General features: G+C 40.8%; 16 protein-coding genes and 3 long non-coding RNA genes across 29 annotated transcripts; 9 read left to right on the top strand and 10 right to left on the bottom strand.

Moving 5' to 3' along the window:
* Positions 1–9878: 9878 nt before the first annotated feature.
* On the bottom strand, positions 9879–20667 carry adnpb (activity-dependent neuroprotector homeobox b). The gene is made up of 4 exons (XM_056385815.1): positions 20122–20667; positions 15774–15890; positions 14292–14384; positions 9879–14088 (listed from the first exon to the last, which is right to left on the bottom strand). Exons 2-4 carry the CDS (start codon positions 15879–15881, stop codon positions 11068–11070), a joined length of 3222 nt encoding a protein of 1073 aa, XP_056241790.1. The 5' UTR covers positions 15882–15890; positions 20122–20667; the 3' UTR covers positions 9879–11067.
* A 1263-nt stretch (positions 20668–21930) lies between these two features.
* Positions 21931–25401, bottom strand: dpm1 (dolichyl-phosphate mannosyltransferase subunit 1, catalytic). Its single transcript, XM_056385456.1, has 9 exons — positions 25234–25401; positions 24775–24874; positions 24504–24537; positions 24339–24415; positions 23763–23788; positions 23483–23578; positions 23287–23355; positions 23067–23181; positions 21931–22430 (listed from the first exon to the last, which is right to left on the bottom strand). Exons 1-9 carry the CDS (start codon positions 25362–25364, stop codon positions 22326–22328), a joined length of 753 nt encoding a protein of 250 aa, XP_056241431.1. The 5' UTR covers positions 25365–25401; the 3' UTR covers positions 21931–22325.
* Positions 25402–26276: 875 nt separating this feature from the next.
* On the bottom strand, positions 26277–54883 carry LOC130175147 (collagen alpha-1(XX) chain). Of its 2 annotated transcripts, none has more exons than XM_056385452.1 (42): positions 54527–54883; positions 50690–50857; positions 48571–48675; positions 45763–45906; positions 43601–43795; positions 42189–42386; positions 41379–41546; positions 40852–40971; positions 40601–40765; positions 40279–40437; positions 39960–40132; positions 39197–39326; positions 38874–39019; positions 38144–38273; positions 37794–37933; positions 37359–37485; positions 37087–37226; positions 36850–36982; positions 36091–36236; positions 35833–35962; positions 35121–35237; positions 34853–34999; positions 34558–34614; positions 33988–34026; positions 33703–33841; positions 33319–33461; positions 32264–32373; positions 31699–31857; positions 31527–31604; positions 31065–31151; positions 30922–30975; positions 30714–30809; positions 30523–30576; positions 30375–30428; positions 30237–30290; positions 28958–29029; positions 28831–28866; positions 28620–28686; positions 28323–28511; positions 28081–28158; positions 27754–27915; positions 26277–27231 (listed from the first exon to the last, which is right to left on the bottom strand). In XM_056385452.1, the coding sequence occupies exons 2-42, from the start codon at positions 50841–50843 to the stop codon at positions 27206–27208; spliced, it is 4821 nt and encodes a 1606-aa protein (XP_056241427.1). In that variant the 5' UTR covers positions 50844–50857; positions 54527–54883; the 3' UTR covers positions 26277–27205. The 2 variants fall into 2 exon arrangements, with proteins under 2 accessions (XP_056241427.1, XP_056241426.1); XM_056385451.1 differs by having other exon boundaries at positions 26277–27234; positions 54527–54881.
* Positions 54884–55811: 928 nt separating this feature from the next.
* slc35c2 (solute carrier family 35 member C2) lies at positions 55812–63423 on the bottom strand. 2 transcript variants are annotated; one of them, XM_056385454.1, is made up of 10 exons: positions 63309–63423; positions 62084–62294; positions 61697–61847; positions 61095–61158; positions 60881–60953; positions 59904–60072; positions 59238–59321; positions 58493–58668; positions 58116–58245; positions 55812–57577 (listed from the first exon to the last, which is right to left on the bottom strand). In XM_056385454.1, the coding sequence occupies exons 2-10, from the start codon at positions 62192–62194 to the stop codon at positions 57444–57446; spliced, it is 1092 nt and encodes a 363-aa protein (XP_056241429.1). In that variant the 5' UTR covers positions 62195–62294; positions 63309–63423; the 3' UTR covers positions 55812–57443. The 2 variants fall into 2 exon arrangements, with proteins under 2 accessions (XP_056241429.1, XP_056241430.1); XM_056385455.1 differs by lacking the exon at positions 63309–63423 and adding an exon at positions 62607–62941.
* Positions 63424–63452: 29 nt separating this feature from the next.
* taf13 (TATA-box binding protein associated factor 13) lies at positions 63453–64241 on the top strand. 2 transcript variants are annotated; one of them, XM_056385459.1, is made up of 2 exons: positions 63453–63541; positions 63654–64241. In XM_056385459.1, exon 2 carries the CDS (start codon positions 63659–63661, stop codon positions 64031–64033), a length of 375 nt encoding a protein of 124 aa, XP_056241434.1. In that variant the 5' UTR covers positions 63453–63541; positions 63654–63658; the 3' UTR covers positions 64034–64241. The 2 variants fall into 2 exon arrangements, with proteins under 2 accessions (XP_056241434.1, XP_056241435.1); XM_056385460.1 differs by having other exon boundaries at positions 63657–64241.
* Positions 64242–64674: 433 nt separating this feature from the next.
* On the bottom strand, positions 64675–67778 carry tnnc2.2 (troponin C2, fast skeletal type, tandem duplicate 2). The gene is made up of 6 exons (XM_056385458.1): positions 67662–67778; positions 66778–66829; positions 66262–66405; positions 65807–65921; positions 65534–65670; positions 64675–65306 (listed from the first exon to the last, which is right to left on the bottom strand). Exons 1-6 carry the CDS (start codon positions 67662–67664, stop codon positions 65275–65277), a joined length of 483 nt encoding a protein of 160 aa, XP_056241433.1. The 5' UTR covers positions 67665–67778; the 3' UTR covers positions 64675–65274.
* A 1546-nt stretch (positions 67779–69324) lies between these two features.
* Positions 69325–76834, bottom strand: LOC130175150 (troponin C, skeletal muscle). Its single transcript, XM_056385457.1, has 6 exons — positions 76684–76834; positions 74732–74786; positions 74437–74580; positions 72653–72767; positions 71546–71682; positions 69325–69785 (listed from the first exon to the last, which is right to left on the bottom strand). The coding sequence occupies exons 1-6, from the start codon at positions 76684–76686 to the stop codon at positions 69754–69756; spliced, it is 486 nt and encodes a 161-aa protein (XP_056241432.1). The 5' UTR covers positions 76687–76834; the 3' UTR covers positions 69325–69753.
* Positions 76835–80706: 3872 nt separating this feature from the next.
* LOC130175153 (uncharacterized) lies at positions 80707–85906 on the bottom strand. Its single transcript, XR_008828706.1, has 4 exons — positions 85194–85906; positions 84238–84399; positions 83538–83774; positions 80707–82619 (listed from the first exon to the last, which is right to left on the bottom strand). It is a non-coding gene; the product is annotated as an uncharacterized LOC130175153 (long non-coding RNA).
* Positions 85907–86125: 219 nt separating this feature from the next.
* LOC130175009 (olfactory receptor 13A1) lies at positions 86126–88098 on the top strand. The gene has a single exon (XM_056385268.1). The coding sequence runs from the start codon at positions 86126–86128 to the stop codon at positions 87278–87280; it is 1155 nt and encodes a 384-aa protein (XP_056241243.1). The 3' UTR covers positions 87281–88098.
* A 2910-nt stretch (positions 88099–91008) lies between these two features.
* si:rp71-17i16.5 (phosphatidylinositol 4,5-bisphosphate 3-kinase catalytic subunit gamma isoform) lies at positions 91009–101502 on the top strand. Its single transcript, XM_056383925.1, has 13 exons — positions 91009–91098; positions 91236–91483; positions 92671–93818; positions 94003–94651; positions 95097–95162; positions 95759–95984; positions 97319–97413; positions 98133–98276; positions 98392–98482; positions 99435–99565; positions 99896–100007; positions 100169–100326; positions 100582–101502. Exons 2-13 carry the CDS (start codon positions 91241–91243, stop codon positions 100837–100839), a joined length of 3321 nt encoding a protein of 1106 aa, XP_056239900.1. The 5' UTR covers positions 91009–91098; positions 91236–91240; the 3' UTR covers positions 100840–101502.
* Positions 101503–105886: 4384 nt separating this feature from the next.
* On the top strand, positions 105887–153256 carry lamb2l (laminin, beta 2-like). 2 transcript variants are annotated; one of them, XM_056385287.1, is made up of 35 exons: positions 105887–106098; positions 117106–117180; positions 126341–126510; positions 131250–131385; positions 132042–132115; positions 132430–132618; positions 133656–133719; positions 133978–134180; positions 134374–134494; positions 135168–135356; positions 135702–135881; positions 136007–136119; positions 136344–136423; positions 136577–136733; positions 138988–139128; positions 139968–140129; positions 140257–140378; positions 143237–143357; positions 143884–144076; positions 144181–144324; positions 144768–144999; positions 145094–145257; positions 145453–145677; positions 145930–146144; positions 146258–146354; positions 147561–147933; positions 148018–148202; positions 148329–148576; positions 149796–150011; positions 150120–150264; positions 150413–150620; positions 150972–151113; positions 151356–151532; positions 151664–151829; positions 152511–153256. In XM_056385287.1, exons 2-35 carry the CDS (start codon positions 117126–117128, stop codon positions 152645–152647), a joined length of 5544 nt encoding a protein of 1847 aa, XP_056241262.1. In that variant the 5' UTR covers positions 105887–106098; positions 117106–117125; the 3' UTR covers positions 152648–153256. The 2 variants fall into 2 exon arrangements, with proteins under 2 accessions (XP_056241262.1, XP_056241263.1); XM_056385288.1 differs by lacking the exon at positions 105887–106098 and adding an exon at positions 114053–114223.
* A 2733-nt stretch (positions 153257–155989) lies between these two features.
* lamb2 (laminin, beta 2 (laminin S)) lies at positions 155990–200446 on the top strand. Of its 2 annotated transcripts, XM_056385164.1 has the most exons (36): positions 155990–156106; positions 156585–156651; positions 172852–173021; positions 173148–173283; positions 176964–177037; positions 177199–177387; positions 177781–177844; positions 181394–181596; positions 181717–181837; positions 182160–182348; positions 182490–182669; positions 183278–183390; positions 184459–184538; positions 185569–185704; positions 185793–185951; positions 186355–186482; positions 186563–186695; positions 186803–186995; positions 187926–188069; positions 188657–188888; positions 189587–189756; positions 190239–190274; positions 191645–191869; positions 191976–192193; positions 192303–192399; positions 192905–193086; positions 193641–193831; positions 194004–194188; positions 194328–194569; positions 194842–195045; positions 195337–195481; positions 195582–195789; positions 195935–196076; positions 197264–197440; positions 197535–197694; positions 198465–200446. In XM_056385164.1, exons 2-36 carry the CDS (start codon positions 156621–156623, stop codon positions 198599–198601), a joined length of 5394 nt encoding a protein of 1797 aa, XP_056241139.1. In that variant the 5' UTR covers positions 155990–156106; positions 156585–156620; the 3' UTR covers positions 198602–200446. The 2 variants fall into 2 exon arrangements, with proteins under 2 accessions (XP_056241139.1, XP_056241140.1); XM_056385165.1 differs by lacking the exon at positions 190239–190274.
* A 1166-nt stretch (positions 200447–201612) lies between these two features.
* Positions 201613–227748, top strand: usp19 (ubiquitin specific peptidase 19). 5 transcript variants are annotated; one of them, XM_056384729.1, is made up of 26 exons: positions 201613–201923; positions 203109–203481; positions 209863–209991; positions 210294–210430; positions 210651–211214; positions 212546–212930; positions 213383–213539; positions 213630–213701; positions 214732–214847; positions 216068–216306; positions 216461–216653; positions 217446–217579; positions 217766–217924; positions 218032–218142; positions 218253–218363; positions 218499–218600; positions 218685–218825; positions 218931–219049; positions 219167–219310; positions 219836–220218; positions 220309–220419; positions 220631–220847; positions 221692–221844; positions 221989–222155; positions 222262–222437; positions 226466–227748. In XM_056384729.1, exons 2-26 carry the CDS (start codon positions 203274–203276, stop codon positions 226604–226606), a joined length of 4569 nt encoding a protein of 1522 aa, XP_056240704.1. In that variant the 5' UTR covers positions 201613–201923; positions 203109–203273; the 3' UTR covers positions 226607–227748. The 5 variants fall into 5 exon arrangements, with proteins under 5 accessions (XP_056240704.1, XP_056240705.1, XP_056240702.1 ...); XM_056384730.1 differs by having other exon boundaries at positions 216074–216306; XM_056384727.1 differs by lacking the exon at positions 226466–227748 and adding an exon at positions 223915–226350.
* A 503-nt stretch (positions 227749–228251) lies between these two features.
* On the top strand, positions 228252–238904 carry si:dkey-32e6.3 (uncharacterized). The gene is made up of 6 exons (XM_056385670.1): positions 228252–229043; positions 229635–229811; positions 231153–231367; positions 233663–233823; positions 233921–234053; positions 235339–238904. Exons 1-6 carry the CDS (start codon positions 228764–228766, stop codon positions 235513–235515), a joined length of 1143 nt encoding a protein of 380 aa, XP_056241645.1. The 5' UTR covers positions 228252–228763; the 3' UTR covers positions 235516–238904.
* Positions 238905–240351: 1447 nt separating this feature from the next.
* On the top strand, positions 240352–403764 carry LOC130174955 (kelch domain-containing protein 8B-like). Of its 2 annotated transcripts, XM_056385208.1 has the most exons (7): positions 240352–240577; positions 240691–240791; positions 277621–279103; positions 348102–348266; positions 356814–357038; positions 385549–385650; positions 394277–403764. In XM_056385208.1, exons 3-7 carry the CDS (start codon positions 278713–278715, stop codon positions 394471–394473), a joined length of 1080 nt encoding a protein of 359 aa, XP_056241183.1. In that variant the 5' UTR covers positions 240352–240577; positions 240691–240791; positions 277621–278712; the 3' UTR covers positions 394474–403764. The 2 variants fall into 2 exon arrangements, with proteins under 2 accessions (XP_056241183.1, XP_056241182.1); XM_056385207.1 differs by lacking the exon at positions 240352–240577 and having other exon boundaries at positions 240589–240791.
* Positions 337344–341880, bottom strand: LOC130174957 (uncharacterized). Its single transcript, XR_008828666.1, has 3 exons — positions 341815–341880; positions 339573–339709; positions 337344–337684 (listed from the first exon to the last, which is right to left on the bottom strand). It is a non-coding gene; the product is annotated as an uncharacterized LOC130174957 (long non-coding RNA).
* On the bottom strand, positions 372174–373946 carry LOC130174956 (uncharacterized). Its single transcript, XR_008828665.1, has 3 exons — positions 373095–373946; positions 372785–372928; positions 372174–372561 (listed from the first exon to the last, which is right to left on the bottom strand). It is a non-coding gene; the product is annotated as an uncharacterized LOC130174956 (long non-coding RNA).
* A 15170-nt stretch (positions 403765–418934) lies between the features above and the next one.
* Positions 418935–434988, top strand: LOC130175012 (scavenger receptor cysteine-rich type 1 protein M160). The gene is made up of 18 exons (XM_056385270.1): positions 418935–418992; positions 420782–421096; positions 421257–421361; positions 422451–422663; positions 422749–422937; positions 423174–423328; positions 423897–424050; positions 424333–424635; positions 425992–426306; positions 427136–427435; positions 427815–428117; positions 428662–428958; positions 430068–430340; positions 431173–431354; positions 431489–431591; positions 431787–431942; positions 432640–432735; positions 433089–434988. Exons 1-18 carry the CDS (start codon positions 418935–418937, stop codon positions 433295–433297), a joined length of 3726 nt encoding a protein of 1241 aa, XP_056241245.1. The 3' UTR covers positions 433298–434988.
* A 4041-nt stretch (positions 434989–439029) lies between these two features.
* Positions 439030–446488, bottom strand: si:dkey-8e10.3 (serine/threonine-protein kinase SBK1). Its single transcript, XM_056384041.1, has 4 exons — positions 446265–446488; positions 444935–445099; positions 444007–444209; positions 439030–441968 (listed from the first exon to the last, which is right to left on the bottom strand). Exons 2-4 carry the CDS (start codon positions 445095–445097, stop codon positions 441357–441359), a joined length of 978 nt encoding a protein of 325 aa, XP_056240016.1. The 5' UTR covers positions 445098–445099; positions 446265–446488; the 3' UTR covers positions 439030–441356.
* Positions 446489–508536: the final 62048 nt, after the last annotated feature.

Raw genomic sequence — 508536 nt, forward strand, 5'->3', positions numbered from 1 at the left:
GGGACAGAAAGACTACTTCAAAAAAAGAAGAAGTAGAAGAATCAGTGAAAAAATATAAATGTCCTAATGTTCACCAATCAAAACTTCAATTTGAATAAACAAAATATGTAAGTCTGAATTTTAACATTAAACATCCAAAGCCCTTTCAACATCCCCTTTAGGAACTATTACTATACCACTGAAATTATTACCTTCTAACCTATAAATAACTAATATCAGTAAGTATCTATACATATACACATACATATATGCTACTATACTACTTTGTAATAAGGATATGAAGAATCAATTAGATTTTAACTAGAAATACATTTGCCATTATATTTTACAATGTGTGTGTATCATCAGCATATTTGATAGGGTTAGTATTTATAGTAAATACCAAGTATATTAAAGGAGTCGTTACAATGTCTGATATAGTGCTACATAAAAATTTATGTGGGTAATAAATGTAAAATATTATGGATGACTGCAGCTGGTTTCTTACTGTATAGTGACATCTTTTGGCCAAAAGGCATATAGGCCTACTGCTGCAGGCTGCTTACCCAGTGTATGCATGTACTTTCATATGTATACGCTGCATAGTTATAAGTGCAGTATGTCCACATTATATAGTGATAAAAAGGAATATAAAAAATGTTTTGAGTTATGGCATACTGTCAGTGGTCATCAAAAAATGCCACTAAAAATGAAAATCAGTTCCGTGGATTCATGTTAATTTCTCCTTGAAAAAAATATCATTTTAGATCAATGTTTTATCTCATAGTTTATAATGAATTACTTTTATGGCAGCCAGTCAAACATGCCAGATCTTCAAAGTTCATCAAGCTTTTAATTAAATAGTGACAAATTAATAACCTAAAAATCTAAAAAAAAATGTAATCAAGTACATGGAGTTTGGGCAACAGCTTCGCAGCATGGCTCTCCCATGTTTTAACCTGAGCAAAACTCCGACCATCCAGAATAACTGGAATCACCTGTGAGGATGTTGTAGGGTCTCTAAAATATTCCACTGTTATACATGCATACATGATATCAAAGTTAAAATAAACTCCTTGAAGTTTATGATGGAAGATGTGAGGAAAAAAGAACAAAGGGTGAATCATACACTTAAATTAATAATGACTGAATTCCATATATTTAGACGCACTCACTGACAAGACATCACTTTATATACAAAGTCAAAATATTATCAGCTGCGCTGCTCTCATTGGTGTCACTATCGCGGAGCGTAGCTGCCTTTTAAATAACAAATACACAGTGACTTCCCTCAAGATAATTAGTATTGCACCCGGCAAGGCAATCAAATACATGGCAATCAATGTGCATCCAGCATTAGTGCAAGAAACTAGTGGAAACTAGTTCACCACAGGAAAATGTGGGATTCCAACAATTAGATACCACAGTTAAACAGCTGAGACAGAACATGTGTACATAAGAATTTAATGGCGGGAAGGACCTATGTAATCTAATAATGGATCCAGGCATGCAGCCATTCATAAAAATACTTCCAAATGCAACATAATCTTTTACTGAAACACGACCGGATTGTATTCTTCATTCAGGCCGTTAGCATGCATGTCCTTCCCAAACAATTCAACCAGAGTCTCATCAGTCCACAAAACATTTTCCCAGAAGCGATGCAGAGTGTCATGGTGCTCTTTTGCAAACTCCAGGCAGCAACTTCCTCCATACACCTTGATCTATGTATGGCAGACTCATGAAGCTGATGTTAACCAGCTCTTATTATTACTTTTAGCCTTTAGCTGTTACTCTGAGGTTCTCTGTTACCTTACTGACGCCCACTAGCCACAGAACTAAATCATCTCCATTTATAGACAGCTTGTCTGACTGTAGACTGATGAATATCTCAACTCTTTGAGATGACTCTGTAACCTTTTCCCTTCCAGCTTTATGTAAATCAACAATTTTTGATAAGTCTAAGTCTTCTGTCGAAGTCAGAGTCAGCTCTAAGCCACACCGCCCATCTGCCTACAATGTGAATCTTTGAATGATGTTTTCAGCATGAGCAAGAACTAAACAATGATTTGCGTGTTACTGGTTAAAACAGATTTGTGTTTGTTCATAAATGTAAATTAGATGAACATCGGACCATATTTTAAGACAAATTATACAAAAATGCAGCTAATTCCAAAGGGTTCACTTACTTTTTTCTCGCCACTGTAATGACTTCTATTAAGGCAATGACAAGCCAAGCATGTACTCTTATTATAAAACCAAGTAATACATATTTAATCATATCAATTTAGGACTCAGGAAGAGTATTAGAGTGGATTATGGTTTTCCCATAGAAAGAGCAGAACGAGAAATGTGGTTTCCAGGGTCATATGATTCTCCAAAAACTTAATCCAACCCAGACTTCAGGAATATAAACTAATGAAGCATGCTACCACAAAACAATGTTGCATTAGCACTACCATAGAAATATTGAACAATTCAATCTCCATCAAAACGAGTGTCACTGTAACTTTTGCTGAATACGCTGAATTTGGCCTCAATTTCACAAGCTTTTCTTGAGTCAGCTGCTTTAGAGACATCATCATGTTTATCTGTGACATGATGATATGTAGTTTAACAGGACCACAAGAATAGAAGAGTCATAAAGTCAGCAGACATATATATTCAACCTTCAATAACTGATTTTCTGGACTCTTGGGGGCAGTGGAAACACAACAGAACAAACAATCAGCAAACAATCACTCATTCACACATTCAAAATACATGCAGCAACATTAGCTCTTTTTAGCTACAGTGGGGTCCAAAACAAAGTGGCCTCAGACTTTTGGACCCCACTGTATGTTTTGGTTTCAAGCAACTCCTGAGAAGATTATCTGACTCTTTTGCTGCTAAATGCTCTCACTATGTTCTTAGCTGTTATTAACTTTTCCTCTCTTATGTTTTGGTGCTGAGCTGAAATGCTGCGGCCGAAAACGATCAGACCAACCAAAACCAAAACAGTAAAACCAAAACAAGGAGCTGAAAGACGCACTAAAATTCACAGGCGTTGAGCAGAACCAGAGATTTTATGATAATCCTCATTTCATCATTATGAGCACCTCCTTTTGCAAACAAATAGTCATGTAACTCATTGATAATATGAAAATACTGAATATAGCTGCTTTAATATGAGTTACGCATCATGTATCTAAAGTTTGCTAACATTAGCCAACATACGCTAACTGGTCATACCAGACCAAGAAAGGCTGTAGCAGCAAAAACCTTAAGTGTAATGAAATGAGCAAAGGTGTGCTTTATTCAACTCTTTGTTTGTAAGAAGAAAGTTGTGTTATTTATTCTACATTTTACACAGTCTGGCTTCAAAACACAAATAAAAACATGAGAGTAAATTATAATTTTGTACTTCCAGGTGTGACTTCAAACCCGTCACTACCATGTGCTAAATTTTACCGCATTAGATCACTACTAACCAGTTTGTAAAGCACCTCACCATCATCATGCCTGCAATGATTTTTTTTTTTTGGTCAAAGTTAAATTGCACTGTTGAGTCTGCAGACTTTAGAAAAAACCTCAGTACTAACAGTTACCCTAACTGAAAGAGCACAGCAAACAGCTCCAGGGATAAAGAGTGAAATTTTTCCTCTTGCACTAATATATATATATAATAGCAGCAGGGTTACATGGTGACTGAGGAGACTGTCCTTCAGCTGGACAAAACAAGTTCAGCTGCATGAAACTGACCAGAGCTGCTGTTTTGTATTAAACTATCACCTCTCACCTCCCTATGAGGTGAAGAAAGAAGAATCAAAGAATCAAATATTTCTAAATTTTAATATCTTTGAATGTAAAAACAATCATCAGTTTTAAAGTGCTGCTGGTTGTGAAGCTAAGAAATCATTACTATAACTATAAGATGACAGATGCATCACTCCACAGACACTCACCAACAGTTCCTGCTCCCCCTCCCTTGATATGTGCACCATGCTGCAGCAGACATCCTCTCTCCACCTACGAGGGGCGCCAGCAGTGGTCTCATTTGTCACCATGCAACGCTTCTCTCTGCTCTTCATCCTACTGTAGGACCCTCACTGCCACACACACACACACACACACACACACACACACACACACACACACACACACACACACACACACACACACAAACACAGACACCCCCCCCCTTCATTCTCTGTCCCTTCCCTCCTTCTACCTTTAGTGCACACACTACTGCAGAGGAGGCCCTCAGCCTGCTGTCTCTTTCTCTCTCTCTCTCTCTCTCTCTCTCTCTCTATCTCTCTATCTCCAGTGAGATGATGATGATGATGATGATGATGATGATGTCACCAGCTGAGTTTCTACGAACCTATTCATGCAACATCCTGGAAATTTGATTCACATTTTGACTGGCAAATTGGAGCCTATTTGCAACATGTGTTGGCCGTCCCTTTAGCCGCAGTGATCTGCACAGCTGCCCGCTGCAGAACACTTCCTATATCCAGAACATGGGGAAAAGCAAGTTATATTCACATATCAAGTCAATCTAAGTTCAACTGAACTATGTGCTATAGCCAGATGGCCGAACGGCATATCTGCAGAGCTGCATGCAGATCGGATGCAAGATAAGTGTGAGACTGTAACTTACTGCTGCGGTTTGTTACTAGTGTCGTTTGAGGATATTCAAATCTTCTTTCACTCTGCGCTGTAAACTGGCTTATTTCTGTCTCGGTTTCTTATTTCTGTCTTGGTAAGTTTTGCTTTTTTCTAGTGAAATACAGAATCTTTTTCGGGCTTCTAAATATCCTTGACCACACTTAGCCAACAACTTGTCACAGGTAGACACCAGCTCTTTCAGATGGGGTCACAGGTTCAAAGCTTTAGGAACCACTTGTTTTTGATTTCCTGCACACAGAACTTTCTTAAATATTTTCATTTTCCATGACTTTAATCAAAGTTCGTCTCTCTCCAACTTGAGAGGGTGCCAGTAATCAATCCACACTGACCGTTCCTCGCCGTACTGTCACAAGTGGATGTCACTCCTGTGCACTCAGGGTGCTCTAAAGTGCCAGGGTGAAAGTGTCCTCCAAAATGGCAGAAGCCTGGATTCTTGTCATCTCAGTTGTGACATGTGACTTCCTCTTTTGCTTTTTACCATCTCCCATCCTCCCATCCTCTCACCCCCAACTCAGCTGACTTTTCTTCTTATCCACCACAGGTCTCACTCTGTCTCTTTTTCCTCTCTCACTCACCATATTACATTTTTCTTCTGCCTACTGAATGATTCAATTCCACCATATTCTTTCCATGAATCATTTGCACTGTGTGTGTGTGTGTGTGGTGTGTGTGTGTGTGTGTGTGTGTGTGTGTGCATGCAACAAGGCCACTCCGACTGCAGGAGGCGCTAGTAGTGGGCTAGGTCTGCAACCATCTCTCTCTGTCTCCCTCTCTCTCCGCCCCCCCCCCCCCCACACACACACACACACACACACACACACCCCCCCACCCCATCCCTCTCCCTCTGCTGTGTCTATGCCACCCCCCAGCCACCCACTCATGCCCCCCCCACACACACACACACACTCTATCACCCAGCACTGCAGAAGAGGCCTCTTGTCTCCCCTGCAGTCTGCAAGGCCTTTCTTTAGCAGCTCCCCCCCCACCCCCACCCCATCATCTCCACCCCATCTCTCTCTCTCTCTCTCTCTGTCTCTCCTCCTCTGTCTCTCGGCCTTGGCCGGTGTTATTGTCCCAGTTTGTGGGGCACCGTGATCTAGATGACCTCTACTGACACGCGATTTTCAGAGGATGTGAGGTACAAGATGAAACGTTGCACCCACAACATCACAGGCTTTACCCATTCTGCCCACTGGCTCCTGTTGGCTTCCTGCAGGGGGCGCCACCACCGCCGTTACTACATTACAACATTACAACCTGCTCACCCCCCCATGTCCCTTTCTTCTGTCTTCCTCACCTCTTGTCTCCCCTCCTTCCCTCTCCTCCCCTCTCTCCCCTCTCTCTCCTGCAGGTCGTCACTGCTCGGGTGGGTGCAGGCTGCAGGTCAGGTGGGGGCAAATGTTAAACTGACCCGTGTCCAGTTCGACCAATTAGCCTCCCTCCTGTTAAGCACAGGGGCTGTTTTGTCTCGGCAGCCTGCACCTCTTTGTGTCTGACAGCACACACACACACACACACACACACAGACAGACAGACACACACACACACACACACACACACACACACACACACACACACACACACACACACACACACACACACACACACACACACACACACACACCAGGGCCTCTCCGTCTCTCTCCTCCAGCTGCAGGGGGCGCCATCTCTACACCACCACCACTGCCATCGCCTCCCTTCCCCCCAAATCCTTCCCTCCCTACCCCTTCTTCTCCCCTCTTTCTCTCTTCTCCTCCTCCTCCTCCTCCTCCTCCTCGTGTTCCCTTCCCCTACACCCCCCCCTCCATCTGCCCCTACCACTTCCTCCCCTCTTTCTACCTTGCCACTCTCTCTTCTCCTCCACCCTCTCCCTTCCTCTCCTCTCCCTCCTCCTCACTTCTCCTCCTTCATGCTCCTGTCCCTCTCTGACTCCCTTTTTCCTCTCCTCCCCTCCCCCCAGCGCCTCTCCCCACCCCTTCCCTTCGTCTCCCTCTCTCTCTCTCTCTCTCCCCTCCCCTCCCCTCCCCTCTCCTCCCCTTCCCCCCCTTTGAAAGGCTGTTAAGCGCTCCTTCTGCACACAGCACTGCAGATGAGGCCTCCGCCTCCCCCACAGTCTGCCAGGCCTGTCTCTCTCTCTCTCTCTCTCTCGCTTTCCTTCAGCCTCCCCCACCACTCCTTCCCTTCCTCCCTCTCCCTCGCTCCTTACAACAGCATAGCAACACTGACTAGCCAGCCAAGGAGAGTCTTGCCTCTCTCTCTCTCTCTCTCTCTGTCTCTCTCTCTGTCTCTCTCTCTCCCTATTGCACTGGGGTAATTTCCCTCCATTTTAGATTCCACATCCCTGGGCGGCGAAGGATGGGATTTTAATGAAATACTTGGAGGTAAAAATATACATAGTGAATGTACGCATCAACCTCACTCAATTTAACTAGGTTGATAGAACAGTGTGACTCACTCGATATAACTCCGTCAGAACTGATTGATCCCGACTCTGGGAGAGTACCTTTCATCCAATGGTGCACCTCAGCAAAGGGTTAATAATGTAGTGTTCTGCTAACATGCAGGCAGGGTCTATTTGGTATAGGCATTAAAACCAGAACACAAAGGGACAAATTACAGCTCTCTGAAAAACACATCTTATATATTCTCTTTCATGTTTTCTTAAAACACCTGGAAACAGGGACATTCAAACAACGCTATATATATATATATATATATATATATATATATAGCGTTGTATATATATATATATAGACACACACACACATATATATATATATATATATATATATATATTGCGGATATATTGTGGATGAGGTTTTCACAGGATGGCCACTTAAAAGTCACAATTCATAACCCCAACATCTGGAGTAAAATCCTCTTCAATTGTTTCATACATTTTATAAAGTCATCACAATGACGTCATTGACTCCCTCACCCGTAATTTCTATGGTCATAAACACGCTGATGAGTCTTTATCCAGCAGTAACTATCCATTCTTCATTACACCAGAAATATCATACCAGTGTGATCTTGTGGGCAACTTAATTTTGGTTACCAAGCAATGCTGGATGTTCCTGGAACTATTTTTGGCTACTTAAAGACACAACTCCTGTGTGACAAAGCTGAACTTCCTGTGTGAGGAATCGTTGTTGGGCTAGAAGGAGAATATATATAATTACATATACATATATTTTGTGATGACCCTTGGGGTCCTCTTGGTTTAGGATCCTCTTACTAACCTGTCTCTCTTGGTCTGCAGGTAGATAATTGGTACATCTGGAACACCTGTGTGTTTCAGGGTATATAAGTCCTGGGTGCCTATAACCTCTCTGCTCGTCTTCACAGGCACACCTCGTTTCGGGTTTGGTTATATTGTCTTAGTTTAATCCTTATGTTTAGTTCTGTACCTTACAACACCTGCATTCACATGCCTCACTCGTGCACACCACACACACACACACACACACACACACATTACACACACATTACACACATTCATTTCTTCATCAAAGTAATGTAACTTAATACATTTGATCACTTTTTGATTACTACTACTTTTCAGTACGATTGAGTCTGTCGGTGCCCTGTAGAAATGTCACAACCTGATGACCTCTCCAAGTTCATATCTAATGAAAACACATTGCTTAATGAAGTTAGTGAGTGTTATTAGATCTAACACCTATCACCTATCTGATCTGCCAACAGAATGGTAAATGACTGCACTTACATAACACTTTACTGGTGTTATTGACCACTCAAAGCGCTTCACACTTTCCATTCACACAGACGCTCATGCAGCGCTTTTTCCTACACATAAACCACTTTTCTACCATACACCCACATTCAAACACCCATGATACTTAGGGGGCAATTTGGGGTCCAGTTTTTTGCCCAAGGACATTTAAAAATGTGGACTGGAGGAGCCGGAAATCGAGCCATGGACGTTTCGGTGAGTGGACAACCCGTTCCACCTCCCGAGCCAACAGAAGGCATTCCTGCTCGGCCAAAGCAACAGAACGAATGTTACATTCTACATATCGGCTTATTAATCAAAGTTACATTTATTTTGCAATTGAATTATATAATCCCATTACATGTCATTAGTTAGTCCCTGTGTATATCTTTTAGAAATATAAAGGACTGGAAAATAAAATCCCACCCTGGGTTGATATTCCCCACTGTATTCTCAAATTACAAAGCAATGTAAAACCTCATTACGATGTGCTGTCAAGATACTTCAGACCTGAGTGGTTGATGAAATATTCAGTTGGCTAATTTTAAATTACTCCTAAATAAGATTTTTTTTTTGGGGGGGGGTGTTTATGAGAATAGCATCATACTTTGATGTCACTTAAAAATGATTTTAATATACAGAAACCAAAATGACAGGTATCTTTTTGGCTCTGTATATAACCATGTAAGATCCCTTTTTCCTGGCTGCTGGCCTGGATTTGGCATCTGCATTGTTTAGCTAATTGCAAAGAATGATTTCTGTACAAAACCTATAACAACATCGCTTTTCAAATCATACTTAAACCAGTTCATTCAGCCTGGGAGCTCAATGCATCCATATACATGGTCAATCAAATTAAAAAACGTCACTCTCTTGTGTTTTTGTGCCAAAATATTTCCCTCGCTTCATGAGGAATCTGAAGATGAGTTGGTGACAACATTGTGTTCCAGTGGGCAATTGTGATCAGTCTTGTCCCACCTACAGAATCAAACAGAACTGTCAGTGCATCCTGCAACGGCCTGTTTACAGTTTACACTTCTGAATGACTCCTTCCTCCCTACATCGCTGCCAAGTCAATGTAAAATGATGCTGCACCAGTTTCCTAGTTGAGTAACATGTTTCAACAGTGAGGAACATTTTTGCAAGAGATATTTGTTAATATCTGGTTGGTGTTTTGGAGATTTATCTGGTGACCTTTCATATTTATCTTGGGAGTGCTCTTGGGGGGGGGGGGGGGGGGGGGGGGGGGGGCAACCAGTGCACCATGGAGCGCAGTTTGCACCATTAACCATACTCTAATCTGATTTATAGCCCCTTTAACCAAAAAGAGGGGCACGTCATCGCTGTACTGGTCACTTTGTGACAGGATGTTTAACCACTTATTCATAGAAAATTTTGCTATTTAGCATGAAGTGCACGTTGCAGTTTTAAGAAACAAGTTTAAGGAGAAGTTTCAAAGCTTTTCTAACCAAGAACACACAATCCTTCTGAATGAAGAAACCATCACCCGTTGCCTTTAGTTGTGTGAGAAGCACAATTACAGCACTTTATTGTTCATAAATGCTTAAGTGAAAAATGAAAACATAAAACAAATACACACAATTCAAAGAACACATACCAAACACAACTCTCTTTTCTGAAAAAGAAAGAAAAAAAAAAAAATTGATTTCACTTTTGTGGATGTCAGTAAGGTGGTTATTGTCCAGTCTCGTGGGGCAAAGAAACATAAAGTTAAAACTGTGAAAATAGAACGTACAGTACAGTCGAGGCTAATGAGCACAAGGCTGCAGAAAGTGGATGAAATGCTCCTTTATACTGCGAGAGAATGAGAATATCTCAGCGCCAATATTCTTTCAGAACGGCATTCATAGAAAAAGATCAAATAAAAAAAAATAAAAATCATAATCAAATTAAAAAGCAAAAACAAATCAATTCAGTTCTTTCATTCTTATATATTGATATATTATTTTGCAAAAAAAAAAAAAGAAAAAGAAAAGAGCTAGGTTTTTGTTAAAAAATAAACTTAAACATACAAGAAAATACCAGCCACCAAAGCAACACCTATCGTTAAGCATATCAATATAGAACATATGAGGCTACCTTACACACAGGTAATAGCAAATATTTAAGGGTACATGTACGGCAACGTCTGTCCAAACATGTCTAAAAGACTGTACAAATTTACACTACCTATCTCGGTATAACTACATGAAAAATGATGGATTATCTGGTCAGCCTGAAAGCTTTACCTCACAACAACTCAATATTTTAAAGCCACACTTACAAGTTCAGTGGCTAAATCAACGTTAATAACTCCTCAATGTAATAAAGTATATAGAAGGCAGAAAACGTTTTCTATTTGTTTGGTGTAACTTCACTTTTGTCTTTGCACCTCCCCCTCCCGCTCGGAGAGGGTGGAGGAAGAAACATTAAAACTTTGTTCACAAATCTTTACATCAGTCCTAGCTGCTCGTCGAGTCCTGCCTTTAAAAGTCATTGAATGGCTTGTTTTGAGATTTCACTCAAGGAGACTTCTCTCCTCCTCCTCCTCACTCCCTCCCTTCCTCACAGATGCCCAATGTAACAAGGCAGTGTCCTTCGGTTTAGGCGAGGCAGATTTGTTGGCGTGGATCAAACCTAACGTGTCTCTCTGACTGTGTGAGTCTTTGTGATTTCTCCAGTCAGACCTGCTGTTTGCCCAGCTGGGCCCCGTCTCTCCTGCTTCTTGCAGATGATGGTACAAACTTGGGAATAATGATGGGCAGAGTGTCTCTTCCCTTAGCAGCCGGTCTCTCCGAGCTCTCCGTGGGCCTGAAGCCGTTCTCTACATGCGGCCCTTCGTACTCGTCCTCATCCTCCTCCTCGTCATCATCATCATCGTCCTCGTCGTCATCATCATCCTCCTCGTCGTCATCGTCGTCCGACATGTCATCTAGATCCGAAACAATCTTGCCCCCTGTCCTCTGATCTATTTTCTCCTTAGCTCCAGTAAGCTGTTCGTTACCATGGCGATGTACCTCTCCCTCTTGTTCTTTGTTATCTTTCTGCTGCTCTTCCTCATCACTGTCAGAGTCAATGGCAATGGGCTCAGAAAGGTCTAGAGGCATTTTCTGTGGTAAGGTGCTGTTGATTGTCTTGGTTTGGTCTCTGCTGGCACTGTTGGGTTTGGGGGCAGATGGTGCTGCTTTAGAGCCTTGCACAGTCCCTACTGGCTTTCCCTTTGGTGGTGGGGCCACACCACCATTAGCAGCTACAAGTTCCCTGTGTCTCTGCAGAGCCTGCTCTGACAGCCCCATGCGCATCCTAGATGTCCGCCTCTTGCTTTGTCTCCCCTCGTACACGCCGTCCTGGATGGACGCTAGCTCGTGACTCACTTTGCTGAGCTCGTGCATACTGAACCCGAGCAACACGCTAGTGTTTTGGGTTTCGCATTCCTGTACGCATTTTCTCCGCCTGTTGACGAAGTGGCTGGAGATGTCCGACTTCCACAGCCACAGACTGGCTGCCAGCTTCTCCACCTCCCGTTGTGTGGGGTACGGCGCTCGATTGAAATACTGTGTTAGAAATGCCTTCCTGGACTCATACGACTCATTCTCATGTCCTTTGGGGTCGAGAGCCAGAACCACAGGTTCATCAGGGTTTTCTACAAATGTAGATGGACCGTTGCTGTCCCGTGGGTGGGCCCTTTCCCCGGGGGGGCCGGGCCTCCTTCGTTTTGGTGCACTTGTGTCTGAGCTATCAAAGCTGGCCCGCTTGAGAGCGCTGCTCTGGGCCTGCCCGACCCGAGAAGAATGAGCCACCCGGCTGTCCTGCCCATTCTGGGATTTCCCTACGCCTCGACAGTGCACCAAGTGTAACGTGATGGTGGAGGCAGTCATGTTGCTAGTATAAACCCCCAAGCAGTGAATACACTTGTAGGTCAGTTTCTTTTCTACAGGATGGACTGTCTGAATCACCTGGTGCCTCTCTCTCAGGTGATGGGCCAGTGAGTCTGAGATTGGGCCCTTAAGGATAGAGAAGCAAAGTGGACATAGTGTCTTGCCCACATCCCTTTTGTATGGGACAGATGCCTGTGGGGCGCTCTTGGTTGGTGCACTGTCTGCAGCCACTGAAGGTGTTTTGGGTGGGTGCTGAGGCATTAACCTCTTGCCTGATATTAAGGAGGCAGACAAGGATGATGACACAGAGGTGTTGTTGTTTTGAGCATGAAACGCCACCGACTCCTCTGGGGCGTCTCTCATGTTGTAGGTAGTGACGATCAACTGAACATTCTTGGGATTGCCCTGCTGCAGAGTGAGGTCAAAGGTCAAGGGAGAGTCTGTGCGTGGGCCTACACTCTCATCTGGGTGCGACAGCCGCATGTGGGCCACCATCTTCTCAACATCATTGAAGGTCGCACGGCAGTGCGGGCAAGACAGGCCGTGGATCAACATGTGGTTCAACAGTGTGTCACTGGGGAGATAGCGGTTGCAGTAGAGACACTTGCTGGTGAAGTTGTGGATCTTCATGATGTAGTTGGCAACAGCAGGCACCTTCTCTGCTTTGTGCTCTTTTTCAAAGTGAGAACTGTACACGTTCTCTGGGAAGAGCTCATTGCAGATGGTGCAGATTTTCCACTTCTGGGTGTAGGACGTGCCGAGGACCGAGGAACCGCTTTTCTTGGCCGTGACAGATGCTACAGTTGTAGCTGCTGCTTGAACACGTGAACCCAGAGGATTGGATTTGAGCGAGGAAGAAGAGTTGACCACAACTGGACTCCGCAGACCGCCACCAGAAATTAGCTGCTTTGCTGCGTGTGACTGCTGGGGCACAGAAACCTGGGCATTCCCTGGTAAAGTAACCCTCACCTGCTGGCCGCCAACAGAGAACGGATGGGTGCCCCCAGCCTTTAATCCTATTGCATCATGTTTCATCCCAGACAGAAGACTCTGAGAGTTAAAGCCCCCCTTTGATGTGATAACAACCCGACCCAGCTGCTGTGAGCCAGGAGACCTGGTAGTGGCCATTACTGCACCTTTAGGGCCCATCCCAATGATGGTCTTGTCTCCTTGGGATTTGGGGGGGATCATGAGAATGGGTTTGGGGCGGGGGACTATCACACTGGTGTGCCCAATCATAGCGGTGACCTGGTAGCCGATCCTCTCGTGGTCCTCGATGACGTGTTGAACAAGTGCCTCGTAGGTCCTTGGAACAAACAGACACTTCTTGCAGTGGATCTGGTTGCTGTTAACATTGTTTGTGCTGTTACTCTCTGTATTCCCTGTGCCGCCATTCTGAGCGTGTGTCTTCTCTCCCGGTTTCACAATGTAGGGCTGGGCGACTTGCTGGAAGTGTTCCCGGTAGATGTGCTTTCGCACTACATTGTACAAAGGGTCCCTATAGGTGCATTTCTTGCAGTAGTACACTGCTTGTTCCACACTGTCCCCGGTCCTCTTCAGCACGCCGTCCTTCATCAAGAGCCCACCAGCCCCTGCCACCATTCCACCTGGACCCTGCCGCACGGTGTTGTTAGGCATGTGGAAAAGTTTGATGTGTGTTTCCAGAGTCTTTTTGTTACCATTGTAAGTGCAATAGGGGCAGTTGAGCAGAATGTTGTTCTCAAAGTCCTCGCTGTGGACGTTGCGGAAGTGGCTCTTGTATGCAGAGAAGTACTTGGATGAAAAGAGGCAGCCAGAGCAGCAGAAGGGCTTTGATCTGTAGTCCTGGAAACACAGAGGTGGGAAAAAGCTTAGACTTCTTTGTCTGAGAGAATTAAAACCATTTTATTCTACCATTACACATATTTTCTGTTTCTGTGATGTAAACAGAACAAATTATTCAAAACAACAGACTCAAATGCCAGTGTTGCAAACAACAGGATATTTTTGTGGGAGTGTGTATCTGTGTGTGTGTGTGTGTCACACACCTGGACTTTGGTATGTGATGGTTCCCACATACACACATCTTCCCAGGTAGTGTGCTTTATGTACACATCAGGAGGAGTGAAGTCTTTATAGTCCTTAACAACAAGGAAACAAAGATTATTATTCAAGGTGAAACAAATACACAATCAATCAAAACAATGTATTTGAAACATTCACCACGAACATGCTGCCTCCATGGATGCATGAGATATAACTTACTCGCCTAATTCATTTGCACTCATTTCATTTCAGCTCGCTCTGAATCGCTACTGTGTTTTACTGTCATTTATAGTCACATTTCTCTCGTCTGCTTTCTGTTTCACTGTGTGTGTGTGTGTGTGTGTGTGTGTGTGTGTGTGTGTGTGTGTGTGTGTGTGTGTGTGTGTGTGTGTGTGTGTGTGTGTCTGACTTAAGTCTGGTTTATACTTCTGCGTAGGATTCGACATAGAGCCTACGCCGCAGCCTACACAAGTGGCCTACGCTCCTGTGAGCATTCATACCCGGGCTCTGCTGTGTCTGTGTTGCTCTGCAGTTACAATGCTAAAACGCTAGTTGGCTGTGCGGTTCCTACGCCACTGTGTGTACTTCAAACAGTGACAACTGACACCGAGTGGATCATGTTGGAGTTGGAGCTGATAAATGTCGTACAACACTTATTTTTTCTGAAATCACTGCAACGCAGAAAAGAGAGAAGACGTCGGAAAAGTACCAACTTTGACCTGATTGAGGCAGAAGGAGGGGGACTCTTCTGTGCTTGCCAGGGCTGCACCGTACCTACGCTGTACCTATGGTGTCAATTCAACCCCACACACACACACACAAACAGGCTGACAACTCATTATGTAAAGTGCAATAGAAGCTTTCCAACAAGTTTTCTAAATCCTGTAAAACGAATGATGGACAGATGTCGAGCCCAAATGTCTGAAATTCAGGCCAAAATATCAGCAGTTTTTAAACGCACTCAACCTAGCGACAGTGGTGAGGATGCTAATGGCTAACAGCTACCACTAGCGTTGAGAGCTCTAGCAGCCTTTCTTGTGCATTAAGTGAGATAAAACAGAATGAGGACACTGTGTCAATGAGAACAAATCACATAATACTGCATGTGTTGGAAAGTCCAGTTCAAAGATTCCTTTCATCATACATTATCTACATTTATGCAGCTGAGTCAGGAACCCTGCTGCTTAACATTTATTTCCTGCAGGGAGACAAACGGAAGAATTATCTCAACTCCTGAACCGACCTTATTATTAAACCAAAACAAGCTTCCCGTATTTACACCAATGTCACATGTATCCAAACAAGAACCTTTCACAAACCTCAAAAACAGATGAAACTAACACTGGCACATGAATTTGAAGAAAAGTCCTATTTGGCAATCATAAGGAAACTCACACACCGTGTCCTTAAGGCAAAGATGTCAACACAAATGTGCAGCAGTATGTGTGGGAATTACACAAACAGCACAGTCTGGGCAGGCTCACCTCTAGGTGATCTCTACAGAACTCCAAGCCGATGTCTCCCAGAACCTTCTTGACATTTTTCCTCGCTTTCCGCAGACTGCCCAGGTTATTGACAGGGAGCTGGAACATGCTGCCCACCTGAATAGAAAAGACACACACAGCATATGATCAACAGGTGTAGGGGAGAATATGGATGTAAACTGAACCATGAGTCATGAAATGAACAGTTCTCTGAAACAATTCTGTCTTTTCATTGACTACACTTGCATAGTACAAAATGTGAAAGGGGACGCCTTCATTAAAACCCCTTTCAGACATAAAATACACAACACTGATGTCTTCAGCTACCTGTGGTAGGAAGTAACGACGGCTTTGTGACATTTAGACATCGTTGTCTCTTACGTAAATTCAGACAAAACTACAGATGTGAAAACTAGTCTAGCATTTGCAACAAGACTCATATGACTAAAAATGATAAAGTTGTTCCCCAACAGACCAAAGTGTGGGAGTGTCGGAGATTCAGACTGAAAGCAGCCGTGCGTTAAAATCGTGCGAGGGGCTGTGGTGGTGGGGGCATGTTGTTTAAAGTGCTGCTGACACAATGAAAAACAATGCAGGAAGTCCAGTCTGAATAACAGATTAATGCATCTAAAGATTTATCAGGCACCAAAAGGACAAACAGAGAAACAATTTGTAAAGCTCATATACTCAAACAGGATTTTACAACTGGGACGTTTTCACAGCAGCAACTCTTTTATCTTGTCGTGATAATCACATGGCAAACAGTAGAATAACTCTGTTCATGTTAACAAAGTATTTTACGTCAAGTAATCCACTACACGAGTGCTTGCGTGTAGGTGACTGGCACAACACAATTACATTGCGGCAAAAGCTGAGCCTGGTGCAACTTTTTTGCCTGATGACCCTGCATTGTTTTTCCTGAGCCTTTTGCGCTGGCACCCCCCCACTGTTCTGACAGACTGGCTCCATTCAAACCAATGAGAGGCCTGTGTTATTTCACACAAGGCTCAAATTGGTGTAAATGCAGCCTTATTTTGAAATGGAGATTTAGAGAAATGTGCTGCCATATAAAATATTATTTTTCACAGCAGAAATTCTGACTTGTCATAGTAGGAGAATCACAACATTTGATGATGATGATGATGATGATGGCTCTGTTCACTTCAAGTGTAGCAGTAGACCATGACAGTGTGACAGTTGCCAGAATTATATATTATTTGCACCTATGCCTTACCTACTGTGACATGTCAAAAGTCTTCTGTGAAAACAGCCTGTTCGCAAAGATTCAATTCAGAAAGTTTAATAGGCTGATGAGGCTTCAGCAAGCAAACATGTTTCCATCAAACCTTTAAGACGGAGAAAAGGAACACTGAAGTTTCTGACGTATAGTAGACACGATACACATTCCTGTCTATGGTCTCTCACTGGTGCACTGACTGACACTCAGTGGTAATGCACCAAGATATACAGCAATGCACCGGCAAAGGGCAGGGTAGAAGAAGACCGCTATCTTGTAAACATGTGCTGAATGTAAACAATGCGGGTTTCAAATCATTTTAAAATTGGTTTTGCAAATCTTTTATGAAAGAAACACAGTCATTACATTTGTTGGACCTTTGGACACACAGTGCATTTTAAGTGAGAAATGTGTACATAACTTGACAAGAAATCTCCAGCTACAGAGTCACAAGCCAGTGCTCAGTGTTTTACTCATGATAACTACAGTGTAGTTTTTACATTGTGTGCCCACTGTGATAAATGATAAATAACAATAATGAAGTTTTGATTTGACCTTGCAAAACGTGACTGGTCTGTCTGGAGTAGAAACAAATGTGGCGAGCAGAGAGAAAGACCCATGGTTCAACACAGAATACAGCTTAACCGACATACACCCATTCATTATGTGTTATTATCAATAACAATTAGTTAATTATTAGTTAAAGTCACCTCTTGCCAGAAGAAGTAAGGGCTGTTAAATTCACTGTCCAGAGTGGCTGGTCAAATATCTCTATTCAAATCAGGGCTAGATATAGTGAGGTCAAAGGTCACTGATGCATGATGACATAGAGGCAGCTCAGTGACAACAAACAGCACTGTCCCAAACAATTCCTGTGAACACCTCAGCTTATTTCCCTTCTGGAAAACACAAAACAGAGAGGGGGAACTGTGTGTGTGTGTGTGTGTGTGTGTGTGTGTGTGTGTGTGTGTGTGTGTGTGTGTGTGTGTGTGTGTGTGTGTGTGTGTGTGTGTGTGTGTGTGTGCCAACTGTTGGCCTAGTGATGAGCTGAGAGAACCAAAGTCGATCCTCCTCACTCACTGTCTTGCCTGCCTGTTGTCTGTCTTACGTAGAGAAACGTGCAAAGGCTGGAGTGAATGAAAAGAGACACACACCCCTGCCCACTTCCCTTCTCTGTCTCTCTCTCTTTTGCTTCCTCCCATTACTTGTAGATGGCGCTAGAGAGGATCTCCATTATGTAAGCCTCCCTATACTCTGCCTGCCCCCTTTTTCTCCCTGCCTCGCAATACCATCACAGAATGGCGCCTCCTATTGAGTCAGCAGCAGCCTCTACAATATGTCTGCAGTGGAGGGGGAGGGGAGGGGAGGGGAAGGGAGGGGAGGAGAGGAGGGAGGGATGTTGGGAGGGAGGAAGGGGAGGGACAGAAGGAGCGAGAGAGATCAGGGAAGGGGGAGGGTGAGTGTGAGAGAGGATGAGGTGGGGGGGTGGAGGGCGGGTGAGGGAGCTAGGAGGAAGAGAAGGGGGAGAGAGAGAGAGAGAGAGAGAGAGGGGAGGGGGAGCGAGTGAGCAAGTGAGGGTAGAAGGAGTGCGAGGGGAGAGATGAGAGGAAAGGAGAGAGGACAGAGAGTGAGCGACGGAAGTGGATGGGAGGGGAGGAGGGGGGGCAGGGAGGTCGGACAGACAGGCTCAGAGGAGAGGAGAGGGGAAGGAGGGAGGGTGAGGGAAGGAGGGGAAGAGGCTGAGAGAGGGAGAGAGAAAATGGAAGAGGGTGAGAGAAAGAGGGGGCGATACGTAGGGGAGGGGGGTGGGAGGAAGAAAAGGAGAGAGAAAAAAGCCAAGGAGAGGCTGAGCAGGGAGGGAAGGGAGGGAGAGAAGGAAGAGGAGAGGGAGGAAAGGCGATAGGAGGCTGCTCTGCTCTGCTCTGCTGAGGGCTGCTGGCAGAAAACAGGTTTCCCCCTTCTACTGTGGTGTGAGAAAGAAACAACAAGAGGCCTACAAACCTTCAACCACAGATTTACTAACGCTCACTCAGTCCTCCACTGGGACATGGTAACCTATGTTCTGGCTGCTGTTTACACTCCTCAGTCAAGGTGTAGGTGTTTACCAAGGGGAGAGGGGCAGCGTCTGGTGACATCTACATTCACAAAGATACCAGAAAAGTTTAGGATGCTCAAAATGCACTGGGGTTAGTTGTGTCAATAGGCTAAACACCTGTCTGCAGTCCTGAGCAATAAAAGGCAGAAGGCTGTCCGTGTCTGTGTGAGTGTATATGTGTGTGTGATTGATTGATGGTAGTGACCATGTTCATCATCTGACACTTGTCCTGACCGAGTGACAGCCCCCCCCACCCAACCCCTCCCCTCCCCTCCCTCCACCGGCTCAAACACGAGGTACGAGTGCATCACAACCCCTGTGTCACCTGGTCGGATCCTGGTCATATTCTTATCACCTCCGAGGGGGGTTTGATTATTAAAAAGGAAAAACATTGATAAGACAACTCACAGTTAAATGGATTCCATACCACGATCTCACTGTGGTTGTGAATATGTATCGTGTGTTGCCCAAGACAAAACTCTCTGTACAGTGATGAAGCTACACTTTCACCACTCGCAGCATTTCTCGCATTGAAAACGTTAACTCGCAAAATGTGTCGCGGTGCGTTGTGGTAACGTTAGTGTCAGTCAATGTGGTCTCTGATCAACATCTGGCAGTATCCAGATCGATAGCTTTGGCAGGGAGCTGCTGCCACTGACAAAGAATGGGGACACACCGCGCTAAGTTAGCATGCTAAGCTAGCAACTCGCACCAACAACATGGACTATTCACAAACTAATGCTGCCATTTTTTCCTCCTTATTTTTCCGCAAAGCACATTCGCCTACATTTTTATCTTGCCCGATGTAAACAAACCTACTGGAGAAGTCATTCAACTTGACATAACGCTAAACCCCGTACCCCTGACTTATACAAACATAACGTTAGCTACATCTACAGCCAAGTTACCTTAGCTGTAGTTCACCGCCACCCATCGCATCTCCGCAGGTAGCCACAGCTAACAGCAAACTATCTCGCTTTGAGGGATATGTCCAACATTATCACAGACAAGTTTACCTGCTTTCACATCCAGTGCTCCCGTCCGAGTGAATTGTGTCACCTCAGGTTGACTGAGACGATGTACAGACACTTTCACTATTTTCAGATATCTCCGTTAATATCCTTTCAGGTGACAACTAGCTTCGCGGGGGGAGCCCGGCCGTTGGTGCACCTTCCAAACCCGACTGTCCCTCGCCGACAAGGGCTATCCTCTTCCCTCTGGTCGGCAAACGGGAACTGAGAGCCTCCGAGCCTCATTAGACAATTAAAACCTCCATTCCCTGGAGCGGTGAGGGCGGACACATGTCCTGTTGTCGGGAACAACAACCAGCGTACCTACTCTTTCAAATAAATTGCCTTAAGTCTGCCTGTGATCGCCTGGCAGCCGATAACGTTTGGACCATTCTCCTCTGTGACAGACAATACACATCCAGCCTAGAAACTGCCCTATCCAAAATGGCGCAAATAAAAGGGGCGGAAGTGACATCTACTTGATTAGCATAAATAATCTCATTGTGAGATCCTCGCGAGCCCGGCTCATTAAAACTCTTGATTGGTTCGTCAATCAATTTGGCCAATTGAGAAAATGCCTGTTGAAAAAAAAAATTGCCTCGTCCCTCAAAGCTTGGGGTTGGCCTTTGGTTTCTGTGACCGAGGGCTGTGGGGTAAACAACCCGACGTAGTAATTGCGGGATCTGGCCGACAGCGGGCGTCCTCCTGGAGTGGGTCTCTCCGATTTAGGCGCATGCGCGGTCTGGCTACATCTGGCGTCCAACCCCCCCACCTTCTCCCCCCCAGTGGAGGGTCAGCTGTACAAAGTGCCACAGCACTCAGCTCAGAGGAGACATCAACGTTTGAGTCAACGGTAGGTGGCGCTGTACTATTCTGTGTTATTAAACATTGATATAGAATTATATAGAAACCGACCGGAACTACTTTCCTGTTCAAGAGGCAGCTCCAAGCAAAGCACTGTCTATCAGCACCTCACTCTAGAATGGTTTCAGTGATGGTAAAAGTTCTCCATCAGCAGGGGTTCATTCTTGCCCTCATACCCCCCTTCCTGTAATCATCATCATCATCATCATCATCTTCATCAGTGACCAACCCACAACCACCATTCCTACCTTCCTATCACTTTCTGTGCAATTTATTTCTTTTAATGCTAGAATAGGACCTGACTAACTCAAGATGTGCAGTGTTCTCATTTAATCAAATATCTCAGTTTATGAAAACCTGGCCTCAAGCTCGTGTAATGCTGCTGCTTTCAAAGCGCCAATTCTCACAAACACACAAATAAAAAGACACACCCCAGAACAAAACACACACTCTGGAGCTTTCAGGGCCCCTGGACTTTTCCAGCCCTGGGGCTGCTGCCTTGCACCTGACACTTTCATTGGTGCAAGGGGGAAAGTGGGATGTTAACTGTCTTTACCCTCTGGCCTTTAAAAAACAAATCGTTTACATATGTTCATCCTGTTGTGACCCCTGGGTGATTTTTTCCATTAGTTTGTGTCAGAGAGGTACAAGCTGGTGTCTGTTGACTACTATGGCCTCAGCATAAAGTAACACTATGTGCCAGGGAAGATCATGAGATGTGGTTGAAAGTCCCAAAAGAAGTTAGAAGGTGTCAAACTGTTTCCAAGGTCAAGAATGAACTTTTGTACTCACATTTTCTCTTGCAGTATTAAAGTCTTCAACTTTTCTTTGGATTGTGTTATCTGACCTGCCTGCGTTTAGAAAAACCAGCAGCCCACCCATGTTTCACATTTGACCTTGATCAATCAATGACTCACTGTACAACAAGAGCACAATCAGAAGACAACAGAGCCAACAATACAAACTGTTTAATTTCATACAAACAGTCACAGATTATCATAAACCCCTCTCACAACTGTGTAAATGCAGAGTACAGTCAGCTGTCTGGACTGGGAATGATGAAACACTATCTGCTCTGTTCAAAATTCATGAAAGAGGGTGATGGGAATGTAAAGCACTACGTTCCTTCAGTATTCTGGACGGCTACTGACAGGGAATTATTTTATTTATTTACTGCTAACAGGGGAGAGAGATGTCTCCTTTGTCATTTGCCGTCATGTCGCTGTCTGACTGTGGGCAAGTGGAGCTTTTTTCCCTCATTACAATCCAAACTACAGTAGAGTATGTAAGACAGCGACTTTAAAAGCCATCCAACCGTGGGATATCCACAGTGACTACATCACTGATCATGTTGTGGCAAAGAGTGTGAGCAGTCCTTTCACGAACGACACAATCTCATTTCCTCCCAGTTTGGACTCTCCGTAAACTCGATCCACAAAGGAAATGGGTACCTGTTGTTTGGAAGAAGAGGACAGAATGGTTTTAGTTAGGTTGGAAGTTTGGATACAGAAAAAGAAAAAGCTCCTTTCTCCCTTATTTTTACACACAGAATAAAGGTTTCACTAATCTGACAAGAGGCTTTAAACAGTCTGGAATTAAGATATTAATCTAGTCCACATTTAACAAGTCTAAATAAAGTGGTTTTTAAGATAGACCCAGGCTAATGTGGTGTGGATGCAGAGAAAGCTGTAAAATCGTTGTTTTTTAGCAAGCAAGAGTTGAATCGAGGGCGACCCGACTTGGATATTGATCATTGAAGATGTGTCAGCTCTTATCCAAAAAGCTTCTTCAGTTGTTATTCAACTTTTCTTTGATAACTGTGACCTGGATGACTGAGAATCTTTACAAACATTGTCCTTTTTTGTTGCACAAATCACAAAGTGGGTTTAAGTTGTGTTAAGGCCTTGATTTCTAATTCTTTTTAACTTCTATAAATGGTGTAAATAAAGGTGAATCTAGTGAAAGTCAGTGTCATTGCAAAAGGATTTATGTGAAAATCATATGTGCACTTAGTAAATAATCACCTCGCAAAGAAAACATAAATACGTGAATGAGCCAATGAGCCAATGAATGAATCAGGACTTCACCTCTCCAACTGTGTAGTTGAGCTGTCTGGCACGGACGATCATCTCCATCTGAAAGACGTACCCTTTGGACACGCAACGCTCAACCAGACTCTCCAACACCTTCTTCTTGTACAGCCTGACAGGAGAGAGACAAAGCAGCAGGAGTGTGAGAAAACATGGTTCGATGCTCGTACAATGCAACAGTCCGTGGCACTTATTTCGTAGCACTTGCACCACTTGCCTGAAGCTGCCTGTGAGGTCTGAAGCACCGGGTCTCAACAACACTTGAGTCAGAAAGTTTGCTCCCCGACTGTTAACGAGAGAGGGAGACACCAGGAAAGAAAATGAAACCTCTGTCTCTCGCCTGTTGTGATCAGGGTCAGTGCAAGACGAATGACTGGAAACTGAAGACTGAATTGTTGCTGACTTGCAGTTACCTGATGAGTTTCCTGCGCAAGTCCCAGCCGTATACGCCTCCGTTGCCTTGGTAACGAGTACCAGACACCAGGTCGTAATTACCCTCCTTCTGCTTTCTGGCAAACAAGACAAAACAATCTTGTAACTAAAGGATGCGTACACAATTTCACTATCAACTGTCATTTGTGGCATAGTGATTAAATATCATTATGAAATACAGAGATTTTGTGTATGTGAACTGAAAAACACATCAAAATATAAAATAGGAAAGAAAGGAAATGGAAATTTAGAAACACTTACTCAATAAATTCTGGGATAAATTTGGGCTGGAAAAAAAACATACAAAGAAAGATAAAATATCACTCATTGAAATTAGAGAATAATCAGATAAACTCACACCTCAGAACCAAATACTACGTCAGGCGCAATTCAGGAGTCTTTAATAGAATCAGCTAGAGGTGAAATAATTAGTTGATTAATCAATTAGTTGTCAGAAAGAATGAATCCACATCCATTGTGACAATAATTCATTTTAAACACTAGTTCCAGCTTCTCAAATGTGAGGATTTGCTTCTTTGTATCATGAATATCTTTGGGTTTTAGACGAAACAAGCAAATTTCAGACATGGAATTTAGGAAAAGATGATTCTGAGACATTGTAGAGTAATCACCATTTTCTGACATTATATTGACCAAACGATGAATCAGGTAATTGAAAAAGTAACTGGCAGACTAACAAAATTAACTGTTGGACACAGCCCTAGCTTCACCTTCATGTGTGGCGTCACCATCTTCTGTTATCATGCCAGAACAAGGCAAACACACCCAGTGGGAGTGAATCTACTGTTCGCACACAATGAAACAAGCTGCACTCACATGATGTGAAAGATCTGCATCCATTATGATGACGAAGTTCCCAGTTGCGTGCTTCATGCCATGGATGTAGGCAGTGCCTTTGAGAGGAAACAAGAGTTCATCAATAGTTGGCAAAGGTAATTTATTTACATGAACACACTATTTTTAACACAGTTTTGAACTTACCTAGGCCTAATTTTTTCGCTCTTGGCCGTAGAAGCTGAAGCAAAGAACATAGAAAATAAGAGAGTGCATAAAAATCCTATGCACTATTTATTTATTAGAGCAACTTGCTACTAGAACATGGTAGACTGCTGTCAAAACCTTACCCAACCAGTCAGTTATTGTCTCTGCTGCATTTTAATTACCTCTAATACAGACTTTTCACAGTTTAACAAAATGCATTATCAAGGTCTGCTCAAAGAAGAGCTGGGATTAACACTGATTCTTTACTTACTATCTTGTCCTCTCCATAAATTTTCTGCAACTGCTGTGCCACCTCCAGTGTGCCATCTGGGCTTCCGTCGTCAATGACGATTACCTCGTAGTTATATCCACTGTGAATAAAGCAAATTATTCTTCAGGTTGTGATTTGGTTAGGTCTGACATACACAAGCGCGCACACGCACACGCTTTGGCTTTACTATAGTTGAGAGGACACTAGTTGACATAATGATCCTCTAGCAGCCCCTTACCCTACCGTAACCTGAACAAGCTTAACTAAACGTTGTTGGGCCTAGACCCTAACCTAGCTCTGACGTTAAATCCTAAACCCAGTCTTAACCCTCAGACAACCCCTTCACGTCGTGAGGACCAGCCACTGTGGGTTAGTGACAGCTCATCACTGACTTGGCAGCAGTAATGGTAGCTAACATTAGCACTAGCCGAGCAGCTCTGCCGGCTCCCCGGAACTCACCTTTCACCGAAATATTTCACCAAAAGCCAAACTATGAGAGGGAGGTTTTCCCTTTCGTTGTAGGTAGGTAATAATACAGAGTACTTGTCCCCACTGTCCCGGTTTGGGGGAGAAGTTTTTCGGCTTGCCATGGCGACTTGAATCCACTTTAGCCTCACTTCGTGAAGTCAAAAGAGAGCCACACAATATCCGGTTTATGATTTTCAAAGTAAATTGAGTAACTCTACTGTAAAGTCACTGATAAATAAATGTAGTGGAGTGAAAAGTACATTTGCTCCCAAAATGTCGTGGAGTATAAATACAAAGTACCAAATAATGGAAGTACTTAAGCAAAGTACAAGTACCTTAAAATTGTTCAGCAGTAAGAGTAGTTGAGCTTAGTAAAATTCCACTACTGCATTTTAAAATATTTCCATAATCAGTCTGTTTACATCAGCTATACTGAAAAATCACGGAAAGATCATGGGAACATTGTAACTGTTCACATAGTTATTCCCTATGTGTTCCTCTCTTGTATCAGTGATAGATTTAAGTGTAATTCTAATACATGAAAGTGTATAACATTAACATAATACGACACTATCAGGGCAATAGAAAACATGATAGAAAATGTTGCTCAGTGATGTCCTCACAGGTTCATTACAAAGATGATATATTGTTTTCTATATTAAGTAACTAAACTTCAGCTTCAGTTCCCCATGGTAACAGGTACCGTTCGCCTTTATTTTGAAAATAATCTAACATTGCTGACAAAACCGGAAATCGAGCGTGCCACTGAAACTAACTTGACGAAGCTTGTTGCTTACAGGTTGGAACTTCCACGGTGCTCTTCAAAATAGACGCCACTGGAAACTTTCTCTTCTACATGGTTCCGACAAAGGACTGTGACATTATTTTCATTATTGATTCTTGATTAGTTATCACATTTAGCCAAGTTTTCTAGATTGAGTGTCTTGCCCAAGAGCACTGCACAGCAGAAAACAGCATGAAAAGAGTTTCATAGAAAGTTATTTTGAAAATAAACATAATTAATTAGATACATATTAATGGATTTTTTTATTAACAAAATCAAAAACATACATACTAAAGAGCCAAGGAAACAAACAAACGATAACATCTCTGACACTGTCTCTCTCTCTCTCTCTCTCTCTCACACACACACACACAAACACACACACACACACACACACACAAACACACACACACACACACACACACACACACACACACAAACACACACACACACACACACACACACATTACCCAAACCCCAGGAAATCAGAAAATGTAAACATGAATTTTCAATATGAATACATACAGTATAAAATATCATAACATGAATAACTGTATACAGTAAATATAATAAACAATATACAAATGATCATACACACGACAAAGGACATTCTCACAGTATCATTTCTACCATGGAACAAAAAGAGGCTTTTACACCATGGATTATGCATTTTCATTATCATTGAGGCAGTTAAGGTTAGAACGGCAGATGAAATAGGTAGAAATGTAACACAGATGGCTAAACTACTTGATACAGTGCATGAATACATAAACATAGTAACAAAAGGTTTCAGTGCGAATAATGGTGTATAAGACAGCACTTTACTGATCCCAGTGGGATAATATTTTCCTTTATGATGCCATCTGTTCATCAGAACACTATTCTACATTAGAAAGCTTCCTACTTATTCTCAGTTCCTTTCTCAGCTGTTTTGTTTATGCCAAAGAATGCAGTAACAATAGGACAGAGAGAGATCCTTCCTGTGTTATCTCCTTTTCTCACATATGATGAAGCTTCTGCATCAGTCAGTGGCAAGTCCAACACACCAAACCTGCTCAGCGGTGCTTTTTTAAGCTCCATTCCTCGTCTGTAATTCAGCTCCAAAGGAACCATAGTCATCTCAAACAGATGTCAGTCACTCAGTCACCTTACCATCGCCGCCTGCTTCTTCATATCCACTCAGGGCTGGTAGCCATAATAAGGGTCTTCTGGGTGGAGAAGGCACACACACAAAGAAGAGTCAAGAGGGGGCTGTTGGACTTAGATTGATCAGGTGGACACAAAGACAAGTCCAGTGAATGCTAATGTTGCTCTCTGTCTGCTGGATTTGTAATGAAGCAACTGTTTGTTACCACATCCTCCAAGAAAACACTTTCTAAGGTGATTAAATCTCTATGTTGCATTTACAGCTTATTGTACTCCCCCAACATGCCCGTAGACATCAGCTGACTGCCTGTAAGGTAGAAAAAAGGAGCTATCTAAGATGCCTGGGGTCGATGTGAGATGAGTAATCTACCCTTATGGAGAATAATGCTTTTACAACCAAATCATCTTTTCTTGCTACTGTATAAGAATTCCAGTTGCCTCATGGAAAACGACATTAATCTTGAACTTAAATCCATATCATGATTGTAAACCCGTCACCTCAGTGTGAGCTGCCACCGGCACACCTGGATAATCATACTTCAATACTGCCAGGCTGTGTGTTAGTTGAGTTAATAGCTCACCTGTTTGCTCGGGAACTCTCTGGCAGCCTCCACTACTGTCGCACACACCCGGGGGTCCGATCTCGCCTGGCTGTCCAGGAGCTCCAGGGATCCCAAGAGGTCCTGACTTACCATCATCTCCTTTGGGACCTGGGGCTCCCAGCTTGGTCTCACCTGGAGGACCTGCAGATACAAGTGATACACAACACACATGCATCAGAACCAGACATCAGGATAGGGTTATTTACTGATAATTTGTTGGACAGGTTATGTATGACAACTCTCTGAGCCTCAGTTAACATTAATACTCTAGCAATGATATGAAACAAATGACGCATAAAGAGGAACCTGCAAATCCTTTGACCCCTGTGGGCCCCTGGACTTTGGTCCCTGCCTCGCCTTTATTCCCTGGCATCCCTCTCTGCCCTGAAAAAAACAGAATGATACAAATCAGCAAAATGAAAAGCTCATAATATTATCATAATAAATGACATAATCATAATTTATAGATGTCAGATCTGTGTGCAATAGCTGCTTGACAAACATGAGAATTTGATTTCAAACAAACCATCTCCTAGATGGAGTCTTACCCTGCTCTCCTGGATATCCAGCCCTGCCAGGTCTCCCCCTTGGGCCAACATTTCCCATGGCACCCCTGCCACCTGGTGGGCCCTTGGGTCCTGGTATACCAGGTTCCCCCGGGGGCCCCACTGGCTCCTCAATAGGAGCTGGCTTACGACTGACCTCGTTAATGAACATGTCAAGCTTCAACACCTCCTCTGAAAAAGCAAGAGAATGTTGTTTATTTTAAGTTTTAGTCACTGATACAAATACACAGGGATCATCAGTGTAGAAGTTGTTTACATGCCTGCTAACAGAGAACTTACTGTGCACTAGTTGCTCACAGGCTTGTGTGACCAGTTGGTAGATCATGGCCATAGACTGAGGTTCCCCCTGTGAAACATCAGCAGACATCAGCAACTGCGGCTCCAATAAGACCCAACGTCTTTAAATTAGACTTTAATTAATAAAAAACAATTAAATTATCTCTGTGAATTAAGAGCTGCAATAAGAAAAAGATTGTAAACATATAACTACCTTCTCTCCTCGTTCCCCTTTATTACCTGGCAGACCCTGTGAAGTGAGAGACATATGAGCATAGATATAAAATATCAAGTGTGAAGAGAGATGTGACTAATGCTGTCATTTGTCCCTCTGGTCGTACCGAAGGTCCCACAGGTCCTGAGTGGCCCCTTTCCCCTAAAGGCCCTGGGTGTCCCGGCATTCCTTGGAAACCCTGTACAACACAGCAGGTAAATGACAGAACAGGGAGTCAACCAAGGCAACTGTGAGCGACCACAGGGAAATCAGGGAAATCGTACCATGAGGCAAAGCACCGTGTTTTACACTGTGAGTTAAACCTGTGTCCTTCCCTATATCAAACTGTCCTGAGAGTCATTATGTTCTTTGCCGTGTGTTTGGGATCATTGCCATGTTGGAAAAAAAGCATCTAGAGACTGGGAGTCATCTTTTCATTCAGTATCCAGGTTTACAAACCTCATACTGTAGTGCCATCTGTAAATATCATTCCCCCTTTCACAGTCGGCAGTGTGCAGTCAGTTTGTAGTAGTCCTGGCCAGATCCACACCAAACATGCTGGACCCCATCTGATTCAAACTCATTTATTTTTGGTTTTATCTGGACCAAAGAATGTGCTGCCAACATTCATCATGTTCTCTGGCAAAGTTGAGTCAGTTTTGTGAGCAGTGGTTTTCTGCTTGGATCACGTCCATAGAGGTCGACCTCCTTCACACTGAAAAACCGGTTTCCACAGATCATCCTTGTGCCAAGTCAGAAGGGATGTTTTTCATTGCAAGTGTGTCTAAATAGCAAATTGTCAGGGCATGTTGCAATTATCCCCACAGGGCAAACTGGTGATCTTAAAGACTCTTACAGTCTTACTTTTTTATCCTCACACTTGCTTTCTTATTTATCATGATCGTGAACTGGGACCTAAGGCCTTCATTTCGTTTTCCTAACCCTAACCCATCTTTAAAAGATGGCCACGTGAAAAGTTTGCTGTTGTGTGGGAAAAACCGTAACCGTACTTAAAAAAAAGTTTATCTGTATTTTACTCGCTGGTGAAAAACTGTGAACGTAGTAAAAACACTCTTGGCCTGAAGGTGGCGCCAGAGGAAAACTTAAAACAAAATTCATTCATTTTTGGTACATGTGTACATGAATATCAGTCCGTTACAATTGAACAGTTACGGGTGTAAGTTTAAATTGTGCTCTGATGGTGTCACTAGACAAAAGGTCAGGGGTCACAAAAAATATTAAGATTCATCGTCTTAAGACAGAAAATATCCACAGTAGATTTCATAAGAATTTTTGTTTTGAAATTTAAAAAATTGTGTCATGGAACAAAATGTTGTCAAAGGTGAAATTTTGATCTGATGGTAAAAACACAACATTTTGTAAAATAAAATAATATTCAGTCTTACCCTGGGTCCAGTGATACCAGGTGCACCAATGTTTCCCTCGACCCCTCTGATGCCCTGTGAGACATATTGCAGAGATGAGAACAGATGAAGAGCTGCTAACGTTTACTGTTCTCTATCGGCTGGGGTCAAACAGCTCACCTGGGGCCCTGCGATCCCCACTTCCCCTTTCGGACCTGGAGGTCCTGGTAAACCCTGCAGGGACAGGCAACAGGGAGGTTGGAGACGGAGCAGTGAGAGACAGATTTATCTGAATTTTGGTGATGCCACTATTTCATTTTAAACTCACCTGGAGTCCAGGTCGACCAGGATCGCCTTTTGACCCCGCTGCACCCGGTGGACCCTGGCAGGAAAATTTGGCAACAGAAAACATGTAGTCTATTAGATTTATAAGTCCTTATACAACTGTTCAGCACGATGTGAACCATGGTTACAACCACTGTACAGAGGTACGTATTTAAGGATGAGAATCTTCCCCACCGCTTTGCCCTGGACAGTCATTCCTCGGGGCCCTGCGCTGCCGAGGAGTCCAAGGCCTCCCTCAAATCCAGATTTTCCTGGAGGACCCACTTCCCCCTGAAACATGGAGCAAACTAACATGAACACATCAATTTGGACTCCAATGTATCTTGAATAAAAGTGTAATGTGTGAATGCTAATGTCCATATAATATATACATAAATATCACCTTTTGGCCTTGCTCTCCCTTATCGCCTTTCCCACCACGAGGACCTGGTTTTCCCTGGTCAAAAGAAAAAAAATAATGTCAACATGTTCTCAACTGGATCGCACAGAATAAGAGATTCAACTAAAACTCTAATGGTGACATACAATTGGTCCGGGGGAACCAGGAGCTCCAGGGATGTCAGAGGAACAGCTACAGGTGTACGCCGGGGCAGGACAGCTCTCCTCATCTCTCTGATGCACACAACAGACACACACACACACACACACACAACAAACATTAACAAAAAAACACACTAAATCAGCCCTTGAAGCCACAAGTATATTTATTTGAAGTATCCTTCATTATTGCAAAACCATTAGAGAAAAGTGATGACAGCAACATGAAGAAGTGCACAGGTATGAGTCATTCTCAAACATCTTACTGTATAAACAACAGATTAAAATATCAGCTGCTGAATTTCAGTCTTTTTATTCCACAGGGAACTGTCAAGAGCTGGAAACCTTCAGTGTAAGCACTCAGCTCACCGTTTGCATGTATTTGTTCAAACAATGTATAAACTCACAATAGAGGAGAATGAGTGTAAATGTAAATAGTGACACACTGACCAGTCCAGGCAGGTCACAGCAGGTGTCCTCTGAGGCCCACGTGGTGTTACAGACGATCTCAAAGGACTGCAGCTGGAACTGGACACAATGAAGAACACAGGAGGTAAATATGATTGACAGACTGGACCTGGATTCAGATTAAAATCAATAGAATTGAACAGAGCAAAAGTACCGGGGCAGATCCGCTACTGGGTCCTCGGGTCTTCACCAGTTTTCCCAGCATCTCAAAGCCGTCAGTGGGGAGGTTTCCCAGAGGGCGGGCTGGTCTCTCACCCACACGCTGGCAGTCCACAGACAGGGACACACTCACCTGGCTGACTGACAGGTGAATCTACCAAACGGAAGAGAGAGAGGACTGATCCAATGGAAACACAAGTGATAAAATCACAGATTCTTTTTATCCTATTAGGCCATTTCACCTGCCCTGCCACTGTCGCTCTTCACAATAAATTCAGTTCAAATTCTTCTATTGGCTCCTTGGTTATAAGACTTTATTGTTGGTCTTTATTATGTGTGCTCTCCTTGTCTTCTGGGATGCTGCTGTACTGTGTGTGGAGTCTATTTCTAACCACCTCTTTCACCTTTCCATCTCGCTCGTTCCTTTTCTTTGCATGTCTTGACATTTCTCTTTTATTAGAGAGAACACAAAGGTGAGTGAGGAGGCTAAAGCGTTTTCTGCTCAGCGACGGTGGAGCTTGTGTTGTCCTCGAAGACGAGCTCTGTGTATATTATCTCACCTTGTGAAAACTGCCATAGAAGAGTCTGTGGACCTGCGGCTGGTCAAAGGTCAGTTCCTGCACCTCTCCCCTGTAGTCTAGACTGAAGTACACCAGATGCTTCGTAGCAGCTGTGGAAGTACAGGTCATGACTTTTATTTTTCACATTAAGATGGCAATGTTTGATCTGGCTGGGTGTAAGGAACCGCCTCTACTGGGGTTTTTACTCTGGTGGCTTTTTATTTTCATTAGTTCTTGAAAACTACAGCCACTGATGGCATCTTGTCATTCCCAAAAACATTCAGCTAAAGGGAAAAGGTAGAGAAGTCTGAACATAATAAGAAGTGGACAAACATATTGTTGGTTTTGGTCAATAAGAAAAACATAGAAAAACACTAACCTCATCCTTTCACTGTGAAGCAGCAGGTAAATTAATTCATAGACTAATTAATTAATTAATTTGTAGCTAAGTGGCTATAATTTTGACTGTTTACACAGCACATTTTTTTCATGTATCACGTGTCATGATCTAAAGTTTGTTTCAAGATACTGAGAAATCCTGAAGCAATAAAAACATGGAGTCATTATATCTCACCCCAAAGCTACAAACACTTTTCTATTAAATCTGAGTTGAAAGTGTCTGAGTGTAACTGGATTGGAAATTAAATAAAAGTAGCTGCAACTAATAATTACAGCTTCAAGTGTCTTGTTTTGTCTGACAGTCTGAAACCCAAAGATATTCAGTTTATTGTCACATAAGACAAAAAGGAAACTCTCTGTGATGTTACTTGGAAAAAAGACTTTGACGTTTAATATCAAATAGTTGACAATAATTCTCTCTGTTTATTAACTTATCAATTGATCCACTAATCGTTTCAGCTCTAAATAAAACCATGAACCACAATCAGATAATAGAAAAGTGAAAGCAAGTTAAAGCCAATTAAAGAGGCAGCTCTCTGAGAAGATGTTAAGATGTTAAGTCTTCTCTCTTCATCTCAAGGCCTCACCACAGACCACAGGGATAATGAGGATTCCTTGCTGTGTGGGAGACTGACAGATGCATTAATGTTACTCACCGTCGAGCACCACTCCCATCTTGGGCTGGAAGTCATCGTCAGTGAGCTGCCAGAGGGCGAAGGGCTCCCTGGGTGTATCCTGCAACACGCGGAAGGCGATGCTGATGGTGTGCTCTGGAGAGAAGCCTGCAGGGTGGATAAACCTGGAGGGAGAGAGGGGAAGATTCGTCAGATTTGCCATTCTTCCTCAGAGGAAGTTTTAGTATGTGACACCGACTCTTTAACCGTTTGCGATTGGATTGCTGCAGCCACATTTGGAGGTCGCCGTGTATCCAAAAAGAATTGTTTATTTAACTTTATGCATGTAGCTTGACAAACATTCCTATTCTATACATTTGTTTTACTTGCTCTTATTTATTCTAGTGGAGGATGAATTGATCTCACTTGGTGCTCTGTGTCAGCTGGACGTCTCTGTACAGGGTGAAGGTGGGGACGGTGTTGAAGACGAAAGGCTCGGCTGCCACGCCTTCAACGGACGAGTGAGCTCTCTGAGTCAGACCGAACGCTTCCATCATGTCAAACCCTGAGACCACAAACACGTGTCCGGAATAAATTGAGGCAACATGGTCACATTTTCTTCTTTTTTTTTTTAATCTGATGTTTAAATTCTTCAGAACAAGCCTTTTAATGAAGGAGCTCGAAGTGATGTGTGACGACAGCTTGTCTCACCTTTAACGATGCTGTTTCTGATGGTGACTTCAGGGCACACTGCAAACACAAGAGGGCAGTGTTGAAGCAATGAAATCCAGGCTGCACACAACGGAGGCTTTTTCAGTCCAGACAAAAAACACCAGTCTCACGGGCTCAAGGTTCATTACGAGGAATTTGCTACTTGATCAAGGACCATTTGATAAAATCACCTCTAAATGAAGATGCTATCAGATGTGATGATGAAAGGACTTTGTATTTTGATGATCTCATTCACATGTGTGTGGTTTGATTTGGTGGTTACACACACATTTAATTTATACTGACAAATAAAGTCCCAAGTAGTCCTCAGGATTACTATGAAATGGATTTCAGTCACATCACCGACACCACCTGTCAAACATTTCCTCGTTGTGTTAGTGTCTGATGGATTCCTTCATTTTCCCGAGGACCTGCTGCAGGCTTCTCAGGAGCCACTGGACTCCAGATTAAATTCTCTGCTCAATTTGGACTGAAATGATGTCCCCAAAAAGAATTCATGTTCTAATCAGACTCCTTACGACATAAGAGGATGATGTGTTGATTATTCACCTTCGTTGTGGATGGGATACATCCAGGGATGGATGGGAATCCTGGCTGGAGCTTTGGCTGTAAGAGGAACAAGAAAAACCAATAAAGACGCATTTAACTATTAACAAAATGTCAAGACTTCTACTGTATGAATCTGTCAACAGAAACCGTCACAGCTGATGAGTGATTTGGATCATTATCTGCAGGTAAATTATTTATTTAATAAGAAAGTCATAAAAACAGATATCCAGCCTTTCTGGTAAGCAAAGTAACTACAACATCTAACACACTGTCTGTTACCAAGTTTAAATCAAACCTGTTGGATGCAGGATGGACACAGCGGCGCCTTCTGCTGAGCCGAGGAGCGAGTGCACACTTATGCGATACAGAGTCTCTGGTTCCAGGTCAGTGAAGCAGTGACTGCTGCTGGACTCATCGACCGTTTCCTCCTTTGTGTCCTTGTCTATACACACAAACGGACAGGATACACACGTATTCACACCGGCGGGTAAATTAACATCGGTCTCTGAAACGGCGTTAAGTACATGGAGTCGCCAGTTACTATGGATTTTACTATAGATTACCTTTAACAGACTGGATGACAATACGATACCCATCCACGGCAGACACCGGTCTCCAAGACACACAAATGCTGGAGTGGTCTGACCTGACCACACTCACACTGCTCACCCGCAGACTGGCTGGAGAGAGAGAGAGAGGGAGAGAGACACACACAAAGAGATACATACAAGAAATCATATTTACATACAGAGACGCCGGTGATGAAGAGAAAAGTCAGCAAACAGAACAAGGACCTTCAATAAGTAATAACACAGAGGACTGGATGTTTGAGATTACAACCTCATTTTACATTCTGTGTTTAAGATATTCAGCACGGCTGGTGCTTGTGAAAATGGTCCTAAACTTTGATTTAACAGTTCTGAGGAGATTTGTTTAAATCAAAATTAAAATGAATTATTTGCCTGTTTGTGAGCTTTACCAATAACTGATGAGAAGATAAAAATCAACATCTTTCTTTTGTCGTCCTGTGCTGCAAGATAACATGGTGACAGGTTTTTAGTTGACCAATTAAATCTACATATTGACATATTATGGCATTGTAGATGGACTGTACCAAGGGTTTCCCTCTGAAGCGATGTCATTTTTATTTTTATATTTCTAACGTGTCTTCCACATAAACCTGTCGGCGTGTTAGCATTTAGCATGAGACAAGCTACAAGTTCAAATCTAGTCTCTTTTTATCAGCAGGCGAGTATTTCAAAGTGTCTGACTCACTGGTTTTGCCCTGAGCTGAACCGCTGCCTCCTTCTCTGTTGCGGTACTCAGCGGTGACCAGGATGCTGTAACGTGTGTCTGGCTGTAAAGACTCTAGCACCACCCGCTTTTCAACACCTGGGACCAACACCTGTAGACAACAAACCCACCCTTCAAAATCAAGCGTTTAAAGCAAAACATCTGTTGACACGGATGATTTTCTGTCCAGCAGGATGAAGGACAGAGCAGCTGGAGAGGTGATGATTACAGCTCACTTACAGTGTCGTCCTGGGTTTCAGCTCCAGTCAGCGCAGTGTAAGACACGCGGTACCGGAGGACGTGAGCGTTGGGAGGCACCCAGCTGACCACGAAGCTGACTGCAGTCTCCTCGGAGACCGACACACTGGCTGGGCCTCCACCAGACACTGCAGGGATGAAACACAGAGATATTTAGACTTAATACAAGATATATTCAGGAAGGCTTTTGGCACCTTTCTGTGTGAAAATCTCAGGTGATCAGCAGGTTGAGAAATACTCAAGCACTGGAGGATTTTCTGTCATGATCTGCCCCCTCCATGAACTTTGTTTGGACTTTTATGTCCTGTTTTATTTTGAAAATCACTTACCCTGTTTGCCCATTGTTGTTTTGTCTTTGTGATTTGTTTTCCACCCTAATGTGTTTCACCAGCACTCAGTCTGTTTGTTCCTGTTCAGCCCTCCTGATGTTTCCTGATGTTTCCTGATGTTTCCTGATGTTTCCAGATGTTTCCTCAGTTTTGAGTTTTTGTTTTTCCTTCCTTTTTTCCCTTCTGCAGCACTTTTCTCTACATTTTTGGGCTTTTTGTGTTGATTAAACTCTTTTAGCACCTACCGGCTTTTGTTTGTGCTTGTTTGCATTTGGGTCCAGAAATCTTTGACATCATAACATTTTTCTTTCCAGATAAAGACCTACTAAATATAATAAGTTGATATTTAGTGAGAGAAATGACTCTCCAGTGCTGCTGATGATTAGTAGATTAGTGTGTGGGTGTGACTCACAGGTACTATAGCGTATGGCCACAGCTTCACTCTGAGCTCCATCTCCATAAAGTGCAGACAGAGAGATCTGGTATTCCTTATCGTCCTCCACCCCCTCCAGGATCGCCCCTTCGCTCTCACCGCTCACCCTCAACTAAAATGCACAAACAGGGATAAAAACAGCAACACGTTATTAACATTTTATATTAATCATTAGAAAACATTACACCCTCCCACCCTACGTTAATCCGTCCTCACCTGTCTCAGGTCTCCTCCACTGAGGGAGATCCACTTGATGAGGTAGGACACAACATCATCAGCTGCAGCCTCCCAGCGCACAGTGATGTCACTGCCTGAGAAATTAGACACCCTGAGGTCTGATGGCGAGGGCACCTTCACTAGGAGACGAGGAAATGTGTAAGGAAAAAAAAAAGAGTTTCATTTAATGTTGCTATCACACAAGATAGTTCCCTTGACACATTAAATTGAATGTGAGATGATGTGTTCAAGCACATGTACGTGTGTCTTACGTGTGGTGACGTTACTGGTGAGCGCTGCAGAAAGGCCTTGTGGGTAGTGAGACTGGACTGAAACCCGGTATCTTGACAAAGAGGACAGGTTCTGCACCAGCACCGAGATCAGCCCTGTTACCTCCACCTGGAAAGATATCTATCATGAATGACCGACAGACTGCGGCTGCGGCAACAGTATTGAAACAGTACAGACAACATTTTTAAAAAACAACAGACCTACTGGCTCAAATTAAGGTTAATAAGATTTTAAACTTCTAAAGTGAAGTTAAAAAATAATTCCAACATGTGTAGCAGCAAATCAACCTTTGTAAACCTGTCAAATAAATAAAATAAATAAAAAGTTTGTGCCTGTGTAGAAAAAGATTTGACGCATAAGCAGATTAATGTCTCAGTTCTGGAGCTGGTTAACATCAGTGTGTATTTTTAATTCACCTGCTTGACGTCGCTGCCGTGGTTGGTGCTGTAGGTGATTCTGTGGCCGGGGACGTCCACGGCTCCGGGAACCCAGGTCACCCTCAGCCCGCTGTGGGTGACCATCGGGAACTGAACGCTCAGCGGCGGCGGGAGAGGGACTGCAGGGAGGTCAAAGGTGAGGCGCGAAGAAGACGAAAGACAAGCGATTAGTCAGCGCACTGGAGCGACTTATTTTATGCATCGGGGAGTTTCTTTGATGGATACAGCGGGGTGATAATAGAAAGATGAGAAAGGCGGGAAAAATAAAGTGTGAAAATATAAATTAAATTTAAACAAATAAGGGATGAGAACATTCGTGAATCTCTTACATGTGGCAGCGACGGCAGTGACAGGGTCGCTGGGATCCTCATCGTAGAGAGCGTACAGCGTGACAGAGTAGTCTGTCTCCGGCAGTAACCCCGCCAGCTCCACCACCGTCTGCTCTGCGCTGAATTTCTCCTGCAGCGATGGAGTTACACATACAGATGTGCAGTTAGGGGCTTGTTAATATAGTAGTAATGTGGTAATAAGTCTTTAGTGTAAGACTCCATCACATGACATTTAATCGTCATTTACAAGCTGTTTAATATTGTTTCTAGGAAGAAACAAAAATACTGCTGTGACATAATGTCAATTTGATGTTGGCTCTTGTGGGAGGAACTAAGACGGGAGGATGGAAGGAAGTGATGTGAGGAAGTAGAGGAATCAAATTAAAGACAATCACTGCTATGCTTGATGGACAGTTTTGACAACACAACGGCAGCTGTTTTGACAGAATAAACAGCGGCACTTTCTGTCGCCACTTGCCTCGTCTTCTCTCCGTGGCCGTGACTGACATGCTGACAATATGCAAGTAGAGGAAATCTCACATTAGGAAAAGTCTATGTGAACAGGACCTCAGCTGCTGTTCTTCTTGCCTTGTACATGATATTTCCACCTGCCTGCTGAGCTGCTGCAGATCACCCTTCTCTGTCAGATGATTATTATTAATATCAATTATAAATCATGTGTGCAATAAACCGTCGTCTACAGTATGTGCCTTTCATTTCCAGTTCCCACCTCCTTGGCGTCGTCAGGCTCTCCGTGGCTCAGAGCTGAGTACAGGATCATGTACTGCGTCGCTCCGGGCGCTGCACCCCAGCTCACTCGCAGCGCGCTGAAGGAGACAGGCGTCACCTCCAGGTTGGCGGGCATGGCGAGGGCCACTGACGGAGGGAGGCGGGAAGAGACAGAGGAAAGAAGAAGAAAGATATTGTCTGATATTGATATATGGTGATTTTTTTTAGTGCAACATTGGGTGAGCAGGGCTTCTGTGTTGTGCTTATATATATATATACAAGGATATTAACAGACACAACAGAGACAAACTATTCAAGCCTCACATGTGGTGACAGTTCCTCTGAGAGCCAGGCCAACATTGTCCTCATACACAGGGAAGATGGAGACGTGGTACAGGGTCTGAGAGGAGAGGCCTTCCAGCAGCACAGTGGACTCTGAGCCGGCCAGCACCACCTGGACACCGAGCATCGCTCACAGTCAGACAAACACACACACAAAACTACAACACACACAAAAATGTACCTATATATGAAAATACACACAGGACCACAACATTTTCCAATGAAAACACATAAACCCTGATTAATGGAAACTTCTGGAAGAGTCAGTAACTAATTAACTCAATGTTTCATGGTAAAATTACAATCTGTTGAGCAGGGAATTGTTTTAAATGTCATTTTCAAAAAAAGCTCCAAATAGATTATATAGACTACATGATTATTTGTTCATATATTTTTGGAATATTTAATATTTTTTCATTAAAACTGATCTGTGTTTGAAGTCCGCAAAGGTGCGGGTGAAAACAGCACCAGCCTCGCTTTTGCGGCTGGTGATTACATTTATTGTCGCATCCTGAGACAGAGGTGATGCTTTACTGAGGAGGATACACAAGAAGATAAAGATGTTTTGCTCTTTGTTTCCTTTCTGACGGCTTCAGCTTTGTCTGTGCCGAACAACACAGTGGGAAAAATGCTGGATTATAACCAGAAAAACCACAGTCCCGAGAACAGTGTACAATACAACGTGGAAGCTGCTTGGAATTCTTCATAACTCTGCTTATGTCTAATCAGCGGTAACGTCTCTGACCTCCTGTGGTCTCTGACCCTCGGCACTGTGGTAAACCACTCTGAACTGTTGGACTGGCTTAGCAGGATTGGTCCAGTGGAGCTTCACTTCTCTGGAGCCCAGGTCAGAGAAGCGCAGATCAGTCGGACTGGGGTAGGAGAGGGCAGGGTCTGCTGTGGGCGCAGGCTCCATTCCTGCGGACACATTAACAAAGCATTCACACATTAAACCTCCATGAGACGTCATTTGAAAAACCAATTACCTGCAGTGAAAAAATATGGTCTGCATTTCAAGAACTGCAGATAGAAAGACGGACAGATGCAGTAGATAGATGGCTTACGTTTTTTAATGCCACGGTCTTCTATCCTCCTACACAGGATGTGGACGAGCCGTGCCACCAGTTTAGTGAGCAGAGGGAAGTCATTGACATTGTAGACGTTCAGATCCACCGGCTCCGACGCCACTTGTCTCAGCTCGGCTTCATCAGCGTTCTTCACACCTGAACAACAAAAAGTTATAGAATCGTTTAAAACAACTTAACACAAAAAGCATTTAGAACCAAATGCCTCCAAACACGTAACGATGAGAACGTTACATAACAATATGGCGCTCATAAATGCAGGGGATGAACGCGACCACCTCATCCTCATCCTCAGTCTCACCTACAGCGATGATCTCCACGCCGGCATTCTTCAGACGGTTTGCCGCAGCAATGGCATCATCCTGAGATTTCCCATCGGTCAGCAAGACCAGGAAAAACGGCGTGTCCGACCTCGCTCCTGCCTCGGCCCTCATGTTCTCCTCCATGACGTGGAGCAGCGCCTGGCCTGGGAGGTGGATGCAAGGTTACACACCGACACACATACGTGTACAAAACAGTATCCAAGGTGAGCTGTGTGTGATGTGTGTTTACCTGTAAATGTGTTTCCTCCCTTATATCTAAAATTCCTCACTGCCTCCAGCAGCTGGTCTTTGGTGGTGAAGTTGCTGAGGTGCCACTCGGTACGAGGGTCCCCACTGTACTGGGTCAGACCTGGGACAAAAACACATCGTTACACAAGATTTTTTATTTTTATTTTTGTAAGACATTGGGAAAGGCAAATCCATTATACTTTAAGTGGTTCATTTTAATAATCCTTTTTTTAATTTTGGTTTATGTTGTTACTACAAAGCAATTTAACAAAAAGCAAAAAGCAACTAAAAACTGTCAATAAATTGTGCAGGAACTGAGGCATATAAATGTCATACTGATTGACGTTGCAATGCATCTAAAACTAAAAACAAAAAATAATACACATCACACACATCATCAACCCCGTAAACAGAAGGTGTGACACGGGACAGCCACTGTGTGGCACTGTGTGCACATGAACACCGCCCGCAGAGGGGAAGAGAGAAGGCTTCATCACCTCTCCCCCCTCCCCCCGTCCGGATCCTCACCGATCTGAATGTGGTTGGGCCCGATGTGGAAGGGTGTCACCAGGCCCTCCAGGAAGTCTCTGACACGTCTGAAGTTAGTGCGTCCAATGCTCCAGGAGCCGTCCACCAACAGCATGATGTCCGCCGCTGCATCACTGTTGCACTCAAACGGTTTTCTTGGAGACGCACCTTGATAAAAGGAAGCATGAAGAGAAAGATATCGAACTGATTCCACCGACTTGTTGAATTTATGCCAAAGACGATTGAAGCTGTTCTTGAGGGACATGGTGACACCTCACTCAGACTCTTTATATCGGTTTTTCCCTTTCATTTGTCACCCGTCTGTATATTAGTGAGTGCATGGGTAAATGCATGGTTTTAGATCAGGAAACAGATGGCTCTGTGCAAAATCTGTGTGTACATGTGTCGACATAGCACACACATGAACATGAGTGAGTTTCCGTGCATGTGAACGTGTGCGCTCCCTTGGATTACGAGGGAGAGGACAGCGCCCTGCAGCTGAACAGGACGGCCTGTCATTATCCTTTCCTTTACCTGTCCCTCCCTTGTGTAAACACTGTCATCACATTTCAGACTAACACTTACTTGCTCTCAAGCCGTTTGTTCCTTAATTCATAAGAAGAGCCGAAGTTGACGGTGGCCAGACGTTCCTTAAGATAACCTGCTTAACTTCCTGCTCAGAGGCAGCTGTCCTAATCATTACCATCATGTTTTGGCTCATTAAAAAAACAAATGTAATCAAAAGTAGTAGTTAGCATAGGTCCGAGTTTGTCGCGGTATGTCTTTGCAACACTGGAGCGCAGGGGTTACCTGTGACCGGCTGGGTGGGGAAGGGAGCCTTCCGGGGTTTGTCCTCGGCCCGTTTACCCTGTGTGGTTCCCTGCTCCTCCTTGTTCTCCACCTTAGACCGATCCCGCTCTTTTTCTTTCTTCCTCTTCCTCTTCTCTTTGGTGGTTTTCTCTGGGGCCTCATCGGGGAGCTGAGAGGGGGTTTCTGTGGCTGGGGGCTCTGCGGGAGAGAGGTAATGGAAAGCACATGGGTGGGGACACAGTAAGATAAGCAGAGATTGTTTTGGGTACCGGTCCAGGCCGTACATGACAGGAAATCTCCTGTTGACATGAGATCAATCTGACTTCCTGAGTATCAAAGGGAAAAGTGAGAGAAAACATTATTTCCTTGTCAATACATAAACATAGTGTTTTTCATGATTAATAGGTTAATTTTTTTTTTTGCCTTTGCCTGATACATACAGCCTCAACAATAACAATCTCTCACCGTCCTTCATCCTCCATCGCTCTTGTCCCTGCCTTTCTTTCCCGTGTTCCCTCGTGTTTTCTAAAGACGGTAACTCCAGCTGCTGCTGCTGGGACTGTCATTACTGTGTTTGTATTTGTGCCAAAGCTCTTTGGTGAACCTCTTATTAAATACAGTGTGCTGTTCGTGCGGGACACATGTGTTTGCTTGGGTGTAGGTGCGTGTTGGCGTCCCCGCACTCTGTCAGTGTCATAATGACAGCGGCCATAGAAGATCAGAGCGGTCGGGTTTCTGACCAAGACAAAAAATAATCTTCTCACACCACCCAGGGCTTTCGGTTCTGTGCACTGGTCTCTTTTGGAAATCATTTTAAAACCTTATTCAGCTGAAAGACGGCTTTACAAACCCACGCGTCAGAGTATCAGTGAACCCTCAGACCTGAGGTTAGGCCTGTTAGCTTTTCCAGAGTCCAGGTTAAAGGGAAGGGATGATCAAGTTCGTATTCACTCTGCTGGCAGCGTCACAGCTTTTAAATCATGCCCTAAAATACGTCTTTATAGACTTGCCTTTATTTACCACAGGACTTATTTATTTACATAATACAACTTTGACATGTTACCACCAGCTTTTTTCTCATGTTGCCAGATTTGTATAACTGTATTTTACCTTATAGATTTGTATGCTGTTGTTTTTATGTGTGTTTTTATGCTTTCTTCTCGCACTGGAAATCCCTTTGTGCTCTCACAAAATGTGTAAATAATTATTTGCAAATAAAATGATCATCTTTAATTATTATCAATATCAATACAGACAATGTAATAAGGTTTTAAAACAAGCAAAAACTAAAGATTTTATGATTGATATAGTTCAGTGCGCCATTATCCCATGTTGCTTTATGTATTTCCTCTTATTGTACTAGGATCCAAGTGTGTGTGGATGTAGTGTTATTATCTACTAGCACACACTACCTGTAGTAGCAGCAGTGGTGATGGTGGTGGTGCTGGTGATGGTGGTGGTGGGGTCTGGATACAGAATAGTCGGCACGCCCAGCAGAGCCTCTGTTGCATCGTCCAGGTCTCCTGACCCCGACCCACCTGGCAACAACTTCTTCCTCTGCTCTCGGCTACCGCTGCGGATCATTTCTTCTTCCCGCAGACCTTCCACTGGGAGAGAGAAAGAGAAGCTAAGGGAATCACATATGAATAATCTATATGTTTTCATATTAATGTACAGTCTTGGTGCAGAACTCTGGTTCCTTATAGTCACAAAACATCCATCCATCCATTCTGAAGTCGGGTCACAAAACATTTTTACACAATTTCAAACTCAGTTGTAGATGTAGCAGGACACAGCAAATATGAAGCTAATTTGAATCCCACTACAAATGGAATAACTTAACATTACCACTAAGAGTCCACAGTCATGCTTGAGTCATTATGTCAGGGTTTCTCTGGTCAGGCACCTGCTGGGATAATGGATCAATTAATTACTTACCTCCTATTAGATAATTATCTCTACATGGGAAATGATGATGAGTAACTACAGGCGGTGCATTAAGAGGACTAGACATGTTTGTTTTAGACAGAAAATGCTATGCCCCTGGTTTCTGAGTAAAATGACTGCAGGGCTGTCTGAACGCTGACAGTGCAGCAGCATGACTGGACAACATATCTATATAAAGCTGGATTTCAGGACTCTGTAGGTTTGAAATCAGAGAGAGAAAACTGAACATGCCAGAGATAATGATAGAGCTGTCTAGTGCGTTGTATTACTTCACCGTCTTAACTGCTTCATTGGGTCTCGTTGGCAAATCCTTGCCTGGAGTAAAGAGACAAGGTCAACGGCAGCAAATTGAGGGTGAAATTTGCACGGATGTAAAAACTGCTTTAACACAGTCACCTACTGTCACTAGCACGGCTCAAAATAAGTACTGGGCCCAGAGGGGCTTAAAGCAAATGGGAAAGGCGAAGACACATCAGGAAGGAATTCCCAGACTGCCATCATTCCAGCAAGACAGCCAGTGTTACGATTTTCCAATTTCCACATGTTTTTCTGGCCTGTCTGGACACGCTCGCCTCGACACAGTAACCTACTATCACTCGCACGGTTCGCAAGCAACCCACAGGCTGCATCCACATATTGTACAATCTCATACAAGGCCCGAGGAAGGTAGTAAACACAGTCTGACGGGAAAATGTGGAGAATAAAAAAGGCTCACGAATCAGTGAGGAATCGATAGACAGAGAGCTGTGCTGTGATTCACCGTCACTGCTGTAGGAGATAACAGTGATGGAGCCAGACACAGAGAGGGACAATAAGTAAATCTATTCCTCCAAATCCACAATCCCCAACCTTCCTTTGTTTTCCTCAGAAATCAACTGTAAACTTCAGACAAACCGCTCTCCTCTCTGCGAGCCGCCCGTCCTTCGACACAGTCACACGGCGTGGGCAGAGAGCCATCACTGAACCATCACTGAACCATCAATGAACCATTACTGTCATTTTACCGGTAATGTTGCCTTTGTGAGCCACAGAGGAACAAGTGTTGGTGGGCAGATTTACAACTCAGGAACACACGTAACTCATGTAAGTACACAGAGTAAGTTCAAACACAAGCACTGTCAGCCTGTAATCCAACTGTGTGTGTGTGTGTGTGTGTGTGTGTGTGTGTGTGTGTGTGTGTGTGTGTGTGTGTGCGTGTGTGTGTGTGTGTGTGTGTGTGTAAGAATGTGAAAAATGCACCACTTCCTATCGTAGGACTTTGCTGTCTTGCCAATGTCATCACCATGTACATCACCATCATGCCTGTGGATTTTATGTCCCTTGTTCAAACAGCAAGTAGCATGTTTTGTGATCTTTAGTTAATCAGAAAAACATTTTATGGATCTCAGATGAAAAACTAAATCCTGCAGTAAATTATAAAAGATGTAAATATGATACATTTTTGTCCTCAAACTCTTCCCTGCACCATGATTGTCTGACACAGCTGAGTCTGCTATTTTCCTTTCTTACTTGATCTAAATAAAGTCTTTGTTCCCTTTGTGCTCATCTGCCTCCCTCCGTCCTCTACTCCCTTCTCTTTTCTCAACCTTTCTCATTCCCCCCGTCCACCCCCCTGTGTGCTTCTTACTCGTGAATCGTCTCTTGGCGAGAAGTTTCTCTGTCGTCCCGTTGAGCACGAGGACTTGGAGGGCGTATTCCTGACCGGAGTCCAGTCCCGCCACGGTGGCCCGGCCACGCGTGGTGGTCAGCATCAGCTCCGGCTGCGGATCCTCTGGAAAAACAAGACAATAGATGAATTACTGCCTTGGTACTGATATGAGATTGAGTCTGAAGGGAAAGTCGCAGCTCCTGGCTTCTCCAAAAATAAAAAATACGCCTGTATTTTAGATTTGAGCTCCACTGAGCTTTATTGCTATTACAACAAACACGGGTAAGAACTTGCCTTGATGAGCTCGTAATGCAGCACAGACAATAGAACAATCAACACCGCATGGTACTTAAATAACCACATCCATAAAACATAATAATGTACACAGAATACCATGAATTTAAAAGATACACAAGAAAATCCAAACGTTAACTGAAGAGTCAAATAATCTCAAGACATTAATGTCACACAAAATACCAAAAATAGTTACAAAGAAAAATATAAACTAAAAACAAAGTGTAAACTAAAGTGCCAAAGAGTCAAATAGCCTCAGGGAATGTACTTCGTCTCTAAAATCTCTAATGATGTTCTAAGCCTTTTAGCCTGAGCCTCCCTTTTTAGGGAGTGGTGAGTAATTTTAGAAGAAGCCTTGACGACTTTCTTGACTGTGTTTCTTTCAGCATTAGTCAGACTACAAAAGCAAAACTGTGACAAAGAAGGTCAGCAACACTTTCCACAAAATACATACTCTCTGATGAGCCAACTAAAACAAACTTTTCAAAGTGATCTCATATTTTAGTGCCAGGGAAATTTTTTGTCTTATTTTCCTACTGGTTTCCTGGTGATTTCAAAAAGCAGCTTCCCAGAGTTCCCTCTCTTAAAGTTGTGTTAATATTAAGTTGAAGGCCAGCTCACATGATCCCTGCTTTATGCTGATTAATCTGATCTTCTTAATAACCCTCCACAGCCAATCTAAATATTTGAATCCAACAATCTGTATGGAAAGAATAAAGAAGTTAAGAAGAGCAACTCTGGTGGCTTAAAGAGGATGTTAAACCACTTTTCTAGATGTTGTTATAATATAATAATTACCAATTACAGAACAGCCTCGGGTGTGTTCTTGATCTCGTATCATTTGTCACAATTTGTATTCGATTGTAGGCTTAACTTCATTTTTTGTATTGTAAAAGTTAATAAGATATCTGGGTCCGATCCGCTTCTGCAAATGTGTTTTTCCAAGAGTTTAGGCTGCAAGCGTTAAGCTGCATTAATACTTCTGAATACCTAGCGTTGTACTTATCTGAAAAGTCTCTGCTACAGTATTTATTTTTACAGTGGTATAAACAATATACCAGGATGTACAGCCACTGAAGTACCCATCTAGATTATGCACACTACTCCAAGTACTTGTCTGATTAGATTGAACGATTGAAAGAAATCTTAAGAAATGTGGAGTGTGTCTGTTCTATCTGTGTAAGTAAACCCAAGGTAAAACTCATTTTAAATACAAACTGTATTTACATTTAACCCAAAGATAAATGTTAGATACAACGCACAGATCTATGTTGCAACCGTCTGTAATTCTTCTTCCCAGGATTGTACTGTCACCTTTTCAACCTCTTTACTCGCCCTCCCTCCCAGACCTCACACCTCTGGGCACGACAAGTCTTGTGTTGGACTCGAATCTTCCTCTAAAGCCCCCACCCCCTCTCTGTCTCTGTTTGAGACCTGCCTGGGCTTAGCTGCACAGTGTGGAATGGGAGATAAGAGGGTGACAGAGAGGAAAAAAGTTAAGGAAAAATCACACAGATGTGAAGGAGAAGGGGAGGATAAAGCGACTGCATTCTTATCCAAACCATCACGTGTGAAGCAAGAGACACTAACATGTTCACAGCAGTCGGGACTGCACTGAGATAAAAGGCACTTTCACACTAGATGGATTTGCTGTTTCAAACTGGAGAAGGAGGAATCCAGGTTCACGCTGAAGATGTATGCTGATGTAAAACGTTTATGATCAGACTGGGACTGGATCTTGGTCAATCCCTTTATGATATACCTCTATAAATTCAAGGAAAACGCAGGACTTATCTAGAGACCATTCTTTCAACTAGTTTTATCAAAGCAGCTCACAGGTTTCTTACATGTCAGCCCAGGTTTCTTCAGCACATGAAATGTTATCATGCCCTCTATTCTAGAGAGTGAGAGTCTCACTGGCTGAGGAATCATTTCTGTTCTGATTACATGATCTCTATCTCTTTTTAAATTCCTAACCACAGTCCTGTTGTTATATCAACATTATTACCTCTGTGTGTGTGTGTGTGTGTGTGTTGTGTGTGTGTGTGTGTGTGTGTGTGTGTGTGTGTGTGTGTGCACGTTCTTCTACATGTGAAGTGAAGTCGTGTTTTTTTTACCTTGTGAACTGTGCAGAGAGTCCTTGGGTCATGTGCACTTTAAATAAGCTGAAGTTGAACTTGAAGTCGCTGTAGCATTACAGGCCAAATAGAAAATAACAGCCTGAGACTAAAAATACACAAAGGTATGTAGACGTGGGTGAACGCACTAGAGAGGCATTGCAGCAGGACATGGGAGTGGAAATCCCAAATGATCCGTGGTGATGGAGCAGGGCGGTTTATTATTCAGGCATAACAACAGACATGAGCTATGACAATTCAGAGTAAAGCACAGATATTACTTGCCTCCTCATATAATGTTTTCCTTGCACAACTTTACAGTGTAAAGTGTAAACGCTGCATGTTTGACACTTCAACACAGCCAGGAGAGTCTCACCTGAGATGGGCCTCACTCGGACCTTGTAGCCCTGAACGGGTCCATCGGCCTCCTTCCATTTCATCTGCAGTCTGTCCTCAGATAGGACCGTGAGCTTCAGACGACCTTGACATTCACGGAGACAAAGGGAAGAAAGAAAAAAAAGAAGAAGAAAAAAAAAAAGATTCAGGTTTTGAAATGCATGAGTGTCTCCGTGTTGCCCTAGTCGAAGATTTGGGTCAAGAAAAAGGGGAGAGCACGACAGTTGTAGGCTTTTCAGAGATCAAAGAAATAAGCCCTCTCACTTCCTTCTCCCTAAATCAAATCCATCTCTTGTTTCGACTTCATCTACATAATTTCCAGCAAGGGTTTTCTAACAAGCAGCGTCTTTCATGTTTCTATCCTCTCGCCCTCCGTCCATCCCTCTCTCCAGCTGCCCCTTCATCCATCAAAGCACGCCCTGTCCTCGAGTCTGGTATAGAAACAGGAACAAGACGCTGGTTGGGAACTGGAAGGTCATAGGTCATGTCAGAGGAACGTCACAGACATACACTGTGTCAGGATTTTGTATGTAATATGTGGCAGGGTAATAGATGGAGAGGAGGGGGGGGGCAGCGGGGAAACGGAAGCAAAGAAGACAAAGGAGTGTAGACATGAACATGAATCACAGAACTTTGTCTTCATCGCCTCTGTGGATGTATGACCCTCAGCACTCTGACTGACATGTATGTATGCATGTGTGTATGTGTATGTCCGTGTGTGTGTGTGTGTGTGTGTGTGTGTGTGTGTGTGTGTGTGTGGGAGACTGTATATTTGGGTCAGGGGCCTCTGGAGGGTCATCCTTTTCTTGGGTGCCTGGCAGAGGATCTTATAGAGTGTAATGGGGATTTAGAGAGACTGGGGTCAAGGTTTAACAGACCCACTAGCAAAAACAACTTTTCCAGGCAGGCGGGGATATATGTAGACCAGCACAGTAGCTGCGTTGTACTTCCTGATTCGTGGGGAAAGAGATTTGTGTGGTTGTGCCTGACATATTTAAGTTCAGCACTGAAATAGTAAGGCCGTTGAGTCTTGCTGATAGTTTTTTTTTCAATGATATGTGCAATAAAGTGACCACAAAATAAATATAGAAATTACAAAATTCTGAAAAGGAGGTCAACATCATTGAAAATCACTGCACCGTGATGTATTGCACCAGGTGTTCATAGAGCTGCATGCAGTGCTCACTGATTGTACACGGTAATAGGTAATACTAGTGTGGCGGCGTGTCGACACAGAAAGAGTTTTAGCCATGTTTTTCAGTTATTCATTTCACGTGCGCCTAACAGATTAATCACTTCAGCTGTCTAAGCGAGTCGCACGTTAGCGTTTGGCTCTGAAAGTGACACTTTAATTTAAAATTGAGAAAAAGGAACAATCTGCTTCATGGCAAACTAGTACAAGCACTGCTAATGTGATGAGCAACGGCAAACAACATAATATACGAAACAGTGTAGGTCTTGTATAAAATATCAAAGTGAAAATCAGACCATAGTAAATGTGGATGATTGTATTAAAATACATAAAATGATTGACTTGTGTGAAATGTTGTGTATACTTACATTATTGGTTTTCCCTTTAGATATAGATAGCTAATAAGCTAGCATTTCTTACAGTATATTCCCTTACAAAAAAGAATAAAGCAATGGCAATTCTGTATTACAATTAATTTTCATAACATTTCACAACTATTTTTTTTTTCTAATTTTAACACAATAACACTTGCTAATGTTATTGGTTATGGTAAAATATTTTATATCTTTTGAAATATAAAATGCTAGCTAACTAGCTAGCTAGCTGTGTCTCCTCTCAAAGAAAAGTACAAGGCTATGGCACTTCTACTTTTTATCAGTTTTTTTCTGGGCATTTTCTTGTGTCAGTACTACAATTTCATCCATAACAACGTAAGCGAAAGTGATATTTAGCACCAAAGGCTGACTACAATACAACACAGATGTTTTTCTAGACCCTATGAGGACCCTGCTAGCATGATGCACTACCTCAGACTCATCTTCTCCAGCTGTGGATGTGACATATTGGTGACATGTTTTCCTTTAAGTGGAAATCAAGGGGCATATATTGGCTATGAAAGGCACGCTACCTTGGCCATGGACCCCCGGGGACAGTAGCAGGAGGACACTGAGCAGGAAAAACAGCATTAGCCAGAATGAAGATGATGATGATGAGGATGATGATGATGATGATGATGAAGAAGATGAAGATGATGAAGATGACGCGGGGAGGTGAGGAGACATGAGACAGGTGGAGCCTGGAAATCATGAAAAACAAAGGTATTCATATCTTCTTATTATATATACTGTAATATTATTGCTATAATTTGTATTCATTTATATTCATTGAAATAATTTCTTAAAGGAGCAGTGTGCAGAATTTAGTGTCATCTCGAGGTGAGGTTGCAGATTGCAACCAACTGAGTACCCCTCCCCTCACCCCTCAAATAAAAACACAACAATTCCTAGTTTCAGGTAATTATATCCTATTCCAACAGATTCTCCTAAATCCTACACACTGGTCCTTTAATCAAACATTTTAAATATTGGTCCAACTTGATTTGATCAAGATTTGCTGTTTTTTTTTTTCTTTTCCATGACAGCAAACTTACTCTGCTGGTCACACCAAGAAAGAAATCTGAATTAGTCAACTTGCAGCATTGTCCACTATAATCAAGAAGATACCCTGAGAATCAATCAGCCATGAAAATAATAAATAATATTGGCTGATATTGTTCTTTTCTGGACAGATTCACTGGCTTTTCAACAGGTTTAATGCCAAAGTAACAAGTGGCAGATAAAATACTTTTCATTTTGGAAAAACAAAAGCACCAATTTTCATGTCTTTGCCTGGGCCCTAGCAAATCCTGTCACATTTTCCCATGGGAACTCTTTTATGGCCGACTCAGACTACAGGTGCTTCTGTGCTTGTGCCCATTACAGACCCTCAAACTTCACACAGCTAATGACATGCACAGGGCTGTAATATTAACAAACACGCAGCACTTTAGGAGGCCATAAAACTAACACGCCTCTGTCTGAAACGGCCAGCATTTACAAGATGTACACACGAACACAAATACCCTCAACTTATTCTAATACTAACCACACTACTTTATTAGAATGTTTCGATGCTTTTTGTCTCATCAAGAAAGATTATTTGCAAACATGGGATTTTTTCTAAGAGCTTTGAGAGCCACTGTTTTCACTCTGCTACAATACATATGTATACAATCATCACAACTAGGCGTCGTGTATTTCAGGGGTCATAAAGTAAAAGTTAACTGACCACAGCTGATTTTTACATTTAAAAGGCCTGATTCTGATCAAATAAAGCTAAATGTACTCTATCATTTTGGAGTATGCTGGGAAACTGTAGGAAAAAGTCAATAAGTTGTGTAGGCAGGTGCTCTTTAGAAAACAAAGGCAAAAACCTCTGACATTTGTTCTTTGTGAATAAGAAGACTGTTCAACAGAATGAAGGCTGAACAAAGCTGCAATTAACGGACTGGTAGCTCAGCTATCACACTGGCAGTCACAGACCAGAGGCCGTGCATGAGAGAAGTGTTCAGAACAAATAAAATTCATCCGTTAAATTATGTTTGGTGGAGTGAAGGTTCAGTTGGTTCAATGTGAAACAGGGAATGGAAAAAGCGAAGACGGGTGAGGAGATGAAAATACTTGACAGCTTTACTGACAATATAATTAGCACCTGCAGAAGCTGCATATTAAACACACATACTATATGATAGATATATGATTGATATATATATATATATATATATATATATATATACAGTATAGAATCTTTTCTATCTCTGATGGTAGTCAAGTTTGAAAAAAACATTAAATTATCCTATCAATCAAAAGATAAATGTCATTTTTTTTTAAATGTAGAATCTCTTTCATTCGTCGTTGACATTTATTTCCTGTCAGAACCTTCTACTTGTATTTTAGACTTATGTCATGATTACAAAGGCCACCACTGGAGAGGGTTTGACAGAAACTTCAAGTCTGCCTAAAGGCTTTTCAGACCACTTGATATACAGCCATCATGTGCCGTATGTGACGTGACTATATTGCTCTTTTTGTATGTTTTCTCGTGTTTCACATGTACCTGCTTGCCTGAATGTTGCCAAGTCTGAGTTTGTACTTGAGTCGCATGTCATGCATACCTGTCTGCCTGCCCGTCAGACACAGAGGAAAAGATGGGTATTGTTATGCAATGCCGGTGGATCTACCTGCCAAGAGGATTAGACCGTTTCCTCTTTCACTGACCCTCTTTTCAATTTTCTCTGTTCATGCAATTAAGTTGTCAGGGCAAGAAAAATCCAGACAACAGTATTTAACTTTGGACATAACTGCAAATGACCTCTTAAGTCATCTGATATTTTTAGTGTATACAGTACACTTACACTAGATTATGTTGGTGTCTATTTTTAAAGAGTCGGTTTTTCTCTCTGAATAAGAAAAGAAAATCACACTGTACTTTTAATTCTAATGTCTGCGGATGTGTCTATGGAATTAGAATATTAATTACTTCTATTAGTTATCTAATGCTGATATTGATCTGGTTTCTCTTTCTGTGCATCTGTAGATGACTACACTACATTGAGACTAAAGTGGCCTCAAGTCAATATCATCATTCATTTATTGATGCCTTTACTGCCTTTGGAGTGATCTCACCAGGAAGAAATGACCACTACACAATAGCTTGAACTCCAGTTCACCCAGCAAGTATCCAGGTGGTTTGATGCAACATCAGACTTTGGAAGTCTGAATTTATTTTGAGCTCAATAATGTCATAAACTTACATTTAAATTTAAAAACCACCATATACTGTACACATGAACTGAGTAATATGAAAGTGAGGCAAGTAGACACTAACTGCTTAAGCAACAACACTTATTTAGAAATTATAAGCTTTATATATACATTACTAAATGGTTATAACACACTATGATGAAGTTGTAAGTACATATAATTATATATAAATGTTTATTAATGTATTTGTCAACAATTAAGTCCTCCTGAGGGAACCCATAGATAGCCCTGGTGTATAAACAGATGAATGAATGACAATAATAGCTGTAATAATATCAAACATGTCTTCACAGGTAAATTTGAAATTCCCCTGAAAATGTTTTTGTGCATATATATATATACATACATATATATATATATATATATATATATATATACATATGTAAACTTTAAAATGTTCAGTAGCTGCATTCAACTGCATTATGTGTGTTAAAATAGAGGGACTTTTGTAATAGGAAAGTGATGTTATGTAGACACGACTATGTAGCAGTTATAAGCGTTATATAAACATTACTGAATGGTTCTATAATGAAGTCGTAAGTATATATAATTACATATAAGTGTATATTCATTTATTTGCAAACAACTTTTGAACGCTGGTGTATTGACAGATGAATGAATAACACGGTTGTTATAATATCAATAACGCTGATAACAAATACTGTACATTAATCAATACTTTAGTGCTTTTGCTGCATGATAGTGTGCGCTGCTACAAGCTGTTTATTGACGCAAGGAACAACGCGACGCTGTTACTTGGTAACTGCGAACATTAGCTCGTTTATTTCAGTAACTGCAATGCAGAAAATGCAAGAAATGTGATATTTAGTTGTTTTAAATCAATAAGAATTATATACTGAGTTATTTTAATGCATGTAAGTTTCGTAAAGATGAAAGTTCGCTGCATTCATACCCATGTCGGCTCGCGTGAAAACTTTTTTGTTTCTTTAACAACAGTAAAACGAACAATAGACACAGCTTGATTTTGAACGTACACCCTCGTTTACTTGAGACCTCCGTACTTAACGAGAACAAAACTACGTGCAGGGACAATGATACAACAACTTCTTCCGCCTTGTTGCAGCAGCCAGGTGAGGTCTTACCTGGCCGTTCGGTGAGTCCAGGTTATTCCTCCAGACAGACTCCACACAGCATACCACAGGTGAGATGTCAGCACGCGCCAGTTTCGCTTAACTGTGGAGCCAGCTCCCTGCATCAGGTAGTATGTGAACTCCCCGGGGTGAAACTCGAGAAGCGAGGCCGTCCCGCTGCTCCAGCATGGGCGTGGTGCTCCGGAGAAGGCTATAAAACCTCCAAAGAGCAAACAAGTCCAGTTTAAATATTTCTGTAGGTGTGATAATTAATCACCATATTGCACCCTATCAGTGAATGAGCAGCAATGACATGCAGAGACCACGGCTTAATCTCAGGCGCCTATTTTCCATGAAGACTGCATTACTGAGTAATTAAATAATTTCCAAACAGCTGTGTTGGACCGTGACCATACTCGGAGGCTAAACTACATGAGTCTGGACTGGCAGGTCCACCAGGGGCAGGGTGGGTATTTGTATGAATGTTTAATTACAGCAAAGATACCACCTGTGAGTCATAGACAACAACCTTAAGGTCCCATATTGTATAAAGTGAGGTTTTCTTTGTCTTTTCTCGGGTATAAAGCAGGGCTAGGTTATAAATATCAGAGTGCTCAGTCCACAGAGAAACACACACAGCCTGTATTCAGAAACCGAGCCATAAAACAGGCCGTCAGGACTGCTGTAACTTTGTGATGTCACAACAAAGCAGTCACATCTCAACCCAGCTCACCTGGACCCACCATCTATCCTCCCAGGATTTGGTTTCTCCAAGGGTTTATCTGAAATCTGCTAAATTTTCACTCAGAAATCAGTCAGCCAATCAGGAGAGAGGCTCAGAGCTTCCTCTCCTCTGATTGGCTGACAGACCTGATGTTACTAGAGCCCCAGAGAGAAGCCAGAGGGAGATATAAAACTACATTGAGATGGTTTTTTACAATTATATCTTCTTGGATATCAAAACTAACTAATAAAACACTGGAAAAGTGTAAAATATGGGACCTTTAAATTTCAAAATGTTCACTGTACAATAACAGAAATGTTTCTAATGTAAGAATTTTGCTGGGGAAACCTTTCCAGCTATAGATGGAGTAGGGCTCGATTATTGGATAAGAACCAGACTTAAAGAGACCTGTGTTCCCTGCAGGAGCACAGTTAACTAAGCTGAATGTAAATAAACTCAGTTACCTCAATGACAGCTCAAGTTAGCATGGACAGGAATGCAATAAAATCTAAGCCGATAAGGGAGAAGGAGAAAAAGAGATTTTGAAGTGGGCTTGAATTAAAAAAGACGATATTTTTTTTATTATTTTAACTTTATTTCTCAATGTTTTAGCAACAATGCTGCATTTTCACAGAAACTCATGATGTAAAAAAAAAAAAAAAAGAAAACATTCAAAGACGTTTACCCTCTGAAATGGCTTAAAATTGAAGAACTTCAGCTGCATAATCACAGATTTAATTATATATATAATAAGCTCTTAAAAGTAGCCTTTTTCAATGCTGTAACATTAACAAGGCACAATAAGGTATAATCATATCACATCTCTCCATTAACCACTACAACTCTGCAGCTCAGTTAATCCTTTATGTTCAGTTAGAGACTATGAAGTAAACTTGATTAAAAATGGCCTTATTGTGACATGTTCCAGTATTAGGACACATACCATTAAAAAATAAAAAAATGATCACATTGAGAGGGTCTTCATGCCACCAAACCTGACATCAATCCGTCCTTTGCAAAGGTGCAGGACATCTGTTTTCTGAGACAGGGCTTGGCATCAGCCATTTTTGCTTCTACAACTCAAACACTTGATCAATAAAATTAGTCAGTCAACAGAAAATGAATCTGTAACTTTGATAATTAATTTACCATTCAAGTCATTTTTCAAATATAAATATAACATTTCCTACTATCTCAAAGGTTCTACAAAATATGAGGAATTGCTGCTGTTGTCTAATGTGAGTTTTAGACAGTTGGACAAAACAAGGAATTTCTAGAGGAACCTTAAGGCTTTAGGAAGTTGTGATGGCCGTTTTTCATTTTTTCCTCACATTTTTTAGACCAAACAATTATTTGATTAGTCAAAAAAATGTCCTGCAGATTTATTTATGATTATGATAATCACTGCAGCCCTACGGATCATGTTGATCTGGTTGTATTGAATTGTACAGCAGATAAATCAGCCGACAAACAAGATCAGCAAAGCCATCTGCAAAAATAGAAATCTCTGGACCCATATAACACATGTGCCATTGCTCTCGCTTCTACACAAAATAACTTAAGGATGTTCTTTTCAGAACCAGGCTACATATTTAAAAGGCAAATAAATAATGTAATCTGGTTACCACGGCTCCCACATTATCTTACCAGGATACAAGAACACTTCAAATTCTAGTTGATTTTCACTTAATCAAACACTTGTAACCGCGCTTCAGTCTCCTAACAGCTTATTCTGTGGGGGCAAGTGCCATTTTGCAGAATGCTATTAATATATACCTATATACACATATGTATAGGTATATGTACCAAAGTAAGATGTTTCCACAGTGACAAGTATCTAGCAAAGAAAAATGACCCACTACAATTCAAGGTGTGAAAGTATCATCTAAAGCTGTGGCACTCTCTTCCTCCATACATCATACTTTGTTGACACTTGCATGTATTAGCTACGTTTCTGGAGCGGCCCTAAGGCAAAGCATCATAACTTATGTCACGTTCAAAGTCCACAGTTACTGTACAGCTGATAATGAGGCCCTGGCCTCGCCTGAAGACAGGATCAGTGGAAGTAAAGAGCTGAAGATGCTGTTCCCTCTTTTTTTGTGGCAGTGTGTTCCAAACAGTTTTTGGAAGTGCTCCAGCATTTATTTGGCGTCACTGTTCAAACCCTCTGATGGAAGAGTTGTAAAGGACTGACATCCTGTGATGTCAGTGCAGAGTGATTTCTTGCTCCTCATCTTCGTCAGCAGCTGATTCCTCTGCTTCGTCTCTGGTCTGCTGCAGTAAAGGCAATTCGAGCTCCGGGCTCTTACTGTTCAGCTGCCTTAGAGACGGCACCTTATCTGATGGAAAATAAAACAAAATTGACACTGTCAGCATTATCATCACTTCTTAGAGGCCACCTCCACTCAGAAATGTGTGTGATTGTTGTTACCTAAGTTAGATGTTTGAACCTGACAGAGCGTAACACTAAACGCTACTGTCACATTTTCCGACTGAAGAGGGAAAGCTTCTCTGTGCTCAATTAAATCTTTGTGTAAGACGTGCATGTACGAGCATGATTTTGTGGCATCACAAAGAGTGTGGAAGCCAATCCTGGTTCAATAGGCAACTCACACAAGTGTGATGTTGAAACTTGAAGCCTGCTCAGTGAGGTAGGAAACATCTTGTGTACAGTAGTTAAACTTTTGAAATTAAAAACAGAAGGAACAGATGTAATTTTTTAAGTTTTTAAACAAGAAAAACCATATCAGACACAAATTCTTATTCAAAGCACATTTTATATATCATTAAACATATCTAAAAGGGATTTTTAAATATTTGATTGACTTTTTTTCAGACCATATAATGAACAAAAACAAAAAATAAAAATGAACTTACTTTTTGAATAATATGTCTTGAGTCCCACATGCAATGAAATGCCACACAGACACACAACACATCCCATCCAATTAAGCCCGCTCAATTTGTCTTCCGTCAGAGCTGCTGCCAAAAGCAGAGTACACACCTCCTACAGGAAAACAAGACAATAACAGGGACAAAAGAAAGGATGTATTTAGTGGGTCTGAACAAGACCAGAACACTGCAGCCTCATCAGGCTTTACAAAGCAAAAAACTAAAGTTGATCAAAGTTGACCCAGAAACTTTCAAAGATAGAATAACAGCATAGTTGTTTGTAGTGTTTTGGCTTAATAGACTCCTATAATAAGCCAATAAAAGCCAACACAGTGAGCTCACACACTGAACTGAAACAGTACCTTGAAGATCCCTGATATGGACAGAGTGAGGCTGGAGGTTCGAGAGACTAGCAGGAACTCTGAGAAGCCTAAACCAAAGGCCAGTGAGCCGCCGATGCCCAGCGTGAAGAGTGAGTAAAGGAGAGGTGAAAGCTCCGTCACCCGGAACAACTTTTCTGAGGTACTGAGGCTCAGCCCTGCAGAGAGAGAGGTGTGTAATGAAGGCATTACTTACAAGACACTAATCAGCTTCTATGAAGAGGTAATAAGGTGCTAAACGTCACCTGTAGCACTGCTTGAGCACGTTAAGGTTAAACCTGAGTGAAATACCTTATCAGTGTTGATTTGTTATCAGAAAATGCAGAGAAACTGAACGTAAATGAACATAATTGTATTTAGAGGTGTTCTTATATCATTTTTTCCTTCCTGATACCAATTCCCATACCCAGTACCAATCCAATACCACTGCATTAAAGAAAGTAACAGCTGCTGTTTTAAAACGGTATGAAAAATTTACAAACAAATTTCGTGGTATCAAATCAGTGAATCAGTGTTTACTAGGGTTCCATCTCCTAACTACCAAAAATCACACTGTGATCATTAAGACTGGATTACTGGAGTGCAAATAGTAAAGCTACTGAGGCTGGGTAATGTTTATATAACATTTTTCATTGAACACAACTGAAACACTATAACCAGGACTATAGAGTTGATCACTCTTTACTGCAGTGAGGAAGAAGAACTGCAGCTTCGGAGTGTTTCTCACCTTCGTTATAAAGGAAGAGGGGAAAGAGGCCAAGGAACATGAGAGGTTGTAGGTGGTACATGGCATCTATTGGGTTCTGAAGGCCTGGAAGAAGGAACAAGATGAAACAAAAAAAAAGGTTGAAAGAGGAAAACAATAAACTTGAGTGAGTTTCAGCTTTTAAAAATCATTGCTACAGTTATTGGCAAAGCATCCTTTAACTACAAATTCAGATGTACTGAATAGTTCTGTCAGACATCTGTTTAATTCTTCTCTTAGCTGCCCGTTGATTATACCGTTTTAATTTCATTATTCTTCACATTTGTATTGCTGCAGTGCTTCTCCCAAAGGTTTCACATGAACCTTCTTATTTATCTGTTCATTCAAGGTGAGAGGGTTGTGAAGCGCATCGCGAGATGACTGAAAGTAAGTAAAAGTTGGATGAAGGTGTTTGGTGAAAAGCTAAAATGCCATTCACAAGTTTTCATTTGTATTCTGCCTCTTTCAGATTCTTCACAGGTAGCAGTTTGTTCATCTGTTTACCTCAATATCTCATTTCATTCAGGGTGGGTTGTCACTGGAGTGAGGGAGCATATAGTCATAGTTGAGTTTAGGTGTCCATGTGGCTAAAATGCCCTAAAGCACAGCAGCTGCAACAGGTGTGCTCAACATATATTCAACACTGACCCAGCTCTGCTTTCTGCATGAGGACCTGAGTCAGGGTCCAGCGGATCCCGCCTATGAAGGACGCCAGCAGCGCCATGATGAATCCCTCCAGGTTAAACTGTTGCGCTTGAAATGTAATCATAAACATGCCACTGGAGATCAGCAGGACCACCAGGATCAGGAATGGGTTCTGGTTGAAAAGGACAGAAGAGAAAGATGGTGAGAAACAAACAAAAAAAACAAAACAGATACAGAAATAGAGAAGAGGAGCAGAAGTTCAGATCCACAAAAAACACAAATGGAGAAGATGGAATGGAAAATAAAAGTAAAACTGATTGATAGATAGAGGGACACGTTTGATGGTGGGCATGCTAACATGCTCGCAGTGACGATGCTAATAAGCAGGTATAATGTTTACCTTGCTTTATTCTCAAACTTCTACTAAACTATAGACAAAAATATTTCACTGTACAAACTTAAAGGGCTCATATTTTACACTTTTGCAGTTCATTCATGGTGTTGACCCAAATAGAGTTAAATGCTTTAATGTTCTAAAAAGACATTATTTTTCTTCTTCTGTACATTTTAAACTGTACTCTATTCAGTCAGACGCCCCTCCCCCCTCTGAAGTAAGCTGGACCGGAGCAGGAAACAAGCGTACCCACTGTCAGGACTGGACAGTCTGCAAAGACTTCGGATGACAATATTTGTAACTTGGAGTAGTTTTATAATTATTATAAGTAGTTATGTGCTGAGCCTTGTGTGGGGGTGTGCCAAGCTTGCAGGTGGGCAGCACCAACAGACGTATTGATGTCAATAGGATGAGGAAGTAATTTCTGGGCCTCCGAACTAGGCGTTTCATACAAAGGAGAATATATAATAGAACCTAAACCTGCTTTATAATTAAAAGAGATATGGAAAGCTCACATTATACGATATGGGACCTTTAATGTACACCATAGCACATAATTTAAAAATTAAAAAGAATTGTCACTTACCGGCTCCTCTAGTTTAAACACCAGAGAGAAAAAGAGGATAAAGACAACAGCTGACGACTTGGTCATAGTGTACCTTGAATGACAAAAGATAAGAGCCACGGTAGAATGGAACAATCCAATAACAGGTTAAATAGAAACACTAATAAGCTGAAGTTTATCATTTCATATTGAAGTCATATCTTCTGTTTAAAAAAAATCAAAGACACAAACTTACAAGCTGATGGTGATAAAGAGGAAACTCCAGTTGGAAAGTCCAATATCCAATGCTGTGGCCAAGGCTGGGTAAGACAGACAGAATTTAGAACACCTTTGTTTCTGGTGTACTATTTTCTAACTATCAATTATGAATAATAAGGCAGGACATCAAAGGTGAAAAGAGATACTGTAAGAGTTCATAATTATCTAAATAACACTGAAAACAGCTCATTTGAGGCTCTGAGCATGGATATTTTGCTGCATAGCTGGAATACTGTCTGCTGCCTGTTACTGATTCAAGACAAAACAGAAAAAGGGGCGAGACAATCATAACATTAACATTTATATATATCAAATAAATCTACTTTTTTAATGACGGTTAATTGCTGTGATTGCTGCTCTGTTGGGTTTTTTTAAAATCTTCAACTACCCCTTTAGTTGTGATGTCATGTTTCTATCAATGTGGACTTTAGCCAAAGTACTCGTCACTGAAAGATTATGTCAGTGAACATGATAAGAGCTGACTGTCAGTCCCTTTTCTAGCTCACTGTTCTCTGAACACTTTGAGCTGCCTTCTGAACACAGTTAGGTAAAACACTCAAGGCTCCCCTAAAATCTCACCAGTGGGAGCCACTTTACGGAGGTAATCTCTCCAGCTTAGAATAACACGGGGTTTCCCTGTCCGCCAGTGCATTGCCCGACGCGTCAGAGCCGACAGGCAGAAGATGATGGTGAGATGAACTAACGTCATGAAAAGGGGATAGTGGAATCCCTGAGGGAGAGAGAAAAAGACAGGGTCATCTCACACAGTTGAGGTGGGATATTTCCCACTGTCTCAAGGTCCTGGATCCTGAGACACTGGGAGACACCCCCAGAGAGAAACACCATACGGCTTAACCCATCAGACAGCAAAAGCAGCGATTCATCTTAGATTGTTTTCGTTAATATTCTTAAATAAAAAGGAGGAACCATGTTACTAATAGGAAGCCAGTGAACACCTTCACTTACCTTCATCAGCCATTTGTTATAGAAGGTGATGCCTATAGAGAAGACATAGTAGAGGAGAACCAGTCCAACGGTGCGAAGCCCCCGGCAGAGGAACTGGACGGGGCACGCCATCCAGGGCTGCTGGGATCAGCTGTCCAGTTCAGACAGCTGCTGTAGAGGTCATCATCTCCAAACTGACTCTGCACCCCTGTCCATCAGCCATGGCTGAGTGCTTTAGGAGGGAGAGCCCCCGTGTGGAAGCGGGGAAGAGGGAGGGAGTTAGGTTGCATTTGAGTACAGTGAGGAAGCACAGTTTTTTTGAGTTGTAAATAAGCCCTGGTGCACTGTTAGCTTAACGGTAACATTAGTTTTAGCTCAAGTTTGACAACCACCGTCAACTAACCGCTAAACCACGTCAGCTAGCCGTTAAGCCACTAATAACATAATGTTAAGTACAATTTACCGACAAATTATTAAAAAAGGAACTGAGTTAGTTCCTGGACAGCTTCGGCTAATATTAGCCAAAGGCAGCGGTAGCACTCACCAGATTGTTGTTTGGCAAAGTTTGACGGGACCTATTGTTTTCAGCGCTAACTAGCGTTTTACCCCTTTAGATGACACTAGCCTGCTGTGTAGACCGGCATTGTGTGGCGGCTATTAGTTAATAAGCTAACTCGGTACAAAAAGCAGTTATTTGCTTGATGTAGACAGTAAACTACGTTAAGCTTTCACCATCACCACTCGCTTAACGCAACTGGTGACAGAGTACACAGTGCGTTGCCCCCGTTACGTGTCATGTTGCTCTGACTACACCCGCATACTGAACTCCACCGATCAATCTCTCCATTTAACCGTTGCAGTATTGATTTGTCACCTACAAGCCACATGCAGTAAGACTTAAGGCCTTCGTTGAATTGTTATGAGCCACTCTTCAATTCGGCTTCCAAATACCTCACCGGAAATAAATGCAATTTAACAAAAATGTGACTTTTCTGCTTTAGTTCACACTGCTCGCGATTGTACCCGAGGAGTGTTTCATTTAAATAATACACACAAAACGCGAGAAACAGCTAAATATATGTTGCTAATTTACAATACAGCAAGCTGGTGATCCATTCAAACGCCATCAATGTTTAAAATACCATCTGTTTGAATTAAGTTTGGCCTTGTTTTGTCTAGAAACATTAAAGCATATTCCCGGAGCAAACAAAGAAAACAGTCAAAATGTGATATTAAAGAAACCTACCGTGAGTCATGTTGACAATATGGCAGATTAATATACGCAAACTTTGTAGTGTAACATCATGCGGATCATTCCTCGGGGGGGGACAACACAGTTCAGAGGAAGTTACCACACGGGGCAGTATTTTTAGTAGGTAACGTTTTTACCCTGAATTTCTTCCTCAGTCAAAGAATCTGAGGCGGAAGTCAACAGAGACCACAGACCGATCTGTGTTATTATCCCGGCTGAACTGAGAGGTAACGGGTTTCTTTCCCCCGGAGTTATGCATTGTGCATTAACTACGTACTATAACAGTGTAAGTGTAATGTAAAAGTTTATGTTAACGTAATGTATCCGTGTGTTTTCCAGCAGAAATGGCGGATGAGGAGGACGAGACTGGCTTCGACGAGGAGTTGGATGACGGGACCAGCGGGGTCGACGTCGGCCACGGGAAGAGGAAGAGGCTCTTCTCCAAGGAGCTCCGGTGTATGATGTACGGTTTCGGAGACGACCAGAACCCGTACACGGAGTCCGTGGATATCCTGGAGGACCTGGTGATCGAGTTCATCACGGAAATGACCCACAAAGCCATGTCTATCGGACGCCAGGGCCGCGTCCAGGTGGAGGACATCGTTTTTCTGATTCGCAAAGACCCAAGGAAGTTCGCCAGAGTCAAAGACCTGCTGACCATGAACGAGGAGCTGAAGAGAGCCCGGAAAGCTTTCGACGAAGCAAATTATGGCTCATGAACTCACCCTGGGACACTTCTTTACATACATCTAATTTTGCTGTTCATTTGGTTTATCTTTGTTCAGACTCCATTTTATTGTCCAAACTTTTTTGTTTTTGTGACGAGTGATTTGCATTATTTTACAGATGGTATGACAAGGATGAGTGATGTCAAAGTGTCATATCGCCTGCGACTGTCTAAATAAAGTAACTTGAATATTGATTAAATTCACAAAGTCATCAATATTAATTTTTACACCAGAATACCCAGGAGAGGCTGTTCTTTTAGTTCTGGACAGTGACCAATTATGGCTTAACATCTCATGCACAAATCAACCGAAGCATCAAAATGCAGCTGCGATCACACTGCACTCACTGTATATCATCTGCATCGTTAAAACCATAGCTCTGATAAAGATTTCCAGTGTGGAGAATCGGACAGGCTTGAACCCTTAACTAAATCCTATGACGACATTACCGCAGTCACTTGCCTAGCCACAAGTTCTGGACCTGAAAAATGTATGACCTCATAGTCAATTATCTATCTCTGTTAAGTAATTCTAATGGAGTTTTTGTGGGTCCCCTACAGATGTGAACAGCACTTACTTGGATGTTCAGCACAGATAAAATTAGCTGTGGTTCAAACGAAATTGACAAAAAGAAGAAACAAAGAGATTTTATTGATATTCCTCAAAACAAAATTTTTTACACAGACCATAAATATGACAGACCAACTACAAGTGAGTATGTGTTAGTTTCATTTATTCTGTTCAAGCAAATTACTTCTTTGTACAGTGAAGTGTTTGGATGAATTGGTCTAAGCAGCAGGTAACAGGCTGCCGATCTATCTAGACTACATCAAGATCAGAGCATTACCAGCAGAGGGGGAGGTGAGGGGGGTCGCGGATGACATGTTACGCCATGCATATACTGCAAAAGGTGTGTGCAGCGAATTTCCCCGTTGCAGCCTCGCCGTCCTGTCACGGTGAACAGTGTCAGCGCAGCATCCGTAGGCCGTCTGCATTCACAGACGAGCTGGGTTTGGGGAACAGTGTAGCCCAGCCAGCGACCCCCCCGCCGGGTGCCCTAGCTGTCTGTTGAGGATGACTATGAGGATGGAGAAGAGAGGCAGTGAACCAGGTGGACAGGAGAGAGGAGGAGGAGGAGGAAGAGTGCTGGGGGGGTAGTTTGAGGACATCAATGGGGAGTCAGATGTGTTCACAGGGGGTGGGAGGAGGAATGTCCATGAGTCTTTCTGGTTTTACTGCACATTCTCCATCATCTTGAGGAATTCTGGGAAAGACAGGCGATGGAGCAGAGTCATTATTACCCCAAACACAGTGTTCATCATCCTCACAAAGGATAAAGGTTGAAAAAATAATTCACAATTTACACAATATATAAATTCAACTGTAAGTAGCCAATATTAGGGTTATTAAAATCTCATCAAACATCAGAAATATAGGAATGCTCTGAGGCTGCTATCACCATCACCATCATCATCATCATCATGCACGTACCGTCAAAGTCCAGCATGCCGTCAGCGTTCTTGTCTCCATCCTTCATCAGCTCATCAATCTCATCCTCTGTGATGGGCTCGCCGGTGCTGCGGATGATGAGGGCGAACTCCTCTCTGTCGATGTAGCCGTCGGCGTTCCTGGACAAAACACAGAAATTGTAAACATAAACAAACACTAACATAAGGAAACAAAATACTGCCAGCCAAAAAAAAAAAAAAATCTGTGTATAATATTATATAACTGAACCACGGTGCAGCAACAGTGTGAACGTACTTGTCGAACACACGGAAGCACTCTGCCAACTCTTCCTCGCTCTTGCCAGCCTGGTCCTCCTTTAGCAGCCTCACCATCATGACCAAGAACTCCTCGAAGTCGATGGTGCCGCTGCCTGAGGGTCAGGAAGAAGCCACATAACTGATTAACGGTGGTCAGGTCAGCCAAGTGCCCTGCGCTTCCATGTTGGACACAACAGCGCGCTTGTCTTTGCGCACAATTTTTACGCATGAACCACAGTGAAAGGAGACACTGGATCTCTATGTCTTACTGATCTGTGTAATTTAAAGCAGAATCAAGCAGAAGTAGCTTTGGTTTCAAAGTGTTAGATACTGTTACTGTTACTACTACTACTACTACTACTACTACTACTACTACTACTGTTAATACTTGTGGTGTATTGTGTTGCTTGTGCGTAAAGACACATTTTACTATCAGAGTTATCCGTCGCTCACCGTCCTCATCGACCTCCTCGATGATCTCATCCAACTCCTCTCTTGTCGGGTTCTGGCCCAGCATCCTCATCACGGTACCCAACTCCTTGGTGCTGATATCACCGCCACCGTCGGTGTCGAACATGTCGAAGGCGGCTTTGAACTCTGGAAGAGACGAGGAAACGGTTCAAGTCCAGAAAACCTCTCCATGTCTCTACAGACTGAAAAACTGTGAAATCTGCCTGTGTGTGAATAACTGAAGCAACACATCTGTCGTCACTGCGGCTTTGTGCTGAGCATCTCTTTGCTCATTTAAATAGTACAAAGCACCACGGGGACTGAGCCCACGCAAAGCATCTCGTACTGTCTGCCTTTTCTAATGGAGCTCATTCTGAAAATGAGGAATAGTAAACCTGGATGGCTTATTTCATCTTGGTATTTAGAGGTGTGATAAATGAAAACAACTAGGCTTCTTATCATTAGTAATCTGTTACAGTACTGGTGCCAAAGTAACGCGTTACTGCGGCCTGTACTCACCAGCCAGCATTTCCTCGCTCAGGTAGGAGCGGGCCTCTTGTTGCGCGTCAGTCTGGAAGAAAACAGGGTCCACTCTGTCACTTCATCATTCACTACAGAATTCATGTAGGCTTCATTCATTATTCCATTACAAAACCTAGAGGCTACATTGAGCCTCGCAACGGTCAATTTCCAGGTCATAAACTGCTCCCATGATTCATTCAAAGAAAGACACTGGGAATGTTTAAAATAAAATCAACATCTGTAAGTGAAACGTGTAAAAAAATGCCATGACGCACAGATGACACATTTCAGAAATAGAGATATTGTAATGATTAAGGTTTGTGATAATAACAATTTCATCAATCATTTCAGTTATGTAGGATAAATAAGTGGCCGCGACTCAACAGGTTCCGCGCGCATGGTGAAAATTAGTGCGGCTATTTCAGGCTCAACACATTAGGCTCGCTGTATATGGCCTGCAGACATCCAATCCCCGGGAATTTGTCGCCCAAGCAGAATCCACAGCTGAGACCCACCCTGCTCCCAGCACCCATTCTTAACTTTCTACGTAGATTAAGAGCATTTTTGCATGCAAGATAAATGTCTCAGGTGTAGTTATTGGCCTGATTAGTAAGAATTCAATTAAAATTCAACTAAAATTCATCTGTCATATTTAGAATAAGGAATTGTTTTAAGGGAAGCCAACAGATAAACATTTATGCATTATTGACCAAAGAAGAACATGCTTCTCAACAACTCAGCGGATTGATTTTTATCCATTCAAATCCCCTTATTAGTCAATGATTAATTCACAGGCTCTCATCATTATTGGTTAACAACTGATGGCAGGTTGGCCTCAGCACGGATTAGCTGCAGCAGCTCATTTGCACAACTGGTCTTACCATGTTTGTGGATTAGCTTTTCCCCCCCAAATATCCAAGGATAAAAGAAAAGCCCAAAGGAGTGGTCAATCCGTGTGCACCCCGACAGAGAGACTAGACGTCAAGTGAAGGTTCAGACACACTTTAAACGGGACAGCCAGGTCCCGCCCCCTGCCTCTCACAGGCCTCCAGATTTAGTATCCTGAACTTTTAGGGTTCTGGGGCCAGGGCAAGCCAATCACACTTTGGAGGGGAAAGCTCTTGTTTCTTGAAGTTGCAAGGTTAAGAATGTAAAAGAAGTAAAGCAGGAGTTTTTTAGCACTGTGGGGATTCTGGGTCAAGGTGGAAAAATCTAAAGGAAAGAATAATGCTAAAGTTTTTGGGGGAGAATGCAAATACGCACAGGATATATCGTTCTTTGTGTCAGCTGGTTTGTTAAAACTGAGATCATCAGAAGTAGGACTCAAGACTGAGCTGTGATTTACTGTAAAATTATTCATACACTTTAAAAAAAAAAAAAAAAAAAAAAAAAAAAAAGTATGCAACACGTTACTCTCTAGAAATGGCGCAACTTTCAGTGTTGATCTCCTAAAATAATAAACTGAAATTTAATGAATTTTAAAAAGAAAGCTACAGATCTTGGAGCTCGTCAGTTCACACTGTTGATTTCCATTTAGGCCTTGTAAATATAAGACCGTGGTGAGTGAGGGGGGGGTGGCAAGAGTTTTTAAAGTAGGTTATGGGTTTTGTGATGATGGCGTTTCAATCTGGGCGTGCAACTCAAAACCAAGAGAAAAATGCTGTGAGGTGGACCCCCAATCTCACCCAACCCCTTAACCCACCCCACCTCCACCCCTTTAGCCGTGCCCTGAATAGAAGGCAAATTTTAGGCTGCAGAGAGCGAGGCGGGTACCCACGCACCTCGGTGCCACATTGCACTGAAAAACACAACCTGATGCTCCTTATATGGCGGGCAGTTCCTGAGGGGAGGGCCCGAGGTGAGAGACAGGATAGGGGGATAGGATGCTGAGGAGCAGCTGTGAAGAAAGGGGAGGGGATGATGCTTTGAGAGGTGGTGGGGGGCTTGCAGGCTATATACTCAGAGGGAGACCTGCATTTTCCAAAGGGAGAATTAACTCATCTGCTCTGTGACTGCCTGTCTCAAGCCTCCAGTGCTGGCTGGCTGGCTGCTCGGCTTTACCTCTCACAGTGGGGCTTAGTCAGATCTCTGTGCTGGGAGACCGTTGCGTGAAGATCAGTCCTGCAGAAATGACAGTTTTCTAGTATTGAATGAGACAGGGAAGTCGGTGTAAGGCACTATCTATGCAAACAGAGGTATTTTGCAAAGTCCAGCATGGAGGCCAGTTTGAGGTTGGGACAGGAATAGGGAGATAAGACCAGTTGTAGTTAAACAAATGTTGGTGTGCATGTAAAGGAACGATGATGCTGGTGATGTAGAAAGTGCATGTGATGGTGTGTCAGTGTGTGTGTGTGTGTGTCAGTGTGTGTGTGTGTGTGTATGTGTGTGTGTGTGTGTGTATTTTAGAATCATAAGGCCAGAAAGACAGTGGTCATCTAGCATTCCTAGAAAGGCCACAGAGAGATAAAGGAAACAGACAGGACTCAGACAAGATAAGGCATGTGAGGCATGCGTGGTAGAATAATTTTCAGATGAACAATGAGCGGAAGGAGAGAGCTGATTTATTTAGAAAGCACAGGACAGGGTGGAGGAGAGATTCAGTTTTGAGTATGGGGGGGTGGGGGTACGGCTAGGTGGTGTAGCATTTCTGGAGAAACAGCAGCTGCCAAATTGACAGCTGGGAGGTGGCCCACGCAAGGAGGAGGCCGGGAGAAAGTGCCTTCGTCTTAAAAGGTTTGAACGGATATTTATAGATCTCCTCACCAGGCACCAGGGTTTCATATGAGAAGGGGAAGGGGGTAGGGATGAAGGCGGTTCACTTGTATCCATTTGGACGTCTCAGAAACTGCATCATATTCATGATCGTACAGGGTTTTTACAGCAATTTGAGTCCGCTCTGAACACATTTCCATCAGACAGTGTGCTTCATATTCTCTCTGAGGAAGGGCACAAAGGAATGTAGAGCTGGTCTCATTACTGGACGTTTTCCATCATTTTCAGAAACTCTGGAGAAAGAGAAAGAGGGGGCAGCAGTCAATGAACCGACCCACCACCGAGCCACCGGACCGATCAGTGAATGAGTGAACAAATTAACAAATTAGTTGGCTCAGAGCCTGTACGTGAGGTCATCAGGTCCATGTGAAATCATGGAGAACATGTGATTATGATGTTTAATATAGGATAATATATGCAATTTATCAATTCTTTATTCCTGTCACTCTAAAGCTGGAATGATTTTAAAGTGAGGAATAATATTTCTTTGTCTGCTCCAGTCATGTTCACAGACTGCCACATTTTATTTTCATCTAAACGCCTCATGTGTCTTTACTTTATATACAAATGTACACATAGATATCCTATCCATGTGTGTAGGTTTGTGATGGTATAAACTGTCGTCCTCTTATTATCCATATTCATTGAATAAACCGATGTTGGTTTGATGTTAAACTTTATAAAGAATTGGGTCACTGTGGTTTGGATTTGATTTGATTTACCCTCCACTCCAACCCTGTTTACTATCACAGGCATGTTATGTGATCTTAGTGAACCAAAAAACATTTCATCTACAGGGACCTCTGTAAAGGAATAGCTGAACATTTTGGGAAATATGTTTATTTGCTTTCTAAGAGTCAGATGAGAACACAGCTGCAGTGGTAAATGTCTATGTTGTGGTGTTGCTTCACTTTGCCATGTGAATATATTCACCTCCCCTTGTTGTTTTCCCTTTCTTGTTGCATTATAACCGAGAATTAAAAATGGGTTTTTATCTGGCTTTAATTTAATGAACCTAACAAAATGCTTTACCCTTTGTGATGAAACCGCTAAATAAGATCTGGTTCAACCAATCACCTTCAGAAGTTACATAATTAGTAGATTAAGTCAAATCTGTGTGCGATCAAAGTGTCACATGATCCATCACATGATGTCAGTATAAATACACCTGTTCTGAAAGGCAACACCACTAATCAGCAACATGAAGACCAAGGAGCTCCCCAGGTCAGAGACAAAGTCGTGGAGAATTACGTATCAGGGTTGGGTTACAAAAAATTTCTGAGGACACTGTGAAAACCTGAAAATATCTGACCGTTAATAGATTACAAAGCTGGAGCCAAAAGCTGGTTAGCTTAGCTTAGCATAAACACTGGAAACAGGCAGAAACAGGTAGCCTGGCTCTGTTCAAAGCTCACAAAATCTGCCTACCAGCACCTCTAATGCTTGCTAATTAGCACCTTGTGATTGTTTGATCCAAACAACAGCTGAAGTGTAAAAATAGACTGTTTTATACTGGTCTGTTTTCTGTTTTTGCCAGGCAGAGTGATGTCCTGGTGACACAGTGAGGTTGGCAGCAGAGATCACAGGAAGTCATGCTGACCAGTCATTTTTTTCACTTCGCTTTTTGTACAGAAATAGCTTAGGCTAGCTGTTTCTCTGTTTTCATTCTTCATGCTAAGCTAAGCTAACAGGCTGCTGGTTCCAGCTTCATACTGAACGACAAATTTGAAAGCTGTGTTGATCCTCTCTCTCCGAAAGAAGGAAAACAAGTATATTACACAAAATGTCAAATTATTCTTTTAAACATTACATTATATTAGAGCTAACCCCTCTTCTGCTCAAGGTACAGCTGACAGTCTGTCTGCTGTAATCAAGCTAAACCACTGACACTTGGTGGATTCGTAAGTGTAGTCTGTTTTTTTATCTCCCTCTGTAAACATAACAGACATTATTGAACACACTAGATAATCAACTCTACGTGGCTTGATCTTACCATCAAAATCAAGCCTTCCATCTTTGTTTGCGTCTGATTCTCCGAACATCTCATCTATATCTTCCTCCGTGACTGGTTCACCGGTGAGACGCAGGATTTCTCCAAACTCCTCGCGGTCGACGAAGCCATCTCCGTTCCTGTTGAAGAAAAGCAAGTTCACGGTGAAAATGAATCTTTCTCCTCCCTGCTCTGTTACATTACCACACAAACTGCACCGTGGAGACTCATTAAAACTTTTAACTTTAAAAAGGGCAGGTCAGTTTTCATCAATACCAACAAGTTCTATATAGAGGCAAACCATAGTGGATGTTTGAGGCTGATACTGATGCGATATTCCAGGGTTGAAAAGTCAAAAGAGCAGAACCACATGTATCAATCTTCACCCATAATTTAGCTCTGTTTTTGTTTCTTGAGTTACATATGCAGCTTTTTAGCAGCTAAATGTTGCACTATGTTCACCAGCTACCTGCTAACCTCTGTCCGTCTGTCATGTTATCCTGGGCAGGTGGTGTACAGTGAGTTTATCAGAGGTTTTTTTTTTTTTTAAAAACTGCGCCAGGAAAAAAGGGAGCATGTGGGTCAGAAAACCGAAACAATGAGCTGAAAGATGCTAAATTGCTTTGATGATAATTCCCTTTGGCTTCTTCACTTAGAGCAACGCATCTGACATTATATATAAAGTCATTTAATCCAATGGTTTCTTTTTTTTTGTAAGGAACGTTTCTTGGTATTTTGTCTTTATTTGACAGCTGACAGTGAAGAGAAACAACCCACAGAGAAATATAATATATGACATATGTCCCTACGTCAAGAGTGATGTTGCCTTTTAAGGGGATATATTATCATCGCATATATAAATGCTCTGGATATATCAGCATATAAGTTTATAAGATATATGAAATACCTGCAGTAAAATTTTTAAATATACTTTATATTAAAAATATCTATATTCTTAATATCACTATTTATCTTAAGCATTGAGACACTTGATGCCCCAGATGTATTGATCCACACTTTTCAACACGTACAGTATATGACTCTTGAACGCACCAACACTATATTCTATAGTGTACATATTTGGATTCATGTTAGTATTGAGTGTCATACTTGTCAAAAATACGGAAGCATTCCGAGAGCTCTTCTTCGCTCTTTCCGGCCTGGTCCTCCTTTAGCTGTTGCACCATCATGACCAAGAACTCCTCGAAGTCGATGGTGCCGCTGCCTGAGGAGAGGGGGGAGGTGAATGAGTGAGGAGGGAGAGAGGGTGGGAGGAATTTGTTTTTATTTCGCAAACTTATTTATATAACATTGAAAATTCAACAGTAATTGTGGCATGTGTGCTTGTGATTCTTAAAGAAGTTCATGGTGGATTTTGAAGTCTGATTTGCTTCATTGTTCTGTTGTGGTAGCCAGCTTTCGTTTCAGTTTTAGTTTCTTGACTGACTGCAGGACATTTTAATCCAGAATATTTAGTGGAATCCATTTTTTCCTCCGTCCGTACAATGCTTCCTGTGCCACACAACCCCAGACAGAATATTTCCACCTCGGAGCTGCTGCTGTTTTCTCCAAACTCACCTTTTCTGATTGTAGTGAAATAGTTCATTTTAACTTCATCTCTCCACAGACTTTGTTTCCAAAATGTCTCTGGCTTATCCAGATGTTGCTTTGCAGACTTTTCAGATGCTGACTTTCGTGATGAGGTCTCAGGTATGGATAAGGTAAGCCTAATGACCTAATTTTTTTTTTTTGCCAATTTCTTTAGTTCATAAAATATAAATTAACAATTGAAGAAAGGCACGTCCATTTTCTATGAGGGTTGAGAGTTTCACTTCAGAAATAGCAAAATATGGAAATTTCCAAGGGGAGACCAAACATTTAGATACAACCGTATCATCGGTTTATGATGTTAATTGTGTTCTAGGAAGTTATTTGAGCTGCTGTTACACATAAATACTCAGGTTTCCATCCAAATATTTCCCAAATTTTAACCAAATTTTCAGAAGATGGGGAAAGCAAAATGTAAATTTATGCACGCTTCCTTCCACTATACCATCATGTGAATTTTAGGAGTTGGTTCATCAAAATAAACAATAGGTGGCACTAATTCTCCACGGCAGAGGAAGAGGGGGCAACACCGTTAATTAAAAGAGTAACTTGAGTGACATTTAAGTAACATTTATTTGCTGAATCTGTTTCTATTGAGGTTTTTTATGCACCTGTTACAAATACAAAAACAGCTGGATGGAAACTCGCCTAATGTCAGTTTACTCATCATATGGAATCCTACTGAGCCTGGGAAACAGCTGCATAACATCTGTAGCTCCCGACAGAGGTTTTTGAAGTCTAAAAATAACCCTGATGATGTTATCAGGTTGTGTTGTATAAAGCTTACTTCAAATATTTGACTGAAGATCTGTTATAAACAGGGGGCATGGAAATTGAAATAAGAGGGCAGGTAGGGTTTAATCAAAAGCACTTGAGTTGTATTATGCTAATTGTAGGATCTGGTGTTTTTGGAGCTTGTTTCTGAGTTTGTGCATCTTCAATTGTGATGATTCTCTTTAAAATCTGTCCGTCACAAATACCCCGACCTTATTCAAGAAATGTTGAACTGGACTCGGTTGTAAATACTTGAATACCTGGTTCTCCTCGTCAGTCAGTCACAACTGCAGAAGCCTCTCGGCTTCAAGTATCTACAACCAAGTTCAGTTGCCTTTGATTCAACTTTTCTCTGATAACCATGACCTCGTCACAGACTCCACGACATTATGGAAGTGCCATACTAAATATCTGGAGTCACACAAAACACGTTTCTCTGTTGTATTGAATTGAGGCCACAGTCCATTAAAAGTCTATGAATTCAGATGTTTCTTGTCACACGATGATCTCACCATCCTCATCCACCTCCTCAATGATGGCATCCAGCTCCTCCCTTGAGGGATTCTGGCCCAGCATCCTCATCACGGTACCCAACTCCTTGGTGCTGATGTCACCGCCACCGTCTGTGTCAAACATGTCGAAGGCGGCTTTGAACTCTGGAAGTGACGAGGAAACAGTTCAAATTCAGAAAGTTTCAGTCAATCTGAAACCTCACAAACACTAGGAAGTTTAGATGACAGTCAGCGGAGGACCCTCAAGTATGATCCACTAACCCATTCATGTAGTGGAGGAGATAAGAGGACTGACCTGCAATCATCTCCTCAGTCAGGAAGGAGCGGGCATCGCTCTGGGCGTCAGTGGGCTTGATAGAAGGAAATGAAAAAAGGCGGGAGGGGCAGTGTTGGAAGAATGAAAGGAGAGGTGGGAAGAGAGAGAGAGAAGTTAACTTTCCTGTCAGCTGTATACACCTGCAGCTGCAGTCATGTCAGTGACCTAATGACCTAATGCCAGAGCAGGATGTGAGGAGCGACTAGAATCAGAGAGGATACCAACATCTTCATCAGTTCACTACAAAACCACACACTCAAACACACATCTTACTGCTGCAGCTGCACTGATACAAAAGCATCAGTAAGCCGTGATCCCGTGGTCTGAGCAAGCTGATGGTTTCCAGCCAAAACACAACATTACTGCAGGTTCTAGCCCATTTACTACAGTTCACGTACTGTGGATTACAGGTAAACACTTGTCAAGACATACCAAAGTGTGTGTGATCTTGGAGTCAGCCATTCACTTAACCAGTGTTTGACTAATGGTCATAGATGGAAATCAATACTTGCATGGGAGGGCGGAAAAACACTTTAAAACAGTAAAATCCTACAGTATACTTTAGACAGTCATTAGTTGTGATATAAAGTTATGTCTGTGTTATAGTAAAGACACAATAAAACGTGTATTTTTCTGCACGTTCCAGTGGGCTATGATCCCTCCTCCTTATATTTAAGCTATGTTTTTCCATCAGGCCACAGAAAACCAAAGGAGAAACCTAAAGCCAGAGACTGAACTATTATGGACGAAGTGACAGCCAAAGACTGGAAATAGCATTAGGTCAGGTAAGAAGTCATGTTTAATCCCCCGCCAGCTGTCTGCACGCGTTAATGACGGCTCTTAAAGGGGAACGCCACTCAATATAAAACTCACTACTCACAAATTTAGGAATGAGTCTAGTCAATATTTCTGAGCAGGAAGAGAATAGTTGAGGTTTTATGTTGAGGTTTTTATACTGATTTTGATGTGTGCTGTTCCCAGTCTGAACCAAACATTTATCCTTTAACCTGCTAATGACACTGCAACTTTAAATCGTACAACTAATAGGAATCTTTCTTGACAGCGCTGGCTTCTTTTTCTTGTTGCTTACAATGCAAACATGTACAAAACAGTAAGAAACACCATGAGGTCTGGTCCCAAGTGCTGCTTCAGTTTTCTAAGAGGAAAGTTGAGGAGAAATATTAACTGGAGTATCTCAAAGCGCAGCACAGAAAATTGAGTGCTATTCCCCTTTAATTGTTATCCAGACCCCTCTTTCGCAGTAGCTGAGGAGGACACTGACAAATTTTCCCTCCTTCCCTGTTTGCTTGACAGAAAGTCATCAATATCACAACATATGGAAGGTCGTACAAACCCACTGCTTAGTTCTATTTAAAGCTGAATTTAAGGTGAGACTTGGGAGAGGATTTGAGAGGAATTTTCTCAAGGTGAATGTCCTAAGTTAGGACTCTCAGGAAAGTCAGCATGTCTTCTCACTTTCCTCAGCTGTGAGCTTTCTATCTTTAGTATCGTCCCCCTCCAAATCTAAATATCAAATCAGACTAAGTTTAAGTGATGGAGCACAAAACCAGAGAAAAATCTTTTTCTCTGCAAACATGTACAGTTTCCAACAGCAGGTTACCAAAAAGGAAAATTCATTTTTCTGTCTGCAGCAAAGCAAAGTGTGAGCCCCAAATTAAATTCCAAAGAAATTCATGATTTCCAGGAGATAAAGCAGCACTTAAATCCAGCTACGCTGCAGATGAAGACTTGTTGGATGACTGCTGGTGGGCAGAAGTAGTTCGTAGTGTAATAGTGTCCATCTTCTGCCACCTGGTTTTTAATCCTCGTCAGTGGAAAACAAACGCAAATCCTCAAAGAATCATTAAAACTAAATCTCCTTCTCCTAGTCGTTTCCCCCTTTACCTCCCTCTCAGCTGTCGGTTTCTTACCATGGTGGCCGGCTGTGCTGAATAACAGACACCAGAAAAAACAACAGACGTCTGGGAAATACAGTCTCCCTTCTACACAGTTCAGGTGGGACTGTGGCTTTACCCCCCTCCATAAGTACCCTCTTATCCCTCTACACTTTTACTGAAAATGATCAGGATTGGGCAAGAGCCCCCCTCCTCAGACAACAGCCAGCCAATCAAATCCGACTTTAATTTGTGCCCTCTTACAATCTCGTGATGGACATCCCCTTGTGTGGCACACTCTCCGATCCCCCATATTTAGATAACAGACAAGCTCAGTGACATTTATTTAAAAAAAAAAAGAAAACACATCGCAGGCATCTGGCAGCTGGAGGTTATTTTGGCAGAGGATCAACTGGGCATCTCAGTGTGGATGGACACTTGATTTCACATACTGTAGAAGAACCCCAGTGCATGCACGATTACACACATCACAAACGCGCACACTCAGATTAACACCTCCCTGCATGCACAGATTCTCTGCCCCTTTCTCAGTGTCTGTTAGCCCATCTATCTGCCTGACTCCCTGTCCTCGCTGCTGCTGACTTGCCCTTGGACTTATGACATCTGTAACCTAAGAGGCGTGCAAGTGGACTTGTGATCTCACACAGCTGTACTTCATCTTTAACCGTTTTAGCTGTTGGTTTGTCACTCCATCAACAAGTAAACAAACAAAACCGTCTCATATATCCACAAACAGGCAACCCAGGGCAGAGATTACAGCTGAGACAACATGGAAAGAGTAAGGGAGAGCGTGGTTACAATGACACAAGAACCTGTGTTGCACTACAAATTTTATATGGGATCTGTAGTTTTTTTTTTTTCAATCACAAAGGTTTCAGTTTCTAATACCAACTGTTGTGACTGATGGTGATTTGTCCGGGATGAGCAGTGGTGCAGGGGCTAGTCTGGATGTGACGTCATGAAATTCACCTCTTTTCTGAACTGCGCATGCTGAAGGTTTTAGTGGCAAATTTAAAATATAATTTTTAAAAATTTTCACTACTTATGTAATGAAACTAGAGAGTCTACAGTGGCTGGCGTGGCGCTATTGATTCTGTGAAATTGTATTTGGCTGAATGCTTACATGCCAACATGCTCACAATGGACACAAGATTTGGGACTCTGGCACATTAACATCAAGGAAATATCTAACATGCTGAATGTCATTCCCTTTCTTATTATCATGCGTAACTTTTTTTTTTTTTAAAAGAAGACATCTACAAGCATTGGAAACTAGCTCAAAGACTTGAGACTTAACTTGGACTGTAGCTAAAAGACTTCAGACTTGACTGGAACTTGAAATATTGGCTTGTGAGCGTCTCTGCCTCACAATGACGCGACAAACGCTAACATGCTGATATTTAACAGGCATTGTCTACTATGCTCCCCATCTTAGTTTAGTATGTTAGCATGCTTGCTAATTAGCACTAAACACAAAAGTACAGCTGAGGCTGGGAATGTCTTGCACCAAATTTTGATCTGATGATGCTGCTGGATGAAAAGTTAGAATTATTACAATTCCCCCTAATGGGAACATGAATGTCTGAAGTTCATGTTTATCCATCTGTTTGAACCAAATTGGTAGGCTGACAGGCCATCACCATCCCCTCAGCTACACTGCTAAAACACAGATACACTATGAATATGAACAAGGAGTGAGGACCTGTATATGTCTGATAGATGCGATCTACTATCAAATGCACAACCCCGAGGATTTCTTTTCCACTTCAGACCACCAAGTCAGCTGATGGAAACATGAGTTAATCTCGGAGTCTCTGCTGATCTTGATGCACACTCTGGAATTTTAAGCAGTAAGGCTCTGCTGCCTGTCAATTCTCTCACTGGAGATCTATTTATGCCCACAGTAGTGTCTCATTGGCATGGAAACAAGAGCAGCTGTGACTGCTAATAACTTATCAGGCCGCTTATCTTGAGATCAAAAAGTGCAGAATATGTTCAATTAGGGAAAAGAAAAATAATGGAGCACCTTTTAAAGGAAATGACAGATTCAGTGCATAAGTGGTCCGAGAGGCTCTCAGCAATCACCAGAATGAATACGACAAAGGCTTCAGCAGAATATAAAATAACCCACCAGACAGTGAGAGTCTGGGCATGACATTTCTGTGAAGTCTTATATCTATTGTGGACAAATAAGGCCATTCACTGCTTTATAGATCAGATGAAAAGTCCAGGTTGATTAAATAGCATCACTATCTCAGCATTGAAAATAACAATTTAAATATCAGTAGCTGTGTCAGTGAGTCTATGAAGATCAACAGCAGGCAGCTGTTTCTGAAGAAAACAAAGATGTCCTGAAACCGATTGTGTGCTACCTGCAGAGTAACTGGTGAATATAGTGAATCATTTAGCAGCTAAAGAACCTGAGTTTTTGCTTCAGAGGTTGGTGGAGACCAAAAACAGAGTTTAAAGCATTTACATTCATAAGGTCATTACACAAACAACTCCACGCCTGCTTGATGTGAAAAGAGGCAACTGTTTGTTATATTGTCTAAAAAGGTGATATTATTTTAATATTGTGTTCAATGCTTTGTTTCTGCTGGCCCCAAAGAAAGATTGTGATCACATGAAATACTGATGAATGGATATGAAAAATATAATTAACACTATGATTGATATGAATAATATAAAAGTAATCCAATTCAAATTAAGCTGTTTATGGCCGCTAAAGGCGAAGGTCAAAACAAGACGATAGAAACACAACAACCAACTCAGCGCTTTAGCAGATTGTTTTGGCTAATGTGTTAGCAAACAGTTATCAAATTACATACTTGGTAGACACAGATACACATTCATCTGGAGTTGCGTTTCTGGGCACCTGATAAATGTAAGTCCAATTTCACTCTCCTTTTGGCTTTGCTTTCACTCGCTACCAACTGAGAAAATGATCTCTGCATGAGGTTGCTAAATGCTCCACTATGTTCACTTTTACACACTTTACACTTCTTTACTTTATCTGTACAACTGATTGACTCAATTTTGGGGATATTGATAAATGCAGCTTTAAAGCAAGCCTAATGTAACTTTTGCTGAATAGTTTCTGTGGCCACTGGTGACAGCTACGCTTTAATGGTAATTGCTAAAACGTAGCGTAACAGTAGCATTTGTAGCTAGAAAAGAAACGTAATATAATCAGCAAACTACCTCGTAAATGTAGATCATAGAGCAACACTGGATCTTCAATAACTTGGTGCAACATAAAATTCTCCCTCATCACCAACATACAAGGTTGTGCTGCAACATGCACATTTTGTCACAGGTTTACTGATGGACACATGACCTTTGGCCTTATGTCTACATCCAGTCAACAGCCTGGCTGCTCAGAGTTTCATTCAAATGTTTGAAGCCGCTATAACAGATTTGTCAAACTTGAGATGTCTTGGCAGCGCTAAGACACATATCTACCACATAACAGCATCGTCCCTGGTTCAAGTCCAGCTGGGGACCGCTGCTGCATACCATGTCTTCACCCTCTCTCTCTCTATCTCTGCCTCTGTCTCCTCAAGTTTCCTGTCCCTCCACTGAGAACCGTCCAATGGCGGTGAAATGTTGACACAATAATCAAATGTACAGAAAAAGGGAACCAACCTTTGAACCAATTCGTACAGCAATTAGGACCAAAGTATGTCACGCTACACTCGAATGTGATATTAAAATCTTTGTGCTAATATGCCGTCAGTGTGTCCATTATTGTTACCAGCAACAGTGAAGGTCCAGTATGCAAGCCTCCGGTATGATTCAACAGGTCATATTATTGTTACCATGACGACAATAAGTCTGGCACTCCTTACAAATGACATATATGGTTGTTTAGGTTTAACATGCATTTACACTTTTGTATTTCTGTTGTATGGCAAAACATTGAAATTTTCCTGGCTGACAGAGCTACGCCAAACTGACAATCTTCACAATAAACCATCATCATCTTCAGACCAGTCATATAAACTCACATAACACAATCAAATTCAACAGTATCACAAACTATGAAAGTGAAGTTTTTAAGAGTTTTGAGAGATAATGAGCAGTATAACATTCATGACGGCACAGTATGTTGCAGGGATGTTGTATTAGACTGCATATATTTTAGCTAGGTTTACCTAATGCATTAGCAACACAATGTAGGTTATAGCATAGGAATCTCTGGGCATTTGTTTTTTTTTTTTTTTTTTTTAAAGCAATTTAAAAATCTGTCAGCAAAACAAACTGAATGTAGATTTTCTGACCACTAAACAGTATTATAAATCATTTGTCATCAAAACAAAGCAGAACATTGGTGTGTTTCAACTCCAGCATTAAGCATTTTAAAAAGAAATGGAAGCAGAGTTCATATTTCATATACACAGCAGACATTTCCTTTTCCAAGCTAGGATATTCATTTTCCAAATAGACACATTGTGCCACTAATGTTGGGGGTGAAATTAGTGGCACACTAGTGAAATATGTAGCCTATGCATGTGCATAAATGTAAAATATGTTGTGCATATCAACCAAGACATTAAATGCATTAGTTCAGGGATAAAATTAGTGGCAAAAAACCTACACCACTACACCAATATTCCTCTTCTCCTGTGGGGCAAACATTTGCCTGCACAGCAGCTTAAATAATGATCGCTTGTCTACTGTACAAGCCAACACGGATTCAAATATCTCAACCACTACTGTGTGGATTGATGTGAAACACAATAGAAGCTTTCTATATCTGTGCATTTGAAATGGATATGTGAAATGGATGGCTGCTACAGAGTTGGACAAACATGCCTGCTTGGAACAAATACTCAAAGTGTCTAGACCCATTTCTCGACCTGACTTTATTTCAGACACAGTGAAGTAGAAGACATAAATATGACATAAATAACTCCCTGGAGTGTGTGTGTTACTGTACGCTGATGGAAAATGTGTATATTTAGAACTCCCCATTTGTATTGTATTTCCTTCTATGCAACACAGTAACATTTGACCTGTAATAACCTTGGTTACATCTGGTGAAAATTTCTGTTTATCCACAACTTTATGGCCAAATACCTGGAACCTGAATGACTGTACTTTGTATTTATTGCTAATTTGCAAAATACTAGCATGCTAACATGGCAAAGACATGAAACATTATACCTGATAAACATCAACATGCTCGCATTGCCAATGTGAGCATGTTGTCATTAGCATTTAGCTCAAAGCTGAGCTGTGACAAACCTTTTTACTAATCAATATTATGTCTGTTTGCTCTTTATGCTGTATCACATATATTTGTAAAAATCAATTTAAGAGTACCTATCCGTCTATTTATTTATTTGTTATGAATTGATATTGTGTGTTACTGTTGTTTAAATAGAGACTGATTATTTAATAAGCGTTGTGCTTTTTGTTCAGCTGTTTTTTGTTTGTTTGTTTGTTTGTTTTATTGTGTTGCTCAAGATATCATATCCTTTATCTAACAAAACAACATCTGAGCAGGAAAGCTCTTCCTTCTTCCATCCCAGAAACCTTAAACCACTTTAGGTCTAACTCAAACTCTAATCAGTCGGTGGGAGAAAACAAATGGCTGACCTGCCCTCAGCATTTAGTTTTCTTTGCAGATTTGATCCATTCCTCTTCTAATGAGACCTTTTCTCCACTCTTTATCCTTGCCCTCACTCCTTGCCCAACACTCTGCCTCATCACCCTCCTCCTACTGTTCTCCATGTTCTGATCCTCAGCGTCTCCTCTTTCCTTCTTAACCTCCTCTCACCCCACTCAGTCATCACCCCTGCCATCCCCTGATGGCCGCAGTGCAAGTTCAGCTTCCATGCCGTCCGACTTATGTCACCTCCTTCATGCAGTGCCCGTGCCTGACTGACAGCACCAGCTGATGCTCTGCCCAACTCAAGACTTTCCAGAGCCGCTTCTCCTCTTGTTGGCTGAGACAAAAAGGTGTAGAAGGGTTAGAATATTTTGGTGTGAAGAGGAAGAACAAAACACCAAGAGGAAATTACTTGTCCTCATTTTATCATTTTCTTTTTTCTTTCTTTCTTTTTCTCCTTCTCTTTCCACCTTCATCTCTTCTACCTCCTTCTATTCCTGGACATTCCCCAGAGGAGCAGCTGAAGCCTCCAGACAAACACACCCTATATAAGGTTGGAGGTATGCCATCGCTCCTCCCCCACTGGCTCTCTATCCATCCATCCTGATCCCTCAATTTCTGCCCTTCTTCTGTTCCTTTTCTCACTGTCCTTTCTAGCTGCCCCCCTCTCGTCCACTTCACTCCTTAATACCCCACCCCCTTTCTATACTGTATTTACATTATTACTAGTTATTGGGATATAAAATGTAGCCCAAACAGGACCGGCAAATTTAAGACAATATAAAGACAGATATAGATTCTATGAATATTTTAAAAAGTACAGTAAAGTAAAATATCTCCTAAAATCCTGAAAATATTTTGGTTTACAGATGATCAGAAACTGAATGGTTGTTCATTTCTGATGCATTTACGTGTCTCAAACACCTGAATAAATAGTAAACAGAACGATTTAACTGACAATTTCATTTTGAAAATCATTTAAGTTAGCTTCCTTTTTGGACTTCTTTGTTTGAAAATGTATACACAGTGTTCTACCATCTACCATGTATGAATTTGTGGTGTCTTGTAAGACCATGGTGCCTGGATGACTCATAAGTTCATACATTCATTCATGCATAAATCTTTGGGCTTACGGTCAATAAATACAATAAATGAAGTCATATAATTGCATAATAGTGTGTCCTAGTTAATATATAGAAATTGCACCACGCAGCATAAATCCTGCCCCAGATGGTCACCTCTGCAGCGCACTTACCAGTCTTTAACACCGGGGGTCAGCCTGCTCCTTTTAGTCAGTTAGAAGATGATTTGTTTTCATGAGTCAAAAGCCATTTCCAGGGGCGTCGTGTGGCATGGTGGTCTGGGCGGGCGCCTCATGTGTGGAGGCTGCAGTCCTCGCTGCAGTTGGCCCCGGTTCAAATCCCGCATCGGACGGCCTTTCACTGCGTGTCGTTCCCCCTCTCTCTGCCTCCCCGTTTCCTGTCTCTCTCCACTGTACTGTCAAATAAAGGCATAAAAGCGAAATAAAGAGAATTCCACTTTATTCTGCAGATGGTTTAATAGGAAAATAAGACATAAGTCTTTCTTAATATGCTGTTTTTACTGTTAGTATACCAAAAAATTGTCTATGTTTTATACAAACGCTAAATACACAATAGATGTCCTGATGCATGTCAATCAAACTGTAACTTTTAATATGACTGCCCATTGAACTCAATTTTTTAAAAAGATTTAATTCACTATTTTTTGTTTTCTGCTGCATTATTGGATCTGTTTACCACCATAAAGTTTTCTTTATGGTGGTAAACAAATTGCCCCTGATGGCTGTTCCATCAGTGTAAACTGCTGATGTTACTTACACCTGATGATTGTCATGACTAATGTCTACAAGAGGCTTGAAATGAATGAAATGATCAAATTCTGAAGGAAAAAAAAAACTTTTGTGGAGTACATACCAGAAGGCAGTTGTTGCAAGTTGTTATTCAATCAATTGGTTGTCACACAAAGTACTGAAGTTTTAAAAGTTTGACTTTCGGTACTGCCATGTTGGCTGGCATTGAGGAAAAGCATGTGATGAAATAATGATGAAAGAGGAGAATCCAGACCTCTGGATCCAACTGTGCGGAAGAAATAACATCAATTACACTTTCAAATTATTTTTTAAGCTGGACATACAGGGAAATGCAGATAGATGCAGGTGCTATCTCTCATATACACACACAACATTTTCCTCTTGATATCTAATTGTAGGCTTTAATATTCCACAACAGAACATCATCCGGCATCAATTTAGCACAGATGCATTGAAGCTCATTGTGGAGTGTTCCATTTAAGATAAACACAAAGCTTGTGCTACAGAAAATGGACCAGACTCAGTGAATAGCTCCCTAAGCTTAACATGTCCTATGATAACTATTAATTTAGCTGTACAGACTAATCAGCAGTGATAACTAACATGTCTTTGGGGTCATCAGGTGGGAACCTCCTTTCACCAGTGTTTCGTCTAGTTGGTCCCACAACACCTCCAGGAGGCTAGACAGTGATCACTGGCGTCCCAGAGTCACTCCCCTAATGCCAGCCATCACTGCTCCTCACACCACCATTTTCTTTATCTTGCCTATGCTACCACAAACAACACCATCATCAACTCTGACAAAACACACTAGCAGATTCAGCAAACAAACTCCCCTAAACAGTTGGAGAAAGTGGCGGCCATTTTGAAGGAGGCAGAGTCAAGGAGAGAAGCCTTTTTGAGCTAAACTCTCCCCCGCCGGATTAGGCTGTGCTCTACACCCCCGATACTCTCCAACACCACACCATGCAACTCACCTAAAACAAACAAACTCACCTAAACAGCCACAGACACACTACAAACCAATTCAATACAAGCAAACAATACAGGCCACCTCACCTGGACTAACCGCATGGTCTCAAAGAGGCTCACACAGGCCACACCCCCACTTAAAAACACTTCCTCTTCCTGGATTTCTTCCTTGCTTCTCCTAAGAGTCTATCTATCCTAAGTGCTCCCCCTGCTGGGCCCCCAGCTACCATTACTCCTTCTCATCCAAATCCACTGACTGGATCTTGCTGCCTCATCTGACATGTCCTTTATAATTTTCCTCACACTCTGTCCACTTGCTCCTAACTCCCTTACCAAAGAGACAACAGACCTTGCTACAAATCCTCTACATCCTACTTCCACTGGACAAATCCTAACTTTCCATCCTCGCTGCTCTGCTTCTGCCCCTAACTCTGCATACCTGAGCTTTTTCCTTTCATATGCTTCCTCAACTAAGGCCTCCCACGGAACAGTCAGCTCTATGAAATATACTTTCATTCTACTCCTAGACCACAAGACTATACCAGGCCTTAGCTTTGTAATGGCTATTTCCTGGGGAACAAGAAGCTTTCCTCCTAAATCTACCTGCATTTCCCAATCACAAGCACCTTCTAAGCTGCCTTGCCTTCTTGTTGTCTTACCAACTTTCTCTCCCTCTTGAACAAACTTGATTGCACCTTTCTTTGTTTTAGGTCCTCCTAAATTTGCCTGCCTCCGTAACTCTTCAATTCCTGCAGCTAAGCTTTTTAGAACCTGGTTATGTGATGTGTTATTATATCTCCACATCTGCACTCAATGTACCACATAGCTGACAACTTAGACTAAGAACAAAGCAGAAATGATCATTAACTGAGTGGTGGGTGTGCACATGTGTGTGAGGGGTAGCTCTCAGGTCAGGTCATGAGTGGATGGAGATGTAGGAGGATGTGGACCAGTGAGGCTCACAACGCCGTTGCCAAGGGAGAGGTTGATTAGACACATCACTGGCTGTTCACGTCAAAATGCCATCAGTGCCTGTGATGACTGTCACGGAGACGCACAACCTCACCGAGCAGTGCGGCTGGTTAAGCGAGGAGAACCAAACTGAGCCGCGCGTAACGGGGCAGCTGGACGCTGCCAGCTGCCTCTTCCTGTCTATAATCCCCAATGGACATGCAGTTCCAGCGCTGATATGCATCTTTGTGTTGCTGACTCTGTTCTCGTTTCTGGTTAATGGTCTTACTCTGTTCGGGCTCGGACGGTCCGAGGACCTCTCCTGGGAGCCGCGTTTTGCTTTCCTGAAGAATCTGATTTTGAGCGACCTCATTCAGACCGCCACCTTAAGTCCGGCGGTCATCCACTCATTAGTCCATCGCCGGACGATGGAGTTCAACACCTGGTGTTACGTCCAGTACTTTGCCGGGACCGCCAGCATTTTCTCCAGCCTCGTCACCATCACTTGCATGGCGCTGGAGCGCTACCTGTACGTGTGCCACGCCATCCACTATTTGGGCATCCTCACTCAGGTGCGCCTGTGGGTAACCCTGAGCCTTATTTGGGTCTACTCCATCTCCGTCAGCACCGTCAACATGGTGTTGCTGCACATGGGCACTGAGCGAAAGAATGACCCGACCACCAGGGGGTTACTGTGCGAGCCGGACATGATGGAGCAGCACATGGGGTTCCCCCGTGTCTCAGCCGTTTTTCGCAAAGTCGTGGGCTCATTTACTCTGCTGCTGTGCCTGCTGGTCTACGCGTTCTCCTACTTGAGGATGTACCGGGACGCGCGTAACGCAGTGATACCGTTCAACGCTGTCAACAACACGGCTCGCAAGACTGTGTTGTTCTACTGCGGCATGCTGTTCCTGCAGCTGCTGCCGCTGCTGATTAAAGCCGCCTCTGACGCGCTGTGGGAGGTTGAGGGGACAGTGGCTATGACGGCACGGGCATCTGAGGGCAACAGCATGATGGAGACGACTCCCTCGGCCACTGCGGTCGTGCTCCACATGTCCCTGCTTATGATGCTTATTGTACCACCCTGCATTAACCCGCTGGTGTACGGGCTGAGGAGCGCGGAGATGAGGCAGGCCCGGCGGAGCCTGTTCCGGTGGTGGATGGATAAGAGGGTGCGAGAAGTGGAGGGGACACGAGTCCGAGAGGTTGTGCGTTCAAACTGAGCTCATTTCTATTGTGATGTTTTACAGTGATGCAACTAACCTGACTAGGAAGTAGGAAGTCGAGACAATATCTCCCGGTGATGGAAGAACATTTCCAAAGAAGGACAGAAAGTGTTGTTAATTAGGTATGCTGCAGAACAGGAAAAAGTTTGACTATTCGCAGTTAGTTCCGACCAAGTAATTTGATTGGACACGAGGCATTCAATGACTGCTTTTAATGGACTTTTAATGTATCACTTAACAGGTGTTCTATTAACCGTTAATCATCGTCACATTAACGGTTGTTATCTGTCTAAGATTGTAATAAACGTTGCAAAGATGAATATATTTCCAGAAATAACATTTGGATTCAATGATGTACGGTCGTTAAAGGAGCAAGAAGGGAAGAAGCCTTGATACTTAAGCGCACACCTGAGGAGTGCCTGCGGCCTCACACCTATGACCGAATCACAGCCGTGCTGACATCCAGTACATTACCCCCCCCGTGTTTTAATGACTCAAACACACGCAGCAAAATGAATATGCACAAACACTGCCATAAAATGGGCCATTTTTCTTGTCAGTCCTCTTGTTTTGATACATACAGGGTGGGACATTAAAGCATTGCCTTGTCTTCGTATTTGACTTAATGGAGCTAGTACATTTGTATCCTAAAATCTTGCCACATTACTCTACAGTCATTTCAACATGTGACATCATTACTGTGGACTTGGTTGGAAGTCAGAGACTTCAAATGAATATAAATGCTTTTCAGTAAATATACTGTTGTCTAGCTGTTACCAGTGATTGAAGTGGGGGAAAAAAGTGTTTGTACTCACCTGTGCTCCCCCCCCTTTTTTTTTTTTTTTTTTTTTTTTTTAATGTAACAGGTTTATTCAGAGACATTTAGGGTAACTGGCCTACTTTTATCTGAGAAAATCTTTATAGACAGTAGTTTTATTTTACTTCTATTGAAGTAAAATGTCTTTTCAGTAACAGTAGTTGGTGTTAGTGTCTTATCTCCACTCTCTGGAGTTTCTATTACTGGTAGAGTTTGTTACTGCTCTATCTAAACACAGTTAATATTGCTGTTTTATTCACCACAGTGTCTAACTACTTGCTGTATATTTAACCATACACTAGTTCTACTCCAGCACCCAGAGCTCTCTGCTCCTTTTGGTGACTTTCACTAATTCAGCAGTTGTTTATGTGCTGTTCAGATCAGCTAGTTACCTTAGCTTAGCAGTTAGCGCTGATTCTCTCCCTCTCTCTCTCTCTCGGTGTGTCTTGAATCAATAGACGAATTTGTTCAACAGTGTGTGGTGTTGTTCTTACTTCAGTGTATAGGATTGTGATGTTTATTACAACTTCAGCGATGTTGGCTGTCTTACCTTGGACCACGGATATAGGACACGCAGATCCGCTCGTAAACCGGAAGTGCTGTACTTTAATGTAATGTACTTTAATGAAGCCATGTTGTCTTTGATCATAGTGTCACATGCTGAAGGTTTTAGCAAATCTGGGACAGTATTTTCATTAAAGTGGAGCAATTTTCTGTGTGTCTATGTTGTCCATGTATGTATCATGGTTTCAGAAATGTTTCAGACCTCTTTACACTTTATTGTGTTTAATTTTAAATCAATAAAAGATCTTCTTTTGTCTATCAATCTGCATTCAATAAGCCTCATGACAAAGTGAAAACTTGTAAAATTGTTGCGAAAAGTTGCAAAACTTAAATCTCTCATTTACAAAAATGTTCACACCCTTAATGCAGTCATTTGAAGAAGCCCCATTGGCTGCAATTACAGCTTCCTGGGAAATTCTCTACAAGCTCTGCACACCTGGATTTCGGCGGTTCATCTCATTCGTCCTGGCAGATCCTCTCAAGATCCATCAGATTGATGGGAAGCATCTGTGAACTGCCATCTTCATTGTAAGAACCTAATGTCTGCTGACTGCAAGACAGACATTTAACACAGGAGGTACTTTTCTAAATCACCTAACCTTTAACCTAGGCCTTCTGAAGACACATTAGGTAACGCCTACTAAATAGTGATTCAGTTAACACCTTTTAAACTGGCATTAAAACCAACCTATATCTATCAAGTGGGCGTGTCTTTTAGTGGGCCTTTCTTGTAATGTTTACAAAAATGACAGTACATTCAATTTAGCCTTACATAATATTGCCTAATAAAATGATTAAATGTGCCTTAGAATATTACAGATCAAATATATCAAATGAAATATGTCACAATACTACTTACGCATGACATACCCATGGACAGACTATGCTCTAAGGACAGACGAATCATTTGAAAACATGGTTGATGAGAGCCATCATCATGAGGGGCCACATCCATTTCATGGCAGTGGTGTTGGCATGGCTTCACAAATTCCCTCTAGATTATATGCATTAAGTTTGTTTGGGTGTTGTTAGGCGAATGCTACACATCTGGCTCAGAGGTCCTCTAAATTTCAGAGATAAAATCCAGAGTTAAACCTGAAGTTACCTCGATAACCTCAAAGCCTGTGTCGTAGTATAGGCCTCAGGAGGCCACCCAGGAAGTATTTGTTTAGACATGCAGACTAATTAAAATTCACTGAAAGATTGGACATCAATGGTGCAGCAAGCTACCAAACAGGGAGAGATTGTCCTGTATTGTCTGATGTATTTACAACATATTTCTATACAGAATTCAAAGGAGAACTACAGAACTTCCTGTTTTAGCCTATTATACACTTCAATAGCTGTCAATAACAACATACTTCCTTTTAAGTTCCACTTATATAAAAAAGGAAAAAGGTAATTCTGAATATACTATCAGCCAATATAGTGATCAATGCAGACTCTGAGAGTGGACAAAGGTAGTGAGTGCCAAAGAGAGGGAATCTCATGCATGAATCATACATCACTAATTACCTAACTTTCCGTAGAGCCCATGGTGATGAAGAAAAATAAATATACATGACAAAAATATGTTTTGTCAGAGATTAGAGCACCCTCCCTGAAATTCAAAGGGTTAGGGTTTTCAGGGTAGCTCAGGGCTTAGTAATAGAAGCCAAGCTCCCCCTGGCTCCCCTGTCTATCTGAAATACTGCGACTAAAAATACATTGATCAAGAGCATGATCATGATCACATTTGTTATCTGCAAAGCACTTTTCAATCCCTGTCACAAGGAGTCAGAAGATAAGCGCTGTGTGAATACTGAACTTTTTTTTTAGAAGTATAGTGCAGTTAAGTCAGTCATAAGCACCACTCATACAATATGGTGAGTGAACTATCACCAGCTGCACCTTTTACTTGAGGATTGGTGAAATTAAGGTTAATCCATCTGACAGTGCCTTCATAGAACAGCAAACCAAACAAGCCAAACATGTTTAGTTCATTCCTGTAACACACAGAATACTGCACCCTTAAAATATATAGAAGTTCTCATTTTCCTCTTTGTTATAGCACCATATTTCTGAGTGTGTAACAACCAAGGGAAACACACTTCATTGTGTCTTTTATTTGTTTTAAAGCAGAACATTATTAAAGTATCTATTTACCCTGCACGCCTGTTGTGAAACATTGATTGTGAAAATGTCAGAAGAGGTTAAGCCTGCTGTAATTAATAACCTCTTATGTACAAAAAGGAACAAGGAAGTCAACAGCTTGGTTTGTTAAATATTTATTTCTGCGCCAGTGTATGAGAACAGGTACAAAAGAATGAGGAAGTCCTGAGCAATCACCAAAAGAGAAGTCAAGGTTGCACACAATCAGACAGGCACAGACTCCCACAGACTCCACCTGAAGATTTTCAGAGAGCAGCACCTGTTGTTCTAAGGGAAATGAAAGGTAAGGTAAATGTTTTGCTTTGCAAGCAACTTCATCTGCAATGCCATATTAATTGTGAATTGTACTGCGGAGACATTTCTAATAACCTGTTAGATGCATATGCACTGAGTTTTTAAAATACTTTTGCTCTCTTACAGTATGAATGGATCCTGAATTGTTCATGAATCGGCCTCACAGTCCTCGTGAAGTGGACTCTCTATCAGGGATGTTGACTCAGAGCTGCTCTGAGGTCAACCTGAAGTTTATCTGTGAGTTGAAGCCTGGACCTGGTCCACCACCAGGTTGTGATGAGGGTTTCAATGCCGAAATAAGTTGTGAGTCAGTGTCAGTCATCCTCCCTGCACAGTGCAGCATCTACCAGCTGCGACTACGCATCTGTATGCAGGTAGGCCCAACCATGTTGCATGGTCTGTTGTTCAAAAGTATGTGTAAAATTTGTTTTCTTTTGTGCACTTCTGAGGGTTTATATAAATATGTGTGTGTATAACTATTAATTATTAATTAATTATACTTGCTGGACCTTGCAACTGAGTATAATCTAGGTCAGTGGTTCCCCACTTGTTCCAACTAATGGCTCTCTTGAAAATGTTAACAGCCACATCCGGCCCAGTAACAATTTGGAGGCTAAATAATGTGTTCTCAGAACATTTTATTTTAATAATAATGATCAAACATTCAGGACTGAACTGAAAGCAGTGGGAAGCTCAACTCGTTTGTTTGACATGGAGCGATCACTTGTGGCTTCACCCGCTGTCTCTTAATTCTTCCTGTTGCTAACCATCTATCCATTTTGATACTCAGTTTTTGCCATGCATGTAATCTTTTACCGAGCGATTAGACTGAGATAGCAACCAAGTATATGATGTGGTCCGGCTGGCAACATCATAAAAGTTCCAGTCATTGGGTTATCACAGTGATAGGCCTTACTTTGATTTGTCTGCCTACTTGCAATATCTTTGTGGTCGGCCCACAGGTTGAGAACCACTGTTCTTGAGTACTTTATAGATACAGTAAATACTTTTTTACCTGAATATTTACTAAAATACCTGCAGTATATTGTCATTTTGTTCAGGAGGTGGTGGTAGTAGTAGTGGTTGGTTGAGTTAGGAACAGAGCATAGACATGGTCAAAAAAAGTTCTAGTAACGCTAGTGGAGGGACGGCAGTGTTGGCAGATCCACCACTTTGGGTCAAACTTAAATTGTCTCAACTACAATGGGATGTCTTGCATTGTCTTGAACTTGGTACAGATCTCATGGTGCCCTGAGGGTGAACCTCAATGACTTTGGCGATCCCTTTACTTTTTGTCTGGCACAACCATGAGGTTTATATTTGTGTTTTTACTGACATGTCTTGGCAACTATTGCATAGATTCCTACTTCTTATTTAACAGAATCATCAGGTCAAAATTTTGCCCAGTATTTTGGTCTAAATTAGGGTTAGGGTCTGTATGCTATCTACAGTTTATGTCAAGACCTCACAGAGCTGCTAACATGACTGTGAACTTCTGTGCTTGTTCAAACATATTATCAAGCTCCAACCATCAGATTTTGTTGAATATTTGTTCCTTCAGGCTCAGGAAAAACACTGCCATCCAGATCCACTTGGATTTCTTGACCCGGAGAAATACACTCTGCTATACGCAAGGGGGGATGACTGGTATGAGGCCTACGATGACTGTCAGGTTATCAGGACGTTAGACATCCCGTGGTCACGTGATGACACCGGGCGCCTGTTGGCACACGTGGTGGTACAACCTGTGGTGGCGTTTGATTCAGAGGAAGAGAAGAAACAGCAGCAGTGTCTGGCTTACCTGATCGGACACGACCTGGAGAAAGAAGCGTCCGACAGGCTGGGCGAGCTCACATTCACCCGCCGGAAACTGGCATCTCCGAGAAGACAAGCGCTAAAAAATCGGAATGACAAGTTGTATGCCACAGAGCCTTGGATCACATGTGCCCCCATTCCCGCTGACCTGCAGGACTGGCTGAACAGAAAGCTTCCTGTCGCCTTTCATTACATGAACAAGCTCAGCTTCAGTATACCGGTTGATATTAGCGTAACGCCAAAAATCCTTCTTCAAATTTTTAGAAAGGTGATGGCAGACCAGGGGCTTGATCATGATGTTACTGAAAATCTGGTGTTGAAGGTCTCAGGGAGGGAAGAGTTTTTATCCGGAGACTACCCCCTCAGTGATTTCCTCTGGGTTCGACAGTGCTTGAAAACCAATCGAGAGCTCCACCTCTCTATTGTACCTGTGTCGCAGCTTGCCGAGGAGACTGTGGAGTTTGTGGATTGGCCTCTCGTTGATGGCTTCAGCGGCCAGTTCAGCTCCCATGATGATCTCCGACTTGAAGGGAAGGATTTGGATGACATCTTCATGATATCCTTGTGGGACTGCAACAGGAAACTCAGAGTCAAACTACTTGGCTTTGACATCCCGAATCTTCCGAGCAAATACCCTCTGTCCGTTTATGTGGAAGCCTCCATACTTTATGGTAACAAGGTTCTCTGCTCAGTGTCCTCTTCTCCAAAGGCCTTCGCAGATGAAGTACTGTGGAATGAGTGGCTGGATTTTGACGTCCTGCTCAGGGATCTGCCTCGTGGAGCCAAGCTGGGTCTCACTATTAACACGAGTGGTGGTGACACTTTCCCAGCAACCAAAGACTCAGGGGAGGGGAAGGTGCTCTACTTTGTTAATCTTCTCCTCATAGATCACAGGTCAGTTTCTTTTGTATTCAGCAGTGTCAACAGTACTACAGCCGATGAGAGTAACTAATTCATTGATATTATGCTTTGAAAATATATGTTGTAACAATTATTACAATAACTAATTCATTACAAATGTTTTCAAATCGTGCATGTTCGTCATTACGGATCGCTCACCTCTTGTTCATCCCCGCAGGTCTGTCCTTAGCCAGGGCCCCCACACCCTGCACATGTGGTCTTACCCTGACCTGGAGGAAGAGGCTGTCACCTACCAGGCAGACAAGCTGTCTTCTGCTACTAACCCAGACATAGCTGACTCCATGGCTATCAGCTTCTTTCTAGACCGCTACAGCTTCCCTGTGGTTCTCCCAAATAGATTCAGTTCCTCTGAATGTTCCGGCAGTCCCACCTCCAGCCTCTCCCCAACCAAATCTACTGCTTCCTCTCATGCACCCTCCTCCTCCTCGTCCTCCACACCTTCTTCCACCTTACCCAGCACGGAATCTTCCTCTCTGCATGTGACAACTCCTCAGGGCCCATCAACTGACACTGTAACCCTCAGATGCCCCAGCGACGCTGGCCTTAAAAGGTTTCGGATGGAGAGCGTCTGCTACGCCTCCAACCTGCCCTACTACCTGCGCAATGTTGATTGGATGAACCGCAAGGTGGTTGAGGATGTCCACTGGCTACTGGGACACTGGGATCCTGGGGATCTGGATGTAACAGTGGCCCTGGAGCTGTTAAGCATGGACTTTGCAGATGAGACGGTCAGGAGACTTGCGGTGCAGAGACTGGAAAGCCTGTCCAATGATGATGTGTTGAGGTATTTGCTGCAGCTGGTGCAGGTATGTGTTTGTTTCAAAACAGACTCATCCAAAGTGTGTAGGAACTGTGCAAAGTATCAAAATATGTGAATGCACTTTTCTGTTGGAAGCTACTATCAATATTATGCAACCCAGTGAAACCCCCCCCCCCCCACTTCATAGCATTAGCAATGAGTATAGATTTATTTCCACACCTATAAATAAATCAATCAATTATTAACTAAATAAAAACAAAAAATCTAATAAGAATTTAGATTGAGGCCAAATGAACAGTGGCAGATTTAGCGTATTGCTTCTGTGTACACTTCAACTTCCACAGTCCACAGTCGGAGAGCAGGAAGTAAGTGGGGGTTTGTGTTACACTGTATTATATTTATAGTTTGGCTGTGATGTATTGAGAGTTTCAGACTGTAGATTGGTTCAATTAGTAATTACTAATTTTACTCTGCCCTCTTTATTCATATAGACCCTTAAAGTGGAACCTTACCATGATAGTTTCCTTGCTCGGTACCTGATCCAAAGAGCTCTGCAGGTAAGTCATGCTGCCGTGGTACATACATTATCATGCTATACCAAGATTAGTATACTAGGATTTGTTGCCATTCCCCCTTTTAAAGTATAGTTTTAATAATCTGTCCACTGCAGGTTTTTGAAATTTTTTAGAGGGGAGCTTAATCAGCATCTGTAACAATAATAATTTTTTAATTAATAATTTAATGCATTATGTCTCCTAAAAGCAGGTAATTTAAATATATTTCACGTTTACTGACAGATTAAAATGCTATAAGCTAAATTAATCACTTACTGTCACGAGTGTGACTGGTGATTTACATGTTTCAGGTTGCTTGATGATGTTGTCTTTACCTTTTTAACCTTAGATGGTAACAGTAGCTTTATAGACCGTGTAATTAAATTTGTAAGTGTTTACTACTTTCTCCTTTATTCTGTTTTCAAAATTGTACCAGCTGCAGAGAGAAACCAGGTCAAATTTGGTCCTCAAAGTGTTTGATGGTGTTTCCTGTTTCATTGCAGCTTGGTAGATTAAAGATGGAGTAGCACATAAGAAATGTGGGAAACACCTATTAATTAGTGTCATGTGAACTCACTGAACTCACTCTTTCAATGCAGAGCAAGAGAATTGGCCACTTCTTCTTCTGGTATGTCCGCAGCGAGGTGGCAGGGTGTCTGTACTTCCGTCAACGCATGGCTGTGATTCTGGAGGCCTACCTGCTGGGCTGCGGCCAAGCCATGCTCCACAGCTTCACCCAGCAGGTCCAGGCTGTGGAGGCCCTGCAGGAGGTCGCTATATTTATCAAGAGACTCTTCCCTGACAAGACCGACCTCCCTCCTACAGGTGGGACACAACTAAGAAAAACATTCTTATGGATTAATACACAAGTACTTTTAGGTCAAAATGAGTGTTGTTAGATATTCTTTAAAGTATTTTTGTATTGTTTTGTATTGTCTGCAACTTTTCATATTGCCACCATGTCTAGGTCTCCCTTGCAAAAGAGATTTCTGACCTCAGCCTCAGACTTTCCAGGTTACATTTTAAATTATTAAGTGATGACACATTTAAAAACTCACTCCATTTATTTTTTAGATTTCTATAATCTCTAAGAACATGTGAGGAAACAAATAGATGAAAAAAAAGTAGTCAAAATCAATGAAGCAGGGTTGATGTTTTACTTTAAGCTCCTGCGATGCCTAACCCCAGAGAAATCTATAGAAATGCTATACATGCTGTGAGGCAGATCTTCAACTGGACATTCAGCTCTGCCTTCAGCATTGAATCAACTCTAACAGCAAGGACGGCTGCTGTCAACCACAGGCGGGGAATAGTCACATCCTTTAGTGGCGTCACTCTGTCTTTACCAAACAGAAAGGCAAACTTCCTTTTATTCTCTTCTTGGGTTGTGACTTAAACCCGGCGAGAATCATGTACAGTACGTCACCAAACAGAGGGTTCTGACGCAGCTCTCAATGAATGTGACCAGATCAATGAAGTGAGCTTTGTGGGTGGATGTTTTCATTATGTCATGTGGTCCTCCATCACCCCTTCAGATGTTATTGTTTGACCTCACTTTGAACGCAATTACACACCTGTAAAGTTCCGTGACTGTATCTTACAAGGTTGTGATGCTATAGCACAATCAAAAATCCTTCCACAGAGACAGATATACTTAGTAGATATTAATAATAGTACTTAAAACCATCTCTGTGGCAGAACAGATATGTCCAGGACCACATGTTGCCATGATGACAAACAATGCCAGCAATACTCTGTCGTGGCTGCTAATGAACACTGGGAAGCTCTTATTTCACGTTTCATTTGACGTTGATGCGTTTCCTATAAATGAGCAGTTCTTGAATGGTATTGAAAATTCTGTCATGTTCCACATATACTATAATTTTCCTGCTGCTCATTAGGAATGCATTGAGGTTTTTCAGCTGTGTCAAACCCCAAATACTAACAGAGATTCATGCATGCAATTTACTTCATCACACACATCAATCAAAAGAGCATTTTGTCCCAGTGAGTTTGCATTTAACCTTGCATTGATTCTTTCACCCCATAGGCTTACTGGCAGCTCGCCAGTCCTAGTGATTATATCCATCTCAGTAATGAATATTGGCTGTTTTGTCTAATTCGCTTAATTGTTTCGTTTTGGTTTGCTGTCGTTTTAGCTCCGCTCAGGCTTCAAGAGCTCCTGAAAAACTCCAGTCTGCCAGAAGAATTCCTGTTGCCCTTTGACCCCCGCGTCAAAGTTGGAAGGATCCTGGTAAGCCGACACCCGCGAAAATGACGAGAGACGCAAGTCAAGCTAGCTTTCAGGGACAGTACACTGCTGCCACCACAAGTGGGCAGTAAATTACATAGAGGTTATTTAACTTTGAAAACTAACAGTTTGCACTTTCAAAGATACAAAGAAAAACCTCACAGCATCTGTTGCATCTGTAAAAATCCACTCACCGACAAGAGACATTTTACTTTCTCCTTTCTCCTGATTCAAGCTTTTATTACTTCATGAAAGCATATCAATTATCGGTACTGTCAGTCTTACTTCTGCCACTCCAAGATCCTCCACTGTTGAGGCTGGCCCTCCTTCTAGCAACCAGTAATGTATTTGTAACAATGCTGAGAGCACACGCAGGGAAAGGCTAAAAAATAAAAACCCTCTGAGGACTTTGATAAAAGTACAAAGCTATTAAAGTACTAGACAAATTACCTCTGTGGAAAGCAGTGCTCATAAAAGGACCAGCCTCAACAGTGGAGGATCTTGTGGAGCTTTAGACATTTCTGTTTTATGAAATATTCACTGCATATATGACTCTATAAGGAACAATCACAGTTAAAGTTCAGGAAAAGACATCTTTAGAGTAATCTGCTTCATCATGAAACTGTTCTGATGTTGGCAGAAAAAGTTTGTGGACCTAAGTTCAGGGCTTTTAAAATGAATCACACAATCAAATCAGTTGTTTTTGTGTCCCTCTTGTGCAGCTGGACAAATGCAAGGTGATGGCCTCTAAGAAGAAGCCTCTGTGGCTGGAGTTCTCTCCCATGCCGTCGCCCACCTCTGCTACACCTGTTGGAATAATCTTCAAAGAAGGAGACGACCTCAGACAGGACATGCTGGTCATTCAGGTCAGGGAGATTTTTTTTTTTCTTAATTACTAATCTTACCCATGAGTAATCTTGCTAATGTTGGTGTTTAGTGTTGGTGAATGTATTTATCTATAATGTATGTGTTCCTGTTTAGACACTGGTGGTGATGGACTCTATCTGGCAGGAGAAATCTCTGGACCTTAACCTTGTTCCATATGGCTGCATCTCCACAGGACACAACATAGGTATCAACATCAGTGCAGTTCAAACCAGTACAGTCGCCTGGAGCTCAAGTTTCCTCTGAACCCTACCTAACTGAGTCAGGACCTTGTCTCAGTTTTCCCCATAGTTAGCACCAGATTTTATATTTCTTTTCAGGAAACTTCCTAGGAAATTATGAACCTGTAAGTGAATGATTATCTGATTTATTAAGTTTGTCTTAAAGTACTAAAAAATCAAGTATAGTTAGTCTAAAAACCACTGGAATCAGCCTGCAGGGGGCATGATCTCACTGTCACTGTGGTAGCTATGGCACTGGTTCACTTTTGGGATGCAGTATTTCATAACCAGGCTCTGTGGACTATCAATTGGTTTTTATTTAACTTAGTTTACATTCTCATCATATATCATATGGTTGGCTACGCACTCAGTACCTCTACCTAGGAGGACAAGTGTCAGTCCTGGGAAGAAATCTCAAAAAGTTGTTGCCAGATTTCAATGACATTTGGTGTGAGGTTAAAGGGTAACTCCAGTTGTTTACTATTGGTACTTCCATAAAGGCTGGAGGCCTGTGTGTGGCAGATTACAAAAATAATGGTCAAAATTCAAGCAGCAAAGTCAGAGATATCCAGACTTTTAGATTCTTGTATGTGTCACACCCCAAAAACTCTGGATCCTACACTTCCCATGATGCAACTCAATAGTATTTGATAAGTAGCTCTCATCAATCTCAGTTATATAACTGAGATGAGCCTGATGACATCATTACGGTAACTTTCTCAAACTTTTGAAAGGTCCTCGAGAGCAACAGTTGTATTTTGCAATATAAACTGAGAGTTTAACCTAAGTAGACAAGAACAATTACACTTACACATTAATTCTAAAAAATGACATCCAGGATTGAACCACAATGTCTTATGTAAAGTTAAAAATGAAAAATAAACTCATAATGAATTTAATCAAGGTTTTCCTCAACAGGAATGATTGAGATTGTGAGGAATGCAGCGACTATCGCAGCGGTCCAGAAGAACCACAGAGGAACAGCTGGTTCCTTCAGAAACGATGCTCTGTTTGAGTGGCTCAAGTCGAAGTGTCCTCTCCAGGAAATCGTAAGTAATATGGAAAACAAAGAGGATCAAAATTGGGTCTAAATTAACTGGTAATATAATTTTATATTAAAATTTAAATGACATGCAGGGTCACAACGGTGTGTGCAGCTGTTTAAGTTCAACAATCCTATATTAATATATCATGTTAATGTTTGACAACTTGTCTGAAAAAGACCAGTTGGTATTTATTCCTTTTCTTAAAATGTTTTCATTATATAAAATATAAAATATCTACAAAACTGCACTGTAGGCATCAGCTGTCATTAGAGCAGTTTGCCATCTTCCGTGCTACCAAGTATGTTGTTAGACTGTAACCTGATTTGACGACAGCACTACAACACTGTGGAGAGGTTCGTGAAGTCCTGTGCTGGTTACTGCGTGGCCACTTATGTTCTGGGTATAGGAGATCGACACAATGACAACATCATGATCACAGACCAAGGTATACATCACACTGGCTATTCCTTTAACCTATCAGCTGACAGATGATGTCATTTTTCCAAGAGAAAGACTGAATTATGGGAAAGATGAATGAATAAGCAAAACACTGAAGTATGAAATGAAAATAAACTTGAATGCTGTCGTGTTTCCTCGCCCTCTCAGGGAACTTGTTTCACATCGACTTCGGCCACATCCTGGGTAACAGGAAACACTTTCTCGGTGTGAGCAGGGAGCGTGTGCCATTCGTCCTCACACCCGACTTCCTGTATGTCATGGGCAGGGTCAAAGGTCGCAACAGCCTCTATTTTCAATGCTTCATGGTAAGAGGACCTGATTATGTGTGTGTGTGTGTGTAGGTGTGACTGTGAAAAACAATAAATAAATACAGAATATTACCGTTAACTGTACGTAAGGCTTAAATGATGAAGTTTTGAACTTTGGTGAGGACTTGTGAGATGTTTGTCAGGAAGACCAAAACACATTTTCTTTTAACTTGTTGGACTTGAAGAAATCTCTCGCTCTCTCTCACTTGCCCCTTGCCCCTTGCCCCTTGCGCCATGCCCCCCCCCCGTTAGGACACTTGCACCCAGGCGTACCTCTCCCTGCGCTCCCACTCCCGCCTGCTGGTCACGCTCTTCTCCCTCATGCTGCTGACCGGCATCCCCGAGCTGAGCGCCGCAGAGGACATGCGTTACCTGCGGGAGGCTCTGCAGGAGGAGCAGGGGGAGGCGGAGGCCAAGGAGCATTTCCTCAAGCAGATCTCTGAGTGTGAGCGTCTGGGCTGGACTGTGCAGGCCAACTGGTGGATCCACATGGTAGCGGGCATCAAGTAGAGTGTTTTTGTTCTTCTGTGCTTCAGCCCCGGAGAAGGTGAAATGGTGCATGATCATGTATACATGTAACATTGATTCGTTTGTTTTTTTTTTGTTTTCATTGCTTATTTTTATATATTATTGTTATATTTATGTATTGTGTAGTGTCCTTCTGCACTCTTTTGTCATCAGGATCCCTCGACTTTGGAACCAGAATCTTTTAAATCATTTCTTAAAACCCATTTTTGTAACTTGCTTTTATGTGGTGTTGTCTTTTTATCATCTTTTTTTGATTGTTTTTACGGGTTCTACTCTTTCCAATTGTTTTATTTATAGCTACTGTATATAAGTGTATAAGTATATTGTTTGTCTTTCTCTCTAACTTTACCTCATTTACACTTTCCTTTTGTCTTGTTTTTAAAAGTGCTAGATAAATAAGGCATAAGAAACTAAACAATCATGGTTTACTTTAGTTATCTACTCATCGCTTTCAATTAAAAAGTTTTGTGTCACTTCACAATAATTAGATAGTTGTGAGGTCCAGTTATTGTAATATTTGAATGAACATTTCTTTGTTAACAGAATAAATCTCTGATGGCATTATTGTATTATATGTATTATTGGTCACAGATCCGAGTCGATCAGCTCTGCAGTCATACTCATCTCCAGCAAGCCTGCCACTCTATATGCCTGTATGTGTAGACTGAAACCTACCAAACTACCTGCTTGTTGTCATAGAAACATGGAGCCTTTCAGAGCATCCATCAGTCAGGCTGTGGTCGCAACAGGCCGACCTGTGCATATTTATAAGGCCCTTAACCCGGATCATCATATAGAATAAAAATGTTAGTTTAATAGGATTTTTCATGTTCAGAATCTGATTTTTAAAATATGATTGAAGTTTGATCAACGTAATCAAGTCTCACAGGCTCTGGCACACATGGACCCTTAACAAAAATTATGACATTTCAAATCAAACAGTCCTCTTGAGATGAACCAACCTGCACTTCCATAATTCCGTTATTAAGTGTGAGATATTGTAATTATAATAGACTGAACTTTAGTAGTCTTCATGGTAGATTACCTGGGAGGGGCATTATTTTTTCACATTACAATCTAACAATTTTTTTTTTGTAGAACTGACGTTAAATATACTGATAAAGAGTATCTAAAGAAAATATGCTATCGGGTTACAGTATGGGAAATGTAGGCTCCAGTGATTTTGGAGCTGGTCCCATATTATGGACTAAAAGTAATTAATAAATAATAAACTACCCTACTATGGAAGTACAATACTAAATCACTGGAGTTCCCCTTTGCAGATGTTCTTTGTAGACTGTGCAAGACACTAGTTAAAAGATAAACTTATAAGTCTTTTCTTATGCTACAACCACGTGGTCACAATCCAACTCTCATTGTGATGCAATTAAGGCCACAGGGAGGGAAGGGGAGGGGTGGTGTCAAAACACATACTACACATATTTGAACAGAAAGAGGACAGTGTGACGGGTTGAAATGTAGGGAGAGGAGAGGGCAGGGGTTTGAGGGTGAGTATGGGGGTGTGTAAAGGAGGGGTTGGGAAGGGCTTCAGAGCAAAGGAAGAGGGTAAAGGAGACGACACCCTATGCTGTTTCTGCCACTGCCAGACAGACAGTGTTGTCACCACATGGCCTGCTTTCCTGCTGTATTGGTTTTTTTCTTTATCATTTTCACCGTTGAATGAATTCTCTATTCCTGACTTTCCTCTACCTGTTTCCTTGTTCTGTCTTTTTTATTGCTATATGATCTTTTTCTACTTGATTTTGCTTCACCCTCTCTTTGTGCCTCCTCTTTACCTTCAATGCATTTCAGTGTAGCTCATAAGACCTAAAGATGTGGGATTAGATCAAGGTCATGTGCTTTGAGTGCATTAATTGCTGTTCTTTGAAATAAAAGCTTTTGAACAAGGCCAGATATACCAAGAGCAACCCCATCAGACATGTTTCTTGGTTACAGATGAACATGAGGACCATGTCTCAAAAATATTATCTTAATGGCAATAGACAACATTAGAACTGAAACTGACCAGAACTCAAGAAGTAGAGTTTGTTTAATTATGTATGTAAGTTATTAACATTTTGCATCTGGACACAGCCATTTGTAGTCAGGTAATTTATTTAAAATAAATACATTTCTCTATTGTAGCCCTAAATTAGGAGAAGCGGCCTAGGCCTGAACTGAATACCTCACTTGCCTAAAACAAACGTGTTGTGTTGAGCAGACCGGGTGACAGAATTTGAGAATTCCCTACTTGGAAGCTGCTGCCAATCATCGATTTTATATAAACAACAACACCTGTTTCCTTTGTCTGTTTCTACTCTCTGACCGGAGGTGCTGTAGAGGATAACGTGGTCGCAGCATTATACATCACAAACTCACAATCTTTAATCAAGGCCTCATTTCATAACACAGAAGAGTGAAAATGTTCCCAGCTGAGTTGCCATGCTTTTTTTTGTACAGTTTGATATGAGGACGACGCTGAAGACAGCTCCACAGAAGCAGACGAGGTGCTGAGGGAGAGGGGGATTGTTCTAACATCCACTGAAGCAAAGACCTATGAAAATGAGGCAACCCCACTGTGGGAAAGAGTACAAGTACTTTTATTTATTTATTTTACAATATTACCTTATATGTTTATTTTGTAAAATCTCTTATATGCTGAAGCAGCATTAGCTGCAGCCTCCACGAGGAGGCATCTAGGGGCTGAGCTGTTCTCTCACTAGAGGGCAGAGCTTGATCATTATGTGTCAATACAAAAAGCACATCTGAGGTAAGTGAAGAAAAGGGGATCAAGGCCTTTAATAGTTCACATCTGTTGTATAATAATACTTTCATAAAGTGAGCCTGTCAGTCATTCACTGGCAAACAACTTCAGCAAAGAAAGCCTTTACATAAGGAATCAAAAGTAAAGCTGAATTACAAACATTTCTGGGAGTATTTTAAAGTGTTTCCCTACTGTTTAAATCCGTCTGTTTTACTGTACTACTGCATTAACAGATTTAAATAACCTCCAAGCTGAATTTCTTTCTGCTTGACAGCTGTTTACAGTGTGCATGGTACGATGGTACGAATTAGTCACTGCTACTGATACTGACTCATAAACATTTGCTCAGGCACCAGATTTGAGCCAACTGGCAGTTTGTCAAACATAAATGAAATCAAATAAAACTATTAAAAAACATCATAAACCGCAACACAGCACCTAAAACAAGCTGTAACTTCCTACAACAGGTTCAAACTTTGCTGTATTCCCGATGCTTGAGTCTCCTCACATATTGACCGGGTGATGTGTACATTGAGCCACTAAAACTGTCTGGATCTTTACAGCAAAAAAATGCACACACGTGGACACGAACTACAAATTACACAAAAGCATGTGCAGAATGAAAAGAGGAGGGTGACCCCTGGTTTTCAAATGCTCATTTTTGCTTTTCTGAGTGTGTGTAGCAGCCAGGTAAATCACCTCCTCCAGATGTTTTACCAGTGCAAACGGTATAGCTCTGGACAAATTACAGCCTTCCTTTCCGACCGGCATTCTCACTTCTCTCTTGTCTTTACCATTTTGTCTCAATTTCTCAGCTCCCGCCAGTTTTTCAGTTATCTATCAGTTATTTATTATCTATCTTACAGTTCTGTATAAAAGGCCTGCTTTTGTTGTTGTTTTTGTACTTGCTGTTTACTTTCATGTTTGTATTACAGGAGAACACTGCTGCACAGAATTGTTGGTAATTATGGATTCAAGCCTTTTCCTGGGCTTTGCTTTGCACAACCTGTGCTCCACTGACTCCTCTTTCCTTCGTATTTCCACCTCGATTCAATTCACTAACGTCCTATTATACTGATCAAAGCTCACATCATGAGCAATGAACACAATCTGACCTCTTGCAAAGGAGACTGTTCTCTTATCAGGCGGCTGCTCGTTGTGGATACGTGATGTGTATCAGTTGACTTGGCTGGCACCACATAATGAGCTTGGCGATGGAGACTGTCATCTCTTGATAATTCCCTTGGTTCAAATCCTGTCAGTGATGAAGGCCACTGTCTTCTCCCCATGAAGCAAGACAGGGCTGCACACTATGTTATGAGCGGGAATTATTTTTTATCTCTTGCATACAATAGATCCTGTGCTGCCACTTTGACATGAAAAGGAATCACATGGGTTAAAATAAGTGTACCAAAAACCACAAACACTCACATCTCATTATGGACAGGAAAACTAAAAACCCACTAGTCCACATTAAGATAAATGTGCCACTGTTCATTTGCAATCAAATATATGTCCATAAAATCAAGGATCCACCCGTTTCAGGCTTCGTTGCACAGGAAAATAAAGCTGCATTTACATTCAAGGCCTTTGAATGGGAATAATCGGTCTTCAGCAGCCGCAGCCTCTGAAGGATGCGGCCCCTGAACTGGGACACAGCTAAAGTCTACCGGGGCAGTTTAAGGGTGGTGGAGTGTGTCTCTGTTTTCGCAGAACACATTTTTGTCATGTCACAGCTGGTGTAAATAAAACAATTGGACGGTGAATTCCATTTAGCTGCTTCAGTTACCAGGTCTTATCTGGTCTTGTGCACCGGCTCACTTGCCACACTGCCAGAACTTACTGGGACACTGGTCATATAAGATAATAAGATTCAATAAGGAAATTTAAATGCACAGGTCCATGTGCATGTACTATGTGGCATCAAACTGTATTTCCTCCTGTAAGAGAATAGGCTGATACATATATATATATATATATATATATATTTGTTCTTGTTTGGTTGCTTTGCTGCATGATTAAGTTAACAAGTGTTTTGATATTTAAAAAAACAAAAAAGGTCACGGAAAATTCAGCTGAGGAATTTGTGAGTAATCTTTAACCATAACAGTGAGCTTAGCTTGACAGGACTGGGTGGAGTCCAGCGCTGTGGATGGGGCTTTATACCTGCTCCTATTTTCCCGGGGCGGGGGTGTAAAGCTGCCGGTGACACTCGGGGCTCCACCTCCTCCCGGGCGGATGAGCCCTCTACTGTAGGCTGCACACCGGACACCCAGCTCATACGGGCGGTGCAGCCGGACGGTGTGCAAGCCGTAGAGTGTGTATATGTGTGTATATGTGTGTGTGTGTGTGTGTATATATGTGTGTGTGTATATGTGTGTGTGAGGGAGAGAAAGAAAGCGAAAGAGAGAGGAAGTTTGTGTGTCAGTGAGTGCGTGAGCGAGAGAGGGAGGGAGTCACAGAAAACTACCGAGCAGGTGAGCTCTTCATCTAATCTTCCGTCTCTGCTAACACTTAAAATCCAATAACGCAAAAACACCATTGTAAAGTGTGTTAACCACAATATTCCTACAGGGGTGGTGAATGTCTGCAATGTATGGCGAGTTTATATGAACTTTGTGCTGTTACTGTAGCCCGTTATCGCCCGTGGTGCGGCTGTAATATTCATTTAAATAATGAGGTTAAAAATGTGGTTTGTGTTTTTTTCTTCTTTTTTTTATTTATGCTAGGCTAATTCAACTTCTGGGCTTGTAGCTTTTCACGTTTAAAAAGAAGCGTTGCTCCTTTGCAAGACTTTTGTCCAAATAAATACAACCGCAAACTCTTGAAATGAGACGGTTATTTTTACATATAACTGCACGTAGTGCCACTTACATGAGGCACGAGGGATGCGTGTGTTTTTAATGGGAAATCTGAGGTCACCTAGGCAACATGACATGTAAAGCTGAAAGTCTCCCTGTACTCAAGAATGTGTTCTTCTTATTGTTGATGGGATGTTTGGCCTTCTCTGTGCAAAGTGCGGTGCTATGTGCAGTCACTTAATGTCTTGTACATGTAGTTTTCTCTGTGCTTACTTTAAGTGCAGTTATGACCCAGTATCCAGCCTATATCTTACAAAAGAGTGATGCAAGTGCACTGAGTATGGACTTCCCAGTAGGACAGGAAGTAGGAGACATCATGATCCAGTAGTTGAATATTTTAAATGAAAAATATTTGAATATCAAGAGTTTTTCATTTTTGAATGGGGGAGAAGGAGTTAAACTCCACACAAGTTGTTATTATTTATATAAGATAATTTTTAATGGAGGGAATCTTAAATGGCAAATTAGTTTTTAGACCAAATCAAAGCAAGATTGAAGAAACAAGAGAACGTTGAAGACTCTCTCTCTCTCTGTGTGTGTGTGTGTGTGTGTGTGTGTGTGTGTGTGTGTGTGTGTGTGTGTGTGTGTGTGTGTGTGTGTGTGGAGGTAGGTCACTACTGGCTCGGAGGCAGATTTGTGACACTGTTGCACACATTCCTACCAGATTAACCAGCGGTACAGATTAATGGAGAGCAGAGCTCAGATTCACCATTATTCACCATGATATGAATAATGTTTAGATGTTAGCTGCTTCATCGACAATGTGTTGTGTCGTTTCTACAACAGTTGGTTCCCTGAGATCACACTAGGTGACAGTAAATATCTCAGTGTAACCTTGAAAAGTATGTTCTCCTAACTGGAGGGGGCGGGTGGGTTCTTGAACAGTGAACAGTTTTATTTTTTACCTCACTATTCAACTTCTACTGCTTAACCTTCTCCTTTGAATTCAAGAATTCCACTTTGCTATTTCTTTCTTTTCACCAGCTTGTCAGGGTATTTAGACGTGTGTGTGTTCGGAGGTGCATGTTCTCATGGCCCCTGTAGGCTTAGTCCAGCTTTAATCAGCTCAAGGATCTGGCCTCTCGCCCCACCGCTGAGATCAACTCTAACTTGAAGGGTTAAGAGGATCCACGAGTCGCTGCGGTCTGAGCGGGTTGGGGGCTGCGTTGCCTCTCTATTAATTGATTATCAATAGACCAATATATGGTTTTGATTAGGGCTGTAAAATTTTGGAAAAAACTGATATTGCAATATCTTTTTTTATCCACTATATATATTACAACATAATATAAACCTTTCTACATCTTTCTTTTTGCAACCAAATTTTCCTTTTCTTTGTTTTTCTCCTGTTCCTCGCTCGTTCTGACGTTGTTGTCGGCGACCAACAGGGACGCCAGTTCTTCATCTACTAATGATTGTGATTGATAGCTCAGTATGCATGCAGAGCCTGCATGTCACTCATTAGCAACAAACTCAGCCTTAAATCAGAGTAGACTATTTTATATCAGACAGACTTTTCTAAATTCTCTTTTCTAAAAACTCTTGTAAATTAGTCACCGAAGCTGAGAACTGTTTAGTCTAATTGACGTTGCAAATATCAGTGATGGTGCTTAAACTATATATTGTGCAGCCCTAGTTTTGATGATATACTGTGATGACATATACTGTAGTAGTTGTGCATCTTCTTAAGTATCAGGTGTGAGGAGGGCTCAGTTCCTGACATGATACAGGTACGGATGTCTTTGTGATGGTGTTCTCAGATGCTCCTGCTGGTTTTCTTTACACTGTTTACAGTGTGTAAAAGGATAGTGGTTCTTTTGTTGGTCTTGCACAAATAGCCATAGTTATTGTTAAAAAAAGAAAACTATTTTTAAATCATGTTTTGTTTTGAGTTTATGTAGTGAGAAAAAAAACTAAATCATAAATCATCCATGAAATTTAAATAAAAATTGGATAATATATAGATCAGGAGACATCTCTCTGCCATCGGCCACCTTTCACTCTGTCACTGAGACTTTGATATCTGAGCCTGTGTCAGGGCCTCTGCAGGCTGAGACGCTCATAATCACGTCCCCTGACACAAAACAGCTCCTTCTTTGCAGCACACCGATTTCAAAGAGGGGCTGATTACTGCTACTCCTCCTGTCTGTCTCTTTTGCACTTGTCTTCCTGTCTTAAGGTCAGGAGTCAGGAGATCTACAGATTTTCTTTTATTTATATATAATTATTAAGTGTAGAAATGAATAAAATACCTAAACTAATGGCTCCATATTGTTAACTTAAACTAATCACCAGATAAATATTTTACAACGTCTTAGCTTTTGTGAAACTATTACCCTCAGATATTTTATATTTTTGTCTTAATTACTGATATCATTAAAACCAATTTTTTCTGATTGATTGATGTTATTGTTTGAATCATCTGATGTCGACCATCTTCTATCTTAAATCAGCTACATGCTTGCAGCAATATTACAGATCATCGACAAGTGGCCATGCAATTGCATCAGACACTGGGTAGCAACATTCATAAATCATTAATTTATCTTCATGAATCATCTGATAAGAAGAGGATTTGAAAAATTTTTCTAGGAATTTCTCTTTGTGCCAACTTCTGTATGTCTTTTTCCCTCCGTGGCTCTACACAAACACTTCAGGTTAAGAAAGAATGTGGCAGAGCTGTGGGTTTTTATGGCTGTCAACCTATCTGATGAGCTGTAATCATTACCATGTACTCTCAGGGAGTAACATACATTTCAGCCTCTCTCCTGCACACACTTACACACAGAGAGTGGAAATTTACTCTGGAAATGGCTTTCTCTCCAATAACAGGAAATGCAATTTCCTTATATGTTACTGAAAAAGAAGGCCAATTATCCTGCTTATCTTTTGTAAAGGCAGGAAGCACTGATTGCCCCTTTGCTTTTGTTGTTTAAAGTGCAGAATATAAGTGATATGTGAGTGTCAGTACGAGCGATGTCATGATAACAGAAACTTGACCATACACCTGCTAATGTTGTGGGCACCCACCTCACGTTATGAGTTGTCTCTATGTTAGCCTAAACAAGCTAATGTTAGCCCTTGTGAACATTGTGTGTGGAGCTTTGCTGCAACAGATGCCAGCTGTTATAATTCACAAACAACAACAGTAACATGTCAGGGCATGAACATGTTGACGACATGTTGTCCATATAAAATTAACAACTGAAACTCACTCACCCTGAGCTCTGCCTGTGGATGCCAATGTCTGTCTTTGAGCTGCTTACAGAAGTTTGAGGGCTTTCCTCCGATGGTGCAGTTTGCATACTGGCTTTTGGTCGTCTATAACTCGTCCTCATCCTATAGCGCGTACCATCAAGGCAGCGGCCATGGGTTCGAATCTGACCTGCGGCCCTTTGCTGCATGTCATCCCCTCTCCCTCTCTCCCCAGCTTTCCTGTCTCTCTTTCACTGTATCTAGAAGAAAAAAAAGAAAATGTTCAGTGTTCCAAGAGGGAAACCTCCGTGGTAGTTCAGAGTAAAGAAGTAGATGTAGTATTTATATAGCTGCCATTTCTCACGGAAAATCCTTGCATTATGTTTGCTGACAGATGCCTATCAACCTGTGGTGTGTAGAAAAAGGGAGTTTTTGAAATGAAAATGCCCATCATGTAAGCTGTGACCTTATTAAGCAGTGTACCAGTGATTTCCCTGGACTGTGGCCCCCACAGGACCTAGTGCTGAATCCAACCCAGAGTCGCCCTGTTCACCTCCACCTCTCACCTACTGATTCTCTGGCTTTCTAGTCCAAACATGAATGTGGTGATTGTGTTGGTTGGTGTGTGTCTGCACTGAATTTAATCACCTCAAAACCTCCTCATTGGCTACAGTCTGGTCATGTCCTTGCATGAGCTTTTGTCGGCCTTGCAGGTGTGTCTCGCTAGTTCATAGTTAATGATTAATTTTTATGATGAAAAAAGATCCTTGATGACAAAGCTGATTTCAAAGGAGATCTGAGTCTTGTTGCTTTGAAGAAGAGAGCATAATATAGGTATTAAACTGTACCGGTTGTATATGAGCAGGAATGCACCTACACACTTTCCATCATGTGTGTGTGTGTGTGTATGTGTGTATATGTGTATGTACGTGGTGTAGAACAAAGGCTAAGTGAGCCCAGTAGTTGTAGGTATTAGATGTGTTTTATTTCTTTTAGGTCTGGGTCAGTAGCAGTGAATGTGCATCTCACACAGGAAAATTTAACTCTTTATCTGAAATCCTGAAATGCTGAATTACCTTTGATGGTAATCTTCCTTTTAACGTAAGATGCCAGCAGAAATGAAGCAAATATCCACATAGTATTATGAGATTTCCTACGGCTCCACGCGCGATGATCTGATGATGTATGTAGTGGATTAGGAAGTTGTTTCAAGGGAAGACGTTTCCTTGTTTGCCACTATGGTTAAACTGAATCCCTCCAGTTGAAGATGTTTTGCTTGGGTGGTCTGTTTCTGTCAAATCAAGCAGATATTTAAATTGTTGAGTTACCAGTTACTGATATTAGTTCTTCAAGAGTTCACAGATGTTTCTGTAGGGTTGCTTTAATCTGATGTGTTTCTCTAAAAGGTTTGCAAGTGTTAGTTCTATATCTCTTTTTATATGTAATTATATGGAAAACTGGTTTAAATTTCAAGCGCACACTGTATATTTATGTTGAAAAGTGGAGCACTGTTTGCCTAGAAGGTGTTTTCCTCGAAATGATTTCATAAAGACTGTGCTATTTTCACTTAGTCTAATTTGGGAAGAAGCACTCATTGTGGCTTCAAGGTGTGTTATAGGAATTTATGATTTCTTTGACTGAGTTTTTACAAGGCGCCACAAAAGTTCCATCATGTATTTTTGTATGATTCAGAAGAACTGAGTCACTCTGGTGAATATGCACATCAAGGAATTATCACGTTCGACTTACAGTGTGATCAATATTTTTCAGATAGACAGCGTAAAAGAGAAGAATATTTGCAGCTTACACAAAATTATTTGACGTGACTTTGCAATGATTTCTTGTAATATAGCATATAGTTAATGTGGCACTGAATCTGACTCTTCAACATTTTTCCACTTTGATACACATTTTCTGTTCTGCATGGTTCTGGTTACCTGGCAACCTCATAGTGACAACAAGAATACAGGAAGTCACTGCTCCAGGCTAACTCAGTATGTTCACTCTCCTAAACACTGATCAATAGTATGAAGAAAATATTATGACAAGATCCACTCGTATGTAGTTAATGGTGTTAAAGAACATCCAGTTTGAAAATCAGTTTGGTTGAACATGGTGGGAGGTGTGGATGTGGTGGGGCTTGAATTCATCTGGCAGGGCTGTGGGGACAAATCTGGACTACATGACAGTGGTGTGCATGTAGCAGCTGCTCTGAATATTGAGTCACCTGCCTGTGCAAACTTCCTCCATGATCTCACCTGAATGATCTGATCCCATTTCCAGCCCGGCCTTGTTTTACAATACCTTAACAACAGTGTGTCAAGCTGCAGCGCATTGGCAGTGTGTTGAGTGTCTCAGTCTGAAGGCCTTCATCTGATGTGTACACAAACTCACAGACACACACACAGAGTCGGGCTTATCGTGTTATGGTGTTCAAGGATATGGGAGCCCGAGATTGTTTGGACTAGTGTCTCAAGATTTCTTGGCGTTGTCTCACTGCTGCACAGAAGTTATGGAGGTGGACCTACACTGTCTGCGGGTTTCCTCTTATCTTATTGTAGTGATAGTGTGTGTGTGAGAGAGTTTGAGTCAAAGTCTTTGTTCAAGGTCTCTGAGAGAAACATACCCCCCCGTCCATTGTCAATTTAATTTACTCTATATATATGATTTGACTGTACAACATTTATGCATTCAGAACCATATTATATATAAAAATATTGTTAACACATATTAATAACATATATACATAAAGCCACCACCTAAGTATGCAAAAAGACTTAACTAACAGTCTAATTAGACTGTATACAGTCTGACTTGTTTTATTAAATGCTTCCCTGTGAATTTGATTACAGATTATATGTAGATATAGGTGTAGACTGGACTGTTGGAGCACTACCTGAAAGGGTATTCAATTTTAATTTGATATTATATATTGCTCAGGCCTTTTTCTTAGGTTTGTGACAGCAGTCCTTTTGGAGAAGGTGTTGCATTTATACACCAGGGGAAATCTCAGTTTTCCCTGTGTTGGTTGCTGTGTGACATGTTAATTCAGCCTCTCCTGCTCCATCTAAAGCAGAGGTCAAAGGTCACATTGGAAGGGCACTACAAATGTGAAAGCTGCTTTGTTCTCTCCTGCAGTTCTTCAGTTGTCTAGCCTGAACCTCACATATGTAGGCACATAACCAGTGCGTGCAGATATCCTACTGGCTCAAACACACATCTTTCTCTTTATAGTTTTATTATCTAGTCATGGCTCCGGAGTTGAATCATGAATGGAGCTGACCCTAAATGCCCCGGTCTGATGTCTCATCTTATCACATCCCTGTTTTTTAGTCTGACTGGAGGTGACAGGGATGAATCAACATGAAATCCACATGCTTAACTTGAATCAATCTGTTAAAATTAAGTTCTGCTTTATTATAGCACATAGACTTCTGTAGCAGATTGCTCTGTGTTTTGTCATTTGCTGGTTGCCTGGCAACTGCTCTTAAAACATTTGTTTTAACACTTTGGTATGTGAGTGAGTTAAACATATAAAATGTTAATTAGTGCTGGTAGGTTGATTTTTGAGTCTGTCTTTGTGCTGAGCTAACCAGCTGCTAGCATTACCATCATATTTAACTGACAGACATGAGAGTAGAAAGCAAATAAAGTTCAAAGGTTGTGACTTTGGACTTTTGGAGAAGAATCTCAAATTAAATCTTAAAAAATGCGTAGAAGGTTTCTACATTTTCTTCTTCCAGCTCTTGAAGAGTTTGGGGGAGAGTGCAGACATTTAGCGCAGAGAAGGGATCAGGGCTGGTCAGAGTAGAGGTGAAGCTTTTATCTGTTGGTCGGCTCCTCGTGCTAAGTGCCCTGAGAGTGCTGTTGTGTGGGTTTGGTGCAGCACTGATGCCTAGTTTACCCCCATAATCTCTCTGTCAGTTTCCCTCCTCTCACTCTCTCTCTTTCCTCATACTTTTTCCCCATTAGTTTTCCATCCAACTCTTCTTCTGTCTCTTCCTCTTTTAACTATCTCTCTTTCTCTTTTTCCCTGACTTCCTCTGCCTCTCTCGCCCTTCACTCTCCCTTCGTGTCCAGAAGAAAGGGGTGGTGCATTCCAAAAGCCTGGAGACCATTCCCCTCTTTGAGCCAGTGGCCCACAGAGTGACAGAAGAATTAGAATAAGAATAGCTGCCCATTCACCCCAGTGCCCCAGTGACGAGCTGGAGGGAGCGAGGGAGGGCGAAGCAGAGGGAGGAGAGGAATGAAAGGGGTCCTGCACATGCCGTGTTCCTATTGGCCGGCGGCGTTCCCTCTGTTTTTACATCGCTGCCATCAGTTGTGCTTTCAAGTTTGTTTTACACATTCTGGCGCACATACTCACCACACATGTGCATGCATGCGTAAATATACACACTGGGGTCCAGGGGTTTGCACACGTGCACGCTGGAATACGGGAATCTACACACACATACACACTGTCAAGCGAAGTTGGCCTGCAGAGACACAGAGTGAGCAACTCTGACCACGCAGTGCAGAGGAGAGAGAGGTGACCTGTGGCTGTGTGAGTATGAAACTAAAACCAGTTATTGCTAACACTGGACTGATAGTGAATATTACTCTGTGAATGTTACATTTACATTGTTTTCTTTATAATAACGTCAGGTGAAACTCTTTCTATATTATAGTGTTTTCTTTGGATTCGTCTGCTGGTGAATATTTTAGATTAAACAGCGACCTTGTGCTGTCAGCACCACTGTCGCCTCCGGCTAAACTCTAAACTCTTTTAACTATTAAGCTGTTGCTGTTTAACATTGCAACAAATGGTTTTTCAAATCCATAGCAATCACTTGTGGAATAATTAATAGCTCATTTAAAAAATTATTATTATCTTCATGTCTCTCGGCAGCTGTTAAATTTTCATGAAGTGTAACGTAGGAAGGTCATATTGTAATATTCCTTAAATTATTTGCCAGTTGCTTCATCTCTGGAGCTCTTTAGTGACACAGTTCTTTGCAGATCTCTCCTCTCAGATTGGAGACCGTGCAGTAAGGGGGCCCCTCTGCACCAGGGCTGTTGTGGGTTTACCACCCTACCTTATCTCAGCCACTCTGTTGCGAGCCCACGAGGGCCATGATGGATGAGGAGATGGAGCTATATCCTCTGCCTTGATTCAAACACAATCTTCTAGACAAAACTAACGTAGCAATAATTTGGATGAGGAATATTGCTTAAAATAGATTAGACCTTATTAACAGTTCTACTTTCTTCTAACTTTGAGCATGTATTTCCATCAGCTGACTCCTCGGACACTTTTGAATCATTCTCTGACTGTCTTCTTCGAATCAGTTGCACTTTCTTTCCTTTCTTTTCCAACTTTTGCATCTTTAATTTTTTCCTCATTTGTGTCTCTTCTCTCTGCATCGCTTTTTAGAAATATAAAAAACCCCTGTTTTAAATCTCTGACAGTGTATTAAGCTGCACTGCATTGAAAAAGGCAGTTCAAAGTACAGAAATTAAGTTTCATCCTCATAATTAGTTAGTGAAGATCATATTTTGCATAATGTCATTGTTTGTGAACAGTCAAGTCAAATTTTAAATGTTTTATTTAGCATAAGAAGCAGAACCATTTTCTCTGTCTATAATATAGTGGGTCTTAACCTTTTTGCAGTGCGACCCCATTTTGAGGATAAAAATATTTTGAAGATAACATAATGAAATTAAATGTATAAAGTGTAGCTCACTCAGTGGTTGTGGTTACTTGGACGCAGTGAGGTATTCCACTTGTGGCTGAGACGGGCTCTGTTCTTGTTTTTCAGGCAGACCAGAGCTGGGAAGCCACTCTCACATAGATAGGTTAATGCGAATGGAGGAAGATTTGTTTGTGCCCTGTCACTCACTTCGCAGTATTCATCTCTTGCTGATATACAAATTTCAGCCAGTGGCTTCTCCGTGAACCTCTGCTTCAGAGCAAGATGAGCTGCAACATCAATCAGTGACCCCTCCAATTCACTTCCCACTCCCATCAACTTGCAGAAGGATTTCTAATCCCCTGAAATCTGATTTTCAGGCAAATGCATATCTACATTTGCATTCCACTGAATGACCCCTGACCCTTCATGGTCATTGTCCAGATGAGTGAACCACAACAACGATAGTTCGGTGATCCATGTTTCACTTTCAAGAATGATGCCTTTTTACCCTGAAGTCCTGCATTCAGATCATTAGGTCAGCTGAAACTGCCGCTAGTTTGTTTAGGAAGGCAAGGCATTTCTCATCAGAAAGTTTTGCAGCTACCAAAGAGTTTTTTTCCAAAAGGAAGAAAGTTCTCAGAGCTGAGAACTGAGAACTTTTCCTTCGCTATGGTTCAGCAGCAGGTTGTGGTCGAGGTCTTTGGCCTGAGTGAAACCATCAGTGTTGGGTGAGCTACTTGGAAAGTGCAGTGCACTAAGCTAACAGTTACTCTGCATTAAATGAAGCTTCACGACATTGAAGCTGGAAATGTAGCAAGCTAAGCTACACCTCCTCATGTGCTGTGTCCCTGTAGGGTGAGCATGTGTGACCACTGTAATGGTGAATGGTGGTGAAGCAAAAATATATTATTAACATAAGCATACAGCAGCTGCTTTACACATGCAGTTATATGCAGCTTAATACATGTGTAAACCTGTTGAACTGAGTGTTGAGGGGTTGTCGGGTCCCTCCTCCTTTGACAGTGGAGTCTGTGGGGCCGCGTGGACCCCTTATTACCAAGCTGAGTGTGAAAAATACTTTCCAACAGAGACCTGCTTTAGATCACTAACCTGGATTAGTGGGTAAGGTTAAGCTATTTGAGAAATTGTTTAAAAGTGAAGACATTTGATTTGTCATTTGTCAGGCAACAAAGCAGTTCTCCTTCTGACTTGAATGGCTTATTTTAGGCTGCAAAAGCTTTCTAAAGCAAGCCAGTCCTTTCTTTACTCTGTCTTGCCTTCCTTTAACCACAGGTTTAGTGTGTAACATGACTATACATGAGGTCGTCGTGCTCCTCTGTGTCACAACACAATCGAGACCCTTCTACCTCAGACAAAACCCTGAACTACACAACAGTGACAGCTGTAGTTCTTTTAGTACCAGTTATTGCTTTAACAAATTGAAGGTAATATAATAATACTATTTACTGTGGACAAACAAGACCATTGTTAAGACCTGTAAAGCTTTTACCAACTGGTTAATGGAAAGAAGGTTATTGGAAAGAATCTTTTCTGGTTCCTGGTGGACATTGTTTGAGAAATGTTTGCACAGTACCTCTGGTGTAAAATACAGACTGTCTGTTGTGATTATCCTGGCCTCTTTTTTTTTTTCTCCTGCCAGCTGCACTTGGATGTTTCACTAAATGAGGCCTCTTTATTTTTATTGATTTCTTTATTGTCACACTCTCAATTTATTTGTCTCTGTTTGTTACAGCCAGAGACAGCTTGGTGTCCATGCATCAAGTTCTGATGCCCATCATGACGCTGCCCCTGAGCCTCCTCCTGTTGGGTGAGTTCAAGTCATAGTTCAGTTTTGTCTTTGTCTAGTGCTGTTACATCTCATTTAGGCTGAGACCACCTGAAAAAAAGAGGCTTGATTTGTGGTGTAACAGCAAAGCAGACCAACCACAGGATTTTGTCATAGTAGATAAGCAATGAATTTGTGAAAAGCTAAACTGTTGTTAAAAACCATCAACCACCAATCTTGAGCTGTTAAGAAAGCCATCTGTTTAAGTGACTATATAATAAAAAAAAGGGTTAGGAGTAACCCTAACCTGTAAACTGATTATTAAATAATATAAATAATGTAATATAATAAATAATTGAATAATGTATTGACCTCAATTGCTTCACCTTGTATCAAATAACAATTACATATTTTGATTGGCCAGTGAGCCCGCTCCCAGCACACTCTGTGTGCACCCTGAATGACAGGCGCACAGAGACGGCCGGTAGACAAACAGACAGGGACGGTAAAAACTATGGATTTTTTGGCAGTCCTCTGATGCAACACACTGACACACACTGAGAGACAGGACTGTCTTCAATGTGTTTATGTGTGTGTGAGAGAGAGAGAGAGAGAGAGAGAGAGAGAGAGAGAGCGAGGCAAGGACCAGCTGAGCGATTCAATGTCACAGAACTCTACAGAGAAATACAATTATGCCAAACCAGCCACTGTCAGAAGGAGATAAACTGAGCTGCACTTTATCAGAACTGATAGTGGTAGCACATTTTTATAGGACAAAAAGAAGAAGCCAAAAGATAATTGGTTGTTATTTTGACGTCTCTGTTGCTCGTTGGGTATTGAAAACTGATGTGATACCTCAGTCACACATGTTCAGAATCTCAACATCCGAGCAGTGTCACTTCCTCCCACTCATCTTCATCTCCATGTGACATTGAGCTACTAGCGACTGGTGGAACAGTGTGAGAAGATTAATAGCAGCAGGACACATCTTTTCATTCAAATCAAATCCCTTGATGTGTCTGCAGCAGCATGACAGCATGTTAAGTGTGGTGTTGTTATTATTGCTTTAGGAGACTCCCATCTAAAGGATATCCTCACAGATTCGTCCTCTCCCTGTACATTGTCATTAGGTCTAATCCATCATTATTTCATGCACGCTAATCACAGGATTGAGTTGTAACCGCAGGTGTTTGTATTGGATTGTGTTCACTTTAGCAAACAGGAAGTGAAGGTTTAACTCTCCTTTGCTGAGTTGATGCTGCCTCTAAGTCCCGACTTACTGACGGGGTAGCAGGACCCTAAATGATGATGATAATAATTATGTCACTTGATTCGCCACCATATAGAGAACAGCACATTGCTCATTCAGTGACATTTCAACAATGGATGGATGGAAACGTATATGTTTTCCCTTCTTCGCTCTCACTTCAGGATAAAAAGAAAGCGGCATTTAAATACAAAGTGAGATGAATGTTCTGCTGGCTTTGACCGCTGCAGTTGGTTTGTGGTGTGTATGTTTTTGCCACGAACAGCGAATGACTGATACTGCATGAGTCAAACATCTGTCTGTCTGACGGTTCAGATGGACTCCTACTGCAGACATACTCCTGTCTGCTCCTGTCTCCTGTTCAATTCATGCAACTCAAACAAACATTTTCAAATCAAGTGGATTTGTCTTCTTCCTCATTTCACAGCGCTGGGACCAAATCCCCTCCTGTCAATATCTACGACTCTGTTGGTGCCACCTCTGAACGTTGCTTCCTGTATGATATAACTGAACAGTTACATTTAGAAATTGGGGTTTGTGGTGATGTGTTGGTGTTGGTCCAAACAAATGTTTTCTTTATCTTTATCTTCGGGGATAAGGCTGGCGATATTCTAGGTTTTGTTTTTATTATTGCCATCAAATCCCATGAAAATTCTAAAATGTGTTAGTCCATATCATAAGACCCTCTGACTTACCTCCCCTGTCTGTACCAAAGCCCACTTGTGTCACCTACTGAAGACTCATAAATATATTCTTTCATTGCTGACCCAGCAACATGGGTACTGGTTGTTGTGCAACTGACAAATACGCTTCGTTTTTTTGTGAATGGAGATATTCAGTGTAAAGGAACCATTTTTGTACGTTTCAGTGGGAAATCTAAGAGGTAACATAACCCAATACCTAAAATACCTCAGCAAGATGAGATGCTGAAAGTAGTGTTGGTTGCTAGGTAACAGACATCATTTGATGACGGATGTTGGATTGAGTTTTTAGGAATTCCTAACCTGAGATAAATCAGGATGAAAAAAGACAAGATAGAATTCCTGAAGTTAGTTACGATTTGCTTCTCGAATACTCCCTTTACATTTTTCCAATCTTAACTTAAGACTCAAGATATTAAGAACTCTACTCAAATAAAAAATGCTCTTGCTGCTCTCCTCCTCATGATACAGAAGCAGAGTTTCTCACCTGCTTCTAACGTCTAAAGTTTCTAAATTTCCCCCCATCAAAAACTTTAATCCAGTCTTAAAAAGAGCATGAAATAATGTCTCGGTTGATACACATGTCTGCATCCACACCTGATTTCCAGTGTGGACATTAGCTGCAGAGTGCAGCAGCTGAACAGCTCCATCCAACTCATGATGTTAAATCACCCGTGGTCATTTAAACCCAGGTTTATTGGGTCAGCATGTAGGATTTGGAATCTCTGTGAGAATCCGGGGTATTTGTGGAATGTGTAGTAAATGACAGGCTACTGACAGGAGAGCTGGATGTGAAGCAGGAAGGGCCCTCGCAGGGTTAATTGGTGACTGAGGGGCATTTTTGAAAAGGGCCACACACACATACACACACACACACACACACACACACACACATGTAGAAAGCACAGATGCTGTTAAATGTCTTTGTTTAACTGTAGGATTTGGCCCCTGGTCCCCCATGTATCAGTGTTTGTGTTTCTCAGGAGACTTAACAGTGATCTCATCAAAGTTAATGGAAAAAATTCATGTCTTTACTTTTAGCACACCAATCAAAATGGCCTGATGAAGTGTATTATACTTCCCTTTCCCTACTCGCCTATGCAAAGGTATCTGGGTCAGTCTCTACATTAATCATTAACTGAAATAAGACTGTACTCATGCGTGAGGGCGGAAACTGCCAACTTCAGTAATGGTGAGCTTGAGCTGGCTTTTGTCCTACAATACGTATTAGTGAACGGATGAAAGAGTGAGTGCCTCAATGAAAGAGTGAATATCTAGGGTCATTGGATCCCATGCTGTTAGAGCTGTGGAAATGACAGTGAGTCCCCAGTCACCTAATCTGATCCGATCCAGCGGGACACCTTTGGGATGCGGTATAACAGGACATTGGCAGCTTGAATGTGCAGCTGACGCATCTGCAGAAATGACGTGACGCGGTCATGTCGACATGGAGCAGAGTCTCAAAGGAACGTTTCCAGCATCTTGTGGAATCCATGTCACGAAGAACTGAGGCTGTTTTCAGAGCAAAGGAGGAGGAGGAGGAACTACCCAGTGTTAGTGTGGTGTTCCTAATAATGTGCTCGTGAGTTTATGTGTAGAAACAGAGGATGTGTTTGCGTCCACTTCACTGACACCTGGAGTGTTTTCTCTAATAAGTAACATTTTCCTCTCCGTCCCTGCATTCCTGCCATAGCACTGTTATCGGGGGGGGGGAAGATTCCCCAAGGTGTGTTTACCTGCTAGTCCTCCTTTTTGTGCATGTGTGTATGTTTCATTGCCACGTGCTTACGCTCTAATCACACACCTGTAAACCAGCTGGCGTTAAGCAACATCTGCACAACCGCCTGTAGTTCAAGGAACACTTGTATGCATCTAAGCCCTGATTTCTTAATGTCGGTCATTATTCTTATACAAATGACACAGTAACTCTTTGCGTCCATCAGGCACATGTTCTTGCCTCCCACCAGCTTAGGTTTGAATAGTATAGAATAAGTTTTGGAAAAATGCCATTAAATTATAGCTGTAAAAATGGTAGGTAATTTACCAATACTTAACAGGCGGCTGCTGTTACAATATGTTCCCTCTCTGGCTTTAACTCAGTACCTCAGTTGGTTTTGTATCTTTTTCTGCATTTCACTGCAAGAAAAACACATAATTTCAAATGTTCTTGCTTTCTGTGAACTTTAGTTGTGTTTCCTGCTTGTTCTTTTTATACTGTAAAATGTCTGGAAAATAACTCACAAATTACAAGGACACATTTGTATGTAATCCCATTTTATGGGACTGTTTTGGGTTGTTTGAAGTTGGTTTGTGTGAGGTAGTTATTTATAGTCAGTGTATCACCTGCTGTATATTCAGATCAGCACGCTCCCAGTTTAGAGGAGCAGCAGGAGCACCAGTACAGAAGCTTTTAGTCACTCCCCAGATCAGCTGTTTGAGGCAGAGCTAAGTGTAATTGCGCTTTTGCATAGGAATACAGTAGGTCATTAGTTTGCTGGTGGCCCCGTCCACAGCTGCACATCACTCAGCTCCTGTGCTGGTGCTCCTGCTGCTTCTCTAAACTGGGAGCACAATGATCAGAATCTACTGCAGGTACCACACTGACTGTAGATAACTACCTCACACAACCCCACGTCAAATAACCCTAAGCTATCACTTTAAGTGTCCTCTTCCCTGCGGTGCTACACGTATGTTACTGTTGTGCTGTATTGTCATTTCTGCAATACGATCCCTAAAATCCCATAAACACACTCTCGAGTCCAACTGACATAGTATATGAATGATCTATAGGTCCAAATGTTTAAAACAAGCACATATACAGTAAGAAACAAATCATCAGTGCACATTCTGATGTTCTCTTTGCTAGTCAGGGCAGGTGAAAACCAAGTAAAGGATATGTCTCCTACAGCCCACACAGAGAGGTGGGGTGAACACTACTGTCAAGGCTCAAATGTCAGGATCATCTTTTGAAAAATAAGGCTGTTTTACATGCGAGCGTGACCCTAGATGATGGCTGCGCCTTGTAATTATCAACACAAACACCATTCTTTTCTGTTTCAGCACAGTCTGACAGATTGGAGAAAGCCATTAGAGATAGCGAGAGAGAGAGACAGAGAGAGAGAGAGAGAGATAGAGAGCCTCTGTGAATGGCATACACTATAGAAGAGACATTCCATGCATGTGTGGTCTATTTCAAAACACAACCTCAGTCACTAATTAAACCTGTGGGTAAATTATGACTGCTGAGGGGGTACATGTCTAGACAACGTGTTGAATGTCTGGATGTTATTTCTGTCATTCACTATAGGTAACTCCAGTGCATACCTGTGTGAGGATACATTATCAGGGGAGCTAAAAAAAAAAGAAAAGAAGAGCCGAAATGGATTTGCCGCTTAACAAAAAAAACATATTTGGAGTCAAAAATCTAATTAAAATGAAATAATAGATGTCATAACCTGTTTGTTGTTGGTTTTTTAATGACATCATATTTGAAATGATTTCATGCTGTATGACTCCTTTGAAATAGTTTTCATCCAGGTAATTTCTTTTTTCTTTGAAGAAAATAATGTGAAATTAGAAAAAAACAGTTGGTTTTGTTCAGTATTCATTCATTCAATAACTATTTTACATATTTCCCTGTGTAGTTGCAAAAATAAAAGCACACAGCAAAAATGAGATGAAGAAACTATGGCGGAGGAGCAGGGACACAGAGGTTTCGAGAATAACAGTGAAAGTCGTAATTTTTCATAAATAAATGAATAAAAAGTATGAGAATAAAGACTAGGAGAAGCTGTTATAGCCCTTATACTACTTTGTCGGAAACACATTATTGTAGGGGATATTTATTTTTGCACAGCACCAGGAACTTGAAGCGCAATAATGTAAATGTGTAACTGAGATGAAAAAATAAGACCTTTCTAAACCTGTGAAATAGTAATGTTACAGTGGATTACAAATCAGGTTGAACCACAGCTACATTTCATCGTGTGTTGTTTTTCATAAGATTTCTGTGTATGTATTTAATGGCTGCCTGTTTGACCAGTGAGTGAACCCATTGTGCAATGTCATACCTGTAAAGTGAGTTCAGGTGAAACCCATTTACAGCTCTCAGTCAGTTCCTGTATATTTGAGGGGGCTGGTTGGGGGGTGGGGTGGGGTGTACACTGGTGTTATTTTCAGTTTTGGTAAAAGACAAATACAGACAGGTTTATACTTTTTCTACTTATCCTAAAACATGTTTTCTAAGAAATGCATTCTTTAATTTACCATATCATGATACACCATATTCCTTAATGCCATTCTCTTTCATGCACAGTCTTGTATCTGTATTACATCCTTGAGTTTCAGTTTTGCAGCACACTGCCCTGTGTTTAATGTTTGGTCAGGGTGTGTTTGATCTTTATCTACAGTCCATAGGTGTACCTACTCACCCATTTTTGTGCAGTTCTGCAAGTGCACACTATACATGTGCACAGCTGCCTGTAGCTTGTGTAAATGTGTGTCTGTTATCCCTCTTTACATTTGCTATACAGTTCAATAATGCAGTGGAATAACATCAGAGGCTGAATGTGTTGGATATACTGTATTTGGGATATCAGTACACTTGCCAGCCAGGCATTGTTAATGCTTCACAGGAATTCAGAAAATCTGCCTCTGTTAAATCTTTTACTTGAACTGGAGCCAAGACATTTGTACACACACACACACACACACATAGATGTGTGTGTGTGTGTGTGTGTGTGTGTGTGTGTGTGTGTGTGTCTGTGTGTCTGTGTGTGTGTGTGCGCCAGTGCGCGAAGAAGGACTGGAAGAGCTGTAGTCTTTTGTAGTCTCAGGTAACTGAGAAAATCTTTTCACCTCTATTACAGTGACAGTTACATAGTATAGTGTGCAGCAAAGTAGAGCATAATAGTATGTAAAAAAAAAAAAAAGATTGTAGTTTTGTATATGATGATAAAGATCCATTTGATTCCATTAAATGGTACAGATAATATATCTCTATATATAAATCCAAAGGAGAGTTAATTGGTCGTTTATTAAATAGCAGAGAACATTGACTCCCTGACATTTATCCAGATCTTTATTAAAAGGTTCAGAAGCATGTGACTCATTGGTAGGCGGGGAACCAGAGAACAGAGCGGGGGGCGCTGGAGGGGCAGGCCAGACCCCCGGAGGTGCCAAGAAAGAAGGGAGGTTAGAATGGGCACTTGACTGGGTAATTGAGTCATTTGATGTACCACAACCTTTGAGAGGTTCCTGATGACTGAGAAGTTTTCCTTTACTGATTAGGGCTTTTTGCAGGGAGGTGGGTTCTGGATCTGAGTCTGTTGAGTATATTGGTATATTTGGCAAAATCACTCTTTTAAGTTTTGAGACCTGGATTCAAACACAGGACTCAGACACGCTGGATTGAACAGCTCAGAAGCAGGTTTATTGAGACGAAGGTTTGGTGAGGGTTTGGCCTGGGGGTCAGGGGCTGGCGATGGAGCTAGACACGTGGTTCTGGGGATTGTACTCAGGGTTAGCATTGGAGCAGGGCAGGCTGAGCAGGGAATTTCTGCAGCGGACTGGAGGAACAACTGGGGAGCTTTGGCGAGGCGAGCACACTCTGAAACCACGGGGAGGCTCGACATAGGCATAGGCAAAAGATGAGGTTAACTTGGAGAGCGAGGAAACAAGTTTTCCGATCTTTATACCGCAGGTGGTGAGTAGTAGATTGGCCTCAGCTGTGCAGGTGAGTCGAAGGAACAGGATACAGCGCCCAGCAGATACACAGACAGGAACAAAGACAAACTGGGAACAAACGTGACACAAAAGAAACAGTGAAAACAATAGGAAAGAGGGAGGCAGACCTCAACGTAACAGCTATTAGACTCAGCCTTCGAGCAGGTCAATGACTGAAAACCTGTGTATCTAATTAGAGTGTGTAGATTCTCGTGTGTTTGTTGTTGTACGACATCAATATCCTTTGTAAAATTGCAAATGAAAAAATCCATGTGCCTTTTCAGAAGGGCTGTTAGATGCTAACGATTCAAGTGTGGCTACAGACTGAGCACCAGCGCATGATGAGCTCTCTCATCAACCGCTTGATAATTTCCTCCATGATGAAACAACAGCAGTTGTATTTTCCTGTTAAACCACTGTATAACAGGAACATAAATGAGTGTTTGAGAGCCACTCATCCCCTTCGCCGTTAGTGAGTCGTCTGTCCGATGCAGAGATGCACCTTTTTCTCAGAGGATGTTTTTGATTGTATCCCAAACCGTCCACTTCTTCTTTCCCATCTTGCCTCAACATGTTGCTGCTCTGTTTTGTGTAGATCAGTGGGATAAAAGGCCCACATGAAATCTCTCTCAACATCTCTCACCCCCATCACTCTTATGTGTACTGCTGATTAAGGAGCCTCATGTTTTTTTTTTTCGGGCAGACACATAAGTTGTTTTTTTGTCAGATTCTCACACGTTGCATTTCTCTCCGTGTGGCTTCATGTTCGTTCCGATGCTGTGTATCACAGGCGCTGGTGGTTGGTTTGAGATGCCAATAAATGTTTAAACCTTGATGTAAATATCCTGACTGATCTGTTTTCTGTCCATCTTTCAGTTTTTCCTTCACCATCATTTATTTCATTGTCTTTCTCTGCTCTGCTCACGGCTTGCTGTCTCTCTGTCCCATATCCCTTATGAGGCCTGTTATTCAGAGTCAGTGATGCGGAAAGAGTGTTTACGAGGGTGAGAGAGAGAGTTTGAGGGAACAGGACCAGAAAATTTTTAGAGAGTTATGGTTAGTGTGTTTCTTATACACTCCAGTCTATTAAGGCGATTACTTTCTGGGTTGTCAGACAGTTTCTAAAACAGTCTTTTCCCCTTTTCGCTTCATCTTATAATGTTGAGAGTTTGTCTGCTGTGCTGTGTAAAACCACTGGTTAACACCAAGTTACATGCACCAAAATTTATATCCTGCTATTTATATCCTACCTAATTAATATTCTCACCCTCCTATTAACATCCTACAGGCAATATATATTAGAAACTGTATATTTCCACATAAATGATGATTTGAAAGAGAATCATATAGCAAAACACACACCACACGTCCAGAACATGTGGATGAGAGAAGCCTTATCACATCAGGATTTCACATCTTGGTAAATACGCGAATCAAGTGATCCAAACTAAACAGCTTATTAGCATGATATGTTGGGATCATAATGATTAGAGTCATTTTTCTCTTCCAGCTCTCAGTGTGATTGGACAGGAGCTCCCATCAGGCCCCCACGGCTGTACAGACGGAAGCTGTTACCCTGCGACAGGAAACCTTCTGATTGGACGGGCTGTTAATTTAACTGCCACCTCCACATGCGGCCTGAGCGGACCAGAGCACTACTGCATCGTCAGCCATCTGCAGGTTAGCACTCACTTGAAAACATATTAACGGTGACATAAAGAGAAACATGTCCGTTTAAATGGGAACAACTGCTAACCATTTCCCTCTTGGACTCCACTCATCCACTCCTGTATTGTATAATGTGTAATAAATATTTTTTTGTACCCTCAGCTTCTCTCTCACTCCTGCCTGTTCCATCCCTCAGCATGCCGCCCCCCCCCCCCCCCCCCGCGCAACAATACGCTGCCCCCTGCAGTGAATGCAGAAGAAAAATAGGACATTTTGTTTGTTCTCTTTCATTACATCCATCAATCCTCGTCCTTCTGCCTCCACCTTTCCATCTTCATTTGCTCATATGTCTGTTTGTGTGTAGCCAGGTTTCCATGAGCAAACGCCCACCAACCTTACACAACCTTTCAATATCAGGCCCCAGGTGCAGACACACCTTCGTCACACACACACACACACTCTTCTTCCATCTCACTTGTTTCTCCCTCTAATTCTCTGTCACCGTCTTGACCTCGCTGTTTTATAGTAGTGTTGACTCCTCACTTTGTGACAAACGTAAAGGATGTTTGAAGATCACTGGCTTCCTTCCTTCACAGCTGGAGATGCACCACAGCACAAAAGTTTCAAAATTTAAATAGACACTTGACAATGATTTTCTGTGTGTGTTCCTCTTAGTAAGGCAAGTGTCAGAAAGAAAAGTTTTGAAGATTAAAAACACAGCTACAATCAGCTGCACCCCCTCACACAATCGTTAGTTGTGACCATTTAAAACCTTCCACTATTGACTTCCAACCTGACCTGAGGTTGGGGTTCGAATACAAATCTTGCTTTATTATTTGATTAATTTGAGAACATGTTTATGATATGTTATGTGTATGAACCAGTCTAGATGATTTCTAACAACGTTCAGTGTAGGCCCCTCCCACCTCCAGTGTTAATCTGACTTCAGATATTTTTATGAAAATAATATATTGAAAATATTGTATGAAATGAACAGACACAGATTAGTTTTATGTGATGCAGCACCAAATGATGTTACAGTCAGTCTGCAGCTCTTGTTCCTCTGCTCCTACCTGACATGACTCCTGACATGTTGCGTCCATACACTACATATATTTCCGTGCACCTACATGTATGTGCCTGCACTTCCATTGCCTCAGGGCAGGAATATGCAACACTGTCAACCTTCAGGTGAACATGATTGACACCCTCTGATTGGTGAGAGGCCCTCCACTACTGAAAGGGAGGGGCAGGGTATGGTGACGACCTGTCGTACCATAAACCCAGGCAAGGACCATTGCTGGTCTGTCAGAAGTTACTCTGGAGGCCCACACCAAACATTTGTCTCTCGGCTTTTAAATGTCAAGAAGTTCATCAATCATTTGTGTTAGACATAGGCTTTTCCTAGGTTGTGTTTTTGTTCCTCGTGAGATCGGATTGCATTGCTTTCATGCACAGTTTTTTACCTCTTTGTGTCTCAGAAGAAGCAGCGAGAACCCAGTGTTGAAGACCTTTAAAGTGGGGCCCTCGTTTGGTCCTTAGACCAACCTGGTAGTTTGGAGCTAAAACTTGAATGGCAGTTATATGTCAAAAGAAAGGTGAGAACGTGGAAAGTCAAAGACAAAAAGGATGAAAGCAAAAGGGAGAAATGAGATATGAACAGCGAGAAAACATCAGTATTTAGAGTTGGAACTGAGGTGGAAACTGAACGAGGAAGGTGGGTTGTACTGTTTTTTTTTTTTGTAAAGCCACCATCGTAGTGTGACAAAGAAGTCTTACTTACATCAGTTTATTGTTGGAGCAGAAAGCCGTGTAGCTGAGCTGACCAGCCTTGACTAATGGGAGATAAATAAGAGCTCAGAGGAGGGGAGGGAGGGTGCTAAAGCCACAAAAGTTTACACCAAGCATCAACTGAAGCTTTACGGTGTCCTGGAAAGAGACATGAATAGGAATCAAACTTATTTTATTCATATGGACAAAAACCAGGGAGTTAAACTATCTGAACAAAAGTGAAAAGTGTATAAGTTAAGTAATTTGATGTTTTTCCCTCTCTTAAATAATGCCTGAAATCAAGCTTGATTCCTGTAAACACAATGAAGCTGCTGTAGATACTCAGGGCTCTTACAGCAATTCTCTCTAATAACGTCACAGGGTGTTGGGATGGAGGGGCTACTGTGCAGAAAGAAATGCCCTTTCGAGCAGCGAGGGCTCCTAGAGGAGGGTGGAGAGATGTATGCTGGGATTGGGGAGGGGGGTGAGTGAAGAAGGCAAGCATGCATGTAAAAAAAACACACACCCACTTACATGTATAGATGTAAAAGTGGGCGTGTGTGCGCGCATGTGGTCACGCACATTCACATACATCCACCACGTCCAGCACGCTTTGGGCATTTCTTTTCAGTTCTCAGCCGAGTCTCTTTAACAGCCATGTTGTTGTTAGCGGCTTAATCACCCCTGACAACAACCTAATTAAGAAACGCTGCTCTGGAATCCACAGTTTTTCTGTGCCAGCTCACCCTCATCTCCCTCTTTCTCCCTCCCTGCTCCCCTCTTTGTGGCCCCCCTCTCAAATACACCCCCGTTTTTACACTCTCAGCATCTCCCTCGCTCCCTGTCGACCCCTGTCTTTGTCCTTGACCCCGGCTGGGCTGTTTGAGACCCCTCTCCACTGCATACAAACTTATCTCACCTGTGTCTTTCTGCTCCTCTCTCCAACCGCCTTCTCTAACTTTTCTAGTGCACGTCTTTCATCCAAGCTCTCGCTCTTGGCCTCGGTCCCCACATTGTTGTCTCTTTCCCATGCTCTTTGCCTTTACACTCCTCCACCTCTTCCTCTGCCCTCTGCCTGGTCAGTGTCAGCTTTTCTTTTGCAAGTTTCTTTTCTGGTTTACAAATTACTGTCGCTGTCTCAGATCCAGTTTAAGATTGTAGCAGCAAATATCAGATGGATTGACATGAAAGTTTGCTCAGACATTCATGGTCCCCAGAGGATAAATCCTACTGGCTCCCACTGACTTTGCTCTATCGCCACCATTTTTCCAATATTTGCTTTAAGACCAAATACCTGCAAAACGAATGACATAGCCGTCAATTTCAACCTTGTTTTAGTCCTAATTAGTAAATGTTAGCATTCTAGCACACTAAGATGGTGATCATAGTAAACATTGTACCTCCTAAACAGCATGTGACATTGTCACTGTGAGCATGTTAGCATGGTTGACATTAGCATTTAGCTCAAAGCAGTGCTGGTCGCAAGAATGAACGTATTTTGCACACTTCGCTGCGTGCATGCTCTTAGCAGGTCAACAGCTCTGTGCACATTTTTTCTATAATATTTTGGTCTTTATCTGGCGATGGCACGCTCATAAAAACATACATGAATCCCTATATTCATGTTCTGCTCCTCTTATCACTTTTGTTTTACGTTTTTCAATCAGCTGACGTGATCATGTAGACAGACCAGACAGATTAAAGATTTATGGGTGATACTTATCAGCTCTGTAATTCACAACAGGTAGTCTATACTGAAGGCCTTAGGCGGGAGGTGTCTGCTCCATTGTCTCAAACAGGAGTGATGTTGTGATAACACATGCCAGGACTGTTGCAAAATTGCCACAGAAACATCCGCACTTCATCAAACGTCATCAAATTAATTATTCTAGTTTCTACTGTAAATCCAGAGGCATGTTTGAGTGTAGCTCCACACTTTTAATTACAGTTCAGATTGACTCGTCGCTGCGTTTACCAACACGATCTGATACAGATGGTTCTGGTTAAATTTTGTAGTGCTGCTCCCAATCATATTTTATTTGTCAATCACTGCCAGGATGTTCATGTAGCAGTGTGAAGATCAATCAATGTAACTTAGTGAAACTGTAAAATAGTTTCAGAAATAAAGAAATACAACATTCAAAATGGTAAGATTGCATTTTAAATTCTACTTTCATTGCATATATGGCACTACAGTAGTTTTTAACAGCAGATCATTTTAACGGTTGAAATAACAATTAAAATGGCAACATGCAAACAATGAATTCAACTTGAAAAACAGTTATTAAGGTCAACGTCATCTTTATTATCCCCAAGGAGCAATTTGTTGCGCAGCCAACAGTAAATCAATACAATAAATACAGTAACAAAACACTCAATTTATACAAGAAACAAGGGGTTCTTGGCAGTGTATTTGAGCTGCTGTATTCATATCTGATATATATAACAAGAACTTCCCTCTGAGGAAAACTAGATTCACAAACTGTCAGTGCATCATGACGCTTTCTTTCCTCTTAGCTTCCTTTTTTTTTTTAATCTTTTGACCCAGCCGAGACACAATCCAGTCCCTATGGCTTGAGCCCCAATCACAGTGGTATTGGCACACAGCAGCACATAACCCACATTAATTCAGCTTGACGGATGAAAGCCCCGCTCTGAGGAAACGGCTCCGTCACAGCAGCTTTACTGACATGACAATATGTACAAGACACAACCTGTGGAGACACAACAAAATTGAGCAGGATCTTATTGATTGATCATCTTCACGACAAACACTGAATTTTAATTATTTCCTATGTTGTGCAACATCCACAGGTGGCGTGATACATGGTTTGATTCATTAGTCCTTTCTTGGTACAAATATGAAAGAAAATGCTGCTAATTATTTTAATATTTGAACTTGACCTCAATCGCAAGTCACTATTTTAAATGATTCCTTCATCGTCATGTCTAAAAACAAATGTGTTTTTCTTCCTCCACAGGAGTCAGACAAGTGTTTTGAATGTAACTCCCAGCATCGCTACGACCCGCACCGCCACAGAAACAGCCATCGCATTGAAAACGTCATCTACCTCATGGACAGGAACGAAGACAACACCTGGTGGCAGTCTGTCAACGGTATTTACCTGTTTCTATAACTGCACACAACAACATGATGATGGGTTCTGGGGCTGGACGGGGCTGGGAGGATGGGGGTGGTGTCCATCCATTATATTATTTTATACTATTATATTATCACAATAATATGATTATATTGTCATATTTTAGTTGTAAGTTATAATCACTAATACATTGACAGGATGTCACATAAATGATATAAAGCTTTATTCTTTATTATTATTAAATTGTTCTATTATTACATTCTTTCTACAATTAAGATTACAGAATTTATTATCACTATACAGTCCCATCCAAACACACACACAGACACACACACACACGCACACACACACACACGCACACACACACACACACGTTACAGACTCATCCCATACACATCATATTCTTGCCATTTTTACATAATACATCTCTATAACTGTTAGTTTTTTATCTTCTTGTTACATTATCTCACCAATAAAGGGAATAAAAAACATGTAAAATTAAAAAAGAGCTAAATCTATGACCCCACGGGACAAATACTGTAAGACTGACGTTTTCCTAAGGAGAGACTAAAATACAAAGAAAGGGGGGAAAAGTCTCCTAGAATCACTCAAGCAGACAGTGACTTCAGGACTTGAAGCTATGACACTGGCTGACAGCTGTTTCCTCCACAGGACAGGAGAATGTGAGCATCAGACTGAACCTGGAGGCCGAATTCCACTTCACTCACCTCATCATGAAGTTTAAGGTATGCACACTTTTCTTTTTTTTTTCCTGCATGTGTATGTGGGCGTCAGTGTGCAACATTTGAAATATGGCATGTGCTTAAGCATGTCAGGGTATTCGTCCCGGTGTGTGTTTGTTGTGTACACTCAGATATTCTGCATTCCATCAGGCCTGAATCCGTCACCCTGCTGTTAGTAACGCAAACATTAAACATAAGATAAGTCTGACATGGTGCTGTCGTCTTATCTCAAACGTGACTGTATTTTCTCATATAGCCCACAGCTTAGTCACTGATGTGACCTGTGTTCATTTCTCTCTCTCCCTTCACCTCCTCAGACTTTCCGACCTGCAGCTATGATCATCGAGCGTTCGGCCGATTTCGGCCGCACATGGCGCCCCTACCGCTACTTCGCCTCAAACTGCACCAGAACCTTCCCCGGCATCCCCGCCAACGGCCTGCACCACATCAACGACATCATCTGCGAAGAGCGCTACTCCGACATCGAACCCTCCACCAACGGAGAGGTGAGAAGTTGAAAATGCACAGGTAGTAGAAACAGTAGAGACATGCTGAAGGGTAAGGCGTGACACTTTCCAGTCTCCTACCCTGGCTGTTGCATGAGTTTGAGAAAATTTAAAGTAAAATGTAATTTATTATGAACATAAAGAACAGACTTTGGCGCTTAGACCCTGGCAGGAAGTGGAGTGCCATGGGGAACGGTCCATGGGAGTAAGGTGCTTCCTGTTAGAGGAAACTTGCTGGTGGTGATGAGGAATGGAATATCTTCCTGAGAGGGAAACTTCTGATGGGAGGGTTTGATTGGAGATAGTCAGGCATTCACAGGTGAGGGTGGTGGTGAGGGGTTGGATCTCAAATCTCCACAGTGCTGAAACGAGAGAGAGAGGGGGAACACTTTTTAAAGATGAGACTGAGCCAGTGAAGCTTAGAGATGGCGGGAAACGTGCTTGTGACTTAGAAGGCATGCCCAAGGAGATAGTCTTTCCTAAATGATCTTTTGCTAAGCTTCATGAGATACAATATCTTCAAAATATGTAGTTTAATTGTGGATTTTGGTCTTTTCGCCAGATTTGTGGACAAGAAATGAAATAGAGAAATTTAGATAAAGATTAGACAAAGGGAAACGTAACGAGGGAATGTGACTTTGACTCGATTGACTTTTGTTATAAATTACATTTAATTATTTTATTATTTTATTATTTTATTACTCTTATGATTTCAGTGCTGGTTGATTTTTGGTGACACCCATGTTAACTGATGCTACACGTGTCTGAATTCTGGGGGCGGCATACACGTGTTGAGGAGGACACCTGGTGTGACTCCAAACAAATAAATAATAGTAAAAAATTAAGTCAATAATCAGCGTTTTCCCATCGCGCCATGAGCAACAGTGATCTGACCAGGACACAGTAGATGAGTTGGTTGGTTGCGTGCAGCTCTTCATCTCACTCTTCATTTCAGCTGCTCGTTCTTGTTCCATTACTGCTACTTTTTCTTTAATGTCAGAATCTGATAAGATCTTTCTACACCTCCTGTGTTCAAGGTCATTTATAAAGTTTTGGATCCTGCCATTCATGTGAAAGACCCCTACAGCCTGGACATTCAAGGTCAGTGAAGACTTTTAACTCTGAACATGGACCACTAACAGCAGCTCATTAGCAGCACAACACAGTGAGCTGCTGTGACAAAAACTTGATATATTCTTTCCATGAACAAAGACTACGTGTGCTTCAGAAGTTTTTTATAGTAAATTTCAGACACTGACGGATAAAAACTCACGTTTGCAAATGTGCAAATAGAATAGTTTTCACGAAATGGCATAATACACGGATCAGATTAGATTAATCTCTCTTTCTTCTTTACAGAACTTTTACGTATCACCAACCTGCGTATCAACTTCACCAAGCTCAACACTCTGGGAGACGATCTGCTGGACCGGCGCTTCGACGTCTTGCAGAAATATTACTACGCCATCTATGAGCTGGTGGTCAGGGGGAGCTGCTTCTGTTATGGTCACGCCTCAGAGTGCGCCCCGGTGCCAGGGGTCGACGCCCGGGAGAACGGCATGGTGAGTTCAGCGGACCGTACCACCAGAACAATCCTTCATATAATGCTGTGGGACGAAACAGAAACTCATCCTGTCGCGTAAAAGGCAGAAACAGCAGAATAGAAAATTGCTTGTCAACTTTGTTCAATACTGATTAACGTGCCGTTATTGACAATGCATACATTAACCCTTTTGCTGCATTCTGATTGGCCAGATCCACGGTCGGTGTGTATGCAAACATAATACAGAGGGCCTGAACTGTGAGCGCTGCAGAGATTTCCACAATGACCTGCCATGGAGACCAGCGGAGGCAGATAATCCACACACTTGCAGAGGTGGAGTGCACACTCACACACACACACACACACACACACACACACACACACACACACACAGTGTCTCATGAAATTTTTATGAGAGCAAACACTAAGATGCAGATTTCGGCCATAGGGGAGTCTGGGATACAAAGAGAAAAACAACATGATCCACGCACCTCAGTGTAATATACAGTTATCTTTCATTTTAATACATCTAGCCATCAGCAACAGAAATATGTGTGTTGCATCCTCAGTAACCACTTTTTTTGATGCATAGCTTGTCATTTTACACACGCCTCTTGTACATGTACTGTCAGTGTATCCTGATATTACTAAATGAACGCAACTTTTTAATCAAAATTGATGGAAACACGAGCCCTAACTCTGTGCACAAACGCACCGACAGAGTTTCACTCTCCCCTGAAATGTAAATTCAACATCATCTGCCCTTGAAAGCTCATTCGAGATACTATAAAATGGATTTGTGACAATGTGTATAGAAATTTGAAGAACAGGATACTAATCTTCCAATTGCAGCTCCCTCCTGAACAATTGCCTTGAACTCTGTCCTCAGCACATTGAATCGTTGAAGCTGTTTTCATCGTGTTGCAGACAATGAGAAGAGTTGACATGATGTGACGTATGTGGTTGCCTCTTATTCTCAAGGTAATGTTCATCTTCTGTTTTCCAGAGTGCAACTGTAATGGCCACTCAAACCAGTGCCACTTTGACATGGCGGTGTATTTGGCCACGGGTAACGTCAGCGGAGGAGTGTGCGATGTCTGTCTGGACAACACCATGGGACGCAACTGTGAGATGTGTAAACCTTTCTACTATCAAGACCATATCAGGGACATCAGGGACCCACGGGTTTGTGTTGGTGAGTTGTGGGATTGTCCACTTTAGCGCTGCAATAAACTGATTGACTATTAAATTTTTATTTTCCCTGAAACATTTGGAAACATTCTACCAGTAGGTTTGGAAAATTTCTTTTGTTTTCCTGTGGAAATTTTTCATTTTGTTGAAAGGTCACGAGAGTTTAAAATGAATATAAGAATAAACACCTCAACCAGTGACACATTGACTCTGCACAATGACCTGTTGCCATTGTATGAACCTACATATTAGTCTTAAAGTGTATATATGCATGATATGACATCACATATTTCACAGCTGCTTTTAAGTGTACTTAAAACTTAACTTACGCTCTCCATCTGACCTCTAGCGTGTGACTGCGACCCCGTGGGCTCGCTGGAGGGCGGAGTGTGCGACAGTCACACCGACCCAGACATGGGGATGATTGCTGGACAGTGTCGCTGCAAAGCCAATGTGAAAGGCACACGCTGCGACGACTGCAAAGAGGGATACTACGGCCTGAGCCAGAACGACCCGCTGGGCTGCCAGCGTATGTATATGCATCTCAATGCATTCGCAATATAAAACCACATAATCTATATTTAGAATCTGTCAGTAACACATCAGCATTTATCTCACTCTATCTATGTTTGTGTCTGTTTGTTTCTCCATCAGCTTGCAACTGTGACCCTCGTGGGATTATAATGATGGGAGCTCCTTGTGATCAGATCAGTGGAGACTGCTCCTGCAAGAGATATGTAACCGGTCGCTACTGTAACCAATGTCTGGTGAGTAACAACTGCTCTCCTTCAAATCTGTCGCTAATTTTATATCTTAAGACCCTGGATGTTAGCATCCGTAGTGGATAAGGAGCAGAGAATATTACATAGCAGCAACCGCACAAGCTTTACGAGCTACACAAAGTCAACAAAGCTTCAGACGCAGTGCAAAAACTACACATTATCCATGTCACTGTGCATCCTGGTTCTGAGCTTTATCTCCATCCCTGTAGCCTGAATACTGGGGGCTCAGTAACGACCTGGCCGGCTGCAGATCGTGTGACTGTGACTTTGGTGGAGCCTACAACAACAGGTACAGATGTTATGTACGGTTTTAAAGTTTAAATTAACTTTGAATTCAGGCTGTAAATAATTCAGAGTGACAAACGCAAAGAAAGGCAGAGACGAAAAGGTCAAGATCAGCTTTAACAGACATTTTACAGTTTTAATTTTTCTCTTACTTCAGGTGCATGATGGAAAACGGCCAGTGTAACTGCAGGAGACACCTGATAGGTCGACAGTGTTCAGAAGTGCAGCCTGGGTATTTCTGCGCTCCGCTGGACTACTACAAATACGAGGCCGAAGAGGCCACTGGACACTCCCCCGATGACCGTGCACTGCCGGTGAGCACGGCGCTGCGACTCAGTGTCGACCAGTGCGAGTCACGCATCAGGTCTCTGTAACAGCCCTCCAGCCGGAGAAGGGAGGGCAGCTGTTTCGTTGTGTCTGTTTGTTGCCACGATGTAACGTCGAGAGGGTGAAATATAAAACAGCAAGATCGCAAACACATCAGAGAAGTTCACATTTTCACCTGCACCCTTTTACAGCACAACCGGCACTTATATCTTTTCTTTTATTTCCTGCACAGTTACATTAAAATAAGCACTTCCGCTCTCATGACTCTCAGCTATGTTTTGGTTTTACAGGCAATAAAGTTTTTATGCCCGAGGACGGAGGCGTCTGTCCGTCCCATTAACGTGATATCTCAGTATCGCCTTGAGGGAATTTCTTCACGTTTGGCACAAACATTCACTTGGACTCAAGGATGAACTAATTAGAATTTGGTGGGAAAAGGTCAAAGTTCAAGGTCACTGCGACCTCACAAAACACGTTCTTGGCCATAACTCACAAATTCACACGCTAATTACGACACACAGTTCAACTCAAATATCGGAAAGGATGAAATGAAGTGATGATATTTTATATTCAAATGATCAAAGGTCAACTTCACTGTGACATCATAATGTTCATCAAAAACGCTGTAACTCAGGAGGGGGAGATTGTGGTTGGCGGACGCAAACAACCACGAAGCGGTAATTCTAGTGTGGCCCTGATCCCGATCCCTTTCATATTAGGTATGTGCTGATACTGAGTCCAATCCAATCAGTGCTTCAATTAGGTACAAAAAGCATGAATTGTCAACCTGAATGTAAACCTGGGTTTAAAAACAGTTACACTGGTTATAATTTTGCATATTCACACAATAATTTCACTCTCATATGCAGCTGTAGACTCGGCTGTGGTGAAGCAGCGCAGCAGATTTTCCCAACATGAGTGGCATGTTTGTGGACCATGAACTATATGATCCAACCTTTTTTTCAGGAAGACACGTTTCAACACTCTTCACAGGAGATCTAATCTTCAGTCTGTCCTCTGTATCTCATACAGACTGTACAGTTCCACATCTAACATCAGCCCTTGGACAGTGTTGGATAATGTGATGTTATGGCTGTTTCAGAAAGAGCTTTCATATTGTTCCGACTCCACCAAGGTTGTGTTTGTGAGGGGATTAGGAAGGGTTCGCTTGAGCTGAAGAAGTGTCATTGTCTTTCTTCATCCCTGCACTGCACTTACAACTGCTGCTGCAGCTGTTGCTTTTCAAATGTCCTGAACAATGATTTAAAAAGTAAAACCAAGGTTAGGCCCTAATAATAGCCACAAGATACATACATATCGTATTTGCCTGTTTGATATGAAAGAAGATCTCTAATGTTCTTGCATTGAATCAAACAGTGTATTACATTTTGATGCGGTTTCCACAGAGTCTGTTAAATAATTCTCATTTCAACACAACACTAATTTCTGTTAATATTAGGTAAAGAAACCAAATCCTGAAATGTTGGATGGTGGGTCCAGGCCATGCCCCAGGCTTGGGGCATGGCTGAAGGCGGTGACTGTATAGTTGTGACATCACAAAGTTAAAGAAGTCCTGACGGCTGGTTTTAAGGCTCAGTTTCTGAATACAGGCTGTGTGCATTTCTCTTAGGACTGAGGCTTTGATACTTTCACAGTATTAATATAGAACCTAGACCTGCTTTATAATAGAAAAACATGGAAATCTACCTTTATACAATATGGGACCTTTAAGCTTCCCCCTCCCCTGATCCAACTTGTTCCAACCAGGACACAGAAACTATGACAAAGTCTGTTCCTGTTGTCTCTGACTAATCTCACCTGCCTATCACTTTCCCCTCTGCCCTGCATCCTCGTCTCTATCCTCTGCCATCTCTATCTGCCCGCTTTCTCACATTCTTTCCTCTTTCTGTCAGTATTTTTTCACTACCTTTCACCCACCTCACTTGTAAGAAACCCCCCTTGACTTTCCCATCCAGCCCTCCGGGCAAGCTCAGACAGTCCACACTTGCAACATCAATGTGACAGGAATGTGGACAAAAAGGCAAGTTTTCACTTCAGGATGTCAGAGAAAACAGTGGAGGAGATGTGTCTTTGACATGAGGCTGTTGTCTTGTGCTGCTCATAGTTAAAGTGACCCATAAAAACAGATACCAACCAACACACACCACCCACTAACACATGGAACACACACACATTTATGTTTATCTTTTTGTTTATCTTAACCCTCTCCTCTCCTCTCAGGGCAAAGTTCGTCCCCAGGCTGAGACCGACTGTGTCCAGCACCTCAACAACCAGCTGAGGCGTCACCGGCGCCACCGGCGCATCACCAACTCGCAGCAGCATCGGGCAGCACTGAGACGCATCCGCCAGCTTCAGCAAACAGTGAGATACTTGCTTTGATCGATTCATTGCATTTATTTATGACACGAGAATTTAAGCGTCAGAACACGTGTTTCTAAGGTGGACAAAAAACAGTGGAGATTATTTCTTCTCAAACTTTTTGATTTTAATCCTTGAGATTAAGCAACATTTACTTTTGACCCCTCATCACAGTTTGAAGCCTTAATGGGGTCTTGGATTTGTCTCACTTTAAGGTTCCTTTTGAAAACTTTGACAACTGAGTTTAATGGAGACTCAATGATGTACTCTACAAAAGTTAAGGGTAGTAAGAAAGTGAACTGAATCTCAGGGTTCGACTCTGCATGATGATCATTTCAGGCATCGAATCATGTTTAACAGTAACAGCAGCTTCCATACAGTACTGACTGATACAGCACAAAATCTTTCTTAAAGTTTGTGGTCATGTGCTGTTTGCACCACTGGGCAGTTCGAAGTAACGAAGCCTAATTAAATGCCTTGTTGCCAAGTTCATCTTGTCAACTCAAACTAGTCAGGCTGAAATACAGATGTGGATTTGTTGGAGTGAAGGGAGAGAGAGAGAGAGAGTCCGGTGTTGAAGTCAAGACCACCAACGCTGAGACAAGGTGAATACTGAGACCCAATTACTTCATAATAAAAAAAACTATAGATAAACAATATTTGCCTTACTTCTCCTCTCACATGACAGATCACTTGGAAAGTGATGTCTCCTCTACAGTGCAACAGATGCATGTGAACAGAAAGTCTACTACAGAGGACACACATGAATGGGCGTGGTCTCAGGAGGATATCCTGAATAGTTAGAAGAAAATAATCTTTGGTTATCTGTCTGCGTCTCTCAGCCGGATGTGAGGACCGTTCACAGAGAGCACACTCCCAGCCACATGGTGACGTGGACCGGACCCGGTTTCGCCCGCGTCAAAGACGGAGCGGGCCTGGTGTTCACTATCGACAACATCCCCTACGCCATGGAGTACGACATCATGATCCGCTACGAGCCCGAGGTCTGTGAGCGTGTGGACGTGAGCTACAAGACAAAACTCTTCTTCTTATTAATGACAGTCTGCTGAACTAAGCCTTTTTGTGTGTGTGTGTGTGTGTGTGTGTGTTTGTGTGTGTGTGTGTGTGTAGTCCACAGAGGACTGGGAGGCCGTAGTTAGTATCACCTCAGTGCTGCTGCCCTCCAGTCTCCGTTGTGGAAACCTCCTACCAACTGAACAGCTCTACACTGTTACTCTGCCGCACCGCAACAGGTACCAAAACATAAGTGTGTGTGTGTGTGTGTGTGTGTGTGTGTCTGTGTGTGTGTGTGTGAGAGAGGCCATTATAGCCTGTATGTTTATTCAAGTCACTGAACGATTTGTTCCAAGTAACCCAGGTCTTGATCTGGTTCGAGTTGCACCATTACATTGTTGTCACTCAAACCCGTCCTGACTTGTATTAACTGTGTGAGTCAGGCTTGTATTTATATTCTTACTCCGCTGTACCCTGTGGTATTTTTTACTATTGGTTCTCTGTCAGGACGACAAACATACCAGAAAGGCTGTGTAAGACTCAGCTACAGTCTTATGAAAAGAAGTCAGCAGCTTTTGTTTACTGATGTTTAGATTGGAGGAAAATCAGGAAAATCAAAAGGTACATTCAGGCAGGAATGTAGCAGATCCAACCCCCCACACACCTGGAGCAGGTTCATTGTGTTTGTCATGGCTGTAGTTCTTTTCCTAAATTCATTAACAGATCAAAGAGAAAAAAGTAGCCAAAAAGAAGCACAGGCATGTCAGTGGAATCTGATGTGTAATGGGACTGTCCATTGTCTCTCATGTCTTCTTCATGTCCCACCCAGGATTAATTGAAATCCCTTTGATGATGATTAAACTTTTTATTTGCTGCCATCATCACATTAAAACTTAATCCTGTCCATTCTCAGTTCTACATTGGCTAATATTAGCCGTCTACCATGCTGAAGTAATGATCGTTATAATATAATAGTTAGCATGCTAAGTAGCGTTCAGTTCAAAGCACCACTGAGTTACTAAGTACAGTATGGCTGTAAATTGCACTCAGAGGAGCTCTGCATTCAAGCGCCTATTGTGCCAAGTTTCCCTGCCTTATTATATCAATCATTCAGTCATTCAGTCAGACTGTATAGCTCTTTTCATACAAACAATGTGACACAAAATGCTTTAAATAACAAGAATATCAATAACATCACTGGCAATAACAGTATAAAAACTTTAGTGACTTTTCACTTCGGGTCAGCAGGATTAGGCAAAAAGTACTGAAACAACTTTTCCTTAACATAATGAGATGGAGCATTTTTCATTTTCATTTTTTCTCAGTTTCTCAGGGAAAAACGTTTGGATATTGATGTAAATAAATCAGACATATTTATGGTGTTGAGATCTATGGATCTGGATCTGGTGGAAGAAAATGCTGAATTGAGAGTAGTATTTCATTCAACATGCAGCCAATAAAATCACACAGTAACCACGGTGGTTACGGCATAACAATGAGACAGTTTAATTGTATAATGCTGACGTCATAATTTCACACAACAGGTAATAAAACCATCCAGCTGTCTTGCATAAGGATTAAAAACAATAAATATATAAAGCTGTACAAGGATTGTTTGGTCTTGGTGAAGGTGTATGTTTTCTAAACAGTGGCCTTCGAGTTTCAGAATCTTTTGTGGGTTTTATTTCCTGAACTCAAACCACAGTTAGCAAGGACACTTGTTAACTGTCAGTACAATGCTGATCCTCAACTAAAGAAAAGAATATTTGGTATCTCACAGGAGAATAAACACACTACAATAACTTGATATTAAGGTGATAATCAGCTTGAAATGATCTTAATAAAGATTAATCAAGAGTTACTTTTACACTGGGCTGTTCTCATGTTGCCTCTCTCCAGTGTGAAGGCTTGTTAAGACCTAACTGTCTTTAAAAACCTCAAATTACATGATTACAGTGTGATATTTACTTCATATTGATCTTATGATATGAAAAGCTTATTGCACTACTGCAGAGTCAACACATTAAACAGATTATTGCAGATCAGACGAAATCAAATGTTAATTATCCCAGTGGCGAGATCAAGGCAGCAGAGAATAGGATCTAGGATAATAAAAACAGGGAAAGCCCAACACTAAGACTGTTTAGTTTCAACCTGCTGAAAAGCTTTTCACAGTCTGAACTCATCTGGAACTAAGAGGTCAGACCCTGCCCGGATCCGGCTGCCTCAGCGGACCGTGGCTCGGCTTCCGTTCTCCTCTGTGGCGGGTTCATCAGCCAAAACGAATTAGCGAAGTGGTGCCAAAACACAGACACAGGGGTGGAGGCCAAAACGCAGGTAGAGGGAGGATCTAGTCGCCCCTGGTGAACAATGATTGTCCTCGAAAACACACAAGTCAGGCAGGGAGGTAAGAGGTAGATCGTTAGTAGTTGAGAAATTTGAAATGTACATGTAGAATTTGTATTGATGATAAATTCATTGTTTAACTTTAAAATAAACAAAAAAGACAGAAAAGAAATTGTCTTTCATATTGTGTTTGTGTAAAAATAGAATTGTGAAAAATCAAATTAAAGTAAATAAACTAAATAGACTAACAATAACTTTAATATCCGAGATTTTAAGTTCTTAGTTTTATCAAATAAAACCCCTCTGATGGTTTTTCACCTTGTTAATGTGAACATATGGTGTTTTTATATAATACAAGATCAGTCAACACCATAACGACGTAGCTCCACCATGGAACTGCAGTGAACAAGTGACAGTCTCATAAAAACAGATTCAGGCATATTGGTAGAAAATATTCCCCATCTGTGTGGAATTCAAGTAAACATGAGAAACAGAAGAACCACAGACCCTCAGTTCATGATAGCAGGAAAGAACTGCAGGTAATTTTATAACATAGGCCTTAACTCGTTAAAAGTGTGACAAAAGCAATTGAAGTTAAAACATTTTAAAATTAGCTGGAGCTTATTACAAGCCCTGTGAGTGCAGAGGCTCCACTGTTTGTCATTTCATTGGCCTCATGATGGTTTCTCCTTTCCACAGGAAATGAATATATGGTTTATGTAGTGTTTCTTTTTTATTTTCTCCCCCTCAGATATATTCAGATGCCCAGGCCGTTCTGCTTCGAGCCCAGTAATCGTTACGTGGTTTCAATCAGGTTCCAGCGCCACGGGGTCTCACACAGACACCTGACTGCCTTCATCCTCATCGACTCGGTGAGCTAAGACCCGTCAGCCTGCCGTCCTCCTCATCTTCCTTTCAGTCTGTTTGCTGCTCAGTGCTGCGTTTACCTGCCCTGCTTGATTCACTGTCTTTTCACCGTCAATAAAAAGCACATTTCCGGATTAAACCTTAATAATAAAGAATGAATAAATGCTTCCATAAAATGATGATTTATTGGGTACAATTACGACTTTTTTGATGTTTGATGCTTTGATGTTTTTGTACCCAACAACTCTGTAATTGAGTGTGCGGTTGTTCTTTATGCTGGAGATTGCTTTGTTGTCTCTTCACCTGAAAACACGTTGGGATGTGCGGACACTACCATGACAGTTATTGTCTTTCATTGAGACCTCTTTACAAAAGCACTGTTACATTTTTATGTTTTTTCTTTCTGCATAAGTTGACAACTATAGCTTGTGATTAATATTGCCTCCGTGGCTCATAATTTGCTTATTTGTATTCATATTTATCTCTATAACCCTTTCCTTTTGTAAACCTTTAATTCTTTTTTTTCTTTAGCTGGTTCTTATCCCCAAATACACCGAGCTTCCTGGTTTCCAAGGTAATGAGCCGGAGGCGGAGCATCGGCGAGAGGAGATGATTCGCTACATGTGTCTGGACTCCTTTATGATCACGCCGATGCCGGCCCTGGCGGAGATGTGCTCCAAACTCATCTGCAGTATTTCATCCATCATTCACGACGGCGCTCTGCGTATGTAGATGCAGAAACAGACAGATTTAGAGGAAGTGGGTTTCAAGTCCATAGTTGCTCTTTAAATAATAATATTTTCTTTCTTGACTTTTATGTGAATGCAGCCTGTCAGTGTGACCCTCAGGGTTCCCTCAGCGGTGAGTGTGATAGGGTCGGAGGTCAGTGCCTTTGTAAACTCAATGTCATGGGTCGACACTGCGACCAATGTTCCCCAGGAACCTACGGCTTCGGAGTGAATGGCTGCACTGGTGAGTGTCACATGGTAACACCTTTTTACAGATGTGAGGATAATATATTTTAATTTCATTTGATTTAAATTATGATTTATGTAATCCGATAATCTAACAAAACAAAAATACAAATACTTACAAAGATCACAGTTTGACATGATAAACACACATCAGCATCAGAGATAATGAGAGATCTAACTGAATAGATTCTCAGTTGAAAGTTTAATAATGCTGGAAGTTTACAGTACAGTTTGGAAAAGCATGGCTTTTACATATACTTAGTTACACCCATATTCCTTAAAAAAAACTGGGAAAATATGGAATCTAATGGTTTGGAAAAGACATCACTGCCACGTTTTTTAGTCCAGAAAGAAAATATTGACTACAACAGCAAAAATGTAACAAACAGTGATTATCAATAAGGAGGCGGTGATTAACCCTTTAAACACCTTCTCCTCCAGCCTGCGACTGCCACTCCGAGGGATCCTTAAGCCACCAGTGTGACCCAGTTACAGGCCAGTGCCAGTGCCGGCAGGGAGCCACGGGACGGGTGTGCTCAGACTGCCAACCGGGCCAGTGGGGCTTCCCCAGCTGCAGCCCCTGTCAGTGTAACGGCCACACAGATCTCTGTGACCCCCGCACCGGGGAGTGTACGGACTGCAGGGACTACACAGCAGGACACCTCTGTGAGCGGTAAGGAAGATTTCACTCGAGATTTCAGATTCCACTCGGCTCCTTTATCCCTGGCGATCAGACTGATGGTAAATGTCTCCCTCGTCTGTCCCAGATGTCTGGATGGGTTCTTTGGAAACCCGATGCTCGGCTCAGGGGAGCACTGCCGGCCCTGCCCCTGCCCCGGTAACCCCGGCTCAGATCACTTTAACGGAGAGTCCTGTCAAGCTGACCACAGCTCTAACCAGATCATCTGTAACTGCAAACAAGGCTACACCGGTAAACTATTACACTGCAGTGACAGTTTATTTTTTCTTATTCTTCTGTAGGTCTGCTGCTTTCTACTTACACTTGTCATCAGAAATAGATATGTGTACAAAATCATAGAAACTATGGCTGATTCAGCGCTGAACTGTTCGATATCTAACACTAAAGTATAAGAGCTAGCCGTCATTCTTCCCCTCTCTCGCCCAGGGTCTCGCTGTGACCAGTGCGCCCCAGGTTACTATGGCAACCCTGCGGAGCTGGGCGGGGAATGCCTGCCGTGCGAGTGCAACGGCAACATCGACACCCAGGACCCCGAGTCGTGTGACCCCAGGACGGGCCAGTGCCTCAGGTGCCTGTACCACACCGACGGCCCGTCCTGTGCCCACTGCCAACACGGTTACTATGGCAACGCGTTGGCCCACGACTGCAGACGTGAGTAATGATGGCAGTTATTAAAGTACTCATAAAAAACATTTACTCAACTCTGTTTTTCTATTTGTGATGGTGTAGGAGTTAAAGCTGATGATGTAACACCAACTTCATTCTCAGTTTTAAGTTTAAAGAGAAAAAGCAGAGGGATAATGTGTGTCTCAACCTTTTGTTTTCATCTCTTGTTTCCTGCTGTGGAGCGCATACGCCCAGAGTAGAGACTGTCAGGTCATTGAATACATGTTTTCCTCTCAGGTTGCACCTGTGTGAGTGCTGGCACGGTCCAGTCTTCTTGCAGTGACGGACAGTGTCACTGTGACCGGCAGACCGGCGCCTGCCCTTGCAGGGAGAACGTGGCCGGCCACAACTGTGACCAGTGTGCTCCAAACCACTGGAACTACGGTCAGGACCGAGGATGCGAGGCCTGTCACTGCGACCCGCAACACGCGCTGGGATCTCACTGTAACATGGTGAGGAAGCGTGAGGGCGTCGCACGGCATGAAAATGATTCATGCAACAGTGAACGTAGACAAAAAGTTTAAGCTTGTATCATCATCCGTCTGTCTCTCTCTGTCTTCTACAGTTCACAGGCCAGTGCCACTGCCGTCCAGGCTTTGGGGGAAAACAGTGCACCGAGTGTGAGCAGTTCCACTGGGGAGACCCAGGGGTGCAGTGTCAAGGTAACTCACCTTGTGACAGTGGTACTTGTGAACAGGAATAGATTATTAATGATGCATGATGATGGATTTTAGTCACATATTAGTTCAGTCTGTAGTAATGTAGTAACAAAACAGCCCCTCTGCGTATCTAAACCTTTCAGTTAGAGGAGAACAAGATAAATTCGTTTTTTTTTTTTTAAATTAGTCATTCACTTCACGCAATCAGTTCAATGTTACGGACCTTTGATCAAGACTCAGATTTACTGAGGCTTTCGTACGTGGTTGTCAGATACAGATACGTTGACAGAGTCTGTCAGAGGCCTGCAAGGTGCTTCTCTCTCTTCGTTCCATTCACATTTGAGAGAGGATCATGCTAATAGGAGAAGAGGCTGAGAAGAGATGTTAACAAAGATTGATTATGTATCCCACTGTATTTTTGCATGGAAAATTCTCCACCTCAACCAGGGGCTGATTTTACAGAGATATTTTAGACTAGTCTGAAATGTTAGCTCTTGATTTTGCTCTTAGATTAATCCAGTGCAAGTTTGATAAAAGGTAAAAACTGATATACAAACTGTTGGACCTCACTGTGTTTTCATCCCACAGACTAACAAACACTTGTTTAATACAGACATTTCATCACACCTCCATCATGCTGCGGAGCGAGCAGAGAGAGGGGGAAGAGTTGCAGTAACCTCCTGCAGATTTGCAGCAGCTAGAGCAGCATCAGTTGTTTAAAAAATTTAAAATTTAAATTATTATTATTAATAATATGAGCCAGCATATACAGAGAAATGGATTCTTAGAATGTATCAAAGTAAAGTAATAACTATCAATGAAAACAGAATCCAATTAACAGTCGGTGCACAGTTGTGATTTCTAATAATTGAACTTCAGTTAGAACAAGCTGCAAGTGCGCTCTGTTTTCATTGGACAAGACATTTGAAGTTAGTGAAACTTCAGCTGTGTCAGTGCCATCATCTCACATCGCTTTTATTTTGTTCCCTTTCTGTGTTATTACATGTCCTTATTGTTTAAATGAATTCACATGATTATCATGCACTATTTAATTAATGTTAGTAAATCTGGCTCACAGCATTTTGAGGCAGTAAAACTCTTTCTAACGGCTTCTGTAAGACATGCTTCACCTGCACCATTATTGTTGTGTTTCCTCTCTCTCTTCCTCTCCTGTGTCCTTCACCCTCTTCCCTCTCTTCTTCTACTCAGAGTGTAACTGTCACCCGCTGGGCTCAGAGATGGCCCAGTGCGACCGAACAACGGGGGCGTGTGAGTGCCGGGAGGGAGCGGAAGGGAAGCGGTGCGACGAATGCGCTCGCGGCTTCACCGGCGTCTTCCCCAAATGTGTGAAGTGTCACCCGTGCTTCCAGCTGTGGGACGACGCGCTGTGCCAGATCAAAAGGGACCTGGATCACATCCAGTACACCTTACAGAAGATCCAGGAGAGCGGGATCACGCCGGGAGTCGGGGACAAGCGCATCAAAGAGCTGGAAGAGAAGCTGAAGCAGGTGCAGGATCTGATCAGTACGGAGGACAGCGACCGGATCCACCAGCTGATTGGGCAGAGCATCGATGACCTCAGGTGAGGATACCACACTGTGTTGTTCCCCTGCCACGGGCTAACTAAATAAATAGTATATAAAATACCCTGCTCTATGTGCTCCAGGGCTGAGATCGCCCTGACCGACGGGCGTCTGATGGGCGTCACCCGAGAACTAAACACAACAGCAGAAAAAGAAGGGGCTCTGAGACACACACTGAATGATCTGGAGAAGGAATTGAGGGACATCAACAACACTGTGGCTCACAAACAACGCCTGCTGGATGACTACCTCACTTCAGGATTTGCAGGTAGTAAACTCAATAATCCAGTGACTCTTAGAAAAACATTAAATCACCAACACAGTGTCTGCTGACCTTCAAATGTCTGATACAAACAATTAGGTATTAATCATCGGTGTTCCCGTCCACTCACAGATCAGTTTGAGAAAGTGAAGAAATACTATCGGGAGTCAGTGCAGGCTGCAGAGAAATGCAACGCCTCGGTGTCCGGTCCTCTCAGTCCGGTGGAACAGTCCAAAGAAACCCGCGGTCTCACTGAAGACCTGCTGAATGCCAGTAAAGACAAGTTCCTCCGAGCTCTGGCCGCCCAGAACAAATCGCTGACCGAACTGCAGCACAAGGCCCACGACCTGGATAAGAAGGTGCATCACCTCAGTCACAAGGTAGGCAGAGTTTATTTATTCATGTGACTGTCTCCCTCATTGTGTAAAGTCTTAATCTGGTGCTGAAAATGTTCCATAAAAAAATCTGATGTGCTTGTTTGTACTGGCTGCATTTATCGTCTGTTCATTCACTTATTAATTAAATCTGGAGAATGGAAAATCTTAATCGCACTGTGTTTCCTCACCATGTACAGTCAAAGAAAAATATTTGAATGAATATATATAGAGAGAAATATATCAATGGAGGGGTGCTGTTCATGACAGTGACTGGTCTTGACTGTGAGGCTCATTAGTGATCACAGAAACTTATTCTATGATCAAAAGAATCACCAAAATAAATGAGACTGTCCAGAAATAGTCTCTGGCAATAGAGAGTCTCAAGTCTCCTGAAGCGAAATCCATGTGAAGTCTCTCTTTGTCATCACTGATGTGTTTTTATGAGTGTTTTTAAGTTTTCATGAATCAGTCCTACAGTGAAATCTAGTGGCCAAAAGTCGAAAATGCAGCTTCGTTAGTAATTAAAGTTGAGATCTTGGTGACAGACATTTCTACTTTTCTATTTGTGACACCCTGAATATCTCATGACAACGAGCCCTAGCACCCGTCATTCTCATCTTCATCAGTGATGGAGGAGGTAAAAAACAGCAGCGCTTGATTACACACGGTGACAACACAACACTTTGCGTTTGTATGGGGATTATTGGATTGAATTATTATTAGGAGGGAAATCTTCAAGGAATACATGAATGAATGAGTCAGTGAATACAAAAGTAAACTGTCACGGCTGTTGATCTGTTTCTGATTCAGTTTCATTACAATGTTTAGTTCAGGGTAGTTTGTCTGGATATTTGTAATGTCTGCATCTTCATAACAGGTTGGAGACCCAGCAGTGAAAGTTAAAATCTGTCAATTTTTGTTTTGAATTGTGCAGAAAAACAATTAAATTAGATCTTGTTTTTCGTATTAAATGTAGTAATTAAATAATGATAATAATAAACAATATACAAAATCTGTCTCACCTCCTATATAACATATATGGTGCAATATTTATATACATATTTTGTATCTTAATGTTTTATATTTTCTAGCTTCATAAATTATAGCTTACTTTCAGTAGCTGACACAGATTCTTGCAGATTCAGCATGAGGAAGAAAATTTATTAGAATATTGGTTTTTGTATTGATAATGAGAATGACGATGCATAATTGCTCCCTTCAGGTATGTGGTGGTCATAGCAATGCCAGCGTAGATGGCAGTTGCCCAGACAGCCAATGTGGTGGTGCCGGTTGCCGTGACGATCAGGGTAATCGTGTGTGTGGAGGTCAGGGATGCAACGGGACAGTGAGCGCTTCTGTATCAGCGCTGAATCTCGCCAGGGATGTGACGGACGGTCTGAACGTTGCCAACGAGGAGCTGCAGGACGCCGTCAGGAAGGTGATGAAAGTGTTAAAACACAACATTTACGCAGAATATAGAGCTGGAGCGATGGTGGCTCCTGGGACTATAAAGTTTCACTGTTGACTTGTGGTTTCCTGTATCTAGCTCCAGGAAATAGACTCTCTGACACAGGATGTGAAGAAGCAGGCGATGAAAACGCTAGAGAAAGCCAGGAAAAAGAAGGACAACTTCGAAAACAACAACAAGAAGCTCAAAGATTTCATTAAGAAGATCAGAGACTTTCTCACTGGTGCGTTGGTGATGTTTTCACTGGTAATCTTTGCCCTAAATTAAGTTAACTCTTAAATTCTAAAGTTGCAGTCATGATTCAGTTGACCTGGAGCAGGAGAAAGTATGTTGTGGTGTTTAACTGTCCCTCTGTCGTCCCTGCTGTCCAGAGGAGGGAGCAGATCCAGAGAGCATAGAGAAGGTGGCTCTGCAGGTCTTGGCGATCACGCTGCCGGTCAACAGGACCGTCCTGGACAAGATGATCATGCAGATAAAGGACAGCCTGTCCAACCTCACTAACGTCGAGGGCATCGTCAACCAAACCTCGCAGTACATCAGCAAAGCCAAGGAGCTGCTCGACCAAGCTAAAGACGCCAAGTAAGAAGCTATTTAGCTTCACTATTAAATAAAAGGAACCCATAAACCCACTGCGCCATACAAACTCCACAGTTCAGTCAGGCCATAAAAGATACAGGAGATACAGAAGCCATAATTTGCACAGCTGTAGTTTGGCTGTAGTTGGTGGCGTCACACACTCAGACTCCAAACCACAAATCACCTTTCCCTTTTTTCCACCACTTGGTCTTCTATTCTACAGATTTAAAAGGTCAATGAAAATGAAATGCAATGAAAGCTTGAACTGCTATAATTGCCTATCCATTATGGTTCAATAATCAGTCCTGTTCCTGACTACAGTAAAGACATTTTCTGTGCGGTGTCTTTGTGCAGGAGGCGAGCAGAGGGAGTAAAGGACACAGCCATCAACACAAAGCAGGCTTTGAACATGTCAGAGGACGCCATAGAGAGGGCGAGGACAGCTCTGAAGGAGGCCCACATTAACCTCAACAGCACAAGGAACGCCACCGCTGAGGTACAGCATGTCTGAACAGTGACTGTGTCTTTGTATATGAGAACTACTTAGCTGCACAGTGTGAAGTTGCAAATTTCACTGCTCTACTTCCTTTGCTGATTAACAGAGAAGTAGACCAGCTTCCCATAGAGTATTTTATTTTAAGTGCTGCTCTTTCTTTCCAACATGGAATATTATATTCTCCCACATCACTTCCTTTGCACACTTCATTGGACGCTCTTTAATGTCTCATTTCCTCCTAGGTGGAGGAGAGGCTGAGGCAGCTGGAGGATAAGCAGATGGACGTCATGATGCGTTTAAACAACCTCTCCATGGGGGTCGAGGCTCTGAGGAACAAGACGGAGCAGAACAGACAGATGGCAAAGGACGCCAAAGCACTGGCTAACAACGCCACTGACCTAGCATCCTCACTGCAGGAGGTACGCATGTGGGCAGCCAGTTTGTGTTTGTGCTTTTCTTTTGAAAAAATAATATGTCATGTTTCTGTCACAAAATCTTATGAAAGTATTGTCTTAAGAGTCATAAGTAACATTATCGTGTTGACTCCCAGAGCCTCAACGACACAGAGAAACGTTACCGTGAGCTGCAGGATAAGGTGGACTCTCTGGGTGGAGAGGCTGGAGGTCTGGACAGCATCAACCAGAGGGCAATGGATATCAAGAAGGAGGCAGACGACCTCTTGAATAAAGCCAACAAAGGGATCACACAACTGCAGAGTGAGAACATGAAGCTGCTCTCTGCGTTAAATATCGTTTCATTATGTGGGCTGAGTACAGCGCGTGTGGGCCGTTCTGCACGTTTTAGCATGATTTGCCTGTGAGGAATAACGTAGCGTAATGAAACTACTGTTTTGTAAAGGATGTGCTGTGAGAACACGGTGATATCTGTCAGGTTTTTAAGAGCAGAAAGTGGAATAAATTGTTATTTTGTCGCCAGTATCCTTAAAATATTTTTAACTGCTACCTTAACCTCTGTCAGGTTGGGAGGTTTTCAGTCTTTGAGGTGAAGGGGAAGTGAGGAGGGAGAGAGAGTGAGGTGTAACTGGGACAGGTGTACGCTGGTGTTGGGAAAACAACAGGAAGTTTGTTGTTGGAGTAATCCAGTGAGAGCTGCGTTGGTACACTGCAAACAGGAAGTGCTAATAGACATTTCAGCATATTTTTAATAATAATATCGTTTTTAATATCGTGGCACCACTGGCATATCGTGATTATTATATCATATGAGTGTCTGGCTGAACAGCCGTCAGTAGGATTGTGTCTGAGACCGTTTCAGGTCGCTTCATATTGTTTCTGGTTCACTAAGGAAACCTGGAACGATCTCAGACACCACCCTGATCAAGGCAAGATTTCTGTAGATTTACCCATGTTGAGCTCTGCCTCTCTCTGTCGCTGCAGAACTGGAGAAAAGGTTCAAGAGTAACGAGCGGCGGATGCAGAGGCAGCGCACGGAGCTGGACGAGCTGAAAGAAAACGCCACCGTGGTGCGGGACGAGATCCGGGAACAAGTGCAGAAGTACAGCAACTGTGTGTGAGGATGTTACTGTTCCCTGTTTACCATTCGCTGCTGTAGTCCAGAGCGGAGTGCGACTGATGCTGCGCCTGGGACAGAAAACTACATCACCCATGAGAATAAAACCCTGCTCTGGTGCCTCCGCTCTGTCACTGGTATTTCAACTTTTACACATTTTACCTGTTAAGTGTTATATCACAGAAAGACCCTTCCTCTGTCCATGTACTGTACCACTTTTTGACTCCTAGATATCGACACTAACCTGTGTGGTGTTTATGTCTTTAAGCTATTACAACAGGTGGACGACCTGTGGAGAGTATTTGTTTCATTGTATAGGCCACGGTCATTGATTTCATGAATAATAAACAGAAGAAATATATCAGAGTATGTTATCAGAAAGTTATTTTGACCAAAAATGATTTCAAGATTTTGTGTGTTTTTGACCACATTATTATGGTATTTACAATATGACATTCCTATTAAGAAATACATTGAAAAGATTGATTTTTCAAATTAAATTTTGTGTTTATTTTTTATTACAAATGAGGCTCTTGATTAAAAACATCTAAATGCATAAACGATTATTCCTGTAAGCAAGACGATGGAGACAATAAATTTGATATAGTTTGAATTCATGACATCATGTGTCCTGTTTGTGAGATAATGTGTGTCCAACATTTACGAAACCCAGTTTGCTGCAGTAGATATGTTGTTTCAATCCTTTGCCACTAGGGGGAGGCGTATACACAGCAAGTCAGTGTTCTCTCTTTGTTCGGCTTCCATCCCTGCTCTCTTTACCTCCCTCCTGTCAGCTGTTCACTGCACACATTTTGACGTCATCCTTCTAGCAAATGTGTTATTAATACTAAAAATTATGATTATGTTCCCTTTAGCTGAGCCAGTCCAGGGCCCTGCTGGTGTGTATGCTGATTCTTAATGGACCCTTAATAGAAAAGAACACCTGTGCTTTTCCCACTATGACAAGTCAAACTGTCAGCAGTGGAAAAGGCCCATTAAAAGCCTGTAACAAACCTACTGAGGTGTTTTCTCCTAACTCAAGGCTGTGTGTAAATGTACTGTACTTGTACTGTTGTGGTTCACTCTCACCGCTCCGTCTGCAGGGAAAACCCACTGTACACTACCTGCTCTGCACCAAACAGCATTTCAGAAACAATCAGCTCTCATCTTTGGTTTTACTGTGACAAATATAAAGAGCTATCGTAGTATTTTACGGCAACCTAGCACTTAACAAGCACACTCACTCCACTTCTTTACTTGACCTGTTACTGCACTGAAGCTTCAGTGATGTTGCTTTAGATAAAAGCATCTGCCAAATGAGTAAATGTAATAGTGATGTATCAATACATAAAAATAATTCTGCTGTTGTAGCTGGTGGATACAGAGCTAATGTAAACTACTTCATATAGTTGGGGAGTTTCTGATTAACATGAGATGAAAACCAAAAAATTCTGATACACATATTTATATTTCTGTACTTTTATTTGTTGGGAAATATCAGATAATTTTACATGTTTGTGCCTCAAATTGTTATTTCAACAAAACCATCTTAATAAATCACCCTGGTGGAACAGCTGACGTCTCACAGATGTCTGAAATGTGATGAAGGGCCCAAAGTAGACACTGTTTATTTTGTCAGAAAGTTTGGAACCACAGGTTTAATCTTTAACAATCTATTGTATTTTATAATCTTATCATATGTGTCTTTGTGTTGGATCTTAATCTGGAAAGTAACTTTAGTTGTGAAATAAATTTAGTGGAGTAAAAATACACACAGTGAGTAGAAATAACTTCCATCACTCTGTGCAGGTTGGTGACCCCATGTTTCTCCTCCACACCTGTGAACCACCTGTGTGGGTGTTCAGGGTCCCTAAAGGAGGGAAAAAAAAAAAAAATCATGGCTTAACATGTCGACCGTGAGCTCTGTTCAACCACAGGCTCTTTTCTATGGCGTGGTGCTGATCTGTGTCTACTTGCACTCATTCCTCTGCTGTTCTCAAGGAGCTGCGCTGTTCTCCGTAGGGTTCTGGCACTGGATCCCGGGCTCTAACAAAGAGAGGCTGTCCTCCGGCAGCACAGGGAATGTGTAATATGACAGAGATTTACAGCAGGCTTTGTCCTGGAGAACAGTCTGTGTAGCAGTGGGGCTCAGACACCTGTGTTAGAGAGTGAACACCTGTACACCTGATGAATTCATTGGCTCAAACATAAACTACATGATGATCTCTTTTTCTGATAATAGACTTGAGATTTGTGCCTTGCTGTTAGTCCTAAGAGAAACCGTCCCGACCACCTGTTGGATGAAGCTGATGTTTAGGGAGAGAGAGAGAGAGAGAGCAGAGAGCTGAGGGGAGCTGAGATCTGTGCGCGGGCACGGGCTGTTCTGGGTGCAATCAAAGGGAATCTAATCCGTACAGCAGGGAGCGCGCATTCCTGCTGCAGGTCAGAGCTGCACGGTGCACAGGCAGGGGCTCGTTGGAAAACATGCAGTGGGTTTGTGGAGGAATCCATTTTTCAAATCAAAAATTTAGTTTAAAACTTTACACGAAACAATGTCTGTTCATATCATCACTGTTTATTGACCCCCTGCTGGTTTGCTCTAGTGTTTAGTATCCCAGGGGCGTTTTGAGTTGTGGTGTGTTGGTTTCTGATAATAAATTGTCTGTATATTTCTTGAAATTATTATGTTAGTCATTTTTAGGACATCTTAGATGTTTTTTTATTGACAACACAGTGACTAATGGGGCAAATCTAGGGTGATAGTGCCAATAATGGTAATCAGGATTTAACTAATTTAAGCACAGTAACATTGAGGACATTGAGTGCGTGTGCAGATTGAACTGTATAGTGTATGTTATTATTGTGTTGTTGCACCAAAACACAGATGATTAAGTCTGATATAGATCCACAAACTGACTGACTGACTGAACTCTCTCTATATATTGTTTTTTTATTTTTATTTGAGCATTAGGTGTTTTTTTTTTAATTATTATAATGTTTATTCAAAATATTTATTCAAAGTTTTTCATGTTCAGAGTAGGCTATCTGTAACCTGTACATTTCTTTTGAGCCTAGGCTACATATCGCTCTTGCCCATAAAAAGAGATGTTTAATGGAGATAAATATATGCAGACTAAGTGCACGTGTATTGTAAATGGACATCTCCACTGTTTAGTACAGGTTCATGGGGAAAAAAAGTTGAATTAAAAAAAAAAAGACCTTCATATTTCATGCGCCCAAAATGGGAATCGAACCGGCGACCTCCTGGACAACGAGCCCGCCTCCCAGGCTCCGCTCCGGTCCGAAACTCCGGCGCGGGGTTTCCAACGGAGAGACGCAGGAGCTGGGAAACGCTGCTCAGCTTCCCTTCTGTCCGGCAGCTCCGCAGCAAGTGGACCAGGAGAGTCTGACTGACTGTTTCAAACACAACACAGGAGCGAACATCTGAAACAGGACCGACACGGTGAGTGACTTTTTTATTTTTATTTATTTTTTAAGGGAAAAACACAACCAGACAGAGGAACACGCTGGAGAACTTGTAAAAAATTTTGCCTCAACGAGTCTCATCTGAGGGGAGTGATGTCTTTTTAATTAACCGGGAGATTTCACCAAAACTGTCGTGGAGATTTACATCGTCAAAACTGAATGTGATTTTTTGAAAATTTGTGATTTGTGAAAATTTCTCTCAAACGTTCCCCGGGTGTCTTTCAGTTGAGACCTCCAGTGAGAAAATACAACAGGCAAACTTCACCCAGAGTTAGCGCTTTTCTGGTGTCGACTTCATGTTCTGTAGCTTTGCCTTTCCCATCACTGTTTCACTCGCATCCAACTTTAAAAACCCCAGTGACGGCGGTGCTCTCTGCAGTGCTCTGCGGAGTAGGTTATATTGCGTAGGTCGATCTCGCTGTGTTGACTTGGACTCCCTCTGTTTGATGCCACAGGTTTCCTGCAGCCCCGGGGTTGATGTGCGCTCAGAGATGCGAGCCTCACTGCTAACGCTCCTCTGTGGTAAGTAGACTGTACACCGAGCGCTTTGAAGTCAATCCCTGTTTTCTGCTCCACAACAAATCCTCAGAAGTCATTCAGTGGAGGTGTATGAAGTGTCTCCAGGTCACTGGGCTTCATCCTATTAGTCTCTGGAACATATGGAGCTTATACATTCATGTTAAGTTATGTTGGCTGAAGTCTTGTTTTCAGTAAAAAAAAATGTGCAGACTTTTGTTGTTAGCAGTGATTTCAAGATCTTGCCCCAGAGGATCCAATTTAGTGAGAATATTATTTCAGCCCACTGGCAGAACTTTCACTTGTTTTGAAGATAAAAAAAGGGAATGAGCTACTTTAAAATTCATATGTTTGCAGTGTAAAAGCTGTTTAAAAGAAAAATCTGTTCACCTCCATTATCTAAGCAAATCTGAATCAAAATCGCCATGTGCCCCCCCCCCACACACACACACACACAAAACTGTGCCCGTTTTACAGTTTCATCTTTTTAACTCCTCCATAGTGAAGAAAACAAGTCAAGATCAAAAGAACAATTAAAAATAGGAGATTTATTCTTGTATATTTTGCTGTAACATCTCTGTGAATACACCACACCTGCAGTCAGTTTAACACAAAGCAAGTGAACGCTCAGGTAGAAGCAGCAGTAGCCTGAACATGTAGATGTGAGGGCTGATGGGAGAGTCGGCCCCTGCATCCCCCCCTGCACAGAGATAAGATAGCTGATGTTTCTTTTTTAGGGCCCCCGGTGCCCTCCTGGTCTCTGGGGTCATCCCTGTCTTTCCCTGTCTGTCTCTCTCTCTCTCTCTCTCTCTCTTCTCTCTCTCTCTCTCTCTCTCTCTCTCTCTCTCTCTCTCTCTCTCTCTCTCTCTCTCTGTGGGTGGTGTCGCTCTGTTTATGGTCCTCCTAAAACAGCCCAGCTGAGTCCGCAAATAGAGACACCCACTCCACACCTACCTACAGCACTGCACAAGAAGCTTCTGGGATGCGTGTGTGTCCAGTGCTGCATGTACATGTATGAATGTCAGTGTGTGTGTGTGTGTGTGTGAGAGATAAATGAAGTCTGAGAAATGCACCGATTTGAACCAAACACACACTTTTCACCAGATACGTTGTATTTTTTAAAAAAAATCTCATTTAAAGCCAGAAAACAACAGTGAAAAGTTCAGAGAAGTTTTTTTTTCATCCGTGTTTCTCTCTGACACCTTCACCACTCAGTGCTCTCAGTGAGCTAAAGATTAATCTGAGTAATAACCTTCAATAAAACGCATCCTCATGCATTGTTCCCTGGAGCTGGAAGACAATGGGCTCGTCGCTCCAGTTAAAGTCTATTAGTGGCTGCTGTTGGCACCCGGGGTCGCCTCAGACATCAGCGCTGATCAACACTGCAGCTCTCTGTGAGGCCTGACAAAGCTCGCTGGGACTTTTCAGGACACACACAGCATCCATGACAGGTTGCGAGGTAATGACATCTAGGGACTAAATAATACATAAAGATAAAGTTAGCTGTGGTTGCTGCGTGTTTAGTCATGAATGATTTATGCTTTAGAGAAATGTGGCTTAAAATCAGGTTTTCAGTTGCTCAGGCATCAGATTTCTTAAAGGTCCCACATTTTACACCTTTTCCCCTGTTTTATTTGAAGTGTTGATCCATAAGAAGATATGTTTGTTTGTTTGTTTGTTTGTTTGTTTGTTTGTTTGTTTGTTTGTTAAGAACCAAAAACCATCATTTCTGAGTGACCGGATAAAAATAGCAGATTTCAGGTGAACACTTAGAGAAACCAAATCCTGCAAGGTTGGGTGGTGGGTCCAGGTGGGCGGGGCTTGGGGCATGGCAGAGAGCGGTGACTGCTTTGTTGTGACATCACAAAGTTGCAGAAGTCCTGACGGCTCGATTTAAGGCTCAGTTTCTGAATACAGGCTGTGTGAATTTCTCTACGGACAGAGCTCTTAGATGTCTCCTTAGATGTTTCCTCTCTCTCTCTATACTGACCGTCAAATTAAGGCAAAAAACCTAAAAATCATCTATACAAAAAAAAAAGCAATTTCTTCAGTGGATCGAAAATGAGGTCCCCAACATTTGTTTTGAAATCACTTTGCATCCAGAATGAATACAAGGAATCTGTTTCCATGTAGATATGGGCATATGAGACATGTTTCAAGACGAGGCTTGAAAAATGATTGTAGCTATCCTTTAAGAATGGTCCAACCACTTTAAAAATAAAAAAACTGAATGGATGAAAGATCAAGAGGTTTATACAAGTATCTCAAAATACATTCAGGTTTCCACCAAGTAGTCGAGGAGAGCATCATCTGCAGATTTTGTTTGTGTGTTTGTTTTTAGTTGCATCCGTGTCCCATGTCAGAGCTTGTTGCTGGCTGCATGAAAATTTCCGTCCATCTAAAATGAATCACCCGTTTCTGGTTTTATGTGATCTGGCACCTCAGCGTTGAAAGCAGAAGCTCATTCATTCAAGTATTTACCATAGAAGCCGAGTCTCAGAGTTAGAGGGTCAAAGGTCGGAGATGTAGAAGAACATTCAGGAGTGGTGGTGGAGGATTTTCTTGAAAGGAAACAAGTACAAAAGAGCTACAGAGAGATGGGATCAGCTGAGAGTGTGTTAGAGGAAAAATAGAGGAGGAAACAGGAGAAGAGGATGTGTGTTAGAGCGGAAAGGTGAACAAGTGTGTGTCTGACGTGAAGTGTGTGTCTATAAACCTCGCACAATGTCATTACAGAGATAGGGAGCTGTCTGTTCAGAGTCCTGACGCCTCTGAGGACGCGCTGCAAGGTCAAGCCAAACCCCCGGGTCAGAGACGGGGTTAATTGGTGTGTGTGTGTGTGTGTGTGTGTGTGTGTGTGTGTGTGTGTGTGTGAGTGACAGAGAGAGAAACAGGGAGAGGGTGAAAGGCCTCAAGCTGATCACAGTGACAAAAGAACCAGCAGTGCCTCCACTCCTGTCTTTTTCTTTTCACTTTCTTCTTCTTTTCTTCTGCTCTGGGGGTGGGGGTGGAAGGAGGACCTGCAGGAAAATGGTCTTGTGTGTGTGTGTGTGTGTGTGTGTGCACATGTGCATCTGCAGAAATTCTCTTGTAATTTTAACTAAAAATGTATCAGACTAAAGAGCATTATACCTGTTGTTTTAGCAAAAGTACCATGAAGACATTGCGTTTTCGTACTTTCGTGCTTTATGTACTTTTAATGAAGTGGCGTGATTGTGTTCAGCTGAGGGAGGGACCAACTCATTCATCTAAAGGAAAGAAGGAACTGGGGGGAGGAAGGGAAGAAGGAAGGAAAGGAAAGAAAAACTTGAAAGAGGATCCGGGTTTGCTTCATGATGCAAAGTAAATCCTCCGTAATTCATCTCTCTCGCAGGTTTGTGTATGTGTGTGTGTGTGTTGTGTCGGAATGTAGGAGTTTTGTTGAACTACTGACATCCTCCTCAGATGTGTGTGTGTGTGTGTGTGTGTGTGTGGGCAGGTGAGAGCCAGTATTAGGCAATGGGAGTGAGACAGTGTGTTCCCGAAGCCTTTGTAAGCTACAGCCTCCGGAAATGTGCAGATACCAGAACAATGGTGCGGTAAAGCCTACTAACCACCAGCACTAGAGACAGAGAGTGAGAGAGAGAGAGAGAGAGAGAGAGAGAGAGAGAGAGAGAGAGAGAGAGAGAGAGAGAGAGAGAGAGAGAGAGAGAGAGAGAGAGAGAGAGAGAGAGAGAGGCTAAAAAATTAGAAGGGGGGGTTGTATAGAATCAGGACAAAGAGAAAAGAGGGAGAGAGAGACTTTAGGATGAGGGAGAAGGGCTGGGGAGGGAGAGGGGAACAGGTTTGTTTATATGAAAGGACGGTGCGTTAGGTTTCCCCGTCCTGTTGGCAGCGCCTTTTTCTGGATGAAAGGAGGAGGTGGAGATAAAGGAGGAGGAGGAGGAGGAGAACTTGAGGGGCAGGATGAAGGGGCAGGGAGGAGGAATAGGAAATGGAGCCAGTCACATTAGAAACAATGGGGTGTGTGGCTGGTACAGCGGTGTGCTCACAGTGTGGAGGTGAACAGGTAAACCACAGGAGACACTGTAGTGACAGTGACCAGCAAACTGACTGTAAATGTTAGTGGGAACTGCACTGTTCACCATAAGCTTTAATTAGTCAACATTACACAGACAAACTCCCAAGAAGCTGGAAACAACCACCATAGACTTTTTCACAGGCATGTCGGTGAAGGAAAATCAAAGGTGTAAATATTAAAATGAATGTTGGCTGAATTCTGTTCGGCTGCTTCAGCTTCAGTTTTCTTACTGTCACAGTCAGTGCACTGGAAACAACAAAAATATGACAAGAAAACAGAGATTTTCTGATATTTCAGTAAAAAAAAAAAAAGTGCTGCCATTTGACTCGTTATGACTTATTGTGACACTTAAATTAAACAGTAAAACAGAGCCCTTGCTGATGGTATTATAACACCTGAGCTTTTCCTGCTATGATCCGCCAAAATGTGAAATGGCAGCTGCTTAATAAATCACAATATCTCCTGAAGATGCTTTTATCCACTTACAAGTGAGGAGCTTCAGTGCAGCAGGAGACCTTGGTGTAAGCACCAAGCACTACATCTTTTCAATAAGTGCAAGGAGACCAGGTAAAGAAGTGCATTGTGTGAGGAGGTTAGAGGTGTTAGGAGAGGACATGCTCTCAGAAGAGATGAGTCTGAAGATAGAGAGGGACGGCCCTGGTCTGCACCGATAGCATCTAGTAGCTTGTTCCACTGTTGGGGAACCACAGACAAGCCTATATGCAAATGAATGGCAGTTGTATATAATCAGTGCTCTCCATGTGCTCAGAGGGTCAAAGTGGGGCTCTAAGACAATGTAAACCCACATCAGGAGAAGAGAGCGTAGAGGAGGGAAAGACAAAAAGCAAAGAAAAGCAGTCGTGATATGAATAACTAACATTAACGGTGTGCTGTGCTGCAGTGTCAAAGACTTGCTGCAGAGAACCGTCTCTCTGTCATGTCCTCCGTCTTCGCCTCTGGCGTTTTATTTTTTGATTCTTTCATAGCTGCAGGCCACAGGCTCAGTCTGACACCAGGCTAATAACAGATCGTGTTGTGCAGCGTCATTAAAACGCTCTCTCAGACACCTCCACACCTCTAATTATCTAATAGCAGACAAGCAGCAATTAGAGTGTGATACTGCTGCATGTCAGGGTGGAAGAGGGGATAGGGAAGGAAGGATGGAAGGAAGGAAGGATGGAAGGAAGGAAAGAGGATGAAGGGAATAATGTAGTTAATTTGATCCTTATTTCCTTGAAATATTTTATATTCAGATTTTGTCATCAAGTTAAACAGGCTGACCTCTACCAACAATGTGTAGTGATTTCATCTTGTAGCCCTGTAATTACACACACACACACACACACACACACACACACACACACCACACACACACACACACACACACACTAAGTCCAATAAAACCTTGTGGCTTGTAAACGTAGCCCAGCTGCCTCATGTCTGAGTTCCAGGTCACTGTGTTTGACATTGACATGAGAATTAAACAGAAGCCTTTTCCGGATATAGCATCACGTGACGTGTGTGTGATAAGTCCGTGTGTTTTGTGATGAGCCTGGCTTTAAGGGTAACACTACATATATACATATATACACTGTTTCTGTTGTTTGATGATACATATCTGCACTGTAGAGTGTGTATATGGGCCTTGAGGTAAACATGGTTCTAGCTGTTCATGTTAATCCAGTTGACTCATATTCACACTAAACCTGCAAATTTCTGGTGTTGTTCGACCTCTGTGTTATTCTTATAATTAAGACCATTTTACATTGTGTTTTAGACATTTAAATTAATTTCCTTTTCCATCCGAGGCATTTGAGGCCACTGGTTTCCATTTAATTCCAAATTACGGTAAAATCAAGTAGAAACTTGCTTTTGTAGTTCTGTATCCATCAGAGGGAACACGTCAACATGAAAGAGGTGCTTTGGCAGTTTAGTATTACACTGCCATAAAGTTGTTGGACTCTGGAGCAACAGATTTAAAAAAAGAGCAGAGCTGAAAATATATCAGGACAGCATTTCCTATCAAGAAACTTGATAGCGTTTTATTTACTTTTATTAGATGTTTTTTGGCTTGCACTGCAGCCCAGTTAGTAACACAAGCTTTCTCTTCAAACATTTTAGTCTTCAAGCTCAAATGATGTCTTAAGTACTTTTCTCAAACATGTCAAAGCTCCTCTAGAAGACATTATACAACTGTCTGCAGAAGCAGGGTTATATATATACTCACTGTCACCAGTAAATCAACTTTTAAAAGAACATCCAATATCTGAGAACTTCCCCTTTGCTTTCTGTCAAAGTTAGATTGTTGTTACGTACTGCAATACGATGATGTAACACTGACAAAAATATATGCAGATATGATGGATCATGCAGCATTAGCAAATGCTAAAAGAGTCTGCTCATTGATTTTCATGATACACAGAAACAGTTACCTGCAAATGTGGGAAAGATAGGCTCAAAATTGTTTCAAACATTGTTATGATAATAATAATAATAATAACTTTTATTTGTATAGCACACTAAACTTAACTTGGTTCACAGAAAAATAAAAAAAAACCCAGAGCAGATAGTAAAAGAGTAGAACAGCATAAATAAAAACATCTCTCTCACCTGTCTCTGGGGAAACATAAGGTCATCGATGTCACTTTAAATCTAAAAAATGACAGCGCACACACACACACACACACACACACACACACACACACACACACACACACTGCCCTGTGTCCTCCAAATTATACTCATATACCGAGTATCTGAGCTGTGCCTCTGGCCGCACTGAGGTTTCCCTCCTCTCTCTAACACAGGAAAGCAATTTCACCATTTAATTGTCAGACACACTATAATTATATTATTGAGCCCACTGATAGTTCCACATACGCTCATGAGCAGAAGAACACAAATACTCAGTATGCAGTCGACAGTATACAAAACACAGGCACATGTATTTGTAATTAGGCACATATACACACAATAATTAGCCAGATTATTTTAAGGTTTACAAAAGGTCACTGAAGCACACATGCAACACACTAAATACATGCCTCGACTAATACCACGTCCCAAGTGTGCTGTAGTTTTCCCTCTAAGTGAAGCCAGATTTTCCTCATCACAGACTCTGATTAGCACGTACAGCGAACACATCTGCACTCTGTGTCTCCCAGAGCAGCTGCTGAGCACCAGGGCAAACACACAGCGACTGCAATCACTAACCAAACCCACAGCAACTCACTCTCCACGGCTGAGTAACTGATGGATAAGCCGGTTGACCGACGGGCTGCACCCAACATCTGCCCACCATGTGTGCCTCTTATTTGGTTACTCAGCTTCAGGCGGTGTGGCAGAGACTGTGGCCGGTAGCTGGCTTCAGAGGAGGATTTTACAGATATGATCATCGTAATCTTTAAAGTCCCGCTGCACGTTGTAAGCTTTAGGTGCTGCGGCTGCACTGTTATGTGATTGTTTGTAGTGGCGCCATCAGCAGCATTTAAGGATAATTCTCTCATTAGAGCAGATAACGAAGAACTTTTTTAAAAACTATATCTTACAAATTTACTATTGGAGGATACAAACTGGCAGAGGACAGAGAGACAGTTAAAAAGGCTGTTTCACATTCATCTCTGTGAGAATGTGAGTAAATCTTCAGTAACTGCAGGCATGTGCGGGTTTTTCATCCAGCTCCGCTTCTCCACTGTCCACCTGTTGCTCATGATGCCTTGTTTCATATTTCCTCTCCAACATGGAGTGATTCAGACATCTCCAGGATGGGCCAGGAATGTGAACGTCTCCTCCAGCGAGACCAGCTGCCTCCCAGTGCCATGCCTTGTTAATATAACAGCCTGTGTAATGGCCAGCGTCTGGCCTCACTCACTGAAACCCTCTCTGTCTGCTGGAGAGCCAGGCGGGCGGTCAGTGACAAACTCAGAAACAGCTGAGGAAGAGTCAAAGTCCATGTCAAGCCAAGAAACAATATTATTTTTAATATAATATATTTTTTAATAGAATGGGTTTTCAAATAGAAATTTAAACAGGTTTTATGAATTTAATATTTAACACAAACCCTCTGAAGCCAGATTTATATTTCTTCATATTGAACATATTCAAAAACATACTGTATATCCAATACAGTTTTTCTCACAAAAAATATTTAAAACAAATCAGAGAGAGAAATATTTAAATTCAATGGCAAATGCTGTGGGTGAGGTAAAATATAGCAAAGAATTGCACATTTTTTTTCACAGGGGGATCTCCACCTTCAAATCAATTCATTCTAATGGTTACAGACAGCCAGTGGGTAGATGTTAGTACAGAGGTGATGTGTGCACTCAATTCTGTTTTGAGGGGAATCATTGTTGCTGTGTTTTGAACGAGTTGTTTGATGAGGTTCTCAGGAAGACTGAGCATTACAGTAACTGAGATGAGTGTAATAGTGTCCCATGAGAGAAATGGTGTGACTTTGCCGGCTCAAAAGTTAGGTTGTCTCTTTTTGCCCGCTCCTTGTAACCAAAATCGTTGTTTTGTCCTTTTGACTTACTAAAATGCAATTTGCAAGAAGTTCAAAAAGGTTCAGATCCTCAGGTGAAGCTGAGATATAGAGCTGTGTGTCATCTGTGTAGCGATGGATTGCATTTAACAAAGCTTAATGGCAGCATGTACAACCAAAAAACAATGGGGCCCAGGACCTAACCATGGGGGACACCACAAGAAATACTCACAGAACTCCCTGGAGAAACTCAGGGGTTTACGAGCTTATAGACAATACATTATGTGATATATCATATATTAAAAGTAAGAATGTCATGTGGACCAGGTCTGGGCATAGTCTGGACTATTTCTTAATATCTCTTAAAATACTGGAATTTTTGTGAGCCCTCTCCAGCTGTGGGCTTATGTCACCACCTTTCGCACCACCTCCTGTCCTTATTTACAAATATGTAGCATGACATTAAGGTCAACAGTCATTTTTATAAGCGATGCTCTGGGCCTCTGATTAAGGAAGGTAGGGAGGATAAAAGAAATGAAGAAGGTGAACGGCAGGGCAGAGAGGGGAGTCCGAGCTGCTGAGGGAGGTGCGGTGGACATTAGAAGAGAAGAGAGGTGGGAAGCGAGAGCTGAGACTAATAAAGAGGCGAGGAGGGAGGGGAACAGCTGGATGTTTGGCTGTGGGAGTTGACCATCCATCAGCTAAGTGCAGAGCAAAGAGAGGACAGAGACACAGAGAGGGAGAATGTAAACTAATTAGCTGAGAGGAGTTAAAAATAAAAGGCTGTTGACTTTTCTCTGCCCAGGTTTTAAAGTAGCTGTCTGATGGTGCTAAAAATATCTGTGTTGCCTTCTAGTCCCGCACTCACTCAGGTTGGGTATGCAGCTCATTGCCTGACTTAAAATGATACTATTCTTGTCTGGTCACTGCCCCCTGGGCGAGTTGATACCGGATCTGACCGCGCTGTTATTTTAATATTTTTTGCCAGTGTGTTTTGTCCATGCTCTCCCAGCTTTGCTACCTGTCTGAGCTAATATGTATCTGTGTTGTCCGTGTGTGCTTTTCTTGTGCATCTGTTTGTTTGGTTATCTTGGTTTCCTGCATTGTTTACGCTGGTAGGTGTGACAGCAAACTGTGTCTCGCTGGCTGGTTCCAGTGGAATGTGTCATGTTGATGCCACATCCCTACTCCCACCCACCCCAACACACACACACACACACACACACACACACACACACACACACACACACACACACACACACACACACACATACACACACACAGAGCTGGAGGAGTCAGTTACTCTGTGGGATTAGATACAGATGGGTGTATTTCTTTTGCAGTAACATTACAGCGTTGAGATGTGTACTACAGACGTACCGCACATAATGAGTTACTTGAACAAGCAGCACAAAAGTTAGATTCATGGTTTAAGATTTGTATTTTCAAACAGTGTGTTAATACTGATATAATACTAATATATTTAGCCTTTTTTAAGTTTATGTAACCTGTTCCCTTGTAAGTTAGATAATGATACACTCACTCTAGTATATTCACAATATACAGTAAGTATTTCTCTTAGTATAGGCCACTGTACACTGCATATGAGAAAACAGAAGTTTGACTGACCTGCTGTGCTTTGATATGATGGGAAAATCACTGTTTGGGTTCTGGTGACTGAGCAGCCCATAGCAAATGACTGACATCACATTACAGTCATATCATTTTCATACTTATTAAGCAATCTACTGACTCCTCTTGACCCACATGTTAGTATGTGCATTTGTTATATTCAGTTTCCTGTAGTTTATCTCCCGTCTGCAAATAATTGACGTGTGAAAATGTGAAAAATCATCTAGTGCAATCTACACAGTTTGTCCTGTAGGAGTCTCCATCTCTCCCAGTGAAGAGTCTGTTTTCCTTGTTGTGTGGTAGTGAGGCTTTTTCCTTCACTGTATCACACACTGTTGACTTCTTTTAGACGGAGGTGAAAATAAAAGCAAATTTCTGTCATGTGCTGGCAACTGAGGAACTTTTTAAAAACGTTCTTGTGTACTGTACTTTCTGTTTATTGAGACTGGTCAGAAGCGGAGCTGGAATCAAAGGGCAGGGATGAAAGCCAGGAATAAAAGCAGAGCACACCTGGGGGGGCAGGGAGCAGGGGTGGAATTCATTTGTGGAAATGAAGCTGGGATGCCCTGCAGGCTGCACTTTGTATCACTGCCCCTGACGGTTACAGCATTGCCTCATGTGGAAGACCTTCTGGCTTAGGGTCAGATTTCACTGTCCTTTGGAATGAGCATAATGATATCATGCCTTTTTTTATCTGTTAGTCTAGAATAGGTTAACAACAGTGGACAGTTTGTCACCTGCTTGGCGGCTTAAACAGCACGACTGCTGCCACAGTGATGCTGTGTATGAAAAAAGCTGTCTTTGTAGTGTTTATATGAAGATTGTCAGCCATGTGATACTCAGAGCCGCACAATAATAAGCCTTAATGTGATGTGTGGCTACAAGAGGCTAAGCAAGCTGAATAGTGCACAATATGGTGCAGGGTGACAGTGCATAGCCTGCTGTTACAGGCTAATGGCTGGTTGAACAGCAGTATTATGTGAGCTGAGAACCCCCCCCCCATATACACACACACACACACACACACACACACACACACACACAGACACTCACACACACACCAGCAGCCCCCTTTCTCTTCTCTCAGCTGTCAGCCTGCATTCCTCCCTTCCTCTCCATGTATGGAGAAACTCAGATGGCTAATCAACCACTAGATCACAGTTTGTACTTAAAGCCACAATTTAAAAATTTCAGGGAGAGTAACATAAACCTTTCCAAAAGAAACGTCCACTCAGCTGATCAGCTGCCTGCCCACTCACACTGAATCAGGGCATCTGGAAAAACACCACAGGTCTTGAAAAAGAAAGAATTCTGCTTTTAGTCATATTGTGATTACTTTGACAGATATTGAAAATTGATGATGTAAATGGACTCATATAGCGCTTTTTACAATGCAAGTCTCATTCACACACTGATGGCGCAGCAGTTAGCAGTACAGTGTGTGAACCTCTAATTATTAGACGACAGCTCTACCTCCTATTTTCACCGGCGTCTTAACAAACTTTCTACATGCTGGCTCTTCTCTACCCCTTTCTGTCCACACCATCATCTCTATTTTCTTCACTCTCTTCTCGTATTGTCTGTCGACTGCAGTTAGAGCCTCTTCTCTGAACCTGTATATCCTTTCACACTATGATAAAGTGTCTCCCTTGTGATAGATACCACCTTCCATTTATCTCTCCTTCATACCTTCCTGCCTCCTTCCCTGGTTTACATCAAGGCAGCAGTGGTCTGATCACTGTCAGCTCTACAACCCATGACGTCACCCTGTCAGGCCTGTTTGTTACAGCTTCAGCGTCATAATAACAAGAAATTCATCATCACCTACACTTGTTATATTATTAATAATTTCACATTTAGGCTGATGATGATTTTAGATTGTAGGATACACCATAGTAAGCATAGATATGGAGAAAGAACAGTATTTCTAAAGGTTGAATCTTCACTATAATGAATGTAATCCACTACGGTTTTCATGACACTGCAGTTGTGTCAGCTCAACCTGTGTTGTGAGTGGAGGTGTGAAGCCTGTGTGGTTTTTCACAGACAAACACAGACAGAAACACACGGAGATAAAAGACAACAAGAAACCCAATGATTAAACGACACATCAGACGTCTGCGTAGCTTCTCCACCCTCTCTCTCACACACACACACACACACACACACACGGACCTTTGAGTGTGTGCCAGTAGTTTCCAGAACAGATATCAAGTTTTGTCTGCATGGTTTTTCCCACTGTCCATACAAAGACTCTGTACTGTATCAGCTATCTGACCTGCTCTGTTTGTGTGTTTTCACGCTCTCTTCCTCTCTCTCTCTTCCTCTCTCTCTCTCTCTCTCTTGCACTGTTAGATAAAGGATAAGGACAACAACCTCAGGCCTAATTTATCACAGGTCATTATGTCAGCTGTTGCCTCTGCTTGTAATTATAAATGTTAGGCAGCTTAGATTGTTACCTCGCACTTGAGCAAATCCTCTCATGTGTGTCTTTTGTGTAGCCAACCAGCACATACTTGATGCTTACCTTCACTTTAAACATGGAGCATGTCAGGTTTGAGTGTCAGTTAAGTGCCAAATGGATCCTGAGCTATAATACTGTAATCATGAATGAGTGTATCTAAATGCAGAAAGGGGGGGGTAGTTGTATTTGCATGCATGCACAGGTGCACTTAGGCGCCTCAGTACTGTAGCCATGTGTTTGTGATCCAAAACCTCATATCTGTTTGTTGCTGGCACCAACCTGACATCTGTCCAGATGCCAAGCAAACACAGTTTTCCTCTAGAGTGTGTGTCAAGATTGGGTATGTGTGTGTGTGTGTGAGTGTCAGTGTGAACTCCCTCGCCGCACTGTTCCCAGCAGGCTTCCTATCATGACCTCATAGCAGTGTCAGGCGATGATAATGCAATGTCTCTGTCTACCCTAATCACAGAGTGTAGACCTCCAGAGAGCGTCCAGGAAGCGGCAGGTACAGCAGCCCGCCTCTCCTCGCGCCTGTCAGCAGTAAAAAGTTATGAAGTCTCACCAGTGTACAGTGTGTAGGCAGCAGAGGCGCCTAATTATACACAAGGCTGACATCATGGTGGGATCGCAACGTTAAGATTTGCTCAGTAACAATCTATTTAAATTATTATTTTATTATTAAGTCTACAAGTGAGAGACGATTGCCTGTTTTGCGTTATATGCTGTGTCTTTGTGACTCAGGAATAGGCTTGCATTATTCAAGAGGCTGAACTCTGATATTTAAAGAGGCTTTTCAGATGTAAGTATTAATAAAGACGTAAAATCAGACAGTATGTTAATGGACAAAAAAATGATTAAAATCATATGACAGACTGCCCAAACACACGTTGGTAACATTTCCCCAAAGAGTCATGAAAGGTTGCTGATTCTGAAATGTCTTAGAAAATGTGTATGGCAAAGCAAATGTTTTGCAGGCAAAAATGATAAATAATCACACAAAGATTTTGCAAACAACAATATACTTTGTGCTCAACAAATGTATTTGTGTGCATGCTATTATCCACGTACTGTAATTGGTGCATATACCTTCCTCACTCAAGTTCCATCTGCATTAGCTACTGTAGCTAACTTCTGCGTGATGCTATACTGGCTAACTAAGCTAGTTGGCTAATCTGCTGCTTTACAGATACACAGCTAAAGCATTGTAATCATTAATGCAGCTCATTAAAAAAAAACTTCACTGTGCCACTATATTCATTAGCCAACTAGCATAGTGAGTCAATGCTTCTCTGGCAGAAGTTAGCTTGCTACCAAGATGCTAGTTTCAAGCTAGTAAAGTAGCCTATGATACAGGCTAATTTAGAAACAGAATTTCAGGTACAGGTGCAAGGCTCCAAGCTCCCAGCTGCTCAGCTCAAGCTGTGTTTTGTTTCTACATAGCTCTCAGGTGTGAATGTTTAACACTGTGATGATATAAAACGGACTGATGCAGGATAAAATGAAGCCTTCACCTTTTTTTTTTTAGCTTTTGGGGAATGTGAATATAAACCCTGTGGATTTGAGTCACAGTGTAGGAGTGTTTACACGTATGTAGAATGTGTTCATGTGGTATGGAGGGAGGATTAGAAACACCTGTTGTGGACAGACTATAGACTGACAGCAGGACCCCTGGGTCTCCACTTTCCTCATACCAAGATTTCCTCATAGTAACACACACACACACACACACACACACACACACACACACACACACACACACACACACACACACACACTACAGGTCCCAGAGGTGTGTAGGATGAGAAACTCTCGTCAGGATGTCCAGTGGAATGCAGTATGGCTGCTGCAGGTTGTCATGAGAGTTTATAAGGTTTATTTTAACTCCCACACATAGCACAGCTACCCAGTCACACCAGGGCTCTAGTGCTGGATCCTAGACAGACACTTTATCTGCTCAAGCCTTTATTTTATGCCAAGTCATTTGGGAGTTTTAGCTTCGGGTAAATAATCATTCATTAATTTTCGAGATATTGTACTTCCAACCTCTGCTGGTTTGAGTTGACCTCGGTATGACCTGCAGTGGTTAGTTTCCAGATTTAGCCTGTCACTGGGGCCCCTTGTCAGGTCAGTTCTTTGGGACCCCTGCAGACAGCGGAGCCTGTTAACCCGCAGGGCTCCCTTGAGATAATCCCCCTCCCACTGGATGTTGTCTCAACATTGAATCGGCTCTTGATCAGGCATGAGCCGTGTAGATGCAGGGGCCGGTGTCCAGCTCAATAAGCCCTTCATACTCTGTGGCCCATGACCTTTATGAGGCGTCTATGCAAAATGATTTTTTCCAAACAGATAGAAACCCTGACAAACAAACTGACCAAAATGTGCCTATTGATGACCACAAAGAATGATGACATACAAATATGGCTATTTTTGGCTTCAGTGCCTTATATTACTTCTAATTTCAAGCAGGTTGAAATAAAATGGCATAGATTTCTGTTTTTTTAAATGACAAAAAATAAGGACAAACGTCATGGTTCCCCTGTAGTCTTTAACCAAAACTGCCTCTCCACCATCATGTTAGTCTGGATCATACAATAAAAAAATATATACAGTGTAGGGTTGAAATCAAAAGTATAACATGAAAAATCATAAATACCTTTAATTAAAGGGCATGATCAAAACATATGAATAAACATCCCTTCAGATTCTTGACAATTTGCATTTAAGTCTAAACATGTGGATTCAATAGAAACAGTTGAATTTCTTAAACTGAAAGAGTCTCATTTTTAAATCTAATTACTTCTACTATCTAATACAACTATGATCCCAGTCTGCATCTGTAAATCAGTGACCTAAATCCTTTTCCTATGTTGTGTCAAAACAAGCCTCATGAAGCCTTCAGTCCTTTGTCAAATACACTTTTCTTCTAGTGAGCAGATCTGATTACCTCTGCAGAGTTTGATCTGTCTTTAAAGAGCGACCTAACACCAGGTTGAAAAGCCGTGTTTTGCTGCCCTCTCTGGCTGAAAGTTTCAAACCTGTTTCACCTTCGACCACACCCAGCATCAGTGAGGGGGCGTGGTTGGGTGAAGTCAAAAGTGTGTGCTCTGTTGAACCTGTAACCACCAACAGTGATGTCTCATTTCCAAAAAGAAAAGTGTTACAAATCCCATTCAAATGTTTAAAGACCATGAAGCGAATTTCAATTAAACTAAATCATTTATAAATATAAATTAAGAACAGATATAAACTAGATTGTAGAGTGTAAAGCATGAAATAAAAAGTGTTGCCGTTACAGACAGACTGCATTTGTTTCTTTATTCACCTCTTTGTGTCTATGACAAACTCAAATTAGTTCTAGAGTTTCCTATAGTACTTCTTATCCTGGAGCCTTTCTTCCTCAGGAAGTGATAAGAGCTTTTGATGTTGCCTCTTTTTTTTAAGATAGAAAGAAAAGAAATCTTTTGTGTGCCAATACAAGCTTGTAAATGTGTGCTGTAGTGTATTAGTGTATTAACACTCTGCATGTTTTTTTCCCTGTTGATTGTAATTCATTTTCTGTCCCCTCAGCCCTGGCTGCCGCCGTTGGCCAAGAGCCAGACCACAGCCACGGCTGCGCTCATGGCAGCTGTTACCCGGCAACCGGGGACCTGCTGGTTGGACGAGAGAAAAACCTGAAGGCCTCATCCACATGTGGGATGAGGAGGAAAGAGCCTTACTGCATTGTCAGTCATCTTCAGGTCAGTGCGCGTGTCTGCCTCTCCGTGTCCTTTCTCTCCTTCCTGTCTGTGCTGCTGTGTTTCTCATTGACCCCTCACCTCTCTCCTCTGACCTCGTTACACTGACCCTTTCCCGTCCCGCTGAAGGATGAGAAGAAGTGTTTCGACTGTGACTCCAGACGGCCGTACGACCCCGTCTACAACACCATCAATCACCGGATAGAGAATGTTATCACCGCCTTCAAACCTCACCGCAAGAAGTCCTGGTGGCAGTCTGAGAATGGTGAGAAGACTTTCTGCGCTGGCACTCAGTGACTTTACCTGAGTGTACACTCCTCATGTACAATACAAACTAATGTAAAATAACTCCAGTTTCACAACAAACATTTCGTAATGGTGTCTAATAATCTACCAATGATAAAAGGTTTGAAGCCATTAACAAAGGGTGCCTTACTAGAAAGTGCAACCCTGTACTTCTTGTTGCAGTGGAATATAAGTCGGTCTTTGGCAGGCATGAGTACATGTGAGTGTGAGAGGATAAACACTTTGGGTTATCTGTTCAGGTATACATTCATCAATTTCAGAACTATGCAGCTATGTCCAAATGAAGCAAATAGCAGTGTTGCATTTTGGTTTTTAGCTGTGTTAGCAGCATGGCTCTGAGACGCCAGTGTCAGTTGGTTGGTCCATCATTTTGATTCAGGCTAGAGTATGTTGGCATTGTTATACTTAGCTTGTTAGCATGCTGATGTTATAAGTATAGAGCTGCTAGCATGAGTATAAACTGTTAGTCTTCTTTTAACTTCTCCATCACATTGTTTGTGGTGAAATAGAGACTTAATTAAAATTTAATCTGTAATTGTAAATTAAATAATTGTGCTTAGTTTTATTCCTGAAGAGCCGACTGATGGGTTTAGTTGAATGTTCTGTGCAACTTGACTGAGAGATAGTTGAGATATAGAAAACAAACACAGGCATCAGGCAAATATTAAAAAGCTTTACATACTGTTATTTCTTCTCTTTATTCAAGGTAGAGAATCCTTGTATGTAATTTTCATCACAGCATCATAAATGTGCTATAAATAGTGTAATCTCAGCTTTCATTTTCATGGCTACCAATTTTGCACTGAACCTTTAATTAAAGCTACTTGAAGTGCTCCTAAAAGCATTATCAAATAAGCTCGCCAAAATTGGTAGTATGGCAAAATTAATATGGCCTCTACTTGTATGTATAGTTAAAGCTATTAATATATGAGAGAGGAGAGGAGGCAGGATAGAGCGTAGAGAATGAAAGGACACAAAAAGACGAGGTAGTGGATCCTGACGCAGAAATAAGTTAGTTGGAAAAAGGGGGAAAGAACAAGATCCTAAAAATTTATTGAAACCACAAGCAGTAAGCAACTGGTAGCTATAGAAAACTTTAAAACACACACACACACACACACACACACACACACACACATACATACACACACGCCGTGGCCAACATCCTGTGACTAGCTACAGATGGGCTTAATAACAGAGTAGTCCCTGCTCTGGCAAATCAACAGAGGGAGGAAATGGGGATGACAGGGGAAGGAGAGAAGTTTAAGCTCCGATGGAAAGATAAAAGTGAAAGTTAATGGAATATTAGAATTGAGAGAGTTGGAGACAGTAGTGAGGACAGAGGGACCAAGTTAAACCGACTGACTGTATTTTCAGGTGCCACATAAATCTCCATCACAATGAGGGAGTGACTGTAAAGCTCTGTGTGGAGCAGCCAGATGGACACAAGGCTCATTTCAGCCGATACTGTAATGGAGTGCTGTCGATGGTAGCACTGCGCATCACGAACAGACCCAGAATAGAACAGAGAGAAACAGAAGAAGAAGAAGAAGAAGAAGGGGGACAGGAAGTGTAGAGACTATTTTTACTCCTGGTTGCTGCTGCCTTTTTTTCCATGGCATCTTTGTGGCATTTCTCTGGTGAAAGTGGCAGTGTGCACAGTGGGTCTATTTGATATGAATTACAGTGGTTTGATTGTGCGCACTCACTAATTGGTACGGCCATTTCCTGTGACTGCATGCAAACATGCAAACATGCAGGCATTACAAGGCACTGTAAGCGAGTATCAGCTTTGGTGTTTCCTGTGTATACTGATTGTGTGTGTGTGTCTGTCTTTTTCCTTACATTTGAATTCTGCGTGACTTTCTCAAAAACTGCTCCATTAAAAAGGCTCAAAATTTACGCTTTGAATTGTCCTCTCACTCCCTTTCTGCTCTCCCTCTGTTTCCCCCTCCTCTAACTGGGTCACACCCTTCCTTCTCTTTCCTTCCTGTGCCTTGAAAATTCTTGACTTGTGGCAGATTGTTTTTGTGTATGAGTGCATGCATTTGTTGATGTAGTTGAGAAGATTGACCTGTTGGTTAGCTAAATGAACTAGCTACAAAAATCTCTATACTCGGACACTTGGACTCAATGCTAAGCCTTTATCATAAGGTACGCTTCCTTAGCTATGAGCTTGGTATGGCCTCCAAACGCACATGGCTGTGTTGCAGGCTGTAACTGTGTAGGCCCTTTAAATAAAGTTTGCAAGACCAAGCTTTCCAAACAAACTTCCTAGCTGTCTATTTCATCCATGTCATTTACAGCAGAGCGCCCACGAACTTCAACATCGTCCTTTTCAGGGCAGCCAGAGCGATTTTTTTATTTTTTGCTCTCTCCGCTTTCAGGCTGAACATAGAGTAAGACCACAACAATGATAATCAGTGGGTTCTTTGCAAGGAGCAACACACTTCATATTGCTCATAGTTATTCAAGCCATTGTTTATATAAGAAATCATCATCAGCGCAGCTTCAGTTAAAGTAGGTAGGTTGAACTCACCACATTAACGTGGTGTCTCAGTCCTCAGACCCACCGCAGGCAAGAGTCTGAATTTTTGGTTTTCTATTCATGTCAGTAGTTTTTGATCCTACGCACCTGTCACTAAGATTTTATGTTGTGCATGAACTTTTCTTGCAATGACTACATGCCTCAGGAAAGCACAGTGTGCCACACACATTCACACTTTAATTACCTGCAAGTTATAAATGTTGAAAAGGTGGTTTCCCACGATGCATGGATGTGTGTAGGCACATGTGTTTTTGCAAAACATGTAACTGAGTAGGCATGTGGCATCTGTATCCATTAGCATTTTCTTTTGCATGTGTGTATGAAAGAGCTGTTTTGTGGTTTCTCTTACTGTTATAGAGTGTTAATTTGTAAGATATAAAATTCATGTGGGGTGGCTTTTATGTGTTAGTATGCAGGAATGGGGAAACTCCTCTTGGCTTTGTACTGTACAAGTAATACAAAACACAGAGAACATGAGTGAAAGTGGTCCTCAGAGTAAAGTGGCCTTTCAGAGTGTTTGGTCCTCTACAACTCAGGAAGTGTGTGGGCTTTTCCGACTCACTCGCTCCATTTTTCCTGCCAAGACTGAATGTGTTTTCCTGTCATGATGCAGTTCCTCAAGCCAAAAGCACGGTTGCTACTTCACTTACTGCTGATAGCCCTTAAACTCTGTCAGAAGTGAATGATATAGATGGAAAATGAGTTCAAGTGGTTTAGGAATTAAATGAGTATGAAACTAATCGATAGTCATGAGTTGTAAAAACAGTGGTTGGCTTCATGTAAACGTAACATCTCTCTATATCATTTTCGATTCAATTCATTTTAATTCAATTCAAATTCAATTCAATTGTTTTACTGGTTTACAGGTTGAGAAAAACAATACTGACATAGCATCAAAATGCAATTTCCAAAAATACTAAATACAAACTGCAACAAGCAACAACAAAATTGATAATGTGTACATTAATTATATATTTACAGTATATTATTTGTGTGTGTGTGTGTGTGTGTGTGTGTGTGTGTGTGTGTGTGTGTGTGTGTGTGTGTGTGTGTGTGTGTGTGTCACTCACTCTGTGTCCTCTCTCTTCCAGGAAAGTCGGAGGTCTTTATTCAACTGGATTTGGAAGCAGAGTTTCATTTCACGCACTTGATTATGACCTTTAAGGTAAAATAAAAACTTTTGCTGTTTCATCAGCTTCATCTTCATCTACAAGCAGCTGATTGAATTACTCGCAGCTACGGTTGTGCTGTGTTTTGTTGTAATTATTGTGCTTAAAAAATGTATGAAATGAAAGAACTTTTGTCTAAGGCGCTCTTGTTCTGCAGACTTTCCGTCCAGCGGCCATGGTGATTGAGCGGTCGGCAGATTTTGCTCGTACCTGGCAGGTCTACCGCTACTTTGCTCATGACTGCGCCGCCGCTTTTCCCGGAGTCTCCCAGGGTCCTTTGCATAACATTAATGATGTCATCTGTGAGTCGCGCTATTCGGATATTGAACCATCAACAGAGGGAGAGGTGAGTGTTTGATGATAAGGATTTACCCAGGTTGACAGGTCACATAAGTCACACAACATAAAGACTAAAACATATTCTGTTTAAATATAGAAATTTATATTAAATTTCCCAGAATGTCAAATCACTCCTTTAAAGCCTTGACTGTTTAACAGATTCTACATTTGGAAGCAGTGTTAAGCAAAAAGACAAGAAAAACCTGTCCAGGCTGCAAGAAACCAACAGGAAAATAAGACCCCAAGCTTTTCACATCTTCTGTGCACACTCTGAATGTGGCTCAAGTTTACATACAATAATATGTGGACTCTAATTTACACTCATGCTCCATAAATTGCTAACATTTCAAATCACAGTTCAAATAATTAATCTGTGTATATTATGTATTCCCCGGTCTAGGTCATCTACAGAGTGTTGGAGCCAGCCATCAGGATTGAGGATCCATACAGCCCGAACATCCAGAGTAGGTCTCACTCACGCACACATATTGTTGGCAGAAGGTCAACGCAGAGGTCAGCCTTAGAAACGCGAATGTCTGTGACTGACTGACTGAGTGATGAAGTTACACTGCTGGGCGGCCGGCAAAGAGTTGGAGTTTCCCATTGGCCATTCTTCTTTGATGAATGAATCGGTGTGAACAGTTTCTGTTATGTAATCAGACCCCTCTTAATGACCTGTCTTTTTCAAAAACATTCTGAACTTGCGTGTCTTTTTATTATTAAGTATTAGATAATATTACCAATTAATAAAAGTGTCCACGTTGGTGTGTTACTGTACAGCTAGAAGTTTCCTTGGTTTAAGGGATTATAAAAGTTTAAGAGCTTTACAACATGTTGCAGATCAGTGCCTGTTGTTAAAATAAGCTTTCATTATATAATATCATGAAATACATCATAGTTATAGTGGTAAAAACTGAGCCATAATATAGAAAATCCTACACAAATATCAAAACTTAATCAAAACTTTTTCCTCCGAAAACTCTTGCCTTTTCCTTTGTGAGTTATATTCACATTTGTCACCTTAACTCAAACTCCAGCAGGCACAGTTAGCTCTTGTTATCCAGCTGTGACACATTACGGACTGCAACAGCCTGTCTCTCTGGGGTGTGAAACATGGTCCTGCTGAGTGGAAGGCATGGAGAGATGTGAAAAGCAGCTGTTTCTCTCCCACACAGCCTCGCTGTCCTGGCCCTCGTGTTTAGACTGGCAGGACTTGAGAGCTTTTCCCAGAAGCCCGAGCTTGGTTTCCAATGCAACAGCAGAGGCTGACTTGTTCTCTGGTTAAATATCTTGATGTAACTGACCCACATGTCGACCTCTGACCCCGCACAGCTGAACTGTCCGTATTTACTTGCTGCTGTTGTCAAGACAATGAATCACCATCCAATGTAGTTGTGCTTGTGTAGCTTTTTTTGTTTGTTTGTTTCTACATCACTTGAGTGAGAATAGGTTACTGTTTGCCCTGAGTTTAACCTTCCAGTCAAACTTCCTCTCAGTACATATTCTGCCTCCTTGATTGGCAGACCATAACCCCCAATCCCAACGCTGGCTCTAACCTTAACCATCTTTGGGAGATAATACGCAGACTCAGGGAGTCAGTGTCAGGTGAAAATAAAAAGTCCTAAAGACTTTCTGTCTGACTGCCTCTTTGTGTTACAACAAACTTCTCTAAGATTTCTATCTTAGTCCCAGCATTTCTGAAACTTGGTAGCATTTCATATACAACCAACCAGCTACAGATTAGCTCCAACCTGCAGCAGAGCTCCATTAACTATACTTCCAAATATTCTTTTATAATCATGCTCTGAAGGAGGCCTTGATTCAGAAAACACTAGTGGAAAGAGAAAATTTCAGTAAAATTTCCTCTTATAATAACAGAGTAAAATATGGTAATAGGTCAAAATGTGAACTCAGTTTTTAAAGGCGTTTTCAGCCATGCTTGCGACTTGCCTTAATGTTGGTTTGTCAGATATTCATGGTGCTTAGAGGATGAATCCTAATCCTCTGATTTTTCCTCCTGCACTAACATTAAGTCAACATTTCATTTATCCAGTACTTTGGATTATTACTAAATAATAGGTTGTGTTTTTTGCTAATTAGCAAATGTTAGCATGCTAAATGCAGAACCAAGACGGTGAACTTGCTAAATATTACCTGCAAATCATCAGCATGTTAGCATTGTCATGAAAATGTTGATATAAGCATTAACTGAAAGCATTGCTGTGTCCAAGTACAGCCTCACAGGGCTGCTAGCATATCTGTAGACTGTCAGTCATGTTATAAATTAGTAATAATTTTAGTTTATATAGTGAACAGTTTAGCTGCTAAACATCAACATGTGGTGTTAGCATTTAGCACCACAGCTTCACAGACTCTTGTTTTTGGTTTTCTAGAAGTCTCTTTATTCATTACAATCAAATGCACTGATTTCACAAATCTATATAAAGCTTTTAAAAAAGACTCTGTGCAATCCACTACCTCTTCCTCAGCCCTCTGTATGTGTTCAGTTAGACAGAGCTGGTAATATATGTCAGTCTCAGTTTCAGCCCTTTGCCTGCTGAAAGCTGCTGTTTGGCTGCTGCAGTCGCTGCTAAGGGATCTGCAGGACTGTTCTCCAGTCTGCTGTTACTACAGGAGGAGAAACAGACACTGTCATAGTGTGGTGAAGCTGGATTAGCTCTCGTCTGTCAGAGAGGGATTTATTACTGCAGATAAAGTCAGTGGGGTGCAGTTAGAGGGTCAGAATTTGGGAGAAAAGGAATCCTTTCATGAACCATTTCATCCATCTCATTGTAATGCTGCTGTTTCGACTCCACAGGAAGTGAAAAATGACTGGAAATTCAGGAAGCTAAAAGTTTTTAAATGCAGGTCATGGCTGAGATTTTTTCTTTTCTCTTTTCTTTTTTTGTGAGGATGAACAGTTTAGAAAACAAACTGACTGGAGTTGATGATGCTATGCTGATTATGAATGTTCATAATCATCATATATAATCATGTTGATAATGACAGTGATATGAATTCATGCTAAAATTACAGTGCAACTTTCTGCATCATTTGCTAAGAGTAGACTTGTTTTCCACGATATGAGCTTCTTGAAGTCAGGAGTATTGGTTATAATCTGTATTCACTCTCTGCTTACTGGTATTGTTACTGGAAGTCATTTCTTCCTCCTGAGGGCCCTCGGGAAGAGACATGCATGTATGTTAGGTAGGCCAACATGCATTAGTTTGTAAGTGTGTGGGTGTGTTTGTGTGTGTGTGTTGTAGGCTACTTTTGGGGACACATTTCAGAAAGAAGACCAGTTAATAGGCGCCAGCTTGTCCAACTGGAGACAAAAGCTGTGTCCTCAATCAGGAAAAAGCTTCATTTTTGGGTCAGCTGTTAAGGGTCGGCTAATGGTTAGGTAGGGTTATGTAAGTCTATGTAATGTCCCCAGAATTATGTGTGTGTGTGTGTGTGTACGTGCGTGTGTGTGTGTGTGTGTGTGTGTGTGTGTGTGTGTGTGTGTGTGTGTGTGTGTATGCGTGTGTGTGTGCGTGTGTGAATGTGTGTGTGTGTATGCGTGTGTGTGTTGAGTGCTTCTGGTGAACAGCTGGACTGTAACAGCAGCGGATGTTCCATCCATGTTAACTTTGTGTAGGAAGAACCATTTCAACACCACAATCCATTACTTTCCATCATTTTCCGATTTCCCATCTTCTGGAAATGTACTTGAAAGTTACAAATGTCGTTAGTTGGATGTATGAAGAGAGTGTTCAGTTCAGTCAGGGGCACTTATGTTCAAGAACTGACCATTTATAGCAAATGGTAAAGATTTTTATATATAAAAGTTGATTAATAGATTCTGTTTTAAAAATGCTAATCTTCAATTGCTGTGCACCTTCCTACCTTATGAAATGGTAAAACTGCTTATAAGGTGAAAATATTTAACATGTCATCAGGATTTAAACCGCCCCTCCTGAACCATGCCTTCCCGTTTCTCTCATCCGACCCACTTCTCTTCTTCCCACCAGACCAGCTGAAGATCACCAACTTGAGGGTGAACTTCACCAAACTTCACACGCTAGGAGACAACCTGCTGGACCCAAGAGCAGAAATAAAGGAGAAGTATTACTACGCCATATATGAGCTCGTCGTACGTGGAAACTGCTTTTGCTACGGCCACGCCTCGGAGTGCGCCCCCATCGATGGCATCAGGGATGATATAGAAGGAATGGTGAGTGATGAGAATCATTCACAGTATAGACCTTTTAATTAGCACAGTTTCCCTCTGTAATTTGTTCTCACTTCCCATATGGATTACCGTAACTCTCCCTCCTTCTCATCTCTCTTTAAGGTTCACGGCAGGTGTGTGTGTAACCATAACACCAACGGTTTGAACTGTGAGCAATGCGATGACTTTTACAATGACCTGCCCTGGAGACCAGCTGAGGGACGCAACACCAACGCCTGCAAGAGTGAGTACAGAGGAGGAAGCACAGGGCGCGTTAAGTCTTGTGCAAAAACATCAGAGCTTTATCTCTGAAGATAGTTAATACTGATGCAAAAAGAGGTCCATAAACTGCTGCTTTTTATTGATTATTTGTGAGGAGACTAATGTAACTACCGAGCACAGTGGCTGACACTTTGGGGTATTTACACGTCTAAAAATATAACCTGAGCCGCGGACCCATGTGCCTGTGGACAGTAAACACTTGGAGAAAGTGAGAGAAGAAAAAAACCAGAATAATAGAACGTCAGCAAAGACTCATCTGTTTGAAATAATAATGTGTTTTGTAGAGTGTAACTGCAACAGCCACTCGACCCAGTGCCACTTTGACATGGCGGTGTATTTGGCCACGGGTAACGTCAGCGGAGGAGTGTGCGATGACTGTCAGCACAACACCATGGGACGCAACTGTGAGATGTGCAAACCTTTCTACTACAAAGACCCCATCAAAGATATAAGGGACCCACGAGTGTGCGTAGGTGAGTGTGTGTGTGTTTGTGTAAAATTATATTCCAATACTTCATTCGTAACAGTAACTCACAACTAACTGAAGCGTCAGTATGAATTATTAACCTCTAACTAACGCATTAAAACTTGCCCCCTGCCTGTCTGTCCCGTAGCTTGTGACTGTGACCCGGACGGTTCTCAGAACGGGGGGATGTGCGACAGCCACACCGACCCTTCCCTCGGCATGGTGGGAGGTCAGTGTCGTTGCAAGGCCAACGTGGAGGGGCCGCGCTGCGACAAGTGTAAAACCGGCTTCTTTGGCCTGAGCGCTGAAAACCCCCAGGGCTGCCAACGTGAGTACATTCTGTGTTCGAGCTCACACAAACATAGGAGTGTTGTAAAGACCCAGTTTGTCCGCTATGAGATCATCATCAGTTTCATGTCAGAGGTTCTTCAGCTATTCTGATTTATATACATTCATATCACCCATCAAATAACAGTTTATGATGAAACTGGTTATCATACTGGTAGTATACAACAAATGCTGTATATAGACACCTGATACTTCATGTGAAATTATGTTTTAATGTTATATAAAATCATATTTTCATCTTTACTACAAAGAGTACTGTCCTTTACTGCATTATCTTGGACCGGTGTTCATTTAATTCTTCAAAAATAAGAACAGTAACGTAAGTTTGTGCAGATTGTGTTGCCTGAGAGTTGAAACACGGGGCAGGAAAATGTCTGCAAATGACTCGTTACTGCTCATAAAGTTTAATTACTGTGAGTGCATGGTAATACTGAAGGCAGCAGGTTATCTCCTCTGAGGGGGGATATGTCCCCCACATCCTCAGTGGAGATCAGGCTCTTGCCTACTAGGCTTTGTAATGAATTGCTTTTAAGTTTCGTTTAAGTTTGTTTTTGAATGATTTATTTATTGTTATCCTCCACCCTCCAGCTTGCTGGTGTGACCACAGAGGAACCGTGTCAGGTAGCTCCCAGTGCGACCCAGTCAGTGGAGACTGCTTCTGCAAGCGTCTCGTCACCGGACGCAGCTGTGACCAGTGTCTGGTAAGACTTTTGTTTTCTGGCTTGAATGGAAAATCTCACATTTTCCAAGATTTGGCCTGTTCATCTCTTTCTTTTTTTTTTTTTCTTTTTTTTTTTGACTACCTCAGTCACTTTATCATCCTGTGTTTGATACAATTCAAGTTGAACGTAAGCATTGAATCTGATTTCTTAAGGCTGCTTGGCCTACTTTGCACTTCACACTCTTGTTTCTTTCTCCTGTTTATCTCTCGCCCCCTCTGCCCAGCAGCCCGGGATGTGAGGTGGTGAAGCTTCCTGCTATAATTCAACCTCTTGTCCCAAACCTACTCAGCCAGGAATAGTGTAGGCAGGAATGCGAGCTCCTTCCTGGGCTCTGTGTCTAAATTTAACCCAGAGATTTGAGGCTTGTCCGGTTGGTGTGGGTTTCAGCAGGCCTAAAATGGTCAGGGCCTGGACGTGGTCCGAAAGCGGATCCTATCGTCCGTGTGAAGCCTCATTTTAGAAACAATAATGTCAACAAATCCTACTGAAGCAATATTACCAGAATAAATGTACATTTAATGTCATTACAGCGTTTCTCATGTTAGTGTTCCAAATAGCTTTCAAGCCTAACAGACTAGTGAGAAAAAGCCAGACCAGTATCACTGCAGATGGATGTGATACAGAATCCGATATAACACTAATGAAGAAACCACAAAATTTGGCAAAAGTAAAAAACACATCAGATAAACACAGTTAAGATAAAAAGCAAAATGCTGACTACAATAAAATCCAAAGTGTCAAGTCAGCTCTCTTTGAAAAAGACGATCGCACAAAGTGAGCTGAAGGGAATGGGGCAGTAATGACATGACCTAAAGCTAATAGTGTTGATTTATTGGATAAGAGCGCTGGATACAGTATGTATGACTCACACACAGTCATGACAGTCAAACTGCTGTGGAAGTTCCCCTCAGTCTTTAATAGCATGGAGGGTGATATCTGTCTGGAGCTAACTGTCTGTCTGTCTGTTGGGTGGTTGTTCTGTCCTCCTGTGTCTGTCTGTCTGCCTGTCAATCGCCCTATCCTCTGTCCGTCCCTCTGCGTTTCTAGCCGGAGCACTGGGCGCTGAGCCACGACCTGAACGGCTGCAGAGGCTGCGAGTGTGACATCGGAGGAGCGCTGGACAATCAGTGAGTGGCGCTGTAGCTTCAGCCCGGAGTCATAAATCAAGTGCGAGGCTGTTACAAATTAGATTACACAGAGGTTTTTTAGTCTTTAAGACACAACATTCAGAAACTGATTACTGTCCCCGAAGTAGCAGCTGCAGCTTTGTACATTCAGATTCATTGGCCTCCATCTTTATTCTTGGAGTAGTAATTTGTTAAACCTCTTGATAAAGTTTAATTCATCTTCTGTGCCCTAAATTCAGACACACAACCCGTCATAATGGTAACAGCAATATAGGTCTGTCGGTCAGTCCACCATTTTAATCCAGACTGAAATATCTCAAATCATACTCTACTATTTATTACCACTTTACTTCATAAACTGTGTGTGTGTGTGTGTGTGTGTGTGTGTGTGCGTGTGCGTGCGTGCGTGCGTGCGTGGGTCTGTGTGTGCGTGTGTGTGTGGGTGTGTGTGCGTGGGTCTGTGTGTGTAGTCAGGTCTGCATTTAATAGTCATATTGTTTTTATATTCATGCTTATATTCATCCATTTTATACTTTACTATATATTTTGTGTGTAGTCTTGTATAAATATCTTCTATTCTATCTATTCTACCGTACCATTCTAGTCTTCCCTTCACTTTTCATCTAGCGCCATCATCAGGTCAGAACCTACCAAATACCTGAAAAACTAAAGACAGTTCCATCAGCTTCAGCTGCACTTTGCTTTTACAGCAGTAATATGATCCAATGTTATCATGCTAACATGCTAAATGAAATGATGAACTTGGAGAGATCATCAGTTTGTTAGCAGCGTCACTGTGTAGCATGTTAGCAGGTTGATGTTAGCATTTAGCATGGCTGTAGATTTTTAGTCTTGTTATAAGAAAGCAATGTTTTTAGTCATAACTTCAACCTCAGATTCAGAAGGGATTTACATGTAAAAAGTGGAACAGTAATTGTTTAGGTGAAGGTGAAGCATCCGCCATTGGCAGCTAAGCCATATAATATAAATTGTAGCAGTAACATAACAAAATGATTTGTCTTCTCTGCAGCTGCTCCATGGAGAGCGGTCAGTGTCGCTGCCGCAGTCACATGACAGGACGCCAGTGTACACAGGTGGAGTCCGGATATTACTTCATGGCTCTGGATCACTTCCTCTATGAGGCTGAGTTGGCCAAAATGGGACAGGTGAGCCATCATGTATTCTCTATCAACACACATTGGGCTTAAGTATGGAAACATAATTATAAATTAATTAACTAATAATATATCTTAGGGTTGTATGCTGGAGACCAGGGAGCACCAGGCGGGTCGCCCCGCCTCCTGGACGGGCCTTGGGTTCGCCCGGGTGCCTGAGGGTGGCACTTTGGAGTTCCTCATCAGTGACATCCCCTTCTCCATGGAATATGACTTGCTTATTCGCTACGAGGCGCAGGTCTGTGCGTTTATTATCTCCTCAGATCGAAATGTTGATCGTTGAGAGTCTTGTGAAATATGTTTATTCTTTCTCTTGCTGGGAATTAGATGAGCAGATAGATACCACTCATATCTTTTCCAGGAGCTTGTTGACTGAATTTCTTATCCTGGATCAGTGACTCTCCGCTAGCTGCCTGTGACTCCAGAAAGTCACCAACATAATCCTTACATGCGAACATAAAACCACAACTTTTCACCCTTCTCTTTGTATAGATATAATATATATTTTAAAGAAATAGACTTCCTATTTTCAGTTCAGGCAGCCATTACTTTGTAATTGTCCTCTTCCTCTTTTCATACTCATATTTCATGATCAGTAGCTTTTGGCCACGTATTAACCATACAACACTGATATTGTCCAGATGCCACGGGACTGGGAGGAGGTGCGGATAACAGTGATTCGTCCAGGACCAATTCCTACCAGCAGCCCCTGTGGAAACACCATCCCAGATGATGACAGACTCACTGTCTCGCTGCCAGCTGGAGCAAGGTCTGTGGTTTGAACACACACTCAAACATACTGTGCACAATCACTGAATATAAACTGTGTGCTGATTCTGTTCGCCCCAGGTTTGTGGTCCCTCATCAGCCTGTGTGTCTGGAGAGAGGTGTGACTTACAGCCTGCGCTTTGAGTTCACACGCTATCAGGATGCCAACAGTATCCTCAACGGAGCGGCCAACGCTATCGTCCTTGTGGACTCAGTGAGATTTATTTTCCATCTGAGTCATGAATAAATTGTAGTTTTCATTCCACATACATACTTATCTCCCTCCTCTCCTTTTCATAAATCCCTGTGGTTCTTCTCCAGATCGCCTTGATGCCACGTCACTCCTCCATGGAGATGTTCAACGCAGGCGATTCGGCCTCGAACACCAGGAGACAGACCTACGAGCGTTACCGCTGCCACGAGGGGGCGAAGAGTGTGACCCGCCCACTGATGAGTGACACCTGTGCCAAGCTAATCACCAGCATGTCAGCCATCATAAATGATGGCGCTCTGCGTGAGTGAGAAAAGGGCTTATTAAAGTGCTTTTGAACGATGTTTGTGTTGTTTACAATGCAAGAGGCTGAAGGGTCACATGATCCTTTCCCTGACGTCTGACTACCGTTAGAGGTTTATGGGATCAGTGAAGTTTACATTATTAATTATATTTTTTTCATGTATTTGTTCACTGATGCTTTTCTCCTCTGCATTACCATCAACTTGATATTAGAAAATATGGTATTTATTTATTTATTTATTGTGTTCAAACACTCAGCAAAGACTGTTGGTAATTTACCTGGAGACCATAACCAAGCCAGTGAGTTTCACACTGATAAACACTTCTTCGATTCAAACAGAGGCTCTTAAAAGCTTAGCCCCATCAGCACTCTGTAGGTTAGTCCATGTAATGATTCAAGTCATGGAGTAATGTATGGAGCGCTGTGGTTACAGAACCACACACTGTGAGTTTTGACGGTCTGGTCATTTACTGTCACCACAACCAGACCCCTGAAAGACATGAAGGAGCTAATGCTAGCTAGACTCCCTCCTTTGTATAATGCAGGACCAATAGTTACTAACACCTCTGGGGAATGGTTGAAAATTGTTGAAAATGTCTCAGTGTTCCTGGACATACAGTAGTGCAGCCAATAGCATACCACAGATGTTGATAGCATGTTTCTTAACAACACTGGGTCTCAGTTTAACAGGCTTAAGGTTTCTCCACAATTACAATCGACAAATTTAAAACTAGGCACAATATATTTTCTTACACAAACAGTGAGGAGAATTGAAATTTCAGTTTGACTTTAAGCTGTGAAGGTAATAATAATTATTCATACAGATATTTTCAGTCGTCAGCGTTTCTTGGTTCCTGTTCCATGTGCAGGATGTTCACAGGTGTTAGGGTTCAGTGACTTGATGCCTGTTTCTCTCTGTCTTCCTCCAGCTTGTAATTGCGACCCTCAGGGGTCCGTCAGCTCCATGTGTGATGTCCGCGGGGGTCAGTGTCGCTGCAAGCCCAATGTGATTGGCCGACGCTGTGACCAGTGTGCTCCGGGAACTTACGGCTTTGGGCCTTCAGGCTGCGTGGGTGAGAAACTCAGATACAACTGTAGTTTTAAAACTCTGCGCCTTTTCAGTTTCATTTGAAACCAAGACCTGTTTAGGTTGCATATTGTTTGATGTAACATAACAACACGTTCCATATTTTTACACTCAGTTTATTTGTTTTTTCCTTCGTGTGTTTAAACCCTCCATGGAAGGTCTCAGTAAGGCCTCTGCTAAGGTTCAGACAGTGCAAAACTAATAAAGCAATTTCACAGAATTCTTGGAGCTCAAACACGACTATTTATGCTCAGTTTTATTCTTATATTTTATTCTCTCATTTTATCTTTAATTCTGTTACCAACATACTGTAAGTCTGAGGAGTATGCTGAGCTTCCATATTCAGTCATGTGCTTTCATTTTGATGAGTTAGCATCTACGCTTCTGGCGCCCTCTACTGTCTCTCAGTGCACAACAGCAAGTTCAAAATGAATTAAAATTCATTTGTAAAAATTCATTCATTCAGTATTTATTTTCTATCCCTCTTTCCTCTTTCTCCCATTGATTCCTTGGCGTCTTCACTTCATCTCTTCCCATCATCCTCTCCTCCTTCCTAAACCTCCGTCTGTCCAGCCTGCGGTTGCAGCTTGGAGGGCTCTGTGACTCGACTCTGTGACAAGTTCACTGGTCAGTGCCAGTGCCGTCCGGGAGCGTTTGGTCAGCGCTGTGACGGATGCCAGGCGGGTCACTGGGGCTTCCCCAGCTGCCGGCCGTGCCAGTGTAACGGACACGCAGACCAGTGTGACCAGAGGAATGGAGCCTGCATCAACTGCAGGGACAACACAGGAGGAGACAAGTGTGACAGGTGACGAAGTATGAGGCTGATGGAGCTGCGTGGGATCAGGTTTAAACATAAGATACTGGTTTGGTTTGGTTAATGTGTTATGTGTATGTTAGTTCTGTAATAAACAACATACACACAACACATATGAGATGAGAAAAATACATGTTATGTGTAGAACTGGAGCATCACAATAACAGCAGAGGCTGCTGATCCTCTGCTACATACAGATTTAAGTGAAAATTGTGACATGCAGAGTTAATTTAAGAAGATGTTACTCATTATACAAATATTAATTTGTATCTCACATCATTTGGTTCTGTTCCAACTTTAAGATCCTGTACATTTGAAATCATTTAAATCCCCCCCAAAAAATCAAGCCGTTGAATTTTGACCCAGTATTATACCCATACTGGTCTCTTGCACACTCAAACATCAGTAAATAATCTGTTTCCTTGCCAATTAGACATTTATACACATTAACATTATTGTACTGTACTTAAATCGACTCTTTTACTGGATAAAAAAAGTGTAATCTTAGTATAAACAAACATTTTCTTTCAACCAACTTTGAAACTTTTAAAGTTTTTAGACGGTGTTAGTTGACTCATTTTTAAACTATATGGATATGAGAAAACTAACACTTGAGTATTACTCAGTTACAACAGTATCACCTGTAACTGTGCTGTTTACCTGAGCTAACTCATTTGTCATCTCTGTAGGTGTGCCAATGGTTACTTTGGTAATCCAATTCTGGGCATAGCATCCAGCGGTCAGTGTCGTCCGTGCCCCTGTCCGGACGGGCCCAACAGTGGCCGTCACTTTGCTGCATCTTGTTACCAGGACAACCGTAACAGACAAATTATCTGCAACTGTAACCAGGGCTACACAGGTAAACTTCAGATTATCATTGTGATATTACTCTGTTTCTGTTATCTCAATCTTTCTTTCCTGTTCCACCGATGCTTGATGTTTCCCCTGTTCATCATCAGCAGGAGACGCTGATAACTAATTGATTTTCTCCAGAACCAGTGACCCGGTGAAAACTCGTCAAACCTCTTCCACACCTGAACAGATGCAAAATAATGCTGCTTCATGGTGTTACTCTTGATGGTGCACTTTGTTTCAGTGTTTGAGCTCTCAAACATTTAATACAAAACCTTATTGGAGTCAAAGAATTGTTTCTGTGACGTGGCACCACAGGCCTCACCTCACTTTGTTTTAGCTGATGTTAACATAAAAATAATCTCAGTGATTGATAACTCCAATCTTATAAAGGATGCAACTCAAATGAGGTAAGAATGATTTTTGTCAGCAGGCTCCGGTGAATGGTAACCTGTGTTATTTCCCCCCTCCCCTGTATTACTGTCGCAGGGATTGTTAAACGCTCCGGGGTGACCATTTTTAAGCGTGAGTAATTATGGTTGACCCCAGTCCCTTCCCCTCCTCCCCCTCCCTCCTCATTTTCCACCAACCCTCCACTTCACCGATCCTACTCATGCATGGCTTCAGCACCTCTCCTGTCAGTGGTGCTGTGCCACAGTGCACTCCTGCCAATGTGTGAGACCTGGCTCAAAGAATAATGTCAAACATTTTCAAATTAAATGCCTCTCTGTGACTCTCTGTGTTTTACATGACACTAAAGGGACAAGTAAGTGTCCCTAAAATGATATTAAAACGGTATTACAATTGGTTAAATAATTTCAAAACAAGATTTGAACCAGCTCTGTTCATCTTTATCTGAAGGTGTGGTTGAGAGCTCAGTTCATAGAATAGATATATATACTGATATATTCACAGCCGAGACAGGCACACTGATGTCACTTCTTTATCCAGTCTGGCTTCTTTTCAGATGAGGCACAGTGGATGCCACTGACCCTCAGGTCTCCACTGTATCATTTTGACCTGTCTGTTAGATTAAGCAACCAGGCGCTGACTTTCAAAAGTACAGGAAACTGGATGTAGTTCACCTGAAAAATTAAAAGAAACTGTAGCTGTCTACTTTTACTTTCTATCCAAACTTCCCTCCTTCTCGTCACTACTGCCTTTACTTCCCTTTGCTCTTTTCTTTACCTCCCTCCACCTTCTCATTCTTTCTATCTCTAACTTCTTCCTTTTCCTGCTAGAGCCAAATATATACCATATATACCGTATGTGTATATGTATGTGTAAGCAGTAGTGCAGTGCAGTGTGGGATAATATTGTGTAAACCAGGAGGTGTCTGTAATGCTTACGTTGGTTTCTGTGGAGTTTCCTCATGTCAAAAACTTGAAATTTAAATGACTGCTGACTAATGGAATAGTCTGTTATCATGTAGTATATAATAATGTGTTACATATAATCCACTGAGGGTGTGATGGCAAACACAGTTAACTAATGAGAGCTGGTTAATTAAACCTCACTGAGTAACAAACTGATTGTTAGCAACATACTGTATTAATATAATAATGTTCACGCTTTGCAGAGATGGGTTAAGCCAAGTCTTGGACGAACATGTTTTTTTTCAATGGACATGTCCATTAAAAACATTTAAGTCCTAGTTTGGGATTTAGCTAAATCTTGTTGTATGAGGAGGGGCCTCATTACTTTTGAGTACCTATTTAGTCTACTGCTGTAAATTCACACTTCCTGCTTCCTGCTGTTTGGTACACTTCACCTGTTCTTATTACAGATATATTTCAATTAAAATACAAGTAGTTATGCCATTATCATACCTCGTTCCACTGCTCTGTTCTCACTATAACTTTTTACGCTCTTTTCTATTTTTCCCCCAAACGTAGGAGCTCGATGTGACGAATGTGCCCCAGGTTATTATGGCAACCCCTCCCAGCCTGGAGGGCGCTGCCAGCCGTGCCAGTGCAACAACAACATAGACATGTCAGACGTCGATGCATGTGACAGGCAGACTGGAGAGTGCAGGAAGTGCCTCTACAACACCGAAGGCCCCAACTGTGGCATCTGCAAGAGCGGTTACTTCGGGGATGCTTCCCGACGCAACTGCAGGAGTGAGAAAAATGTTCAATGAAAAATGTCTACAAAAAGTTAAAGCATTGACACACATGTTAATATTGTATCATGATGTTGGCATGTATTTTTTTTTTTGCCCCTCAGAGTGCACATGTAACTTCCTGGGTACTGAACGCAGCCAGTGTATGGAGCGTGAGGACTGTGTGTGCCAGCGCGCCACAGGCCAGTGCCAGTGTCTGCCATACGTCATAGGTCTGACATGTGACCACTGTGCCCCCAACCACTGGAACATGGCCAGCGGGAGGGGCTGTGAATCCTGTGGGTGCGACCCCAACAACTCTGTCACCTCCTCGTGTAATGAGGTATGGGACTGTTGGTCCTCTGAACACATTGTATTCAGTTTGTGGATATGTTCAAATCCTGATTGACACAAACAGAACTGATGTGATTTTCTCACTCTCTATCTTGCAGTTTACGGGCCAGTGTCAGTGTCGAGACGGCTTTGGAGGGAAGACCTGCACAGACTGTCAGGAAAACTACTGGGGAGACCCCAGGACACAGTGCAGAGGTTAGAAACATCAAGACTCGCATGTTTTTAGGACATGGTACAGTCGCTGTTATGAACATAATGAAAAGATGACAGGATTCAATGCAAATGTGAAGCGCTCTTGCTGCTCGGGCAGAGAGATGGTTGCAGACAGCTCATCTCTGAACAGTGCAAAAAGCATTGTATGCAAAGAGGCTTATTTCAACAAACACTAAAACCCAGTAAACCCAGTACAACAACCTTGGGATCACTTGAGATATTAGATTTATGATGTACTATATGTATTTACAATGTAGGTTTGCATGGAAAACTTCTGCTGAGAACAGTAACACGACTGCTCAGTGAAATCTGACAACAACTGTGGCCTTACAGTGGCATTATAATCAATAAAAGACACACACACTTTTTTGCATTTAACACTGACATAGAAGTGCAAACAAATTTGATTTTTATTTCATTATAAACAAGGTCCCTTTGTTCCACATTCACTGTACGCTCCCTCCTTCTGTTTTTTTGCCCCCTCCAGCTTGTGACTGTGACTGGCGTGGCATTGAAACCTCTCAGTGCAACCGCGTGACGGGCCACTGCGTTTGCCAGCAGGGGGTGTCAGGTGTTCGCTGTGATCAGTGTGCCAGAGGCTTCTCTGGCCAGTTCCCCAACTGTCAGCCCTGTCACCAGTGCTTTGGGGACTGGGATCGCATTGTGCAGGTGCGGTTGAGAACAGAGGGTGTAATCTGTATTGAGTTATAGGAATGCCATAAAACATAATACATCTGTAAAAGAATAAGAAAATAAATGTGGAAATATAATGAGGAATAAATAAAATATACGAATAGTAAGACAAAAATAAAAGAATAGTTATAAGCATTTAAATTTAGTTGTTCATTTATTTATTTATTTATATACTGTATATATTTATTTTTTTGTTTTTTGTTTTACATATAAATCCAGTTTTTTATATATATATATATATATATGTGTGTGTGTGTGTGTGTGTATAATGTTATTTATTCATTTTTATCCCTTTTATTTTATTTTTTTTCCAATTGCTTTTGCTTTTGCTGTCATGTCTGGCACTCCTCAATATTTGCCGCACCATCTTCAAAACATGGTTCAATTCAAAACTTTCATCCACATACTGAGCACGTGTTAAAGGAACCTGCTGGAGAGGATAATAGTGGAGGATAACAGCAGCAGAACATGTGAAATACTGAATAGGTCAGTTCATTGTCTTACTTTTCACATTGTTGTCTCATTTCCAGGACCTGGCAGTGCGTACCAAGGCTCTGGCAGAGCGTGCCCATGAGATTCAGACCACTGGGCTTACTGGGGCCTATGAAAAGGCCTTCAGAGACCTGGAGGAGAAACTGGCACAAGCTCAGGGAATTGTTAACGCACGCAATGCCACCGCTGCAGCCGTGGCTACCCTAATGGAGCTTATTGAAGATCTTAGGTACAGGCTGTTACATTCCACTGCATTTTAACTGTTCTCTATGTAAACATATTCATCTCCAGTCATTTTTTCTGTCCACAGATTTATTCAGTTTTGTCCCAGAAAGTGAATTTTCAATCATATCAGTGTCACGGTTTAGATTCCCCCAACGACTGCTTGTCTTGTCCCACAGAGCGCAGATCAGTGATACCACTGACACCCTGAACCGCCTGGAAGGAGACCTAACCATCGTACAGGACAGCAACTCTGAGGCAAGCAAGGAGCTGAGTGCTCTGGAGAGAGAGGCTAAAGAACTCAACCTCACTTCAGAGCAGCTACACCGCCAGCTGGATATCCTCAAGAACTCCAACTTCCTAGGTGATAGAGTTGTTTCCTTTAACTGCCCATAGTTTCATTTCATTTAAACTTTGTCTTCCCATTTCCATCCCAGAGTCAAGAATCCGTAGTCCCTAACAATCCTCAGACTTACTCCAACATTAATTTGATCCTCCTCCAGGTGCGTACGACAGCATCCGTAGCTCCTACAACAAGTCTTGTGATGCTGAGCGGCGTGCCAACGAATCAACAACCACCAGGCCCAACACAGTCAGTCAATCAGCGGACACCCGCCGCCGCACCGAGCGCCTTATCAACGCCAAGAAGGACGACTTCAACCGTAAAAACGCAGCCAACAAGCGTGCGCTGGGAGACCTGAACACCAGGGCGCAGGGCCTGGACATGAAGAAGATCAATGAGAAGGTTTGATCGTATTCTTTAATCTCTGTAGCAGCCCGATTGAAATATGATGCGATCCATGTATACAGCTATAAAAAAAAGAAGCAGAGATTAGATTTGCCACCAAGAATTTGCACTGAAGTAATTACAGAAGTGGTTAAACTGACGGACGGATGAGAAAAAGTCGCATTATGGTCGGTAAGCGAAGAGGAGTCGTAAGGACAGCAGAGGAGTGATTATAAATAATGCTTATAATATCCACACAAATACTATCACATGTGTAACTGTCCCGACAGGTGTGTGGTGCCCCGGGTGATGCTCCCTGTGCCGAAAGCCCTTGTGGGGGTGCGGGTTGCCGTGACGATGAGGGAAACCGTCACTGCGGAGGCCTGAACTGTAATGGCGCTGTGGCAGTAGCTGACAATGCACTGGAGAGAGCCAGACATGCAGAGAAGGAGCTGAACAAAGCTATGGGAGAGGTGGAGGGACTCTTTACCAAGGTACGTACTACAGCCACATGAGAACAGTTAGACTTTTACACTTCACCTGTTTAAGATATATAGGATGTCATCTGTTAGGCCAGACCAAACACTGATGTTTAGGAGTGCACATTTATAGCAGTGCAGCTGCATTCTGGGAAATGTGTGCACTTAGACAAAATAAATTTGAGTGAAAAAGAACACTTACTGAGTAACCAAAGGTGAAGAGAAGATAAGATAGCAGCTATGGTGAATGACTTCCATCTGTTAGCCCTTTGTGTCTTCTATCAGCATTTCCTCCTTTTCTTTCAGGTGGCAGAGGCCAAGACCAAGGCAGAGGAGGCCAAAGGTAAAGCCCAGGCAGCTCTGGACAAAGCCACAGCCACCAAAAACAAAGTGGAGCGCTCCAACAATGACCTGAGAGACCTCATCAAACAGATCAGAGAATTCCTCACCCGTGAGTCTACGATTAGTTCCATTTCATAAGCTTTCTAACAACACATGCAAGAATCATGTCGCCTGTTAATCGACCCATCTGTTTCTCATATCCATCACAGAGGAAGGAGCAGATCCAGACAGTATTGAGGCAGTGGCGAACCGCGTCCTGGAGCTCTCCATCCCTGCCTCGCCCCTCCAGATCAGGCATCTTGCTGATGAAATCAAAGAGCGGGTCCGGAGCCTTTCGAATGTTGACGCCATCCTGGAGCAGACGCAGGACGATGTCCGCAAGGCCGAGCAACTGCTGCTGGACGCCAAGAGGGCGAGGTAGTTAGAACAGAGTCGGACTTTAAAACATATGTATTGGTTTAGGAATAGAGTATTCTGTGTTTATTCATCCTCTCCCTATCACTGTGTTGTTGTTGTTGTTGTTGTTGTTGTTGTTGTTGTTGTTGTTGTTGTTGTTGTTAAGGCATCGTGCTGAGGGGGTGAAGACCACAGCGGAGACAGTGAAACAGGCCTTGATGGATGCTAAGACTGCCCAGACATCAGCAGAGAAGGCCATAGCAAAAGCCAAAGCTGACATTGACATGACGGAGGCCCGACTGGCACAGGTAAACCCCCAAAAACCTGAGAGACAACACCCTGTTCGACAGTCACATCGCAGTCCAATATATTTTCAGTTTTAGCTTTAAAAACCTTGAGTGGAAATGAATGAAACTTGGATCTGTCTGTGTGAAACAGTGAAGAGACTGAAACTTTCCTTGAATTAGTGCATCAAAGAAAAAACTGAAATGTTTCCATCATATTTTCTACACTGTTGTTCATCAGTTGAGGTTTGACTGGAGCTTTTAATTACCTTATCTCATTATGACCTCTTCTTCTGCAGAGGTCTAATGGCACTCAACTGGAAAATTGGCACCACAACTGTTTATACAACTGTTTATCTTGACGCGTTCAACTCCTAATATTCACATGAATTAATTTGTAAACTAATTGAAACACATTAATAAGCATTTTGTTTTGCTGATTTTCTGGAAGCTGGCCAGGTGGTCAGATTTTCCTTGCAGAACATTTTCTTCACTGGACCAAAAAATAAATCATCAGTTTTTATGTGATCATGTACCGAACCTGTTGCCATCCCCGGAGCCAGATATCTTCTTTAGGAGTTGTTGGAGAGTAAAACAGATGTTAAAATAGCATAAAGTAGCAGTAATATTTTGCCTTTCAAATGAAAGCTTAGGTTGCTCCCGTAGACTGTAAATAAAGTTTCTGAAGAGCGGTTTTGAAGTGGGCTGCTCTGCTGTCGCCATCTCGACCTCCCGGGTAATCCAAAAATGGGCAGAGGAGGGGAGTGTGTGTGGAGCCAAGACTTCTGTGAATTCATACGTTCACCCATATGTCACGCAAAGCGGCCTCACCCTCAGTCATGCATAACTGTTACTAGTATTATATATTTAAGAGTTGTATAAAAAGTTGAAGTTGGAGCAGGAAATTAGCTCTAGAGACCAAAACCATTTATTGTACCAGGCTGTAAACATGTTTATTTCTATGGGGATTGGCTCACTTTTGGTGTGAAAAAATCTGTGATTCCTCTAAAATACTGTGCGTTCAGAACACACACACACACACGCACACACACACACACACACACACACACACACACACACACACGGGTTATCAACATTTAGGACTCTGCTTTTTTTTAATCAGACCTTGGCTCATAACGGCCACACAAACCTTGTAATGATGATGTTTCAGAAGGATCAGAATACACTTTGTTTGTGCGTGTTCTCCTTAGATCGAGTCAGAGACGTTCAACAGTGAGAAGGACCTGAATGATGCCATGGTCCGCCTGGGCACACTGGGGCAGGAGATCAATGCCCTGAAGACCAAACGTGCCAACAACAGCATGGCAGCTGCCCGAGCCGAGGAGACAGCCACCATGGCACGAGACAAGGCCAACGAAGCCAAGCAGGTGTGTGTGTGTTTGTTTGTGTGTGTGTGTGTGTGTCTCATTAAAAGTGTATACGGCTATTATAGAAAACCCTTCTTCCTGTCTTGATGCCCAGATTCTAGATGGCCAGCTGACAGATAAATACCATGAAGTGCAGCAGCGGGTTGACACCAAGGCCAAAGCTGTGCAGGACGCCAAGAAAAGAGCTGAGAGCCTCAGAGATGAAGCAAAGGAATTACTGAGAGACGCCCAGAACAAGCTGCAGAGACTAGCAGGTAATTAATAACATCTGTGTGTGTCTCTGTGTGTGTGTGTTTATGTGTCTATGACGACAGATACAGAGGTTTAAGGGGAGTGGATGTGTTTGTAGGAAGGACATTATGTTTTTTTTTAATTAAATCTCTTTTACAACATTGAAAGTGACGATACTTACAGTCTCTGCGTTGTGTAGAAGACAGTGTTGAAGGAACAGCTGGCAGCTGACTGGTTGACTCCAACGAGGAGACACAGACAGGCCCGGTCTAAAGAAACCTATTCAGTCCAAAAGAAAACCATAATCATAGGAAACTGAAAATACTAATGAGTGAACTGTAGCCCAGTTCAGTAACCATTATAAATATGAATTAATACACATAGATAATCATTCTGTAAGTCAATATAGTTACTTTCTCTCTCAGATAGGATATACACTAATATATTAATATTTATAGATTTTCATTCGACAGTCACACACTCACCTGGGGGATAGAAGCCCGCCCGGTCTGGCTTGTTGCCCTGGTAATAGACTTTATATAGTTGCATTGTTACCTTGGATACTGTGTAACCTACCGCTAAATACGAGATAAAAATGACAAACATGAACACTTTACAACAAACAAATAAAGATAAAATTGCAAGAATCAGTTTTATATTATAAGATTTTGCAATTATATATAGTAACCATTTAAAGGTTTTTAAAGTTACATGCCAGAGGCCCATGTTACACTAGCACCACATGCTATTGCCTGGCCTGTGTAACCACTCCTGATATTCCCTGTTGTCACAGAGCTGGAAAAAAACTATGAGGAGAACCAGAGGAGGTTGGAGGGGAAAGCTCGCCAGCTGGACGGCTTGGAGGACAAAATGAGAGCCATCCTCAATGACATCAACAAACAGATCCAGATCTACAACACGTGCCAGTAACTCACCTCTACATGTCGTATGGAAACGGGTCCATCATTGTGTTGTTCTGCCATTTCCTTCACATACAGAAAACTGTCAACGGACTTTGAGGAAATAAAAAAAGAGAAAGCTGGGGTAGTTATTTTATCACACAGCAGGTGAATTTGCATATTTATGGTCCAAATTGTCTTGTGACTATTTAAAAATTGTTGCTACCATATTGAGATATATGAACATACCCATGACTGAATATCTATCTATATATAGATTTATCTATATATAGATATATATACATATAAAAATCTATTAAATTTGTATTTTGAATTTGAAAAACAAAAATTAAGTTTTAGAAAAGTCAGTAATACATACATTTGGGTGAAAATAATGATTTGAAAAGAAGCTGTAGTTTAAATGTTTATTGTTTGGGTTTTTTCTTATTCTTACATTGAGTGACAGCTGTATAATCAGTACGTCATTATTATTTTCTCCAGTTTTTCTATGAACTCTGTTACTACTGGAAGTATTCTGAGCTGTGCTCATCACAAGAGGATGTCATTTAAATTGCACTAGACTGTCTTTTTGCAGCAGGAAACACAACAACCTTTGGGTGCATGAGGACATAACAGCAGAGTGACAATCTGTTCAAATTTATTTTTGGTACAAATCATTACAAATATTTTAATTTGTTGTATTTTCAAATAAGCCACAAAACAGAGACAAGTGTATAGATGCTGGAGTCTAGTCTCTGCGTAGCTTTGAGGACATGGCTTTTCAGTAAGGATTAAGAGATGAACTGGTTTATCGCATTCATGTGGATTTTATATTTAGGATCTTCAGATAAAAATGACACCTACTCTGGTGCTAGGAATTGTTTTTGAATTACATCTTGCCTTTATACAAATAAGAGGGAAACAAATGGTATGATCTGACCATTTTGTGTGAAAATGAAATGAACTGTTTGACTTGCTAAGCCAAGAGATAAAAACCTGCCCACAACCACCTCCGCCTGCAGTAGGAGGATGGCTGTACATTGGTAGTATAGAAATAATGTAGAGAGCAGTGTTAGCTAACAGCGTATACAGTATGTTAGCAGCACGACTCAGAGCTGTATGCTGTATCAGTCTGTATGAAATATCCCAACAACAAGACATGGTGGTTTCTGACGTGTTCTGAAGAGGCCACTGTACAGAGGATAAAGCAGTGTGATTTAAGATTGATTTAGCTTTTCTTGCTAAAAAGCTAGATGAGAAGATTCATACCACGTTCAAAATGAAGCTGGATCCAGGAGATGGTTGTCTTAGCTTATCATAAAGACTGAAGACAGGGAGAAACAGCTAGCCTGGCAATGTCCACAGCTAAACAATCAGCCTACCAGCACCTGTCAAACTCACTAATGAACACATTCGCCAGGAAAGACTTGAGCACGGCACTGTTCCTGGCCAAGAAATAGATGAACTATTCCTTTACCGGGATTAATTTAGTGAATGCCAAACCCATGATCCACAGATTGAGTGTTTTGATTATGAAATATACTGTGATGGGATATTTACGAGCCGCAGCAATTGTTGCGTCACTGACACGACATAGTATTCTACAGTATGTACAGTGTTGAATTGTGCCTTATACTGTGCCAGTATCTTGGACATTTACTCATGTAGTGTTTGCATGACAATGTGTGTTTTAGGAAACATAACAAACCAAAAAACTAACTTGGTTCACATATTTTCCCCCAGCCTGCCTATCAGCCGGCAGCTACGTGATTTTGATAACTAACTGCCAAAGCAAAAAAAAAAAAAAAACAAAAAAGAATTTTGTGTAAAGTTTTACACTGTACAGTTTTGTGAATAAAGCTTAAATGACTTAACATTTCTCTTTGTTGAAGCAATTTCTTTGAGCATCACCATCATCAGTTAGAATTCAGATCACACATTCTGATCATATGAAAAGTTTCTATGCTTGACACTGTCCCATTTTGTGACCTTGCTGTCTTGTGGTCTGAATGTGTATGTGTTCACGCTGCAGGGTCTGCAGGTCTATAAGATGTTGCATTTCTATTTTTGTGTCTGCACGGGTGCTATGGTGTGCTGTCGTAAGACCTTGATGTGCCCTTTGGCAGAGTCTGCATCTCTGCAGACTTTGCAGCTGTCTGTTACCCCTAAGATTCAGACATCAGATACACAGATCAGGTAGGCGCTTGACTTGTGGTAGTCTAGTCTAGTTTTCATTTCTCTTCTTTATCTTCTCTACATATTCAATGACAACTACTTCTGCAAATAATGGATTTATTTTTAAACACTACATAAACAAATGAATATTGATATATATATTTTTGAGTAATCAGCCAACAGTTTTGTGATTATTTCTCAGGATGTTCTTGGTGTGTAGCCACCGCTACTGTCAACATCATGTTAGTCAGGGAATGACAGACCCCAGGGTGCCATATGGGACAAGACCCCTGTCTAAAAATAGTAAGGGTCTTGATTGGGGATATAGACCCATATAAACAACTGACTTATGAGTACCCCTAAATGTTGACTGTGGTGGATCTGGGATACCATCCTGACCAGAGCTCCAGAAACCAACCAGCATTCCTACACTTGAATATGAACCTGCCCGAGGTGTGCTGTGTATCTCTTGGTGCTAATTTAAAATAAACCTTGATTTATTTATGAATATGCATCAAAGGGGCATATTATAAACGGAAATATTAAAGTTTCATTAAATGCAAATAACACATACATTTCAGTTGCTGCACAAACAACTGGGCCCCGGAGAATTTGCCCTCTTCCCTGCTTTATAATCCTGGTTTGAGAAATAGACTTATAGCACATCATGTACTGTAGTGCATCTTCCCATGTTTGCAAACTAAATCAGTTGTTTCAGCCTGGTTTTAATGTACTGTACAAACTGAGAGAGAGAGAGAGAGAGAGAGAGAGAGAGAGAGAGAGAGAGATAGAGAGAGAGAGAGAGATCACGTGAATGCGCAAGCCAGGAAGTGGTCTATGCGCGCACTCATTTCAGGTTTGGCCGGACAGTAGAGTGTTTTGTTAAAAGTAGGACTCAGCCCGCATAGGCCGAATGACAGCAACAAACTGAACAGTTTTTTTTTTTTTTTTTACTGTTATCTTTCTTTTGAATTTCGGAAATAAGTAGCGTTAAGTTTCCAGAAATGGGTCCCGGATAAAGGAAAGAATATTCCAGAAACACCGTGGACTACGGGGTTTCGAGTGCGGGAAGGAGCACAGCGGCCCACGGCCGTGAAGGAGCTTAGCAGCCGGTAGTAGCAGAAGGAGTCGCCGGCCATTGTGTGTCAGGAACGGAATTCCCATCATATTGAAGCCCCGTAAGTCTCCCGTTTTTGTGTCAGTATCCATTGGGCCTTTTAATCTCAGACGGGCGGCTGGTGTCAGGAGATGTCATGTTGTGGTGTTTGCGTAAAATAGGTAACCATATCAACCCGTTCTTGTTAGCTAGCGTTAGCCTATGTGTAGCTAATGACATTAGATGTTCGAAGACTGTAGGAGCGTTGGATTGTTTGACTTGTCTTGCGCTCTGCTGGAATACACGGGTAGGAGTTAAGGTGTAGTGGTCCTTCTGATTAACTGTAGCCTTATAATGCTATTTGACAGTATGAAGTATTGTTATGGCTGGATAATTTCAGTCGGTGTAGCCAGTACGGTTGAATTAGCTACAGTATATAATATTAAGTTAACCCCCAAACCACTGTACACGAATTGTGTTGTTCCACGCTGCCCAATGTGTACCGGGTACATTAAAGTAACGTGCTAATGTTACTGAGTAAAGGTTATTTGCTTATTCCAGTAAATTGGGTTGACAAAACATAATCTTCGGAAAATAACGTCATCTTGGCAGTATAAACTGGAAGAGCGTATAGTTCATAATGACAGGCACATGACAGCCTCCAACACGTGTGTCTTAAAATAAACGAACCTCCTGCAGTCGGCTGGCTAACTTGCCCGTTACCAAGCTAACAACTCCGGGCACGGAAAGCTGCATTGTTAAGCTTGCGAACTAGCTTAATGAACACTACCCGAGTTTTTTGTAGATGTGCTGTGTTAAACGCCGAATAAAATGGCTGATTTAGCTGTTGTCCTTTGTTTGTCATTTGACTGTCCAAGCTAGCAACTCGTTGTTGCTATGCTAAGGAAACGAGGCAAGGCTCAACGTCGGTTTCGTTCGGCTAACATTATGTACAGCCATATGCTTTATCCTGTAAGACAATATCCAAGTATTGTTTGGCCTTGTTATTTATAACCTAAAATAAAAATAAATAGTTTAAAAGCAGTGAACTACACTCCTTCCCTGTGTGCGTGTGTGTGTGTGTGCTTGCGCGCGCGTCTGTGTTTGTATGATGCAAACATTGCAAACACTATTATGTTTACCTGGGTTGTTTCACATTACACTGTTAGACACTGAACACAGCGCGCATACTGATGCCAAGCAATCATGTAGATTATCATCAGTTTCTCGTCACGATTATTAAGTGTCTCTCTGCCTTCTGCCTTAGGTCCCCATCCCTTACTAGCCTTCCTGAATCTGTTCTGGGAGAGTTCAGACCAGTATCATCGCCAAGATAGCCGGGCCAGGCAGGAAGAGGCACACCTCAGATCCAGACCCCAGCAGCGGTAGTGATTCCGGCGACGGGCGGCCTGTTAGTGCCAAGTGCCTGAAGATGGCCAGCAGCGGTGGTAGCGAGACAGTGGGCCGTCGCGGTGGGGCTCAGCAGAGAGGAGGCAGCGGGAGGGACAGCAGCTCAGACCTGTCCTCCAATACCAGTAAGAAGAAGCAGAAGGACAGGGCCAATCAGGAGAGCAGAGAGGCCAAGAGGGCAGCAGCAGCAGCTGCTTCGGCAGATGGGGTCATTGCAGAAGTCAAGAAAGGTAAGGACAATAAAACAGTTGTTATTGATTCATTTGCAGATCATGTGTCAGGTTAAAATATTATTAAAAAAATGAAATTGGAATAACACATTATAACCACACTGCAGTATACATATTGTAGTATCTTCCAAACTAAATGTACATTATGCAAATATAGAAGTTCATTTCAGTTAAATTGCAGTGTATAGACCTATTTGACAATTGTAGCACACCTGTAACTGAGAAGCTGAGTGTATTTTGTTTTTCACTTAGAGGTATCTGAAATGTCCAGGAGCTACCATCATTATGTTACAGGTGTCCAGTGAAGGTTTCTTGTAAACAAAGTTATGTTTACATTCAGTGATTCTCACAATATTGTACAGTGCATATCCTTGAGGTCTCACAAACATAGTGAAAGCATGTCCTTCCACATAAAAAAATGTAGAAGCTGATTTTTTAACCTTTTACAATTGTGCATTATTTACATCAGTGCATATTAATATCTTCGTATGTTATTGTTACCAACGTTCAGTTAGCAGATTAGTGTAAAAATAACACCAGGAGGATTTATTGTGTGTGCCTTTGTGTCTTTGTACATGTGCTTGATACAAAGTGGTCAAAATCTCCACACACAAACCTGCAGGTGAGGCGATTCACATCCTGTCACCAGTGTCATGATGCTGACACTGGCAGCAGGATGCTGATTACTGATTGACAAAGCAAACATAGATTTAAACAAAGCACAGTTTACAAAATCACCTATATAAGTGTTTATGAGGAAAAGAAATGGGTAGAACATGTTTATTAGACCACAAGAACACACAGTGTGTTTTTGTGAGACTGAATATAAACAACTTTTGTTTGTTTACAAGAAATCTCCATAGAAGTCCTTTATAAACAACACACTTTGGTTGTTTAACAACAACTGCTAGTATTTGTTAGCTGCTTGCAGAATAACGAGATTCACTGATGTAATATATCATGCCATATTTGCATAGTACGCAATGCATTGTCGCATTAGGTTTGTGTATACATCATCTAGGTACACTGTTTATTTCTTTATTTTTTAATTGTCATGCATAGGTGGAATATGTTCTCTCTCCTGTTGTAATCAAAGCAAAAACATGTCGGTCATGAATATGAAAACTGACATATTGACATATCTGGTGGCTGCTGTAGATAATAATAATAATAATAATGATAATAATAATATAAATATACAATAATAATCTTAATAACTTTATTGGTGCAGCACTTTTCAAAACATAGTTACAAAGTCCGTTACAGAATGAGATTTAAAAAAGTAAATAAACAACAGACACATGGATAGAAATCATAGAACATAGGACCTGATAAAACATAATGTGTAATAAAAACAAGCAAAAATAGATGAGCAACAGGTTTACTGCCTTCTGGGAAAAGTACGTTTTGAGGAGAGATTTAAAAGAGGCTGCTGAGTTTGCTAACCTAAGTTCCTCGGCTAGGGAATCCCATAGCAGCGGAACTCAAACAGAAAACACAGTTTCATTTGACAGTTTAGATGTCAGCTCTGTCAGATGTTAGATGTTGTCTAACCTTCCAGCTTACAGTGTCTGTATATTGAGATGAAGTTGAATTATTAGTTGATTTATCGATTAGCAGATTGACGAAAAATAATTTGGCAGCTACTCTGATAATGGTTTGATCATTGAAGTGTTTTTTAAAGGATAAATGTCAAACATTACCTTGCTCCAGCTTCTCAAATGTTAGGATTTTCTAGTTTTACTTTGTCTAGTGTGAATAAAGTGTAGATTGCTCCAGGTATAAATACTAGGCTTATAATTTGGCATCATTATCAAAGAAACATATCTAGATAGAGACTGCTGTTATGGATGTGTTACAGTTTTGTTGTCATTCATCCATTCTGTTGTCATACATTTATGATATTAATTATTCTGCATGAGGCATTGAAACATTTAACACCTTTCACTTCAGTTATTAAGGAGTTGGTCTGATCTACAAATAGCAAAGATCAACATTGTGATCAGTAGTAAAAACACATGCAGCCTTGTGTTATTTAGTCCCACTGTTCCTTTGCTACGTGGAAGCTTTTTTGTATGAGCTGGCTGCTTTGTACATACTGTACTTTTCATTTGTTGTGGGATGTGTCTCATTAAAGGTTTTTTTTTTTTTCTTCTTTTGAGTTTTACATGCTCATGTGCGGCTGTGAGTATAGCTTTCCTCTCTGATGTTTCATGTCTTTTATTGAAGCGCTTGTGGCTGAATGTGCATTTTATTGTAGGAGGAGGAGGAGGGTTGCCATTCAGAGGTGGACATCTTTTTCTTGTTTTAAAAACACTCCCACACACATTTGACAGTAAGAACATGTCAACATTTCTTGGTTCCAACATCTTCTTCTAGTGGTAGAGCTCAGTAAACTCTGCTCTGAGTTTTTAGGGATGACCTTTTAAGTATTTGAGGGTATTAAAGTGCTCTGCAAAATCCTTGAGAGAGACATGCTTTCCCTTTGCTTTAGGTGTCCATACCATTTACTATTTGCTTGTGTTCCCTAGAAGGAAAAAACCAGCTCACTTATACATGTTGGTGAAAAACATATCTTACTCAGCCTTTATTTTTTCCTGCACATAAATCATTAAAATATTGAGATAACATTGCTAATGACTAAATTACTCAAACCTATAATTGAGTTGCTTCATGTGATGGATAGGCCTGACACTGGTTCATCCCTGGAGGCAGATGTGCTCATGTAAGGAACATCACATTTCCTATAAGCCCTTGGCCTGAAAGCCTGTTGTTTCATAACAACACCATCTCATATCCATCCAAAGTCAGTAAAGATGCAAGTAAACAATGCAAAGCAGTTTTTCTTTCTTTTTGCATGTGTTGCCACTGAACTGGTTTCCAAAATGTTGAGTATCTGCCAATACTGAGTGTTGTTAAATAGGCTGTAATGTATTAAAACCGTAGAGATTTAAACATTGTATTAAAGTGACCCACTGGGTAAAAGCAGCCCTCATTTGTGGCTGACCCACCACTCTGTTATAAAATGAGGAATTTGCCACCTGTGTGTGGAAAATAAGTTGTGTAGCTTGTGTAACATTTTGAGCATGTGTGAGTACATGTAACTAACCTATATTTCTTGAACTGGTGTTTTCCAACTTGTCAACTTAAATTTATAGTAATATATTTAGATCAGAGCTCAAAGTAAAGCTTTAATGATACAGATAAGCGACAAGTTAAAGGAAAAACTTGCTTCCACACAGGTACACTGCATAGTACAATTAAGCTTTTAACATCCAATCATGCTCTATGGCATATACAAAGATGCTGAAGGCCCAGTTTATTTTGTATGAAGATGGCAGGAAAATATCTAAGTGACTCTGAAAGAGGGTTCATTGTTGGGATATGGATGACAGTAGCTACAGTCACAAAGACGGCTCAACTGGCTGGTGTTTCAATAACAGTGACGTGACATTTGAATTTTAGATCTACCGGAAAGATGTCAGTAAATGGGGTTGGAAATTGTGGTCGACAGCGTCTATTTGAGGACCTTGACCCTCGTGCATTGGTGTGATATGTAAGGAAAAACGGGACGTGATCAGACTCAGAAAGAGGCATCCATCGACAGTCACAGAGAGGGATATTATAGTAGGGCTGCAGTACGTAAACCCCTCACTACAAAGATGAATGCACATTTGAGAGTTCAGTGGTGCAAAAACCAGAGACATTGGTCTACAGAGATGTGGGGAAAAAAGTGATATGGTCAGATGAGTCATCCTTCACCACACTGTCGACAAGTGGGCGAGGGCATGTGTGGCGCACACGAGAGGACAGTACAAGCCTGAATGCTTGACCTCTACAGTGAAGGGATCCAGTGGCTGTTATGTTGTGGGGGGCATTTTGCTGGCATGGTTTGGGTCCCCTTAGTCACAAAGTTGTTCTGATCAACTCTATCCTCTGATGAAACATTTCTATCCTGATGGTAGTCGTCTCTTCCAAGATCAAGGTTCAATGGATCAATAGTTTGAGTATGAAAATGATGTGAATCATATTCCGTGGCCTTCACAGTCAGTCATTGACGTGTTGGACAGCTTTCTCCACCACCAGCATCAAAACACCAAATGAGGGAATATGTTTTGGAAGAATGCTGTTCATCCTCCAGTAGAGTCCAGAGACATGGAGAATCAATGCCGAGGGTCATTGAAGCTGATACGGCACTTCATAATTAACCAGGAGCACCTCCAGTGTGGATACTCGACACTGGATCCAAGCATTCTTGTGTGGATACAACATCCTGCTGGATTTGGTCTTTGTTGTCTATGCTGTCTTGCTGAATATCACCAGAGGGCTTTTTAAACAATAACCTACAGTAGATAACTTTTTAGGCAATGAACACCTATACATGAGAAAACTGGGCTGTCTCTACTCCTTAATTTACTGGAACTTTACTTTGTTTGGGTGTGTCTATCTTTGTCAAGCTGGTTCTGTTTTGAATGTTGGTGTGGTTTCCCACTACACAGTCCATTTGTGTAACAATATTTGTATTGCTGGCTGACTCCTGAGGTGCAGTAATTCTGGCTGAGAATCCTAATCTGGGAAGCTTTGTTTGTCAAGGTCATGAGAATGCCCCAACTCTCTCTGTCTCGACAACACCTTCTCTAGTACCTGTCAAACCCCGTTGGTACACATAACTGTGGTTCATTTACTTTGCTATCAGAAGCACTCTTGTCCATGATCAGCTATTGTCAGATAGATAGATAGATATTTCCTAGGGGAAATTCATGGATGTTCTTAAAGGTATTAGAAAGGTTTAAGGGATGAGAGTCAAATTGTTGTCATTGTCAATACAGTGAATGTCTTATTAGATTTCGTTCAACCACATACTCTGTGTTGCATCTGACAGGTCTTAGTACATTTCAAGTGTAGAGACAAGGCCAGATAAAGACTCAAGCCAATATGATAGTTTTCAGGCCCACTAATAGTGTTAAAATGCTATGTAATTATTGCACTTATTCTAATGAGGCAATAATTTTATTTGGCAATATAGCAGGCATTTGCCTAAACACATCCTCCAGCCACAATAGTTCCAGACTGACAGTCCTCTTTCCACAGATATCATACAAAACTACTATTTAAAATTGTATGAAAGCATAGGAAGCATAGGAAACCTATGATTAAAGTAAATCTGAGACACTGGGTATATTCTCAATGCAGAGCTATTCAATTATTGGATATGTCTGTAATTTAACTTAAACATAAATGGTTAAATAAGGTGTTCTTTGTCTGTTAATAATTATAGTAATAAAAATGAAACAATACTACTAATACTATTTAATTGAGATTTAATTGTATTGATTATGCTTTCATTATGGATTTTTACCTTGAGGTGCAGATAGAAATGGCGAGTCCAATATGTATGTATGTCTTTCTTGTGACATCAATGGACTATAATTATGTGAATCAACTGTATATTTTATTGTTTTCATATCTTGAATGTTGTACCCAGTCAGGAGAGTACACTGTGGCATGACTCCACTGGGAATACCACTGCTACCAGCTGGAAGGGATTGGGTGTTGCTTGTGACCTTTTTAGAGCGATTAAGTTAGAGAGAGAGGGTGAGAGAGTTAAGGAGTGACAGTGGGAAAGTTAAGGGCTGTCCAGTCGTCGTCGTTGAAGACTGACTGGAAACACAAGTGTGTGTGTGTAGGATCCATACGCCAGCAGGGCGTCTGTTGCTCCTTCTGCTTCTTTTTTGGGATGATTTTTTAGTTCGAATTGTCGCCACAACTTTGAGGTCACTATGAACAATGGTACGTTTGTTTTGTTCTTTCTGTCAGAGTTTCTGCTCTTGATCGTACCCTTAAAGTGTGTGTATGGTTTGGTGGTATGTCTTCTGAAATAAGTCAATCATTTGCTTTCATGCATTTGTTTACTTGGAATACAGTTTGTGTGGCACACTAATTTTAGATGTCCCGTCTGTGATTGCTGAGTTGACTGTACTGTCTGCTTCACTCTGTGTCTGAGTGCTCTGTGCTGACCCAGTTGAGCACATGAGTGCAATGGTATGGCCTATGTGAGCAGGTGCATTTCAGTGTGTGAGCATGTGTGTTCTCTCAGGGTAGCAGAGGTACAGTATGTTCACCATTGGTCTTACTGAAAAACTGTTCTTTGTCTGTTGTACTCTGCATTGTTTTTACTCTCTGATTGAATATTTACCAGATGGGATTCACTTTAAAATGTTTCTGCAGTGTCCATGTAGCTCGGGCAGTGGCCTGTGACTAATATGTATTCTAATGAAAAATGAATGTACTCTAATAATCATGGTGCAAAGTGCATTTTTTCCCCAAGTTCCTGCTCTGGTTGTACATCAATGTGACTGTTGGTTCCTTTGGGTTTTTCAGATGTATTTGTGGACTGGAAGCAGAATGTCAATGAAGTGACTGTCAGGCTGCGCTGTGGGGAGGGGGTGCAGAGGATAGAGGACATAAGCACAACCTTCACGGATACACACTGCCATGTGTGCTTCCCAGGTAAGTCATAGAAATGTAAGCATGGAACAAAACACAGAAAATAAAACTGTGAAGCATAAATAGAAAGAAGTCTGTTGAATGTTGTTAACATTAAATCAGAAAAGAAGAACAGGCACAGTTGTGCATTTGGGTTTAGGCCTTGTTGAACTTTAAACCTATCTTAAGAGATTGCATTATCCACATATGTTTTAACTGAAACATATCTTTGTCTGACTTGTATAGCTTGTCTTTTACCGTATATGTCAAGTGTATGAGTCCAGTCTTGCTCCAATAACATCTGTATGCATGTTTTCATCTTTCAGATGGACGGCAGTGGAGCTGCCAGCTGCAGGAGGAAATTGAGGCTTCGTGTAGCAGAGTCCAGTACAAGGAGAAGGGAGGCTTCCTGCACATCATCATGCACAAGAAGATACCCTTTCACATCTGGCCATCACTTAAGGTGAGTCACATAAGATGAGTCTTTCTCCATACATGAGTATATTTACGTCTTGTTTTTATCTCTTGTATTTTTCATAATATTATTTATTATTTATATTATTTCATGAAAATGTTTAATATTAGTTGAGACACAATGAAAAGTAGCATTCACACGGTGAACAGAATCTTCAGCCTTTGGTTAAATGATAAAAATGGCTTTGCTTCTGTCTGTGCTGTTACAGTCAAACAAGAAGGAGAAGGAGAAAGTGGCAGCGCCCACAGAGGCCAAAAATGACAAGGAACCAGAGATGAAGCCTGTTGCATTGGAGTCTTCAGAGAAACCCAAGCAACTTCATCCCCAGCCTCCCTCGTCACCTGCACACAGCGAGTCAAGACGCGGAGGCGGCAAAGCTGAGCGGGGTGTCAAGCGCTGTATGAAAAACAAACCCGCATGCGACAAAGCCACCATGGACTCTGTAGGGGCGAAAGGTGGAGCTGGAGAAGGCTCAGCCACCACCAGCAAGCCTGTTCCCGTCACAAAAGCCGAGCAGCAGCCTCAGGAACCCAGTGCCAAGCGCACCATTGTACGGCCGCCCAAGACCACTAAGGAGGCTACATCAGCTGCTGACAGGGACACACACTCTGTCAAGTCTAATAGTAAAGCTCCACACACACACCTGCCCGCTGGTCGGAGCCCGCAGACACAACGCAGGGATGGAAACAACAGAGCAGACAGACTAAGCAGCGGTCAGGAACCGAAACCTGGAGTTGCTGTCGCTGCTGCCAGCCATACCAACAAAACTCAGGTGAGACAAGTTGTCACCTTGTGGTTGGTTATAGCTCCAACTACGTTTCTTTCATGTAACATGTTAAAATGTATTTACTTAAATTATTTTGCTTATTTCTTGTTTTTTCATTTACATGAACACTTAATATTAGTTTCTGATTATTAGCCATGGTAGTAGAATTTGCAGTTACACAGTTCATTATATCGTTCTATAAAACAAAAGGAAAAAAACAACTATGGTTTATTAAAGATCAGTCTGTGAAACATTTCCAGAACTGCTGGAGTGCAGAGTGTATTGTTTAACTCCAAAATCTAAAGGTATTCAGTTTATTATCACAGAAGTCTAAGAAAACTAGTGAATATTCACATTTGAGAGTTTGGAGTCAGTCATTTCAGCCTTTTTGAGTAAAACAATGACTTAAATTATTCATTGTATATTAAAATGCTAATCATGTCAGCTCTAAAACTGTCAGATGTGATTTGTGTTTAATTTTATTCTGTTATAAAATATATATATGTAACTTACATCATGCTTGTCCATAACCAGTTTAAAATTGTAACTGTAATTATGACTGTCACAAATTAATATTATAGCTGCTATCAATAAATATAATTCCACTTTTGAATGCCATATGATTTAAGATTATACCGTAATGTTATAATATCTTAATAAGTGTGGGCTCAACTTGCTCTCAGACTGACTGGTTTGAACCGTGGGAGAACTTCAACAATAAGCGACTGCATTGTTTTATCTGTTCATGTAGAAACAATAGGAATTGTTGTGATTATGTTTGGTATAACCTTGTTTTAAACTACACCTTCTACAACTACAGGACTGGATTTAAATTTATAGAAATAAATCATAATTGGATAATTCCAAATAATTAATTCAAATCATTCAGCACTATGATTTCATAAGGTGGCAGCCAATAACACCATCTGGCCTGTGTGGGCCCTCCCTTTTCAAGTTTCCCTCGAGCTTAGAGACTTGTGATTTAATTAAACGTTATTGTGAACTGTCAACTAACGACAGTCTTGCAGTTTGTTCACACAACAGCTTGTCTGAGTTTAGAGGAGTGAACCAGACAAGAGACTGCTTTGTCTGCTGTGTGTAGTGTAATGAGGTGTCATCACAACATCTAGCATCAAGATGCTATGATACTGTGCACGGCCTTGGAATCAAGTTGTTCACTTTCTTCTTGATAACTGCAGTGAAGAGAGGGAGAAGAGGAGTCATGGAAACCTTAGAATCCACTGCTCTTAGATGTTGAGTTAATCTCAAGGCTTTAGGTGGTGAGAATTATTCTCTGAAGGATTTACATAACATTTCTTTTCTTTCTTTTGGGTCAGGTGGCAGAGAAACAAACCCAGTCTTCAGACAGGTCTGGAGCAACAGCACCCGGCAATGAAAGCCAACCAGCAGCTCCCATCAGCACCAGTGACTGCCTCAAACCTGTCGACTTCAACAGTGAAGTGGACTCCGCTTATCCTGCAAGACCAGGAGACAGAACAGACTCAGAGCCAGAGAAAAAGCCTGTTGAGCAGGAATCGGAGCAGGATACTCTGATCTGCCAACAGCAAGGATCAAAAGAGACGGTACCAGCACCAACTGTTGGCATGGCTGCCAAACAAGGCCCGTCACCCGGTGTAGCCCAGAGGCAGGGCAGCTGTGACGGAGAGGAGAAGCGGGACCAGTCCAAGGAGGAGCCCTCTCTGGAAATTAAACAACAGGAAGGTGTGTTGAAGGCTTTGAAAATACAGAAAGCCTCTGGTGTTGGTTTATCATACAAGCGTTTGTGTTAAAATTGTCATTGTGGGATTTAAAACCAACTGCTGGCGAGGTGTGCTTGTGCGTGTGTGCGAATGCCTTCACATACCTTTCAATAGATGGTAGAAAAACAATGGCTACATCCCAATGAACACAATTAAACACCTTCCAAACCTTTGACCCTGATTTTAATCCAAGAAGCTTCATCTTTACTATAGATCACAATCCATACAAATTTTACATCTGTGTTTTCCATTTTCTATAGGGTTTATTTTCTGAAAATATCAATGTATATACAGTGTGTGCTGATAGGTGAAGCAATAACAAAGTGTATAGTGTCCATATAGTTTGTGAACACTGACTTATTCATCAATGAAATATGAGTTTGCTGATATATAACTATACCTAACTCCCCACAGCCCCAGAGCCGATGGTGAACCTACAGTTTGTGAAGAATGATTCGTATGAAAAGGGCACAGACCTCATGGTGGTTAATGTTTACATGAAGGGGATCTGCAGGGACACAGCCAGGGTCATCTTCAGGGAACAGGACTTCACCCTCATCTTCCAGACAAGGTAGTCAATGTACATATGTTACAAATAAAGAGCAGTTATCCCAGTTATCCCAGTGAATGATGGAGATGTTTCTGTGTCGTCTTTCTACAGTGATGCTAACTTTCTGCGGCTTCATTCAGACTGTGGACCAAACACAGTCTTCAAGTGGCAAGTCAAACTCAGGTAACTGTTGCAGTCACTGTAAGCCAGTCATCAGTTTTTCAAAAATGATTTTCAAATTTAAAAACTCAGTATTTAAGCAGCAGAGATTGCATGTTTTCCTGTGCAGTTGTTTGTATGAACTGTACATGTTTGCTGAATTGATTTTTTTTCTAAGAAACCGAGCCAGTATCACTGGCAAATTGGAGCAGTTATTTGTCCAAATCTAGGTCAGGTCAAACACATGAAATAGATAAGGGAGTACCTGACATGTACTGATAGTAAACTGTGATCCCAGGTCAAATCAGACTTTTATCTATGTACTATTGTTTTTATTTTGTTTTGTTTTTTTTACTGCTTACTTTTATTACTTACTTGATTTATTGCTTACTTGACCCAAATGTGATAAAGATTATTTTGAGACATTTATCCTGTTTAATGCTAATGAAATACTCATGGAAGCCATTTATTTAAAGGATCAGTGTGTAGGATTAAGGGGGATATATTGGCAGAAATTGAGTATAATATTCATCATTATGTTTTCATTAGTGTATAATCACCTAAAACTACGAGTCATTGCGTTTTCATTAGCTTAGAATGAGCCCTTCATATCTACACAGGGAGCGGGTCCTCTTCCATGGTGCCTGCCATGTTGGAACGCCACGTTTCTACAGTAGCCCAGAACAGACAAACCAAGCACTGTGTTTAGAGGGGGCTGTTTGAATTTTAATATTAGTATATAATAGTAGTATATGTATTAGGATGCAATCTGCTACCTCAGCACCAAATGCCACTATATCCTTCACACCGGTCCTTTAATTCTATTCACCACAAAGTCTAATCTGAATTAATCAAGTTTATTGACGTCCTTTGAGTCACAATTTAAATGTTTTAAATCTCCTTAAAACAGTTACTGTTTTAAAATAATCAATATGAAACCTCATATTTTAATGGGTGAAACACTGAGAGCTGATAGGTGGTGAGAGTTGGCGTCACCTCACTGCCCTTTGTCTTTTTATCTGACCTGTCTTCTTTTCTCCCTCCTGTGCTTCAGGAACCTGATCCAGCCTGAGCAGTGCAGCTACTCCTTCACCCCATCCCGCCTGGACATCACCCTGAAGAAGAGACACAGCCAGCGCTGGGGGGGTCTGGAGGCCCCTGCCACACAAGGTCTGCAGCCAGGCTCCTACTGGTCAACACTGTGCGGATAGAGTTTCTAATGTGTGATATGTGGTGAAATGATAACACTCTTCTGATAGTCTTAGTCAATCCCGAACATATGTAAACATTGTAATCTGAAAATCAACATACACCATTTACACCTCCTAGGTAAACACCATTAAAACCATATTTTTAAACTTAAACAATGCACTTAAAGCTTCAGGAAGAACACTCTAACATGTGAAGAGCTAGTTTGATATAAATGTAGACAGCAGATCCGTCTGCCTGTGTGTATGTTTACTATGTGTGTGTGCTTTTCAGGTGGCTCTCAATGACAGGAATTTGAACTCTGTAACTTAGTCAGTAAGTAGATCTCGGTACCAGTCTGATCTGCCAGACTCATGTGGGCTGCAGACTGTGTGGCCCCTGAGAGCCAGGAAGCAGTTCAGCGTGGGAATAGAGAAAATGTCTGCTTATTTTACAGGTCCACAATGACAGTATTCACTTGATACACACAGATGTTCTAAACGTGTATAAAATGCGTTCAAGCAGCCTTATAATTCAGAATGAAGATTCCAGAAATAAACAAATACTGAGTGAATATTTATTGTGTTTAAAGGGAGCTTGGCATTCAAGGAAATGTCTGTTTTCCCCATAATTAGTACAAAATGACTATGATGACAATGATTTCTATACAAGAAACTTCCAAGGGAATTATTTGTAAGTAACAAATCCTTAAAATAAAGCATTACCAAGACTTGAGGTTTGATCTATCAGCACTTGTGTATTGATTAATTGACTAAAGAATAATTAGTTCAAATATGTCTGATCTAATGATTCTTAATTTATTTCAAAGTCATATGTTATATGTGATATGTGACAGGTTATTATAATAACAACAATAATAATAATAAAGTTAAAGTTATGTAGCACTTAGCAAAGTCAGATTACAAAGTCCCTCACAAGCATAAAATAACAAGCAAACACATGCAGACAAATTACTCAAGATTATAAGTAAAAACAAAAAAAATAGAAACGCAAATAAGAAATGTAAAAATATCTGAAATATTTAAAAGACATTATTTAAAAGCTTTGTGAAAGAAATCTGTTTTTAGAAGCGATATAAAAGAACATACTGATTTTGCAAGTCTAAGCTGATTATTACTGTTCATGTCCTGTGGGTTTGACCTTCATCTTCTAACCACAAGCTCCATTCTCCTTTGTTTAAGGTGCAGTGGGTGGCGCCAAGGTCGCTGTGCCCTCCAGCCCTGCCTGCATGGATAAGAGCCAACCAGGCAGCAGCCAGCACAGCCTCCCAGCCAAGGAGGAGCCACCAAGGGTCGGGGAGGAGAAACCCAAGGCCCCTAAGGCTTCATCCAGAGTGGAGGATGGTGGTCTGGATACTGTAGCTCCTCGCACCGTCTCTGAGCATGTTGCTATTACCAAGCCAGAGACCACAGTTACCGCAGTGAGTGACAAAATACATAATCATAGAAACTGTAGAGTAATAATGAGACAAGACTAAGGAACACATTTTTGATTTGTTTACTGGCTTATTTGGTCTTACTAGTTTGTTGTTGGGTATTATTAATTGGTGTGCATACATATATTTCCTGTCCTAGCCTAAGCCTACCTGCATGGTGCAGCCCATGACCCATGCACCTCCTGCCAGCAATGAGCGCCACGAGGAGGAGGAGGAGAAGAAGGTGTGCCTGCCTGGTTTTACAGGATTGGTTAACCTTGGCAACACCTGCTTCATGAACAGTGTTATCCAATCCCTGTCCAACACCAGAGAACTCAGGGATTATTTCCATGGTAAATTATGTATTACACTACTTTGCTTAGCCCTTAATAAATAAAAAAAACTTGTACCGGTATATTTTATTGGCATTCTGATAAAATAAATTTGCTCCTGTTGACCAAACACATCATTTATTTTATCTTCCATCCTGCTGTGAACGACACAACCTTCTTGTATTGCTAAGAAATATAACAGTGTATTTTTATTTGTGCTTTGATACACAGATAGATACTAGATATTGTTGTGATAATTGTCGCCACATTACTTGTGGTCGTGTTGCCTTCCTCTGCTTGTAGCTGAGGGACTACTGATATGGATGCAATAATGATGCTAAGGGGCCCCCAGGGGCAAATTTAATGTGGACTCAGTAAGTTTTTATCTGCATAAGCCAGATACAGTTTCTGCTATTTAAACATTTAAAACATTGAAGCAAAATCTAGGTCACCTAGTTTTTGGACTAAACCAAAGGTGATTTGATAGAAAATTGTTACTGTATAGATGAAACATGAGATGATGAAACTAGATATGAAATAAACTACAAAGGGTTATGGTTTGTATTGATTCTTTTACATTCATTATAAGAATAACCCAAAGCAAACACAGGAGGAGCCATTTCTATAAGACATGCTGTGGCCTGAACATCTCACATGTTTAAAACAAATTAAAAGTTTTGCCTTTTTTGTCACTCCATTCTATATATATCCACAGGAAGTCACGTTAAGTTTAAATATGATGGTGAGTCACTGTTTTTCCCTCAGTGTCTAAGAACCTAGTGACTCATGCCTGTATTTTCTGTGCCCCTGCAGATCGAGCATTCGAGGCAGAAATCAACTGCAATAATCCACTGGGAACAGGAGGCAGGTTGGCCATCGGCTTTGCAGTGCTGCTCAGGGCCCTTTGGAAAGGAACTCACCACGCCTTCCAACCCTCAAAACTCAAGGTACACAAGCAGCACCCTGACGTTTTCTGGATATGACAAAAGTGCAAAAATATTTCTCCGTGTCTGTACCAGCTAAGACGTGTTTTACTTTGAAAGAGTTACATTTGTCTTTGACTGCAGCTTTGAATGTAGCAAGTGCAGCATGATCAGTGTTTTCATTCCTTTGTGTTGTTTGTAACCTTGCAGGCAATTGTGGCCAGTAAAGCCAGTCAGTTTACAGGTTACGCCCAGCATGACGCTCAGGAGTTCATGGCTTTCTTGCTGGACGGGCTACACGAGGACTTGAACCGCATCCAGAATAAACCATACACAGAGACGGTTGACTCTGACGGACGCCTGGATGAGGTAAGTGTTTTTGTCACCTGTGTTTTTTTTTTGTACTGAAATGACAACCTGCATTTCTTCCTACAGTCTCATCAAGGCCTGATGATATGTTTCGTCTGTTGTTGCAGGTGGTTGCAGAGGAAGCATGGCAGAGGCACAAGATGAGAAACGACTCCTTTATAGTGGACCTCTTCCAAGGCCAGTTCAAATCCAAGCTCGTTTGCCCAACATGCTCCAAGGTAAAACACAATAAGTTTCCACAAAATGCTGTTCACAGTAAATGTTTTTGCCTTGGTATAGTGATGAGTAACCTGCTTCCTTTCACCTTTACTTCTGTCTTTCTCTTCAGGTGTCTATCACCTTTGACCCTTTCCTCTACCTGCCAGTCCCACTGCCCCAGAAACAAAAGGTGCTCTCAGTTTTCTACTTTGCTAAGGAACCTCATAAAAAACCCATCAAGGTAAGATCAAATAACGAGTTTCTAATTCTTGCAGTCATACTACTGACAATTCAAAGATGTTGTTTTGTTTAGAGGAAACGTAAAAATGTCTTACATGTGATCCAGGCTTTAACGTACCTTTTTGTGTGTCTCTAGTTTTTGGTCAGTGTGAGCAAAGAGAACTCCAGCACTGCTGAAGTCCTTGAATCCATCTCCAGGAGTGTGAGGGTCAAACCAGAGAATCTGAGACTTGCAGAGGTGAGATATCTAAAATAATCAGGTTTTCCCACCCTGATACAAATTTCTAAGATCCAACTGATAATTGGACTTCCCTCCTCTCAGGTGGGGAAGAACCGCTTCCAACGCATGTTCCTGCCGTCCCATTCCCTGGACACGGTGTCCTCCTCTGACATGTTGTTCTGCTTTGAGGTGCTCTCCAAAGACCTGGCCAAAGAGAGGGTGATAGTGCTCAGAGTGCAGCAGGTAATAAAAGCCAATTCCTGATTATACGTTTTCTAGAGCATGTTAAAATAGATCAGTGTGTGCAGATATTGATCGGTCTTTCTTTGCCCTCTGTTTGCCCTCCAGAAACTCCAGGTCCCAAACATCCCCATCTCAAAGTGTGCCGCCTGCTTGAAGCCTCCAGTGTCTGAGGAAGACAAGCTGAAGCGGTGCACTCGCTGCTATCGTGTGGGCTACTGCAATCAGTGAGTCAGCCTGGCACAGTGTTTTCCAATGTACACCAAGGCATACGTCATTTTGTTCTTATATTAAGTCCATGAACTATTCTATGAAGATGTTAACTCTTTTTCATCTCCTCTCAGAGTATGTCAAAGGACCCACTGGCCCAATCATAAGAGTCTGTGTCGACCCAACATGGAGAACGTGGGTCTGCCCTTCCTGGTCAGCGTGCCGGAGTCTCGACTCTCCTACACCCGCCTCACTCAGCTACTAGAGGGTTTCTCCAGGTACACGCTCTCACTTACAGTCCTTTAGTGTTCATCGTCATATCAAATGTTAAATGACAGACACGTAATTGTTACAACAGCTGATGCACCTTGTTACATGAATCTGATGTCAGTTTCACATGTTGGTCTCATGTCTGAATAATTGCTTGAGGCATGTAAAATGATAACACAGGTGTTACTAGGTTGGACCTACTGTATTTGCACAGAGACGCAGAAGCACAAACTTGGTTGTTTGTCCTTTCAGCTGTTTTGAAAGATTAAGAAAAGTATAAACCCAGTTTCACTCAAACTACCCTGTTTTTACCACATGGGCAGAACAGGTAACAAAGAGCTGCTTGTTAATTTCCATCTGAGACCCAGATAGTGGAGGGAAAATCATGTGAATATTTAGAGAAAATACATTGCATTTTCACATCTAGTGTTTCTACTAGAATATATTCAAAGGGCTTAAACAAGTTTGCATTACTTTATTTTAGTTTAAGGTCATTATGAGGAATCACTTAGTTCTTCTTTCTCTCTGTGCAGGTTTTCTGTCAACGTGTTCCAGCCTCCTTTCCAGTCAGGCAGGACGTCGCCTGAAACATCTCAGTGTCGGGCAGACCTCCCCCCAATGCCAGCCGGCTCACCTGAGGGTGTTGGGTCTGGGGATGAGGCCATGGGTGGTAGCAGTGCTGTAGGAGCAGGTGATCTGGAGCTGGAGAGCCAGTCTCTGTTGCCTGAATCCCAGGCAGAGTATGCTCAGGCCTCAGCCATCCACTCTGCGGAGTCAGAGTCCCTGTCCTCCTCCCAGACCTCCCTCTCCACCATGCGGACTACAGACTCAGGATTCACTGAGCCAACGTCCTGCTGCTCTCTGGACCCTCATGCTGAAAAAGAGACGTCCTGTGAGAAGGCAGTGCGGCCAGAAGGTGATAACACAACATGCGGATGCTTCAGTGTTTTTGTTCTTTTTTTTTTACCTCTTGCATCACCTTATTTCTCATTGACATGTTTTGCAGCTGCAGTAACCGGGTACCAGCATCCAAGCGAATCCGCATCAGGTCATGCCAGTCAGTTCTACATCTCTCTGCTGGACTCTAACAACAAGGAGCAGAGGCTGGATGAGAAAGGTATGACCACACCTCTCTTCAGTACTGATATTTAATATATCCTAGTCATTTTATTTTCACATGTTGATATTAAAGCCTTTTGTTGAGACTGTTAAAGACTGTCCAAAAAGTGATATTAGGCTATAAGCTTTTTTTGTTGTGTCCACTGTTGAAATGAAAAAGTCCAACACACAAGCATTATTTTTCTACCTCCCCACCAACACCTTTGTAGAGGACTTGCTTGCGGACCTCCCTGAAGACGTGACCCTGGAGATGGTTTGGAAAAACAACGAGCGCCTGAAGGAGTACGTCCTGGTGAGCTCCAAGGAGCTGGAGTATGAGGAGGACCCCGGCTCGTTGAGTGAGACAGCCAGAGCGGGACACTTCACCCTGGAGCAGTGCCTCAACCTCTTCACCAAGCCAGAGGTGCTGGCACCAGAGGAAGCATGGTAGGAATCTTTATTTTGTGAATAAATCATTTAAAAATAAGACCAGTAGCATTTGTACTGGGCCATTAAATGTTAAATACCAACAGTCCAAAGCCTAAATATACTTACAATGACATAAAATGAGGCAGAGAGGCAGCAGCTTCTTACACTGGAGAAGCTACACAGAAGAATTTTTATCAGTTTTGATAAAGTGACTGAAACACTTAAAAGAATAGAAATCAAACCGCAGTGAGTCAGTACAGTGAGTCAGGTGGGCACTGTGAAACTCTCTCAACAAACAAAACACAACACTGCAGCAAATAAAACTTTTCCTATAAGGTTATGGCCTTTTAAAGACAGCTAAGGAATACATTACTCTCAGTATTGAGAGTGAGAGTAAACATAACATCATTTTATCCTAGATTGTAAAAGATTAATATACCCATATTGATTCAGCAGTTTTTAGACTATATAATAAATCATACATTTTTGACTTCTAGGTTTTTAAGAGTATTGCAGAATAAACAGCACTATGAGTCTAAGAAACTAAGGTGCAGAATAATTAATTGAAACCAGATTTGTCACAGATTCAGATTCAGGAGTAGGTCTGCCCCAGAGCCTGCCCAGGCATCCAAACATGGGCAAACTGACCTAGTGTTTAAGCTCTATTCAGCGATGAGCTTCACCCTGTGATAGCTGCAAGTCAGTGTACCTTGGTTATTATTTGATTATTTTCAACCCCAAACAGACATGACTTCTTTCAGTATTTTATTACCTAAGTGTGGTGTTCTTGGTCTTTCTTTTTCACTGGGGAACAGAACAATGTATGACAATGGCCTATATCAACAATACTCTGTTTTTTAAGGTACTGTCCAAAGTGCCAGCAGCACCGTGAGGCCTCCAAGCAACTGCTGCTGTGGCGTCTGCCCAATGTTCTGATCATCCAGCTCAAACGCTTCTCCTTCAGGAGCTTCATCTGGAGGGATAAGATCAACGACATGGTTGACTTCCCCGTCAGGTAAACGCACTAAAAAGTCACTTTACATATCAACTCGTCCACGTTTTTCTACACCAAACCACTTGTTTCATAGAATGATTTTGGTGATTAAAGGCTCGTGCAGTACTTTGATCACTGCGTTCACTTGTTGTTCTTGTCTTGTAGGAATCTGGATCTGAGCAAGTTCTGTATTGGCCAGAAGGATGAGATGCAGCAGCCTCCTATCTATGACTTGTATGCCGTCATCAACCACTATGGTGGAATGATAGGAGGCCACTACACGGCCTACGCTCGCCTGCCAAGTGACAAGAACAGCCAGCGCAGTGATGTTGGTGAGTGTGCAGTTGATGGTTTTCACAAGCGTTCCAGCCTCCCTTTTCTGCTGCCCTGTTGCTAACCTCTCTTCCTTCTCCTCTACCCATCCTCCCTTTCCTGCAGGCTGGCGTCTGTTTGATGACAGCACCGTGACAATGGTGGAAGAGAGTCAGGTGGTGACGCGCTACGCCTATGTCCTGTTCTACCGGCGACGAAACTCCCCCGTGGAGAGGCCACCGCGCTTCCTCAGGCCAATGGGAGCCGAGTCACCTACTGCAGCAGGAGCTACTGCCAGCCAGGTGAGGGCGCCACAACCACAAGAGACAGAGTCCGAGTCTGTAAAAGGGCTTTTCACATTGAAGTAAAGCAGCTGAGGTTTAGGTTTTATCCAAAGTTGTAATATCACTTGGCTAACTCACATCTTACACCAACTTTTTTTTACCTTTTAAAGAGAGCAGCTGATTCAGTTTAATCTTCAAGATCAGACACACTCACACTCACACTCACACTCACACACACACACACACACACACACACACACACACACACACACACACACACACACACTCACATCTTGTTCTTCACACAACATTTCTGGTTTCTCAGAACCTGAATTTAACAGGTTAATGAAAGCAGTAGTGTATAATGGCACAGTGTAGTCTATGATTAAATAAAAGGTGTAAAAGGGGTTTTGGGAAAATATCTCATGACAGTTAATTCAATGAGTGTGACCACTGAAAATTCACTTAAAACAGGAGAATCTGCAGATTCATCCTCGAACAACGATGGTATCACATGTTTATTCTACAGTATCTACACTCAGGTTGTGTCTGCTACTTTGAGAAATGATTACAGCTTCTTCACCAGGTATTGTGAGCTGCAAAAAACATGAAGAGTATATTTGAATACAACTTGAATACAAATCCTCCTTTCCTTGAACTGGAGCAAATTGATAAGTTTGTCCCCCACTGTTTAGGAATTAGCCGTGTTTGGCAGGCGCTAGAAAAGCCAGTGTGATAAGTGCCTCTGAGAAAAAAGTGCCTCTTTTCAATTAGTCTTGATAAGAGCTCCCGCTCTGTGATGCTTAATAACTCCATCCCAGTGGCTTCATGATGGATAGATCTGTCACAGAGATGGTCTGTTATTCTCAGCTCAACAAAGCTCAGCTGTCTGGCAGCATTAGCATCTCGTGACATTTAGTTTTTCAGCAGCTTCAGTGGTGTGCACTACTACAAATGCAGAGCATGATTTCTCTCACTCTTGATGATGCATTGTGTTTTTACACTTAGCTTTAATCACAGAGGTTGTGGAAGCAACCTTGTGATGCTGATGATGGAATGAGACTGTATGTGATCCTAAAACGGAGATGAATGGTTCATTTTTATGACTTTAGAAACGGATTTACTTCTGTATCTGTGTTGTAATGATTGTCTTTAAGTCAGCACTCGACACTGAATCATATACCTTAACTTTTTGGACTTGGAGAAAGGGTTTGAAGAGCACAGTTAAGATTTTCTTGTATTTTTTGATTTACTTAACTGTGTTTTTACTAAATAATGTGAATTTCCTCCACACGTGTCCATGTGACTTCTGAAAGCGTCTCAGATTGTCTGATGTTGTCCTTAGACTATCAACAGAGAACGTCAGGTTACGTCCTTTAATCAACACATTTGATTGACTGTGAGATAGATCAGCTGAATGTCTCTGATTATAATCATAGCATGTGTTAGACCACGCCTTTTCCCAGAAGCTGACACCGGTTTCCGCCAATCGCAGGCCTCTCTAATATGGCGGGAACTGGAGGAGGAAGAGGAGGGGCTTGACGAAGGCCCCCGCGGACTGTTCCGCTCTGCGCTGTGGAGGCGACAAACGCAGAGGAACAGGGATGAGGAAGACGAAGACAGAACTGAAGGGCCGGTGCGACGGCACCGCGGGCAGAGGATGTCGGACTATCCCGACGACGACTGCGTGCGATACTTTGTTCTGGGTACGCTGACGGCGGTTTTGGCCCTGCTCGTCAATTTGGTCTACCCTCTTCTTTACAAAGCCAACTGGACCTGAGCACCGGCTGGGTGGGGACTTGCTTTGGCTCGGGGCTTTCAGCAGCATGAATGTGAGGTTGTTCAAAAAAGGAGAGGTTAGATATAAACTGGAGAGTAGGAAGTTTAATACTTTCACATCACATCAGTCTTCAGCTAGTAAAATGGTTTTCCATTCTCTCCAACACTGCAACACTTGACATGTATTTATAACTGGACATGGCTCAACCCTTTAAATACCTTTGGCACTATTTCACACAATGAAACACGCTAAGGAAACATGTAGACGAAGTGACGGCAAACAATGCCCCGTCATCATAAGAAGACCTATAGTTAAAGCTGCAGTAGTGATTCTGTCAGCACACAGTACTGGTATGTTGAGTGTTAACTATTCACAACATTGCCTCTATGCATTGTTTTGACTCTTGCTTCCAGTGCATGTGTACTTTTTAACAAGGGTGTAGTTTTTAGAAACATATTTTTAACAATAGTTCTCACATGATCAGCCTTAATCATTACACCCACATACACATGGAAGATGTAGTCGTGTGGAAAAGCTCATCATTGTCTTTTAACAACAATTAAATTGTCACTCAAGGACCAGGAAGACTGTGAGGTGTGATTGAAAGCTCACAAAAATGCTAATATGTAGGTGTTTGAGTTAAGATTCTTTCTGTCAAAGACGCTTTATAGTTGTACAGTAATTATTAATAATGAGAAAATGATTCCAGTGCAGAAATGAAGTCGCTTAAAGGCCTTTAGTTTTAATTGCACTACAAGATGGCAACTTCCTGCAGAACGAATGCAAGAGAGATGAATGGAATATGTCTGAGAGGAGGCAGTGATTCATTTTAAATGTTCTATATCATGAAGCAAAGTGTACCTATTTTTGTGTGTGACCTATTTGCTGTTGCCTTTTCCATGTCCGTTACATGAATAACATTCATTTTTTTAGGCCTTAAAATTTGCTGTTTGTGTTTTAAATGGTCTCTGTCAACGATATGTACTGCAGTTAACTGTCTTTTTTTTTTCCTATATAACATTTGTGTTTTGGTTTTTATTGAAAACTCTGTCACAATCTGTTTTTAGTTGCTTTTTATGGAACTTTTTTAAGCCATAGGCAGGTGAGGATTGAGTTCTCAGGATGAATTGTAGTAAGAACACACTACAAAAAAATAAGACGAGAAAGTGACTGATGATGCACAAACTGGGAATTACCGTCCAGTTGTGAATGTGATGTTTTTAATTGTGTTGCTTTGTTTTGAGTGGGACGCTTCAGAGGTTTATTATGGACAGTTGTGGAGTCAATGTGCAACCAGTGCAGTTAAATAACAAAATATGAGTATATTGTTTTCTTGCAACACTGCAGTGCATCATTGTTATTTACTGCTTTTGATTTAATTTGAAAACCCCAAAATATGTTCCTTATTTATGACGTAACCACCTAAAAAACCTTTTTTTTCCTCACATTTTAGACTCCAAACTGTCCATAGCTGATGTCTTTACTCTGCAGTCATTGTGGGTGGTGTGTATTTGGGTCTCAGGGAAATCTTCTGGTATCATGGCAGTGTAGAGGACCTATGTTTGCCTTAATTGTTTGGTATAGCACCATCAGACTGTGTATACTTAACTCAGATATATGCAAGACTGAAGTCCATGTAGTTTTAAAACTTTATTAGGTAAAGCTTGTGCTCAGCATACACTGCTATGGTGATGAACTTGACAGTATGAAAGCTGTTTATACCCAATATATAAGCAGCAGTGAAGAGGATTTAATTTTATGACAAGCTTTGCTGTTTTTAAATCATCTAAATGCTGCTGCTGTTTTCTTTTTTTTTTCTTTCTTTCTTTTGATGTTGACTGGATTGAAACGGGCCTGACTGAAGGATAAATGTGTGTAGTCTGCTATAAAATGTTCATTGGCAAGAATAATCATGACTTATATTTTGTGAGGAAATAATGTAAAGACTGTAATATACTTTAAATCATTGAACTGTCGATAAAAAATCATTGCAAGTACTGTATTTAAAATTCTAGCCTTCATAATTTCTCTGCAATAATGTATCTAGATACCTCCATATAAATGCTGCTTCCTTATATATATGTATATATATACATACATATATAAGTATTGTACTCCTTTTGGAAATAAAATCTCCATGTGTTTATAGTCCTCATGTATGTTTTTGAAGTCATGTAACATCCTCACCACTTTCTCCTCACACAGCTGAAATCTCCCAGTGTACTAAACCAGCATGATTTATTCTTCACACTGGTTTATTTTACAGGCCTCTAGCCAGTCACTATTCGGGACAGACCTGGATCCTGAAGGACCACCGTCGCTGACCCCGGAGGTGCCCTCTGACCTCTTTGCCCACTCTGGAGAGTGCACGGCGCCATCCTACAGCAACATGGAGGAGGTGGACTAGTCGCGACGAGGACTGAAGAGAATGCAGATCAGAGCCGGTGATCCAGGGAGGTTCCCGGGTGGAAACTGCTCCTCGGCTGCAGACAGATCAGTGCTCATTTATTACACAGGCGCCTGAAGCCGTCGTTACAGTAACCGTGCAGTGCTGGAAGATCTGGAGGTGGTCTCTGAGGACTGGACAGCACTCACTTGTGACAGACCTTCAGATGCACATTTAGATGTGTACTCAGTACTAACTAGACACACATCATTGATATACTCACATTAATATACTTACCCATTGATAAAGACTTAACGAGCTGTATATGTAATTATATTCATTCAGTGCATATAGGGGGACACGCATACACAGACGCTAACACACTTGTATAATCTCATAGCTCCTGTTAGCTGCTGCTAAAGGAGCTCATCCTCAACCACCTAACAGAGTCAGTGGAGTGCCTGCCAGGCTCCCACGCACCAACGCACCTTGTGGTCTGGTTTCAAGCTAAAAACCTCACTGCTAACCTTTACCAGACCTTTTAATCCCTGGCTACAGCTACGGTGGATTACTAGGGTAAATTTGGGGAGTTTGAGTGAAGATTGTTGTCATGTGCGTAAATCTTTTACTTCTTTTGTTTTGTTTTTTGAGGTATTGCCTGGTTTGATTTGTCTGTGGCAGGTTATTCAGTAACTTGGATTAGGATTGTAGAAAACAAATGTGAGACGGGTGAAGACCTGCTACATTTCTTTTTTTTTTTTCTTTTTCTTTCTTTTTTAAATACAGAGGGCACACACTGTTTGTGTTTTTGTTTTTGCTTTGTAAACTTCATTTGGCTTCTGTTGCTTTGGCGGGTTTTGTTTGTTTTTTGTACTTGTTTGGATATTCGATCCTGTGGATGCAATTGTCAAAGGCTTCAGTATAAACTGAAATGTGCATGACTGCATGTTCATTCAGGCTGTAACCCGAGCCCCTGTTAAGTCCCTCCCCATCCACCTGGAATTTTGCTAAATTTCATTATTTCTGTTTTGCGTGAGTTGTCCGGTCTCACCCCTTCCCTCCTTTGTAATGGATTGCGTATATAAAGTGGGGATCATTAAAAATGCTGCTGTGGATTCATATGAATGGTTAATATAAATAAAAACAATTTTGAGTATTGCTGACATTAGTGCTTTTTAGTTTTGTTTTGTTTTGGTCCCAAAGGCCCGGATTCATTCCTTCTAAACCATTCCTTTGAAGATGTCAGCTCGGGCTGTGATGGCTGTGATTGACTGTTTTAAAGAATCAATGTAGCATTGAAAAAAAAAAAAACACTCAAATCATCTTATGACACAACAACAAAAAGTATTGTTGCAGGTCCATGAGCAGGGGGATCTGCTCCTGCTTCAGGACTGTGTAGCAGGTACAAACTGTACCTCACACTTCCTTTGTTTTTGTTTTTTTCTTTAGTGAAAACAATCAAACTCTAAGCGCAGCATGTTTAGCATTATTAATTACACCTGCGTTTGTTCTGTGACGGGTCAAAATGTCTGTTGGGGACACAGGAACTGAAGCACAAATAAACAGATATAAGGAAGTAGAAATAAACAGTCAAAAATTTCATGTATTTTAAAAATTTATTGATATTTGTTAACTCAGGAGTTTATGTACATCGAATTTGCCAAAAATGATTAATAGTTCAATTAAGAATATAACATTGTGTCATTGAATTGCTTTCAACATAGATTAAAGTATGCTATCACTTACATACAACTTATATACAGAATAATCAGTTTTCTGTCAGTTTTTGTTTACGCCACAGAAATCACATAAATAATTGATTATATTCTATTTAAAAGGTCATTCAAACTTATTCAAACACAGTTTTAAATTTAACATGAGAGTAAATGCCCATCTGCAGTCAGAGGTTGTTGGTTTAATTGGAGGTATAATTAGCAAGATTAACTCGGAACACCTGTGTGAATGTGACGTGTAATGTTTTTTGGGTGCACCTGAAGATGGCGCTCTTTCTATGTCTGGTAATGTACAACTACTGACGGGCTGAGGAAGAAGAAGACGGCATGGAGAAGGAGGAAGTACCGGGAAATAATCATGAGTCAGACAGCGGAGGTGGTTAAGTAGCAAGTTCCCAATTTAAATACTTCCATCCCGCTACCTGTCAGTTCTTGCTTCTCACTCATGGCGGACTTTGGCGATAACAGCAGCCGGCAGGCGGAAGAACACGACGGGACGAACAGCAGAAACGTCCCGGAGCCTCTATGCGGGGCAGATGATGAGCCCGGGGTGACGGTCCCTCGGGAGATCTGCCCCTCAAATCAGGACCAGAAGAGAAAGTTAGTTCTGCATGTCGACCTGAACAACACCATCCTGGTGTCGGACGCCGTCACGGGCGAGGGGACCGTATCTGCTCTGGACTATTTCCTCTCGACCGTCACCTGGGGGAAGATGAGCAAACACGGTGAGCTGGAAACTGACCGAGTCGGTGTCACACAAGTATGATAGGAATTTGTTTGCGTGCTCAGGTCAGGTGACAACAGTGAAGGTATTGTTCCTGTGCTGTGAAGAGAACACGCCGAAGTCCGTTTAAAAGTCTCTGAATCCTGCTTTACTTCTCCCGAACATGCAGGTGATCACAAAGCTGTAAAACCGACCCGAGAAAAGTTCATACGTTATTGAAATTAAACGCGTCATTTAAATTTCGAAGATCCCGAATAGCAGGTCATTGAAAATATAACTAGTTTATATGTATAAAGTCATAATTTATTATGTGTTTTATTATACAAATATGAAAATAAATATTAAATTAGCCTTTTATCAAATTAAGTTTGGCAGAATGTGATACAGAGGAATGTTTCTTCCCTCAAACATGATTATGTATTTAGCTCAAAAGGACCCTGTCCAGTAAAAAGCCCGTACTGCAAATTCCTTTTACGTGATTGTGATTTTGTGTTTTGTTTTTTTGTTTTTTTTTATTAACTTAAGGATTCACTCTGTCTGTGATACGCACATAAATCTGTCTGTAATTGCTCATCTCTTCACCTCTGTGCAGGAAAATGGGAATGGCTGAGTGACTCGCCCTCCCTGCTCCCGCCGAGCCCGGACGCTGTTAGTTACTACTCTCAGTTTGGAAGGACGTATAGTTTCACGTCTGCTGCTGGACGACGTTTCCGCGGGGTTCTGGATGAACACCTGAATCTGCTCCGCTGGCCCGAGGGCGTCAAGGCAAGTAACCCCCCCCCCATACACACATAATACAATAGTGACAAGACCGTGGCACCTGCACTGGTGGCTCACCTGGTTAAGCATAAGGCTGAGTCAGCAGCCTGGGTTTGAATTCAGCCTTTGAGGCATGTCACCTCTGTCTCCCCTGCCTTTCCTGTCTATCTCACTGTCAAAATAAAAGTGGAAAATGCCAGAAAAGCCTTAAAGAAGGCACCAATTTCTATACAGTATAACATTTAACTTATGTGGCAGTAATAACAAAATTCATTTAAACATGGATGAACTGTTTAAACAGTACTTGACTAGTTTTTTTCTCCATATTACTCATTATGTTTTTACATTCAAACCAGATGTGATACTCGCTGCTCAGACCGTGGTTACAAAGGTTGCAGACCCTCGGATCCAAGCCTTTTATTTAATCTTGTAGTCACCCTGGGAATTGTGGTGTTGCTCACCCTTAAACTACAATTAGCCTTTTAGTTTACTGTAGAAAGATTATACACTGACACTTTTCATAGCTCAGATTTCGCTGTCAGCTTCTGTTCAACAGTTTGTTTCTGTGAGACAAGACAAACCAGTCATCTGGTATGTGCTTAACCTGAGGATAAAAGCAAACAGTTGTGCATTATGCGACTGAGTTTAGTTGTTTTGTTTGTAGCCCACCACCCCAGAGCTAATAACGCTGCTTCTTAACTGCGTCACATAGTGGTTATCTACTCAGCTCCTTTTTAAACATATTTTTTCAGGCTGATGTTTGAACCTATTTAAAGCTTGCAGAATCTCAGGAGTAGTTTTTAGATTGTAGTTTAAGCAGATATGTTTCTTCTTTAAAATCTAAATAACGTAGGAACTCTGTAGCTTTTACAGTTGTCACAACCTGTTAAAGGGACTTATCAGTAATTTAATATTGGCCTCCTTTCAAATTGGGAGATTTGCAGTTAACAGAAACTGACTTTTAGTCAAGCTTCAAAAACACTGGATTCTACATTCACATAATAATAGATAATGTATGATTTTGAAAAGTTTCTTGTAGCATTTCTTATTTCTATATTAGAGGTATGAAATGGCACATTATCCAACCATTACATTGTCAGGCTGCATTGGACTGGGACGTTCTGTGTGGCCACTCAAAACTTCTGCATTATGCACTTAAAAAAACGAACCAGTGCGATTGTCTGAGGAACTGAACCTAAAAATAAGCTGGTTTCTGTGTGTGCAGCTAGTTGACTGCTTTAATGGTAAAAGTTCTGCTTTCATAGTTAGATTCAGCCAGAAACCAGTCTTCTCCACTTCCTGCAAACCGATTTGATGCGGCTGTGTGTTACTGACTGGTTCCTGCAGGGAGACAAAGAGCTGTCTATAAAAGGAGAGGACGGGCGGCTGTACCACTGGATCCTCCCCTCCTTCTTCCGGCTGCTCAGAGACCTGGTGCAGGAGGGACGGGAGTTCGCCATCCTGTTTCGAACGTTTGGAACGGACCTACCTCGTGTACTGAGAGCTGTGGACAAAGCGCTGAACGAAGGGGCTCATCCACTGTTCCCTGATCTGCCTGATCTGAAGGTGAAGTGAAAAGTTACATATATTCATTACAAAGCCATGAGGGACCATTTACCCAAATTTAATATTTTTCCCTCAGTGGGGCTGAACAGATAATTCCATTTCATTTATACATTTCACACAACTCTGAATAAATACAAGTTAAAGCATATAAAACACGATAATAGCAGTGGGTGAAAATGGGACGGAGGTTTGTGCATGTACAAATAATTACAGCCACAAAATACCCATATCCTTATATCTAATACCTAATCACAATAACCATAAAAACAACAACTAAATGGTCCCAGAGCAGCTATCCCATCAGCCCAAACATTCATCCAGCTGGCAAGATGCACAATGAGATATAAATGGTAAATGAAAATAATAGCACAGTAGAGTAACCAGCTCTGAAGACCCCAGCCTTTCAGGGTATACAAGTTTAAACATGTTTTGGTAGCAACTGCTGCTTTAAGTCCTTATTAAAAACAGACAGATGTTATTGACGGGGTAATGTCGTGTCAAACAGTTTGACATCAGCTACAAAACTTTGCAGGTTCGTGACTGCATCTAGGACAGTTGGTTCGACAGACAAACAGACGTTTAAACACAAGCCAAAGCCACAACCCCCCCCCCCCACCCCCCCCACCCCCACACACACACACACACACACACACACACACACACACACACAGAGACATTGTCATGCCATGATCGCACTCTCATACACACACACACACACATACACATACACACTCGCAAGGTAAAAAACAAATCCAGCCAACGCTCTTGCGGCTGGTATAAGTCTGAGAAGCTTGGGGGAGTTTTTCAGATCTCTGTGTGACTACGAGTCTACAGCCGAGCTCGCGGCTCTGTGTGGCTAACATGCTCACAATGACTATGGTAATATGCAGATATTAAGCAACTGATATGAAGCAAAAAAAAAAAACCCAAAGTGCAGCTGCGGCTGATGACAAGTGTTACAGGGATTTGGTCATAAACCAAAGTGTCTGACAGATTAAACATTTGATCTGATAATGGTCCTGAATGATAAGACAGAGGACCACAGATCCAATCCATCAGTTATGTGTGTGTGTGTGTGTGTGTGTGTGTGTGTGTGTGTGTGTGTGTGTGTGTGTGTGTGTGTGTGTGTGTGTGTGTGTGTGTGTGTGTGTGTGTGTGTGTGTCCCTTTGGGGAGGTTTGAATGTGGAGATGTTCTTTTGAAGAGCACGACCTTCTATGCCCTCGTGCATAGACCTTCCCATCCACACACACAGGCATCTGCATCTCCTCGACTAAGTGGCCAGAGGGGGTTTATGGTTTTTGTACCTGTTAATCCGCTGGAGTGGAACACATTGATTCTGAGAGAATAGTGAAGAGTGCAATGGAGCAATGAAGAGGGGAGAGATAGAGAGTCTGTCAGCCACAGCGAGCTAACTGGAGCAGAGCACAGTAGAGATCTTATTCAATTTCCTGTATATTCATCTGTGCGTTTAGACAGAAGGAGCAGGGGGGGAATCAATCACAACACATGATGTGATAGTTCAGTGTTCGGAGCAGTTTTCCTGCCTCACTGAGTTCCTGGGTGCAACTGCAGGACAGCAGCTTATTTATCATTATGATGGGTGCAGTGGGGAAAAACATGCCTAATCAAAGCGGTACACTGCAACTTTGGGCAATTTACGAGACCATTTTACTATTCACTGACTCCATGCAAATGTCCTAGTATTTCTGTAGCGTGGGAGTGTCCATGTGCTACAGTTGCTGCACTGTAAACGCTCTCTGGTGCTGCCAATCGTTACCACACCACCAATAATCCATCACCTGAAGAAGACGTTTCACTTAATATTGCCATTTTAGATTTGCAGATGCACAGTGTGGTGGTTTAATCTTTTTAAGATGGTGTTTCCTGCTTTATGCATGACAACTGTATTAAATCCTGTGCTGTGCTGGAACCAACCGGCACCAGATTCGCCTGCGTACATTAAACACGTTAATTCTCTTCAAGACAAGGACTCAACGTTAGGTGATGAACGGGATACAGATTAAATCAGGTCAGTTAGTGTTGAGATTTAGTGCTGCATAAAATTTCAATGAAACTACCACAAACCAGATGAGAGTTAGTGAGCCAGCTGTTCTCAAAGGTTGCATTCAGCTGAAGTAGGAGTGCTATTTAGTTAAGGCTGTTTGCAAGAAGAGTTTTAAAACTCTGCCATAACATGATGAAGTCCAGACTCATTTATCATTTTCATGCTGTTTTGATTTGTTTTAATAACAGAATTTTTTCCCTCTGACTCTTCTTCTTGCTCTCGGCTCAGTTGAACGTGAATATGACTCCAGGCAAGATCCGCTGTAGCAAGAGAGGAATCGTCTTGAGTCGAGCCGAGGACCGTGTGTCCACTCAGGATGGAGAGCGAGCCCTGTATCAGTACTTCACCTCAGTCCAGGGCCTGGGAGGCTTCCAGGACCACTTTGACTGGTGTGTATAACACTCCTCGGGGTTAGTGGGTTTTGTGGCCTCTATCCCTCCATCCAGACTTTTTCCAAACCTTACTGTGCCCTTGTTTCTCATCCAGGTGGGTCAGTCATACCTACTCCATCCATGGGGGGAAGCCGTTGTGGGTCGACCCCTTCGACCAGAGCGTTCAGCATATCTTCATAGACGACAATATCCGGCAGAACGATAAGGACACCATAGTTTATCCCAAGGTACTGTCACCTCCTCCAAAGGGACATCAACATCAACTGCTACTGGCACTGTAACTACACAGTTGAACTACAGTTTCTTGGCTCAGTCTAAAGTTACTTACAGTTCAGAAAAATATCTAAATGATATTTTCATTGTGGCAGTTTCCTTCCCACTGTGGAGATGGGTCAGCTTTTTAATTAGAGCCAGGATCTAACATTCACTCATTTGGCAGACGCTTTTATCCAACGCGACTTACAAGAAAGGCAAAGATTCAGTGCAGCAGGACACCTCAGTCTAAACATTAACTACTGCATCTGTTCAGTAGGTGCCAGGAGATCAGGTAAGGAAGAGCTCTGAAAAGGCTTAGTAAGTGCTAGTTAGACATGTCGGGGTGTCAGAGGAGATGGAGGCTCCTGCTCTGATAACATTCAGTAGCTTGTTCCACCATCGGAGAACCACAGAGCGGTCTGGACTGAGGTCGTCTTGTGTGCGGTGATGCCAGACGACGTTCCTCGGAGGAAAGCCATGGCAGAGAAGGAGCATGAGCCTGAATGATAGTTCAGGTAGACGGGTGCAGACCCAGAGGTCACTCTGAAGGCAGCAGTAGTGAGTTGAATATGATTCGAGCGGTCATGGGTAGCGGAGGTCAGTGAGCAGCAGAGTGACACGTGCCCTTTAGGCTGATTGAAGACCAGACTTACGGGTGTTGAAGAGATAAGTGGGTAAACATGCTCATACCTGCCATTTTTAATGCCTCTCTGTCTTAGGTGTGTTAACACTTGTGCTTAGAGCCGTTCCCTCAGATCACCTGAGACGCATGTTCATGACGGGCCTGAACAGGGCCGTGGTAACATTGCTGCATCATTTTCAATCTATCTGCTCTTGAGTTAATGGCATCAGGCAGCAGCTCTGAGGAAGCTTCATACAGATATATGGTTTTATTTGTTCGACTGGTTGGTGTGGATATTGTGTTCTCATCTGCAGTCGTTATTTCAGCTGTGCTCAGAGAATCACTTCTATTAATGGATGGAAGTCGGCAGTGAGAGCTCAGTGTTTCCCACTCAGAAGGATTTTGGCAGGTGATAGATCCTGTTTAGAAGCACAGGCTTCTCATATAACCACAGATCAGGTCGTGATCACAACAAACCATCATTCCCAAACATTCATTCAGTGTAACGAATCGTCCACTGTCGCTTTCTCAGCCGTTGTGTGCGTATATTTAATTTAAAGTGGCCTCTGAAAGATGTGGTGATGAGGAAGATAAGCAACATGAATTTCTCTCCTCTTTCCCCTGGTTTCTCTCAGGTTTTCTTGAGCCCAGGTGGTGATGAGACTCGTACAGCCAGCACCTCCGAGCTGTATGACGTTACCTTGGTCCAGACTGACCTCCTCCGGGCCATCTCTGACCCCAACTACTTCACTCACTGCGTCCGCATCTGTCTGGAAAACTATGAGAGGAACCTCCAGCAGGGGTCTGACTAGAACACACTTTATCTATGTGACACACTCCAGTAAATCCAGATAGGACCATCCCAGTACAGACAGAGGATGGAGACACAGTAGACTGTAGATGGGATTATTTAACACAAACGTTGACGACTTATTGAGGGATTTGAGTTAATTGAAATACAAATATAAGAAGATTACTTCTGGAGGAAGGTTATGTGAATGAGTGTTACTGAGGAGGGATGACTGTTATTATCTCAAAATGAAGGCTTGTGGAATATTTCCAGAAGAACAAACCAAATGCACCTCAGCGAGATTTAGACATGTGGCAGTTTGATAAGTAAGTCAGTAAGTAAGTTTTAATGAATCTCAAACGGTTTAAAAAACCACAGACACTTGATCTGCTCCAGGACAGCAGAGAAACAGTGTCGGCTCATAAAGAGAGCCCTTCACAGTCAGACTGTACCGTCTGCTGTCCTGAGGTGAACCACCACAAAGAGTTGTTGACTTAATTAAGCACCAAATTGCCCAGACCAGACTCTTTGATTGCAGCAAAGGCTCTGACTAATCACGCCACAGGATAATTACCCTAACTGTTTGAAATTTGTGTCAGACGCAATAATTGGGGTCAGAAAGTGTTGCGTTAGTTGTCTAGAGCAGAATCCATGGGGGTTTCTGCTTCTGATCATTATTTGTCATACTCAGGGTCTGACATGCTCCCTTAGATCGTGTTGGAACTTTATTTTAACTCTGCTTTGTTTACATCCACTCAGAACTGACACTTAATACTTTAATATTTCCAGACGACTGAAAAAGCATCTGATTACTGATGATCAGATTTATGACTGTGTAACTTAAAGGTCCCGTATTTGACGCTTCTCCAGTGTTATATTTGAAGTGTTGATCCATAAGAAGATAATATTTTTGGTTTTTAGTACCATCTCAGTGTAGTTTTACAATTTCTCAGGCGTCTCTCTGTAGCCCTAGTAACAAGAAGTCAGTCAGCCAATCAGAAGAGAGCTCTGAGCCTCTCTTCTGATTGGCTGGCTGACTGTTTCCTAAGTGAAAACAGTGAATATGTTGTGACATCACAAAGTTACAGAAGTATTTATTTATACAGTTCTCAGTGCACTGAGCGCTTTGATACTTTCATAGTATTAATATAAAACCTAGAGCTGCTTTATAATCGAAAAAGACGTGGAAATCTCACTTCATACAATATGGGACCTTTAAGGGTGATGGGTAATTCATGACATTTGGCTGAAACTCTGTGACTGCATAACAAGTACGAATCACACCATGTTAAGTTTATAACAATATATACATTTTCTCAATGTAGTCTAATCCATATCCATGATGCGTGTTTCAGAGCGGTGTGATTAGACGGCGTCGTGTCTTCTGGAAGGCGCTGGGACGTAATTAGGTTGAATAAGAGCTTGGGATGTGTTTGCACTGAATTATTTACTGTAGATTTTATTATTTGAAAGCCCCCCTGTGTGAAACATTTAATAAGCTGAATGTGTTATGGTAATTTTTGCTTTAAGGGTTTTAGGATATACAATATTTATTGTTGAGCTTCCAGGGAGATTTTTAATTTGTTTACCTCAGGTCATTTTTAGAGAAACAGCTGAATGCAAACCAAGAATCTAAAGACCACTATACTTTTTCAGTATACAGTAGTTAGAGCATTGATCTCCTTGATAAAGATTAAGTGCGGGTGCAGAGGGTGATAACATTACAGTATTTTACTCTTGCTCAGCTTTCACATCTGAGTTTCACTTCACAAAACTCTGAAGACAAAAATCCCTACCACTATTTCCTCCTCAAAATCTAATTAAGGCACAAAATTAAAATCTGTGCACCAAATTATGCAGCGAGGTCATCAGAGCATCACTACGCTGTACATGTTTATCACAGAATTTTAATAAGTGTTGCATTTTTAAATAAAATGGTCATTAATCAAATAATGCTGTCATACGGTAATTACATTAGTTCTCATCAAAACAGTGTGAGCAGTAGTCGTTCCTTCAAGTCTATGCATAACAATACTAATGAGGACAAGTGGGCAGTTGATAATGGTGAATAGTAAGAATGACTTCTGAAAACTTTGTGTATTTAATATTAGATTTTACATTATAGTAAACCCTGCAATTCATATTATGCAAAGGGATTACTTCACTGCATCAGTTGAGTTTTTCTGTTCTGTATTCAGCCCAAAGTGTGTTACTCTTTATTCAGGACACCAGCTGTCAGATATATTAATTACTTGCATAGGTTTGATCATCTAAAATACAGTACACTAGAGTAATACTGTATTTCTCAAAACAAGGAAAAATGCTTGCAAACATTGATTTACCAATCTGCTTGGTAACAAGCAGTGAAGCTAATAACTAGGCTAATATGAGGCGGCTTTATTTTGAAGATGGAGCATGTGACCGAGGAATCTGCAGCGTTTACGTAAAAACAGCATTTTGTTCTAAGGGGAGAAACAATAGCTTGTTATTGTAGCTACTGCCATTAAAACTTAGCAATTCTAAAATACTGTAATATTACACACTCGAGTCACATCCAGACCACATGTGATGCACATCACATCAAAACATGATTGTGTTTCATTTATATATTTTCTTCTGATGTTAAATATTGCCATTCACTGTTAAATAAACCTTTACAGTTTTTGTTACACTGTTTGATGTTTTGCATAATGACAACATAAGAACATAACGGCTCTAGAGATAAAGGAAGTAAAGTCAAATTGTTTTAGCTCTCGTCTTGAAGAAGAAGGTCAGAATAAGATCAATGGGGGAAATAGTTTGGGACCAAACACACAGCTCAGTTCATGTATAGTTCATGTATAGATCATCGATTGTTCGATTGGTGTATGTTTGAGCAGCTCAGGTCCACTGGGGATTAATTACAGATGATGCAAAGTGTTGAGGGCAAAGGTGTGATGAGTATCTGCCTTGAACATTTAAAACATCTTCCTACCATATCAAAGCAAATGTTCTCATCTATACATTCATCAGCTGCTGCGGTGACTTCAAATGGAAATAAACCGTGGAAGCAGGAGACCAAATGATGAGGGAAATGCTTGTCAGATAAAATACTTCCCGACATGGGTTTAAAATTGCAAAACGGGGCTTGAAAAAAATGTCTGAAATGAGGTCTTAACGAGGTGTCTCTACTTGTACTCCCCTAATATGCTTGTTTAATTGACTGCTTCATTATGGCAGAGGTCAGGCACGTTAATGCGGGACGAGTCCTGTGTGCGTGTCCCGGCCTGATTGTGATTTATGATGGTAAGCGCTCCTGGCTGTTGAAAATTTGATGGTTTACTAACAAAGCAGATGGTACAACAGTGTCAGCCAAGACGACTGTAAAGGGAACTAGTGGAGCTGTAACATAAAAAGTGTAAATCTCATCGACTCATCTGGTTCTGTTGTGTGTTCTCTTCTGCTTGTTTAGTTTTATTATTTTTCTATTTTGCTCTGATCAATCAGTGATTGGTATTCATAGTGATACCGAGAGTGTCACTATGAATAATGGAAAATCAGTCTTTTGCACTGTCATTTAATAACTCAGCATTTACTGATGGGGCTGATGAATCTATAATTTCACTGATCTCTCAATAAGCAATGTGCTTCCATGTTTTGAGCATTTACAAAGTAATTTTGCCTCATGTACTGTTTAAAATATTTCTAAGTGAAGTTTTGTAACAGCATAATTTAGTATATCCTTATTCTCCAGGATGGAGTAAGTGTTTTAAAAGATTCCCTTACTAAAAGGGGCACATGTGTTATATATGAAAAACTATCTGAGCTGATGTGTATTAACCTGTGGTAGTTATGTATCTCTGCTGGTATCGCTGCCTACTACTCTGTCAAAGGGTTGACTGAAGTAAAATAAGTCAATTCCAGCAACAAGTGAAAACTCGTCGATACAGCTCATGTAAAGTTACCTGTACATGAGCTGGTGTGGCACCTTCTGTCCAGCGGTAACTTTGGTTTCATTTTCAGTCAGTAAACGCTCAAAATTCCCAGCAGACATTTTGACTTGTTATAGCAGGAAAAGCACAGGTGGAGTTTATAACATTAAGGATGGCTCACATGCAGGAGTGTCCCAGTAAAAGTAAGCTGTACAATACCAGAGCATCTGTTTAGTAGAATCAGCTACCGTTAACGCCGTGAAACACGCCTGTGGAAGTGAAACGACACTAGAGAGTCCAGTGACCCGCTCAGTGAAGAAACTCTTTCCCCTCTGACCCCTGCCAACTCAGCACTCTACACCCAAACAATGACACCGGGAGCTTTACAAAAGGATGGAATAGGAAGACAGACTTCATAGATCCATCCACGTTAATTAATCACTAATTATAATCCAGTAATGTAATATAAATATAAACTTTATTCTGAAAAGTAAGGCCTACTTTTACTTTTGGTAATTTAAGTAGATATCGTTCAAAATGCTTCTTTCACTTAGGCTGAGTAAGATTTTGAAGGCAGGACCTTTACTTGTAACAGTAGGCTACTTCTAAACAGTAGTATTACTAAAAGTACAGATACCAATACCAAACTTTTCTACTGGCTCAGTATACACCTGGTTCCATGGTCCACATCTGGCCCATAAACAACATGATTGTCAGACGCTACCTCCTCCTCTGGACCAACTCTGGCGCACACTCAGTTATCCTGGTTCTGATCCAGATGAAAACAGTCTTATAAAAGAATTAGAGGTAAATTGCTGTGTAGATGCGTTGCTCAGTGGGCTGCTGTACCATTTTAACCGACTGTGTTTCATGGTTTTAAGTGATGGTCGAGAGTTTCCTCAATCCACATGAGGGCAGCAGTGCAGCTCTTGGTGCACCTCACCTTCCTTCCCTTCAGGTGAGTCCTGAGTTACCTGATGCTGTGGGTGAGCGGCGGAGAGGCTGAAACCAGCGGACGCTTCACCGCGTCTGCACGACGGAGAAAGAGGGCAGTGAATGTTGGAGTTAAAGTGGTGACTAGTCGGGTGCTGTCACTTCAGCGTGGTGGAGGGACAGCTGGCACAGTGAGCGCAGGAGTTGGCGGGGCTTTCGGGATTGCGTAAATGCGCACTGGTGAGTGAATGAGGGGAGGGGACGGGAGGAGGAGGCAGGAGGGGGGAGAGATGTTGAGTCAGTGGAAGGAGGACGATGGTAACAGGGTTTCGATGGATTCTGTCACTGAACAGGTACGCAACAGGAGCGATATTCCCGCCTTTGTCCTCATACTGGTTCCAGCTCCGGCGAACTCCGACGCACCTTTGAGACCGTCCACCTGCCGGACAGAAAGGTACGAACTGTACTCACCCAACTTTCCTCCTCCGCTTTTATTTTAATGTGGTTATTTTAAATGGTCAGCTGACGCACAGGCGCGCCGGCAGACTTTTTAAAGCAGATGCAGCGTGCCCTTGCGCTGCCAGGGAGACTTTGGATTGGTGCAGTATCGCGCTTCACCTCCGCGCACATGTGCTCTTTGGGACGAGATGTTGCTGTCGGGCGTTGAGGACGTGTGCTTCAAATGGGTATGATCAGGTGTGGATACGCATTGTGTGTAAGTTTAAAGAAGTCCGCGTTTAATGATGCAGATGTGGCGATAAATGGTGGTCGAGGATCAAGATGTTATCGTCAGAAATCTGTTTGGACGCCGTATCCAAAATAATCCCATCACTGGTTAGTATGCATGTCTGAGAGATGTAGCATCACTTGTCATGTAGTTGTCATGAGCTGCTTTTGCAAGTTTGGAATGAAAATGATATCAGCGGCGTGGACTCCGACAGTGCGCAGGATTTAGCGCAGCGCTGCCCCAGTGCCGTGTTGTGCCATTTGCTGGAAGCTGTTTTAATGTGTTGCGTGATTTTTGGTGCAGATCCGGGGATTTAGGCGTAAAGGGGTTGCAGGGCAAATCCACACAGCTGTTAAGTGAGATGTGTCTTTTCTAGGCAATCTGCTGCGCTCTGAAACATCTGGATGTGCCTGTCAGTCAAAGAGCAGGGTTCCCCATGCAAGCGTTTAGAGTTTCTCCTCTCTTTTTGCAGAGTTGAGTGTGTGTCTTCAGGTGTAGAGAGTCTCCCCTCCTCCTCCTCCTCCTTCTCCTCCTCTGGGAATGATGAGATCGCTGCTCACACTCTCTCTCTCATCATCCTGCAGTTTGAAATCTCTTCCTCCTCTTGCTGCTGTCTGCTGCTTCTAAAGCGGCTGTTTGTTCCCCTGACAGATTCTAACTTCTACAGCTCCTTCCATCACCCCCTCTCCCGTCTCTTCTCTGTGTTTGCTGCTACTTTTCCCATCTGACCTGTGATGTTAGCTCCTAACTTGGCGTGAGTTCATTTGCATAATGAGGATTACAGCCGACATGCAGCGTCTGGGCCTGTGTGGCTGGGTCCAGCAGAGGAGCACGGTGCTGTGGCAGCTCTCATTGTGCCAGCAGAACGCCACCTTCAATCAGACCTCCACCAGGAAGGCTGCGTGTCTGCTCTGACGGATCTGGCTCTGCCGCGTTACCACCATCAGTGCAGGAGTGAAGGACAAAGTCAACTGGACTGTTTGAGTATGACATTATTCAAGTATGAAATTGGCTACAGATGTTGTATTCATCGGCGGCGTATTAGATATAAATGGCTAAATTAAAATGCATGATGTTTTTTTGTTTTTTTTCTCTCCAAACGTTATAAGCATTGCAAATTGATTGCCTTAGCCATTAATAATTTTAATTAGCATCAGTTCAGTCTGGATGAAGAAAAATGCATTTCCTCCTGTTAGTGTTTATTGATTTTTTTTTTAAAATCTTGCTGCTTGTGCTGCATAAATACTTAAGCCGCCCACTTTACAGCTAAATTTATTCTTCAATTCAAACCAAGGGTCAGAGCCCACAAGAGGACACACAGTCCTGAAGCTGGTGTGTTTCCCAGGGAGGATGACTACATTTCACGCCAGCTCGGCCTGTTTTGCCTGTTTTCTTAGCGTTTTATTTAATGTTCCGGTATCTCTCTTCGACTTTACTCTGATACCATTATTTTCTGGTCATTTCATGCTGATTTAGTGAAAGCACGGTGGCTCCTATCTTGAAACTTGTTTGTGATGTTTGTGATAGGCTTGTCCTCCTGTTGAACTTGCTGTAGTCTGTGCTGGATAAACCTGGGAACAGCTGATGATAACCTGGGCAACCACAGGTTTGTGCTTAATCCATGCTACAATAATTCCTACACATATAATCTGATTTATCAGTTTCTTCTTGTGCTTGAGAGAGTGCGTACATTGAGAAACCCTCCTGACCATATTAACCAACAAACCCTTGAGTGATACACAGGTGGGATTTTGGTTAAAGCATTTTCTAAATTGCAGACGCATAAACCAACTCTACTGTCAACATGATTGATAAAAACCAACTCTAATAAACCAACTCTACTTGTAAGAATAATTGAAAGGTTGCCAACCATTGTTTTTGAAGATGTGCTTTTCTGCTTTTACTTGGAAAATAAGGTAATTGTGTCTCTCAGAATTAAATGTCACTATTTCATCCTGTTTCTCTGACACTGAGCAGAGCCAGAGGATCTCAAACAAGCAGTAACAATTAACTGCTACATTTCATTACACTTTCATAACTGAGCCAGGTATATTTTCTGTTTTGATGAAACTGTTAAAATTGCGTTGAAGTGATACCGTGCCCAATATCTATTCTGTTTTTCTGTGATTTGTTATTTCACCATCACATCACTACCTCTTCCCATTCTGTATCTAAATTTATTCATTTTTAGACAAGTCATTTGCGGAAGTGTCAGAACAGTTTGGTTTAGATGAATTTCATTTGATACTTGGGTTCTCAGCAATGAAACTATCATACACAGGCTGCTTGACATTATACAGCATTTATTTTGGTAGGTAGCAACAGGCTGAGCAACATTTCATCAAAACTATAATTTGTGCATGGTGGGGAGAACTTAACAAAATTGTGAGAATGGCATCACACATGATGTAACTACACTTAATGAGCACTTCTATGACAACAAATGAAGTGTGGAAATGGTGCAAAATGTGGGAGAACAATACAAGAACACCAGTCACAATGCAGAAAACATTGCATGCTGGGAAGCTTTCCCACACACCTACTCTTGTGACACTGCAGTATCTGTACCTCAATGTCTGTAAGGTTTTCTGTTTTTATCTTTTATGGGTGCGACATTAAGGCTGCTAGTTCTTTTGAAGGAATGTGTTGATGTTATATGCCGTTCTGTGGCGTTCTGTGGTGTGTCAGCATGTAAACAAGTCCGAGCAGATGGACGTAGAACAGGTGAGAGGTGACATTTATCGCTGTACATTGCGTGACGATGTGCACGCCAACTTTCTTGTTTGTAACTACACACATTTAGCTTAGTATGCTTTGATGAATGATGTTCCTGGATTCTGCTGGACAGGGGAAGAGTATGATTGTACAGTATAAAATGTCTTTAGCTGTGATTAAAGTGGTTTGTGTAGGACATGGGATATGACACACACACACACACACACACACACACACACACACACACACACACACACACACTAACACACACACACACACACACACACACACACCAGCCAGCTACAGACATTAACCCGGACAGATGAGTGTGGAACTGAGCCAATATTCCCATCAGAGGATTAAGTGGGATGCCTACAGTGGACAGTTTGGAGATACAGCCTGCCAACGCTGGGGACTTTTAGCCCTGGATGATTTGTTTGAGGGAGGGAAAGAGAGAGAAATGGAGAAACTAAAAACAGGATGGTGTGTGTAAAGAAAAATAACTATTAATCAGCTCAAACAGGCTGAAAATTACATCCATGTTTCAAAGGAAAGGTAAGTCACTTTGCGAAATACGTGTAGCCTATTTGCTTTCAGAATTAGAAGAGGCGTTCAAAACCATTCTCATGTCTGTACAGTAAATGTGAAGCTATCACCAGTAGCCAGTTAGCTTAGCCTCTTACAGCCCACCTATTTTAAACTTAATGTGCATTAATTTGCATATGTACATGTAATAAGCTTATAACAGACGAACTGTAAGGCCAAAATGCATTTTGCATGCAACTACAACCCAACCTAAACTGCATCAGCTGATACATGGTATTTGTTTTGTATTCTTCAGTCCTTGCCTGTAAAAAAGACGTATTTGATAACTAGTTTACCAATAGGATATACTTTATACAAGAACAATGAAAAGCTCCAAAATACTTCTACATCTTGTCAAAAACTCCTCTGTAAAGCTTCAGGGCTTCCATGCCTAATAGTTTAGTTTAATAGGGCTTTATAATTCATTTTTACACTGGTGCCCATAAATCTCTCTGAAAGGAAAACTGGGAGAAAAGTGCATTAACTCTTTAATATGAAATATTAGAAAACATACTGAAGCATTTTGATGTCTAAGAAAAACATTTTGGAACAATTTAAAGCACCTGGTCCCTGTCTGTCTCACACACCTCTGCCTGCCTGGGAAGTGTGAAAACAGCCATTGGCCTTCGCTCTGAAGTGCCCACCCCCCTACTTTGATCTGATTGGTCAGGGGAGTCGTCTATCTTCAGGCCAGAGTCAATCAGTCAAGCTGTGGGAAAAAAAAAAAATTCTGACGAGATCAAGTCATTACTTCTTACTTATGCTTGCTGTTTTCCCTGCCGAAGTGACTTCTGATCAAAGATCATCTATACTCTATCCTATATATGGTTTCTCTACTGTCTCTAATCTGATTAGATCTTTACAGGGAGGCCTCCATTTTGTAGCCAGAAAGCTAACAAACTATAGCACCCGCTAACGCAGCCGCAGATGGAGCCGGACAGAGAGAGGGGGGAGAAGTGAGGGAAGATTGGCGGTTGAAAAGTTGCTCAGTAGTCTGCTTTGGACTTCTCTTGGCGATATTCAGAACCTGGAATACTTTTATGAAGAAATTCTTTTGATTTTGTGATCTGTGGACCCCTAAGGACTAAATGAATATCAATAATGGCGGAATGGAGAGAGAATCGGAGTTCTACGAGTCTAAAAGGTAGGCAGTCACTACGCTCTGCTGGTGCATGAAGCTGGTAGATAGTAATAAATCATATTTATGTGCTTAAGGTTAGCGCAAAATGAACAGAATATTTGAATTCTAAAGACCGTAACCGATCTAACGAGGTGCAGCATGTCTATATTGACAAACGTTTAACGGTTTACTCTGTCAGGACATGTCCAGAACATTCTAATGGGCTCGTGCACGGGCCAGTGGGTCATATTTAGCACAAAAAACATACTAGAGGAAGAAGCTAGGTTGGCTCTTTCCCCTGCTAACAGCTAATCTGCTAGCATGTTATCACTGCCAGCCGATCACTAACGGCTTAGTGACCTTTTACTGTGTTTTCTAATCGGCTGGGTTTGACAATGTTGTTTCATTAGTTTGTTTACAGTGGACAGATTGCAGTAGGAATTGATTATTGAGAATTACCAGTAATAAGATTTGATATATGTATTAATTATTAATTAGCTAGGCGGTGATAGGTGGATTTCATTACCCTTGGGCAGAGCCTGCTGTCTTTATACTAATCTAAGCTAACTTTTTAATGGCTGTAGGTTCATATTTAGCATACAGGCATGCCAGTGGTATCAATCTCCCCACCTAACTCTTGGAAAGGATGTGAATAAAATGCTGAACTATTCTTTTAATCCTCATATTATGGTTACAATGAAACTAAGATCACGTAAGGAGGAGAGAAAAAGGAATCAGTGAGGAGACAGAGAAGGTGATCACCTCATTTGCATCATGTTTCCTGCCTGTGTGTGAGCCTGTTCCTCCTCAAGGCTGGTCCTCAAGTCAGTGGACCACTGCCATCTCATTTAAAACAGCTCATGTTACAGCGTGTTGAGTCAGGGTTCTCTTAACACATAGTAGCTCAACAGGTGTGTGTGTGTGTGTGAGACAGCAGCTGCCCTGTTGTTTAATTATAATTTATTGTTTATATGATTCCCCTCATTAGGCCCATTGACCCAGTACAACTGAGGCAGGGGTGGAGGGATCAGAGGAGGACGGGGGAGTTCTGGGAAACATGTTAGCCTTCATTTGTTTTATGTCCCGTTGAGGTAGGTCCTCTGGGGATGCTTTGTGTCTGGCTGCATCAGCAAAGTGTTTAGAATAACAAGCATGAAACCTGTGCATGTGAGTATATTTAAGATCAAGGCTCATTCCCAGCTCAGTGCAGCAAACTGTGTGATTAGGCAGAATGTTAAGATATATGTTGATATTGCAAAATGCTGTTTGTTATGCATTTTCCTGTTTTTCTTTTGTGAAATTATCTTTGTAATTAGAGCAATAACTTTGACAAACTAGTCTTTAAGAAACCTCTTTAATAAGATTTGTGCAGCCCAGTTCCCATTCTTTTATTAAATTATATTTTAATAATCTTTCACACAAAACTGGGTTAAAATAAATATGTACGGGAAAAAGAGTGTTTGATTTTCCACAACAGATGGCAAAGCAGAGTAGACTTTCTCCACAGCACACATGATGACATGTTACAGTAGGAAAAGCACAGGTGTCATCAATAACATTAACAAAGGCTGCATCCCATTTGTCTCAGCTGGTTCCAGTGTGCTGTAGTGATAAAACAAAGAGGCGTGTTTGGAAATATTTTTAGCTACAGCTGCTCATTTAAATCGTTTTGGATTTGATGTTGTCACAATGACTTTGTTTTTCCAGACATAGTAATACTTGAATTTTCAATACCTTTTTATACTAGCATCATCATCACTTGGAATGGCAGAAGCTGTTTTTCGAATATACTATATTCTAATATATTAATACTAATTATACTAATATATCTATTTCAACTTTCTCACACTGTTGCTGTACACCTGTCACAGGTTAGTGTTGTGTCAGGTGTGTCCAGTCAGCCTGTTGTTGTGACAGTACATATAGTAAAGATAGGCCTCACAGGAGTCTGTAATCATTTGATTTTCTTCCTAAACATTATAATTACAGTTTATAACCATGATACCATTCATAATTTGAAATGCATTGCACAGAATACTATGTCTTTGGTCATGATGAGTGTAGATGTGGTTAATCACGTGTTTACTTAATAGTTGCCCTTAAAGATTACTGTACTGTACTTCGCTGTAAGTTGGAAGGAGTTGCTCTATAAATGCATCTTATTCTTCACTTTTGGCACTAAGTCTGTTGTTGGCTCTTCAGAGCATTCTGAAGTGTAATTTGTAGAAGTTTGGTGGATACTTGCACTACTGGAGCTGAACACTGGGACATCCAACATCTGTGTCTAGTAGGGCTGAATGATATGTAAAAAAAGTCATATTGTGATTATTTTGGCAGATATTGCGATTGTGTTATGAGCCGCAATTTCAGTGTGAATGGTCACTGCATTTCATTTTCACTGTAAATTTTTTTTTAATTATGATGGTGTGATTTCCTTTTTTTTTTCTTTTTTTTTGCACCTCTTGCTGAGATAATGGAATAATTATCCCGTTATCTCGCGAAAACAAAGCCCTGTTATCCCTGTTAAGAAAATAGCCAGCTCAGCTTCGGTGGTTCAGCGTTAGTGTATAGTAAAAGAGTTTTGGTCGATCATCTATAACAAAAAAATTGAGTTGATCATATACCTATACCTATTATTACAAACATCCTCAACAGTGTGAAAAACCCACTATTATATACTCGAGGCTGAAATGCCACAGATTGCACTGTACCAAAAAGCCCAAAAATGCAGAAAACATAATGAAATGAGCAACGTGGGGATTATAACATTAAGTTTTGGTTCCAGGCTGGTCATATGTTGAGAAGCTTCATGTACCAACAGTAATATATTTCAAAGAAAATAACTGTCAGGTTGAAATGATTGAAAAACAGGTTTATAGCAGGCACATCAGAGCTAGGACCAATTCAGAGGAATTGGAAAGGTTCAATTAAATAATTACTGTAATGGCTTAAAGTATTAGATCAGTGGTGAGAGAATCCAGCTCAGTAGAGGCAAAACTATTTGATTATTTTGTATGATTGCTTCCACTTTTGTATTTGCCAGAAGCACAGACCCAGACTGGAGGGAAACAAGCCGCTGTGTGATTGCTTTGTGTGACTGCTGCCACATGGAGTATTGGGTATTATTTCAAGTTTGCCAGAGGCACAGAGATACATCAGCTCATGGAAACTGATTGCTGTTTGATCGCTGCATGTGATTGCTGCCACCAAAAACATGGGCTTTGATGCTAGCTCTTGCACAGAGAGGCGTGTGGAAAATTTGGCACAAAGACAGAGCCCTTCCGTCAAGGAGAAAACTTGGATTTATCATGAGAATGTCTACAGACTTATACACAAATTAATGTTTAGTGTATAAAATGAGTGAAAATAGTGACAAATGGCTTCATTCTCTGACTGAGGCCCATTTGACCTGTCTACGGAGAACTTGCCATCATTGAGTGTAAGGATTGTATTGCAGACGGCATAATTCACTGCAGATTAATTGATACACTGAACTGTACGGATGAAATCTTTTCGGCATTCAGCCCCAGAGCTATTCTGTATGCATCAAGCAAAGTGCTGCTTTCATCAGTTTTGTTAACCCACACTTGGGATCTGTTTCCCAGCCATTACTGCACCTCTCTCTCCCTTCCTCTCTCTCTCCTCATTTTGCTCTCTTACTCATTAGGCCCCTCTCCTCCTTGACATCTCATTACCAGGCCCCGAGGTCCTGTTCTTTTCTGCTTGTTGGCAGCCATGTCTGAGCTGACCGGCAGCCTCTAAGGACCACCAGTGCCCTGCAGGGAAAGAGGGTCGAGGTCCAACAGCTGGTGGTTGATGGTGCTTGAGCAGCGTGGAGGTCTCGATTGCAGGACTGCTTTTATGAATACACCTGCGCCCTCTGTCACCTCTTTGCGATGGTTTGGTCACAGCAGGCGTGTGTGTTCTCCAAACAATACACCCGTGTTTTCGGCTGCACTCGTTAAGTTCCGCGATTAAAATATATAAATGTTGGAAACTGTGCCATGTGCTGCATCAGTGCCAGACAGAAAATTCCAGTTGGCGAGTTAGCAAATGTTACATACAACATAGTCTGAGTTGCTGGATGTAGGCTGTGGGTATAAGCCTGCCATAGGGCGCCCAGTGGCAGGAGGAGAGAGGAGGCAGAAGCAGTTTGGTGTCTGGTTATGGAGTTTATTTCCTATGTTCTTCCCTTTGGTGTTGCATCAACAGCCAGGATTGCACTTTATTGCACAAGGTAGCAAACAATTGAGAGTGCCTTGAAATTTATTTGATGAAATGTTACATCCTGGTTTTAATGCACAACTATGATGATTGTCGATCCATAGCGGAGAAGCTTTAACTGTCCATGCAGAGAATGAAGAGCGCACTCAGCAGCTCTCTTTCAGAAGATGATCAGGCAGTTTGACAGCAGTGATCTTACTGACCACTTTAAATATGCAGCCTGTTCTTGTCACCTGAGACCCGTCAATATGTGCTTCTTTCAGTCTGTAAGGACTGATAATATGTCAACCTGTGTTATAACAGCTGACTTCTTTCTCTCATGCAATTGATAATTAATAATTGTTGATTAACAATTGGAATCAGACCTGCTGATAATGATTGAATCTCTATTTCTTCATGGTTGAGTAAAGACAACTAGGTCACACTTAATCAGCAAATGTTTACAGGATTGTTGTAATTATTTGTTTTACAAAGAATCACTTTCATGCTTCTCTTCCCTTTTCTTCATCTTGCTTGTTTAAATTAAGCATAGCAGAGATTATTGATGTTTTACATTGACATTCATACAATCTTAGCTCTATATTTAAATAACAAGTGAAGTCTGCAGGGACGAGTGTAATACTAACTTCATCATCCCCTTGGCTCTGTTTTTCATCACACGTCCTTGTTTTCCTTCTCGTTCTTCATCTTCTCTCTTCTCTGAGCGCTGCCTCCTTTTCTCCCTTTGCATCAGTTACTTTATTGTACTTTGCCTTTGTTGCCACAGTGCACATTAGTGTTGTCACTATACCAAAATAATGACTTTGGTATGTTACCTGCGCAAATATCTCAGTACTGATACTGAAGAGATATCATAAGTTTGTTCTCATTTATTATCATTTTAAATCAGATTTTTACTAAATAGAAAACTAGAACATCTCAGTAGAGCGCAGATCTCTGCCAAGGAGACGTAATGAGTCCTTTGTGTTCAGTCTACCTAAGTGCACTATTGTGGTGTGCACAGTTTGAACTTCATCACCATGAAGTACCAGACTGACAGTTAATATAATTTATTTTTTAATTATGTTCATCCTTGATAAAAGTACAGTTTATTTGCTGTTAAGTGTTTGTTTTTGACTATGAATTAGTACATTTATAATATTATTGTACATAATTATATCACGGTCATAGTGTTATTAAAGCTTTGACATTGTTTGAGCAGTATTATGATGTCCTCTGTACTTGAGTTTATGTGGTAAGGTAAAGTAAAGTAAGGCAGACTTCATCATCCCGCAGGGGGAGCTTGTCTTGGGCTCCGAGCCAAGCCACATAATACAAAAACGTCACAATGCACACGCGCTCAAGCACATAAATCACGCACACAAAACTATACAAAAGACTTCTTTGATAGTTAGCTTTATATTTCCAACCAGATATCATCTATTCAACAGCATTTAATAAGACTAACACCTTGGCTGTGGGCTCGCCCTGACTGTCGGCTATGTAAATAAAGTAACGCCATATTTCACTTCTTGCGTCGGCTTTGTCAACAAGACGTGAATGGTCGGCAAGAGCTTTGTATTTGCAGCCATGCCTCTGGTTTTTTTCGCTTTCAAGGTGAGTGTTAGGAGAGTGTTGCACACACACTGCCTCGCTGTCGCACATTGAGGCAACTCAGGAAATATAACTGTCATTCTTAAAGTATCAGTACTAATGAAATGCGGTATACTACTGTTTTTAACGTCAGAGTATTGCAATACCTTTCTCGATATCGTGTGCAACACTGCATAAACTCTGCCAGCCACAGATGTATTTTAGCATTTTTCCCATCTATCCCCTTTTACTATCCTCTAGCCCACTCATTCCTCTGTTTTTTTCCCTCCAGCTCTCCTTTTAGTCTTATCACTCAACCCCACTGGCTTCTTCCTTGTTTATCCCCTCTCTTCCATCATCTACTCTCCCTCCCTCCTTCTCCCGCTTCTTCTCTTACATCTATTTAAGGAAGAAAGCAGCGTCTGCTGGGAAACTGCTGGGCTGGGTGGGGAGATTTAGCTGAATGGCACAGCAAGTCCCCAGATGCCCCGCTGTGGCTCATGGTGCAAAGGGAGAGAGAGAAAGAGGAATGGGCGATGCACTGTGGCAGATGGACAGATATGGACAGAGCAGCAGCTTGAACAAGAGAAAACAACTGTACAGAGTGAGGGAGAGATGACAGGAGATTTACAAAAGGAAGTAGGGAACTAGAAAAGGAAACGGTGTGCCGAGCTCCACCTCTGCTGTGCCCCATCCTGCTGTGAAAGCCTCTTAATGTTTCTGCTCCAGCATGACTCAGGACTGCCTTTGGCCATGAAAGCTGCACAGGCTCAGACATACACACCAACGACACAGCACCTTATCTGTTCTCGCCCTGGAGCTCTGTTAATCACTTAATGTAGGAGAAGCCATTATATAAATAGTATGTTGTTTTTGTAGTTGTAGGTATCCTGGGGAGTTTTTGATCACTAGTAGTGCCACAGAGCAATGAGCGTGTTTACATGGACATCAGTGTCCCAGTTTTGATTATATTCAGGATGTGATGTTTAAATGGAACAGATCTGGATATGTATGTCCCCGTATACATGATAAATACTGGTATCCAGGTCACTGAGTACTGCATGCTATTTTTACAGGCGCCTTTGATGTTTACAGACACAAACTCAACAAATTAGAAATCATGAATCTGATGCTTCCTTAACCATCAACCTTAATTTAATTTGACAATGACTATTTACTTGACCTGTCTTGTTCTGCTGTAACCTGATAGCTCATCCTTTTGTATATTTAACTCTTCCATTACCAATAGACAAAATTCTTTCTTTATTGCCCCAAAAGTGAGATGGTTTTGCTGCTGCCAATGTTTGGGTGTCTGCCAGGAGAGGCAAACCAGGCAAATGTTTGGGGCACCCAAGGGAAAAAATGGGCCCCCAAAGGGCCCTCATATTGGCAGATTTGCAATGACAACTACAGACCCCCTTTAACCTCTCATAAAGACACTATATGGTGCACTGCTGCTGCAGTCCCCATAAGCGGGACCCCTGATCATGTGTGCTGCAGCTAGCATCTATTGCCTGCATGTGGCATTCAGGGAACATTTGTAAATTATGGTGTCTACTGATATAGTCTGCATATGAGGTGTTCGGGGGAATAACTGTATGTGGCGTCTACAGATAGTCTCCATGTGAGATGTTTAGGGGACATCTGTAAATTGTCACGTCCCCTAATAGTCTGCATGTTGTGGGGGGTGGTGCTTCTTTGCCTGGCCTGAGAAAAACGAGAGGCAACAGGAGAGAGGGAACTGTAAATCAGATAGCACGGGCAGGCTATTAACTAAATGAACTGGTTTGCTTGAAACCAGATAAGAGCACTACGGGTCTTGTGAGACGGATGTGGTTTACAAAACATTAATTCTATACACAAAATGGCACATACTGCTCGTGTCTGCACGAATCAACAGCTAGTGTGACAAAGAAAACACCAGCAGAATGACAAACTAAAGACTCAAGTGATGCACTGATATTTCATTTGTTCATGTGGCTTGTTTGGGATGATTGACTCAAACAAAGAAAGCTATTGTTTTGATTTGGGCTTTTGCATCGAAATCATGATTTAAAACGCTGACATTTTCTAAACTATTTTATTCTTTATACAGTAAAGTTTCAACAAGCTGTGTAAAGTCAAAGCTTAAGCTGGTAACTGTGGATTTCATTTGCTAAAATGTCAACAGTCACAAGCAAATTTCCTCAGCTGTAGCTAATGTTTGCGAGTGAGTCTGTGCTTTGGCAGAGCAATGAAAAAGACACTGACTGTTGTTTGTTTGGTTAATTATGGTCTTGGTGACAGTGTATTTGCATTTGGCCAAATGTTTAACATTTTTGCTGAAAAATAAAAGTGGTCTGTCTTTTTGCTGTTCATGAATAACCAACAGAGTCAATCCAGGGTCACTGCCTCTCATCATTTTCAGGCACAGCAAGCAGCTAGTTTGGTGCAAATGACAAAAAGCTGCGTACAGAGTTGATTAAGTCTTCTGTTTGACTTTTAATAATTTCATATCATTGTTGGTTTATTTTCCTCTAAGCTCTGAATCAAGAGACAGACCTGATGGGTAGTCTTAAGCTATTGAGTAGAGTTAGTCAGCTTTGTCATACAACCTTGTATGTTGTATAATATTATGTAGACCACAATTACAGGCTTCTAGCTTGCTTTCTAGAGTAGACAGTATTTTATATATAGTGGTTCCATATTGTATAAAGGTAGATTGCCATGTGTTGTTTGATTATAAAGCAGGTCTAGGTTCTATATTAATAATTTGAAAGTATCAAAGTGCTCAGTCCACAGAGAAATGCACACAGCCTGTATTCAGAAACTGAACCTTAAAACGAGCCGTCAGGACTTCTGTAACTTTGTGATGTTACAACTATACAGTCACCCAGCACAGACCACCTGGACCCACCATCCAACCTTTTTCTGCTGTTGTTGTTTTAACTTTATTAACAACAAGTGATCATTCTGTCAATGAGTTGACAAACCACAAGACAGAAAAATGTCATGGAAACGCTGCACAATCATTGGATGTCAGGAATATATCATTATTTTTTCTGAAATACCAGAGCATTTTATTCTGAATTTGAATTTGAGTCTGTTCAGCTCATTTCAGCGCTGAATGACCCTCACCAAGCTACAGTAGCAGGCTACAATCTGTAACCTGTGTTTGGCCTCGCCGTGCATCACACAGACAGCAGTCGGCCAATCAGAAGAGAGGCACTGAGCCTTAGAGCTCCAGAGAGAAGCCGGAGAGAGGAGATGTAGAACTACATTGGGATGTTTTTCTTTTGGTTTTACTATATCTTCTTATAGATATCAAAGGCGGTTTTCCCCATCCTCGGTGCGGCACACCAGCGAGGCACAGTGGAGTGCAGCCTGTGATATCATAAAGGGTGTGTGACCATTAATTGGGTGGGATGTTCTGGTGAGTCAGCGAGCAAAGGTACATTACCACGCATACTGCATTCTACCTCGTCTTTCTTCACAGCATCATGTCTAATGAAGCAGGAATACGTTTCTGAAGCAGCTATCTGGATTGCTTGTGTCCAGCTCTCATTCCGGTTTCAGTCTTCACTTCTTCATTATTCTGACTTTGCGTGAAAGAAAAAAGGTCACTTCTCTCGATTACGCGTTTCTTAGTTGTTGAAGTCTTGTTTTCAGGCTGCTTTTTGTCAGAGGAAGAAACACAGCCAGTGGCATCTCCCAGGTCTGCTGATATATCTCTGTTTATGTTTACAGCAGACTTGCTCTCTATGAGGAGACATATCCCATCTCCCACTGGTCACGTCTCAACTCATCTTCTCCCATTTCCTCACCCACCACCCCAAATCTTTTATTTTTTGTTTAGCAATCTGACCTACTTCATGATTTCCCCAGGTTGCTTATTTGAGGCAGTTGTCTCTTCTATTTTCCTCTTGATTTCTCATTTCAGAGTGGCACTCCAGTGTCTCTCAAGTCAAACTCTAACGCCTCTGTGGAATAGACCAGCGCTCTGCTGCGTTCTCAGAAAACTTCAGATGCAATATGAACTGTGGGCTCCACTGTCTCTTCTCTCTGCAGGACGGCGCATCACTCAATATTACGGAGCGAGACTATTAAAATAAAATAAATAATAAAAGCCTGCCCATCAGTACGAGATAATTTCACTTTTACACAGCAGCAACAGAGAGGTGATAAAAGGGTGTTTTGAGTGATGTGAATATCAAACGTCTTCTTGAATTCCAATGAAAATTTTCATTTTGCTCTACATAGAAATGCTGTACTGCATATATTCGCTGTAAGAATTGTAAAGTGCATAGCTGATGAAGAAAGAGTCAAACCCTCCCAGCATCCCTCCTGTTCAGATTAAACCAGTCAAGCATGGGTATTATCTCCAGCCCTTTGTGTGTGTGTGTGTGTGTGTGTGTGTGTGTGTGTGTGTGCGTGCGTGCGTGCGTGCGTGCGTGCGTGCGTGCGTGCGTGCGTGCGTGCGTGTGTGTGTACTATGACCCCCAGCCTTGCTGTAGATTAAAACTCAAACCCAAACAGATGGACTCGATACATGGCAGGCTGGTGTAGCATGCACATGTTGTTTTGATGATGCTGAATCAAACATCAGTGTTGAACACAAAAAGCCTCTTCTGCTGCCACAAAAATCAAGTGGAAATCAGTTCGAAGTAACACGTAACTCATTCGAATTCATTACTCCATGCAGTCTCATCCTTCACTTCATTGTAGAATTTCTCTCCTCACTCACCGTCCCTTTGCTGCTTCACTTGAGAGCCAATGTTACTGTAGAGCACCAACTGCTGGACCCAGCTCCCAATAGATATAAAATCTGGCCAAACCGCAACTTATTTTAAAAAAGAAGCTAAAAACTCCACTGCCCTCATTTAACCTTGCACTTTATTTGACCTGTTTTTATAATTATTTATTATTTTGCTTTTTACTTCTATTTTCTATGCTTCTTTTATTTCTGGTAAGCACATTGAATTACCTCTGTGTATTATAATAAGCTATATAAATAAATTTGTCTTGCCTTGCCTTTTTTAAGGTCAGCAAACAGTTTCACTTCACTGCTGTAGCTCAGGAAGGGGAGATTGTGGCAATACTTCCTGCAACTTGGCTTGTTGGCAAAGGCATACAACCGCAAGGCGGCAGTTCTAGTTTCGTCTGTGATGTCGAATCCAACATGCTACCTTAACTTTCAGATGATTTGCTCCATAGCTAACTGATGAGGCAACAGTGCATGCAGTGGGTCAGATGGTGCACTAGCTGCAGCACATATATACGAACCATTTTTAACAGATATCTCAAGTTTTACCAATATCTCAAATAAAAAGTGACAGACCTAAAAGCCACCATACTTTTTATTTTACGCTGAACCCCAGTGTTCAGATAAGTACTTCAGCTGTGTAAAAGTTTTAATCCCTCAGATTGCAATTTTTCCAAAATTAAAAATGGCATTTGTTCACTAAATCCTCTATTTTCTCTGTGAAGTGAAAGAAACTTTTTTCAATGAAAGTCATTTTGTCTGAATAATTTATTTCTATAAAGGACAATTGCCTGCAGTATTAGCTCTGTTGTAGTAATAACTGTACTACATTAGCATAACTGGACTGCGATGGTCCCTGGTGCAGGGTCTCCTCAGACCAGTACCTCTGGGTATTCATTAGAACACGTGTCAGAGCTTTCTCTAGCGAGGATGAGGTCATGGTGTTAATGCAGGTTAGGAAGAGACATCACTGCCGCAGTGTTTTCAGAGCTGATGGTGATGGATGATGTCAGTGTTTGAAACGCCGCACCGACAGGAAGACTGACAGCTCACACAGATAGGAGACCTGGATAATGAGAGTGGACTTGGATGTAGGTCGTAGAGTCGGGGAGTGAGGGTGGATGTGTGTTTAGAGCTAATGACTGTCCTGCTAGAGGCAGCCTGTTTAAAAGATGCTTTGGAAAAAGTAGTGGGAGGGTGGAGGTGTAGCAGTTATCTAACAGCTGTCCAGCTTTTATGACATTGTAACAGCTGTAATTTCCTGTGTGCTAAAAGTTCAATAGTGATTATAAATATTCACAATGAGATGAAGACACGTCCCTAAAACGATCATTTAAACCCGCAATAACAGACTTTTTGGCCTATGTTCCAGCACCTCCGCAGGAAAATATAAATATGGGCTGATATCAGCTTATTGCAGGTATATCAGTATCAGTGTGCAAGTTAACATGAGTTTCTTGTAAAGAAATCCCAAAGATATGTTTCAAATTATTTAGCAACAATATCAGATTTTTTAAAATTAAATATTGGTATTGACCTAAAATATCCAGTATTGGATATTCTGATACTATCTGATATTTGACATTTGTGTTAATAATGTCAGTGCATATTATTTATTATTAATTTATTATTATTATTATCTAGGGCTGAACAATATCCAAGAATTGATAATGTGAGTATTTTGGCAGATATTGCAGTTGTGATATGAGTCACGATTTCAGCCTTTTCAGTGACAGCCCCTTAATCTGTGGAGCAGCTGACCCGTTCATATGAGAACTGAGACTGAATGCCAATTCTTCTTGTTTGCATTCAGTTTGACTAGGGCTCGACACATTGACTTCATCTTTTATTGTGCTGCAATTCTTTAATTGTTATTGTGTTTATTGTTTTCTTTTATTCTTATTTGTTATTTGTTTTCATATTTGTTTAGGTATTTCAAGCCTGTTCAGCACTTTGGCCAACTGTGGGTGTTTTGAAGGTCCAATATTTTACAGTTTTCCTGGGTTTTATTTGAAGTTTTGAAATCCTTAAGAAGATATATTTGTGGTTTTAAGTAACAAAAACCATCTCAGTGTAGTTTTACATTTCCTTTCTGGAGCTATAGCAACAACAGGTCGGTGAGCCAATCAGAAGAGAGGAGGCTCTGAGCCTCTCTTCTAATAGGCTCACTTACTGTTTTCTGAGTGATCAATTAAAAATCTAGCAGATTTCAGGTAAACACTCAGATAAACCAAATCCTGCAACGTTGGTTTGGGGCATTGCTGAGGGTGGCGACGGCTTTGTTGTGACATCACAAAGTTAGAGAAGTCCTAATGGCTGGTTTTAAGGCTCAGTTTCTGAATACAGGCTGTGTTCATTTCTCTTTGGACTGAGGCTTTGATACTTTCACAGTATTAATATAGAACCTAGACCTGCTTTATAATCAAACAACACATGGAAATCTTACTTTATACAATATGGGACCTTTAAATGTGCTATAGAGAAACATTTTGACTTGACTTGATTTGTCAACCACCTTTGACTGCGGACTGGATTGAATGTGTTTTCATTCAGGTTAGCCGCGGCTGTCTCCTTTAATTAACTTTGACTGTACTGCCAGCTCCTGCAGTATGCATTGTCATATAAATGTTGAATATGAACGATCTTGATATCTGGTGTCACAGCTCTGACCTTATCATCCCCCACAATGAAGGACCAACCTCGGTGCAGCCAGGACTGGGCAGTGACAGTGATAACCTCTTGTAGCTTGAGTCTTTGTGAATCTCAAGCATTGAACTTCTTTTTTTCTTTTTTCAATCAAAAATGACAGCAGTTGTTACATGGATGTAAAAATGACACAGCGTGTTTCATCCAGTCAGTTCATCCGACAGTCTAACAGTCATTGTAGTTGTAATAATAGATAAATGAAGTCATTGTATCATTAGTTTTCTAGCAGCTATTGTCCAGCAGTTTTTTGCAGGGAGGGAGAAAGCGAAAGTGAAGGCTGGACAAAGAGGATTACATCCAGAAGATTAAATGGTCCAGATTGAAGAGAAACAAGCAACATAATACTAACAATCTTCTGTGTACCCATGAGGTCACGACACTGGTGACGTGATTGCTTATCAGTTTGTATTACACAGCCAGCCTCCCCTCCCACCCCCCTACCCCCCGGTGACATCACTGGGACTGTCTCCGTGGAGACGGTAGTGGAGCAGCTGATTGGACAGTTAACCTCGGGGGCATCTGCGCCGACTGGGCCTGCTGTTCCTCTTAGTGGGACTGATGGGAAATGTGCGCCGGAGAGAAACGTTTTCATTTAGTGCGCCCGGCCGACAGTTGGAATAATTCCCATGCAAACACATTTGTCTTTGGTCTTGCGTGCCTCATTGACTTGGACTGTCATCTTCCTCTACTCTCTGTTTTCTTACAAGCGCCCTCCCTGTGTTTTTCTATTCTGTTTACTTATGCTGGTTTACATCTTCTAGAAGCCTCTTTTTTTTCCTTTATCTTCCTTCATATTTTTCTTTCATGTAAATTGAAACTACTTTGCATTTTGCTTTCAGTCTTTCTCTTCTACCTCTCTCTCTCTCTCTCTCTCTCTCTCTCTCTCTCCTCTATCTTTGCTTTGAACATCGTCTCCACTCTTGTTGTTTTTTGGTCATAATATGACTCAGCTGTACATGTGCATGTGTGTGTATACCATCTGCTTTTGTTTGTGTGTGCGCATGTGTGCATTTGTGTCTCCCACAGCGCGCCTGTACTGTCGCACTTAATGATTTTTTTTAACGATGGTTGCCCTGATCTCTATTGAAATTCACCAACCCGATGTTTACAGTCACTGGTTCCAGTGTTGGATTCCTGTGTTGTGGTGACTCAGGCTTTAAGGAAGATGGGATGACTGAGCCAGAACCCATTCACATTTCACTATACGGCACGGTACCTTAGGAAGTTCTCAAAGGAAAGACTTTTTTATATGAAGCGGCTCATATCGACTGTTAAAGGATGACACGCTGCCAACCTTTTTCCTGTTATGATGCTCAGGTTGTCACTGCTAGAATTTTATAGTTGGAGTAGATGCAGGTCGATTGGTAGTAGCCTCTTACTGATTCATAAATACTGAAAACTTAACTGTAACAAAATCTGTATACTTTATAGAAATGGTATAATTTCCTGACAACTGCTTTCAGAGGCTGCTTGTGGTTCATGTGCAGGTTTACACCCACAAACCTCTGCAGTTAAGTAGAGATGCACCGATTGATTGGCTGTGACTGGCCGATCAGTCTCAGATATTTGATTCTGTGCCGGTCAAACATGCTCATTCTCATTATATGGCCAGGCTCCACTGCAGGTTACTGACCATGTATACCTCCATCCATCCAATTAAGCTTGAAATCTTTGGAATTTGTGGACCATTTAAAAAAGCAGCTAAAACCCATGTGTTTCGGTAGTATGTGGTATTTTATGCTCTCATCTAACATCCTTTATCTGTTTCCCTTTATATAAACTACCTGATGTTTTATCATCGCTTGTCTTGTTTTTGTATTTGACTTTATTTCTTTGATTGCAAAGCACTTTGTGGCTGGTGTCTGTGAAAAGTGCCATATAAATAAACTTTGCTGTGACTTTGTTACTCTTTAAGTTGGAGCTTAAAGTAGCTAATTGGGGATAAAACCGCCAAACTGCTGGGATACGCTGCTGTTTCACTGTGGTAAGAACAAATCAATACTGTCACAGGACCGTAACACACTTCCACACTGGCTTTCTGTCATGGTAGTGGCGATTTGTTAAAGATATTCACATTGTTTGTCTTGCATTCAAGTTACAATGGAAACCTTTTATCCAACTGATTAGGCGTTGTACTGTTATGTCCCTGACTGTGTTGCTATTTTGGTATCTCAGTTCTGTGCCACTTGGCATCCACAATATTGCTTCAGCAAAGCCACTATTGTCAGTCTGCCTGAGCCAGATCAGAATAGCGGTATTAATGTTTCAGCGCTCTATTGGAATAAATTGGAATGGATTGCTTAGAGCAATGCAAATAACAGGAATGACAGTCCTGAAAACTGCCGGCCTTTATATGGTGGTGTTATACTGTAGGGATGATTCACCATATAAAGTTGGCATCCAATTTAACACTTCAGAGAATATTAACAGCTCAACACAAATGTTTTCAACGTGGCCCCGGAGGAAATAAACTCTTACTTTCCTAGTGGCTTCTAATACAGTTTGCATGTCTGTATAGTTTCCACCTAAGATACTGAGTGTAAATGCTGAATTCATCTTGCAGGGACAGCTGACTCTGCACAAGGCTCAACATTTATCTCGTATCTGGCAGCATACAGTCTTAGGATGCCACACACCTGAATGCACCACCTGTTTCAGCATAGCAGGAGTGCATGAGCGATGTTATCCCTTTACTTCCTGAACAATGAAAATAACATTTCTGTCGTCTGACTTGACTGCAGTTGGGCAAAAATTAGACATAATCCCACTGACTACCCTTGATGAAAATGACTGGCTTTTCATCCCACAATGAAGGATCATCACCTCAGGCTTCTGGGTAATTACAAGAATTCAACTTATTTTGTGACACACGATTTAATTACTCCAAAAATCAAACTTGTGTTTGTCACGGGCCAATAAAATCAAGGTACTTGTAAAATCAAGGTACTTGTAAAATCAAGGTAACGGGCTGTATACCTTCATCGCCTCGAAATGGTGAGAGGGTGAAAAAAAAGTCATGATTTAGTCAGTCATGTTATTTATTGTAGAGACCAAAAATACTCAACCAAGGTCATAAACTTCTTACATATAACATTACACTTGTCTTTGTCCCAAACTCAACAAATAAGCTCCCGTTTCTCAAAAACAACTTTTTTTATAATCATTCGACCAGAGGAATTCTTCATAGACATTTTACTAAAAATATAATAAGCAATTAAACATGAAACTGAGTGTGTCTCATCTAAATCACAGTTAAACTTGCCTTTTCTCACTGTGCACACAGAGGTCTTTGACTCCACACTGTAGCTGTTTTTCATATCTTCATCATTTAACTCTGTACCAATCATTAAAAGACCATATTTCCTAATACATCAGTGCTGAGCGTCATAAATATTATATCGTAGCTTGTTTTGAAGAATAAATAAAAAATGAATCACACAAATAAAGATTTCATCCCACTTATCTAGTCCTATCCAGCCAACATGTGTGTTCTCAGTATAATAATAGTTTGACATTTTGGGAAATACGCCAATTCTGTTTCTCTCTGAGAGAAGGATGAAACGATCGATACCCCGCTCGTATCTGTTTGTTAAATATGATGCCAACAGATGGATAGCTTATCTTAGCACAAAGAGCTAGCTGGCTCTCTAACAACCAGTGTCATGTGCTACTGGTTGCTGCTGCGCTCACTGTAACCTCATCCCGTAGCCAAGGGTTCGATATCTGATTAATATGGCAACTCTTCGCTAAAATCAGAATCATTCTTCAGTGCTGTATGCAGAGCCAGGTTTTTAATGGGCTTTTTTTTACAAGCGAGCACACGTATGAGATAAAGACTCCAGATGGGGAAAGTAACCGCTCAGAGCAGCTGGATGGAAAGACGGAGTGATGTGTCCATGTATTTAAAATACATAATGGCCTGTAAACACATTTCCACATGCTGTGAAAAGGAGCCCTGCTCTGTCTGTCTGTCTCTTTCTCACTGCGCTCTCATTCTGCTCTGACACGCACACTGACAAAAAATAAATAAATCAGGAAACAGCGTCTTGTATCACTCTACGGTTAAAATCAGTCGGCCATGCTTCCAAAATAAGAGAGGAAAGCTTGTTACTGATCTGATTTACAGAACATGGATAATTCAGCTGCTGCATCACTGGTGTTGTTTTCTGTGGTTGTCATGGTGACGGTGCAAGTTGGAAAAAAGTTCATTCATCAATCAACAAATGCCGGTGTACGTTCACGTTACTGTCGCCGCCCCGCGTGCGTGCTGGTGTGATTACATTGGGAACAATGGGGGCAGTGGCGGCGAGCTCGCCGTCTCAGAGCACCTTCAGTATGAGGGCGTGTTTAGCAGCTTGTTGACACAGTTTGCAGGAGGCTTTCTCAGACCTTATGATGCACACAAGTTAGTGCATTACCAGAAAATATAGTGTTTCCCTAATCCCACAGGAGTGTTCTCTCTGAGGGTCTGGGTATACATGACTTGAACATTATCTGTTCTATTTTCTGAAACACACACACACACACACACACACACACACACACAGATGCAGACTGAGCCTCTGCGGCAGACGAGAAAAGCCAGCCACTGTGAAAAGATCTGTGTGAGCCAATGTGATATATTTTTTTCCTCATCATCTCACTTGGTCAAAGATCTCTTTGATCAAAAGTCCTGCAGCCAGAGAGAATTGATTCTATTCAGCTTCCTGACCAATTTTGGCACGACAGGAAGGAAACAAAAACTGAACGCCTGCTTGATTTTTTTTTTTATTTTTTTATTTTTATAGAAAAGGCTGGAATCCAAGTTTGTAATGAAGCACAAGATTTACTCTGTGTTCACTGGCCCTGATCTGCCCAGAATGTTTTGGGCTGAGCAGCGCTGTGAATACATCTCATTAGTGTTATGCTTTAACTGGTACATTGCTCTCTAAATGTGAGTTAACCACCAGCAGGCGTTAACCGCGTATTGAAAAAGAATCCTGCACACAAATGTTGCAGAGCTCTCTTGAAGTTTCGGCTTCAGTTTTCACTCTTAAACGCTCTTCTTTCCAAAAACAGTCAGGTGACGGTCTGATAGTTCACTCGACCCCTGCCATTGTCTGATAAATGATCATTCCCAATAATGTATCTCGTTGGGTCATGTGACGGCTACCTCGCTGAGGCATTGAGTTTGCCTTAATGGCCGTCAATAATAAAAAAATGTTTGATTTCTTTACATATAAACTTTATTAACTTGATTTACCATCAGTGTGTGAAAGAGAGAGAGAGGGAGAGAGAGAGAGCAACATTAACACACTTTAACTGACGTTTATTAGCTAATGTTAGCTAGCTGTAGTTGATTGAATCTGCCATTTCTTCCAGCTCCAACGTTCCTTGGCCTTGACTCTCTGGACTCCACTGGAGGGATGAAGACATATTTCCACGTTTGGGTGGACATGTCGGTCCTGTTGGTGTTCACTGGTTTAAGATCTGGTGACATTATCATACTCAAACCATTCACTGACCCCTTGTCACCTGTGGATAGGGGCATTGTCACCCTGTTTCTCCACTTATTTTTCATGTTTTTCCGTTAATTTGTCACCAGCGGGGAGTGAGCCCTCCTGGTCACGTGGTCTGAACGTTACGGCCACGCTGGTACATTGAACAAGAGTGAGAAGGTGACAGTAAAAAAAGGACTGAGAAATAGAAAACAGGATAAAATCTCAGGAGGGTAATGAACCAGGGGGAGGAGGAGGGTGTGGAAGTGTGGAACCAGGACACAATGCACATCCGATTTAAATTATGAATGACAAGCAGCATCAAACTTTCAGACTGAATGTGGGATGCAGCGAGCAGCGGGGCTGTAGGAAGGGAGGATAAGAGGGAGGGCGCAGAGAAGAGCTGTCTTGAACTATTTTGGGTTTGGGGTGGACTCGGCTTTCAACTTATTGTTTGGTGCGTTAGAAAACAGCCTTCGTGATGAAATAGCCGAGAGGAAATTAAAATGCTTTTAAGAATTCATAGCGGAGGGCGAAGCAAGCAGAGCAGCTGTTGTGATTACGCGCCTGTCTCAACGCACTTCACAGTTTCTGCATGGAGACACTCTCCAGCTCTGCGTGGTGGGAAGTGAAATATAAACACGTTTGACCTTTCTGCTGCACAAGATGTCTCAGGAGGTTGGCACACATCCTGTTTAAAGATGAGATCTGCTGGCATGAGTCAACCCACTTTGTTTCTGAGTGAGTCTTGTTTATCAATAACTCTTCATGTGCAATATCATATTTCAGATATTATAATGTGTAATGTTGCTCAGTGGACGACATCTAAGGGACATTTGACAAGTTTGGGCGCATTCATGTTTTCTTACTCCACGTTCGGAGGCTGCATGGACACATGGAAACAATGCCATGTGCAGTTCTTCTCATTTAAATGCAGGCTGCTGTTCTAAACTTAGATGATAAGTGTCAGTCGGTCTCGTCCTTCTTTTCTTTGTCGCTGTCGTCTGCTGTCAAGATTGAACGAATGGGGACTAACATGAATTAGGCTCTAATTAATGTGAATATAACCCATGCAGCCTAATCCTAAATTAATGTTTTCTGGAGAAAAAGATAAGAAGATATACTGTATAAGTATATTATTAATTGTTATTAACAGACTGGGTGACATGTTAATGTAGCCATTATGTTATGTTATAGCGTTACTGTGTTAAGCCTGTTGTGTTTTCCAGGTTGTCAGTGAATGTGTGTTATGCTTGGAGGCTGTGAAGCCTGTCAGTCATCGCAGCTACCTATGGCAGTGATTTGTGTGAGATAATGTACCAGGTGATTGGCAGAGAGTGAGGGAGGCAGGTCTGAACATTTTTAAATGACAGCTGAAAACCTATTTATTTAACTTGGCTTTTAATTCATTCGATCATATTTTAGTATTCTAACTGGTTTCTGTTTTTAATTTCATTTACACATTTTATCATCTGCTGTCTTTCTATTGTGTAATTTCATTATCCTTCTATACACGCTGTGACATGGAAATTAGGCTGCCTTATGTGCCAACGATGTGTCCTCCTTCCTCGGTTGCCATTTTCACAAGTTTAAAAATGCGTTGGAGGCCCCCCCCCCCCCCCCCTTCTGCTACAACTTCTTTGACAACATCCAGGTACTTATAGTGCACTGAATGCTGCCATGCTTGTCAATGTGAATGCACTTATGCTCTCGAAACCGGCAAATGTGAGGATGGAAGTACGCAATTTGAGACACACCACTTGTCTTGTATTCGGGCAGTTGTGGTCGTCGTCCGACTGTGTCTGGAGGTAAAAGTGTTTATATCTGTTGTAAACAGCCATGCTTGAAGGTTCGTGAGACATGATCATCAAATGGAGGGAAATGGAATTGTGATTATATTTCTGCAGCTCGCTTCTTTCCCTTGTTGTATTGTGTCATGGAAGAATACAACGCTAGTGAATTATGATTTGCTGATGCAAACAGGTCGTGCAGCAGATCAGAATGACAGTGTGAATACCTGCTGCTCTGGTACAAGGTGCAGGCTGTTGTACTGTGAATTTCGAATTCAGACAAATCATTACAGATTGAATTTCATTTTTCCCCATCTTCAAATGTTTTTTTTTTTTTAAATAAAATGTGACAGGCCTATGTTGTCGTCCTGACCCTCGACCTGCTGTGTGGCATGATCAAAAATCAGACCGGAAGGCAGAGACTTGTCATCCTTATGTACCCTCCAAAGAAAGGGCGAATAAGTTTTAGTTCTTTGAGTGTAATAATGAAAGTTGAATTTTCTGACATATAAGGTGACACCTCTGTCACATATACTGGGGCTGTGGAAATAAAATAGGAGCATCATGATGGAGGCATTCAGTGCTAGATTCTTTGATCAGATATAGGCTGAATTGATCATTCAGTCACCAGCTGGGAGACCTGTCTTGATTCATTGCACCCACATCCTGTAACATGGGGGGAAGACAATATTCTGTTCTCTTAACTACTTTCATAAGTCAGAGTTAGAACGTATCACAGCCCAGATTTTTTCTTTTCCTTTTAGATATTGTTGTAAAGCAGTCAGCTGACAGCCTGCTTTTCCTGTGTACTTACAACAGAGTTCATGAGCTCTCCTTTAAATAGCTAAAACCTCTTAGCCTAACCTCTAAGCTTCTTGTTGTGTCTAAAGATGCGTGTGTAGCAAGCTGCTGCCTTTTCCAGGGCATTTGCTCTCTGCTCGCCAACTTCGCTTTCTTGTAAAAATGCGCAGTTGGAGAAAAGTGGAACACAGTGAACAGCACTAAGGCTGGTGAAGGAGGATTAGAGGAGACAGATGAAGGGAGATTTGATCAATTGGCCCTCGCTGGGACGGGGACTGTAGAGCCCTTTAAGACCATGAATGAAAGAGCTGGAAGAGTTCATCACCACCAGTGAGGGCCACTACTGAATACTTTTCACTGATTTCTTTTGATGATATAAACAACTGGTAAATCCTCTATACAAACTTTATCCCCTTAACTCATACCTGGCACTTTTTTCACTGAGGCTCAGGCCTGGTATTAAGATCCATCTCAGGTGATCTGATCACAGGTGGACAGCTCCCAGTATAAAGTGTGACTGCACCCGAGACACATTGAGGACGCATTAAAATCCTGGGCCACATGGAAGGACCACCTACTCTACTGACGTCCGCTGCCACAGACTAATTAGGCAGTTTCATTATGAATTCATTGCAAATCTGTGTGCAGAGCAATGCTTCGCTCAACCCCTCCTCGCTCCGCTCTCTCTATCTCTCTCTCTCTCTCTCTCTCTCTCTCTTTCTCTCTCTCTCTCTCTCTCTGACTGGCTAAAAACAACAAAGCATACCTTTTTATTTGCATATAAAGCGAGGAACTGAGATCTGAACACAAGCGGTCACTCGAGACGCATGTGGAGATGCATTTTAATGCCAGGTGTGAACGGGGCCCCAGAGCTTCTGGTGAAAGGCAAAGCAAGAGGTAACGTGGAAAGACACAAGTGAACGCATTCAAGCAGCTGAATAGATTTCTTCCATTATTTAGTTTAGCTCAGAGAATCCCACATGTTGAATGACGCTACACACAGTGGACTATGTTGGATGAAAGGAACTGGTTGTAGGTATACCGGTAACAGTATAGTACCGCGATACTAGAGTTTTGAAAACGGTACTATACTAGCATTGAAAAACAAACGGTACTTTTATTTCATTTTATTGAATGCAAATGAATTGGTAAATTGGAGCCTGTCTCTTTAAGCACAGCGAGGCCAGCGAGTGTGACGTAGTTGCCCGAGCGGATGTAAGCCGCCTCCCACGCGCACTCGCATGTTTAGACTGAGGAGGAGAGAGAAACGACAAGTCGCGTCTTAGACAGACGGAGCGGGTTGAAGAAAATACAGTAGATAGAGATGGCAGCTGCAGAAAAGCCCGTACTTGTGGTCAAAATGGGGGCCCGAAGTACGGTGTGGAAATATTTCGGGTTCAAACCGAACGATAAAGGCGAGCCACTGAACCCAGAAACACCGCAGTGCAAGCGGTGCTACAAAGTGTGTCTCGCAAAAGCAGGCAACACTTCAAACCTGTCGAAACATTTAAAGGACAACCATGCGGACTTGTTCCGAGACTCCCAGCCCAGTAGTAAACCTACAGTAGCCTGCATACAGAGAGCTAAAACATGTCCATGGTTAATAAGTACATTAAAAAATATATTTTTAAAAATTAAATTACATTCTTTAAATATTTAAATAACCCATTAAGGCAATACATAATATAATGAAATATTTTTTACAAAAAGTATCGAAAAGTATCGAAATACATATTGGTATCGGTATCGAAACAGAAATTTGGTATCGTGACAACCCTAACTGGTTGTGTGACTTTTTTACTCTTTAAAGGCGTCATTATATTAATAACAGTGTGGTGAGTTGAAGACAGTTGGCTGTTGACATCCAAAAATTAACATAAATATCTAACAAGAAATATCAGTGGTGAAGCTGAGGGCCGAAATGTCCTGCAACAGGCTGGGAATGTTGGTTTTCAAGTACACGAGCACTGTATCGGACTAGATATCTGATACTGGTGTCACTTTCAGTGCATAATTTTTTTTATAAACAAGAATAGCATCAAATAATCCATCATGTTAGATGTTCTTTCAATTTCTCCAAAATTTAAATGACTTATTTCCGTGTACAAGGACAAACAAAGGGAAGAGAGCGCTGCAGGTCTCAGTCCACTGGCAGCTGCTTCCTTGTCCTGTTTTCTTGTATATTGTACCAGGGATGTGAGAGCCAGATCACACATACAGTATATGATGCTGAGAACATGTAATACCATGGTGGATAGGGTGAATGCAGCTTCTTGTCTCAGGCTGTAACCTGTCAGTTAAACCCTGTGACTTTGGCTCTGTTGGTCCACTCTAAACTCTCTGTCGTTCGCCCAGGCGGTCATTCATTTTCTGACTGCTGAGCTCCTTAAAAACCAGCAACCGTGAGTTGTCATGTCGTTAGCTGCAGCATAACAAGTTCTTAATACGGTCGTTTTCATATATATTTTTATTTTCTTCTAATTTGATACGTCAGCTTATCTGTATTTAAGATAAAATAATGTTAATCTCAATGTTGCTGTTATTAAAAAAAAGCACAATTAATAAACGATGACCTGATAAATCCTCAGGCGTCCTCGGCCCCAGGCTGTTGCAGCTCACACATTGGGAACCACTGCTGGAAACAGACACGGTTTCTAAATTACAGACTTGCTGACGTGAGGAAGGCACATTTCATTATCCGGTGGCACGCTCCGGTACTCCTCTACTCCTCTACTGTATCTCAAGCAGAAGATGCAGCTGTCGTGTGTGCTGCTGTGAGACTGATCTGCACATCTGTAATAAACAAACCTTGTTCCTTTGTTTTCCTTATTTATTTCATCTGACAAGTCACCACTCCCTCAAGTGGAAGCACCAGTTGATAACCTGTGATAAATTTGAAATGAGATTTTGTAATGAGCTGTGACACTGTGCACCGATTGTCAGCTGGAGGACCCACATGAATGTGCTGCATTTGTCACTCAAAGCCCGTAAGCAGCTCAAAAGCTCGGCTGCCTATTAAGCATGCATGTCTTTGAAATGCCCATCATCCACTCGGCACTAATTAAAGATTTTCACCTTGATTTCTATTATAGTGTGAGGAAATAAAATTCGAGCAGGGTGAATCAAACCACTGGGGGCCTTATTAGCTTGCATTTTGATTTTAAGCAGCAATAATCAGCCATTATCTCTCCACCAGCATAATCTCTGTCGTTCTTTTCCCCTGGGCCTTTATTGTCGTCTCCTGCTCTCCTCATCATCGCTGTCTCCTCTTCCACAGCTTCATCCTCCATTATTTATTATTTAAATGTAAGAGCTCAACATATACATCTATTATTACTTACATTTTTACAGCATGAGATTTTGATTGGTGCTGCCACAGCTTCTGTTGAGAGAAAATCACTTGTTACAGAGTGTGATCACATCTACTCATGCCTTCTGTTAGAAATTTTCATCTTTAATATTTGCACATTAGCAAAACAAATCTCTCTGTCTCTGAGCTGTTCCCGCAGTGAGAATATGCAATGAAAGGAAATGTATGCTGTCAGTATTTTTCTCACAGATTTAAGAGTCTGAAAATCATGTCATGATTATGTTCATTGTGACAGGCATAAGGGACAGACAGATGAACATTTTTGTTCTTGTTAGCTGAATTGCACGGGTTTTCATATAGTGGGCTGAGCATGTCTCCATCAGTGCTTATACGCACCGACTTGAGTTTAATACACTGCACTGAACAGCAACTGCACTAGACACATTTTGAAGTCTGTTTTTGTTTGAATAGCAGCCAGTATTTTGTAATTTTAATTAAGTGCCAAAAACACAGTGCTGAACAGGTGTTACCTCTTGGCTGCTAAACTTGTGCCTGGTGATTGTATTGATTTTTAAAAAATCCAATTTAAACCTGAAATCCTCCTCTGACACACCTGTGGCTCATGAGTAAATCAAATGTTCACATCTGTATCTTTGGAGAGTGCACATCATTATTAAAGCCCAGTTTCTGTAGCAGTTGATGATTTTACTTGAGATTAGTGAGCTTGCTCTTTCAGTGCCCCTGGTAACTTGAGCGGTGAACCCCACTCTTTCTTAGCAGCCTGCTGTATCCTGTCTATGTGGTCGGTGGATCTGTGATGTTTATTCTGGTGGATTTTTGTACTTGTTTATGTTAAAAACGCTAAAAACATCACATACTAATTTGCATATAAGTGACATCATAACATAACTACTGTATAATTCACATATATCCCATTTAAAAAAAAAAAAATAGCTGGCTTTATCTTCAGGATTTAATATTTTTGAAACTGCTATCTTTAGCTCTTTTATGCTGGCTCTTGAACAGACTGTGGAAGCGTCATGACTTGAGAGGAGCTGAACATTGCAATTTATTATATTTTGTTTATTTATTCAAGAGCCCATGTACAATAATAAATTTGACGCCAGTTAGCCAAGGCTAATTTTCATCTGCAGTCCTCTGAATAAGAAACTGAACCCACTCTAATGAGCTCACTCTCGACAGTATTCTTAGAAAAAATAAATAAGTAAATAAGACTTTAATAGTAAAGTTACATTTAACTTTAATTTAACTTTTACAAGAACAAAGGAGAAGTAGTAAACACTGACCATCAGTTGTAGGTCATTTACGCTTCTTTCTGGTTGCTGATTGGTCGACTGAATGTGTTGTGGCCTTTACAGCCCCTCCCCCCACTTCCTGAACACAGTCTTCCCAGACACAGCCATATGAGAGCACACTTGCTGAGAAATATTAGTGACTCTCCTTGAGGGAGAGGAATTGAAGTCAGCCCCAAATGTCACTAGATGTATTGCTTTTTTATTGCGAGTCACTTTTGTGGAAAAAAAAAGGAAAAAGTCACTGTAGGGTTTTTACAAGTTGCCAGATCAAGCAAGGAAATTGCAAAGTTGGCAACACTGGCCCAAAGTGTCTGTTCACATTGCAAGATATTACTACAGTAGAACTGCTAGTGGCTACTTCAGAACTGTAGTCAGTAGTTGATGTTAGTGAACAGTGTCCATAGATGTATCTACAGACATCATCGTAATGATTCGGTTGGCGGTCACCAGCCTTGTAATACCCTGGCAGAAACCAAGTTGTAGCCATGGCAGCAAGAATATGTGCATTGCACTAAACCCTGTATCCTATGAATAATCCAAATACATTCTCTTGTATCTGCATTGTATCTTGTATCTAAATAGTGTGGACATTTTCTGCATCCACCTTGAGAAATTGAGAATCTTTCTCAAAATACTTGTGTCACGTAGCTGCATTTAGGTGTATGGCTATGGCTTATCTGTTACAGCCAGACCTCGGTATTGTGAGCCTCACAGAGGTCTGGAAACATTCACAGAAAATCACATTATCCCATATTTTTGTCATTTTTTTTCTGTAGACCTCTGTGAGCCTGATAAGACAAGGTATAGCTATGTGACATTTTTTTGTCCTAGCCCACACATCTTCACTGTAATTAAGTTATCTTTGCTAGTTAGAGGCTGAACTGCAACTATTGTGATTAATGTACGATTGAGCTCTGTTGAACTGTATCCAGCAATACAAGCTAAACCTCTGCTATAGTGTGACCGTGGCTGTCAGTTCCTGTGATTATTGTGTTGATGAAGTACCAGATGTTTGCAAACTCCTTCAGGGCGTTACTGATTGATTATTGATTATTCAAAGGGGACCAATGTGCAGGTTCTGAAAGCAAACTGTGAAACTAAGAAACTAGTTACTAAAACTAAGTAACAGAACATAACTGATTAGAAAAGGCAACGTCTCAAATCCAACCGTACACGTTCAAGCCCAAATCCGATCAGGAGTATGAGAGTAGACAGCATGAACATCCGCAGCAACGAAGGTTACAGCAGGACGTCACTGTTCAGTAAATATTCCCTCCTTATCGTGTGACATAACAGTGGATTTAAAAGCTAAACGGGCTGCACTTATATAGCGCTTTTCTAATATTGTTGAACACTCAAAGCGCTTGACACTAGAAGCCACATTCACCCATTCACTCATACATGCATACAGCGCTTTTCTATCACACAATAATAATACATTGGGGGCAATTCGGGTTCAATATTTTACCAAAGATATATGCAGGCTGGGGGAGCTGGGGATCGAACCACTGACCTTCTGATTAATGGACGACGTGCTCTATCACTTTAGCCACAGCCGTTTAGCCATTTAATCTCTCAAATTTCCTCTTAAATTTCTAAATTGCTGTATATCAATGTATAGAAAATGTGCTGCATATGCTCCTGTTAGTAGTTGTATGTGTGGGAAATGTGCTAAAATGCAGATCGAGGTGGTAAACATCTGCTTTCAGGAAACACAAACAAACACATGTATCATAGTGAGTGTTAAATGGAGGATTTTGGTGAATATAGTTGATTCAGTAAGTTGACCAACATGTCAGTCACCCAGAGATGTTATCCTGTATTTTGATCCTGAATAATTGTGACTATATGTATAAATGTATAAGTCACTAATATGTGAATTATACATTTATATCTTCATAAATGAGCAGTTCCAGCTGCTCTTATACCATCTGCATCAGCCTAATGGCTTCGGTAGTGAAAGTATCGCCCAGAGGATTTTGGCAGTATGCAACTGATGTTACTGTCTCAGGGGAGGACTCCCAGCAGATGATTGTATTTCCTATTTTAGTGGAGCCCCTTGGGGCAACTTCTGCAACATCCCTTTCTGATATGCCGTGTATGAAAGTAGACAAGTCCCAGGATGACAGTAAAAGTCCTATTTTGGTTCGAAAGGGAACTTTTGGAAAGGATTAGGAGTGCCATTGGATTAAATCAGTGTAATGATGAACTTTCTAATCTTTTATTTATTTATTTTTTTTAACCAAGCTCACTCTGCTGCACATTTTCTGCTCAAGAGCGTCATGGTGCAGATTATGCTAAATGTACACCACTGCCTCTGAAGACATACAGAGGAGAGTCAATTATGCAACAAGACGGTCATTTTGTAAAACTGGTCCACCAAGATGGATTAAAACTGTAAAAGTAAAGCAAAACTGAAGTGCAGGATCCCTGAGGAGACACACTGCTGTAAATACGACCCATGATTCCCTGCATTTGGCTGTAATTGTGTTGTCGACTCACTGTATTAGGCTGTCAGCATGTGTTGCTAGTAGGGACAGAGCACCCCGGGGAGCCTTGCTCGTAGTCACATATGCCATGCATGCTCAAACGCGGCACCATTCACAGCTGATAACCAGAACATATAATAATCTCGAGCAGCTGAGCAGTGCGAGAACAGTTAGTCTAGACTTTAGCATGCTGGTATTATATAATGAAAAGGCTCAATTAGATTCTTAAATGAAATACCAACCTTTAAACCACCTATTTCTGGCATCATCATGCACAGCATCGGAGGGAGAGAGAGAGATGTCGGATTTTGCTGTAATGAACTGTGAATTAAATCAAACACATCTGCATAATTTGGAGTTTTCCACGTCTGCGCTCATCGGTCTGGAAGGTGTGGAGATCCACAGGAAGGACCGATGTTGTCTTTTTTCTCGTACGTGTGAGGATGCGGGTGCACGGTTTACGTTATGATGAGATTCAGATGTTAGATTTAGCAGCAAGACTTCAACTACACGTTTCACACCAAATGTTACCACATGGCCACGTGTAGTTCCTCATGTTGTAAAAACAAGAAAATTATTATACTGCAACAAAACAGCAGGGCTGGACTCTAAACTCTCGTCTCTAATTCACGACAGAGCTCTCAGCATTGTGCACACACACGCACGCACGCACACACACAAACACTCATCAAAGACAAGTCCTTGTTTCTTTAATTTGTTGAGATACAGAAGCGGCACAAACCATAATTGATTTGCACACCTGAACGTTTGAATGCACGAATGGCAGTGTTGTGACAGAATGGATTTTTTACTTAACACTTTGTTTTGTGTTTTTATAAACTCTGAGGTGTAAAATAAAAGCTGTGGGAAAAACAAATCAGCACAATTACAGAAGCGTTTAACAGACACAAACAGTGCAGATGTAAATGTAGGTATTAAAAAAAGGCACCTTTTAAATATTGTGCACTTTTTAGTGTGATAAAGTATTCATATAAATGACATGTTAATAACGTCATGACTACAGTGAGCAGCAGCGAGGTGAAAGCAACAGCAGCTGTCTGGCTCTGCCGAGGAGGAGAGAGTGGTTTCGATATTAAAGGTCAAATCTACAACAAACCACAGTAATATTTAAGTAGTGTAAGTAGATGGTAATAACAAAAGGCCACAACAAAACAAACTTCTCTTTTATTTTATCATTATGAAAATAGCTCATGCAGAAATACCCCGGGATATCATGTTGTTCAGAGGCAAAACCCACCTCTGTCAGTTAGTATAATGATCCTGAGCCTTCAATCCTTTCTTCTCCCTCCTGTGGACACAAAGATGTTCATTTACACTCATACATACATGTAGGTAAAGACACACACTGCTGTCCTCACTTCTCCTTTCCTCTCTTGTAAAAGGTCAGCTTCTCTACTAATTGGGACCGGGAAGGAGGCATCATTAATTATGTATATACAGTACTGTATGGGGTGTTTGAGTGTGTGTTGGAAGATGATGACAGCAGAGGAGACGCTGAGGAACAGAGAGATATACTGTGCTGCTTTCTTTTCTCTCCTCCCACCTGCTAAATGTCATTTTCCTCACAATCCTCAGGTCACAGTGTGCTCACCTCCTGCTGTCTGTCCCCCCCCCACCCACACACACACACACACACACACACACACACACACACAACACACACACACACACACACACACAGGCAGGCCAGCAGACATGTCATTGCTGTCAACAGCATGAATGTGATGCTGATTATATCATACACTCTAGATCTGAAAGTGATGATATTATGCAGAGACCTGACAGATTATCTTAGTTGTTCTGACTCAGATTTCTCAGCCTCCAGTCGTGCATGTGGGGAAACGTCAGAAGCAATAAGCTTCAGGAAATCAGGAGATCTTACATCTGCAAGTTTAAGCTTTATTGATTAAATATTGATCTTATCTTGGTCTCATTTGGGGCTAATTACCATATATGGGGAAAGAATCCACTCATGAACAGTAATCATCAACCCTTAAATTGTTCTTGCATTGGCCCAGGTCTGACTGAATTGAACATTATAGCCTGTAACAGCAACAGGCTGGACATATGGTCATGTGGCTTTAGGCCAATCACTGTCACAACTAAGGGGTGGTACTTAAGTTTGTACAGAAGAGGCCTTACACTAACGTTAGAGTGCTATGTACATCAATGGTAACAAGATGCAACATAAAAAGTACATCATACAAATGTCATCATGAAAATACATAAAAATACATAAATATATCCAACCCAGAGAAAATATTGATTCTTTCTTTCTTTTTTTCTATCTGGAAAATTATGAAAATGGAAATCGATCAATGATTAATCAGTCAGCCATACTAATTTATAGGTTTTAACACGTGTAAGGCAGATTGTGTTTTAAGTTCAGTTGATTGTTAATTGTGCATTTGTAACCAAACAGCTCGTTCTGAATGTGAGATTCAACTCCTGTCCTGGTGTCCTGTCTTTAAGTTGTTTCACAGATGGACAGACCTTGTTGTGCTGTTCACTGGGTTGTTGTGTGAAGTCAGTATAGTTCAGGCAACATAAAGCCCTCTACCTCAGATGTATTAATACTCTGTCAGAAAGTTGTCAGAAAACTAATGTGGGTCAAAACTACAGATTATGGTTGGGCCACTGCTTAACACAATGGTCCATGTTTTGATGTCTAGGTCTTTTGAATTATTATTATTATGTGCTCTTCATGACTCATTTACATCAAATAGAAACACTCTTATCATCTACCTCTACCAGCCTCTGGATTTTTAAACTGTTTTGTTGTGCAACTATTTTCTTGAGTTTATGTCTGAGTGAGTAATGCATGCAAAATGAAATATTTGTCAGTTGGAGGAAGCTCGTCTTAAACTGACATTAAGTCTGACCTCTCATTCTTTAGAGCTAGTGCAGTGCCCGTTCAAAATGTGCCTGTTGGCGGGGGCTGATTGCTTGACCTGTGTTAATCCATCTTGCAGCTTTTTCTCGAGAGCATCATCCAAACAACTTCACACAAGTGACCCATTGCAGAAATATCCCAGCGGTACGGAGCCCCTCTGGGTCCGACGGGGGGGGGTAAATGTGAAGACTCTGGGTTTAGAAATCTGCAGACTACGGTTTATAACCCTTCCTCTCAGATTCATAGTCTCTGTCCTCAGATTTGTGATCTGTGCCATCTGATCCATGTGTTCAAACGACGTGGTTTGTGAATGAATAGTAGAGTAAACACAGCGTCACACGGCAGAAGCAAAGCTGTAACATGTAGAAAGCGATGCTTAAAGCTTTCACTCCCTCACTACATGAGACCGGCATGGCGGGGCGCTGGCGGCTGCCAACACACACAGGGCTCACTTTTTTCCCCAACATGACATCATTAGTCATGACACTGCACTGGCCAATCGCATCCATGCAAACACATTCTCAGACTGGATCTCCTCAATTGTATTTCATTGTCTCAGCAGCACCTGAAGCAACACGCCCCCACCCAACACAGCACCTTGCATTGTTTTGACGCAGTGCTGTTTTTGGTCTAAATGCCTTCTTACCGCTTAGTCCGAGAGAAGAGTATGACAAATAATTGTTGAGCATTACAGGGTCTTCTTCTTCTTCTTCTTTCCTTGAATTTAAGATTGTCGTTCTAACTGTTCATTTATACCCCAGTTCCACATCTAATCCTGTGCTGTCTTTTCTTACAGGCTGGCCCTCGCTGAGGAGGAAGCCTCATCCTCTCCAAAGCTGCCAGGAAGACGCGTAGTTCAGAAGACGCTGTGCCTGACAGCGAGTCATAGAACGACGCTCCGGGATTTGGAGTTCTTGTTTAATTAAGGGAGGAAAACCTTTCTTCAAATGCAAGTCTTGCACTCGTTACGCTCCTGTAGAGTTTTCCTATTAAGACTTTGGTTCATTTATCAGAGGATTTTTTTTTCACTGAAGGCTCTGTCAACCGGGTGCAAACAGAACTGTGGACTTGGTAGTCCTGAATAATTGCCTTTTGTTTGAAGGTATAAAATTCTTTGCCATAGAGGCTTCCTCTTGGATTATCATGGCGCTGGTGAAGGTCAGTGCTCAGTAACACTCTCCTGGTCTTTGATCCAGTGCCATCTCCCTGCTCTGTCTTTTTTTCTCTTTTTCAAATCCTCCACTCTTGACTTTGAGGTTTTTGTGGGAATAAGTATTAAGATTCGGGGACACCATCGTTTTTTTTTTTTCTCCCCAGGAATATACTCAAGCCAAAACTTTTGCCAAAACAACCTGTTGGCAGGAGGCAGTGAAGAGGAGAAGGGGGCCAGAGAGGGAGGAATAGAGGGGATTGGAAGGCAGATGGTTTCACTGCTCGAAAAACACCAACAGCCAGATGAATAAAACATTTGAATAGAGAGGGAGTCGTGACATCTGGGTGAGGAGTGAGTTAGACATTCTCCTCATTCCCTCCCTCTCTCTCTCTCTCTCTTTCTCTCTCTGTCTGTCTCTTTCCCTATTCTGTCCACCCTTTCACACACTAGCATCCATATCCTCTTCATCCCCACATCCCCACCCCTCGCTCTGTCTATCTTTCACTTTCTCTCGTCTCTTTGCCTCTGTGGACGCAGGGGTTCAGGCGGTCACTCAAACAGACAGAAACAAGCTTGTGCTTCCGCTTGTTTCATCTGCTCTTGCTCAGTTCAGTTTCACCTTTGTGTGCCCCCTCACTCCACTCTCTCTTCCTTTCCTCCCGGTCCATCCCCCCCCCTCCCCTCCTCCCCGGCACGGTGTGTGATGGTGCGTCCCCTCCTCTCGGTCGCAGAGACATGCCCGTACAGGAGATGGCGGTGAGTCCTGTCAAGTCCTTGTACTGGGAGCAGTTCCCCCCCATGTCGCAGCGCCGCGTCTACTGCACTCCTGTCTACCACGAAGGCCTGATCTACGTGCTGGGGGGCTGCAGCGAGACCGGGACGCCACTGGACAGCGTCGAGGTCCTGGATGTAGAGAGCCAGACGTGGAGCCAGTTGTCACCGCTGCCCACCGCACGGGCGGGGGCCTCAGCTGTGGTGCTGGGGGGCCAGGTGATGGTGCTCGGGGGCATGAATCAGCAGCAGACCCCGCTGGCCTCCGTGGAGATGTACCACCCTGATGAGGGCAAGTGGGAGACGAGGGCCAGCCTGGGTCAGCCATCTATGGGCGTCACCACTCTGGAGAAAGGTAGGAAAGTGGAATGTATGTGTGTAACTTTGTCAAGCAGGTGTAGCTGTAGCACACCTTAGTGACTTTCAGACTTTTGACCTTTGAACCCAAATCTGCTGATTCCTTCAGTGGACAAGCACTGAAGGAGTCATGCTCCAACATCAGCTACTATTGGTTGCATACTTAGCTAATTTATTACTTACAGAGGAACCCTTCTTCCAAGCTCAAGCATTTGCATATCATTAGCTACAGCATTATTATATATGTTTACAGGTTAACGTAGAGTTAACCCTGTTTAGGACCGGTTAGCTGCTCTTAGCTCTTAGCTACTCTTTCTTGGATTTAGGGAAGTTAACTCAAGATAACTTTGCTAAACCTGGCCTTTTTCATGTAAAGCACATAACCTTTGTGTTGTTTGTTCAAATCACTTATTCTATTCACACTGCTATTTTGGTGAGAAATATTAAATCACATTTTTTTATTATGCCTTGGTACTTTTATACCAGGGCCAACTTGCTACTTAATATAAGAACAATGCTGCTCCTTTATTCTCACGTCTTAACAAGGATCACCAACTGGTAAAGGTGCAAACTGTTCGCCTGCCACATGTAGATTTAGCCTCAGTTGTTTTTGCACTATTACTTGGCATTGAATGCGTGGAGCCACCTTCTGTATATTTGCTGGGCCTTTTGCAGGGTCCTCTGGAGTCGAATTTTGCAAAAAACTCACAGAGCTAACTTAATTAACTTGCTCGCAGAAATGAGAAGCTGCTTTTGTCTGATTCTGTCAAGGAGCCTCGGTAGAGAAGAAAGGATGAGAAGGGTTTGTCCTCGTGCACCGTCTGCACACTGGCTCTGAAAGCCAGATAAGGCTGCTTCCTTTTGGATGACTGGCAGGTTGTTGGTGTGCGTGAGCCCCAGATGTTGTATACTCATATAAAATTCATCCAAATACACTATAGATGTATACAGTCTTTCTTTGAGAGGTTTATTCGAGTCCCGCTCTGACAGGTGTAGAGCTGAGGGCTCATTGTAGACGGGGCCAGGACCTGTAGTGGGTCATTATACAACCTATTACATGCTCTGTAGAGATGCAGATTAGATGAGATAGAGAGAAATTGACATTGGTAATGATGATGTCACATCACCTCCTGATTTCAGAAACGCTCTGATCTGGCCTTTTTTTTTTTTACACTTTTATTCTTGAGAAAACAGAAATGCAGCAGACAGGCTGGAATGACACTGGCAGCCAGATCAACTCGGGGGTCCCATTAAAGGGGTACTAATGAGGTGAAATCAAAGACAGTACAAACAGGCCACAATGCTCCCACTTGCTGCATAAGACAGGAACCCCTTGGCAGTGATGGGGGGGCTCCTGAAATCAACTATTAAGAAATACCATATTTAAGGTGCTCTGCTGCAGATATTTTAATTGCCAAGTACTTTGTGTCAAAAAAATAACCGAACGATATGAGCAGCTCTCTAACCGTGTTTACTGTCAATCTCACCTGTTGCTTCTGCTTAACGGGCTCTCCCACAGCAGCATGTTGGCTGCTCTCCTCCTGTGTTGCATCTCTCTCTTCATTAGCTGCAGCTATCCCCTCCTGACCCTCTCTTGCTGCTTCAGCTGCCAAAGCAGCTCAGGTTGAGGCCTGGGAATATACAAAACAAATTAGTTAGATAGCTAATCACACAGGTCGGGCTGTTCAGCTTTCACACGTTTCCTTAAGTTTCTGGTACTATAGTCAGTTTTTGCACCACCTCAGGATGAGCCCTTTCAGTCTTTGTTTTGATTCAGAGCGTGCACGGAGAGGAGGGGTCGTTCACTGACGGCCCGTTGACAATGTGTTTGAGTGCGAGAGAACGAGAGAGAGAGACACTGAAAGAGATTGCGCAAGAGGGGCTGAGTGAATCAATACGCTGCATGCAGCTTCACAGTGAAATAAGATGTTACCCATTTGCAATAATGAAAAAATCAGGGCCCCTTTGTAACTGCAAGAATCATGGGCCTGGGGCATCCACACCCTCTGCCCCCCCCACTCCCCCACCCGCGCTCGCTCCTCTACAGCGCTCTGATATTCTAGATTTATCAGTGTGGGTCTGTGCGTTTAACCCGTCAATTACTACATAAATCTTAATCTAGGCTCGTTAAACTGCTGAGGTTGAGTATGCAGCTGCTTTGACATATTTATGAGACTTTGAAACAACAACAGCAGCAACAAACTCATTCCTCTGAAGTGGTGAAGTTAACTAATTAGCTTCTCATTTTGGAAGAAGCCCCTCCAAGCTTTTCAGTGACGGTGAAGCTGCTAAAGTGTCTCCCGAGTGGAAGCTGTTCACTTGTGATTAAAGCTGAGTGTCGCTGAGATCAATGGGTGCTCACACAAGTCATGAGGCTGGTGCTTAACTTCGGCTTAGGTTCAGTAAACGTTGTAGTGAGGCAGGCCCAAGATTCTGATTATGTAAATGGTCACCAATTTGTATGTGTGCGTGTGTGTGTGTGTGTGTGTGTGTGTGCAGCAGTCTACTGCGATATCTCTGCATGCGCATGCTTAGGCAGAATGTCAAACATAGGTCGTGTGGAAGAGCCAGTCGTCAAGCAGTCTACCTCCGCTGAATAAACATACTCGACTTAATGCTCGTTCCCCGGGCGTGTGCAGCCTGTCTGAGGTTGTGTATGTTGGCGGGGAGAGTCGTGAGAAAGCGAGGGAGGAAGAAGAGTGGGAGGAAGGAGACAAGAGAAAAGCTCTGATCACGTGCCGTTGAAGAGGAAAAGACATATCGCATCTATAGCCAAACAGTGCAGAGAGATTGAAGTTATGACACTGACATAAGGCTGGGGGCAGAAGAAGAACAGAGGGAAAATAAAAGGGAGAGAACTGTTGAAGTCCTTCTTCCGTGCAGTTTCCTGTGTTTACAGCTCAGGCTGCATGCTGTTAAGTGCCGACCTGATAAACTGACCTTTCAAGGTAATAGAGACAGAACGGGTGGATTTTTCTATAATGTGCATTTTTATTCCGTATCCTGAATTTCATGCACAAAGGAAAGAGCAGGGCACGGCAGCTGTGTGAGTTTAATGCAGATCAGTTTCATTTTTTCCAGCATTTTTATTGATTGCATATCTTATTTCTCCACATGGCCGAAATTATATTCCTTAGTAATAATCGTACTTACACTATATAGTACGGAAGCATCCGTGTCTTTGTTTAGGGTAACATTAGCAACTACTGGATTTGGGATAGTTGACATTCCAGCAACCCAAGCAAAAGTCTTTACCCTGGGTCTTGTGGCTTTAGCGTCATCACTGTTTTAGCCTGATATCTTCTATGCAACCAACAAGTGCATGTTCAAGACCCTTTTACAGGCTTGTTGTTTTAAAATGAGTCAGATTGGGGCGTCGTGTGGCGTAGTGGTCTAAGCAGGCGCCCCATGTGTAGTGGCTACAGTCCTCGCTGCAGTTGGCCCCGGTTCGAATCCCGCATCGGACGGCCTTTCGCTGCATGCCATTCCCCCTCTCTCTGCCTCCCCGTTTCCTGTCTCTCTCCACTATACTGTCCAATAAAGGCATAAAAAGCCCAAAAAAATATACTTAAAAAAAAAAAAATGAGTCAGATAGAGAAAGTGTTTTCAACCGACCCGTGGAGCTAATCTCAGTTGCAGTCATGCTAACTAGCTATAGCTGATAAAACCCGCTCGCCACAGTTGGCATTTTAGCTAGCAAAATCAACAGTCGCTGGCGAGGAATGGAAACCCTGCTCATGTCTACTGCTGTCTGATATCAAAGGCTAAATGTTTGAAAGAGTAGTAGTTCGAATTTCGATGTCAAAACTACCTGTGCTATGACTGTAAACTGCATATGTAGCATGCTACAAGGGAAAACTTGAAAGGTCAATATCTTTGATACATTGGTCATTAATATTAGAGATATTCGAGTTTTGACTTTATTCTGTGTCTGCAGTCCAAAAATGTAGTCTGGCTCTGAGTCATAATTGAAGAAATTTGTAACAGCAACACCTTCAATATTTCATGTTCAGTATCTCAGGTCTGATACAATTCAATATTTATATTTACCAAAGAGAACAGTGTTCTCTTAGAAACTATCACTGTGCCGTCTGTGGTGCGTTGTAATGAGCGTAGAGATGGGACATGCTTTCCGTCCAGAAACAAGTGTAGCAGAAGAGTTGTGCTGTCGTGCCCTGCAGTCAAAACATTTCCCTAAGTGGATGCTGTCACACTCATTAGAGAAAAACTTCCTTTAGAGAAAACTCAACATTAACAGCTCAAGCGCTCGTGTTTTCGTGTTCCTTGAGTGCAGCAGAGGAGTTGAATCGGCAGAGGGGCGTTCCTCACAGCAGCTGTAGTGTGAACAGGACGCATACAAATAAGAGAAGCACCTCATGCTGTTTATTTGCAATTATTTGTTTCATTCAATGTGTTTCCAGTCTTAAGTTATTGTAGGAGGAAGAGATTTGATGTAGTAGTAGTTAATCCTCAGGAATTCATTAAACTGAGACGCTACAGGAGCCCAGTGTTAATCTGTGAGAGTTTAAATCTCTAGTTGTGCATGTTCAATCTCAAACTCTATGTCGCCCAGTTGTTCATTACTGCATGAAAGCTCTGCAGCATTATTACTGTCTTTCTTTAACACAACATAGGGATGACTATTGGTAAGATTTTAATACATTTGGCTTGATTCGTTTCAATGTGGTATGATAGCATCTTACAGTGATGCTATGTATGGGCCAGATTCGGGCCGTGGAACCAGGTGTATACTGCGCCAGAAGAAAACAAGCATGTGGCCCAAGTATGGGCTGCATTTATTTTGCCATATATGAGTTTGTGAAAGAGTGATCACCCATCAGAATGAATTTTAGTTGTTAGTGGCCAGCGATAACTTGTATTGAACTAGACTGAGCTTAATAAGTTTAACCTGTGTGTATCTTGCTCACATAATATGTTCTGTCATCCTGTTTCAAAAAAAAAAAAAAAAAGTGGGGCTACTACACTTAGTGAATACTTCTTATCAATCTGGTACTTTAACAGGAATCTTATCGGTTACAAGAACAGAATTAACATTTCTCTGTTTGTATGTGATGGACTTTCTCTACGTGTTTCGGCAGATTGTTCGTGTTTTCACCCTTAGATGCAATAGACAAGAAATTTGAATGTTTATTTCTCTCTGCCATTGTCACTAATAGCAGGGTTTCTGTGTCTGTGTGTGTGTGTGTGTGTGTGTGTGTGTGTGTGTGTGTGTGTGTGTGTGTGTGTGTGTGTGTGTGTGTGTGTGTGTGTGTGTGTGTGTGTGTGTGTGTGTGTGTGTGTGTGTGTGCGTGCGCGTGCAGCAGCGTGTGACACAGAGACACACACTATATTGGGAATAGCGAAAATGCATCATTCATCTTGGTGAGATAAAATGTGCTAGATAACTTTTATGTAGCACTAATAAATAAGAAATGTATTTTAAAAAATTCTGCAGTACTGAGAGCAGAACCGATAACCTCTGGGCTTATTGATACTACGGCCTTTACTAATTTAGGACTTATTTAACACTGAGTTTCAGTACCCATCTCAAGCACAGCAGAAGTTTCCAAAAATATCCATCTCAAAATTGTGGAAACAGTAGAATTGACTTCGTGTGTATTGTGATATGTGGCTGAGCAATATTTCTGTGTCCCTCTGACATCTGACAAATGACCAGCTGCATGACCACTGTGTGCGGTGTGTTTATGTGTCAATACTTCTGTATGTGTGGCGCTCTTATTGCTGTGTGCTGGATGAAAGTTATTGGTCACCAAATGCTGCTGGTGTCAATAGGAGGGACACTCGCTTTAATTGGATTGGAGCAAACTCGATGGATTATAAATTACGAGCGCTCTAATGACATTTAAATAAAAAAGGAAAAGCTATAGTAAGACATGAGTACATAACAGAGCTTTTGTAAAATGTGCATCTTAAAATTATGTGTTTGATTTTTAAAAAAGTGTGGCTCGAGTTTCCTTTTTACTTCTTTTGTCTTAACTCCAGTGTCAGCCATTTTTATGATAAACGATCTCAACACATCTTAACAATTGAACAGCTTTAACACCTCCTTTTCTCTCTCTTTCCAACTCCCACACTTTCCCCACTTATTTCTCCGACTGTTGTGTCTTGTTTTTGTCTCTTCCCTGAGTGTGTATCTCAGTCACTGACTCGAGTCGCAGTGATTGGCTGAGTAGCATCATGTGACAATGCATGTAACCAGTGCCATAAGGACTAGAAGAGCTGCGCCATCTGAAATAGAGACGCTTTAAACCCTAATCCCAACCCGAAATGTAAAATTCTAACTAATTTATAGTTTATCAGCCGCGGCCCATCTGCTAGTGACTGCCTCCCTAAATGATACAGAACTTAAATGAGATTTGGTGTGAGGCTAATAACCCTGTTGCTTTATATAAATAATAAGCCTAAAGCAGTGCAGGGGTTGACATGCAACCAAGTGTCCAATGAATTTAAACCCTGGTTGTCATGGTTACAGCTGGGATGTAACGAGTCGGATGGAGGATGTGATATGTAATTCCTTCACTAACAAGGAAGCAGTTATGTTAGTTGATCATGTGTGTGATTTTACTGCACTCAACCCATGCACAGGTAACTACTCCTACATCATCCGTACAGCTGTTAAACTGGATGCTTGTTTTTCTTGTTATGTGTTCAAATAGAAATAGATTAACATACTATTAGATTATGTAATATTATTTCAAAGTCAGCAAACAGCTTTACCTTTATCCACGATTCTTCATTTCTCTGCATTACCTCTGAGACTGGTTGGTGGCACAATTATCGGGTTAGCTCAGCTCGCTGGTTTCATTTTGTGTTGACAGAGACGACAACAATAGACTTAGCTTTCTTATAGGCCAACAGGGCGTGCAAAAGGCTCATTCACTGCAATCATTGGATGTGAGGAACAGCACCTTTGATATCGTTTTGCTTTGGCGTGTTTAACACCGTTGAAGACATCTGCGTCACAGAGGGTTCCCAGCTTGATTCTACCCACAGACGTCACGTTTCCACGGCATGTGTGTTAGACCAGTGATCCAGCAGAACACCCACACTCTGAGCGCCTACAGTGTTTACCTCCTCCCACTGGTCCTGTCAAGCCATAAGGAATAGTATGTTTGCATGGATGTGAAAATGAAGACATAGCTTTACTTCACTGTGCCGTGAGCCTGGGGGTTATTTTAGTGTGTAATCTTCTGTGTGACTGAACAACACACTGAGATCACCTTTAAGTACCCATTTAATATTGTTAAGGTTAAATGTGTTAGGTTCTCTGAGTTTAGAGACTTGGTCTTTGTCAGTATGCACATTTGTTTATTATTATCTCAGTCATATGTAAACCATCTCCAGGTCATTATAAAAAATAAATGTGGTTAGGATAAAAATCATTAGTACCCCATTATCAACCGTGTGTGTATGTGTGTGAATGTATTCCTACTGTATTTCAGTGAGCGCGCCCGTTGGCACGGAGAATCAGCCCCATGTATATCAGGCCCTCAGCCTGGTCACAACAGACAGCGGGTGTTTATGAATTTGCTGCGCATCTCAAGAAGTATTTATCTTGGTTCCCCCGCATCAGTGATGGGACGATGAGTAATGTGGATTGTGACGTTCAGCTTTGGCCGTGAAAATGAATTCAGGCTTGTTGTAGGTGAAATTATATGTTTCATGTTTCTGGCTGCAGAGATAAAAATAGCGTAGTTTTTCTACCCTGCCATCTTCTCTGGCGGCACACACAGTGAATCATTGTCAACAGCCCGATGTCAATTACATTAAAATTATATGAAATTACTTTCATGTTGGACAATTGACTGTTCGAAAAACAGCTCAAATATGCTACAGCTTAGCAACAGTTACTTGGCATGGCGGGGCAGCTTCATGTTAAAGCGGTGTGCATGGTTCTGCTGAGAGCATCACTCCGTATACAAAGAGTCTGCAAGGACATGCCATTATTTTTTGTTTTCCTTATCTGCTCAAACACAAGCTGTAACTGCTAACATGCTGGTTGGCTAGTTTACTAGCTACAGTAGTAACCTAGCATTGCTCACAAAGGCAAGAGTTACCACATCATTAACAAACTAGTTTAATCTGCGGAGGTTAAAGAAAACACATCCACTGTGTGAGAGTCAAGATGTCACTATATCGGGCTAGAGTAGCGTTAGCAGCTCTGTTTGGTTTGGAGAAGCTGACACTCCAGCGACTCTTGACCTGAGATAACTTGTGCAAACTTTTGATTCATCCTCATTCTCAAAGTGATTTCTCCTGTATAAGCCAAATATACCATAAGAAAATAAAATAAAACTATTAACTGTAAATCTATGGGCACCCCTGTGGCTCACCTGGGGGAGTGTACACCATGAAGGCTTAGTCCTAGCTGCAGCGGCCTGGGTTGAAGTCGACCTGCATGTCATCCTCTCTGTCTCACGGTGGCTTTCAGAATAAAGGCAACAAATGCCCAAAAAAATAATTTGCGAATGTAAATCTTATCTTTTTTGTTGCTTGTCCAAGTATAATTAACTATAGTAAACATCCCAGCAGAGTTACCTTAAACAAAATAACATTTTTATTACACTTTATTGATAATAATATACTGCAGTGCTCGGGTTAACTAGCCCTTCCCTGCAAGGAACAATACTGCTCCTTATTTGCATATTCTTGTACAATGAGACCCCTTTCAAGTGATCTCAGACTTTTGGAGTCCATTGTATATGAACCATTAACTGGTGAGGACGCTGACTTCAAGCTCCAGACATATTAATTAGCTAGCTACCACTGATAAAATGACATTTCACTCGACAAAATTGACGTTCATCAGCCAGACGTGAGACGCTTTTGTCTTTATTTCTGTGTGAAATCAAAGACCCAGTGACAATTTTCATTGGTGAATCTCGCTCCTTTATAATTGTGCAAGAACAGAGAGCTTGAGCTCAGAGAAGGGGCCGTTTGTCTGTGCATGACTCTCAGCCGGTGCCAACAAAGGACGTAGTGTGCCTTTATGTAAATGAGGAAAAATAATTAGGATTAAAATGACAAATTTACCATCACTTAATCTATTCACATCATTAGTGCAGGTAAAACCTCAGAGGATTGTTTCTCTTTTGGTCACATGTAGTCAAACAGTACTTCATCAGCAGTGTCCTCTGTGGTTTTAGGCCATTATTCAAAATTAATAATGAGTTTTAATGTGAAAATGCCAAAACATATTCATGCAGTGTGTGTGTGTGTGTGTGTGTGTGTGTGTGTGTGTGTGTGTGTGTGTGTGTGTGTGTGCGCGTGTGCGCGTGCGCGTGTGCGCGTGTGCGCGTGTGCGCGTGTGCGCGTGCACCTTCCTTTCAGATGGTGATATGATGATTGACATGCAGCCCTAGAGCCTCTCTTCTGCTCTCCTCCTTTCCTCTCACCAGTCGCCCCCTAGCTGTTTTCCTGTCCGTCTCTCTTGACTTCTTCTGCATTTCGGAATGATCAAGCGAGCATTGCTGTTGCTTGGCAACAGGTGTGTGACTGCCGTGTTTGTTTTTAGACTAATCAGAGGGAGCAAGCAGATTAGTTGTAAACGTCTGTTTGTGTGTGTCAGGCAGAGCTGCAGATACTGAGCGTGTTGTGTGTGTTCCTAAGTTAGCAACAGATAGAGCATGCATTTCAGAGAGTCAGTGTGAGTCTGTGTGCATCATTTTTCTGCCTTTAGCTGCCTGTCAAGAGGAGCGTGTGTGTGTGTGTGTGTGTGTGTGTGTGTGGATTTTTCTCTTCTATCCTTCAGTTCTTTCTTTCTGCCTCTCACCCTTCATCATTAATCCCAAATACTTCTGTATATCACAGAAATCCCTCTTCCTTCTGCTCAAACGTCGGTTTCTTTGAAATTTGGATTTGTCCTTTTATGTTGTTTTTTCTCCTCTCACCTCTCTTACTTTCTCACTCATGGATCAGCTCACACCAGCTAACTGTGAAACCTTCACCTGGGCCAGATGGGTTCAGATCTTCCTCCACACGATTTGTAGAGTCAATTAAAACACAAGCAAGTCTTCTGAGTTTAATGTGATGCAGGTTTTATTGTGAAAAACAAAAAACAACAATCAAATCACACAAATACATCAAGTTCTATGGAAGCCCTGAGAGGCAAGTGAATTTATCTTTTTTAATCTGTATAAACAACCGCTGATCGGCTGAGGCAGTAAACACCCCTCTCTCTCTCTCTATCTGCCCCCCCCAAATCCCCCCTCCACCCCCGACCTTCGCTGTCCACCATTATCTCATGTTTCAGACACTTGGTCTCAGATCCTCCTCAGTTGTTAATTAAAAATTTCAGTTGCATCCCACTGAACACTCAGTTATGTGATTCAAGGAAAAAAAACAAGAAGAAGAACTGCACCATGTGGCTGAATTAAGGTTACAATGAAGCGTGACCTCCTTCCATACGCCATCATGTCTTGGCCTAATTCTAGCATGACAACAGATTAATGATTATACTTTTAATCAAAATGGCAATAACTGTAAACACATGATCATTTATATATTTGATATTATGAGTAAATGTTACAGGAACACACGTAAGTGATGAAAACAGAGTAACACATGGGTAAAAATATTTCCCACTTTTTCCTCCGGCTCAGCTTGTTTTGCTTAGACATGAATCGCTGTGTATAATAAATGCAGTCACCCGCCGCTCCATTAGAATATCTAACTTTTAGTCCTCGTCATGCCTTGGAGAAGCCACTTTTTAATTGCTGCTGTGACTCAAAAGTGTCATACTCCTCCTGAGCTGATGAGTATAATTTCCTTCTTCCCCTTCAGTCTGTGATTAACGACTGCTGCCCTCTCCTCAGTCAATAATCACTGTCTGTCAGCCGGCCTGCACACACACACACACACACACACACACACACACACACACACACACACACACACACACACACACACACACACACACACACACACACACACACACAATGCCTGACTGAGAAATAACTGTTCCTCTGGGCTGTTGAGCTCCCGAAAGATATAAAGTGTGTTTCTACAAGGGAGGAGATGAAGGCACGCCGTCACGTCTTCAAAGTGGTGGAGGAGAGAGGGGGAGAAGAAAAAAAAGAAGGTGTGAAGTCAGTTACAAACAAAATCCCGAGAAAGACTCCGCTCTCTTCTCTTGTGAGAGAGAAGAAGACGGTTTAAAGTCAGCGGTATTACAATGTGCTTTTTCAAATTAGCCTTATTAATACAGCAGAGTAGTCACTTCTGATTCTTAGAATTTAATTAAATATGTATGTTTCTACTTCCTTCCTGCTTCTGAACTTCCTGTAGCAGCTTCCACGTTTTAGCTCGTGCTTGCTTTTCTTGGACAACCTGTGATGACCTGGTTTCTGACTCCTGGAGCGTCACAATGCATTATGCAGGCCTCCACTTCATTCTACTACAAGCAGGGGTGCTGTAGTGCTCTCTGTGATGTGATAATGTGTGTTTTGGTTCAATTTGGTCATGTGATCAGAAGGAAGGAGGAGAGACAAGAGAAGTTTTTCCCAGGTTTTTCGAGAGCTGACGGTTTTTCCTATGTCGCTGTATCTGTGTGTTGGGTGAAGTGGTGCTAGAGGACACAGCAGGACGCAAAGATTCCTCAGCAGTTTCTCTTTATCTTTGTCAGCGCTTTTAGTTTTTCTTTTTCTGGCAAGGGAAATTCAGGTAACTATTATGCAGCATTTTGAACATTTTTAAATTTATTTCCTTGAGAAAACTCTTTGGTGGAACCAGACCTGTTCCAGTTTTCGCGTTCTTTGTCTTTGTGCAGTGGTATGAAAAGAAACCCCCTCACACGCTCTGTATACAGTGAGGCCACAGTCGAGCATTGAAACATTCAGTTCTTCCAACCAACTTATCACTCTGCTTTTTTCTTCAAAACTACCTTTTCATTGTTTTATTCGAAATTAAGAAAACAATCTTTCCAAAAACTTTACAATTCAGCAATAGGGCGTCACTGTCTCTGTGAGCAGGCAACAATCCACAGAACAGTGAGGACTCGAACCACTCTTTGATTCATTTCTCAAAACTATACGAATATAAAACTTCTGCAGCAGCATCTGTTCATGGAAAACCTGTAAAGTCAGAATCACCTTTATATACTTGAATGATCAATTACTGATCGTGCTGCTTTGCAAGAGAAAAATCAGGCCTCACCCAGCTCTCGTCGCAGCCGTGGTTCTGTCTCGCCTTGACTTTGCCCTTCACGCACAGTGACACCCTTACAGATGGTCCAGAATGCAGCAGGCCCATCTGGTCTTCAATCAGCCCAAAAGGGCACATGTCACTCCACTGCTCATCGACCTCCACTACCCACAACCACCCAAATCAAATTCAAGTAACTAATGCTTTCCTTCACGGTGACCTCTGGATCTGCACCATTGACTTGAACTCAGTCATGCAGCCTTATGCTCCTTCTCAGCCACTGACTTACTCCAAGTTACTGAGTGCTATCAGAGCAGTCACGTCTACCACACTCAACATGCCTAACTAGCACTTACACTGTGCACTCTCAGTGCACTTCTTTACCTCATCTCCTTATTGAGCAGATCTACTTAGAGCTTACACCAGGGTCTCCTGCTGCAATGAGGCTTTAGTGATGTTCCTCTCTTGTAAGTCGCTTTGGAAAACGACATCTTGCAAAATGAGTAAATGTAAGTGGTTCATTAGATGGAGTTACAGGTGTGTGTGTGTGTGTGTGTGTTCGTGTTTGTGTGTGTGTGTGTGTGTGTGTGCGTGTGCGTGTGTGCGTGCGTGTGTGTGTGTGTGTGCGTGTGTGTGTGCGTGTGTGTGTGCGTGTGTGTGTGTGTGTGTGTGTGTGTGTGTGTGTGTGTGTGTGTGGTGGCTGTTTGTAGAAGCCGCGCTCACTGCTGCAACCCTGAGAGCTCGCTGACGAGTGTGTGACAGTGACTCCCGCAACATAGAGCACCAAAAATGATTATATTTATTTTCTTGTTTTCATGTGGCAGCTGTCTGGTTTAGAGTCAGCTCCGGCATTAATGTTTTGGAATCATTTCACAGATTTCCAAAGTTGTCTTTTTGTAAGTTCCTAAAAATATGAACGTGGTGACAGAAGGAAAGAGGTGGAACCTGAAGAGCACAATGCAGCGCCCCGACAGTTTACCGCACACACACACACACACACACACACACACACACACACACACACACACACACACACACACACACACACACACACGGCTCTGCCACATCAACCACCTAAAGACTAACTGAACTTCAACACAAACAAACCGAGACACAGTGTGGTACTTTACAAAACTTCAGTCAGAAAAGTCAGCAGAGGAAAAATAACTATAACAATAGTCACATACCTTCTCCTGCACAACTAGTACATTATATTATGTTAGTAACAGCACAGCAGACCAACTCCTTTACACAAGATACTTGTCAGCAAATGAGACTTTCATATGATTATTCTCATCCAGGACCGTAACATGCTTCCAAAACACTGCAGTTCACTCAATCAAGAAGCTTCATTCACCCACAAACTTCTCTCTGCTTTTTTCTCTTCAGTCAGTCACAGACTTTCATCTAGACCAGTTAGCTTGAACTGCTCCAGTTCTTATTCATCTTCTATTTCAGCAGACTGAAACACAAGTGGGTGTTTTGGGCCACTAGAATAAGAGCCTGAAAATAAGGCTGCCTTTTCCATGCGTTGATTTTGAATCAGAATCTCCAGCCATTATACCAACACCTGCCTCACCCGACCAGGTGTGTACAGGAGCTACAGTGAAGTATCGATGTTTAACTGATTTGTTGACGCATCAAATGATCCATTAAGGAAACTGATGGAAAATTGCATCCATAATATCCTGTGTCCAAGCAATCAAAGATATATGAGTGAATTCAGTCTGTGATGTCGACACTAATCCTTTTTAAAATACACAAATCAACTGCGAGTAATTAAGATGAGGAAGCAGATTGTTCTGATTGGATTTTATTTATCTGTGTCTGTGTAGAGCTACTAAGCACATTTTATATGTAATGCAAAATAAATGTTTTACTTTTGTGCAAAACAAAATAACCCAAAAACATTTTTGACTCATGATCACACCTGGAAAACTACTGCAGAGCCATTCTTTCACAAATGGTAACACTGCAGATTTACACAAAAAACAAACACATGTAGGACACGCATATTGAGGTGAGATCAGCACTCATGACTGCATAGACATACATGTTCAGTTTTTCAGTTTTTCTTCATTGAAGTTATATTGTCATTGAAAAATTTAAATTTTTACAATATATTTTTTTTTATCTTGATCATTTTCAACTGGATATTTTAACTGGATGAAGCATTTTAGTCATCGGACGTCTGGATCTTAAGTTAATACAGAAACAAGCCAAGCAATTTTAGGCACCTCAGCTCCGGGCCCCGTCCGTCATACAATGTCAGTGAATCACTGTCTTTTGATGTGAAACTGCTTCATTCAGTGTTTCTCCTGCTTATAATCACTGAGTCTGTTTGTTTTGGAGAGGAGGAGACGTCTGCGGATAATTCGGCTCCTGGTGAAAACCTCCGGAACGATTGACACTGAAGGAATCCAAACCAGGAGAAGCTGGTGGTGAAGATAACAACTCCCATGATCCCACACCATTACACGACGTCACCATGTGCCATGTTTTGTTATTGCTCTGACTGAGAGACCCCCAGAAGCAGAAATGACATACTGTGTATTTAAAAGTACGTCAGTGTGTCACTCACACAAACACACCCACACACACACTCACACACACACACACACACACACGCGCTGTGTTCTGAGCAGCTTGTTCACATCATGTATCTCAGCATTAACAACATGAAATGAACTGTTCTTTTTTTTTAAAGCCGTGATTGTTTATGCAAACTTCTTATGCAACTTTTAAAAGCCATCATGTTAAAAGGACTTTTTTTTCCTGAGAGGCTTATATTCATGAAAGCAGAAAAGCCTGAGATAATGACATCAAAGTGACATATGTCTCGGGAGACGTGGCTTTCATACTGACTCGCTTTTGCTTGACAAGGCTTTTCTTTTCAGCGCTCTGAACTTTTCAGAATAAGACTGGTGCTTGGAACAAAGTTTCAGCCTTTTTGCTTTTCATGCACCTTAAGTAAAGCCCTAAAACCCACAGCACTGAGCAGAGAGGTTTCTATTCCAGGTTTCATTCTCTGATGCCTGTGATAGTGCGGCCTGGCTGAGGGGAAGCTGAGATGTTCTGCACGCGGGTGCTGACTGGAGTTTGGACATATTCATGTCTCAGCCAATACTGTATCACATGCTATGATGTCCAAGCAGCTGAAGGAAACACCTGCATTATATGCATGCAGTCACTGGTTACTGATTACTTTTGTATTTGTCTCATAATCTACTTCCTACTGCTTCGTCCGGGCAGCAGCAACAACCATCATCAAGAAAACTACCCAGAAACACAAATATATAAAATTATATATTTAACAGTGTTTCGCTGCTACAGCCTCACTTGGTCTGGTATGATCACTTATCTTATGGTGACCTGTGTCAACTTTATCACACTTCTGCATTTTATTTTTCCCCACAGTGATCACCTGTGGGTACAGTGGCAGTTAATCTGCAGGAAAAAACCTCCATAGTTTTGCTTAGTTTTGCCATGGTTAATAATTCTACACAATGAGCCAAGTTTGATTTTTAATTTTTGAATCAAGTGTTTAAATATGAATCTTGAATGGTCTTTGGTGGAGTATTTGCATGAATCAGTAAGACTAATGTGAGTGCCACTTCAAGTTTTAATAGCAGGATGGTCAGAGTCACTACTGGAGTGGAGAAAACTATGTACTTGGGTTTTTTTTTAGACTAATCTGTGATTAAGCAGATACTGTTGGTGGTGGAGTCTTTATAGATTAATTATTTTATTCTGTCGCTGAAGGAAAAATCCTGCATAAATATATAAAAGTTCTGAATTGACGACAGCCTCCGTAGACCAGAGTGAAATACAACCAAAAGAGGAGCTGAGCACGACTACCTTTCTCCCACCTGGAAAAACACTCTCACCCATAACATAACATAAGTACCACTGTTCCTCTCGCCGCCTACACATACTGACTGGCCAAACACTGAGGTGCTGACTCTTCGAAGTTGCAGCCGGCATTACTTATTCTGGAAGCCTGGTGTCGGATGATACTCTCCCCATTTACTGTTGACTCTAGTGGCAACGCCTCATCCTCTCCGTAAAGTGCTTTACCAGGGGATGCCTGCAGCCCTGCTGAGGCTTTCATTAGGAGCTCAGAGAGAGGATGATTACAGAGGAAAACCTACACAAACAAGAGCTGGCTCCCTGACAGTGTGAAATCTGGAGACATGAAACAACAGTACTCACTTATGTCTCTTGTTCTGGCTGGGGAGCTCTCTGTGCCCAAGAGGAAAGGAGGGATGCAGGAACAAAGGAGCCGGAAAGGAGTGATTGAGAGAAATGCGATGCACAGCAAGACAGGAGACGCTTGTAGGCCAATATGAGTCAGAAGTGTGAAAGCATCGACTTCTAAGAAACTTTTAACGCTCTTTGATGGATGCTAATTTGTTGCGTGCAGGTGGAATTATAATAATGTTTTAAACTGTTTTGTTTTTATGCGGAAATCAGATTTCTTTGCTTTCTACTCGGCTGAGTGCTGCAGCCTGCAGCAGCACTTGTACTTGTTTGACAAAGACTTTGCAGTGAGCCCTGGCAGGAGACTTTAAAATGAATAAAAATAAGTCCAGCTATTTGCAGCACAGACATCCCTCAACTGTAGAGGGGGTGGGGGGGTTTGAGCACATACTGTGCTTTACTCTCATCTTTTTGTAATAGTACGGATATAGGTTGGCAAATATAGGACTTTTAACCGTCTCTGCATTCAGATTGAGGTCAGAGGGAGAAGAGACTTTTGCAGGCCCTAGATTTCTTGAACAGTTTCCCCCAGGATATAAAGTTTTTTTGAGTCTGTGCCATCACTTTTAAGTCTCTTTTATATTTATTTTATATTATATTATACTGAGCTGATCATTAATTAGCTGAGAGTGAAAGAGGAAGAAGAGGTTTTTCATTACAGTGCTTTTGCTAATCTGTTTATACAGTAGAAAGTCTGGCTACTCAGAAAATAACATTCTAGTACATAGCACCGAATATAACAATACAACAGCGGCAAACCAGGACTAAAGAAAGAGGCTTTGTGTGTCATAGAGTCTGAGCAGCAAAGAAGATGCTGCTAGGGAAACTGATCCTTCTCAAAAGGCCACTCCACCAATTTAACATTGCACAACATTGTCTGTCTTTTCGTTCCACACATTCTTTTTCCTTGATTCATTGCCCACAAACCAATAATGCAGTCACCGTTAGATAGTGAACAATTCAAAAAGCTTTCCACTTTAATAAGAAGCTACTCAGTGACAAGTGTTTTATAAAGGATGCTGTTTTCACCTGTATGAACATAATTGGATTCAGCGGCTGAAAGCTTCACTAATGGTGAAGCAGCAGATGCCAATCACTCCTCTGTTTACTGAGACAGCACTAAGATATGGGCATCACTCCCTCATCCAAATTAATGTCCAAATACATTTTTTCAGTGAACGAGCCAAACCGGAGAGAGAGAGAGTTAAAGATGGAGAATCATTGGTCCAAAAAGTTAAGGAAAACTAGAGAGGCAGGGAGAGCTGAGGGAGCACCTTTAGTATTTCTGAAGAGCGTCTGACCCGACAGGCCGATGTTGCTGCAGGCAAAGATTTTCTCCCGTGGCGTCACGGCGACAGACGCTGAGCCGACAGAGACGCGCCGTGCTCTTACTTTCCCTCTGTGTCTGACTTTCACACTCTCACCCACACTCCCTCACCACCTCATCATCCATTCAGTCCCACATTGGGCAGAGTGGCCATGCCCTTCAATATATAGTCCACAAAGTACATAAATCATCGGAGGGTCTGGTGCTTTTATTACTTTTCCTTCAGGTTTGCCTTTTTTTTTTCTGTATATAATAAAAAAAACAATAAAAAACAGCCACATAATTTTTGCAATTTTACAATATTGCAGTTGCGATGTATAGACAGTGTATTTGTGTTATTTCACAGCAATAATGAGCACAGATACACAGCTTCCTGCATGTGCTTACTGGTTGGCAGCCATGAGTGGCACTTTTTCTCTCTGGTGTTTACTGCGATCAACAGGCTGTTTAATTTGATTTGCTTTGGCTCAGTAGCTGCTTTTCGTCCCAACAGGCACATTGACAGACAGACGCACCGCTGAAAAGCTTTAGCCGCGCTCAACATGAAAATTTTCCATCCTGCTCTCTCATGTGGTGTCAGTTTTCATTTGCAGCCATTACTCTGCGGTCATTCCCCGATGTAGACCATTAACAGCCCCATCACTGATGCAGAGCCGTCAGTGCTGCAACGTGAAAGTTCAGCTTTACCCCACTGAGGCCGTCATTCTCTCAAATGTCTTGCATCACATTTCATGTCCTTGGATGTTAGAATTGAATTTCCTTGAGCCAATAATGTTTGCAGCATTATGACTGCACTGTATTTAAGTGTCTGTCAACGCAGGCTGCTTTAAGAAGGAAGTGTTTTTACTGCAGACAGTCAAAAATGTAGCTCCAACCAAATACCAGCCAAAATTTGCACTATTGAAAAAACCCACCACTGACCCACTTGATGCTGAAAGGAGTCTGTAGGGGGGCACTCTGCTCCTGGGGGAGCGACACTTACTGTCATTAATTAATTAAAACTGCTGACTGCCGCTTACTGTGTAACCTCACATGACTTATGTGCCACGCAAACATAATAATATAATCCACCCTGGGATGCGAGGATACGCATGTTCGTAGGTGTGTTTCCTAAACTCCAGTCATGTAGTCAGTAAATTAAACGGAAGACATAATAACAGATGATTAACCAAAAATTAAAATGAAAGTAATTGACTTGATGAAAATGAGGGCCAGATGTTTGCTCCTGACAGCTGCCAAAAACCTGCCACTGTTCTCCCCCACTCAGCACTGTCGACAAGAAACTGGTGAGGTACAAAGTATATAGAAACAGCAGTCAGGTGTGTCTGCTAACTGTATGACAGTGAGCAGCAGCGAATGATGAAAGCAGAGTGGTCGTTTTGTGTCTTGTCATTGATGTTTTGCAGGTGAACCGCACCTCTAAAGTGCTGCTATTGGTTGAAATGTTTATTGTTTTATTAATCCTGAGGATGATGAGTCTGTCTAATGTAAATCCTGTCCAGACCTTCCAAGAAAAAGATCCACACTGACACGTCTATGGATTTTATATCAAATATTATACCTGGATGTTAAACAAACAGCTTCACTAGCTAATGGGAAAAAAAGTTCTGATGGGTTTACTGAATAAAAATGGAGTCATCATTGTTGGTGTTTGTTGTTCAGGATCTGGTGGATTACAGGTTTTGATGTTAGACAAGGTGAATGTTTATGTGCAGTTGGAAATCTGATTTTATTGCTGCAGACATAATTTGGCTGACTCATTTGGAGCCCACCCAGGCTGATTAGGGTTGTTTTGGATCAGATTTAAATCTCTGAATGAAGCGGGGTTAAATCTCTTGAACAGTTGAGATTTGTAGTTATTTTTGTAACCATTGCAGCCTTCGCTTGAATTACACAGATGTGATACGTAGTGAACCGAGAACAGGATCGGCACTAAATCAACAGGTCCTTCCTGTTGTACTGTAGTTGGTGACTATGAATCTTGAAACTGAACCGAATGGTTTCAAACTGATGGTGAAAATGGTTTTGAGAGAGAAAGACGTACGTAGATGTTGAATAAAGAAAGAGCAGGAGGAGGGAAGGGAAGTGTGGAAGAGCACGAGAATAAAGACACTGGCATTCAAACCATATTCAGAGACATGGAGAGCAGGGGGAAACACCAACTTGCTAACAGCCTGCTTTAACATCCAGAGAGTCAGGGACCCACACTCAATACTTGACCCCTCGGTTGTTTGGATGTTAATGGAGATTGATTTGCTCCGTTGTTTATGCACCATTAGATTTTATGATGAGGGGCAGCAAGTCCGTGGGTTAAATAAGTGCGGGGCAGCTCCACACTCACTTATTTTACATTTGCTGCTCAGCTGCTTGTCTGATCCCGTCACATGAATATTTTAATGTTTCATTCAGGTGTTTTCCTCTGGAGTGGCTGTTGCAGGAATGAAAGTTGAGTCACTTTCTTTTATCACTGGTTTGTTTTCCGTGATGTCTGCCAGGTTAAAAACATTTTAGTTGTTACTGTTAACTACTGTCTGAATTGTACCATAAATTCTCTTCTTTTCAGTAATTGAATCAAATTATATTTTTGCTGCTAATGAACTTCACTGCAGAAATAAAAGGGCTAAATTCTCCAATTTAACCAGTGTGTGTGTGCGTGTGTGTGTGTGAGTGTTACTGAACCCTGTAAAACAAAGGCTGTGTGTTCTGTTCGTCTCACTTTGGACATCTGAACGATTTCCTGTCATATCAGTTCTCATCATTTTTCCAGCTGCATTTTCGTCTCCTTGAATATTTTCTTTTTCTCCGTCTTTTCCATTTTTCTCACTGATTACACGTTTCTCTCTTTTATTTTTTCTTCATGCCATCGTCTCTCTTTTGTCTGCCTCTGGCCATCGCTCTGTCTCCACTTCCACTCCATGCATTATGAGCGAGCAAGATAATAGAGTATTAGTGTAGTCTTGATGACACTGCCTGAATATGGATGAGAGTCTCATTATTTCTGGGGGGCAGGTTAGCGGACAGATAGCGATGATTATATTGAGAATGATGAATGCTCACCTGAGAATAAACTGTAATTTAATCTGTCTAATCTGATTCAAGGTCTGTACATTAACTAAGGTCAGGACAACAACAACAACAATAACAACAGGGCAGTGTAAAAATGGGAAAATAGGATGTAGTTATAGAGAATTAATGATAGTCCCCTGTGGAGGTTGTTTACTTCCTGAAAGCGTTGACTCATCTCTGTAATGGAAATCTACCCTATTATGATAAGCTTAATTGATCAATTGTAGCATCGTATGAGCACAAAGAGGAAATAGGATATGACATAAACTCTAAAAATGCTAAGGTGGAATAAAAGCAGAGAAACAAAACAAAGCACGGGAATGTATAAGATATGTACATATACAAACCCTGCATGGCCAGAAGTATACGGACGCCCTAACAAGGCACATACAGTCTATGTACACTTTGTATACACTGTGAATTGAAAATGGATTAGTTGTACTTATAAATATCTTTATCTTCTTTTACCTCATTCTCCAGACATGTCTCCACCCTTCTCTCTCTAACTCGTCCTCAGCGCTAATCCTCCCTCTCTTTTGTCTCTCCCGCTCTCTTTAATCGCACCTCCCTCACCTCCATTACCTGCCTGCTGGCGTCCCTGCCCTCCCTGCTCTGCTTTGTCCTCATTCTGTCTGTCTTTAACACTCTGACCTTTGCCATTTCCAACAAATCCTTCCAGGTTGGTAGAACACGTTTTGATTAACAGTAATGGCTCCACTTCATCTTGGCTTCACTTCGCTCTCCCTCCCTCCTCCTCGTATTCACTCTCCTGCTCACACAGTGTTCTCGATATCTCACCAACTTAACCGAAATGTGATTCCATTCATTTCCTTTTCCGACTAATTACTTACTCCAGATCTTTATGGACAGCATGAGTCAGATCCATTTACACTCAGCTTTTTAATGCGTCTTACATAAAACACATCCTCACTAAAACACACACATTTATGTAAATGTAGTGATGGCAGTGATGTCCTTACATTGCTGCCAGGATGCTCAGGCACCGCCTGATAGTTAAAGAGTATTTTTTAATGTTACCCTCTATCGGTGTTGGCAATATTTTAGCTTTGTAAGAACATTTAGTTTGTGGCGTCCCTCAGTGGTGAAGTGTGTGTGCGCTCATCCAGTACATTTTCCTCTAACGCTGCTTTAGGCGACGTCACGTATTGTTGCCCCCAAAGTGCTACGAGATGTAAGTATTTGAATGTTGAAGATACCAACGGCTCCTTCAGCATGACACCAATAAACAAACTCATGTTTCTGTTGCTGCTTTGTATCAAAGGATACAAAAGGAACAGAAGGGGCACAGAGTTTGAAATGTCTCCCTTTGAGATACTTTGACTCTCTGCAATATATTCTGCTCTCTGTTTTACATTTCTTCTTATGTTTCCATTTGTGTTTAAATTTGACATTTTGAGCGCATTGATGCATTTTCTTATTTGGATGTTGATGTTTACTTTGTTATTGGTGTCATTGACATGTAACCTTGCCCCGGGCTGAGGGACATGAAATCCATTTGGTTCATTTTCATATATCAGCATTCATCAAATAAAAATAATAATTTGTAAAATACTAGTTATCAGTACTTACTCAGTCACTACAGTTATAACCTGAAAGCCGAGAATTTGGTGTGAAAGTGAAATTAAAAAACCTCTATTTGGCAATGTTTCACACCCAGTGTCAAAAGGGATATCATGAAGCCGTCTCCCATTAAGACTGAATGAATATTTTTGAGATGTTAAATTTGACTGGACCACAGCAGGATTGGTAATGGATAAGGTGGGTGTACTTTACATAAAACTCTTGCATAACACAGCTTAAATCAGAAAACTAGGGCTTCATCCTGGCAGTTATGAGCTTTCAGTGGTACAGCTGTTTACCAAAACAGAACAAGTAAAGTTGAAATGAAGGTTAAAGTACTCATATACAGACTCTCGGACCATAACAGTGGAGATTTCATCAGTCCAGTCCATCAGTCTGTTCAATAGTTTGCAACCATGAGGACTTCTCTCATGACAGCGTTCTATAAAGGTGGAAGTCACCTTGCACTCATATTCTGGCATCCAAGTTCAATCCATGTTTCACTCAACTTGTTTCCGGTGTTTTCCTGCCGCTACAAGGCGATCGTAACTGCGGTGACGTAACCTTGGCGTCTGCTCCAAATTGGTCTATTCAGTAAACACATAAAGTAAGGATGTCGGGAAGAAACAGGAAGGAGGGGTAAACAAGATGCCAGCAGCAGAAGCAGCAGCAGCAGCAGAGAGGACCTGGGGAACTGGGCAGCAGAGTAATAGACGGAAAGTGATAAGAAGAGGAAGTAGCAGCTTTGGCCATGTGTTAACGTTGGCCCAATTATCATTAACCATGGCTATCAAATTATAGAGATAATAAACAAAAATGTCATACTGTGTCATATGAACCAAACGTGTACTAACATTTGAAGGCCACAGGGCTCAGCGTGCCCCAGTCAGTAGAAGTGGAAGCAGCGCGTCTCCAAGCAACGCCGGCCCACAAATGTCAGTCAGCTGCTGCCATGTGAAACACCAGCCCACAGGCTTGACGTTTAGATGCTGTTCCCACAAACAAAAAAACAAAAACAACAATTGTTTACTCTCAATCTTCCTTTACAGAAAACGTGAGGAGAATTCAAATTTCAGTTTGACTTTAATTGTGTTTTAACACACTGACTTACTACCAACACTTCACTCTGCCCCCCTGCCGCCACCATTCAATTTTCCAGCCTATCTGGTTTCTGTCTGCTTCACTGGAGGCTGCTATACGGTGGGATGGGACTTCTGTTCTAAGGAAGAAAGTTTCATTAGTGATTCTGCTAATGTGTTCTCTGGCTCACCAGGCACGACCCTCTCTCTCTCTCTCTCTCACATCACCTGACAAGTGGCCATGGATCCATAGAGGCAGGAGGATACTGTACATCCCATCTGTATCCTTCAGCGCTCTTTCTCTCACACATCTGCCGACTCCGTCTCTTAATGCTGTCTTTGCTCTTTCTGCCTTACTGACTCATTTTTTCTCATCTTTAAACTCTCCCTCCTTCTTCTGACTATCTGTAGTATGCTCCATCTACCGCCATCTTCCTGCCAGTATAATCTAATCCCTTTATTATTCATATAGTGGCTAAATCCATTTATCCCTCCGAGGGATAACCGCAGAGTGTGAATACATAGAGAGCTCTCAGGTGGCCACACTAGGTCTGTGGCTCTTGGGTAACACTGGCCATTGGCCATTGATTGCTTTTTTTAAAATGACTTGGGCTTCTCTCTCTTCATATAACACATACATGCTTAATTTTGTTTGAGTTGACTGATTATATCCTGTGTCTCCTTCCTAGCTAGCTAAATAAGCTGTTACTCCATGACCAAAGCACAATAACAAATTCCTCTGCTGCCTTATTCATTGATAAATACAGCAGGAACTAATGAGTAGTCGTTCTGCTTTTGTTTCCTCTGCTCCTCTGTAAATGTTTGGGAATATACTTGTAGTTTAATTCTGTTTCCCAGGTAACGTTCGGGTTGCACTGTTGTTTTCAGAATCATGTAACATTTCCAGGAGAGACCGAGTGCTGAATTTCAGTATTTTAAGAAAATTAAAAAGAAAACCACACTGCATCCTACAGCCTGTTCTCCTCACTGTCTTCTGATTTCACTGTTTCCTTTGGGGCAGTGACTTGTCTCGAGGGACACACCCTTCTCTGGAGAGACCGTCAGCAGGGCTGGAGCTGGTCCAGTGCTTCCTCTGCGCTCCATTTAGTCAACCCTCTATTGCTTCTGGGGCCCCACCACATTAATTAAAGGAGACAAATGTTTAAAGACATTACAAAGACAGTATTGGCCACACTTATTCCTTTGTTAACTGTCCCGCAGCTTAACTCATCTACAGCACATACATGATATTTTGTCCCAGTCTTGCCTTTTTGATGAAACGTTCTCTGGTTTGTGAAACACAGTGGAATCACAAGGCGGCAGACCTGAAAGTGTTCGGGTTCGCTCACGTTACAAAGACATGCTTTCTAACTTCTCTTTGTAGTAGCAATGCAAACACCCTTTACAATGACCATTCATTGCTGTGCAAAATTATCTGCACATAACTACCGCACCATCAGTGAAGGTGCTGACTCTAGAGTTGCAAGTAAAGCATTTTGAGTATAAAGTCAAGCGCAGGCTCAGACTCATTTGTGGCAGGTGGCATCGGCAGTAACATTGTTTTCGGTGGTTTGCTGGAACATTATCTGCTGAGACTTGAGGGATTTGTGTTTGTTTTGGTTTGTTGTTGCATCTATCAGTTAATAGCAGGAGCAAGCCTAATTGATCAAGATGTCTCCCACTTTCAGGGATGAAATGATGTGGGTTTTTTTGTGTCTGCCTGTGAAATGTTTTCAAATCATTACGAAACCCTCGGAAAGATCAAAGTAAAGAACAATATTTATTCTCTCAACCAAAGCGTGTCTTGTCACACACACTTTGATTATTTTTTTTATCTATATGAGATCATAGCATCACTCATACATTATTCACACTTGGCATGTTCTCTGTTGTTTTACATAAAGCAAACACAGAGCAGCATTTCAGGTCATTTTACGAGAACATTTTACATTTATCACCTTGACAACAAGTGCGTTAGATGGCCTATCTGCCTCACAAATTCAATGCTTAAATGGACTGGAGATAGTGCAGTGATCAATAGATTAGGAGTAATAGTTCCAGCACCCGCATCTTCCGCTCCATCCGTGATAGCTTCAGGCATGTTCCATGGAGGTGGAATGAAGTGGGATCCAGTGAGTGGACGTGTGTGTGTGTGTGTGTGTGTGTGTGTGTGTGTGTGTGTGTGTGTGTGTGTGTGTGTGTGTGTGTGTGTGTGTGTTACATATTACTTATATCCATTGATGAAACAGCGAGGATGAGTTTTCGCCCTATGAGAAGGTAATCAGATGAATAATGTAGGAAACCCTGGTGGATCTGTGTGTTGGAAAGATTAAAGGCCGCTCATACTGCTTTTCTGCTGCAGTATGATAATGTATATGCATGTTACAGGAGGTGTGCTTGGGTACGCATGTGCATCAGAACACAACGTCAGGGTTTCTATAATATTACACATATTTTACATTACATATTAATATTACACTATCTTATATAATATTTTAGGATCCATGAGGCTCTTAGATGATGTTACAGTGCAACTCTCTTCACAGCCTCCACAAATAATTGACTTATGAAAGCGAGTAGCACACACATACAGACACACACACACACACACACACACGGATAGAGACACACAGAGAGACTCACATACGCTATTTATAGCAGAAAGCTGGGGTGCTCAGAGCACTGTGATGTCTTGTTATTTTCTGCTAACTTCAGTTTCGATATCACTATATGTCATCTATCATCAGCTGTCTTTCCCACATGCTCCTCAGACAGGTTCCCGTTTAACAATGAGACGCATCTTATGAAAACAATTCCATCATTTCAAATCTTCAAATTTGTTTCAGATAAGACCTAGCGGATTGTCATTTTCATATTTTTTTTTCCCCTGGATGACTGAGGAGACAGAGACTCTTTCTATAGCAATTCACATTACATATTTCATGACCTCTTCATATTTTGAAGCATGCAACGCGGCTCAGAATGCAATCAAAGAGCATATGTGATGCCAGAGTCCCCGAAAGAGTCTTTAACTATAAATGAATTGCCCTGAAAAACATGAGAAATTAACAGAATGTGTACAGGAGTGACACACAGGAGGAAATTGAAAGCCAGGCAGAGTTGTTAGCTGATGGTGTTAGCTAGTTCTATTACAGACAGAGTTATATACTTTGTTTATTGCTTATGTCACATAGGCAATGGTTTAACTGGTGGCTTGGGCAGCATGCTAGTTAGCTTAACATTTTGTTAGCATGATAGTTAGCTTAAAGGAGCTATTTCTAGGTTTCGCTATTGCTACATAGCCAACGTTAGCATTAACAGCTGTTTACTTACCAGTCTAGAAGAAACGTTCAGTATCAAACTTCATTCCTTTACTCACCAAGAGCTGTCTCCAGTGGTGGGAACAACTCCAATGTTAACTCTTGTCTCTGTCACGTCTCTTCTTCTACTGAAGTAAACATGCTAACCAGCTAGCCCTGGCCCGTCTTGTCACTTTCCGATAGCGACTCACCTCCATTCTGCCCTGAAGATGTAGTGCTGCTCAGAGGGCGCTCCCGGAAAGAAGCCATGTTAGCTGACAATGTTATAGCAGCAGTGAATATAGCTTGTTGTATGTTGATATAGGGTCTGTGTTGAGTGTGTGGGTAAAGAGGTTGGTGGCTATGGGAACACTTAATACTGAAACCATAGTTCTTCTCTTCGGTAAGACCGGACAAGGGACGTAATTCAACTCATACCTTATATCGGTGGGGTTGCTATAGTGACTATTGGTAAGTCTAGTGGAACCATGTATATAGTCATGGTGGTTGGACAAGTGAGCAGGCCACTGGAGTCAGATGAAGTTGCCCATCAAGCCACTGGAGTCAGTCGATGTTGCCTGCCTTGGTACAATAAATAAGGCTGTTTCATAGTGTGAAAAGTTTTTTTAGGTATTTGTAAGACTAGTGTAGTTTATAAAAGCAGGGATGATGGCTGGACTACTGAAGTCAGATGAAACTGTGGATCAAACCAGTGGGGCCAAGATATACGGCCAGGTCAAGCAGAGTATCTGCTCTTTGCTTCAGTGGGAGCAGGATCTGAAGGCTGTTTAAAGCTTTGTGAGATCAGAGAAGGGCTAGAGAATAATGTCACCTGTCAGAGAGCCGAGTGGATTCATGAACGGCACAGCCCGCTACTCACTGCAGGGGCATAATCATAGGCCAAAACATCATTTAACATCGTTACTGGGCTCCATAATAATGCTCACACAACATTTGGAACATTTTACTGTGAACTGGTAACTAAGACAAACGGGGGGAAGGATAACATGGATAGAAGACAAGACGTTGCAAGGTGGACATGTGTGCATTGCTTTGTATGTCCCCACACTAGATTACTCTCCTCAAGACAGACTCAGACTGTTCGGGGTTGTTGCCAGTATCATATAGATTAGTTGTTATGAAGCTGGCGTGAACCAAAATAACTTGGATACAGTGTTTTGTAGCTGTTGCAGACCTGAGGTGTAGCTGAAAGCTTGGCTGGGCTCAAAGGATTCCTGACACAAACGACAGAGCCTTGTTCTTGAGCTGAAACCCTATGGTGCTGCTGCCAGCTGGATTTCCTTCAGTGAGCCCATAAAAGCTGCTCTAAGTCCTTGTCTGTCATGTTGTCAGACTCACTTTATCAATGGATGTCAAAGCACAGGACAAAGTTTTAACAAGCTTTAATAAGTTAAAAAGCTAAGTTATTAAAACTGTTTTTTTTATATGGATGGATGGTGACCTTTTATGATGTAGATACGTTTCCCACTATTCAGTATTTTACTTTGAATTCAGTTTCTTTGAGTGTCTCACACTTAATTGAATCCTTCAGTAATATGGACTTTTTTTCCTAGACTTTTCACTTGAGTAAAAATATTTTAGATAACACATGACAGGAAAAGTTTAATTTAGACTGGTTTAGAATACTCTTGACAAACTTTATTCTCCTGTCAGCTACTAATGGTGATCAGGATGACCAAACAACACATTATAGATTTACTGTCTTCTCTTTTCTGCTGCTCAATTATTTTCCTCTGGTATTATTTCGATCTACCCCATCCTGTGTAGCGGCTGTTTGACATGTACTTTATTTAGCTGCTCGTTAGTGTTGGGTTTGTCAGGTTAACCTGGTGAAAACATGTCAGCTGTAGCAGGTTTTGTAGGAACTCAACTGCAATGTCAGAGACACCAGAAAAAAATAAATTAAAGTATCTCAGTATAAGCCAAGTTTGTTCCTTACAGTTCAACATATGATTCATTTTATTTGAATGCCCGAATTCTGAGTGTGTTAATTTGTGTCTGTTGTAGATGTAGGACTGAATGCCATGAACGTATTAATAAAAATTAAGAATTAAATATTGCTCCAAGATGGCGCCTCGGTCTTTGGAGCGGAGATTGCTGCTGACACCAAGAAGGTTCTTAATACTTCTTTTTATATTTATATATTTAATTTAATTTTTTTGACCTTTAACACATTCTCATATTTCAACGCAGTTCTTTGTGGCATCTCAATTTACATTTAAAGGAGCTATTTGTAAGTTTTGGCATTGCTACATAGCCAGCGTTAGCGTCAACAGCTGTTAACTCACCCATCTTGCCAAGAGTTTCAATCATCGTCATGTTTACAATTCATGAGGTTATAATACGTCCTCTGAGCAGCGCTACATCTTCAGGGCAGACTGCACGCTAGTGACTCGGCATCTCGTTAGCATGCTAACTTGAGTAGAAGTAAAGAAGTGATAGAAATAGAGGGGAAAAACAAGAGAGTTGCTTTTCAATGCTGGTAGTTCCCACCATAGCTACACCTGACTTCAACCTGAGCAGAGGTCTAATTAGCCAAGTAATTGAAAACACATGTGTGGGTGTGCAGGGCATTGAACGTAACATTATTTCTCCTTCACTTTCTATAAATATGTTCCCATTATAGTGTTTATTTTGTGAGTTTCAGAGATTTATCTTTTGCTCGCTGAAGGCAGAGAGAAATTATACAACACATGGTGAAAGATGGAAAAAATGTAAGTGTGCTTCAGTGTTATTGAGCAAAAATCAAAGAGTGTTTGTCATTTAAATTTGAATATAGTCAATTGTCTCTGTAATTTGCCTTAGCTAACAAAAAAAAAATTACCATAATAATCTCTTTACAGATTTTTTTTTAATGGATGTATATTGTACCCCAGCTGATGGCAATATAGCTAATTATTTGTTTTTTCTTTTTCTTTTCTTTTCATTTGATTATATGAAATATAAATGATGTAACACAGCATCACAGATATGGTGCACAGGCTCAGAGGAGGACAGGTGTGGTAAAAAACAGTTCTAGGTCAAAAGGCAGTGAGACCATGCAATCATGCAGACGGTTAAAGTAAGCACATGGTCTTCAGAACAGGTACAGGCAGGCAGGGTGGAATAAAAGGCTCGATAGCTCAGGCAGGATGGATGAGCTGGCGGAGCGTGACTGATAGACGTCCTCTGACATATAGGTTACTTAAGGCTGGATTCTGGATGAAGAGCAGCTGGGTGGGCAGGTGACTGTGCCAGATGATGACAGGGGGAGGATGGTGTGTGCAGCACAGATGCTGTCTCCCAATTTTGGGGCATCTATAGACCAAATACATCACACTGGGCAGAAATGGCCTGTTCTGTTCCAGGCTGCTCCAAATGCAGCTGTTTTTAGGCTACATGACAGTGTGGATTTCCAAGTAAATATTGAACTTATATAATATCTAAAATAACGGTTCAGTAAGTACACTAATAGTAATTGGTTTAATTTATAAGGTTAGCATACTTTTAAGTTTTTCAAGGACAAGACACACACATACACACTAACAGTTTCCCATTTACCTTTCTTAGTTGCTTGAATTATTCAGTACCTTTGCTGGCTGAAGAGATGTATTTGGTCTGTAGATGTCTCTCGAGGTTACTTGGCACCATCACAGCATTTGACAGTTTCCCTCTGCAGATGAAGCTTTCTGGTGTCAGCTTCCCCCTCTCTGTGAAAAGCTGTAAGACAATTAGCTTTTACTGTACGAGCTAGAACCCCAGCCCCGCCGGTAAGATCGTCCGCTCAGAACCTAACACTTATTATGCTGTGCTCATGCTCCAGTGAATGTCTTCAGAACAGCCACTCTGCTAGTGCGATCTATCCATATTCATATTTATATCAGAGACTCTGTCTCCTTTTTATTTGAACTAATCCCCGAGATTGTGCAGTGGCAGCTGCTCTACATGCTGAGATACCACAATCCTAGACTGGATGTTTGAAGACACACTCCCCCCCAGGCAATCTGAATTTCTTTTTACACTGTTCATCAATGACATTTACGTATAGATCATTTTACACTAATCGGTTATACTCTCTTTTTTTTCTTTTTGCATTAGAGAGTAAGTTAAGTGTTTGACCAGCTGGCAGCATGGCCGTCTCTCCTTTCCTTGGCCTCTGAGGAAAATACTGTTTTTTAACCCTGTAAAATATTTTTAATACAAATCCATTTACTATGATTCTGTGAAAATTCTGCTGGACTACTACAATCAGACAGAGTATATCAACAAAATAACATGACGTACCTTTTATAATTACCTTGACATGTGTTTCTTAACTGTCTAAAAAAAAAAAACCTGCCAATCCGTGGACGACTTTGAGCCTCGAGCTTTTGCCCATGCTACATCCCTTAACCTTAACATCTCTGAGCTTTCAGGTGGGAACCATGGATTCGATCTGTCTTTTACCCCGTATCACCTAAAGGGAGCATATTTATTTGCTAAGGAGTTCAAAACATTTGTGAAATGGCTTAGGGCTAATTCAGCGACAGGAGTAGCTCATAACCTTGTGAAATCACAGAGAAACAAACCATAAAATAAACCCTCAGCTCAGCAAATTGTGTATAGTCTCTCCTTATAATGTAGTATAAATGGCTGAATGTTCTTGTGTCTTTAATACAGAAAATTAGACAGTGGTCCCTTTAGTCCAGGGCAAACACACCACTGGCTGTGGATTCATGTGGCCTGTTTGTTACGATTGTATCCGTCACTTTTCTGGATTTCCTTTTGTGTAGGTGAAGAAATGAGCTGAGTTAAATTTAATTCAATACAATGACTTGTTTTAGCCCCTCAGAGATAGAGGAGAAACAGTCAAGGTTAAGGTCACTTTATCTAAGGCAGTTTGACGAGCAGACGGGGGTGGGGTTGGGGGGTGGAGGGTGGGGGTGATAGGCCCCAATTACAATCATATTATCGTAAGGAATAAAAGAGACATTTAATGTTAGACATTCAAATTCTTTTGGGCGAGATAAAAGTGTGCAAAACTGAGACAGCAGAAGAGTTTCTCTCAAAAATAAAACTGTTCAAATTAAAACATCAGGGCCGGTATGTTGGACCGTGTTTCTTGTCAAGTGTAGTGTAGGTACCAAACTTCTCACGTTCATGTGGATTAATCCCAGACCTCTGCGGTTCAGGAGGTCATTAGAAGTATCAATTAAAATTTGATTAGTAGTCTAATTTCTCAAGGTGGGCCCTCAGTCTTAAATCATGTCACAGGGAATTAACTTCAGTCAGTATTTAACTCCATTTTGTGCATGACTACCATACCATTTGTGAGTAGTGACACTAACACAAAGGATTAAATTAGACTGAAATCAGGATGTAATGACATTGTACCACTGGCTGCTGTGGTCATTATAACTAGAATTACCACCTTGCAGTTGTATGTCTCCGCCAGTTTTTTGCAAAACATTATGAAGTCACAGTGAAGTTGACCTTTGACCGTTTGGATATAATAATGTAATCACTTCTTTTTATCCTTATGGATGTTTAAGTTAAATTGTGTCGTTACTGAGATATCACATTCAAGAAAATGGGACGGATAGATGGACGTACAACTCAAAAACGTAACGCCTCCAGTTCTGGCTGTCACCGGCGCAGAGGCAGAACAAAGAGAAGCTTAGAGGAAGGTTTTTCTGGCTGTCAGCGAGAAGCCTTGTTTACTATGGCAAAGACATATTGGATAAGTACATTATTACAGTATTTTTTGCTTTGCTAATATCATTGTATCCTCCAATAGTCCTTGGCATTGACCTGAATGTTCACAGAGAGAATAACAGACTGATATAAATATCAGGCGGCTAATAAAGAGTCGATTGAAGCTCAGAATAGCTCCAGTCGTCCTTGCTCCTGCAGTCATCCTCAGCTGTTTGAGGTGCTATCAGCTGACAATCATTATTTGGCCTTTTACAAGATGAAAGCTTCCACCTCTCTGAGGGATGACTCGGGTAGAACTTTTCAAACCATAAAGCCTTAATGATGTCTGCATCAGGTCACACGGGCCAGGGAAGGAGTGTGACGCCATCTTTGTCTTCACCATGAAACTATTATTAAATTCTTTGTAGAGGTCTGCAAGAGGATGTTATCTTGTTTACTGTCGAACGTAGAGATGACTTGTTTTGGACATGAAGCCAGCCGACCTCCTGAACCTTCTTTTGGCCAGTTTTCCTCAGGTGCATTTTCAGAATCGGTCCATCAGAATGTACTTCCTTGTTTGCACCGAAGCGCCTAATGTCTGATTCTGTTCTGTCACACATTCATCAGCAGCTTATGAGGTATCAGGTGTTACCGTACCTCTTTCCTCCACTCATCTGAATTGCAAATTTCCAGAAAGGAAGAAACTGAAAAAGCAGCCGCTGGTTGCAGAGTGCCCCGCCAACCCAGCAGACTCCAGGCGAGGGGAGGAGGAGAGAGAGGAGAGAGGAGAGGGCTGGACAGAGCGGCCAGCTGGTTGGTGAAAATATGAAACAGTGACACACACACAGACACACACACAGACACACACACAGACACACACACACACACACACACACACACACACACACACACACTGAAAGGATTCAAACCACCCACGCAGTTCACATATATAACACAGAAAGCACAAAGGCTCACATATAGAACATACATGTGCAGTGAAAACATGCACACACCTTCTCTCCCACACACATATACACACACACACCGAGTATAAGCTGCTTAATGTAGAAATAGGAGGATGAGAGAACAGAGAGAGAGGTCTTGGTATGGAGACGATTCCTCTTCCTCATCAGGACACTAACTCTGGCAGGAATCCCGAGGTGCCTTCTTCAAACAATCTTTTATCCTGACTCCACTGTAATCCATCTAAAATCTAATAACTCTGAATATTTGTAGTACAAGACTGTGCAGGGGATAAGCTGTTGCAGGCAACTCTTTCATCTAAAAAGAATCTACTGTATATGAGGAAGGTGCACTTTGCACATTGCCTGCAGAAGTACTGCAGCTAAAACCTGTGTGTGTGTGTGTGTGTGTGTGTGTGTGTGTGTGTGTGTGTGTGTGTGTGTGTGTGTGTGTGTGTGTGTGTGTGTGTGTGTGTGTGTGTGTGTGTGTGCGCGTTGCATTGCCTTTGTCCTTTGAGAGGTATTTTGGGGCTTTTTCAGCCACTCTGACTCGGGAGAGGTGGTGGAGAAACTAGAGCAGCTCAAGGACAGAAAAAGTAAAAGAAGACAAGAGTAGGAAGAAAGCAGGGCTGTGAAGTGTGGGAAGTGACTGACAGAGGATGGAGAAAGGATGTGGTGAATGTATGGAGGGAAGTCAAGGAAAGACAGTGAGGGAAGAGGGAGGGGGACAATGCAGTGGTCGTGCAGTCACAGTCTTTCAACATTTTGCTGCATCACAGCTCAGAGCCAACCCGCTAACAGTGCATCTCTACGCTCCTATTTTTACTGAATCCATTTTCTAAATGTCTGTGACTGGGTTGGAAATACTCTGCTTGTTTTTAGTTCAAGTCAGCTTGTTTTAAATATATTCTTGAATAAATGTTTTCCAGATATGAATAAAAGGGTCTGCTGTGAGAGTTTAAGAGGAGGCATGAGGCAAAGATACTGGCTGAGGTGACGGAGACAGGTGCATGTCGTGGTTCTAGAAAAACAATGGGAATGTTAGCTATTGTACTTCGGCTCACTGATTTGGTGGCTTAGGGTCAATCGGTGGACTCTGCATGCGATCGGATGGACGCGCTCCTACACGTACTGCAATCAGTGGTAGAAAGCATGACCGTGACCTATGACTGCAAGAAGAAGAGCTTATTCATTTTCTTGTGATTGGCTGAAAGTCAGAAAAAGAAAAAAGTGTGTGACCGCTTGACAAGAATAGCAACGATGGGAAATAAGCAGTACATGCACGCGGTACGCACAAGGAGCCTCCAGTTTTATTTTCTGGTGCATGCACAGTCGGAACGTCGTGACACGGACTCTCGTGGCCGTTTGGACCCTAAAACCATGAAGTGGCCTTTACCAACACGGTCAGCAGTCGGAGCTGCAGCTGTGGAAGTGACACAAAGATCACTGAGGCTGTGCTTTAAAAATCACTCTCACAAATGTACAGATGTATCTCATGTCAACTGCAATGACTGAAGTGGAAATACAACATTGTATATATGTTGCATATGTTCCTCTATGAATCTGAGTTCCTCTCTGCATTACTAGCGACACAGGTTTTAGTTACCAGTCATTCAGACGTCATCAGCAGACACTCGTTACCCTCGTCACTGCAGCCTTCTTCACTTCTCGCTAGTGTCAGGACTTTCTCACTTCACACTGGGCTTCAGGAGATGAATCATACGCCTGGTTGGTTTGATATCAGGTGGCTTAAGTGGAGAAAATTTATATTTAACCATAAAATTATTTTGTTTTATTATATGTTTAGGATCATTGCACTGCTGCCTTTTCCCAAAAATGAGGCAGGATTATAAACAGCCTCAAACAGTACATCAGAAATATACAGTATATGAATAGTCACTGTATTAATACTTATCCACTTCTCTTAATTGAATTATTTTTGTTTCACTAACAAAGGAAGGGCAGTCTGAATCATGTCAGACCCAGTTTAATCATATGACACATTTAATTTCTCCTGAGGCTGAAATCACCAGTTGAACAGTTGTGTCTGGATTCTGATGCTGTGACAGTTAAAGTCTCATCACATGAGGCAATGAGAGCTCAGGCATTTGGACTACTCTCACGGAAAGATTAATGTCACGACAAAGGAGAAAGACAGAGTAGAAGTAGTTATAGTGCATTTGCCTCATCTTCTCCTCTGGTAGATAAATGTCGTTGGATATTTAAAGGATCGAAACAAGCCTGCTTTTGATTTCAGCTGAGCCTCTGACTGTTGCAGCAAACTGCTGCTAATCGTTCTTACAATAATGTGAACAGGGATGCTCGTCAATATCTCATCACACCATTCATTTCACTCCTGTCATAATTTCAATCATATATTTCAAAATGCACCGGACCTTAGGATAGCAATTGCTTATTTGCTGGAGACGAAATTCACACAGTTTATTCAAAACACGTATTTGTACCATTGACTTTTTAATAACTGTTGAAAAACTATTCCTACTTTGTGCAGCAGTTTAAAATCAGGGTTAATTAAATACAAATGGCAGCAGATTGTTCAACACAGCTAATAGCACAATTGGATCCTCTTTTTAGGAGGCAGCATAATCAAGATGGTTTGCTGTTGGTCAGAATCACAGATGTGTGTGTTTCATCATAGTTTAACTCTTCATACTAAATCAGAGCATCTCAACATCAATTCAAACCCACAGTCATTTACTGGTGGTCCAGAAAAATGTAAATAAAATTAGCAAAATATTTAGCAGCTCGGCAAAAAAATCTTTTCTTTCCCCCCAGTATTATGAAAAATATTGCAATATTCAGTATTATCAAATAGCTACTGTGACATTCTCTCATATCGGATACATTTTCATACTGTGAAATAGTCTGGTTGACAGATACAAGATTTGGGCGTGTACACTGGTCTTTGTGGTCATTGTGCATCTCTCTTTATAGCTGTATCGCATACTCTACCGTTGAACTGGTCTTCAGTCTCTTTGTGGTTTCGCAGCACAGAGCATGTGGTGTGACTGAATGACAGATTCACTCTCAGGTAGTGGAGCCCTCTGAGCAACAGGAAGTCCAGAGCTTTCACTGCTCCCATCACTGCCACAATGATCTACACATCATCTCTGCCCGTCTCTCTTTAACTCCCATTTCTCTTCACCGCGTTTCCTCATTCCCACCTGTCTTTCCTCTGCTCCTTCCTCATCATCCTCTCCCTCTCTCTGTCTGTCTGCCTCACAGGGACATGTCGTTATTGATCATACAGCCCAGTGAGTTGCCTTTGGCTGCTCAGCTTTTCAACGAGCCAGTGTACACATGATTCTTCCCCATATCACACTTTAAGTTTGACAAAGCTGCCCCCTCACGCACAGAAACAGACACACACAGCAGGAGACAAGTGTGTATCTGTTCATAAACACATCTGTCCTGTAGCTCCTACTATGATGCATCATTCACAGCACTACTGTAAGGGTAAAAATAGAACAGTTATTTTTTTTCTACGGCTGTCCTTTTCTATTTTTTCTCCTGCATTATGTCCTCACAGTGTTTTGTATTGCACACAAGCCTTTGTGATGTCATTTTATTTCATATCAGGTCCCTTAATTGGAGCACTTAGGATCATTAGAGCGTTTGTTTCGGGCTTATGATGTGAAGATAAACAACAGTAATGTTCTGGCTGCCTGGCTAAGAGATGTCTGCTTAAATAGGCTGAACACAGACACAACGGCGGGAAAGGAAACACACACACACACACACACACACACACACACACACACACACACACACACACACACACACACACACACACACACTCTAATACTGGCGTGGGCAAATCCTAATGCTGGATTGGAGAGTATACTGTAAACACGTATACATTAATAAACATAACACATACACAAGTGCAAGTGCATGCCTGAACGCACACACACACACACACACACACACACATACACACACACATACAGACAAGATGACTGTCTGTGTTTTGAAGAGTCGCCTCCAGCGTCACTGCTGCAAAATGTGAAGGTTATTTTTTGTGACAAGCGTTCATCTATTCATAGGCCGTGTCAGTCTCCGTTTGTTTGTTTTTGTGTGTGTGTTTGAGTGTGTGTGTGTGTGTGTCATGTGTTAACATGACAGCAAATAATACATCTTTCTGACATAAGTGCATATGTTAAAGTTCAATATACAGCCATGCTTTATTCCTCAATTGTGCACGGCAGCTGGTGGTGGTGATTCCCCAGCCAGACGCCATTAATCCACTGTAAAAGAAGACAGCGTGACAAAGTGATGCAATTAAAAGAGCGACAGTAGACCTCAGCCGATGGGGACTAACTTTTTAATTTTTTTTAATTTCGAGAGCTTTTGAATTAAATATGAATTAAGTTAGTATTTCTCTTGATTTTAAGAGTAAGTCTGGCGATCAACTATATTTTTGTTACTGTCAAAACATCCCATGAAAGAAAAAATACACAATATCTCAGTGTTCTCAGTATCGTCAGACCTCTCTTACCTGACTGTGGCTCTCAGACAGAAGCTCATTCATTTCTAATGAAGGCATACATCTTTAATAATGGGCCAAGACCGTTTATTTTGATTTTTAGATTTTGCCTAAAAATGGGAACTGTAGTTTTTTAGCAAATGTTTCTCAAACAGAGCAGAGAGTGAATTTGCTGAGGGACTACTTTCTGCAGCGGTTTCGGTGCACTGGTGAGCATTTACGACAGACTAGGTGAGACTGAATCAAAACCAACCCAGTGCAACAGTGTGACTCAGTGGAACAAACTCTATGGTACAGAGGAATATGTGTGAAGACGTATCAGGCTTTAGATACACACACAGTCCTCAGTTGGTACCATCAATTAATTTTGGTTTTGGACTTTTCAAGAAATTTGTTGTCAATAAGAACTATATGAATTAAATGAGCTGGATAAATGATCCCTTTAGATAAAATTGGTTATTAGTACATTGTCAAGTCATGTAACTTATAGACAGTATATTAAGGTTTATAGGAATAAGTTCTATATTCAAGGACACGTTCAGTGTTGTATATCATATATAGTGTATATCGCCTACTTACAGTTTGACTTGATGAAACGGGGTGGAAATATCCAGTTTCCATTTGCAAGTAATTCTTCTCAGAGACTGAGCAGTTTTCACTGAAAATACTTCCTACTATATAAAGAGTGTGAGTATCACAAAGCAAATTCTATTCGTTTTCATATTATTGATATGGAGATGGAAATGTGACAGATCTCTCCAAACCTAAACAAATACAACTCTTTTTTAAGTCAATTGGGGAATCAACCCTTTAAGTCACTGGATAAATGATAAAACTAACAGACGTTGAACGGTGGTGCTGCATTGATAGTGTTTTATCTGAGGTTTCACTTGTTGACCCATCATATTTTGAGGTGTATCCAGGATTCTCATGAGGGTTTAAAGTTAGCAGCATTCATATATAGATATCCTATTGATTTTCTAAGAAGCTGTGGAGCAGAGTTGAGGTCTTGGGTTTATTTAGAACTGCAATGTTTTGCTTGGCCCTGAAGAAAAAACACAACCACCTTGAAGCTTAGATATTCTCCCAAAAATGTTTATTAGAATAGTTGAAATGTTCCTGCATTTCATCCTCGGAACTGGACTCGACTGTAATGCAGGTCGCTCTCAGCAAATGCACTCACCCAGCACTTTGTTCAGAGCAGCTGCTTATTTATGCAATTATCCAAAACAGATACAGATCAGGAGCCTCATTTCATGTTCAGAATAGGGAAAAATCTCAGGGACTTCGCCCGTGGCATGATTGTTGGTGTCAAGCTTGTCTGAGTATTTCTCCAGAGGTTTTCACACACAACAGTCTCTAGAGTTTCTACTTAGGATGTGGGGAAAAAACATGAGCAGCAGTTCTTGTTGATGAGAGAGGCCAGAGGAGAACGGGCAGGCTGGTTGGACCAGACAGAAAGACTACAGTAACTCAGATAACTACTCTTTACAACTGTGGCGAGCAGAAAGCTTCTCACGATGAACAAGGAGGAGAGTGTCTTTCATTTTCCCATCTCAAGCAGTTGCCAACAACAAAATCCAGCACACACATAAACCGCCGCACATGAACAAAGGTTGCAACCGTATGAAAAAGACTAATTGATTAACCAGATACCAGTGGTAAACAAAGATTAGCCTGAAAACACAGCAATGACAACAACAACATTTTTTTTTTTGCTCTTCTGCTGTAGGCCCAGGAAAATGAGCAGCACGATCTTCCATATTTGTCACGCTGATTTTAGAACACACTTTTAAATGGAGAAGCCTGGGAGTCAGCGAAGCTTGTAATTGGCTTACAGCATCTGCAGGTCCTCGTGGGAAACATTAGAACCATAGGTTTTTATCCTGTAGCATAGAGCATAAGGGCCAGACACATCAGATATTACCTCTGCAAGGTCGATCTGAGAAGAAAGAAATGAAATCGACGGGCAGAAAGCTGCATTGTTCGGTCTGTGTGTCAGTTTAGGATAAGCCATGGGGGTATTGAATATGTGTGGGTGTGCAGCAAGAGGGGTGGGACCCTGAATTCTGTCTCCTTGGCTATCAACACAGCTCCCACACTGTCTCCTATTCTAGCAGACATCTCTTGTTTGTCTGAATCCTTCACTGCCTCTTTTTCTCCTCCTCCTCCCTCAGTCCATACAGACCAGACAGATCCAGATTATATAATGAAGTCCCATTCATTACACTGCTCTCTCATGTGCATTAATGAGCCAATTTGTTTGCAGGAATCGAGATGGAGGAAAGCAGGAAAATAGGGAAACATCGAAGCAAACCCTGATCCTTGGAGATTTTCTTATATTCTTGCCTGTTAATGGTCGGTCTCTACAGGGGCTTGAGGACCAACTTCAGTGCCAGTCTATGTAGGGAAATGGTCAGCAATGCACATATCTATGGAAGATTTAGAATAGATAAGATAAAAGATAAATAAGAAATCAAATAAAGCCATAGTAAAAGCAAAACTTATGAACTGCATTTACTGTCATAATTAGATGAACAAACAAAACAACAACCAAACACATAGCTTTTTGTCTTTAAACATTCAATAATCTATATTTTTTCCAATGTGAACTGTCCATTTCATATTAAAATCTAATCACAACACGGGAAACACATTTTCAGTGTTGTCCAGCTTAATGCACCGTAAACCTGCCAATACAAAATACAAAGCACTCTCATTAGTTTCCATGAGGACGTGCCAGGGAGATTTTTCTTTTTCGAACAGGGTGTCTGCAGGCTCTGAAAAGTTTTAAAACTTTTGAATTCAAGTTTAATAAGTCGGTTTGGCCCGCACCATCAAACCAGTAGCCAAACGTTTTGCTATTGCTAGCCATAGTAGCCTGGATTCTCAATTTGCAAAGACTTAAAGGAGCTATTTGTAACTTACATCAGCATTACCTACCAGTCTACAAGAATCGTGGTGAGTTCAGCATCAAACTTCTTTCCTTTACTCACCAAGTGAAGTTAGCATGCTAACCAGCTAGCTCTGGCCCGTTCATTCAGTTTGGCCAACCATTTTATGCTGCTCATCATTCAGAATTATTATTGTTAAACACTGTACTTATACGCTGTGCTTTCATTAATTGGCTGACTTGATTGTGAAGAAGGCATTAAACTGCATTTGATGTGGTATTAAAAACATCTTAAGAAGACTTAAATTTAACTTGATGAACCTGTGAAAACCTGGGGTGGAGACGCAAAACAAAGAACATGTCCAATCACAGCTTGCGGGCAGAAAAATGGGTGGATTTAGCCCACTCTCATTGATATTTCTGCAAAATGATAGAAACACCTGTCAGTTTTAAGCAAAACTGAACATAATAACCTTCATGAAGGGAGGATTTGTGGCAGGATTGTTGTATAAGACTGCATTAGTTTTAGCTAGCTGTTCCTATTTAACTGACAACTGTTTTTCCTTTAATTATGATACAGTAAATGCAAACATGAATGTGGAACATATATAACACTGGGAGTTGTTTTTCACTTTAAATCAAAGAAACATCAGGTTTACTGGCCATCTATGAATTAATAATGCCTGTATGCCTGTATGTATGAGTCAAGGCTGGCTGTTTACTACATGCATAGGTAATCTGTTAGGGAACTCATCATACGATTGCATGTGTACTTAAATTATCTCAGATTTGCATTAAATATAGAATGGGCCTCAGGAGCGTTAGCGCGAGGAAAACACAGAGCAGCCTGGCATGAAATGTAGGCCAGCATAAAGCATACAGATGGAAGAAACATGTCATATACACTTAGAGCTGTCTCTGCTTTCTTTTATTTCCTCACCACCGTTTCTGCCTGCCAGATCAAGCAGAGAGAGAGAGAGAGAGAGAGGGAGAGGTGGAGGTATCAGTGCTTGTAAAGGAACAATAACATTTCATACTTCTTAGAGCTGTATAATCCCAACAAATATATGATATTCTTTTGAGATGGAGGATCAAGGGTGGGGGACTCAAAGAGGGAGAGAGAATGTTTATTCATTAGCTGGTGCACCTGTGCATGCTGTAAAAACTTCTGTGTGCACACTGCGGGCATGTTGCACGGGTCTCCTAAGAAACACAGGAAGTACAGAATTAGACCTCGCAGCCTGACTACCTGTGTGCTCTTTTTCCTGGCATGTGACTACTGGTCATTACGCTCAATTTGAAAAAGATATATTGCGGTTGACAGTTCATGGCCACACAAAAAGCATTTAATTGCCGCTGAGCAGTGTGTGCCTGCTAGATTCATTATTGATTGCAGCCCAAACTTGGACCTGTGCTGCGTGCGTGCATGCACCTTATGTGAGCTAGTGTGATGTCTGACTGGTGAGCCTCCAGCTGGGTAGGTGTGGGCGTCTGTCAGCAGCAGAGACGGAGAGAGGGAAGGGGGGAGAGGTAGATTTCAGCTCTAATGAGGATTGTGATGTAAGATGTCGTATAGGACTCAGTATGGAACTTTGACTCTCTTCCTTCCTGCAGCATGTGCTAATGGGTAACAGAACAGGAGGGAGGCTGGTGAGAGAGACTGTCTGTGTGCCTACAACTCTACTGTACTTAATCGTTCATTCTGGTTTATTAAAACTTTTATTATTTAATTTCAGCCACTGCTCTCACCAAGTTAACAGCTGTTCTCTGGGAAGACAGTGACATCAGTAAAAAGAGCTCCAACTGGGCATGAAACACGAGCACCCCGGTGATCAGATCAGACCCTGCTGCAGGAACAGATGTCTCACTGCAGTGTACATAGACATTTTACTCACAAGTGCCTTCACAATTTGAGTCTGTCTCATCCTGTGCATGCGACACAGTCCCAGAGGGTCCCATAGAAAAGCACATGGAAATGCGCTGCTATTTAAACACCGGTGGGGCAGTTAACCAAAAGTACATTGTCAAAGCAAACAGTAAGTCCTTGTTGCTAAACTCTTTTCTCTTGCAAAAATACAGTTTGAAATCTCTTTTGATAAAGAATAGAATAGATCTTTATTACCATGGATTTAACACCAAACCAAAACTTTCTGTATAATGTAAACATAATTTTCTACATAGCTGTTTTTTTTTTTATTTAACCAAACAAATTGCTGCTGAAAATGTTAACACAAACTGTACAAGATGTTTGCCTAAATAACATTAACATTAACATAAAATTGACAAAATGTTTTTTTTGGGGTTTAGGGAACTGCCTGATCAAAAAATAAGAAAGCCAGGCCAGGTTTCATCATCTGGCTAAACATTGGCTTGTTTACAACCTGTCTGATCATCTAACTGCTCCTCTCTCTTGCCTTGTCTGAGTTTGTTGAGGTGATGTCATCAAAAGAAATGATGGCCAAAACTAAGACAATAAGACCCAAGTTATTTTGAACTAGTCATTTCCTTTAACCTTCAGCTGCAGAACAGAGGTAGAGAAAGGGGAGAGAGTATGAGTGACAGGATGAATGTGTCACAACCTGCAGAAGATATCATCTGTTGTTCATGATGTTTTAAACCCATATGTTTGCTGTCATTCAGTCTTAGTGTGTATTAAAGCGCTGCACTCAGCTGTAACACATACAGAGCAATGGTGTGGATGACAGCAGGGCTCAACAGGCCGTGGAGCTAATTTAGCAGGTTTCATACCCGTTATTATGAGTGGCACTGATGCATCACGCACTTAGCCGTTTACATAGCTCCTGGACCTCTCACTCTGATGATGCATCATACCAGTTTTTTTGTTGAGTGAGTGGGGTCTGGGTGTTATAGAGGAGCTGTTTTTAGAAAAGTGACATTTTGAATCATGTAACAGTGGGGATAACAAATAGTAAAGGTTATGCTTATTCTTCAGGCACCATGGTGGTGCCCTTCAGCAAGGCACTGAACGCTAGACAGAGAGTTGCTCTGCAGCCAACTGCAGTCTTTTTTGGTACCTTGTGATTTTGATGTAGTGAGCTGCAGAACCAGAGCTTGTCAAGGTAAAGGTAAATTAAAGGTTAACAAATGCACAATATGGCCTTATCCATGAGCCAATTAAGCCATGGTTCAAAGCGACAGTGTGTAAAACTTTCGAATTCATATTCCAAACTTCTCTTGTGAGAAACAAGGAAATGCACTCTGGTGCTTCCTCTTCCCCTGTGCCATAGCCGGACTGGCCATCAGGCAGCCCGCTGCAAATTCCCGGTGGGCTGTGGCATTGGTGGGCCAGTGGACTGTGTTTTACCACCACTCTCTGTGTGCCTGTCATTCAGGGTGCACTTGAGAGCATGCTGCTTCTTCTGGGAGTGGCATCACTGGCCACTGGCCACACTAGCTTGAATGAACTATAGGGCAGTTGTTTTGAAACTTGCATGGATTGGGGAATAATGTTTTCTGCAGAGGTTACTTTGCAATCTGATTATGTAACTGGTCGGCTGTTTTCTTAGGTTGTAATTAGATTGATGATGAAGAATTTCACATCCAGTCTGCCCAGTCAGAGAGAGCGGGAAGATGTGATAATGGCAGAAGGCAAGGGAGAGCAGCAGCGTTAGTAGTTGAGCTTGAGGAGAAAGTGGAGGGATATTGTTGCAACAAAGGTTATATCCTCCTCAAAGTGTATAATTGTTCATACACTCATGTTGCTATGAGCACAGACTAGATGCTAGTGACTCACTATCACCTATTGAGGTATAAAGTGGTATTATGAAATGGGACAGGCTGGGGCTTGCTGGTTTGCATGCTAACTTCAGTTGATATTTCTGCAGCACATAAACGTCTTTGACACAACTTCAGAACCGTTCTTTGTTCACATTCTGTTGATAACCTTAGTTAATTTTTTAACGTTTTAATTCCCCTTTGAACAACTGCTGTCACTCACTGCTGCAGTTTTAAATCTTCCACAGAGATACTTGAGCGAACAGAGGTCTATGGTTTTCAGTGTATGAGTGCTTGCAATACTCAATAAAAACCAAGAAAACACATAAAGGTTCAGGCATGATATAAGAACCAAGGCCAAAATCAATAGATTAAATCCAAAAGAGAAACCCACTATACAGTAAAAAAAAGGAACATGCTTGTGTGTGTGTGTGTGTGTGTGTGTGTGTGTCATTCTGGATCACGTCCCCGGGGACCTCCGGAGGAGCTCGCAGAAGTCTCTTTGCTTTTGGTGCACAGAGGGAAGTAGATAGGAGACAGTGTGTGCAGGCCTCACAGCTTGTATTGAGTTATCCATCAGGATAATATCTCCGACAGTTTTATCCGTCACATCACAGTTCCTGTCTGTTACCCTCACATTTGACCCGTCTCTTTCTTGTTCCAGAGGTATTTTCTCAATTGAATACCGACCAATTTGCAGAGGGAGGGGACGGTAGGGCTTTGGCTCCTTCTGGCCTCTGTCTTTGAGCTATTCATCTGTAACTTCTGTTGCTCTCCTTCACTTTCTGGTTAGTGAGAATAATCAAAGTCTCTTCCATTCACTAATGAAGCATATCAATTTGAAAAGAACTTCCTCTTTTTTTAGATCTGTAATTGTACTCTGTGATGGGTTTTTACTTTGGTGGTGGAGTGAATACTGAGAGTGTCTTTTTTTATAGTTATATTTTCATTATTTTTCCAGCCACTGGTCAAAGCCAATCACTCTATGCTTTTCAGAACATCTGGGGGGATTTATAAAAACTGATGTTAAAATCATGTAAACGTCGGCTTTAATACATTCGTTAATACACTGCTAAAGACTTGGTACTCTCGCCTTGACCCCCCCTCTGGCGCTCTGATCCTCTCCTCCACCGGCACCTTCCGCTTGTGGCTGAGAACGAGGCCTGTTTTCAGTCCTGACAAATTAACCGAATCTCTTCAGTAACATGAATTAACTTTTTTTTCCCTAACTAACTGCAGCACTCTGCACTGTTTCACCTGTCCTCGTGATTCTCCTCCTCGCGAACTCTCTTTTTAAAATAATCTGTAATTTGAGACATTTCTGCAAAAAAACCCCAAAACATACAGGATGGGATGTAATGTTCATTTAGGGAAACTTTTCAAGAAGCTGGGTGTGCTTGGATTTTGGATGTGCTAGATAATATTCATCTGTGGGGTTGCCACCTTTTTTCACATAAAAGGTGGCAACTGGTTTGGTTTAACTTGACATTACATTATTCACAGCACTTTGAGGACATAACATGAACGAAAATACGGGAAATTTGACGAAAGCTGCCGCCTCCCTATTCTCTATGCAGGAAAAACCCTGCTCTGGTGTTATCATGTGATCTAACCCTGCAGGCACGCAGCTGACCACCAATGTCATTGGACATTGATATTTAGTTGAATGTAGGTTGGGTGGCCAAAATTCAATGTCAGGCTTCAGATACTGACGACAGCTGACTTTGATATTTTGCTGGTTTTAAGTTGTGTTTTTCAGTAACTAATATCCAGCATCTGCTGCCCAACACCTGACAGGCAGAGAGGTGAACCCAGCAGTTGGGGAGGTATTTTTCTTTTAGCTTTGCAGCTCTTGACAAGTGACTGAAATAGTCAGCGTCAGACATTGCTTCACAGGTGCACAGGCGATGGTTGTGGGAAGCCAGAATTTACCTTTGAGTCTTGTGCTGGCATCGTGGGCTGGACTGAATGAAGTGTCAGTGGCAGGAGCTGCCCACTTGACAACCTCAGTAACGTAACAGCTTTCAGCCCCGCTTCTTTCTCATAGACAGACGGTCAAGGCTTATTATCGCATTTAAGTGCCATATAATCATTCCTCACTTTGAAATCAGTTTAACGCTCAATTTCTTTATCCCACCTCTGTGAGGCAGGTTTGCCGCTCTTCCTGAAATAGAGAAGGTTTACATTTTCTCACGTACATGAGCACAGCTGTCTCCTAACTGGAAACAAGTCCTGTTTTGGGCTCGGTCTATAAATATTAGGCCAGTTCTGCCTGTGGAGGGATACATCTCTGTGCTGTGAAGCTCTGAGCAGAGGAGTCTCAGGTTTCTTGCTGTTGGAGGTCAACATGATGTGGGTGCTCGTGCTGGTCTGATTGAACAATGCGCAACATTGCCACACACTCACCTACCTGCTTTTTTATTATATAGCCAAAACCATTTTCAGAGCTTAATAGCCAACAAAACAAAGTCATTTAAAATGTGAATGAATGCATTGGTATCTTTTTACTTACACTCTAAGGGTGACTACAGTGGCCATAGTTACAGCACTGACTGCTTCTATTCAGAGGCTTAACAGTGCATTCACACATTCAGACACAAAGCAACTGGCAGTGTCTGGCCTCTCATGAATCTGTAGTTCTGTTGTGTTGTGTTGAGTACGTACTTTTAATCTTTTATTGAGTCTGGGATTTCATTTTCTATTATCTGCTGGTGCGGCAGCCTTGGTATCACAGAGAAGAATGCCCTTGATAAGGCTGTGGAGGTGTAAAGATAGTGGGAGTACAGCTCTGTAGCTTGAATCGCGTGGTCGACAAGCAGGTGCTTAATAAAGCTCTGAGCATTCGTTCAGAAAGTGCCCATATTCTTAGCTCAGAGTAGAAGCTGTCACCATGTGGCTTTTGTTTCCATTCAAGCCTTAAATGCTGTTGGCTGGAGGAGAAAACTGCTTGAGATGGTGATGATGATATAGAGACTATAGAGAACATTAAAGGTCCCATATTTTACACTTAACCATTGTTTTATTTGAAGTGTTGATCCATAAGGAGATATATCTGTGGTTTTAAGAACCAAAAACATCTCAATGTAGTTTTACATCTCCTCTCTCAGGCTTCTCTCTGGAGCTGTAGGAACAACAGGTCGGCGAGCCAATGAGAAGAGAGCCTTCTCTTTTCTGAGTGATCAAATTTAAATAAAGCAGATTTCAGGTCAACACTCAGACAAACCAAATCCTGCAAGGTTGGTTGGTGGGTCCAACAATGGCTGCTTTGTTGTGACATCACAAAGTTACAGAAGTCCTGACAGCTCATTTTAAGGCTCAGTTTCTGAATACAGGCTGTGTGCATTTCTCCTCTCACATATAAATCTAGAACCTAGACCTGCTTATGTGACCTTTTAATATTTGCAGCGATGAATTTGTGTGATACTGTATACTGATGTCTCCGGGGGTTACAGTGGATGTTGTATGTTTCTTTTGGAGGGAACAAATTATCAAACTTTATTAATTTACACACTGTGCTCCAGTTGGACAGTTGAGACTCTCCTGCTGTAAGAGACGAGCCAATAGTTCGTCTTGAGGTGGATGGATGGGTCAACGAAACACAGGCATATCACACAGGAGAGCAGTGTTTGATTCCCATGTGAAAGTAGCAGTTTGTGTTGTGTCTTTTATCCATGACCGATTGATAAAAGTTAACCAAGTTGTTATTATTGTAACCGTGACAACAAAGTTAAATGTTGAGGAAGTACTTATTTTAACCCAAACCACAATCTTTTCCTAAACCTAACCAAACCATGGCCGTTATTGTAGTAACCATGGCAACAAAGGTAGATTCTCTCTGTACAGTCTGCGTGTCTATTATTGTAACCACGACAACCAAGGTCCTGTACGCCTGCCGTCGTGGGGGAGTTATTTCAGGAGACACTCCTACAGGTCGTATCAGAGGGTTGAAGAAAACGACCTGTGTGGTCGTTCAGGTTGGAGGACTTGTTGGGACAGTTGGTTTCTGATGTATCAATGCTGTTTCCACTCTTTGTTATGTCCCAGTAACTTGTTAAAGGTGTGTCCTGGCCTGATGGAGCCTGGCAGTGGATTGTTGGCTTGGTGTATTGATAACAGAATATTGTATTTTACTGATAATAACTGAGACGTAGAAGCTGTAAAACCAGAGTTGTGACACATCATTAACTCAGTAAAGAAAGTGGAAAGAAAAGAATGTAAAAACACTTTTTCTTGATGCAAATCTGGAATGACATAGAGTCCTCTAGAGTCTGGCTCAGACTTGTCCCGCCGACACCCCCAAAACATCCTGCTCTTGACAAACGACTCAGACCTCCCCTGAGCAAATAAAGCTGCCAGCCAATGAATTCTTAACAGCATGCCGTCCTCCACTAATGGCCCATTATCAACAAGCACATCACCATAATGGAAAATAATTTGTTACCTACTCGCTACCTGTAGTGTGTGATACAGGATGTATGTGAGAGGGAGACAGTGTGCCGCAGTTGCGTGTTTTTGATTGTGTGCACGCCTTTAAGCTTGTGGCTGTGTGTGTTTTTGAACATACACTGTAATTTAATCATCAGAGCTGAACATCGTGTGTGCGGATGTCTGCGAGTAGAAACCTGAAGGCGTAGCACTGTAACATCACACTGGGACATAATCATGTCAGGAAAACAGCACCTGACTCGTCTGCAACATGCTCTGCTGTGGGGCAGGACCGCGTTTACCGTGAGCTCCACTCTGTGAAGGAGAAATGAGATGTGCACCTCGGTGGCTGTAAAGGCATTTATCATTTTAATAAGGTGGAGGTTGTTCTGGGGCCCTCAGAGGCTTTTCTCTTTGTCTTCTCCAGGGGCCAAATTCAGTTTGAGCAGGTGATTGTGAGACATTTCAGTGCTGTGCAGCTGGAGACTATGAACATTTTTATTCTCACTCGACCATTTTTATGTAAATCCCTGTCTTTGATATCGCACATTAAGAAAACATCTCTGTTTTTCATCTTTACATTTCTACGGTTGTCTGCTGTACAAGCTGTGCGCACACACACTGCAGCTAAAAATGGCTTCCTGTGAAGCCGACACAAAGTTCGCCTTAGAAGGAGAGCGGCATCTACAATCGCTGGTGGTGACAATGTGCAGATTCAGTCAGTGTTTGAAGTGCGGTGAGGGCTGTACTAGACGACAAGTGTGCAACATTCATTACGTTGCACTGCAGTGAGAAAGAGGTGAATACAGAGGGCTGAGGTGCTGCAGTGTGAGAGAGGGTGAATAACCACATCAGGAAATATTCAGTTCAAATTCATTTCTGAAAAATACTTTTAACTTTGCTTAAAAGTGATGGGTTCTATACAAGAGAAATAACACAACACCAGTACAATTAATCATAATTTCCATGGTTCATTACTTTTCGATTAATCAATTGATCATTTGGACCACTGTGAAAAATGTCAAGGTATGGTCTTTAAAGTATCTCGTATTATTTGACCGACAGTACAAAACTGAAATGATGTAGAGGGTTGCAGTAGTGAATGTTAAGTTTTATTTTAAACAATTAATTTGATTTATTGTATGTGGTAATTAATAAATACATTTTCTTTGTCAGTTCAGCTCTAATCTTATTAAATTAGCTTTTTTTTTAATGATATATAAAGCTAAACAGGCAGTTACAGCAAATTCACAAAACTCCACCTGTTTTCTACCCCTGATCAAAAAGTTTTCCTGGCCTAGTTCAGTCTGAACATTCAAGCCCTGACGTATCTCTGAGGCCTCCAAAGGCCATCGAACAAAGATCCCCATGCTACATTTTGACCGGTCATATGCAAGCACCCCATTAATTTTCCATGTAAAGTATTCATTGTAGTAGCAATGTGGCGAGTTTTGAATGCCCCACATTTGCATTAAGTAGAGGTCAAGTCTACTTAATGCTAATTGTAGAAAGAAAATGACTTATGACTTTAAACTTTTTAGTTCAGAACACTTTGCTCATCTATTTCAGGAGACAGGTGTGTAGAAGGATGAATGGAGCCAAATTAGAGAACGACGTATCCTGCACACTGAGTAACTTGCAATTATTTGCATGCATTATAATTTGAGTATTGCAAATAAATTGATTATTGCGAGTTAAGACAGTGTGCAGAATTTAAAAAAAAAACAGCAACTTTTTAGTTTGAAAGTTATCAATACCAGGTGAGGTGGAAATGTATATATTTATATATTTATTTTTCATCTCTTGCAGGTCTCTTGACTTTAGAAATGTTAGATGAATTTCCTGTCAGTGTGACACTCCATGAGCTGCTGAATTTGATGTTTTTAGGTCCAACCTCGAAGGAGCCTTTCTTTTCTATCTAGCTGCTGCTGTGCGAAGCATTTCTGTTCTTGTTGTGTTCTGAGGCTGTAAGAGCTCCTGTGGTTGGTGAGAATCCCAGCCATCTGTCTGGTTATGCGCCGCTGTGCTGGTGGAGCTATGTTACCTCAGAGAAATCCTCAGTGGAACATTAGCTAACGATCCCATCAAAACTTGCATTACCGCCGAGCTTATCGGGGATAACACGCTGCCGAGCTCGCCGGAGGAGCAGGCAACACTGTCAGACACAGTGGAATAACACTGCTGAGAATGGTACCCACAATGTACAAAGAATACGAGGAGGGAAGGAGATTTAGTGGATGTTTTTTTTTTATTCTTTTATGAGTGTGCAGCCTTTACTTTCCTTTACTTTCAGCAAGTTTTTGGATATTTGTTTTGGGGATGTTATGGGGGATATTGGTGTGATTGTCTTCAGCCACTTGCTGTTTTCAGGTTTGTGGAGGGGTTGGGGAGGTCACCTACTACTGTACAAGATCACTAATATTTTGAGCCATTTTGGGGTCACATTGCCTGGTCAGCATGTCTGTGGTGCAGGAATAACTTGCCTGCATTATTTTTAACAATGATGGACAAACCCGAAGGCCGTCCATCATTGTGACGGATCAGAGAGTCAGGCGGCAGCTTCTGTGGCGTCACGCTCACACAGGCAGATGCACAGACCTTTTTCCATTATGTGCTCAGACTATATCATGAGGGTAATTAAATACCCCTCACTGTCACTGTGGAGAAAAAAATGAATTCATCTGCTACCTGTGGTGTTGACATGAAAAGTCGCCGCATGTCATCATCTCTGTTCATCTTTTCTCTCCCTGGCCCCATAAAGGTATAATCCCAGTTGTTTTTGAAAACCAAAAGCTACTTAATATGATGTCATTCATTATGATTTAAAATTTTAATTAAAATGGTGTGTAATGATAGATTATGACAGGATTTTTACAAACTCTGTCTGACAATGAGAAAGTCAAAGACAACCTCAGACCCATGTTCCTCCCTGAGTTATTGTGCAAACTGCTGCTTATCTCACAGAGGGAAAAAAAACAAGTTTATAAAATGCAGTGACTGCATATTAAAAAGACAATTAAATGCTGACTTCATTGGATAGCAAACTGAAGGTGGTGTCCTGCAGAGCTTTAGTGGGAAACCAGAAGATGAGTGATTACAGTAAATTGTAGAATTTGCGTTTCTCTGAGGAGACTTGAAGGTGAAATGAGGCGGCAGTGATCTGAAACCTTTTTGATTAAATCCCAGGACTGGCAGAGACGGAAGGATCTGCCGAGCGGCAGTCCCGCCTCCTTGATGACTGTTGTCCAGAAGCACTTGGGCAAGGCACTCAGTGGTGCTCACCATGTGACCACCACTCCACTCAGATCTCTCACTGCTAAACATTAGAGGAATAGGGCTTTGAGCTCATGGTGTGAGCGGCACTGGAACGGTACCAGAGCGAGATGGAGCTGGAAATACAATCCAACTCTTTGAAAAATCCACTCATTACTTCATCCAAAATCCTCCCACTCGTGCTCCACTCCGCTCACATGCGCTGACCAGTAGAAGAAAGCAGTATATTACTGGGCAGCCGAATGAGAACCAGGGTGTTTCTGTGAAGGACTGTGGTTCTCAGACCACCTCCCCTGAAGAAACAAACAAACTGTGGAGGCTGCAGAGTTTGGTGACATTTGAGCTGTGTTTCTGAAACACAAATACTTTGGAACATTGTGCTACGATGCCATATCTTGGATACAGTCTTCTTTACTGTGTGTTGATTTATCTGTCACACCAGAGTTCATCCACGTGTCCTTTTTCTAGAAGCTTAGTGACCTCTCACGCCACTGGATGAACGACTGTAGCTGCCGAGCGAATCACCACCGTGTTTGCCAGCTGCGTCAGTGCCATGAGTTTATGTGTCAAAAGTTACCTCCTCCTCTGGAGGTTTGGACCTCTCACTTGTTTCATACAGTGATATTGAATGAGTGATATTGGGTGAACCCACAATGGTAGCTCTGTTAAAGTAGCTTGTGTGAGTGTGTGTGTGAACAAAGAAAATTCAGATTATTGTGCTGATGAGAACCTCAGAAATGAAAAACTTAGAATCTGGGGAAAATACAAGCACTATCTTAACTCTCTGCATGACTTAAAACCTATTACATGTTGGTAAGGAAATCAGTTCATTTGTTTGTAATTTGAGTGAGCTGACCCTTTAAAACGAGCAGTGTGCAGCCTACACACTCAGTGTATCTGATATCTTTCTCCATCCAGTTCACTGTGTTGTGCGGGAGAACAATGTGCACCATCTTTGTCTTGTATTCGGAGGAGATGGTCTGTCGCAGCCTGTTTGTGCCGCTGTTGACACCCGCAGAATGACGGGTAATGATGTTGTTGTGTCACCGCGTTTGAACCGCGCAGCCTGCCACCGCGGCTCGCCGTGCCGCCGCCCTGTCATCAGCCAACTCTCAGGCTCAGGCAACACAACACAATCACCGCTGTCACAGCTGCACAATGGGACAGATCAGAGAAATCAGAGAGAGCGCGTGTTTGCATCAGAGAGAGAGAGAGAGAGAGAGAGAGAGAGAGAGCCTGTGTGATTGTGTGTGTGTCAGTGAGAGCAGGACAGAGACTGATGGAGTGTGTGTGATTGTGTGTGTGTGTGTGTGTGTGTGTGTGTGTGTGTGTGTGTGTGTCAGTGTGTTTGTGTGTCAGTGCCATAGCCTGTGCTGTGCATCACCAAGCTGTCACTTTAGGTTAATGTCCACTACCTTGTGTCTGACAAACAATGACATCCCTGTACAACATCACAGCTGGCCTGTCTCTGTATCTCATCATCATCGCCATCATCATCATCATCATCATCATCACACAGATAACGCACACTTTCTTTGTCGGCTGACACGTATGCACACACACAGTTCCCTCTTGTCTCTCACTCATGTACACACACACACACGCGCGTACGCACCTCTCAAGCTGTTACTGCTTCACATCCTCTGCAGGTGATTTTTCTCATTAAGTGTGGAGTGCAATTTTGGATTTGTTCGGTAAATTAATGACCGTAAAGGCCAAATCTGACATTAAGGTTTAATAAATCAATTATGATCGGGTATAAAAACTGAGCTTTCAGCTTTGCTTTCATCACATTTTAATAGAACACATCGCTTTAGAAAACACTAAAATGATAAACAAACCTTTGGCAGATGCGATGCGCCCACTGCAAAGTATTACAATGACATATTCTCATTCCCTCTGGTGTAGCTAGACAAAACCTGTCCTCATTCTATTGCTGACTACACAGGCGCAATCTATTATCTTACGCATTGTACAAGGCTCACAAATTAAAACAGCGGTTAACAAACACAGGCACTCATTACAGTTGCCCCCAATCATTTCAACAGTGGCTTTACAGGAAATCTGATTAGTGCAGCACGCAGAGGGAAGTCTGGAGCCTGTGGAGAGAAAGCAGCTGCACTGATGGATATCCATCCAAATGGAAAGGGGCTTCGAGGTTTTACTGACAGTAAGAAAGTGTGATGAGGCAGAGTGTGTAATAGGGATGTCACAATACCAGAAATTGTGTAGTCGGTACCACTACCAACTAAAGTCCACGGTCCTTCCTGATACTAAATTTGATACCACGGTAAAAAACAGAAAACACATGCTGCTGCACACACACAGTATAACACACACACACACACACGCACGTGTGTATACTTAAAGTGACTAACATGGTGACAGACCCATAGTGTGAAAATACTCAGCGTTATATTTTGAGAGAATGAACATTGATGACTGTAGCCTACTAATGTTGTTGAGCACCCAGCTCACGTAATGAGCTGTCGCTATGTTAGCCTAAACAAGCTAACGTTAGCCTTTGTGAACGTTGTGTGTGTAGCTTTGTTACAGCAGATGTCAGCTGTTGCAATTCATAAACAATAACGGCAGCATTTCAAGACATGAACATGTTGAGCCTCTCTTCAGATCTCTCAGATCTGCTGTTACTAGAGCTCCAGAGAGAAGCCTGAGAGAGATGTGTGTGAAGTTTTTGTTCCTGTTTGACTGAAGTTAATTCCTGAGACGGTGTTTCGACATGTTGGTCCATTTTTTATGCCGGTACCAGGCACAGAGCAGAGTTAGTGCTGCCAGGGTTCGTCTCCCTCCGTGGTTGTAATCATACACACTCACTAGGTTCTGTATTAATACTGTGAAATGATCAAAGTGCTCAGTCCACAGAGAAATGCACGCAGCCTGTATTCAGAAACTGAGCCTTAAAAACAGCCGTGGGGACTTCTGTAACTTTGTGATGTCACAACAAAGTCACTGCTCTCAGCCATGCCCCAAGCCTTCAGGATCCAACCTCACAGGATTTGGTTTCTCTGAGTGTTTACCTGAAATCTGTCGATTTTTAGTCGACCACTCAAATCAGTCAGCGAGAGGTTCTGAGCCTCTCTTTTGATTGGCTCACTGATCTGTTGTTGCTAGAGCTCCAGAGAGACGCCTGAGAGAGAAGATGTCAAACTACATTGAGATGTTTTTTGGTTCTTAAAACCACAAATATATTTTCTTATGGATCAACCCTTCAAATAAAACACAGGGAAAGTGTAGAATATGGGACCTTTAAGAAACAATTTATTCACACAAGTGGTTCTCACATGATGCTCATTGTAATCAAAGCAAGGTTTAATTGATTAACTTATTTAACTAGGGAGGGATGAGTGAGCACTAGTTCTCTTTCACTGCAAGGTCCTGGAAACATCATCTACTGTTGACGGCCAGCAGCCCAACTGCAGCCATCAGCTGCTTGGTGCTTTGCAGAGGAGGCCATTCGAGCCATCTACTTCAGAAGAAGAAAGCTCATATGTATATTACTTTTCATTCCTTCACATCACATCAAGCACAGGTCTAAGTGCCTCCATGATTTCAGCTGTGTCAGTTTTCCAGTCACCTCTCCCTCAGTACAGAGCTAAATGATGGCACGTGCTGTATGTGCAGAGCAGTAAATGTCACAGCACAGTGGGGAGGATCAGGAAATGAAATGTTCAGGACGGATTTATCTGCAGAGAGGAGAGGCCGCCAGATATCACAACAAGCACTTCATCACTCGTGAGCTGAGATCGATGGCTGCTGCTGATGCTTCATTGTGAATTTAGAGTGCTTTTAAAATCAATGAGAGAAACACTATTCTTAGGCGCTTACAGTGCAGAGTTTTCACATACAGTAGGACTGCAGTGGAAGTTTGAGGTTTATCCATAAGATGAAGAAACATGGAGAATGTGTTGTCACATCAAATCAAATCACATCATCATTTCTATTCATTTTCATCATTTGTTTCAGTGAAAATGAAATGCAAAAATTACCGTTCCAACTGAAATGACGACTCACATCACAATCACAACATCTGCCAAAATCATCATCAGATCAGAATTTCAATAAAATCCGTTCCCATCAGCCTCAGCGTGAGTTTTGCACTAATTAGCAAATGTTAGCATGCTAACGTTTTAGTGCTGATGCTGTTTTGTTGTCAGGTCTTAGGGGATTGAATTACTTAAACTTTATTGCTGCACCAGCTACTTAGAGACCACAAATTACATTAATGCCTTGATCCCAACAGCAAGGAAAATATCCCGACCTCAATGTCATTGCTTGAGCATCAAATAAATTATGCGGATGATTTCCCACTTGTGAAATGACTCAGTCATATTGCATATTAAAGTTGAGATGAGTTTTCACATTTGTGTTTAAATAGTGAAGACTCATCACACACTTGTATCTCGTGATAAAAATCACCACCAGATAGTGATGACATTTTCCAATCGACTGCTGTGAAGCGTTTTATCAGGAGGTAATGGTCCATTTGAGATATACTGGAGGGGCAGTTATCCTAAACACAGAGCTGCATGTGTTCCTCTGAGGATGTTAAAGGTCCCATATTCTACACTTTTCCTATGTTTTATTTGAAGTGTTGAGCCATATGAAAATATATTTGGTTTTAAGAACCAAAAACCATCTCAATGTAGATCTACATCTCCTCTCAGGCGTCTCTTTGGAGCTCTAGCAACAACAGATTGATGAGCCAATCCAAAGAGAGGTTCTGAGCCTCTCTTCTGATTGGCTGAGTGGTTGTATAAAAATCGACAGATTTCAGGTAAACACTCAGAGAAACCAAATCCTGTGAGGTTGGAAACCTGAAGGCTTGGGGCATGGCTGAGAGTGGTGACTTTTTTATGACATCACAAAGTTACAGAAGTCCCGACGGCTGTTTTTAAGGCTCAGTTTCTGAATACAGGCTGTGTGCATTTCTCTGTGGACTGAGCGCTTTGATAATTTCACAGTATTAATACAGAACCTAGTGAGTGTGTATGATTACAACCACGGAGGGAGACGAACCCTGGCAGCACTAACTCTGCTCTGTGCCTGGTACCAGCATAAAAAATATCTCAGGAATTAACTTCAGTCAAACAGAAACAAAAACTTCACACACATTTCCTTCATTTGGTGTTTTCAGTCTCTATCTTTGTCACAGTAGCAGTAATTAACGCAGCCTTTCCCTGCTATCACTATTTGATTCCTGTCAAACCTAATATGATCTCTACTCAGTCGCACACTGAACCACTCTGACTTTTCCTAGTGGGCTTAAGATCAAAATCGAATTTCCTGAGTGCCCGTTTTCCTAAACCACAGTTTGAAGTGTAAAGAGGACATGGGCTCAGGCTGCCAGGTCCCCACATAACAAGAGGAGTAAAAAGCTTAATGAGCCCGGGTGCCACAGGCAGATACTGTAATTATGATTTTGAATCCCTACCTCGGTGGCAACTGTGACTATTTTTGGAGTGAAGCGGGTGCAATGCTGACATATGCATCATTTATCTCGAAGAAGACACGTAAATGTCAGTAAATGCAGACATACAGGGTGAGGTGGTGAGGGAAGGTTTTGTGCTGCAGGACTGTGAGTTCAGTGAAGGAGAGAGAACATGACGGCAGCGAAGGAAATGGAAAAGTCAGCTGATAGGTCCAGAGGAGTCGACATATAACTTAAGAGTTGTTTGCTTATTCCCGGGTGCCGCCAGCTTTAGATGTTGTTGTTCTGTCAGAAATGGCTTTCGCAAATGTCTCAGAGTCCTCTTTTATTTTTATTTGTTAACTCTCACAGAGCACAGAGACGGACGTTTTGGTGCCTTTGCCAAAATCCTTTCTTTTGTTTTTCTCTTGATTGTTTCCCTTGTGGAGTGTACCTGAGCATTACTTTCAGCTTGCTTTGTTTTGAACATTAGATGGTTTTTTTTTTATGGGCTCAAGTTAGATTCATTAAGATTTTGATCTTGTGAAGTGATGTTCACAAATAATTAGTTTGTAGTTGTAGACCGAATAAAAATTCTGAACGAATGATCTAAATGATGAGAACAGTAGATGTTAATGAGCTCATTAGCTCAGAGACTTTTTATTTTCTCTCTTTAACAACTTTAATTAAATGACCCTGTGTGAAAAATGCCAGATGATCTTAAAATTTGTCTTTGCCCAGCACTAACTGAAGTCTGAAATCTGACATCTGTTATGCTCAGATTTCTGTAATGGTCATGATTATAGAAGAGTGGTGTCTGTAGGACGGCCTCTCTCGGAGCCAGGTGCTGTACCTGCAGCAGCATCCAGCTCTGATGCAGGTGGGAGCAGGTGGACGGCATCATCATCACTGCAAGATGAAAACAAATTATATATGTATGGGAAATATGAGAGGCTGGAATCACTGGGTGTAACTGTTCATATAAATGCATTACCTTCCAGTTATACATGTGCCTCTGAATACGGTGGCTGATAAATTAAGTGAAGTTTTAATTGACTGCAGCTGGTCTCCCTCATTTTCCATCTACCTCACTCAAGTTCTGTGCCTCTCTCACTCTCTCCTCTCCAAACCTCTGATGTAGCTCATTACATGAATTTCATTTAAAGATGATTAATATTGAAAATGAAAGACATTTAATAAAAAGTTTCAGTTCATGTCTAAAGGAGGCTTGTTAAACAGTTTATCATGACACTTGTAACTGCAAATTATATTGACTTTTAATAATCCACAGTTAGAGCCTAACCTTCAGTAAGAAACTTTATTATGGACTAGAGATTAGAATAGAAAGAGAGTGGCATGGCTTTAGGTTCTCTGTCACTGCGCTGGAACTCTGGCGTGGGGCCGTTTTCGATTCAAAAATAGATCATTATATGTCTGTATTCTTGCATATTTGTTTCAAACTGTTGTGTAGCAAGAATATATCGCTATATATATATATATATATATATATATATATATATATATATGTGTATGTATATTTTTACTTTCTGTAAGTCCGCATTTCTGCAGACTTTGCATGAGGGAATTACCCACAGTTCATAGCATTGTGATGTTAAACACTGGTTACCATGGTTACACCAAGATCTCCTACTGCACTGAAGCTTTAGTGATATCCCCGAATTGTAAATCACGAGTAAATGTCAATGTATCAGGGTACGCCCAGAAGTGTTAAAATGGAAACCAGAAGAAGAACGGTCACCAAAGAAGCCAGTCTGGAACGAACCCAAAGTTTACATGTCAGTACAAACACATGGCTCACTGGTGAGTCACAGGAAGAGCTGTGTGTAGTCATTTGTCCGATGATGGCCTGATGATAAATTCCAAATCTGCTTTCATCAGATCTCATCCAACATTATTACTGTGTTTACAAACACGGAGCGAAGGGACATGTTTTGGCGTCGTCAAGGTAACGTTATGCGTCACAGAGTGCTGTCCCATTCCTTTTTACACCATCTTGAGCCCTTGCAGCCTCTCACTCTAAATCACTCACCAGGCGATGTCAGCTATAAGTCTGTGAGGGTTCAGGGCTCAGGCTTTAGGGGGGGACACGGGGATTGAGCCTAACCTTTGGTAATCCTGTGGAAGTGGGATTGAAAAAATGTTTTCTTTTATGAGGTGAATGCATCATTATTTATTACTTACAAATACAACTTCAGTCTTCTTACTATTCTCAAAAATCAGTGGTATTGATAGCTCAGTAGTAGTATAGAAATCAGTATATGTAAATATACTGTATATGCACATGGCCGTGTTGTTTATATAAAATCCACCATGTGCTTCCTTAATCTATTTTTGTCAAGTCCCCATACTGCATTCACATTCAAGAGTAAAACAGCTGCAGCACGTCTGTGTCCTCTCTTTATGAAGCTGTTTCACCTCTGCTCTGCCTCCACCATCAATCTGAACTCTGTGTTCATCCTGCTTCTGAGTTCTTTCAAGCCTGCAAATACACTTTGATCCTTCCCCTCCTCATGGGTGGTCTTCACGTGGAGGTTTTGACGGGACTATTGATTGACCCTTAGCCTCACTTAAGAGGACAATGTGATCGCTCCACTATATACCTGTACTATTGACCCCCACCCTGTGTCTGTCTGTGTGTGTGTGTGTGTGTGTGTGTGTGTGTGTGTGTGTGTGTGTGTGTGTGTGTGTGTGTGTGTGTGTGTGTGTGTGTGTGTGTGTGTGTGTGTGTGTGTGTGTGTGTGTGTGTGTGTGTGTGTGTGTGTGTGTGAGAACCTACAGTACAGTGCGGTTGTACATCAGTCATTCTGCATCACACTCCTTGGCTGCTGATTGGAGAGGTGGCACATCAGTGAAGGACAGAAGAAAAAAAACAGCCAGACTCCATCTCCGTCTTTGTGAGGAAAATTGATCCTCCTAAAGATAAGACCCCCCCCCCCCCCCCCCCACACACACACACACACACACACACACACACACAAGTCCATAGGTAGTGTGTGGTGACTGTGGCTATCAGCAGGCCGGAGACTTTTATTGATCTACCATTGACGATTGTTCATTAGGAAGAGTGCTGTGCCCTTTAAATGTCGCTGTGGGAGATCGTCTTCCATCCATCACAGCAGCAGTACGGACCGTCATCACAGAAACACAGCACAACTTTGTCCCTCTTCTTTTTTTATTTTATTTTATTTTTTTTTTTGGTGGACAAGCCAGTTTCAGTAATAGTTAGGTCGAGTTTTGAAGAAGGCCGAGCAATTTTCTGTGTGACTTTATCTCAGGTTTTTAATGGAATCCTCCGTCTTTACTTCTTTTATCACCTCCCTCTCTTTTACTTTGGTGACGTGACTGACGTGATATTAAAGCCGTCCGTCCCCAAACCGCCGCAGCGCTCCACCTGCCTCTGTTACCCATCAGCTGTCCAGCTCTCTGTTCATGTCCTGCCTGTTGCAGCTACGCTCTGTGCATTGTAAAGTTGGGCTGAACTTTCCCTCTCTCATGTGAAACACTGGCCACTGGGAATAATGTTTACATGCTGCTAAAAAACTGCAGCAGGAAATCTGTTTTGACAGGAACATGATGCAGCCAACAAAACTAGGAAACATTTTTAATGAGCAAAGTCACTGAAAGTTCAAGTTGCAGATTCATATTTGATTATAAGTGAGGATGGAGTTTTAATCGAAAACCTTTCTGACGTCGTCTTCGCATTTACTGAACATATTTGTAAATCACGGATCTGAAGAGGAAAAACTTGACAAGTAAAACCTTCATACTTTGCTTTATATGGATTATAGACATAAATTATTCATGCACTGAATCAGACGAACACTGTGTTAACTGTCATGAATCAGTGCATAAATGTAGATTTTGTTTATATAATGTTTATATATGTATTTATGTCAGGCTGTGCTCATTTATTTATTACATTTTCCATTGCTGTCAGATATCTGGGACACTATATGTAAGCTATTGATATATTGTGCTGTTAGATGCTGGTGGGTGTGTCTACTGTAAACTCGGTTTGTTGTTGTTTAATCCCAGGAGAGATGGGCGATATAAATGACTGGACAAAAATAAAACTTTTAATTCATGCATTCATTTGAATATATCTGCAAAACAGTATCTGCTCGGAGCAACTGAAGAGTCATCAACATTTTTATGATTTAATCAGTGAGTCAAAACTTACTGACTTTAAGCAAGACACAGGTTATCTTTACTTCATGATCCTGATCTTCGTCTAACCTTAACCAGAGTGCTTTGTTGCCTAAACCGAACCACAGACGGGGACTCAAACCCTCTGGTGTCACTCATGTGTTTTTTTTATTATACAGCTCATTTGCAGTACATTTTTCTCAACATAACAAGGAACTTATACAAATGTTTATGTAAAAACATACTAAAATAACCAATGCTGACTTTAAGCACAAGATGTGACACAGTGACTTTTAAAAAAAAATATTTACCCAAACTATGACCTTTCCGAAACCTTAAAAGGGCTCTTCACTGATTACGTGCTGCGCTTCCATGAATCTGAATTCACAAGAGACAGATAGAGAAAAGAATCGTCAATATAAAAGCAGCAGAGGCTGATATATCCTGATTTTTACTCCCTAGTGGGGGTCAAGCTCTAAAAATGCTGGACCCAACGTTTCCTATAATTCAGCTTGATAGTGACTTTTTATTGGACATCCGTACCTGGTAAACGACCACGTCTTTCGGACTCTACTTTGTAGTGTCAGCTGTCTGCTCTGTCATTTACACTCTTCCAGTTTGTGCTGATTGTATCCTCTCAGCACTCACAAGTGCAACCAGCTGATGATGATTGTTCACTCCATGGTTGTTATTTGGTCCTGCATCTTGACTGAATCGTCTGGTGTGTTTGTTCTTACGATTCAAATCTTAAAACTCTTAAAAATCTGTCATTATGTCTGTGGTCACCAATTACATTTCTTTCAAAATGTATTTACCCAAACAGATTAAATGCAAATAAAACCTTTTTGTAGGTTTGAGAAACCCGTCCTCACCTTCTGCTCTCGTTCTCCTTATTTGCTCACTCTCGTCTTTGCTGTCATCGTCTTCCTCGCTCTGAGTGTGTTTACTCCAGACTGAGCCTGAGGCCTCTAAAAATAGGAGCTCTGGCCCGATGATTTGTCACCAGTCAGATTATATAAGGGCTCCATTAACCTTCACTTGAACTTAACAGGCCAACAGGTTGACAGTAAACAAATGTTTGAAAAGTTATTAAAACCTTTAGGAAAAAAAAAAACATGAAAAGGATGAAGCTTTGTTATAAAATTCTCCAACTGATTAAACAGAGTGACTACTGAAGGTGAATCAAAATGAAATTCTCCTTTTATGTATTTTTTTTATCAACCTTACATTAATATAGTGTTAGACATCAGCCTCAAGGAGAGAGAAGAGCAAATTCTGACAATTATAAGAGTGTAAAAGACAGACTGAAAGACTAAATATTAATTATCAGCTAATTAAATTTAATTTGTGTGTTGCTGCTTCTCTCTGAAGCTGTTTAATTGTGTCTTCCTCTTTTTTCCTCTCAGTGCAATAATTACATTGAACATGAACATAATTTGATGCAGCATGAAAAATATTACTTTTCTCTGCGATAATATTTTTATTTAAATTTCTACATCTCTTTTTGTTTATACTTTGTTTGACTTTAAATGTTCGGACATTTGGTCATTTCCTGTTTTATTTTGAAATCACTTTCTTTGTGTGTCTCATGCTCGTTTTACTTCCTGTCTTTGTCTCATTTCACCTGTGTTCAATCACCGTTGCCTCCCTCGTGTATTCAAGTCTCTGTCATTGTCAGTTGGTCTGTTTTGTTCCCAGAGACGTTTTCTGTTCTGTTTCCCTCGTGTTTTGGGCATTTGATTTTCTGTTTGCAGCCGATCCTGTTGTTCCTGAGTTGGATCTCCTGTGTTTGGTTCCTGATGGCCTTCTTGTGAGTTTTGTTTGGGCTGCGTTTTTACCAAAGCACTTGCATTGCACCTTCCAGTTTTTTGTGTTGCCTGCATTTGGGTCCTGCTAACACGTGACAGTGATTATGTTTCTCTGGAAATAAGCAGAAAAAGTTAAGGATTCATTTTGAAGTAATCATCAATTATAACTTTTAACTTTTAAACTTTCTGCATTGTCAAATAAAATGAAACTATATATTTTTTTCACATGTCTTGTATAATTGTACTATATGGATTTAATTCCACCGGTGTTACATACAGTATGTCCATTAACCATTCAACTGTATTAGTTTTAAGATGTGTATTTATAGACTTAGTATGAGTAGTAGTGTAAGCTGCTTTCCAATCTTCATCTGAAATTTCCAGTTGCAGGTTTTCCTTCCATGCTTTCAGTTTGTACTGTAAGATGAGTAACATGTTAGCAAGTTGCAACACTCTGATATGATATCCTGCAAAAAGTACACTTAAAGGTCCCCTGTTTGACACTTTTCCTGTGTTTTTAATTGAAGTTTTGATATCCATAAGAAGATGATGTATTTGTGGTTTTGACAGGCTCTGAGCCTCTCTTCTGACTGGTTGGATGGTGGATCCAGGTGGACGGGGCTTTGGGCATGGCTGAGAGTGGTGCCTGCTTTGTTGTGACATCACAAAGTTACAGAAGTCCTGATGGCTCGTTTTAAGGCTCAGTTTCTGAATACAGGCTGTGTGCATTTCTCTGTGGACTGAGGCTTTGATACTTTCACAGTATTAATATAGAACATAGACCTGATCTATAATCAAGAGACATGGAAATCACACTTATACAATATGGGATCTGTAAATTATTCTTATTATTCTATGATGGTGATGACGTTTACTTGAAAATGTATCTAATAACGTATAGCAATTACGCATTCTCTGTCATTTCTTTCTTTCGGTGCTGTTACTATAGCAGAGCATCCAATACAGGGGCAGAGTGATGCATTATGGGATGCAAATAAATAAGGAGGGATGGAAAAAAAGATGAGAAGGAAGGATAAAAGGATAAAATTATAGGCAAGAGACAAAAGAGACAGAGATGTGACGGATGAGGCAGTCAGTTAGACTGAATGGGAGAAAAAAGGGATGGAAAACGATGAAAGTAAAGCGAAAGTTGGAGTGAGAGGAGGATGCAGGGCCGAAAAAAAAGGGAAGAAGATGAGGGACAGGCGACATGATATCAACAAGAGAGGGACACAGATGCAGAGAGTGATGAAAGATGTGCTGTGGAGGAATCAAAGCAGCAGGTTCAGCTTGTGTAGCAGAGTTACAAAGGAGGAGGACAGAAATATAAAGCATAACTAATGTGTCACATACATCCACTCAGTTCTTCATATCTGCTGATGCTGGTGCATTTGCAATTTTGTGCGTTGTTGTTGTTGTTGTTTTTGATCATGTGTTTGGTCAGTTCAGAGCATCATGAGCACATTTTCTCCAGAAAAGCTTTGTTGTGTTTTTTTTTTTTTTTTAATCACTCAGCTCCAGGTAGTAACTCAGGGATCTGGCTCTGAGTGGTGACGGATTTTATTCGCCAAGCACCAACCTGCCAAACACCCACCCCATAATAACAGTCTGTAGGTTACGCTGTGGTTTCCATGGAGTCTCCCAGGGTGACGGGCAGAGAATAGAGCACGGTTTCCTTAATTAGAGGCGATTGCGCATGATTAGACCGAGGCTGGGCCAAATGGCGAGAGTGCACACACCGGCATGAACACACGCACTCAAAGGCAGCTGCTGTGATGCCGCTGGTCACAGTTAATAGTTTGGGTGGACAGTTAATGTCAAGCACGTATGGTCTCCTAAATCACAGCCTGGGTTGGTGGATGATTATCATCACGTGACACTGTCAGTAATTCGAAGTGTATACCTTTACAAGGGTGTAGACTAAGTTTCAAAGGTGGAGGTATGCAATGGAGTTGGAGGTTCTTTAGGTTTGTGAAAAAAGCATACACTCACCCACCTGCCACTCAAAGCGTGTGTTATATAAATATTCTACCCCGGACAATTGTCACAAAGCAAAAAATTAACCATAGAGACCAAAGCTGTTTTTGGTTCCAGGCTGTAGACATGTTTATTTCTGCTGTGAAGTTGGCTTTTTTAATATCAGTCTATGCGGATTGACTCTCTTTTGGAGCCAGCCTCAAGTGGCCATTCGAGGAACTGCGGTTTTTGGCACTTCTGTGTTGGCCTAATTTTTCAGCCCCAGAGGTTTTTGCTTGATGCAGCTGTATCTGGTTGGTACCACTTGACCTCCCTCAACAACCCCGGCTCCTTCGCTGCCAGAGAAATGACATTTCACATCCCTAGAACCAGTCTATGATGCTTTCATTGCACCCAACCCCATTTCCTAAGCAGACATCCTGTGTGGAGATGGAAGAAACTTTCAGCTCAGTCAGATTGCCCATTAGGTTTGCTCACCTCTTACCAGGGCTGTTCTCCCCAGATTGAGTTTGAGCACTCTCTGAATGCACTATAAAATATTACAAGAGAGATACTCTGTCTTTTCCCAGAATACATTTGGTCCAGTGTCTTATACAGGATCAAAGTCTTGTGTACATGCTGCATTTTGTATTAATTTTCCCCCAGAGAACTGGTTTAAAAAGAAACTTTCAGATCTCCAAACGCCTCTCCGGGCAAGACTTTTTACACATTTAATCTCAGTGAAAACAGATTCTCATTTCATTATACATGGAGACATTTATCACACTGCTGTAACAAAGGAAGTGTAAAAACTCAAGTACAAGAAATTTAGTCTGACAGACGTCTGGAGGACTTTCTTTGTGCCGAGCACAGACACATATCCTGCATGGGAAATAATTTCCTCTATATAGACGCTTAATCTTACACACACACACACACACACACACATATTGTTGACTGTTGCTTAATTGAATTTACTTCTCACTATTATCATTTCTATTTATCTTCTGTTTGACACACATGCACATGCACACAAACTCACACATGGGAGCTTCTATTTCCCGGAGACTGTTAGTCACTTAATTTTTTCCCTTGTAATCCTTAATTTATGATCATGGGTTACACTACATTAGCAAAACTGACAAAGCTTATGTGAGTTTGGCAGTTTGTTCAGTTACTCCAGGCAGTTAGTAGGTTTTAATATTTAGCGATGTCTAATCTCTAGGTAAGAGCTGGTTCGTGTGATGTGTAATTTGTAAGTTCTGCTCTTGCTACATGGCTAGCATTAACAGCTTTTTGCTTACCACGCTGGAGGAAACATTGAGAGTTCAGCATTAAACTGCGTTCCTGTCTCCAGCGCTGGAAAGCAACGCCAGTGTTAACTCTCGTCTCTATCACATCTTTTCTTCTACCCTGCCATGAAGAGGTAGCGTTGCTCAGGGGGAGTATTATAACCTTTTGTCTCGTAATTGCAACGATGTCCGAAGCTTTAGTCAAGCATCAATCACCACCACCCGCTCCCGGCAAGAAAGCACGTTCGGTGGCAGAGATAAGTTATAAATACAGCCCCTTTTAAACACTTGTGTGAGAACCAGGCTAAGTTTGAACTTACAAACAGCTGGTGAAACCACATCACAAACCATCACAATTCAGGGGGATCTACTGTGCTAATGATCTCATTAAGGGCAGCTCCTCATGCACTGGTGGTATTCATTAAATTGAAATGAGCAATTCATGACAAGTTTGGACACTTGCATGAGCAAATGTTACAGAAAAAAGTAAGAAAGAATTAGGATAAGAATATGAAAATGTTCTTGCACGAAGTCCAGTGTGTTTACTCTCAGGGTCATTCTTTGATGATCTTTCTTCTAGCAAATATGAGGTTGACATTTGAGATCTGAAGTTAAATATAGAACTGTTTTTTTTTTTTTGGTATTATCATACCATTTCAACTTTTAATCCCTTGATTTTTAATCTAGCACCATCATCAGGTCAAATTTCATGCTTTGGTTTGTCTCTCTAACATCCAAGAAAAGTTGAATGGAGGGCAGCTTGACTTGGTTGTAGAGAGTTGAAAACATTTCACCTCTCATCCAAGAGGCTTCTTCAGTTGTGACCGAGGCTACGTCCACACTGTGTTTTAAAACTAAAACGTATTAGTGTGGACGTGGCCTGACTGGTGAGGAGACCCAGGTTTTTAGCCTCTGTGGGGTTGTTATCAAGGCCTTTGATGTTACTCAGTTCTTTACTTCTCCTAGAGACAGTTCACCATAACCATGACCTGGATGACTACAAAGCTTCAGACATCTAACAGTTTGGTTTCGTTGGGTGTCAAAGCCTCACAGAACCGTTAGCTCGGACTCTCCTCGTGCATCAGGAAGGTGATCTCACCAAAAAGTCATTACAGTGTCAATCCACACTAGTGAAATCACAAATGAAGCTCAATAGAACGGAAAGTTGCTCCTTACAGAAAGCTCACTGAGGCAGCATTAGTGCTTACACTTTGCAGTTAGCGGTCTGCTCAACACTCACACATACACTGTATATTTCACATTCCCGCCCCACCTCTCCACGTTCATGCATTGCGACACGCTTTATGTGATGATGTGTCCTCGCTGCGTCACTCATTTTATGTTCCACAGTAAATCGGATTTACTCAGTCAGAACCTGTGAACTGCGTGGCAATCACACTTGTGTTGAGCTGCGGTCCGACTGACAGATTTATTATTGCTTTATTCCTCACAGTTTAAATCACAGCTCCGTGGAACTGTTACCGTCGGGATGACGTTGACGCTCTCCCTCTTCCCTCTGTGTCTCTCCTCTTCTCTCTCTATGCTTCAGATTGAAGTTGTCACAACTGTGTTAATGGGCTGTTAGTGTATAATCCTCTCCTCTTCTCTCCTTGTTTCATCTCCTCTCCCCGTTTCCTCTCCTCTGATTATCTCCTCTCCTCTGTCATCTTGTCCTCTCCTCTCCTCCTGCAGTGTTTCTGCAAGAGCACCATGTATGCTTGCTCAGCACTTTTCCACTCTTTCCTTTCTCTCGCTTCTGTGTATTTTCTAATGGCATTGCAGTAGCTGCACGTGTCCTTGTGGAAAAGTCATTTGTGGGTTATCTAGAAGTTTGGCATAAATATTGCAGATTGTTTGGGTGACTGTAGACTTATGAGACAGATAGTGGACCTGACAGCTAGACCAGAGGTGGCAGGACACAGTGAAACCTTCTCTGGCTGTATGGAGAAATGTTTTCCTCCCCTCACCTCATACTGACCTGGATATAAGCTTGAGAGAGAACACATATTGACCAAATTGTTGCACCAAGAGAGGAAATGATGATAAGTTCTTTTAAAAGCTGTTAATTCACAGTGGGTTTCTGTCTTGTGTGTCTCTCCACAGATGGGAAGGTGTATGCGTTGGGGGGTATGGGAGCAGACACCACACCCCAGGCCCTGGTGAGGGTCTACGAAGCAGAGAAGGACCAGTGGCAGCCGATGACCTCCATGCCCACACCGCGGTACGGAGCCACCCCCTTCGTAACAGGAAACAAAATCTACATGTTGGGTAGGACATGAGATCTCATCATCTCATTTCTCTCTTTTTTTTATCTTTTCATATCTCAAGAGTTTCATCCACCAACACTGCCTGTTTCTATCTGAGCGTCCCACGCCCACAACACAGATAACAATGCAACCATTTCAGCTAAAAATGATACTGCGGTCAGCTGTTCTCTCATTTTATTTTGACAGACCAACAAAATAGAAAAATAATATAAAAATATCCCATTGGGGCAAAGTCAGCTTTCCCTATCCACAAAAAGCACAAATGAGTTTTCACTGCACAGTCTGACTGTAACTCTTCGGTCGGCTCAGGCTCGGTCCTGCTGAGGGCCAAGACGTGGCAACATTACTTTAAGGTCTAATTATAGAGACAAATCTTTCTGCTGCTTGCTGTTATTGATATTTCGGGCCGCTGTGAAAGGAAAGCGTGTTCCGTTACTACAGCAACCATAACGATTTCGTTTTCACCATACTTAGCTGCAGCAAAACCTTATTTTCAGTCAGGTTTTAATGCTGTTATTTTGACGTTTTTCTCCTATTTCTTGACCTTGTTTTTATGGTGAAATATTATTAAACATGTTTAGTTAAAAGAAAAAAGGAAATGAAGAAATCTTGCAGCACCTTTTGGGAATCTTATTTCCTGCACATAGACCCACAGCTGATATCAGTTAAGGGATTGCTTAGATAAGTTTGGTCACTTCCTCGAGGACATTGGGAGCTGGTGAAGGATGACAGATTTGAAGAGCCTCAGTCCTCAGGCTTTGGGACCATTTAGAAACTCTGGGCTACTTTGATGCACATTCAGTAAAGGGAAAGTAACAGGAAGTCTCCTCAATAAAAGTTGTGTAGTGTGTCTTTCCCCCGCACACAGGGGATGTGTGTGTTGTACTGTTTTCCCCATCAGTCTTTTCTCCGCCTGTGTGACTGTACCTGCCTGGCAGTTTTAGAGCTGTAAAATGAACTGATGGAAAGACAAAAATGTGCCCCTCAGGTCTGCACAGTCTCACAGTCTTAGTATAATATTGATCAAAAAGAACAGGGTTGGAGTTAAAAGCTGCTCTGCGGGAAAGAAGAAAAAAGGAAATATGTGTTCAGTGCAGATCCTGTGTTTTTGTTTTTTTTTCCCCTCGGCACAACTTTCATGCAGTCGTTTTCCATCTGTGATCAGAGGTTACATTTGTTCTCTTTGTGTCTCTTTGGGGGGGTGTTATTGCTCATTGACACTTGGTCAAAATTTCACACCACTGCTGAGAGAGAAATTGGAATCACGCAAGGCAGGATATGATCATTTTACCTAACTGAACAAAAAGCATTTTGCAAAGAGATAAATCCATTTGATTATACGCCAAAAGCAACAACACAACAGTCCACATTCAGCACAAAGTAGCTGTAACCTCTTTAGAGAAGGAGCTTTGGTCATTTCCATTTCCAATGATTTTCTTCCGCCAGAGGATCAGAACGACCCTGTTAAAGATGAAAAGAGAGAGAGAGAAAACTTTCCTTAATTTCTACAACGCACTGGCTGCATTTAGAAATACGGCAATTACTGAAAACGGGAAAGTGCACAGTGATAGAATGTACTTGAATATGTAGGTACTACTTTATACTGTACTTTGCTCTGCACTACATTTATCTCACAACTGCAATTAGGTACTTTGCACATGAGGATTTTACAAACAAAACGTGATTAGGTTATGTGACTGTTGGTATAAATAGTTTATAGAATTATAAATAGAATTAGTCTCATTTCCACCTGCTACAACATTAAAATTCTGCTTGGACATAAATAAGTCTAATAATAATCCATATATGTATAACAACACTCAGACGAACCATTTTTGGCTGGACCACAACAGCGGGGCCAGCCCTATAATCGCGAATGTCATTGACTGACTGAGTGATCATAGTTCCACCATTAGTTAGTCGGATGCTGAAGATCTGAGTACTTCCCTCACCACAGCAAAAAAAAAAAAGCACGTCCATTAATTTTACATTTTTAACATTTACAACAAAAAGCATTTAGAAACAACTGTATATACTGTAACGCTGCATGGAAAACCAGATATACTGTAATATGTTAGCCCTTTTCCCTGTTCCCTGGAGGAATAAGTGTAAAAATAAAGAAGAATTAAACTTCCAGGTACTCCTTTAACTTCACAAGTGCAAAGTGGTAGATCATGGGTGGGTGGACTGTGTTGGTGTCTCCAAGCTCACCTGCAATTTGGCTTCATGCAGTTGCAGCAGCATTTAGTGCAGGACTGGCTGTGGTGGAGTATAGATCAGAAGGTGTGGTGATTAATGAAGTCACATCTCTGTCTCATCACTCTGAAACAGCTGTGTCAGTCACAGTGAGCCATGACGACGATAACAGCTCAACAAACGGAAGGAGGTTTCTCCAGGTCTAAATGTTGCAGAGTGGCACGTTCTGAACACACAGCACTTGAAATCTGAAGCCAGAGGCAGCGGTGTGGGTTTTTATTTAACTTGTACAACGATGAGTAAGTAAGTAATTAAAATGTTGATGATGCCATTTATACAATGACACTATTTGAGTTTTATTCCTGCTTGAGTTTTATTCCTCTCACGTTAAACGAGACACAACATAATTTGCATCATGATGCACTTCAAGAATAAAACTTGAAGTGCTGCTGTTGCTAAAAAGAAAGTTGAAAAAGGATTCAGTGACACACGGGATTTATGAGCCGCTGTAAGCTCCTACATAAACAACAGAGCACTGAGTCATGGCTGACCAGAGTGATGTGTGTAGTGTTGTGTGGGGTGACTTTGTAGCAGCCTGGTGCCATTTGCATGTGATTTAATGAAGGTAAACAAAGTGGAGGGCTGTGTGTAATGGCACTGTGCTCTGAGGCTGCAGATTTATCAGCATTACTGTCCTGCTGCATTTAATGAACCTGAAGCAGAAACTATTCATACAGTATGAAGCAGCAGTGGACAGCACTGAGCTAAATGCAATTAAAAATACTGTATAAGTTGATTTGCAGGCTATAGTGATATTAATTAGTATGTGATATATAATTATTATTTAATGGAGCTATTTGTAAGTTTTGCTATTGCTACATAGCTATCGTTAGCATTAACAGCTGTAAACATTGCGAGCATCAAGTTTTATCCAGCTGTGGAAAGAAACACCATTGTTAACTTTTATCTCTATCATGTCTCTTCTTCTACTGAAGTTAGCATGCTAACCAGCTAGCCCCGACCTGTCTCGTCACTTTCCGATAGAGACTCACTGTAGCCTCCAATATGTCCTGAAGACGTAGCGCTGCTCAGTGGGCGTATTATAACCTCTTGTCTTGTAAACGCAACGATGACTGAAGCTTTTGACAAGCAACAATCACCACCATCTGCTCCCGGCAAGAAACCACCGTCAACGACAGAGAAAACTTACAAATAGCCCCTTTAAATAAAAATGAACCAGTTTGCTCCAGTCGCCTCTTGAGTGATTGTCTGGTAATATCACACACCTGGTCTGCGATCAGTTCAGTAGTTTGTGCACCCTGACATAAAAGTCTTACAGTCTGTATGTGGTCTGTACAGTATAGTCTGACTTTTCAGACAACAAAACCACATGTAAAGTATATGAACCGAGTTCGGACAGGGAAGAAAAAAGAAAAACTGGTGATGCTCATCAAGCAAACATGTCAGTAAAGACCAGTAAGCCTCTTTACACTTTGAATTTGACTGTGTGAAAACACATTTGGTCAAAGTTCGAGTGGGATTTGCACAGGAAACAATACATGTAAGTCAACACCCTAAATATGACCTGTACTTTAAGTGTTTTCACATCTAGAGCTGAAAAACCTGACGGGTCCATAAATCCAACCATGTAATAGTGACATTAACACAATACTGACATTTTAAGAATAAAGTGCATGATCCACCAGTTGTATGTCAGATCACTTCTCATGACAAATATCACTCTAACATTTACACTGCTCTTTGCACTGTCAGCACAGATGAATTTAAAGGCCTGCTGTCATTTTTCTGCTTATGTAGCGGTGTATCTCTATTTTGCTATCTCTGTTTTGTAAAACAGCGTAACACATCTTCTCAGCTGTCACACCATGTGGTGTCAATGTGTAAAAACTCACTGAGTCACTCTTGGTCTTTTGTGGTTTTGAATGAATATTTCCCTTAATGCCTTTGTCTTTTCAAATTTAAGCAAAAAAGTTCAACACTTTGGTAAATGCACATATTTGCTTTCTTGTGGAGTGTAAGATGAGAAGAAGCAAACAGTAGGGACTCCCCCTGTTATCAGCCTATGACCCTGTTCACACCTGGAATTAACATGTGTCTCCACATGCATCTCCAGTGACCACTTGTGATCTCACTTCCCCGATCTATATGCAAAAAAATACGTATGCGTTATTGTTTTTAGCCAATCCAACTATAGAAGGCTACGCTGTCAATGTGTTTGTGTGTGAGAGAGAGAGACAGAGAGAGAGAGAAAACATTTTGTCCACCAAAATTAGAAAGTATAAGCAGGTTTTTTTTAAACATGGGTAAACTGACTCTTTTTACACTGCCAGCTGAGTTTGGCTGAGAGGACACACACAACTGCAGGGAGCAATGTCATCACATGCAGTGACAGAGCACACAGACACACGTGCAGACGCTAGGGAGAAACGGTGAGCTGTTAGCTGCAGTGCACATCCATCACATCTCATCCCCAGGTTGATGCCCCTGTAAAGTGTTGGAGCCTCTGTGGGAGATGTTTCAGTCAGTGATTGTTTGTTTTTAAAACTTATTTCAGGGCTGCAGCTCACTCTTTCATCCCCGAGCGCAGTGTAACAGGTGTGTTTGCATTTGCTCTGAAAGATGTCGCAGTGTGGAGAAGGGGCGAAAAGATACATGTTCACTCGGGTGTGCTACCGATCAGAGCCAATAAATACCTGCATGTACTGCAGAGTCATTTAACTCAGGAGTGAATATCTGGTCTGAATGATCGGATCTCAAATTCGTCCTCATAGCATCTTGGATCACACCTGAACTTAGAGCTGATCGCTTGTGATCAGATCACCTGAGATGGATGTTAATACCAGATCTGAACAAGGTCTCTGTGCTAAGCTAAGCTAACCGGCTGCTGGCTGTAGCCTTACTGTATGTTAAACATAGAGATATTAATTCCAGAAAGTGAATGTGTGTGTCTCAATATGTGAAACTATTCATTAAAGAGTTCTATAGAGATACAACCAGGGACATATGGGACATGTCATTCTAAACTTTTGAGTCGGCAGCAAAAACCTTTCGAATCACTTACCTGTGAGTTTTCAGTGTCGTTTCTCTGGCTGCTCCCAACCATGAAATGACATTATCATGGACTGTGACACTACAGAAAAAATTTGAAAGTTGTCTGTTGAAATAGTACTTTCAGCTTTGCTCCTGACAGCACTGTGGTTACAGTAATGGCTGCAGCAGAGGAAGAGCTCTGCTGTGTGTCAGGGCTGGTGCGACCTCTGAAGTACTGTGCACTGCAGTTTAGACTGGAGTGCTGGACTGCAGTGTGTGTGTGTGTGTGTGTGTGTGTGTGTGTGTGTGTGTGTGTGTGTATATGTATGTGTACGTTCTTAGTGGAGTTAGTGAAGGACCAGACAGACCTAAAACAAACTACCTAAATCAAATATGATATGATCAGATGATGCAGTAAAAACATCTAGCTCTTCTGCAGATGAGCAAACGAATTCATCTCAGTGTGTCTAGAGCAAATGATGCCTGACAACTGCATGGGACAGAGAGGAAACACACACACACATACACACGTACACCCATGGGAATTCAATCACATTATATTGCATTACACACAGAGTTATGGGTGATGTGCAAAGAGAACAAAGTGGTATTCATTGTTGGTTTTATAACAGGAAATCCAGGTCATCATCCCTCTTTCTCCTGCCCCCTCTGTCTCTCTCTCTCAGTCATGTAGTGTGCATATAATGGCTGTTCACTTCCCGTACTTGAAAACTTTGCCGTACCTTGTAAATTCATGCTGCTTCTTCAGCTGCTGCTCCACTCGGGGGTGTGTTCGGATCAGTGGGTGCATGAACCTCCTTCGATTTTAAATTCTGCGTTCCCAGTCAGCAGCAGACTTACTGGCATATGACGTAACTGAACAGGCTTCACGCTGCTTTAAAATTCTTCTGTGCGTGCGTGTGTGTGTACACTATTTGAATCAAGGTTTTTGTAGCAATGTCAGGGTTGGTAATCAGCACACAAACACAGCTGAAGAGGGGCTGGCTGCAAGTCACAGATGATCTAAAATTCTTCTGTCAAGTAAAAAGCCCGCCCTCTGCCTCTACTTTCTTACTAATGCAAAGATATATAATAACCATTGAATACAAATCTATCTCAAACTTTTGCAATGTGCTGTATATTAAAATAACACTACCTTTCTGCAGCAACAAAGACAGATCAGGGATCTAAATCACCACACAGACCAATGTCCTCGCTGCTGAACTTATTTAACGGTTAACAGCAGGTAAATCAGAAACAGTGTTTACACCAGCCGGCATCTCCTAACCTTCATCTGCCAAGGACAACCTCAGACACATGAGGAAAAGCATAGATATATTATTGTAACAACAAGCCTTACAAGCCTGTAACACAAATCACCACACAGCATTTTACTGCCCGCTTTCTTGGGCATCTTGGAAAGCATCCAAGTGTTTGCTGCTGCTGAGCCAAAGTGGGTCGAGCTTAAGGCAAAAAAAAGGTGCACAAGGATTCAACCAACGGCAACAAATCAAATGGAAATTCATACCAGTTGTTACAGAGTCAACTACCTGGTTCTGCATAAGAGGAGAGAGTGAGAGCAGGAAGACCCAGAGATATTTTTGCTTTCAGAAGCATGAAAAACAGAATATTCTTGATATTCTTGTGTTATCTCTCACAGAAGTTGCCTTTTGCATTTTTATGCTGCGTTTCTGACGAGGTGTTTCGCTGGGTTACTTTATATCAGATTCATTTTAAAAACGATGAAAACAAAGAATTAAGAATAATCAAAGTCCTCAGGATTTATCGTCTGGGTGTCATGAATGTCGGTACAAAGTTTTGTGCCGCAGTTTGGCCAGACAATGGAACCACAGTAGAAGTCAGGAGATCCCCAGAGTCAAAAAAGGTTCATCCTCTGAGGCACATGGCACATTTAACACCATGAATAGCAAGGACTCATGGGAAATGGTGTTCATTAAATGCTCTTATAAAACCAGTATTGAATAAACAATGATATATAATTTTATATATCAACAATGATATATAATTTTACCGTCCTTTTCTGAACATATGAAGTGAGCTACACAACATGCTGTTGAGCATAGTTTTGATGCATTTATTCTCACCTCTGGAACAGTTTCCTTATTTTATGATGCTGGCAAATGATCTGTCTCTAGCTGTAGGATTCTGCAGCAACACTCAAACTCTCATACATAAAAAATCATACACAGTATCCTCCACTGTAATCAACAGATCTTATAGCTCAAACTGTCCTTTTTTCTCTCACACCTCTCTGACTCTGATGCTTCCCACTCAGTTCGACTCTTTGTCTCGCTGTTGCTATCGATCTCCATGCCGCCCCGCCCACTCCGTTTGACCCTCTTCCACTTTCTTCTCTCACTCCTCCACACTCTCCTCTCTTCCCAGTCTTACTTTTGCACAATTTCTCTCTCTCATTGACTCATTTTCTAGTCTTTCTTCCCCCTTTTTGTTCTTGCATTTAGCTCTCGAGAGCCTCACTCTCTCTCAATTTCTCCTCCCCCTCTCCCTCGTGTAGCCATCTCGCATAGTTCAGCCTCTTCTCCCTTTCTCCCCGCAGCCTCTCCTCCCTTCCACCATCATTTGCATCCTCGCTGCCCGCTTTCTCTCTCTCTCTCTCTCTCTCTCTCTCTCTCTCTCTCTCTCTCTCTCTCTCTCTCTCTCACTCACTCACTCACTCACTCACTCACTCACTCACTCACTCACTCACTCACTCACTCACTCACTCACTCACTCACTCACACACACTCACTCACTCACACACACACACACACACACACACACACACACACACACACACACACCACGTTGCATTGCCCTTGTACTTGCATTTTACAAGGTTAAGTTATGATTTGTGGAAGTAAACAACTTGCAGGCGTCCTGGGGGAACACCCCGCTGCTGTGCTCTGTTTTCAATCCAAAATGAAATGTGGTCCCAGCGCTGGACTGCATGCTTGCCAGAATTCGATGTAAATGCCAAGGAACCTTTGTGACAGATGCAGGGGCTAAAAAAGCAATGAAAAGAGACAAGAAATGGAAAATGAGGACAAACATTGTCAGAATAAGTTCTTTATTCATCGACATGCTAATATTCCTGGAAATGTATTTCAATTATGAGTTTGTGTAGATGCCAAATCTTTATGATAATCCAGAGGTGATTTGTTGCTGCATTTTTAAAACAGGACTGCAGAACTAAACCTACAACATCACTTTACCAGTAGATTTCAGTATGGACACATAAAGCCTTGATGTCATCATAAATGCCTTCTCCCGCCTCCTCCAGGTGGTCGCCAGGGAAAGATGCCGGTGACGGCGCTCGAGGCTTTTGACCTGGAGATGAAGAGCTGGACTCGTTACCCCTGCATCCCGAGCCGTAGAGCTTTCTCCTGCTGCGCCGCCAATGAGCGAAGCCTCTTCAGCCTGGGGGGCCTGCAGCAGCCGGGGCCGCATAACTTCTACTCCAGACCTCACTTTGTCAACACCATGGAGGAGTATGATCTGGATCAAGGTAAGATCTTACTACACGATAAATGGAAACCTTAGGGGTCTTATTTTAATGATCTGAGCACACGGTCTAAAGAGCCTGGAGCAAGTTCATTCAGGTTGAGTCCAAATCCACTTTTGCTAGCTAGTTTAATGGTGGAAGAAACGGCTCATGGTTCAAAAGGGTTGTACTTAGTTGTTTGTTCAATCATGGGAGTGTTTTGGGGGCGTAACATGCAATAAACCAATCATGTTTCATCTCCCATTCCCTTTAAATGCCAGATGTGCCTGCACCTTGATGGACTGCTATTATAATGCCAGATTTGCCAGGTAGTAAGAAAGAACCTCTCTGCAGCAGAGACAGATCTGCTCGTGCACAAAGTGAAAGCATGTGAGTACGAGTGTATGGCAACAGCTGGATTCCACCAAACAGGCCTGGGGGAGAAATACTGAAGTGAGGGTGCACTGCATGCTTTTGCACCCTCACTTTGATATTTTGCACCCTCGGTCGAAATTTGAGTGATAAATACAAAGCACAAGGTGGGAGGTGCACAGACTGTGTAGGCGTCTCTATGCAGTTACATCAAACTATAACCAACCAGTCTGATGTATGTAGAGGTGTATGTGCTTAGCTTTGCCTGGATTCGGGATTGATGGTCAATTCTGCAGTTGCTTTCTGCTGCCTCACAGCAATGCATCAAACAACATGGGCACTGGACAGGAAAACAACAACTTTTTGGTCTGACACAGCTGTCACACTTTGTGCTACTTTGCACAGGTTGTAAGAAAGGGCCCTGGAGTTTTCCTGAGGTGGCTCCTGTCACGTTTGGGCCATCTGTATACCTCTCTCCCTCCCCCAGCCAATGACGTTGTCTCACCTGGCTGCATGGTTCCTCATGTTAGCACTGACCAAGCTAGTAGCTGACTGCTGCTAACGCATGTTACAAGATGGAGGGAATATTTCAAGGAAAAGAAATGAAAAGCCCTGGAGATAAAAGCTTTAAAATAACTAGTTAATGAATTTAGTGCTGCAAGTGGCAGCAGCAGTCGCACTGAAGAGGACAGAGAGCGGAGGAGCAGAGTGGATTTAATGAATCTATGAGTCCAGTGAAAACACCAGCTAAAGTGGAAGAAGACAACAGTAATAACCTAAGGGTTTTATTGCTTAGTAACACATTACATTAATAGGATTACTTTTTTCATTAACAGGGAAGTGTAAGGGATTACAATTTCAAATCAGTAATTGTATTACAGTTCCCATAATGCTTCATTACTTTGACAGTTGTCTTGTTTGGTGCTTTAGTGAGACTCTGATGGAGGGTTGATATCAGTATTGTCTGAGGCAGAGAGATTGTTACGGGCCGCATTATAGTGTAGTTCATTGAAGTAATCGCTTTCCTTTTAATCCTTAATTCCTGTGAAGTGTGTCTGTATTTAATGATAATAGAGCACTTTTCGAAACCCACGTTACAGTGTTTGACAAAGGCAGTAATGAACAAAACACAAGCGGTTTCAAAGAGAACAACAGATAAAACAATTAGGTGTATAAAAACCAATAACCAGTAATTTTAAGAGAAATAAAAACACTTTGAGGGAGAGTAAAACCAGGAAAAGCTCTCCAATAAAAGTATGTGTTCAGAAGAGGCTTAAAAGAGTTCAAGGATTCAGCCGGCCTGATTTGCTTGGGCAGACCGTTCCAGAGCCTCTGTCCACTGCTGTTTTTTATTCTCAGTCAGTCTCAGTCTGGCAGAACTGAGTGGGAATGATGAACAGAACTTTAGACAATGCAAAGAGACGAAGAGCATCACCATCAAGCTTGTGAAGTGCTGAAGATGAGGCAAGAGTCGCAGGCAAAGGTAAAGACGGGTCATGCACTCATATGGAAATGACATTTTTCAACAACAAAGAAAATACTTGAGGGTGAAAGCTCTGTATAAATAGAGAGTGTTTCACATTAGATTTGTATATGTATGTATCTGGATATAATTGAATTGGATGGATACATGAGAGGAGAGGGAGCTGCCGTGTACGCTGCCAAAAATAGCTGTTTGGTGTCTCAGTGCTTGCAATCCCATCCTGGAGCACTTTGAATGGAGTGGCAACATGATCTGTTCTGTTCTCGTAATCCAACCCAAATACAGGAAGATTATGCATTAGTCGAGTCAGATCATATCAAAGCTGATGGTGACGCTGCGAGAGAAAGTCCTTCTGCTGCACCACATTTTCTGACCAAACAAACAAACAAACAAATGCTCTCATTGGGCTTTTTTTATTTTTTTATATTTTTGCTGACAAAGTTATGGCTCAGATTAAATGTTGCATGAAATGCAAGTGAACAAGTGCACAAATGCAACGTGGGTAATAACATGAGTCAGTGGATTAAAAATCCCCTCAGGTGCTGTAAATGTTTGAGTGATTTTAAACTGTATGCAATATTATAATATACCTTTTACTTTACGTATTGCTGCATTGTGAAGGATCAGCACCCAGAACAGTCTGAATCATCACCTTGTAGACAGCAGCATTTCAGCTATGCTAAGCTTTAACTAGCCCACATTATTATTTGTACTTTTGTGCTAGCATCACAACATCTGCTCCAGATCCCATTTTAAGCAGCACAGAGACAGAGCGGTGCGTCTCCCTCATATATTAGGCTGCAATTATGTCTGTTATTAACCAGAACGAGACATCTGATGTTCCAGATGGTTTTTTTTTTAATTCATCAGCTCAGTTAAAGAGTAAAATCTGTCTAGACAAGTGAAGGATCATCATATCCCTGTTGATGCCGTACAGTTTAAGTACATTTTAGTGGATTATTATGGTGTAACTTTAATTTAACTAAGCAGCTGTTGATTAAAGGCTAAATCAACACTGGAGTCTCGTGTGATGGTGGAACAAAGCAGCGATATCGGCAAAAACGATGTATGTGTGTGTATACTTTACATTCAGTGTATATAGGTATACAGACCACCATAGACAGGCAATTCAGGGAGAGAGAGAGGTTGACATGCAGGGAAGGGCCGTGGGTCGGACTCGAAACCAAAAAACGGTCGCTGCACCAGACGCATGTGCACTTATTGTTCAATGCTTTTAACTTCTAAAGTCACAAAGCACTGAACAACAGGTGCGTCCCAGCCGGGTTCACCACTTTTAATGCAAGTGAAGTACGGATGATGGAAAACCTTGCTGAACTAGCTGAACAGCAGCTGTCTATTTCAACATGCGGTACGTGACACGTTGTCGAAGTGCGTCTTCAGCTTCATCCACTGAATCTTTTTCTGTCCCCCAGGGTCTAAATTATGTTAGATTCAGTGTCTCAAAATACCCTGCCTGAAAGATGGATAGATGGCCATCGCTCAAAGCTCTGTGCAATGAGCTGTGATTTGATCCGGCTTGAGTGACATTTAAGAATTGCAGAAAGAAAAGAAACCTGAATGTGGACTTAAAGCCATGAAAGCATGAAGCGAAAGTGAATGACTCCGGTTTACAGTGTTTTGGACGATGAGCAGACGGTAACATCGTGATCAGGGCTCTGGGCTTCTTTACCTGGGCTGTAGCTACTGATACTTTTAGAGCAATGAATAATCTGTCAACACTTCTTTTCATTTATTGACATTCTGGGCTCTATTTTCATGAATCAAGAGCCACAGTGTGAAGTGCAGTAAAGCGTGCCATACCCACCGTGCTCAGGGCACCCCTGCACTCTTTTGGTAATTTTCTAGCCAGAGGCGCCTAGAGCACCTATATACTGCATATGGGGTAGGATCTGAAAGAATACATTATCATACATTACAGCGGGTGTGTTAGACGCTGTGATAACCATGGCCAATCACAATGGCTGCTCTCATCCACTTAGAATACAGAGCGCTCTGTGGTGAGCCTAACAGGAAACCATCTCAATGTAGTTTGACATCTCCTCTCTCAGGCTTCTCTCTAGAGCTCCAGTAACAACAGGTCGGTGAGCCAATCTCTGAGCCTTTTCTGAGTTGCTGACAATTTTCGGAGTGATTGAATAAAAATATAGCCGATTTCAGGTAAACACTCAGAGAAACCAAATCCTCCAAGGTTGAATGGTGGGTCCAGGTGGGCGGGACTTGTGGGGCTATGAATAAGACTGTATCGAGACTTAACTACTTATGATTATACGACCGATTAATTTGGTTTGGTTCGATTTTTCTTTCAGTTGAAGGTTCAGGTTCACCAATTTTCAACAAGTGCAAATTTAAATTCAAGTGTTGCAGGCGCTGTGAAGACTACAGATACAAACACAAAGTACTGCTTGGCATAAAGTCAAGTAAGTTGTTGATGTTGACACTTGGTAGGTTGGTTATTACATTTGCTATGGGGCTTGCTTGGAGTCTCCTGTAACTTGCATGGCCCTCAATCTTCATTATAAATAATGATCATACACGCATCCATGCGATTTATGTTTGTCTGAAGTTATCCAGGTTGCCAGATTGTGTATGAAACACAAGCTAAACACACAATCCACACACATGCATACAATTTTAACCCATCTGTTACCACAACCTGGCAAAACCATAACCCGATTGAAAAAGTCTTGTATTTTTATATCAATCAATAATAACAAATCATTTCGACATTTGGACCCCAGACAGTATTGGGAATCAGAGCCAAGACTCTCTCTCTCTCTCTCTCTCACACACACACACACACACACACACACACACACACACACACACACACACACACACACACACACACACACACAGACAGCAGTAAGTGTCAAATGACTGTGGTGTGTCCTCCGGATATGGTGCAGCCAGGTGAAGGAGGATGATTATATATTCTACTAATGAACTCTGGATGATTTAGTTGCTCATTATTGGATGAATTAATTAAACCATAAAAATATATTATAGGCAGCTAAATAGTGCAAGTATCCAAGGTAGGTGTGTGTGAGAGAGAGAGAGTCAGTGTCTAAGTGAATACCCACATATGTCTGTGGAGAAGTGTACCAACAGATGCTCAAGAAAGGGAGACTCAGATTGTGCAGATGTGGGGATTATGTGGTTGCTCACTTGTGAAAAGACCCCCCCCCCCCCCACACACGCGCGCACACACACACACACACACACACACACACACACACACACACACACACACACACACACACACACACCCCATCCATCCACATTAAGGATGCATCCTTTCACACTGCTCTGTGTCTGTCAGCTTGCGATATAATATTTGATTTATCCCTTTGCTTCTGTGAAATCTCTGTCAGGTTTAATGTATTTTGCTTTGAGGAATAATGGCCTTTTCTCAACTATCAGGCCTCATTCTCACCTCGCCTTTGAGACGGAGCGCAGACTTGAAAGCTGTGAAAATGAATCAGGCACGGACTGTGTGGTTTAGGTGTGAACACAGCATCGTTGCACTGCATGTTTCTGTAATAATGATAATGATGATGATAATAATAATAATCATCACCACAGTTGACTACGTGCCTCCTATGACTGGAATAAGGCACAAAGGGTGAGACTGAAATACAAAACTTTAAAGCTTCTAATATGAAGATAAAAAATAAAAATATATGATTTCAGTTACCAGCGCGAATCTTGGATAGGTAGGGCCTTGGAAAAGAAGGTCGTATGTGGAGGAGCTTTTGAAAGTCGCGCCGCTGTGGCACAATTGGTCTTGCATCCCCTGAATTGAGACACAGCTAGTCTCTCTCTCTCCCCTGGATTCCACACTGTTTGGTTTTGTTGTATTGTTTGTCTTTAGATTAATTTCCTGTTCAGTTATATAAATTAAATTTATCTGCACTTATAACTCGTGTGGTCTTCCCTCCAGATAGAGTTTGACACTGAACAATTTCTTCATGTACTGTATGTGAAACACACACATTCAACATACAGTGTGCATTAATGCCAGTGTTTCACATGGAGCAGGTGGGAGTGTTGACATTTCATGTATATACATATGAGCAGCAAAGCTGGACTTGGACTTCCTGCTGTATCTGCCTGCTCTCAGCATCCGTTCTGTGTATTCCCATTGTATTGTCTGATCTTCTGCTTCTTTGTTGTTGCTTGGGACTTCACGTTTTATTTCTGTTGCACCCTCCCTCTTCATTTCTGGTGTACTGGGGGAGAGGGTGAGGGTGATTGACACGCAGAGATGATATGAAATCATGTGAGCGGAGACCCAGGCGAGCACACCATGGAGCTGGCCATCAAGCAACAACAAAAACAGCAATATATTCATATGCGGTGTCCTCTTGAGGCTTCTGACACCCCCCCCACACACACACACCCCCCCCCCACCCCCCGACTTTGAGATAGAACAAGGGAATAGAGAGGAGGAATGGAAAAGGCAGAGGACATGAGAGGGTAAAGCGTGCCAGTAGATTTAACTGCAGTTAGTTTGATGTAGCGGCTCAGTGAAATGTTTAAGTTTAACCAGGGGACAATCATACGTGCGCGAGTGTGAAAGAGAGCTGTTGTGGGATTATGCTCTTTAATAGATGTTATAACCCTCTGGGCCCTTTGCTAATACTGAGCAGCTTCATTACCTGTTCATTTTTCTACAGTCTGTGAAATATTTTAATCATGGTGATTTGCATTTAAATGTTCCCCACATTAGCATTCAGGGCTGGTGAACGACAGAGAGGGACGCAGGGTTAATGGATGTTCTGTTGTTCACAGTGAGTTACTGCTGTGTGGAAGATACGGTATCTTCTTCTAACAGAGGCCAAAAAAACAAATAAACTGCAGCATCTAGGGCAGATTCTGGCATGCATGATGACGCAGTGATGACAATTGCTTTGTTAAATGCACACAGTGTCATTTAGGGTCAAAACACCTGTAAACATAACTGTGTGATAGTTACTGGATGAAAGTCAATAATGAGAGACGCGCTAAAGTGCATTGGCTTAAAACTAGTCTAGTTTTCAACACCTCTTTCTTAGAGTTGCGCAGCATTATGGGTATATATTATATATATTTTGATGTCATCAAAGCAGGAGAGCAACCAGTTCTTACTATTCCTTTGACTGCTGGTATCATCAAGTGTCATCATCATCATGTGTTTTGTTTAGTTCTTTGTTTGTTTATGATAATAGGTGTAATTGATAATTGTCAGTAATTGAGCTTCTTCACATTCTTTTAGCTGAAATATGAACAGAATAAAAAGTAAATGAAATGCAAGGGAAATTTTAATTCCCCTTTGATGAAACAGATATTTGCAAAATAAGAAAAATAAATAAATAAATATTTTGTCCAAATCTGTTAAATTTGGAATCAATGCTGACATAATAGTCTTGATCCAAGGAATTAACTGTATTTGGCCAATTCAGGTTTTATATGCCAAAACATACAACTGCTTAATAAATGGTAAATTGTTTTACTTCCAGATCCTTTCAAAACTTTCCTCAACATTACACCAAATTTCACTGAAATCTGTTTCGAGGTTTCTGCTCACCAACAAACACCGAACAGACAAACTGGACTTAGCCCAGTTGTCATGGAGATGGTCATGTTGTTTTAAGTGACCCATGTATTAGTCTATAAGTATGATTATACAGTAAAGCCTACTGTACGTCACCATAACAATAGTTCATCCAGGCTTTGTGAAGTAGAGACGTGGTGATGGTAAGGGGCAACTTGCTTGGGCCAGTTGGTGAACTACCGTAGCTGGTGAGTTAATAGCGAAAATGCCAGTGAGCTGGTCGAGCTAGCTTGTTAGCTTTGTTGCTAATGGGACAATGGGCCCTACAAAAACCGCCACAACCGTCTCCATTGAACAGCCGTACCATTGCAAGCAGCACTCTGACAGTTTGGTATTTTCCTGACCTTAAAACTTAACTTTGCCAGTCTATGTGGCACTGTATGAGTGACCCACAGGTGGGAGGTTTTTTCAAATGCGGCAGCGCAAAACAAGTTTGTGTTTTTTTGTCTTAAACATTTGACTGAGTGTCAGAACCACATCTGTTTCTGGCACAATGTCAAATAAAATACTTGGAGCAAATGCACAGCAATAATGGAATAATGCTTTAAAATCTACTGTGTATTTGAACGATTTTAATGAAACACTTTCCAACCAGAGGTGCCTTTAAATCTAGATTAAAAAAAAATAAGATGGTGCCTATAAATAATTGAGTGATTCTTATCTGTATCTGTTGTTGTATCCACAGCTGCTTCATACACTAGGCAAAGTTTCTCCTTCTGTTCATTAAATCCCTGCAGCCATCTGAAGGCAGCAGGACAGACATGTTGATAAAACTGCAGCCTCCAGTCAGTTATAACTTGCAGGAGATAATGGATAACTAAGACTTGTGCATCCTGAGCGTGACCTCCTTTCCAGCTTTCTTTGCAGATTTTCATTGTTCTACATTTTTATTCTGAGAACCCTCTTTGGTGCAGACACGACTGGACCACATTTTGTGATGTGATGTGACAGTTTACAATGTGATGTACTGTAGAATTTAGGAAAGCAAAAGTTTCAGATTGATGGGATCATATAAACAGCTTCGTCAAATTATTTCTATCACTCTTGTGGAGAGTTATACCGTGTGTGTTCACTTATGAGGGGTGTTAAAGGTGTATAATATCAACATCTGGCTAGTGTCGGGTGTCTTTCATACAGTAGTTGAAAAAAAATGTAAGAAAGTGATATACCCATTGAAACACTGCTGTTTTGGTTGTATAACAGGGTCATCCTGTTTTATGTGATGATTTTATCCTTCAGTATATTTTTCTATGGTGTATACTTACATTTTGTGAGTAGTACATCCCAGGCTGATTGAATAGACTGGTCTATTAAGGGACTCAACAATAGAAGGTAGACTACTGAAAGGGGTGACCAAACTAATTGACCCTCTGCTCAGCATGTATAGTCTCTCATCCCACTGCTGTTTGAACATCTGTTCAACCAGGTTTGATAATTAAAAAGTGAAGAAAAAAAAAAAGCCATTGGAGACACATGCCTTATTATTTTCTCAGCACTTTGCACAGTGTAGCTGTAATTATTTTACTTCTTAATAATTGCTGCCTGTGAAACTTTATGGGAGATTACCCTCATTTTGCCCATAATGCTCCGCTGTTGCAACCCACTACTGTGAATAAGACTTAAGGCCGACTCATGACTTCTGTCAATGTGCCTCTGCATGATGTAAATTTCTTCCTCTTTGAAAAGTGCAGGAGGGTCTGTGCCAACCCCTGTGCAAAATGTGTCGAGGCGCCGACTTAAAAGGTTTGTATGTACTGTGCTTCACATAGTTGACGTGATTCTGGTTAAGTGGTCACACAAATACATAAAATAAGCTGTTCATCTTGCTATCAGGTCTCAATGTTTGTTTACATCTCTGCATATGCACACTCCTGCTTTTAGCATGTATAATTGGATGTACATGTGAGTGGCCACAAGCACAACATGCTAGCGGCTCGGATTTAATCAGGCACAGTGATGCTTTGAGGTAAATGCTAACGTCAGCAAGCTAACATGCCAGTTAGCATGCTCACACTAACAATACTAGATAGAGTACTTTATTTATAGCAGGTAACATTTTGCCATGTTCAACATCTTAGTTTAACATGTTAGCATGCTAACATTTTCTTTAGCTTAGCTAGCTTTAGCTCTAAACACAGCTAAGAGTGATGGGAATGTGTTGAGGTTGTTTATTTAAAAAATGGTTGAGACTGTTAAGATGTGAAATGATGTTAACGAAAAAGAAGAAAAAGGGAAACTCGAGCTTTACTTTTTATTTATTTATTTATTTATTTTTTAAATTAAGCTTATTACAGCCCTTATTTCCTTGACAAGAGAAAAGAACATTAATTATGTTTTGGACCTTTGCTTGAGGTAATTTTGTCTAAATGGACCTCTTTCAATTTTAAGTGAATACCCCTGGTTTAGTGCATTCATACAATAATGTGTTATTATTTGAAGTGGTGCTTTATAGTGAGGTCAATATATCGTGCTCCTTCACTCTACATCTCCTTTCTGTTCTCTTTCACCTGCATCAAAATTTAATCATCACCTAAGGGTGGTCCACAGGTCTCATCTTAAAAATATCCCGTCCCTGCCTCTGCGGTCTGAACCAGGTCACTGAGTCGATTTTATGTTTTCTATCCGTCTCCTTTCTCGGCTAAAAAAGAGTCATGCATGGTTGTTTGGCTGAAAGGTAATATGGGTTTTGGAGCTGACACAGGTGATAAAGCCTCAACCCCGCCTGCCTGCAGAGCTGCTTCCCAGAGATGTTGTGCCAATCAAGCACACCTCTCCTTATACTGTTAGGATGCAGGGCTTTGATCCGTCTGAACTGATGGCTCATAGTGGGAATCTTGTGTCAACGCATTCTCTAGCTTTAAGATTTTGTTTTTCTTTCCTCCCTCCCTCTGATCTCAGCTATTATAGGACCGACGGCACAGATCATCTGGTCAAGTGAAGCCTTTACAGATTCAATTTTGAAAGCCCTGACAGATCTTGACTTTCACTGGTCATGTCAACGATTTTGGACATATTGTACAATGACAATCTGGATTCATGTGGATAGACAGATTAATGTTATCTTGGTTATTTTTCCTTAACATCAGACAGATGTAGAGAAAAGGAGGCTGCTCATTTATTTTAGCTTGCTAGCTAATTAAGCTAATGTCAGTGATACGAGTTTGTCTCCAGCTACATTTTTAATGTTTCCAGCTGGCGCAGTTTCAAAATGGGAAACCTGTAGAAGTCTTTTTAAATATGCACTTGATGGCTACATACAAACATGTGACATGTGTGGGGTGACTACAGTAGGTAGCTAGTTAGAGCAGATAAACACCCAATTTAATTGATTCCTTACACTTTTGCTCTTCTGCTTTTGGTTTTTGGAAAGATTTAAAAGAGACACCTGCAGACAAAGACACTCGCTCTCACTAAAAGACCCAGAGCTTCTGGATCAACATCCACAGACTGATGGGTCATGATTACAAGCTAGGATTGGACAATATGTGTTTGTGGTGTTGCATTTGAGCCACATCCATTATGTGTGAGATTGGGTGAATTTTCAGTTCGGCTTTTCAAAAACTTCTTCCAGAGCTATTTCCTTTCAGCCTTTCGCTCTCTCATCCTGTCGATTTACACAGTCCTCATCCTCCTCTCACATTCACTCCCCGTCCAACTCCACCAGCCTCTCACATTTTAAAGGTTTCACTTTCTGTCTCATTTGAACTCTTGACAGTTTCTTCTTACTGCTGTCCTCTGTGGCCCTGCTCTGGTCACACATACACTATTTCACATTCTCATCCTCCTGTTTTTTTCATCTACTCAGGGGCAGAGACACTCAGCAAAAGTTTCTCCTGAAACTCTGGAAAGAAAAAATATTACAAACACTTTAACATTAAAGCATTTTTATTTAATGTATAGCGAGAAAAAACGACATTAAACCCATAAACATAATGTACATCTTCACAACCCATTTCACCACCCACAGCATTTGTAATTAATCCACATTTCACAGCATGGGCTCCCTCTGTCAACACTGATTAACACACAATTACACGGTAAGCAGCTCGGTTGAGCTTAGTGCTTTTTTCCTCGGAGTGTCTGTTGATTAGGGGAGAAGTTTAGCTCGCGAAATGTCAAAGAAAAACAAACGATCCAAAGCTGGTGACTCGTGTTTCATTACCAAAAGTAGCACTTCAAGTGTTTGCTCGGGGAGGTCGTAGCGGCGGTGAAATGCAACAGGTCATCACGGCGATTTGTTTTCCTCCTACACATTGTGCTCACCATGCAGCACGACAGCAAAGATGCAGACATTCAGTATGCAAATGAACACACTGGCTTTATGGTAATCACATTCATGCATATTTAACTGATCTAAATGACGGGTGCTGCAAACAGCAGTAATTATGATAAGTATAATGCTCTGTCAGTGCACAATAGGCTTAACATATCTGTTGTCTAAGTGTGTGATTTAAAGACCAGCTTACTGTTCAGACTATTATTGGCTAGGACATGCTGTCACAGGAAGCCTATAAATTGACCCAAGGGAGTGCTGCTGTGTGTTTGTGTGTATGTATGAAAAAAGGCTTCCTCCGTTGTCATAGCAGTGGAGATTTCCAGCTGTGGTCAGATGTGTCTGAGCGTCTCTGGGGGAGATGAATGAGGCTGGATGGAGAGAAGAAGGGAGGAATAGAAAATAGATTCATTAAGCAGCGCCGTATGTTTGATGGAGCAGCCTGAAACCAAAGTTCGTCTCACCATGTACAGAACATGTCGTCTGTGCTGGTGGTCGAGTCTACCCCCTAACCGCCGAAACCAGCTGATGGTAAATGGCTCAAGGCTCATGGTACACTTGCTTTACTCTCGCTTATGTCTGCATAAACGTTACCCCATGTATCCTGTGTTCCTTGGAACAGTGCTTGTGTGCGCCCTCAGATATTAACGCTTATTGTCAGGATGCAATTAAGCAGAGGATCGGTGGGAGCAGTGCGTCAGGATGTGAAGTAAGGTCAACAGTACACAGATGACAACAACACGGGCAGAAAGTTTTGAAGAGAATAATAGAGTTTCTCACCACTGTGGCATTTTCTGCCGTGATATCAATGTTGCTATTGCAACAGTCTCCTCGAGCATCACCATGTTTAATTAGGTCCTCGAGGAGATGCACTTTTCTATGCATATGTATTCGTAAAAATCCTGTTGCCAAGAAAGTTGATACTGGACGATTCTGCTCATTATTGGATGTAAATCGTGATGCGGTGAATCGTGCAATGTGTATATAGTTCCTAGGGATACTGGGCTGTAAATAGCAAACATGCATAAAGGCTGGGGTATGTTTGAAATTAACAAAGTGTTGTTATGTAGTTATTACTTATTAAAACTGTTAATGTCCTAGAAATGTCCTAGAAATCACTTATGATGGCCTAAATCATTTCACAACGTGTAGCTCCAACCTGAAAACGAGATGAGAAGCAGAAGATATGAAATATTGATTGTTGATGAAATAACAGGTAGAACACACTGATTTTTACACCTGTTTTTCGTAAACTACTTGATGTAAATAATGGAGGTTCTGATTCAGCTATGAGGTTGATAAGCTCAAAATATTGATTTGATCTGCATAAAAAGTTTAATTGGGACACTCTTTCACTGGGTTTTTAACGTGCTGCGATCAGCTGATTATTTCTCGTTGTTGTCTCACTCGTGTTCGTAGATGGATGTTACAGAGTGAGGTGTCTCTTCACACACCAACAATCTTTGGCAGAGAACAGTGAGAGGCTTAGAGAGAGCGCGTTAACCAACAGACAGAAGTATCACTGGAGCTGTTACACAATTAACATCTAATTAGCTACAGCTGCTATAATCTACTGCCAGTGACACTGGTCATTTTAGCCGCTGAAGCAATAAATGAGAAGCTTATAATGTTGTCAACACTGGTCTTTACTAATAAAGAATAACATGGAGAGATAAAAGTTTTTGATGAAAGATTCATTAGCATCAGGTCTTAATGAGTTTCAGTATTTTACCAACCAGGAACCAGCTGTGTTTCATGCCCATTGACCACCCCAACCTTCACACCTTTCCTTTTACCGTATTCCTGCTTCACTCAACACTCCCTGCATTGGTACCTAATGTTGCCATTTGAACCCTCTGAAGCCCATGGGAACATACACGCTCCCAAATATCTCATTCACTGTCTTTGGAGCATCATAACTCTGCGATAGTTTGGGGTAGAGCTGGTTTTTCATGTTAAACTAGAGAATCAATGCTTTCCAACAAGCTCCCATTTGTCTGTGTGAGTCACGAGTTATCTCGGTCGATAAACTGACATGAGAAGTTAGAAGAGATTTGGGCATTCTCACTGTTTGCCTGGCGCATTGCTGCTTTACCTCTGTATGTTTATCGATCGATTTCTCATCTGCTATCTTTGCCAGTGATGTCACCCAATTGGAAATTCCTATTGGCTCCAGTGGGTGCTGTCACAGCCAATCAGAGCGTTTGATTCAGGGGCTTGGTAGAGGATAAATGTAGTGACAGAAAACAGACACAAGGATATGACCGGTATGATATTTAGTGCAGCATGAATACTGCTCAAAAGAATGAGACAGATAGAGAGAAACTTCACATCACCTCAAGAACAACCCAAACAAATGTGTGCAGCTTTGTGTTGAAGTTTCCTTATTATGGTTTGCAGTGCCTTTATCTATAAAATATATAAATAATGAAAAATTCAAAACAAAGCTGAAAAAACTGAATCTGAATCAGTGAAGAACCTGATGAAACTTTTAAAAATGACAACTTTATAAGGCAAAACACAAAGGAAAAGTCTTAAGCTGAAGTTTTCAGCTGTGAAATTGTCCAATATGAACATTATTCCTCGGATACTGGGCTGTTAAAATACCTTGTATTTAAACAAGTTATCGTAACATATACTCCCATGCATCAAACACCCAATAAACAAACCTCAGGATGCAGCATGTAAATGGATAATGTGCCATGAGCTGACATCTAAAGTAGTCATTACTCCAATCACAAATGGCAACACATAATTGCACAAGAACCACAAGTACCACCCACATCAGACGCATCAAAAGCTAACTGCTGTGACTATTGTGATGGACTTTTAAAATTAACATTTAACGTCGACATGGTCTTCTAAGTACTGAAAGGTTTTCGTGACCTTAGTGACATGACTCTCCTTTTATAATGAGAAGTAAGAAAAAAATCATGCAGTTAACCGTCAGAGGCACGAGACATCGACGGTGTGTGTTTGACAGCAGCTCTGCGCCCGTTCAATTAAGCACTCACAAAAACAGAAATACCAGCAATGAGTATATTGCAGTTTCTTTGACCATGAAGTGAGTAATACACAGCTCACATCCAAGCGACCACAACTGTGCTGGATGTAGTTTCAATGATGACCTTGAGTTACTGACCGCAGGGCTCTCCACTAGAGTCGTGTGTGCTAGAGGCAAAAGAAGGTGAACTGGAGAGCGATTAAATCACATGTCAGACAAAGACATTTGGAGAAACACTTGACACGCTAGACTGCCCAGGAACTCATTCAAAGACACACATGGAAAAAAAACACACTATAGTCTTGAACACAACCTATTAATCTCTCTATAGGCACAACTCCATCATCTCTTGAAAATGACCTTGTCAGGATAAAACGATTTGTTTCGAGCGGTATGTCCTCTATCAGGGTGTTAACACCAGACCATCAATCCTCCTCCAGTTTCCTTTTAGTGTGTCTGAGGGGGTGTGTTGATTCTAAGCTTCTCACTCTCTGACTTTGTGCTTTTATCTCACATGGTTTTCCTCTTTGACCCAATCTTTCTCAGGAACAGACATAACATAAACACAAACACTTTGTCTCTGGCTACTTCTGTGTCACTTTAATGTGTAAGTTCACCCAAATTCTCACATATATAGAGACTATAGACATATAGAGACTTTTTTGTAGACCTTATCTCCCCTCCTTCTCATTGAAGAAGCTCTGATGTGGCTGTCTGGACTGACGGTGTTCAGTGGGCGGGACCGAGCAGCAGAGTGTTCGGTCAACCAATCATCGGCTTGGCCTTGGAAATTGTATATGGCTGGAAAAACAAGCACATTTGTCAACACTTTCAGTTCAGCTTTGATTTCAAAAAAAAAAAAAAAGAAAGAAAAGATGCTGATGAACATTAGGGTAAAGGCAATGATTTACAATAAAAGCCACAGATTTAAGGTCTCAAACAGTTTTTATTCTGTGTTTCTATCCGTGACAGAGGCTGAGAAATAAAGGTTTTGGTGACAGCGTTTCATCAGGTGAATCTTTACATCTGGCCAGTGGTGATAGTGGCTCGCCGATCCTCCTCCCCAGACATGTCTCACCCTGAGCCTCGGCTAGCTAGTTAGCAGCTGAGCGGGTTGAAGTCAGTGCCTGAATCTTCTGAGTGGTCTTTGTTGTTTTCATCCAGGTAACTGTTGAATGGATTTCATCTGTCATGCATCCATTCTTATTGTGTTAAAGGAGCTATTTGTGCTTTTTGCTATTGCTACATAACCAACGTTAGCATTAACAGCTGTTTACTTACCAGTGTAGAAGAATCATCAAAACTTTAGCATCAAACTTCATTCCTTTACTCACCAAGAGCTGTCTCCAGCAACACCAATGTTAAGCCTTGGCTCTATCACATCTTTTCTTCTACTAAAGTTAGCACGCTAACCAGCTAGCCTCGGCCCGTCTCGTCACTTCCCGATGATTCACTGTAGCCGTCAATCTGCCCTGAACGTGTAGCACTGCTCGGAGGGTGTATTGTAATCTCTTGTCTTGTAAGCAGTGACAGCCGAAGCTCTTGTGAAGAGACAGAAACCACATTGAGCGGTAGAGAAAACTCACAAGTAGCCCCCTTTTAATCTGGTCCAAACTACAGGCGCAGTCACAGTGCTACATGTACATGCAGTGAGAAAACACACACTCACTTTCACAGCATGAAAACATGATAAAGCTATGGTCCTCTCACACTATGTCTCATATCTCACTTCTGCACATGTGCACCCCCGTATGCTTACACATGCTGAGAGGCTAATGGAAATGGACGGTGGTCTCGACAGGCCCCTGTGGGTTGTTGTTTTTTTACACAGTAATTGAGCTAATTCAGCTTCACTCACATTCTCATGGTCACGCTGTTTGGTGGAGGTGTTGGGAATTTTTTGAAAGGAGGAGAGAGAGAGAAGGAGAGAAAAAGAGAGATACAAGTTCATGTGACCTTCAGGAACAGAACCAGAGAGCAGATGTTGGTTAGAAAGTGAAATTGAGACAGGAAGAGGTAGAGAGAAAATATAATCCCAATCATTTTTTCATTACAACCCACGTTGGCTTTAAAACAGCAGCTGTCATCTCCACTTTTTGTTTTTCAGCCTCTTCTGAATCTGATATTTCCCTATGATTGCATATATTTCCAAATAGATTTGTTAAGCCCCCTGCTGATTACATCTCTTTCTATTAAACCACTGTCTGCAGAATAATTATGGTGTGCAAGTCTTCCTCGCCGGGGGGGGGGGGGGGGGGGGGGTTGGGGGGGTGAGAGGAGACCGCAGAGGTGTTGAGTGGTGACTCAAAACCCGTCAGCTGCTGTCAGACTTTCCAGAAACAAAGACCTGTTTTTCTCCCCATGAATCATCTCTGTCATGTTTACACTTTCCCCTGTATGTATTATCTTTGCTACTCTGTGAAGGGGTCTCAAGATTTCATGTTTGGAAACTAGATATTGGATTTTTTGTTTTATAAAACAGTGCGCTCTGGCACTGCTCTTTCCTGCCAGTATATTTTGTTATCAATCTTTTGATTTCTCCTGTCACGCAAAGCTTCATATGGGTGATAGTCAAGGGCTGAAAGTGGATGAGAGACAGGCCAAAGTGTGTAGTAGACAGATGGACCTCTCTGGACTCTCATTTGTTGTCCTTGATCCCACTGTGCAATCATCCTAGTCAATTTTTCAAGCAATAGTTATTATTATTATAATAAAAATTATTCTCTTTTTCCTTTCTGTCTCTTTTTATTTGAGCAAAAACAATTTAATTATATGAATAATTTTTCCTTTAGATGAATAACAAGAATTTTTGTTGTGGCAGGTAGTGATTCATCGTGACATTATGGTTTCACCCGTGTCTGTTTTTTTTCGTCAGCAGCATTTACTTTCTCTCTGAAGTCTGGTGCGTGGTGTTTGACATTGGCCTTGGTGGAGGTCTGCTCTCTCTGAAGACCCGACTTGTATAGACCTATGTATAGAAAACCAGACATATTAACGGTGTTAAGATCTATGACTTTGTGCAGTTTGGTACAGATCTGACAGACGTGTGTAGGACTGTTAGGCCTTGGCGGAGGTATGCAGTGTATTGAGTGCCATTCTAGTTTGGAAATGCATCTGTTGTCCTCTGCTGCGTCCTGCTCCACTACTTATCTCAGCTTACTGTTCTATACTGTTGCAATGACAGAGTGTCGCTTATAGGAACAAGTAAGATTTCATCTGAGTGGTCGCTAGAGAAGCACTATGAAAGTGCAGTCCATTCACCATTACTTGCCAATGACAACATATTTGGGTGATAACAGCTTTTAAAACCAGACGTTATTAAAACTTAATATACAGCTGCAGACATAAGACAACATAATCTCTGACTGTGTTGACACGGAGTTTCGTAATTCTGCAGATACCGGAGAGGTTGACCTTCACTCACTAGGTCTAAAAAATGTTAGACTGGGTTTTCCCCCAAAAATGCTGCTTCTTGCATCTGCTGTATTTCATTTGGAGTTATGTATCGAAAATATTTCATATCAGCATTTATAGTTATTTTGCATTCAATTCTTACACAACAAACTTCATAATGTGCAGGTTATTTTTGCCAAAGAACATTTGTTCCCCCTTCTCTGTGCCGCAGTTTAGTGTGAAGGGTGTTCTGTTATGACTGATACTGTCCAGATGGAGCCACCTCTAACCCAAGGAAGCTCGAGAAACCAATGTCTTATAAATAAGGAGACAGGGAGGAGCATAACTGCCCAAATCCAGTTCCAGACAAGGATGAGTGAAGCGAGGCAATGGGCGAGACACTTGTAACGGCATGAGGGAAGACGTGACAATAATCAGGATTAGGAGACACACACAGAAATCTGTGAAAACTATAGACGTGCCTTATTTGGGAAATGTGTTCTAAGCGTGTGATATCTAGGAATATATACGCCCTGTAGGGTCAGATAACCTCAGGAATCAGTGTGGCCCCACTCTGGTTCACTGCTGAAACATCATTTTTTCCTTGGCACATGAAGCTTACAATAAATATATCTGCCTGAGACATGTGAATTTGAACCTCTGGTCTTTTTTCAGCTCACAAAAATTTCCACCGCAGTTCGGCCCCTCCAATTTTATTTCCTAGTCGCGTCGCTGATTTTTAACTTCCATGGTTTTCACGTGGATTTCTCAAGTAGGACTTACTGAGAGTGTGAAGAATCTGCAGCAGCTCTGTTATGTTCCCTACATCCCATCACCTGCTGCAGATCGATCTTTCCACAGCCCTGGTTATTGTATTTACCAACACCTAGACATGTGATATGCGCTCTGCTTTCACTGGGTGGGTTTTTGATATTCTGTCCAGCAGCTGATTCATTGATTGATTTGTACATGTTTGAACTTGGAAGGTCGTTCACAGCATTCATAGTAAACTCTCGCTGCACACACACGGGGGACACGAGCAGAGGGAGTTCTCAGGAAGGCACGAGTGGAGAGGAATCACCACCAGTGGGAAGATGAGTTGATCTGTAAGACGTTCAGAGGCTTCAGGGTGCATGATATGGTGATGACTTTAAAACTGATTAAGCATACATCAACTTGAAGGCCCGCCCACTGAGCATGAATATTTATAGGATTACTCAGAGGCCATGGGGGCTCATTAGCAGACCAAGTAGAAACTTGTGTCTTCTGCCCATCGCCCTCCTGCTCCTTGGTGTCCCATCAAGCCCTCCTGGATAACTCTGAGCTGCAATATTCACTTCGTCCAGGATCATCTCCAAAATGAGCTGGACAACATCTCCCCTCATTCACCAGACTCCAGCTTCCTCTGCTACAGAGGGATTATATTATGAATGACCGCATAGTCTTACCTCTGCACTCACAGGAAGTTTTCTAAGTCCTGTAGGGTGTATTGCTTCTCCTGATTGCTTTGCGCATCCTCTCAATCCTCGTAAGACATGCGGATTAGTGCATCGATCCTTATAATCGATTGTAGGGTGCTATTAAACAAACCTGCATTGCAGAGACTGCCTCAGGTTGTACATTTATGTGTGTGTGTGTGTGTGTATCCCTGTGAGTGGATGTGATTATATGTCTGTCCAGGATGCAAATCCAGTTGAAGAGAAGAGGCAAATAAATACTCACTTATCAGAGAGCCAGATAAAGAAAAGAGGGGGGAGAGACTTTTAGAGGCTTTATGTTGCACTAGCAGATCCAGCAGAAAACCTAGTTAAGCGAGGAAAGAACAGGAAAGACAACAACAGTTTTGTCGGCTTTTTATAGCAGCATGTAATGTGTGATTCAGCAGAGCATTAAAAAGACCTGCTGAGAGATGGCGAGTAGCTGGTGGGTTTAACAGTATAGAGCAATGGAACAATATGTTTTTTAGTTCCTTTGGGTAGAAACTGATCTTTTTTTTTTTTTTCTGAATTACGATCCTCTACCTGTACCTAACGGATGATTGGTCCATTTTACAGCATCTGCATGATTTCTCTTCATTGAAGAAACTTAAAGTGATAGCTTGGGTTATTTGACGTGGGGTTGTGTGACCTGCAGTAGATTCAGATTCAGCAACCTCCCAGTTTGTAGAAACAGCCGAGAGCACCGTCACAGAATCTGTGTGACGTGCTGCTGTGGGTGGGGCCATCCACTAAAAGTGTTTTAGCCACTTTAAAAATGCCCACAGAAAAAAAGCGAATATCGGTTGAAGCGTACACTTTATTTTCGAATATTTTCACTGGCCTTCAAACTGCACTTTTCTTTGGAACTACAGTTTATGAACCGTTGTACTACTGTACTACTACGCACAAGCACACCTGCGACACGCAGTGTATTACTCCGCAGATTAGCTGTTTGAGTCAGACAGAGATAAGCAGTGGTCTTGTGCGTAGGGATACGGTAGTTTAACGGTTAAAAAATGTAGTTCCGAAGGGAAGGGCTGTTTGACGGCGAGATAGAGCAGCGAAAATATATTTTTTAAAGTTTTTCTGCTGACCCCATCCATCCCCTCACTGAACATGTGCACAGCTCCTGCACACACTCGCAAATACGTACATGCACTGGCACACTCAGACATGCAAGTTCAATTATTACTTTAGTGATCGAATTTAATGTATTAATTAGCTGAAGATTGATCGTATTTAGTTGATTGATGAATTATGTTAGATCATTTCCAGGAGATGTTTTTGTTTGCTATGTTTTCTAGTTTTGTTTCACTCTCTCTCTCTCTCTGAGGTGATATCCGGGGATCAGCACTGTCATTAAAGCACGCCCCTGAGAGTGTTGTTGATGAGATCCTGGTGTGTTCAATCAGCCTTGTTGGGGGCAATAGTGGACTGAGGAGAGGGGAGTAGGTTGGAAAGGAGCGTTTATATACTGGGTGGATGTCAGTTTGTGTTTGTCCTGGTTGTGGGGAGACTGGGAATCCAACACTAGCTGTGTGTAACATAACAATTCAGCAAAAAAAACAGAGCTCTGCCAAAGTTTGGATGCTGTGTTTCTTCCTGTTGGTTGTGTGTCTCAGTGGCTGCTGCCATCCTCAGTTAAACGAGGGCCTCCCTCACTCTAACTTGAGGCGATCTGATTGGCCTTTAACCTGCTGTATGACTGTTTGTTTGCCTGTTATAGTACATTATTTCAACAACAGATTGTCTGCATGTGGGTGTTTATCAGCCTTCAGTCTGGTTTCAGTTTGCTCGTCGTTAGCTGAATGACTGCTAGCGCCTTTAGAAGCAGCCGAAGCGTCTTTTTACATCACACTGATGAAATCTCATCCTACCTGCGCGCACCGCTCGCTGAGGATTAATCATCAGTCCTGTCAGCCAGCAGATGCAGATACACTCGACCATATGTCCACGCTGCAGACCTCGATGTAACTCAGCTGAGCATGTAGGGACAACAAAACGCTTCTGACAGTGATCAACCTCATTCTCAACACCTCAGATATATTAAGGTAATTTCTCTTCATTCTGCAACGCTTTCAGTGATGATTCACATGCTGAGATTAGTGTTTATGTCTGACTGCTGATACTGTCGTGGAATATCATAATGGTAATATATTGCGTTCTAGATAAGATGACGTGAAATTGTATCCTCATGATGTGAATCATTTTTCACTTCAGCTCGGATTTTACTTTTTCATAGATGGAATTTAGGACATTCAAGAAGGAAATTTATCTGATAATAGATACAAACTACACCTAGTAATATTCCATTATAATGGTTATCTTTATGGCAGCTTTTTTGCGAATGATAAACGTTACTTCTAGGAAAAAGGGTGCTAAGGTACTACTGACATACATGATACCTAAAGATGGAAATTGAAATGAAAATTGAATGAAACCTAAAATTGATAGAAAATATTGCTACAAATTACTAAATTTCAATGTGTGATTTAAAGGTAATTTAACCAGATCAAATCACCAACTTCCACGGGAGGTGTAAGCTGAGGTGGTAGATGTGAGGTGTAAAACTGAAATAAGATGTGGGTTTGTCATATTGGATTTATTTAGTTACAAAGAGAGCAGGGAACAGAATACATTTAGAGAATTCTATGCAAGTACAAATTTGAGGTAAATGTACTTTATTGTACGTAAGCATTTCCATTTAATACTTCTACTCCACAACAATTTTGAGGGGAATAATGTACTTTTTACTCCACTGTATTTATTCGACTGTTTTAGGCAATATTAACTTAATCAATTAAGATTTTACATAAAAAACCTATGATGAGATTAAATCACCAAACAGTAGATAAAATACTTAAGATTAGCACAACCTCAACCATCAAAAACAATACAATGCTTCTTACACATTTTTGCATCAGCAATGAATATATCCAGTTATCTAATATACAATATTATATTTCTAACAGTGGACATCTTTCTGCATTGAATACTTAAAATTTTGCTAATGTTATTTATGTACTTTTACTAAAGTAACACTTTTAATCCTTATAGAGTATTACTTTTACTTAAAGAACCTGGATACTTTCTCTGTGGCAGTGCAGTAACTGTGGATCAGCTTCCCTCGTTACTAAGTCATTTTTATCATTTCATTTTCACTGAGAAAGTATATAAAAAGGATGGTGATGTGATTTTTGTTGGGGCTTGTACCAAACAAGCTTGTTTCCTTTTACTTCTTGATGATTTATAGACCGATGATAGTCCTGTGATTTGGATATTGCACTTGGATATTTATTTTAATTGTTCACTTATAGTATGGGTTGCAATATTTGAAGTGCTGTTTTCTCAGAAATAAATAGTAAAATAGGTGTCAGATTCTGGTCTTAACAGAATTTTTTACCAAACAATTATTCTCTTTATCTATTATTATCTATCTATTATCTTAATTATTGCATTTTGGCTTTGTAGAACAGTTTACCTTAAGATTGAAGTTACTGTCACATTTCAGTCATTTGATAAGAAGGACAAAATGTCTCAAACTCCATGAGCAGCTCAGAAGTGCAGCAAACATGGGGTATTTTGGCAAACATGTCTCTGCTTTTATCAAAGAAATGAACATCTGCCAGCTGGTGTCTGGTGAGCTTGTGAATTGAGATCACTTGCAGTGTAGCTGTTTGATTTCTGCCTGAAATATTCAGGGTATTTTTGGCCCTCTATCAGAATTTGATCTCAGCGAGGGCCTGCTGCCATTATCACCTCATTTCCTTGCAACTATCTTCCCATTTCCACCTCATGATGACATTTGGAAATGGGGCGAGGTTGGGTGCAACTGTATCCCTCCATTGGGCAGATTTAATGTGTGTGTGCAGGTGTGGGTTTTGATTCACAGGTGAAGTGCTGGTGTCTGGGAGGGCGAAACGGGAGAAAGAGGAGGATTGATTCTGAGCTTTAAATAAACACACTCTCCTCTCCTCCAGCTGAGTCCACCAGACAGATATCTGCTCCACGCGTCACTCAGCTCACGCAATCTCATACACTGCCACAGACAGTGTGAGCCTAAGCGTGTGTGTGTGTGTGTGTGTGTGTGTGTGTGTGTGTGTGTGTGTGTGTGTGTGTGTGTGTGTGCGCACGCAGCCGTGGCAAGCGTTCGATCCAACGAGAATAGGAGGAATGTCGGCCAAAGTAAATTATGGCCTACTCATTCCTTTTCCCCAAAGTTTGTAGTTTGCTAGGGCAACAGAATTAATAATTTGTGCTGAAAAATTGCAGCGTTCTCTCCTCAAAGTGGCTCATTTGTCCTCTTATAGTTTAAAGCAGCAGAGACAAACGCTGCGTGCGAGTTTTCCTTTTTGTATGGGAGAATGGTTCGCTCTGCCTCTTGGTAGCTTTCTGCTTGACAGGCTTTGTGAGAGGCTGTGTGTGAGAAAGCACATGTGACAGGCTACAATGTGAGAATGCACACATGAACCTCGTCCTCTCGACACACAGCGTTTCTCTCACATACTTTAGTTTGATGCAGATGATGTGGTGCAGGACGTTTTTTCTGGACTGTAGAAACGGATTTAATATATTGAAACAGAATCCTCAGTTATAAACTCTAAAATTAGCTTGTGACGTTGAGGATATTGGAAGGCAAAGGTCTACAGCTGTTAAAAAGGAGATTAAAAGGATTAAATATAGGGACACAGTGCACACAAACTTTCTCACCTGAACACACCTTGTCAATTATTGCATGAAAATAGTGTGACTGTCAGATTGTCAGTTTCGGAATATTAAAAAATAAATAAATTGTCAGACGCAGCCCGTGACATCAGAAAGGTGTAGGGTGAGGGTGTTTCTGAAGCTGTTTGACGATCTGAAGTGAAGTTTTGTTGAACCAAACTTGCCCTTTAAACTGGAATTACACAGGGTTCTGTCCCTGGCCCACCTTTCTTCAGTTTATACACAAATGACTTACGAGAGTCATGTTGTGGAGCATGTATGCAGATGATACTATTATATATCTATTTACCCAACTATTGCAGCACTTATTGTTTTCTTAACGCTGAGCAGACTGTCAGTTTTTCTTCATGATGGTTCAGAAACATCAGAAGTTAATAAATTCAATTTAAAGATTAATGGACAATGTATTGAATATGTTTTCCCAGTAAAATATCTCAGTCTACTGTCCGATTCTCACCTGAAATTTAAGAAACATGTTAAGTGTGGTTGCAAAAGCGAAACTAACTGTACATACCGTTAGAAACTGTTCACAATTTTTTCAGCACAGAGTGGACGCTACAATGACTTGGTATCTGAGAAAGACAAAGACAGACCAACCTGTCCAGTGCTAGCTGGTTAGCATGCCAACTTCATTAGAAGAAAAATAAGTGATAGAAATGGAAGCAAAACAAAACAGTTGCTTTCCATCTCTGCAGACAGCTCTTGGTGAGTAAAGGGATGAAGCTTGATGCTGAACTTGCAAGGTGTCTTTAAGACTGGGAAGTAAACAGCTGTTAATGCTAACGTTGGGTATGTGGCAATAGCAAATAGCTCCTTTAAGTTTGAAAATGGAAAAGGTGTGGCCTCTTATCTCTACTTGAACCCAGCAGCTTGAGGCTACATAAGCCGCTGCTAGCATTACACACACCTGAATCTCGGACTGAACTGTTGGTGGTAGAGTTGCTTTGTCGGTAATGCAGGTGCCAGGTTTCGCATGAAACTAAAATTATGTTATCTCTGGTACTGATGCGTCAATTTCAACACACACTTATCAGTCAATCAGTGGAGCGCTGCAGAGGCTGAACTGAATCCAGAGATAGCTGAGACACTGAGACAACAACGAAGCCATGGCTGTTACTGCCAGTTAATCTGCAGACGCAAGAAGAGAAAAACAGTAAAAGTTAGGAGCTTCCATGCCTGTTTGAAAGCTCAACTCCTCACTCCTCTCTTCCCGTATATCTGGTCTATATTTGCATGTTATCTGGCCTTTCCATTTTTCACGGCTGAATAGCTGATCTGTTGCAGTGAGCATATCTATTAGTGAGCTGCTGGTGGCTCTGCCTGCACCTCCTCTGAGTCAGAGATTACCATTTAGCTGCTCTGCAACTCTGCCATTACTTCTCTCACAGCCAGCACTACGGCAGCACTGCAACACATTTGTATTATCAGTCTCTCCTCTCCTCTCCTTAAGCCTTTCATTGTTTACAGAAAATCAAATTTACTAAACGTATCTCACTGCTGGACACGAGAAACATCTTTGAAAATCGGTTGATTCCTTCATTTCTTCAGAGCCTATTTTTTCCCATCCTCTTCTCCTCTGCAGTTATTGCTAACTAAGAGAAATGAGAAAACAAATTTTTCCACCGGAGTGATGTTTTCTTTTAACTCCCTTGGGTAGTGATGCGAAGGGAATTTTAACAACGGTTCAGAAATTCCCGCGAACAGAAAAGTATCAGGAACATGTATGCGTGAAAGTCCAGAGAACAACAGCACCTGCCTTTTAACGACTTCAACAATTGTTCAACAAATTTTACACTCAGCTCTCTCTATAGCCTCAGTTGTGCTCACTGTTGGCAAAGTTTTAATTGGCAGTCTGTTTCCTCAGTGCTGGGAGACTTGGCTGCAGTAGAAGTACACTCATAAACGCCATTCTGTCAGGTGAGATAACGTCTCTCTGGCGACCCATTTAGAGGACAATGTGAAACTAAGCTTATTGTGTTATCAAATGACATTTAATTTGTTTACCCATCCATTTATCCTCTGATCAATACCTATACAATACATCCGCTATGAAGCTGCTTACCCCAGGCAGTGCAGCCGTGGTGGGAGGGCGAGCAGCGCAGAATGTCTTCCATCTCTGTCCTCAAGTGCTGTATGTTCCAGTAACACTCCCACAGGCAGGCGACCAGGTCAGTGCGGGGGAGTAGCAACTTGACTGAACTCATCGCCCCTTCAGAGAGAGTGATACATTCACCCTGAGGAGCTTGTATTTACTTTTTGGTCACCTTGAAAAACTCATGACCGTATGTGAGGGTTAGAACGAGGATCAGCTGGTAGAGAACTCCGCGGTGCTGCTTGACCTAAATCTGATACAAGTCCTGCAGCTGATGCATGCACCTGGTGGTCAGTGTTGCTAGTGTTGTGTCCCTTGGGACGGGAAGGGGAGTCTGGACTGAAATATCTCACCAACCATTGGATGATGGATTGGTATGAAATATTGTCCAGATATTCTTGTTCAGCTCAGAGTGAATGGTAACAGTCAGGATCCCCTGACTTTTATGCTTGTGCCATCATCTGCTCAAAATTTTAATTCATTTTTCTTTTGTATCCCATAAGCTACTCATTTATTTATTTTTATTGGTTTCTGTTTGTCTTTTATTCTTCTTTTCTTTTCTCTCCCCTCCCTTGGTGTTTCATGACCTGAGTAAGGTGTGGGGTGGGAGAGGTGTGTGTGTGTGGGGGGCGGTTTTACTCTGTAATAGCAGCTGTAACAGAATCATGTGTCTTAGTGATAACTATTGCTACCTATGCAGCTTTACTGGATGCACTTAAGTAATTACTTATAAGAACATCATTTGTAATTAAAAATGTTTCAGGTCAACTGCATAGAACTGATCTTTCCACAAATAAAGATAAAAAGTATTAATTTAAACATTCATTTTTAATTTTTAATACCCACAAAAATAGTGGTAATTTAACAGAGTGCAGCATTACGCTCCTATAACACTGTCAGACTCACAGTGGATAGTGGAAAAAAGTAAGTCAATAAATTGTTGAAGCAGAACCAGAGAAATTGTCTTTTATTTCATGCATTCTTCTTCCTTTACCCAAAAATGAAACTCAGCTGTTCCTGCTGGAGATTAGGGATTTCAAAATCCTATCTTTGCCCAAACCAAATGGTGCACAATGACAATGTCACAAAAATACAATTTCAGACCACAGTCCCCAGTAATGGGTACTTACCATGTGATCTAGGAAGTGTCAAGGAAGAATGTCAGCTTTTACATTTTTCAGGACAAATGTTGACAAAGTTTCCAAAAACTCTCACAAAGTGCTTTTTTTCATAGTTTGACTTTTTGGTAAATATGCACATTCCCTTTCTTGCCAGGGGTTAGGTGAAAAGGTCAATAGCACTCCCATGGCTATACGCTAAATATCAAGCTAGAGCCTAGCTTAGCATAAAGACTGGAAACACAGGGAAGTGAATTAGACATATTGTGTTAAATAGTGAGCTTTATAGGTGCTCCTAGACACATTTTCTTTTCTAATCTTAGAGAGGACCAGGCTAGCTTTTTCTAGCGTTTATGCTAGGCTAAGGTAATTACCTGCTGAATCTAGCCTTATATCTAGCATATAGACATGACAATGGTACTGATCTTCTCATCTAAGTCTTTTCAAGGAGAAAAAAATAAGTGTATTTCTTCAAATGTTGAATAATTCCTTTAAGACGTGAATTGACTATATAAAATAAACAAAAGCCAATTTCAATTATGTGAAGCAATCCCAGTCCTCTGCTTGGCTTCCCTCTTATTTACAATTTGAATGCCTTTCATATACAACCCATTTTGGATGTGCGCCATTTAAAATGAACAATTAGCCTGAATAAAGCTGTTTTGCATGAACTGCTTTAGACCATTCAGACCACAGTGCTTTTAGACCATGATGTGCCTGCAACTTTGCGACAACAGTTTAGGGAAAGACCATCCTTGAGTGATGACAGTGATCCAGGCCTTACTTCACTAATGTTCTGGTGGCTGAATGAGCGTAAGTACAGCAGTAAATTAATGTCCGTGGTTCTGGAACGAACAAACAACAATCACATATCGGTGTAATATTTGAGTGTTCACATACTTTTGGCTATTTATTTAAAATACTTTGGGGATGAGAGACTTCTGTTTTCTGTTGTGGTTGACTGTCTTCTCACCTCCGCCAGGTGTGTGGATCAAACCCAGCCGAACGTCCAGGATGAGGGAGAAGAGGGCTGACTTTGTGGCAGGATGCCTTGGAGGACGGGTCATCGCAGCTGGTGGTCTAGGTCAGCACCTCCATTATTTTGCCCCTCTGTGTTCTTCCCTGTCAATTAAATACAGCGCTGTGCTTTGCCCCAAGAATGAAGGAAAGAGAGGTTTATTGACAATACATACCTTACAAAGGCCTTACCCCAGTGCTTTTAAAGTATTTATTTATCCATAGAAAGTAAATGATTCTGTATGTTTTGTAGGAATATAATATTATAATGTTCTTGTGTCAGTTAAATAAAATTTGTAGTGATAATGAACATGATATATCAGAGAAATCCCATCAGTGTTCAGGTTTGGTGTTTCACCTCACCTGGAGTACAACACAGCAATGTGCCTGATACTTTCTGCAATGTGTGATTTGAAAGACGCAAAGCTTCAAAATAATACGTATTATTAGGCTCATTATACTATACCTGTTGGTCTTCGAGGTAACCTCCCTCCTAAATACAACTTTATGCTCTTCATGAATATTCATGCAACACAAACTCTAGTATCAGATTTTGAAACCATATTTAAGGATCCCTTCAACAGGCTTTGGGTTACTTTACAGTTTCTGTATTACAGTTGTATGATCATCAGTTTTCCCTCGAAATTGACCCTGGCCTTAAAGGTTGTAGCCATCTGTTGAGAATCTCTCGTCTTTCATTATCCTCCCTGTGCCTGGTTAACACCCACGTCTCCACCTCCATCTGTTTGAAATTTCTAGTCTCCAAGCCAAAGCAGGAGCCATTTTCTGACTTGATAACACAGAGAAGACATCATGCAAATGTTCACAGGCCAAGTAACCCTAAATTGATCTTCATGTGTAAAATAGGTGGTTTGTCACTTTAAACCAGAGGCGGAAAATGTAAAATCACCCATTCCTCTTTTGTTTTTATAATGACACTCGTTGAAAAATCTGAAGCAAATGCTGTAAAATCATTACCTGGTAAAAAGGTGGTCGTTCCTACCAAATTACTGTGGTAATTACTACTTCACTGTTGCTAAGTAACCCAAAATTCCATTTTCTCCTTGACTGAGCTGCACTTGTAAGTTCAGTATGAAGAGGGGCTGAGCAATGCTACAGATTAATCAGAGGTCAGCGTTTTTCCTTGATGACGTGCTTGTTAAGCAGATATTGACTCACTTGTTTGTGCATCTGCATGCATCAGCAAGATTACACACACACACACACACACACACACACACACACACACACACACACACACACACACACACACACACACATTGTATATACACACACAAGCTGGTGTTAACCCCAGAGGTACAGAATGAAATCTATTGAGATTCAAATGCCATAAATTGTTGCAAGCACAGCCCGTGCTGAATGGGAATTATTTTGCAATTACATCTCAATCACAGTTCATAGATAGAATGGTACTTTGCATCATATTTGAGCTATTGTAGAAACTAGCTGCTTTTAGCATCTTCTAGATTGTTAATTTGTATGTAATTGTGCTTGTGAACTTGTGTCTGTTTTCACATATAGAGGAGCTAAAACCCCAGAGAGTTCATTTCCACCATGTTTATGTCCCTCCACGATGAGAAAGAGAAGCAAAGACCTACTGTGTAACAATAATCAACAGGTTGCAGGGAAAGACACTAGCCTAAACAATCAGTGCATAATGCATGAGGTAGAGGCCAGCAGTTATCTCAACTATGGTCTTATTTATTTAAGGTACACTCAGTTGCATTACTGACATTGAAGAGGTGATTAAAAAGGCTACACCTTGAAATAGTTTTCAATTGGTTGAAACTCAGTTATTATATTGTTTTGAACACATTCCCATGTAGGTTTTATACACTTTAGCAGCTTTTCTCTGTCAAGACCTCAGAGTATTAATCAATAATGCGTCCTGACATCTGTTAAGAGTGTGTGTGTGTGTGTTTGTGTGTGAGAGAGAGGGGATAGAAAAAGAGAAAATGCCAATCTTGTCTGGTTTATGGCACATTTCCAATCTTTTTGATTCGGAAAATAAAACAGTGATAATACACCTTCAAAGACCAAAGAACATCTATATTGCAGTTACAGGCCTGTATGTGTATGCATATATTTATAGTTTTATAGTATATATTGACTCGATTAAAATGCAGAATTGTTCTGTTCTGTATAATCTTTGTAGGTGTGAAATTAGCTGCTTTCCATTGGGCTGATGATTCTGCTCACAACTGGTTCAAATCATATCCCTAGAAGGTCGATTGATAATAGTGTCCCACCAGGATCAATGCTAGCACCTCAATTATTTACTCTACACAAAAAAATATCAGTCGCTATGCAGATGATAATCTCTTGTATGCTGCTGTATTTGTTGTATTTGGCTCTACCACAAACCGGGTACTACAGTTCAGTCTGCTTTACAAACATCTGTTACGAATATGTTCCTACTCTGATCTATGACCTCAGTGGAAAACTATTTGATGCAGTACAGCATTGTAAACACTCAGGAAATTTGTTCTCAGATTCTCCTACAAAACTCATGTTGAACACAAAAACAAAAGATTCAGAGTTGGATTTTTACACCAGAATTTAAAAAAATATTATATATATATATTCCGCTGAACTGTCTACATTAGATATTTTATGTATGGATATATTCTGTACGCTCATGCTGCTGCCATTACCCTTAAATCATTTTACACCATTCAACACATGTACAACAATTCAATGTGCAAATTAAAAGAAGGCATCAGCATACTTGTGCTTTAATGCATAAGGCTTTGTAATCTAAGTTGCAGAGATATTTGACTTCCTTAGATCAGGTCAAACAACAATCACGACACTAGATCACAGAACAGAGTAGCTTTAAAGTTTGTTATACCAACTCTGAACTGCTCGAGACAAAGTTAGACGTTCATTCCTCTGCAGGACTTTGATGTTCTACTTGCTGATATTTTAAATAACATTTAGATTTAGATTTAGATAGCTTTAATCAGTAGCTGTGTTTTGTGTCACTGCACATGGGATATACAGTGCTGTGCAAAAGTTTTAGGGATTGAAGGGAGATTTTTATCAGTCGCACAACACCATCATGGAGGCTGATCGGTTCCAAATTAAATCTGCAGCATGAAAATGAGCCCAAACAAACAGCTAGACTCATAAGAAGAAGAACACAACAAGAAGAACAAGAAGTCCTGCAGCAGATGGTCTGTCCCCCACAGAGTCCTAATCTCAGCATCACAGAGTCAGTCTGGGATCACATGAAGAGACAGAAGAAACTGAGACAGCCTGAATCCACAGAAAAACTGTGGCAGGTTCTCCATGTTGCTTGGAAACATTTTCTGTTTACTGCACTCTGTACAAAACTATTAATGGCAAGATTTTTGCACGGCATCCTCACTGCACAGCATTTTATATTATTTTTAGTGCCTAAAACCTCTGCACAGTACTGGTTGTCCTCAGGACTCTTGCAAAAGAAATCCTGATCTCAGCGAGACTTCATAAATAAATAAGGTGTACCTTAACTCAAGTAAACCTACCATTATAAAAAAAAAAAAATGTAAAAAGTTCAGAGTTCAATGTGGATTCCTTTTAATAATAAAAAATTACCTTAAAGTGAAAAACCTTGAACAGGCCAGCTGATTTCTCTCTGCTTGGTGAGTCACTGCTGCATGATGGTGAAGGTTGATGCTCTGTTTGTTGTGGGACTGTGAAATATTAAGATTTAAGGAGTTGTGTAGAAAAACAAATCCAAGGTACTTTTTTCTTATAAAAGCTTTAATTTTCCTCATGTTCATCATCTTTTCAACATCTTTAGTGGTGAAATATGTGGTAATAAAATGGAAGCTTATTCAACACAACGAGAAATGATAATGTGTGTGGGGAAATGAACTGTTTTGAGAACTGCATTTGGAGTGGTGAGAATGATGTTTCTCATGTGAGAATTGTATCGAAGTGAAAAAACTAAAATACAGTTAACATACATCAGTGCTGCCTCTGTGCATTGTTGGCTCAGATAGATATCACCACATTCCAGTAAAAAATCAGTTGGCTTGTTCACAGCAATTTGTTATTAACCTAACAAGCTGGCTGTAGTAAACACAAACTGGCGGTGGATGGACTGTCCTCCGCGACCTGTCTGCCCTGCTGTCCTCCCTCCTTCTGTGAGGAGGAGCTGACTACAGACAATGATTTTAACAGTGATTATAAACAAGTGAATTAATGTCAAAATGCCACTGAGCTACATTAAAGACGAGAAGTGGCACAGGAGAGGGGCAACAAGTGTTAACAGGGACAGTGAGGAAAATTACGACTGGGTTTTTTTAAGTTCAATAAATAATTATCTGAACCAATCAGTGGTGAAATCCAACAAGCAGTAAACAGGCAACCAGTTGATGAAAGCTGTGTTGAAACTCAACCTCCCTGTCTGCACTGAAAGCTCCTGCAGCAGCAGCAGCAGCAGCAGCAGCAGCACAACCACCCTGAGCGGCAGCTTGCCTGTGCCTGTGCAGAGGTCAACCTCCGACTGTTGATCCACAACCAGCAGACAGCTGGGACAGAGCAGCGGCTGACATGTCCTGAACTCTTGTAGAGCTCAGTATGATGGTGTGGAGGAGAGCCGGCTGTGTCCAATCTTTTAGTCTCTAACCAGAGCTACCTCTTCCCATGCAGCTGTGAATCACAATGATGATGATGTTGAGCGGCACTGGCAGCTTACATATTTTATACCAAACATTAGTTAGAAAGAAAGTGAACAAGGATAAGCGCTGCACTCTGTGGCTGCTGTGTGCTGCCCGCTCAGATATAAGTGCTGGAAAGAGGGCGTGTAATGACACTGTTTACAGCGCAGATCAAACACTACCACAAGCTCCGCTGCAGGTCTGTTGGGGCTTCCGTTTGACCTAAAGTGCTGTTGTCTCACTGTCTGAAAACAGAAGCAGCAGCAGGTCAGAGAGAGGTGAAGAGAAACACTTGAACGCTTCAGGATGGGTAACGGAAAAACATCAGATGGAAACAGCAGAGGATGAAAATAATACAGATGCATGAAATTTTGTCTAGGACTTTTTGTATTTTGAAACACATAAAACACAATAATGTTGGGGAGGTTTGTGATGAGTTATCATCACTCCCCTGTGCTGAGCTTGTTCATGTCTCTGTTTTGAAATTGTTCTAATAAATTAGGCCAGACTCTTTAGCCAAAAGTGAGTCAGTTCTGATGACTTCAAATCAAATATAAAAGGAGGTTACGTGATGGAAGCTGTTGTGTCATTTTCTAATTGTGTCTCAGAGGTGTCAGCTGCTCTTCTCTCTGAAGAAAATTAAAACTGTGCGAACCACGATGACGACAGGAACCCTTGTGTAACACGCTTTAGTCTTGGGGGGGGGGGTCGTTAAGGATTGTTGTACCTGGGCTTATTGTGATTGTTAGCAGTACATCAAAAGCTGTTATTGACATGACGAAAAATATTTTCTGACGACCTATTTTTCACGACGAAAACAAGACTAAAGGTAAATAAAAACTAACCTCTGAAAACAAGAACTATGGGAAAAAAATGACACTAACAAAGTATAACACTAGGTTTACACCCAACAGATGCACAGACATGTCTAGGTTAAAACCCAGTATAAGGCTGGACTGCAAATGGTCAATGTGTGAAACTGAGGATGTAGTTGGAAACTTGTGGAGCCGTTAAACTCTTTATCCGTTTGTTTCTCTCCTAATCTCTGAGTTCACATACACAGTGTTTTGGTTCAGCTGAATTCACAATAACACTGTTCTCATTTACATCTTTTTCTGTTTGTTGTCTGTCGGACTAAGTATGAAATATTGATTGAAATGCTACACAATAAATGCTACATGTTAACTTCCGAGTTGCTGCTAAAATATTAATTTTATAACAACTACTTAACTTTACTTAACTTAACACAGTCCAAAACCAAACTGAGAAAGACAGACAGAGAGAGAGGGAGAGAGAGAGGGAGAGAGAGAGAGAGACCACCATCTTGCGATGGGAAGGGCCAGGCCATCGGGAAGAACCTGAAAAGAATGAAGCAGGGACAAACCAAAACAAAAACTGTCATGTTGCCCGGGGGTTGTCACACTGTGGTCTTTTTAATAATCTAACACCGTTAAATAGTGGATTTCATTACTCATCCCTGCAGATGAGCAAGGTTAAGAGCGATAAAGTAAAAGATGAGAAAATAGAAAAGAGCAGAATAAGAGAGAGGCAGGGAAAATGAATCTAATAAAGGAAGACAAAAGGATGCAAAGGAGATCGAGCAAGGAAGGAAGTAAAGAGAGAAAAGAGGGAGGAGGAGAGGAGCGGCTTGTGAATTGACATGACGTCTGTGGGCCGAGAATCAAAGCAGCGACAGGAAGCCTTTGAGCACCGTGTGTGTGTGTGTGTGTGTGTGTCAGTCATGGGTGTGGATACATTATGTGTGTCTTCATAAAAAAGGAGAAAGGAGCCGAGGCCTGAGCAGGCTCAGATTGCTTTGAAAAGGCCGACTCGGCACCGCCACTTTGTTTTTCCAACAAAATGATGATAATAGTCTTCCTGAGACAGACAGATGCACACACACACACACACACACACACACACACACACACACACACACACACACACTCACCAGTCCATATCATTTGGGGACTCGCTGTGATGTAGGTCTCCATGGAAACGGCAACAACTTAGTGCTGGCTGATGTATAATGACAGTGAGCGTTGCGCCTGAGGTGAAAGAGAGGGGCTGAGTGGGGGAGGGCGAGAGAAAAAAAGATCAGAGCAGAGAAGAAACCTGGTGAGACTTAACATGTCGTAGATGGAATTAAAGCTATATTCTTAAATAAACTGTCTGGCTTTGTAGTTTTAAACTTAGTGTAAGTGTGTTGCAAACCGTCTTGGTCTGAGCCGCTCCTGGAGCACATGCTGAACCCAGAAATGTACATGAAATGAATATCCAGCATTAGCATATAAATTCATCTTTGTCTCGCTGCTTTGCATTTTTAAATTGTGTGAAAGAACAAATATTTCAGCCTTCAGCCAGAGTTAATGAGCAGCTTTTACATTAAGTTGTGCTAAACATCCAGGTTTAAAAAAAATGTATTTATTATTTTATTATTTATTCATTAACCTTTACAGACATTTTGGCTTTGATAAATGTGGGAGCAGCAATAATGAGACGCAGAAGAGAAATATGGAAACTCAAAACATCTATTGTACTGATGGATGAATGATCATTTATTGATGTCAATATTGACACCATTTTATTTCTGGTAGTAGAGCAAATTGAGACTTTCTTCAGTTAAAACAGCATTCATTGATTATTTCTTTTTTTTTTTGCTGCTTGGTGGCAGCACAACAAGATGGCTGTGGCTTTGTGCTGGGGCTTGACCTTTCTGACAACATTCACCTACTACTATATATCTGTGGAAAAATTTAAGCACACTTACTATTACACTAACTGTTTCTAAGTTGTACTTGTTTGTTGTCTCCTCTGTGTTTTTGTTTCCAGCTCTGTGTTGTGTTTTCACTGATGCTTTTACACAAATGAAGTTCCAAAAGGATAAATAAAGTAATTTTGAGTTTGAGTTTGAGTTTGAACATTGGCACCTGCTGCAGCGTGATGACCCTGACACAGATGGGAAGCATCGTGCTGCAACATGCCAACAGAACCAGGACCACGGGACAACGTACAGACATTAAATGGCCCATATTTTACACCTTAACTTTGTTTTATTTGAAGTGTTGATCCATAAGAAGATATGTTTTTGGTTTTAAGAACCAAAAACTATCTCAATATAGTTCTACATCTCCTCTCTCAGGCTTCTCTCTGGAGCTCTAGCAACAACAGGTTGGTGAGTTTTCTCACTGATCAATAAAAATATACCAGATTACAGGTAGAGAAACCAAATCCTGAAAAGCTGCATGGTAGGTCCAGGTGGGCTGGGCTTTTGGGCTGAGGATGGTGATTGCTTTGTTGTGACATCACAAAGTTACAGAAGTCCTGACGGCCCGTTTTAAGGCTCAGTTTCTGAATACAGGCTGTGTGCATTTCTCTGTGGACTGAGCACTTTGATACTTTCACAGTATTAATATAGAACCTAAACCTGCTTGATAGTCAAAAAAGAAATGGAACCTAGTGTGAACATCGTGTGAACACCCACCACTCAAAGTTGATTTCTCAGCTCCTCTCCAGAGCTGTGGCTCGCTAGGCAAAATCTTCTTTGCCATTCTCTTTGTAACAACACGAATGTGGGTTGTGTAGCTGTTTATGTTTTTCAACCACAACAAGTATTCTTTCTTCATCCATTGTGCACAGACGAGAGGCAGCAAGAAGCAGAGCTGCTGCGGGAGCCAGGAAATAAAAAACAGCGTTTTCTCTGGGAAAAAAACGTGTCTTTTCATGGGCAGCGAGGCTGGAAATAGAACAGTGGCGTGAAGGGTTGTGGGGTGTGCGAGTAGCCCCCTGCCGGTGTGGGGGCTGTAGATAGAAAACAAAAGGGTCGGTGGTGTTATCTTGGATTCTTTGCATGTGTGTGAATGTTTGTTTGTTTCTATATTCCTGAAAAGGAAAGAACCATATCTATCTTGTGATTTGAATTTGTATGTTTCCAGTTGTTGTCAAAGTGAATTAAGGTCCTGGCTCATACATCTGGAACACAACAGCATAACAGAACCTAACAGTTCACTTTCCATTTTGCAGGTAACGAGCCATCGCCGTTGGGCACGGTTGAGAGCTACAACCCAGTGAAGCGGCGCTGGGAGTACGTGGCACCCATGCCCACCGCACGCTGCTCCTCTGCCCTCCTGCAGATGACCAGCATGCTCTTTGTCATCGGCGGTGTTGCCCAGGGACCCAGTAATGCCGTGGAGGCTCTCTGCTTACAGGAAACAGTGTGACACATGTACACACACACACACACACACTAACACACACACTGGAATAAATGCAAACCGGCATTGATATTTTATTCATGTTTGTGCATAAACAGACAAAAACACATGAATTGGATCCACAGATCACACTTAGATACTTTTCTATCTTTATGTCCAACTCATGGATTCCTCTTGCATACTGGGATGTAAGGAGTGATTTTTCACACTTGACAAGCATTTTCAAACAGGAGCTGCAGAACCAGTTTGTGACAGAGATGGACAAATGCAAGATTAAGGACATTCAATCAGACTGCTGTGACTGGCAAGGACAGAAAACTGACAGCTTTTCTACTCTGGGGAAATCAGAGGAAGACAAAAAAAATTTGCAAAAAACAGACGCACACATACCGTGTCTGATGAAACAACACGCCTTTGAACTGTTGAGCATTTTTCAGAATAAAAGCAGGGTACTTTTCTGGATATTAAAGGAACATAGGGCCATATCTGTATCTCCTCTTTGCAGCAGTGTCGCTCTCCCCTGCTGCTGCTGCTGCGACAGCGAGCTTGGACACTTTTCTACGACCTTAGAAAACACTTTGTTTTAGACAGTGACGTTCTGGGAATGTGAATGTCTGTTTTGGTTCTTCTCCTTTGGTTGCAGTGTTGTACTGTATATGTATGAAAGTTAGCACTGCTAGCAACAGCTACCACAGTGTCAACGAGAGCTGCCCTTAACATGCGTTCACACCACAAAACAGCTCCAACAGCCACTAGTCAGAAGTCAGAACAGGTCCATCCGTAAACGTCGACTGATGTTGACCACAGTCACTGTGTTTCCTTTATTTGTAGTTGAAGAAAAGTCGATTGTGGTCGAATTCGTCGGCATCTTGCTATTTGTCGCATCTCTCCACGTCTGCTTCAACATTAGCACCACAGCAATTAATCACCAAGCTCAAATGGTCCTTCGCACTGGAGCACAGGGATGAAGTTGCTTGTGGACTGAATACAGAGTCAGTCTTACCTGCTGCTCTGAAGCATCCAGACAGATAAATAATAATCTGAACATCAGCTTCCTGACATATTATGTTCCCTCGACTTTTATGATTGATAGTTGCACATTGAATTCTTACCTCAACTTGACATCAGCTGGATGATCGATAAGAAGGGAAGAGCATCTTAAGGTGATGATACCTGTGAAACGTTTTGGAGCTATAGAGTAGGACAAAATCATACAGTACATCCGGATTATAGTTTCATTTTTATGATTGGTGTTTTGTAAGGAATTTAATCTTGACAGAGCACTGTAAGGTCTGTGAAACAACCTGTTTTGGTCTGAACCAGAGGTGTTCGGAGGTGCGCCTCCTCAGTTGGGGCAAATTATGAGGCAAAGATAATGCGTGAAGGGAAAGAGACAGGTGTGTGCTGCTGTCCTTAAAACAACAGGAAGTTAGCTATTGTAGTTTGGCCTTCTGCTCACCGTCAGCAGTTCCAGCAGCAGCATACATACATACAGCTCAAAGAGGCTTAAAGTGCTTCACAACACCTTGCTCCTGATACCAGAAATTAACATCAAATTTAAACAAAGCTCAGTCAAATCTGATCACGCAAACATGATACAAATAGGATTATGTTATTTACACTGTGTGTTGATAAGTAGTGCAGTTCAAAGTGCTTCACTGATAAGCTAAAGAGAAAATGACAAATCAAGTAAGAAAGCTGGCTAAAATCCATATTTAATTGAAAGCCAAGAAGAAGAAGTACAGTATGTTTTCAGAATGAGACGTGTTTGGATTTACCCCGAGGCATCTTTGGTTAGAAGCTTGCACATTCCAGCACATCCAGTGGCAAGCTAACATTTCCTGTAGCAGATCTGAACACGGACACCAAACTAATGTGAACTCTGACCTCCAAACTGTCAAAGAAACAAACTGTGGGATTAGTAATCCACTTACACCGGTTGTTACTGGAAAAGTAAAACGTGCTGCACAGCGCTGTTAGCTATGTTGTGTAGAAAGTAAAAATTATACTGTAAGTGAAACAGACTGAACAGGTCAGGGGCAGAGGATTATACTATGGTAATGCTTTGAGAAGAGAAGATACAAGTTGACACGTCGCCATTAGAGACCATTGTAACTGCTGTGAATCAGAGTTGATTACAGCTGCTTCAGGCCGTTCAGAGCCACCCTTCAGTCCTACAGCGGCTGAGCATTTCATAATCAAAAGACAGATGGTGGAGATTGAGTTTGTTTCAGCAGAGGTGAGGCTTTGTGTGCAAGAGTCGGGGATGAAAGATAATGGAGGGAGCTGCTCTGCAGAATGATCTGTGAAAGATTCAGTGACCTGTGGACAGCAGACGAAGGTGGGCAAGAAACAACAGGTAATAACCTGGCGCAGTGTTGGCGTGTGGTCTCTCTTGGTCTGGTCTTTGTTGTCCCTGCAGCTGTTCTGCTGACGCCTGTTCATGTTCGTAGTATTGTTTTAACGTCCACTTGAGGTCATCAGCTTCTCTTTTCACAACTGAGTCAGTCAGCACTTAGATGCTTTGGTGGCTCAGGTTGCAGTCCAGCAAAGAATTATGGGCTCCAGCCTAAATAACATCAAAAATATAGAATCTATTTATTATTTATTATTTTCCATTACAGCTAAAGCAGGTGATACAATTAGTGAAACTTATACTGAAATGTTAAGTAGTCTGAGGTCGATCTACCAGTTTAATCTCCTATTCCACACTGCCTGGAGAATCACCACAGGGCATTTGATGACTAAGTGATTGAAGGCAGAGCGAGCTACAAAATGATAAATGCACAGTAAGGAAGAAACTGCTAAATTAAAACCAGATTGGATCATCAGATCTGATTGGTCAGTTCACAGATAGTGCTCTAACACACCTCTCTCCACCTTTAGTGCATCATTTTAAGACAACATTCATCTGCTACATCCAAACTATTTTAAATAGCTGAGTAAATGTTGCAGGATGCTGATGGGATTGAACCAACACGTCTCCTAATGCAGGAAAGGAGAACAGGACAATACAGATAAGGAGGAGAGAGAGCTACCTCTGGCTTCACGAGTAAACACTGTTTCCTACACTCACACAATCGCACGTCCTTTTCACTGTCGTGCCCCACCTCTTACAGTTCTCCGGTCTGCACCCTGGCAGACCTTGTTAACAGAGTCACATATCTTTTGCTGTGACAGAGCACTGAAGCTGCCGGAGCTCAGATGAGATACCAGGTGACAGTTGGTTATTTCTGGTGCTACATTGTGTGCACCTAATTGAGTGCATTAGGTACTAGCCACACAGTCGTCACATACTGTACACACACACACACACACACACACACACACACACACACACACACACACACACACACACACACACACACACACACACAAATACACACAAATCCAAGCACAGACCTGCAAGCCTGGATGCTCGCTCACTCACTCACAGGTACGGACCATTCCATATGAGAATTTATTTTGAGGTAATTTAACCCAAATATACGCAAAAATCATCAGAGCTTTTTCACGTTTAACAACGGCGAGCTGCTGCAGGATGATGAGATTGTTATTCAACCAAAACTATAAAGTTACACATCTCACATTACACACAGACATTGGATCTATTATCTAAAAATTACATTTATAATTGTGCAGCTTTAAAGTTGCATTCATTTACATTCTTTTTTTCTGATTCATGCATTCACTGATTTCTGCCACTAGGGGGCAGAGGAACTCCATAACAAACTGAAAACAACAAGTGTTAGCAAGCAGTTGCGTATTAACTCATCCTGCAGATACAAAGAAACATTAGCATTCATTAGTACTTCTTTCCACCAGTTGTGTACAGTTTTCACTATCTTTTTGTCTCTGTTTTGGTCTCCACCACTCCATGTGAACAATATCTTATTAGCTTACTAAATGTTTGACCAGCTAGCTGCCTGCTGCTACTGGAGACAAGGTTGACAAAAACAGAATTTGCCAAAACGAAAACAATGAGCTACAAGAGGCTAAAAAACTGTAGAGCCTCAGATTTGTGTTTTAATTCTGTCTACGACAACTTTCACAAGACACAGTCATTTGATGCATCATTAATATTTAAAAAAAGAATATTAATTTGTCCAGTTTCAGCACATCATTTTTTTTTTTTGTGTGTGTGTGTGTGAGTGAGTGAGTGTGCGCAAATTTCTGACACTAAGACACACTCAGTCTATTATTGTGTGAGCCATGTGGGGGATGTACACTGTCTCCTTTTCAGGCCTCTCCGTTGCCACACTGCAGTCCCCAAGGAATTCTGGGACATTGCCAGTGCTCGCTCTCTCTTTTGGTTGTCTGGTTTCTTTTGTACTATTTTTTTTTTTTTTTTTTTTTCTCTAAACCTCTCTCTCACTCCCTCTCTGACCCTGTCACTGTCAGACTGTTTTACAGAGAAGATGCCTCATAAATCTAGACTTTCTCTTCAATAGAAAAGATTCCTCATAAATCTGTTATTCTGGCTCCTGATGTGACGTTCGACATCAGGCTGTTCACTCACTGGGATGAAACCTAATACTGCTTCTGACAGCAGGTTGAGAAACAGAACAAAAGAGCAGGATGCTTCAGTACAGGTAGCAGCTAATTACACGCTGTACTTTTTTAGCAGGCCCTGAGCAGATGATGCACAAGCATATGTAAATGTGTATGTAAATGTGTTCTTACCAGACTAGTTGAAAGCCAAAATGTATTGTGAACCTGCTTCCCATGACAACAGCATTAATATGGTTTAAATTAGCATGAGTGTCTGGGTGACATTTTTCAAACCGAGTCTAAATGAATCTGCAGAACCTGAGGCACAGGGCAATTTTATAAGCAATAAGTGCCCTAAAATCAGTCCACAGGTCTTTTAATACCCTGCAGAGCAGAGCAATGTTGGAAAAATGGAAACAAATGCACAAGTTCAACACATTTTCAGGCACGTTTTTATTATCTGGAGCAAACAGACATGACGTATATTGCCCCCCCCCCCCCCCCCCAAAAAAAAGTTGCCTTGTGTATCATTACCTCTCGAACATTTGTAGATACAGTATGTACCCTCTTGTCCAAGACGCATTCAGGGCCCTGTGTTAGTGTAGGCGCACTGTGGATGGCACACTTTGTGCCTTGATTAACAAAAATAAGGCCCGCAGACTCAGGTTCTGACGCAACAACAGGGGTGATTTCAGCACAGTGCAAGGACGGGGGCGGAAGATGCTGAATTTACACTATTTTCAGTTTTATGACTCCAATGTAGAACTGTGTCTTATTTTTGATAATGAAAAGCCTCTCTACTTTTTTTTTTTTGTGCGGAATAATTTCAACACCGTTTCCTGGGCAACAGGAAACAGTGTCAACACCCGCAGGTAGCATAAATGTGTTCCTCCTACATTAGCATACCCATGTGTTCTTGTTGTTTTTTTATTTCATATTGGGGTCTGTAGTTAGAAAAAAATATATATTAAACATCCCCTTGATTATTATTGATTAGGTGATCAGGATTAGATATAATAGTATCTCTTTTTTGTTGTTAATTGTTCATGTTTTCTTAATTCTTTTGCCCTCCAGTCGTTTGTGTTGTGGATTGAGGTTGTGAGGTGACTGATGTGTCGTGGTGTTGTCCAGACCTGAGCTGGGTTCCCTAAAGTGTTTGTCACTAGTTGTGTGTTGTTGCAAAGCTTTGCTTGGGCTCATGTTGCGGCGAATATTTTTGTAATAGAAATATATACACAAATCTGTTCATTTGCACCATGGAGGTCAGGTGAGATGCATAGGAGCACAGTTTGTGTAACACTGAGGACGAGGATGTGTGAAATCATGCTATTGAACAAATGGTTATTAATAGAAAAGGTGATGTTTAGAATGACAGGAAGGACAACAGAGATATATTTAGAACGAACAAGCTGACCTGTGCTTTATAACTTCTGTGTTTTCAGATCTAAATAGCCATCAGCAAAATTAAAAAAAAAAATACAAATGAGTTTTGACATGGAATAATTATCTTTTAATACTGTGATTGAACCAAGATGCTTCAAATAATCACCATCTCAAAACCCAGGCAGCTTGAGGACCACTGCTCTTCAATGCTGTCCACCGTTTTCCCTGCTGATTGTTAAAGTGACACTGGTTTGTACAGACATTTTGGGAAACACAAACCCAGCATCCCTCTCCTCCTCTGCTCTCTCTCTCGCTCTACCGTGCCGTTTCCCTACAGTGATCGACCTGGTGGAAACCTGGTAAACTGCTTTGTGGTCTCAGTGGATCAGTATCGCCATGTGCTCTGTGTGTGCAAATGTGATTCGGGAGGTTTTACTGAACTTGATTAAATGTTCTGAAGGTGATAAGATAGAAAACTAAACATACTGTAAGGGAGGGAGGACTCGACTCACTCAGATGCTGTGTGTGAGGAGGTGTGAGGCAAAGTGTGCGAAACACTACAAAGTTAAATATATCCTTATTTATGTTATAATGCTTTACACTTTATATTCTATCCCTATAATGACTATGTACTCATATAGTTGTAGAAACACATGTATAACCCCTGTAAGTCAAATGACAAAGACAGACCCACCCACACACAAACAAACTTCTGCCACTTCAAACTATGCACTTACCGTAAATCAAACCCATACAGCACTGACTTCAGGCTAACACTAACAACGGCTGGATCCAGATGCGACCGCAGCTGAACAGTACTGGGAACCTATATTCAAATAATATAACTATGAAAAATAGAAATGAAAAAATATCCCATATATATATAAAATTAATTTCAGTTTTACACAATGATATATTGTTTATTACAAAGAGATCATATTGACTGAGACAAATAAAATTCTGTTCCACTCAAATCCAGAAAGTTTTAGTTGCTATAATGCAGCATTGTTAGAACAATAATTTAAATGGGAGCTGAGTCTTGACCCATTTTAGGGCATAAAAATCAGGATAAAGACCACTATTTTTAAAAATCTGTGTCTTGTGAGTGCCCCAACTTTATGGAAGTGCAACACTAAATTGCTGAATTACACCTTTAAACAATCATAACAATGCGACAGACCTGTGGTCAGATCTGATCACAGGTTTATCTCTTGATATCTTGCTAAATGGCAGTAACACACATTACATTTTAAATTACACAAACATTTTCTATACAGTTCAAATTTTATCATAACATTTTACAATTTTGAAATACACATATACTCATCCACAATCACTACCTCTGAAACATGGTTATTATATAATGGAGCTTTGAGAGACCATTAGTCCACTAATCATAACCATGGTAATTTTAATTTCCTGACAAACGAGACGTGATTATGCTTCAGCTGGAGAGTTTGACATTTTGGTTAACGTGTTAATGTGTCAGAAGATTGACACCACTCTCGTGTCTCTGCATATACTATGAAGTTACAACCTGGACATGATTACCTTAATAAGTAGCTCCATCCACCTGGTACTTCTGTACAGCTGTTGCCTGGCAACCTCAGTGTTATTACGAGACTCCAGGAAGTCACCGCGATTGGCTGTTATTTGCTGAGAAATAGTAAAAGTAGTGTTCTCAAATATCTGTTATCTTTGGTGACACCTGTGGCGGCACATTAGACACACTTTAACTACAAACTCTTACACGTTCTGGCCCCGTATGGATTAAACAAAAAGACGCAAGAACGTGTTAATTTTAGAAGAGTTGGTGAGTGGATCTTCGAGCAGATATTGGAGAGAACCTTTCTTTATTCTTTGTCACCTATAGCTTCATGCTTAGTGCGCAGATGTGAGTGTGGTATTCTTTTTTTCAGAAAGGAAGCAAATTAATTAATTAAACACACATTTTGTGAACTTGCTGATTTTGACTGGGGTCATAGTAGGTTGGCCTATAAAACATATCATCATATAGAACTAGAAATGATGGTATCACCTTAAATACGTCTTCTCTGCGTCTGTTTTCAGATCCGAGCCAGCGGGTCACTGAAGTGTTAAGCATCACTCAGCAGCAAACACACATTGTGTTGTTACTCGAGCTGATGTGAGCTGCTCGTTCGGCGCCACAGATGTACAAAGTTACTACAACATAATTTATGCTCCTTGATAATCCCTCTATAAACAAACAAGATTAGGCCGCTTCCTGTTTACAGGAGGAGGAGTGTTTCCTTTTCATTACCTACTCACACAGACAAAGAGTGAAACGAGAAGGGATAACTTTTTTATTATGATTCCTATTATAACAATAATGGTAATCATAATAATAAAAACTGTTGTGGTTGTTGTCGTCACTGTAATAGATCAATATGACACTGTAGTGTTTTCTTAATGTGTTGGACGGAAGGAGGAATACAATGAGTGTATCGGGCAGTGTTAAAGAATCCAGGACAAGACGAGGGTCAATCAGAGTAGTAGGATGATGTAATGTACAAATGGAAAGGCTGCCTCCCCTCACCAAAGCCTGTCAGTCACATTGTTAGACCAAAAGACAAAAAAAAAGTATTTAAAATCATAACAAAGTTTTGATTCAGAGCAGGATATCACCGGTCCCATTAACCGCTACACAACTGCATGAATTTCCATTTTATTAATAACAATATTAAAGTGATGGTTAAGGTTACTTGATGTGGGGTTGTGTGAGATAGTTATCTTTAGTCAATGTATTACCTGCTGTAGATTCAGATCAGTTTGTTCCCAGTGATTCCAAAAGAAAGGGCTGTTTGAGGGCAAGTGGTGAAAATATTAAAAATAAAGCGTACGCTTCAACTGATATTAGTATTTTTCTGTCTGATTTTTTTGAGACGCTAAAACACTTTTTTTTTTTCTTCCGCTGACCACTGCAGTACATCACTCAGCTTCTGTGCTAGTGCTCCCGGCCGCTTCTCTAAACTGGGAGCGCGCTGATCTGAACCTACTGCAGGTAATACACTGACTGTAGATAACTATCTCGCACAAGCCCACGTCAAACAACCCGAACTGTCACTCAAATGTCATCTTGAAGGGAATACAAAAAAAAAAAAAAGAGTCTTCTCAACAATTATTCAGATTACATGCTTCGGTGCAAATAGATCCACATCAGATCCCTTCACTGACCACCTTTATGTCATATTTTGGAGTCTCGATGTGGCTGAATGTCGGTCGGGGGGGGGGGGCACACAGTATTGTACGTGTGTGCGTAGCCAGCGTCAGTGTGGCTGGCAGGCTTTGGTTTTCAGACCGAGTCGTGGCTGTGACTCCAGTGCAGTAGTTCAGTGCCTATACTAAATGTGAGGTAGTGCCTCGACTATGAATCCTGTACTATAATAAACTATTTTGACTTGCTGTCTGATTTCATATGTCCTGTGTACATTTTTTTTTTTAGGAGGAGAACGAATAAGAGCAGAGATAATGACAGGAGCAAACCGGGATCTATTTCCATGTACCTATTTCCATGCCTGTCTCTTAAGAGGTGTATCGGGAGCTTTCTTCAGAAAAATGTCACCTGATCCATTATAGATGAAGCTGACATCAAAACCCACTTCAAGCACAGCGCATGGATGGAGCACTCCTATATAGAGAGAGAAAAATCACAATGAGCATCTCTTTTCTCACAGTAGTAATAACTGGATGTATGACTCCATGGTCAGCTGCTTCTCTCTCTCTTTCCTCCTCATTCTCTCCGAGGGAGCTGTTTGTTGCACAGAACATATTAACGCAGTCATATTAAATACGAGCTGCAGTCCTCAGGAAACAGCCATCATGAGAGAACATTCTTCTACACCTTTGGTTGATCAGAAAGCATTTCAGTATGTTGCACAGTGAGTAACTGACTGGAAATTAACTTCAGTTTAACTGAAGATAAAAGCACATTTTCAGCATCAACCCCTTTATTTACAGTTCCTATGCCTGTTAAGTTTTCCATTTTCATGTGGCACATAATGCTGGATTTGTAAAATTGATTAATCGGTTAGTATCAATAAATGAATTGCCAACAATTTTGAGGAAGATAAATCATTTAATGAGTAAAAATGACAAACATTTCCCGTCTCAAATGTGAGATGCGCAGGCACCTGCTTCAGTGAACTGAGGTGTCGGGCACATGTATTTTAATATTGTTCAATTACCCAAGCAGGTACAACTCTTCCTGAGTGAAAACAAAGAGGGTGCCTAAAAAGTAAGACTAACTAAACCATCACACCAATCGAAATAATAAACTGAGTATTGATATCAAAACGTATCTGTGCAACAAATACAGTAATCCTCCATCGTGTCACGACTGAGCGCCAGTGTTTGCAAAAATTAGATATGACATTTTATATTGATAATAAAATGACAAGGAATTGGACATGGAAATGATAGGGTTCGCTATCAGCTAGCTAACATTAGTTAGCTAAACTGTAACTTAAGGCTAAAGTTAGAAACATTTGCATTCATCTGTAAATACTTCACACAATCTAATTCAGAAACTCTGAAGGTAAGAAAGTAAAGTTTTTATTAAACAAGCCAGATAATTAGCTACTGCTGCTTACATTTACCTGCACTGTCTCAATTTGTTTGTGCAGGACTACAGGACGGAGCCGCTGGCAGAGTTAAGTGAGGCAGGAAGACAAGACGTTGGAAATGGTACGGTCCACTTCCTGGGTGTCTGAAATCATCTCAAGAGTCTTCCAGGCAAGAATATGGGAACCCCGACTGTAGTAAGCTAGTTAGCCAGATATGCTAATGGTGGGATTTCAAAAGAAAACACTGCTGCCGTATAAAATCTACCCAGTAAGATCCATTTCCCTTCTGCAATCTGAGCAGATAGGGTCAGGTGACAGTGACAGCAGAGAGGAGAAAGTGAAACACCCCCACAGAAACTGCTGAACCATTGTAGGACCAAATTGACTTGAAGGGCAATGCAATTAAAGTGATGAACACCACTCTCAGTTACTTTCAGCCAGCATGTGTGATGCTCCCTAAATTAGAGGAAACATTTCCAGAGCAGCTCTTTGTGGCCTCGCGTTAGCTTGAGTAGGATGCAGCATTAGGCTGTGGTACATAAATGATTAATGATAATTAGCAATCAAAGATTAATGATCATCCTATCACCTCTTATACCCTGGCAGTCCCTGGTGTCTGGTCTCGACACAGATTCATAATTAGCATTATTCCAGTTATGTCATGTAATGGCAATGATAGAGATGTTGTTGAAGATGCTTATTTAGATCTCAGCAGGGCAGAATGAAGATGAACAATTGAGAAAAATAAGGTGGAACTCAAGCCGGATATGAGTTTAGACACAATAAACGTCACTCTAATATCTTTTGTCTAGGTGCCAAATTTTAAAGGCTCTTGAACAAGAATAATGAGGGTTCTTCCTCGTGGGACACATGCACACTGACTTTGTTAGCTGTCTGGCTACTGCAGTCTTATTATTTTCACCCAGGCAGTGAAAAAAGGCAGCTGAACAACAGGAAATGATGACTCTGGGTCTGATGATCACGCTAGCAGAGTGTAAATTTCTTTCATTCTTTCATCCACGTTATTATTCTTTCCCTACAGCCCACAGCATCATGAAGCATCTCTGTGGTACAAAGCCTGGCTCTTATGTTTAGTTTCGCCGGGAATACTCATACAAGCAGGAAATTGAACAGATTGTACAAAGCCATATGTAGGCGCATACATTCAAGTCAATGTGCATAAAACCAACCTAATATGCATTAATCCACTCAGAATGCAAACATTATATACAATAAACAATAGCCTTCAATATTATGATCTGATTTGTATGCTGGTTTCTCTTCACAAACACTGCTAATTGTTTTCTCAAAGATTAGTACAGAACTAAACTCTTAAGCTTTAACCCCTTAATGGTTCAAGTCTATCTTAAAACAATACTCACAGGGAATTGGGGCATTGAAAGAAGTCAAGAGACTAGCGCTACTAGCAGCCTTATGTACCAAGTGATCATATACAATCTTCTTGCTGAGCAGACACCTGCCTTCCTCCAAGCCACCACTGAACAACAAAGTGCACGCACTGGCTTGCTTGGGCTCCTTGTCTGAGACTGATGCCACGTCACCCGGGTGTTTCTGCAGTAAAAACGCAACCACATATCAGCTCAGTATGGATGGAAAATAATAATTCATTCTACTGTGACTCAGAAACAGCACATGACAATAAACTCCCATCAGAGGATGACCTTCTCGACCTCGTCAAACTTCTCACACTCTGTCTGCAGAGCTTCATGATACGAATGGGGGGGGGGGGATGGCAGGATTACAGTGCCCTCTAGTGGCGAGGCAGGGTAACATGCACATGTTCTACACACTTGGCCCTCCAAACAAAACATTCAGTTTTAAGATTTAGTCATGGGCAGGGAGTTACTGGTGGTTTTTAATGCACAAAAGAAAAATATTTTCTAAAAACATGTGATAGATAAACTACTGTTACTTGTAATTACACTGTGATGTTAATGTTTGGACTGTGTGCTTTCACATGAGAGATGTTTTCAGGATGACACAGTGGTGGAAGAGGTAGTCAGGTCCTTTCTGTTGATCTGTGTAAAACCTCCAATCTAATCCCCAAACACTCTCACATCTCTAACTTTTCCTCTCTTGTTTGCCACATGGCAATAAAAGTTTATACGTTGACTCAGAATGAACTCTCTCCTGATTGAAATGTTTTAGGGTTATCAGCAAATTCTTCCTCTTCCTCCTCCGCGGATCAACACAGAGCTCTGCAGCCTTCAAACAATTGTCCCAGTTGTCTGCCACAGGGACCAAAGACGGGCGTGGAAGGGTCTAGGCCTCCTCCTCATCACTTCCTGCCAGGCTGATATCTGTTGAGTCCAGTTCCTCTTCTTGTTGCTGTGAGGGTTGTGGTTCTGTTTCTGGGTGCAGTTCGGGCTCGGTGGTGTTGGTGGGGCTCTGTAGGTTCTGTGCCTGTCTCTCTCTGCTGGTTTGGTGGCGGTGTTGGTCTGCTGGTCCTGATCACCTGCCTCCAGGAAAGTACACCAACCCATCTTGTGTCTCATCTTCCACCTACGCAAAAATAATTAACATGACTTCTTAGCAGAAGTAAATTACTCTGGTGATTTAACATCGCACTCCTGAACATTGGGACCCTGATTTTCTCAGACTTGTCAGAGCTGCAGATGTATAGTCCACATCTGTTTCCAGAGTATTTGTGTGCAGACAAACAAGATGTGTTGCTGACCTACGGCAACGTGTGACTGCTGCCACGGACAAAATACATTTCTTCACTTTCCCGTTAAAGCAAGAAACTTTCATGTTCTAATTAAAAAAAAAAAATAATTTTTCCAAGAGCATTTTCAAGTTATAATGTTTATTTTTATATTATTTTCTTGTATTGTTGTTATGTGCTAGATGCCAATTTATTCTGTTTTTACAAGAAACTTTTCTTGTTATAACAACATATCACTTTATCTTGTTATATCACAGAACTTTCTCATATTATAACATGATAAGTTGGTATGTTGTTATAAAAACAAACTTCTATATGGTGTTGAAATGAAAAAGGTTCATCACTGCTTGAATAGACACTGTAGCCCAGAGAATTATATAACACGATTGATAAACATATAACATGATGATCTACACATGTGGCAGGTGTTTTTGTGTATTATGGCTGTAGGTTGCTTTCATTACTCTCTGCATGATCCCTGTGTGTGTATTTTGAATTAGTAATGGCATTCTGGTCTGCAGCTGTGACACTGACCACTTCACTTTGATCATTGGAGGTGGTGTAACTTCAGCTGTGTTCGTGTATCAGAAAGACTACAGTCAGTCTTCAGTGGTTCATAGAATACCACAAAAGAAGTGTATGTGTATGTGTGTGTGTGTGTGTGTATATATATATATATATATATATATATATATATATATGTGTGTGTGTGTGTACTGTTTGAACTGTGCCACTGACTCCTCACAGCAGCAGCTTACACACCCCCAACCTGGAGCGCCATATCTGGACTATGCAGGCAACATTATCTTGAACCCTGCAGGTGCCATGAAAGAAACCTTACAACACATGATCCCTGAGGTGCTCTGAGGTGTGGATATCATTGCAACGTTTTAAGCTATTTTTCTGCTGCAAACATGGCGATGATTAGTACTGGACCCCTGCAGAGCTGTTCATTTATAGAACCTGAGCAGCAGCCGCCCTCCACTCCTCTGCCTGGTCCACTCGGTCTCCATTATGGAGAGATACTGATCAGACGGCCGCTTTGAATTTCACCAGCTCTTGTTATTTCTGGCTTCCATGATTCCTTTCTTTGTGTTGGCATCAGGCTGGAGCAAAAGTTGTTTAGGCAGGAGGGGAAATAAAATGAAGTGGTGCCACCTTTTTCAGTTACCTAGCAATAAGCAATCAAACAGTGCATGAGTCACTGTGCCTCCCACATGAAGTAGAAACAAGGCTTTTACATTATATAGTATAGATTTTTATACACTTTCATCCTAAATTTTCATTTAAACCTGGCTATTGTCTCTTTCTGCCACCTAGTGGTGCAAACATGCTTTTACAAAAACCCCTTTGCTCAAAATCAACATCTTCAAGTCTTTGAGGGTGTGTAAGTTTATCATAAAACCACTGCACTCAAGTTACCAAGTAAAATTACAGAATTTTTATCATTCCTTATGCAGAATGGCTTCTTTCAGTTATATCATTACTTGATTTTACTGTATTATTGATATTATTGCATCCAATTTTGAGCAATGTCTTAATAATGTAGTAATTGTAATTTCAATTACCTTATATACTGTTGGCATTTTAATCCTGAACAGTGCATCATGTTTTACAATCTGAGCATCTGTGAGGTAGTTGTCAGGGAGACTTGACACAACAACAATAAGATCAGCAGACACAGACACTATTTTTCACCTTCAAAACATTACTCAATCTTCCTTCACACCCCCGCCAGACACAGCCCTCTCATCTGATATCTTTGCCCACTTCTTTTCAGAAAAGGTTGCAGGCTTGAGTTGTCAAGTCTCTGATGCCTTTCAGAGACAACCTCGTCAAGGACGCATCGCTTCTCTCATTCTTCAAGTCCAGGTGTCATCGTGTAGGCATAATCTATAATACAAAGATAAACCAAAGGGCTGCCCCACCACCAAAATTCAAAACGTTGACTGACGGGTATTTTTATAGGTCAAGGATGCAGATTTTCTCTTGTTCGGCCCACTCACTGACAGGGGTGCTCGCCCTACTACATGTGCACTGGACCACATTCCCACAAACCTCCTCCAAGTCATATCTCCCACCATTCTGCCAGCAACTGGCTTCGGAAACATTTCCAACCGCAGTTAAGCAGTCTCAGGTAACTCAAGAAGCCCTCACTTGACCCTGCTCAACTGGAGAACTATCAACCAGACTTTTTATTTGCCTTCTTATCTAAGTGTAATGAAAGGGCAGTTTTCAAGCAGGTTTCAGGATTCCTCTCACGTAATGACCTCCTTGATCCAAATCAGTCGGGCTTTTAGAGCGGCCACTCCACTGAAACAGCTCTGTTGTCTGTGACAGAAGCCTAAACGCAGCCAGAGCTGCAGCTCATTCCTTGATTGTAATCTTGCCGGACCTATCAGCAGCCTTTGATGAACCACCCCATACTGCTGTCTATACTCTCCGACATCTCGGTCCAAACACTTTCTTAGTTTGAATCCTCTCCCTCGGCTCTCCTTCAGTTAGTCATGGCAAGGACAAATGTCCTGATCCCATCCCCTCCCCACACAGGTGCCCTAAGGGTCCCCAAGGATGGGACCCCTTCATTACACCTCTTGTTCCCGCCACACAACCCTATGGTGTCTGTGGGGATCTCAGCTTGTCTCTCTGGCAATATCCGCATGGATGAAGGAATGTGACGCTCGACTAAACCTAAAGACTGAACTCTTAGCCAATCAGTCCCTCCATCATGATATCAATATCATCATCCTACCCCAACCAAGTCCACAAGTCCAACGACCAGCTATCCTTCTCTGAACATGTTGCATCCGTCTATCGGCTGTGCCACTTTGCATTTGACAACATAAGAAAAAGTCAGGCCTTACCTGACTCAGTACATCACCCAACCCTTGTTCCAGGCCATGGTTAACTCTCGCCGCGACCACTGCAATGCTCTTCTAGCCGACCTCCCTTCACACACAGTGAAACCCTTACAGATTGTCAAGAACATGACATGGCAGCCCGTCTGGTCTTCAATCAGCCTATTGACCTACACTGGTTACCCATTGTCGCCCGAAATCAAATTCAAGTCACTAATGCTGCCTTCAGACTGACTTCTGGGTCTGCACCGAACTCAATCCTACAAGCTCCTTCTCAGCTGCTATGTTCCTTCAAGGAATGTCATCTAGCATTGCCATCCCTGCACACATGGCAAACGCAGTCCAGACTGTTCGTGTCTGTGGTTCCCAATGGTGGAACAAGTTAACGCTATCAGAGCTGGGGCATCCCTCTCTATCTTCAAGACTCTCTTGAAGACTCATCTCCTTGGGGAGCACCTCCTCTCCTAACACCTCTAACACCCTAACATGTCTAATTAGCACTTAGTATGCATCTTTACCTGGTCTTGCACTTGCACACTCCAACTGCACTGAAGCTTTAGTGATGTCCCTCACTTGTTAATCGCTTTGGGTCGGCCAAAAGAGTGAATGGTAAATAATTCTAACTTGCTTCTTGACTAAAGTCATCGGGTTATGGGATCCAGACAGATGAAGGTGCTGTCGGTCCTGTTCTTTGGAGGATCAGAGATTAGTCACAACGGTGCCGAAACTAAACTGAAAACTTTTCTGTTTTCTGAGAGGTGTGATTAGTTACTGTGTGTCTGTGGTTTATGTCTGTGAGATGGATGTGGGTTCAGGGTACGTGTTTGCACATTGAGTTCACTTGAATTGAAATGTGCTACAGAAATTAATTGCCTTGTTCTATTGTTTTATCTGATTGCTTCTTCATGGGGTCCGTAAATTACATACGGCAAACACTAATGTAAAATACATCTATCAGAAAAATAAATCAACAATGAGAAAGCACTCAACAAAATAGTTTTTTATACAATATATAATTACATATTAAAAAAAAATCATGAAACACAATCATCATGTGTTGTTATTCTGAAAATATATAGGACATTAAAATATTTTAAACTAAACTACACTGAAAGAGGCATTTTCAGTTCTTACTGTAATTTTTATGCTTGAAAATTTTAATAAATTTGAACCATTTTCAATTCAATAATAATCCTATAATTATTTAAATTAAAATATTTCCTATTAGGAGATAATATAATATATTTAAATGTAGATAGGCAGTTAAATGATAAATTTAATATTCTCACTAAAGACATTATTTTTAAATCTTTATTTTTCTCTCAGTTGGTTGCAAAAATTTGCAACATGAATTGTTTTGGGACTTTAGTACCTGACGATGTTGCAAATGATACATCAATCAGTTAATTACTAAACTAATAAATAAAAAAAGAGAGATTAAAAAACATGCACAAGTGGATGATGCACGTTTGTTTTTGTCACTCTTCTTCCTGTTGAGCCTTCAGGTTCAGAGCAGGCTTATCAGTTTCAAAGTAACACACGAGCCCACAACCACCTATCACACATGCACACAAACACACTCCTTTTGATCGGATCAGAGAAACGCACCCGATCACGCAAACCTCCATTTTTGTTTCCTACAAACAAAATCTGTCCAAAAATGCTGCCGCCAAAAGTTGGTGGCAACATTTCCTCTTACGCAGATACAAGAACAACCAAAAAGATGACTGTACAAACATTGCATTTTTAGATTTTAGACAGTCACAACATAGTTCAATGGGTTATTTTCTTACACCATTTTACCTTGTCATAGCACTAAAAGTGGAGGTGTTAATAACTTTAATTAACATTAACGATGGCATTCATGCTAATAACATTAATAATGGCTGTGTTGTATTCAGATGTCTCAGTAAGGTGACAGTGTGACAGCGAGCCGATATCAACAACACCACGACCCTGAAACTGAAGCAGCTCAATGGAGCCGTCATTCACTTTATTATTTACACCTGAACTTCTCTAACTCTGGCTTATTAAATATTGAACAAGAGAAAATAAAATGTAAATAACTTAATAAGTAGTTGAATAAAAACTAAAATGAAAATATCAAATATATGTGTTAACAACATGAAACAAACTTGCTTTTAATTTACTTTAGCCGACATATTGTTGTTGTTTTTTCTTGTTTGTTTCACGGTTGTTTTTGCTGAAGTTACAGTGGCTGCTGTACAAATCTGAACCCATCATAAAAACACTAACCACAGGTATGTCATTGTCACCAACCATGACAGTGTAAGTCATGGTCCTTTAGCAGTTATCATCTAATTATCATTTAAATTTAAGTTCTCTACCTTGGCTCGTATTGATGTTATCCATTCCAATAATATCCCCTCTACTAGGAACTAGGCTACAACATATTTACATGGTAATTCCTGCACTGAGTACTTTTTGTCCCAACAACTAAACTCCTGTTCAAACTCATATTACTGATGCTTGTACTCAATAGTGAACTTTTTCTTTTTTTTAAAGTAACTATTGAATAAACGTCAGTAATTAAAGTAAATTAAAGTTTGTATTGGATGATTTCTATTCTGGGACAAAGACAGACAGATGTGAATATTTCAATTACTGCAGTTTCCATAAATAGATAAAACTAAATAAATGAAACAAAATCATGTTAATAATAATAGCAATGATGAATTAAAGACACGACGTACACAACAAATGTGGGTATATTTGTGTACATATGTTGTTCCTTTCCTGAACAACGTTAGCTCTCTGACAACAAAGGTTACATTTAAATATTTATAGTATTTATTCAACAACCCACAACCTTCACAACAATTAACCCTTAATGACTCTCAATTACACTAATTTAAAAAAGTGAATGATAAAACACAGAACAGCAAGAGTACAGAACTATTTTATTACTTTATAATTTATTATCTTATGTATTTATTTAATTATCTTATATTATAATTTAATCAATAACTTTAAAATTAAATAATACATTAAATGAATTAAAAATTATTAAATTAAAAGTAACCAGTAAGTAACCATTGCATCCATTATGTATGTATATATATATATATATATATATATATATATATATTTTAGGGGGACTATTTTCAGTGTGAAGCTCTAAACAAACTGGAGTGATGTGTACATACACATGGGATTGAGTCTTAATGAGCTGCAGTGTGTGTCTTCATGTTAATGAGGGAACATGTCACTCGCTGTAATCTGGCTTTATTGGTGTACTTTTAATAGTTTTTAGGTGACAATAGTAGGATCAATTCATTGTTGGTCTCAGTCTTTTCCTGGTATTTGTTGACAATAAAAAATTAACAATACAAAAGTTAATTTAGCTAATTTTAACTGAATACCGTAGCAGTGTATCATTCATATACATTTAACATGATGTACTCACCACATAAAGACTAAGTGCAGCTTTTCATTCGGCTTTCTGTCTGCGCAATTATCCCCCCGGCAAATCATTTCTGATGGTAACAGGTTGAAAACACAGTGATTTAATTTGCTTTTGAGAGGAGGTGATTATAACGTGAATGAACGACATCATCACCTCTTGTATTAACTCTGTAGGAGCAGATGAAAATTGGCAAAAAGAAAATATCTGAAAGCTATATTTCCTTTTTCTCCTGCAACAGTATGTGCTAATATGTGTGTGTGTGTGTGTGTGTGTGTGTGTGTGTGTGTGTGTGTGTGTGTGTGTGTGTGTGTGTGTGTGTGTGTGTGTGTGTGTGTGTGTGTGTGTGTGTGTGTGTGTGTGGGACCACACTGTGAGACCCTGAGCACAGGGATGGCTGCTGGTGCGAGTGCCCTTTAACGTTTTGTTCAGTTGATGAACAGATAATAACAAAAAATAAATAAATAAACAATGAAGATTAATAAAATTCACGGATTTCCTGTGTTGGTAACACACTAAAAATAAATAAAAGCTCCAGTTTACATACACAGCTATTTTTTCTTCAAATAAACTGTAATAAACACAGTTAGGAGTCGATACTTTCATGTTTCCTGAGAACACATCTGAGGCAGAGGCAAGTGTGAGATCACTATTTCCTGTGTAGATAGAAGACTTTTTTTTTCAGAAACCCAACCCAGAGGTTTGTGGCTTTGTTTCTGCCAAGCTAGCTCCTCTCATGAGCTGATGGTTGAGCCAGTTATACTTAATCTCTGATCGCTCCTCTGATAAATGAGACATACGTGGTCAAAACTCCTCTGCACAAGTCACACACGTCATGTGAGATTAGACATTCACAATATTCTGTCGTAATATTCAACATTCGACTGAGTGGAGGTTAAACATTTCATCCCTGTTAAAATAACTGCTCTTCTTTTTGTTATGGATATTTCAACAAGACGGCAACTAATGTGAAAAACATTTTGTTCACTGAACTTTACATATTTGGGCTGCGTCTAATTATGTGTTAAGTGAATCGGACACGTTTTTCTACACATGAATACATTTTCCATGTATAACACGTACTGTTTATTACGTACGTATACTGCAGCTTGAGAAAGTAACAGCTTGTGTATGTAACCTCTATTCCATCTTGATCTTGATTCTGTCCTTCTACACAGAAAACACAAAATGATAATTCACATAATTCAAAGATAATGATAATGAGAAGAAGAAAGTTATTGGCTGAAACCCTGACTCATTACACCTATGACACCTATGACCAGACAAGCATATATTCAATATATTACGCATTTTATAGGCTACACTGACATAATCACATGTTTCTAGTACACGTAATGTGACTGGATATCCAACCATTATTTTATATTTATTATTATATATTTTATAAAGCTTCTTTTACAGTTTGTGTGTTTCACAAAAATTCAATCTCAAGATTGTTCCACAATATTTATTTTTATTTTTACTAAGACTAAGAATAGAATACAAAGTATTTCTAGGACAATTATTCAAGTTAAAAATTTAACAAATTACAGAACATAGAAAAATAGAATTGTGCCAAGTATTTTTTAAAAAAGACACGGTCTCATGGGATGAAAAAAGACTTCTACTTCCATACATAAACATAACTTCATACATCTTTGTTTCCTCATTTAATCAAACATTGCATTTGTGCACATTCGAGGTACTTGGGTTTTTCCATTTCATGCCACTTTATACCTACTTTATATCAACTCCGTCGTACTTTGATAACACTTTACCTCAACGCGGGGGTTGTAGTGGTTTATAAACCATTTAATAAATGTTTTTACACAGTTTATAAATGCTACATTTTAAAGTAAAGTGCAAATTTTTTACTAGCTACTTTAAAGATGTAGATTTTACATAGAAAAAATATCAACTTCCAGAATAAGACAAATTGTTACAGATCAACCTACTAAACAGCATTTAAATGGTTGAAAGTTGACCACTTGTCCAGTTACAACAGATAAACTGCGCTTACACAATCAGTAATAGTCTGATGATATAACACCCGCTGTCTCTGTGCCGGCGATGGCCAGAGCCAGAGGCGTATTGTTTTCAGGTTCTCACAATATCTCCGTAACGCCTTGAAAGAACTTCTTCAAATGTGGCACAGACATTCACTTGGATGAACTTGTTCGATTTTTGGAGGTGGAAGAAAGGTCAAGGGTCAAGGTCAGTGTGACCTCGACACTTTACAGCCATAAGTGAAGACTCACAGCAGTTATGACATTTCACACAAATGGTTCATGTTTTTTATGGCTCTGGATAAACAGAGATGTAATCTGAGTGGCGGAGGCATACAACCACAGGGCGGTAATTCTAGTTTTAAATGTTCAGATAATACTTAGGTACTTTTACTTATATATTAATATTTTGAATACATGGCTTTTACAGATAATATATTTTACAGCGTATTATCAGTATTTTTACTTAGATAAAGGATCTGACACGAGAATTACGCACCTGAGCGTAAAGATCTTTTCAAAAAAAATCACATGCTGCATGCAGCTTCTGCTCTCCGCCCACTGGGATCCCCTGAGCTGAGTGCAAGCTGCCTGGGCTGCCAGATATTAAGATCTTGTAGGCGTACAGTGCACCCAGTATAGCGGTTGGTAATCAGTTGGAGATTAGTTGGCAGTGACTTCAGCGACTAACCAAAGGACGCTTTGGAGAAGTTTGTGCTTTGCATTTTGCATGAAACTGTGGTTCGTTTTTACTTACTGGTATGTTACAGCTCTGGAAAGTCTGAGGCCACAGAACCCGCAGCCTTCACAGCTCTGTCATATTTTTCAGTTTGCACCTGTAACCACAGTCCACATCCAGTCAGCACTGATGTAAAATCTGACCCCAAGCACATGAACTTGCCATTATATAAAAAGAGTAAGAAATGTCTTTCATGGATGAAATATTGCCAAGTTATTTATCACAAGGACATTTCTATCAAATTAATAGTTTTCTAATAATGTGTGGTTTCATATGCAAAGTTTAGATTTACCTCTTGCTACAGCCCAAGGAAACTAAAGATAGCACAGAGACCTACTTTTGCTACAGGGATCAGTGGTGGTGGAAGACGCATTTAGATCCTTTACTTAAATAAAAGTATCCATACATTCATATAAAGTACTCCGTTACAAGTAAAAGTCCTGCATTTAAAGTACTATTTAATTACAAAATAATAATGTGAGGGCTCTGAGATGTTGTAGGGAAAGAAGACAAAAAAAACTGTCATTTTCTTTTGTAATTTTCTAGATAGATATAGTTAGATAAATAGATAATGGCAATGTGACGTGGTTTCCTGTCGACATTTAGAGAACATTACGTACTCTTTACTTTCTACTTGTTAAGATTTGGGTCCCTTTACTGAACATTGTGATTTTTTTTTTTTTAAATCATACCTTTCTGCACATCTGTAGACTGTGACAGTGAATGGAAAATTTCAGCCACAACGGATATTTCCATTTTTAACATCTGTGGCCAGTGGATATACAGCATATCTTAATAAGCACTGGCAGTGGCAACCTTTTCGCTGCGGATGGAGGCGCTTCGACCTTTGTCTTGTTGTTTCTTGGTTTTGTTTTTGTTCCAAAAGTTGAAAGTAATATTCATATGTTCGTATGTTGTGCAGTATAAATATGTATTGTATTCAACACATTTGTTCAGGCTGAATATAAATAGTTACATCTGAGTTATTTGGTTAAAAAATATATATTTTTTAAACTTTATAATTTTGCATATATAATGATACATCTGGAAATGTCAAAATAAAAGTTACCCTCATGTTATTCAACGTCTCATTAAATGATCTGGATGTCTCTGTTGAGGAAGTCGTTTTGTATCACTATCAGAGCTTTTTATAGTTTCTAGATGCCTTTTTTGATAATAGGTAGCAGGAAGATGATATTTTTTCTTTCTTTTTTTTTCTCAGTAAAATTATCTTACCTTTCTAAGAATATTAATAGCATGACATTTCTCTAATGTGAGTTGACATTTTGCTCCCTTGATGACTCCAGTGAAGTGTGTTGCTTTCTTAACTAAGTCTTGGTATTTAAGGACCTGATCTCAGACTTTTTATATCTTTATTTAAGGCAGACAGCATCATATTAACCATACTGACATCGATTTTACAATATGTATCTATACAATATGCTGTCTGCTATGTGAAATGACAATGATTAATATCTCAATTCAAACAAAACAGAAGGTTAGACATTTTTCGGTTTATTTAATCCTATTTCTTCTTCATAGAATATTCAGTTTTTAGTAGGATATTGATACAGTGAGTTTACAGTTATATTGTTGGATGTAATTGCAATGTAATTGTTGGTGACTACTTTTTTCTGAGCAGTCATGTCATCTTATTTTTTTTCTTGTACTTAATTTACCCAGTCATTAGAAAATGAACACCCATCTGTGTTGCTGTATGTAAAAACAATAGTCTTACAATAATCTCACTGGAAACAAAGACATTTTAATCAGATGCAACATTAAAAAAGATGAAATAAATTTCACGACATCAGACTTTGTGCATCGTATCATTTACAAGGTATGGGTGTGGTGTGCTTTCTCCCTCATCAGGAGAATATAGATGAACTGGATTTATTTAATGGCTGTACATTCAAGTGTCAATCATGAATAAAAATCTAAATCACAGAAAAAACAGTTAAGTTTTTGTTAGACGAGAAAAAGCACACCGATTTCTGAAAAAGTATCATTTGTGAAATGTGAATAAAACTGTAATAAGATGGAGGATACATATGTATGTAAATATGCATGCATACAGTATATGTATATATGTGTATGTTTGTTTTTGTGTATGATAGAATTTGTATGTTTTGTTGTTTCAGTTGTCTTTCATTCTAAGACAGAATTTGCAAATCGAACTGTGCAGCACATGAGAGCAGGTAGCAGCTCATACCCATTTCTGGTGGGCACATCCTTTGCGATATAAAGCTGAGCAGCTCATTCTTTTGCCTCACTCTCCTCTGTAGTCTGTGGTGACGATGTGGTTCCTCCTTCTTCTGATCCACGCTGCTCACACTCAGCTCACGGACAAAAAAGGCAAGTTATGACTATTCTTTTCTTTCTCCTTATTTGTGACAAATTAAAACTGAACAGTGCCTGATTTAACAGATTTTGAGATAAGAAAAAGAATCTTCCATTTAAAAAAAAAAAAAGGATATAACTTTCCATTAAATATATTTGAGCCAAAGATATCTATTTTTAGAAGGCAACCACATGCAGGGGCTGCAGGAAATGTCTTGCTGAATCTAAAGATTTATTATTTCCTTAAGTTAAAAGCTGTGATGAGGAGAGGTTTCTGTGAACAGTAAAGTAGCAATTATTATTATTTATTAATTGATTATTAAAAGTGTACCTGTAGGCCACAATATAACAACCAGATTCCAGTCTAGTAGTATGAGGGGAAAATGTAAATAATTATTCTAATGAATCATTTCAATAACATTTTGGACAACACTGGAAGTTTTTCATGTCAAGTTAAAAGAAAACATTTTGAAAAAATAAAATTAAGTAATATTAAATATAATAATAATAAATAAAATAAAATAAATAATATTACAAATTGCTTTGAAATTTGAAAAATAAAATTCTGGTGTGTTGTCAAAATTTTTGCCAAATTTTTAGTTTTATGAATAATTTATGAACATTACAGAAAGTCACATCGAACGTTCTCTGAGAAATTAATTAAAATCAAGTGCTAAGATAACTCTTGATATAGAAGTTACATCTGGACATTTTTGTCTTTTGGCAAATATTGTCATAAATTACAAAAATAACCTGCATATTATTATAATTTTTTAATTACTTAATATGTCTTAAAGTCATTGTCAATTCGGGTGATATTTGAATAAATTTGACACTAATCTTAAACTAAGGTTGAAAAAAATGTATGTTTAGTAATCTTAATCTTAGCTTCAGGGTTTTCTATAAAATAATTTAGACAAAGTTGGGAAGAAAGATTATTCTCATAAATATTCTCAAAATACTGAAATACAGGTGCGTCTCGGTGGCTCACCTGGGAGAGTGTGTACCACATAGACTCACTCCTGACCGCAGTGGCCTGGGTTAGAGACCGACCCACGGCCCTTTGCTGCATGTGATCCCCCTTCTCTCACCCTGACCCTCCTGTCTACTCTTACTGTCCTTTCAGAATAAAGGCAAAAATGCGGGTTTGTAGTTAATGTAGTAATAAGTGAATAATATTTCCAAACAAGTATTCAATTAAGCACATGAGCGGAATAATCTTTCCAAGCACTCTAATATATATTTACAGTAATTAGGTTTTAATTGAATTTTTTTTTTTTTGTCAAGGAAATTCCTTTTTTTCCCAAAACGAGTATAAAATGAGATACTTCTGATCCTGCTCTGAATCCATTTATGTCTCTATTATATCATTTCTTTACTTTATAGGAAAAACTCTCATTACAATTTTGACTAACTTTGTAGATAAATGGAAACACATGAAACAGCATTCAAAAGGAAAAACAGGATGTTTCATAGCAGTCAGAGGTTTTTAGGTTTTGTAAAAGCCTTTAAGAGCCAACCCTGACTCGCAAAAACAACGTTTGTATACAATTACACTTTGCCTAATTGTTGTATGGAAACTTAATTTCTAGGAAACAGGGTTGGCAGAGCTCACAAACTTTAGCCACACAGCAAACGTGGGTCGAAAACTCAGTAATAAGTTCCTGATCAGGTATTAAAAAAACAAAAACAAAACAATGACAGCAACTTCAACAACAACTTAAATGAATGAAGATGACAAAATGCAAACATATGCCCCCCACTCTATTAACATACTTCTGTTAACCTTCTGCCTTCTGACCAGATGGGGATGGGGTGATCCTCAGAGGTGGAGCTAGTCCATGTGAAGGCCACGTTGAAGTCCTCTTTGAGGGCAAATGGCGCTTTGTTGGAGATAAATACTGGACCTCAAACACTGAAAAAGTGGCATGCAGAAGCACTCACTGTGGGGAACCTTTGCCGGACTCAACAGTAGATGTGGAAAGGCCCAAGAAGAGCGAAGTGTGGCTCAATGAGCTGAAATGCAGGGGAGATGAAGAACAACTGTGGCAATGTGACTGTCCTGGTTGGAACATCAGCTACTACTCCAAACCCTCGGTGAAAAAGATTAAATGTTCAAGTGAGGCTGAACTTTTAGCTTTTACGTTTGTTGTGATACATGATACTGAACACCTTTAAAAAGTTATATATTCTGTGCTACAAAGGAGGTGCTGAGAGCAATCCAAAATATGATGATGATGATGATGATGGCTGTTAATTTTTCATTCTTGCTCTTCTAGATAAAATCGACATAAGACTGGATGGATATAAATGTGCCGGAGCTGTGCAGTACTCCACAGATGGAGGGCAAAAATGGTCAGGATACTTTTGTGCTGACAAATTGGGTAAGAGTTAACATCATGTGTGTGTGCACTACACTTCAACAGCAGTCAGCCTTTGTAAACGCTACCAGTGTCACGGCTGCGCAGTACAACGATGTAAAAATACTCCATTACAAGTAAAAGTACTGAACTCAAAAAACGGCACTGTTAACGATGTAGTATATGTTTTATTTTTGTTAATACTGATTCTTTAATGTCTAAGTAGCTTTTTACTGTTGTAGCTGCAGGTGGAGGTACAGAGATTTAGCTTCTTTTATGTACTGTACAGTTTGGCACTTTAATCCTGTCGTTCCCTCCAAAGGGTCACATGATAAATCTGAGATACGATTCATTTCCATGTTTTGAACTTCGCTGTAGTCTTTGCTTTTTTGTGTTGACTATTGGATCATTTTACCTCACTGAACATAACCCCAGCTTTTGTTTTTTTCAAAGTGCTACAAGCCAAGAAGGTGAAGAACCAGATTTAATCTTTACCAATATGTTAAAATGTATTTTATAAAATGATCAGTGTTTTTTTATTTTAATGTAAAATCTTAATCTGAAAAATACTTTGTAACTAGAGTTTAAGTAGAAATGTCGTGGAGTATAAGCATGTAGTAGCTTTAAGTGGAAACACTCCAGGAGAGAACATGTACCCCTCAATTGTGCTTAAGTACAATGCTTGATTAAATGTACTATTTACTAATTATATACAGTATATTATAAATATAATACGTCAAATCACAAAACAACAAAACAAATCCACAGCATTTTCTCATGAAACCCACAGGACTGAAGGATTGTCCCTCTGTCTCTTCTTTGGTGCTTTTCATGAATATTATGAATATTAATATTTATTTTTACCCAATTGTATATTCATCTTTTTCCTTACTAAATGATCGGGGCCTACAACATTCAAATGGCCTTCCATACTTCAAAGCTACTTAACTGTTTTCTTTTGATTTTGTAATGACTTTAAATTCATTTGTTTCTTTGTTCTTCTTCTACAACTTCTGTCAGTCTTGGAAATACTTCTGGTATCAGTGTTGTGAAGTGTTTACCACTCTGATAATGATCATTTACCATCATGTGTATGTTTCCTCTCACATAAAGAAAATAAGGAAGCAGATTTTCTGTGTAAAAGCCAGGGGTGCGGTAAATCCAAGGAGCTGCAAATGCACGACTGGATGATTTGGGACGGATTCAAATCAAACGCTAAGAAGAAGATCAACTGTTCAGACATCTCACCCATAGATAATCTGTGGCAGTGCATCACCAAGGAATCAAATCCCCAGTGCAAAAACCCTGTTTCTGTCGTATGCAATGGTAACACACACACACACACTCAAACACATTTAGTATGATATGTTGCAACGTATCAGTGAATGAAGAAGTTGTTTGATTTAAACAGGTTATGAAAGGCTGCAGCTCAGAGGAAACGCATCAAATGTCTGTTCTGGGCGGCTGGAGAAAGAGAAAAACGGCAAGTGGAATCCAGTTAAAAACAATGCAAGCGTTGCTGATCAGTGGTGCCGGCAGATGCACTGTGGGGCATCCAATCCCAGTTCGGATGCCAATGGCACACAGCTGACATGCACAGGTAATTCAACTAATTAATATTCAACCACCTCATTTCCACAAACAAGCTCAAAGCAACCACTTTGTATTTGTGTATTGACAACTTTTCATATATATATTATTTTTTCAAATGAAAATATATAAATCAAAGGAGAGAAACTTTCAAGCCACATAAAACCAGTTTTATTCACCTTCTTGAGCCCCTTGAAAATTTAAATCATGACATCAAAATCACTTTCCTCTTTCTGCTCTCCACAGACAGAGTTAACGTTGTACTGATGGATGGTAGGACTCCCAGCAAGTGCTATGGTGCGGTTCATATTGACGTGAATGGTGAGCGTCTCCCTGTGTGTGGCTCTTCCTGGACCATGAAGGAAGCTGAAGTGGTCTGCAAGGAGCTCAACTGTGGGAAAGTGAGTTTTCAGTGTCAGCTTCCAGTATCAGCATTGAAATAATGTTTTATTTAATGTGAGCCTGTGTAACTTTATGAGTAGCAGCCACTGTTGCTGCTTGTTACAATTACGGGATAATGCTAAATGCAAGAATATCAGTGGCACAAGTAGAAAAGAGTCAGTAATGTCAGTAAGCTGACACAAAATATAAGGACTCCCTTATTTCTTCACATAGAAGGTGGGAAGCTGCAAGTATGCTGTGTTTATCAATTAATTTTTTCATTTATAAGACTTTTATCTTTCTTGACTTTTTTCACTTTAAATGTCTAATGGAATAGTTTGGGATTTTGTGAAATACGCACGTTCACATTCTTGTTGAAGCAGTTTAGCTTAGCATAAGGACCAAAAACAGGGAGAACTTCCTCTGTCTAGATATGAAAAGAAATCCCCCAGCTTCTCTAAAGAAGCTATTATTAGTATTAGTATTAGTATTATGTTAGTGTCGTGTAACTTACTGTATCACTCAGAGTTTTCTGTCTGGTAAAAATGAATGGTATGATTCACTCAGAGTATACATGCTTTCTTCTAGGTGATTAAACATAGTAACGATCAGAAGACTAACGAACGAGGGGCAATGAACAATGTGAAGTGCTTAGGCAGTGAGTCCTCGCTGTGGCACTGTCGGGCCAAGCGTAACAGCAGCGCTGTCAAGTGTTCAGAAAAGGCTTCTGTCATCTGTGCAGGTGAGATATGGCAGTGATCATAGAGTGATAGTCTCTTCCTGATATCTGTATGACAACTTTGGCTTTTTAGATATAGAACAGATAGAGAATTTCCCATTTTATTGATTCATATCAAGAAAAACATTATTATTTTGACATTATGGTGGAATTAAAAAATGTGATTCTGTTGCAGTGTATGTAGAATTTCTGCCTAAATGCATGTAGTAAGATATTTTTCATCATTACTATTATTATTTTGTATGTGTATGCATGTTTGACAGTTCTCTTGCTGTCATGGTACAGATAGTATAAGGGTGAGATTGAAGGACGGTCCTGGAAGATGTGCTGGGAGAGTGGAGATCCAGTATGAGGGCCAATGGAGACAAGTTTCTAAAAATCAGTGGGATGACAAATCAGATACTGTCTGCAAAGAACTTAACTGTGGCAATAAAAGCAAAACTGAAACATTCATGAAGGGTCCAGATAATTTCCTCGCTAATACTGTGAAATGCAAGTCAGATGCCTCAACCATATCTGACTGTTTGACAAATTCAGAGTCAAACACCGCCCCCAGTCAGAGGGAGACCGTGGGAATAACCTGTGAGGGTGAGTATTCTTTTGTTTGTTTCTGGTTTGTTCGTCTGTTTTGCCCTTAGACCTTCTCTTATTGTGTGTCATTGTCATCCGCCAATTCCATATTGTCAGTAACAGCAGAGAGTTGTGTATGAATGCACTCAAGTGAATTCTTTAATTCAAATGGAAAGTGTAACAAAAAAGTCACAGCCTTTTCAATGCAACAACAAATATCTAAATACAACACTGTTATTATGTGAAATTTTACTGAATTTCCTATTCAGTAAGAATTTATTTTTTCTATTTTATTTTATTTTTTATTTTTGGCCACTTGGGGGCAACAGAACAAGCTGCAACTACAAACATATTATCACCTTATGAATTAGTTGTGTTGTATGTGTCAGCAAACAAGTCAGTTACAAGTGACTGGTCCAGCAGACACAGAGCAAATGTCTATTCTCCTTTAAGCTCTCTATCAACCCCTGAGGAAATATCTGTCTCGTTAGCTGCTTAGGGCGTCACCACGTTCACCACGTTCACCACGTTTGCCACGTTTGCCACGTTCACCACGTTCAGAAAGTTTTCAGATTCATTTACTTTTTTCCCGCTCTTTTTCACACCCATCAATCTACAGTCATTGAACCATAATGACAAAGTACAAACATGCTTTTAGAGCTGTTTTGAAAATTAGCACATTTATTAAAATCAGGCGATAATTCTCTGTGGGTTTCAACTTCAAGTGACACCGTTCACAATCCTTATAGTCATTTGATCCATTGTTCATATAATAAAATATTGTGTGCAGCTTTAATATTGACATGGTATAAGGGAGTCACAGTCTAATACTGTCATTATATTATATAAAGTAGTGTTAGTGGTATCAAACATTCATCATCGCTTTATTTGTTTTTATTTATTTATGTTTTTGTCTGGTTTCCGGTACACAGTTACACCCTTTGCAAAATCATTAACAATATTATTATTAATAACAACAACAACAACAACAACAACAACAACAACAATACTACTACTACTACTAATAATACATTTTATTTACCTTTATGTACAAGGCATAACAAAACAGAATAGAATAAAATATAATTGCATAAGATAAATATGATTGCATTGAACTCAAGTGTTGGAGTTAAACAGAATAAGCAAGTTTGAAAAGGGATTTAAAGATGAGTCAATATTATGGATGTCTTGTGAAAGTGAGTTTCACAGTTGAGGTGCAACACGGCTGACAGCCATAAATTCTCTGAAACTAAACAATATCAACAAAATATACATACTTTGAGCCTATCCCAACATGCATTGTGAAGACAAGACATGTTGCTGGTCTATCACAGTCCTAATACTGTATATCTCTCTTTTTTATGTCCCTGTCAGAGCACGAGGTGGTATTTCTGAGCCGAGATGAGTCCAGTCCCTGTTCTGGCAGGGTGGGGATAGAGCACAACAGTAACAACTACTGGCTCTCTGGCTCGAACAAGACATGGAACCGAGACTCTGCAAACATAGTGTGTCAGCAGAAGAACTGTGGGACTGTTTCCAACTTTACCTCTGTCCCTTCTACTGATAAGCAGGCAAAATTTTGGGATAAATCTTACAAGTGCTCATCCAACGGCAAATCTCTGTTTGAATGTGAAACGAAGACACCGTCATCAGACCACAATGAGACCATTGCAAGAGTGACCTGTACAGGTAATGTGAGGCGGCGTTGAAACATATAAACTGATAGATCATGATATTCATTTATTCCGTCACTGGTTGTCCTGTGATCCAGTTTGGAGAAATGATGTAATATACACTCCATTACACAAACTCACCTGAATGGTCATAGCTTCACCAGCAGCTGCTGGGATACCACAATTAACCCATACACAAATGAAATATATGTACATATATTACATTTCCATATATGAAATGTATATACATATGAAGTGAAAACATATAAAGTACATGCACATGATAAAATTTTACATGAAACTCATAGAAATGTATGTACATAGACATGTGTTACATATCCATCCCAAAGCCTGTCAATATATGGTGATGCTATAAATATTAAAGATAGACTCATATGTTTAAGATTAATAAAAAAAAACATAATAAAATGTATTTTAAATGTAATTTAGATTTTAATGTAGGCCTATGTTGTTTTAACAAACTTTTATAAACTAAACTAAATCCATCATCTAGATATTTGTTAATATTTGTACATATACAAATTTCACTTTTTTGTATTTTTAATTTATGTTATAAACTTAGATCTTAACATGTGCAGAGGATGTGTCTATGTGATAATAATATATCGCCTGATCAGTAACATCACTTTTGATATGAGCACATAAGGACTTATGCCATATATATATATATCTGTATGGGAAGCTTCTACTCAAACTTTGAAATATCATGCACTTACCTGAAACTGGTCTGAAGAATGCTTTAGTTGTGAAATAATCTACTGATGTGGGTCAGCAAACAACTTCCTCATCCCTTTGGCTATTATCTTGTTTGGTTGCCTCAACAGGAACAATCACAATGAGCCTGACAAAGACGTGTTGGGGACATGTCATCATCAATATGAATGGGAGGAGTGGAGGTGTGTGTGGCGACTCCTGGACACAGGAGCATTCTGAGATGCTGTGTAAAAGCCGTGGCTGTGGGGACCATGTCCTAAAGGCCATCAACCAGGCTGAAAATATAGACGTGCTCGTCAAGAGTTTGCACAATACAGACCTGACCAATGACCTGACCCGGAGCAACTTCGTACTGAATGATGAAAAGGATAACACCTGCAACCGAAACCCAGCCTATGTCATTTGTTCAGGTAATGGATTGATTTTAAAGGATCTATATGTTGAGAAATGTTCAATATTAAAAAGGTTAAAATTTTGCGTGTTCATAACAATTACAGTGTTACAATTATCCTTTTGGTCAACTGGAACAAGAACATCTAGGCCTTTCTCTCTCTCGCTCTCTCTCTTAATTTTCCTTTATTGGTGAGATAACACAACAAAAACAATAGTGACACGAAGGATACCTAGGACATAATTGACAGACATGCAGAAGAAGAACATACAATATATAAGAATATAAAAAATAGTATAAAATAATATGATAATAGTGTAATCACTAATCAGTAGTCTAAATAAGTTTTTGGTGATCTACGAGATTCTAACTTTGTATCTTTCATTGTTTTGTTGCAGGTAGTGTCGAGCCCAGATTTAGTTCTAACAGGGACAAATGTGTCGGAAATGTGGAGGTTTTTTATGAAGGCAAGTGGCTCCCGGTGTGCGAGAGCGCTCTTAAAAATGTAGATGTACGACACACCATCTGTGGGCAGCTGGGATGTGATCGGGCTGTCGATGTGATTCCCCACTTCGGACCTAAACCAACAGAGAGTAATGTGATTTCACAACTACAGTGTAATGGCACAAAGTCATTATCAGAATGTATTATCACTTCAAATCAAGACAAGTCCTGCAAGCCTGTTGGCCTCAACTGCACCGGTGTGTGTAATGATCTTCTCTCTTCTTCATTATCCATTTATTCTGTCCCCACTCTAGCATCTAGCATGTTGTCTTGACAAGATTTGATAAAGAAATAACATGTAAGGGTTATAGGCAATTTTCAGCTTCAGTTTTTCCTCTTGCATCTGAGACTTTCCTATAAAGACATAGTCTGTTAATAAAATATTTTTTTTCACCTTCTTGATGAGAGTTAGATGAGAAGATTGATACCACCTCCATAACAGTAAGACAGATATGAAGCTACCACAGTGGGATGCAGTGGGAAAATGTCTGCCTTGATTAATCCGTTTAAAAACAAAGTGCAGCTTCATGATGTAAAGATATGAAAGTGTTATTGATTTTCTTATCCAACTCTCAGCAAGAAATCAAATCAGTTCCACTGATGCCTTTAACATTAGTGAAAACCTTAAGGTTATTTTATTTGCCCAACATGACAAGACATGAGTTTCTGCTAACACCATCAGGTTTTGTGAGTTTTGCATTTCTTGGATCTCGTCTCACTAGTTCCTGCTGATTATCTTAGGCTGGAGAAAGATGTTGGTCAACGGTACCTGTAGTGGACCTGTGTCTGTTCTCTCCAATGGAAAACATCATGCCGTGTCCTCTGAAGGGTGGACAGCCAATGAAGGGAAAACGCTTTGCCAGGATCTGAACTGTGGCAGCTACAAGTCGAAAGAGGACGTCAACAGTACCAATAAGGATTTTTGGAACAGAAACTTCAAATGTTCAGATGGACCGGCTCCAGAAAACATCTGGAAGTGTGAAAATAATGAAACCCTAGACTCACGCGAGAAGAAACAGCTCTTTATTAAATGTGAAGGTAAATGTTATTTTTGCAGGATTTCTGTGATTATAGAACCTCTGCAGTTGCATCGGAAACCTCTTAAAAGTGAGACATGCCACCGACAGTGTGCAAGAAATACTATTTTCACAAATACAGTAAATAACCTACTTCACAATCGTTTTTGTTGGCCATTAAAGGAAGAGTTAGAGGAGAAGATACCTCTGTCATGTTGGTCCATTGAAGTGATATTTCGGGTTATTTGACGTGGAGTTGTGAGAGGTACTTATCTAGTCATGTACTTGTCAGTGTATTACCTGCAGTAGATTCAGATCAGTGTGCTGCTCTTTCCACCTGCTTCAAACGTTCATCCGGCTAGGCTAAGCTAACCTGTACTTTAGTGTACCGACATGCAAGTGGTGTCGATTTTGCTGTCTAACTCTTGTGAGGACAGGTCAAAGTATTCCCTAAAATCCCAATGTATTTCTTTCAAATTACAGGTTACTGCAGATAGTAGATCTTAGCTTATCCCGAGCTTGGAGCAGCTAGCTGGTATAGGCTATGTCTAATTAAAAACTATAAGTTAATGTACTAGAGGAGTTCTATGAGCAGTTGACTTGACTAAAATTAACTATGATTTATGCTGGAATAGGTCTTTTTCTTCTTCATTGCTGATATTGCAAAGTGGAATTTTCTTAGCTGGAATAAGGAAAAACTGTATAATTATTTCAAAATAGACCAAAGCATGAGTAGAATGTGTAGTTTGTACAGGTTTTTGCATGAAGTGCGCTCTCTTCCTCTGTGAGCAGTTGTGTGCCTTTGCGTGGTGTGGCATGTTTACTCCTCAGGATTTTCTGTATTTCAAAGTACAGACAAAGGGTCAGCGTTACAATGACTTTGCTAATGAGGATTTTATATGTAAAATTCTTTCTCCCCCAGAGACACATATTGTGTCACTCAATTTTTCACTGTTAACAAATACTGTTAGTCACATTTTAATAACTGCTGATATACACTCACAGAGTGTTCACCATTCAGTGTTAATGTAACTCGGTCATGAACTCGGTATACTGTGTCATATTTAGTCATTTATTTAGTCATATTTACTGCTCTTTTAATATTTGATCTTTTATTTCTTTCTTTCCTAGAGTCCGAGGTCACCCTGACAGATCATTGTCAAGGTGAAGTGAAAATGAATAAATTGAAAGTGTGCAGCAGTGGCTGGATTGAAAACTATTCACACATGATTTGCCAAGAAAAGAACTGTAGCAACGCTTTTTCAAGAGAGGGGAGCTTCAATGAACCTGAGCCAAATACTGAGTACAACCATGTCCGTTGCACTTCCAACCAACACAGACTTAGCCAGTGCATGGCAATGAAGGGAAAGTGCGATGGAAAGGTGGTGACTGTTGCCTGTGTTGGTAAGTGTGTGTATGTGCTTACTTTACCATCAAAGATGCAGAGTTTCCATCTAACTCTCCTGTCACCTTGTCTGAACAAATGCCATTATATTATTTCAAATGGAAAATAATGTGTCACAAAGGAGCTAATGTCAGTTTCTAGGGCCCTAACACCTTGCTTTCATACAACAGTATTCACTTGTATGTGTGACGGTAGCAGATTTCACAGAGTTTTAGCACTTTTAGCATGTTTTAAGCATTAAACATCTGCTTTGAGCCAGTCATTTTTATTCATTATATTTTATCAGAACATAAAAAATGCACATGATTACTCGTTTAATTTAAAACAATTCCCTTCTTCTGTTGATGCTTACAATATTTTGTGAGTACATTTTTAATTTTCTGGGAGTCTGTCTTTGTAAATGACAGCAGCTCAATAGTTTATGAATTTCTTGTTTAATGGGTATTAAAGAAATAGGAACACACACTCTTTGCTTTGATACAATTGAATGTCGTTTTTGGCCAGGAGACAACTACCCTAGCTTAGCATAAAGACAAGTTAGAAAATAAGGCACTTCCATAGCTTACAAATAAACAGCTTTTATCTTGTATGTTTATTCAATGGGAAAAACAAAGGTTAAAACTGTAATTTGTTATTTTTACTCTTTGATTTTGATACCTTGGACCTTTAATTGTTTCCCCCTGCTCCCTATGTTTATGCTAAGCTAGCTTCATCTTCATATTCAGCAGACATATGTGAGGGTGTTATGGATATTCTCATCTGACTCCCATCAACAAAGATGAATTATTAATTTTATTCATTCATTTATTTTTTGATTTTTTTTCTTTACAGAAAATTTCAAGTTCAACACCTCACGACATTGTGGAGGTGAACTTAAAGTCTACGATGGACGTGGCTGGGAAAAAGTTTGTCCGCTGGAAGCTCTTTCCCAAGATTCTTTGAACATGCTATGTAGTAAGCTTGGATGTAGTGGTTACATAAGCAAAAAACTAATAATTAAGAACAAGTATGAGGTAAATATTTGTATTTCACTTTTTGTCTTGTTTTGGCAAAGTGTCCCTCAGTCTCACAAGCTTTTCTGTTTTTGCCTTGTGTTCTCTTTATAAGTCATTCAAACCTTGTTTTTATCTGTTTAAATTTGATCCAGCGCTTGAAAGTCGGACTGAACTGCACAACCAAACACATGGACATCAAGCACTGTGTCGTCGCACAGACTTGTACAGCCAAACCAGCTGAGATCTACTGTGGAGGTAACTGAACCATGAATCCTTTCCCAATGAGTCATGCTGCTTCCCAAAAATATTCATTCAGTTGCTTTGCATAGGAATCATCTTTTTGTATTCTGTAAATTTGAACTAATTTTATCTAAAACCAACCGCTGCTTTGATTAACATGGGTCAGAGAGATAAAATTAATTAACAGTCCCACTCTGTGTTTGATTTCAGATTACATACCGCCTCCAACTACGCCTCCGCCCCCCAAATCCACCAATGTGCCCGTTATCGTGGGAGTAGTATTGTCTTTGGTTGTGTTGATACTGATTATTGTATTTGTGCGAATTTGCATCATCAAGAAGTACAAGAATGACAAGAACATCCGGTGTGAGTATCTTATTCTATTGCACCCATCTTCTGCCGGTTGTTATTGCTGCACTTGCAGTTACATACTGGTTGGTAAAGGGCATACCATTCAATTAGAGTTCGACTGAAAACAAAATCAATCAATCAAAATCCTGATCATCCCAGTGCAATGAAATGCATTGAGCCATCTGGCCACAAGAGGCCAGTCTTTCTGCATGCAGACTTCATCCTGATTTCTCTATGCTCCATGTGACCACTAAAAATTATGGTATCACATATGCTTTTTTTTTTTTTTTTTTAAATTATTATTATCAGCATTTATATCTCAACTCACCTGGTAGAGTCCATACCACATGTCAAGGTTAAGTCCCAGGTTAATTTGCTGCATATCATCCTCTACAATGTCTCTGCTTACATTTACATTTACTAAACTGGCAGACGCTTTTATCTGAAGTGACTTACAAGTGTTAGTTACGTAACATAATATATATATATATATATATATATAAATTTAGGTTTAAATAGAAGTTCATCGGTTCTGCCCACCAATGCTTACTTCAAAGCAGATGCAAGTAGAATTGGAGTATAAATCTTTAAAGGCTTTGTAATATGTGCATGTGTTGTGCTCCATCTGTTTTTCCGTGCTGTTCCCTACTGCATCAGTATGAGACAGTTGTTTTTCATCTCGCAGTAAATGTCTAATCCTGTTTTTATGTAGCGACGATGCTGTCAAGAAATGACTTAGAGTTTGAAAGTGGTGAGTATGAGGACGTCCCGAGCAAAGAAAATGAAATGGAAGAGTTCGGTCGTGGCAGTGAGTTCATAATATATTCATTCATTATTTCATTTTATTTTATTTCTCTTATTTTATATGGTACGTTTATATTTTATTTTACATATTATAGTATCATATATCATATTATTCTCTGATTTCTATGATATATACTTAATATTATTGTATTATTACTGTATAGCATGTGTATATTACATGTACTGTACATATATTAAGATAACATTAATTACTTTATTATTATGTTTATTGTACTTATAAGAATAGTTCAGTTTATTTTATTGGTTTTAAGTTTTCATCGTGGAGATGCAGTGCATTTTTATTTGAAATGTAGTCAGTGTGAAAGTATTTGTGTTGTGTTGCTGTTGTTCATGCAGGACTCAGATCAGAGGCTGAATTCATCACAGAGAACGACGCACGGAGCACTTCCTCCTTTTCTTACGATGATATTGATGAAGCAGAGGCTGAGCCCCTGCGCTCTCACGCCACCACTGCTGGTGCCTCAAGAGACAACAACATCCAGCAAGATACCCTCAATCAAAGCGATGGAAAGTTTCAATCACATCATGCAATACCTTCTCACTAAATTCTCACATTGTCAGTAATCAGACTAACTACAATTTAACATACAACTGTTTTTCATGCTAACAGATGTGGTGACCTATGAGGTGGAAGACCCACAGGAGAATTATGACGACATCGAAGCCAGTCCTGAAATCACACAAACTAAAGCTGAAGTCCACGACAGCCTCGTAACCGCACCTGAAAGCAACACAGTGGCACCTCCAACATTGGTGCCGGAGGATGGGGACTACCTAGTGCCGAACCAGGATGGGTGAGCCAAAACTGTGTTTAAGACCTGCTGAAATAAAATCCAATCAGGCAAAGTGGATCACCCCAAAACCCAGCTCCCTTTTACTCTGACTGAAAGGGAAAAACCTATACTAAAAAAATATATATATATATATTATTATTATTAGAATTATGCATTTTTAATCTGAATACAGATCATTTTTATATCAGACCAGATTGTACAGTTTAGGAGCAAAAAGAGCGTGTTCCAGTCAGAAATTGTAATCTGATTGTGAACTGCTCACCAGTGTAGATAAAGTTAGCTTTAGCTCATATTTTACATAAACGTGTATTATTGAATGTACAAAATGTGTGCCTGCCATCATACTATGTCACAGGTGAGGAAAATGAGCACTTAAGTTTTGTTTTTGTTCAAATATACAAAGGTGTGATTTCAGCGTTATATCTTATCTTTTGGTTTAAAACCTTCATCCTACTGCAGATTTTATAGCTTTTTTAAAAATGTGTTCAGTGTGATTCTTTGATTCAACATACAGATCATGTATACACGGCAGTTAGGCTTCTTGTATTTCTGCACTATACTATGAGAGTTTATTTTTGGATAGCATGGATAGCAACGCTGAAATTAATGTTGTCATATGAGTCATACTCCTTGTATCAGCTGATACAGTAAACTCAGGTCATATTGTTACATGTGTAAATTCTATGTTTTCAGTTTTAGATGTTTAATAAGAATTTATAAGATTGAGATTTCACTGTCATATTTCTGCTTTTTTGAAACCACTCTCACGTCTGTAAATATGAAGCTACAGCCAGCAGCTGGTTAGCTTAGCCTAGCATAAAGACAGGAAACAGAGCTCAACAAACCATAGAGAGTTAAAGTGAGTTATAGTGTTAATTACTGACCTTTAGAAGGTGCTGCTAGGTGGCTTTTGTTATTTTTGGACAGAACCAGGATAGCTGTTTCTCTCTGCTTCCAGTCTTAATGCTAAAATAAGCTACCTGACTTGAAGGCTCCACCTTCACAGAGTGAATTATAAGCTACTTGACATTTTTACTAGACATTTTGTACAAGAGAGGGTCAGAACTGCAATCACAATGTAGCTGCCAAGTAAAGTCCTTAAAGGTCCCACATTGTAGAAAGGGAGATTTCCAATACTCCAAATAATTCACTGTTTAAAGTGTAAATTATGGGACCTTTCATTTTACTCATCTGGTCAAAAAATAAATAAAAAGAAGGAAAAGAAAAAAAGGTTTGGTAAACTTTTGTATGATCTCTTTCTCTTGTTGTATTATGTACTTTCAGTTTTTTCCTGATTCTTGAAAGATTGCTGTATCCCCTGCTGCTTCATGTTACAGTTCACAGTTAAATCAGTGTATCAGTTGCAGTTTCTTCTGGCACTGGAGCCATGACTGACACCGCTGTAATAAAGAAACCTTTAGAATAAACATGTTCAACATGAATAGCCTCGTGTGTTAACCGCAGTTTTGTACAAAAACAACATTAAATTCTTTATCAAGACTTTTTGTTTGCTCTGTTGTTCAGACTTTTAGATTTTGTCCTCTACTTGCAGCTAATGAAACCTCCGAGACTCCTGGGTTTTGGAAATGGCTCAGATGTTGAGTATCAAACTGTATGTTATGTGTCGTATATAGTTTGATACACAGCACAATAAGCCGTTTATTCCACAAAGCATCGTTTGTAGTGTGACTCAAGTTTGCCGCTGGTCTTCTCTTTAACAATGCAATCGTGTTTTTATACATCTTTTAAGTTTGTTTATTCATTTATTTACGTTAATGTATTGATTTTTTTTTTTAATTATGATGATTTTGCTCAGCAATGGCAAAAATCCAAACACTGTTTTTTCTCAAAACCTTTCATCCCTGTGCACTTTAATATTCTCTATAATCACTTAAACATTTCCCTCTGGTCAAGACATGAGAGAGCAGCTGCCCGCTACAAATGTTAACATGAGTAAGGCCATTCGCAAGGGACTGACAGACATGCTAGTGCTGCTTTTAAGAGATTGACAGATCTGCTAGAGCCTCACATGTTTAGTCAGGAGTTAGCCAAGGGCCAGTGAGATCACGGAGCCAGCGATACACCCGAAGGGACTAATTTGTAAGCAGCAGCCCCTCGTCTGATATGTAAACATCACACCCAGCCTCGCTGTAAGGGGGCCTTGCTGGGGGGGGATCATGATGCAGGATCGTTGCGTGGCTGAAGCTGAAATAGATACAAAGGAAACATAGTGATCTGTGCGGGAAAGAGATGACGTTTTAATGTTCATCCTGTCTCAGGTGCCACTTCTCTACAGCCAAAGGATCATTCTGGATTTGGAGTTGTTGAGTCAATTAACCTTAAATCATGTTTACTGTTTCTTTTCCCCAAAGATACCATTGTTTCTAGCCATGCTAGTGGTGTCGTACTTGGAATTCTGTGAATTTTGGGGGTGAAGGTTAAGCCTATTCTTTGTGCTTTGTAGTTTCATGTTGATTTCAATGCAAAATCCTCTTGAAATTCTGCTCTCTTACTGTCCTGCCACCATAATCCGGATCACAGGATTGAACTTGATAAAATATAAAAGTGTTTTTCTGCCCTTTCTTTTTTCCCTGGTTTTGCCTCTCATGAACTTTTTGAGGTTGTGGGGTCTACACATCCTGAAAGGTGGACCTACAGATACTACCCATGGCTGAAAAAAGGTACTGCACCTTCTTTGCACAATTTTAGGTAAAAAATGTAATGTATTTTTATTTTTATTTTAAGTCAATATTCTCCTTAAAAGCTACTAATATCAAACATAAGATAAGACAGTTAAAGCACAGAACTCTAAAGATGTAAATACAACATTAACTTAATAGATAAAACTAACATAAATGTCTCGACCAAGGAAACTGATCATCATCTTTTATTTATTTATTTATTCATAGCACCATTATTATGAATGTTTGTAAATTTCATTGTGTTCCCACCACTTCAATCCTTAAATGGTTTGCCACAAAACCTAGTAACAAAATCCAAACCCATACACAGATGTAATATATGTACATGTATTAAATTTCCATATATGTAATATGTACATATGAAGTAAAATCATATATGTATATATCGCTGATGTATGTAAAAAAATTACATATGGAGTCTGTTAGAAATTGGGACAATTTCATATAATGACACATACTGTATGTTTAGCTAATACAAATGTATGTTTATGTATGAATTCTTATATTCTAGACGCATGTTACACATATATACTATATCATCCCAAAGCCTGTCAATATATGTTGATATTATAGAGATATAGATAGAATGATAAAGAAATAATGTATAAGAAAATTTATCAGAAATTAAACTTGCCTTTTACTTTGGACATTTCATAGAAACGTATATCTTCAGATATCCAGAGGATGTATGTGTAATAATAAATTTCCTTATAGGTGACATATATATGGCAACATCTCTCTTGATATAGGGGCATATACGTGATATATTACATTTGTGCATGAGCCGTGCCAGAGGATGAATCCTAGTTACTGTGGCGATCCCCTGACTGTTCCTCTAGCGCCTCCATGACGGTGACATTTGCGGTTTTCAACTATTGGATGGATTGTCATGAAATTTAGTAAAGTAAAGTCGATGTCTCCCTCAGGAGGAGCTGTAATAACTCGGGTGAGGCCTTAACGTTTTTATATATATATGAATAAATATCTACAAAACTAATGACATTCCCATCAGCTTCAAATGTAATTTGTGTTTAGTGCTAACCAGCAAGAATTAGCATGATTACAGACTGAATGAAGACCTGCATCACAGAAAATCCAGCATGGATTTTTGAGTGTGCATATATTCTACCTTTCACATGATATTTGCCTTTTTCAATATAGTATCAATATCTCCTTGCTGACACTTATGTACTTAAGTTAATCCACTGCTGTTAACATTGTGCTCTGTTTTCCAGTGTTGTGTTACTGACAAATCAGCTCATAGTAGCTGCTGAAATCTATTAATTTTATAGCATTATTATGTGGTATTAAGTGTCACAAATGATCCGGGAAAATAAAGTCAATCAGGATATTAGATCCTTCTTCGTAGAGGATCCTTTGACACGGCTTTATCTTATGTGAATGGCAGTTTTAGTTTTAATCATATTTTCAGACTATTCCGGGACCTTTGCCCAAATGTCAATAATGTTATGTTTCACGTATTCTGACCTGTCTCCTCTCCTGGCTGCGGGTCTCATGATCCTAATTTGTGGAAATGCAGATTATGGTTGAGAAAAGTTTCTTCAGCTGCCTGACACTGACTTTTTATGGAGGTAACTGACAGACGAGCCGTCAGCCGGGAGAAAGGCCCCAGTTGTGGTGATTTTCCATCACAGAGTGGTTTTATTAATAGTCCTCCTGCATGTACGGTGCCATCCAGAAGGCTTGGCTATCTTGTCCATGGCTAACTCTCTCTCTCTCTGTCTCTCTCTCTGTCTCTCTCTCTCTTTTCTCTCTTTGTGTGTGTGTGTGTGTGTGTATGTGTGTGTGTGTGTGTGTGTGTGTGTATGTGTGTGTATGGGAGAAATGCAAACAAGAACAGAGTCTTTAGTTTCAACATGTGTTCCATTCATACAGTAACAAATCATATTATGAAGATCTCCTCTGTAATGACAAATAGAAAATCATGTTCTGACTGTTTGAGATATCAGACTCATGAAAGCACTAAAGCAGCATAGATACTGAATTAAATTAATTAAACATGTTAATTACATCCCCAAGTGACGGTCTGATTGTATTAAAAGTTGAGGAGTTTATCAGAAACCTGGATAATGTTAAAATCATATGTGCAGACACTATACCCTAAATCTGACCAGAACCAGCAAAAGACTAATGTACATGTAAATGCATTCACTAAGGACTACATATTGTTGATAATAACACAGAGCAGCTGACTGACATTGAATGAAGATGGAACAAAATATATATCATTACATTGTTTGGCTATGAGCAGATCAGGGACCTAGATAGTGTTTCTCAAACTTTCTTTTGACTGACATGCCCCCACAGCTCGGGTAGATGGGTTCAAGTAGCACTTTAATAACTGACAACAACTTATGAAACTGATCCAGAAAAGAGGCCGTGGTGGATCCATGGCTGCTCATGTGACTCCTAACAAGACACAGTGATCCTGGATTTGGCTTCAGAAAGTTTGGTCAAGTTTATATTTATACTACTTCATACTACTGTCACCTCTGTTTATCCCTCACTGTGATTTTACTGTAGCTTAGCTTCTTACATAGTTTTCACATGGGGAGTGTTAGGGTGTAACATGTTTGTGGCAAACTGAGGTGTATATATTTGAATATGTGCAAAGGCTTTAGGCACTGTAAGTGATTCGATTCTTGTCCATCATGCATTAGTGCTGTCAGGGAGGGGCAGAATAACAACGACTCCAAGCACACAAGCAAAGTGATAAAGATTCAGACTACTAAAAGTGTTTATGATGTTATTGTGTATGAAGTTGATACAAGGACATCCAGTCTGTAAAGCAGGTGTACACAATACACAACTACAACAAGTATACCTGGCCTGGGACACCAACGGCCCTGTTTACAAAGACGTGTGCATCCATCTTTTACAGTGCATGATGATTTATTCACGTGTACTTGAAGTCCTCCAGAAACGTGACAGCCATTTAGATAAGACCATGACCACAGTGCCTCTCCTAAGAGCACAAAACCATCTTTATTTGACATGCAACGGAAATCATGTGCTGATAAGACTAGACCTCTTGGAAATTATATTAATCTCTTTCGTCTAACATTAAGAGTTTGCACTGTTAGATTCAACAGGAAAGCACAATCTCTCACACTTGTGCAAAACTTAAAAAAAAAAAAATCTGCGTTCTGAAGCTTAGAAAAATTAAATATTGTGTTTTTAATTTTTGTTTTTCGAAAGGCTAAACCTTAAAAGTCAATCACATTAATATACTGTCTTTAACACCTTATTACACAGAACCGGCATGCAAAACATTATTTTAATCTTTCTAAACACAGGCTCTGTTATGTGTGTGAACACCAGCACAGATAGTTTGTGAGTCAAATGCCAACACAGGCTTTGCGGTTGGATTTGCCTTGGCTGTATTAGTGTCTGTAATATATTGTGTCAAGTCCAGGGGTCAGTGGAAAGATGACCCTGGTTAGTGTAATGCCCTAAATATGCTGTAAAGGATGATGGGGGGGGGGGGGCAAGCAGGTTCAGACTTCGAGCCAAGTTGGAGGCTGTCCTCCTCAGAGACTGACATGCTGGACAACGGCACGAAGTCTGTCAGTGGAGAACCAGCTGGACCAGAGATCTGAGTCGGGTCATGGAGCTGGCTTCGAAGAGGATTATATGTTTTCTGCCTGAGAGGGTGGCTGAAAAGAGAGTGGATGGATGCATAGGTTTTATTTGATTTTCCTTCTACATGCTTTCACGGCATGCCCATACATACAATGCTCTGTACAATGATACATGATCTTTTTAAATCCAAAATAGGTGTCGTATAGTCATGAGTTTGACAAAAGAAAAATGAAAAAAAACCAAAAACAATAACAAAATAAAAAGACACTTTCAATACGATAAAAGTTTATCTTGGACAGCTTATAATTAATATACATGCATCCAGCATTTATATCAAATCTCAGACTGTAAGATATGTTGCAGTTTAGGGCAAAATCTATCAGTGAACTTGAGCTGACCTGCAAGTAAACAAGAGGACATGCTAATTCACACAAAAATAATAAATCCCATATGTCAAAGTTAATAATGTATATGACAATGATCTAACTGCAAACAATCCAGTCTCTGGTTGACCCAGTGACAACAAACAGTTCGTCCTTTGCTGTAAAAATGTCTTAACACAGAACTTTAAAGTCACAGTATGAAAAATGTGATGGCTTCATATCCTGCATCACATCCGAATAATTAAAGCGTAGTAATTTCACACCACATGTACTGAACAGAGCAGGAGCTGAAACTGAAATATTCATTCATGAAATTCAAATTCATTTTTCTTTTAATTTACTCATTTGAATAATTTAAATTACTCATTAGTTCAGTACCACTTAGTGAGCTACTTTTCTCAGTCACCACAGACTTAATCATTTCTGAAAAAACACCATCTGTGGAGTCTTGTTTCTGTCACGTCCTTTTTTTTCTCAAACACTTTATTGAGGAGGATACAAGGGGAGAGAGAGTTTGTCAGCTGGAATCGAATCAGGGATACTGCAGTTACATTTGTTATGTCTGAATCATTTGGCTACCAGCACATCCCTTTTAAACTATCTTTTATATGGACACTGTATACATGACCATGCATGCTGGATATCAGGCACTTTAAGGCCTTTATAATAGAAGCTGTGTCCCAACTCAGGGGCCACATCCTTCGGAGGCAGTATTTAAAGACCGATGGTTGTCCGACTTTGAAGGCTCCTTCAGATGCAGCTTCTTTTACCAGGCAACAGAGGCTCCAACCTATCCCAGGATTCATTGTGCGCCAGTAATGATGCAACTGTAAAAATCAACGGCCTTGAAACCTCAAGTTTTTGTAAAAAAAAAAGTTACATGTTGTCAAGGTTGCTAGGCGATGGGAGCGGAAACCCTCTGTGAGCCAGACAGTCTCATTTCGGTTCGGCCTTCGTCTGTAACGGCTATGAAAGGCCATATGTTCGTATGCAGACCCTGAATTGGGACACAACTATTGACTCAAATGATACTAAGGCTTAAGGAAGCTATAGATTATGCAGTAACACAGGAATACAAGTCACTAAGCATTAGGATGTTCCTCCACCTCACTATGCCAAAGATTATTCTTTTTCTGTGGTTTGCTGCTGCTCGCTCTCAGGTGCCTTCTTCAGCCAGTCCTTCTCCACATAGGCTCTCACTTCCCCCACTGTACACCTCTTCCCTGCATCCAAATCCAGGAGCTTACCAAACATCTCCATGGCATCTGGGGTGAACCTTTTCCACAGAGGAGGGACGTCCTCTTCAGTGTTGGGCCTCTCCTCCATTCTGCACCAGTCAGCAAACTCCTGGTAGAAGTCATCTGAGTCCATGCAGCGCTCCCAGGGGAAGTAGCCCGTGAGGATGCAGAAGATAACCACTCCAAAAGCCCAGGTGTCCAGGCTCGGCTCCACACTAAGTGGAGGGGCAGACGCTTCTTTCTCACCCTCCTGCAGGGCCACGCTACAAAGCTCTGGGGCCATGTAGGGCAGGGTTCCTGTGATGAATCGTATCATGGTGCCTCTCTTCTGGGCCAGGCCAAAGTCTGCCAGCTTGACCTGGCAGCAATGACTGTCCAGCAGGAGGATGTTCTCAGGCTTGACGTCACGATGGACCAGACCATGGCTGTGGATGAACTCCAAAGCACTGGCGATCTGGAGGACACAGCGTTTTACAGAAGACTCTGGAATACCCACCTGAACAAATGAAAAATGGAGGATAGGTCATTTTGTGTCATTTTGCTAAGGTGCCAGAAAAAAAATTGAGGACATTCATCATCCCAAAGCACTGCATAAAGAAAGATTGTGAGCATGTTAGCATGTTCATATTAGCATTCAGCTGTTCTTAGCCCCATATGTGCCCTCTGCACTTCGTACGCTCCATGACTTCATCACAGGCTTCTCGTACAAACCCTATGCAGGAAACAGTAGTGGTTTGTATTTTCCCAGGTTTGTTCGTGGTAGCACTGCCATCCAAGAAACAGGACTACAAACATGGACCCACTCCTCTCTTCTATTGTTGTACGAGCTGATATACGTGACATTTGAGATTTATACCAACATGGTGTCCCAGAAAAGCCGGCAGCGTCTCTTTTGGCTCAGGATTTCATTTACTTCGAGTACGTTCTCACGTTCTCTTTTATCTGCTGGTTTCAATGTCTCAAGGTCCAACAGTAAAATGTACTATGAGGCACTGAAGAAAATTGAATCCATCCTCTGATTGTTTATAACTTCTTCATCAGCAGTTTCTGTTTCTGCCATCATGTTCCCTCCTCAGACTCCCTTTAGCCAAATCAAAGAGATTCAAACAGCCTTTTCACCCTCTGCCATTTTCCTCTAGGAGGAAAAGAAAAAGGTGGTTTACCTTATTGTTTACTAACGTATTGTTTCTGTTTTGTTTTTATCGACTTACGACTATCGATTTATGTGTCTTGTGTTTGAATGTGTGCTAAATGCATATATCATCTGCTGCATAGCGAACTGCCCTACAAATATAGTGATTGATTGATGTGGTCAGCAGGTGCATTACACTTTCATTCACAGATTGGTGGGGTGGGTGTTAACGGGTTGATTTGAGCCTGTGGAGAAGTTGAGCCACCCCTTGTTTTTAGGTAACTTCAGGCAAAATTGGTCATGTGACTACATACTTTTGAAGAGACACATCAATTTTACTCACACTGTGATGAGGAGAAGCACATGGCAGAAGTGTTAAGCACTTTTAAGTTCACAGAACTATTTTTTAGCTGTCCAGAGTCATTTTTTTTCATGTTTGTGTTTGAACTAATACAGTCAAGTGTGAAAAGAAATCTCACACGTGTAAGTGCTTTAGAAAGTTGCAATATGAGGTTATACTGTTAGCCTGACATTGGCTCTAAACTGCTGGATGACGTAAGGTTTTTAAATGGCGGGGGTGGGGTAATTTGAGCCAAAAGGTCTGGGGGAAGTTGAGCCAGTGGTGCTGATGATGGAAAGCCCATCTTCACAGTCATAGAGAACAGAGGTTCATATTCCCCTGCAGCATTGACAAGGTGGATGTTGAGTAGTAGCCCCCAGCTCTGCGAGCAGAACAGCAGTTCATTTTGTTCTTCATTTTAAATTTGGTTTTATTCTGAAAATGTTAAAGAGGCCCTGTTGAAGAATTTGGTATTGAATTTATCGTACTTTGATGGAACAGGTGAAAATTTTCAGTTTTACTTCAGCATAGTTAATGGTACAAATTACCCACATGAGGCTCAACTTACCCCCCAAGAGACCACATTTTTTTGGGAAGTCATATTTTGAAACCTGCTTATTTTAGATCCAAAATGATTATTCCCAGAGATGCACCACATCCTGAATATATTTTACATATTTTAGTTAGTGATTTACAGTCATGCCAAGACTACATCAAGTAAAAACTGGCTCAACTCATGCCGCTCTCCCCTGTAAACGCTTATTAAATGGCAACATTTGCTGTGTTTGCTGAAAATGGACGAGATCTTGAACATAGTTTTTGGACAGTTCAGCTTGTACAGAGGAGAAGGGGCCATGAAGATGCTCTCATCCCAAGCAGACTGTACAACACTTGTGCAACCTTGAAAGATGAAAACAGCTGCAGGCTAACAGGTAAAAAGATAGAGCTTGTGTTTCCCTCATAGCGTTTGTGTTGAGAGGGTCACATACGGGGCTACGCTGTATCTAACTACCACCTCATAGACTCGCTCTCTTGGTCTTGTTTTGCCAGTGTTTGACTCACCTTTGGCTGGATGACAGCAAACAAGTCCCTCCCAATGACAAGCTCCTGTGCGAAGCAGTAGTGTTCATTAGACTGGAAGGCAATGCCAAAGAGGCCCACGATGCAGGGGTGGCAGGACAGGTGTAAGGAGATGCAGTACTCTCGCAGAAAGCCCTGCAGCTTAGTTGAGGCTTTGGGCATCACTTTCAAGGCCATGGGCGTCCCTGCAGACCATCCATACTTCACTTTAGCTATTAATAGCACTGATCATGCACACCTTGTTTGTCTAACAAAAGAATTGCAGATTTAAAAGTACCTATGATCACTTTAGTGATATTAAGCTAAGCTAAGCTAAGCTAAGCTACTTGAAGTGATATTGTAATAATTATCTAATATACCGTTGCATGGCTTTTCTATAACCTTCTCCCCCAGGTCACACCCCCCAAACTCCAGTGGTTTTCAAATTCAAACCCTGCAGAACTCAAGCCAGTCAGCCTCATGCTCTACATTCTGCTCTGTCCTTTGTCTACACCGACCCTGTCAACGCTCCATGTTGGCTGGCTGTTCCCCTGTGGCTCGCCTGAGGCTCCAGGTCAGATCAGAGGACTGTCGTCTTATCTTAATTTTTTCAAGTAGTACTTTTCTCACCTCTCTCTCTCTCTCTGTTCACTGTGGCTGCTCTGTAAAGGTCCTCAGTTCTTCATTTATTTCCAGCTGCAACTTTGTCTTCTATGAATTATGTCATGTACAACACATTTGCACTTTCTTGAAAGTTTCAGAAAGTCATTTCTTTTCAGAGACTGGAATGCTTGTTCATATCAGTGTTTTTGGATTTCAGTGCCCCTACACTAACTAATCAGCAATATTACAGTACAGTAGAAAGAAATTGATACCAATACCACATATTTTTGTCTGCTGTAAGAGATTAGAAATGAAAGTGCAATCTTACCCCTGAAGCGATGTGTGACCAGCAGCACTTTGCCGTATTTCCCTCTGCCAATCTCCTTGATGATGTTGAAGTGCTCCTGGATCTCCAGGTGGCCGAGGCTCTGAGCCGTCAGCTCCATCAGCTCATCGATAAGGCTGCCATCAGCGAGGCCCAGTTCAATCATCTCTGCTCACGCATGGACAGGAACAAAAAAAAAAAAAACTCTTTTAGGAGTGTGAACACACTTATTAGACTGCCATCAGGTGCACACTAATTGGAATACACTGTACCACAAAAATCGGGATTTCTGTATAGAATATCTTCTAAAGCTAACAAGACAAATCCCTACTTTTATTTATATGAAATAACTATGTTAATAAACTATGTTAATATTTGCTCCAAAAACCGAAATCTTTGTCTCTGCCAGCTGCATTTATCTTTAAATTAATTATAAATAATTAATTAAAAATATTCAGAGGGCTACGTTTTCAGATACAATTTTGATAACAATGAATATATAATAACAAAACATTATCCATGTGAATAACATTTTTTTTTATCACTAGTTTTTATTCAATTCAAAACTGTCCCACATGTTGCACTTCCCTCGGCACTTAATAAACATTGTATAATTAGAATTTGCACAAATACTTCTTTAGGGCAACAACAACTGACTGGGCCCTGGTCTGGTTGACCTGATATATAATTTTTCAGTTCTCAATTCTATATGTGCAATTGCGTAAAAAAATAAACAACTTATAGAAAGTTTATTTAATTTGTTATTCGTATTAGAAAATGTCATGTCCTACTTAAACCTGTAACTTAATGTTATTAAAACGATTTGGTGAAAAGCTACTTAAACTTATTTCCTCAGGCCGTCAGGATGGTGAACTCTGTCCTCTGACCTATGAATATTGTCTAGCTCATTGTCCTCTGCTATTTTAACTCATTGTTTAGTTTGTCTGCAGTGTTGACATATATACATTTTACATTTTTACATATCTAAAATTTGTGTCCTTTATATTTCTTGTGTCAAATTCTTTTTATTTTTTTAATCATTTATTTTAAATTATATTGCTGGTTTATATGAGAAATAAAACCTTGAATCTTTAAATTCTTGAATAATAATAATAACACCAATGTGTATTGTAGATGTAGTATTTTTATGGTATTTAATGGTATATTTAGTACAGTAAATTCAGTGGTAACTTGTACATAAATGTTAAAAAAATTGGTTATCCTGCTATTATAGTTTGTTCCTAACAACATTTGCAATAGTATTAAATAGTAGCAGGTTTGGATATTACTTGCCATTAACAATGATTAGATATTGATCCATTTCAGGTCTTACCTTTTTCGTTGTCGGTTCCCAACACAGTCACTGGAGTCTGAAAATAGGCAAACCAAACACACCAAATGACACACACACACACTCACACCACCATGCTTACAGCTGCTAATCTAATATGCTGCTAATCAATATGCTGTAGAAGCGCAGGCTGAATGTCGGTCTTCCACCTTCATGGATCAGCGTGCAGAGTGGACCTGAGAGCTTTTCACTGCCCCGCATGAAGCTCTGCTCCCAACTGCTGCGATGGGGACAGAGCCCACTTTGACAGCTGATTACAAACTGCCTCTGCAAAGGGCAGACACACACACACACACACACACACACACACACACACATTGGCCTACATATGGTCTAATGGGCTACACACATTAATTTATACTCTATATGTAATGAATACTCACTTGAAAAGCATAAAGTTTCAAAGATAACAACTATCACTCATTCACATATTTTTAAATGGCAGCTTAGTTGAACTTGACAGATTCTTGTGTCTGTCACTACTAATGTCCACATGAACACACACAAGTGTAGAGCTGCAATGGATTCAGACATGCCTCTGAGCCCCACAACTTCCTCTCAGTGATCTCACCTCTTAATGCGGCTGCATACAGCAAATTGCACACCACTCACAGATAGTGATTTCAGCTTTTTAACACAAAAACCAAATCTTCATGTTCAGTCATGCAGGTGAATGTCAAGCTTTATGAAGACTTTTGTGACTTTTATTCTGTATTAAATAAATACAACACAATACACCATAATAAATACATTTTGGCCAATTTCAGTGGTGCAATGTAACATAGTTACTCAAGTACTTGATACCACTTTGAGGTACTTGTACTTCACTTGAGTTCTTCAATGTCATTCTATTTTATCCATTTAGTTTACTTCAGTTCAGAGGGAAAATCATACTTAGCAATTAGCAAATTAATTTGACAGCTGTAGGCACTACTTTACAAATGAACTTATTAATAAATAAATTGATAGACAAAACAACCCAAAAGCAGGTAAATTCAAATTTTGGATATTTTATAAACATTGTATTGATGATGCATACGTACTTTAACATAACTTATATATTCCATACAGGACTTACTTTTGATTGTTTTTGAGTATTTTACTGTGTGGTATCACTACTTTTGCTCTAGCGAAAGACCTGAAGTCTTCCCCCACCACTGACCTTTTGCAGGGATTTGTTTCCACTTCAAAACTCAGCAATGATATCTAAGTAAATATATGGTCCAACACATGGGACTGATGCTCTGATTACATTACACATTGCTCTCAGTCCATACTAACAATGACATACACGGATGAACACACACATCTTGCAAGCCCCACTGCCACACTGTGGTTGAACTGTCAAGTGTTGTTGTTGTTCAGGTTAAAAAAAAAACTCAGTTTGCTCTGGGTGATCAGTATTTGTAAGAGATAGCAGTTCTACTATACACTGTTACAGTACTGTACATAGTTACTGTAACACTGGTGCCAACCCACATTGCTTTGAATCATGTTTTGGCAGTGTGTTCTCTTATCTGGGAAAATAAGAATAAGGGGGGTGACATTCCCATCAGCCTCACCTGTACTAGTAAAAAGGAGCTATTTGTAAGTTATGCTAATGCTAAATAGCCCACATTAGGATTAACTGCTGTTTACTTACCAGTTTAGAAGAAACGTTGGGAGTTCTGCATCAACCTTCATACCTTTACTCACCAAGAGCTGTCTCCAGCTGTGGAAAGCAACGCCAATGTTAACTCTTCTCTACATCATGTCTTTTCTTCTACTAAAGTTAGCATGCTAATGAACTAGCCCTGGCCTATCTTGTCACTTTCCGATAGCAACTCACTATAGCTTCCAAGATGCCCTGAAGACATAGCCCTGCTCAGAGGGCATGTTATAAGATGGCTGAAGCTCTTGTCAAGCCAAAATCACCATCTCCTGCTCCTGAGAAGAAAACCACGTTCAGCGGCAGAGAAAACTTAAAAATAGTGCCTTTAAAAGATAATTAGCAAATGCTAGCATGCTAACGTCCTAAACTAAAATGGTGAATATTATCGTACCTGTGCTAAACATCAGCATGTTAGCATTGTTTTTGTGAGCATTTTAGCATGCTGACGGTAGCACTAAGCTTTAAGCACTGCTGTGGCTAAGTGCAGCCTGACAGTTCTCAATCTGCATCAGAATCAGCTGCATCACAGATTTCTTTAAAGTTTGCCTTTATAACAGACAGAGTGTTTTCTTTTTTCAATTCTATGCCACCCGATTCCCTGCTGACGATACTTCATACTACATACTACATCACAGTCTCCAAATTTGCATAAGAAGCTACTTTGCAGTTATTACACTGGTTATCTAACACTAACCGTTTACAGTGTTTGATAAATGTGGACGTGTAAGTAACACTGAATGCTTGTTGGTTAGAACTTTCCACTTCGTAGCGGGAGGCTGAAACAGAGCCAGGACCAGCCCCGTGGGAGTCTTACCTTCATGGCCCTGAACTAGAAGCCATGAATGCACTCAAGCTGTGGCACACATACAAACAAATCCCCTGGGGTGTCGCCTACAACTCGGGCCGGACTAATGGGGTGTTGTTGTCTGCACCTGTGTGCGAGTAAGTGTGTCTGAGTGTATGTTCGTGTGTGTTTGCTGGCCTGTCTTTCATTTACTGTTCACTCACTCAACACCCTGACCTCTGGCAGTTATTCTGGGGGCACCGAGCCTACATGCAAGCAGGACCAACGATACATAGATACAGATACTTTGGGTTGTTGGCCTCTGTAGGGCTACGGTGGGTTAATGAGGTGTCAGTCACTAAAGTTTAGGGCTGCTAGCTTTCTCTAAAGCTACAAAGGTCATTTTGTTGGAGATAACCTTAGATGCTTTTGGGTGGCCCATCCAAATGGTTGGACATAGGGAGGGAATTAGTTTTTCAGTTTATAGTCCACTTGAGACAAAGGTTTGATACATCTATATGTAATGTTTCTATTTTTCTACCACATGGATTGTAAAAGCATCATGTTATGATTCTCTATAAACTGCAGTTCAGTAACATCATAGCCGCCCTCCCTCAGTTAGGCTGCCATCTGTGATTAGGGTTATGTTGTGGAGCATGTTTTGAAGTTTGTGATGATCATGTTACGCTGTCACCACAGACAAGGGGTCATGTCATATTTGGGATCTTTTACGTCCCGGGATGGTGCAGAGTAGTCTTCAAGGCGCCAGACAGGGTCCATATCCCAACTTCCCGTCCCATTACGATACCACTGCTGTCCTCATAGTCTCACAGGAATGGAATTACAGAGCCATTTAGACTGATAAACCAGTTTTCGCTGTTCCTTTGGCAAACATCTTGAAATCAATTTTAAGAAGATACACCATGCCATGTTGTCTCAGCTGTCAGTTCAGGGGTATTAGTAAAAAGAGTTATTTTCCATGATTGATATTAGAGAGGCATTCAAAATTTTCCTGTTTTTGACATGCAATGAAAAGGAAGCCAAGACTATCTATTCCAAACCAAACAGGAGGGAATATTAACTCAAGCTGATGATTGATCCCGCCTCCACATCGTGGAAAGTTCACCAGCAACCTTATGTATCTGTTTTCTGCTGACATAGCTGAGTAGACCTCGTGCCTAATTAATCCGTCATGATGTCTTCAAGTACATAGTGCCAGTCATTCATAGAAAATCTTTTAGGCTCTTAAACACTCTGACATCTGGAAACTATGTTTTTTTGCCATCATAGACAACACGAGTTTCAACTGTCTGTATCCAGAACAGATACAGTCGATCTGAGATGCGATGTGATTTGCTTAGCTCAAAGTCTTGAAGCAAGTTAACAACAGCTCAGCAAGTTACCAGGTGAGACACATTCATCAAAGTTTAGCGATTATGTGACTGTACTCATAGTACCAGGGTTATCATGTGTAACCACTCATCACTGTTTTCACATCCTATGTCCTATAATGGGCTCTGGGCTCAGGAAACATAGCCCCATAGCTGGACCCATTGACAAGAGCATGGACATGATCAATGGCAAAATGTTCATCATGACCATGTTCATGCAACAAGCTCAAACTGACCGAAGTACAGGAATCTGAAAGGGAAATCTGAAACCATTTCATTAACCTACATTTAAGAAGTAGTTATGACTAATTCTAGAGGATTAAATATTCACATTTCTGAATTAACAAGATCATTGTCAGAAGTCTGTTTTTCTTTAGAAAAAATCCAGTTTTTCTGAAATAACAAGATCAAATCTCAGAATTCTCAGAGATAATAATCAAAAAAAATATAAAAACAGAGAGTCTTTTTTTCTCAAGTGTATGCATTACGCTTAAGAAAAAATTAAGACATTGTGTTTTGGCTTGCTAAAATATTAAATATCTTCTTTCAAATTAAACCTGCATTAATTAATGTTTTACTACTTGCAGACAGCATTAGCAACATTGGAGTCATATCTATCTGTCTTTTTAGTGGCTAATTGACTCACTATGTTCAGAAGCTACTTTAGGTTCTATCTTTGTCTACTGTACAGTAGGTTTAACCTTTTTTAGTACAAAAAGCTGCTGTTACTGGATTCAGTGGTGATGAGAGGAGTGCGACTGAAGCTAATTACCTGAAAGGATGCTAAAATTCAAGAACAGAATAGACTTTATCTTTAAAAAAAACACCTTTAATACTGGATCTTTTTATTTAAATAAAGTATTTTACTGAGTATATTTTACCAATCTTTTGCTTTTATACGATCTGAATGTTTTTCCCCAACTGACAATAGACAGCCAGTGTTTTGAATAGTGACTTTTAAACTACATATCTCACACAGCTGCTCTGAATAATGGCCAAATAGACAGCAGGCTGGATGACATATGACATTTAGCGCAACACTTGAACGTTAAGACTGAGAAATTTAGCCCTGTGTGAAACTACATTAATATGTCAGCATTTCCAAAAGTGTCACAATTATCAAAGACTACATCTGACAGCTGTTCTGAACACTGGCCAGGCCATTAATGTGAGGTTGTGACTTCACTCTTTTTACATGCACAAATTGCCTGTACATGATGTTTCAGTCATTTGACGAGTTTACAGATGCTTTCTTTTTATACGACTTAGAATGTGTGTTTAGGCACGGTGCACAAGAGCGGTTTCACCCATTCTACACGAGTGAAATGTTTCACCCCACCGCACATTGAAATATAGACATGTTCAGACACACGCTGTGAGCACCTGCTGTAAAAGATTTATTAATCAGCAGTAATGATTCTGGGTATAGGGTTCATGGTCGTGAGAAACTGCATCTCTACAGTCCAACTCCTGGTGACAGATGGTTCATCTTGTACCATGAAGTCACACCCACACCCACCCACATACACAAGCACACACACACACAAGCACACACACACACACACACACACACACACACACACACACACACACACACACACACCCACACAAATGTGCACAAGGCATGCACAACATCCATGCACGCATTCTTACATACATTTAACATTCCCAGCTGCATTCTTCAGATGCTGCTCTTAACTTCTGAAGGTTCACGGTTATCACACAGAATCATTATTTACATAATGTTCTGGTAGTCTGTTTATTTAGTATCCATAATTACAAGATTATTAGCCTATATCAGCATTTATAAGCAGTAGACAATTGATAAATGGTTTAAAATGCACTATAATGTAACTGTAAGTAGATTTAATCGACATTTTAAGTGATTATTAATGTTTTTATCAACAGTTATTATAACTTCTCCAATAAAGTGGTGAATAAACTATTGATTAATTAATGATCAATACCTCATTAACTAATTGTAGGCCTATAAAATATCTTTATTTGTATTGTATTTATCCTCACACTGTGATATTATATTAATAGGACATGTCAAACTTCAGGGTTTGGTTTACAAAATATTCTTGACTCAAGGTTCACCTACTTCTTAAGCTTGTGAGTGCATCTTGTTTTGTATGAGTTTTCTCAGTTGAAGAAGAAACATTTATGAATCCTGAAAAGTCAAATCAATACAGTCTTTTGGTTCCATTTAAATAAATGAATAAATAACATTTGATATAAATGTCGTTTTCATAAAACTATAGAGATGTATCTTATATAATTAAACCTAATTCTAATGCAGTCACACAACAGTCCTTCATGATGGTAATAATATTCAGTTTTTGTTGAAAGTGTTTTGGAAGTGTGGAAGTTTCATAGTGGTGCACCCTTTAAATCAGGCTTCTGATGGCTCATAGTATTTTCACAGGCTGTCAGTAGGGCTGCACAAGAATAAAACACAGTAAGTCTGCCTTCAAAAACCCATGAAAATGTCTTTAATGCATCATATAATGTTATATGCACTTTAGTTCCATCGTATGTGCATAAAAATTGAAGTCATAATAAACAGTAATTGGAGATCGCTAAGTAGTGTACGTGTAATGTACTACAGAATACCTCTGATGAAATGTGTATGTATAGCACTCTGCTGGTCAGACAAGGGGAGGGGGTGAGTTGGGCTTAATATAGAAAGGTTAGTAAGTGGACGGAGTGAAGGAATGGGGTTTACAGCAGTGCTAGTGTTGATTGAGTGGGTGAAGACAGGCTGCTAGGATATGGTTTCAGATTGACATGCCACTTCATGATGAGAGTCTCTGCCTGATAGTGTTGCACCTCGAACTGAGTTTTACCTGAACATAAATGTACAAAGCTTCTAGAGAGTACATTGACAGAGAATTATTAGTTGATTATTCAATTTGTTCATTGAAAGCAAAATAATTTATTAATGATCACGTAATTGCTTTAGTCATTAAATATGAACCAAACGTGGCAATTTGTTGCTTTTTTCTGTTTCATGAGTGATGAGTGAGTGACTTTTTTTTTTTAGAGAGTTGAAGCAGTTTTAAGACTTAATTTTGAGCTCTGTCAACTTGCAGTGGTCATTTTTCATTAATTGTAGACATTTCTCAAGCTATTATTTTACTCTAAACAATTCAAAAGAATAATGAATTGATAGCCCTTTATTGTTTAATTAAATACCAGGATAATGACATATTCCAAATGGGATAAAAAACCTTCCAGTCCGTCTCTTTGATGCAACCCTTTATATAGAGGGCTCTGGCTGGTGTGCGCCTGACTCCCTGCAGGACCTTTGGGACCTGTCTTCTCTGCGATGATGTATAGAGAGTCAGTTGTGGTCGTGGACTCACATATTTAGGATGGTCATGGATATGACTGAAATGAGGAAGTAGTTTGACGTCTGAATCATCCAAACATTTCCTCAGGCAGGAATAGGCGAGACAGAATTAACAGCTGCAGATACTGTATGTATGTGTTCCCATGTAGAGTCACTGCAAACACTCAAAGGGTGTACTAGAGGATGTAGAGTATGTTGACACTGTGTACAGATGCTTTTGTTTAAATGCTACGGTATAATATTGACATTGACAATTATACATTATAATCTAAACCCTGAAAAATACAGAGAGTGGATCACATTTTGTATAAAGTGATGTACCTGACTATGAATGATACTGACAAATGTTGACTGGATTGTGTTTTTTAGCAGCATTGCTTTGGAATGATGAGGTTGGTCTGTCAGGATGAATCCTAATGATGTCGGTAGTCCCGACTTTTCATCCAGCACCACCAGCGGGTAAACATTTTCAACCATCCTTTGAAATATCTCAACATCTCGAGCGCCACCATGAGGTTTACATATTTAGTTTTCAGTGAACAACTGTTCGATGGATTACCATAGAATTTGGTACATAAATTCATGGTGCCCAGAGAATTAATTCTGATAACTCTAGTGATTCCGTATCCACCAGCCGATCAATCAGACATTCATGGTTCCTAGATGATGAACGACTTCGGTGATTCCCTGACTTTCCTCTAGCACCACTGTGGTTGCCATTTGTGTGAAAGTGAAACTATTGGATGGATTGTCATGAAATTTGGTGCATATACATTCATGTTCCCCTCAGTGTTAATTCTAAGATCTTTGGTCCATCATCAAGGCAAAGTTTTAATTTGTCCAATACTTTGATTTATGACCAAGAAACCTCCAAACTAATGACAGTCCCATCACCCTCAGCTGTACTTTGTTTAGCCTTAATTAGCCAAGGTTAGCATGCCTAACATGATGCATGTTAGCATTGTTATTGTGAGCATTAGCATTTACCCCAAAGCACCAATGTGCCTGAGTACAACCTCACACAGCTGCTAGCATGGCTGTAGACTTGTAGTCCTGTGACACTGCCTGGGTCATTGATGGGTTTTGTTGCTCTAATGGCTACTGCTCTACATTGGTCTGTGCCTCTCCTAATCTCTGTACTTCTAGGGCAAAACTTCTCCAAAAAACCTGTGACAAATGAAAAATTGAGCTGTGACAGCGGCACAGGTGGCTGGATGGAGAAAGATATGATGACTAGCTGGCTAAGTCCTGGTGGGTTTACAGAAGTTATGTTCACGATGCATATTTTATGATGCCTCGTGTTCCTGCCAAGGCAAATATCAAACAATGGAATGAAGAGCAATGACCTACAGAGTCACACCGAGAGTCATGTTACAACACGAACTGTCTCTCTTTCCTCTCTCTCTCCAAACTTTTTCCGTCTGATGAATACAAAACAGCGCCCTCACAATGCTGTTCTCCCAAGCCTACACCAGGCTCTGTGGCTGGTGTTAATTGAGATAATTGTGTGGTATGAGACTGAGCCACCGCTATGCCTGTTCAGTTATTCCTGTCATGGGGTAACAGGGTGGCACACAGATTCCATAGAGATTTTACAGGGAGCAGAGCGTTGGAAATGTATCCCGGCACAGCACCAAGGCTGTAATCCTCAGAGTGTTGTGTTTGGTCAACAACTGCTGTTATAGTGGACTTGTGTCTTGTCTGGTGTTGTGGATCTCTAAGAATAGCTCAATGGAAGCTGATATTCTTTCAAGCTGGCCGGTAGGAGTCATAGGTATGAGTGTTGCAATAGTCAGAGCGAAGTGACAATATAAGCAAAGGTCTCATCAAGTTGATAAAGCAACCTCAACTCAAGTCCACTTACTCAGAGGGAAGACGGCAAAGCTCCATGTGACTCTAGTAAAAACACAACAAATAGAATTTTCAGTATCAATCACTTCCTCCCAAAATGTGGCCATTCTACCATTTTTGAAAGTAAACTCATAAAACAACATTGTCAGATCCACAGTGCTGTTTATCACAAAACACAGTGATAGCTCACACAGCAGTGAAAACATGCTAGTAGATTTTCGGCAAGCACCATCGTTGCAGATCATAGCAGCCTGTCGAGAGTACAACACGCACAAGTAAGTGGACCTTGGGTTGAGATTGTTTTGTCAATCTCTGAAGAATAAAACACGGTGAATTAATTTTTTATTATTAGTAACACTAACATTCTCTTCAATAATTTGTCAAAAAATTCAGCATCTTAACAAGCTGCTTTGAATTCATATTTTTATGCATATTTCAAGCCAAACTTTGAAATTCTGTCTACATGACATGCACTTATGTAATATGAGTGGCTTGAGTAAATATTTATAGTAAGGGGCGTCAGGTTTATGAGGTCTGGTAATGAAGTGTAAAGAGCACTGACCTATGTCATGATGACACGTTGACGGCTTTGGAATTTACAGTGTTTCATCCATGACAGATTACTCCCTTTATCTTCTCTTTGGTGAATGCTGCTGGATGACACTGATGAAGTTACACAACACACTCGTGGCTACACTCGTGGTTAGCATGTTGCTGATTCTTGTTAGAGCCAAACATTAACTCCCCTTCATAGTTTGCTCCCCAATGTCAGTCAGTAAAGGCCCTGTGAAGTACAAGAAAGTAAAATACTGCCATCTAGTGACACTATAGTCAAACACATTTTCTACCTTCAGCTGAAAGGAACATTCACATGCCTGCAGGCCTGTTTGTGTCTTTATGTGAAAGCTGTGTCCTCTTTTTGAGCCATGCAGCGATACTGCAGATAAACCTCTCACCATGTTTTACAGGATCCTCGTTGAGTGGTCAAGTGCTGCTATTCTGGCTCCGTCTAATGCGCTGAATGCTGAGAGAGGAAACTTAATAGCTAACTCGACACCTCAGTCAGGATTCTAAGCGTTCTGCACACATTACCATCTCACCTTGTGAAACAGTTCGGCTGAATGTAACCTGAGCACTGATGTAACCCCTAAAGACTTTTTTTTAGTTGCCATTGCAACAACCAGACTGTGTAAATACAAAACATGGTTACGGTTTACAGTTATTGCAAGCTTAGGAAGATGTGAAGGTTTGACTGGTATCTGAGAATGCTTAGATGTGGTTGAATATGTGTGTGTGTGTGTGTGTGTGTGCTTCTCACTGTTTTGTAAGTTTTGTAGAGCAAGTGGGTTTGTTTTGTTGTAATACTACAGGCAGAGTTACGGAAGCCTTGAAAGGCAAGTGAATTATTATTTTTTTAGGCCTGTAGAGATATACTGTTTATCATCTCGCTCTGTGTGTGTGTGTGTGTGTGTGTGCTTGTCATTGAGGGAAACATGAATGCCTTAGTCATTTTTAAACTGGGGTAGTTGAGCACTTCAGCCTCTTGTGGCCAAAATGAGAATTAACACTTTCCTCTCAGGGCAAGTGAAAATAAATTTCTGTCTGCTTTTTTCACAGATGAAAAACAACAAAAAAGAAAAAAGAAAACAAAGAAATATTATCCTGGCAAAATTAAATAAATAAATAAAAATTAATTTGCCTTTCAGGGCTTCTGTACAGAGGAGTTTGACTTCACGAAATTGCCGGAACATACAAATATTTATGACTGTGTCCAAGTGTAACTGATAGTAGGAAAGTAAATTTGTAAAAAAAAAAAAAATGCACCTCTCACCAAAACACATTTGTTATTTATTTTTGCTTTTTTCTTTTCTTGCTTTTTGTTGTGCAACACCATGTGACTCTTCTGAGGAAGACTGCAGGAAGACGAAACATGTCAGGGTAAAAAAAACACCTTAAAAGCACTTGTCTATCGGTAAGAAAAAAGCACAAATAAATTCAGTGGACAAAAACATGAACCTTTTTGGAGTATTACATTTGTTATTTGTAATTAAATATTAAGGACATGAAGTTCATCTGTTTAATTTTCTTTTAAAAGACTGAATATAAAAAAAATTAAACTTCGATTTAGTTTTCTAAAGTTGTATTTGGTTGTATTATGCTATAACAAAAAACTTCAATCAAAAATGTTTCTCTCAATTTGAGAAATCAGGCAATACATATAAAATAATCATGACATATATCAACATTTATAACAATGAAAATATTACCTTCTTACTTTTTAATTTCTATTGATTTAGCTTTAGTGGACCTGAAATAGTGCAACCTATAAACACCTATAATAAGTGGTTCTGGAGTCAAAGCCCAGTATCTGTGTAAGAAATGTTGCTGTGTTTTTAAGAAGATGTGTCCAGCATCAGAAATCAGTCCTGCTCTGTTTCCACCAGTCAGCTCCTTGGTACTGATGCTGCTGACAGGGCTGTGCTCGGCAGCAGCCACCCGTGAAAGATGCTCTGTTTGCTGTGCCAGGACTCACGCTCGGCTGGCAGACAGCAAGGGGGCCCGGGGTCACAGGGCCTGGCTGCTTACTAAACTGCTGTTCTGGGACTGTGGTTAAGTGTTGTGTGTGTGTGTGTGTGTGTGTGTGTGTGTGTGTGTGTGTGTGTGTGTGTGTGTGTGTGTGTGTGTGTGTGTGTACATGGAAGGTGTCTTGGCTTGTATCCCTCTGTTTCACAATCCAGAGGAGATAGCCAGCAAAGCAGAGAAATTGAAGTGACAGGACCTGCTGCCCTGCCCCCATGGAGTCTCTCTGTCTCTCTCTCTCTCTCTCTCTCTCTCACACACACACACACACACACACACACACACACACACACACACACACACACACACACACACACACAAACACACACACACACACACACACACACACACACACACACACACACATATTTGCGTCTGACAGTTCATCTGGACATTTGGTTCTTTTACAGCGGTCTCGTTCCCTTTGCTCTGTGTACATCACATTTAATTTACACAGGGCTCTACATGTTTCCACTCAGCTCTTATGAAAAGAAATGTCAATAAAATATTCTTTGAGTGTCAGGTGATTCTGACACTGACATGAAAATACACCTATGGATATGAAGTGTAAGCAATAGCATTAATGTGAAATTGCATTAGCTGCCCATTAATGTTTATCACACAGTTAAATCTGCATTCATTTATAATAAAACATAATAATTCCAGAATAACTTACATTTATGTATCAGTTAAAAAAGAAACAAAAAGAAATAAATGCAATATGTAATAAACATGTAATAAATTGCAAAAAATGCATCATTGTTGGACAATGAGGGATATGTAACCATATGCAGGCATACAGTATTTTTTTTGTAAGCCACAGTATTCCCTGTTTTGTGTTTACAGGCTGGAAGAGATGAGTCAGATCTGTGGGATCCCGAGGGCAACGTCAGAGTGTCAGCTTTGTTAACAGGCACAGAGGGAGGTGAAGCTCTGAGTGACAGTTTTACACAGAGAAACACAGTCAGCACTGTCACCTCCACCACATGTCAGGTCTCCACCTCCACCAGGGCTTAATGTCTTATGTTAGTGTGTGCAGGGAGGTCAGTGAGGGTGGTCATTGTGACACTGGAGGGTGGAGTGTAATTGTGTGTCTGTGTTTTATGCATTTATTTGCAGGCCTATTGAATACCATAGAAAACAGGAAGAGGAATGTTTTGAAAGTGAAATATGTTGGGGGTTGTCTTCTACAGAAAGAGGAACTGTGTGGACTTACTGGAAGCAGGCTGCCTCCTTCCCACATATATCTTCCTGTTTTTTTTTCTTCGTTTTGTCGTTAGCAAGTTCACTTTTTATGTAATGAAAGTAGGGCGTGTTTATGAAATAAGGTCATGGCCCACGTGGGAATTAAACTCAATACTGTTTGTTTTTGTCAAGTGCAGTGAGTGTAAGCTGAGAGAAACATGAGTGAAATGGCAGTGAAACATGTATCTGTGTCTGTTTACTGTATATTATGTGCAATAAATAATTTGTTGCAATAGAAAATACTTGCATTTAAGCAAAAGCAGTGACTGATATAAATATAATGATATAAATTTAGATGCAGGACAGTGACAGTCTGATGAAATTGAAAGATTCATAAAACTGTTCAAAAATATTATATTATTGATACAAAATACCAGTGTGTATACTGTGTGTATATTATTATGTGTGTGTATATGCTGTGTATGTGCATATGCATGTGCGAATGAGATTATTTAGACGTGTGTATGTGCACATATGCATGACCATGTGAAAATACTGTGTGTCTGTGGTCAGTTGTAGGCAAGCGTTTGTGGCAAAATTAGTGGGGTGTGCAAACTTTTGCATGTACCACAATTACTGATATATTTATTTCAGTTTTTTAAGTTCATGAAATAAAAAGTTATGGTGCAGTAACATTTAAAGAAAGGTTTATTTTAATGTTTGTTTTTTGCAGAAGTTGTGTTTTTGGTGCCTAAACGTTTGCATACAGCTGTACATGTCCAGTATAATTTATTCATATGTGTATAGTGTATTTGTATAGTGACAAGGGCAGACCTGAAGAAGCAAGTGGCTTCAGCTCACACCTTTTAAGTCATTTCTTATAATTTATTTTTTGACATATTGTCAATGATCAGTGAAAAACATACATCTCCAAATTTGGAGATATTGATTTATTCTACTTCCTAAGCTAAAAAGAAAGAAAAATAAACACAATGTCACAAATCTTAAAACAGGATTTGCTTTGGCTGATGAGAATATGACATATCAGTAGCATAGTTTATTATTATTTTAACTCTAAGACCAGGATCACTGAATTGAAAAAATCAAGAAGTTGTTAGAACAAAAATCACACAATAAATTCAATACAATAAAGACACAGAATAGTTGATTAATTTGTTCAGTAATATTGACACCAGCAGATGGCACTGTGATATAAGTAAAGCAAACACTGCTTCTTCTGGCTGTCAGTGGTTCATAGATTGTTCACTGTAATCTCATTTCCACATAAAACATGTTCGGTATGGATGATTATCTGTAGAATTCTCCTCTCTTCTTGGCACTTTTATATCTACATATGTACTGTATATCTCTGCAGACAAAAACTCAGTGCTTTTAGTTTTTGCAGGTGAAGGATCCTTGAATCGACTTGCAGACTGACATAATTAAAGTATTAATATGTGCTTTTATCATAAATGTGTACCCAATAACAATGACAAGTATACATGCATTCAATTTCAAGATATGGAAGTAGAGTGACTAAAAGAGAGACTGGTGGAAAGCAGAATAGAAAGCAGATGTCCTTATTTCCATCATTCAGAGGGCAGCATGGTCACTGCTGTGTCTGAGCTCAGTCTCGTCCTGAGGCACCTTCCTTCCTCTTTTGACTGAATAAAGCTTTTGGTTTCTTAAAATTCATTCTCAGCTTTCTTACTGCAGTCTGGCAGCTTCCCACACACTTTTTCTTACAAATTTGAAATTATAAATTCTCTGTGTTTGTTTGTTTTTTTTAACTTAGCCCGACACAGTGTGAGTGTTTCACAGTATACTGTCCATACTGTAACCGTACTGTCCCCTTTGTACAGTACATGAGGATGTGTTGTACTCTTGCCATGTGTTTAGGTGCATTGCAGAGTGAGATCTAAGTTGCCAATATCTGCAAATGTTATTGACTGATTTGATGCTTATTTCGAATTTTGGTGTTCATTCTTCCACTTGTTTGATAACAAAAGAGTATGCATCTCCAAGCAGTAGAAAATAATTTGTTAATGTGTTCTGTCTCTATAAAAATGTCAAGAAAACGTCATGGTATAGTAGGGCATTTAAATGTCTTAGTACAGTAAGATATAAAAATGTCAAAAAATGTCATATTATACCAAGGCATAAAATCGTCATAGTATAGTAAAGCATAAAAAGTCATAAAAACGTCATAGTATAGTAAGGCATAAAAAGTCATAAAAACGACATAGTATGGTAAGGCATAAAAACATCATAGTTGAGTAAGGCATAAAAAGTCATTGTATAATAGGCATTAAAAGTCATAGTATAGTATGGCATAAAAAGTCATAAAAACGTCATAGTATAATAAGGTATCAAAAGTCAGAGAAACGACATAGTATAGTAAGGCATAAAAAGTCATAAAAACGACATAGTATAGTAGGGCATTAAAAGTCATATTAAAGTAAGGCATAAAAAGTCATAGTATAGTATGGCACAAAAAGTCATAAAAAAGATATAGTATAATATGGCATAAAAAATCATAAAAAAGACATAGTATGGTATGTCATAAAAAGTCATAAAAACGTCATAGTATAGTAAGGCATAAAAAGGTCATAAAAACGTCATAGTATGGTATGTCATAAAAAGTCATAAAAACGTCATAGTATAGTAAGGCATAAAAAGTCATAAAAACATCATAGTATAGTATGGCATAAAAAGTCATAGTATAGTAAGGCATAAAAAGTCATAAAAACGACATAGTATAGTAAGTCATAAAAAGTCATAAAAACGTCATAGTATAGTATGGCACAAAAAGTCATAAAAACGTCATGGTATAGTAAAGCATAAAAAGTCATAAAAACGTCATAGTATAGTATGGCATAAAAAGTGATAGTATATTAAGGCATAAAAACGTCATAAAAACATCATATTATAGTAAGGCATAAAAAGTCATTAAAACGTCATGGTATAGTAAGGCATAAAAAGTCATAAAAACGTCATAGTATAGTATGGCACAAAAATTAATGAAAACATCATAGTATAGTAAGGCATAAAAAGTCATTAAAACGTCATAGTATAGTAAGGCATAAAAAATCATAAAAAACACATAGTATAGTAAGGTATAAAAAGTCATAAAAAGTCATAAAAACGTCATAGTATAGTATGGCATAAAAAGTCATAGTATAGTATGGCATCAAAAGTCATAGTATAGTATGGCACAAAAAGTCATAAAAAAGTCATAGTATAGTATGGCACAAAAAGTCATAAAAAAGACATAGTATAGTAAGGCATAAAAAGTCATCGTATAGTATGGCATAAAAAGTCATAAAAACGACATAGTATAGTAAGGCATAAACCGTCATAAAAACGATATAGTATAGTAAGGCATAAAAAGTCATAAAAACAACATAGTATAGTATGGCATAAAAAGTCATAAAACCGTCATAGTATAGTAAGGCATAAAAAGAAATAGTATAGTATGGCATCAAAAGTCATAGTATAGTATGGCACAAAAATTCATAAAAACGTCATAGTATAGTAAGGCATAAAAAGTCATTAAAACGTCATAGTATAGTAAGGCATGAAAAGTCATTAAAACGTCATAGTATAGTAAGGCATAAAAAATCATAAAAAAGACATAGTATAGTAAGGTATGAAAAATCATAAAAAAGACATAGTATAGTATGGTATGGCATAAAAAATCATAAAAAAGACATAGTATAGTAAGGCACAAAAACATCATATTATAGTAAGGCATAAAAAGTCATAAAAAAGTCATAGTATAGTAAGGAATAAAACGTCATAATATAGTAAGGCATAAAAAGTCATAGTATAACAAGGTATAAAAAGTCATAAAAAGTCATAAAAAGTCATAGTATAGTAAGTCATAAAAAGTCATAAAAACGTCATAGTATATTAAGGTAAAAAATTTCATAGTATAGTAAGGCATAAAAAGTCATAAAAACGTCATAGTATAGTAAGGCATAAAAATTCATAAAAACGTCATAGTATAGTAAGGCATAAAAATTCATATAAAGTCATAGTATAATAAGGCATAAAACGTCATAAAAACGACATAGTATAGTAAGGCATTAAAACGTCATAGTATGGTATGGCATAAAAAGTCATAGTATAGTAAGGCATCAAAAGTCATAGTATAGTATGGCACAAAAAGTCATAAAAACGTCATAGTATAGTAAGGCATAAAAAGTCATAAAAACGTCATAGTATAGTAAGGCATAAAACGTCATTAAAACGTCATAGTATAGTAAGGCATAAAAATTCATAGTATAGTATGGCACAAAAAGTCATAAAAAAGATATAATATAGTATGGCATAAAAAGTCATAAAAACGACATAGTATAGTATGGCATAAAAAGTCATAAAAACGTCATAGTATGGTATGGCATATAAAGTCATAGTATAGTAAGGCATCAAAAGTCATAGTATAGTATGGCACAAAAAGTCATAAAAACGTCATAGTATAGTAAGGCATAAAAAGTCATTAAAACGTCATAGTATAGTAAGGCATAAAAAGTCATAAAAACGACATAGTATAGTAAGGCATAAAAAGTCATAAAAACGTCATAGTATGGTATGGCATATAAAGTCATAGTATAGTAAGGCATAAAAAGACATAGTATAGTATGGCACAAAAAGTCATAGTATAGTATGGCATAAAAAGTCATAGTATAGTAAGACATAAAAATTCATAAAAACGTCATTGTATAGTATGGCATAAAAAGTCATAAAAACGACATAGTATAGTAAGGCATAGAACGTCATAAAAGCGAGATAGTATAGTAAGGCATAAAAAGTCATAAAAACGTCATCGTATGGTATGGCATAAAAAGTCATAAAAACGTCATAGTATAGTAAGGCATAAAAAGTCATAGTATAGTATGGCACAAAAATTCATAAAAACGTCATAGTATAGTAAGGCATAAAAAGTCATTAAAACGTCATCGTATAGTAAGGCATAAAAAGTCATAGTATAGTATGGCATAAAAAATCATAAAAAAGACATAGTATGGTATGTCATAAAAAGTCATAAAAACGTCATAGTATAGTAAGGCATAAAAAGGTCATAAAAACGTCATAGTATAGTAAGGCATAGAACGTCATAAAAACGACATAGTATAGTAAGGCATAAAAAGGTCATAAAAACGTCATAGTATGGTATGGCATATAAAGTCATAGTATAGTAAGGCATAAAAAGACATAGTATAGTATGGCACAAAAAGTCATAGTATAGTATGGCATAAAAAGTCATAGTATAGTAAGACATAAAAAGTCATAAAAACGTCATTGTATAGTATGGCATAAAAAGTCATAAAAACGACATAGTATAGTAAGGCATAGAACGTCATAAAAGCGAGATAGTATAGTAAGGCATAAAAAGTCATAAAAACGTCATCGTATGGTATGGCATAAAAAGTCATAAAAATGTCATAGTATAGTAAGGCATAAAAAGTCATAGTATAGTATGGCACAAAAATTCATAAAAACGTCATAGTATAGTAAGGCATAAAAAGTCATTAAAACGTCATCGTATAGTAAGGCATAAAAAGTCATAGTATAGTATGGCATAAAAAATCATAAAAAAGACATAGTATGGTATGTCATAAAAAGTCATAAAAACGTCATAGTATAGTAAGGCATAAAAAGGTCATAAAAACGTCATAGTATAGTAAGGCATAGAACGTCATAAAAACGACATAGTATAGTAAGGCATAAAAAGGTCATAAAAACGTCATAGTATGGTATGTCATAAAAAGTCATAAAAACGTCATAGTATAGTAAGGCATAAAAAGGTCATAAAAACGTCATAGTATGGTATGTCATAAAAAGTCATAAAAAGTCATAAAAACGTCATAGTATAGTAAGGCATAAAAAGTCATAAAAACGTCATAGTATAGTATGGCATAAAAAGTCATAGTATAGTAAGGCATAAAAAGTCATAAAAACGTCATAGTATATTAAGTCATAAAAAGTCATAAAAAAAACGTCATAGTATAGTATGGCACAAAAAGTCATAAAAACGTCATGGTATAGTAAAGCATAAAAAGTCATAAAAACGTCATAGTATAGTATGGCATAAAAAGTCATAGTATATTAAGGCATAAAAAGTCATAAAAAAGATATAATATAGTATGGCATAAAAAGTCATAAAAACGACATAGTATAGTATGGCATAAAAAGTCATAAAAACGTCATAGTATGGTATGGCATATAAAGTCATAGTATAGTAAGGCATAAAAAGACATAGTATAGTATGGCACAAAAAGTCATAGTATAGTATGGCATAAAAAGTCATAGTATAGTAAGACATAAAAAGTCATAAAAACGTCATCGTATAGTATGGTATAAAAAGTCATAAAAACGACATAGTATAGTAAGGCATAGAACGTCATAAAAGCGAGATAGTATAGTAAGGCATAAAAAGTCATAAAAACGACATAGTATGGTATGGCATAAAAAGTCATAGTATAGTAAGGCATCAAAAGTCATAGTATAGTATGGCACAAAAAGTCATAAAAACGTCATAGTATAGTAAGGCATAAAAAGTCATAGTATAGTATGGCACAAAAATTCATAAAAACGTCATAGTATAGTAAGGCATAAAAAGTCATTAAAACGTCATAGTATAGTAAGGCATAAAAAGTCATAGTATAGTATGGCATAAAAAATCATAAAAAAGACATAGTATGGTATGTCATAAAAAGTCATAAAAACGTCATAGTATAGTAAGGCATAAAAAGGTCATAAAAACGTCATAGTATGGTATGTCATAAAAAGTCATAAAAACGTCATAGTATAGTAAGGCATAAAAAGTCATAAAAACGTCATAGTATAGTATGGCATAAAAAGTCATAGTATAGTAAGACATAAAAAGTCATAAAAACGTCATCGTATAGTATGGCATAAAAAGTCATAAAAACGACATAGTATAGTAAGGCATAGAACGTCATAAAAGCGAGATAGTATAGTAAGGCATAAAAAGTCATAAAAACGTCATAGTATGGTATGGCATAAAAAGTCATAAAAACGTCATAGTATAGTATGGCATAAAAAGTCATAGTATAGTAAGGCATAAAAAGTCATAAAAACGTCATAGTATAGTAAGGCATAAAAAGTCATAAAAACGTCATAGTATAGTATGGCACAAAAATTAATGAAAACGTCATAGTATAGTAAGGCATAAAAAGTCATTAAAACGTCATAGTATAGTAAGGCATAAAAAATCATAAAAAAGACATAGTATAGTAAGGTATGAAAAATCATAAAAACGTCATAGTATAGTATGGCATAAAAAGTCATAGTATAGTATGGCATCAAAAGTCATAGTATAGTATGGCACAAAAAGTCATAAAAAAGTCATAGTATAGTATGGCACAAAAAGTCATAAAAAAGACATAGTATAGTAAGGCATAAAAAGTCATCGTATAGTATGGCATAAAAAGTCATAAAAACGACATAGTATAGTAAGGCATAAACCGTCATAAAAACGATATAGTATAGTAAGGCATAAAAAGTCATAAAAACAACATAGTATAGTATGGCATAAAAAGTCATAAAAACGTCATAGTATAGTAAGGCATAAAAAGAAATAGTATAGTATGGCATCAAAAGTCATAGTATAGTATGGCACAAAAATTCATAAAAACTTCATAGTATAGTAAGGCATAAAAAGTCATTAAAACGTCATAGTATAGTAAGGCATAAAAAGTCATAGTATAGTATGGCATAAAAAATCATAAAAAAGACATAGTATAGTAAGGTATGAAAAATCATAAAAACGTCATAGTATAGTATGGCATAAAAAGTCATAGTATAGTATGGCACAAAAAGTCATAAAAAAGACATAGTATAGTAAGGCACAAAAACATCATATTATAGTAAGGCATAAAAAGTCATAAAAAAGTCATAGTATAGTAAGGCATAAAACGTCATAATATAGTAAGGTATAAAAAGTCATAGTATAACAAGGTATAAAAAGTCATAAAAAAGTCATAGTATAGTAAGTCATAAAAAGTCATAAAAACGTCATAGTATATTAAGGTAAAAAATTTCATAGTATAGTAAGGCATAAAAAGTCATAAAAACGTCATAGTATAGTAAGGCATAAAAATTCATAAAAACGTCATAGTATAGTAAGGCATAAAAATTCATATAAAGTCATAGTATAATAAGGCATAAAACGTCATAAAAACGACATAGTATAGTAAGGCATTAAAACGTCATAGTATGGTATGGCATAAAAAGTCATAGTATAGTAAGGCATCAAAAGTCATAGTATAGTATGGCACAAAAAGTCATAAAAACGTCATAGTATAGTAAGGCATAAAACGTCATTAAAACGTCATAGTATAGTAAGGCATAAAAAGTCATAAAAACGTCATAGTATAGTAAGACATAAAAAGTCATAAAAACGTCATCGTATAGTATGACATAAAAAGTCATAAAAACGACATAGTATAGTAAGGCATAAAACGTCATAAAAACAACATAGTATAGTAAGGCATAAAAAGTCATAAAAACGTCATAGTATAGTAAGGCATAAAAAGTCATAAAAACGTCATAGTATGGTATGGCATATAAAGTCATAGTATAGTAAGGCATAAAAAGACATAGTATAGTATGGCACAAAAAGTCATAGTATAGTATGGCATAAAAAGTCATAGTATAGTAAGACATAAAAAGTCATAAAAACGTCATCGTATAGTATGGCATAAAAAGTCATAAAAACGACATAGTATAGTAAGGCATAGAACGTCATAAAAGCGAGATAGTATAGTAAGGCATAAAAAGTCATAAAAACGTCATAGTATGGTATGGCATAAAAAGTCATAAAAACGTCATAGTATAGTATGGCATAAAAAGTCATAGTATAGTAAGGCATAAAAAGTCATAAAAACGTCATAGTATAGTAAGGCATAAAAAGTCATAAAAACGTCATAGTATAGTATGGCACAAAAAGTCATAAAAACGTCATGGTATAGTAAAGCATAAAAAGTCATAAAAACGTCATAGTATAGTATGGCATAAAAAGTCATAGTATATTAAGGCATAAAACGTCATAAAAACATCATATTATAGTAAGGCATAAAAAGTCATTAAGACGTCATGCTATAGTAAGGCATAAAAAGTCATAAAAACGTCATAGTATAGTATGGCACAAAAATTAATGAAAACGTCATAGTATAGTAAGGCATAAAAAGTCATTAAAACGTCATAGTATAGTAAGGCATAAAAAATCATAAAAAAGACATAGTATAGTAAGGTATGAAAAATCATAAAAACGTCATAGTATAGTATGGCATAAAAAGTCATAGTATAGTATGGCATCAAAAGTCATAGTATAGTATGGCACAAAAAGTCATAAAAAAGTCATAGTATAGTATGGCACAAAAAGACATAAAAAAGACATAGTATAGTAAGGCATAAAAAGTCATCGTATAGTATGGCATAAAAAGTCATCGTATAGTATGGCATAAAAAGTCATAAAAACGACATAGTATAGTAAGGCATAAACCGTCATAAAAACGATATAGTATAGTAAGCATAAAAAGTCATAAAAACAACATAGTATAGTATGGCATAAAAAGTCATAAAAACGTCATAGTATAGTAAGGCATAAAAAGAAATAGTATAGTATGGCATCAAAAGTCATAGTATAGTATGGCACAAAAATTCATAAAAACGTCATAGTATAGTAAGGCATAAAAAGTCATTAAAACGTCATAGTATAGTAAGGCATAAAAAGTCATAGTATAGTATGGCATAAAAAATCATAAAAAAGACATAGTATAGTAAGGTATGAAAAATCATAAAAACGTCATAGTATAGTATGGCATAAAAAGTCATAGTATAGTATGGCACAAAAAGTCATAAAAAAGACATAGTATAGTAAGGCACAAAAACATCATATTATAGTAAGGCATAAAAAGTCATAAAAAAGTCATAGTATAGTAAGGAATAAAACGTCATAATATAGTAAGGCATAAAAAGTCATAGTATAACAAGGTATAAAAAGTCATAAAAAAGTCATAGTATAGTAAGTCATAAAAAGTCATAAAAACGTCATAGTATATTAAGGTAAAAAATTTCATAGTATAGTAAGGCATAAAAAGTCATAAAAACGTCATAGTATAGTAAGGCATAAAAATTCATAAAAACGTCATAGTATAGTAAGGCATAAAAATTCATATAAAGTCATAGTATAATAAGGCATTAAACGTCATAAAAACGACATAGTATAGTAAGGCATTAAAACGTCATAGTATGGTATGGTATAAAAAGTCATAGTATAGTAAGGCATCAAAAGTCATAAAAACGTCATGGTATAGTAAGGCATAAAAAATCATAAAAAAGACATAGTATGGTATGTCATAAAAAGTCATAAAAACGTCATAGTATAGTAAGGCATAGAACGTCATAAAAACGACATAGTATAGTAAGGCATAAAAAGGTCATAAAAACGTCATAGTATGGTATGTCATAAAAAGTCATAAAAACGTCATAGTATAGTAAGGCATAAAAAGTCATAAAAACGTCATAGTATAGTATGGCATAAAAAGTCATAGTATAGTAAGGCATAAAAAGTCATAAAAACGACATAGTATATTAAGTCATAAAAAGTCATAAAAACGTCATAGTATAGTATGGCACAAAAAGTCATAAAAACGTCATGGTATAGTAAAGCATAAAAAGTCATAAAAACGTCATAAAAACGTCATAGTATGGTATGGCATAAAAAGTCATAGTATATTAAGGCATAAAAAGTCATAAAAACATCATATTATAGTAAGGCATAAAAAGTCATTAAAACGTCATGGTATCGTAAGGCACAAAAAGTCATAAAAAAGTCATAAAAACGTCATAGTATAGTATGGCACAAAAATTCATGAAAATGTCATAGTATAGTAAGGCATAAAAAGTCATTAAAACGTCATAGTATAGTAAGGCATAAAAAGTCATAGTATAGTATGGCATAAAAAATCATAAAAAAGACATAGTATAGTAAGGTATGAAAAATCATAAAAACGTCATAGTATAGTATGGCATAAAAAGTCATAGTATAGTATGGCACAAAAAGTCATAAAAAAGTCATATTATAGTATGGCATAAAAATTCATAAAAAGTCATCGTATATTATGGCATAAAAAGTCATAAAAACGACATAGTATAGTAAGGCATAAACCGTCATAAAAACGTCATAAAAACGATATAGTATAGTTAGGCATAAAAAGTCATAAAAACGTCATAGTATAGTATGGCATAAAAAGTCATAGTATAGTAAGGCATAAAAAGTCATAGTATAGTATGGCATAAAAAATCATAAAAAAGACATAGTATAGTAAGGTATGAAAAATCACAAAAAGTCATAGTATAGTATGGCACAAAAAGTCATAAAAAAGACATAGTATAGTAAGGCATAAAAAGTCATAGTATAGTATGGCATAAAAATTCATAAAAAGTCATCGTATAGTATGGCATAAAAAGTCATAAAAACAACATAGTATAGTAAGGCATAAACCATCATAAAAACGATATAGTATAGTTAGGCATAAAAAGTCATAAAAACGTCATAGTATAGTATGGCATAAAAAGTCATAGTATAGTAGGGCATAAAAAGTCATAAAAACGACATAGTATAGTAAGGCATAAAAAGTCATAATATAGTAAGGCATAAAAAGACATAGTATAGTATGGCACAAAAAGTCATAGTATAGTATGGCATAAAAAGTCATAAAAAAGACATAGTATAGTAAGGTATGAAAAATCATAAAAACGTCATATTATAGTAAGGCATAAAAAGTCATAAAAACGTCATAGTATAGTCTGGCATAAAAAGTCATAGTATAGTATGGCATAAAAAGTCATAAAAACAACATAGTATAGTATGGCACAAAAAGTAATAAAAACGTCATAGTATAATAAGGCATAAGAAGTCTTAAAAACGTCATAGTATAGTATGGCATAAAAAGTCATAGTATAGCAAGGCATAAAAAGTCATAGTATAGTAAGGCATAAAAAGTCATAGTATAGTAAGGCATAAAAATTCATAAAAAGTCATAGTATAGTAAGGCATGAAAAGTCATAGTATATTAAGACATAATAAGTCATAAAATGGTCATAGTATAGTATGGCACAAAAAGTCATAAAAACGTCATAGTATAGTAAGGCATAAAAATTCATAAAAACGTCATAGTATAGTATGGCATAAAAAGTCATAGTATAGTATGGCATAAAAAGTCATAAAAACGACATAGTATAGTAAGGCATAAAACGTCATAAAACGTCATAATATAGTAAGGCATAAAAAGTCATAAAAACGACATAGTATAGTAAGGCATAAAAAGTCATAGTATAGTAAGGCATCAAAAGTCATAGTATAGTATGGCACAAAAATTCATAAAAACGTCAACGTATAGTATGGCATAAAACGTCATAAAAACGACATCGTAAAGTAAGGCATAAAAGTCATAAAAACGTCATAATATGGTATGGCATTGAAAGTCATAGTATAGTAAGGCATAAAAAGTCATAGTATAGTATGGCATAAAAAGTCATAAAAACATCATAGTATAGTAAGTCATAAAAAGTCATAAAAACGTCATAGTATAGTATGGCATAAAAAGTCATTAAAACGTCATAGTATAGTAAGGACAAAAAGTCATAGTATAGTATGGCATCAAAAATCATAGTATAGTATGGCACAAAAGTTCATAAAAACGTCATAGTATAGTATGGCATAAAAACGTCATAGTATAGTAAGGCATAAAAATTCATAAAAACGTCATCGTATAGTATGGCATAAAAAGTCATAAAAACTACATAGTATAGTAAGGCATAAAACGTCATAAAAACGACATAGTAAAGTAAGGCATAAAAGTCATAAAAACGTCATAATATGGTATGGCATTAAAAGTCATAGTATAGTAAGGCATAAAAAGTCATAGTATAGTATGGCATAAAAAGTCATAAAAACATCATAGTATAGTAAGGCATAAAAAGTCACAAAAACGTCAGTATAGTATGGCATAAAAAGTCATTAAAACGTCATAGTATAGTAAGGACAAAAAGTCATAGTATAGTAAGGCATAAAAAGTCATAGTATAGTAAGGCATAAAAAGTCATAGTATAGTATGGCATAAAAATTCATAAACAGTCATAGTATAGTAAGTCATAAAAATTCATGAAAAACATCATAGTATAGTAAGGCATAAAAAGTCATAGTATAGTAAGACATAAAAAGTCATAAAAACGTCATCGTATAGTATGGCATAAAACGTCATAAAAACGACATAGTATAGTATGCATAAAAAGTCATAGTATAGTAAGGCATAAAAAGTCATAGTATAGTAAGGCATAAAAATTCATAAAAAGTCATATTATAGTAAGGCATAAAAATTCATAAAAACGTCATCGTATTGTATGGCATAAAAAGTCATAAAAACGACATAGTATAGTAAGGCATAACACGTCATAAAAACGACATAGTATGGTATTGCATAAAAAGTCATAGTATAGTAAGGCATAAAAAGTCATAGTATAGTAAGGCATAAAAATTCATAAAAAGTCATAGTATAGTAAGGCATGAAAAGTCATAGTATATTAAGACATAATAAGTCATAAAATGGTCATAGTATAGTATGGCACAAAAAGTCATAAAAACGTCATAGTATAGTAAGGCATAAAAATTCATAAAAACGTCATAGTATAGTATGGCATAAAAAGTCATAGTATAGTATGGCATAAAAAGTCATAAAAACGACATAGTATAGTAAGGCATAAACCGTCATAAAAACGATATAGTATAGTTAGGCATAAAAAGTCATAAAAACGTCATAATATGGTATGGCATTAAAAGTCATAGTATAGTAAGGCATAAAAAGTCATAGTATAGTATGGCATAAAAAGTCATAAAAACATCATAGTATAGTAAGGCATAAAAAGTCACAAAAACGTCAGTATAGTATGGCATAAAAAGTCATTAAAACGTCATAGTATAGTAAGGACAAAAAGTCATAGTATAGTAAGGCATAAAAAGTCATAGTATAGTAAGGCATAAAAAGTCATAGTATAGTAAGGCAAAAAATTCATAAACAGTCATAGTATAGTAAGTCATAAAAATTCATGAAAAACATCATAGTATAGTAAGGCATAAAAAGTCATAGTATAGTAAGACATAAAAAGTCATAAAAACGTCATCGTATAGTATGGCATAAAACGTCATAAAAACGACATAGTATAGTATGGCATAAAAAGTCATAGTATAGTAAGGCATAAAAAGTCATAGTATAGTAAGGCATAAAAATTCATAAAAAGTCATATTATAGTAAGGCATAAAAATTCATAAAAACGTCATCGTATTGTATGGCATAAAAAGTCATAAAAACGACATAGTATAGTAAGGCATAACACGTCATAAAAACGACATAGTATGGTATTGCATAAAAAGTCATAGTATAGTAAGGCATAAAAAGTCATAGTATAGTAAGGCATAAAAATTCATAAAAAGTCATAGTATAGTAAGGCATGAAAAGTCATAGTATATTAAGACATAATAAGTCATAAAAACGTCATCGTATTGTATGGCATAAAAGTCATAAAAACGACATAGTATAGTAAGGCATAACACGTCATAAAAACGACATAGTATGGTATTGCATAAAAAGTCATAGTATAGTAAGGCATAAAAAGTCATAAAAACGACATAGTATAGTAAGGCATAAACCGTCATAAAAACGATATAGTATAGTTAGGCATAAAAAGTCATAAAAAGTCATAGTATAGTATGGCACAAAAAGTCATAAAAACATCATAGTATAGTAAGGCATAAAAAGTCAAAGAAACGTCATAGTATAGTATGGCATAAAAAGTCATTAAAACGTCATAGTATAGTAAGGCACAAAAAGTCATAAAAACGTCATAGTATAGTATGGCATAAAAACGTCATAGTATAGTAAGGCATAAAAAGTCATAGTATAGTATGGCATAAAAATTCATAAAAAGTCATAGTATAGTAAGTCATAAAAATTCATGAAAAACATCATAGTATAGTAAGGCATAAAAAGTTATAGTATACTGAGACATAAAAAGTCATAAAAACGTCATAGTATAGTATGGCATAAAAAGTCCTTAAAACGTCATAGTATAGTGTGGCATAAAAAGTCATAGCATAGTAAGGCATAAAAAGTCATTAAAACGTCATAGTATAGTAAGGCATAAAAAGTCATAGTATAGTATGGCATAAAAAATCACAAAAACTTCATAATATAGTTAAGCATAAAAAGTCATATAAACGACATAGTATAGTAAGGCAAAAAATTCATAAAAAGTACATAGTATAGTAAGGTATGAAAAATCATAAAAACTTCATAGTATAGTAAGGCAAAAAAGTCATATTATAGTAAGGCATCAAAAGTCATAGTATAGTATGGCATAAAAAGTCATAAAAACGTCATAGTGTAGTCACGCATTAAAGGTCATAGTATAGTATGGCATAAAAAGTCATAAAAAGGTCATAGTATAGTAAGGCATCAAAAGTCATAGTATAGTATGGCACAAAAAGTCATAAAAACGTCATAGTATAGTAAGGCATAAAAAGTCATAAAAACGTCATAGTATAGTATGGCATAAAAATTCATAAAAAAGACATAGTATAGTAAGGTATGAAAAATCATAAAAACTTCATAGTATAGTAAGGCAAAAAAATCATATTATAGTAAGGCATCAAAAGTCATAGTATAGTATGGCATAAAAAGTCATAAAAACGTCATAGTGTAGTAAGGCATAAAAAGTCATGAAAACGTCATAGTACAGTATGGCATAAAAAGTCATAGTATAGTAAGGCATAAAAAGTCATAAAAAAAACCTATTATAGTAACGTATGAAAAATCATAAAAACGCCATAGTATAGTAAGGCATAAAAAGTCATAGTTTAGTAAGGCATAAAAAGTCATAAAAACTACATAGTATAGTAAGGCATAAAACGTCATAGTATAGTAAGGCATAAAAAGTCATAGTATAGTAAGGCATAAAAAGTCATAGAAACAACATAGTATAGTAAGGTATAAAAACGTCATGGTAAAGTAAGTCATAAAAAGACACAAAAACAACATATTATAGTAAGGAATATTTAATCAAACAAACAACATAGTATATCAAGGCAAAAAAAGTCATAAATATCACATCATATAGTAATACATAAAAGACAAAAAAACAACATAGTATAGTAAGGCACATTTAGTCATAAGAACGACATAGTATAGTAAGTCATATAAACTCTTAAAAGAGTCATAGTATAGTCAGGCATAAAAACAACTTAATATAAGGAGGCATAAAAAGTCATAAAAATGACATTTTATAATAAGGGATAAAAAGACACAAAAACAACATAGTATAGCAAAGCATATTTAGTCATAAAATCGACATAGTATATTAAGGCATAAAAAGTCATCAAAATTACATCATATAGCAATGCATAAAAAGACACAAAAACAACATAGTATAGTAAGGCATAAAATACATAGTATAGCAAGGTATAAAAAGTCTTAAAAATGACATCATATAGTAAGGCATAAAAATTCTTAAAAAACCTCACAGTATAGTAAGGCAAAAAAAGTTACAAAAACAACATAGTTTAGTAAGTAATAAAAATTCATAAAAATTCATAGTATAGTAAGGCATAAAAAGTCATAGTATAGTAAGGCATAAAATGTCATAAAAAGCCATTGTATAGTAAGGCATAAAAAGTCATAGTATAGTAGGGCATAAAAACTCATAGTATAGTAAGGCATTAAAAGTCATAAAAAGTCATTGTATAATATGGCATAAACAGTCATAAAAACAACATAGTATAGTAAGGCATAAAAATTCATAGTATAGTAAGGCATAAAAAGTCACAGTATAGTAAGGTATAAAAAAGTCATAAAAACATCATAGTATAGTAAGGCATGAAAAGTAATTGTATAGTAAAGCATAAAACGTAAGAAAAACAATATAGTAGAGTAAGGCATGAAAAGCAAAGAACGACATATTGTAGTGAGACACAAAAAGTCATAAAAATGAAATCGTGTAGTAAGGCATAAAAAGAAACAAAAACGACATAGTATAGTAAGGCATAAAACGTCATGGTATAGCAAGGCATAAAAAGTCATAAAAACAACATAGCATAGTAAGGCATAAAAACATCATAGTATAGTACGGCATAAAAAGTCACAAAAACAGCATAGTATATAGCCAGGTATAAAAACAACATAGTATAGTTAGGCATAGAAAGTCATAAAAACCTCATAGTGTAGTAAGGCAAAAAATGTCATAAAAATGACAGTCAAACTATAGTAAGGCATAAAAACGACATAGTATAGACATTGTATAGTAAGGTATAAAAGGTCATAAAAACGACAAAGTATAGTAAGGTATAAAAAGTCACAAAAATGACATAGTGTAATAAGGTATAAAAAGTCACAAAATGACATAGTGTAGTAAGACATAAAAAGTCCTAAAAATGATGCAATGTGTAAAAAGTCATAAAAACAACATAATATAGTAAGGCATGAAAACATCATTGTATAGTAAGAAAGAGACACCATATCATAGCAAACAAAAAAATGAAAGAAAAAACGACATAGTATAGTAAGGCAGAAAACTTCATAGTATTGTGAGGCAAAAAGATATCAAAAAACGTTAAAGTATAGTAAGGCATAAAAATTGTTAAAGTATGTTATAGTATAGTAAGGCAAAAAAGCATCATAGTATAGTCAGGCAAATAACATTATAGTATAGCAAGGTATTAAAACGTCATAGAATAGTAAGGCATGTAAATGTCAAAAAACGTCATAGTATAACAAGGCGCACAAATGTAAAAAAAATGTCGTAGTATTATATTGCATAAAACATCACAATACAGTAAGGCATAAAAATGGCAGAAAACATCAAGACATACTAAGCTGTAAAATTCGCCAAAAAACAGTATAGTTATGGATAAGACATGATAGTATAGTAAGGCATGAAAATGTCTTAGAGTCGTAAGATGTAAAAATGTAAAAAACATTATAATACAGTAGGGCAGAAAACGTCCTAGTATAGTGAGGCATAAAGATGTCAAAAAACGTCATAGTATAATATGGGCAAGAAACAGCCCCTGGGTCAGGATTCAAACTTACCAGCTTGTCAATGCAAGGCAACAGTCATAACCATTACACCACAAAACCACCTATGAATAATAAGGCATAAAAATGTAAAAATACATCATATAATAGTAAGGCAAAAAACATCATAGTATAGTAAGGCATGAAGATGTCTTAGTGTAGTAAGATGGAAAAATGTAAAAAAATGTCTTAATATAGTAAGGAATAAAATGTCAAAGTATAGTGAGGTATAAAGATTTTTAAAAAATGACAAAGTATAATAAGGGCATGAAAGAGCACCTGGGCTAGGATTCAAACCCACCACCTTGTCTACATAGGGCTACAGTCATAGCCATTACACCACTAAACCACCTGTGAACAGGAAGGCATAAAAATGTCAAAATACATCATGGTATAGTAAAGCCTAAAATGTCATAGTATATTAAGGCATAAAAACATCATAGTATTGTAAGGCATAAAAAAGTCACAGTAACTCCAAACATAGTGCAAATAAGTTCACACAAATATTGGTAGGGACGATGCTGTCCTCGCAAAATATTGGTAGGGACATGTCCCCACTGTCCATATGCAAGCCTTAGCCCTTGGATCGAAACATGAACATTTAATAATAATGGAGGTTTAAGAAAATATAAATAATGTAATGGAGCAGATGTCTGTGGCTTTTACTCCCCCCCCCCCCCCCCCCCCCCCCCCCCCCCCCACACACACTTTTTTGGTAAAGTGAAATTCTATTCATGCAGCGTTATATCCAGGTTCAGTCGATGAAATAATGCTGAACAACCTAATTAATGCTGCTAATACTGCTGTGTATTTATCTGCTGTAGAGCCTTGTAATACTCAACCTCTGTGATGTGGGCCACTGAGAGCCAAAAATGGTTAAACTGGGTTGCTGCCCTTCAATGCCAGGCTGCAGCATGTTTCCTTGGTAACAGAGGAGTTTGGCTGGCAGCCAGACCCTGCAGTGTGGAGTCCCACCGCATCGATGCCAACCCAAATATATACCCATTTCTCTCACTCCCTCTCCTACATACAGACTCTCTTGACTGCAGAGTCACACACTCAATCGCACATAAATTCACAACGCAGGCATGCCCACATATGGTCATCTATTCATAGCTGTAGCACGTGTGTGGTACAGAAAATAAACACATAGATAGAAGCACATGTCGATGTGTTTGTGAACAACATGTTGCATCCATCCTCTTTGAAACTGTCTGTCCGTCTCTATCGATTTGTCCCCCATTCATGCAGTCATGCCCTGATGCACCCAAATCTAACCTCCATCTCTCTGGGTGCTCTCAGTGCTCACTCCGACTGACATTCATGCCATGTGAAGAAGTTTTTTAGCCCGCCTAACTTGGTGAATCATGAGCTAATACAGTGCAGTACATCAGCAGCAGTGCTGTGTCGAGAGAGAGAGATAGAGAGAGAGAATGTGTGTGTGTGTGTGTGTGTGTGTGTGTGTGTGTGTGTCTGCCAGCGCATGGCCAAGCAGGGCTCAAGACTAACTTTTCCACTTTCTCAGCAGGTTGCACCAGCACATGATTTAGCTGCACTAGTAGTTTCTCTTTTGTTATATCATAGTCAATGTTGAACTTCACGACCTTTCATTCTCCTCCATCAAACAGGCTCAGTGTTTCATGTGATGCATCAGCCTCTGCAAGTTTTGTGTTTCTTACTGTCGTTGTGCAACATCAAAGTTTGAAGCTTAAACTCTGCAGCAAGATTAAAGTTGCTTGCAATGAACAGGCCACATTGCCTTTAATACATACACACAGTATAGCATTCCCCCCGCACAATCTTAGGTACTACAATATAACCATTGTGGCTGAAAGCAGTGCTTTTCTTCTTCACTGGCTCAGTCGGTCCCTCTCTGCCTACACCCTGCACTACCATCATCACTTGTGTCTAAGTTGGGACTGTTTCATCTTTGGAGAATGGCAACAAGTAAATGGATAGTTTGGTGTGTTTCATCATCAGCGCGTGTGATGACAGGGCAGGCAGGGAGAGACTGACTGAGCTAGAGAAGAAGAAAAAGTACTACTCTCAACCACAAAGGCTAACGCTGCAGTGCCTGTGCCGGAGGGGCACCAAAAGAGCCTGATTATCATGCACTAGCATGAATTCAACCATGTGAAATTTTGACTCACAGAGTGGTCACAGTCTGGAGCCCTGCCATTGGTAAATAATAATTACATCATAATGTACAATAGTTTGCATGTGCATGTGTGCGTGTATGTATACTAATGATATCAGAGCAGGAGTTAGTATGCTACCAGGCCAGCATTGGTTACAGAGCGTGGTGTCATAATGTCCTGGTCAATCTGCATTAATCCAGCATTACTGTGACAGTTTGCCATCTTTACCAAGAATCTATATACACAATGTGCTAAAACTTTTCCTCCTCAGAGTCAATATGAAATACATATGGCATAGAGTTCTGTGTTATTTCTGTATCAGGCTAAATCCTCTATTGTAGTCATTAAATGTTTAAGACAAAAATTTTCAAAAACCTCTTACAAAAGTCACAAACTATTACAATCTGAAGGTCATGTAATAGAAGAATTGAGTATTCTCAATATGTGCACAGTTACAGGCAATTACAGAGATGACACACAGAACACAAAAAGGTTTGGCATTTGTGTTATTATTGATCTGTTTTGAAAGCAGTTTTTCACTGTTTTTTGTTGGTTCCTGAATAGAGTTTAAAAATCAACCTGTTTCTATGAAGTTCTTTTTTTGAGCAAGGACATTTTCTCATTCTTATCTGAAAGCTTTTTCTGTCAGTCTTGTTTACATGAGTGACTCCCTGCTCTAGTTTTATTCACAAAAACATCACCCAAGAGTAAAAAAAATATGAAGCAAACAAAATCATAACAAATTTAGCAGTATTAGGAGTTGAACCTGATAAAATGAGAAAATATTGCTACAGCTGTCAATGCTGTGGAGCTGTACTGTGATGAAAATAATGAAAAAATTACATGACATGACATTAGGTGCTAAAAACATCTCACTAAAAAATAAGAGTCCATCATTGTAGAAGTAGTGAGGTCGAGGACAATGATCTGTCTTGTAAGAGTTTTCCTAGTGACTACTGAATTGTACTGTTGAAGTGTGTATGCTAATAAAAACTAAACAAATATTTAAAGAGAAATATTTTGTTCTAAATATGTTAAAAAACTGATGAATGTGACAAGTTTTCTTAAATCACCTGTAGGTATCAAAATAAATCCCACTCATACTTGTACAGTTTACACTTGTTGTACAGTATACACCCAGTTCCACGGCCTAAATCTGGCCCATATAAAACATGATTGGCCAAATCCTCCTGGAGCTTAAAAAAAGCAACTGTCCTGAGTAATTTCTATAAAATACAAGTATTAAGAGATTAAATTTGAGTTTGAAATTATATACAATGTAACAGGGTATTTCACATTTTCCTCATAATCTTTGAAAAGCTCCCACTGATAGACCTGCACTGCATTAATTGGTCAAACACATTTGCAACCGCCTTGAGGCAATGGTTACTCATAACAGCATGCAGCCGTTTGTTCCATTTTACATGAGTAGTCAGCTCTGCAGCTACTTGAAAACCACCTTAAAAACACGTCTGTGCAAATGATGTGGTTCTCCCTGTGAAAACAAACACCCTGCGGTTTTCGTGGCTTTTTGGAAAATCTATCTTTTCAGGGAAATGCTTTGTCTCCCTGAGCTTCTTGGAGTTCACCTCCTGTGGTCATCCTCTGTGTGGAGTAGGGGTGGGTATGGAGGAGGGAGGAGAAGAGAAGTGAAGGAAAAGAATTTGAGATAAGGAGGACCACATGGTCAGACTCACGTGCATAATGAGGCCCCCACCTTAGGCACATATTGGTGCCCACAGAGAACAGAGGTCTCAGCATCAACAGAAGCAGAGCTGGGAAATGCATATATTTCTGTTGAAAAGATCTTGCCTTGTCTTTCACATGAGCATCTAAAAAAATCCTCAAAAATTTTTCATGTCACCGTTGACCCATAGCAAGCCTGGTTTACAGTGCTGACCATTGACAGCTAACAGCTAACTTTTATTCAACCTGAGTTTAACAGACAGTTATTAGACAGGAGTCAATGGTACAAATACATCTTTTGAGTAAACAATGAACTTATTGTCCTGTTAGCAACCATGCTAACAAGCATGCTAACTGGCAAACAGCTGTCAGTTGAGCTTGTTTCCCCTTCAGTTTTTTGCTACAGCAGTGTAAAGAGCCCAGTACCAAGGAAATAGAAAGATGCTTGGAGACTAATTGTGAGTGGTTAGTGATGGTTTAGCTAGTTTATCAACTAGCCCTGTGAGTAGTCATTGCACCTCCAAGCTTTAGAACAACATATTTCCAAAGATATGCTGATGAGTTTTGCTCTGCCACATTCTGGTGTGACTGGACCTTCAATTCATAGCTGCCCTCAGTTGTATTACTTTACATTTTAGCATTTCTTCATGCTTTATTTCCGAATTTCTATTGTATGTAAGCAGCTTCACATCTTCTCCAAATGATTAAAGCTATATTGAAAAGATCATTTGACGGCCTCTCTTCTTTACGGCCTTAATTTTGAGATGCCGGTCCGATGGAGAGACAAAGGTCTGTGCACTACAAGACACCCCATAACCTAATGGCCCTCATCACATGCCTTCAAATTCACTTTGACCCCAATTTCATCATGCCCTTCCAGTTCTCTTTGGGAGCCCTGCGTCAGCAGTAATGGGATGTGACGGATGTTTGAGGGCAGTGCTGTGTGAGAACGGGACCTGGTGGGGTCCTGGTGTGGTCTCTTCCCATGGTCTGTACAGACCATGGGAAGAGGCATGGGGTCCAGTCTGAGCCTCCCTCCCCTCTGTCCTTCTCTCTCTCACTCTCTCTCTCTCTCACACACACACACACACACACACACACACACACACACACACACACACACACACACACACACACACACACACACACACACACACACACACACACACACACACACACACACAGAGGCTTCCATACCTCCTCTTCCCTACCTACCCTTCTTCCTTCTCCTTGCTTTCTCCAGCTTTGTTCCATCTCCTTCTTCTCCTACTCTAACCCATAATCTCGCTCTCTCCTCCCTCCTCCTCTTTCATGCCTTTACCGATCCTTGTCTTTGCAACGCTTTTGTTTCTCGGATCTGCTGGAGTCCGAGCCGTGGAATGCTGCCTGGCAGCCTCGTCCCGCCCCCTCCTCTTGCATTCCTGTGCTGGGTCATTGTGGGTGGGATTGAACGAGCAGGGGTCACAGCCAAGGAAGTGAACTAGGAAGTTTTCACAAGAGTTTAGCTTCTTCAACTTGCAGCCAAGACTCTGTAGAAACTCATTCATTGCAGCCCTGCTCTGCTTTGTCCCCAGGCCTCCAGGATTCATTTCAGCAAACAAGCAATACAATGGTAGTTTTAGAGAACATTCTTAGAGATACAGAGCGTCACTTGTGCTCATTTGTTCACAATGCACATAACTGGGGAGTGTCACACCTAGCTGTAGCTTAGCATAAATCCAGTATTTAACTCAGAGAGATGAAAAGTACGGGAAATCAGAAATTAAAGGATGGTGAAATGTTTTTACCTTTAATGTTATGAAGCTTTATTTTGGGTACTTACATTTCATTACATTTCATATATCTTAGCTTATAATTTACAATGTATTGTTAGCTGATAGTAACAAATCTGTTCAATAAGGTTGAAACAAACCTTGCATGCAAACAGTAGCATTTGCTTAACATTAAAATTTCTTTTATTATCCATTTTTGACAATGAGTAACCATGAAATCTTTTCTTATGCACCAGCGTCCCCCCGAGAGAATAATGCCCTTTTTTAAATTTAGTAGCATGTGGCTTTTGCTAGCCATATAGTTACTGAGCTAACATAAAAACATGAAGTTTACTGATGAGCTTTGTATGTGTTTTAAATTGTAATCTGTCGTGGGACCAGATCTGTAATTTGAAGTTAATTAATCCTGATGCAGCTTTTCAGTTCAGAAAGTTGTTTTTTTTCTTGTGCTGTGTATTTCCTAGAAACACTGGCTGCCTTTCTTAATGTGGGAAGAAGAAGCCATATCTTACATGAGGTGGGGGTGGACACACACACACACACACACACACACACACACACACACACACACACACACACACACACACACACACACACACACACACACACACACATTACATTAGGGGAGAGTGGGCATTGGGTTTGTGGCTCCAGCGGCCGGCTCCAGTGAAAAGATCTGTGTGTGGCGGTCGCGGTGATTCTGGGGCCTTTTTCCTCAGGATCCTTTGTGTCTCTTCCAAGGACAGCAAGTTCACAGAGACACAAAGAGACTGGAAAAAGGAGGGAAAGTGAGGGCGGACAGTTTTTTTTTTTCACCCTTTCTCCTCAATGCTTCTTTCTTTTTTGACTTCAAAGGCTACTCTCTGGTACTTGAATGCCCATCATGATTCACGTTCAGGCAATCTTGAAAAAGGTTCGGCTTTTTTGTCACGCACACTTTGCTTTGTAAGTCATGATGAGGAGATAAAAAGATGATGCAGACTGAGATGCAACAGTGATACAACATGAGTTGACAGAACTGCATCAACTTCGGCTTTGTACTTTGTGAGACTGTGTGTTAAAGTGTCTGTGTTGCAGCAGTTCATTTTAGGTAAGGAGGCAGCAAGAGGAGTTCATGTGTACTTTAATCTTGTTGTTACTGGAGATACAAATCATTTGTACATTAAAATCATCCAATCAACGTCCCTCCTCTTCCTCTCTCGCTATCTAGTTACATGGAAAATAAATAACTACTTCCCACTATGAGGAAAAAAACTCCACTAAAATACACACACCATCTGCTAATGCTCCATTTAGCTTTCCAAGAAAGCAGGCCATCTTGGAATAGAAACGCCAAGAGGATGGATCTGTGTTTGCATTATCGTCTGGCTGAGTGGTATAAGTGTCTCTTATCAAATATGCTCCCATTAGTAGGTTAGTGCGAGCCAGTTTCATATCCTCACACACACATTTATGCATACACTCTCAGATAAACGTGCACACTTTGCTGTGCTATCATCGAACATGCACACACACTAAATAGACAGATTCAAAGTGCTTGCACGTGCACACACACTACAACACTGCCAGTGTGGTGTTTAAGAACCATTTTGTTCCGCACTTGTTGCTAATGAGTGGTTGGGAGATGGGAGGCATTTCCTCTGTGGCTTTTTGTCTCCACAGTGCCCCATTAAGGCCCTCATCAATCACTGGATCACAGGCTGAAACCCTCTTCTGTGGCTGATGCCTGGCTTTCAATCTAAAGCACCTCACCTCTTCCCTGGAGCTGTGAAGATTAAGAGTCCATTTTGTTCATGGCCCTTTGAAGAATGTGTTGAGTGCCAGAATTCCAGTCCTGTATACATTGGTTTTGTGTAAATTGAGGGGTTAATTCAGCAATGTTATTGTTGTCTTCAGATTCATGTAGTGGATAGCAGCTGTGAATTCTGTTACTTTTTGGACTGTTGGTCCAAGGACGTTTCAAGTACACTGACACCTTGAATATCAGGACATGACAGAGCATCCTCATTCTGAATTACTTCTTTTCTCTCTACATCTACGTTAATCTGATGAGAACTACTGTGAATACACTGTGAAATATTTCCACATTTACCCTCATAAATCAACTGGTGATTGCAACATATATTTCAAACTGTTTGTGTGCCTCCAGAAAATGTGACTCAGTAAAGTTATAACACCTTTGATCAGACAAGACCATGTGTTGTTAACATTTCACTGCACTGCAGCAAAAATCAGTCGAATCAGGTCCAACACAGTTTATTACGTAATTTTCATTTAGGGATTTTAACTGATGTAAGTCACAAAAAGGACTATTAAAGGAGGTTCTGGAGGTTATAATACGTCCCCTGAGCAGCGCTATGTCTTTAGGGAAGACTTGATGCTACAGTGACTCGATATTGGAAAAGATGAGACAGTCCGACCAGACCAGGGCTAGCTGGTTAGCATGCTAACTTCAGCAGAAGAAAAGAAGTGATAGAAGCTAAACAAGATGGCTGTTTTTCACCACTGTAGTCAGGAATGAAGTTTGATGCTAAACTGACAATGTGTATTCTAGACTGGCAAGTAAACAGCTGTTAATGCTAACGTTGGCTATGTAGCAATAGCAAAACTTGCAAATAGGACTACCTCCTTTAACACTATAACTATTGTAGATTTTTCTGATTTGGGAAAGACAGGAGCACAACACCCTCAGGGCATTTTGGCCCACCCCTATACTTTTATATGTAGCTTGATTTCTGTTGATGTATGAAAGAAAAACTAAGACATTATATATTGTTTCAATGAAATGACATGCAATCAGCTCATTATATTAATATTGATATCGCTTATTTGCATAAAAAAATTCCAAATTACAATTAGCAGTCCAATAAAAAATTGTAAAAAAATCTAAACCTCTTTAAAATAGTCTATTTAAATTTACTTAGTGTTTCAAAAATATGTTATCTTACTCAGTGTAAATGAGAAAAACATATTTCTAACATCAAAATCTTTCGGATTTTCCTTTCTTTTGCATGTATGTTATTCTCTGTCACCCTGCTTCTCTCCATCTGTCAGTGTCACTCCCTCTCATCTCTCCCTGTCTCCGCTGCAGCCCACTCCTCTCTGCATCACAGGATTCCCGCCACTTTGCCACTTCAGTCTCCAATCTTGTTTCATGGCAACTGGCTTTCAATGAGTTGCTCTGATGGTGGCGTTAGAAAAAGGGAGGAGGAGCTGAGCGGGGTTGGAGTTGGGGTTCAGAGGAGGAGCTGCTCTTTGAGAATGGAGAATACCTGCATGAGGACAGAATGTTCTGAAAGTGAGAGGAACACGTGAAGACTGAACTATTCATGTTCACTAAGTGTGAACACTTGTGCAGAGGGGAGGGGGGCTGGGGGAGGGTTCCCTCTGTCACTCAGATCAGGGAGGTGGTAACTCAATGTGTGTGTGGAAAAAAAACAAAAAAAACACAAAGACTGTCGAGTCCTGTGTGAAATTTGGCAGGCGAGCTCGGCATACCCCTGTCAAGTGTGTCAGTGTATTGCATACAGCTCAAACTCATCCCCACAGGTTTATTACACTGCAGGTGGGAAAGGCTTCAATTGTGATTTATTCTGTGTGATGTGAAATGTATTCTGCAGAAAAGAATTGTTTTACACCTGATTGCACCAGATGGAATTCATGACATATAAGTTGTAGAGCTGTACAACACCACACATGAGCACAATAAAAGGTTAATAAAGGTTATTGATACAAAATGGATTTTTCAATGAGTAGCTTTGAAAGCGAGGACAGGGGTGTTCTGTATGACAGGAATCAAAGTAATTGATTATTTACATTAGTTTGCGCTTCAGCTGGGAGATCAGCGTAAAAAACACCCTGATCATGTAATATCCAATAAAACACAACTGAAGACGCATATGCACTTTATAAATCACTGATTATTTGACAGCTAAATGGGGCTTTTATGGCTCCATCCCGCTGCATTTCGATGAGTCCCAGTCTGTGTGTGTGTTAGTGTTGACAAGCCCAGTGCAACCCATGACCCTCTGCATCCAAGAGGAAAGGGACACATGTTAAAGAGCCACCCCCCACATAAGGGACTCTGTCTGCCACCCACTATGTTTGCATGGTAGTGTGTGTATTTATATGTGTGTGTATGGGCATGTGTTATTATTACTTCCATCCAGGCCTTGTGTTTATATTTGTGTGTGTATCCATGTGTGAAATTATCTGAGGAGGTATATATGCTTTTATTTCTGTATGTGTCAGATATTAGAAGCAGTGTCTGATTATAATGTCACCAGAAGGAAACCAGAGGAACCAAACATGTTGATTGTAAATTAAAGGAGTAATAAAGACATTTTTATGCTTATTTCCTTTGTTGCCAAGAGTTAAAAGATTGATGCTACTCTCACACCAGTATGGCGAATATGATGAAAGAGAGCAAATGCTAGCTTAGCTTAGCATTAAGATTGGAAACAGAGGGTGGCAGCTGGTCCAGCTTTGTCCAAAGTTTAAAAGCCTACGAGCATCTAGAAAACTCTCACAAACAGACAAGAGAAAAATTATGAAATGAACTTCAAGCAAATCAAATAAGGCAAGTTCATAGATCAATCAGAGTCTGAACTGCCAAAGTCCACAGTCACTCGGAGCCACAGTGGGTGTATAGTTTGCTAGCTAGCTAGCGCTAACATCTGTAGAGTTTGTAACTTAACTGTGGCACATGCACATGGACCAAACAGTTCAGGTGAAAAACCAGAATTAAATCTGAACACAACTGGTCTATCCTGGTGTGCGTTCAGAAATGCAAGTGTAAATGTGTAAACATATCTGTGTAGTCTGATTTTTCGGGTCAGTGGGTTCCGAACCTGTTCCACAAAGGTATTGCAAGTGGGCTGACAAATCATTTGCAAAAACGGTACAATATTAATGAAAAAATGTAGTTATAACAATAAAAATATATAAATTATGCTATGTTTTTAAATGTTTTGAAATGAAATGATCTGATGGATTATTTTTGATTTAGATGCATAAGGTTGGGAGCCACTGGTCTTGACATATACAGCATACAGCATGTATCCATATTGAGACGTGCATGTGTATAATGGTATACACCATATGTGAAAGAGAGTGAATACGAATTAATTGTGCCTATGTGTGTGTGTGTGTGTGTGTGTGCGTGTGCGTGTGTGTGTGTGTGTGTGTGTGCGTGCTCTGATGCCGCCACCCATGGTCAGCAGCAGTAGAGTTGAGGAGGTAAAAATAAAATGGGTCTCTACTGTCGGGTGTTACAGATCACTCAACTTACCACATTAACTTGTAACAATGTGTGAGTGAAGTGCTTGACCCAGACGGAGGCCTGTTTGCCGCCGTTGTAGTTAGTGAAATAAATCAAACCTTTAGAGGAGCATGCTGACAGAGGGACTGGCCGTGGAACAATCAGTTTAGGGGTCAATAAGGGTGAAAGGGACAAGGTCACAGAATGACCCCGAGAAAGATGTGTGAGGAAAGTAAGAGAACGACAGAGGGGAGTAAGCTGCTTCTGGAGATCTTCTGGAGGATGCAGGAAGACTAATGGGAGAAAGGGGAGAGATGGAAAAGCACAAGAAAAAGCAGGAAAAGAAAAGGTGCAATTTAACCCTGATGCCCTGAGAGAGATGATGAGAGAGCAGAGATTGGAAGCACAGCAGGGGGAGGGGAGGGGGCGATGATCCTGGGGATGACCTCTCTTTAGAGGGTAGTTAACACAAGAAAACTCCTCGTGTTAAGAAATGGAGAACGGGTAGTAAATGTGTTTTCAGTCAAATTAGCAGTAAATCTTTACTGCAGGTTTATGTATGGCCAAAGGTGGAGATGAGATAAAAGGAGAAAGGTTTGGTCTTTCCTTTCTTTATAGTGCCTCACTTTATGGACTGGTTTCAATTCTGATCTGGTCTGAGTGTAGTGAGCTTAGGTACACACCTTGCATGGATGAATTCTATTATATGCTCACCAAAACTGGTATATTACACTACGGGGGTCTTCTGAAACAGACCCAGCAGGTATTTAATGAAAAAAAGGAAAGGAAAGAAAACACAAGCACACTTCACACTCTCCATCTCAACTCCAAAAACACTTTCTACCTCATGTTGACGATGATCACTTCACACCACGCTGCTCAGATCCATTCGGTTATCAGCTGAGTCTGCTTGATGACTTCCTGTAAAACACAACTGTCTTACAATTATGTTGGCTCGTCAGGCAGTATCTACACAGCATGCTGGGATTAGGTTATATGGGTCACATTCAAAATAATAGTTTATTCCTTAATTATATATATATATCATGTGAGACATGACTATTGTTTCAACAGATACACAGTGAACTCTGAAACTCTATTATCTATTTTGAAAGCAGATCTTTCAAACTTCTCTTATACTTGTTTATATACAATAGCAACATAGATTCATGTCCCAGTTCAGGGGCCGCATCCTTCAGAGGCTGCATTTGAAGACTGATTGTGTCACAGCGGCGTGATTAGGCCGTCCCTTTTCGAAGGCTCTTTCAAATCCTTCTTTTCCTGGGCAACAAAGGCACCAACGGGTGGATCCCTCGTGGACCAACTTATCCCAAGATTCACTGTGCTTCGGCAATGAAAATAACATGGCAGCAAACAACAGAGAGTCCGAGGATTACACTTTTGAATGTGAGTATTTGGTTTCAGCTCAGCTGACAGTGCAACAACAACTGGGCTTTAAAACGTCACATTTTTGTTAAAAAGAGTTATGTGTTGTCAAGGTCGCTAGGCAACAGGAGCTGCATTTTGTGACGCGACAGTAAGGGTGGGCACAGCAGGTGACGCAAAGCAGAAATCCTCCATAGACCAGACAGTCTCATTTTGGTTTGCTGGATGCAGTCCCTGAATTGAGACACAGCTATTGTGTGTTCTTTAGTGTCCATCATTTTCACTTTGCTACTCGCTGTTTACACTCATTATTTATGACATACAGTGATAAAATTGTGCTAATTTAATTTATGTAGCAACTTCATCTGTAAGACAGGAATCTGCACCATTTCAAGGGTTAATAAGCCTGATTTATCCTCCTCATGCATACAGTGATTTATAGATTATTTATTTTCATTATTCTCTATGCGCACAATTATTCACACATTCATATTTAAAATGATTTTTTAAGAAACAGCCACACAAGAAAAGCACCCCACCCCAATCCTATTGGACAATAAATCCAATTACAACATCTCCACTGATCAAAGATAACATTTTAAAATCTGCAAATGATTAATTTCTTGTTGCCTGCCTCATTGATTTTTTCATGCATGAATTTATGACTTAGTAATTGGGCTGGAATCACTATGCTAAGTGCATGTACATGTAAAATGGAAATCTATAGGGCTAAACACACGTGCTTGTGTTTCTCTTGCCTGAGTGGCATGCTAATGATGATGGTGTAGCTGCTGTGGTTTTCATGCTGCTGCCCAACCCAGACCTGCTCTCCATCATGTAGTCCTCTGATAGTTAATCCCCATGTGGTAATGAGCTGAGGGACCGAGTAATGAAATGTGCTTGTGTGTGTTTCTCTCTGGTCTTGGTGGAGTGGGGGTGTAAGCATATGCATATGTGCACATCTATACACTTAAGTGGTTGGATAGGAGATGAGGAATTAGTGGGGCGGGGAAAGGGGAAGAAAGGGCGGTGTGTGAATCAGGGTGTGGCTGACGCGATGAAGAAGCGAGACGAGCATGTCTTTGTACTGATCTCTGCTCTGGTGTGTAAGCTGCTACATGTGCCGTATAACTATCACAGAGCAGCCAACACAGCACCTACGATGACTGACACACACACACACACACACACACAACACACACACACACACACACACACACACACACACACACACACACACACACACACACACACACACACACACACACACACACACACACACACACACACACACACACACACACACACACACACAGACAGACTCACTCAGTCGGTTGCACTCAAGGAATACACCCCAGATATATTCCAGAGTGAACCATCCTCCTCACTCCCCCCACATGGACCATAAAACGCTCACATCAACCCGCAGTGCCCCTCCCTCAAACGCCCTCGTTGAACCCAAGAGTGTGTGTGTGTAAGTCCCGCCCCCTCTCAGTGGTCATAACAATGTCTGCGGATCATCCGTAGGTCTTTCTGAGGGCTTGTGAGGTGGGGGGCATTGCGTGTGTGTGTGTGTGTGTGTGTGAAAGAGACTGAGAGAAAGACAGACAAAGAGAAACCACCATCTCCTTAATGTTATATAAACAGACGTAACAATCGTGCAAAGTATTGTTACTATTATTGTTATTATTGACAAAAACAAAATAAAAACAGGAAATGAATCAGCAACTATTTTTATACACAAAATTAATCAACTAATCATTAGCTTTAAGCAAAATTATCTCACCATGGGATATGAGATATTAATTAAAATTTTATTTTAAGTTATTGTTTTTGTAACTGAATCTGAACAATACAAATACTCACAGTTTCCCTGGTGAAAGGAAAATTCTAAACTGTGACAGTAAATAAATAATAAGCAAATAAACAAACTGCTGGATTTTCGGTTTAAAAGAATATACTTTTATGTGGCTCACCAATCTTTCACAACACAACTTACAATTTCTGATGACATTTAACAGTTACTGATAAAACATTACAGTAATCAACAAAGTCGTACTGTCTGGTTTAGTAGGTGTAGTCTAGCCCTGTTTTGTCAGTAATCCTTTAGTCTCTAATTCCTGCTGCCCCAAAACTTTTCTGAGTTAGTAATTACATGTAAAGTCATTTTATCACACCATTTATTAATTGTTTGTTCAATCATTTTAATTACAACAGAAAATATTAAATCCTTTTTCCAGAGAAAATCCAGAAAAATCCATTGCTGTAAATTAGGAATTTCTATAAGCCATAATATCTCTAGACATGTTGAAAAACAACTGGCATCTACATTAAAATAAAACATCGGATGTGACCCAATACAGTCATTAATTTTTAAATAAGAGCTGTTTGCTTATAACCTGCTTACACTGTTTTCCCTGCATGAATGCAGCACATACCCACAGCAGGACACTGTGAGGCAGCGTGTCACGCATCCAAACATATAAATACAGCAATCAAAATTTAGAACGGTGAGAAAGACGCTTTGCGTTGAGTGAGTGAATCACAAGGAAGAACTCAGGGCAACATTTTGTGGAAGACAGAAGAATCCCCATCATGTGTTTCCATGCATGTGTGTTCATGACTGCGCGAGTGAAGCTACAATAATATCAGCAAATGAAAGAAGATGCACGTTGAATCCACACAACCCTGACTGCATGTGACCTGAGCCTCAGGCTCCATCCTGCACCGCTGCCACACACACACACACACACACACACACACACACACACACACACACACACACACACACACACACACACACACACACACACACACACACACACACACACACACAAAATGCTCCTTCAGCAGCAATAATGTGTCACAACACAATACTCTTTTCTTGCTACGTTCAAATGATTGGAAATGCTGGTCATTTACAAATCAGTTTTGGTTTTGCCTGCCACTGCACAAGGTTTAAGTTGTTACTCATCAGCTCAAGTGATTGTGTGACAGCTGCAGATCCGGCCGTACGTCAAGACTTATTCTTGTTCTGCCCTCACAGTCGTAAAAACTGAGGGTCGCTCTGGGTTTATTTTATGGGGGGAACCAGCAGCTAGTGAAAACACATTTTCCTCCAATGCTGGAAATAATAAGTAATGTGACTTTCTAATACAAGTTTCTCTTAAAATATTGAGCACTTTGTGGAATACAGTGATACATTATCTGCATTATCTACACTAGCAGCAGCACAGCATCTACAACTAGAAAATAACAGATAATAGAAAATTATGAATGTGCCTGCTGCTTGGTGCAAAGACAATTCCCTCTGTATCTCTTTTAGGGCAAAGTACAGTTGTATTGAAAAAATCTCTACACTACAAGCGCCGCAAGGCTTCAATAAAGACGATGATGTCTTATATGTGTACGTACTGTCTATGGTTGAGGTTCTATCACAGTTTAAAAACTCCCCTCTCTGGACATAAGGGGGATTTCCTTCAAAAACTCTAAGGGAGATCACAATGAGAGTGAAGAGTGATGGAAAACAAATTTCTCTACGTATTTATAAGTTATTGTCAATGAAGGTTGGAAACATTTGGCAATTTTTCGCCATTTTATTCGCTAATTTTATTCACTATTTTATTCGCTATGGTTACTCGCCATGTTTACTCGAATTGCTAAGAAAAGTCATAGCACACCATTCCTGATTAAATCACATGTTTTGATATGATGTATAATTTCTCAGTTTTCTCACAGCTGCAGGATTTGTTTCGTGCTGAAATTTTGTGGAAAAGGAAGAAGAAGAAATATGACAGATTACAATATATGCCTTCTATATTACAGCAGGGACAGAATAAGGGCAAGAAATGCTTTGCAATACCATTTATGATCATAAACACTGACGCAATGGACTAGTCAGTTACTTAGGTCATGTAATAAACTTGGATGCACGCTGAACACATTTTATGATGTATCATCTGCTGCTGGGAATGTAGAAGCTAACAAATTTTGACCTAAATCCCTTGAACAATCAAAGAAACCACATTGTTTGCTGACACTGTGCATCATAGCATCTTATAGCTCCTTGGCCTAGTTTCTGTTCATCTGTTTGCACCTCTTTATTGCCTGCAGTGAGTCACGAGTGGCAGAGCCCACCTGTTACACGCTGTCACGCAAGAGACAACAGCACGGCACTGTTAACACACACCTGGCCGCATTCAGCCCCGATCTCCTTCAACACAAAACCCAGCTCCCACCCGGTCCATCACATCCCTCTCTGCTGCTTTCTAGCTGCTTTTTTTTAAATCCAAATGTCTAGATTATTAGTTGTTATTATAGCATTAGTTATTTATTATCATTTCCTGTATAATATAGGCCTAGTTGGTCTCAAAGTCTGCAACAATTCAACACGTTCATTAACATAGCTATTTAGACTCAATCCTTGCAAACAATTTGTGTTTGTTTATAGCCCGTTCACGACAATTTGCTAAAGTGAGCATAAAGAGCATCTTATGAGTGCTCCCAACTGGCTGTCTGCCACTTAATACATAGGCTACCAATTCAGTGGAAGGGAGGGGAAGGGGGGGGGGGGGGGGGGGGGGGGGGGGGGGGGGCTCATGTGAGTTGCCACATTTCTGCAGATTAGTGCTCAACAGGTGTTTTGTAACTGCTTGTACTGTCTCATTACTGGTGGATTTTTCTTGCATATGTAATTGACGAGCATTGTCGTCAACTAAAGTACAACACACCCTCCTCTCTGCTCCACCACATTCTCAGCGTCTGGTCACGTGTGTCATGAATGTGTTAATAAAGCTGGACACGATTCCGTCACTCAGTCGTGTGATCACACACAATATCGCAAAAATCGTTACCCATAGACCACCCAAAAGAGTTGACACCTCCAACTGCCACCAAGGTCTGCTGGTATTCTTTGTAGGATGATTTTTTTTTTTTTTATCAGTGGAGGATTTGTATTTTTCAAACGCTCACAATGTAAAACCTACGGGGCGAGCAGGAGAGTGTGGGCGTGGCCAGCGTGCATGTGCAGTCATGCAGAAGCTAGCATACTTTTTTGGCTTGTGCACCAGGCAAGCAATTTTCATTCAAGTGAGTAGGCGCCATCTTTGAGTCCAGTGTCCAGCTCTTCAGATACACGCGTGGTGTCTGTGAGCAGCTCCCCCACCCTCGCTGTCTGCGACTGACACGGAGAGCAGGGGAGGGAGGGGCGGTCCACAGCAGGGGAGAGAGAGAAGTGGAGGGAAATCAGCACTCAGAGCTGGATTTAAGTGGGATTAATTATCCGCCGCATGTCCTGCAGGACTTTTTAGTCATATTAACTGATTTTAGCAGCATTTCTGTGACCCCCCGGGACTCAGGTTAGGAACTGTGGCTATAGGAGTTCAGCACTAAATGAGGGATGTACTCTTTTAAACAAAAGAGTTGGTTTGAGTCAGAGAAACATTTAAAATAAAAATTAAAGAAATACAAATGCTTCTGACATCTTATGTCCACGGGTCCGCACGGATTAATATTATGATAAATGAAGAAAGAAAATGTTTAAATCACCTGCATGATACAAAAGGTTAGTTGCTTTACCTCAGTAGTATTTGCTGATGGAAATGCACATAATTCCTTTTTTATATTTTTTGCACAATTTTTTAGTTTTACGTAAAAACAGACTTGACATTGTGGATTGAACTGTGGCTGCAGTACCTCTCACTTTCTCTCACCTGTAACACATTAACACACACACACACACACACTTGAATACATGGAACCTTGTACAGGGTCAAAAGAGCTTCACCAACAGATGTTCTTGTCTTAATTAGCTAATTGTAATCTATGACTGGTTACATTCATGAGTGGTTACATTCATCATGGTATGAAACTGAAGGTAACAAAGATGGCTTTCTATGAGAAGTGACAGACTTGACAAATCTGTCATCACTTCTCATCTCCCACTGACCTACACATCCTCTGATGAGCATGTGGTGTAAGGAGTGGGAGTGGGAGTGTGTGTGTGTGTGTGTGTGTGTGTGTGTGTGTGTGTGTCTGATGGTGTGTGTGTTTCTGGGTGTGAGAGACAGATTATATGTAGGAAGTGCACGACATCACAGTTTGGAAGCAGCCTTGGGGGGATGGGAGGTCACGTGTTTTAGGAGATTGTCCTCCAACATGAGGTCCCAGGTTTTAACCTTCATGTAGCACCTGCCATTTCATATCAGACTCTGACCTTTGACGTGCACAAAGAAAGGCAAGAGAAAAAGAGAGCGCAAAAAAAGCTTCTTTATCGAACAAATCATTTAGAAAAATAAAGCCTTAATCCCCACCGTGCAGCACCTTCTCTTTACTTGCCCTTGTTACCTCAGCAGTATATCCATCATCCTTACCTTACATTAATTGTAATTGAATACTAAATGAGGCATGTTGTTAAACCTTGTTTCAACTCTCTGGAGCACAATGGCACGCAGGGAGGAGAGAAGAGAGCAGAGGAGCAGCTTGACCTGACTTCAGACTTGGCTGCTCAGTGGTTGTAGACATAATATCAGGTCACTGCATGATACCTTCGCATTAAAGAATAATGCTAATAGATGCTAAACTGCAGCTGCCAAGATGCTGTGCTTAAGTCTACGAGCTTTCTTTTAATCTGGGATGTTTTGACTCAAGCTCGTCCTGGTCTTGGAAGTGGTCATGGTCATGGTCATCAGAGTCCAGTAGGATTTTGTTTCTACTTCCACAGTCTGAAAATGAAAGTAATGACTGAAGCCAAAAGTTGTTTCATCTACATTTACATTCTACAATTAAATGAAATGTATGTTTTTATCAGACTGAATGATTACTGGTTTTTTTAGGTCTTGACTCAGACTTGGAGCTGCTATGACTGAGACTTAAGCGGTCTTCACTACAGCCCTGTGTAACTGACTTTCCTGGCCTGATGAGAGAAAGACGAGTGCACACTGAGAAGATGGAATATAAATGGAGAGGAAAACAGCAGGTGAAAGACTGTGAGGTGAAGTGCGGCAGAGGAAAAAATAAAAAGGACAGATGAGGCAAAAGGCCAGGACGTTTGATGATGTTTGACTCAAAAGCCACATCAAACACAATTAACACTGTGTAAAGTTTACTGAGCGCTCCAAATGATTTCAGAGGGATATTTGTCTTCTCAGGGCAAATAGGACGTACCATTCATTTGACATTCATCAGCAAATTACTTCATAAACTGTTTGCTCTTGCCAGTGGGGTTTGCATACACATGAAAAAACATAATTGTCGTAGTATGAAACTGAGATAATCTTCCAACTGAAGGGTTAATGGAACGGCCAGGTAGCCATGGAAACAGAAGAGACAGGTGTGTGTGTTTGTGTGTTTTATGCATCAGAGGATCTCCTCACCAACTTCGCCACTGATATGTTCGACAGACTAACAGCTGGAGATTTTTCATATCACTGACAAAAATGGGCAATTAAGTCTGCGTGATACAGAAAATAATTATAAATATGATGATGATAAAAAATATTCAGTTTGTATTGGTGGTCTCAAATTATTTCATGACATGCATGACTTTATTGCCTCATGATAGGGAGACTAAATTACCACTTTCTGTCACTGTGTGTAAGTCTTTATTAACAAATGATAATATCAGCTTCTTAGAGGCTGTATAGATACATGCAACATATAGAATAAATGCAAAATGGCAGGATTACACTCTGCAAAATCAAACAGAAGATTTCAAGGCCATGTTTGAAATACACGATAATAATATGCAATATACTCAATTATCCTTCTGAAGCCGCTGCACAAAACTGACACATATACAGAATATATAGAGCAAACATGCATAATTAACATATATTCTGCATGGATGCAACATATGGCACGCACATGTCAGCATAATGCATAAACAAATGCCCTAACACCCTCTCTGCAAGCTGATCTTTGATCAGCTAAAGCCTGCTTGTGCAAAAAAAAAAAAAAGTGAGAATATGGTCATGAACTTCTAAAAGAGACTCATGTAACTCACGATACCTTATAGTTACCATCACAACAGTTGTGGTGCAGGTCCTTTTTTGTAAACTGAGTGATGACTTTTGAAAGAAACAGTGAGAATAAGGCTGTATATATTATTTACTATTGTATTGTCTATAAAGCAGCAACCTCAAGGGCCGAAAAATGAAGCCAACACAGATGTGCCAAAAACTGCAGTTCCTTGAATGGCCACTTGAGGCTGGATTCAAAAGCAAGTCAATCTCCATCAATTCTCATAATAAAAGGCCACAAGCAAGTCAAAATCTTAATTTGCCCAGTCCTGTGGTTTATACACATTTAACACTTGCAAAAACCTGTGACATTCACATCAGCCTAAACTGTACTGTATGTGTCATGCCAATATGCAAATGTTAGCATGCTAACACGCTAAACAAAGATGGTGAATGCTGTTATTAGTACATGCTAAATATCAGCATGTCAGCAACCTACAACCTCACATTATCCTAACATTCAACAGTGGAGTTATATGGCAAAGAGGAATAAAATATGCAAGGCTTCACACACACACACACACACACACACACACAAACACCTAACTTGTTAGTAGACTCAATTCATTGTTGCTTGTGTTTATAATCTGTGTAAATCATGATCTCTCATCACCAGAGTCAGAGGCCTGTGAGACTGCTGTGGCTATCTACAGTATAGACACTCCTCCTTACAAAAATAGGTACCAAGGAATCAGCTGATCATTATCCTTATCTAATTGATGGCCTGGCCACTGTCACCTGATGGAAACATACCACATGGCCACACACACACACACACACACACACACACACACACACACACACACACGCACACACACGCACACACACTGTAATCGGACCTAAAACGACAAACTCAGAGCGTCTCACATGATCTTATAAGAGCTGACAGGATCCACGAGTCTCTCACACTGGTCCCATCATTCCTCACATTCCTCGTGGTGCATTTGCGGCGTGGCCGTGCTGTTGGCTCCTTACAGTTTATGGCACCATGCAGAGCAGGGCCGGGCCACGTTGCACCCGCGCTGCCTGTCTTGTGACTCCCTCTCCCAGAGCTGCTAACAGTCAGACCTTTGGAAATGACATAGACTGGCATGCCCTGTATGCATGCAGCGGGTGGGGTGGGGGGGTGAGACAGGGTCTGTAAAAACAGAGGGAGAGTGTCCAGGCCTTTTTAGTGGAGGGTCAGCTTGACACTGATGTCATCCGTGACCGCTGGGCATGAGATAACTCCACAGCTCCCTGCCTCCGTGGCTCCTTTTCCATAAAAGGATATCTCCATTCATCTTACAGCTCAGTTATTATTAGTAAGGCTGCAGTGCAGTTGGTTTTCCAGTGCGGGAAAGGCAAATTGCACATATTCACATCACTGCTGTGTTTTGCTGGCACATGCCAAAATAAATACATATAAATAAAAATCTATATATATTATAAATAAATTATAATTTTGCTCAATATTTGGCTTGTTCTGGCACATGATTTATTCTTTCTGCTCATGTTATCGTAAGCTCTGCCATCCCCAAGTTATAATAGGAGACACCACTGTCCCATCATGCCTTGCAACATTGTCATCAATGACCTTCAGCGATGTTATTCGATCAGAGCACCTGACACCTTCATCCTACCTCGGGATTCTTCTACTTAAGTGGCACAGATGAGATATAAAAAGTTGTTGTTGTTAATATAATCCCACTCATGCCCACAAACTCGCACCCAAAACACAGGGATTGGAAATACTTCCCGATGAGCCTCTCTCGATCCACTGGGGGCTCCCTCACGCCAGCTTTGGTGCTGTCACACACATAAACACTGACGCACACGTACATCAGAAGTGAAACCCGACCTCACGTCTGTACCCGACAGCTGCACCCCAGTGTGGGTCCTCTTTCCCTATGAAGGCATAACTATGCATAACCATCAGCACTAAACCTGAGACGCCCCTATTAATAACACACCGGTGGGAATCTCACTTTGGCAGATACATATCCAAAACTCCACTCGGCAAAGGTAAATTGAGGTGAAACTCTCAAAAACAATGAGGTGAGCTCAGAGATACCCAAAACCACTTCATCATATCTTGTGTGCAGCACACTCAAGCCTGGCAGTGCTGTGAATAATTTAATAGCGATGTGTAACTGAAAACGGGATGTGTTGAAAAGAGAAAAGGAGGGATTCCCTGTGTGAACGTGTAGGTGGGTGGTTGGGTTCGTGTGTGTATGTGTGTATGTGTGGAAGTCGTGCTAAGCGGGGGAAGACCCCCCCTCCCCTCCCCTCGTTTCTGCCTCTGCAGTGAGCCTCACCCGTCCGACAGCCAATCAGATCACAGCTAGCGGAGAGGAGAGGATGATGGGGGAAGCCATGCTAAGGATGGTGCTTGCCCGCAGTGATGGGCGTAAGTGTGTGTGTGTGTGTGTGTGTGTGTGTGAGCGTGTGTTGCTTATGCAAATGTGATTTTTACAAGTATGTGCCATTAATATGTTGTGTATTTATTTCTAGTATTTGATTATGACCTGCGTGACTAAAGTGTGTGGCAGTGCACACACACACACACACACACAGACACACACACACACACACACACACACACACACACACACAGACAGACATGGACAGACAAAATGAAAAAGGCCAGTAGAGCTGAGGGCAAACAGAGGGAACTGTTGGAAATGTGTACATGTCCTGTTCACCTCTACTGCTGGATGATAATGTGATTCAGAATCACATTTAAAATTACTCAGTCCTGAGAAGGATTTCAAGGACACTGCATCAATTACACCCTGCTTGTATAAGAGCTGACAGGTACTTATATTCATTTATTCTATTCAAACAGAATATTTCCATTTTTAGACTAAAACTGAGGCAGGATGAAGTGAAAAGCAGGAGAGGCAGAAAATAATGTTGGCATGTATCAGCTCCTACAGCTCCATTGCTATCAATGCTACTCCACTAGTTGTGAAAATTAATTATGCCAAACTATACATGAATATACTTTTAATCAAATAGTTAACATGACTGTAGGCCAGACTACTTACATCGAGTTGGAAACAGGTCCTAGTAAAGTATCAAGACCAAAGCCGATGTGGGTCAAATCTGAGTTAAGACCACACAGTCCAAAGTCCTTGTGTGCTCAAGATCAAAGTCGAACTTGAGACCAATAAAACAAAAAAACACCCATTCAGTGTACTCCATACTGCCACAGTTAGAGTACAGCCCATACAGTCCATACTGTGCTGCTGAGCAGATGTAGATTTATTTAACGCACATGTTCTGATTTTCCATCAGAAATACAAACCAACAAGCTAAACTAATTATGATGTTTCCACACATTTTGTAGAAAACTACATGTTTAAAATTTGGATGCTTAGTTGTGACATGGCAAAGACAAACTTGGACTCGATAATGACAACAGTTCAGCATCTTCTGCTACGAGGGCACGCATGAGTCTGCAGTCGTGCTAGAGTGTGCTAAAGCTGTACCGCTAACATGCTTATATTTAACCAGTATAATGTTTATCATGTTTACCATCTTACACTGGTGTGTTAGCATGCTAACATTTTATAATTAACAGTTATAACAAGTGCAGCTGAGGCTGATGAGAATGTCATTAATTTTGCATGTAGTGGGTCATAAACCAGAATACTGAACAAATTAAAATTTGTGAATGACGGATCATCAAAGTTATATAATTCATCCTGCGGGGAACATGAATGTCATGTCTGTGATAAATGTCATCATAATGCATCCAGTAGTTGCCAGGATATTTCATTAAAAGCAATAAATGTGAACCTCATTTTGACACCAGAGAAAAGGGAAATCACCAAACAAAATTTGCTAATCCATTCAGTATTGAGTAGTTTTTTGGGCTATTTCACAGACTATGTGAAAAGTTTGACTTCATCATCTGGGACCATGAATGTCTGAAAAAAATGAATAGAAAATCCACTCAATAGGTGTGGAGACGTTTCAATCTGGATCAAAGTGGTGGACTGACTGACTGTCACAACCGCATTACCATCCCTAAAGCCTCGCCACAAGCGTGGATAAAAAAAGCCACTTGGTCAAGATCAAAGATTGTAATAGGTGGGACTGGCTGCCAAGCCCAAGACGAATCCTAGTGCGAACACACATGAAAACAAGTTCAAGATCATCAAGGAAAAAAATCTCAAAACTTGGCTCAAGACTGAGACCAGATCAAGTACTGCAGCCGTGTTATGTCTGTGTGTCCCTAACCCTAACCCTGACTTCCAGCCAACCTCCACTGCAGTAGCTCAGCATGAAAGGCTATAAATATATAAACCAAACAAACAATACTAAAATTTCTTACAATACTACACAAAAGCCCCACACTTCCATCCAGATCCACTTTCAGGATTAATTAAAAGACAACAGCAAACTCCTACAGAAAACACACACTACATCTCCTGTACACAAAAGATTACATGAATTGAATTATGTACTTTTAAGGACCGACATAGAAATAACATTTGTATTTCTATTTAGGTGTTACATCTCACATTGAAAACAGAAACATTGAAGACATTCTCAAGCTGTGAGCCCTCTGGGGAAATCTGGAGATAATCAGTGAATTCCAGACCTGCTGGGCTCTGCCTCTCTTCATAAGTCTCCTGAGACTAGGACCTGTCAGTGTGTGTGTGTGTGTGTGTGTGTGTGTGTGTGTATAAATGTGTGTGCGTGTGTGTGTGTGTATAAATGTGTGTGTGGAGGACTGGGCAACGGGGGAGGGGTCAACCCGCGATTAAATCCTTATTATATCCCTCAGAACCAAATTAAGAAAATTACTTAAGTGCCTTATGAGGAGAGATGGGCATGACCATAGGCAGCTAAGGATCATGGGTTAAGGTTCAAAGTTCAAACTGTTGACCTGCAGGGCTGCTGTTTTCAGGATGCTTTCTTCTGTCGCATGCTTCTCACCTCGTACCCCACACACTGCGTCGCTGCAGTCTGTCAGTTGTCCTTTCCTTTATCCACTAAGTCATGTAATGGATTTACTTCATTCTTCACTGAAAAAATACAGAAAATAGGAGAAGCTGTCATTCCTCCATATGAGGTGTATAGGATCACATGCACTTAAAATCAGTTCAGTTGATTATACAATTTGGTCCTATCAGCTATGAAACTTTGGAGAAAATTCTGCGAAATCTGCCTCCTTTCAGCTGATATTCTGCCCACAAGTTTTTATCAAAAGTGTTTTTAACAGCATGACATAACATCTTTCACAAATAATGAGTGAATAAGTGAATCGTTTCATATACATTATAAATTTTCCACAAACTGTGAAAGAAACAACAGTTTAGACACCTCTTTGATGAGCAACTACAGGCACATATCAAACCTCCCATTCTTAAGTAAATCATCAATTATTAACGGCTGAACACCTTCATGACCTAAAACAATTATTTAGATTTTTACCAGTCAGGATTCCGACTGCACTTCAGTACAAATACTTGTTAAGGTAATACATGACATTAGTTAAACACAGACAGCGGCTATCACACACACTGGACTGGAAAACTGAGTAGGAAGCTTTTGCACACAGTGATTAAGCAGTTTAAGTCCAACTACTTTGTATCAATTGGTAGTTTCACATTTGAGCGTTACAAATTATGTGGAGTTCCCCAAGGATCCTCTCTTGGGCCCCTTCTATTTAATATCAACCTGCTCCCACTAGCTCAGACATCCAACTATAATTATGCAGATGACACATAGATTTATGTAACAATGTAATAGTTCATGTGACGTCACTCGAGGCAGTATTCTAAATATGTAATGCCTTTACATGTATTTAGCAAAACTGGCGTATTTCTCCTTTAATTTGCAGATTGTTTCATGTACTAAAGCAGGAAGCGGACTTTTGATTCCTGGTTATTGTGATTCCACAGATCCTGGAACTGTTTTTTTCTTACAGTATGGTCAAGGTTATATATAGCTAAGGTTAGGGTGTGGCAGTTGAAACAGTTGGTTGCGGTTAGGTTAAGGTTGTGGTTACTCCGGTCTCTCTGTGTCAAAGTCAGATGCCCAGTCAGCGACCTCTACGCTCTCTTTTTCCCTCCTATAGATATGACACATTACTTCCTGCATAATTAAACTTTGCATTGCAGGTTAAACATTAAACTTTCCAATATGAAAGTAAGCCCACTAGCTGCAGAAATCACAGATAGAAATGTACAGGACCAGTGTCTGTTACAGTGTTTTTACTGGCAGGGAATTGTAGGGCGGGATCTGGGTGACTAGAAGTGGGTTACGAGGCTTTACAGTCCCTGGGCTCATCTTCGTCCCCACCCTGATTCCTTGCCTCTTCCTGGCCACTGTAAATGCCTGGGAACTGGGTGAGGGATATAATGTAGCAGAGAGCGTGCCAGGGCAGGGCGGTGTCTTGTCTGCAGGGGGTGGGGGGGTTGCTGGGCAGGAGCCGCATCTATAGGGACAAACTCAGTGACCCTGCCTTGACGGATGTAGCTGGCACACATTGATGTCAGCGTGTAATGATTTATTAATGGGGCCATTAGAAACTGTCATGAACTCAATGTTAGGGAGGGAGTATCAATCATTGTCAGTGTGTAGGGGCTACAGTGACATCCAGTGTGTGTTTCAGACATTGCTATGAGGCTAATGGTCGACAATAAAATCATATTATTAGCTCTTTACTCACAGAAGATAATGGCATTTTCTCAATTTGTACTTTTCTCTCTCCGTCTCTTTTTCCACGTCTCCCTTTTTCTGCCGCTGCGGAGGATTTTTTCGACACATGCAGAGCCTCGGATCTGAATGACAAGCACGCTCAGCATGAATTAGAGAGGAACGGTGGGGAGGGGGTGCCTGCATCATCAGTGCCTGCAAGTCCACATCGACATCTGCGTCTCCCTCCCGCTCCCTTTCTCCGTTTCGTCATACTACACCTTGGTTAACCTTTATGTATGATTCACACTCTCTGCTGGGGACTGATCCCAAGCCTTTGCTGCCTCACGACGGAAAATAATTTGGATGAATGGAGGTAAGATGCTCCAGGGAGAAGCTGGATGTTCTTACTCACTGGCTAACCGGGCTTTGCATCAGCAACGCATTTTCTGACGTCAGCACAGCCTCTCTCCTGCGTAATCATCCATATTTCATGAGTACTTGGAGAAACACACGCGCAAACACACACACATATTCCTCTTCCCTCCATAGCTGACTTGCTGCTGTTGTGAGCATTTAGCCCGCAGCAGCTTCAGTGTGCACTGAATATTAGCGCAGCTTCGCCTTGACATTTATCTGAAACATGTTTCAGACACATGACACTGTTAGATACGTGTCCTTAAGTGTTTCAATGAGGAGGAAAAGCTTCATTATCTCTCATACAAAGACAACAACATCTTTGTTCATCACAGCACAATGTTTAAACCAGGGCTTCTCAAACTGCCCCAGCTCAGACAAAGTTGAGACAATTGGAGGTGTAAGGAGAATCTTTTTCTGTAATTTCTAAGTGGGAAAAATTGTGATTCTCATTTCAGTTTCTATATTGTCTGATATGTTTCTCATATTTTTCTCTTTAAATCCACCAGCAACAGGCGTCATACTTTAGACTTGAGGGAGATACAGTTTTAACCTGAACAACAACGCAGGTTATTTTTTTTCAACCCTCTGACCTGACTCGTGGGGAGTGTCTCCTGAAATAGTGCCGCTACGGCGGCAGGCATACGAAACCTTGATTGTCACGGTTACAATAAACACATAGACTGTACCGACAGTGACGTACCTACCTTCGTCGCCATGCAGACTATAATAACAGTCAAGGCTTGGTAAAGTTTAGAAAAAGATCGTGATTTGGGGTTAAAATAAGTAATTCCTGAACATTAGACGATCTTTGTTGTCATGGTTGTGTAATAGCAACATCATAAACTGCTACTTTCACTTTGCACTACGTCACCGTACTTTTCCCTTTGCTCCTGTCATAATTACTACGGCCACTAAATGTCGCCTAGCAACAAAACGTAACTAGGGGTCATAATAACCTGCTGCTCAGAGGATGTATGGGTTCGTTTTTCTTATACAAGAGGACAGTCTTGCATGGACATTGGACTTCATGATGTACAAGTCACACTGAATCTAAAAGTATGTGTCATCGAGAAGGAGCATGATTACTGACGCAAGTTGCTGTAATCAGGCGCTAATGGTGGTTGAAGTATGCGACACGGCTCCGTGAGCTGTGCATCACAGACGGTCAAACTAATATAACAAACTTGGAGTTGTTTTCATAGCACTAGAATCCACCTGGGCTTTTCACCTCTCTGCCTTCAACACCCTCAATCAGGTGTTTTCAAACTATGAAGCTCGCCTCATAGTTTGAAAACCCCTGATTGAGTCCAAAATAGACTTCACAACATACAGCATTATTATATCTGATTCTCAACTGCTCTATCTGATTTTATGAATGTCAGCACCAAACCACATGCTTGGACCCATTTGAGAGAGAACATTCAGATAATTTATCTGGCCTATCATCACATGGAACACATTTTCTCCTCTTCACTTATGAATGATAATCGCATTCATGAGATGAATCTTGATGAGGCTCACATTTGAAGACTCATTTCTCGTCCTCTACATGGGCACTGAACACATGTGCTCCTGATGCTGCTGCTCGCCTGTAACCTTGGCAGCGTAGAATTGAAAGTATTGATTGCATCACATTAAGCTTCACTGCGCACGTCACCATTCTCCAAATGCTGCATGTGTACTGTATACACTGCAGACGACTTGTTCAGGCTGTTATGCTCAGACAGGACATGGATGACTGTGTGTGTGTGTGTGTGTGCGCGTATTAATGTCCTCTCCACAGGCCCGGTTAACACACCGGCCCAGAGAGGAAGATCAGCTGCAACTCTGGCTGTGCACACAGGATGTTCCCAGCATGCCCTGGGCTCCCAGGAGGCCACAGAGGTCACACAAGACAGTCCTCTGTACTTCTGGCCTTTTGAATAAATAATGAATGAAGAATAAAGACCGGATGTGTGGCGAAAGGAGGGAATAAGATTGTGAATGACTTTCACACTACTACTCCTAGAACTAACAATAATATGTAGCACTTTCCAAAACCTCAAGTTGAATTACATTTATTTGACAGATGTTTTTATTACACTTTGGGAGCTGGTTCAGTGTCTTGCTCAAGGACGTTTTAACACGTGGACAGGAAGAGCTAGAGATCACATGCAGTATTTTAGGGTCAAGGCTCAAGGGTAAGCAGCAGAGGAGTCAAGGCTCCAATTTCAAACCAAAGTTTATTGCAATTTAACATAACTAAGAAGTGAATAAAGGGGCTGAGAGCGGCGGCTGATAAATGCTGCAGTGTTAAGAGGGAGCATGTGGGTGGGGCTTGAGAGGGTTTATATTATTATTTTAAAATATATTATTTCCTTATAAATGTTGAACTATTGTTAAAATGAAAGAAGTGAAATTCTAGTGTAGAGTTACAAGCCCAAAAATGTTTGGACACCAACTTGCCTAAGACCTTATTTGCAACTGAAAAAGAATGCAACCCACGAGTCAGATGTCAAACATAATAGATCATTTTAAATAAAATGAACTCAAAAAACACATTTGGCTTGCAGCTAAGAAGCTCCAACAGTTTGACCTGTGTTGCTGCTTGTGGTTGGAAAACGGATCTTTCTGTTGTTGCTTTGTAGAAATGGCCGATCACGAAATTCAGGTTAAATTTAGTGACAGCTGAATGCTTTAACTTTGTGGTACGTTTCAGCCGTAAATATCAGTGACAACAATGGTATGCTGAACAATGTGAACAAAGATTTTAGCCTCAGAAAAAATATGTCATTTCTCCAGGGAGTTCCACAAATATAGTTTCTCATCTGCAGAAACTACCTTGACAAAAAAAAACCAAAAAAAATAAACAGGATGCGTTTTGGTGATGTCGGATAATACTAATGATAATAATGAAAAGGTAAGCGTGTGTCAAATATACTGCAAAACTGTGTGGAAGTAAGGACATGAAGCAGAGATTATACAAACATTATGACCTCTGTATTCTTGTTAATTATATTGGTATGTAAATCAGACCTTTTGCAGATTGGCTTCAGAATGGATTTCATGGTTTAATAGAGGAGCTTGACGGGAGTGAAAAGTCAATGGCGCAGAGACCAAAGGATGGAAGGAAAAGGTAGCGGAGGGTGAAGAGGTTAAAGAGAGAAGGCAAAGAAGAGTGAGAGTGTAAGAGGGCTTGATAAGAGGAAGAGGGTCAAAGAGGATGGAGTAATAGAGGATGAAGAAAAAGGGATTAAGGGAGGAGGCATGAGGCTCCGCTGAGCATCCATTAGGAGTGGAGCTGGAGGGCTGCGGTGCAAGGAAGTGATGGGTTAGGGTGGGGTGGGCTGTGAATTGTGAGGGTGGGGGGTGAGAAGAATAAGAAGAAGAGGGTCTGAACGCGTGGGGAGCGCAGAGCAGAGCCGTACATCCTGGACAGTTGGGTGATGCGTGGTATGACTCAGGAAGTGTATCCATTTGTGTGACATAAGTTACGCCACAGCTGAAGGTCAACACACCCACAATGCTTTACGGATGCACACATGCACAATGCATGCACTGCAGGGAGGGGAAGCACAGGATGCTTACTGGTGTAATAGGCAGTCGCTGGGGAGCGCAGGATGTAGCAGGGAAGAGAGCGACGGATGCATGTAAGGACTCTGAATAACAGATGACACAGAAGAGGGAAAAGTGCCCCAGGCAAGGATGTGTGGCAGCTGAGGGCTTGTGTTGTTAACAGTGCTCATAATGGCGGGCTGACATCACAGCAGCACTGTGATATCAATAGGTTTTACTAAAAATAAATCAGGCACTGTGTAGTGTATATGCAGAACACACAAAACAATGGTAGGCTTGTCTGGTATATCAAAACTAATTAACTCACAGTGGATTTACAAACACTGTGAATGCAAGGATGATATCATGGCCACTTTAAATTATTTCTTGTGTTGTGTTTAAATACCACTCTGATTAATTCACAGTGGAGTCTGGGGGATCTGTGTTCCTGC

The sequence above is a fragment of the Seriola aureovittata genome, chromosome 9 (assembly GCF_021018895.1).
Source record: "Seriola aureovittata isolate HTS-2021-v1 ecotype China chromosome 9, ASM2101889v1, whole genome shotgun sequence".
In the NCBI taxonomy this organism is placed as follows: Eukaryota; Metazoa; Chordata; class Actinopteri; order Carangiformes; family Carangidae; genus Seriola; species Seriola aureovittata.

Excerpts from the sequence above, each read along its gene's own strand:
- LOC130175147 (XM_056385451.1), bottom strand. The coding sequence starts at position 50,843 with ATGTCTCCTCACCTCCCCGCGTCATCTTCATCATCTTCATCTTCTTCA. Across the intron at positions 35,000-35,120 it reads TGTCATCCAGTCTGTTAAAG|ACAAGGACACAAAGGAGGAA; the intron begins GTAATCTATAGT and ends TTGTGTGTATAG. Across the intron at positions 30,810-30,921 it reads AGGGAGAGCAAGGCCAAAAG|GGGGAAGTGGGTCCTCCAGG; the intron begins GTGATATTTATG and ends TCCATGTTTCAG.
- tnnc2.2 (XM_056385458.1), bottom strand. Across the intron at positions 66,406-66,777 it reads GAGCGAGGAAATGCTGGCTG|AGTTCAAAGCCGCCTTCGAC; the intron begins GTGAGTACAGGC and ends CGTCTCTTCCAG. Across the intron at positions 65,922-66,261 it reads CGAGGAGGTCGATGAGGACG|GCAGCGGCACCATCGACTTC; the intron begins GTGAGCGACGGA and ends CCTGACCCTCAG.
- si:dkey-32e6.3 (XM_056385670.1), top strand. The coding sequence starts at position 228,764 with ATGGCGGACTTTGGCGATAACAGCAGCCGGCAGGCGGAAGAACACGAC. Across the intron at positions 229,812-231,152 it reads GCCCGAGGGCGTCAAGGCAA|ACAAAGAGCTGTCTATAAAA; the intron begins GTAACCCCCCCC and ends TCCTGCAGGGAG. Across the intron at positions 233,824-233,920 it reads TTCCAGGACCACTTTGACTG|GTGGGTCAGTCATACCTACT; the intron begins GTGTGTATAACA and ends TTTCTCATCCAG.
- si:dkey-8e10.3 (XM_056384041.1), bottom strand. The coding sequence starts at position 445,097 with ATGATTGAACTGGGCCTCGCTGATGGCAGCCTTATCGATGAGCTGATG. Across the intron at positions 444,210-444,934 it reads GGTCACACATCGCTTCAGGG|GGACGCCCATGGCCTTGAAA; the intron begins GTAAGATTGCAC and ends GATGGTCTGCAG. Across the intron at positions 441,969-444,006 it reads TTGCTGTCATCCAGCCAAAG|GTGGGTATTCCAGAGTCTTC; the intron begins GTGAGTCAAACA and ends TCATTTGTTCAG.
- usp19 (XM_056384727.1), top strand. The coding sequence starts at position 203,274 with ATGGCCAGCAGCGGTGGTAGCGAGACAGTGGGCCGTCGCGGTGGGGCT. Across the intron at positions 213,702-214,731 it reads AAGTGGCAAGTCAAACTCAG|GAACCTGATCCAGCCTGAGC; the intron begins GTAACTGTTGCA and ends CCTGTGCTTCAG. Across the intron at positions 214,848-216,067 it reads GGAGGCCCCTGCCACACAAG|GTGCAGTGGGTGGCGCCAAG; the intron begins GTCTGCAGCCAG and ends CCTTTGTTTAAG.
- LOC130175009 (XM_056385268.1), top strand. The coding sequence starts at position 86,126 with ATGCCATCAGTGCCTGTGATGACTGTCACGGAGACGCACAACCTCACC.
- si:rp71-17i16.5 (XM_056383925.1), top strand. The coding sequence starts at position 91,241 with ATGGATCCTGAATTGTTCATGAATCGGCCTCACAGTCCTCGTGAAGTG. Across the intron at positions 93,819-94,002 it reads CTTCTCCTCATAGATCACAG|GTCTGTCCTTAGCCAGGGCC; the intron begins GTCAGTTTCTTT and ends TCATCCCCGCAG. Across the intron at positions 98,277-98,391 it reads AGGACATGCTGGTCATTCAG|ACACTGGTGGTGATGGACTC; the intron begins GTCAGGGAGATT and ends GTTCCTGTTTAG.
- lamb2 (XM_056385164.1), top strand. The coding sequence starts at position 156,621 with ATGCGAGCCTCACTGCTAACGCTCCTCTGTG. Across the intron at positions 173,284-176,963 it reads CTGGTGGCAGTCTGAGAATG|GAAAGTCGGAGGTCTTTATT; the intron begins GTGAGAAGACTT and ends TCTCTCTTCCAG. Across the intron at positions 185,705-185,792 it reads AGTTGGCCAAAATGGGACAG|GGTTGTATGCTGGAGACCAG; the intron begins GTGAGCCATCAT and ends AATATATCTTAG.
- LOC130175150 (XM_056385457.1), bottom strand. Across the intron at positions 74,581-74,731 it reads GACTGAGGAGATGATTGCAG|AGTTCAAAGCCGCCTTCGAC; the intron begins GTCAGTCCTCTT and ends CGTCACTTCCAG. Across the intron at positions 72,768-74,436 it reads TGAGGAGGTGGATGAGGATG|GCAGCGGCACCATCGACTTC; the intron begins GTGAGATCATCG and ends CCCTCTCCTCAG.
- taf13 (XM_056385459.1), top strand. The coding sequence starts at position 63,659 with ATGGCGGATGAGGAGGACGAGACTGGCTTCGACGAGGAGTTGGATGAC.
- LOC130175012 (XM_056385270.1), top strand. The coding sequence starts at position 418,935 with ATGTGGTTCCTCCTTCTTCTGATCCACGCTGCTCACACTCAGCTCACG. Across the intron at positions 418,993-420,781 it reads TCAGCTCACGGACAAAAAAG|ATGGGGATGGGGTGATCCTC; the intron begins GCAAGTTATGAC and ends CCTTCTGACCAG. Across the intron at positions 427,436-427,814 it reads AGCCTATGTCATTTGTTCAG|GTAGTGTCGAGCCCAGATTT; the intron begins GTAATGGATTGA and ends GTTTTGTTGCAG.
- dpm1 (XM_056385456.1), bottom strand. The coding sequence starts at position 25,364 with ATGGCAAGCCGAAAAACTTCTCCCCCAAACCGGGACAGTGGGGACAAG. Across the intron at positions 24,875-25,233 it reads GTGAAATATTTCGGTGAAAG|TGGATATAACTACGAGGTAA; the intron begins GTGAGTTCCGGG and ends CTTTATTCACAG. Across the intron at positions 23,182-23,286 it reads GACCTCACAGGCAGCTTCAG|GCTGTACAAGAAGAAGGTGT; the intron begins GCAAGTGGTGCA and ends CTCTCCTGTCAG.
- adnpb (XM_056385815.1), bottom strand. The coding sequence starts at position 15,881 with ATGTTCCAGCTCCCTGTCAATAACCTGGGCAGTCTGCGGAAAGCGAGG. Across the intron at positions 14,385-15,773 it reads TCTGTAGAGATCACCTAGAG|GACTATAAAGACTTCACTCC; the intron begins GTGAGCCTGCCC and ends CTTGTTGTTAAG. Across the intron at positions 14,089-14,291 it reads CATCACATACCAAAGTCCAG|GACTACAGATCAAAGCCCTT; the intron begins GTGTGTGACACA and ends CTGTGTTTCCAG.
- lamb2l (XM_056385287.1), top strand. The coding sequence starts at position 117,126 with ATGCATCAAGTTCTGATGCCCATCATGACGCTGCCCCTGAGCCTCCTC. Across the intron at positions 132,619-133,655 it reads AACCCTCCACCAACGGAGAG|GTCATTTATAAAGTTTTGGA; the intron begins GTGAGAAGTTGA and ends CCTGTGTTCAAG. Across the intron at positions 148,203-148,328 it reads CCTCACTTCAGGATTTGCAG|ATCAGTTTGAGAAAGTGAAG; the intron begins GTAGTAAACTCA and ends GTCCACTCACAG.
- slc35c2 (XM_056385454.1), bottom strand. The coding sequence starts at position 62,194 with ATGGCGTGCCCCGTCCAGTTCCTCTGCCGGGGGCTTCGCACCGTTGGA. Across the intron at positions 59,322-59,903 it reads CATGCAGAAAGCAGAGCTGG|GCCTTCAGAACCCAATAGAT; the intron begins GTCAGTGTTGAA and ends TCCTTCTTCCAG. Across the intron at positions 58,246-58,492 it reads CCATATCAGGGATCTTCAAG|GAGGTGTGTACTCTGCTTTT; the intron begins GTACTGTTTCAG and ends GTTTTCCTGTAG.
- LOC130174955 (XM_056385208.1), top strand. The coding sequence starts at position 278,713 with ATGCCCGTACAGGAGATGGCGGTGAGTCCTGTCAAGTCCTTGTACTGG. Across the intron at positions 357,039-385,548 it reads GGAGTATGATCTGGATCAAG|GTGTGTGGATCAAACCCAGC; the intron begins GTAAGATCTTAC and ends CACCTCCGCCAG. Across the intron at positions 385,651-394,276 it reads CATCGCAGCTGGTGGTCTAG|GTAACGAGCCATCGCCGTTG; the intron begins GTCAGCACCTCC and ends TCCATTTTGCAG.